Source organism: Oryzias latipes, chromosome 3 (genome assembly GCF_002234675.1).
Source record: "Oryzias latipes chromosome 3, ASM223467v1".
Lineage (NCBI taxonomy): Eukaryota > Metazoa > Chordata > Actinopteri > Beloniformes > Adrianichthyidae > Oryzias > Oryzias latipes.
In genome coordinates, this window is record NC_019861.2 from 3,901,160 (window position 1) to 4,420,492 (window position 519,333).

General features: G+C 45.1%; 13 protein-coding genes, 4 long non-coding RNA genes and 2 other non-coding genes across 47 annotated transcripts in view; 8 read left to right on the plus strand and 11 right to left on the minus strand.

The window, feature by feature from the left end:
- Positions 1 to 816, minus strand: part of LOC101161712 (cathepsin D) — an 8,443-nt gene extending 7,627 nt beyond the window's left edge. Inside the window, exon 1 of the mRNA XM_023951777.1 lies at positions 631 to 816. Coding sequence (XP_023807545.1) covers positions 631 to 692 — 62 coding nt within the window. The 5' untranslated portion in view covers positions 693 to 816. The remainder of the gene's footprint in view (positions 1 to 630) is intronic.
- A 120-nt stretch (positions 817 to 936) lies between these two features.
- LOC105356220 lies at positions 937 to 5,695 on the plus strand. Of its 2 annotated transcripts, none has more exons than XR_002292319.2 (3): positions 937 to 1,063; positions 1,167 to 1,292; positions 3,700 to 5,695. It is a non-coding gene; the product is annotated as an uncharacterized LOC105356220 (long non-coding RNA). The 2 variants fall into 2 exon arrangements; XR_910437.3 differs by lacking the exon at positions 3,700 to 5,695 and adding an exon at positions 2,465 to 3,199.
- Positions 5,696 to 49,167: 43,472 nt separating this feature from the next.
- Positions 49,168 to 65,735, minus strand: LOC101164629 (alpha-2Db adrenergic receptor). Its single transcript, XM_004066791.4, has 3 exons — positions 64,121 to 65,735; positions 63,380 to 64,012; positions 49,168 to 50,331 (listed from the first exon to the last, which is right to left on the minus strand). The coding sequence occupies exons 2-3, from the start codon at positions 63,707 to 63,709 to the stop codon at positions 49,252 to 49,254; spliced, it is 1,410 nt and encodes a 469-aa protein (XP_004066839.1). The 5' UTR covers positions 63,710 to 64,012; positions 64,121 to 65,735; the 3' UTR covers positions 49,168 to 49,251.
- A 7,409-nt stretch (positions 65,736 to 73,144) lies between these two features.
- On the minus strand, positions 73,145 to 99,085 carry znf408 (zinc finger protein 408). 3 transcript variants are annotated; one of them, XM_023951803.1, is made up of 9 exons: positions 98,983 to 99,085; positions 92,779 to 93,016; positions 92,570 to 92,628; positions 90,496 to 90,698; positions 87,542 to 88,158; positions 85,823 to 86,032; positions 85,614 to 85,737; positions 80,267 to 80,500; positions 73,145 to 74,869 (listed from the first exon to the last, which is right to left on the minus strand). In XM_023951803.1, the coding sequence occupies exons 2-9, from the start codon at positions 93,010 to 93,012 to the stop codon at positions 74,301 to 74,303; spliced, it is 2,250 nt and encodes a 749-aa protein (XP_023807571.1). In that variant the 5' UTR covers positions 93,013 to 93,016; positions 98,983 to 99,085; the 3' UTR covers positions 73,145 to 74,300. The 3 variants fall into 3 exon arrangements, with proteins under 3 accessions (XP_023807571.1, XP_023807574.1, XP_011484964.1); XM_023951806.1 differs by having other exon boundaries at positions 87,542 to 88,155; positions 98,892 to 98,999; XM_011486662.3 differs by having other exon boundaries at positions 98,892 to 98,999.
- A 9,625-nt stretch (positions 99,086 to 108,710) lies between these two features.
- LOC101165132 (aggrecan core protein) lies at positions 108,711 to 145,624 on the minus strand. Its single transcript, XM_023951810.1, has 20 exons — positions 145,413 to 145,624; positions 142,176 to 142,291; positions 136,605 to 136,699; positions 134,990 to 135,081; positions 133,519 to 133,810; positions 131,608 to 131,782; positions 131,353 to 131,480; positions 130,985 to 131,278; positions 126,805 to 127,098; positions 126,557 to 126,731; positions 126,356 to 126,483; positions 125,787 to 126,260; positions 124,288 to 125,703; positions 122,158 to 123,351; positions 117,661 to 117,774; positions 115,502 to 115,660; positions 115,344 to 115,426; positions 111,545 to 111,686; positions 109,488 to 109,670; positions 108,711 to 109,413 (listed from the first exon to the last, which is right to left on the minus strand). The coding sequence occupies exons 3-20, from the start codon at positions 136,690 to 136,692 to the stop codon at positions 109,334 to 109,336; spliced, it is 5,511 nt and encodes a 1,836-aa protein (XP_023807578.1). The 5' UTR covers positions 136,693 to 136,699; positions 142,176 to 142,291; positions 145,413 to 145,624; the 3' UTR covers positions 108,711 to 109,333.
- A 7,973-nt stretch (positions 145,625 to 153,597) lies between these two features.
- On the plus strand, positions 153,598 to 195,977 carry ppip5k1 (diphosphoinositol pentakisphosphate kinase 1). Of its 13 annotated transcripts, none has more exons than XM_020711422.2 (33): positions 153,598 to 153,703; positions 155,619 to 156,037; positions 159,516 to 159,711; positions 162,125 to 162,215; positions 162,293 to 162,378; positions 162,476 to 162,630; positions 163,137 to 163,238; positions 163,316 to 163,477; positions 163,556 to 163,677; positions 163,755 to 163,856; positions 163,933 to 164,019; positions 164,102 to 164,177; positions 164,255 to 164,364; positions 167,534 to 167,619; positions 167,707 to 167,832; positions 168,257 to 168,378; positions 170,206 to 170,388; positions 170,804 to 170,945; positions 171,128 to 171,190; positions 173,463 to 173,686; positions 174,918 to 175,045; positions 175,719 to 175,833; positions 175,904 to 176,011; positions 177,651 to 177,779; positions 177,859 to 177,999; positions 178,103 to 178,196; positions 180,681 to 180,806; positions 182,496 to 182,558; positions 187,624 to 187,683; positions 188,180 to 188,359; positions 190,972 to 191,109; positions 191,179 to 191,292; positions 193,948 to 195,977. In XM_020711422.2, the coding sequence occupies exons 2-33, from the start codon at positions 155,894 to 155,896 to the stop codon at positions 194,604 to 194,606; spliced, it is 4,434 nt and encodes a 1,477-aa protein (XP_020567081.1). In that variant the 5' UTR covers positions 153,598 to 153,703; positions 155,619 to 155,893; the 3' UTR covers positions 194,607 to 195,977. The 13 variants fall into 13 exon arrangements, with proteins under 13 accessions (XP_020567081.1, XP_020567104.1, XP_023807599.1 ...); XM_020711424.2 differs by lacking the exon at positions 153,598 to 153,703 and adding an exon at positions 154,185 to 154,346; XM_020711445.2 differs by lacking the exons at positions 187,624 to 187,683; positions 188,180 to 188,359 and adding an exon at positions 182,628 to 182,666.
- Positions 195,978 to 200,140: 4,163 nt separating this feature from the next.
- map1a (microtubule associated protein 1A) lies at positions 200,141 to 245,816 on the minus strand. 2 transcript variants are annotated; one of them, XM_023951844.1, is made up of 7 exons: positions 245,491 to 245,816; positions 244,271 to 244,363; positions 217,421 to 217,503; positions 216,120 to 216,260; positions 207,742 to 214,558; positions 207,432 to 207,658; positions 200,141 to 203,026 (listed from the first exon to the last, which is right to left on the minus strand). In XM_023951844.1, the coding sequence occupies exons 1-7, from the start codon at positions 245,720 to 245,722 to the stop codon at positions 202,871 to 202,873; spliced, it is 7,749 nt and encodes a 2,582-aa protein (XP_023807612.1). In that variant the 5' UTR covers positions 245,723 to 245,816; the 3' UTR covers positions 200,141 to 202,870. The 2 variants fall into 2 exon arrangements, with proteins under 2 accessions (XP_023807612.1, XP_023807613.1); XM_023951845.1 differs by lacking the exons at positions 244,271 to 244,363; positions 245,491 to 245,816 and adding an exon at positions 234,852 to 234,886.
- Positions 245,817 to 250,080: 4,264 nt separating this feature from the next.
- tp53bp1 (tumor protein p53 binding protein 1) lies at positions 250,081 to 280,821 on the plus strand. 6 transcript variants are annotated; one of them, XM_020711474.1, is made up of 28 exons: positions 250,081 to 250,465; positions 255,364 to 255,577; positions 255,925 to 255,985; positions 256,058 to 256,115; positions 256,182 to 256,237; positions 256,326 to 256,430; positions 256,541 to 256,586; positions 256,655 to 256,812; positions 257,133 to 257,259; positions 257,347 to 257,441; positions 257,511 to 257,635; positions 261,312 to 262,056; positions 262,165 to 262,281; positions 262,356 to 262,505; positions 262,578 to 262,644; positions 263,329 to 263,421; positions 264,431 to 264,692; positions 267,114 to 267,266; positions 268,821 to 269,038; positions 269,243 to 269,413; positions 275,197 to 275,594; positions 275,721 to 275,912; positions 277,126 to 277,305; positions 278,118 to 278,306; positions 278,572 to 278,666; positions 279,335 to 279,531; positions 280,333 to 280,466; positions 280,545 to 280,821. In XM_020711474.1, the coding sequence occupies exons 2-28, from the start codon at positions 255,398 to 255,400 to the stop codon at positions 280,736 to 280,738; spliced, it is 4,566 nt and encodes a 1,521-aa protein (XP_020567133.1). In that variant the 5' UTR covers positions 250,081 to 250,465; positions 255,364 to 255,397; the 3' UTR covers positions 280,739 to 280,821. The 6 variants fall into 6 exon arrangements, with proteins under 6 accessions (XP_020567133.1, XP_020567141.1, XP_020567157.1 ...); XM_020711482.1 differs by having other exon boundaries at positions 256,544 to 256,586; XM_020711498.1 differs by having other exon boundaries at positions 250,177 to 250,465; positions 255,909 to 255,985.
- Positions 280,812 to 298,352, minus strand: tubgcp4 (tubulin gamma complex associated protein 4). Its single transcript, XM_023951861.1, has 18 exons — positions 298,188 to 298,352; positions 297,607 to 297,735; positions 287,828 to 287,950; positions 287,707 to 287,760; positions 287,578 to 287,634; positions 286,638 to 286,717; positions 286,362 to 286,563; positions 286,119 to 286,284; positions 285,915 to 286,045; positions 285,794 to 285,844; positions 285,591 to 285,696; positions 282,630 to 282,737; positions 282,323 to 282,467; positions 282,059 to 282,236; positions 281,729 to 281,863; positions 281,530 to 281,646; positions 281,287 to 281,426; positions 280,812 to 281,215 (listed from the first exon to the last, which is right to left on the minus strand). Exons 1-18 carry the CDS (start codon positions 298,263 to 298,265, stop codon positions 281,209 to 281,211), a joined length of 2,007 nt encoding a protein of 668 aa, XP_023807629.1. The 5' UTR covers positions 298,266 to 298,352; the 3' UTR covers positions 280,812 to 281,208.
- Positions 298,353 to 298,551: 199 nt separating this feature from the next.
- LOC101166116 (protein CDKN2AIP homolog B-like) lies at positions 298,552 to 302,327 on the plus strand. 2 transcript variants are annotated; one of them, XM_023951869.1, is made up of 3 exons: positions 298,552 to 299,138; positions 299,790 to 299,902; positions 300,504 to 302,327. In XM_023951869.1, exons 1-3 carry the CDS (start codon positions 298,885 to 298,887, stop codon positions 301,103 to 301,105), a joined length of 969 nt encoding a protein of 322 aa, XP_023807637.1. In that variant the 5' UTR covers positions 298,552 to 298,884; the 3' UTR covers positions 301,106 to 302,327. The 2 variants fall into 2 exon arrangements, with proteins under 2 accessions (XP_023807637.1, XP_004066845.1); XM_004066797.4 differs by having other exon boundaries at positions 298,553 to 299,138; positions 300,501 to 302,327.
- A 15,631-nt stretch (positions 302,328 to 317,958) lies between these two features.
- Positions 317,959 to 318,915, minus strand: LOC100533497 (cocaine- and amphetamine-regulated transcript ch3). The gene is given in 3 exon segments (NM_001204779.1): positions 317,959 to 318,340; positions 318,427 to 318,510; positions 318,706 to 318,915. Coding segments are annotated over 3 exon segments (378 nt in total). The 5' UTR covers positions 318,892 to 318,915; the 3' UTR covers positions 317,959 to 318,232.
- Positions 318,916 to 335,864: 16,949 nt separating this feature from the next.
- On the minus strand, positions 335,865 to 347,459 carry LOC110017042. The gene is made up of 3 exons (XR_002872656.1): positions 347,084 to 347,459; positions 346,811 to 346,909; positions 335,865 to 338,252 (listed from the first exon to the last, which is right to left on the minus strand). It is a non-coding gene; the product is annotated as an uncharacterized LOC110017042 (long non-coding RNA).
- Positions 347,460 to 353,148: 5,689 nt separating this feature from the next.
- Positions 353,149 to 353,220, minus strand: trnaq-cug. Its single transcript has one exon. It is a non-coding gene; the product is annotated as a tRNA-Gln (tRNA).
- Positions 353,221 to 367,038: 13,818 nt separating this feature from the next.
- LOC105356242 lies at positions 367,039 to 371,409 on the minus strand. The gene is made up of 2 exons (XR_910455.3): positions 370,549 to 371,409; positions 367,039 to 367,534 (listed from the first exon to the last, which is right to left on the minus strand). It is a non-coding gene; the product is annotated as an uncharacterized LOC105356242 (long non-coding RNA).
- Positions 370,643 to 403,847, plus strand: iqgap1 (IQ motif containing GTPase activating protein 1). 2 transcript variants are annotated; one of them, XM_011486793.1, is made up of 37 exons: positions 370,643 to 370,862; positions 371,450 to 371,552; positions 380,379 to 380,535; positions 381,909 to 381,986; positions 382,659 to 382,735; positions 383,956 to 384,023; positions 384,230 to 384,343; positions 384,890 to 385,068; positions 385,199 to 385,286; positions 385,357 to 385,514; positions 385,591 to 385,675; positions 385,741 to 385,904; positions 386,039 to 386,199; positions 386,277 to 386,401; positions 386,488 to 386,651; positions 389,559 to 389,649; positions 389,725 to 389,892; positions 392,586 to 392,728; positions 392,805 to 392,975; positions 393,053 to 393,136; positions 393,211 to 393,282; positions 393,482 to 393,551; positions 393,626 to 393,990; positions 395,893 to 396,056; positions 396,132 to 396,356; positions 397,490 to 397,630; positions 397,704 to 397,788; positions 399,925 to 400,157; positions 400,227 to 400,359; positions 400,450 to 400,552; positions 401,039 to 401,174; positions 401,259 to 401,346; positions 401,534 to 401,743; positions 401,811 to 401,977; positions 402,524 to 402,643; positions 402,727 to 402,835; positions 402,906 to 403,847. In XM_011486793.1, the coding sequence occupies exons 1-37, from the start codon at positions 370,817 to 370,819 to the stop codon at positions 403,017 to 403,019; spliced, it is 4,959 nt and encodes a 1,652-aa protein (XP_011485095.1). In that variant the 5' UTR covers positions 370,643 to 370,816; the 3' UTR covers positions 403,020 to 403,847. The 2 variants fall into 2 exon arrangements, with proteins under 2 accessions (XP_011485095.1, XP_004066831.1); XM_004066783.2 differs by having other exon boundaries at positions 385,202 to 385,286.
- Positions 403,848 to 412,170: 8,323 nt separating this feature from the next.
- Positions 412,171 to 461,873, plus strand: LOC101166367 (CREB-regulated transcription coactivator 3). Of its 6 annotated transcripts, none has more exons than XM_023951886.1 (15): positions 412,171 to 414,165; positions 429,115 to 429,225; positions 432,591 to 432,719; positions 439,376 to 439,437; positions 447,109 to 447,171; positions 448,404 to 448,507; positions 452,662 to 452,700; positions 452,779 to 452,864; positions 454,929 to 454,978; positions 455,348 to 455,568; positions 456,143 to 456,381; positions 456,565 to 456,750; positions 457,551 to 457,628; positions 457,765 to 457,960; positions 460,674 to 461,873. In XM_023951886.1, the coding sequence occupies exons 1-15, from the start codon at positions 414,034 to 414,036 to the stop codon at positions 460,877 to 460,879; spliced, it is 1,902 nt and encodes a 633-aa protein (XP_023807654.1). In that variant the 5' UTR covers positions 412,171 to 414,033; the 3' UTR covers positions 460,880 to 461,873. The 6 variants fall into 6 exon arrangements, with proteins under 6 accessions (XP_023807654.1, XP_023807652.1, XP_023807658.1 ...); XM_023951884.1 differs by having other exon boundaries at positions 412,172 to 414,165; positions 452,650 to 452,700; XM_023951885.1 differs by having other exon boundaries at positions 412,185 to 414,165; positions 452,650 to 452,700; positions 456,146 to 456,381.
- Positions 432,726 to 434,330, plus strand: LOC110017049. Its single transcript, XR_002292357.1, has 3 exons — positions 432,726 to 432,901; positions 433,146 to 433,264; positions 433,363 to 434,330. It is a non-coding gene; the product is annotated as an uncharacterized LOC110017049 (long non-coding RNA).
- Positions 461,874 to 476,217: 14,344 nt separating the features above from the next.
- On the plus strand, positions 476,218 to 507,340 carry adamtsl5 (ADAMTS like 5). The gene is made up of 13 exons (XM_020711523.2): positions 476,218 to 476,537; positions 484,794 to 484,869; positions 485,882 to 486,054; positions 486,792 to 486,852; positions 496,785 to 496,890; positions 497,244 to 497,371; positions 497,553 to 497,676; positions 499,693 to 499,779; positions 500,143 to 500,306; positions 500,457 to 500,658; positions 503,775 to 503,879; positions 506,585 to 506,656; positions 506,732 to 507,340. The coding sequence occupies exons 1-13, from the start codon at positions 476,512 to 476,514 to the stop codon at positions 507,049 to 507,051; spliced, it is 1,644 nt and encodes a 547-aa protein (XP_020567182.1). The 5' UTR covers positions 476,218 to 476,511; the 3' UTR covers positions 507,052 to 507,340.
- A 7,157-nt stretch (positions 507,341 to 514,497) lies between these two features.
- On the minus strand, positions 514,498 to 514,569 carry trnak-cuu. The gene has a single exon. It is a non-coding gene; the product is annotated as a tRNA-Lys (tRNA).
- Positions 514,570 to 519,333: the final 4,764 nt, after the last annotated feature.

Genomic DNA, 519,333 nt, shown 5'->3' on the forward strand with positions numbered 1-519,333 from the left:
TTTTCTACATCTGTTGTTTGTTTTTTCTGATTGTCACGCATTGTGTGTTTGTTTGACGCTGCAACAACCCAATTTCCCAAGCTGGGATCAATAAAGTATCTTTATCTCTGCAGTGGTTCTGATGGTAGAAAAGGTCTGCAGACGTTCACCTTCACCCCCTAGAAGAAATGCACCATTCTGACCACAGCTAACCTCATCACGACTTTCTAAATACTCAAAGTTTGTGGACCCTGTGGGACCAGAACCAGGCTGAAACCTGAAAAGAGCCGCCCTCAGCCTGAGGGGGGTGGGTGGGTCGGCCTCTCAGGTGGGACAAGGTGAGTCGCTTCGGAACAAACCGACACGAACCTTTGACGTGACGTTAAGTTTTCTGAAGAAACGTTTTCTGGACGGAAATATCGGTGATCAGATGGACCTATGAGGGAACAACAGGCTGGAGCTTACGACACTGTTGTCACCCTCTGTTTACAACATGGCGCATGCGCACTAGTCCACCGAAACCGGCCCTAACCGTCACACGACACGGGTCCGAACCCCTGGAAGATCCGGTTCGGTCCGATCCGAGCTTGGTAAAAAACAGCGGTTAACATCGAAGGCTAACGCAGCTAGCTTAAACTTCGCGTGTCTCACCGGATCAGCGCCTCCCCGCTCAGCGCCAACGCAGCAATCACGCACAGCACCGCGGCCCTCATGATGCTGCTCCGCGTACACCCGCAAAACTGGAGCTGAAGCGCGTGACTCCGCAATCTGCCGCTTTATCAGCTGACTGCGATTCCGTCACCGTCACGTGCCTACGTGAGCTGCGCCGGCGTGACGTCACTAACGGTCCCTGCTGCCCGGTCAAAAAAACAGCTTGTTTTTCGACGGTGTGGGGGTAAACAACCCCCACCCCCCACCGAGTGAACCGCATAATTTTCCAATCTAGTTTGTTCGCTTTAAGCTGTGTGTGTGGTGGTGGTGGTGGTGGGGGTGGGGGGTATTTTGTTGCTCCGCTCAGACAGGAAGCCCATCAGCTGCTGCTTCCGGTTTTGATGTTTATCCAGGTGTACTCGGTCAGAAACAGGTAATCACTACGATCTGTGGGACGTCACGTGATTCTTGACTGTTTATCACTTTTTTTAAAACTTTTTACTGCCCACCAACCTCACTGCTTTAACCTTTCAAAGATCGTGGCCCCGCCCCCTCAGAGAGGATCAGAGGAGACCCAGACATGAAAGGAAATGTACCGAGAGCCGCCTTAAAGCCAAAACAGGTGAAACTGTTCCTAAAAGAAGCTTTCAGAGCTTCAGCAGGTGAGCCAAGGGTCGGGGGTTCGATCCTCGCTACCCCAGTCAACCGTCGTGTCCTTGGGCAAGACACTTCATGGTCAGATACCCCCGTCAATCTGCCCCAGGGAGGGCAGCTGTGGGGACATCAGTAGAGTGAATGAATGATGGACACATTGTAATCAGTTTGATTGTCTGGAGAAGCGCAGATAAATCCAAACTTTAATTATTATTATTATTAGGTCTGTGTGGGACAGTCAAGACACCCCCACACACTGCAGCCCCTTCTGCAAATCTTTCTGAAACACAAAAGTGGATCTGAAGCAGCTTTTTAAGCAGCTCAGGATAAAACACCAGGATTTTCATCTGAGTTTCTGTGTCACTAGACCTGCAACAGTTCAGCTTAAAAACATTCGACTTCTCACTATTTTTATTTTTATTTCTCCTTTATTTTATTTTAAAAAGTTCAGAGGAAGGTTTATTTCGGCTGAAGCGGTCACAGTCAGACAAAGTGCTTTACATGGCCTCACAAGTGGATTAAATAAAAGAAAACCCTCAGGTGAAAAGCATAACCCTGGTATTACTAGCACCAAAGCTGGTTACGTATCCAAAGATCTTGTGGACTATATGATACTAAAAGGACTTAACTCAAAGCTGTACACAATGAATGAGCCTTCACCTGCTTTTTATGAAGTCACATCTGTGCCTCTACACTGACAACGAAAGTCAGTTTTGAAATACTTTGGAAATACTTTTGTTTGCATTTTAGGAAATCTGGATTTTTTTGCTCTTATTGTCGTGGCACAAAAATGACTCATGTTGCTGTTGTTATACTAGAAGCGGCCAGCAGGTGGCAGCCTCCTCTCTGAATTTTTTTGTGTTAACTTTTGTCATATGAAAAGAATTTATCTTTTTTTTCTTCTTTTTTTTCCCTTTTAAAACACTCTTAATGAAAGAGAGAAAAACTGAAAATAATGACAAATAAAAGATGTAGCTCTGGATAGACTCTAAACCACAGCCGACAATTGAGCGGTCAGGTCGTTTTTAGATTGGAAGAATTATTATTATCTATCCATGTTCAAATAAGACCAACTTATCCGACACTTTGGAGTTAAAGTCACTGGTGATGACAGATCTTTGGTTCAAAGTTAAGTTCTGAACGGGCTCAAATGAAAGAACCTGTCTTTGATCATTGACAGAACCACTGCAGCCCAGAGGAAAACCAACCAAACTCCAAAACCCTTTGGACCCAAGACCATTTCAGCCATCCTTCAGCTGCCAGTTTCAGACGGAAAAGTGTTCCTTCCTGTTATCACATTTACAGAACCGAACCTCCACGACGTGACACTCAAACTTTGGCACATTGGTGTGAATTTTAAAGCAGAAGTGAAAACAACAAGAGCAGCCGGTTCTCAGGGAGGAATCTGATGAATCAGGTGGAACAGAGACCTCAGAGGACGCCGGAGCATGACTCAGCAAGACGCTGACGTTCACATGACAGCACACACAAAGTGAAACTCCTGCAGAAGAGGAACCAGCGGATCCACATGTTCTTCATGAACGTGGTTGTTTGTGGGTCACTCAGAGGTCCCGGCGGCGTCTCCCCCTCCCACATTCAGCTCTGAGACCACCTCAGTGGAGGAGCAGAACCGGGTCTCCTGGCTGCAGCCAGGGGGAACATCTGAGAGTCCAGATTCGTGAGATCAATGAAAATGTCGTGTTTCAACCACAGACGATGATTCATGAGGACCAGAGTTTGGCCTCCAGTGTTTGACCTGGGGAACGTTCAGCCACCATCAGTAACCTTGTGGTTCTGATTGAAGCTGAGGTCAACCCAGAGACCCACAGCGGCCTCCCAGAGCCCTGCTGAGCCGACGCGGAGAGGAAACCAGAGCCCAAGAGGAACGGGCTCGTGAAGATCATCGCTTCTCTGTAATGAAGGTCACTGGGCGGGGGGGGGGGGGGGGGGGGGGGGGGGGGCATTTATCACTGCCTCAAAGACCCGGCAGGGGAACAAATGTCAACTTATGTGGAGGATGTCACTTTCACTCATCTCCTGCACAGTTTAGTATTTTATTCCACCTCGTCATCCCAAAGCTCAGAGTTTAGGGTTGGGGGGGGGGGTGGGGGGTGCATTGCATATGGACCCTCTTAATGACGGAATGCAGCTGGACGTCCATGATGTGAAAGGTCACTGTTTTGAAACAAAATGTCTCGTTTCAAAAAGGAAACTTTCTCAGTCACCTATGATATTTTTTCCCTGTGTGGAATGCTGTCGTTTTGCCTTTAAAATGAACAAAGTTTAAGGAAAAAGAAAGGAAACTTTCTGAGTTGCAAATAAGAAATAAGCGTGTTTGCAAAAATCCCATCTGTGTTTTTTAAATCTCTGTCTTTTAAAATACAAGTTTGCATCTGCGATGCGTCTGTTTTTCAGACGTGTTCTCTTCAGTCTCACTTTCTCCCAATGATCTTCACTTTTACCGTCCACTACTCTGAGGTCAAAGGTTACAAATGTGCCGCCAAACCAGCCAATCAGAGACAAGAGAACTCAAGGTTGGTTTCATTTCCAACTTAAGGCGTTGTTTTTTTAATTTTGTAAATGTTTGCATTTTAGGGAATTTTTATTTCAAAGCTGTGAGTTTTGTTCTGAGTTTAGTGGAAAAATACGACTTCATGACAGCTCTCTGCTCTAACTGGTTCTGTCAGCCAGTCGGGTTCCTGGACTGCAAACGAGTCCGGGACGGCAGGAAGACTGTGGCCCAAATGAGGCCGGAGGACAGCGACCTCTACAACTGAAGAGATCAGAAACGAACTAAGCAGATCGGATCCCCTGACCTGGACCACCTCTGATCACTGAACGGAGCGAATCCCAGCAGACAAAACAACCGAAATCCTGCGGCTCAGACAGACAAAGTCACGACAAACACTTTTTTAACCACCTGCAACTTCTAATATTCAAACATGGGGAAACGAATTTCAAAACATTTAGATGTAAGAAGATCACTGATCTGTAGTAGAAATATTCAAAGAACAACTCCTGTAATCCATGAAAGCTGTTTTGTCCTTGATTCTCTGTCTTTTTGGTTTTCCTGTTTTCAGCACTCAGGGCGTCTAAAGGAGGTCAAAGTGTTGAACCGTGTGGAGACCTGGTGACTTGATCTGCTTCGTCCTGTGCAGATCTCTACAGCTGCCCTCAATATTTATATACGTCTCATTTTAAAGTCATGGTGAAACACGAAAAACGTGTAAATAAACCAACATCTTTGCAGAGTTTACCTCCTAAGCCGCTCTGGTTAGTGAGCGGCGCCTCATGGCGGCGAGTCCGGCCTGTGCGGGCCGTGACCTGTGAGCCGCCTCCAGTGCACTATTTCTGTTCCCTCTGCATGAACTTTTAAAGAGCCCCTCTTTACTGATGCCCAGCAGGCAGTGTGGGAATCAGCTGAAGATGTCTTCATGCTGGAGCAAAGGCCACAACCCCCCAGGTTGTTTAACCCCCCTGTTTAACAGGAAACCAGGAAAATCCTCTCAAAGGTGCAGCTGGACGCAAGAGGAACAGAAACTGCTGCAGATGAAACAGATCCCAAGACTTCTGTGACTCCAGAAACAGGAGTCAACCTGAAATGAGAGCAATGACAGGAAGCATGACAGGAAGCAGAGTGACCCCAATATCTGCCGTCGGTGCAGATCCGCCACTCATCACGGTTTCTGAGAGGCTCAGAACTGGGAGCAGGGGGACTGCCAGCAGAGCTCGCTGAAGGTGCTGTGACCTGCCAAAGAAAGCTGCAGCTTCTCCTTTAACGCGACCTAAAAAAAGCTAAAATAACTCAAACCCCACAAAGCTGTTGTGGGTGAAGCCAACTCCCCTGTGGGATGAGCAACATTTTAGTTTGTCTTTTATGAGAACATACAGCAGTTTTGATCATCCGTCCTGTTCACAGACACGTATAAATAATCACTTCTTGATGAAGGTCGGCATGTTCCAGCCTCAAACATCACGAGAATCAGAACTACTAGAAGCTGCCAGATGAATCCAACTTTGTTTCTAATCTTAGCCTGGTTTCTATTTTAGGTTTGAATGCTTCGTTGTAGAGAAAGGTGCATCCTCCTCTCTTCTTGTAACCCAAATTATAACATCATGAAGTTAACAGTTACACCCTAATGAAACAGAATCACTTCCAATCATAGAGCACTGATCACAATCCGACTCATTTCCTCATTTCCTGTTGTGCATGTCAAGAAAAGCCGTTTTATTCTTTATTCTTTATTATTTATCGTTTTGTATTCAGAATATTTAACTTAATTTTTGACTTCCTATCGACTATTGTCTTAGATTCTGATCAAACTGTCATAAGCACAGCCTGGTCCTTGTTCTAACCCATGGTATAGAGATCAGCCAGCTGAGTGTCCTTCCTCTTAACCCCATCATTTCTGATCACTCTATGATTACCTTCCAGTTTACACTGGAACATCCTTCTGCCCCAGTGAATAAGAAACAGCCTTGAAGAACCTTAACTGACCGTTCTATGTCTGAGTTTAAACTCACAGTTCAGCCAGTACTTAGTGATATTCTGAGAAAATACTCTGAGTCCAGCTCCCATAGTATCAGTCCTAGTATAAATGACCACTTTGTTAATGATGCCTTACAAGCCCTCAGGAGTACACTCCATGTTGTTGCCCCCCTGAAACCTAAGCTTGTTAGGCAAAACCGAGACCGTGGTTTAACGCTCATACACGTTCTCTTAAAAAAGTAACCCGTAAGTTGGAAAGAGAATGGCGCCGCTTCGGTTCAGAGCAGTCTCTGAATACCTGTCATGTCTCGTCATTTGTGTTTTGTGTCCTAAGTTGTGCACTTTTGGTCTATGTCTGTCACCTGTGTTGTCTCCTGTCGCACTTCCTGTTTTATTTTGAAACACTAACTCTCATCTCGCTTCAGGCCTGTTTCTTCCTGCCCTTCTGTTCCCCTACAGGGGGGTATTCCAGAAAGCAGGTTATGCTAGTTACCACGGTAAGTTTGAGTCTAAGGAAGTTGATAACCTCAGCTTTCGGTTCCAGAAATGGAGGTATGTTTCAGGGTATGCCATAGTAACTCATGCTCTGAACATAACCTGGTTTGGAGCAGGTTTAGTTGAAGGTTAGTTTGTTTTCAGAGAGGTGAAACAGCATGGCGTGTCCATTTGAATATGATTTAGTGAATGAAGAAGCTCAGATAATACTTTTTCCACAGTGAGAGGGTGATAAGACCACATATGGATGTTGGAAAGGTAAACTTTTTTACTTTGATCTAACTTAATTATTTGCTTAAGTTAAGATAAATCAATTCTTTTTAGTTAAGTCAGCTTTAAAATAACACGTAATTATCAGACAGTTATTCTACTTTCATTCAAATTAATTCAATTAAGTAGGTGTAACTTTGGTGCTGCTGTTAGATCGGCATCGCAAGGGATTCTGGGATACCATTCCCTTTGCCTGTCTGGACGGATCTGGGTTTAAGTGTGGGTTTTTGACCAAATGTGTTTAGTTGTTTAACTGTTTTAATGTGTTTTGCCCAGTTATTTGTCGTGTTATTTTTAATTCTTTCTGCACCATGAGTGAGAGGATGATGAGTTAAATAGCAACCCTACTGTTCAGTGGTGTAATGATAAAGTCAGAGAAATGGTAAATATTTTTATACCATAAATCTATATTGGAAGTACTGTAAATCTGCAGGCTCAAACTTAGACATATGAGAGTTCAAGAAGTACAATAAATTAAGATGGAAAAACACAACAGATAAATATGTAAATTTGAGTTGTATAAACAATTATTGAGTTTGATAGACGTAAGAAATTAGGTTGAATAAATTTAACTCAATTACTTGTTACCAATAGAAATAATTTATTTAAGTTGGCAAAGTTGGATATTTTATATATATATATGCGTCACAATGAAAATGGAAATGAGATAGAAACTCGTGCGTTTACTTTGTTGGTTCTTTTTCTCCAAGCAGAAACTTTTTCTTTTGCTGATGACGCAGCCGTATTACTATTCTGGTCCTGTTAGACCTCAGTGCAGCCTTTGACACCATTGACCACAGTATTTTACTCCATAGACTAGAGCAGGACATAGGGATCTGAGGATCTGCCCTCCAGTGGTTTAAATCCTATTTATCCGATAGGTACCAGTTTGTTAATGTAAATGGACATTCCTCTCAGTGCACTCGAGTTACCTACGGAGTCCCACAGGGCTCAGTTTTAGGACCCCTCCTGTTTATTCTTTACATGCTGCCCTTAGGAAACATAATCAGGAAACAAAGCATTAATTTTCATTGTTATGCCGACGATACGCAGTTGTATTTATCCATTAAACCTGACCAGAATGACAATATAGAGAAACTGAACGCCTGCATCAGAGACATCAAGACCTGGATGACAATTAATTACCTCCTCTTGAACCCCGAAAAAACTGAGGTCATTATACTTGGTCCTAAAAACCTCAGAGATGCTCTGTCTGATCAGATAGTCTCCCTGGATGGCATAAGTATAGCCCCTAATTCCACAGTTAGAAACCTTGGGGTTTTATTTGACCAGGATTTATCATTTAAGGCTCACATATATCAGGCTTGTAAAACTGCAAATTTTCACCTGCAGAATATTGCTAAGATCAGAAATATACTTTCTAAAAGTGATGCTGAAAAATTCATCCATGCGTTTGTTACGTCTAGACTGGATTACTGTAAATCTTTGTTAGCAGCGTGTCCTAAGAGTTCCTTAAGAAGTCTCCAGCTTGTTCAGAACGCAGCAGCTAGATTGTTAACCCTTGTGCTATCCTAGGCACTTTAACATTGGGAGTTGGGTCATCTAGACCCACTGGACAGTGCTCTGAACCTTTTTTCTTCAATGATTTGTGATCTTCACTGGTGTCCATGGATTACATGAAATCTTTCCACCTTTATCATCCTTTGTCATGGTAGGAAGAACACGTCAATGCAAGGGTGGGGTCAGTATAGCACAAGGGTTAGCAGGAATGCAGGTACAATTTGCCAGGGTTTTTTTACTAGCCACTTTGGCAGGTGAAACATTGTTTGTGATCTTAAACTCACAACTATGACTTTTAAGCGTCTGTTCCTTCCTCTCGGCTACCCCAAACATCCATCCCAGAGTTGGTTCAAACATTTAATTCTGACTTTATTGCGCAGATTAATTAGGTGCATGTGCTGCAACATGAGGTGCATTCAGGGCCTGCATGGAATTTCCGCACTTACGTGCTTTCAGTAAGTACTCACTATTGCTTCATTCAGGTGTGCTGGTAATTTCTTTATTTATGGTCAACTTCTATCATTTCTTTTTTTGTCAATAATGACCATTTAAGTTTTATTTTCATTCAGCAATATAGCAGTCAACCCTGCATTTGCTCCTTCTAGTTGTCATAGCTGTCATAAAGGCCAAGATGTTTTGAGTTTCCGTAATTTACTAGCATCATCACAGCAGTGTGATAAGCAGAACAAAGATCATGCTCCTGCAATGCTCCTTAAAGCTGGAAGGAAAGTGCCAACATGACAGTGGGAAGGAGCAGAGGTTTGTTTGTGAGGAACAGTTGTTAAAGCAGTCACATCCCTCATTTTACCTGGGAAAACTGTTCTTAAAAGCTCAAACATCTGAAGTCCACATCCCACTACTATTTTGGAACAACTTCTAATCTCCCGATAGCTTGGTCTCCATGGAAACACGACTTGGATTTGAGGAGCTGCATGGATGAGCCTGCAGCTGTGTGGCTGTGCGCATCTGCCCTGTTTGTGAATGAGCGATCCTGACTCTGTTTGTTCTGCACAGATAGGATGGGCTGCAGATGCTGGGGAGCCTGTGCAGCTGAGTTCAGTTCATCTCCTCTCAGCTGCAGATGGCTGCCGCTTCAGACCAAAACAAATGAGGACAGCTCCTGGGAGTTACCGCCTCTGCTGCACTGCGCCGGCTCGAAGCTGCTGTGTGTCGCTGTTTGTGAACTCTGTAAAGACAGTTGTTGCAGCACAAGGTTCTGCGTTGGCATGGAGACCATTAGCTGTTTTTATTCACACCTACAGCTGTCATGAAGCATCTTCCTCACAGCAGGAGGACTCTTCTTAATTTATGAGGCTGGCGGGGATCAGAGCCGTCACACTTAATGAACATGTGTGGACTCTTATCAGAAAAAACTTGGAGAACAAAGCCGCCCCCCCCCCCTGGGCTTAGACTCATGACTTCATGATGAAAGCAGAAACAGCCTCATGATGAAATCCCAGGAAGGACCAGCCACGGCACTCAGCATGTCAGTTAATACTCCCCCAACATGGGAATTATCTCTAAACTTTTCAAAGCCCAAATTTTCCCAGCATGCCGTGGGTGAGGGGTCATATTATGCAAAAATTCCTCTCTGACATGAAACTGCTTCCTTAAGAACCAACTCTCCAGTCAGTCCTAGACCCATATGCTCCGGCCTCTGTCTATCACTTCTGTCGCATCTTGCCTCCCATTATCCAAATGGAAATGCTTAGCCCTGACAGTAGGGGGCAGTATTCCATAGAAATAACCATATATGGACACGGAAATGCCAACGGCTGTCTCTGTTTTCCTGTCTGTGCTGAATGGCTCATTGAACAGAAAAGAAACATCTGTAGGGATGCGGACCCAACTGTCCTTCACGCCAGAAACTGTCGGTTTTTTGATCGTGTGCTTGCACAGACAGAGCACATCAGATCAGAAGCGGAGCACTTCCTTCCTGCAGATCCACCTAGCTCTCCCTTTGCAAAGGTTTGGAACTTTATGCAGACTCTCATGTGATTTTTTCTTTTCCCACTTCACATTAGGTTTTTGGTTTCTATTAAAAAAAACTATTTGTAGTGCGAGACTATTTAGTGCCCCGGATTTTAAAAGCAATTTGGACACCATGCTCACTACTTTTTTTCTGGTGAATATGACGCTACAGATATGTTAAAAAAATACATTTATTGTTTAAACGTAATGCATTGTGGTCTATATGCATCACTTTAGTAAGTATGGATGCCGATTGGTTTTTCGCAGAGACTTCTGGAAAATTTCTAGGGCTCTGGAGTTTGGAATTGTAGATTGGAACATCTGTACAAAATGATGAACTCACTATTCAGTGCACTATGTAGTGAGTAGTGAAGGAACACAGCCAGAACTTTGGTCTTCTGAACTGTGCTCTGGACCTCCTCTGACACAACCACAACACAATCCCGTCAAAGCCCAGAACACAAACAAACCGGTCTCTAACTGAGTCTGGGGTCAAACAGACCCAGTCACAGGTCCGCTTTTATGGGCCCTGACACTTGTCAGTGAAGCAGCAGACGCACACACACAAGAAGCTCTGAAAGAAAGCGCTGCAGTCAGACTGTGCTTGTGTTTGTATCTAAGAAACATAACTTGAGACTGCCTATGTTGTTAAAGCACCACTCTGATCATCTAAATGCGTTTATATAACTTGCATGGTTTTCAATAGAATACTGTGAAAATTGAATGCATGTATTAATGGCTACAGCTGAACACGTTAAAATACTCTGGATAAGGACATATAGGGAATGTGGGCGTGGTTGGCAAAATACCTCAGTTGCTAAGGACATCCAAAAGTTTATTTTTTCCGATTTGATCTCGATTTGTTCGTTATCCCCAGGCGAACAAAACATAAAATGGTTGCTGTGGAGATAAAATCAACAGAAAAGCTGCCATTTTGAAAAAAAGTGGATTTTCCATCAACTTATCACATGTAGCTCTAACCAGTAGGATCATCTAAAGCAGGGGTGTCAGACTCATTTTCACTGAGGGCCACATCAGCATAGTGTCTGTCCTCAAAGGGTCAGCCATAACTTATACATGTAACTAAATGTAATGAAAAATCAATGTAACTACTCCTTAATGTTGGATAACTCATTATTTATTTATTATAACTGTTTAAAGTGACAATTACAGTTGCATAGAAAACATATGTTTGCTTGTTACTCTAGCATAAATCCTTTTAAACTTGATTCTGTCAGGTTAGGTTATGTGGACAGTGTATAAGTCCTAATGTATAGTTGCCCAATCCGATATTTCAAGTCCGATTCCCCCTAGATATGAATAAATACACACCAAGTTTTATTTTTTATTTTAAGAAATTAAAAACTTTTATGCTCACACGTGCCTCATCAAATGACATGGTGGGCCACATTTGGGCTTGAGTTTGAAACATGTGATCTAAAGCATTGTGTTTTTCTGAGTCAGTTGATGATGATGATCGCAATGCTAGCAATTTTAGCCACATCCGGCTCAGTTAGCCTTACAGAAAGAGAAGAGGGAGTCAGATGTGTGGCTGCAGTAGTGGCTGCTCAGCAAGTGGGTTCGGGTCAAAGGTGGGCGGTGAGAGCGGCGGTGGTGCCTAGACCTGGGGCACCAGGGCGCTGGTGGTGCGTAAAGGCGGGCAGCAACGGTGGATTGCAAGGGTGAGAGCGGATAGAGGTGGGGGGCGAGGCCGGGGGTAGCGCTCCCATTTTTACCTTGGCTTTGTCTTTTGAGCACTGTTTGGTGCCCCTTCCACCCACCACTTTTGATGTTGGGGCAGCTAACCCCCCATCGCCTGTTCCCCACTTTTATATCCTCCCCGTGAGGACATTATTGGCTCCTTCTCCTCCATTTCTGTTTCTGGATGCTGAAGAACTTCATCTGACAGTGTTCCACCCTCCCGCCCCCCATCCCACACAGAGATGTTTGCCCACTAAAGCGTTGGTTTTTCTGAAGGAGGTATGCGCTCATGGTAAGGGACTGTGCCCCCCTTCAGTTTAGTATTGGTGGAGTTCACATCTGAGGTGAGTTTTAGCATGAATTCTGTGACACCCCTCTCCCCATCCCCCACAGTAGAACAGTTTAAAATGAAAATGTTAACATTTTCTGGTTGATTAGATGCATTTGGGGCTCAGAGGGGGACGTCACATCTTTAGGATTCTGATCTTATAATCCCACATAAATGGAGATTGTCTTTTTATTGTTGCCTGTGTTTTTTGGGGGTGGGGGAGGGTCATCTTATCAAGACATATTTGACTTTTTTTTCTCTTCTTGTTTCATCTTGTCTTGATCTTGTGACGAGTTTTATTTCTACTCGTCGAGGATCTGCTCCGATCTCTGTAGGAAGCCAAGCACATTTACTTAAATCTGTTTTAGCGTTTACGTGGGGTTTTTTTTGCACTAGGCGGAAAATGTAATGCAGCTGAGCAGACAGAAATTCAGTCCGTACTTTAGTGCAGCTCAGAAACATCTTCAAAACTGGAGGACGGGCAGACAAAGTCATGGTGACCACAGATCACACCTCTGATTGAAGCTGAAGGCCTCTGACCACACATGCAGCTGATAATGATGATCCTGGCAAACCCACTGGGGGTGCTGGGGGGGTCAGAGGAAGGAGGATGCTCTTTCTGCTCTTCATCAACGTGTCCCTTCAGAGTCACTGATGAACATTTCCTTTGTTCTGTCGTGCTCCACAGCCAGGCCCTCAGCCCTTATCCTAGGTGTCATTCTCCTGTGGTCTCTGGTTCATCATCTACACCTGTGCCTCACAGTCCTTATTGGCTCCACGCAGATCCACCACTGCCCAATTGTAGTCTTTTATTTATTCCTTCCAGCTTCTCTTTCAAGTTCATGCCAAGTCCACTTTGTTGACTCTGTTTCTGTCCCTCGACCACGCTCCAGGCAGGACTCTCTTCAGCGACTCCCCCTGTCTGTGACCACGCCTCTCCAGTCTGCCCAGCTTTGCATGCATTGCCTCTTCATTGAAATAACAAAGAATATTGATCCCAGGATTTTTGATTGAAACCCATTCAGAATCAGTAAAACTCATTGGATGTATTCCAGTATTCCCGAACCCTCATCATCAGCCACAGGTTTCCTTACACTATATTCTGGGAGAAACTAGAAAGTACTGCATTTTCTGCATTATAAGACACACTTGAAGACCAACTCCAATGAAAATATTGTTCTTTGGTGTTTTTAACATGTTCTTGTAGAATTTTTCTGACGATGGATGGCATATAAAAAAAATTAAGATTAAAACTGCATTTCTTAGTATTTCTTTTAAAGTTGTTTTGAATCAGGAGCAAAAAGAAAAACTGCTGTTTGTAAAAGCTTGTAGTTGTTTTGTACAGACCACAATCGGCGAGCCATGGTCTTCCTGCTCCGCCCCTTTCTGATTCATCCACTGTCACACAAATAGATCCATGAACGTCTTTGTTTTGCTCGTCTGAGCTGGAATCTAAACTGTATGCCTGGATATCTACAATGTAGCTCAACATTTCTGTTGCACCGCTAATGTTAGGTTGGTGGTGTGAGGGGCTGTAAGCTAGCAGGAGAGAGTTTGAACAAAGGCAATAATGGAAAGGCTGGCTCTACTCCAACAGACCCGCCTACAACCCTGAGGTGAATTTCTAACAAATTCTACAGGAACTGTGTCCTGAAAATGACAGTTTATTTCATTTTATTTTGCTATAAATGACACAATCCTGATTAAAAGACCACTGGGAAGACTTTGAAAATAGGTTAAAATGAGTGAACTGGGACTTTAAAAGTCTTTTCTTTAGGAGGTTCCAGATGGCAACCATGATGGAATGACCGATGCGCTTGGGCTCTTGCCCAAATCACACTTACCTTCTAATTTTCTCACTTTCTACAAAAAAATAAGTGTATGTAACTGGGTCTTAATATCTCGCAATAACCTCTGATTACGAAAAAGACAGCAAGATCGCCAACAGAACAACAAAAAAAGGACGCTACCATCAACGATCCTGTCGTGGCTATGCTAGAAGATCACAGAGCGTCCCTTTCAGCTGAGTTCAATGCCTCCGTCACACGCCTTGAATCAAAGTTTGATAACATCCAGTTTACTATTGAGGACCACCATCAAAGACTCTCCTTGCTGGAAGACGCTGGCATCGATACACGTAATGATATGCAAGACATGGAGGCAAAGCTAGCTGCGGTGATGGAGGATAATGCTAAGCTAAAGGCGAAGCTTGTTGACTTTGAACGTAAGAGCCATCGCAACAAAATTCGAATTATCGGGATACCTGAAGACACAAAAGGACCTCGCCCTACTGCATTCTTCTCAAAAATACTGCTGGAGGTGTTTGGGAAAGAGGTCCTGAAAACCGCTCCGGGGTTGGATAGAGCTAATCGTGTGCTACTGCCCAAACCGGGGCCTACCGATAAACCTCGGGCTGTGGTAGCATGCTTTCATAAGATCTGTGAGCTTGTGGTGCGCAAGGCTCAAGAGGTTCAAGGTAAGCTCTGATACAAGGACTCGCCTCTTCACATCTTTGAAGACTACTACCCAGAGGTGCTAGAGCAACGTTCTGCCTATCGTGGAGTTATGAAAGAGCTGTAAAACTTAGGCCTCAAGCCCACTCTCCGCTACCTGCAGGCTTTTCATTGTGACAAAAGAGGGGGATTGTTTGCAATCTCTCAGAGCAAAACGGAAAAAACGACTACTATTGAGCTTTATTAGCAACCACCGAAAAACAAATGTGAGCTCATGAGTGTGCGCTTTGCTGAGACAGGGCTACTGTCCGCCTCACCTTCTGTCTTTCCAGTACAGCTTTATAATAATAAATAAAGATTCAAACATGAAATAAAACTGAGGACATGTGATAAACATGTCTAAAGAATGTGTAAAAATGTTTAGTAAAGAATTACATTATTAGCATTTGCTGAGTAAGCCAAATCACACCAGTTTGAATGGAATGCCCTTAGCAAAAAGTACTTAAAGTTTATGTTTTTAAGTATACATGAGTATAAGTTTGGCAAGAACACTATAGACCATGTACATGTAGTGTAGGAAGTACACAACCCGAATACTTCTTCAGACTAAATTGGAACATTTAACTTTACAATATATATATGTAACCTGCAGAAATAATGTTGCCTCACAGGACAATAACTGGGGTTTCATGCAGCAATTTAATGTTTCTAAAGCACAGTCAAAAATGGTCACAGACTTGCTTTCTGTAGGTAAAACAAAACCATAGGTTGTTCTTTGGCAACTGATTCAATTGTGGCTAAAAAAAGATTTCACAATACAAAATATTGAAAATAACAAAAATAAAATACAGACAGCAACGGACTGGTTTGTATTTAAAACTCAGGGACAATGGAAATGGGGCCATTTTCTTATACGCCACACAACATGATGGCTTCCTCACTACCACGACTCACATCCTTGACTTAACTTCACGGATAGCTTTTCTTTCACCCAAATGAATCAACAGCAGAGTCAGAAAGCTAAACAGGAAGACAACAGCCTTGTAATGATACCTTCCATAACACTGCCTTCTACGGGCAAAACATAAAAATATTTAAAGTAACAGCACATTAACAGCAGAATACATTAGAAAAATATCCATAGTCATAGCAGGAAAACCATTAAAATACTTTTGAACTGTAACTAAGTACTCATAAGTACACTATATATTGCTAAGAGCTGCACAATCTAACGTGAGGCAGAGCTCAGTGGTGCCTCACCTCACAGCCCATGCTCTAACTGAACAAGAAATACCCAAAATACAGAGATTTTGTGGATAAAAGTGGATGAAATGATTTAAATCATAAAGAAATGCATTCATTTCACAGATCAGGGGACAAATATTTATTTATCATTAGTATTCATGACATGATGACAGGTGAGGCATTGACTCACCTGCCCTCCTGCTATCAGCCCCACCTCCCCACCCTCTCGCACGTCAGGCGGATTCTGCCCTTTTACCCTGCTTAGAGGATCTTTAGGTTAAGATTTACATGTTTGGATTTTTGATACATTCTTTTGAAATAAAGAATAACCTTTTTGTGAGCTAAAGGAGCACAGGAGGAACGCCACGTATGTCTGAAACTTCAGCTTCAAAAGGCCCCTTCCAGAGCCAGATCGTATTTTAATGGAGGACCTTTCCTCACCACCCTCAGTTGTGTCTCATGTTCCTGCTCACCCAGATCCTGAGAGTCAGAGCAGATCAGAGGAAATACACATCATTTTCTCTTTCTGTGATGAGAGAAGCTCCTCTGATGATGACACTCTTCAAAAGTAAACTTCACTCACAGAACTTTCCCCCCTTTCATCTACTGAAGACTCAGCAGATGTATTGATGGGACTGCTGCCACACACTTTGGCCAGGTTCGTGGTTCAAAACCTTTCTGGACATGTGAGACCTGATTACATCTTTGGATTCAGATACACCACCCCGCCTGCTGCTAAGGCTTTTCACACCAAAGTCAGGTTAGTTTGTCTGCTGCGTTTGCTGCGTTCTGTGCTCTGACACGATTGGGTGAACTGTACTGAGCCCGGGTCAGAGGTGGTCCACGTCCAAGTCTCACAGAAAGACTGTGATGCGTTAAATCAGAGCAATTTCTTTCTTAACCACTTTGTGTCACCACAGGCGCTCCACAGGGATCTATCATTGGACCCACACTTTTGTCAATTGACATTAATAACATAGCTCTCTCTATAGGAGACTCCTCCATCCAACGCTATGCTGATGACACAGTCCTCTATTCCGTCGCCCCTCCCCAGACATAGAGAGAAAAAAGTTGCAGAGTAGTTTCACCAAACTACAACTTCCCCTCTCTAGACTGCATCCAAACCTAAATGTTTCCAAGACCAAAATCATGTAGTTTGGCAAGAAGGGACATGTTCCTTCAAATCCTTCTGATATCTCCACTCTTGAGGCAGTCCTCTAGATCAGGTCACACAGTATAAATATCTTGGAATCTGGCTATACAACACTATATTTTTCCGTCTATACTGACCAATTGCATTCAAAGGTTGAGTGAAAATTAGGATTTCTTTATAGAACACGTTCCTCTCTGAATTACTCAATAAGAAAAACATTGGTCCTAATGACCATCCTCCCCTTGTTTGATTATGGTGATGTCATTTACAGATAAGCTAAAAAACATTTGTTGAAAAAGCTGGAGCCTCTTTATCATTCTTCCTTCCATTCGATTGATAACATATGCTCTCTTCAAAAACCACCACTGTACCCTCTACTCTTCACTAAACTGGGCTTCCTTATTCACTCAACGTAATATCCACAGGTTGCTGTTAATTCACACAACTCTCCTTGGCCTTTCCCCTTTTGTGCTATTGCACACTTCGTCTCCCATGTGCAACACCCACTCTGGAAAACTGATTCTGTTAACATTCCCTAAATCAAACTCATCTTTGGGTTCTTTGTCATTTCAGTCTGCAGCACCCAGAGAACAGAATGATAAAAAAAACAACAACCTTAGAACGGACACTTTTATTTCAAAGACGGTTTTTAAAAGAAATTTTAATGATAATTTTAAGGACAAATCTTGCTGTAACCTGGTTTTATGATTCTAATCATTGTAATAGCTTTATTATTTTAATCATTTTAATGATTGTCTGTGTTACTGCTGTTTTATCCTAATTGTTGTTCTTTGTATCTCCTGTAACTTGTTTTTTATTTTTATTTTCTGAAAGTGGGTTCAGGAGAATCTGTCAATCCAACATGTCAAAGGTTTGAGGTGGAGGGCCAGCAAGCACCACATGCTTTTACTGAGGCATCTGATTGCCCTGTTTAAAACTTGACTAATTTATAATAAAAAAATAACAACGTGGAAAAACGTGGATGTTTAAAACATCTTTAAAACAGGTATCAGAGCGAGAATGGTTATTCTGACCAATAGAATGACTGAGTAACAGCTGTTTATTTATAGAAGTCTATGGGATTTTGGCTTCTTAGAGCCAGTGGCTAATTCCTGTTTGGAATGCCATGGGGGAGGGATCACTCAGTCCATTTCCCCTATACAGTCACTGGCAGTACTTCTTTGAAAAGACGGCACACTACCATGTTACCCCCCAGGATTTGCTGTGCTCAGGATGGGATGATGTAACATTTGTTTTACCTTTGAGATGACAGACGCGCTGCACACAGGTTTTACATGTAATACTATGGTTTAATGATGTGTTTCCATGGTAACGCTGTCAAGTGCTGCCAGTGAGAGGCACCTGCATCCATGAGTGCTTTTACTTTAGTCAAATGTACACAAGTACGTCCTTGTTCTTCTTACCAGTCCCACAGAAGAGGTTTTATTTTTATATTTTCTAACCTGTCTATACTGTTGCTTGCAGCCATCCGCCCCCACCTGTAAGTACGCAGAAAGTTTCTGCAGTTTGCCCCCCCCCACCACAACAAACCTCTGACAGATGAGTAGGTGGAGGTTTAGGATGGCCAGGAGCCAGAGTTTCTTCTGAAGAAAACAGGAGGGGTGCTGGAAAATCACAACAAAACAGGAAGAACTGGACAGCCTCTGCCCCCCACCCCCATCCCCAACGAAACTAAGAAAATTTCCTCTCAAATGAGGTTTCATCATCACTATTATCGCCACCAATGTCATCACTAAGTTGACATGTAAGGGAAAAGGTGTAAAAAATGTACCACAGAGGGACATCAAAGACATGCGGCAACAGGAAAAATAGAAAAAAAAGAAAGATGAAAACAGAAATAGTAAGTGTTGTTTACTAATATATATCACTTTTCTAATTTGATTAAGACTGAAAGGGACTTGCAGTCTCATTCATTCACGCACACATATTCACACACTGAAGGCAGCGCCAGCCTGTAACCACCAGGATCAATGTGGGATTCAGGATGTATGCGTGTATGTTTTGACATGTTCATATGTACATCTCTATGCACATATAAAAGATGCCATTGTAACTACTCTTAAGCATTGATAGACGTTCAATCCATTAGATGTTAGGTTTGCCACACAGGCTTTGATTGCCATAATTGCTTGATAGAGTGGAAAAAAGGGAATTCACGTAACCCCAAACCTAGTTTTTATTTAACTTTTTCTTTCCTGTTCATCATTATAAGGGGTGTAATGATATTTACAGTGTGCTAGAATGTTTTGAGAATGTTGCCTATGGATTATTTAAATGTGGAAAAACAACAGTGGGCTGAACTTTAAAAAATTAAAGTGTGAATGGATTCTTGTTTACTTGTTAATATCTGATTGTCTTGAAGAATTCCAAGGAATCTGGAAAACACCAGGTTTTTCTCTCTGAGTAACACTGGTTGAAGTTTTGGCTAAAGATGTCCTGGATCCATTGGAGGTCAATGAATCGGATCATTCACCACAAATTATGATATGAGTTCTTAAAATGAATTTTTACACCCCTAATTGTTATCATTATCCGGTCACAAGTCCTAGAGCACCTTATTTAGTACATCCATTTGTATTATTGATCTCAAATAACAAACACGAAGTGCCTATTGATTACATCAGAAGACATTTGATTATTCCAGGAATCATCAGATCTAAAGGAGCATAGATCACTGTTGGTTTAGTCATCCATCCAAATATTAAAATAAAACGTTAAATATATTTTTTCCTCTTTTCAAAGAATATTTAACTCAGTAATTCAGTTCTTGAAGGGATTAAAAAAAGTTAGAAATCTATTTGATGTCATTGTTTTATACTGTTTCTAGTAAGAAAATTGAAAGTATAAGTAGATCTTTACCAAAGCTTAGGGTGTATTCAGAATGGGAAAATTCATTTGGTTTGGATCGGGTCCTGATCCTCGCGTTCGGTGGGTAATCAGACTTCCCTCCAGCTGACTTTCCTGTTTGAAGCTTGTAAATAAAGCTTGTAAGTAAACCTAAAGATCTCTTCCCTCTTTGTCCAGGAATTTTCAGGGTGAGGAAAAGCAACTGGAGGAAGAAGTCCTGGAATTTTTAATATTTTATTGAATAATTCTGAACTTGAGCTGCATGTTGGAGCAGTGGTTAGCGCTCTTGCCTCAAAGCAAGAAGGCTCCTGGTCCGAGTCTCGGCTGGGGGACCTGAAACAGAACATCAATGGGGGGCCTTTCTGTGTGGAGTTTGCATGTTCTCCCCATGCATGCATGAACAGGGGAGAACAGGGGGAGAATGGGGAGGTTTTCTCCGGGGACTCTGGTTTCCTCCCACTGTCCAAAAACATGCTTCATAGGTTAGTTGGTTACTCTGAATTGTCCCTATGTGAATGTGAGTGATTGTGGTCCTGAAACAGACTGGCAACCTGTCCAGGATGTCCCCAGCCTTCGCCCGTCTGGAATAGGCTCCAGCAGCCCTGTGACCCCGAAAGGGAACAAACAGATTAGAAAGTGAATGAATTCTTAACTTCTGTTTCAACATCAGGTACAACACTTTTTACTTCGTTTCGGCTGAGGGTGCAAAAAGACGGCAATGAAGGTACCCTGATTAGTGTTCATATAGATTGTCGGGAAAAGAGTGAGGAACAATGTGTATCACATTAAAAGGGGTTTTAATGAGCCTGCATTCATCTGACCACATTTGTTTGACCAGCTTCACTTAAAGAGATAAAATGAGGAACACACTGATGAAGATGAAGAGCGGAGTGGCTGAGTGAGAGGATGATGAAGAATGGAGGAGAAGAGTTCTGATTCCATTTTGAAGAAGAAGATAGATGGGCAGAGAAACTATAGGAATAAAGATGATGAGTTATGGGAAATGATATGCTTGAAAGCCAAAAAAAGAGCTTTTTGAATCTTTGCTCCACTTTTTCATCTTTATAAATGTAAATATGAATGCTAAATATAAATTTGAATTGGACATGGTAAATGTCAATCTTTTTTCGTAAAGCATGCTTATTTGGTCACAGCCTTGAAATAAGTCATTACAAGTTATCTTTTTTTTCTTCTAACTTGTCTTGTCCAACAACTGAGCAAACAGATCAGAGCCCATGACAACAAACAACATCCAAACAAAGATGGATGTGCATTAAAATAAAGGTGCTTAGCTGATCACAGCTAGCTCCACGGAGAAAGCGGGTGTGTGTGTTCGAATGGGGCGGAGCGGGTAGTGCAGACTCCTCCTGGAAGGGGCTGTTCCTCACTTTGTGATGTCACAATGTGAGATTGGAAAGGGACTTGTGGCCAGAGAGCAGAGTTTTAGAGGAATACTCAGAAATGTATCCCTTGTGCTATCTTAGATGACCCCCCCCCCCCCCCCCCCCTTACATTGACGTGTTCCCCCTACCATGACAAAGGTGGATAAAGGTGGAAAGATTTCATGTAATCCATGGACACCAGTGAAGATGACAAATCATTGAAGAAAAAAGGTTCAGCGCACTGTGTAGTGGGTCTAGATGACCCAACTCCCAATGTTAAAGTGCCTAGGATAGCACAAGGGGTTTACACATGGATCAAAATACTCCTTTGGGGTTGTTTTTCAAGGAGGAATGAACATTGTTATACACTTAAAAGCTGAAAAAGTTGATTGAGCATGATATAATCCCTTTAAGAAAGCCAGCTCTCCTCAAGCAGATGAAACGGAAAAGACTGGGATGGCGGATTTACAGACTGCAGTGTTTTCAGTTATGCCAATTATCCATCCATCCATCTGCTTTTCCATTGATGGTTAATGCATCTGTGGGTCTGGAAGAGTTGAAATAGGAAAACCTGAACTCTAGTATGTGGATGGATAAGAGAAGAGTTTTAAAGTTGTGTGGTGTTTATACAGTTAAACAGTGTAGAAGCTGGTACTGTTCCTGCCGTGGTGATACACTCCATCATCATCAGTGCAAATCTCCACCAAACTGTGGTTGTGGTTCCACTCTCTTTTCTGCCCTACTTTTAATTTGCTGTTTTTCCAAAGCGTTGCCAAGGACAGCAGCAAGTGTGGGAGGGAACTAATCAATAGCTTGTGCTCCCTCAGGAGGAAAAGGATTTAATAAATACGAGATTAAATGTTTGTGTTTGAAAAGTAGACAGTTTAGAGACAAAATTAAATATTTAAGTCCTGCCGTCCACCGCTTGTTGGTTGGATGGAGCCTATCCTCTACCGTCACATAACTCCATCCATCAGCCATCTGTCATAACGAAGGTGACAAGTTCCTGTTGTGAAAGGTCAGAAGGTCAACAGCTTATTTTAAGGAAGTCTCCACTTAAAGGGATTCAGCAGTGGATGTTCCCTTGTCTAATCGAGACATCAGTTCTTTGAATAAATATAAAAACAACCTACATGTTTATTTGTATATATTTTTGGTATATACTGCGTATGGTGAAGCCTTTTAATCTCATTGTTCCATTCTTTCATTTCCCTCTTAGTACAGTAACATTGGTTAAATGAAAATTGAGATACTTAAAAGCTCTACATTCATTTTTATGTAAAGCTTGGTTTTTGTTTTCATGTGAAGTTAATATTATTGACATTTTCCTGTTGCTTCTTGATGTGCTTTTGTATTATAATTTTGGTAATTACTGTTTTTAATTTGACACTTCAATCCTTTCTCTCTATTATAGTGAAACAGTCTAATTTCATTGGTAGAACTAGACCAGAATACTAGAAAAGTAACTTTTGTTAAATTATTACACTTCAGTTATTGTGTTTGCAGGCAGCTGAGGAGAAATACAACATTTGTTGCAATGAAAATAGAAACAAGATCAGAAACTCGTGCGTTTACTTTGTCTGCTCTTTTTCTACAAGCAGAAACTCTTTCTTTTGCTGATGATGCAGCCGTATTACTTTTTTGACGGACGTGTAATCTTCATACGCCGTCATTAAAATCTCAGACTCCGTCTCACTGAAGTGCAGCGTTTTCTCTATTTTTCTCCACGCGTTTCCATGGTGACTCCAGAAATCAGCGATCCATTGAGAATGTCTTTATGTACTTGACATGCACGCCCATTAACCCAGGGTTACCAAGTCGAGCGTAATTACGCCAACTCGTATCCGGTCTTTTGGAACCGACATACCCCGAGTAAGCAAGTTCAGGCGGATTTCAGCCAGAGTTCTACGACGGAGTTTTAGGGCCACGGTGAGGAAAAAAAATTCTGGCCAACATGACGAGATTAAAATCGTCATGTCGACTTTAATCTCGTCATGACGAGAAATAACTCGACACAAAGTTTCGAGAAAAAACTTGTCTTGTCGAGATAAAAGTCAAAATAAAGTTTCGAGATTAAAATCGCAATGTTGCGCGCGAGCGAAAAAAACTCATAAATTTACGAGATTATTGTGGAAGTGAGCAGCACGCAGAGCAGCAGGTGAACGCCGCGCAGCAGCAGAGCTGACCGACTAAACTTTGTTGAACAGGTGAGCTGAATGTTAATTGATAACGTCCCAGATGTCTGGAAGCTCATTTGTTTGATTTACAAGTTATTAAAGTTTTATTTATTGATGGTTGGTTTGCAGGATCCCTGCAGCCCGATGAAGCCGGCATCGGGTGTCCCTGCAGCTGTTTGCTTGAATCCTTTCTTCCTCCACCAAAGACCAGATCTCTATGTTTGTGTGATGCTTCCGTCTGAGGAGGAGAAGCACTTTTTGCCTTTTTCAACGTTGTAATGCTAATATAATAGACTATTTTCATTCATCTTTGTTTTTTAATGATCAAACGGGTCGCTTCATCTGCAGGAGGGGGCGTATGTAACACTGTTTACTTCCGCATTGGTGTTTGGATGACAGGTTCATGACGTAATGTGACAGATGAACTTCAGGATATGTGAATGAAAGGGAGAATAAAGGCTGCAGCGATCCTCTACACCCAAACGTGTCTCTGAGCTCCTTATTTTACATATGAAAGTCCGCTTTACTGACACCGAACCCTGGCAAGACTGCTACACAGAAAATAATCTGATTTTGAGTCGCCAAAAGACTCAGAATCTCTTTGTTTTAAACCTATAATCCGGAAATAAAGCTTCACAAAAGGCTCCACATATTTCATCTTCAAGCGATGCTCCGATAAACAGACAACTTCGGGGTTTTCTCCTTGTTAATCTATGACTTTTTTCCAGTAAATTTACGAGTTTTTATCTCCTAATAAAATTACTTTTTTTTGGTGGCCATAAAAATCTGTCGTAAACTCTTAAATACAAAGCCACTAGCTCACTAACATTAGCCATAACACTGAATATTCCTGAAAGACTCAGCTTCACAGCTGTCGCGCAACATTGCGACTTTAATCTCAAAACTGTATTTCGACTTTTATCTCGACAGGACGAGTTTTTTCTCGAAACTTTGTGTCGAGTTTTTTCTCGTCATGACGAGATTAAAGTCGACACGACGACTTTAATCTCGTCATGTTGGCCAGAATTTTTTTTCCTCACCGTGGCCCTAAAACTCCGTCGTAGAGTTCAGGGTTAAAGTCAGGCTAGTTTAAACATGCTTCCTGGGGGGTATTCCAGAAAGCAGGTTATGCTAGCTCCCACGGTAAGTTTGAGGCTAAGGAAGTTGATAACCTCAGCTTTCGGTTCCAGAAAGGGAGGTATGTTTCAGGGTAGGTCAAGTTACCATGGCAACTTATGTTTGAACATAACCTAGTCCGGAGCAGGTTTAGTTGAAGGTTAGTTTGTTTTTAGAGAGGTGAAGCAGCATGGCGTGTCCATTTAAAGATGATTTAGAGGATGAAGAAGCTCACATAATACTTTTTCCACAGTGAGAGGGTGAAAAGACCACATATGGATGTTGGAAAGAGAAACTTTTTTACTTTGATCTAACTGAATTATTTGCTTCAGTTAAGATAAATCATTTTTTGTTAGGTCACCTTAAAAATAACACATAGTTTTTAGACAATTATTTTCCTTTCGTTCAAATTAATTCAATTCAGGTGTAACTTTGGTGCTGCTGTTAGATCTGTACCGCAAGGGATTCTGGGATATCATTCCCTTTGCCTGTCTGGACGGATTTGGGTTTAAGTGTCGCTTTTTGACAAAATGTGTTTAGTTGTTTAACTCTTTTAGCTGTTTTACTATGTTTTGCCGAGTTATTTTGTCCTACTGTGCTTATGTCTCTGCACCATAAGTGAGAGTGAAAGAGAGGATGATGAGTTTATATAGCACCCCTACCTTTGTGGCTGTAATTTTAATGACAGAGAATTCTTTAATGAATTTATGCACTCCGTGCAATTTTTTTCCCGTCCTTTTAATTGTTATAATAATGAGTTTATCTGCCGGCTCAAACGTAGACATATGAGAGTTCAAGAATCATAATTAATTAAGATGGAAAAAAGATTAATTGAATTGGAGTAATATGACATTTAGTTAGATAAATATGTAAATATGAGTTGTACAAAAAATTACTGAGTTTTATAGATGTGAAATGAGGTTGAATAAATTTAACTCAATTACTTGTTACCAATAGTAGTAATTCACTTAAGTTGGCAAAATTGGATAAGTTATATACAGCGGGGAAAATAAGTATTGAACACGTCAACATTTCTCTCAAAAAACATATTTCTAATCGAGCTATTGACATGAAATTTTCACCAGATGTCGGCATCAACCCAAGTAATGCACACATAGTAAGAAATCCAAACATTGATGTCCATAAATGAAGTTATGTGTAATAAAGTGAAATGGCACAGGGAATAAGTATTGAACACGCTTACTGAAATCTATTTAATACTTACTGCAAAAACCTTTGTTGGTGATTACAGCCTCAAGACGCCTCCTGTATGGAGAAACCAGTCAAACACATTGCTCAGGTGTGATTTTGGCCCATTCATCCACACAAACTGCCTTCAAATCTTCAAGGTTCCGGGGGTCTCTTCTGTGAACCCGGATCTTCAGTTCTTTCCAAAGATTTTCAATTGGATTCAAGTCTGGTGATCGACTGGGCCATTCTAGCAGCTTTATTTTCTTCTTCTTCAACCAGTTGAGTGTTACCTTGGCTGTGTGCTTGGGATCGTTGTCTTGCTGAAAGATCCACCCTCTTTTCATCTTCAGCAGCCTGGCAGATGACAGCAGATTCTGATCAAGAATGTCTCCATACTTTTCTCCAGTCATTATTCCTTCAATGAAATGTAGTCTGCCAGTACCACATGCTGAAAAACAGCCCCACGCCATGATGCTCCCACCTCCAAACTTGACTGTTGGTATGGTGTTTTGGGGGTGATGTGCGGTGCCATTTTTCCTCCAAACATGTTGTGTCTTATGACATCCGAAGAGTTCAATTTGGGTCTCATCTGACCAGAGTATCTTCTCCCAGAATGTCATGGGTTTATCCAAATGTTGTGTCGCAAACTCCAAACGAGCTTCAGCATGCTTCTTCTTCAAAAATGGAGTCTTGCGTGGTGTGCGTGCATGGAGGCCATGGCGGTTGAGTGCATTACTTATTGTTTTCTTTGAAACAACGGTACCTGCTGATTCCAGGTCTTTCTGAAGCTCTCCACGAGTGGTCCTGGGCTGTTGGAGAACCCTTCTGATGATTGTTCCGACTCCTCTGTCTGATATCTTGCGAGGAGCACCTGGTAGTGGCAGGTTCATGGTAATGCCGTGTTCTTTCCACTTCCGGATGATGGCCCCAATGGTACTCACTGGAACTTTCAGAAGTTTAAAAATGCGCCTGTAACCAATAACTTCAGTGTGTTTTGCAACAATAAGGTTGCGTAGGTCTTTGGACAGCTCTTTGCTTTTACCCTTCATGCAATGCTTCTTGTATAACACCTTGCTGGTGAGAAACCTTTTTAAAAGGCATCAATCAGGACTATACCAGCTGATATTACTTTGCACTGATAGGGGGCAGGTTAACCTTCTGAATACTGACAAACTCCAGCTGCTTTCTTGGCTTGCCAGACCTTTTTACCCCTCCTTTTCTTCATGTGTTCAATACTTATTCCCTGTGCCATTTCACTTTATTACACATAACTTCATTTATGGACATCAATGTTTGGATTTCTTTCTATGTGTGCATTACTTGGGTTGATGCCGACATCTGGTGAAAATTTCATGTCAATAGCTCGATTAGAAATGTGTTTTTTGAGAGAAATGTTGACGTGTTCAATACTTATTTTCCCCGCTGTATATGCGTCACAAGGAAAATGGAAACAAGATCAGAAACGCGTGCGTTTACTTTGTTCTTCTACTACAAGCAGAAAATCTTTCTTTTGCCGATGCAGCCGTGTTACTTTTTGATGGACGTATAATCCTCATACGCAGTCATTAAAAGCTCAGACTCTGCCTCACTGAAGTGAGTTTCCATGGTGACTCCGTAAATCAGCGATCCATTGAGAATGTCTTTATGTACTTGCCGTGCACGTGCATTAACCCAGGGTTACCAAGTCGAGCGTAATTACGCCAACTCATATCCGGTATTGTGGAACCGACATACCCAGAGTAAGCAAGTTCAGGCGGATTTCAGCCAGAGTTCAGGCTTAAAGTCAGGGTAGTTTAAACATGCTTCCTGGAATCCCCCCCTGGAATCCTCCTGTTGTGTGTTTGTGTTGTTGGTGTGTGTTGTGTGTTTTTGTCTGTTTTTTTTGTTAGTGCGTGTTGTTGGGTGTTTGTGTTTTATTGGTGTGTGTTAGTGTTGTTGTGTGATGTTGATGTGTGTTGTGTGTTTGTGTTGTTGGTGTATGTTGTTGTGTGTTTTGTGTTGTTGTCTGTTTTTTTTTGTTAGTGCATGTTGTCGTGTGTTTGTGTTTTGTTGGTGTGTGTTTTGTGTTGTTGTTTGATGTTGATATCTGTGTGCTGTGTTGTTGGTGTGTGTTGTTGTGTGTTGGTGTGTTGTTAGCGTATGTTGTGTGTTGTTGTGTTTTTGTGTTGTTGGTGTGTTTGTGTTGTTGTGTGTCCCTGATGAGGGTGGGAGGCAGCAAACTGCGGAGTCTGTCAGCTTAGATCTGTCACAGTCTCTCTTAAGAGGATCTTGTGTGATCAGTGAGTGGAACGGTCCATTTTTGGCTGAACGGGGGTTCTCTCTCATCCCTTCTCCTTTATAGCCGTTTGTCAGCTTGTGTTCACAGTGGAACCAAACAGTGACCCAGTTTCTAAAAACTATTCAGAGACGCGTCTTCTGTTGAGACATTTGCATCCGTGTCCACCAAAGGACTTGTCTTTTACTCACATGTGCAGAAAGACAATGTCTTTATGCCCTAGAGATGCCTGTTTGTTTTCTTTTGGGATGTGTGAAAGTATTTTCTCACATTTGTGTTCACATGTCCTTTAATGACGTCTAAGTCATCCTTCACTTTCAGTTGAACAGATACTAAAACAGCACAAATGCAGGAGGCAGAACCCCAAACGAGGAGTTCACCAAACCTTTAACCAAACCCTGAAACAGGACGGTGTGTTTAAAGGTAATTAATGTATCTGACACAGGTGTGTTAGCATTAGCACTGTAAGCTTCTGAAAATGTGGGGGAACAAAAAAATGTATTTGAATCAAAGATTTGTTTTAACACACCATCAGAATGCTCGATATTTAGAAACTTTATTTCTGAAAAGAGAATCTTTATCCCAAACAATGATTTCTGTCAGGCAAATAGGTCTAGCTATCATTAAGAGTGGTATCTTTTAAATGTGGATGTGTTTGTATAGAGTCGTCTGTTTGTATATACTGTATGTATATGTACTGTATATGTACTGTGTCCTTTCCGAAACTTTGTGCGGAGGAACTCTGTGTTAAGCCAAAGCGTAAAGATGACAGAACATCCGAAATAAAGCTCACAAACAGATTTTTACCCCTAACACAATGTGATGTTAAAGAACAAAGTGAAATTGGACCACAGAATAGGAGTTATAATGTTGGAAACAAAGCACAGGCAGAAAGAAAATCTGTGCCAAACGTCAAGGTCAGAGATACGCTGCTGCTTGGAGATGGCGCTATCAGTGGAGTCAGCCACAGAAGAATGCAAACTTTATGTTGCCCAAGTTCTACTGTTCCAGTGATTACAGGACTCTTATCTAAAGTCTTGTACCAAGGTGTCAAACGAATAATCATCCATGTAGGTGCTGTCGATATCAAAAAAGAACAATCTGAACGTTTGAAAAAAGACTTCATCAAGTTATTTGAAGAGATTGACAAAGTAGAGGTTGAAGCCTTCATCAGTGGACCTCTTCCTAACATCGATGGGGTGTCACTCAAGTTCAGCCGTCTGTTTCAGCTGAACAATTGGATCTCCAGAGAGTGTGCTTCCAGAGGATTCTATTACATTGAGAACTTCAATACATTCTGGAAACGAAAGGACCTATTCATGGGAAGAGGCCCACACCTGAACAGAGGTGGAGCAAGAGAGTTAGTAAAGAACCTCCTCCACGCTCTGGGGCATAGAGGCCAAGGCCCTGAAAAGGCAGTAAGGAAGGCAAGGCAAGGCAAGGCAAGTTTATTTGTATAGCACAATTCGTACACAAAGTAATTCAAGGTGCTTCACAAAACAGAAAAATGCATTAAAATCACAATACATCATAGAAATAATCAACATAAAATTTACTTTAAGGAAGGACCGAGCCAGTGTCCCAGGAACCACAGCACAACGGCAACAACAACAACAACTACCTCCACCACCACCATCGGTCAAAGACTTGGATCCGGCAGCACCAGCACCACAACCACCTCCATCTAAGGACTCAGCTGCACCAGCATCACAACAACCACCGCCAGCTAAGGACCCAACCGCAGAACCACAACAACAACCACCAGATTTGGCCCCAGAAATACCACCGTCTGACCAGCTGTGGGCGCCCCCTGCTACATCTACTCCCAGTGAAGACTCACTTTCCTTTTTGTCCCCCCCACTTTCACCCATGGCCCTACCTAGCCATTTTGATAGACTCATTAAGTCAGGAATTAAGATGGCTCCCCTAACACCTGTGAGCCTCACACCACACAGGAGCTCTCCTACCCCTCCAGCACTCCCTCCTTATCCTTCACCCAAAGTCCCTCCAACACGTCCTTCATCCAAAGCCCCTCCAACACGCCCCCTCCATCGTTCACCCAAATCCCGTCCAGCTCCCGCTCCTCCTGGTCCAACACCCAAACTACCCTCAACTCGACCTCCCCTGCGCGCCTCTAGACGTGCTATCCCCCAGAGCTAGGATGAAACGGGCCCCCAGTGTCCTAGGAAAGGTTATGTCAAACTGGGGCCCTGTGATGAACAGCTTCCTTCTGGTGCTATACCTGTAGTTGCACCACGTAGAATGCAAAAAAGGGCAGTTAGACTGTCCAATCAAAGAAATCTAGTTCATATCCCCAGCAAGAAGGTTTTGACCAGTCCCAAGGAAACTAATCTCAAACTTGCTGCACTCAATGTCAGATCTTTATGCAACAAATCATTTTTAATCAATAATCTTATCTCTTCTTTTAATCTTGATTTTATGTTTTTAACTGAAACATGGCTTGACAAAAACACAGGAAACATAGTTCTAGTCGAATCAACTCCCCCCAACTACAAACATGTATCGGAAATACGAGAAAATAAAAAGGGTGAAGGCGTTTCTGCACTGTTTAGAGATAATATTGCAACCCGCAGACTATCATTTGGTGTGTTTTCATCATTTGAGTATGTGTCCTTTAAGATTGAGTTAAAACAAACTCCTCCCTTACTCTGCATAGTCATGTACAAACCTCCTCAGCACAGCCAAAGTTTCATTGATGATTTCACTGAAATGCTCTCAGTTGTGTGCACAGACTTTGATGGTCTAGTCATTACAGGTGATTTTAATGTTCATGTTGATAATGTCAATGACAGAAATGCAAAAGAGCTCAATGCTGTCCTTGAAACCTTTGATCTAATTCAGCATGTGAGTTGCCCCACCCACAGCAGAGGGCACACTCTGGACCTGCTCATCACAAAGGGGGTTAATATTTACAATGTCAGTGTGGTTGATGTCGCCCTCTCTGATCATTTCTGTGTATTCTTTGACCTGTCTGTTACTCCCAAACCACCGCCTGGCCCTGCAGTTGTCCAAAGGAGACAAATAAATGAGAGCACTAGGGCACAGTTTGTAGAAATGATAAACCCTGAAAACGCCTCTGGTGCCAATGTTGATGAAATGCTGAATTCTGTTACTTCTAGCATCTTGAATGTTCTGGATGCCATTGCCCCTATGAAGGTTAAATTGATAAAACATAGACAGAAAGCTCCCTGGAGGAACGATGATCTGGTCAGGGCACAGAAACAACAGTGCCGCAGAGCTGAGCGAAAGTGGCGCAAGTCAAAACTCCAGGTTCATTATGAAATGTATAAGGGGGAGTTGTACGCTTACAACCAGATCTTATGCAGAACAAGGGAAAGGTACTTCTCTGAAATCATTGGAAGTTGCAGCAACAACTCTCGTGTCCTGTTCACAACAGTAAACAGATTAACTAACCCTCCAACCCAGCTACCAATAGAATTGGTTTGTACACCTAAATGTAATGAGTTTGCTGTATTTTTTAATGACAAGGTTCAGGGCATTAAAAAAGCCATCAACTCCACAACACATATAACTATCGAACGGCCACCTACTCACTCTAAGCTGACTCACTTTGTACCTGTCACTGACCAAACTGTCCAAGAGACCATCACCCGTCTGAGCTCGTCTACATGCTGCCTTGATGTGTTACCCACTAGATTTCTAAAGTCTGTCCTGAACAGTGTGTTGCCATCAATTACTCAAATAGTTAACATGTCTCTTCAATCTGGAATATTTCCAGAGGCATTAAAAACTGCAGTCATTAAACCTCTCCTGAAGAAAAACGGTCTTGATCCCACTGTACTGAATAATTACAGACCTATCTCTAATCTGCCATTTTTAGGAAAAGTCCTTGAAAAAGTTGTCTACCAACAGCTCACTGATTTTCTCTTATTAAACAATTCATTTGATGTTTTCCAGTCAGGTTTTAGACCCCATCATAGCACAGAAACTGCTCTTATCAAGGTAACCAACGACATCCGCCTGAACACTGATGATGGCAAAGTCACTGTCTTAATCCTGCTAGACCTGAGTGCTGCCTTTGATACTGTTGATCATGGGATCCTTTTGCACAGACTCCAAGACTGGGTTGGCATCTCTGGATCTGCCCTAAGTTGGCTCAAGTCTTATCTAGAAGACAGCAAATATTTTGTTGAAATTGGGACTTGTGTCTCAGACTACATGGCCTTGACTTGTGGTGTGCCCCAGGGATCGATCCTGGGACCCCTTCTGTTCAACCTCTACATGCTGCCACTAGGGCAGTTAATACGCAGTAATAACATATCTTATCACAACTATGCAGATGATACTCAGATCTATGTGTCACTGACAACAGGTGAATATGGGCCGGTGGATTCTCTCAACCACTGCCTCCAACAGATCAGTGCGTGGATGCAGAACAACTTTCTCCAGCTAAACTCAAACAAGACCGAAGTTATTATTTTTGGCCCACAGAAACAAAGAGAAAGTCTCAGCAGCTACCTTCATTCTCTGTCTCTTAAACCCTCAAATCAAGTCAGAAATCTAGGGGTAATCATGGACTCTGACCTGAACTTTAACAGCCATATCAAGTCAGTAACATCAGCGGGATTTTATCATCTGAAAAACATTGCCAAAATCAAAAACATAGTGTCAAAGCCAGACCTGGAGATACTTATTCATGCATTTGTTTCCAGTAGGTTAGACTACTGTAATGGCCTGCTCACCGGCCTCTCCAAACGAGCTGTAAAACAGCTTCAGTACATCCAGAATGCTGCTGCTCGAGTCCTGACCAGAACCAGGAAGTATGATCACATTAGTCCTGTGCTCAGGTCTCTACACTGGCTCCCTGTACCTCAAAGAATAGACTTCAAAGCAGCTCTGCTTGTGTACAAGTCTCTCCATGGCCGAGCACCAAAGTACATCTCTGACATGTTAGTGCCATATGAACCATCTCGTACTCTGAGGACCTCAGGGGCCGGCCTCCTGTTGATTCCCAGAGTCAGAACTAAACAAGGGGAATCACCGTTTCAATATTCTGCAGCTAAAATCTGGAATAGCCTCCCTGAAGTCATAAGACAGGCCTCTTCTGTGCTCATGTTCAAATCTAGACTTAAAACATTTCTGTTTAGCCGTGTATATGACTGAAAGGTCCTATCTGCACTTTTCTTTCCTTTCCTTCCTTTATTTTTAAATCAGTTTTCAAATTTTTTTTTCTTTTCTTTTAAAGTAAATTTTATGTTGATTATTTCTATGATGTATTGTGATTTTAATGCATTTTTCTGTTTTGTGAAGCACCTTGAATTACTTTGTGTATGAATTGTGCTATACAAATAAACTTGCCTTGCCTTGCCTTGCCTTGCCTACTGTATGTGTGTGTCAATATACACGTAACTTTATTAGGTCCGCCTAGCACCGGGTTGGGCCCCATTTTGCCTTCAGAACTGCCTTAATCCTTGGTAGCATCTATTCAACAAAGTGCTTGTTGACATGTTAACAGGCTCAGGTATCTGATTGGCAGCTGTGACAAACCACATCACCCTGAAGAGAAAGTAGGGAATTTGGAATACACGCTACAAATAGCCTTTACATGCATGTATACTATCATGGCCAAAAGCAGACTGCCATTGTCCTGCTCTGAGTCAGACTGCAGACTGAACAGAGAACTGAACCACATATCCCGCCCAATTTCAAACACAACGGAGCCAAACACCTCAACCGACTCTACATCTGATCATCTGATCAAGCCCGAACTGTCTTGCGCTTAGCATCGGACGGTTTAGGCTTTCACGGCAGGAGTTAATTTCTGACATGGCACACTGAGACGGGCATTAACGCTTCTGAGACCATGGTTGCTTGTAAAAGAGATAAATGTTCAATCAACTCTTAGTATTTGATTCCAAAGAGCTTTTTCACAAAAAGCGGACCATTTGATAAGTAGTGCAGCACGTTGTCATGGTAACGGCTGAGCCAGCACAGACCTGGACTGCAGCGGCAAAGGAAAGTGATCATGCTGGTTGTCACAATAGGGGAAATAAAACATCAGCTTAGAGAGAAAGTTCCCCTCTTACCGCTTGTTTTGTCCAGATGATGAAGGTAAGGTTTGTTTTAAAGAAGCCAGTGCAGTGTTACAGAAAATTCAAGCTATGTGACCGGAACTTCTTTTTTAGGTGTAGATTATCCCTGTCCATTATCACTTTTTAATGCTTTGGTTAAAAAAAAGTAGCAAATTTATGAATGTCCCGTTCAAATACATGAGACAGCAGCCAGTGCGTCCCCTGTGTCGAGACTGACTGAGCTGCAGCTGATGCCTGCGCTTTACTGCTTTGGTCTTTGTTTCGTCATAAAAGACATTTTAATGACTTAATTTTTCTATTTTTTGACAACTTCGACCATTCTTGCTTTTATTTTTACCCCTATTGAATGCTCACAGAGACACGGAAGTAGCAGCAGGAAGCGGCTTTTGCAGCAAGATGACGGAGGGCGGACCATGATCATCAGGATGATGTGAATGAACGTGAATACGATGGATGCTTTTGTGCTTTTTAAGATAAATACATTTGTTCTCTAAACATCCTCCGTGTCTTCAATGCAATGTAATGAGACGCAAAAAGATAGAAATGTGAAGGTATCTGCTGTAAATCTATGACGTAAATTAATAACAGGATAAATGATTGGCTAGTTAGTTAGCATGTAGCCTAATAGTCTACGAATGTAAAGCGACTGACTGTGAAGTCCTGAACATTATTATTCCTATTCGACCCTAAACTACAATATCAGCTCTCTGTCTGTCAACCGACCAGCCAGTTGTCCAAATGCCGGCATACATCAAAGAGCTCTGCGGCGGAGCTAGTAGTAGCCTAGCAGGACCTATCGTATGACAAAACAGCCTAGTTATCATAAATCTTTTGATATTTTTCTTATATTCATTGAGACACTAATAAAGTGATCATTTTTGTTTTTATGTTCCTTTTTTGAACGAATGTGGGTCACAGAGACACAGAAGTTACCGCTGAAAGCGGCTTTTGCCGGCGTACAGAGAGCATATCCGCGTGAATGACTTATGACGTGAATAATTATTGCGTTCGAACGGATTAATTATTGCGTTCGCACGAGTTAGTCATTTCGAGGGAATGGAATAGTATTTTGAGGGAACGGAATAGTATTTCGAGGGAACGCAATAGTATCTTGTGGGAACGGAATAGTATTTCGTGCGAACGAGATAATAATCTGTGGGAACAAGATATATTTTAATATCTTAATGTCAGGACACAGGCTCCGTAGATTAGGGACCAGAGTGGCACACAGATTTCATTTATTAGAAAAGTAAGTCAATGATAAAAATTTTGTTGATTTTCTTTTTGTATGCTACAGTTTGAAAACAGAAGAAAAAAATAGAAATAAATTTTTAAAAATGTTCTCACAATGCCAAACATATTTAAAGAAAATTAGGACTAAAACTGTGTTTCTGAGTATTTCTTTGTTCAAATCGTGGTGAATCAGGAGCAGATGAAAAACTGCTGTTTGAACAAGCTTGTAGTTGTAACGTGGAAGCTACAAACGGCTCCGCTCCATTCTCATGCATCCACTTGCAGGCGATTAAATCCATGAGGTGGAATCCAATGGTAAATCTCAAAACATGGTTGGGAATAGGCAGAAGTCCAACAAGTGGCATGGTAACCAGTCACCCAACAACTGATGAGGTTTGTTACAGGACTCTTTGGAACATTTTGAGTTAACTAAGAATGTATTCAAACACATTTGGTCCACTTTAAACCAACCAGGGTACAAAGTCTGAATATACCCAAGCAGACCCTGGTCCAGGGTCCAGCGCCTGGTCCTCCCCCACCTCAAGTCCTTCACCTCCCCACTCTTGGACCCTCTGCAGTTCGCCTACAGAGCCGACAGGTCTGTAGACAATGCTATCAACCTGGCCCTCCACGTCATCCTGCAGCATCTGGACTCCCCGGCAACCTATGCCAGGATCCTGTTCGTGGACTTCAGCTTGGTGTTCAACACTCTCCTCCCCTCTCTGCTCCAGGAAAAGCTCCTCCAGCTAAACGTGCCTTACTCCACCTGCAGGTGGATCACTGACTTCCTAACGGACCGGAGGCAGTGTGTGCGGCTGGGGAAGAATGTCTCCACCACCCAATCTATCAGCACAGGATCTCCACAGGGCTGTGTACTTTCTCCTCTGCTCTCCTCCCTGTACACCAACTGCTGCACCTCCAGCCATAAATCTGTTAAATTGACCACGTTTGCGGATGACACCACCCTCATCCGGCGATGATAAGTCTGCTTCTAGGAGGGAGGTGGACCGGCTGGTGTCCTGGAGCAGCATCAACAACCTGGAGCTCAGACTCATGAACACTTTTTAACTCCTCCCCCCTTAAACTCTTCACTTGTATTTCCAGTTACCAATCCACTACCTGCACCTTCTTCATCCTCTGTTTGCACTATTGTTCTTCTATTTATTGTTCTGACCTTTGTGTTGTTTTTTTTTTGCTTACTGTTGTTTATTTTTTATTCTTAAGTGTTTTATGTGGCACATTAGCACCGCAGCAAATTCCTAGTCTGTGAAACTGCCCTGAAAATGTCAATAAAAACTCCTTGAATCCTTGAAATATGAAGCAACAATTGTCGTGTTTTCAAAGAGCAAGAGCATTTGTTGAAGCCTTTATTTTAACACCTGAAAACCCTTCTTACATGCGTCTTAGGCCGCATTTCCACTGCATGGTTCAAGTGACCCAATTCCGATTTTTTCCTCTCATGTGGCACAGATCGGATATGACCGGTGAACGTGTAAGCAGGACAAAAGTGCATGGATTCCGTTTTTCTCAGATTGGAATCAGGCCTCTCTCATATGTGGAAATAAATTGGAAACGAATCGGATATGTGCATTTGCGTGTGCCATGTAAGCAGACAAATCGGACATTCCCCAGTAAATGCAAGTCGTACCTCAGTGACGTCAATTCAGGACACCACCAACTGAGATCACATGACTTATTAAGGTGCTTTTGTGCGCTGATTCTGCTGTTGGAGGACAGCTGGAGCCCCATCAGCGTGTTACCTTTCAGCCTCAGGCTTCAGACCGTAGTTGGAAACGGCTGTTATTTACGGCCCGGACGCAAACGGTAACTAATGAAGCGGGACACCGTTACTCTGGAACAGGCTAGAAGCCGTTTATTTCTTTGGGGGGCGTGTATGATGGGGACCGTGTGTGTGTGAGCGCGCGCGCGTGTGTTTGTGTGTGTAAGGAGAGGAGAGCGGGTGTGAGCGCGGAGCGGGGGAGTGTCGGAGAACCGTAAATTAAAAATAAGGTGTCTCCCCCAAAAGTTTGGGAGTCTTTCTTAACCCGCTCTGGAGGCTGAGGGTTCAGAACGGAAAAGAGAACCCCGAGGAAATCTCCCGTGCGTTTCTGACGACGGTCGGAAAAGAGAAGTCATCGCTCAGGAAAGGTTCAACACTTGGATCAAACTGTTAGTACAGCACGTCTGCAAACACTTCCTCATTCCAAACTCACAGAGAGCACATAAGACGGTCGAGCAGCCCTCCTTTTTACTCCCCCATGCATCCCCTCTGGAGCGCCCAAGGCAACGCCTCCTTCCGTTGCCGCCTTGCCTCCATTACAACCGCAGTCACACAAAAGTCCGAAAGAGGTCAGCAGAATGCGGAAATACTGCTACGTAGTCCTCAGAACGTCTACGTTTGATAGTTTCAGCATAGTATAGTGTAAATGCAAAAATCAGATACAGGTCACTTTTAAAAGATGATGTAAGCGGGTCGTCAGAAAATCGGATATAGTCAGGAAATCGGATATGGGCATCAAGACCTGCAGCCTTACATGTGTCTCGTTACGCAGCACGCGCTGCTGTGACGTTATCCTAAAAGCTGCCTTGTAGTTCCTTTACAGAATTTTCTTTAAAAAATGCAGAAATATCACAGTTTAGCTTACTTCTCAGCCCTAAAGTGAAGCATGTTTTGACTCATTTGAAAGCATCTTATTGTCTATATATCACCCAAACAGGAAGTCTCAAAAACCTGTTTTATTTGTAATCATTTAACTATGGAGTCCCACAGGGCTCGGTTTTAGGACCCATCCTGTTTATGATCTACATGCTTCTCTTAGGAAACATAATCAGGAAATACAGCATTAGTTTTCATGTTATGCTGACGATACGCAGTTGTATTTATCCATGAAGCCTGACCAGAATGACACTAAAGAGAAACTGGATGTCTGCGTTTGTTACGTCTAGGCTGGATTACTGTAACTCTTTGTTAGCTGCGTGTCCTAAGAGTTCCTTAAGAAGTCTCCAGCTTGTTCAGAACGCAGCAGCTAGATTGTTAGCAAGAACTAGCAGAAGAGATCACATCACTCCTGTGTTAGTTTCACTTCACTGGCTCCCAGTTGATTCTAGAATTAAGTTCAAGATCCTCCTGTTAACCCTTGTGCTATCCTAGGCTCTTTAACATTGGGAGTTGGGTCATCTAGACCCACTAGACAGTGCTCTGAACCTTTTTTCTTCAATGATTTGTGATCTTCACTGGTGTCCATGGATTACATGAAATCTTTCCACCTTTATCCACCTTTGTCATGGTAGGGAGAACACGTCAATGTAAGGGGGGGGTCATCTAAGATAGCACAAGGGTTAGCCTATAAGGCCTTACATGGTATGGCCCCATCCTATATTAAAGACCTCATAGTGCCTTACCACTCAAACACAACACTTCGCTCACAAAATGCAGGACTGCTTGTGTTTCCTAGAATTAGTAAAAGTACGGTTGGAGGTAGAGCGTTTAGCCACCAAGCCCCTGTTTTATGGAATAAACTCCCAGCTCATGGAAGAGAGGCCGACTCAGTTTCTACATTCAAAGTTAAACTGAAAACATTCCTCTTTGGACCGGCTTATTGTCAGACTAGTTAGTATTCAGAGATTATTTAACTTAATGTTATTGTGTTAATCAGCCTACTAACAATTAGTTGTTAGTAGGCTGCTAGAAGTTGAAGCTGGGGTAACTATGGTGCTCTGGGGTTCTGCCCTCTTTTCTCATCTACTTGTACTCCCCTTCTTCCACTTTCGGCTTCTCCCATCAGGGGTCGCCACAGCGAACGAGTCGCATGGTAAATTTGGCAATGTTTTACGCCGGATGCCCTTCCTGACGCAACCTTCTCAAACCGGGCTTGGAACCGGCAGAGGTAGAGAAGGGAACAGGGAGCAGCCCGGAGTCGAACCCGGGTTTCACGGACGGAAGGCGCCGCAAACCAGCACGAGCTAAACTGGCTCCTTATCTACTTGTACTCCCCCCTGTTCTCTATTCTTGATCATCATTTATCAATTAGTTCTCCATGCCTCTGTTTGGTGCAGTGCGATTCATGTATTGTACCTCTTTCCCCTCCTGGGGAGTGGGAGTGCTTCCAGATTCCAGTTTGCTCATCCGTGTTACTGTACCTGTACCTCTGCTCCTGCTCCTACACCTGGCTGTGGATCCTGTCTCCGGCTCGTCTCGCGCCCCCGGCCGTCCCCCCAACTCCAACTGGATAAAGCTCATCTGCTGGACTTTAAATATGTAGTTATAGAATTAGATAAGCTAATTATTCTCTAAGAGTTCTGTTACATCGCCTGTCTGTCCTGTGGGAGGTTTCTTTGTTTTTTCCGGATTCGTTTTTTTTAGGAGTTTTTCCTTACCGCGAAGGAGGGTCTAAGGGCAGGGATGCCAGTTTAGTTTAGTCAGTTTGTTAGTTCAATTTAGTATTTTCCTTTTGAATTCTATGTGTTCATGATTCTTTTTAATTTTATGTTTTACTTTTTCAATTACCGATACGGAGCCCATCGAGACGAGTGTTGTTGTGAATTTGGGCTATACAAATAAAATTGAATTGAATTGAATTGTAACACCACACCGTGAGACACAGCAACACGCTGAAATATGGTCGAATTACTGCAGACTCATTAAAACAACTTTTGATGTGATCCAAATTATTTCTCACTGAGTTAAAGACCTTTAGTCACATGGTTTGGTTTACAAGCTTTGGTCCATAACAGAACGGACCACTTAATGCCACTCTGAATACAGACCAAACGTAAGGTTCAGGACCCGATCCAGAACAAAAGATTCTTCCAGTCTGGATACACCCTAAGTTTAGATCTGGTTCAGATCATTTATCCAGTTCTTTAATACAACAATCAATTTAAAAAAATCTTACAAAGCTTGTCTAAATTTTTATTTATAGTCAAGATTTATTCTCAACTACAGCTATCTGCATTTCCTCTTATTCAAAAGATTTACCTTTGTTGTAGTTTTGGCATAAACAAATCTACTGTCACCTCTGACCTGCTCCTGAATCACCGTGTGTAATGCTGCACGGACACGGTGATATGCAAGTGCTTATGTGACGCCAGTATAGGATGTCCTCACAAACTACACTGTCATTGTTCCTAACAGTCAGGCTGCACAGAACGCACATAACGTAAACAGCCCTGATGGCAAAAAACTGAAAAATCCATGAGACACACACCTGCATCTTACTTTCTTCCCCCTTACTGACCCCTACAAGTTGCTTTAGTGTTCACTCCAACCTGACATCCACAGCGTGCCCGTAGAAAACCCGTGAATGAGCATTTTTGCCTGACGGGCTCACCGGGTGGTCTGCAATCTCAAAATGTATTTTGGGCCATCTGCGTTCCCCATACAGATTTGCCCGTTTTTCACCCACAGGCACCTGTGAGGGCAAATGTGACTAAGGTTTATAATCTCTCCTTAATGAAATGTTGCATGGCATGAGAACAGGAAGGGGTGATGAAATTGTAAAGGTCGAAACCAAGAACCCAGAAGAAGGAAGCTCAGAATCCAAGATGTTGATATTTCTATTGAAGCACGACACACAGGAAACAGCCAAAGCATCCCAACTCTACAGAGAGCACCTGGAATACCACAGACACATCGCAAGTGTCTGTTAGGAAAATGTCTTCTTGACATTCTGCCTCTAACTCTGTTCTGTTCTCAGCATCTCGCAGACTTACAACATGCACATTAGTTCCAGCACTGCAAGTGCAGTAGTGACTGCAGGAGCATACCAGCTTAACCATCTCCTGAGTACTGCCTGAACCTGCAGCACCTGTGCTCCTGTGCTTCATGAATGTCAGGCGTTCTCTGTCCAGCATGCTCGCTAAGTAATTCTACCTTTTGTTAAGCTGTGAGTCTCAGTGTTTGATGACTCAGGTTTCCACTGTGACTTTCAGAAAAGACGAAAAACAGCTTGAGTGCATGAGTCAGAGGTGAGCTGACCGGGCGGTAACAAACAAAAGTGTCACTTCATCAGCACCTCTGATAGGCTGTGGCTCCTCTTCCTCACTGCTCTTCCCGCTGTGTGCTGGTTTTTTGCCCGCAGCGCTCTCATGAGGCGCTGTGACAGCTGGGAGAGACCGGCAAACCGGAGCAAACACACCTCCACATCCAGAACCTCTGCAGGAGCTCCTGCAGCGGAAAGGAGAAAAGAGGCCGTGCTGTTCACTTTACTTCCCTCTTCACCTGTTCATCAGAGCTGTGACTATCTGGGATCACTGGCAGAACAGTGTTAGTTTACCATTAGTTCATTACCAACCTTAACTTTCTGGAACGTGAATCAACTTTCTAGCCTGATCAGATGATCCAGCAGTGGCTCCAATCTGCTGTGTGCAGACAGACTGTTATTCTAACGTGTGCTGTTGGTTGTGGACTTTTCTCACTGGTTCTGAAGTCACACTTTGGAGAACGTTTTTCTAACCCATTGACATATTCAGATGCCAAAGCCTCACGGATGGAGGAACTGAGTCCCACGTTAAACCAAGTATCACAGGTTGTGTATGGCACATTACTGAGTAAAAACTATCCACGTTTACATGTTAGGTCTGATGACTTTGTGTACAGTGGCCCCTTTTTTTATTTTCATTTTTGACGCTGCAATCTGTGTCCTTTGCTCTGATTGGGTGTAAACCTTGTCAACCGATCTCCTCTGTGCCGTGTCTCCTGTACAGAATCCGTTCAGTTTACTAGAGTTACATAAATCTTTTCTAAAAGAAAAGTGTGAAAATGTTGATGTCTGGAAACATCTGTAATCCCACTTTGTGGATTTCACCCATTCCGGGTTCTTTATGGAACGTATCCCCTGCGATAAACGAGGGAACACTGTACTCACATTGTACTAGAAGCTCCATCCACAAATCCCAAAAGACAAACTCTTCCTGTGCTGAGGAGTTCATCTAAATATGGCTCAGTTATGAGTTGCCGCACTGCATTCTCATAGCATCATCATTAAGGATACAAAACGTCTTCCTCTCTGCCTGTTACACCTCCTTTACTGTTTACTCTGATTTGAAATTCACGGGGAGTTTTAGCCTCATGTGAGCTGTCCCCAGACCAGGACAAGGTTGGAATCCCTGCTGAAGTGTCTGAAACAGCAGTGTGGGGTTGTGAACGCCTCAATAGGACGATAATGAAAAGTGGTGCCTCCTTTATCTTCCTCCCCCTGCAGCTCTGAATGTTCTGTTGAATGCGCTCATAAAGGCTATACTGACAAACTGACGAAGTCTGCCATAATGTGGCTTATATGAATTTCAGAGTGGTTTGAACATTGGTTATTGTCTCTGCCTAGGCTGCCACCTGTTTTCTGGGAAAGCGTTTTGTGTCCTTGAAAAAAAATCATGCTCCTGCAGCAGGGTGTGTGTGTGTCTGTGTGTGTGTGGGTGTGTGTGTGTGTGTGTGTGCGTGTTTGTCTCCTACATTTCTCTCAAATGATTGTTAAAAATTACAGAGGCGTAGAGTTTTTTTCCTTTAGTTTTCAGGCACCGAATCCTTCAAACAGATGGTAAAATTGAATAAAAAAAACATCAAAAGAAACGTTTCACTAAAGAAAAACCTTAAGAAATAAAAGCAATGAGGAGTTAAAAAAAGGACCCAAAGGATCAAAGGAAAGGCAGACAGAAAAACAGAAGACCAAAAAAAGCATTTCGAATAACATTTGCCATCCAGGATTCCGTGTCGTAATCTTCTTGTTTTCAGTGTTCTTCACACATCCAGGACCGGCTGATGTCAGCTGTGCAAAGATCTATAACACCACTGAAAAATATAAGCAAGGAAAAGGACTTCAGGTCCCACTCCAATCACTTTTTGATCTGTTGTAACAGCGTTCCCAGTGGTCTTTTAACTGTGATTATGGCGCTTTTAGCCAAATCCCCCGAACCTGCGTTGTTTTTCTGAGACATAGTTTCTGCAGAGCGGCAGGAGTTCATTTGAAATTCAACTCTTAGCCCTTGTGCTATCTTGTGGGGTCCAGGTGACCCCACTCCCAACGTTAACATGCCTTGCCTTCAGTGATTTGTGATTATTCTCTGGTGTCCATGGATTACATGAAACCTTTCCACCTTTATCCACCTTTGTCATGGTAGGGAGAACACGTCAATGGAAGGAGGGGTCATCTAAGATAGCACAAGGGTTACGGGAGTTTTCTTCACCACTATTGCCTTTTGAGTGTTCAGTGCAGGTGTTTCACCGAAGGTCCCTCAAAGTAATCTTTTCAGAATCAGATTCAGAAAACCTTTATTATCAGTGTTACACAAGAAACTTGTGACAACGAAATTCCGGTGCTCTCTAGCTGTTAAAACTATATAAATGAGTAATAGACTTTTATAAAAGAACAATGAAGAATCTGTGTTACTGTGGAAATATACATATGTACATACCTACATAATTTTCTGGATCTAAAACTTTATTGCACATGGGAACTGTTAATATTGCACATTGAAAGCTTCTAATATTGCACGAGTTTCAGATTCTTGTAAGGTTCACATTTGTTTAGGAGGTTGACAGCTCAGGGAAAAAACTGTTTTTTAGTCTTTTGGTGCGAGCTTTGTGTGATCACCCTCTGCAGCGCCTTCCTGTCTGCGGCCGAGCATCCTGCACACCAGGCTGTGATGCAGGACGTCAGGATGCTCTCTATGGTGGCTCTGTAGATGGTCACCAGCAGCTTCTTCTCCAGGATGTTCCTCCTGAGTATTCTCAGAAAGTGGAGGCACTGCTGGGCCTTCCCTACTGCTGCTGTGGTGTTTTCAGTCCAGGAGAGGTCCTCAGTGATCAGCACACCCAGGTAGCAGATAGAGTGAACCCTGTCCACGCTGACCCCATTCATATAAAGTGGGGGCGGGTTCACTCTCCCCTTTCAGAAGTCCAGGATTATTTCTTTGGTCTTGGTGGTGTTCAGGTGGAGGTTGTTTCCTGAACACCACTTTTCCAGTCTGCTGACTTCATCCCTGTAGTAAGTCTCATCTTCCCCTGAGATGAGCCCCACCACAGCGGTGACGTCAGCAAATTTGATGATGGTGTTGCAGGGGTGGGTCGACGTGCAGTCTGACGTGTGGAGCGTGAAGAGGAGTGGGCTCAGTACACATCCTTGTGGTAATCCGGTGCTGATTGTGATGGTGGAGGAAAGGTGGGGTCCGAGTTTGACAGACTGTGGGCGTTCTGACAGAAAGTCTTTAATCCATGTGCAGATGGGAGAAGAAAGACCCAGGTGGGTGTCCCCACACCCGCCGAGACCCCCGCCGAAGCCGTAGCAGTAGCCAGGTCCCCCGACACCGGCATGGCATAGAGGGAGTCTGTGCGCCCAGACCAGTGCTCCTGCACCTGACCAAGTACCTCGTCTCTGGTCTGTGGATCCTGTCTCTTTTGATTTGATGTTTACTTTACAATTACGGTACGAAGCCCGTTGAGACGACTGTTGTTGTGAATTTGGGCTATACAGATAAAATTGAATTGAATTTAATTGAACATGACCCGCTGTCATCTGTGGACATTTACACGTAGCAGTGGTGTGACACTGCACACAAGCTGCAGTTATATTTCAGCAATTAGGCACTATTGTGTGTGGTTGTCTGTGAAGGGTGTAAAATTATGATTAGTGTTCTAAATCTTACAAAATAACCTTCTGCTCTTTAACCATTAATACAAAAATGGAAGTGATTTGGTTTTTTTCCTTAATTTTTAATTTTTGCTCAAAACCGAACTTTTTTGTCCTAATTTACAGCTGCAATCAAGCAGAATCTCTACACAACTACACAACCACCAGAGAGGTTTTTTCATTCCACCTAAAGTCTCCAACAATGAGCTGAGAAGTGAATATTCCTTTTCCTTAAATAAAAATTAGAATCTATTCCAATATAAGACCAGAGTGTACGCATAATTGCAGGGGTGAAAAATCTTTTCAGAATAAAAACGTTTTTTGTTCTCTTTTTACTGCTGCGATTTTTACAGTAAAATGATCTGTGGAGGCTATGGAATAAAGCTGAGTCTCTACTGATGCTCTGAATGATGATGACACCAGCTGAGGAGCCTAAAACAAACAGCAAAAGTCCACAGAAAACTAATGTGTAACATAATTTTCCAGATTTGAAGTTGTATGAAATTCTTTGCTCCACATCTTTCCAGGCTTTTCTCAAACTCAGCACAGCGGAGGCAGTTTTGTCTCATTAAGAGCTAGGATCCAGAAATTATTATTAAGATGAGTCCAAATCATTTTGCTCCATTTCTCTTGACAATAAAAAACTTGTCTTGAAGTCCCACTCCACTCATCTTCTTATCTAGTTTTAAAGTGTTCCCAGTGGGCTTTTAATCAGGATCATTTTTGTTTTTAGCCAAAATCTAAAAACCTAGGACATAGTTTCTGCAGAGTGGAAGTTCATAAGAAATGTGCCTCTGAGCTGTGGGCAGGACTGTTGGCGCAGAGTAAGCCTGCGCTCATTTTCCATCATTCTGTTGTTTACAATTTCTCCTGCAAGCTTACAGCCCCTCACAACTCCAACCTAACATCAGAGGTGCAACACAAATGTCAACAATATCAGATCCATCCAGCCGTACAGTTTAGATCCAGGTTCCAGCTCAGACGAGGAAAACAAAGACGTTCATGGATCTGTTTGTCTGCATCAGAATGGAGCGGAGCAGGGAGACTTTGGCCCGCCCATTTCAGTTGGTGTGTCACAACTGAGTGCTTTTTTCAAACGGCGGATTTGGTTTTTATCCATCACTTGGTTCCTTGTGAACTCTTTCCTTTGTTGCTTGACGCCTCTATAACAGAGCCATGTGTGCACGCCTTTAATCATTACGCTCCAGCTATAGATCATTCAATATTATTAAGCAGATTTTTTTTCAGGGTTTGACTTAACTAAATTAAAAAATGTTTTTTTCAAATAATTTCCAATAAACTCTTCCAATCTTTAATGTCTGACTGTCTGTGAAGCTCTTTGTTTTGCTCCTTTTAAACTAATTCTTGGGCTAATCTGTGCCATAAATCACCTGAGGATGGCTTGACTGTGCTAAAGCTCTTGTTTAGCTCGGGCCTCCTTGTTTGGAATCAGCCTCACCTCCTCAGCTGGTGCTCTGAGGACTCCGGCCATCTCTGTCTCAGTGAAGCTGAGGCTTCATCTGGCCTCCTCTCCTTTGATGTTTTCTAACAGGATGCTCCGGCTGGAGTCACCCGCCGAAGCCAAGGGCAGGCCGATCGGTGCAGACGGGAAGGTCCCAATGTGGTTCCCCTCTGTCTCCCCCTCTGGTCATCGGTGGGAACCATCTCCAGAGTTCCAAACGCACTGCATCTCCCAGCAACCCTCAGCTGCAGACCTGACTTTCAATTGCAGATCACTCACAGTACACTTAAGCACCTCACTGAGCCTCAGTCAGTGCAAAGTATTGTTTGTGCCACTCTGCCTGCAGTACCGAAGGTTTTATCTGGACCAGAATTTCGTATTTCCTGACCCTGTTTTGTCCCTGAACCTCGCTGTGATCCTGAACACTCCTGTTTCTTCTCTGATGCTCCTCTGCTCGTCATTGACCCCTGCCTGCCTGACCCTGATTTAGTTTTGTGGACTTTTAGCTGAGCTAATAAAACCTGCTGTAGTTGGAACCAGCCATCTGCCTGTTTTGTGACACAGACATCTGATCATTATTATATAGTATATTAACTTTGGCACACTAAGGAACACTTTTTTAAAATGAAATATGAGTTATTTTCACATTTCATTTTCCTACCCAGAATAAGACGACTAGATATCTGAGGCTCCGCCTTTCGCTCCGTGTGGGTACCGCCCATTTCGTGACATCAACCGAGAACGGTAAGTGTGTCTGCATTTTTCCCCGAAAACAAACAACATCCACACTTTTGCAAAGGTGAATGTGCACATGGTTCATATAAAGACAAGGGTTTTTGCTGATCACTGCCCGTAAGTGTGTGTGTTAGTCTGAATGTGGAGCTGGCAGCGCAGACTCTTCCTGGAAGAGGCTGTTCCCCACTTATCTATGTCACAATGTGAGAACCTTCTCATTTTTGTAGATTGAGTGTAGCTGGTGCTCAGAGGTTTTTAGGTTTTCAGAGATGCATGAATGGATGAAAAATACTGCTTTGGGGTTTTTTATATTGAGGAATTAACATTATAAGACACTTAAAGCTCGAAAGTTGATTTTGCATGACATAAGCCCTTTAAGGTTTTTGGATTTGGGGGGCTAAGCCTCCAAATGGTTCCCAAGTGCAGCTGTGTCTGCAGCTCACCGCTCCCCCAGGGAGTCAAATGTGGAGAACAAATCTGCCTCTCTAAACCGTGTTTACCTGGCAGACATGTGGCCGCTGTGTCTGTTTGATTCTCCTCCAAACACAGAGTTCATTATTATTCCTCTTTTTGGTTCTCCTCCTCTCTGCGGTCCATGAAAAGTTCATCGGCATTCACACTAAAGTGAACCGCACCAGAATTCCTCTGAAAGCGATCAGGATCCAAGTTCTCTTGTTTGGTTCAAACCCAGATTTGAGGTATATTTCACACCTGCTAAACCAGGAGGACCGTCGACCAGCTTTAGATCAGACCAGAATTAAACCAGGATAAGACCAGGACAAACCTGGATTAGACCAGTTTTTCTCAGCTTTGATGCTCGGTTGAACTCTTCTCACGTTTTCTGAAGAGGTTGCTGCTGCTGATCCTCAGCTGAACAGGTGTGTCTGATGAGAGGATACAGTGTGTGCATCTGTTTCTGCATCTGTTTCTGCAGCTGCTTAGCAGCTGTGAGCAGCTGTGAGCGGTGTGGAAAGGCGCCCATGTCCCTTTTATTCTCACAGGTTGCTTTGTGATGGAGCTTTTGTTTTATCGGAAACCATAGAAACAACATTCCAAGCCTGTGGCGGCAGACATACGTCTCTGTTTCTTGAGCGCCCTTTCACCATCAAATCCCAACAGTGGCAGGTGATCCTCACTGCTCTGTGTCTTTAGAGACATCAGCTTCAGGCCACGCCCACTGACAAAGTTCAGTGATTGACCGATCAACTCTTTACCACAGGTCAGGGAAAATATGCAGGAAAATATGCTTTCCCTCTTCTCCAAAAATTCAACCTCAACATCCAATCAGTGATGTCTCATAATATCTAGCTTTTTTGATTTCTTATTTTCTTATTTGATATCTTTTCATTTTATTTTGAGTTTTCTGAAATGTATTTGTTTGTTTTGGTTTCAGGAATTTAGTTTTGATTTTTAAACTGGAATGATGCTTTTTTTTTAATTCTTCGGCCGTTTTGATCTTTAGTTGAGTTTTTTATCTTTAATGTGTTTTGCACTGAATGATTCGTTGATGTGATTTAAACTTCGCGGCCGCTGTCCATGTCTTGATACCTTGAATCCTCTGCAGGGAAGTTCCTTTGCTACAGTCAAAGCCTTGCTGTTCTCTGTTGATGAGATGTCTGTTGCCGGAGCTTCAGCATCCTCCTCTGCTGGGATATGGGGGCAGAGGAGGATGGGGGCACAGAGCTGCAGACTTCTGCATGTCTGCAGCTCTGTGCTTTCAACAGAACACTGGAGTTAGCAGCTCTACATGTCTGTCTTTAAACTGTTTGTGGTTGGGTTTCTTCCTAGATGTCAGGCGTTTGAGGCTCTGTGCGTGTTGTTTCAGCCTGTCTCGGCTTTCCTGGTCTCATGTTATACGTGGGATGCAGAGCCAGCTGACCGGGTTTGAGCACACGGCAGACTTCTCCAGCCGCTGGGCCGATGCTTCTCGCTGCCCTGCAGCCGCTGCTGCTCCCAACCCCGTCATTCTGGCTCAGGCTTATGTTACACGTAACCCAGAGCAGTTGTTGCATCACAGAGCTGCACTTTCACACACCTGCCCTCGGTAATGGGGAGTCAGGATCAAGTCGACCGGATCATTCCATAAATGAGTGAGTTCCTGAATAATAAATCAACACATCATCTGTGTGAGAAGCCCTTTAATGTCGATATGACAGCACAGTGAAAACAGGAGTGGGGGCGAGTCGGCCCGCCCCACGCTGACGTTCACGTCCCTTTGTGGCTGTGGAACAGGATCTTCTTGAAGGCCCTTCTAAAGTCCCGGTTGAAGATGGTGTAGATGATGGGGTTCAGGCAGCTGTTGCAGTAGCCGATCCAGAAGAAGAGGTTAAAGAGCGTGTCGGGGATGGTGCAGTTCTCTCTGCAGATGGCGTGGAGGCTGTAGGTGAAGAAGAAGGGGAACCAGCAGAGCACAAAAACCCCCATCACCACGGCCAAGACAAAGGTGAAACGCTTCTCCCTCATTTGGGCCACTTTGTTCTTGGACAGGGACGCCTGCCTGCTCCGGACTGGCACAGGGGAGGGGAGCAAGAAGTGCTGGGAGCACTGATCTGAGGAGGTCCAGGAGCTGGAGGTACAGGAAGAGGGAGGAGGGGGCTTTAACCTATTCAGTGTCTCCTCTGAGTCTCTCCCCTGCTGGGTTTTCACCCTCCGGGGGAGGCGCAGGGACCGTTTGGTGTCATGCCGCTTCTCCTCCAGGTCGATATCGTCCAGCTCTCCCCTCTGGTCTCTTCCGGAGGAGCTGCGGTGGCAGCCGGGCAGCGGGCTGTCCAGCTCGTACTGGCCGTGTCTTTGGTCGGCCAGAGCCTCGCCTACAAAGCAGGTCTCAGACTGCGATGGCTGCCTCTCCATCATGTTCTTCGCCACAAAGACGGTGGAGGCTCGCTGCTTGGCAACTCGATAGATCTTACAGTAAACGAGGATCATGATGACTCCAGGAGCGAAGAAGGACACCATGCAGGAGGCCAGGATGTACCACGTCTGATTGTTGATGAGACACTCCTGCTTACGCGTCTCATTCCCATTCCTCTCCTCCACCCTGTTCTCCGCCTGAGACATGAGGAGGGGTGGGGACGAGATGATGATGGAGATGAGCCACACGACGCTGATCATCACTTTGATCCGCTTAGGCGTCCGTTTGCGGTTGTAGCTCACAGCTTTAGTAACAGACCAGTACCTGTCCAGACTGATGGCGCAAAGGTGGACAATGGAAGAAGTGCAAAACAGGACGTCCAGAGCCAGGTAGAAGGAGCACCAGGTGGAGCCAAAGTACCAGTAGCCCATAACCTGAAAGGAGACAAGAGGAAAGCACATTTAGTTCTTCAAACAGCTTCAGAGAGTCAGGGGGCTTAGTGGCACATTTCAGACTTTAGATCAGGGGGCTGCAACCTGAACACTTAAAGAGCCAATCAGGTGGATTTCTCTACCCCCAAAACCCAGAAGGAGCCACTTCACCCTTTAGAAAAACAGGACACTGATAAGCCACTTTTAATAAAACACTTTAAAACATGCGACACACATAATTTGATTATGATTTGATTTATTTATTTGAAGCATTACTTGTAGTAAATGCAACAAAAAATACACAGATTTATCAAATTCATTACAGAAATGATGAAATGCATGAATAAAAAAACAAAACGCACTTCAATGACATTAGCCTAATTAAATATGGTGATTATTAACTAAAGTCATGTATTACTCAAAAAAATGAAAAAGAGGTGTAGCATTTATGTAAAGTATTTATGTTGAAAATATTATATTAATTCACTTTCAGTAAAAAACCAAGAGGGTTACGTTACATTTAAATAACAATTTGTGTAATATTTAAAAACGTTTAATAAAATTTAGTTAACACAGTCTACTAAAAAAAAGACATTTGTACCAACAAGCTTTCCGTTCATCTGACGCATGCGCTTTACGCAGAATTTTACAATTGCATTGTTAACTTTAGGGGATTTTATTAAATGGAACAAAAAGGTGTTTCATGGTGTTCAACATGATTTACAAATTCAACATATACTTAAAAAATCAACTGCACAGTGGCGCAGTGGTTAGCGCTCTTGCCTCACAGCATGAAGGTTCGAGTCTCGGCTGGGGGACCTGAAACAGAACATCAATAGGGGACTTCTCTGTGTGGAGTTTGCATGTTTTCCCTGTGAATGTGTGGGTTTTCTCTGGAGTCTCTGGCTTCCTCCCACTGTCCAAAAACATGCTTCATAGGTTAATTGGTTACTCTAAATTGTCCTCACCCCTCCCTTCTCTGCTCTGCTTCCCAGATTGGACCCAGCTGTTGACACTCACCTCATCACCTGCCAGCTACTTAAGAGGAAACTCCACAGCATTCTTTGCCAGTTCGTTGCCCCTCTATGGTGTATTACCTGGTTTCAAGTCAAGTTTCTTTTTCTCACTTATCATGCTTGTCACTAACTGCTACTTCTCCTCCTCGTCTTCAGGACATATTGCCACGAGTGTCAACCTGGGTCCCATGTCCACACGAGAAGACACTGTTTCATCAAAGATCCAAAGCCTCCAGCCACGCCACACCACAACCCTAAGCCACGCCACGCCTCGACTCCAAGCCAAACCAAGATCTAACTCAAGTCTCGGCTCCTCTCCACGCCTCGACTCAATATCCACGGCACGCCACAACTCACAGCCGATTCACCAGGATCATCACGCCAGCAAATACTCATCAACTTACTTACCCACAGGTCCTGTTCCAGGGAAATAAATCTGTTAATTCTCCAGCTCATTCTCCTGTGTTCCTTCCGGATTCAAGCGTCTGGGTCTCCTCAGCCTAGCTGATCATGACAGGACAAACTGGCCAAACTCCAGACCCAGCTGACCCGGAAGGACTCCTCTCCCAGCAGGAAGTCATCCAGGGTCGCCACGTCTATGCTCTTGCTCAGATGGCCTCAGCACAAGACCTTTTTCGCCGTATTGACGGGATATCGCAAGCCCTGATGGATTTAACCAGATATTTCACCGCTAATCCCACAACCACAGCTTCACTTCCGCCCTCAGGCAGCATGACCAACACCACTTCCGCTACGTCACCAGAAAAAAGCCAGAACCTTTTTTCAGCTATAGAAGCCTGTGGAGGCTTTCTCCTTCAATGCTAACTAATATTCCAACAAGCTCCCAGGTACTATCAAACCGATCAAAGTAAAATCACACTGATAATTCACTTAGAAACAAAGCCATGTAGTGGGCCCAAGCATATCTGACTTCAAATCCCATATCTCACCTGCCATTTGATCAGTTCATGGAGGAATTTAGATTCGTTTTTGACCAACCACGCAAGGAATAAGAAGCCACACGTCAATTGCTAAGACTCAAACAACGTAATCGATCTGTAAGTGATCATGTAATCGATTTTGGGGGTGGAAGCAGGCTGGCCAAGCATTAAGGGGCATTTTTTACCAGTCCCTTAATGAGGCCATTAAATATCACCCTTGTTCTCAACCTGAAACTCACACCTTCAAAGATCTTGTTTCCGCAGTTCTCCGCTCCGATGTCCGTCTCAGAGAACGTCAAACCCAAAGGGACCGCCAAACTCGTAAGCAACCACCTAAAACCACTCTTCGTTCCTCAACAATGGAGCCTCCTCTACCGTTACAGGACTCCTCGCGTAAAGCTATGAAGGAACCCATGCAGATCGGACATTCTAAATAAACCCAAGAACGTCAAAAACGTAAGGAGGAAGGGTCCTGGTTTCACTGCAGTAACCCTGACCTTTTTGTATCACAGTGCCACCTGCGTTTAAAGGGCAGAACCCCCCCCACTAAGACAGGCTGCGGGCGGGTGACTCTGTGCCTTCCACAGAAAATAACTTTTTATTTATTCATGTCAACATTTGCATCCAATCTAAGGTTTTAGAATTTCATTGATCATCATCTTGTCACTCAACTTGCACTCCCCACAGAACCTCTGAACCTCTGGAGCCACAGTACTGTAGTACTCATTCAAGATAGTTTGTTAAATTTTAGTCATCCACTCTATTTAAACAAAATTGTTTTGTGGGACCGGTTGACGATACTTTTTTATTTAAATCTAATGTTTCTTTTCTTTAAGTGCTTGTAAAGAAGCGGGAAAAAGCAAGTTCACGTAATCACACCCCTACTGAGTTCATTCATTTGATAGTTTTACATAGTTTTTTAATCTGGTTACAAAATCTAATGTATATTGATGACTGATTATCTTCAGAACATTCATTCATAATTTCAGTAAACAGTATGTGAATCACACACCATGTAGCAGAAATGTGACACTCACTGATTATAATCAGAATACTACTTCATTAAATCCAGATATCACTGCTACACATCAAGTTATCAGGTAACAAATTGAGTTCTTATTGATTAACTTTACAACTTTTTATACATTAACAATTGACACTTTAGGTAACAGATATGTAGTAATCATTGATTATCATTAAATCACATGATCACTTTAAACCAGCAATTATTGCAGATCACGTTAAGAAAATCAATAGCTTATTTATTGTAATTTAAACATTTCAGTAATGATTATTACTCATTACAATGTAAAACTCATTGATCTATTTTAAAAGAACTTTGATTATTTCACCACAAGCAAGTTCACACATGTATTTGGAATTATTCAATCACCTGTTGATTCTTAACTCCTCTTTTCTTTATATCCGGAAATCACAGTTTCTTTCTACATTTTCTTGAATATTTGAACAGTGTTTGAGCTCATTACTAAACCTGTTCCAAAGTTTAGTGCAAAAGTTACTTTTCTTTGTGGTTCTTATCAGTTTGATCTTTAAGTTCCTACATCCCCTGAGTTTGTTCCTCCTTCATTTTCTAAGAACTGTTTTTGGGTATTGAATGGTAACGATTTCCCACTGGCTCTGTATAAAAGTTGCGCAGTGTAAAAATCCACAAGGTCATACAGTTTTAAAAGTCTAGATTGATAAAATAGATTGTTTGTATGATCAAGATATCCGACTTCATGTACAATTCTGACGGCTCGTTTTTGAAGTAAAAAGAGAGGATGCAGTGAGCTCTTAGAAATTCTTAGAACTCTTAGAAATTTCTATACAGTAGGTCAAACATGGTAGTATTAAGTAGCACTACAAAAAATATGTTGTATTCCAATATATTTTTTTAGATTTATTTATGATTTAAATACTTTTTGGGACTTTAGTTTTTATGTGTCTGATGTGAGGTTTCCAACTTAGTTACTGCTTTCAGGTTTTGTGTGTTCATGCTGCTAATCATTCACAGCTGTTTTTATCTACAAAATGATCTTGAGTGTGTTTCCATTTCTGGTCATCTCATCTCCCTCCTCACCCTTTCGTCTCTCCGTCTGATCCTGGTCTTGTCAGGTTTATTAAAATGTTCACGTTTCCACCAACGAGCCAGGTCTCCTGCATTTACATGAACTATAATGAACATAAACAATAGTGGGTGCTTGAACGCCAGTTGGTGAAGCACAGAATGTAAACAGGAACTGGACGGAGTGACCCCTCCTTCCTCACGTTCCAAACAGGAAGTATGTGCTGGCTCCAAGACGCCAAAACCCCATAGACTTCCACAGAGAAATAGTCATTCTATTGGTCAGTATAACCATTTCTGCTCTGATAAATTATTGAAAGAGGTTTGTGATAATCGTCTTTTGTTAATGATTTTTTTCTTATATCGCAAGTTATTCAAGCTCTAGACTGACCAATCAGATGCTTTAGCAAAAGCATGTGGTGTGCTCTGACCCCTACCTCGGACATTTGGTTGACAGATTCTCCTGAGCCGCCTTCAGTGGAAGGGGTGTGGACTTTCAACAAGTTTACTCACGATTGGCGACGTTAGTTGCCATAGAATTGTGACTCAGACCGACTCGGACCAATCACTGTCCACTGGCTCCAAATGGCTGCGTCCATACTGCAGACATTGTTGACTGAGTTGGCTTCATTTAGCTTGAACTGGAGGTGAGGCATCACACCCGGCCCAGTACATCTCTAAATGGGGTCCATGCTACAGAGTTCTACAGTCACAGGGTGCTGCTCAAAACGCCAGACCTGTCGACAGACCGAACCCTCACAGACTGTAAGGAAATGGTTTCATATCAAGGATGGAAAAACATAGCCCAGTGTCTCACATAGACCAGTTTCTACTCACTTGAGCTGCTGTGAAATCATTTCACTGGATGGTCTTCCCACTGAGTTTAAGGCGTTAACACATATTTAACCCTTGTGCTATCCTAGATGACCCCACCCTTACATTGACGTGTTCTCCCTACCATGACAAAGGTGGATAAAGGTGGAAAGATTTCATGGAATCCATGGACACCAGTGAAGATCACAAATCATTGAAGAAAAAAGGTTCAGAGCACTGTCTAGTGGGTCTAGATGACCCCACTCCCAATGGTAAAGTGCCTAGGATAGCACAAGGGTTACAAGCTGTGATTCCAGCAGATTAAGTCTGACGTTAGCAAAGTAGTTCACAGATTTAAAAATAACAGATGCAAAGTAGCACATGCAGCAGCGTACACACATTCATAAAGGCTCACAGCTCTGATGTCAGCCCGGAGCAGCACATTCACACACCTCTTTCAGAAGTCACTCACACAACCAGCCTTAGCCTTTCAATATTTGATGATGAAGCTGCTCAGGCAGCAGGTTCTCCCTTTGGCTGACGTTATCAGCAACAGGCCATGCACCCCAGCTGAGTCTTACTGACGTCCTGAAGGATCTCCTCCTTTAGACTCAACGCTGTCATGTCAGCAATCCCAACACCAACAGACTTGCTGAGGTGACAAAAGAGAATTCAGCATCAAACTGAATCAGATGAATAATAAATGCCATCTTTTTTTCCACATGCTGCAGTGCCCCCACAGTTTTTCCATGTTTTTCTCTATCTCTCCTGGGGAGCAGAAGCTTGTTTCATGTCACAGCAAATGTTTCATTATTTATTAGGATGTTTTTTCATGTGTCTAAAAAGAAGCAACAGGATAGAAAGATTCACACAAATGCAGTTCAGTCCATGAAGGACTTTGTGCATATAAGCTGGGCGTGTCAGAATCCAGGCCTCGAGGGCCGGTGTCCTACATGTTTTCAAACCACTGAAGCTCCTTATTGGCTAAACACACCTGATCCAGGTAATCAGCAGCCGATGAGGCAGGATTTCTGGAAAACCAGCAGGAGGCCGGACCTCCAGGCCTGGAGTTTGACAACTCTGATGTAAAGCAATGGGTTGAAGATGGAGCAGGTCCAACTTTTCTTTTTCCTTTCAGCTTTTCCCTTCAGGGGTCGCCACAGCCAATCAGCTTCCTCCATCTAATCCTGTCTTCTGCATCCTCTACTCTAACACCAGCTACCTTCATGTCTGCCTTCACTGCATCCATGAACCTCCTCTTTGGTCTTCCTCTAGACCTCTTGCCTTCCAGCTCTAGACTCAACATCCTTCCGTTATCTATTATCAATAGTTGTTGATCAACATTATTGTGATGAATATGAACTCATACTTCATTATCAGAATCAGTATTGAAAAACCACTTATCAAAAGAATCTGTACTGTCAACTAGGAAAAAAATCTAACGAAATACAGAAAAATCTGTTTTGATGGCGATCAGGTTAGTTTTTTCATATCAAATCATTTTTTTCCATCAATCCATTTTCCAAACCTGCTGAATCCCTCTCAAGCTACGTTCACATTGGCCTTGACAGAACTATTTTCAATGAAAGGTTTATGTAAAGGCTCGTAAACGTGCGTTTGAAATATCCATGTTCATAACTCTTGCGTTTATGCATAGCTACACCAGTTTCTATGACCCTTTCTGGGCTCTACGCACAAAACGCACAGCCATTCAACAGGAGTTGAATGTTGAACCAGGTTAAACTTTGGCCAATCAGGGACTCAGATTTGGTAGTGACGTATGGATGACGTCTTTTTTTAAAACACAAAAGTGTCAACCGTTTAAAAATTGATCTGAAAGGAGATAAGAGATGTCATATAATTCCCGGATGGAATTATATGACTTCAAGTCTTTCGTGTATCAGAATTGAGGTGTGAAAGGAAAAGGCTGGAGCAAGACTCGCACCGCTTTTGACATTTTTGACTCTTCCGACTGTCGGTTGTAGACATGCGCTAGAAAAAGAAGAAGTCCCTCCCTGCTTGTCCACTGTGAACACAAACATGTGGTGTACGTGCATCACATGCCTGCTGTGCCTGTAGCTTTGGGGTCAGGGGGTTGCTGGAGCCTAACCCAACTCGGTTGCCATGGGTCAATTTAAGTTGTGTTTGAGGAAACTGGAGTTCCTGGAGAAAACACACTCATTGACAGGGAGAACATGTAAACTCCATACAGAAAAGCACCAGGATTTGAATCAGGACCTTCTCGATGGGAAGTGAGAGCGCTGACCACTACACCATCGGGCAGCCCACTACTTGCTTTTGATTTAACCCTTGTGCTATCTTAGATGACCCCACCCTTACATTGACGTGTCCTCCCTACCATTACAAAGGTGGATAAAGGTGGAAAGATTTCATGTAATTCATGGACACCAGTGAAGATCACAAATCAGGTTCAGAGCACTGTCTAGTGGGTCTAGATGACCCAACTCCCAATGTTAAAGTGCCTAGGATGGCACAAGGGTTAAGAAATTCACCAGGAACAAAGCTGAGCAAAGTGCAGCCCATTGGTATGGATGAATTAAAAAATGAAGGACAGAGAATTCTAAAGTAAGTTGGAATAAAATCTAGAGAGAAGAAAGTGGGACAGAACGGGCAGATGATAGAAAACATGATGGAGTTTAGATTTGCTTTTAGGTTTTGGAACCACATGAAGAAATGGCCTGGAAAAGTCTACAGCTCCAGAAGCTCAAACAGAGGGGATGAAGAAATGTTCAAACAAAAACACACTGAAGGTCCTTAGAGGGCCGTTTGGAACCAGTTAAAATCAAGATGGCCATGTTCAGGGTACACGCCAGTCACACTTCAACTCTGTGACACTTTTTAAACCCAGACTGGAACATGTCCAGCACGTGGGTCGACCTCCAATCAGAGTTCAGATCCCACTCTGCCTGTCAATCTGCAGAAGAGTCCACAGGCAAGACCCTGAACCCCTTCCTCATGGCTCCCAGTGGGCTGGATGGCGCCTGGCACTGCAGCTCTGCACAAGGCTTGAAGGACGCAAAAAAGAGCTGCAGACGTTCATGTCATTTAACACTTTTTCACTATTCCATCCAAGAAACGTTTGAGCTAAGCTAAATCATCCATCCATCCATCCATCCATCCATCCATCCATCCATCCATCCATCCATCCAGTGTCTTATGGGTTTGAAATGAATCACATTCACATTCTTACAAATGTCTTTTACAGGTTCTGGAGAATGTTAAAGCAGAAATGTCAAATAAATGACCATTAAACTTAGGATAAACCATCGCTTTACATGTTTCTTAATGTTCATTTCTGGACACTTACTTTTGCTGCACCATATTTTCTTTTTCTATTTTTGAAGAACCAGTGTTACGCCTTTTGTTTGGATTTTTTTTAACTTGGTTTAAGTGCATGCAATGTTTCATAACATTTGTTCAGTAATAAATCCATTAAAAATGTTTTTAAGGAAGAAAAAACAAACAGAATGAACAAAATTAATCTAGTCTGAAAAGTGTAAAAGAAAAACTGAAGCACAGTTTTGTGTGTTTGGGGGTGGGGGGTAAAAAGGTAAAAGTATCTTTCTGTGTTCGGAGGCTCCATATTCAGGGAACCATCCGTGGACGTTTAACCGACATTTCGGAGCGGAATGCTTCAAGTCGAGCAGCAAAGAACGTCTGTTAGGAACGGATACTGAAAGCTGGCGGAGAGGAAGTTCATGCTGTAATTCTTTGAAGGCTCAGACGCCCCAGGACTTCCTGGGAAAGCGTTTGGGATGTTCTTTATTTATTCCTGCATTTCTGTGAGGAATGATGAGAATGGACGATGCGATTGAATTCAGTGTGACACAACAATTTTGCACTCAAACTCCTGCAGAGACACGCCAGCGAACGGCAGCATCTACTGCTGCAGGTTCCACCTGGTCTGAGGGGGAGGAGGCAATGCAGAAGCACACAATGATGATGAATGACACACTGAGGGACATGGAGCAATTCTGCTATGAACACAGTTCTACTTACACTGGACTGACATTTTTCCAACTTGTGTTACTTATCTTCCGATCAAAAAGACACACCCCTAAATATGAGCAACTTCACACTCTGATTGAATCTAAACAACTGATTTTTTCTAGTAAAATGTACTTAATCGCCATCATTTATACCTTCATTCAGAACAGGAGATTAGAACCAACAAAATGTAACGGATAAAAACACAGATTTACAAAAGAAATGTTTTTTATCACTTTAAACAAGGTTTTATGTCAACTTTCTGGTTGACTTCAGCAGTAACCTAAACATGAACATGTCGGTTGCGTTGGATCATTTAACAACGAATCCTGAACAAATTCTCCACAGTTTTTCCATCCTCTGAGTTTTTCTGACTGCAGTGCCAGTCGATCCATGAGAAGGAGATCGTAAATTAAGATGCAGCAACACCTCAATAGAAATAGAATAACCAGAAAACACCTCCAGTCCTTAAGTCTTATTTGAAAACAGTGTTTCCAACAGAAAACATGTTTACAAGCTGACCTTGTCATCTTTGGTGGAAAAAAACAAAAAAACTACAAAACCGGATCTGGACCCAGAAGCTTTCATGCGGACCTGGATTAGAACTTGACGCAAAACTAATGTGATGGGCGCCTCTATTTTAAATGGTGCAGCTCCCGTTGCACATTCTCACACCCAACTTGTCATATATGAACAGGTTTTTGGGGGACCCCCCTCAGTCACTTTTTTCATGTTTTGGATGTACCTGACTGGACATTTTTGGACGTGCTGCCTGTTCCCATTAAATCAGGGCTCTCTAACCCCCGGGCCACGGAAAAGTACGGGTTCGAGGGCCTCTTGGTCCCGGGCCGCAGCATATTGTCGTGAGTAGTGAAGGAGTTTGGAAATAGACTGACAGAGAAACGTCAAACATTTGTTCATTTTTACGGGGAGGTGTTTGATTTGTGGAAGAAGCTAATGAGGGCTAGTGGACCCTCCTTTCATCAAGTTTTCTTGGTGATGTCGGTGGTTGTCTGGAAAGTGTTCCTGTAGTGTTTGTGTGTTTGTGTGTGTGTGAGTAATATCAGGTTAAAGATAATGGAGATGTGGAGATTGTGCTCCACAATTCAGAGAAAGACTTATGCCTGGAATTCCACAAACAGATTCTGACAAAGTTTCCATAGAAACAGAAACTTTTTCCTATTTACTAATATTGTCCACTTTAGTAAGGAGAAGACTGGAGCTGGAGGTGGAGTGGAAGGAACAGAGGACTCCTCTCTGTCTCCTGAACAACTCTCCTCACTTCTATTATCATACAGAAACATTCAGGTCATCCAAGCAGTATGGACTGATGCTCTGACACATATTATCTGTGACGCGTAACTTCCAGCGAAAAATGGATTCAAACAAGCCCTCGAGGTGAATCTCGGGCTTGTTGTAAATGGAGAATGATGTAAAGTGCTTTGCAGTCACAGCCATAGTCTCATTCACCCATCCAGACACACTGCTGGCAACTCACCTGCCAAACACTGGCGCCCACCTACAACCACTAGAGGCAATGTGGTTGCCCAAGTACACTTGGTCAGAAGGGCGGGCATCGAACCTGCGATCATGCAATCATAGGCGGACCGCTATTGCACTGCAGACAACAAAACCCAAAGCTCCTGAGGGTTAGGGTAGGAACAGAGACTGAAATCCAGAGCTTTGTCTTTAGCATCAACTCCTTCATGATAACAGATTGATAAAGTAACCACATTTCTGACGCCGCCTGCTGTCAGCCTCCATCCTGCCCTCACATGCAAACAAGAACCCGACACTAAAAGTCCTCCACTTGGGGCAGGAGCTCTCCCCCCACCCAGAGAAGGAAAGTCACCTTTCTCCAGTGGAGAACCATGGTATCCCATCCCATCATCAGCATCATTCCAGACGTTTAACACTCAACTGCAAACCACCTCAGTGGAAACTGAAGATCCACGTTTGATGAGGCAAACAGGACATCGTCTGCAAAAAGCAGCAGACCCCACACTACAGCCCCCCCCCCCCCCCCCCCAACCCAGCCTACAACTACAAATTCTGTCCATAGAAATGATAAACAGAACCAGAGACAAAAGGCGTTCCTGATGGAGTCCAGTGTCCTTCTGCAGGTTAGACGATGAGAGGAACTTAAAGTAAAACAAGAGTCTCTTCTTGACAGGCAAGGGATTACCTTTGAGTAACAGTAACTAGAAATATACGATGTATCCCTGCTAGGAAATAAACGTTCTCAACATCCTCTTCCTCAGCTGTTCTAATCTAAATTACTGCTCACTCTGTGCATCAGAACCAAAGATGTTGCTTTTTTGTACAGCAGTCCCTCGTTTATCGCTGGGTTTACATTCGGAAAGTGAACTGTGAAGGTCTGCCTACGATAAATGAAATCTGCAGAATTAGAGATGTTTTAAGGCTCCCCATTACACACTTTATAGACTTTTCTCAGACAGACTTGCACACTTTTCTCCTTTGCTTAAAATCTCATAGTTCAAACCTTCATGGAAAAACAAGTCCAGTTTTATGGAATGAAAACAAAACGATGGGATCCCGATCAAAGATTTCTGTAACTCTGACAAACTGAACACATTCTATAAAAGAGACTGACTGACAAGCTCTACACCCAATCAGAACGCACACATTGCTGTGTAAAAAGAAGAAAACGTGTGCAGCATTGCACTGAAGAAAATCTGTGAAACAGAGAGAATGAGGGAGCTCTAGGGCCACCAACAAAAAAAGTAATGTCACAAGAAAAAAGTAGATTTTCGAGTGAAGTCGAAGAGCAGCAAGTAAACGCCGCGCAGCAGCAGAGCAGACCCACTAAACTGAGTTGAACAGGTGAGCTGAGTGTTTCTTGATCAAATTACAAATGTTTGGAAGCTCATTTGCTTGATTGACGATTTTTTAATGTTTTATTCCTTGATGGGTGGTTTGCAGGATCTCTGCAGCCGTTGATGAAGACCTCTGTGTCCCTGCAGCTGTCCACTTCAATCCTTTCTTCCTCCACCAAAGACAAGATGTCTAAGTCTGTGTGACACTTCCTTCTGAGGGGGAGCACTTCTTTTTTCAACGTTCTTCTGCTAATATAATAGACTATTTTCATCTTTGTTGTTTGATGTTGAAACGGGACGTTTCATCTGGAGGAGGGAGCGTATGGAACACTGTTTACTTCCACTTTACTGTTGTGCGCATGACAATTACATCATGTAAGATGACAAATGGACTTCTGGGTATATGAATGATGATGGCTGAATAAAGTGGCATCCTCTACACCCAAATGTGTCTTTGAGCTCCTTATTTTACAGATGAAACTCCGCTTTACCGACACCGAACCCCGGAAAGACGGCTACACTGACAATAATCTGCTTTCGAGTTGTTAAAATGTTCAGAATTTCTTTATTTCAGAAACTTTTCCGGAAATATAGCTTCACAAAACGCTCCACATGTTTCATTTCTGAGCACGGCTCAGATAAACAGACAACTCTAGAATTACTATGAAGACAGTCAATAAAGTCTGACAGACAGACCGTCTTCTCTCTGACTCCTTTGTCCCGCTTAATGTGCCTTATAGTTCAGCGCACCTTAATGTTCAAAAACAGACCATTCAGTGACGGTGTGGCTCATAATCATGCGTGCATTATAGTACAGAACATATGGTAGGCAGTGTTCCCTCACTCAGAATGTTTTCAGTTCAATTTTGCCAACTCTTTTTCCTTTTTGTGACAATTGTAACAGTTGTAACGAGTGTTACCATAACACACTAGACACACTAAAAAACGTTAAATGCATAGCGTGGCAGTCATTTTTTTAATCTAGTTCATGAGACTATGACTCAGACATTACTGCTGATCAGTACTCTTTTGAGTATTTGTTTATTTAGAAGGGGGGTCTGGTTTACACATCAGACACACAAATCTACTTAAAATTTAGAGTGCCCCCCTTTTTGACGTCAGAGAGGATGCATGTGGTGTCACATCCTGTTACAAAAACAACACAAAACTAGAAAAACTTTGATGCCTAAAAAAAGTTTTCTGCTTCTAAAAACCAGCAGCTGGAGACCAAACTTCATGTTCGAGTCGGACTGAAGCCACCCGACTGGCGGGCAGAAAGGCGTCCTGCATGTTTGCATGAAATGACATCGGTGTGGTTTGGCTTTTGCCGCCGGGTGGAGACTCAGACGCTCACATTCGGTTCTTCCTCACCTCGTTGGCCAGGGAGAAGGGGATGACCAGCGTCGCCACCAGGATGTCAGCCGAAGCCAGGGACACCAGGAAAAGGTTCTGGGGGGCCCTGAGGGCCCTGCTGGTGAACACCGCCACCACCACCAGCACATTCCCCACCACCGTACCCAGGATGATGACCCCCACCACCAGCATGATGAACGCCGACGCCACCTGCGAGTGCGGAGGCAGAGGGGCGGGTCTGGGAGAGGAGGAGGAGGACGTCTGGCTGACATTTTCCAGAGAACAGTTTGGCGGTAGACTGGCGGGAAAAGTGTCCGTCACAGAATGGGACGGATCCCAGAAGTCCATCCTGGTTTCAGGACTGGGGGGGGTCAGTGGCTGTCATCAGCATCCTGCAGGTTCCACACCAGAGAAGCAAGAAAAGTTACTGAATCCTAAACACATCCAATAATATCCTGCAGCTCCTGACAGGGAGGGCTTCCAGACACTTCAACTCGCAGTGGCCGGTCAGAGCTTCTCCTGAAGGAGGGTTGCTGGGGGGGCGCGCACTCTGGAGTAAAGGATCTTCATCCTCAAAGATGCGCTTCAGTCCGGGGGATGAGGAGATGCTGGAAACCCCCCTGTTGCTGCGCCCAGGAAGGAGCGCAGAGGCTGGAGAGGAGACAGATTTTAGAGGCTGAGAGGAGGAAGAGGAGGAGGAGGAGGAGGAGGAGGAGGAAGAGGAGGAGGAGGAGGAGGAGGAGGAGGAGAGGTTCTTACTTTGATGCCGAGCTGAATGAGACTCCTGCTGCCTCGTCGGCTCACCGACTGCCGCTCAAAACAGGGAGGTGGAGAAATGAGGAGAGAGAGGACAGAAAGAGGGAGAGACCAGGAAGGAGGGGAGAGAAAGAGGGGGGAAACTTTGAAGGAGATGAAGAAATCAGGGGGTATTAGGTGAGGAAGAGGGTTGCAAATGAGGGGGGAGTGGTAGAATGGAGGCAGCAGCGAGAGGAGCAGAAGACAGGAGAGAGTGTGGGAGGAAGAGGAGAAGAGCTGGAGAGAGAGCGGTGAGGCAGGAACCAGAAGAGGCAAAAAAAAACAAAAGCGATGAGGAGACCGAAAAAGAAATGAGATGAAGGCAAAATGAAAAGAAAACTGGAAGAAAAGGACCAGAAGGAAGGAAGCAGACTTAGCGGAGGAAGAGAAACACCTGGACAAAGGGACGAGGAAGGAAAGAAGGATTTTTGAGTGACGAATGAAAGAAAGAGAAAGAAAAGGGGAGACAAGAGAAGGAGAGAAGTTGATGTCAAAGGGAGGGTAAGGGGGGGGGAGGGTCTTCACCTGCAGAGGTTCAGGGCTCTGAAAGCGAGGGGTCAGGGGCAGTAAGGCCCCTCTGACATCGGAAATGTAAGTGCCCCCCCTTGAAGACGCTTCCTTTCTTCCAGAGGAGTGACGGCTCATAGAAACACCGGTTCTCTGTTGGCCAACCGAAGACTTTCTTCAATGGGACGCGTCAAACGATGCGCTAAACTTCTCGGTTGGGAAGGTGAAGTGTGCTCTGAAACGGCGCCCCCTGCTGGTAAGGTGCGGTTTGGGGAGACAGCAGAGATGCAGCTGCATCTGAAGAAGCGGAAAGTCAGGAGAAAGGCCTCTCCTCTGACCTTCGGGGCTCAGCTGCTCAAAACCAGCCAGCTAATCAATGTGTGTGCACGTTAGTGATAGGCAAACGCGTGCACGTGACAGACTGACCTGCAGAGATTCTTCTGTTTGAAAGAAGCACATAGAAGTGAAAGAGTCCGCCTCTTTTGTCTGTGTTTGTTTCATCTGCTTGTGTTGCTGTGAATATCTCTGCCTTCGTCCCGCTGCTTCTCGGTTTCAGCATCTCTGTCATGAAGATGAAGAAATTTCATGTCTGCAGAAATGAAAAAAAGGTTTGACTCCCAGAATTTAACACAAACTCGGCAACACCGAACGTTGCAGTTTTAGCAAAGGATGAAGGTTGCAGGATGAAGTAGTTCCCCTTTACCTCCATGTGTCAAAAGTCCATTTTTCTCAAAGTTATTATGGTCTAATGGGTTCAGTGCTATAAAGCTTTCCACCCATTGTTTTCCTGTTTCTCTTTCTTTATAGTATCTTCCATCATTTTTTGGTGCTTAACTCCTACATTTTTCAGCTATTTTAACCATTCAACTATTAAAATGTTCGGCTCTTTCACTTTTTTCCAGCTATGACCTTTGGTGCTTCAAATCCTTGCACTTTTCAAGAATTCCAGGATTTCCAGGATAATTGCCTCCATTGAAATACATGGGGAATCCTTGGAGCAGAAGCTCTCTGATTCGACACCCGGGACGGGCAATTTCACCAAAATGTCTTTTTGTTATTGCGCTGTTTTCACTTTATTTATGGTCAACTTTGAAATTTTATTTATATTTATTCAGCTAATTCTTAAGTTTCATTTTCTTTCAGGCATTCAACCCTGCCTTTTCTTCTGGAAATGCAGCTCCTTCTAATTAAAGCTGAAATTCCCAAATGTTTCAGAGCAGCAGAGCTTCATCGTTTATTTTAGAAGGGTCTTGAGGAGGGCGGAGCACACAGTGGTCTACATGCCTGATCCACTTCAGGCTCCACTGTTTTCCGTGCAGCATCCTCTGTGTGATGTCAGAGGTGATGGTCCTCCACATCCTCTAAAGTCGGCTGCGTGGACGTGTTTGCTCTCAGCAGACAGAGCGCACAGCCTCCTCCTGAAGAGTGTTTGTGGAATGAGGCACAAATAAACGGGTCCTTAAAGGATTATAGCTGGAGGTTCAGCGACTGCAGGCAGGCGGCTGTTAAAATCCTGCACTTCAGCGTCTGTGAAGAAGTCGCTCCACTCAGAACAAGCTGACCTACTTTTTTCAGAGTCAGACTCTGAGGATGCAGCACCTCCACCAGGAGCTCTGTGAGCGGAGGAGGCCTCTTCCCTGTGAGCGTGGAGACGACGGTGAGCGCAATTTCTAATGAACGCGGCTTTCAGGCGTGTGCACGTGTGCACACATGCACACTGCTGCGCTGGAGGGTTGTGCAGAAAAGTGAAAAGGAACACAAAGGTTTTACAGCTGCTGCATTTTCCTCAGAAACTGGTACCTTTTACACCCAAGTACACTTTTTTTTTTTTTTCAAAATAAAAGCTCTTCCATTCACTGTACGACATCTGTCATGTCCTGCAGCTGTGCTGAGATAAAAGGCCCGTCAGGAAAGGATCTTCATGAAATTTCACGAATGAGTGACACCAGTTTAAGTCTACCTCCTCGGGAGTTTTGTTGACCTTTGACCTCGGGAATGAATTTTCAACAAAAAAAAACCACCTGCAGTCCCGGCTACTCATTAAAATTCGGCCTAAAGACTTTTTATCTATCACCTCTGAGGCATCATTGGGAAGTTTCTGTGGAAAAAAAGTTATAGATTTTACAGTTTTTCTCAGTCGCTTTAGTACAATTCTCAGATCAGAATTGAAGTTTGCAAATACGTGTGTGCATTTCTCAAAACAATTTGTACAAACAGCAAAACACTATGGAGTTCTTGCTAAAGCCTGTAACTTGCTCAAAATCTTTAGTTCATCTCTCAAAACTAAGTCTTCATGTCATTGAACATGTCAGTGTCATCAGAATGTCAAGTCCTTGTGTCATTGTCTATGAACAAGACAGTCAAATGACTTAGTCATGTTGTCAATATAACTGTGTACTTTAGAGGGAGGTTCTGATGGAAACTATGGCTAAAGTTTTGATGAGAATTATTGTAAAATATAAGTTACACCGTTTTTGTTTGATTGCAAGAGACTGGACAAGATTCACATTTACACTTTTATTGTTCATATTGTAATTTGTTGACAGACCATGTCATACCAACGTAGAAAAAACCCACTGCAAACAGTAACACATGGAAAAAAAGATAGGACAATATTCTGTCCAACAGTACAGGCAGTGCAGTAGGAATTGGTGTGGTCTTCCTACACCTCTTGTCGTTCTTGCATGTTAGGCCACAAATTCTCATCCACATCACAGCGAATATCCTCTCTTGCAATGCAGCGAAATATGTTTGTCACATTATGACAACTTGGTCAACCATTTTGCAGTTAATGACTTGTACGATGAACTAATGACTAGGTGTTTTGAGGAGTAAGACTATTGCACAGTGAACCATATAATACATTTTGATCAACATGACATAAACAATTGATAATGTAGCGAAGAGCAGAGAATTGTACATAATCATTTGCATGGATGTACCTAGCCGCAGGGGTTGTAATCTAGCCGCAGGGGTTGCAAGCCAGTTGCCTCTGTGCCGGTCCCAAGCCCGGATAAATAGAGAGGGTTGCGTCAGGAAGGGCATCCGGCGTAAAAATTGCCAAAATAACCATGCGAATCATCCACAACACTTTAGACATACCGGATCGGTCGAGGCCCGGGTTAACAACGACCGCCACCGATGCTGTTAACCTACAGGGTGTCGGTGGAAATTTGACTACTGTTGGTGGAAGAAAGAGGGGAGGCAGAAGGGTCCGTGGCCAGAGAGAGAAGGGAAAAGGCAGGAACATAGGTTTGAGAATAGGGACTCTTAACGTTGGCACAATGACAGGGAAAGGCAGAGAGCTGGCAGACATGATGGAGAGAAGGAAGGTAGATGTACTGTGTGTGCAGGAGACAAGGTGGAAGGGCAGCAAGGCACGTAGTATTGGAGGAGGATACAAACTGTTCTATCATGGTGTTGATAGGAAGAGAAACGGGGTAGGAGTGATTCTGAAGGGGGAGTTTGTAAACAGTGTTCTAGAGGTGAAAAGAGTCTCAGACAGGATGATGAGCCTAAAGTTAGAAATTGAAGGGGTGATGGTGAATGTAGTCAGTGGGTATGCGCCACAGGTTGGCTGTGAGTTAGAAGTGAAGGAGAGATTCTGGAGTGAGTTGGATGAGGTCATAGAGAGTTTTCCCAGAGGAGAGAGAGTTGTTATTGGAGCAGACTTTAATGGACATGTTGGTGAGGGCAACAGAGGTGATGAGGAGGTGATGGGCAGGTTTGGTGTGAAGGAAAGGAATCTGGAGGGACAGATGGTGGTGGACTTTGCGAAGAGGATGGAAATGGCTGTAGTCAACACTTACTTCCAGAAGAGAGAGGAACATAGAGTGACATACAGAAGTGGAGGTAGGAGTACTCAGGTGGACTACATCCTATGTAGACGAGGTCATTTGAGAGAGGTTAATGACTGCAAAGTGGTGGTAGGAGAGTGTAGCCAGACAGCACCGCATGGTGGTGTGTAAGATGACTCTGGAGGTCAGGAAGAAGAAGAGAGGGAAAACAGAAAAGAAGACCAAGTGGTGGAAGCTACAGAATGAAGAAACTTGTGAGGAATTTAGGCAGAAGTTGAGACAGGTCCTGGGTGGTCAGGATGAGCTTCCAGATGACTGGGAAACTACAGCAGAAATTATCAGGGAAACAGGTAGGAAGGTGCTAGGTGTGTCATCTGGAAAGAGGAAAGACGGTAAAGAGACTTGGTGGTGGAATGAGGAAGTACAGGAATGCGTCCAGAGGAAGAGGTTGGCTAAAAGGAAGTGGGATGTAGAAAGGACTGAGGAAGGTAGACAGGAGTACAAGGAAGCGCAGCGTAGAGTGAAGAGAGAGGTGGCAAAGGCCAAACAGAAAGCTTACGATGAGCTATATGACAGGTTAGACACAAAGGAAGGAGAAAAGGACTTGTACAGGCTAGCCAGACAGAGAGACAGAGATGGGAAGGACGTGCAACAGATAAGGGTGATTAAGGACAGAGATGGAAAGGTGCTAACAACTCAGGAGAGTGTACAAAAAAGATGGAAGGAGTATTTTGAGGAGCTGATGAACGTGGAAAATGACAGGGAAAGAAGGGAGGAAGATGTGGTTGTTGTGGAGCAGGAAGTAGCAGAGATTGGAAAGGATGAGGTTAGGAAGGCTCTGAAAAGGATGAAGAGCGGAAAGGCCGTTGGTCCTGATGACGTACCTGTGGAGGTATGGAAGTGCCTAGGAGAGACAGCAGTGGAATTTCTAACGAGGTTGTTCAATAGGATTTTAGAGAGTGAGAAGATGCCTGAGGAATGGAGGAGAAGCGTTCTGGTTCCGATCTTTAAGAACAAGGGTGACATGCAGAACTGCAGCAACTATAGAGGAATAAAGTTGATGAGCCACACAATGAAGCTGTGGGAAAGAGTAGTGGAAGCCAGGCTTAGGAAGAAGGTGGAGATTTGTGAGCAGCAGTATGGTTTCATGCCCCGTAAGAGCACCACTGATGCCATTTTTGCTTTGAGAATGTTGATGGAAAAGTACAGAGAAGGTCAGAAGGAGCTGCATTGTGTGTTCGTAGATTTAGAGAAGGCGTATGACAGGGTGCCGAGGGAGGAGCTGTGGTACTGTATGAGGTCGTCTGGAGTGGCAGAGAAGTATGTCAGAGTAGTTCAGGACATGTATGAGAGAAGTATGACGGTGGTGAGATGTGCTGTAGGTCAGACAGAGGAGTTCAAGGTGGAGGTGGGACTACACCAAGGATCAGCTTTGAGCCCTTTTTTGTTTGCTATGCTGATGGACAGGCTGACAGACGAGGTAAGACAGGAATCTCCCTGGACAATGATGTTTGCGGATGACATCGTAATTTGCAGTGAGAGTAGAGAGCAGGTGGAGGAACAGCTAGAGAGGTGGAGGTTTGCTCTGGAAAGAAGAGGCATGAAGGTCAGTCGTAGTAAGACAGAATACATGTGTCTGAACGAGAGGGATCAAGGTAGAAGCGTTAGGTTACAGGGGGCTGAGGTGAAGAAGGTGCAGGAGTTTAAGTACTTGGGGTCAACAGTTCAGTGTGATGGGGAGTGTGGAAAAGAGGTGAAGAGGCGAGTGCAGGCAGGTTGGAGCGGTTGGAGGAAAGTGTCAGGAGTGTTGTGTGACAGAAGAGTGCCAGCAAGACTCAAAGGAAAGGTGTACAAGACAGTGGTGAGACCAGCTCTGCTCTATGGGCTAGAGACGGTAGCAGTGAGACAGAGACAAGAGGCTGAGATGGAGGTAGCGGAGATGAAGATATTGAGGTTCTCCTTAGGAGTGACCAGGTTAGACAGGATAAGGAACGAGTACATCAGAGGGACGGCTCATGTTGCCTGTGTTAGCGACAAAGTCAGAGAAGCCAGACTGAGATGGTTTGGACATGTTCAGAGGAGGGATAGTGGATATATTGGTAGAAGGATGTTGGAGATGGAGCTGCCTGGCAGGAGGGCAAGAGGACGGCCAAAGAGGAGATACATGGATGTCTTAACAGAGGACATGAAGTTGGCTAATGTTAGGGTAGAAGATGTCCATGATAGAGTGAGGTGGAAAAGGATGATTCGCTGTGGCGACCCCTGATGGGAAAAGCCGAAAGAGAAAGAAGATTTGCATGGATGTACCAAAGCAATTGCAACTTGTTCAAAGAAGTGAGAAACTGCTTAAATGATGTGCACAAGTGACATCATGATGTGAAGATTGAACAAATAGTTTGGGGAATTTCATTCTGATCTGAGAATTGTACTAAAGCGACTGAGAAAAACTGTAAGTGCATGTTCTATTGTGAAAATTTAATGCATGGACCCCTGGGTAGAGCTGAATGACGTGATGTGACAAAGCATATGAACATATTAGGTGTTAGGTCACAACCTGCACAAAAGAAGAAGTGTTTGTGTTTTTAGACAGACAGACAGACAGACAGACAGACTGACAGACAGACAGACAGACTGATTTAAGTAACTGAAGTAAGAAAAATTGGAATGGAAAGTGAATAGTTGGAAAGGGAGTAATAGAAAATTTAATAAAAAGGTATTTAAAAAGAAAACTACTATTGCAAAAGTAGGTCAATTGCAACAGGTAAAAAAACAATTAGACCAGCGCAAAAGGTGAGCGCTGATCTGACACGCGGGCTAAAACAAACAGATGATGGGGCCGACCATCATTTGAAAAAAAACCTTCTGAGGCATCTAAAAAAGTGGGGGGCAAAAGTTCACATATGAATATAGATCGTTTCAAATATATTTTCTATTTCTGATGTATTCATTGATGATTGATTGGTCATGGGGCATTGCTACTATTTGAAATTTGATCATTTGTTATTTGAAATCAAATTATATATTGGTATTTGTAATTTAATCACAAAAAACAATTTATTTCATAAGGGTTGTTTTTTGTGCCCCCCACCCCCACCCGGAACTGCAGACTGGAAATGAATTATGTGACACTTTTTGCGCTGTGGATGTGAAAATGAAAATGCAATCCCTTCTTTGGATTATGGCTTTAATTATGTCACAGAATGAGTGGTGTTGAAGAAGAAGAAGAAAAAGCCATTTGGAGGATCGATTTTATTTTATTTCTGAGTCAACGAACACAGCTTTATTGTGAAAAAGAAAATGCCTCTCTGTTATTGACTTTTATTTTTAATTATGAAACAGAAAAGATTCCATAACTGGTGGGTAACGGCTGCTTAGCAAGTGATGCCGGGTCAAAGGTGGTAAGCGAGGGAGGGTGGCCCCAGGCCCTCTACCCCTCCTCAATCAAACCCCCTTTAACTTTTGTTTTTAGTGCTGAATGCCTAAAGCTTTTTGTTCTGAAAGAGGGAGCTCGCTTTAAAAACTCAGCAGTAGCATGAGCGGAACCGTACCGACCAGCAGCAAGAATCCAACATTTTCCCGGTCAACGAGCGTCTGTTTAGGTAGTGATCATGAGTCAAGTCTCAAGACTTCAGACTTAAACTTCCTCTTGGATTCTTACTATTTGGAAACACAATCTGCTCCCCTCAACGTGACCGTCCAAATCCACAGTAAGAACAACTATTGTTGGACCGGACGTGATGGTAAATGGCGTTTACGTGTATAGCGTCTTTCTACCTTCCACGAAGGCCCAAAGCGCTTTACAGTCACAGGCCCACTCACCCGTTCACACACTGGCGCCAACCTTCCACCAGAGGCAAGGCAAGGTAGGAATCAAACCTACAATCCCTCGATCTGAGGTGAACGACCCTACCGCTGCACCACGGCCACCCATGATGTCCTGGAAACCAAGGAAACTTAAACTGGGGTTCAAGTCCAAGTCTCCAGTCCAGATAGGCACCAGTTCATGGTTCCTAGGAGAATCGGTTCACTTCATGAAATTTAGAGGATTCCCAACATATATAGATGAACTGCTGGGCTCAAAAAGGTCTTTCATATAAACCACCACGGGTTTTCCGGCAGAGCCCCCCCCTAACTAAAGCTCCGTCACTCAGGCCGGCTGAAGTCACCTGAGACGGACAGGTCCTCCTGAAAACTCCTTTGTCAGGCTGAGACAGCTGTTGTCACTCATCTCTGTTTAGAGAAGTTCAGGACTTTCCTTTGGATTTATTTTTGGCAAAAACCAACCTTGAAGTTATTTCTCCTCTTTTCAGAGTCTTTTTTCTGTTCCTGGTTTCCTCCTGTTCAGATGTTGGGAAGCGAGTCTGCATGACCCAAAGCTCCGCTTTCTGCTTCAAATCACCGACAAAGTCTTTATGCACAAGTTCGTCATTCATCTGCCAAGACATGCTGCTGCGTTTTGGATCCGTGTGGTTGACACCAGAACACAGCTGGAGCTGAAACGCTGCCTCAGTCGGAAGCGTGTTCATTCCCACACGTGTGCAGGAACCCTGAGGACAGAACGTCCTTTCCCAGCATCCCGGCACCAGCCCGCTCCCCCAGCACCGCTCCAGCCCCCTGAACACGACCCCAGCGGCTGTCCGTTGAGCCCCCGCTTTCCCCTGCAGGGACACTGTGGTGTTGACTCTCACATTTCTGTCAATCTTTATTTAACATGTTTCAGTTACATGCCTCGTCTTCTGCACTTTCTAAAGCTTCCCTCTGAAAGCTGAGGAAGACTTTCTCAGGACTAAAACGATGAAGACGGTCAGGAAGGGCTGGTCTCACAGACACAAAGACAGTTTGATGGAAAGACAGGAGTTTGGAAATCTTATCGATGCAATTCAGCAGATTTAAACTGATTAGATGAATAAGAAGGAAAACATGCTGATTGAAAATAAAATTGGAGGAGTTTGAATAAAAACAACCAAGTTCCCCAGTTTGAGTGTTTTTGTCATAGAAAGAACAAAAAATAATTTCTATACAAAAGCACATTTAAGATTTAATTTCCTGTTGTCATTTCGCTTTAATCCTGAAGATCTGAGCTCAGGGAAGATTCCAGAAACAAAGAGACCAAACAGGAAATCAGGCTTAAATAGGTGAGATTCAGCTCCTCACCAAAGTTTACAGGACGCCACTGAAGGTAATGATCAGCTGACACTCGGTAAAAAAGAGATTCAGAAAATGACATGTTTGCAAAAAGGTTTTTCTTTTTCCAAAACTGATGCTGCTTTTCTATAGAGTGTCCTTTAACAGTGAAGGGGCCGTTTCTTTGCAGAGAGGGGAATTCCTGTGGCCTGCTCTGCAGCCGTCTGCTGGAACACAGACGGCCTCAAGCGTTCAGAGCAAACTTGATGCGATGCAGCCCCTTTCTGCTTCACGTCCTCAAAGGTTTCAGACCTTTTTCTCAGCGTGGCTTCATCTTTACCAGACCATCGGCACACAGCGCTCCCTCTTTCACACCCACCTCCCTGAAGCTTTGCTCACTTCCTGTCAGATGCATGTGCTCAGGGAGGCAGGGATGCTCCCTTTAAGAGCAACTTCCACCTTTTCAAAAATCCAACACGTAACAGAGCAGGGCTTTGGGCAGAACTTTCCAAAAAGTCATTCTTCATGAAGCTTCTAGAACAGGTGTGATGTCCTTTGCAGCCAGCAGGAGGTACTGAACCCGCCTCCCAACGTTGACAACAGTTCGGTTAATCCTCCCCCTCCTTATAGTCAAGCTTACTGCTCGATTTCAGAGAGGAGTGAGGATAAGGGGGTAAGTGGGGGCGTGGTCATGGTGGCGTGCCCCCGCTCAGAATTCAGGCTGAGTTTATCTCCACCGTCTGAGCCACTGAGCAGAGGCCACTGTCCTCCTCCAGGATCAGCAGCTCCCCCACCGTCTGCTCCCCCTGGACCACAATGCACTGCTCCGAGCTCTCCGATATCAGCACCTCCACCAGTCCCGGCTCTGGCCCTGTGGTCACCGAACCGTCAGCGCTGAGGAGCAGCGAGGCGGGGGCCGATGCGGACAGGTGCTCTGTGTGGACGTAAACAAGGGCGTGCCGGACGCCGCCTGCAGCGCCGCCCTCCCCCTCGGAGGAGATCTGAACACTCCCTGGCTTCACCTCCGCCTCCTCCTCCACTTCAGCTTTCTCCTGGTTGGGGAGGTTCTTCCTCGGCCTCCCTCTGACCGGCTTCTGGTGACCGCAGCCTGACGCCGGGGCCCCTGCCCCCCCACTGGGAGTCGCTGCAGACGTCCTGTGCTGAGCTTGGTGTCTCAGCAGACTTTGCCTCACCGTGTAGGCGGCGCCGCAGTGGCAGGTGTACGGTTTCTCCTTCAGGTGGGACGACCTCATGTGTCTTCTCAGCTTGGTGGCTAAAGTGTAGCCTGAGGAGAACAAAGAAGCTGTTAGAGCTGGAGATGGGAGGGACGTGGTCTGAAACCCTGAGGGTTTGCAGTGTCTGAAAGTCTAATATTTAATCTGCCAATGGCAGAAGTACATTTGAGCCTGTTTTACTTACTACTGTTTTACTCACCCTGACCATCTTTTGAGGGATTATCAGAGAATTCTCAGTGATCTTTTAATCATGATTATGATGTTTTTATCCAAACAACTCAATGTATTTCTAGTGCTGTGTTTCTCAACCTTTCTGAGCCACAGTCCACTTTTCATTGACAAACACCACGGGGCACACAAGCAACGGAAAATGTAAAAAAGATCAACTCAAGTCTGTTATTGTGCCTCATGGCCGTTAACAGCAGCGCAGTAAGAGAGGCTGTCACATTAACCCAATGAATCATGGGAGATGTAGTGAAAAAATAACTGAGGCTATGTCCAAATTCCTTCACTCGCCACTTTGTAGTTCTGTCCCAATCTACAATTCCAAAATCCAGTGTCCTAGAAATTTCCCAGAAGTCTCTGCGAAAAACCAGGGTGCAACAATGCTCACTAGATTTGCAAATAAAATTGTTCCGATGCAATGCATTGTATCGGAACAATTTTTGCCAAAAAGGTTTATTTAAATGTAGTTATTTAATAAACCATCAACGTTTTCATCTTCAGAACACAGTGGATTCATAAATGTTCTTCACAAGACGCTCATATCAGTTCAAATTTAACTTTGTAAACTCGATGATGTCATATTCGCTGCTTAAAACAAATAGTAGTGAGCATGGAGTCCGCATTGCTTTTAAAATCCAGGGGCCTCATTTATAAAACTTTGCGTAGGATTTGCGTCAGAAGTGGCGTACGGATGAAACATAGGACGTGCGTACGCAAAGAAATATTCGGATTTATAAAACCGTGCGCACGCACATCCTACGCATCTTTCCCTTAATAAATCACAACCGATTCTAAATGCAGCGCAGCTTTTTGCGGCTTCATGACACGCCCATATTTGTCCATAAATAGTCCGTGAAACGCCCACAAATGAATATTCATTGATTGCGGAACCATGGCAAACACCGAGAGGAAATCAAAAAAACGTAACTTCACTCAATGTGAAGTAAAAGTTATCGTTGGCGAGGTGGAAAAGAGGAGAAAAGTGTTGTTTGGAGGGCACAGTGTGGACATTACTAATGCCAAAAAGGCACGTGAGCGGCAAACGGTGGCGGACGCCGTAAATGCTGTAGCCTCACATTCGAGGTTGTGAGGCTACAGCGCTCCATCGGGGGGGGCGGGGGGGGGGGACACCGGAGCGCCAGATGCACCGGGTGACACGCGTGGTTCCTCCGAGTGCTCCTCTGTAACGCCAGGCCCAAAAGCCCGCAGAGGTCCAACAGGACGGCTCGAGGAAGTCAGAACCGGCTCATAAGCCACTCGTCCTCGTTTGCCAGCAAGTCTTCTTGCTGTCTAAAGATGCGTTCACTCCGAATTCTTCCATTTTGCCACATCTTCTAAGAGCGCAAGATCAGCCATTGTGCGTCATTACGCATTGTGATGGGGCATTTTATAAGCTACAGATGGATGTCGGTAATAATCCACGTGGAAATGGGAAATTGTTCCGCGCAAATGTAATTTCTTGTTGCTTTCTGAATGATTGAGACATACGCCATACATTGTTTTATCAAAAATAAAACAAACTAAAGGCATATGCATGAATACCATACTTCCATAGCTTATGAAGAAATGTTTTAATATGAAAACAACTTTCCCCAGTGGATAATTAGTACGTCCGTCCGCACGCCCACACCTTTGTCTGCTCCTCCAGACGGACACACTGACGAGAATATCAGTTTTGTACATTATTTCGTTCTGTTAACTATATTATTTATGAGGATGAATTGCACAACATGCCAATATTGCAGAACATATTTCACTTTTCTTTTTCCAAATAAGTGTTCATTTGAATTTCTGTTGTAATTTTCGTTTGATTGTTTTGTTTGTTTCACTGCTGATCGATCAAACGGGTGTTCGTGTAGGCTGTTAATTGTAAGACTTGCTTTGTGAAGTCTTCATGTTATTTCTGAGAGGCAGGATTGTCATTTTCACATTCACGTGTTTCTTCCATCTGCCGACGGCGTCGCCGTTTCTCATTTCACCCGTTTTTGTGCGTACGCCTGGGTCAGAGCTTGCGTGAAGGACCGCACATTTTCCCGTCAAGTTTGCTTTTTATAAATCTCAACTATTGCGTAGAGAGTGGCGTACGCCTTCTTTTGTGCGTACGCAACGTTTATAAATGAGGCCCCAGGGCTCTACATAGTCCCACACTACATAGTTTTTTAGTAGTTGGGGGTTAAAGTGGGATTTCGGACACCGCCGTGTCTCACTCGTGTCTCTGATCTTTATAGCTTTATGAACCTTCTACGCGGTCTGACATGGGATCTGGCAGGGCTACACCGCTAAACACCATCTTTAGCTGTTATTTTTGTCGCAACTGAGATGCTTGATGAGCCGTGGCGGCACCAAGAAGGGAGGTCGTTAACCACGTCTGATTGGTTAGATTGATGTTTATGATTAAGCCTCCAAGAATGATTGGTGGAGACAGTTCAAGGGATTGGACGTTTTCCCAAAGGAGACCAGCTGACCCAAGTTGCAGCAAAATCGTAATACGAAGTGTCTTGAATACAAATCAAGAAATTGAATAAAAAAAAAATCAAATAAACACAAAGAAAAAAAGTATTTTCTGATCTTTTTTTATCCTAACTACTTAGTGAGAACATGGACCTGTCTGGATGAACACAGCTGACGTTCAATGCTTTAACTGGCAATGATACATGTTTTTATAGACCAATAAGGCATAAGTGAATAACTTCCCATGGTGCACTAGATGAAAAACACTGGTCTAGGACATAGTTTCAGCAGAGTGGCAGTAGTTCATTAGAAATTTGCCCCTGAGTTGTGGGGCAGACGGTTGCTGCAGAGCAACCCCGCCCCCTCTTCTCTTCACTGTTGCTTAGAGCTTGGAGCAGGGAGCTTATGGGATCTTTTTCCAAATGACATTTTTTTGTCTTCTCTTGATTCACAACTATCTGAATAAAGAAATACTCAGAAATGCGATTTTGAGCTTGATTAACACTTACTTTATATACACTGGGGATTAAAAGTTTGGACACTCATGGCTGTTGATGCCATTCCGAACAGAGGATACTGGCATGAAGAAGCCAAGGAAAGATGTAAAAAACATTGAAAAGGCATCAGATTACAGATGAGACATTCTTGTAATATTTAAAAAAAAAGAGCATTTAGTTTCATCATTTCACCCTTTCAAAATAAAAGAAAGCAAAATAATGGCGTGTGCAAAAGTTTGAGCACCCTGCAGATTTAGTGCCTTGTACGCCCCCCCCCGGCAAGTATCACAGCTTGTAAAGGTTTTTTGTAGCCAGCCAAGAATCTCTCTATTCTTGTTAGAGGTATCTTGACCCATTCTTCTTTCTAAAAGTCTTCCACTTCTTTGAGACTTCTGGTATGTCTGTCACACACATCTCTGTTCAGGTTTATCCAAAGATTTTCAATGATGTTGAGGTCAGATGATTAGGAAGGCCAAGGCCAAACCTTCTTAAAGTTTACCAGCGTGGATTTGGAGGCGTGTCCAGGATCATTATCCATCTGTAGAAGCCGTACTGTCCTCAACTTCAGCTTTTTCATAGATGCCATCAAGTTAGCGTCCAAAATTTGCTGAAATTTGGTTGAATCCATTTTTCCTTCTCCTCGTAAAATGTTTCCTGTACCGCTGGTTGTGATCCAACCCCAAAGCTTGATGGATCCACCCCGGATGGCTTAACAGTTGGACACAGGCTCTTTTCATTAAACTCTGTGCCCTTTCTTCTCCAAGCATATCTTCGCTCACTCTAGCCAAAAAGTTTCTTTACATTAGAACAGTGTGTCACAACTCCGGAGTCAGTCAGGTCTTTCTGGAGGGATCCTGCAGTCAAGCAAGGGTTTGGACTTGCTTTTCCCACAATCCTGTGAGCCGCTCTGTCTGAGATTTTCTTGGTCTTCCAGATCTTGCTTGAACTTCCACTGTTCCTGTTGATGCCATTCCGAACAGAGGATACTGGCATCTGAAAAGGCTTTGCTATCTCCTTATAGCCTTGTGCTGCTCTGTGAGCATCAACAGTTTCAGTGTTCTGGACCAGTGTTTCCCAACCCTGGTCCTCGGGGAACACTGTCCTGCATTTTTTCAATCCAACCCTGCTGGAACACACTTGCCTTTGATGCAGAGCCTGATGATGGGTTGAATCAGGTGTACATAGGCAGGGCAATATGCAAAACATGCAGGACAATGTGCCCTGAGGGCCAAGGCTGGGAAGAACCCATGATGCTGACTGTTGGGGCAAAAGTCAGATGACTCACATTGTTTCACATTTTTGAGATTGAAACCAAATGGTCTTTGCTGACGATGGTTGGTAACAATCCATGACACGGTCAGGTCCCAGCTTTTCCAAAGGGGGCGGTGCATGCTATACATTCTGCAGGGTGCCCAAACTTTTGCACACGCCATTATTTTATTTACTTTGAAAGGGTAAATGATGGAAATAATGCCTTACATAATACAAGAATGTCTTATCCGTACTGCCTTTTGAAGGTGTTTTCCATCTTTCCTTGGCTTCTTTATGTCCAATAATAGAACGTTTTTCCTGGGGGGCCCAAACTTTCAAACCCCACTGTATCCGGATTCTGATAATATTCCTTCATCATCAGAAAAAGACCACAAGAACATGTTAGAAACACCAAAACACCATTTTCTTCAGAGTGAGTCTTTCAAATGGTTTATTTAGGCGATCATTTGAATGAGTTTAAACCAGTTTAAACTGGTTTGGACTGATTTGATGATTACAGTCATACTGATAATAAGGATCATTAGGAGGTTGATTTTGGTCCTGATGATGGAACCATATATTGTGGTTTCATATCTGTCCCATTTTAAGCATTACTCATTGGGAAGACAATCAGCCTTACAGCAACCTTCTCCTCAAAAGGGGCCCCAGGCGTTTGTCAACACCATTTATGGTGGCGGGGAGGGGTTGACCGGGACTGGGAATGCTGTTTGGAGGTGAAAGGAAAACTTGAAACATTTCCTTAATCCCAGTTTTGCAGGCTTGATCCTGCTGGTTTCGTGAAACCAGGATCTTCAGCATGCTTTGGAGGAGTTTAGGATTTTGATCGTAGTCGACCTTGAAACTGAATTTATGGCACGCTCGCCTCAACTAGTACATGCTGACAGAAGGAACCTGGAGGCTGAAGCGTTTGACAGAAAGTGATCCGGTAACATGAACCCTGTACCTCCAGAACCATACTGGAACGCTGGTGTATCGGTGTATTAGATTAAGATCAGGAGTCACCTTTTCCACACACAGAGCAGCGATGGGGTCTCTCTCCAGTGTGCAGTCTCTCGTGGGACCTCAGACTGTGGGGGTCCCGTAGGGATTTCCCACAGTAACTGCACAGGAACCCCCCTCCGGTGTGGGATAACATGTGCCGCTGGAGATCAGGTTTCTGGGAGAACGACTGGTTGCACTCGGAACAGGAAAACGGCTTCACTCCGCTGTGAATCCTCAAGTGACATTCCAGGTTACCTGGGACAGATGACACACTAAGACTGAGCATGTCACCATCCATGTTTCATCACACATCCCTCATGTTCTCAGCCATACAGACATCTTTTTCCCAACCATTTAGCGTCTAAAACCAGGATCTCGGTTAAATGGCGTATATTTATATAGCTCTTTTCTACCTACGAGGCCCAAAGCGCTTTACAGTCACACACACATTCACACACTGGTGGCGGCTCCGCTGCCAAACACAGGCGCCCGCCTACCACCAGAGGCAGGGTGGTAGGCGCATCGACTCATGGGCGTGCAAGGCGGGAATCGAACCTGCAATCTTTCGATCATGGGTTGACCGCCCTACTGCTGCATCACGGCCGCCCAGAACCATAAAGACGGAGGTCTGGATGAATCCATATTTGCTCCTTGACTACAGAGCTGCTTCTTGATGCAGTTCAAGCTCAGTTTTAGGCTTTTTAGATTAAAATGCCCTGTATCTCCTTCTTATTCTCACATTGTGAATGTTTTTCTGATTGTTTTTCTTCCTATTACTGCTCAGGAATTTGGATCTATTTTCTCTAAAGACCTTGGGACGCATGAGTGTTTGCAGAAGTACTTTATAAATATTATAAAAACTGTTTCATGTTTAAGTAAAGCTGCTGAGTTTTCAGGACGGCGGTGAGCAAATTCCTGAGTCAGGCGAGCTGCAGCTGTTCATGGACAGATAGAAAGTAAGTAGACACTTTCTTTCAGTCAAGCTATTGTGTTCAACAGTTTGATGGCTGTTGCCATAGGGACGGGATGGCAGAACATGACTTTCTGCATCTGAAAGGTTTAAAAAGTCTCATCAGCCTGTGAAATGAAAGAAAGGTATGAGATCAGCAAAGCTTGACATTCTTTCCACGTTTAAATGTTCGTCATGCGTTTCATGGAGTGGATCCTTTCGAGCGGACGGTCTTGTTCCTCCACAGCGTTCTTACAGTAGAGACAGCCTTGACGGTGATTGTCACACCTTCAGCAGAACGAGGACGCCGTCTAGACAGCATTTGATAGGAAAAACACAAATAAAATAAAGCAAAGGACATGCTGATGAAGAGGACTCATACTCATTGTCAGTTGCCCTCCTGACACTTCACTGCACAGTATCAATGTTTGCATTAAGGAAGCTGAACCCCCATGTGACGAGACTCTTCAATGGTTTATCTGAGGAAAAACTCCAAACACCCCCAGAAGGTTTTTGTGATAAGACAACAAGACCATCCTCTAATTAGTTCAATAAAGTTCATAGTGTCTGTGTTGTTAACTGACTTTTTAGGTTCTTGTGTTGTCAGACACGATTATGTTTTGTTCACATACCTGACGTGTTTCGACGTCCGTCGAAACACGTCAGGTATGTGAACAAAACATAATCGTGTCTGACAACACAAGAACCTGGGACGTCAGTAAGACCTTCCTCTCTTAACTCTGTAATAAGCAGGAGGAGTAAAGTATGTCCTGCACTGCTCTAACATACTTCTCTGCCACTCCAGACGTCCTTAACCCTTATGCTATCCTATGGGGTCCAGGTGACCCCACCCTTACATTAACGTGTTCTCCCTACCATGACAAAGGTGGATAAAGGTGGAAAGATTTCTTGTAGTCCATGGACACCAGTGAAGATCACAAATCATTGAAGAAAAAAGGTTCAGAGCACTGTCTAGTGGGTCTAGATGACCCCATTCCCAGTGTTAAAGTGCCTAGGATAACACAAGGGTTACACAAAACCACAGTTCCTCTCTGGACCCTAGAGCTGGGCGACATGGCCAAAAGATAAAATCTCAGATTTTTTACAAATGATGGACTATATTTAACACAAACTGCTTCATTTTAACATCTCCTTTTTGGAAATTGGCTCTAACACAGAGTTCAACTAAATACAAGCTAGGCCTGCACAATAAATCGCAAATGTATCATGATTGCGATATCAAGCTGTGCAATATGTATATCGCAAAAGACGGCGAAAATCGCAATAAACACACATTCAATGTGCTAAAAAAATCCTTTGGCAGCTTGAAGTATTTAACCAATCAATTTAATCCATTTATGCATGTGACCAATCGGATGGAGCCCTTTTATGTTAGATTCTCGCCTACCATGCAGACTACTTTCATTTGGAGCTTAATTTAAGGTATGTTGACTCTTATTTAAACTATACTGCAGTGAAAAAGAAATGACGTTTTTTCGTTGTTTTGCTATTTTTTCATATATCGCGAGTTATATCGTCACTGCAATATTGATCATTAACATAGGGAATTTTCCTCATATCGTGCAGCCCGAATACAAGCTGTAAAAATGTTTGTAGAACAAAGCAGCAGATGCTAGCGCTAGCTTGAGCGTTCATAAAGACAAACGCTTCTTGCCCTCAACAGTGTCTGTTTCAGGAATTGAGACAGATTGGTCGTCCTCCCACTTTTCGCAGACACAACCTTGGAACAGATTTTCTGCGTGAGGCTTGATGCTCCAAGTCTGAAGTCACCACCCCTGTACCCCTCTACGAGAAGAGGGGGGTCAGCCAGTCGTCTGAACCACCTGGATGAAAATTATTTCCTGATTTTTTCTAAGGAAAGGAAATTGCATAAAAGTAACATTGATGTCATCTAACTGTAAAATCAAAATAAAACCTGAAAACAAGGACAGATTTACTAAATGAGAGCAGATTGACAGAAAAAGCACGTTTTTTCCTGATTCCGCCTCCAGTTGATTCATGTTTGCATGAAACAAAAACAGTCTAAAAATGTGATCATGTCTTGGATTATTGCCATTTACAGGAAATATGCAGCACTCTCACGATGGGGGGGGGGGGGGGGGGGGGGGGGGGGGCTGTTCTGTTTTGGTACCCGGTGTGGGTACCAAAACTGTTCGGCCTGTAATAAGTGCTCGGGGGCCTGACACTAATGCTGACGTCACACTACGGTAGCCCACTTGGACAAACTACGTAGCGTGGAGATCTGCTCGGGCTCTACCTATTGTCATTTCACGTTTCCTTTTGTAACTTAAAGTTCTTTTCCCTCATAGGTTGTGTCTGACATTATTCTTTGTAATGTTTATAGAGAGATTTTGCCACAACCCACTTTGTAAAAAGATGTGTGGCTGTTAGAATGAACCTGGTAGCTTTGTGTTTGCGAGCAGTGGAGGGTGCTTTGTCACGTATTATATGATATTGTTACATCCGGCTGCTCTGCGAGAGCGAGCTCCCGGACTCAGGAGAACCGTGTCTCCGGGGAGATTTGTATCTCCAAGCAGAGAAGCGGCTTTGGGACGGTGTGTGCGCTAGCAGAGGCGGCTTTTGCATGAACAGTCCTGAAAAAACGTGCAAACAATCATGTGAATTGGCTAAATGTGGTTAGCACCTATTAACTTAATCCTAACTACCTCTTCCGGGTCCGTTCTTCCAGTAGTCAGGCACTGGCCGCATGGATTTAAAAACTACAAGCGAACATGCACTTACAGTTTTTCTCAGTCGCTTTAGTACAATTCTCAGATCAGAATGAAATTCCCGAAACTATTTGTTCAATCTTCACACCATGATGTCACTTGTGCACATCATATAAGCAGTTTCTCACTTCTTTGAACAAGTTGCAATTGCTTTGGTACATCCATGCAAATGATTATGTACAATTCTCTGCTCTTTGCTACATTATGAATTGTTTATGTCATGTTGATCAAAATGTATTATATAGTTCACTGTGCAATAGTCTTACTCCTCAAAACACCTAGTCATTAGTTCATCGTACAAGTCATTAACTGCAAAATGGTTGACCAAGTTGTCACATGTCTTGCGTTTTGAGAGATGAACTAAAGATTTTGAGCAAGTTACAGGCTTTAGCAAGAAATCCATAGTGTTTTGCTGTTTGTACAAATTGTTTTGAGAAATGCACACACGTATTTGCAAACTTCAATTCTGATCTGAGAATTGGACTAAAGCGACTGAGAAAAACTGTAATAATAATCATGACAATAATAAAAGCACGTTTAGAAGATCATCTCGCTCTATCAGAGCTTTGTTTGTTTGCAATGGAACTCAGAACTTCTTCTCCTACGATCGTACCGTAATTTATCCATACCAATCACTATCCTACACGTCTTCGGACCAACGTACAGCCAATCAAATAGTGTGACGTCATCATTAGTCGCAGGCCCCCGAGCACTTATCGTTTGGGGGTCATTTGTGTTGGACAGGTTTTACTATCACAATAAGGGATTATGCATCTTTGGATAGCCAGGGTGTGTCTTTGTATCAACCCCCTATATTTTTCCTTTTTTTCTTTTTTCTTTATTACATGTTATTTATATTTTCTTTTCTTTTTTTTAACAGAGGGAAGGGGGGGGTGAAGGGGGGGATAGAAGAAAAAAGAGAGAGTGGGAGAGAGTGAGAGGATACAAGTACAGAGTTGCTAGTTTCAGTAGGTTATGATTTTAAGTTGTGAAACGTTTATACTAGATCTGCAAAAAGGCAAATGATTACATCCAAAGGTGAAAATCTGACACTAAGATGAGTGGAAGACATCTGTCCATCAATACACTGTGGGTTAGGAGGAGAGATGAAGCAGACAGGGAGCAGTGTGCCAGTGTGCACGTGCACGTGCATGGGGTGGTACATGCGCACTGCCAAAGTGGACCATGTGATCATAAGGGGAACCAGATCCTCCCCAGCCCGACCGGCAAGACCAGAGGAGAGGGGGCAAGAGACTCATAGCACCCCTGGCGACGGGACCCACACAGCCCAAGCGGGGGGGACTGCCCACGGGGGGGACTGCCCACCCAACCAACCAGGTGCAGATGAGGCACCAGGGAGCAACCTCAGCGCCATGGCCGCAAGGCCACAGGACAGAGGTGCTCCGCCGCCCGGCGGCAGCCATTAGGGCCATCGGGTACCGGACACCAAGACGCGGGCCAAGGATAGAGCCAGGACCCAGAGGACCCCTGAGCCCCCCACCACCCAGTCGGAGCCTCGCCACCGCAGGCCAGCCCCGGCGCCTAACCCAAGCAGCTAAAAGAGCAAAACGCAACCACAGCACCACCCCTATCATACACTGCACTATCCGCTACAATGTGTGTGTTTGGTGTGTGTAGACATCAGGGCTCCTCAGTGTCCATAGTTCACCTTTCTGACTGAAGGTTTTCCCGCAGTGCTGGCAGCTGTGAGGCTTCTGTCCGCTGTGGAGCTTCATGTGGTTCCTCAAGGAGCCGGAGTTGGCCAGCAGCTTGTTGCAGACGGGACACTGAAGCTGGAAGAGCAGATCAAACGGCAGTAGAGCTTCAATTTTGCTCCCTTCTTTGCCTCCAGTTTCCTTGTTGAACACACCACATTACCTTTGGGGGCTGCGGGTAGATGCGTCTGCTGCAGTGCAGGAGCCGGTGCACTCGTAGGGAGGGGCGGCGAGCAAACGCTTTGCCACACTGTTCACAGATGTAGGGCTTTTCTCCCGTGTGCAGCACCATGTGCTCCTTTAGGTCCCGCTTCAGGCCGTAGGTCTTCTCACAGTGAGAGCAGGAGAAGGGCCGCTCCCCTCGGTGACTCAACTGCAAGGAAAGAGCTTTGCATGTGAGAAAATCTGCTGCTGCTTCTCTGCAGCAGGATGCAAAGAACGTGGAGAAGCTGTGATGAAAGCTTTTCCCTGCAGTCAGAACAGATTTCCTTCAAAATCTCAGAGACGTGGATCAGTGAGGACCACCAAACCCCAGCAGACGCTGATGAAACAGCACCAGCACACATGGAAAGTCAACTAGAGGAGGTCCATCAATGACACTGCAGGTAATGAGATCAGCTTGAGATCTTCTACATGGAAACGGTTTATCTTTATCAGAGGTACAGACTTTAAACAATCCCTGCTTCATCGCTGTGAAGGTGTGTGTTCAGACTGGAGAAGCAGGGAGGAGATTCTCCCTCTTTTTTTCTTTTTCTACTGTTGACCGCTACCTACGGTCGGAAGAGGCTGAGTGTGAAATGTCCCAGCAGTGTAACTCTGGGGAGTCCTGCTCCAGACTTTTTCTTTCTCAGCTTCATTCTGATATGTGAAAGATTTGGTGTCCGGATATAAACCGCAATCATCATTTTCTCCCCCATAATCAATTGTCCAACGTTTGGCACTTCCGTGAATTAAAAGGGACGTCATGCGTCACTGCCAAATCCGAGTCCCTGATTGGTTAAAGTTTAACTGGTTTAACTTCTAACAGGTGCTCAATGGCTGTACGAAGAGCCCAAAAGGGGGGCGTAGAAACCTGCGTAGCTACGAGTGAACATGAGAATTCTGAATGCAGAAGCCGGAAATATGCATTTACAGAGACTTTGAATCGGAAATGGCCACTTAAACGGGAGTTTTGCGATGGCGGTATGGACGGAAGCCACATTTTATAAACAGGAACACTTGTAGCTGCTCGGTTCCTCCTACAGCCTGGTTAAACCGTGGTACATGAGTCCTAAAGGAGCCCTATAGAATAGAGAGTGCAGAAGATGTCTGATTCTTCATCTTACTGTAAACGATGTTTCAGGAAATGAACCCTCTCCTGACGATTACTGAAGATCATCTTTTCATTACAGTGTTATATTTAGGGGGCTCTGCGGCCGGACCCTGGGCGGCGCTCCTGGGACCAGGTCCGACCGGGTGGGCTCGATTGCTCCAGCTCCATGGGCTCTGTGACAGGCTGGCAACCTATCCAGGGTGTATCACGCCTTCTCCAAATAGTAACCGGGACAGTCTCCGGCAACCTCAGCGGGTTAGGAAAATGGGTGGAAGTTCAGGACAAAAATCCCAGCATTGAGCTGCCATACTGGATTTATATACTGAAAAGGGAATAGCCGAGTCCCCGATTGTGTTTGATCGCATTGCAGGACCTCAGATCGCGTCTGTACGAGACTTAAGATTGAAACTCAGCGACTCTGACGCACAAATCGCATCCGGTGTGAATGCGGCATAAAGATTGGCAGCAGTGAGTTTCTGCAGAACATGTGATTCTTCAAAAAGATGTCCGATGACCTTCATCAAAACGCATCACCTTCAGTGTGACCCACGCATGTGGCGGCTGCCGTACCTGATGGGCTCTGAAGCTCTCTGCAGATGTGTAGTGTTTCCCACAGTCCTGGCAGCTGAAGGGTTTCTCCTCAGTGTGGCTGAACTGATGCTTCTTCAAATGACCCACCTGGAAGAACCTTTTCCCGCAGCTGGAGCAGCTGTAGCGTCTCTCTCTGACTCCTCTGTGACACAGAAGCGCGTCTTCAGCAGGAGGAGCTGCTGAGGCGGCCTTTTGGGAAGTCTCTGAGGAAACAGCTGGCTTCCCACTCCTGTCCCCCCCCTCCGCTGTTGGCAAACAGTCAGGCTGGATGGGGGTGCACCTCACCCGAGCGGTGAGACAGTGGGTTCGTCGCGGTTTAGCAGCCAGCCGGGAGCTGGAGCGGATAGAAGGGGCGGGGCTGGGAGCATCCTTGAGTCCAACAGAAGCAGGATCTGCTGCTCCGTGTGTCCCATCGTCCTGCCGCCAGGCCGCCGCCCTCCTCCTCCTCCTCCTCCTGATAGGGAGTGGATGAGTCCTCTTTGAGGGCTGTTGTTTCTGAGGAGTCTTACACTTTTCCTTCTCCTCCTCATGTTCTTGCCTGTTCAGATTCTCCTTTTCTTCAGGGTCAACTTCGTGAACAAACCTCACAACGTCTTCTGTCCCAGAAAAAAAGACAGAATCCGTGCTCAGTCATCACAAAAAACACAGTCCAGTCTTTCTTTGAATTAAAAAAAAAGGGCTACAAACATGTTTGTGTTAGATTAGCCAATGCTTTCAGGTTAGTATCAGACCCCACAGAAGGACCAGGGTGTCATGTTTAAGACGTGACGAATCAATTGAAGACAATTGAACAGAGAAAATGTTTGGAGTAAACAGATCTTTCAACCCAACGGTTTTTTGAGCATCCCACAGATTACCGCAAAAACCAACTCTGATGAAAATGGTGTTTTTGGTGTTTTTAACATGTTTATTTTTAGCATTTTTCTCATGATGGAGGACATATCTGTCATTTCTGTCCTTTAGTTTCAGCAGCATTCAGATTTAAGCCAATTTCAACTTTATCTTTGCCTTCTCACAATGGTTTCTTAAACTTTGAAATGACGATTGTTGCCTTCCTTATCAGCAACACAATGACGTAACGTTCTGCCTCTCAAATGGATCATTTCCATAGGATCTGATGAATCGCTTCTGTTATTCATCTCTAATCCTCCCATCTCTAACCGTTTCTTTTCTAAATCCAATTATTGATGCATCAATGGCGCTTGCCTGTGGGAATCAACAGCTTCCCGTCTTTCATCGTTCATTTAGAGCCTCTTATCGTTTTGAAGATGCATTTAAGAATAATGAGCTCAGTTTGAGAGGTGCAGCAGTCGGGACGTCCACAGTCTGCTGCTGCTGCTGCTGCTGGAGTATGAGGCAGACGCTCCTGCTCACAACAGCCGATGAAAGTCCCCAAATCAGAAAGATGGAATCTGTCATGTGACCCCTGAAAACAACCCATGTTCAAGGTGTTTTATGAACACAGCAAACCACTTTCCCTTTAGCTCCCCATGAGCAGTTTTATGCCAAATCCACATCTTTTAACAGAGAAGGGTTTTTTTCCACTAACACTAAATGATGGTTGAAAACAGATTAAAAGTCAAAAATCTAAGTTAAAATGGACCACAATGCTTCCGCCTGCAGATGAAAACATTTCAGGCTTTAGCGACACAGATACGATTGAAGCCGCTTTCCAGCTCCTCCAGGTTCTAAAGGATTCAAGAACAGAAACAATGGTTCTGCAGAAAGAGGGTTTTGTCCAAACACCGGACAGACATCCAAAAGACGCCTGGCACAAGAAGATGCCGCAGAAATGTTAGCATGACATTAAGGTACAGCCATTTGGTTCTGAAGTAACAAATTGCGCCAGGCTGCTAAAATTGTCCTGCTGCCAGACATTTGTGTCACACCCGTCGCCAAAATCACAACCCAAGATCTCGGATTAAAACTGCTCGTCCCTGCCCCACGAAAGCATCTTAACCTCAACCGTAATCCTAAACTTAACCCTTCCTCTGGGTCCGTCCGGCCAAAAGACCCGTCAGCCGAAACCCTCGACGGACATCTGCGCACATTGACAAGAGACGAACACAAGAAGCATGGATGGGTCTTCCAACAGGACAATGACCCAAAACATTTAGCCAAGACAACCAAGGAAAGCTTGAAAAGAGGCAAATCAAGGTCATGGAGTGGTCCAGCCAGTTTCTGGATCTCAATCCTCTAGAAAACCTTTGGCGAGAACTGAAGCCCAGAGTTGCTAAGCAACAGCCACCAAATCTGAATGATTTAGTAAAGTAGAAAGGACCAAAATTCCTCCTGATATGTGCAGAAACCTGCTTATCAACTACAAGAAACCTCTGACCTCTGTGCTGATACTAAGGGTTTTGCTCCAAAGTACCAAATCTTTCCAGTAAGAGGGATCAAATACTTATTTCCTTCAATGAAACCGGAATAAATGTAAACAAATTCTTTAAAGTGGATTTCTCGTTTTTCTTTCTCACTGTTCAAAAGAACCAACCAATAGGATGACAGACGGTCAGTTTCTTTTCACTGTAAATAAACAGCTTTCATTAGTTTCCAGTGTTGAAGATGTTCACTGGACCTGATGAGAGAGACCCTCCCCACTATAAAACCATCGGAGGGGGAGCTTTAGATCCCCAGAAAACACCTTTTTACTCACAGAGTGAGTTGTACTTGTAAACAAACATTTCCAGTCGACAGTGAAGAAACCTGCTGACAGGGGACACGCCGTCTGGCTCTGAAGCCTGAACTGGCACCGCAGTGACCAGAGATCGGCTCTGGAAGGGATCAACTGTCATTCATCTTAGGCAGGTTGCTTTGCTCACTTGAAGACAGTTTTACTGTTTTGGGGGTTCAGATCAACATTAAATAGTTAAACATTAAAGTCATAATTGTACATTCATGTTTTTTGGAGACATGAGCGAAAGCAGCGGCACCTCTGAGTCCGGCGGAGCCCCCAGAGAGGCCTGTGGTCCGGCTTTTGCCCTCAGGGTCTCCATAGATCAGCAGCTCCGCCCCTGCCTGGATATCGCGACACGCGCGCAGACGCACGGCCGTGCAGACACCTCCAGACTCCTGCGCACACGCGCACTGCACTGCCACATTCTGCTGAGCTGGGTACTGCACCTGACAGGCAAAGCTGAGGGAAAATACAGGGTAAGGAGGGGGTCATCAGCATAATAGTGAGATGAAGCTCAGCTGGAGCAGAGAAGAGTGAGGCCATAAACGCTGGTCTCAGGAACAGACATCATCATAAAGACATCTTCATCTGTTCAGCCGCGCTCCCTGATGGTCCCTCACGGCGCCATCAGGGAGGCTGAGGCGGCGCTTCATCAGGACCTGCACAGCAGGGAGCAGCAGAAGAGCCGGTCCTGCTAAAGGCAGACTAAGCCTCGGCATCACTTTCGAGAGCAAAAATTGGATTTTGAGCAAAAAAATGTGTTGTTTCCAATTGAAGTTTTAAATAAGCATCTCACTCCAAAGTCAATCCATACATTTAGAACCGGAAAAAGAAAACCCATCAAAGAACCACTCCAATGGAAATGGTGTTTTTGGTCTTGTTCTTGTAGCAGGGTTTAGTGAAGGTGTGTCAAACTCAGTTGCACAGGGGGCCAAGATCTAAAACCCACTTTGGGTCGAAGGTTTAACAGGATACACTTTTATTGAACATACTTTTTTTTAACATAAATATGAATGAAAACAGACGGGAATATTGTTCTTAAAAAAATCTAATTATACCTTAAATAACATAAGAATTTGCTCACTAAAACAATATCCTGTCAAAATTATACAAGTAAGAAATAAAGTAAATATTTTTTTAAAAATTACATTATTTTACTTTTATGTTATTTTATATTTAAAAAAAACACTTTTGAATATCCCAAAAGATTTGGCTCTCCATAAGAACAAATCCAGTCAAAAGCATTTGAATTACAAATATGAAAAAACACACAAAACCTGGACATGGAAATCCAATTTATGCTTTTCAGCAAAAACAAATTTTCTTTTCTCGTATGTCAATTGATCACAGCTGGAGACCTGGCTTCGTTTTTTAGCATGAAGTTGGTTTTTGTTTGAGGTCCTGTGTTATGGAGATTCTGGGGATGGAGAGCAACAGCTCATCAGTAAGACGATATCGGTGTGCCATTTTGTTACCTACATGCAGCCTGGATTCAGTGACAGAGGTCAAAGGTTTCCTATAGATCTTCACTGCAGCTGCTGTTCTGGTCCATTCCTCCATGCAGATCCTCTCCAGAGCTGTGATGTTTTATGTGATGTTTTATTATTATAATGATGATGTTTTGGTAGGACTTTCATCACCCTTCGCAGATTCTCTGTTAGAATGGAGTCTAGAGATTGGCTAGAACTATTCAGAACCTTGAATTTTTTTTTTTTTTTTAATATAAAGCCACTCCTTGGTTTGCCATAGTGATGTGTTTCGGATCATTGTCATGCTGGAATATCCAGAGATGTTTCATCTTCATTACTCTTTTCATCCAAATTCTCACCATACCTTGGTCCATGCATCCTTTCCTTTATATGCATCAGTGATTTTGTGTCCTTTGTGAAAAAGCATGTCCAAACCATGAAATTTCAACCTGGTTCAGGTCTAACTCATATCCAGTCTTTTGGAACCGACATACCCAGAGTAAGCAAGTTCAGGCAGTTTTCAGCCAGAGTTCAGGATGGTCTAAACGTGCCTTCTGGAATACCCATTACATTACATTGATCTAAACGACTATAGATAAAAGCATGCATCAGCACCTCTGTGCTGGCAAGAGAGAGGAATGGGTGGACTCTGGCAATGTCTAAGATGATAAAAGCCTGTCTTAACGTTGTTCAGACGTGCCAACAAACTTAAGTTTCTACCAGTTTCTGCAACTATTGAGTCATTGTTCAGTCAAGACAGCAAACCCATTCTGTATGAAACCATGGTGGTTCGGTTCGTGCTTGTTCTGTATTTATACTCTTTAAAACACATCTATCTTCTACTTGAAGGAGCGACCTCACCTGACCCACACGGCCGTTTGGGGCGGAGCTTCAGGAGTTCCTGAGGTTCCCATCAGGACCTGCAGATCCAAGCAGACAGAACTGCTATTCTCACAGCTGCTTTTTCTGCATCATGGACCGTCACATGAACACAGACTCTGTGCACGTGCACGTGTGTGCACATCTGTGCACGTGCGTGTGTGTGTGCCTGAGTGTCAGCTCTGACATACCTCCCCTATTTGTGATGCTGTACTTTTGGAAGGGGCGGGGGCAGAGCGATGACTAGAGGGGGTCGTGTCCTCTTCCCTCCCCAGCAGTGACCCAGCCTTCAGCGGCTGGCCCACCCACCACAGGCCCAGACGGCCCCCACAGTGCCGGGAGGGCCCTACAGCAAAGCCACAGGGGAGCAGGGAGGAGAGAAGGGTGATGATTTCAGGCAGGGAGGGGGTACTGGGACAGGCCATCAACCTGCAGAGGAAAACGAAAACACTGAAACAGGGAGGGGCTCTGCTGGAGATATGATTGAACCCTTTTTAACTTTAATTCTGCTGATGGAAACACACTCCTAGAGCTGTCGAATTTTGATGTGGACCACCAGGGGGCGCGGTGTCGCGGTTAACACCCCCCCCCCCCCCAAAAAAAAAATAAACACAAAATCCCCCGGCGGCCGCATCGGAAATAAATAAATACAGTTACAACGTACTATTCTTTGTCAACAATGACAACAAATGACAACAACTAACAACTACATATCTAACTTGTGAACTAACTATAGGTGTTGTAGATTGACTGTGTGTGTGAGCGCGGAGCGTCTTGTGTAGGAATAGGAGTGTGTTGGGGGTGTGTGTTGATTCTTCTGCAGCGGGCCGCTCTGGAGCTGCACGCAAGTTTCACCTGTGCTCTCTGGTACAGACATCTTCTCAGAATTTTATTTATTGCCCATTAATAAACAGACTGCAGACACTTTGTCACCTCTCCGGTTGCCATGAAGCCTGACACCCATGAAGAACGCGGGGCAGGACACTCCGCTTTTGTTTATACAGACACGTAACGTTACGCTGCAAAAAATAGTTCCCAAACAAAACATGTAGTGATTTTCATGGAAATCTAACAGCGCGCGTTCATGTTTGGTGTTACGGATTGAAGGCGGACAGTAACCCCCCCAACACAAAATCCTCCGGTGGGCGGCCGTGTCGCGCACTTAGGAACGCACGCAGCTTGTAATGGAAATGAATACAATGGAAATTAATAATTAGAAAGCAGTAAATTTGTCGTATTTCCTCACGAGACGGAAACTTCTGTTGTAGAATAAGGATGTGTGCTTCTTAAAGCGCGCGCCTGTTTGTGTTAACGGAGCCACGTGCAGCGCGACTGAGAGCACACGCGGTGGGAGAAAAGGAGACAACAGTCTGAAGCAGAGGTGGGCACGGAGGGCCGCATTCCTGCATGTTTTCCAGTATACCCTGCTCTGGCATGTTCTAATTGGCTGGACACACCTGAACCAGGTTATCAGCCATGAGTAGGGCAAGAGTATCTGGAAATCATGCAGACACACCGGCCCTCGAGGCCTGGAATTGCCCACCCCTGAAGGAAAGAAAGTCTGAACACAGGACTAGCAGAAAAAGGAAATTATCAGCAAAGATGAATGTGTTTATTATAGTTCCAAACACGCACCATATGCAAAACGTAAAAAAAAAAAAAGTGCGTAAAAAAAGTGCGGTGATGAGGTCATCACCATCACTGCGGTGATGCGGTTATCGTCACAGCCCTACACACTCCTCCCAATAAGTTAGGACAGTGGAGGATAGTGGAGTGGAGCCCCGCCAGTGACAGACCACAACCACGACCAGAACCTAATGACCTCTGACCTCAGACAGGGTTTAGCAAACGCCACACAGCTGCAGGCCCTGTTACCAGATGTGAGGGGTACTAGGGAGTCCAGACAAACCATTCACCACCGACTACAATGACTGACGACCGTTTCAGGTGACTACTGACACCAAGACACCGCCGTGAACGTTTGCAGTACAGACCATGTGACCTGGACGATGCAGCAAGGGTCTACTGTCCCGTTCACTGATGAGTGTCGGGTCGCCTCTCACAGAAATGATGGTCGTCAAGAAGGCAAGGTGAGCAACACGCCGTGGTCAACCAGGGTTCACTTGGGTGGAGGAGGAGCAACAGTCTGAACAGGCATCTCCAGTCGGAGCAAAACCCTCATCGGGGTTATAGTTGATGGTCCAGTCACTGCAACGTCTCACAGTAGAGACACAGTAGAACCATCATCATCATCCCCCAAGTCCACCAGAACACCCCAAACTTTCTCTTCATGGATGATAGTGCTCCACCACACGGTACCAGAATTGTCACAGCTGGACTTCAGGTAGTGGGAGTGGCTTATATGGTCTGACCAGCAATGACCCTTGACCTGAACCCTATAGTCTGGGACCACCTGAAGCAGAGACTGGATGATCGGACCCCCAAGTGACCCGACAGAACTGCATGTAGCACGCCTCAGAACCTCATCACGAGGCTGATGAGGAGCATGAGAGATCGCTGTGAAGCTGTCGTTGCAGCAAATGCTGGAATTACCCGCTATAAACATTGTTTGTTATTTGGATTTATCTTTATTAATGTCCTAGATTTGGGGGTAATAAATGTCAAACTAATGAAAATTGTGCTTCTTCTTGTTCAGCATCTGTTCTTAGTCAAATTATAGATAACAGTCTGTTAAAACCTGCATGTCTCTATTTTACACAAGGGAGATTTAATGCAGAGAAAATATACGTCGTTAATCTATAATTATGGCTAAATACTTTATGCACAAGTGTAAATATGCTAACAAAAAATCAGTATTTTAGGTTTTCCACAAAGAAACGATATTGTATGTTAACAGTATAAAACCCTCCATTAAAATAACAAAAAGCTGTTAGAGCAGTTGAAACCAGCGCCTAACCTCTTGTGTCATCTTACTTGACAACAAAACATCATGCGGATTGTATCATATAATACGCGTGGCTTGCGTACTGGACACAGTGTTGCTGATAAATCCAGTCGCTATGTCGTTGATAAGCTTTTGAATGAGTGTGATGTATTATGTTTGCAAGAAACCTGGCTTGCCAAACAGGACTTGGACAATCTGAACTCATTACATGTGGATTTCCATGGTGTTGGTGAATCCACCACTGATCTGAGCACCAGAATCGTTCGAGGTAGAATTCCTGGGGGCGTGGCTATCCTCTGGAATGTTAAGTATGATGCTGCTGTTAATGTTGTGAGACTTAATGTTGATTGGGCTGTTGGCTTGGAAATTAACATTGATGAAAAGAAATTTATAATTCTAAATGTTTACATGCCCTATGAGTCTTATCTATTGGAGGACGAATTCTTGCAGAAATTAGCATTCATAAAAGCATTTATTGAGGATAGCAGCTCCACTTGTGTGTTTGTTATAGGAGACTTTAATACTGATCTCTCAAATGACTCATCAATATTTGGTAATCATTTAACTTCTTACTGTGAAGAAAATAATCTCACTTTTTCAAGTAGAATACTTCTCCCAGATACAAGCTTTACTTATATCAGTGATGCCTGGCATTCCACCTCATGGCTGGACCACTGTATCTGTACTGTGGATGCTCATGCTTCTCTGAGAAACATAGAAATCCTGTATAATTTGGCTACCTCTGATCACATACCAGTAGTCTTCTCCTTAAATGTGGCAAATATACCATCTCTTGAGACGAAAGAAAATAACGATCTTACAGATAAACTTGATTGGTCCAAAGTTACAAATGAGGACATCAATAAATACACAGCAACCACCGATGCTCAGCTGCAGGCTGTAAAATTACCCAGGGATGCACTGGCATGCTGTGATCCAAACTGCAAAAATACTACTCATTGTGCTGAATTATGTAAACTCTATGAAAATATAGTCAAAGCTGTTAAAGATAGTAGTCTTTGCCTACGAAGCAGGAGTCTTAAAAGCTGGACTGTCAAGCCAGGCTGGAATGACTTTGTAGCTGAACCTCATGCTGCAGCCAGGGACGCTTTCAGACTCTGGCATGAAGCTGGGAAACCTCGACAAGGTGCTTTATTTGAGAGCAAGAAAATGACTACTGCTAGATTCAAATATTCACTTTGCATCATCAAAAGGCAAGAAAACATGATGAGAGCAGACTCTCTGGCCAGAGGTCTACAAAATAATGATTACCATAAATTCTGGAAGGAGGTCAATGCTATGAATAACCGTAAAACTTCATTGCCATCCAACATTGAAGGTGTATGTGGTGCTGATAACATTGCTGATTTATGGCATAAGCATTATTCTGACCTGCTCAATTCGGTAAAAAGTCATGCAGTTTCTATTGACAACGTGGATCTTACTGACACTATGGTTATTCGTGCAAGTGAGATTCAAGATGCAATTTCAAAGATAAAAGAAGGCAAAGCATGTGGTCTAGATGACATCACAGTCGAGCATTTAAAATATTCAAGTTTTAAATTACTGCCCCTGCTGGCCATGTGTTTCACTGGCTTTTTAACCCATGGAGTCTTGCCTGATTCAATTCTCTCAGTTGTATTGATTCCCGTCATCAAAGACAAGACTGCCAGTTTAAATAGTCTGTTGAATTACCGACCGATTGCCCTTTCCAGCAACATTTCAAAAATCTTAGAATATGTTTTATTGACTAGACTCGAAGTGCATCTTTTAACAAGTGAGAATCAATTTGGTTTTTAAAAAAGTCTCGGCACTGATATGTGTATCTACGCGTTACATGAAATAGTTGGGAAATACCTGCATTTGAATACATCTGTATTTTTGTGTTTTATTGATGCCACTAAGGCATTTGACAGGGTCAACCACCTCAAGCTTTTTCAGAAGCTAATCAATCGAGGAGTGCCCAAATACCTTGTACGACTCCTGGCTTTCTGGTATGCTAATCAAACAATGGTAGTCAAATGGGGCAATGTCTTATCAGAGCCTTTTTATGTAAGCAATGGTGTTCAACAGGGGGGGATCCTCTCTCCATTTCTATTCAATGTGTATATTCATGACCTATCCACTAATCTGAATCTGTGCAAAACTGGATGTGTTGTTGGATGTCAAACCTTTAATCATCTTATGTATGCTGATGACCTTGTCATTTTTAGCCCCTACAGTGCTGGGTTACAAACACTTTTAAAAGTTTGTTCTGACTATGGCAGAGACTTTGATATAAACTACAATCCCTCTAAAAGCAAAGTAATGATTGTAAGGACCAAAGACGACAGAAATGTAAACTGTCCTGTTTTTAAGCTTTGTGGAACGACTCTGGAGCAAACCTCATCTATCAAATATCTTGGACATTTCATTACTGACGATTGGAGGGATGATAGAGACATTCAGAGACAGTACTGTAAACTCTATGCTCAGGCAAACATGCTGATGAGAAAATTCAGTACGTGTTCTCTTCAAGTGAAGTGTTCGCTGTTCAGAGCTCACTGCACTCCTCTGTATACGGCCCCTCTTTGGTGGAACTATGGACGTGGGACATTCCGCAAATTCTTAGTGGCCTATAATGATGCTTTTAGGCTTCTGCTACAGGTGCCAAGGTGGTACAGAGCCAGTCAGCTATTTGTGGATGCTCACATCCCCACTACTGCGTAAGCTTACATACAGCCTTATGGAACGCCTGGACAAATCTAAGAACTCAATTATCATGTCTCTGACTGATCCCAAAAGAAGCTCATGCCGCTACACTTCTGCCCTGAGGAAACACTGGATACAGCGATTATACTCTTTTTAATTTATATCTTTTTACTTTTTATTATGTATACTGTATTTGTATCTTTTTCTATGAACCACATCTGAGTCTGAAATAAAAGTGTGTTAAACATGGTCTCTTTTGAAATGAAACTTTAACAGATTCCTTTGCCTTTGTTATTTTTGCCTAACCTGTTTGACATTGTTATTTCCATGGTTATTTTCATTTTTGTTTATTTTCCGAACGCGAAAATTGTATTTTGCACACAGTGTGGAGTTTTGTATTTGGTATTTTGAATGTGCAATATTCGTTAATAAAGTTTTTACAAAAAACCTGCACGTCTCTGTCAGAAAGCCGTTTGTGTCACGCAGGGAAACTCCGCGCCGGCCCACACAATCTCACAGCCGAAGTTCAGCAGAACCCATCCTCTATAATGATCCTAAAAAGCTTTTAATACCTTTGTTAAAAATCCCAAATGTTCCCCCGAGCCGTGCGCATGCGTCTTTTATGCATCAACTGTGGTTTCTTTCAGGCAATGTTTTTAAAGCGCCGTTTTACGGTCTGGTCCGAAACAAAGCTGATCTCGAACTTACGGTGTTTGCGTTTCTGCAGCGTAAATTGCCAAACGTCCCAAACGTGTCAGTGAACTCTGGGAAAGGCTGTGCGATCCAGCACATTACTTACAAAAACAAAAGACAGTCCGCCTCCTCTGTCGTCCGTCTAGACAATCACTCGCGCGAGCTTTTGGTTCCGCTTGAACCGAACGTTCCGCTGCGGAGCAGAAGGGCAGGATTTAATTGTTTATTATTTTCATTTTTAGAAGTTGCAATATAATTCAGTTTTCAATCTTTTCGTGATGATTATAAATTAGGCTGCTGAGATGTGCAGGTCATTGCGTTTTACTCGCGACCTGTTGCTATGCTGTCCAGGAACCACCAGGTGTCAATCATGTGCAGATTGTGGTGCAGAAGAACAGAGCAGAGTGGAAACAAATTATTATTAGTAGAAATTGCGAACCATAGCAAATTTCTTAATCATAAATTCTGTACAATTATCGTATTAATTGGTGGTGAATGGCTTTATAGATTACCCTCAAAATTGAATTCCCAGCATATCAATCCAACCTTACAGGACTTCTGTCTTGATGTTAATGTTTCTAATCCCAGGAGGATAAAAAAAACCTCTCAAACAAGCATTCTCTTGGTTTAAACCTAATGGCTTTTCGAATCTCAGATTGACTTCTGGCTAGTCTCAAATAACCTTTTACAAAACAAAATAGATGTTAGCATCTCAGCAGCTCCCCTGACTGATCACTGTTTGATTGAACTTAATATCCTCTCTCAAATAAAAAATATCCTTTGGAAGAGGCTACTGGAAATTTTATTCCTCAATCCTTGCTAATGAAAACGTTTGCAGTGCAATTACTGAACTATTAGAAACAATAAAAGCTGATACAATCCCTATATGCTATACTGACAAATGGGAATTCTTTCAATTCAAAGTACGCCAATTTGCCAGTAGCTGTGCAAATTACATAGCAAATTAATAGCCAAAAATATATAAGCAAAAAGAAACTTAAATTATAAATGAGCTAAACCAGATTTGTTCCAAGCCCCGTTTTAATGACAATGATAAACAACACCGAAGCATTTAACAGTGTTCCCTTGACGACCTTTATATTAAAAAACCAAAAGGAGCCTTCATCAGATTCTGAGCAAAATGGGTGGAGCTTTATGAAAAGAGTACATCTTATTTCTGCAATCTAGAGAAGAAGAGACAAGAGAAGGATGCTATAAAAAAAACCTCATATTAATAATCAATTCTGCTCTGATCCTTAAAAGATCTCCACAGAAATAAGTTCATTTTATAGCCAGCTGTACACATCATCCTATTCTGAATCCCACACCGTCACATTTTTCCAGTCCATTAAAGATTTGATTCCTAAGATTGATGACAATTTAAAAAAAAAACTAAAAAAACTCTTGTGATTCAGAAATAACTTTGCAAGAATTAGAAAATGCTTTGTCCAACAGCAAAGCTCCAGGATGTGACGGGCTGACTTGTAAAAGTTCTTCTGGGAGAACATCAAATTAATTTTTTGAAATGTTCAAAGAAGTCATTCTAAATGGATCTGTAACACATACAGTGAAACAGGCTGTAATCTTATTCTCAAGGTGGGTAAAGACCCAAACTTATCTAGATAATTTAAGGCCTATAACCCTTTTAAATCCTGACTATAAACTTCTAAACCATATATTTGCAAACAGACTCAAATCAGGCCTAACCCAAATAATCTCTGAAACGCAGTCTGATTTTGTTACAGAAATGTAGTTATAACCTTTTATTATGACACCGGTAGCTCTGTTTGTTTGCCCCAGAGATTTGACATTGGCAAAGGTATAAAACAAGGTTTCCCCATTTCACCTATTCTTTTTATTGCAGCAGCAGAAATGCTATCTTTGCTCATGAAACATGCTGACTTTGGTAACTGCCAGTTGCAAATGCCGAATTTTCAATAAGCCAACTAGCCGACGATACGACAATTTTCTTAAATAATCTAGAAGACATCCCTATAATTAAAACTATTAACATCTTTTAAACGCTTCAAGGCTTCAAACTGAACCTAGACAAATATGAGATCTTACCCATTAAACCCTGTACATTATCTAATGCTTATACGCAGTTAAATACTTTGGAATGCATATAACTAAAGTCACAAAAGACCTGGAAAAACGTCATGTTTGGGAAAAACTAGAGAAATGTACCTCTCTTCTAAATAATTGGGTACAGAGAGATCTTTCCATTTTTGGTAGAATTATCCTCACTAAAACTGAAAGCATGTCAAGATTCATATATCCGTCCTATTCTATAATTGTCCCTAAATAAGCCATTAAATCTATTATTCAAATCAATGAAAATCAAATAGAAAATATTAATAAAATGATTAAGGCTTTTCCTCAAAATATATTAAACTCGGTTTCTGATCTGTTTCTCAAACTCATTTACAGAAATCCTTCTGTCCCCAAATTTCTAATGAAAGCATGTTTAAACTACCCTGACTTTAACCCTGAACTCTGGCTGAAATCCGCCTGAACTTGCTTACTCTGGGTATGTCGGTTCCAAAAGACCGGATATGAGTTGGCGTAATTACGCTCGACTAGGTAATCCTGGGTTAATGCACGTGCACGGCAAGTAGATAAAGACATTCTCAATGGATCGCCGATTTCTGGAGTCACCATGGAAACGCGTGGTGAAAAAAAAAGAAAACGCTATACTTCAGTGAGACGTAGTCTGAGGTTTTATTCAATTTTGTCAACTTAAATGAATTATTTCTATTGGTAGCAAGTAATTGAGTTAAATTTATTCAACCAAACTATGATTTGTTAGGGGTGCTATATAAATTCATCATCCTCTCCCTCCCTCTCACTCATGGTGCAGAGGCTTTAGCATAGTAGGACAAAATAACTCGGCAAAACACGGTAAAACACAGTAAAACAGCTAAACAACTCAACTCATTTGGTCAAAAACTCACACTTAAACCCAAACCCCTCCAGACAGGCAAAGGGAATTGTATCCCAGAATTCCTTGCGGTGCCGCTCTGACAGCAGCACCAACGTTACACCTACTTAATTGAATTAATTTGAATGAAAGGAAAATAATTGTCTGAAAACTACGTGTTATTTTTAAGCTGACTTAACAAAAATGATTTATCTTAACTGAAGCAAATAACTTAGTCAGATCAAAGTAATAAAGTTTTTTTTCCAACATCCGTATGTGGTCTTATCACCCTCTTACGGTGGAAAAAGTATTATCTGAGCTTCTTCATCCACTAAATCATCTTCAAATGGACATGCCATGCTGCTTCACCTCTCTGTAAACAAACTAACCTTCAACTAAACCTGCTCCAGACCAGGTTATGTTCAGAGCATGAGTTGCTATGGCAACTTGACCTACCCTGAAACATACCTCCATTTCTGGAACCGAAAGCTGAGGTTATCCACTTCCTTAGCCTCAAACTTACCGTGGGAGCTAGCATAACCTGCTTTCTGGAATACCCCCCTGTGCTTCTTGGTAAGTGAGGTGAAGCTGTCTCCCTGTGAATCTGCTTTGGGTTTTTTTTTAAAAACTGTGTTTTTTGTAGCGTAGAAAAGATCTCTAGCATCCAGAGCTCCCCTCTACACCCCAGTGAGTTTAAGGCGTGGATGAGTTTGTCCTCGCTGCTCAGGTGATCAGTTTGTTTGGTCTCTCCAGTTCCTGCCAGTGGGCTTCAGGCTGCACTCCGAGCCCGGACAGTCATCTTCTTGGCCTCTGCTGCAGCCAACAGAGTGGCGTCAACCCCCTCTTAGCTCCATGGTCATTGGACTTGGGAACTGCTGAGAGGTGTCACGCCCTTCACGCCCTGTGCTGGATTTATGCTGTTTTTACCTGTTATTGGTATGAGGGTGGGCATTGATTGTGTTTTTGTTTTTCTTCCAAACAATATTGCCAAGCCTTTATTTTATTTTTATATTCCCCCCCCCCCCTTCTTTTCTTAGGGCCGAGTGCAGGGACGGAGCGTGTCGGGCGACAACAGTGAAGGCTCAATTGGAGCGTGTTTGGATTTAGTTTATATTTTTTGTTTTTTTCCACGTGTGTGCATGCCACAGAGTGGGGTGTTTTATTTTGGTTGCCAATCTCCTCCACCTCTCCTCCACCATCCTTGCACGCCTGTGTTGCAGCACTTTGGGTTCCCCAGACCCTGTACCCGGGATGGCGTTGTTGCTCTTTTTTATTTTTTTTAAATCTGCTTTGACCAATTGCCACATTAAGAAAAAAAGGTTTTCATCTGATGTCTTCATGATGCTGTAACTTAAACTAGAACAACTATAGTTTTTCTTTGTAAAATATTGGAATCATTTGGTAATATATTTATCTACCAGCCAACTTGTCTGAGTCAAAAATGAGATTTGGTCTCCGGTTGTAACTTAAAACCAAACTCCAAAAATTCTGTTTCAAATGAGGCTAATCGATTTCAAGCATTGCAAAGCAATAAATAATAGATCTATCAAAATTTTTACAGAAATGATTAAATAGGTAAAATATACTTTCAGGTCACCACTAATTTATGGGCTGAAAACAGGGGGGTCCCCCTTACACAATACTAAATATGGCACCCACCAGCTACCATAAGGATAAAAGGAGGAGGCAGCCACCTTCAGCCAGGTCCAGACACCAAGATACTAAAAATGAGCACAAAAACAGTTTAAAAATGGATAAAAGCAAGGGTGTCAAGCTTGATTAAAACGTTAAAAAAAATGACTAAAAACACTAAGCAAAACAGCAGTGGCAACTCTGCTCTCATGCCCCAGGGTCAGAACTCATGCCACCACCTGTTAATATAAATAGAATTTAAAATCTTGCAAACTCAAATGCTTAAAAACTTTAAAAGGACTCAAATGATTAAAAGCTTTAGTAAAAAAGGTCCACATGTCAAGCTCACCCACCAAGGCCAAACCAGGAAACCAGCACCTAGATGGAACTCCCACTGCTGCTATTTATCAGCCTTGTGAGCCAATCACAGCTCAACAGACAGGTGCTGGCCATGAATGTTCATCTATGGAACACCATGAGGGACAAACTACCACCCACAGCCCTGTCTGTCACATGTGCACTGTACGGGAAGGTAATACGTGAACATATTCAGTACTTACTACTGCAAGTACCAAGTAATAGAGTGGAAATAGGGCTGATTTTTTTTTACAGTCCCTATTCATTGTACTCAAGGGGTAGTTTCTGTGGTAAATACCATGAAACATACAAATGCAGACCTAAAGGTCAAGGTACTTTATTTGTACTTACCTTGTTCTTACATGTGGTAAGTACCACAAAAGACACCTTTGCCCAACATGTAAATACCCAGTCAGTATATTAAAAATAACCAGTATGTACCACATAAGTATAAACCAAATAGTACCACATAAATACACAGTACCATGTAAGTACAGAGTAGACACAAAAAAGTACCATGTAAGTACCCAGTAAGTCCCATAAAAAAGTACCATGTAAGCACCCTGTAAGTACCCAGTAAATTCCATTAAAAGTACCATGTAAATACCCTGAAAGTACCCAGTAGTTACACAATAAGTACCATGTAAATACCACTTAAGTACACTGTAAGTACTGTACTGTAAAAGAAAGCGTTACCATACTGCTCTGCTGAGTGAGTTCTAGTATTTCTCTTCATGAGATGCTCAAGCTAACAGTAGCTCACAACACATCTGCTGCTTTGTTCTACAAACATTTTTACAGTTTGGATTTAGTAGACAATTTCCAAAAGAGATGTTAAATTAAATAGTTTTTGTTAAATATTTCATCATTTGTCAGTTTTATTTCAGAAAGTAAAAGCAGGGAGAAACAACTAAGCTCTAGGGAACTTATTTATCCGTTTTGACTGCATGGTTACTTTGGATGTTGCCAGATTTTCTGTCAACAAGGAGGCAGTATGGAAGCCCACAGAGGTCATTTTTATTTTCGTTATGTGGTTTGTTTCATTCCCACCTGTTGAAATGGTTTGTCTTCATGGTTTTGAACAGAGCTTATCTTTTTCCCCTTTGTGTTTTCGTTTTTCATAAAAAAGATGCTATTTTATTTTGTAGGGTGCTGCTCTTTTTCTTTTTTCTTTTTTGTCTCAATGAGAGCCTCGCTGTCAGTATGGGTGTGTGGGGCAGGCTGGTTTAAACTGTTCCAATCAAAAAGCCTGAAATTCAACATGAATCCAAGACTGACCCTGGGAGGTTTGAACATGCTGACCTCATCATGTGAGGTCGTGTTTTCAGAATCTGAAGGGCAGTTTTGGGGGGAAAAAACATCTTCAGCAGGTCAAACTACAAACAGGAGTTTTACCCAGTTCAGTTTTTTGCGAGGAGAAACCACAAAAGCCTGCCGTCCATCACCGTTTCCGCATGACCTCAGTCAAAATGTGTGGTTGAGGAGTGGGTGGAGCTTTGGATCCACAGTCGTTCCCTTGAAGGAATCTGGGACTGTGAAAAAAATGAGAAAAGAAAAACAACCTGAATGGACTCAAGAGTCTAAATGTAGTTTTAACCTGATCCCTGATGACTTAAGGGGCTCCGCCCACTCAGAGCAGAAAGAGCAGATTCATGGTGCTGAGAGGGCGGGGTTCTGACAGAGCCTTTTTAGCTGACTTCATAATTCCAGACCTGTTTCCATGGAAACACTCAGACATCTGAGCCTGAGCTCAGTTTGTTTTAGGTGACCTCTTTTTGGTTTGTTGTGTTCAGTTGTTGGTTGTTGTGTGACTTCTTGTCAGCTGATCTTGTCACTCTGAATTTTTTCCTTTTGTCATTTCGATGAACAACTGTGAGGCCCCCGCGAGGAAAACAAAGACGTTCTGGGATCTATTTGTCTGACAGTGGAGGCATCGGAATGGAGCAGAGCAGGAAGCTGGTGGCCCGATCATTTCAGTTGCCGCGTCTGAACAGTTTTTCATCTGCTCCTGATTCACCACCATTTACTCAGAATGCAATTTTAAGCCAAAACGCCTTTTAAATGTCCTCCATCATGAGAAAATGCAACAAGAGTATGATAAAAACACAGAAAACTGGATTTTCAGTGGAGTGGCGTTTTTAAACTTCTCCTGATGATTAGGATACATCCCACCTCTCTCTGTTGTGTAGAGTCTGCTGCAGAGCAAAGGTACAGCAGGCATGGTCACTGCTACCACAACAACCCGTCACACTGAAAAAAACAAGATTTAAGTACTAATGATTGATTTAATATTTCTCATAAGTGACCATGGTATAAGGATGATAATGCAACGTATAAGTTAATGAACTTTGTGGAAGTCACAGTTTGACGGGATCAGGCATTTTTCTCGTAATTTAATTTCTGATAAAAGACTGGCTTTATCCTTTACAGAATACGTAATAGTTATCGTTTCAAATAAGATTCATGCAATAGTTTGACACTCCTGGTAAGACAAATTAGTCAGATAGAACAACTTGTTTTTTAAATGGCGAGAGGCCCCAATGTCAAGGTGCATTTCTGCCACTTCCTGTGTCGGACTGGGAGTTGGTGTGGGGAACTACCTAACCAGACTGTAAAATATAAATTAAAACACGACATTCTCTTCAGTAGCCTGGTACTTCTTAAAAATTAATAACCAATCCATAAGTACTCTTTCTCCCTTGCAAAAGACTCCTCAAACTCCAATGCCTTGGACTAGATATGCAAACCTTAGACATTTCAGGAAAACGTAAGCATGATCTTCATATTATTAAAATATTTGTGGCTGATTCACAGGTTGGTGCAGATAAAGGCAGAATGTGGAAGGTTTCTGTCAGACAAATCCATGGGATTAAGAGAGCAGCAGCTGAAATACCATCACAAAGCAGCAAGCAGATATTTGAAGCTGCTGGTGTAGGATCCTCCAGAGGCTTGCAGTTCTACGGAGACCTTCTACCCCCTGCAGAAACGGCTGCAGTGGGCCAAAACATACATGACTAATTTTCAAACATTCTTGTTAAGATGGATGTAGTAGTTGGACGGCCACCATGTCCCAACAAGGCTGTGACCTGACTGATGTTCACGTATGTACACGTTTATGTACTGAAGTCAGTGCATCAATGCCATATAAACGTATTGCTGCTCATCTTTGTTCTCATCTTTGGTGACTGCAGCATGGGTTCTGCTTCATGTCTGTCAGTGTGATCCTGGGTGAACGGGAACCTCTGAGTATTAGTTAGTTAGTTATTTACTTAGTTTATTTTTATTTTTCCACAACGTGTCAAAAGCAAACAAATCCCCTCACAATACAGAATGTGGAAAAAATGGACATCCCCAAAGCAGCTGCTTATTATTAGGGGTCTAGCATATTAAACAAGCATAAAAGTACAGAAGATGAGTGGCGGAAGAACAAAGAAAAGAAAAGGAAAAGAAAATAATTATATAAATAAAATACAATAATAATATGAGAAAATGATGGTAATATAGTGGAAAGCGTTGGACAATGGAACAATGAATTCGAACAACATCAACTCAGGCGTGTGGCTATATAAGTGTCAACAAACAGAGAGAAATCACGAACACGTTAATAGGTGGTTTCGGTCGGAGCAGCATCTGTACAGTATGTTGACAATAATAGCAATTTCAGTTTACTTTTAAACATGTATATTCTAGCAGACTGTTTAATGTCATTGTCTAATGTATTCCAAGTTTATGGACCTCTAGTACAGACAGAGAAGCTTGTGCATTGAAACTTTCTGTTTTTGCCTTTTAGCATATGCTTTCCCCTGGTGTCATGGTGATAAGAGGGCGGAAAAAGTGGTATGAGGTCACACAAACGACTATTTAGATTATAAACAACACTGTACATTGTGCATGCATTGTGATACGTGTTGAGTTCTGGTAACTTAAGGAGGCTGTATCTGTGGAAGAGTGGATCCGTTGGAGAATTTGGCATGGACCAGGCTATTGCTCTTATTGCTTTCTTTTGTGTAATCTGGAGTTTTGCCGTGTAGGTAGAGTATGTGTTATTCCATATGATGTTACAGTAATTCAGGTGGGGCTCAAACAGGGATCTGTACAATGTTAGCAATGCATCTGATGGGAGCATGTGCCGAATCTTATAGAATAAACCAACAAATTTGGATAATTTTTTAAGTAGTTCATGTGTTTTTTTAAATTTATGAATTGATCTAAATGGATTCCAAGAAATTTTATTGAGTCCACCTTTTGTAGAGATCGCCCATCTATATTTATGTTTAATTTCCTGTAGGTGGATTTGTGTCTGGATTTGTGGAATATGATAAAAAAGGTTTTGCTAGTGTTTAATGACAATTTATTGCATTTGAACCAAGAATCTACTTTTACTAGTTGTTCATTTAGGTTCTGACTTGTTAGAGCAACGCTCCACCCCTTTTCTTCTGAGAGCTCTGTGACCAAAGGGAAAATACGTTTGATGGGACCGAAGCCTCACACAGCGGCTCAGAACATGATACATGGATGGTCTGAAGCTCTGCTGATCTGACGGAGAAACAAGTTTGGATCCGTAAAAAAATCCGAAATGTGGCACAAACCTGTGAGAAGAAGGCAGGGTGGAACCTGAAGGGTTCGACAGGGGAAGAACATATTGATCTCTGGATCAGTGGTATTAAAATGAAATCTCAAAGAGCCAATACTTTATTCACAATTGCAAACAAACATTAAAATAATGGGCTTTACAAACATTCTTTAGGGAATAAAGCAGATCAGGACCTTCCTGGTGTTCTCCAGCTGTCCTCACAAAAAAGAAAACGCACTCGGATGCAGGAGGAACTCCACAGAGAAGCACACAGAAGGCAGAAACTGAGCCAGACTTCTTTTGACAAATGTTCAGACCTGCAGAGTGCTTCGTGTCTGTAGACCCCCCCCCCCCCCCCCCCCCACACACACACACACACACACCACCACCACCATCATCAGGCTGGGAGGTCCGGAAACAAGCTTCACCCCTGCAACTGTCCCACTGAAAGTATGCTCACATTTTCTGGCTTCCACCTGCTATCAGATGGTTTTTGTTGAGTCAGCAGTCATCCAGGCTCAGGGATGGGGGGCCTCTGATTGTTCAGCGTTTGTGCACAGATGCTTGCACTTTCCATCACACTCTTTTACAGCACATCAGCTTACAGTGCCCCCCACCCACATTTGTCTGGAAGATTCTGTAAATGCTTCAGTGTTAGGAGATGAGAAGAAGGAATGGAAGAAAGCTTTTCTTTGTCTCTCTTGCTCAGTTCGTCCTCAAAATAAATCCAGGATCCTGTCTCTGTATTTGTGTGTGCCTGCAGTCAGACGGACGGATGTTACACCTGCAGCTCTGCATGCAGAGCTCCACCTGCACGCTCAACATGCAGGACCAATACAGCTATTACAAATATATATAGAGGGAGGGATTCGGTCCATGCCCGCATGTCGGGGTGATGCAGACCTTTCAGCTTGTGCATTCCTTGGGTCGTTTCTTTTGAATAAGACCATAGTTTTGGGGTTCATCCAGTGCTCTTTATGAAGACCGAGCAGTTCCTTGCGTCGCTGACGGGAGCCTCCTGATAATCCCAGCCCCTGCTCTTGTCCGGGCCTTCGCTATGGGACGAAAGCGCAGCAGCAGTCATAAGACAGAACGGCTGTGCGGTTTTACTTTAGACTGCAGGACTCACCATCGACACACTCCACCCGCGGTGTCTCCCAGAGCCCGTCTGCCTGACAGCGGATCACTGGCGAGTGCCGCTGCCTGAACCCGGGGTTGCACTGATAACGCACGATGGACCTGACAGGATATTCCAGCCTTTTCCTCCCAAACATCACAGCGTTTACCACATGTGGGGGTTCTCCGCATGAAACTGAGCACAGACACATTCTAGCTGCATTAAAAGCTGAAGCATTTCTGCTTAGTGTGGTCATTACAGAGTCTGTTCGTTAGTGTCATGGTCTCAGGGCCGTGCATGTAGACACCTAGAAACAATCCACCAAATTACCACTTTATGTGTTCCAGATCTGATTCTTCCAAAAAGTTTGATGTGGTTTCATTTGATTTACAGATTCGGAAACCTTTTACACGACCTGTTTGCACCCAACCTCGTTTTTTTTTCAAGGTGAACCGTGATTCCACCTCCTCAGTGACGAATTTACTTTAGAAGTCCTCATTTTCAAAACATCTGGACGAGCATGAAGCCAAACTCCCCATCATGAATACATTTATCCAAGTTAACACAAACAGTCTGTGAGAGAAATGCCAGTCAGGCTGTGGACAAAACCACATCACTGTAAAAGAGACCTGGACTGAGTAAACGGTTTACCTCCGGTTCCAACCACATCAAGCCAATTCAGTTGCCATTTTCCGCAACACAGACGCCGACATGTTGGAGCCAGAAGAAGTCAGTCAGTACGCAGTGATTGGTCCATGTCAGTCTGAATCGTTTCTATGGCAACACCTGTCAAAATCTATCAAGTGTTTTGAATGTTCAAGGTGGGGGTACCACATTGTTTAGGCATCTGATTGGTCAGTTCATAACTTTAATAACTTGAAATAAAGAAAACATATAAAAGAAAACACGATTATCAAGAACATGTTTAAAAAAGGAGGGTTAAGATCCAGAATTGTTATTCTGATCAATAGATTGACTGATTAATAGTTGTTTATTTCTCTATAGAAGTCTATAGGATGTTAGCTTCTTGTAGGCACTTCCTGTTTGAAACGCCAGGGGGAGGACTCACTCAGCCCAGTTCTCATTTATCCCTTGTGTTATCTTAGATGACCCCACCCTTGCATTGACGTGTTCTCCCTACCATGATAAAGGTGGAAAGATTTCATGTAATCCATGGACACCAGTGAAGATCACAAATCATTGAAGAAAAAAGGTTCAGAGCACTGTCTAGTGGGTCTAGATGACCCAACTCCCAATGACTGTGGAGATCTTCTGCAGCACGAGAAACTGCTGAGTCTCAGTTTTACAGTCCTCACTGAACAAAACCATCACAGAAACCACAATCCAGCTTTAGGAGCTAACACCATAGTAGACAGACAATGGGAGACCTGGTTGTTTACATCAACTACTTACAGTTCCTAAAGCCGTGGAGGTTTCTACACATTGCTCACCACTTTCTGAGTTTTTGACTGTAAATGGGGGCCATTTTGACATTACACAGGGCCTGACGGTTGTCATTGTGACACTAAATGTTCCATCATATGAAGGAGGCCTCAGCAGAGCTGTGTAACGTCTGCGGAGGCAAGAATTACCCTAAAATCACCAGAACAGCTGATGATGTCTTTCTATTGAGTCTCCCAGCTGTTCAACCTAAACTCTGTAAGCACAACGGCCAGGTGGAAACACACTTGATTTAACAAACATGAACCAGAACCTTAACCCCCCTCCCAAACTCAGAGGGAGGCAGGACAAGCTGGAAATCAGAGACAAGAGATTATGGGTCTTAAAAGCAAGATCAGCACTGCCAGACTGCAGTGACATCACCCAGAGCGATATAATGTATGAAGCTGCTACACAACATTATTGAGAGTTTGTGTGCGCAAACAAGTAGCACCTGATTTACGAGCCAGACTGAGTGCTAAACAGGCATAATACGACATTTAACTCACTTAGCACATTTACAGAAAATGAAAAGAGTTCAGAAAACGGGGTTATCCTGCCTGATGGTCATTGGCCATAAAGAAAATGGAAGTTTTCCATCGTTTGGGCAGAAGTTATAGCAGACAAACCTGGGCCTTTTTTGCAAGTGAATGGCAGGTGGTAGTGGCAGGGCTCATCGTTCCACAGGCCGTTCTTGAGCCAAATCATCACCACACAGTTTTCTCCAGAGCCGTAGTTGTCCGGCTGGTTCTGCTTCCAGTTCTGGTATTGCTGAGGAGACAGGAATGATTGCAACATGAGATGAACACCTGTTTCCAGGTGAGTGAAAGCAAACCAGCGTTGTGCTGCAGTTGTTTTGCTGCACACCTCCTGGAAGCCGCTCTGCGGTGTGGAAACCTCTGTGCGGAGGCTCACCTGCTGTTGTTGCAGCTGTCTGGTGTTGAATATGTTCGGTGTGGAGAGGCTGAGGTTATGTTTATGAACGGAGGTGATCAGCATTTATTCTGGAGTGATGCAGCGTGTTGTGAACAACCGGCTGCTTTCATGTCAAACAGGAGCTCAGAGGAGACGAACAAACACGCCTCTGCACACACCAGGAAAAACTGATGAGGCAGCGAGTTGCCAGGTCAGTGAGCAGTCTGCAATCAGACACTAATTCATTCAGTCCAGTTTGCCTGCAGACTGAAGAAAACTTGAATCCTTTGTATGTCATTTTGAACAAATGTGGAGACTTGGGGCCTCATTTATAAACGTTGCGTACGCACAAAAGAAGGCCTACGCCACTCTGTACGCAATAGTTGAGATTTATAAAAAGCAAACTTGACGGGAAAATGTGCGGTCCTTCACTCAAGCTCTGACCCAGGCGTACGCACAAAAACGGGTGAAATGAGAAACGGCGACACCGTCGGCAGATGGAAGAAACACGTGAAAGTGAAAATGACAATACTGCCTGTCAGAAATAACATGAAGACTTCACAAAGCAAGTCTTACAATGAACAGCCTACACGAACACCCGTTTGATCGATCAGCAGTGAAACAAACAAAAAAAAAATCAAACGAAAATTACAACAGAAAATCAAATGAGCACTTATTTGCAAAAAGAAAAGTGAAATATGTTCTACAATATTGGCATGTTGTGCAATTCATCCTCATAAATAATATAGTTAACAGAACGAAATAATGTATAAAACTGATATCTATCGTTAATGTGTCCGTCTGGCGGAGCAGATATAGGTGCGGGCGTGCGGACGGACGGACAGACGTACTAATTGTCCACTGGGGAAAGTTGTTTTCATAGTAAAACATTTCTTCGGAATTATGGTATTCATGCATATGCCTTTAGTTTGTTTTATTTTTGATAAAACAATGTATGGCGTATGTCTCAACCATTCAGAAAGCAACAAGAAATTACATTTGCGCTGAACAATTTCGATGATTAATAGCCTACGTGCACGATAGAACTTCCGGTTAACTTCCGTGTTTCGAGTGTGAGGCCGACAACTTCCTGTTGGTCGTGTTATTGTTGTGGGGAGTTTTGTTGAGTTGCTAGATTTGAGTAAATAGGAGCGGATTTCGGGTAAAAGAAAGGCGTTTGTTGTTTCAACGCGTGACAAAGACATCACAACATTGTTGTGTACCCGTGTGCGAATTTGTCAAAGTACAACAGTACTAATATAAGCTTTCCAGTATATGTGTCGGTGAGAGCCGAATGGATGGTGAACACGGCGGGAGGACTTCACCCAAAGCAAGACGAGTCGTGTTTCGTATTTGCAGCAATCGGAAAGAAAATGTGTCATGTAAACACGCCGTTCGGAATACTTTGCCCCGGTCAGACTCGTTCGGATCAAAATTTCTTTCCGATCGAGATAGCTGGGTATACCGATCGTTGTTCATGTAAACGGTCATTCCGATCGTGTGTCACTGCTGCTCTGGGTTACGTCATGCATAGACGGTGTTTCGCTGAGAGAAAGCTAGTGAGCTCATACGGGACCGACCAGCGGCTCTGCGGACGCCCCGTGTAAAGCCCCGCTCCGCTCTCGCCCCGCTGGGTCTCCCCTCTCTTTCACCCCTCACGAGGGAGATACGGGGGGGGGGGGGGGGGGGGGGGGGGGGGATGCGTGTCCTCTGAGGTCTGGACCCGGCATCCGAGCTCTGCGTTCGGGCTCCGGTGCCAGTGGACCGAGTGAACCTCTCTGAGCAGAGCAGCCGGATTTATTAATGTGTTTGAGGGGAGGGTGCTTTGTTACGTGTGAGTTTTGTTATGTGTGAGAATTCGGACTGCGAGCCGAACCGCCGCTCTGGGTTAGCGGCTGCCAGACTCGCGAGGACAGAGCAGAGCACACAGTGTGTGTGAGCTTTTCAGAGCAGAAATGCCGCTCAGTCCTTAGAAACTGTTCAAAAAAATCACGACACATGGAATTGTGTATCTAATTGTGCCCCGACAAATAAAGGCTGATCATTTACGTGCAGCCAGGATGCAGATTGCAGCGTTTCCCACATGGTTTGTCCTGGATATTGTGTCCATCAAAAGGCTAATGTTGTTAGCCCGTGTTGTTAGCCTATCCTAACCCTGGGTTGTTCTTCAGTTCTGTTCTTCTTCCACAAAAAAAAGCACTGACCACAAGGATTAAATATAAAATGATGAGCGAACAGGCACTTCATAATATTCATAAAATTAATAAAAGCACGTTTGGAAGATCGCCTCGTATATTACCGAGCTGCTGCATATGTGACAGCACAGGTTTGTCTACAGTACAACGGGACACATTTCCTTTCGGTATTTTCGACGCTATATATTTTAGACACGATATTTTGCCCATGTAACCACGCACTGGTCGACAATCCTGTAGATGTCGTTCACGTCGATTTTGGGAGACCTTGTAGAAAACGGGTGAAATATGCCATCTTTCGCAATCAAAATCTGCTGTGTCGCCGCTATAGAAGTCGCAAGCCGGAAATGGTCGGCCTCACACTCAAGGCGGCGGAAGTAGAACTCCTTACTTTCGTGCACGGAGCCTATTAAATGGAGGGAAATAAAATGCCCCATCACAATGCGTAATGACGCACAATGGCTGATCTTGCGCTCTTAGAAGATGTGGCAAATGGAAGACCTCAGAGTGAACGCATCTTTAGACAGCAAGAAGACTTGCTGGAAAACGAGGACGAGTGGCTTATGAGCCGGTTCCCACTTCCTCGAGCCGTCCTGTTGGAGCTTTTGGGGGGGGTGTCACCCGGTGCATCTGGCCCGTCGTGTCCCCCTCCGCCTCAGTCACCGCTCCACTTAAAAGGAATTCCCCAATTATTGCCGCCAGTCTCTCATCAAGAGGGGTCAGCTCTGGTGTCCCCCCCGTGGCAGACACACTCTGGCGATGCAGCGCTGGACGTTCTTTTGCCTCGACTTCGATGTCCGACCATTTCTTCTTTATTTCAGCCACGGTCCGAGGTTGTGAGGCTACAGCATTTACGGCGTCTGCCACCGTTTGCCGCTCACGTGCCTTTTTGGCATTAATAATGCCCACACTGTGCCCTCCAAACAACATTTTCTCCTCTTTTCCACCTCGCCAACGATAACTTCTACTTCACATCGAGTGAAGTTCCGTTTTTTTGATTTCCTCTCTGTGTTTGCCATGGTTTCGCAATCAATGAATATTCATTTGTGGGCGTTTCACAGACCATTTATGGGCAACTATGGGCGTGTCATGAAGCCGCAAAAGCTGCGCTGCATTTAGATTTGGTTGTGATTTATTAAGGGAAAGATGCGTAGGATGTGCGTGCGCACGGTTTTATAAATCCGAACATTTCTGTGCGTACGCACGTCATTTGTTTCATCCGTACGCCACTTCTGACGCAAATCCTACGCAAAGTTTTATAAATGAGGCCCTTGGAGTTTTACTCAAAGTGCACCATGAAGACTGGTTGTGGCCTCACCACGGGAGTGCAGTCGGTCCAGTGGAAGTCGTTCTCCACAGTTCTGTCGTTTAGGCCGATCCACTGGTAGGCTTTTGCGTTTGCTGAGGAGGAAGAAGGTAGGAGGCTTTCATCATGTTGTCTCCTCACAGGTGTATGCATGAAGGCCAAACGCTCACCGTTGACAAACTGCTGCTCCTCAGGTGTGATGATGCTGACGAGGTGAGCGTTCAGGCTTCTGCAGTGTTGCTCCGCCCCCGGCCAGGTCTCTCGCTTAGAGACGTGCAGGTAGCAGTTCCCCTGAAACTTGGTCCAGCCTTCGGCACAGTGCTGCTCATCTGCAGCCCCCACAACAAACACAACATCTGAAGTCTCAGGTCAGATTTTGGTTCACACACAAGCTCCAACCAAAGTAGCCATGTTCCAGAGCGTGACTCCACACAGTCTTAGTGAAACCTCTGAGCTGTTATTCCTTTTCAATTTCCGTCGAGTCTTGGAATTGGAAATCTCTCCTCTAAACACAGGGATGTCCAATTCCAAGACTCCATGGATATTGTCCTACATGTTTTTCAACCAACCTGTCATCGAAGTTCCTCATTGGCTAAACACACCTGATCGAGTAATCAGCAGCAGGTGAGGCAGGATTTCTGGAAAACCAGCAGGTGTTGCTCGTCGTGGATGAGATCTACATCTTTAATTAAGCGTGTATTTTTCAAATGTAAGAGCGCACTTTAAGCATGATGTCTTCAGACGTTGCTGTGCTGCTTTTAGAAACTCTTCTTTTTCATTCAGATGTTCCTGCTCTGATCTGCTCTGTCGGTTTTTAAATCTGGGTTTGTGTTCTTGAACCAATGGATGAAGGTCTGCAGCCACACTCTGACTTGTTGTGAATTTTTACAAAGTTTATAATAAATTATTTTGACATTACTCTCGTCATTTATAAATAAGTGTGACGAAGTTGGAGCTCAGAGGCTTCGTTAGATTATGAAGTCTGTAAAAGTATATCAAGTAATCTGTAGCTGATGAAACCCCAGCAGACAGAGGCACTGAGACACAGTCTGCTGCTAGATTTGTCTTTAGATCGGTTGTTCCTTTATCCCGACTCATTTTATATAAACTCTCTGAAATGGAGAAATCATCAGATCTACAGAAAGTTCAACAGATCAAAATACAAACCATCTTTTTGTGTCTGGTGGAGAATTTTTCCAACAAATGTTTGCTAAGAAATATGGGGGGCCAGAGTAGAGTGGTCAACCTCTGATCAGAAGATCACTGGTTTGGTTCCCACCCTGCAGGCTGATGTGTTGAAGTGTACTTGGGCAAGACACTGAACCCCACAGGTTGGCACCAGTGTTCGTCAGCAGCCCCGCCATCAGTGTGTGAATGGGTAAATGGGTCTGTGACTGTAAGGTGCTTTGGGTCTCTCAGAAGGCAGTAAAGTCCAGTACAAGTACACACAGTTTACTAGTTATTTGCCATAAAATACTAAAACTTTCCTCTTTTCTACCACTGTGTGTCTCTTTCTAAAGCTACGCTCACACCGCCCTCGGCAACGCGCGTTCAAGCAACCAATTCCAATGTAAAGTCTCTATAAATGTGCTTTTCAGACTCCTGCATTCAAAAATCGCTACGCAAGTTGTATATGCAAAACGCATGTTGAAAGATTACCTAGTTTAACTTTGACCAATCAGGGCCGCAGATTTGGTAGTGACGTATAGATGGTGTCCTTTTTAATTGACGCAATGCCAAGTTTGGTGCTCAGAGATCTGCCGTCTTGTTCTTTTGAGGCTGATCTCACTTCATGTTCGTGATGTCATAAGTCTGTTCAGTCTCAGATCATGTCTTTAAATGGTTTTGACTAAGTGTTTTCTATCTCTTAGTTGAGTTATTTACAGACTCAGTCTGACTCGGCCAATCACTGCTTATTGATGTTGTCCGACTCCAACCTGACGGTGTATGTACCTAGAAAAAAAGGGAAACTGGACTTCATGTTGTTGGAACTAGAAGTAAACTGTTTTCTATGGGTGTCGTCACAAAGCTGCCTCACTTCACCTGGTATCTCCTGCCATTCCAATCATTACAGTTAAAGAGGCCTCTATCATTTGAAAACCATGCTTTACATTAAAGATGGCGATCTCATCTCATTTCCTGCTGCTGATCATCTGCAGATCCTCCAGACGCAGAGCAAACCTCAAACTGCTGTTTTTTAGAGGCCAGCAGCCAAAACCTGTTTTGTAGTTTGAGTGATGTGACCCTCCAGCTCAGATGAAGCTCTCATGCACTTGCTTGATCCAGAAACCGAAGCGGGTGTTAGTGTTGGCTGAAACTGAACTCGTACCCACATCGCACCGCTCCCCTCCATAGCTGGGCAGGCATAAGCATCTGAAAGAGTCTGCGCTCTCCACGCACGTGGCTCCGTTGGCACAGGGGTTGGGGTGGCACACATCTAAGTCTGCAAAAACAGATGATGCTGCTGTTTTAGCGTGGGGGGGGACATGCTGGCAGCAGAGGGTCTGTGGATCTGTGACTACAGGACCACCACAGTTCAGAGCAAAGCAGCAAGACAAAAAAGGCAGCAGCTTTAGATTCCACAGGATCCCGGCTCTGAGCGGCATCCTCCACCGCTGCAGGAACTCACTGTGGGATCCACAAGCAACTCCGGAGACACTCAACAGATGCTGAAAGCGAGACGTTCTGCCATAAAATGAAAACACAATCATCATGCAGCCATGGATCCACCTGAAACCAGCATTTTCAAACCGGAAACCCAGAAGACATGAGGACTCAGCAGCAAAGCCTCCTCAGAGTGAAACCAGGTTCCTTTTCTGAAAGAGCTGCTCAGGTCTGACAGACTAAACCTGCAGAAGTTTCTGTGGAGTCGACAAATACTTTATGACATGTCTCACTTTCATCATCTGGAATCTTGATTTTGTTAAACCGGCTTTTGTTGATATTTTTCATGCCGTCTCAACATGAGGACACCATGGCACGCTTTTGAAAGGTGTTCAATACTAGTAAACAGAGAAGCAAAGAAGCTGGCATGACGTTAGTAAACGGAAGAGACCAGAAAGAAGGAGGAGGAGGAGGATGAGGCACACCAAAAACTAGGCTGAGACAAGCTTCACATTTCTTCATTGCAGAAAGAACACCAACACATACAGACAAAAAGGCAAATGAATGAAGGAAAACAGAAAGCCCAAAGGACAGCAGTCGATTCCAGAGTAAACATGAAGCTTCACTGCTTCACTTTAAAGCAAAAATCCTTCAAATGAATCTATTCTGACAATCCACAGTTATGAACAGCACTTGTGAATGCACAGAGCAGGTCGGATGCTAAGCCAGGCAGCGAAGCGAACCCAGGACTCACAGAGGCACACAGCAGCTCCGTCCTCCACCACACACGAACTGTTCCCACACGCAGTGGCGGTTCTACCCTGAATTACTCCCCGGGCGAGGCCCTCCCCTCGCCCCCCCCCCCCCCCCCCCCCCATAGAGTCACTTTGTCCATTTATTGTAACTGAAAATACAGTTAGGAAATATTTAATAAACACAAACAATCTGAAATAAATATTATAAACTACAAATCACACTAATAATACACTAGAATAAATGTAACTGCAGCACTAAGAACAGAAAACACTAACTAAAACCTAACCTTTGTGGCCTTCCTGATGCAAGCTTGTCAATAACGTCATCATATGAAATCTGCTCCCCCCCTGAATGATTGATACTAACAACAGCAGGTTAGTGAGTTGCTCCTGAGACATTGGTGATCTCAGGTATGACTTGATCAACTGGAGTTTTGAAAAGCTAACAGCAGCAGCATCAGCAGCAGCAGCATCAGCAGCAGCAGCATCAGCAGCAGCAGCATCAGCAGCAGCAGCAGCAGCAGCTGCAGCAGCAGCAGCATGCTACCATCACAGCTTATTTAACATTATGAACTAATATACAACAATAAAACACAACAAAAACTTTGTGTTACAGCAGAGCAGACAGACACACGAATCATAACTAATGTTACAAGTTAAGGCAGAGCAAACATTTAAGAATAAATATCTTAAAAATGACGTTATTTGCAATATTTGGGCCTACTTCAGTTTTGGTCATGATAGACCAAACAAGAGATTTTTCCTCTGCAACGTTGTCGTTGTAGGGCAGGTAGCATTCGAATTTAGAAAACGTGCATCTAGCTATGCGATAATAACCTTTTCTTTGTCTCTTTTCTCCTCTTCTTCTCCTTTCTTTCTAAATTGGGCACCAGCTTTGACCTTTTTTCTCCATATTTTAGATGTTTTTGCATTTAGCATAAATGTCCTGACATAGGTATCAAGTCTGTCGACTAAACCAACTGTCATCTAAGTGAAGAATTTTTTTTTTTTTCCCATTTTTTATTTGAAATAACCAAAAAAGCATGATTTTTTTATACTTTTTTTATACCCGCAGCCCCCCCCTCCCGTTCGTCAAACATTTCCAGCAGGAGCGCGTGCAGCTGCACCCAGGGGCGCCAATTCGCTACATGGCGGCGCAATTTTTATTTTTATTTTTTCATCCAGCACTGAGCCGCGGCCCGCGACCGTTGCCCCCCTGGAAGAAGATCCAGCCTGCACCCTTCACCCCGCGCCCCCTCCCTTCTCCTTCTTCACCCCGCGCCCCCTCTCCTTCTCACACACATTTGCGTCTACTTCTCAAAGACAGCAGGGAGCGCAGCTGCGGGGCGGGGGCGCCGCCAGGTTTCAGGCTGTTACAAACTCTGTGATATAAGTAAACCAATAGTGATGCATAAAGTATTTTACAAGAGCTGAGCCGCTGGCGCCGCCCCTCCGTCATTTTTCCGCCCCGGGCGATCGCCCGTATGGCCCGTGCCTAAAACCGCTACTGCCCACACGGGTTGGGCTGGCATGGGTTACCGCCTCCAGAACAGAGGAAAAAATGGAGAATTGGTCAGTCACTAAGTTTCTTTCTGTAGTCCCTGCAGACAGGAGACGATGGACCACCAGCAGCCGACATTCATCCATCAATGTTTCCTGCTGAAAAAAGTTTTGTCTTAAAATGTTCAATCTTAAAGAGGAGAAGACAGAAGCTGTGATGTTTGGACCCAAAACTTCTCTGGATGATCTCAAGCAACACGTCATTCACAGTCAACAACCCCCTTGTTAGATTGTTCTCAAATAGACCAGATGAACAAAGCCTCCGTTTTTTTTCTCAGGTTTTTGAAGAACAACAAACTCATACTTTTAACTTCACCCCCTAGCCTTTACCCAGCAAAGCCCTGAATCCAAACACTAATGCCCCCACAGGACTGGGAGAACCCCAGGCCCATGATCCTGAGACAGAACTAGAACCGGCACAAAGAGTAAACATAGATGAAGAGGACTGGGGTTAAATCATTGGCGGAAAAAAAGAAGGACCCAAGGCTTTTTGTTTGGAGGAAAGAATATAGAATATAGAATATAGAACCAAATCGCTCAGTGGTAAGGTGCCTCCTGATTACAGTGGTTTGCAAGTTAAGCACCGACACTTTTAGGGTCTGCAGCACAAAGACATGCTCCAAGATCTAAGTCATAACCTGTTCCCTGACAAAGTGTTCAAGACTCAGAACTACTGGCAGAGTTTTGGACAGACCCAGGATTGGAGCCAGTGACAGACCACACCCATGTCCAGAACATAAGGACCTGTGAACTCATACATGCACGCCACACAGCTCCAGGCCCCTTTACCAGATGTGAGGGCTACTAGGGTTTCCAGACAAACCATTCACAACCGACTAGAATGATAGACGGTGACTCCCCTGACACCAAAACACCACCGTGAAGAGTTATAGTACAAGACCATGTGACCTGGACGATGCTGCAATGGTCTACCGCCCTGTTCACTGATGAGTGTCGGGTCACCTCCCACAGAAATTATGATCGTCAAGAAGACAAGGTGAGCAATACGCCAAGGTCAACATAGTTCCCAGCGTGCTGTTCCTAAGAACTCACACAGACTCACCAAAACTGGACAATAGAAGATTGAAAAAACGTTGTCTGGTCTAATGAGTCAGCTATTCTGCTGCAACATTCAGAGTGTAGGGTCAGAATTTGCCGTCAACAACATGAAATCAAAGATCCATCCTGCCTTAAATCAATGGTTCAGGCTGGTGGTGGTGTAATCGTGTCGCGGATATTTTCTTGGTACACTCTGGGCCCCTTTATACCAACTGAGCATTGTTCCAACGCCACAGCCTATCTGAGCATTGTTGTGGACCATGTCCATCCCTTTCACAGTGTAACATCTTCTAATGGTCACTTCAAGCAGGATAAGGCGCCATGTCATAAAGCTGGAATCATTTCAGACTAGTTTCTAGAATATGACAATGAGTTCACTGGACTCAAATGGTCTCCACAGTCACTAGATTCAACCCGAAAGAGCACCTTTGGGATGTGGTGGAACTGGAGATTGGGATCATGAAGGTGAATTTGTGTCACCAAGGATTAAGGCAGTTCTGACGGAAAAAGGGGGTCCAACCCTGTCCTAGCAAGATGGATCTGATAAAGAAAATGGGGGAAATTTGTGCAATTCAGCAATGAAAGAAAAACCCTTTAGTGGGCTGGCTAGTGACCTTGCAGAGCAAATGCCTACAACCACTGAAGCACTTGTCTGCTTTGACTGCATTCAGGCTTTAACTCTACTGCTGGCCGACTGATCACATGATCTATAAAGTGTTTTATCTCACTGGTTGACAGTTTCAAACAGCTCGAGTGTATACTTGTGTCATGTTTGTTGCCCTTCAGTTTCTTTGATTGAATGAAAAAGACACTAATTTGTTCACAGAGTCACTGACATGAACCATCACCTTCTGTGATCCTTGAGGTCTCCTCGAAAGCAGGCTCAGCAGTGATGAGACGAGCTTCCAGTCCTGCTGGAACATGTTCAGACCCATCCACAGGTACCTCCGTCACCTTCTCTGGTTTTGTGGTTGCTTCTGCTTGCTTATGCCCTGATGTTTCTCCCAAAAAGAAGGCTGTGGTTGCTATTGCATCTCCATTACCACTTTGACTTCCATCCCCACTGTGGTCCTCTGACCCACGTTCACGAGACTTTCTTTGTCTATTAGGATCTTCTCTCAGAAACAAATTCTTTACTTTATCTTCATTTGATGGAATATCAGATCGAGAAAATCCAGAAACAGACTGAGAAACAAAAGTTGAGCCCCTAAGTCCAGACAGCTGAATCTCACCTCCCTGTCCAGAGCTGTGCAACAAAATCTCAGAGGCTTGTTTGTGCTCTGCAGCAGAAGACACACTGACTTCTGGAATTCCTGAGCCTATGGAGGTCACATCAGAGGACAATACAGAGACACTTTCAGGGTCAGAATCACTGAAGGACCCACCTAGAATCCCAGATCCTGAAAAATCTCCTGAACCACTAAGGACTGGTGGACCACCTCCAAGCTCATGCTGCTTCTGGTTTACAGATGCATCCATCAGTTTATCGTGTATCAGGAAGATCTGAGGGTTTCCACTGCCTTCAAACTCACGTGTCTGCCCACTTCCACTTCCAGATAAAGATCCTGAAGTAAATCCTTTGAACCCAGAAAAGTCCTGGTGCAAAATGAAACCCGATGTTGTGCCAGATAATGCTTTACTCCCTCCAGAACTTTCTACAGAAAATCCACTGTCTACAGAAGCCAAACCAGTCTTAGGGCCGGACCAGGACAGATTCCTACTACCACTGGGCTCCCCAGAGCCTTCAACGGATGAGGGGAAGAAGAGGATTGCTGGTCTTCCTTCCTTAACTTCACGTGATAAAGCTGAGCCACCTTCTAAAGCAAAGCTCTCCAGTTTTGACAAGACAACTGGGATGTTGTATCCTCCCCCATTGAGAGTTGACCCAGAACCATCAGCACTGCTAGATCCACTGAGACCTGATTCTAAACCATCGGTACTGCTGGATCCACTGAGACCTGACCCTGAATCATCGAAGTTGCTATAACCACTAAGAGCCGATCCTATAGCAATAATGGTGCTGGATCCACCGAGACCCAAACCTGAGCTATCAACACTGCTTAATCCACTGAGACCTGAGCCTGAATTGTCCACGCCACTGGGTCCACTAAAACCTGAACCTGAACCATCAATGCTGCTGAATCCACTGTGACCTGACCCAGAGTTTTCTGTGATGTTGGATTCACTGAGACCTGATCCTGGATCATCTGTCCTGTCTGATCCACTGAGACCTGATCCTGAATTATCTGTCCTGTCTGATCCACTGAGACCTGATCCAGAATTTTCTGTCCTGTATGATCCACTGACACCTGATCCTGGATCATCTGTACTGTTGGATCCTCTGAGACCTGATCCTGTATCGTCTGTACTGTTAGAGCCACTGAGACCTGATCCTTTATCATATGTACTGTTGGATCCACTGAGACCCAAACCTGAGCTATCAACACTGCTTAATCCACTGAGACCTGATCCTTTATCGTCTGTACTGTTGGATCCACTGAGACCCAAACCTGAGCTATCAACACTGCTTAATCCACTGAGAACTGAGCCTGAATTGTCCATGCCACTGGGTCCACTAAAACCTGAACCTGAACCATCAATGCTGCTGAATCCACTGTGACTTGACCCAGAGTTTTCCGTGATGTTGGATCCACTGAGACCTGATCCTGCATAATCTGTTCGGGTTGATCCACTGAGACCTGATCCTGGATCATCTGTCCTGTCTGATCCACTGAGACCTGATCCTGAATTATCTGTAATGTTTGATCCACTGAGACCAGATCCTGTATTGTCTGTACTGTTAGAGCCACTGACACCTGATCCTGTATCATCTGTACTGTTGGATCCACTGAGACCTGATCCTGTATCATTTGTACTGTTAGAGCCACTGAGACCTGATCCTGTATAGTCTGTACTGTTAGAGCCACTGAGACCTGATCCTTTATCGTCTGTACTGTTGGATCCACTGAGACCCAAACCTGAGCTATCAACACTGCTTAATCCACTGAGACCTGAGCCTGAATTGTCCACGCCACTGGGTCCAATAAAACCTGAACCTGAACCATCAATGCTGCTGAATCCACTGTGACTTGACCCAGAGTTTTCTGTGATGTTGGATCCACTGAGACCTGATCCTGGATCATCTGTTCGGGTTGATCCACTGAGACCTGATCCTGGATCATCTGTCCTGTCTGATCCACTGAGACCTGATCCTGAATTATCTGTAATGTTGGATCCACGGAGACCTGATCCTGGATCATCTGTTCGGGTTGATCCACTGAGACCTGATCCTGGATCATCTGTCCTGTCTGATCCACTGAGACGTGATCCTGAATTATTTGTAATGTTGGATCCACTGAGACCTGATCCTGTATCATTTGTACTGTTAGAGCCACTGAGACCTGATCCTGTATAGTCTGTACTGTTAGAGCCACTGAGACCTGATCCTTTATCGTCTGTACTGTTGGATCCACTGAGACCCAAACCTGAGCTATCAACACTGCTTAATCCACTGAGACCTGAGCCTGAATTGTCCACGCCACTGGGTCCAATAAAACCTGAACCTGAACCATCAATGCTGCTGAATCCACTGTGACTTGACCCAGAGTTTTCTGTGATCTTGGATCCACTGAGACCTGATCCTGGATCATCTGTTCGGGTTGATCCACTGAGACCTGATCCTGGATCATCTGTCCTGTCTGATCCACTGAGACCTGATCCTGAATTATCTGTAATGTTGGATCCACGGAGACCTGATCCTGGATCATCTGTTCGGGTTGATCCACTGAGACCTGATCCTGGATCATCTGTCCTGTCTGATCCACTGAGACGTGATCCTGAATTATTTGTAATGTTGGATCCACTGAGACCTGATCCTGTATCGTCTGTACTGTTGGATCCACTGAGACCTGATCCTGTATAGTCTGTACTGTTAGAGCCACCGAGACCTGATCCTGTATCATCTGTACTGTTAGAGCCACTGAGACCTGATTCCAAACCATCCATACTGGTAGATCCACTGAGGCCTGATCCTAAACTATCTACATGGTTGGTTCCATTAAAACCAGATCTTGAACCATTAATGTTGCTGGATCCACTTAGACCCGCCCCTGACCCATCCATGTTGTCAGATTCACTGAGACTTGATCCTGATGTATCTGTAATTCTGGATCCACTTAGACCTGACCCTGAACTGTTTGTGACCACACCGCCAGGTGGATCTGTAGAACTAGTGTAATCTCCAGAGATTATTTGATCTCCAAAATCAGAACCAGAGAGCTCCCCACAGTGATTCATAAAAATGCATCCTCCTGCAAACTCTGGGGCAGTGTTTTCTGCGCCTGAACCAGAGCCAGACATCTCCACATAGACAGAGGGAACAATGGAGGAGAGAGCTGAGGGGACATGTAAAAGAGACAGTGAGAGTTCTGCAGGAGAAAACTGTCTTTACGATGAACATTTGGCAAAGACACCTTACAAAGCCTGAATGAATCAGCTACCGACGTGTGATTTAGCTGCTTGTTATGGTTGTCTGTGGCGTTCGGTCCTGTTTCATTTGCCGTCAGCAGAATGTTCACTGTGGAAGTGCAACAGTTATTATTTATAAGATGATGCTGATATTGTTCATAGAGAGTGTTTTTTTGGACCAAAAGCTCACTTCGTATGCAGTATGCATCATATCTGTCCTCACGCGGAGGAAAACCTGTCTGGTTCGGGTGAGCGTAAACAGTGTGAACTCCATGTTTCCCCCCACCACATCGAGCTCGGGGGATGTTGATGGGGTAGCGAACGCTGCCATCCTGCAGCCAGCCTGCTCGACACTTGTCAAAGCCTGTTTTCCAGGCTGCATAGAGCTCTCCTGTGGAAGCCAGAATGCCACCATGCTCCTGGCAGCTGAGAACAGCCTGGTCATAAGTAAGACCGTCAGCAGATTCCAGATGGAACACTTCTCCTGGAGAGCAGAACAGGAAAGGTTACTAAACAACAACAAAGAAATAACCCCTTAATCCTTGATAGTTTAAAGGATCATCAGCAGGAAGATGCTACCTCTGAGGTCTTCAATGTAGCAGTAGACATCATATCTCTCGTCTGCTGGCCTCATTCCATATGAGCGAACTCCAGGCTGATCTCCCAGATCTCCAGCACACTTGTCTCGAGGCACTACGATGGAGTACCTGCAAAGGAGCTGACTAAAGCTAGAGTTTTGGAAATGCAGTTTACTTCTGTGAAAACCCATTTCAGATTTACCTCACAGTTTGGTCCAGGAGCCAGCCAGCATCGCACTGGTGGTATCCAGACTCATACGCTGCCTGAAGCTGCTGTGGGGAGGCGATGGAGCCTCCGACGCTCTGACAGGCCAGCTGCGCCTCGGAGAAGTTGAAGGTGTATCGTCCAGTATGTGAGCGGTAATGAAAAACCACACCTGTAGTGGGCATGCAAAGTTTCATGGTCAGTTTGTCAACACCAAAGCTTCCATTGCAGGGGTCATCACCTACCAGCCGGGGGCATCGTGGAGCCCGTGTTTGGCTCCTTCCCCACACCAGGTCGGTTGATGGCCTCCATAGCCTCAGTGATGATCACGGTTGGGGACACCAACATTTTGGGATTCTCAAAGTTGGTCACATTTAGAGCAGAAGAGGCCTGAGTCTCCATCTCTCCAACAACCTCACTCTCAGAAGTCACCCAGCTAAACAACAGCTGTGGGTCTTTGGTCACAGTGGAAACTCTCCAAGGGCCACTTTCGTCCCCTGAACCTGAACCGGAGTTCAAACTCTTGTCATCAGGAGAGTCTGAAAACGACAGGAAAACTTGATTTCCAGAAGGAATGGACTTTGGTGGATTTTCAAAGATTTCCTTGTTCCAGAACTATCTCATGGTCAAGGTTCTGCTGAACATCCACGTGTCTTTTCTGCTGACTTCAGCTCACTCTAAAGCCGGCTGAAATCTGAAGATCTCAGATGGGAGGCCACAGACGTCTGTTCTATTGGGAGAACTTTGTCACACAACGTTCTGCGGTTCATCGTGGTCATCCAGTTCTGGACATGAATGGACTTAGTCATCTCTGTGTGTTGCCCCTGGGGGGATGGGGCAGTACTCTCAAACAGATAGAGGTTTTACTTTTGCCAGAATATTGTAATTGGTGATTATTGCTAAAGATTTTCAGATTTTTAAAATATTTTCCTGAAGCATCTCTGAAATATTCTAAATTCCACTTACTTTTTTTGTCTTTTCGACATCTACTTTTTTCCAGGATGGACAAATGTACAAGAAACATTAACCAAGACATTCAGCTACTTTCAATTCAGCTGTCAGCTTGGATTAGAGCAGCTGGGGTGACAGTTAATGAGGTCTGTGTAATGTCCTGTCGTGCCCCAAGTTGTTCACCTGATCACAGCGAACTGATGCCAATATCATCAACTTCTTCACACACATTTGTAACGTTTGTTAGTTTTTATTCCTATTCTCCTACATCCTGTTACTCATAAATAAAATGGAAGTTTTCTCCTGCAGATGCATCCTAGCATCTTGGCCAACTATAGACCGATATCAAACCTGCCCTTTATTTCTAAAATCCTAGAAAGAGTTGTAGTTAAGCAGCTTTACTGCCACCTACAGGACAACAGCCACTTTGAAGACTTTCAGTCGGGAATAGACCTCACCACAGTACGGAAACTGCACTAGTTAGAGTCTCTAATGACTTGTTATTGGCCTCAGAAAAGGGACTACTTTCTATTCTGGTCCTGTTGGACCTCAGTGCTGCCTTTGACACAATCGACCACGGTATTTTACTCCATAGATTAGAGCAGGACATAGGGATCAGAGGATCTGCTCTCCAGTGGTTTAAATCCTATCTGTCTGATAGGTATCAGTTCGTTAATGTAAATGGCCATTCCTCTCAGTGCACTCGAGTCAACTATGGAGTCCCACAGGGCTCAGTCTTGGGACCGATCCTGTTTACGCTTTATATGCTACCCCTAGGAAACATAATCAGGAAACACAGCATTAATTTTCATTGTTATGCCGACGATACGCAGTTGTATTTATCCATGAAGCCTGACCAGAATGACCAGATAGAGAAACTGAACGCCTGCATCAGTGACATCAAGACCTGGATGACAATTAATTACCTCCTCTTGAACCCAGAAAAAACTGAGGTCATTATACTTGGTCCTAAAAACCTCAGAGATGCTCTGTCTGCTCAGATAGTCTCCCTGGATGGTATAAGTATAGCCCCCAATTCCACAGTTAGAAACCTTGGGGTTTTACTTGACCAGGATTTATCATTTAAGGCTCACATATCTCAGGCATGCAGAACTGCCTTTTTTCACCTGCGAAATATTGCTAAGATCAGAAATATACTTTCTAAGAGTGATGCTGAAAAACTCATCCATGCATTTGTTACGTCGAGGCTGGATTACTGTAACTCCTTGTTAGCAGCGTGTCCTAAGAGTTCCTTAAGAAGTCTCCAGCTTGTTCAGAACGCAGCTGCTAGATTGTTAGCTGGAACCAGCAGAAGAGATCACATCACTCCTGTGTTAGTTTCGCTCCATTGGCTCCCAGTTGATTCTAGAATTAAGTTCAAGATCCTCCTGTTAACCTATAAGGCCTTACATGGAATGGCCCCGTCCTATATTAAGGACCTCATAGTCCCTTACCAACCAATCAGAACACTTCGCTCGCAAAATGCAGGACTGCTTGTGGTTCCTAGAATTAGTAAAAGTACGGTTGGAGGTAGAGCGTTTAGCCACCAAGCCCCTGTCTTATGGAATAAACTCCCAGCTCATGTAAGAGAGGCCGACTCAGTTTCTACATTCAAAGCTAGACTGAAAACATTCCTCTTTGGACAGGCTTATTGTCAGACTAGCTAGTATTCAGAGATTATTTAACTTAATGTTAGTTTGTTTAAATTAAACTTAATAATAACTATTTCTTTTAAAAGGCTGCTAGAAGTTGAAGCTGGGGTAACTATGGTGCACTGGGGTTCTGTCCTCTTTCCTTTTTTACTTCTACCCTTCCTCTCCTCTATTCTTGATCATAATTTATCATTTAGTTCTCCATGCCTCTGTTTGGTGCAGTGCGATTCATGTATTGTCCCTCTTTTCCTCTCCCCTCCTGGGGAGTGGGAGTGCTTCCAGACTCCAGTTGGCTCATCCGTGCTCCAGTTCCTGACCGTTTACCTCGCCTTTGCTCCTGCTCCTACACCTGGCTGTGGATCCTGCCTCTGGCTCATCTCTGGCTCGTCTCTGCTCTGTACCTGACCGAGTACCTCGTCTCTGCTCCTGCTCCTACACCTGGCTGTGGTTCCTGTCTCCGGCTCGACTCGCGCCTTTGACTGTCCCCACAACCACGGCTGGATGAAGCTCGTCTGCTGGACTTTTATATATGTAGTTGTAGATTTAGATAAGTTAATTCTTCTCTAAGATTTCTGGTAAATCGCCTGTCCGTCCTGGGGGAGGATCCCTCCTTCATGTGGGCACCCCTGAGGTTTCTTCGTTTTTTCCGGAATCCGTTTTTTTTGGGAGTTTTTCCTTACCGCGAAGGGGGGTCTAAGGGCAGGGATGCCAGTATAGCTTAGTCAGTTTGTTAGTTCATTTTAGTATTTTTCTATTGAACTCTTTGTATTCGTGATCCTTTTGATTTCATGTTTTACTTCGAAGCCCATCGAGACGACTGTTGTTGTGATTTTGGGCTATACAAATAAAATTGAATTGAATTGAATTGAATTTAGCATGAATAGGATTGCAACAAACTGTGGACTTAACTACTGACTCTCTGCAAGCTGCTAAGATTAGCTAAAATAAAAGCAAAGAAATGCTGAGACAAGCAAACGTATCCGGTCCGTTCATGGTTACATCTTATGCTACTTTCGATTATGGCTCTGCAACGTGCGTTCAAATGACCACTTTCAATGAAAAGTCTATGTAAAAACATGAACCCTAATTTCTGCTACACAAGTTTTTAAGTTCGGTCGCTGGCTCTACATGCAGAATGGGCGTTCATCGATTGCATTCTGAAAGTTCAACAGGTTCAACGGCTTGGCTGCTAAAATGCGACAACTCTGAACTGTGACCATCAGTGACTCTGATTTGGTCGGAATGAGTGGATGCCATCCTTTTCAATACAGATAAGTGTCAACCGTTGTAAAAATGATCTCAAAGGAGAAATTAATAATTGTGTTTTTTCTGCCATAGCCTTTCAATCATTGGAATAGAGCTGTAAAAGAAAAAAAGCCCGGAGCAAGTTTCACCAGATTTGTACCGCTGCAATACCTTGCTCCAAGCCTCTTCCAATTGTCAGTACATGCGCTACTATTACCCGATAGTAGCGCATGTACTGACAGTGACAGACCTGTGTGAATGCCTTACACTAAAAGTATGTTCAAGAACCTGGGTGCAGTACGTTCTTGAACGTGCAACATGGGTCCGGTGTGTACGCAGCATTAGAATAACTATGATATTCATTCAAACTGACTAGTTCCGTGGCCTTGTGGAAGAGTGACCGCCCTGGGACTGACAGCACTAAGGGGTTAACACACCAAATGGTTTCTGGGCAAAGCCGTGTCTGCAGCTCCCCGCTCCCCCAGAGGATGGGTCAAATGTGAAGAACAAGTTTCACTTTAAAATGTTGGTGTCACCCACTTCAAACAGTTTTATCTATAGAAAAAAAAAAGCTCACCTGCGTAGCAGAAGGCACCATGTCTGGACTCAGGCAGAGGAAAACCCGTCTGATTGGGATGAAGATAAACTGTTCGCACCCCCAGCAGACCACCTCCACACTGCGGCCGGCGGACATTAATGGGATAGCGGACACTCAGGTCTGCAAGCCAGCCAGTGTTACAAACGTCCATGCCCCCCTGCCAGGCGATGTAGAGCTGACCTGTGGTGGCTAACTGGGCCCCGTGACGGGAGCAGGCCAGTGCAGCCTCGGAGACAGTGAACTTTTCCACAGAGGTGGTGAAGAAAACTCTGCCTGATGCAGAAAAGACTTCCCATGAGTGTCCAACTTTGTTGAATCACAAAGAATGCACGACTCTGATAGTTTACCCGTCATCTTCTCAGCGAAGCAGTACACATCATACTTCTCTCTGGGGTCCCTGACTCCATAATTCCTCACACCAGGCAGGTCTTCTTTGTCACCAAAACAGTTTACTCGAACATCGTGGATTGGATATCTTGGGTTCAAGACAAAGACAGTTAGAAACCTCTATTGATGGTTGATGTGTTTAGGAAAAAAACAGCTTAAGAAAACATGATAACATGTTTTCTTAAGCTGGGAGAGCCAGAACATGAGAATCCAACCTGACTGTTTGGTCAGAGATCCAGCCGGCATCACACTGGTGGAAACCGTCATCGTAGGCCGCCTGGAGCTGCTCGGGTGAGGCTATGGCTGCACTGTTCTGGGAGCAGGTCGTCTTTGCCTCCTCGAAAGTTAGTGCGTAGCGACCCATGAAAGAACGGTAATGAAAGACAACACCTGGGGAGACAAAACCAAGGAGAACTCAATCCTTAGTTACTACTGTCTTCACGGGTGGATAAACTTTTTCAACCCGCCCCTCTCCTGCCCCTCCCAAATTCTGTGCAATGTGTAGGATTTGGGGCGGATGGTTCCCATGATATGCTGTTCAAGTGATGAGAGAGCGCTCCTTGCGGGTTCCTTCTGTGCAGCCTGACAAAGGACACCATATGACAGCATCACCCATGTGTCATAAGTGTGTGTAAATTCCATTTTCCTTAAAAAGTGCTTCACGATACATTTACCACAATGGTACATTCCATTTTTCATGGTGGCCGTTAAGGTGACCGTATGGGCCTCAAGGGGAACTGCGAGACACTCCTGTGCTCCCCTCAAGATGCAGTCGCTCCTCTCTATGACCCCCCCACATCCCCAAAACCAGCAGCACCCACACAGGTCAACACCCTATGGGTGCACATGGCTAAGGCATTGCAGAATCTTAGACAACTGAACATCTTGAAAAGAGGACTGTGTTCCAGTCAAGTCAAGCCTCCAGATCAATCTGTGTTCTGAGATGATGTCCCGTTCTGCGCTGCTGATGAACACGGATGTGGAAGAAACAGCTCTTCACACCCGCATTTCCAGGATGAAACCATCTGCATTTTAGCTGCTTCCTTTTCTCTATGCATTCTGTCTGCCCATCTTTTTTGGAATATCTACACTCCTCCCATCATTTTCAGGGGGAAGGGCCTCTAACCCCACTGTGTTTGAGTGAAGGCAGAGCACGCATGAACTTTCTCAGACTCTGTTCCTCATTTTTATGGACAAAGGCTTTATGGAGACTGTTTTTGTCTCTGGAAACCTCAGGAGCCGTCTCTGCTGTTTGCAGAATGTTCTATTTCTGGCTTCCTCTTGATCTCTCTGAAGCCGCACATTCAAGTCTGAAGCTAAAAACAGAAGCAATACGTCCTTCCGGTTAGAAATGAGTCTTGTCCCCAGACGGAGGAGTTTAAGTATCACTTCTGTGAACAGATTGGTGTGATCGGTGCGTCTGCAGTGAAGTGGATGCTGTGCTGTTTCAGCCTTGAGCAGCGGACAGAGCTGAGTCTGAAGACAATTCTCTCAGTTTACCTGTCCATCCATGCCCCCCCCCTCCCCTCCCCATTATGACTTTGAGCTGTGTGTCATGGGAAGTGGTTAAGATCACAGATATGGGTAGCAAATGACCTGGCTCTCCTTTAAGATAGAAGGTGAAGCTCCAAGCAGTTCTGCTCGTCTGCCATGGGCACTGCTTCAAATCAACATCACAGATGGAAAAAATATTGTCTCTTTGAAAATCCTCACCTGTATTCTGCAAAAGTCTTTTGACCCTTCAATAAACTGAGATGGATCCTGTAAGACTTTAGAAGAAAAAAAAAAGGAAAACAACTTCTTGGGGGTCTGAATTTGGGGACCCTGAAGTCTGAATCTTCTCAGGAGACCAACCCTCTGAGAGAACAGGAAGAGCCTGAGAGCAAATGTGTGTTAAACTCTTTGGTTTGAGTCGAAGTTTCATGAAACGTGAAACCTCTTCATCCAAACAGAGGCCCTCTACAGTCATACAGTTTTTCATCTTATGAAGCAAGTGCTGCAGCTGGTGACATGAGTGCATCAGCAAAGAAATAGTGTGTGGGGGTTGTCATGGCAACAGACAGAAGCAGGAAGTAGAGGCTAACTGTGACTCCGAACCAGAGATTTAAGCAGGAAGCAGTGGACACCTGTGACGTAGACTTGTACAAAGTCGTGGTCGTCTTCGATACCGAGCTGCACCTCACAGCTGTACACGCCTGTGTCGCTGGAGCGCAGCTCAGATATCCGGATGCTGGCGTCCTCTGGAGTCTGGGGGTAGTTCAGCAGCTGAACTCGGTCCAGATAACCTTTGCCGATGCGCACCTGCCCCCCCAAAGCCACCAAGACGGTGGAGACATTCTTCTTGGTGACGAAGCTCCACTTGATGCGATGAGACAGGGGTGGAATGACGGGGGCTCCGGGGTCAGGAACAGTATGATCCTGCAGAGAAAACATATTTGATTCTTCTCTGGGTTTGAACAGCTCAGATGATATGAGCACAGAGGTCCCCCCCCACCTTTTACCAACCTGCCCCCCACCTTTACAACCATATTGTTAACAGTTACTGCATTAATTTATGAATTCGAGACTGTTTTCTACTTGAGATACTATTTCTCTTCTGGAAAACAAATAAATCATTTGGTTGCGTCTCGAAAAACACCACTCACTTATCTAAATTTTAGACCCCAACAACATACCGATGATAACGAAGGTGGGAGGATTTGATTAAATACATTTCTGTGATTAAATATATTTCTAGTTTTTTTGTTTTTTTAGGTAGGAGGCAGTAGAAAGATTTTTAGAAAAGAAGAGAAGAAAAACCTGGAGTTTCATTTCACAAATTTTAAAGTTGAATTACAATGATGCCGTTTTTACCCGAAAGAAAAAAACTGTGTCGTTTCCTAGGACCTAGTTTCTGCAGAGCGGCAGGAGTTTGTCGCAAAAGGTTGGGCCTTTGGTGCAGAGTCAGCTCCCAGCCCCACCTCCCATCACACATCTGTTATCAGGAGTGTCAATCTTGTCTTGATGTCCTACATTTTCTGGCAAACCTGCCATAGAAGCCCCTTGGTGGCTAAACACACCTGATCCAGGTAATCAGCAGCCCATAAGGCGGGATTTCTGGAAAACCAGCAGGAGGCCGGTCCTGGAGTCTGACACCCCTACTTTACACTCTCTCCCACTAGCTTACAGTCCCCCACACCCCCAGCCAAAAATCAGCAGTGCAACAAAAATGGCGAACAATACTGTAGCAAAAAAGGACAGTTTAGATCAGCTCAGAGATGAACACCTAGTCTCACATCTGTTCATAGGTGTGAATAAAAGCAAACACCTTAAAAATCCTCCCAACAAAAAGTAGAAACTTTGGAACTCTGCATTTCTCAGTTTAAACCTTTTTTCCCTGTTATCTCTGTTCTGAATGATCTCATTAGCAGAAAAAGACATAAACCATGTTTTTCATTTTTTCCTGCAGAAGCACAAAACGTGTTTCCTTCTTTAATAAATGTATTGTTAAAAACAGGTGCCTCTCATGTTAAATTGGGGTTGGGAAGGTCTGACGCGGTTTGGGAACATTTCATCTCCTAAATGCTGACCGTCAGCAGGTTGTTCTTTGTCTCGCACCTGAAAGAAGCATGGCAGTACCAGTGAAGATCCCAGCAGGGGGCGCTGCGGCTCCTCCAGAGGGATGTCCACACTAAGGACATCTTCCGGATCTGGGAGAAAAACAACACTTTACTGTAGCTTAAGTCAGGTAGACTCCATTCTGCTCACTTTCTGTGGATGTTTTAGCACAGTAACCATCAAATAGATGATCTAAATTACAGATTCAATCTGAAAACAAAAAAAAAAATCACAAGTCAGTTTGCCATTCATGTTTGCTAAAAATAAACACTTAGTTTCTGTTTAAAGAGATCGGTGTCAACTTTTATTTGTTTTTTTTCATTCCCAACAGATTTCTTTACTGTCTTTGCTAATCTCACTAACTCAGAAGACCTTTTTGGGGATTCCTCTGTTGACTGTATATGAGAACTGGACTGAGTAACACCTCCTCGCTGGCGTTCCAAACAGGAAGTACTTGCTGGTTCCAAAAAACCCAAATCCCATAGACCCATGTCCACAGAGAAATCAACAGCTGTTACTCAGTCATTCTGTCAGAATAACCTTTTTTTTTTTTAAACATATTCTTGATAATTGAATGCATGAATGAACGAATCTTTATTTATAAAAGCACTTTTATACTCTTTTAACGTACCAAAGTGCTTCACAATAAAAATAAGACAAAAGAAAATACTCTTTTTCATATTTGTATTTAAGGTTATTCAAGTTATAAACTGGCCAATCAGGTGCCTCAAAAAAGGTAGGTGGTTCCTCCTGGCTCCCGTTCAAAGTGTTTGACTGATTTTTTGTAGCCCTCTTTTACGTGGTAGGGGTGCGGCATTCCAACAAGCCCACTCCTGATTGGTGACAGTGGTTGCCATAGAAACGTCGACTCAGACCAACTTGGACCAATCTCTGCTCACTGACGTGGTCTGACTCCAAATGGCGGCTTTTTTATCGCGGAAAAATGGTGACTGAATTGACTTTGTTTGGCTGGAGCGGGAAGTGAGCCATTTTCTGTGGGTGAGGTCTCACTCAGTCATTCCAGGTCTCAGATACAGTCAATGGGTTCCACCTGAAATCTGTAAATCACAGCAACATTTGAACACAGAATCCTGACCTCATGTTTGTTTGAGTTTCTATTGGGAACTTGTGATTTTGTCGCTGGTTTGCTGTTTTCGGGTCCTTAACTTTAACTGAGGCTCCTGAAAATAGCTTTTTGGTCTCACTTGGATGTTCTCACCTATACACCAATATTCTCAGTAATCGTAGATGGCGTGTAACTATATAGCGCCTTTCTACCTTTCTGGAAGGTTCAAAGCTCTTTACAGTCACATTCACCCACACATTCACACACTGATGGCGACGTGTTGTGTTGTTTTCATTAGCTTGCTTAAGGACACTTTGACATGTGAGCGGACAAAAAGGCAGGAACTGAACCTGTGACCATTTGATCAGAGGTGGACTGCTCCACCTCTGCACCACAGAGCAACAGCATGAAAAGTCATGTGATGCAGTTCTTACCCCTTGTCCTATCTTGTGGGGTCATCTGGACCCCACAAGAGAGCACAAGGGTTAACAAGCCCTCACTAGTGTCGCCCCCCACCGGGCTGCAGCATTGCCACCTGGATGTTCTTACCCATGAAGGAGTGCGCCTCAGAAATGTAGTCAAACGCTGCTGAGACGAGGCTGAGACTGAGAGACGTCAGCAGGGTCAGTCTGATCATGGCTCACCTGCAAACCAGGACAAATCCAGACTGTCATCTCACCGCTCCTCCTTTAACATCTGACATCTGTATCTGCTACCCCAACCCCAGTTCAAATGTTAGGATTTACACTCTGATTCCTCCATCTCATTGTTGTTGTGTCTTTTCGTGTTTTGATGAGTTCAGCTGTCTGAGTCCACCAGGGTGCGGATTTGGTTCCAGAGTTAAATAAAGTCCCTTGTGACGGCCTCATTCATGTGTATGAAGCAGGTAATGAAGGTCTGTGTCACGGTGGGGGAAGGTTGAAGCACCCAGGTGCAGAAAGGAGAGGAGGCAGGAGTTCCAGGAACAAGGGCTTTTAATAACACAAACCAAAACCACTGCTAAAGCAGGCAAACCAAAACTCGAAACTCGAAACACTCATGATACTCAAAAACTGGGGAAGAGCAGAATATGGACCAGCACAGGAGGAAGGGAAAGAAAAGACTGAAATACATATTAGGCAACAAGACACAGGTGGAAACACTCAGGACTGATGGGGAAAGGTAAAACTTGAAACAACAAAACAGAAAAATACTACAAAATAAAAGAGGAAGTAACTCAAACCTGTACAGGAAATAAACACAAAGAGACTGAACCCGTTACAGTCTGAGAACTTCATCACCTGTCAAGGTTTGTCAGAAACTCGAGTCTTATTACAACATCTTAGTAGTTTCATTAACAGACACGTACATGGAGCAGATACCGTCGCCAACTTCTGCAGAATCAGGAACAGTTCACTGCAGTGGCTAACCGCCACAGATCGGCTGCTCCTGAATACAAGGTGGGGGCCAGAGTGTGGCTTTCTTCATCCGATGTGCGAAATTGCATCCCCGGTATATTGGTCCCTTCACTATCACCCGGATCATCAACCCCGTGGCAGTCCAACTGGACCTTCCGAGCAGCTTGCGGATCCACCCAGTCTTCCATGTGAGCAAGCTAAAACCTGTGAGAGACGGTCCCCTCCACTCCACTGTCCCATCTCCTCCAGCCCCCCGTTTTGTGGATGGGGGACCAGTCTATACTACCAGCCGTCTTCTCGCTTCTAGAAGGGTTGGGCGAGGAGTCCAATACCTCATAGATTGGGAGGGATACGGTCCTGCCGATCGACAGTGGGTTCCGGGGCGTCATATTCTGGACCCGGATCTAATCGATCGCTTTCACCGGGACCATCCTGAGCAGCCTTGTCGTCCAAACTGCTTCAACGATTTTCAGTGGTTCTGTAATAGTTACTTTTATTATTATTAGTTACATTTCTGTTAATGAAACTTTTTTTTAAATGTATTTCCTTCTTTTTTCTCATTCTTAGATTATTACCCCCCACTTTTACCATGTAGATCAGGCAGGTCCAAAGTCCGGCCCCTGGGCCAAATACGGCCCACGTTCAAAGTTCCACAGGCTCCTGTCATAAAATCAATAATAGCACTTTCTAAAAACTGTGTGTAGGATTTAATGGTTGTGATTGGCTAATTTATGCTGTAAGTCGTTGTAAACCTGTGACAACACTGTTACACAACTCTTTCTAACCCATTTCTAAAACGTGGACTGTGAATTAATAAAAAGGACAGTTGACCGTGAGGGCTGACAATCTGGAACAAGTGGAAATTTGATTTTTTTTCAGAGAGATGCTAAACAACTGTGTCTGCCAAATATGCCAAGAATCTGTGTTTTTTTAAGGAGCTCATTATCCAGAGACACTACCAGATGAGACATGCTAACTATGAGCGTCAAACTGGGAACCAACGGCGGGAAAAACTGCAGCAACTGGAAAGAGTTTTTTCTTTCTAACTTGTTCTGTCCAACAGCTGAGCAAACAGATTAGAGCTGAAGGTTTTTTGTGTTGGACAGGTTTTACTATCACAAAAAGAGGTTATAGAACTTTGAAAAAACCAGAGTGTAAATTTGTATAAACCCCTTTTTGTTTTTTATTATTTTTTATTTTTTTGTTACATTTAGTTTGTGTGGGGAAGGAGAGGGGAAGAATGTGAGGAGGGGGGGTGGAAGAGAATAAAAGGAATAAAGGTGAGAATGTGGGGGATACAACCACTGATCTGAATAAATTATTATTTTAAGCTGTAACAATTATACCAGATCTGCTGGAAAGACAAATATTACATTCAAAGGTGAAATTCTGACACGAAAACGAGTGGAAGACATCTGTCCATCAATACACTGTGCGTTAGGAGGAGGGATGAAGCAGACAGGGAGCAGTGTGGCAGTGTGCACATGCACGTGTAACCGATTGGGAATTTATTAGGAACTGCATGATGAACATGGTGGAGCAGGACTTTTCCTGACTCTGAACACTGTGGTCCTCCAGAGAACTGAAGACATTTCATCTGATAGTTAGAGACAGTTGGAGGCAAAAAGAGGCGCAGTTTAACATTTTTTTTTTGTTAACCTGGAACGAAGGCACAGACACATGTGACACACGGCCCACTAACGGATTATTTTGACAGGACTGGACATGAATCTAAGCGAAGATCTACTCGACCTTCAGAGCCTCAAGAGTCAAACGAGAGCAACAGATTTATATTTCAACTGCAAAACAGGCCCATTAGAAACAAGTCTAAAATTCTCACATCATCGGCATATTTCTTTTAAATGAGCAAAAAAAAAAAAAAAAAATCTGGGGTTAGAAAAATGGTCTCACCAAGAATTTTTATTTTAGGAAAAAATATTAGTCACATTAGTCACATTTTTAAGACTAACTTTGCTCAAGAAAACTTTTTTGATAAGATAATTTTTCTTGCCAGACAGAGAAGAAGATCTTTTTTCTTAAAGAGAGTTTTTTTCCTTTCCTAAGGCAGTTTTTGCTGTGTTTTCTTTGCTGCTCCATAGATGACCTGAAATGATCATGGAATAAATTATAACGGACAACACGCCTGTATTTACATGTAGTTGTGCTCTACGTAAAGAAAAGAAAAGTGTGCCACTGGAGTAAAAAAAAAAACGTCCATTTGCAGCTTATGTTACTATAATGTTATAACAATTACAATGCATGTGGTTGGCCCTCTTTGCAAACAGTTTGGACACCACTGATGTAGATGCATTCACCTTGTCTTTGATTATTTTTTGCCATTGTTGTAAAACTTACATTTCTTTAAAAGGTTGAGCTTTTCATTCAGAACTGTGATTTGGTTGAAATGATTATTTTTCTTCCTCATCATTGTTGTTCAGTGTTAGAGGTTCCGTCCACAGCTTCTGATACGATGCGACAGTTGTCTTCTTGTTGCAGGTTTGTAAACCGGTGCAGGAAGCACAAATGTGGAAGGGGGGCTGAGGATGAAGGTTCAAACTTTCACTCGCAAAGCTTTGAACTGCCCTTCATGTGCGACATGAATTCAACTTTCCTGCTTTAGTCCCAACATCAATAAACACCAAAAGACCATCAGCAAATCCACGTTTATGTGCCGTGGAGGTGTGAAGACACAGCTGTGGTCGAGTCAGCTTCAGACGGAGTTTACGCAGGAAAAAACCCAACATCTGGGTGTATGATCGGAGCGTTGTGGGTTGGAGAACTTCTCTGTGTTCACAGTCTGCAGGGCAGAAGGTCCAGCTGGAAGCTGAGGTCATTCAGAGCGGAGGAGTTTCAAGCACAGCAGACATTCTGGCCTGATGCAGAGAAGTGAGGAATTTCATTACATTGGAAGAATGTTATCACCACATCAATCAAAGTGAGCATGGGATCCACTGCAGACATAGGCAGTAACCGCTTAACCCTGAAGGCTCCATCGTGGAGCTCGCTCGATGATGAAGCTCTGAGCCTGTCTGTCACAGAGCCAGAACCTTTAAGAGCTTACAAAAAGAGTTTTCACCGAGAACATGAATCATCTTCAGTGTCAAAGGTGCATCCTAACTTCAAGTGTCTTTTCCACTTTATGACAACTTTTTTTTCCATCTTAGATCAGCTGCAACATTCAGCTCCTGGTACTTTCGTTCCATTGTTCATTCTGAAGACGATGTACTCCAATCTTCATCCAGCAGAGCAGGTTTCCAGCTCTGATTGTGTCGTCTTCTCTAATCTAAGCACAAATTCTCCCAGTCGCCTGCTTCTGCACATATCTTGGTGTCCGGCAGCACCAGCGCTCACTGGAGTGGAAAAACATCCGGCGTGACGAACGCTGCTGATAGCAGAGTTGCAAGGGCAGCAGCAACATCTCCGAGGTTTCTGTGGGCCCACCAGCAGAAACATAATTCTGCCCGACAGCAGGAACTCTGACTGTTCAGCTCAATCAATCATAGTACGGATCGTTCCTGCAAGGCTTCACACAACATCTTCAACCGGGGATCTTAAGTGATTGTTCCACACGCTTGACACACAGCAAAAGCAGCTGGAGGTCCCTCCACCACACAGCAGAAGATCAGAGAAACTCCACAGAATCTATGGTGGTGGAAGGAACTTCCCTCGACATCTCCCAGCTGAGATTTTCTCCCAAGAAATCCTTTAAAACAGCATCAGGAATGACACAGCAAAAAGCCTGCAGGGCTCGGACCAGCTCTGCCTTTTTTTGGGAGAATTTAGTTCAGCGGTTCCATACAAGCTTCCCCTTTTAACCTGCTTTTTCAAGCGTCCGCACCGTTTACGTCATCGCCTCTGCTCGCAGCAGACAAACCATCCAGACTGTGGAACAGATCCCCTGATGGGAGTCTGCTCAGGAGTCTGCTTGAGTTCTTGGTGGAGCAAATGCTCATTTAAGCATTTAGAGGTCAGTTTTATGTCACCGTGGCTCTCAAACAGAGGAGCCAGTTAGCCGTTTTTTGCAGTAACACTTCATTTACAGAGTGTTGGGAGGGGGTGGCGCACACTGCACCTTTTCAGCGCTGCGGTAAGGGCCCCTCCCAAAGAGACAAGGGGCCCTTAAGAGCAGACCTGTTCCCCTCCCTGACGGCGACTGAGTAAACAGCACATCAGGGTTCCCACTTACACTTTCATCACACGTCAACAGGGCTTATTTCTGGACAACGGTGATGGAGCGTGCTCAGTCCGGCTGTAGTGATGACAGGGGTGTTCCTCCTGACAGCACGCTGAGCGTCCACGAGTCACCGTGATGTCAGGAGTTCCACAAACACAGCCGCTTCATCTGATTCCAGGAGCAGAGAGCAGCTTTCACAAAAACCCCGTCTGTCTGTTTTGGTCCCGTTTGCCTCCTTAGAGGATGGAGACCAGACCATGACGGTCAGCCTCTGCTGCAGGAACCCAGTTCAGAGGAGATCCTCCTAAAGCAGACCTACCAGCATCGCCCCTTCACAGCTTCCACTAGTTTTGTATTTCTGGGCTTTGGTTTTAAACAGATTTTTTCTTTTCTTAATGCTTTCACTCTTGTAGTTGTAAGAACTCTTTCTCAACTTTGTCACAGCACTTTGAAATAAAATCAGGTTTCAGAAAAGTACACTGGAAGCTGCTGACGTTTGTGTTAGTCCAGCTTGTAACCCCTTGCTGTGGATAAATGGCTTTGGCTCACCTGTTGTCGAGGTTTCCCGTCACCGTGGTGGAATCGGAGCTCCGTGATGAGCCGAGGTTCAGCTGGGCTGGAGAAGGTTCTGTTCAAAAGTCCCGGTGAGCAGCAGTGATGCTGAACTGCAGGGGGAAGAGCCCACAACATTCAGAGTCAAGCTGCTGGCAGCACAGGCAACACCTCTGGAAACCTTTCAGAATAAAAGCACCCTTTGCCCTTTACTAAAAGGATGAGGAAGAATTAAGACAGAAAGACGGGTGATGGGGGGGGGGTGTCAGTGGTCCCCCTCTCCTCTCGGTTTTAATTGCCCCTTAGACGTGTAGGACCCTTGCTTGGGGGGAGCTTGGACATCACTGCCAGCAAGCAGGAGATGTCCTCTTAGTGCTCTAACTGCCAATTGTAAGTGCACCCTTTAGTACAACCCCCCCCCACCCCCACAACAATCCACACTCCCACACACAAACACACACCCCTGAAGTTTGTGGACTAAACTGAAGTTTACAAACGTCTACATTCCTTTTTTAAGTTTGTTGGTTGTTCCATTTATGGATTTTGATTTAACATAATCACTTATTTGCGCGGGACTCAGGAGTTTTGGTTATACAGGAAACTGGATGTTTTAAATATTGAAATGTGGAGGACGTGGGGGGGAGTAATAAATGAGCAGAGGCTCCTTTTTGTGTTTGCTTGTGTAACAGGTTTCACGAATAAATGTTTAAAGGCCAACCTTTAAAATCATTTCGTTTTTGTCTTTGTAGTTTATGGTTCAAATAATAAAATAAGATTAAAATATAAAGTGACCTCATCATCATTACTTTTTTTGAATGATGAGGTTAGTGGTCTGGTTTTGTTCCCCCAAACTTCACCCTGTGCCTGACTGTGAAGCTCACCCTCACTCTGGAGTCCGAGTCCTGCTTGATTTTCCTTCTGAACTCTGAAGTCCAGGAGGACCAGAGCATGGAGGGGAGTTCGTATGCAGCTTTCTTTTTATTAAAAAGTTAGGAAAGAACGGTGGGCTGCTTCACTCAATGGAGCCCACCCACCCTGCTGACGTCGGGGTAACTGCACGTCTTTCTGCAAGGGACCTGAAGGTCACGGCTGCTGTGACGGTGAGGGGACTGCTGCAGAAACTCTGTCCGAAAAATAACAGACTCGGATTTTTGACATTTAGTGTATTAAACAACACAGCAAGATCATGACAGCTTTGTGAGTTACCCCACACAAACAGTTGGTGGGGTAACTAGCACTGACAGTTTTCTGTTCCATTCGTTTGTTCAAGTCTTTGGTTTCAGTGTCTCGACTCTTTTCCCATCAGGCTTCAATTATGTTTAATAGTTTACATTTATGACAAGCAGGATCCTGTGGACACGTGGCTCCAGAGCTACCCTCAGCCTGAGCCAGCAGCCTCCAAACAGACAAACGGGGGGAACACATCATGTGAGCATGACTGGCTGAAAAGCCTCCAATATCAGCCCCCAAAGATGGTTGGATCACGAGTAATGTCCAGATCGGCCTGTTGGTTCAAATGAAAAACTACAGATTCTTCAATCTCTAAGGTCTATACATGCTGTGCTCTTATTTTGAAGGTCAGGCAGGATGTATGGTGTTGGTGACTCATTTGCTGAGGTTCAATGGAGAAGGAAAGAAGTGGCTTTATTGGGCACAAACAAACTCAAAAGTGGTGAACCTGTCTGACTTTCTGTTTGTTTCTGTTTTGTTCTTTAGTGGTCTGTTTCTGTGTGTTTGTTTTTTTCTCTAGGCTGACTTTTTGTTTGTCTTTTTTTGTTTATCGGTGTGTTTGTCTTTGCCTTGTGTTTGTTTGAAGTGATGCTTTTTGTTTGTTGGTCTGTCACACTTTCTTTTTGTTTTCTGGCTTTTGTTTGTCTTCATGTTTTTGACATCATGTTTAAGTGTTTGTTGGTTTCTCTTTTGACTGTTTCTGACTTTTATTGTCTGTTTGTCTATTCCTTTTTTAGCCCTTATGTGTTTGTTTGTTTGTTTGTTTGTTTGTTGATCAAAAAATAGGGAGTGTCTATGTTTTAGATTTTATGGGAATTATTCAGAGGAAGACGAACTAGATGTTTAAATGCTGACAAACTGGTGTTTGTTTGTTTGTGTGTTTGTTTGTTTGTTTGTTTGTGTTTTGAAATATGAATCTGATTGTAATCATTCAAAATAAATGACAAAAGCTTAATGAATGTAAAAATGTTCTTTTTGGGAGCTAAAAACTTCAAAGTTTTAGCAGTAAAGATATTTCAGACTTTAAACAGAACTTTAAACCAAAAACTTCAGTGCTTTCGTAAACTGGTCCCAGTCCTGCAGGGAGTCGTGCCAGGAAGGACGTCTGACATCGGAAACCAAATCAAATGAGGAAATCACAAATTGAACTTTGATCAGGAACTATGAACCAAAATGAAGGATTCTTGACTTGATGACATGAAATGGAAAATTGTAATAAACTCGGACAAAAAGGGTCAAAAGCAGATGACCTGACCCAGCTGAACTGAAAACCAGACACGTGAACTGAGGAGGGCATTGGTTGTGGCCCGGGTCTACATCAACAGATCCCCATGCTGCTGTCCTACAGGGTTCTGGTGGAACCTGGCCTTCTGTTGGAAGAAGGGGAAGTTCCTCAGCAGAGATAAGAAAGGAAAGACGCGAGTGAAGGACTTAGAATGGAATTTTGAATGAAGAGGTTCTGACAGGAAAACTAGAGAGTTGATGGACAGAAGAAAAAAGGATCTTCAGCGTAATAAAGGCCAGATGGGAAGAAAGCCAGGATTAGCAGCTGTAAGATGTTTGATCATGGAGTGGATGGAAAGAGGAAAGGAGGAGAAGTGATCCTGAAGGAGGAGTTTGATAGAGGAGAGTTTGAATAGAGTGTGATGAGTCTGAAGCTGGAAGTTGAAGGTGTGATGATGAATGCTGTTTGTAGTTATGCTCCTCAGATAGAGGCAGAAGAAATTCTGAAAGGAGATGGATGAGGAGGTCCAGGCTGTGTCTAGAGAAGACAGAGCAGTGATTAGATCAGACCTCAACAGGCATGTGGGTGAAGGAAACAGAGATGATGAGAAAGTTATGAAGAAGTTTGGTGTTTATGGCCACAATGCAGAAGGACAGATGGTGGTGGACTTTGGTAATAGAATGGAAATGTGATTGAAGATGTATGCAAGAGTATGGATAAAGTGAAGAAGACATTGAAGAGAATGAAGAGTGGAAAGATTTCTAGTCCTGGCAACATACCTGTGGAGGTTTGGAAGAGTTTAGGAGACATGGCTGCAGAGTTTCTGACTGTTTAACAAGATCTTGGAGAGTGAGAGGATGATGAGGAATGAGAACAATAGATGACAGAGGAGTCCAGGTGGAGGTGGGACTGCACCAAGGGCCAGCTTTCAGCTCCTCCTTGTTTCTGTGGTGATGGATGAGGTTAGTCAGGAATCTCTGTGGATCATGATGTTTGCAGACGACACTGTGATCTATAGTGAGAACAGGGAGCAGGTGGAGGGACATCTAGAGAGGTGGAAGGAGAAGAATGAAGGTCAGCTGCAGCAAGACAGAGGATCTGTGTGTGAATGAGACGACCTCCAGAGGAACGGTGAGGTTACAGGGAGAAGAGGTGGAGAAGGTGGAGGACTTTAAGTTCTAAAGGTCAACAGTCCAGAACAGGGCTGCTCATTCTACCAGCCTGACTGTTTTCCAGCTCTCCCTGCAGTGCTTACTGCTGATTACCTGGACCAGGTGTGTTCATTCAATCAGAATGTGGAGACATCTGATTGTGCTAATCAGAAGCAAGCAAGACTTGGAGATCTGGGAAAAATTCAGGGTGGTATATCTCAAGGACCAGGAATGAGCAGCCCTGGTCTAGAACAACAGAGTGGATGAAGAGGCATCTGAAAGCAGGCTGAAACAGGTGGAGGAAGGTTTCAGGTGTGATGTGTGACTAGTTTCATCATGAATGAGAGGAAAGGTGAAGAGGACTTGGGTGAGAGCAGCCATGTTGTATCTGACTGATGTCATGAACCCTGACATGGAGACGTGTTTACCGATGCTTTTGTAGAGCTCTACTCAGAAAAAGACCAGATCTCTAAACATCATCCGTGTAGCGATCAGGCTAAAAACATGTGGTGACAGTTCCACCCACATGCACCTGGGGTGTGGGTGTGGCCTTGCGACAGACTGGCGACCTGTCAAGAATGTATCAACCTTCATCCAACAGTTTGTGGGACAGGCTCCAGCAACTTATGACCCACACAGGGATTTGGTGGGTTTAGAAAAGGGTGAATGGATGGAATTGTTGTTGGCTCATGTTGTCTTTCTCTGGTTCTATCTGTTCTACTGTTTTCCATCGTTGCTCTCTGCAACTCATCTGCACTTATGCTAGCAGTGTTTAAGACCAGATCTACCTGCCGCTAGCTCCCCGTCATTTGTGTACTACCCAGCGATGTTTTTTAGGTAATCCTATGAACCGTTTCTAATCTGTCATCTCCTCTGGTTTTCAGGCTGAACAGGAACTTTGGATGTTTCAGAGTCTCCCTCCTGTTTCTCTTGGATCAAATCAACTGTTTCTGTTCAGTCATGACAGTTTCCATGTTTTGCTTTCCTGTCACCTCAGACTCCAACCAGTCAAAGCAAATGCCCCCCCCCCCCCTTCTTAATCTTCATCTCAAAGGGAGGTTTCCACTTCACCGTCTCTTTTCTTTCGCTCAGTGCAAAGATCATGCTAAAAACGTTTCTATGTATTCCCGGCATGTCCAAAGTCCAGCTGCCCACATTCAAATTTCCACTGGTTCCTGTTATCAAATCAATAACATGCAGCCCCCAGCACTTTCTAAAACCTGTGTGTACAATTTTTTGATTGCGATTGGTTAAATTATGCTGTTGGCATTGCAGACCAGTGGCCACTTGAACTTCAGGGCCTTAAGAGCCAAAAAAGAAGAACACAATGGTTTGTACTTCTGAATAAGAAAACTATTTGTGTTACATTTAGTTTACAGTGAGACAAAATAAGTTTGCCTAATTGATACGAATGATTGTAACAATCAATTGATTTGATGGTTTGTTTGTTTTTTAGCATTTTTTATATCACTTTAAGAAAACCATGGTTGTGAATTGGGGGCTTCAAAACTTAAATGAACAGAATTTTATTCACCAAAAAGTGTATTTATTGAGACATTTTTTTTTTTCTGCTGCAGGTGCTCAGTCGACAGAGACAGTCTGGACATAGTAGGTAGTGTAACCCTGTCATAGCGAGCCCTTGTTCCAGCCAGACCTGCAGCTGAAAGTCACACAGAGTTGGAGGGGGCAGACAGCAGGATCCAAAATGAAAGTAAAAAAAAAAAACAAGGTCAACACAGACATGTGGATAAGACAAGACAAAACTAATTGTGTGCCATTTTGTAAGGAACAAATAAATATCTGCACTGTTATAAACAGCGTGTACAGATGTATGTGTGAACACACAACTACACGTACAGGACAGACCAAAAGTTTGGACACACCTGCTCATTCAAACAGTTTCCTTTTTTTCATGACTATGAAAATTGTAGAGTCACACTGAAGGCATCAAAACTCTGAATGAACACACGCGGAATTATATACATAACAAAAAAGTGTGAAACAACTGAAAAAATGTAATTTTCTAGGTTCTTCATAGTAGTCACCTTTTGATTTCATTACTGCTTTGCACACTGTTGGCATTCTCCTGATGAACTTCTAGAGGTAGTCACCTGAAGTGTTTTTCACTTCACAGGTGAGATCTGTCAGGTTTAACATGTGTGATTTCTTGCCTTATAAATGGGGTTGGGACCATCAGTTGTGTTGTGCAGATGCCAGGTGGATACACAGCTGACAGTCCTACTGAATAGACTGTTAGAATTTGTATAATGGCAAGAAAAGCAGCTAAGTACAGAAAAACGAGTGGCCATCATTACTTTAAGAAATGAAGGTCAGTCAGTCTGAAAAATTGGGAAAACTTTGATAGTGTCCCCAACTGTAGTCACAAAACCATCAAGCGTTACAAAGAAACTGGCTCACATGCGGACCGCCCCAGGAAAGGAAGACCAAGAGTCACCTCTGCTGCAGTGGATAAGTTCATCCGAGTCAGCAGCCTCAGAAATGGCAGGTTAACAGCAGCTCAGACTAGAGAGCAGGTCAATGACACACAGAGTTCTAGCAGCAGACACATCTCTACTACAACTGTTAAAGGAGACTGTGTGAATCAGGCCTTCATGGTAGAATATCTGCCAGGAAACCACTGCTAAAGAAAGGCAACAAGCAGAAGAGACTTGTTTGGGCTAAAAAACACAAGGAATGGACATTAGACCAGTGGAAATCTGTGCTTTGGTCTGATGAGTCCAAATTGGAGATTTTTGGTTCCAACCACCGTGTCTTTGTGCGACGCAGAAAAGGTGAACGGATGGACTGTACATGCCTGGTTCCCACCGTGAAGCATGGAGGAGGAGGTGTGATGGTGTGGGGGTGCTTTGCTGGTGACACTGTTGGGGATTTATTCCAAATTAAAGGCATGATGAACCAGCATGGCTACCACAGCATCTTGCAGCGGCATGCTATTCTATCCGGTTTAAGTTTAGTTGGACCATCATTTATTTTTCAATAGGACAATGACCCTAAACACACTTCCAAGCTGTGTAAGTGCTATTTGACCAAGAGGGAGAGTGATGGGGTGCTGCGCCAGATGACCTGGCCTCTACAGTCACCGGACCTGAACCCAATGGAGATGGTTTGGGGTGAGCTGGACCGCAGAGTGAAGGCAAGAGGGCCAACAAGTGCTCAGCATCTCTGGGAACTCCTTTAAGACTGTGGGAAGACCATTCCAGGTGACTACCTCTAGAAGTTCATCAAGAGAATGCCAAGAGTGTGCAAAGCAGTGATCAAAGCAAAAGGTGGCAACTTTGAAGAACTTAGAATGTGACATATTTTCAGTTGTTTTACACATTTTTTTGTTATGTATATAATTCCACATGTGTTAATTCACAGTTTTGATGCCTTCAGTGTGAATCTACAATTTTCAGTCGTGAAAATAAAGAAAACTGTTTGAATGAGAAGGTGTGTCCAAACCAAAAGGTCTGTACTGTACGCGTGCACATACACACACCAACAGACTTCATGGGCTCAAGCATGTTTTACATAAAAAGAAGGGACCTCATTAGATTCAGATTTAATTTCAAATTCAAATGAATTTTATTCTTAGAGCACTTTTCAGGGGGGAAAATAACTAAATGTGCTGTACATAAAAACAAACAAGGACAAAAAAAGCACCAATCCCCACTCATGCCATAAAATAATAAATTAGGCCCCTCATAATAAAATACATAGAAACAAACACAAATTAAAGCCGCAAGCGGCGTTGTATGGTCCACAGGTGCTACCCGCCTTCAACGCCCACCTGTACGCACCACAACCGCGCCATCGCTGCCCACATCTACGCAGCACCGCCGCCCTGACTGCCCACTTTTTATCAAGGTTTGTCAAAGCTGCTTATGCTAATAATGCCAACAATGATAGTTGAGCTAATGTGGCCAAAAGTGCTAGCATTGCAGGGCTCCAGAATAACTTTTTTCACTAGGAGCACTGTGGCCCCAAAATAAAAATGTTAGTGGCACAACCAGAAAATTTAGGGGCGCATACTGTAAATCAACATGCAAAAACCAAATCTACTAATTTCCACTGTATTACTAATAAATACTTTAATAATAGATGCAGAAATTACAATGTGCTGTTTCAAATTCAGTGTCACATTTTATGCTGCACTTTTCAAGATGAAACACCAAAGTAAACTGACAGCACCATCGCTGTAATGACAGTACAAATAGTAAACAAAATACCATACATTGAGAATTAAAATAGTGCTTAGTATTTCACCTTAACCCCCCAGCCTGGTCTCCCCATAGATCCGTCTATCGTTGCATTTTCCCACGTGTTTTAAGTGCGTCTAAGACGAAATCTTGTTGGTGCTCGCACGTGTTTAATGTTAAAGCCCCGTTAGCTGTCACGCATGTAGGTGTGGGACATTTATTCACCTCAGCTGACCATCTCCTGCGGTAGCGGTGTGCTGCCGTAACAGCCGCACATGGGAACCGTTTGGTTGGGGTTGATACCCAACCGCGCGCCTACCCAACCCAACCCTCCTCAGGGTGACCGGGTCTGTGCGGCCCAGAGAAAAGTTCAGCTCGGACTGCATGCATTTAGAAAATTACGAGCGAATAAATACATTCTAAAAAGGAAAGTAAGGAACTCCTTAAGGCCCGTACACACCGGGACGAATATTCGCCAGGCGTTATTCGCCAGCGTTTTTCGCCACGTCTTTTGTGTTCACACCCAGGAGATTTTCGCTGACGATGAGCTGAGCGAACATGCAATTTCATTCCCTGACATTAGATGGCGCTTAATGTAAAACAGAAATACTCCTGTACACAAGGTGGCGCTGCGCAACTTTACGATTCTTAAAGTCGCTTTTCACTCAGAAGAAGAGAGCAAGTATTTACGCGCTTGTCAGAATCATACAAAGAAAACATGAATATTTCAAGCATCAGTAGCTCCAACTGGTGCTTGGTTCGGGGATATTTTAGAATGTCTGTCATTATTTCTTTGCGGCTGTGTAGATGCAACTCGGCATCTATCTTCTTCGCTGGTATGTGTGCTCAGCAAGGCAGTTTTGTGTTTGAGCGCCCCCAAGTTGTGTTTTACTGTAACTTCAGAAGCTCCAGACACGTGTGCAAAAGCGCAATTCTCATTGGTCGAATAGATTTCGACGCGACGCGTTGAAAAAAAAAATCGAACCCGAGGCGTTTTTTTTTTTTGACGCTTTGGCGCGTGGCGTTTTTTCGCGTCGGTGTGCACACTCACATTGGTGCCCTTTGTTTAGTCACGAAGCGTTAAACGTCGGCGAAAATCGCCGGCGAAATTCGTCCCGGTGTGAACAGGCCTTTAATGTGGTCCAGGGAGGGGGCTGTCAGGTGTCCTGTTTAAATGTTCCCCTGCTTTCAAGCCCGGTCATTGTCACGCCCCCAAGAGTCATTTACCCCACCGTCATTCATACAAACTGGCGGGCCGCATTAACACTACACTGCTGTAGACTCTGGCACTGGTACACTAGCCGCAGGTCGGAAGAACAAATCAATAGATGGCTTACCCATAGCTCAGACTTGCGCACATATCAGGTTGTGATGATATTTGTCTCCGTTCCCTTCCCACAGATGTTTATGCACGCTCGATTATCTCTAGGCCCCTCCCCCTCCCCGCATTTAAGCCACTTACACTGGCCATTCCTTATTCTTCTCACACGCATTGGCCGCCTCACAGACAGGCATCACTCAATGAAACGCGAGTGTGTGCCCGCGTTTCATGAGTGTGTGTGTGTTTACGTGCATGTGTGCTCGCTTCTCATTGATTATTTCATTGCTCATTTCATTGATCATTGACGTGCCCCTTCCACGTTTAATGTTTAAAAAATACGGAGGGTGGGAGAGGCAAATTTACTGGTGGCACATGTGCGACTGGATGTAAAATTCAGTCGCACACTCTCAAATTTTGGTCGCAGTCTGGAGCCCTGCATTGAGATCTGCATCATCAACCGACTCAGAAAAACCCATTATTTAAAATGCTAATTATGTTAAGCATGTTAGTTATGCTAATTACGCTAATGCATTGCGATCAGCATCATCAACTCTCTCAGAAAAACACATTGCCTAAAATGCTTCTTATGGTAACTATGCTAGCTATGCTAATGTGGCTAAAAGTATTAGCTTAGCGATCAGCATTATCAACTCACTCAGAAAAACTCATTGCTCCATTGGTAAGAACTACATGTGATAAATTGATCTAAATCAACTTTTTTCAAAATGGCGGCTTTTCTATTGATTTTATCACCATAGCAACCATTTTATATTTTGGTCATGACGGGGATGACGAACAGATTGACGTCAGTTTCAGACAAATCGGAAAAGGTAAACTTTTTGATGTCCTTAGCAACAGAGGTTTTTTGCTAACCGCGTCCACATTCCTTATATGTCCATATCCAGTGTTTTTCATTATATTCAGTTCCAGCCATTGATGCATGCATTCAATTTTCACAGTATTTCATTGAAAGACATGGGAGTTATAACAGTGCGCCACATTTACTAGCTCGCCAAGCGCACAAACTTGTAATTCTAACATTTTTTCCAGAGTAGCTTGTCATTGATGCCCAAGAAGTTACTGGACGATTGCTAAAAATTTGTAAAATTTGGTACTATGCTACTTTGGATTTTTTTGTCCTAAATTGCTTTTTTTGAAAATACAAGATGGCGGCCTTTTCCTAAAGTCAAAAGTCAACAAAACTCCATAGGTCATTGTAGACTAACGCTAGCAACATGTGGGTTAAATTTCATGAAAATCTAAATTTATTCTATTTTTTTATTTCCATTTTCCCATTTGTGTAAAAACGCGTAAGTCGCGAAATCGCAGATTTTGGCACAAACTGGCTGCCAAACTGTAGGTCGTGTTGCCATCATGTAATGTTTTCATACCTTTTGGATACATCTGAAAAGAATAATTTGGTTTCGTTAGCCGATTGTAAAAAAAAAAATCCGAATTTTTTTATTTGTAGCAGTCAGCACTTTTTTTTGCGACTGTTTTTTGTTTACTACGCCCATATTCCTTTGTCGATCTTGTCATATGTTACTTTGTTGTGTTCCGCGTGGGCCAGGGAAACGCATATTTCGTTTTCACGACATTCCGTTAAAAAATGTGCGAGCTAGCTAAAGTCGCAACAGTTGCAAAATATCCGCCAAGCCATAGGTCGTGTGGCCTTCCCATAATGATTTCAAAATTTTCTTGGGATATCCCCAATACGTGTGTTTTGGTTTTGTAAGTGTATTTTGGCATAATTTTTTTTCAGCCCCATACGGGATTTTCGGCCCATTCATTTTTTTTTTTTGATGGGATCGCTCGCTGTGATGTCATCGTCTTCGTGGTGGTGACGTTCAAAGGCGCCAAATCATTCCAACTGCGAAAACAATCTGATCCTTGCAGTCAGTGACTGCTGCTGCGGGCCATAATAAAAGAGAAGTGAGTATGAGAAAGCTAAACTAAAGAGAGATTCAGATTTCAAGAACTTTTTTGACCCAAATGGAACAATCGAGCAAGCATATTAAACTCATAGATACACACTCATACACACACACTCACACACACACACCTACACACCCACGCACACACACACAAACACACACATGTACACAACACTCAAAAGTATGTGACACATGACTGAACGTGAACAGAATCATTAACTGTCCTCCAGTGGAGGCCATTCGCACTTACCTTCCTCCACCACTAGAGGCCGCCATTCTTCGGTCATTGTTTATGACGGGTTTTGGCTTATCCCATTGGCTAACACGGCTCCCGTCACTCCTTTGTACACGCCCATCTTTTCTGTCATTGGCTGTTTGAGATGTCCATCCTCCAAACCAATATAAACACTTAAAGCTAACTCTGTCAACGAGAGCCCTCCGGACCGAACCGTAAAGAAGTTTGCAGTAAGATCCGGTTCTCTCTTCTTTAACTGTTACCCGTGAAGCGTGGATGGCGCTAGGACCGTCTTGGTGTCGGTTCGGAACTGCCGTTATATCCGTGTTTTCGGGGCTCAGCTAGCGCTAGCTAGTAGTTGGTGCTCTGTTGGTTGGTGGTGTGAGCTCGCGCTCGGCTTTGGCTCAGACCCGCGCGCTGTCACGGTGCCCACCCTCCATGTTGTCATGTAGTCATTTTTATTTTAACAAAGTCCGGTTAAGCTCGTGTTATTTCGTGAGTTGTTTGTTTATTATCATGTTTTTTTTTATTATTGAATGTGACCCTGCGCTGCTGCGCACTAATGTACTACGCATGCGCCCTGTCTCCTTCACATCATTATCATAGTTTGTTTTTGTTCATTTCCGCTGCGTGAGAAATTTAAAATCATTTTGTTATATTTAACCCTAAATAAAGCTGGTAGGCCAATAAGAGAGGAGGCTGGTGGCGCAGAGGTTGTGATGGAGGAGGTGTATGAAGATCTGCTGTGTCACCTGTGCAGCCACTGACAGAGAGACAGCAGGACGCTTCAGAAAGGCATATAATGGCACAGCTGCTGCTGTGGGAGCAGTATTTGTCAGCTGACGGGTGACTGGGCTGCTGCTTCTTCAGATGGTTAGTGGCCGCCTCAGTGAAGCAACAGTTTACCGATAAACAGGAGCTGGTGGTTTCACTGTTTACTGTGCTCAGTCCCTAAACAGGGGAAGGTGACACATCAAATATTGCATAAAAATGGTATTCAGTTCAGCTTGACGTTGATATACAAGATAACAATATATGAAGTGACTGGGACAATCATTCTGTGAATCTGGTTTGACATTTTTTAACAGGTACACCTCTTGAGGGGCTGGGCAACCCCTGATGTCACTTCCTGTCACTTGTGTTTTATTAGCAATGTTAGAGCATTTGGGATGTTTTCAGGTCTGCCTCCAACCTTTTAGTCGTGTCGTATGAATAAAAACCAGAGCAGTAGAAACGCTGCAAAAGGTTTCATTGATCTGCAGAAGCGCACTCCGGATGACGATGAGCTTCTACGCGTTCAAAACCGCCACGCTCTGCTGCCTGAAGGCTGGAGCATCGAAAGGAGAGTCCTCAGAGATGGCGAGGATTCAAACACTGCACCCCCAGCACCAATTAAGACTGTTGGAGCTTCTCGGGCCTGATTCCTGTCAGACCTGCTGGATCCAGAAACCATTTCAGCAGCAGCCGAAAGTCTGCATGGTGCATCTGAAGAAATTCAGTCTGAAAGACGCTGGGAGAGGTCCATGCTCCACACATGAAGGAAACTGTAGGCGGGAGAGAATCGTCTCAGGAGTGAAGGAGGACTCGGCCAGGAGGTCAGCAAAAAAAGCTGAAGATGGACAGAAAGCCAGGCCTCACTGGACTCGGTTCAGGTCCAACAGTCGGAGAGAAACTTTTGGACACAAACGGGACGAGACGGGAGACATAAAGACTGCAGGTTTGCTTCTGTATTTAGCAAAAAAGCCCACAAAGGAGGTGTTGGATGCCGACTGAGCAAAGAGGTCAGCAGGAACTCAGAAGGCTGCAGCGTCCTGTGAAGGTTTTCAGTGCTGGGAGCTTAGTTCAAGGTTCCTGAAGCTTCCTGCGTTGTTTTGTCGTCAGGTTTGACCCAAACATGTGAGATTGGGATCAGTTAATGTTTGTGCAGTTCTACTGAGCCCCCGCTGGTTGTAATAATTGTCTTCGGTGATGACCTGCTGCTCTGTCTGAGGTCATCTGAGGTCCCCGCTTGTGTCAGTGCTGATGAAGATCTGCTTCATCATCTCCTCAGTTCGACTCAAACGGTCTTGACTTTGAGGGAACTTCAGGGCTTCACCGTGAACTTTTTGTCTTCATGCAGGCTGAATGTTCCTTTTTTTTCTGCAGGACAGCGGCTCACGGAGGTGCAGGGGAAACTGCAGCCTCCCCCATCAGCTGAAGGCGTCCCCCAACATGTGACTCCCATCACAACCTTCCATATTTCAGCCCCTCCTTGGCTCGGCCTCCTCCCGCTGCTCATACAGTAGCTCTGCTGTGCGGACGGAGCAGAGTGGACCCGCCCCCTCCCTCAGGCCCTCTGCCTTTCGGCTGCAGCCTGCTCCGGCGGCGTGTTGGTGTACGATGGCGTGGCGGGATGCTAAAGACAGCTGCGGGGGACTGTGATGTCAGAGCCCAACAGCCCAGGCGAGAGCCCGTTTGGCGCTCCCAGATTCTTTGTGGGCTGCGAGGACGATGAGAGCGAGGCCTTGGAGGAGCACATGAGGACAGACATGGAGCTGTATGAGGACGACGAAGACTCAGACTCGGTGAGAGACGCATTAAAAAACAACAGTTCTGTTGTCCCATTCTGTGTCTCATGAAGACCCACATGCAGTCCCGCCCCCTCGTTCAGAGGACGTTCTAATGCTGCAGCTCCAGAAGAGACAAGGAGATTCATCGATCCCGCCACAGGGAAAAGGCTTTGTTACCATTGCTCCAAAAACAGCAGATGATAAATGGCACTAAAATGCAATAAATAACACAATGTAGTGTCTAAAAGCTGACGGAAAGAAAGATCCGCTCCATCCTGCAGCGAGGTCTTAAGGTCTCGATCTAAGGAGCTCCTCATTGCTCACGCAGTCTTCTTCAGGGGGTGGCGATGAGGAGGAGGGTTTGTCCATGAAAGATTCCCGTTTATGTTGCCTCCGCCTCGCACCCACCACCGTCACAGACTGGAGGGGGCATCCCAGAACGGAATCAGATCTCTGCACCAGTTTGTCGATCCTCTTCTGATATTTATGCCGCCACGTTGTGCACAAAACTGGTTAGAATCTGGGCCAATCAGCAGCAGTTTAATGGCAGCTTTGTCACGCTAAACTGAAACTTATTTGAGCAAAATCAAAGGTAGGAAAAAAGCGAGATGACACACTATGCACACAATAGCTTTTGTTTGCAAATGCAAAGATATCTTTTGAAAGCCGATATTTAATATTTTCATTTGCAACTCACTCCATATTCCTGTTCCTGTCAGTACATCCACCCCCTTCAGCAGCTCACTCCATAGACGAGGGCAGATACAACAACACCATCATAAAAGACATCGGAGTCCTGCGAACTCTGGAGGAGCCCAGTCTCCTCGGCCTCTCCTGCGATCTCTGGTCGCTTCTCATTTTGTTGTTGCCAAGCGACAACAGCTGACCGTGTAAACCATGTGGAAAACAGCCCAAAAAAGAGTAGCAGGCATGCCTCTGCACTCACAACACGTACAAAACAAATGTCCACACACATGGAGAAACAAGAGAACAAACAACACAACCCAAAAACAAGTCAGCTAACATGGAGCTATAGGAACTGGTAGCTACCGTGGTGCCTGTTGGGAAAGACAAAGGCCCACCGTAGTCCAGTGCTGTGTCCGAAATTCCCACCTTACTAAAAAAAGTATATAGTGCCCTGAATTTTAAAAGCAATTTGGACACCATGCTCACTACTTTTGTTTTAAACAGTGGATGTGACGTCATCGATTTCAAAGTTAAAATCTACTTAATATGAGCGTTTTGTGACAATTATTTATGAGTCAACTCATAGTGATTTGTGCCAAAAAAAAGCAGAAAACTGCACATTACTAATGTTGAGCTTATCGACTGTATATGAGACCTGGACCAGGTGACTTCTCTCCCCTGGCGTTCCAAACAGGAAGTACATGCTGACTCTAAGAAATCCCATAGACTCTACAGAGAAACAAACAGCTGTTGCTCAGCCATTCTATTGGTCAGAATAACCTTTCTTGCCCTAATAACTTTTTAACGTGTTCTTCACAATCCTCATTTTTTTCATCATAGTTTTCAAACTGTGGTTGACCGAAACTGATGTCTCAATAAAAGTGGGTGGAGCCTGCCAGCCCCCACATTGAATGCTTGAAAGCATTTGACAGATTTCGTGTTGCCCACCTTCAAGTGGTAGGGGTGTGGCCTCCAACAAGCACGCTCCTGATAGGTGAGAGTGGTTGCCATAGAAATGTAGACTCAGACCGACTCGGACCAATCCCTGCTTACTGAAGACTTATCGCTCCAACGTGGCGGCGCCCGTTTCGTGAAAACATGGCGACTGAATGGACTTCATGTGGTTGGAGCTGGAAGTAAACCGTTTTCTACGGGTGGCGTCACACTTGCTCTGTCCAGGTCTTTGATACAGTCAATGGGCCCGTTCTCAGCATCTAATAATGACACCAACCCTGAGCATTAGGGGGCTCTGGGGGGGCAGGCGTGTCCTGGCTGTGGACTGCAGACAGCTTGGGCTCTCGTAGGGACGCCTGTCACACTAACACAGTAGTTTTCAAACATTTTCTCTTGTTTCCCCCCTTTGGAGGTGTAAAAATGTTCATCCCCCCACCCCCCCCAACGTTGACAAAATAAGCCAAATGTGTTTAATACCATATCAACATCTTACACATTCCTGCTGCTAGAGACTAGAAATAAATAAATAAAGGATCGTTCACTTTGTAAGAACAAAAACATTGAAGCTATGTGCAAAAAGAAACACAAAGTTGTGTCAACGGCTGCCATTTGCCTGCTTTGTGCCACACATCATTTCAAAACAAAATCCTGCTCAATATTGAGCCTAGCTCTGCTCTTTGTTTCCAAAGTGGCAACAGCAGAAAATCTCACATATGGCCCCAGCCTTCTGCCCCATGAGTGGATGCTCCATCTCCACACCCACCCAGACAGAATTCAGGGAGTATCTGAGCTGTAAACCTCATCATCACGGTGGAGTCTGACGAGATTTCAGTGAACTGATCCTCCTCAGCAAAGCTCAGATCAGCAGCTGCTGCTGTGCTAAAATAATCTCTGAACCAGTCATTTTGAGCACTGTAGTCTGGGAAATATTTAAGGAAAGAATCCGCGCAGGGAAGACATGTACAAAGTGAATGATCCTTTACACTAGAGCTGCACGATATGAGGAAAACTCGAGATATGCGATATTAGTGATGAGTATTGCGATGACGATATAACTTGCGATAAGTGAACAAATAGCAAAAACAACAAAAACATTTCCATTTTACTGCAAAAGTTTAATTTAAATAAGAATCAAAATACCTTAAATTATGCTCCAAATGACTCTTGTCTAATTAGGAGGGCAACGTCTAGCATAAAAGCTCCATCCGATTGGTCAAGAATGTGAAGGGCTCCATCTGATTGGTCAAATGGATAATGGGATTTATTCAATTCATTAAATAGTTCAAACTGCCATAAGATTGTTTTAGCACTTTTAAGGTTTACCATTTATTGCGACTTTTGCGATATGGATATTGCACAGCTTGAAATCGCGATAACGATAAATTTGCGATTAATTGTGCAGGCCTACTTTACACAATATAAATAAGTGAAATAAAGGTTCATTCACTGTTCAGTTCTTTAAGATGAACTTTATCACTTTTTTTCTTAACTCCAAAAATGGCGACTGACAGCGTGTGGTTTCAGCACACACACACACACACACACACACACACACACACACACACTCATCCCACAACACGTGCATTTCTCCATCGGTACTGGTAGCATTATTGTTACTATAAGACGTTAGAACCGCCGTTAACAACAATAATTGCGTCTTCAAAGTCACACATAGGATCAGGTTCATGTAATTGATGTAAGACCCACGGATATGCGGGCCTGAAGCGCCGTTTTTTATGTTCCACCGCGGAAAAAGCTCTGACCTCCAAACATTATTCCCTCCTCCTCCCCTCCCAGCCTTCCCCCACCGGGTGAGATGCTGCACTAACAGGTTTCTCTCTGCTTCATCCAGCCCCCGGAGCGACAGATCGTCATGGGGATCTGTTGCATGATGAAGAAGTCCAAGTCCAAGCCGATGACTCAGATCCTGGAAAGGCTCTGCAAGTTTGAGTACATCACCGTGGTCATCTTTCCAGAGGACGTCATTCTGAACGAGCCCGTGGACAGATGGCCTTTGTGCGACTGCCTCATCTCCTTCCACTCCAAGGGTACGGCAAGCCCCACCTGCACCCGGCTAAAGGATGGGCTCAGTTTGATTTCATTTTCCATAGCAGCGTCTGCATCGTTAGACCATATGTCTGCTGTTTCCCAAGAGCTGTGCACGCGCTTCTGGTTCTGCCCCCACAGCTTTGGGCTTTACTCCCACAGTTCACATTCCTGTTGATGAGCTGTTTTCTAGAGATTTGTTGTTTTTTCTCCTCATAAATTGTCATTTTTAATAAAGTTGTAGCTCACCGTCATTCACAGATAAAGCTGCTGTCGCATATGCAACTGCAGCCGCATATGCAACTGCAGCCGCATGGGCAGAATCCTCAACATTAGACTTTTCTGAAAATTGAATGCAGACGGTGGCAGTCAGTCAGTCAGTCAGTCAGTCAGTCAGTCAGTCAGTCAGGCGTGATGTCATCAGCACCAAAATGGGCAACAGCCGGGCGGTCACAGCCGGATCTCCAGCCGGCAGCAGCCGTCCATATCGAGTGCAACCGGCCGCCCAGTATCGCACAATGTTCGCACATTCCCAGTACACAAGAAAATGTGTGCAGCACACAAAATAAAATGACATAATACCTACATACACAATTATAGTATCTACGTGAAAAACAAAGTTACAAACTATTTCATGAGAGGTGCGGCGTCCACGGACAAACGGAACGGATCATTAACATGAAAGATGGGAATTGACTCGCGGTCGGCTGGGAACTGTTCTTTGTTTCCTTTTTTTTTTCTCCCTCCCCAAGTTTCACACGTCCACATAAACGCTCAGACAAGCCCATCCTTCTTATTTCAGATGCAAACGTCACATGAGTTGTGCACACCAGATTTACGTGAGTACGTCGCAAAAAAAGGAGGAAAGGGCAGCCTCAGAGACGCTGGGTGGATGCTTACAGTGGTCCTCAAGAGAGCTTCTGCGTCTAGACCAGAGGTGAGCCCACCTCTGGTCTAGTCAGACACATGCAAAACTGGAAGGAACGCCCCTGCCACTGGAGGCTGACCAACCTGGTTGCCGTTGAATGTTAACTTTTTCTTAAAACCCTCAGCAGCCGTTGCACGGTATGTTTAAATGCGACCGCCGCCCGATTACAAGTGCCACCATGTGGCCACTGTGTGGACACCTGCCGAATTTGCTTAAGAAAACTGGTATTTAGGTCGCCGCGCTATATAGTGTACTATATATTGCCATATGTGACCTCCGTAGCTTTAACAAACATGCAGGATAACCAAAGCCACCTGTGTTCAGTATTTGCGTAGACTGATGTTCAAATGGCTTAATATTGTTGAATACAAACTGGATGGGGGGACTCTGGTCTCTCAAATAAGGGTTAAAGCCTTTACGTTGTGGGGCTAGAGTGTTTCTGTTGTGCAGTTACATTCATCCCAATTTATGTTTGAAAGACTTGTTTTTTTTAATGAGACAGAAAGCTTTGCGGTAAATAAATAATATTTTCAAGCTGGACAAGCAGGGAGGGGCTTCTCTTTCCTTCGCTTCTGTATGTCCGCCATCTACAGCGGGAAGAGGCGTGGCGAAAAATGTCCAAGGCGTGCAAATCTGGCGCATCTTTTTCGTTCACAGCTCTATTCCGATATACGAAAAACTTGGGCTGAATCCGAATTCTTCCCCCACCTGTCCAGCTCCTCCCTCCCCCTACGTTTAGCCCTCCAAGCGGACAGTTATGGAAAAATAGCGTCTTGAAATTAAAGAGGTTACTACCACTCGATGATGTCATCAATATTCGCAGGTGAGCCATGTTAGCGTGCAGCTGCCAGCGCTCGGAAAATACATTAAAATTTTTTATTTTATTTTAAAAAGTCATTACTTGGACTTAAATGTAAATGTTTGTACTTCAGAGAACACCCACGTGAGGAAATGCTTTTCTGCTCCGCGCCACAGTGTGACGGGATCCCCCTCCCAGTGGAGGGATATCCACCCCAAGTCACTGTGGCTCCCCCTTAAAAAAACAGTTAAGGACACCACTACAGCTCCAAATGCCCCTACAATTAGAGCAACGGGGAGGAGCCAGAGGGGTAGGGGAGGAATACAGATTCATACAATTCCAGCCGGGCTCAAACAGCAGTTATTTCTCCTTCATGATGGATTTTTAAACGTTTGGCACTTGATTAAAAGGTGTGTCTTCCATACATCACAGCCTGATTCGTCCAATTTAAATCCAGTTTAACTGGCGGTGCACGTGCAATGGTCATGCGTTTTGGACGCAGAGCCAAACTTGTGTAGCCACGCGTAATGGGAGCGTTTTGAATGTGGAAGCCCAAAACGCATTTCTTTGCAAGTGGCCGCTTGAATGTGCGTTGCAGTGGTGTGAACGTCGCCTGAGGCTGAGCTGATGTAAGTCTTGTTTAAGCTCCGCCCCTCTGACCCTCTTCTCCTTTACCGGCTGAAAGCAGGATTCCCGCTGGATAAGGCAGTGAGCTACGCCAAACTGAGAAACCCTCTGCTCATCAACGACCTCAACATGCAGTACTACATCCAGGACAGGTGCGTGTCTTCCAGGATGAAGCTCCACCATCTGAAAAATGCAATCCTGTTTGAAAGTCGATCTTCATTTCCTTCAGGAGGGAGGTGTATCGCATTCTCCAGGAGGAGGGCATTGAACTTCCCCGCTATGCTGTGCTGAACCGTGACCCGGACAAACCAGAGGGTCAGTCTGACCTTCTGCTCTGCAGAAGCTGTTGTGGGATCTAAATTTTGGTGTCTGAGAATGCAGAACTGCAACCTCCTCTGTTTGTTTGCTTCAGAGTGCAACCTGGTGGAAGGAGAGGACCACGTGGAAGTGAACGGAGAAATATTCCAGAAGCCTTTTGTGGAGAAGCCTGTGTGTGCTGAGGACCACAACGTCTACATCTACTACCCAACGTCTGCAGGGGGGGGCAGCCAGCGGCTCTTCAGGAAGGTCCAGCTTTTCCTGTTTGTTTGTTTACTGAACTTGCTCTCACAGCAAAGAGGTTCGGGTCAGGAAAAGCATCTGACATATCCATCATGTAATTCATAAAAAGAGCTTTCATACCAGATCAGTTGTGTTCTGGAAAGTCGCCACCGGCGCTACAGGGTTCTGGTAGAAACTGGAAGAAGGAGAGGAGGAACCAGAGAGGAAAGGAAAGACTTTGAATGAAGAAATTTTGAGTTAATAGGCAGAAGAAAAGTGTATCTTAGGAGAGAAAGAGAGCAAGGCTTACAGATGAAAAGCAGGAGTGGATGGAAAGAGGAGCGGTGAGAAGAAGTTTAACGAGAATGTGCTGGAGGATCAGAGAGGATCAGAGAGGAGGATGAGCTTTTCTTCTTTCAGTCATTGATGAGTTGTAAACCAATGAAAGAGAACGTGCATGCACTATAAGAATGTGTCAGGATGTGCACGCTCTGCGAGGTCGTGCACGCTCAGCTCACCTGTGCTGCGTGCAGATCGGCAGCCGCAGCAGCGTTTACTCTCCAGAGAGCAGCGTGAGAAAGACGGGCTCCTACATCTACGAAGAATTCATGCCCACCGACGGCACCGATGTGAAGGTAGACCGCTCCACCATGTCCAGATTCTTGGAGAGCTGGGACACGCCTTTAATTTGGTTGGGGGTGGGGGTCGGTAGGTTTATACAGTGGGGCCGGACTACGCTCACGCCGAGGCCCGGAAGTCTCCTGCTTTGGACGGGAAGGTGGAGCGGGACAGTGAGGGCAAGGAGGTCCGTTACCCGGTCATGCTGTCCGCCATGGAGAAGCTGGTGGCCCGGAAGGTGTGCCTGGCCTTTAAGGTGAGCTGCAGCAGGCGGGCCGACGGGGTCTGAACCGGGCTCTGTGTTGACGGACCTTTGCTCGTCTCATTCTTGCAGCAAACCGTGTGCGGCTTCGACCTCCTCCGGGCTAACGGACACTCGTACGTGTGCGACGTGAACGGTTTCAGCTTCGTGAAGAACTCCATGAAGTACTACGACGACTGTGCCAAGATCTTGGGGTGCCAGCTTCAGCTCTTCTTCCTCCTGTGGTTCTGACCTGACCCGTTTAGTGATGTGTGTTTTTGGTGATTTGCAGAAACATTGTGATGCGCGAGCTGGCTCCTCAGTTTCATATCCCCTGGTCCATCCCGACCGAGGCAGAAGACATCCCCATCGTTCCCACAACTTCAGGGACCATGTAAGGCGCAGCAGCTGATCGTCCGCGTGTCTTCCAGCACCTGGCTGTCCTCGTGAACTGCTCTGATCTTCTTTAGGATGGAGCTGCGCTGCGTCATCGCCGTCATCCGACATGGAGACAGAACCCCCAAGCAGAAGATGAAGATGGAAGTCCGCAACCCCATGTCTGTGCCCCCCCCCTCCCTCCCGTTCTCTGCGTCCCATGCAGCAGAGCTGCTGCTCATGCTCCTGGTTTTTGTGCTGCAGGTTCTTCGACCTCTTCGACAAGTACGGAGGATACAAGTCTGGGAAGTTAAAGCTGAAAAAGCCGAAGCAGCTGCAGGTAATGACGGCTCCCTGCACCTTTTGCGCCCAGAGCTCAGAGGCCGTGACGGCGTCTTGTGTTCCGACCCCCAACAGGAAGTGCTGGACATCACCCGCCAGCTGCTGGCAGAACTCGGCCAAGACAACGACTGCGAGATTGAAGAGAAAAAGTCCAAACTGGAGCAGCTGAAGACAGTTCTGGAAATGTAAGAGGGCCCACTCATGCTGCTGATCTTAGAGGACCCCCCCACCCCCCAGCCCCATTTTGAAAGTTGTTTTGTTTATAAAAAGAAAAAATCACTTTATCCATGAATACATGAAACTTGAACAGTAATTATAACAGTAATGCAGGTATTTACCGAAAAATGTTTTTAATCATCCTGCAGCTGTTGATCCCACAGTTGCTGCTTTCCTTCCTTGTGATCTAGTTTTGCAGTAGAGTTTCCACATCCTTAAATACCCTACAGCTAAACTGCTAGCCTTTGCTCCATTTAGGAGTTTGGCACCTCTATAAAGGATTCGATTCAATCAAAATGTCACGTTTCTGCGACTATCAAAAAGTATTTAGCACCAAAAGAGTACATGACCACTGCAGGGCAGCGTATCAGAAACAATGCACATTGATCAGAGAAGAATTCCACCAGGATAAACTAGAAGTTACAAAAATACACAAAGATACTTTCACATAAAAAATTGTTTAGATTCTGCTGAGAAGACCAAAAGGAGCCACGTGCTCCTACATTAAATGGTGTTTATCAGTGAAGCAGCAAAAAAAATTAAACGTAAATACAAAAACAAATAGGTTGACACCTAAAATTAAAGACAAGTTAAAAGTATGTCGGATTTGTTTGTTTTACATTGAAATCCAACTCCCTGCAAAAGGACAATACAGTTAGAAAGTAACTTGCATTGCATTGAAGTGGTGGTTTTTTTGTTCCTCTGTATGTTAGAGATACATCCATACACTTTCTACATGATGCAGTACAAACCTTAATTTTTGCTCCATTGTTTTGTATTGATTTATGTTTCACAAAACAGCAACAAAACACCAAAGATTCAGAAAAATACTTGCCTTAATTTACTGATAAGAAAAAAAACATTGAAGAAACCCTTTCGGGTAGTTTATACTAAGTCCAGTGTAAAGAAATGAAACAATAAAATAATAAATTCTTCCTAAGTTTTACACAAACGTGTCTGACGCTTTTAACATAAACATACTGGTATGACAGTAGGGATGCAACAGTTCGGTCCAGTTTTAAACAGAGAATTGTGGCATCCCCTCTGTATATTCCCTCATCGGCCACTTTATTAGATACACCTTGCTAGTACCGGGTTGGACCCACTTCTGCCTTTAAAACTGCCTTAATCCTGAGAGTTTGGTTGCTGCAGATTTGTTGGCTGCACATCCATGATGCTGATCTCCCGTTCCACCAAATCCCAAAGCTCCTCTATTGGGTTTAGATCTGGTTACTGTGGAGACCGTTTGAGTCCAGTGAACTCATTGTCATGTTCAAGAAACCAGTCTGAGATGATTTCAGCTTTAGGACATGGCGCCTTATCTTGCTGGAAGGCAGGCTGACTGTGGTCAGAAAGGGATGGACACTGTCAGCAGCAATACTCAGGTAGGCTGTGGTGTTGGAACCATGCTCAGTTAGTACTAAGGGGTCCAAAATGTGCCAAGAAAATATCGTCCACACCATGACACCACTGCCACCAGCCTGAATCATTGACCCAAGGCAGGATGGATCCATGCTCTCATGTTGTTGACGCCAAAATCTGACCCTACCATTGAATGTGGCAGCAGAAATGGAGAATCATCAGACCAGACAATGTTTTCTGTCTTCTATTATCCAGTTTTAGTGAGCCTGTGTGAATTGTGGCTCAGTTTCCTGTTCTTAGCTGACAGCAGTGACACCCGGTGTGGTCTTCTGCTCCTGTTGTCCATCTGCCTCCAGGTTGGACGTGTTGTGCGTTTCGTCGGTTGTAACCAGTGGTTCTTCGAGTTCCTGTTATCTTTCTATCAGCTGGAACCAGTCTGTCCGTTCTCCTCTGACCTCTGGCATCAAAAAGACATTTTTGAGCTGCCGCTCACTGGATATTTTCTCTTTTTTGTACCATTCTCTGTAAACCCTACATATGGTTGTGGGTGAAAATCCCAGTTGATCAGCAGTTTCAGAAATACTCAGACCAGCCCGTCTGAACAATGTCACGTTCAAATTCACGACAATCACCTTTCTTCCCCGTTCTGATGGTTTGAACTGCAGCAGACGGTCTGGACCATGTCTACAGGCCTAAATGCTTTGGAATGGCTGATTTTTGTTAACGAGCAGTTGGAGAGGTGTGCCTAATGAAGTGACCAGTGAGTGTAGATTCACAGCTAAAGTTTAAGTGATCATTCTTCAAAACTTAAAGTTCTTTTCTCTTGAAGAGCAGATCAAGTTTGAAGCTCTTTGTAAAGGAATCTTAAACCGCCCTCATATTTAAACCATGAGGAGGTTTTGAATGTTTTCACACAAGAAAGGTTGAGAAAACTGAAAACTTGACAGAGGTTAAAGTCCCACCACGATCATCTTTTGATGGTGTTCCCAGTGGTCTTATGGTTATGATTATGCCATTTTTATCCAAAATGTAACAACCTTGGTCGTTTTCTAGGACATAGTTTCTGGAGAGCAGCAGGAGTTTACCGGAATTTTCCCTTTGAGTTGTGGGCGGGGCTGTTGATGCAGAACTAAGCCTCTGCTGACATCCCATCATCTCTTTGTTTACACTCTCCCCGCTAGCTTGCAGCCCTGCACCCACCTTAACATTAGCGGCACAACAAAAACTGTGAGCAATATCAGAGCTATCCAGCCGTACAGTTTAGGAAAACAAAGACGTTCTTGGATCTGTTTGTCTGTCAGTGGATGATGAGAATGGAGCGGAGCAGGGAGACTGTGAGCCGCCAGCAGATTTTCTACGTCACAAATACAATGTTTTTCAAATGGTATTTTTTTAGTCTGCTCAGGAGCAGAATACTAAATACTCAGAAATGCTATTTTGAGCTTGATGTTCTTATATATGTCCTCCATCATCAGAAAAATAACTCAAGAACGTGTTAAAAACACTGAGTGGGTCTTTAAAAGAGCTGAGGAACAGAGGAGGGTGTGCAGACTGGGGAATGGGTTCTGGGATCTCTGGACGTGTGGTTGGTAGTTCTGCTTCAGCTCCAAAGGCCGATCCTCTTACAAGGAAATGAGGTGCAGAGTTTAAGAACCGAGTAGGTCTCTGAAGCTCCAAGCGCTTTTGCTTTTTCCTCAGAAGAGTCTTGCAGTGATTTGGCCTCTTGACCTCTGCAGATGATTGGATCATGTTTGTCTTGTTGTTGCCGTCATGCAGGTACGGCCACTTCTCAGGGATCAACAGGAAGGTGCAGCTGACCTACCTCCCCCACGGGCAGCCCAAGACCTCCAGTGAAGAAGAAGGTGCAGGAATGAGTGCTGAGTCCTCTTTTGTGGGTCAGGAGGTCTCTACATCTGCAGTCACACGATCTCGCCTTTTCTCATCTGCAGACTTTCGGAAGGAAGGTCCATCTCTGCTGCTGGTCCTGAAGTGGGGGGGTGAGCTGACCCCTGCCGGCAGAGTCCAGGCGGAGGAGCTGGGCCGAGCCTTCCGCTGCATGTATCCTGGAGGACAAGGTGAGGCGACGCCTACAGATGACCCACACGTAGATATGGGGAGTCAAACCGTGCAGCTAAACTCTGTCTGCGCTTTTGTCTTTGTGGGAGGCAGCCTGAGGTCACATGACCTGCTGCTACACGTTAAACCCATATGAAGGCAGCTGAAGGACCTTTATAAAAACTGTCAGGAATAACAAGCTGTTAGAACACGCCCACAGGTCGCATGTCAATCAAAGTCTACTCTTCTCAGGAGGGTTTTGGTGGACAGACATGTGACCTTAAAGGGAAAACCGTTTTAAAGCAGACTGAGAGACTATATAAACTTAAACCGCTTGTCATTAAAGTGAGCAACGCTAACTCACCTGCCACCCCCCAGTGGTTAGCTGCTGTTTGGTCCCTAAACAGGAAGTGATGTGTTGCTCCTGGTCGGCTGTTTTTGTAGGAGACTATGCTGGTTTTCCGGGCTGTGGTCTGCTGCGGTTGCACAGCACCTACAGACACGACCTGAAGATCTACGCGTCTGACGAAGGCCGCGTACAGATGACGGCGGCCGCCTTCGCAAAGGTACGGGGGTTTCTCTTGGGAGCGGGGGTCACTGAGCAGATGAATTTATTTTGAACATCAAACTTTGAGTCTGAAGTGATGTTTGATTCCAGACCCCCCAGATATGTAGCTGCAGACAGACTCATTTTTTAGTAAAGACCAGACAGTACATTGGCACACCACCAGCACCATCTCAAAGCAGCACCCCCACCCCCCATCCCGCCTGACAGGAACTGGTGGTGGAGAACCCAAAATGCAGGAGACCATCATGCTGACAGAAAGTGAAACATTTAATGGGAGCAACAAAAAGGTGGCAAAGCAGAACAGAGCGGATGACCTGACGAGGATGCACAGAAAACCAGACACTTAAACAGGCGGAGGGCAATTAACTGAACTGAAGACAGCAGTGGATCATGAACCTGAAACTGCTGTGACTGACAAAAAGAAAACCAAGAACAACACAACCACAGAATCCTTACACTGCCCTGTTTTCTATTTAAAAATGTACCTTTTATTTTACGTATCAGCTATATGTGTAAAGTTTCTGAAAGAATTCAGTTTCTGTTGTTTGCAGATGACACAATTGTCTCTCCCTCTGGAACAAAATGAGATAAACCAAGAGAGACGACAGCAGTAAAAAATAATTAAGTTGAAAAGTTGGGTTCATGAAAATAAGGTATTTTTGAAGTGGGACAAAACAAAGTGTTGGATTTTAAGTAATTACAAAATTGATGAATATTTAATATTTATGTTTATGTTGAAAGCCAAAATTAAAAATTCTGCCAGATTTTCTCCAAACCGTTATTTTCCTTCGTTTCAATAGAAGGCAGTAAGAAAAGAAAATACTCATTTAAAGTTCCATCTGCTCGCTTAAGACAAACACATATCAGTCAATGGAGTAAAGCTGTGGAATTCACTAGTCAGAAGATTAAAAAAAACGTTACAAAAATCTGAATATTAGACAAATACAACCAATACAGATGAGCAAGAGACCAAAATGGGTCAGGGAGGGGATGGTAGGGTGCACTAGAAAAGATATGATGTTAACTATTGTTGTCGCTTTTGTGTTTTGTGTTGTGCTTGTGTACAAGGAACAGATTGCATAAGAAGCACAAGAATGTATTTTTTGTCTGCTCATAGCCTGAAAGATGGGTTCATGCTGCTGCACATTGCTTTTTCTCTCATCTGCTGGCACGAACAATAGGCAGGAAACATTCCAATGAAAATCATGTTTTTGTTCTTTCGCCGTGTTCTTGTAGTATTTCTCTGATGGAGGAAATATCTAAAAAAAAATGTAAGATTAAAACTGCATCTCTGACTGTTGCTCTTCAAATCACGATGAATCGGGAGCAGATAAAAACCTGCCGTTTGAAAAAGCTCTCAGTTGAGACGCAGCAACTGAAATGGGCGGGGCTACAGTCTCCCTTCTCCGCTCCTTTCTGATGCCTCCACTTGCAGACAAATAGATCCACGACTGTTTTTGTTTTCCTCGTCTGGGCTGGAATCTGGATCTAAACTGTACGACCGGACAGCTACAATTCAGAGGTGAATTTCTGATGACCTCCTGCCGCTCTGCAGAAACTACGTTCTAGAAAATGACGCAGGTCTGTAGAGGATTCAGGAGAGGATCGGAGTGCGACAGTAACTCAGGCAGAAACAGCTTTTCAGTTCATCCCTCAGTGTCAGAAACCATGCTGTCATCAGCGACACTTTTGTCTTTTTTTGCATGGAAGGACCTCCAGACCTGTTGACCTTCTGGGTTGAAGCTCCACCTTCAAGACTTTGCCACGGCTTGAAAGTGGGCGGGGTTCCATTCTGATGTCTGCTTTGTGGTGTCTGTGTGGGCAGGGCCTGCTGGCTCTGGAGGGGGAGCTGACTCCCATCCTGGTGCAGATGGTGAAGAGCGCCAACATGAACGGGCTGCTGGACAACGACAGCGACTCTCTGAGCAGCTGCCAGCACCGGGTCAAGGCCCGGCTGCACGAGATCCTGCAGAGCGACCGGGAGTTCACGGAGGATGACTTTGAGCGGGTGATTATCAGGGAGGCGGGAAAAGGCTGCTTTTGAGCGCAGTAATTCTCTGCTGCTCCTTGTTGGAAGACATTTGTCTGTAAATGTGTGTCTCAGCTGACCAGGATTTTCTCCTATTTTGTTCATTTTAACATGAATTTGCATTTTATGTATTTTGCTTAAAGAAATGAATGAAAAACGCTTTCAGATCACCTGAAGTTTAATCCGTCCCTGGTTGAATCTCCTATCCCTGACAGGTTAATGAAAGTGTTTCCAGAAGAATTGATTGACATTTACTTTATATGTATTTTGTATAGTCCATGGGTTTTTACAGATGCACTTCAAAATTGAATTGAATTGAATTTACTGTGATGCTGTGAAGGTTTTAACAGCTTTATTCTGACTCACCTGCATCACCTGGCTGTGTTTGTGGCAGCTGGCCCCGACCTGCAGCGCCTCGTTGGTGAATTCCATGAAGATCGTGAAGAACCCGGTGGACACGTGCGACCAGGTGTACGCGCTGATCCAGAGCCTCACTTCGCAGATCCGCTGGAGGATGGAGGATCCCAAATCTGCCGGTGAGAGAAGCTGCCGAGGGACAAAAGGAGCTGGAGGTTTGATCGATTTCATACAGAAACACTTTCATTCCCGTTTGTTCTGAGTTTTGGGAAAGTCTGACCCAGACTCAGTTTAAGGTTCTTCTCTGTTTTATCTGTTTTTATCCTGTTTGGATTAATCGTCTAAACCCTGGTGGACCCAGAGGTTCTCCAGCCTTTGAACTGTCCCAGAGTTGAAGTAGAACTACCCATCAAGTTTGTTTCAGGTATTGACTGTACGTGGGAACTGGACCGAGTGGAATGTGACCTCATTTATAGAAAACACTTTACATGCAGCTCTAACCAAATGAAGTCAATTCAGTCTGCTTTTTTCTTGCAAGGCGGACGCTGCCATGTTGAAGCCAGACATGGTCAGTATGCAATAGGGGTGTGATGATAACCGCATCACCACAGTGCTGAGGTCATGACCGCGGTGATGACCTCAGCACTGCAGTGATGACCTCAGCACCGCACGTTTGTTTGTAGTTGATTGGTGCGTGATTGGAACTATAATAAACACATGAAACACATTCATCTTTGCTGATAATTTACTTTTTCTGCTAGTCCTGTGTTCAGACTTCAAGGGTTTCTGGGGGAAACCCTTTATTACTGTTCTCCCTCACTCTCTGCACCGCGCCTCTCACTCCCTCTACTCACACACACACACACACGCATGTGGTTTCAGCAGCACACACACATCCTCATTCTACAACAGAAGTTTCGGTCTCACGAGGAAATACGACAGATTTACTACATTCTAATTATTTATTTCCATTGTATTGATTTCCATTACAAGCTGCGTGCGTTCTTGAGTGCGTTGGGGGGGGTTATTACTGTTCTCCTTCACTTCGTAACACCAAACATAAACGCGCACTGTTAGAGTGCGATGAATATCACCACATGTTTTGTTTGGGAGCTATTTTCTCCAGCGCAAAGTTACGTCTCTGTTTAAACAAAGGCGGAGCCTCCTGCCCCGCGTTCTTCATGGGTGTCAGACTTCATGGCTGCCGGAAAGGTGACAAAGTGTCTGCAGTCTGTTTATCGGATGGATGGATGGATGGATAGATGGATAGATTGATGACTTTATTAATCCCACAATGGGGAAATTTCATTTCTGTGGCAGCAACACGACATTCAGAAATAATCTATATAATATAACATCAATAAAGGACATCACAAATGACATTTATATTAGATAGTTAAAAATATTACTAAAATTATTATGAAAATGAGATTCTTATTAAATAAAGAAATAAATATTAAATAAATACAGCTGCAAAAGTGTAAAAAACATGCGGTCTGCAAAACATGTAAACTGTAAAAAAACATTACAAATTTTTTCAAAATACAGAAATAACTAATGAAGTTCACACCAAAAACAAAAACAAACAACTGTTCAGGAACAAAAAACAATTTAAAACTGGACAATTACCGGACAATAGATAATATTCTGAGAAGATGTCTGCACCAGAGAGCACAGGTGAAGCCTAGTATGCAGCTAGAGAGCGTTCCACTGCAGAGGAATCAACACGCACCCCCAACACACTTGTGTGGACTCCTTCCTCCTAGTCCTACACACGCAGCGCACTGACACTAACACACACACACACACACACACACACAGTCATTCTACAACACCTATATAATTAGTTCATTAGTTAGATAGGTAGTAGTTAGTTGTTACTGTTATTTGTTAATAAACAGTACTGCGTTGTAATTGTATTCATTTGCGACGCGGCCGCCGGGGGATTTTGTGTTTGGTGGCAGGGGTTGGGGGGGCTTGGGGGTGCAGTTAACCGTGACACCGCGCCCCCAGCGGGTTCATCAGCGCGCTGATCAAAAATCCCACACCGTCACAGCTCTAGTATGCAGTAACTGTTCCGAGTTGATTTGAGTCCTGGTTTCTATGGCAACCACCCACAGCAATCCGGGAGGGGCTTGTAGGAGGGCCGCACGTCTACCTGGAACCAGGAACTCTGTCAAACGTTTCAAACATGTGAGACCACCTGCTCTTATTGAAGCATCTGATTGGTCAGTTTATTACTTGAGCAATTTGCACTACAGGAAAAAATAAATCATAAAAAAGAGGATTATCACGAAGATTTTAAAATCGGAATCAGCTCAACAATGGTTCTTAGAATGACTGAGTAACAGCTGTTTGTTTCTCTATAGAAGTCTATGGGATTTTGGCTTCTTGAGGCCACTTCCTGTTTGGAACGCCAGGGGGAGGAGTCACTCAGTCCAGTTCTCATATACAGTCAATGGTTTCAGGATCTGGGTCTGCCTCCAGAGCTGCTCATGATTCTTCTTTTTGTGAACCAGTGTTCTTTATGTTTAATTACTATTTATTTTCTTCACAAAGATGTAATTACTCCATTTTTTCATTCTTTTAGCTGTTGCGTTGTTGTAATTTGTGGCTATTGGGTTCAGGGGTTGGAGAACTCACTTAGTGCAACATGCCCCCCCCTCACACACACACACACTTCCCCCTCCCTGCAGACCTGCAGCTTTACCACAGTGAGACCCTGGAGCTGATGCTGCAGCGCTGGTCCAAACTGGAGAGGGACTTCCGCATGAAGAACGGCCGCTACGACATCAGCAAGATCCCCGACATTTACGACTGCGTGAAGTACGACGTGATCCACAACGCCACGCTGGGGCTGCAGGACACGCTGGAGCTGTTCAGGCTGTCCCGGGCTTTGGCCGACATCGTCATCCCACAGGTGAGGGGGAGGCACCTTATATACACAACAACATGATTCTGATGGTACAGAGGTTTGGACTGCAATGATCACTTCCTTCTTTATTAAAAGTTTGATTTTCTTAAAAAACTGCTATAAACTGCAAAGCTTTTAATGTCACTAAAATATTTTCAATTAAATTCAGTTTTAATTATATAGTCCAGTATTACAACACAGTCGTCTCAACGGGCTTCACAAAACAAAACCTCTGTCATAAAATATAATAGCTGATTGCTAAACTAAACTAAACAGACTAAACTAAACTGGCATCCCTGCCCTTAGACCCTCCTTCTCGGCAAGGAAAGACTCCTGAGAAAAAGGAGAAACCTCAGGGTTGTCCACATGAGGGAGGGATCCTCCCCCAGGACGGACAGGCCATGTTCCAGAACTCATAGAGAGCATTAGCTTATCTAACTCTACAAATACATGTTAAAATAGTCCAGCAGATGATCTTCATCCAGATAAATGGGGGGGCGGCTGGGGGCGCGAGACGAGCCGGAGGGAGGGTTCACAGCCAAGTGAAGGAGCAGAGACGAGGTACACGGTCAGGTACGGGGGCACAGACGAGCCAACTGGAATGTGGAAGCCCTCCCGTTCCCCCTGAGGGAGGTGGGACAGAGGGAGAGTACATGAATCGCACTGCACCAAACAGAGGCATGGAGACCTGAATGATGAATAATGATCCAGAATATAGGAGAGGAGGAGAAAAGTTCCATTTTCAAAATAATGTCCCTCAAAGCTTTACAAAAGCTGAATGTCAGAAGAAAATGCGAAGAGACAACACTTTTGAGCTGGATAAGAAGTTTCACAAGTTCCTTGGCTGACCTTTGATGCAGTCCCACCTCCACCTGGACACATCTCACCACTGTCTTCCAGCTCTCGTCCATGTCCTGAACATCTCCAACGTTCTTCTCTGCTGCTCCAGATTCCTCCTCCAAACCAAGGCTCCTCTCTCTGGATCCTGTCATAGACTTTCTCTAGATCTACAAAGGCAGCTTCCAGCTCTGCTGTGCGTCTTCAGCTTCCCTGCATCGTTTTCTGTTCAGTGTTCTTAGCAGTTCTTGGCATCAGCAGCACCTTACACACATCACACTGCCTCATTGCTGCTGTGGTTCACACTCTTCAGCTCTGCCGGGAGTGCTGGCAGCCTGTGTGTTGAGGCCTGCAGACTCCTGGACTCCACCCACCCCTCTCATCTGTCCCCCCCCTGCAGGAATATGGCATAAATAGAGTGGAGAAGTTGGACATCGCATACGCCTACTGTCTCCCACTGGTCAGAAAAATCCAGCTTGACCTGCAGAGGACCCACGGAGACGAGGCGGTCAACAAACTGCATCCCCTGTGAGTCCCCCCGCCCTTTCAAAGGGCTTTAGATTGTAATGGTGGGAACCATAAGCATGGTTCAACTCTGAGCGCAGAGCAGGTTCTGGCTGGGACCCTCCTCTGAATTGCTTGAGTTTGCAGTTTACATTTCTGAAGATGTCCTGAAATCCTGCTGGGATTTCTGTCAGCACCTCTCATTCTGGTAAACGGGTTGGAAGGAAAAGTCTTTTAAGCTTTATTGATGGAGTGCAGGGGCAGCTGGTGTGAAAATGTGCAAAAAACATCCTTTATTTGCCTACAGGGAATTGAGTGTATAAATGTTTAAACTAGAGCCGTCATTCTTCCTTATCCTCCATCCTTGGGTAAGGGGAGGGCTGGGATGGGAAAACCAAGGACCTGACGCATAGACAAAGGCTAACACAAAGCTAAATGAGACCTGCAATCTGTGCATTTTAATTTATAAAAGCTAATAAATAAGAACTGAACTGAATCTAATAACAGAATGAAGTTCTTGCTGATGCCTACCACAGCAGCTCAGGTTTTATTTTGAAAATCCTCTGCCTGATCTTCCTGTAGAGTCTGTATCACAGTTTACCAAAACACCCGTCAGACCCTGATTTTGAAGCTGCATCTGTGATCTGACCTCCACATGGTCACTGACGCTGTTGTGTGCACGGTGTGGTGCCACCAGGTACTCTCGTGGCGTGATGTCCCCTGGTCGCCACGTCCGGACTCGTTTGTACTTCACCAGTGAGAGCCATGTCCACTCGCTGCTCAGCATCTTCAGATACGGAGGCCTGCTGGACGTAAGCAAACGAGGATCCTGCCGAGCTTTGCCCGTTGGGTCTGAGCTGAGCCGTCCTTTCTGTGCCGCAGGAGGAGAAGGACCAGCAGTGGAAGAGAGCCATGGACTACCTGGGAGCCGTCTCTGAACTCAACTACATGACACAGATCGTCATCATGCTCTATGAGGACAACAACAAGGTGAGTCTCCTGCTCCGGAACGGCCGGCTTCTGCCTGGAGGGGCAGTATAGACCCCTAACCCAATGTTGGGGGGTCTCTGCCTCTTCCATTTACTTTTTAGCACTCGTAAACGTGAGCTGCTGCTGTTCATTATGTTTTCCAGAACCTGACATCCCAAACACATCAGTTGAGCTTTGTGGTTCATTTTGAAATACCGTAATTTCTGGAGTATTAGTTGCAGGAGCAGAAAAAAAACATAATAAAAAAGAAATAAAAAAACACAAATAAGTCGCTTTGGAGTATAAGTCGCACTTTTGGGAGAAAAGTGCAACGCTTTTAAACAAATACACCAATGAAGCTGTAATGCTTTATTCACACTGAACGCCGTTCATGCATGAAATCCGTGTCCACCGCCTCTTTTGACATGTGTCAAATTTGATGCTCAGTGCTTGTCCAAAATTACTAGACACTCCCGTTGCGTAAGGGAGGAGCTAGCATCAACTGTTTAGCCTCATGGCAACATGAAAGCGTTGCCTTCATCTCATTTACAATATATGGAAGACAAAGAAAATGAAGTTTAGAGACCTGGGGGGTATTCCAGAAAGCAAGTTATGCTAGTTACCACGGTACGTTTGAGGCTAAGGAAGTGGATAACCTCAGCTTTCGGTTCCAGAAATGGAGGTATGTTTCAGGGTGGTCTATACTGGTGGTCCTGGTCAAGACTGAATACTTCCAGATGCTTTTCTCTGTAAAGTCAGCAGGAAGAACACAACAGACTGGTGATATGTGACACACACATGAACTAAACAGATCATGCCTGTGACACGGACACTCTGTGGCTTTTCTACTCATCGTTTTTATCAGCAGATGAGGTTAAAATGTTTGTAGTTCTTTGCTTTTGTAGTTCACATTAGGCATTAGGACAACAATGCCCCCAAAAAACTGTAAGGAAGATCCCCCGTGTTTGTTTTTTATTGAATGCAGTGTGCTTCCATACGTTACTGCCTTTTCTTCCATAACCAACTTTAGCAGCAAGACAGACAAACTCTGATGTATCGACACGAGTCTTAGTTTGATTTAGCGGCACCGACTACAATAGTCTGACTGAAATGTCTTTATTTTATTTAGTTTTGGAAATCTTATGGAAAATCTTTGCTGAAAAGTGTGCAAACCCTAATATCTGCATTTCTGCTGTAATTATTCATCTAGAACCTTTTTTTCCAAACTGTACTCATGCTTGCTAGCTTTGAGGAGGTAACAGTTTGCTTGCTATTTTATTATGTTAAAATGTTTTGGTTCTTAAATATTGTTCAGCATCTTCGCAAGAATTGTACATTTTCTTGTATTCATTCTCTTCTTTGTTACTGCCATTGTTCACTGCAAAAACAGTCTTTAGAAATACATGAAATGTTCTGAAATGCAGAAAAAACTCTTGAGGTAGGGCCTTTTAACTTGATTTTCTGTATTTCTATGGCTTTTTATAAAGCTTTTGAAAATCAATCAATGACTTGATGAAGTATTTAGATGAGATACATGACGCTAAACTATAAGATGCTTCAAAAATGTGTTTTTAAGAAAGCGCTTTTTTAGCGGAGAACCAGGCGAAGAAGGTTATTTTTTAGGCTTATGGTAAAATCATGCATCTCCCCCGATGTGAAGGATATCTCCTCGGAGGAGCGCTTTCACGTGGAGCTCCACTTCAGCCCTGGAGTGAAGGGGGTGGAGGAGGAGGAGCACGCACCGACCGGGTTTGGTTTTAGACCCGCTTCTGCAGATGTGGCCCGACAGGTGAGGCCGCAGCAGCTCCTCCCTCCTTCCTGTTTCCGTCTTCTGTGAGAAGGCTTGACTTGAAGCTCTGCTTCTTCAGAACGGACAGAAGCAGCCGGACCCCGGCAGCTTGGAGGACCTTTCCCGAGACGAGACAGACCGAGCCGTGCCACTGTCCGAACCGGTCACTATTCCCAGGAAGTCTCCGCTTATTCGCAACCATAAGACGGGTTCCATGGAGGTGCGACTCACTCAACCACAAATCACCATCTTCCATCGTCCTGCTGCAGCATTTATTTATTTGGGGCGATGATGCCATCTCCGGGTCCCTGTGTGTCCATCAGGTCCTGTCAGAGACATCGTCCTCTAAAGTGGGCAGCTATCGCCTCTTTTCGCTCTGCTCACGGCAGTCCCCTGAGATGAAACAGAGTGGATTAGGTAAGCGTGGGAGCTCGCCGTTGGGGCGGCAGCCGTGTGTGCGTGACAAGCAAGCACTTTCATCAATCAGAAAGGGATTCATGTTTTGCCACCAGGACTAGCAGAGGGCTAGTTGTGCTCTCCCCCTCAGCTGTTAACCCTCTTTTCATAGAACGGTTGTTGTTTTTTTTACTTTTGCAGAAACAGTTATAATTGTGGTGATAAAAACTATGACAGTGTTTGTCTAAACCCACTAGGAATGCCCTTTTACACCTAAACGGCAACACTCCGCTGGTTGTCATGGTAACAAACAGTTTACATTCCTGCTTCATAACAATGCAGGCGTACAGAAGGTACCTTTTGTGAGACACGTGAGTTTGGAAAGTGTTGCTATCCTTGTGGCTAAAGTGTGTTGATTCCGTTTTGAGTAAAAGTTCAATACGTATATATGGTTTTGGCTTCTCGGAACCACTTTCTATTATATCGGATACAGTAGTAGTCAAAGGTTTACATACACTTGTAAAGTACACATGGTCATGTCTACCTTGAATTTGTTTCTACAACTCAGATTTTTCTCTGTTAGAGTGATTGGAACAAATACTTTTATGTCACAAAAAACCTTCATGAAGTTTGGTTCTTTTTTTTTTTACTTTATTATGGGTCCATTGAAAATTTGACCAAATCTGTTGGGTCAAAAATATACATAGAACAACATGAATTGGCAATTTTGGTGACTCAGAAAGTTGTGTCAATGAAATGAGCTTTATAGCACGGCCTCTGAACTTATCGTGAGTAATTATGAGTGACTACAGCTGCTGTTTCAATAGGGCTCATTGGAATTCAAATGCCCACAAACACTACAATGGGAAAGTTAAATGAGCTCAGGATAGATCCTAAAAAGTGAATCATTCACTTGAACAAGTCAGGAAAGTCACTAGGAGCCATTAAAAAGCAGCTGCAGGTCCCAAGAGCAACAGTGCAAACGATTGTTTGTACGTACAATGTTTTGTCACAGCCACAATGGGGAAGAAAATGCAGACTGTTACCTGCTGCTGAAATAAAAATCAGTCAGAACGGTGAAGAGTCAACCAAGAGCCACCAAAAAGCAGATCTGCCGAGATTTAGAAGCTGATGGATCATAGGTTTCCGTGACCACAGTCAAGTCTGAGAGGCTGCCGTGCAAGCAGGAAGCCCTTGCTCCAAAAGCGGCACCGAAAGGCTCGACTGAAGGTTGCTGCTGATCGCATGGACACAGAGAACACCTGGAGGAAAGTTCTGTGGTCATACAAAACAAAAATCAAGCTCTTTGACTTCAATGCCCAGCAATATGTTTGGAGGAGAAAAGGTGAGGCCTTTAACCCCAAGAACACCATGGCTATCGTCAAGCACTGTGGTGGTAGGATTATGCTGTAGGCCTGTTTTGCTGATGCTTTACAGAGAAAATGGCATAATGAAGGAGGAGGATTACCTTCAAATACATCAAGATGTTCTAAAGTCATCAGCCCAAAGGTTGGGTCTGGGAGGCAGTTGGGTGTTCCAACAGGACAATGACCCCAAACGCATATCAAAAGTGGTAATGAAATGGCTAAATAAGGCTAGAATGAAGGTTTTTGAATGGCCTTTTCCAAAGTCCTGACTTGATCCCCATCGAGAACTTGGGAAAAATGCTGAGGATAGAGAGCAAACAAATGGAACTGCACTGCACCAAGAAGAGTGGTCAAAGTATCAACCAGAAGCTTTTGGATGACTACCAAAAGGGCATAATTGAAGTGAAAATGGCCAAAGGACGTGAATTGAACATTAGTATAACAGGCGGCTGTGGTGCAGCGGTAGGGCGGTCGACCCGTGATAGTAAAATTGCAGGTTCGATTCCCGCCTTGCACGCCCATGTGTCAAAGTGTCCTTGGGCAAGACACCGAACACCACCTTGCCTCTGGTGGAAGGTTGGCGCCAGTGTTCGGCAGCGGAGCCGCCACCAGTGTGTGAATGGGACTGTGACTGTAAAGCGCTTTGGGTCTTCGAGAAAGGTAGAAAAGGGCTATATATGTATACACCATTTACCATTCATTGCTGTATGTATATTTTTCACTCAGCAGATTTGGTCACATTTTCAACTGACCCATAAAAAAGTCCTAAAGGAATCCAACTTCATGAATGTCTTTTGTGAGATAAAAGCATCTGTTCCAATCAGTCTATCAGAGAAAAATCAGAGTTATAGAAATAACTGGAAATTGAAGAAAGCCATGACGTGAACTTCACAAGTGTCGGTAAACTTTTGACCACCATTACGCCCAAAGAGTGTTTGGTGTTTAAAATGATGGACAGGTCATGTACAACATAATAAGTCGCCTAATATCCCTCTGTGTGTCCATTAAGAAATATAGGATGTGATGGACTAAGGTAGTTTCAAGACCAGAGCGAACATCTGTAATGGTTCTGAAGCTGCCCGTCTTTCTAATGCAGAAATGGAGTGGTGACTAACCCCCCATTCCCCCACCCCCACAGGCTCTCAGTGTGCCGGCCTCTTCAGTACCACTGTCCTGGGGGGCTCATCTAGCGCACCGAACCTGCAGGACTACGCACGTGTGCACCGAAAAAAGTTTTCCTCCGGCAGTCTTCCCTACAAAGACGGTAGGTGTCCACCCCCGCCTCCTGTCAGTGTGCGGCGCCAAGCATCCCCCCTCCCCCCCATCTCAGAATAATTAAGTGTAGAAAAATCATCTGTCTCTTTCAATTCTACAGTTTTCATCAGCATAATAACAGAAGTCTGCTACGTAGACTCATGCTAAACACATCTCTGTCCCAGAATGCCTCAGGACCCCCCCCCACACACACACACAAACACACATACCTTATTGAACGAACAGAAAGTGGCAGGCCAGCATGCCTGCTGTGAAGCACGGGGGTGGAGGTGTGGTGAACTGAGGACTGACGTTCTGTCCAGCAATGGGGGGGGGGGGTCAGAATAGTTGCTGCTGAATTGGTTCAGATAGTGGATTTGAGCTGCTGCTGAAGGCTTAGAATTGAAAGATGCCTTTCTGTTGTCATGCCCCGCCCTGAGTGATGCTCTGATTGCCCCAGCATGTTTGTGACGCCATCACAGAAGAGCTGTGCAGACGGCGGTCATGTGGACTCATTCATGTTACTTCCTGTAGTTTTGTTTATGCCGTCGCTTCAATTCCATCGGATTTTCTTTCTGCCTCATTTGTTCCTCAGCCGCCAGATCCTGTGATTCTGTTCTGCTTACAATCATTTGGCCTTTTCTTTTACGTTTGCCCCCACCCACCACCCCTCAAAGCTGTGATTTTAGACCACTGCAAAATTCCAGAACCCATGCGATTTGCGCTTCAATTAACTGCTGACAAATGTTTCAGATTTGACCTCAAAAATGCAGTGTTTTAGGTTTAAAGGTGGAACTTTTTTTTTTTGTAGTTAGTCATCCAAACAGCTGCTGCACAAGGAGCCCCTCCCCTTTTGATGCTTCCACAGAGCCGCTTCACTTTAAATTACCCAGAGAGCGAAGGGTCGCTGATTTTTCTGCCGGACAAATTATTTCAAACACCTTAAACTGAATGACACCAAACTACCTTTGTCACCTGTGAACTTTTTTCAGCACATTCGAAACCTGGCATGCTGGCAGGCTCCTCCCCCACCTGTGCTAGACAGTGAGGTCGCATCTCCTCATTGGTGGAGGCCGTCTGGAGTTTCTGTAACTGAATGTGAGTTCAGGGGCGCTCAGGTCCGTTCTTCAGAGGAGCTGGATCCTCCTCCGGTCCGCTCCATTTCAGCACAAACCAAGAGGACGTCCGTAGATGTGGTGCATGGATGTGGAACCTGGCTGGGTGGGACGGCCTCACCCATAATGCCTGTAGAAGAGCTGGTTACTGGAGAGCAGAGGTTTTCATGGGGTGGGGTTAATGGACCCACACAAAGATCCAGGCATGCTCTGACAGAGCTCCTGTGTAGGTCAGGTGCAGAGAGCAGTGCGTGTACATGGCGCACGTGCACGGTCACGCTTGTGTGCGTCTGCCATGGTGCTGTTCCAGAGCGAAGCCTCCAGGGTTTGAAGGGTAGCCGCAGGTCCATCCCTGTTTTTCTTTCTTTTCCTTGTTTGTGTCTGTCGGCATGACTCCATCTCATCTGAAGATGCTCCATGAAGCGTCCTGTCAGCATCTTCAGCATCACTTCAGCCGCGGCCTCCTCCTGCTCACAGACTTCTCAAGTGTTTGATCTTTTAAACCTGCGTCCATTTTTAGGAAATGACTGATGTGTTTGTGTTCTGGCAGTAACGCTCGTGATTTCTTTATATTTTTTCCTCAGAGTTGTTGTCTATGCCGGCAGTAAAACGGTTTTCTGTGTCAATTGCAAAGCATCCGACTAATGGTACGTCTGCTTCTTTCAAGTATTTCCACTCCACCTCCTGCCTTGCATGACTTCAAACTTCTTTTTTAGTTTTGTTCTTCTGCGATCACTCGGCCCTTCAGCATTTCTGTGAGTTTCTTTCCTACGTTTTCACGTTTTTTTTTTTTTTCTTAATGTTTCCGCCCATTCTGTTCTAACCTTAGCTGGCTCTCTAACCAGGGTTCCCACTGGTCCTTCATGCCCATGGTTCTTTGTGTGCTTCATCCTCCAGAAGAGCCTTTTTAAACCGCTGCTGCTAAACATCAGCACAGTCCGTCTGTCAGAGAGGTGAAGATGTTAGGAATCCTCATGTTTGCACTCCTTTGCCTCCACCCACAGCTCACCTCAGAAAAATGATTCCTTGGATGAAAAGAAAGGAATTCAGGACTGGCGGGGCAACGGCGCTGATCATCGTGCATCTGATCTCAGCCGCGTCCACAACCTGCTTACTTTCATCAGCTAACGCTGATCTGATTTAGAGAAATCAGTTTTCTTCCCATAAACATGATTTTCCTCCTGCATGTTAAGCCAATTTATCGGATTTCCTGTGTTCCTGTGTTTAAAGTCCCTCTCTGATCATCTTCTGATCTATTTTCAAATTGTTCCCAGTTCTTATGGCATTTTTTTTAGCAAAAATCACGAAACCTGTGTTGTTCTTTAGCACATAGTCTCTGCGGAGCGGCAGGAGTTCATTAGAAATGTACCTCTGCGTTGTGGGCGGGACGGTTGCAGGGTTCATACTTTCATGAAAAACATGGAAACGTTTTGGAAATTGAAAATGCAATTTCTAGGTCCTTGACAGTTTTTGGAAAAGTCATGAAATTTAAATATTTTGGATGTAAAAAGCATTAAAAAGTAAAGGAGTTTAATGAGATTCGAATTTAAACTGTGGCAGAAGTTCAGTCTTGATGATGGGAGTTTATGTTCCCGTGAAGCGGGTGGAGAGTTTTTGTCAGTTCAGCGCTTTCAGCTGAAGCGTGGCGCTTTCAGCTTTCTGTCAGAAATGCTACGTAGAGGCGGTAAATGTGGCTTTAACAACAAGGGGCTCTTCAAGAAAAAGTGTCAACTGTGGCTCCTGAAAGACCCTGAACAGAAACGTGCACAATGCAGACTTTGCTCCAAGTCCTTTGACATAAGCAGCAAGGACAAAACAGTAACTAGCACATAAAGAAAACACTTTGTGGCTCTTCAACTTTGTTTTCAGCTCATCTTAGAGTTTCCATGAACAGATGAGGTCAGTTTAATGTGTCTGGTTTGATTTAGAGGCACCGACTGCAACAGTCTGGAAATTCTGTTACAGCAAATCATTGCTAAAAAAGTGACCAAACCCTGCTGCTGGTGCAGAGCAAGCCTGACCCCACCTTCTGTCAATCACCTCTTTACAGTCTCTCCTGCTAGCTTACAGCCCTTCACACCGCCAGCCTAACATTAGTGGTGCAACAAAAGTGGCAAGCAATATTGGAGCTATCCAGCCAAACACAGTAATCGCTCTCTGACACATCTTTGGAGGTGGTCTCGGTTCGTTTCCAATCGGCCTGAGCTTCGGTTCGCTCTGAGATTCCTCAGTCTGAACACAATCCGTCCTCGGAGCCCAACCACTGGACCAAAACGTAGCCAGTGTTCACGGGATGTAAACAAAGTGGTAAAGAAGCCACTGATGTGCCGCCAACAAATATTATCAAAGATGAAAAGGGATCCAACTGTTTACTCGTTGGAACGTATGTTTTAACACGGCTGAAAACGCTTCCTACGCGCTTTTCTGTCTTTTTATGCAGCGTGCGCGTGGCGCTGCCATGACATCGCCTCTTAAAATAATGTATTTAAACCACAATGAGGAGACAACTCACTTAAAGGTGGTCGGATGAATGCAGACTCATCAAGGCGACACACATTTCTTCTCACACTGTTTTCCTGACAATCCATATGTCATAAACACGAATCTGCGTACCATCCAAGCAAAATATCTAATGTTTGAATGAACAACCCTGACAAGGACTTCCATCATTTCTGTCTCTAGTTACTATGCCCCGCCTCCCTAATTCCTGGCCAATGACTGAAGAGATCTTTAGTCACATGGTTTTGCTTACAGGCTTTAGTCTGGAACAGGAATGTTTGCTTGATGACAGTCTGAATACAAACCAAGGTTCAGGACTCGATCCGGACCAAATGAAATGGATTTTTTCCAGTCTGAATTCACCCAAAGACGGACATGAATCTATTTATCTGCAAGTGCAGAGCAGGGAGACTCTGGCCGCCCATTGTAGCTTCTATGTTACAGCTACAGGCGGCTTTTTCCAACAGCATTTCTTTCATCTGCTCCCGATTCACAACGATGTAAATAAAAAATACTCGTAAATGAAATTTTAAGCTCAAATTGGATGAGCTGTGAGTTTTTGAAAGGAAAGACGAGGGAATAAATGATAGAAAGAGGGAAAACGATAAAACCTTCATTTCAGTTTCCTTTGCCTCAGATCTGATCAGATGTCTTTGTGCTCCGCTTTCGTGTCTGTACCAGAACAATTCTGATGATGTTCTTCAAACTGGTCCAGAAGAACTTCAGACATGTTAGAAAAAAAACGTATCCCAGAATTTCCCAGTTATAACGTGTGCAACAGCTATAGAGAAGATAGATAAATAAATCAATTCACATTCATGAAGGAAAGTTATGAAATCATGAGGTTCTAGTAAAGAAAAATAAGAGAAAACTGTTTCTTATAAATGTTTGTTTTTCTAAGCAAATTAATGAATAAAATATATACAAATTGAAAACAATCAGTGGAGAAGAAAAAAGCAACTCAAACTATACAAGGGGAATAATTTAACATGAATACAAATGTAGAAAAAGTTAATTAAATGTGTTTTGTTATTAAAAGTGAAAGCCTTAACCTGCTTTTAGAAAATCTCCTGAGGGACTCTGATCCTAAATCTTCACATTTCATAAAATGGAAAACTGTAAAAACTAAACCAACTCAACCAACACTTAAAATATTGTACATTTTTCATTTATCCTATCTTTATGACATTTTTTATAGCTCAGTTTATAATTATTTTTCAGAAACAAAAATGATTTAAAGGCTGTAAACAACCAGCCATTAACGATATTTACTTTTATTTTTATGGTTGTTAGAACATATCAGGTCAATTTCTTGTTCCCATTTTAGTCCTTTTCTGCTCTCTTTGGAGGGTTTATATCATGCAGAATCCATTTTTTGATCTTTTGGGTGTAATATAATGTTTATTCTTCACTATAAACAACCCTGAAGCGGTAGTTTGATCTGTTTCACGCATTTCTGATCATTCCTCAAACACCCTGCTCTCTGTGCAGTGGCCCCTCACATTGTGACATCACAAAGTGATAAACCCCCCCTTCCAGGAAGGGTCTGCACTGCCAGCTCCGCCCCCAGCCTAACGACACACACCCTCTTCCTCCGTGGGCTAAACATTCAGACACACTGCCGATGCCGGCTCTCGGTTGACCTAATGAATGGGCGGTACCCACAAGGAGCGAAAGGCGGAGCCTCAGAGATGCAGTCTTTTTACTTCCAGGTCTTCAAAATGAGCTGTGAAAATAACTCATACTTCAAAATTGTTCTCTGAGAGGCTTAAGAATAGCATGATATAGGCCCTTTAAGTCCCAAAGGACTTTTTATTCATGTATTCCCATAGATTAAAACGCTGGTGGGGCACAAAGCTGCTCTAACCAGAAGCAGGCTGACACGGATGTGAAGGGCGGGAACTGAACCTGCCTTCTGCCAATCACATGTCCACCATCTGAAATATTGAGTCTGACTGCCTTTTTGAGCAAGTCAAAAGAAAAAAAGGAAACATTTACACAATAAGGCTAATTCCAAGTTTGAGTGTTGATTTTAATGTTTTTGAACATGTATTTCAGTTGAGTAGTGGGTGATTTTTTGATTTAGCAACTTTTTTTTTTAGATATTATATTATGACGATTTTGGAGCTTTTTGCGTAATAGGAACAAAATGGACACAAACACACAAATAGCATTACACAAAGCATCAAACACGCATTGAAACACACGAACACGAACCAAAACACACACATGGCGCAGCGTTCAGGCCTGTTTTATATGCCGATGCGTTCAGGCACAGCGTTGTTGTCAGTCAGAGTCAGAACTTGATTTGCGAGACTTCAGGACAGAAAAGTAGAAACCAGCTGAGACCCGAATCTTCATTAAATCGAAGTCTGCATTTTCTCTGTTGCAGTTGGGGGTGGGAACCCTGTTCACTCGCCTCCATCCAGCAGCTGGTTGGCTCCCATCACCACATTGGTTGTGTTTTCTCCGCAGTCAAAGTGGACATGCATGTGTCTGAACATGAATGAGGAAGCTTGACCTTCTCCTTCAGTCAGCTCCTTCATGAGTGCTAAGCCGGCTTTTGACCTCAACTTCTCTGTGAGTTATTTGGAAGTTCACCTCTGCTGGATGTCAGAAGACTCTGGTCAGACACTACACCACAGAGCCAAAGGGACCTGTTTCTGAGGGGTGACACATGAATGGGGTTCAGCTGCAGCCCTCGGGGTCTGCTGGAGAAGGTTCAAAGCATCCTCCATGCGGTTCAGAGGCCCAAATCCATAAATCATACTTCCACTAAAGATTTCCATGCTGGTTAAGAAGCAGCGTTTTGGCGTCACTCCTGACTTTATCTGAGCATGAATGAATTAAAGGATCTTTCCATGAAAGCAGTGGGAAATTCAGCTGCTTTAAATACAGACTTGAAGGACAGACGTTTCATGCTGTGGTAAGATCGGAGTCCATGCATCCCGGCCTGACTTGAATCCCGCCTCCTGTGTGATGGACCAAACTCTGCTGTTGTCTCTGCACACGCGTGTGTGTGTGTTGACTTGGGATTGAAGGTTGCAGGCAGAAACGGGTCACAGCCGCTTGTGTGGTTAAATATGGATAGCAATGTCAGTGGTTAGAATCCAGAAAACAGCAACGCTCTGGCTCTCTGACCTATGAAGAAGTTGTTCCAGCTGCTGGTCCGCTGTCTCTGTTGCTTTTCCTCACGTGTGTCCTTCACTGCAGGAACTAAAGATGACAGCTCCACCCTGGCAGTGCCTCCGCCCCCCTGGGGCTCGGCTGCAGGTACAAGGTCCCCAAATTTGTTTTGGTGTTTTGTTGTCAGAATTGTCTGTCTGACGTGCATTAACACCTCTTGAGAGTGTTGGTTTGGGGCTGTTTGGCTTCATCTAGGGGATCTATGATCTGGCTGCCTGTGGGCGGGTCTTCTCTCTGTGGCTGCCTGTGGGCGGGTCTTCTGTTGTTGGTTGCCTGTGGGCGGGTCTTCTGTTGGTGGCTGCCTGTGGACGGGTCTTCTGTTGTTGGTTGCCTGTGGGCGGGTCTCCTGCTCATGTTGAGGGCTGCAGAGGTGGACATTGTTTTCTGTGTCTGGCTTTGAGTTTTCGGTCTGCAGCCGGCTGAGCTGCTGCTTTCCTTCATTCTGAGACGCACCCACCCCCCCTTCCTCTGTCCTGGCCTGCCTGTATGTACGAGCTGAAACCTGGTCTTCTGTGGTTTTTTCTGCTCTGCCCTCCCTCCTGGTCCACTGCTCTGTCCACTCGCTCTCCCTCTTCTTCCTCAGAGCCCCTGGAGCAACACCACGTGGCGCAGTTGTTGAGGTGTTTCTCCACCGACCTCAGCCTGCGTCGCCACTTCTCTCTGGACCAGGCGCTGGCCCACCACCTCCACCAGTGCTCCTACCACCTCCGCATCTTCAGAAACTGGCTCGTCTCCGGCCAGGACCCCCTAGAGTACCATCACGGTCAGCCCCAGGCCCTGTCCTCCATGCCCCGCCCTCACAGTCTGTCCGGCGGCTGCTCACGGTTCAGTTGGGACTGTGCTTGCTCTGTGGTTGACTCATGCTTTGGCTCCAGATGTTTCTGCATGCTTGCCTGTTTGGAGGAATAAGCGTTCCTCTAAAAGCCGACCCCCCCCCCCCCCCCTTACTTCTGCTGCCAGCAGTGATCTATTCTAATCTTTTCCTACAATTTCTGACGTTCGTACAATATTTATTTTGTTTTTGTGAGATCAGTACAAGTTTTCCCCAAAGGCAAGAACTTAGAAAAAGCTGTTTCACACTTTGACCACTTTGCTTTTTTTTATTTTCAAAAAACTTAGTTGCTACTATTCGTGAGGGCGGCTGTGATGGTCAGCACCTGCGCCCCGCAGCACGGAGGCTCCTGGTTTCAGTTCTGACTAGGTCTTTCCTTTGTGGAGTCTGCATGAAATCCCCCTGCATGTGGGGTTTTTTTCTGGCATCCTACCACACTCTGAAAACATGTCAGGCTTTTTTTGGAGACCGGAAGACCATCCCTTGTTAGTGTATGTGTGTCAATGGATCAGTGGATAGATGAGTTAGGTAATGGATGGACAAATGGATAGATGGGCTAACGTGTGTGTGGGTGAGGTGGGTAAATGAGTGATTGGATGGATGGATGGATGGATGGATGGATGGATGGATGGATGGATGGATGGATGGATGGATGGATGGATGGATGGGGTAGGTGGTGGATGTTGGGTACCTGGGTAAATGTATGGGTGGGTGAGTTGAACAATAGCTGGATTTATGTCTTGGTAGGTGGATGGATGGATGGATGGATGTGTAGATTGTTGAATGGATGGATGGGGTTGGTATATGAATTGGTTGGGTGGCTGTTTTGGTGTATGGGTGGGGGGTTGAATGAGCGGATGGAGGGAGGGATGAATGAATTTGTTGGGTTCCTGGGTAAATGTATGGGTGCGTGAGTTGAACAATAGCTGGATTTATGTCTTGGTAGGTGGATGGATGGATGGATGGATGTGTAGATTGTTGAATGGATGGATGGGGTTGGTATATGAATTGGTTGGGTGGCTGTTTTGGTGTATGGGTGGGGGGTTGAATGAGCGGATGGAGGGAGGGATGAATGAATTTGTTGGGTACCTGGGTAAATGTATGGGTGGGTGAGTTGAACAATAGCTGGATTTATGTCTTGGTAGGTGGATGGATGCATGAGTGTGTAGATTGAATGGGTGGGTGGGTGAATGAATGTGTTACCTGGCTGGATTGGTGGGGTACCTGGCTTGTCGTATAGGTGGGTGAGTGGAGCAATGGCTGGATGTTTGGATGGGTGGGTGGGTGCACAAAGATCAACCCTCTCTCCTGGTTGTGGTGACAGATCTGTGGATTTCAGACAATGGCCGTTTCATCTGTCGTTTGGGACGTGAGGAAGCAGAGATGGTTTTTGGCGATTCTTCTCTCTGTCATCTGAACGTGGGAATCTGCTGCATCTATGACTGACCAACTGTGGCTGTGTGACAGAAATATCTCTGGATTTTAATCCATTCTGTTGCTTGTAGTTTTGGCCCTTCTTGATGCTCCACACAGCCTCACCTGGATCTCTGCGGAAGCAGAGGAGCAGCGCTGTCCCCCCCCTTGAAACCTGCCCCCAGTGTTTATTAGATGAACTGCAACATTGTGGAGGGCTTAAGTTAAACTAGAAGACCTTGGCGTGGTTGTCCGATACGTGCAGCTGGTCAGTGCAACGGACATTCATATTTGATGACTGGAAAGCAGGGAGGAAGGCTGTGGAAAACCGCCTGGATTCACAGCCAGGAAGGAAAAGGGAAAGAGGGAAATCTGATCAAGGGGCCTAAAACATAAGGAATGCCCCACAGGCAGCAGAGGTTTATCTGAAATTCTCTGAAATTGTTTTATAACGATTTTCCTTTTTAAGGCATCACTAGAGCGGTTTGTATTTTGCTGAAACGATTCAGTTTTATGTTTTCAAAGGCTCCGTTTTTATGAAAACCGGTGGCTGTGGAGAATAAAGGGGAGGAGTCCGCCTCCTCAGGGTCTCAGAGTCCAGGCCGGACCTTCTCCTCCTACTGGGAGAAGGTCCTGTCTGTTTGGGTTCCCTCTGAATGCCCGCCTCTCTTCTGCTCTAACCAGCATGAGTCCTGCTAACCCCCCCCCCGCCGTGACTCTGCGGCTGCGGATCGGCCCGGCTTTGGTCTGACTGCGGCGCTCTGGTATGCTCAGCTCTGAACTAACAGTGGATGAGCGGGCTTCAGGAGGTGTTGGACCTGCTGTGGGAGCAGCTGTAATGTAGAGTAGGACTGACCCCCCCAGGCACCTTGGTTTGGCTTGGTTGGCTTGTGCTGGTGCGGCGAGCATCCTGGATGTGTGCCGGTCCGCCCATCACTGTGTCCTGCACGGTCCGTGCCTCAGGCGCGGGCAGGACTCCACAGCAGCTTTGAGCCCGTCCTGAACCCAGAGCCGGTTCCCTGAGCGCCGCGTGGGGGTGCTGTGGGGGCTGCGGTGGGATCGTTCTCCTGACTGCACAGCTAACGGGGGGCTGATGCGCCTGCGGGCGTCGTGTGTATCCTGTGCTGTAGGCTTTGAAGGCTGCTTCATGGTGCCCTCCATCTACCCTCTGGAGACGCTGCACAACTCCCTGTCGCTGAAGCAGGTCAACGAGTTCCTCACCAGCGTGTGCAAGAGTGCCGGAGACCCCCACAGCAGGACCAGCAGAGGTGAGGCCCGCCGGCACGTACTCTCTGCACGCGGTCCCACCATAACGCCCCTTCTCTGTGCTCATGAAGCTCTGTCAGCCATGTTCGACCCCCACAACCAGCCGCTGGTGGACACCTACATCCCGCAGAGAGTCCTCTCCACCTCCATCTCCCTCAGATCTCGTCCTGAAAGACCTCCATGGTGTGAGTACCAGCTTATTTTTTTATTTTATAACTTTATTGAACACAATACAAAACAACACCAGCACACTTACATAAAATTCACAAAACATGGCGGATACAAGTAGAAAGAATACTGCAATTTAAAACGAAGCAAAAAAAAAAATAGTTATCAATATGCATACCGGTAACTAAACCTTTACATATTCATAATCATAGAGAAAGGAGGGGGAACGACAAAATAATAAAACAACAATTTCAGAGTTGGATAGTGGTACAAAATGCAGGGGGATACAGTAGATGAATAAAATAAGTCTCGGATACTGGGACGATCACTCAGAATATCGTAACCTGTTATGGCTTTAGGTGAATTGATTAACTTTATGGATTTTAAGTATAAACTGACTTATGCTGCTTCATGGTTTACTCCCCCCCCCCTATAATCATCTTCCTACCCCCCTTCTCTAACATCCCTCTTTCTTCCTCCCTTCTTTCCTTTTCCGTCCGGTCCAACACAAAAGATTTTCAAATACGATTAAAATGAATAAAGTTTGGCCTTGATTACAAAAGGTGTTTATTCAGACATACCTCTGGTTTGTCAGGAGATTCATAACCGCTGTTGTAAAAGTAAAATCTGTCCAACACAAGCAGCTTCAGCTCTCATCTGTCTGCCCAGCTGTTGGACAGGACAAGTTAAAAAATAAAAATTAAAAAAAGTATAAACTGACTTCATTGTTAAAGAAGGTAAAGTTTGGGTGACATTTCTGTAATCTGTTTTTGTGTATAAAAAAGTTGGCTAAACATAACACAGTATTGATACATAAATTATGTACATCGTTGTGTAGTGACAGGCCAAAAATGATGACTTCTTTTGTAAAGGAGTCCACCAGCTTCTCCTCTCCCGAACGTCTGTTTCCGGCTGATGACACTACAGTGTCTCTGGAACATTGAATCTTCTGCCTGGAAAACTCTGAGGGTTTTTTTTTTTTAATATTTTATTTTCGTTTTCAAATAGATAAAATCACAGACAGTTCAGGCGCTCTTTTGACCGTTACAACACAGAATGAAAAAGAAAAGTAAATAAATAATTGCCAGTTACATTCTTTTCAATATGTATTTACAGGCTGTCCAAATAGGGCATAAAGAAAAGAAAAGCAAGAAAAAGCACAACGTTTCCTTTTGGACACATTAAATAGAAGACTAAAACCTCATTTGGCTCATCCTTCCTTTCTCGAGTTTTTTGACTTGTTATGTTCCAAAGACAACCGCAAAGAGGTGTGGCCGCAAGCGTCTTGCAGCAGAGGGCGGTGGTCACGTGCGCGTCGGGTCTACTGTGTCGGAGCAAGGAATTGTGGGAAATAATCCCCATTGCCTGCTTTTGTCGAAATTTGGTTGAGCACGGGTGTTTGCTCTGCCTAATTCCTTTTCATGTGCCTGTTTGACGTTGTTTCACTCTGAGTTATTTCATCTTTTTTTTTTTTTATGCACCATAAGTGTGAAGAGGAAATAGGATGAAAACATTCTTAAGAGTCTGATGTGTCACAATAAAAGCGTAAAGTGTCGGCAGCTGAGGCAATTTCAAATTAAAAGCTCCAAGCTTCCTCTTTGAATAAAGTAGCACATTATGTGTAACGCATCGGGCACGGCAAATGCCGCCCCCTATGAAGTGCCGCCCTGGGCGACCGCCCACATCGCCCATATCAAAAACCGCCACTGCTCTCAATGGCCGACGGAGTCTGCATTATCAGAAGTCAACGCATGATGTGGAAGCCTGAATCCTCCGATGTGAAGTGTGTGAACTTCTGATACTGCATACTTCATCGGCCATCAACCCGCTTATACTATGGTCACCTATAAAAGAATTAAATAGTTAACCAGTTTTTAGGACTTTATTCTTGCTATTTTTTCAGTTTAGATCACTTTTTTCACAAAAAGTGGACTATTTGTTAGGCTCAGCCGGCGTGGACCTCAAGTGCAGCGTCAAAGGAAAGCGATATCTAAGCTGATGGTCACGATTTGTCACTAAACTAAAGTGTGTTTTCAAGATGCCAGTGCAGTGATACAGAAGATTTAGGCTGTGTGACCGGAACTTCTTTTTTAGGCGTGCAGTATCACTTTTTAATGCACACCCAGCAGCCAATCAGAATTGAGTATTCACCTGGACCGTGGTGTAATGTTTGTTTATGTTCTCTCATGTTCTGTCATGTTCTTTTATGTCCCCTGATGTTCTCTCATGTTCTGTCATGTTCTGTGATGTTCTCTCATGTTCCCTGATGTTCCCTCATATCTCATGTTCTCCGGTGTTCTCTCATGTGCTCTCATGGTCTCTCATGTTCTCTGATGTTCTCTCATTTTCACATGTTCTCTCATCTTCTCTCATGTTCTCTGATGTTCCCTCATGTTCTCTCACGTTCTCTCATGTTCCCTCATGTTCTCTCATGTTCTCTGATGTTCTCTCATTTTCACATGTTCTCTCATCTTCTCTCATCTTCTCTGATGTTCCCTCATGTTCTCTCACGTTCTCTCATGTTCCCTCATGTTCTCTCATGTTTTCCGGTGTTCTCTGATGTTCCCTCATGTTCTCTCACGTTCTCTCATGTTCCCTCATGTTCTCTCATGTTTTCCGGTGTTCCCTTATGTTCTCTCATGTTCTCTGACGTTCTCTCATGTTCTCTGCAGACAGCAGCGGTCCGTCCAGCACCGTGTCCAGCGCCGGGCCCTCCTCTCCCACCACAGCGGACACCTCTCCACGGTTTAGCTTCAGTGATAAGGTCTCCCTCACCCCTCAGAGCAGTGAGGAGACCCACCCCCCCCAGACCGCTGCCATCCTGCCGGGTTCTGCGGTTGGGCAAACGGGCCTTGACCCGTCATGTCCCACTGTCTCCACCCCAAATCAACTTCCCCTGACTCCCAGTAACTCCCCAGAAGATGAGGCCATGTCCCAGGATGTGAAGGACAAGTACCCTGACCCTCTCGAAGCCCCGCTCCAGGGGCAGGGGGGGGCTTTTGCAGCTGTGGGCCCTCTTGGCGGTCCACTTTTGGATTCAGCACTGAGGCTCCCCTGCTCTGAGTTAGGAGAGCTCAGTCTGGGGCGGATGGAGGGCTATTGCCCCCCCGGGTCTCTGCCGGTACTGCTGGAACTGAGGGAGAGCAGCAGCGAAGCCGGGTCCAGCTCGCAGACCCCCCAGTCCCCTGAGGGGCCCGATGAATTCTTCGACACTAAAGAGTCAATGGACCTGTGGAAGGACAGTCCAGAGGCTCCTCCCCTTCCTGACACGCCCCCAGACGCCGGCCCAATTAAGACAGTAGAGCCAGAGGACGGGCCCGACCACAAATGACTGTTACCCCCCCCCCATGATGCAGTTACTGAAGTTGGGCACTGGGGGCAGAGAGAAGAACCTCAGACATAAACTGAGAAAGTCCCCGGCTGGTGCCGGTGTTTTACAGAAGCTAACAGCTTTCACGACAGACAGGAAACGATTGGTCAGCACTTCTGCGCTGCTTCACCCCCCAGCTCTGAAACCACGCTCAACCATCCGATTCTTTGTACTGCAACCCGAAGGTCAAAGCGGTCAGGGCTCTTCTGTTGGAACTTCCCAGGAGAGCACCGTGCTGGAGTTACATCAAAGAGCTAATGTAGTTTATTAAAGAGAAGATATTTATTATAAAGCTGCTTCTTGAAAGCATAAGTTTGTTTTTAACACCTACATTCAGTCTGATCATGTCTTTTTGTAAACACACCAATGCTTTTATTTTGGCGAGTCTTTCCCAGCATTTCAATTTTATACTTAAGGTTGAAAACAGAGAGAGAGAGAGCTGTCTTTACTTCATAAAAGATCCAAAATGGTTACGGGTGTGAGGAAAGCTGCGTTCAGGTCCTCTGTCCTCGCGCGGCAGAGGCGTCCAGTTCACGTACGCCTGGACATCGTTTTGGGTGTGGCAGCACGTCGTAGTGTCTCCAGAGTTCTATTATGGGAACTTTGGGGAAGAAGACACGTCATGTCAATCAAGTGGGCGGAGTCTAAAATCAATCAATAGATAATTTATTGACCCGTGAGGGAAATAATCAGGGAAATTTGTCTTGCTACAACATAAAGAACACAACAGAATAAACATGCACTGTAAGACAACACCCACAAAAATACCGACCAGAGGCTCTTGCTCTGGACCGTTTACCGTTTGTTCGGCAGTCTGATGGAACGAGCGAGTTCTAACATCAGTTGTTTTTGTATTTGGCTGCTCTGAAGCGTCCTCCGGACGGTAGTAGTTCAAAGTCAGAAAACTGAACATGAGATGGATCACTGATGAGCTAGACGTGTCACAGAACACTCACACATCTGCCGCGTGTACCTATGACCTTCACAGCTGTTTTCGCCATGTCGCCAATCCTGTTTTTGTTGTGAGCAAACGGCCAAACCCGACACACAGACCGTAGCGGATATACTTTCAAGCACAGATGAATGAAAGGTCCACATTATTTTGCTACTGACCCCAAAGAGCCTCAGACGTGGGAAAAGGTGCATCCTTTGGTCCAGACGGGCACAGAGAGTCAGTCAGGTTAGCAGCGTGTCCACATGTACACCCAGGTATTTCAATGATGGGGGCCGTGTGCTCTCACCTCCCTGGGGGAGAATCTGACCGTTCTCCTGAACTCGAGGGTATTTTTTCTTATTTGTCCAGAGACAATAATAAACAGATCCTCTAACGTTGGTGTTATTTTATTTTCTGTTTTTGCCCCCGGTAGGGTCCCCCATGGCAGACGAACCAGACAAAGAGCAGGTCGCGGGCACTAAACTGCATGACTCTGTCGGCTCTGCGGCGTGAAACGGTGGTTAACGGCTTGGCCTCACGGTGAGAAGGCCCGGTGCCTGTAGTCCCTGTGAAAGTGAGAACAAAGAACCCACAAGAGCCGGTTCCTCTTTCAAGTGTCTATTCTACCACAGAATGCAGTTCTGATATGTTTCTGTTCCTCTGTGGCTCTATGGGTTCCTATGGATTAAAAGTTAAATAATGCAAATCATTGAAAAAATTCAGCTGTCAGCTGACTGGCGACGTGTCAGGTTGTACAACCCCCCCCCACCCCCCCACCACCACCACCCAACAGTGGCCAGGACTTTCTGGCAGAAAAAGGATGGACGGAATTAGGGCTGCACGATATGAGGAAAACTTGCGATATGCGATATTAGTGATCAATATTGCGATAACGATAAATTTGCAGTAAATAAACAAATAGAAAAATAAACAAAAACATCATTCCCATTTCATTGCAACAGTTTAAAAATTATACTCCAAATGACCCTCATCGACATGGGGGACAAACGCCAGGGTGGCTAACCCTGGTCCTCAAGAGCTTCAACCCTGTCTGTTTTCCAATTCTCCCTAGACTGCTCGATAATGATAACCAAAATCAGGTGTGTTCAGTCAATCAGGATGTGAAATCACTTGAGTCAGCCAATCAACAGCAAGCTGGTTAAGGAGAGCTGGAAAACAGGCAGGGTTGAGGCTCTTCAGGACCAGGGTTAACATAATAGGCCTCCATCTGATTGGTCAACAATGGGAAGGCGTCCATCTGATTGGTCAAAGCATAAAGGGATTTTATTTGATTCGTTAAATGCTTCAAGCTGCTAGAAGATTGTTTTAACACATTTTGGGTTTGCGATTTATTGCGATATTCGCCGTCTTTTGCGATATGCATATTGCAGAGCTGGATATTGCGATAACGATAAATTTGCGGTATATTGTGCAGGCCTAGACGGAATAAATTGTAAGGTAAAATTTACTATTTATAAATCACGTATTACTTCCCAGATACATGAAACACGTGGTACAGAATGTTGCCATTCCACATTTTAAACTGCACTTCAAAATATTACAACTACTATTACTTTTGTATTAATTAGTTGATGATTTTTAAAAGCATTAAAAAAGATTTGCAAATAAATGACCATTTACTAAAACTTATTCTTAGAGGAGAATTAAATCACGGCAATCCCTAATTTGGTTGGTAATCTATAATCACACTGTATGATTATGGATTGTAATCCAATCTCACCACAGACCAACACCCTGTTTCTTGTTGAGATTATTGTTTCTAAAAGGGGTTTTTAAACTTCTGTCACTTTCTGGTTGGACATAAATGTTAGCAAAGGTGATATTTCCTTCTTTTCTCAAAAGTATAGCTGCCTGCTTAATCACCAACATCTGGAATGTACACAAAGTTTAAAGAATAAGAAATAACGGTGGTTCTGCCGCTCTATTTACTTTTTTATGATAGCTGGAAAAGAGTTTGCAAACCAAAGTTCTTTCATTTTTCTTCTTGCATGTTTCCTTTTTTACTGGATAACCTAAACCGAGACGTCCAACTCAAAAAAACACCATTTAAATGTAAAAGGGCTTTAATGTGAAGAACTTGCAAATAACAGAACAAATCCTGAAAATCCGGTGTTTTAACTTCCTGTCCAGAACTTTCCATCGTGATTTCAGATGACATCTTTTTCCACCAGACAACAAAAGACAAAAAGGTTTTTTATTTAAATAAAGTGTCTGTAGCAGCAACGTTGCTACAGTCACGTTACTGTGCCTCCAAGGCAAGGTAACATTGGGAGTTGGGTCATCTAGACCCACTAGACAGTGCTCTGAACCTTTTTTCTTCAATGATTTGTGATCTTCACTGGTGTCCATGGATTAAATGAAATCTTTCCACCTTTATCCACCTTTGTCATGGTAGGAATAACACGTCAATGTAAGGATCGGGTCATCTGGACCCCATAAGATAACACAAGGGTTCATGGAGGTGTCTTGCTGTTGTCTCCACCAGGAAGGAGAACCTGAATTTTGAACCATGGCCTCAGACTTCAGGGTGCTGACCCTCATCCCAGCCACTTCGCGCCTTGTGTTTAAATGCATTTAGGAGTTTGTGTAGCTTTTGAAGTAGTAGGACCAAAGTGAAAAAAATATCTAGTTTGCTGTAGATCCGGATGTCTCCATTTATGCAGAATCAGAACATGAATGAAGGAGAATTGCAGCAGCAGAGCTGCTAGTTGCCTCTGCAGGATCTCAGACACCCCTGCAGCTGACAGTCATGGGTGTGGAGGTGTAATGATTTGTGGGGAATGAAGTGCAGGGAAGCCTGCAGCCGCCTCAGTGATCCTCTGCAGTGTTCCTCAGAGTCAGAGCTATCAGCAAAGACTATCCTGTAAAACACCTGCAGCTAGATCAGGTCAAAAAACGTTTTGCTTTTCTTTGTCCTAAACATTTGTCAAAGGAGGAGACGTCACAGCAGTGACCCCGCCTCCCCACATACACACAGCAGTCAGGCTCGCTCACTTCACTCGCTTTTCTTTTCAGTTCAAGTCGATCTCTATTTTCAGTCCTCGAGGCCTGCTGGAACAAGACTTTTGTCTTCAAAAAGGTTTTTTCATTTTGTTGCAAGACTTGTCAGATCTTCAGATGGTTCTAATCTCAGATGAGTTCATGACCCCCCCTGTCCCCATCCCGATGCTCCGCACCCGTTACCTCTTTGTAATCTTTACAGTTACACAAAAAAAGCTGCAAACTTCTCTGCAAACATTTGGATGCAGAGAACTACGTTCACACTGCAGGGCCTAATGCTCAATTCCATTCCATTCCAATTCCGTTCACATTTCCAATTGAATGTGAACTTTTGTGATCTCCTGTGTGAACGTGAAATGACCCAGAAGTGACCCGCATGCTCAGAAGAGTACTCAATGGTGAACGACGTCACGTGTTGTTTGTGGAAGTAGCTAACGTTAGCAATGGATGTCAACAACAGTGTTGTAAACAGCAGAGCTCTTTTTGCAATTTTAAATTTATTTTCACAAAGGAGCAGCACAATTACAATATTCTCATTTTAACCCTTGTGCTCTCTTAGATGACCCCCCCCCCCATCCATTGACGTGTTCTCCCTACCATGACAAAGGTGGATAAAGGTGGAAAGATTTCATGTAATCCATGGACACCAGTGAAGATCACAAATCATTGAAGAAAAAAGGTTCAGCGCACTGTCTAGTGGGTCTAGATGACCCAACTCCCAATGGTAAAGTGCCTAGGATAGCACAAGGGTTAAGAAGACACAGCCAGGATCGTCTGTACCCACTGTTGTGGAATGTGGATGTGTATGCGCTGCAACACTTGCAGCGAGGTGGAGAATAAGGGGGGCAGTGTGGGCGCGCATTCATGTTGTGTGTTCTGGAGGAAGGAGAACGGTAATAAAAGAAGAAGGTTTCCCCCAGAATAAATGCTATGGACTCTTTATTAACCCGCTCTAGAGAATCTAAGGGTCCCAACGGGGAAGTGAACCCCGGAAGAGGATGCGCCTTCGGTCCCCCGCGCTTCTGACCACGTGACGGTCTGAAAGGGAAGAAAAGTCATCGTGGGAAAGGTTCAACACCACGATCGGCCATTCCGCTGGAAATATTTTCAAAATCCGTACGGTTGCGATAAGAGCCCTGGAGTTTGTCCTGAATAGAGCTGTCACCCCAAATATGAATCCAATCGGTGACCTCGCTTCCCTTCCACTGACTGGTCTCAGCAGCATCGTCCGCCATGGTTGATGTTTATTTTCTAGTTCCCGCCTACTTCAACACACAACGTTTGTAGCGTCTCAATGACGTACGGGTCGGGTTCATGTGGCCTCACCGGTCAGACAGAGGTCGCATTTCAAAAGATCAGATACGTATTGGATTAAAGACCACATACCCAAGTGGCCTGGGTCACATTTGAAAAGATCGGATCTGTGTCGTTCAGACTGTTATAAAAAGATCAGATACAGGTCGCATAGGGGCAAAAAAATCGGAATTGGGTCGTTTCAGCCTGCAGTGTGAACGTAGCCAAAAAAGGGAGCCGAGCCAGATTGTTTCAGGAAATGTTTTTATTTCTCTTCACACTTTTCATCTTTCAACAATAACTCTGTTTAATATTTGCCTCTAAACACTTAAAGAGAGATCAGCAGAATATTGCACGTACAACAGAAGATTAAAAACCAAGAAGCAGAAAGACGCAGAACCGCCGGGAGCTCTTTGAAGGAGCAGTTCTACACTTTTAGCAGGTGGGGGTGCACATGCATTAGCAAGCGGGCCTCACTGGACCCCCACACTAACTTATTTCTGGTTACAATCAATGTCTTCTGCTTTGTTTTTGTCTCCCATACACAACTCAGGCAGCGCAGTCAGTTTACAAAACAGGAAAACAAAAGAAAAGCAGCGGGTAAAAACCTCACCGTGAGTCTGGCAGTCTGGCTTGGCGTGTTTGCATACATGTGTGCAGTGTTGTTTGAAGCCGGGATTTGGTGCCTAAACGGTTTAATCTGGAATGTCATGGCCGGTAGAAAGGGAGGTGGCAGGTCAGACGGGTTTTCTTCCCGATGTCAGGGGTGGGTCGTGTTCTTATTGCGAGAAAATTCTTTGTGTACCATGTGATGCACCGTAACCAAGGCAACCAGGAGATGAAAGCCCTCCATTGGGAATGTAAAGGTAAATCTGCATCTTCACATTCAAGTCTCTGCAGCCCTACAGCCAGTCTGTTTATGTGCACGTATGGTTCCACGGACCTATGTCACGGAGCGCGTACAAAACCATTCATGTGCACACGCCTCCACACACGCATGCTTCAATGCACGCATAGTTCCATGAAAGCAGTTCAAAGTCTGCGTACAATTCGGCGTGAGCTCGCTGAAGCCGTGCGTGTTTCAGCCCACTAATGGTCCGGTGCACACAGGCTTCAGCAAAGGCATGGTTCTGTGCACGTATATTTCTGCGCCCACGTGGTTTGTAAAGGAGCACGCGTGTTTCAGTGCTCACATGTTCCTGTGCATGTTTCAGCGCACGCATGACTCTATGCATGGGTCTACCAAAGCACACATGGTTCTGTGCATGCATGTTTCAATGCACACTCGGGTACATGTACGCATACATGGAGCATGTAAAGGTTTATTTATTTTATGCATATATTTCAGTTCTCACATGTTATCAAGCTTGGAATTTAGCCAATGATCATTTTAGTGGGTTGTATGTAAATGTACATGCATGTGTAAAAGCACGTATTGTTAAGTGTTTAATGCTTTTTTGACGCTGAATGCGTCTTTTTTTGTTTTATGCACACATGTTTCTATGCATGCACGATTCAGAGCACAAATACTTCCATGTTTTCCCTTTTTGGACAATGAATGGTTCCATGCACACGTTTTAGGGCCTGCATGGTTCTGTGCACACGTTTTAGTCGGTCCAGGGTTCTGTGCATACATGGTTTTTGCAAGCATGATTTAAAGCAAATCTTTGAAAGCCCGTGTTTCAGTGTGACCAAAGTTTCATGTGTGCGAGTGGCTCTGTACACCCATATCTGAGTGCAGTTGTTTCAGTGTGCGCAGCGTTTCACGGCGTGTTTCGGTGCATGAAGGGTTCTGTTGGCGCGTTCTTCAGCATGTGCATTGTTCTGTGCAAGCGGGTTTTAGTGACCGTAGAGTTTTGTGCATTTGTGTTGGAATGCATCCGTCGCTCAGTGAGCAGAAGCTGCAGGTTCATTCTGGGTCGGCGTGTGCATGCTTCAGTGCATGTATGTTTCCATGGAACCATGCACACATGTTTCCCAGAGGAAAAGGCTTGACTTGAAGGTGGATGTTACAGATGCTGGTCGTTGTTGCAGAAACACTGACCTCAGGTCAAAAATAGATCCAAAACGAATTTGTCTGCAAAGCAAAAAAAACCTTTACTTTGATGCAGGCTGGTTGCCTTTCGTTAAACAAATGAGCAGGACTGGTCCAGCAAACCTTTTGTGCTTTTAAGAGTGGCAGCTGAAATACAAATTTTTAAAGTTTGATTAGGCTGTGACCTCTGTGTGACCTTTAGTGAGTCAGCAGCTGAGCCACACATAAGACTGGTTCTTTTAACAGGTGGGTTCCCGCAGTCAAAGCTGAAGACAATCTTTGCTTCGGCAGCCGTGCGCCTGTGCATCCTCTGTTCTCTGCAGAGTTTGGGATATTCAAGGAGATTTTTCAGCTGGCGTCAATGCTTCTCTGACTTCTACGAGCAAACGTTTGCTTCTAATACACCCACAAGTACACCAAGGACAACAGAAACAGTTGGAGAGCTTTGTGTTCATCGTTAAAGATGCTGGAAAACTGCAAGGATCCACCGTCACACAGATTCTTGGACAGGTTGTTCCCTAAACTACGGCACAGAACGACAGACTGGTTGGCTCTACCTTTTATCCTACTCTTACTAAGTCAGAATCCGACGCACCACGATTCGTAAAAAGCTTAGCGGACAGTTGGATCCAGATTGTTTTCTAGTCCGATTTAGTTATTGATGTGTTTGACTTTGTGCTTCAGTTAAGTCAGGCAAAGAGCAACAAAACCTTCATCAGAACATGGGCAGATGGAAAAAGAGGTCCTCGATTCAGAGAAACACATCAGATCAGAGGACAGAAAGTATGACCGGCTGAAGGATGGAAAACAAAAAGTTATTAGAAAGCCTAGAAATAAGTGCCAAAAGGAAAAGTGATCCTCGAATTTTCCAACTGGCAGGCGAGCAGAGGCAGCTTTATGTTTCAGCCCGCACTGAGGAGGAATTACAAAGCTGATGAGACCCTAAAACTCGATCTTGCAGGCTGGAAAAGACTCATCCTGCATGACAACGGTGCTGCTGGAGGCCAAAACCATGATGTTGAGCTCCTGCTGCCTTTCATGGGTCTGCTGGTACCACTCGCGAGTGACCTCAGTGTCGTGGGTGGGGATCAGCGTCACCTGAAAGATAACCACAGAGTCAGATGTGAAGGTGGGGGTGAAGGGACACAGAGACTTCAAAACAGGAAGAAACACCAAAGCCCTGGCTTTCTTTAACAAACCCTTCAATTAAACATCAGGGGTCCCCAGCAGGCCTGGAGGGCCGGTGTCCTGCTGACTTAACAGAAACCTTACGTTTTTTGCTGCTGATTACCTTGATCAGGTGTGTTTAGCCAATAAGGAGCTTCAATGGCAGGTTGTTTGGAAAACATGTACACCGGCCCTCCAGGCCTGGATTTGGGGACCCCTGCTTTACATGAATAAACCACAGCAGACTGGACAGTCGCACAAAAATACCTACATAAATACCTATCAGCAAGACGCCAACACAGTTTGCAAGGTTTTTTATCATGCAGCTTGTTGGGAAAATCCTGGTTCTCAACGAGCCCCCCCCCTTCAGTCTCAAGTCTTGGTCAGATCCATCCAGACTGGAGGTTGACCCGTACAGGCGCTGCGGGTTTTTGGTCGTAGGAACATCAAAAGCCTTAAGCTGCAGTCAGTGAATGCGATCTGAGGTGTCCTGGTTTTAACCTTCAGTCAGGCGGCTTAAACGTAGGGTGCGACATGTTTTCTCTGGCAACAGCGTCATTTGGCCCTCGCGGTGCCTCCAGAGTAAAAAAATCGGAATCTTGGGGAATAAGATGCGTCACATCAACCAATCAAGGACTTTCAACATGTATACTGACGTAATCGGCAGGAGTCCAAAACCAACGTGGAGAGAATTTGATTGTTCTTTACCTGAACTTTGGATATTTTTCTCATTTGCATCAAGACAACAAAAAACTTTTTTTTATTTCTTTTTTTTCCATTTCTTTTTTCTTTACTCCTCTGACTAACGCGGGACAGCAAGTCATCAAAGTGGGTCACAGAGAGACAGTAGGTGGTGATGCTCACAGTACTGGGAGAGTCTCTGTCTGATCTATTGAACCCAGACGACTCATTCTTTAGTAGAATTCTTCTAAATAAATCAGCCTGATCTCTTAAGGTGAGGCGCAGGCATGTCATCCAGAATTTTCATTTTTTTTAACCCTTGTGCTCTCCTAGGCACTTTAACGTTGGGAGTTGGGTCATCTAGACCAGTGTTTTTCAACCTTTTCTGAGCCACGGCACACTTTAACCTTAAAAAAATCCCGCGGCACACCAGCATCCAAAAATTAAAAAAAAGGAGAAACTCAGTCTGTATTGATCTACAGCCCCTCCACAATCTCACATGCATTTTTGAGATAATTGTTGCAGAAAAAGCTGGAAACTACAGCTGTTTTTTTCTAAAAGATGCAATAAAAGTTAAGTTAGAAGATTTAAAAACAGTTTGATGTGTGTTCGTTGGTTTCAAGACGTTTAACAACAGATCTTGTGCGCTGTCACTCTCACAACCCAATGCATCGTGGGAGATGTAGTGCATAAAATGGCCGGAGATCGCTTTTCGGAGCTTCATTGTTTTGTTCACTTGTTCCACGGTCTGACACCAGATTCTGTGGAAAGCTACACCGCTAAAGACGAACTTTAGCTGGTATTTTTGTTAGAACTGAGCGACTTTACGTGCTAAATCGGGACAAGGAAGTGAAGACTTTAACCACTTCTGATTGGTCAGACTGATGACATGTGATTAAGCCTCCAAGAATGATTGGTGGAGACAGTTAAAGGGACGGGACTTTTCCAAAATACAGCCGAAGGTGCAGCTGAATCGCGGTACCGTCATTCTTATCAAAATGTCTTAAATAAAATAAAATAAACGCAAAGAAAAAGTATTTTACGATCTTTTATATTCCTAACTCCTCAGTGTTTTATCAGGGCCTGTTTGGATGAACAAAGAGCTGATTTCCTGGAGATGGGAAACGTTTTTAGATCAGTCAATGAATGGGTCATTTCCCATGGCACACTTGACCATCTCCCACGGCACACTGGTTGAAAAACACTGATCTAGACCCACTAGACCAGAGGTCGGCAACCCATGGCTCCGGAGCCACATGTGGCTCTTTCATCCATCTGTTGTGGCTCCCTGTGACATGGTAAAATAATGAGTATTTTATAATAATTAAATTTTATTTTAGTTTGTTCATTTTTCATAGCATTTCAAAGGCGCTGCTGGCTCCGCACGAAGCGCGAGCCACGTAAAAAACAGCTTCGTAATGAGCTCGTATTTATCGGGCGAGACCTGCAGAGCTGATAGGAGGGAGAGGCACGCGGGGCGGCTTCAATAAACACTCCCATCTTCTGCCGGGAACTTGACGTGCCGCGGGGCAGAGGCCAACTCACTGATGACAGAGAGTTCGCGCCAGCGTTGCCAGATAGTCACAGTTTTCCAGCCGAAAAGTCATCTGAAAACCGCCAGACCCAGCCAAAAACTGCCCAACACAGCTTTTGTTAATGTTCTTTTTCGTACTGGACTGATAAAATAAAATATTTTTCTAAATAAAAGATAGTTCAGACTAATAATAAAATGTTTACACTATTGAATATTTCTTCAGCAGGCCGCCTTCTTGCATTCATTTGCTTAACCCGCTCTATCCCCGCTATAACCTGCATCCGGCTCTTTCACCCTTGTGCGGCGCTGGAGCGCCCCGACTACCGTATTTTGTGCTCTCTGTGTAGGACACACTGAGGAGCGCGGGGGAAACAAATCTCAGCTGCAGAGGATGTGAACAGGTGAACAGGTAGAGAGGAAAAGCAGGTAGAGAGGCGGAGGAGGGGCTTTGGCTTCAAACTCTGTCAGAGATGCAAACATGGCGTTAGATTGAGACGCGGCTTTCCCTGCAGGAGTTGAAGCAGAGACTTTCTCTGGGATGATTTTATGAACTCAAACATGGAAACATGATTACCAAGTAGAACTCTTCAAAATAATAAACCTGATCTCTCCACATTCTCAGTGTCTTCCATGCATTGATAAACACATCGCTCCATGCAGCGTTCAGACCAGAACCAGTAGCTCCGCCCACACGCGGCCGCGGTATCATCCTTTAAAGAACATAATGTGCATTTGCAGCGACGTATGCTTCAGACGATGTCCGATTGGCCAATCTACATGTCAATCAAGTCCCGTACTTCTCAGTGAGGACTTTGATGGATTTTAAAGAAGTACCGGTACTTCTTTTTTTTTTTTCTGGCCCGCGATCAACACTCACGTCATTGAAGATCGACCGGGCGATCGCGATCGACGTAATGAGCACCTTTGAATAACATATACATGCATAATATATATAATGATGTCAAAACGGGTTGTGGCTCCGGGTGCTTTCTTTTTTATTAGGGGCGGTCCCAAATGGCTCTTTGAGTAAAAAAGGTTGCCGACCCCTGCACTAGACAGTGCTCTGAACCTTTTTTCTTCAATGATTTGTGATCTTCACTGGTGTCCATGGATTACATGAAATCTTTCCACCTTTGTCATGGTAGGGAGAACACGTCAATGGAAGGGTGGGGTCATCTAAGATAGCACAAGGGTTAATAAGGAGGCACCTGATGAAAAATGGGCTGCATGGTGGAGTTGTCAGCTTAAAATACGGCAAACAGCACAGAAACACGCCTCCAAACTTCTGGACCAAAGTCCTTTGGAGAGATGAGACCACGACTGAACTTTTTGGCCAAGACAGCATTTGGAGAGAAGTCAGCACGGCCTCTGATGAAAAGGACACTATTCCTACTGGGAAACACGGAGGCGGCTCGCTGATGGTTTTGGGATGTGTGAGCTACAAAGTCCCAGGAAATTTGGTCAGAATTGAAGGCCAGATTGATGCAGCACATTATCAGAAGAAACTGGATGAAAGTGTACAGTCTTTAGCTCGAAGGCTGCGCATGGGACACACCTGAACATTTCAACATGACTAAGATCCAAAACACAAGGCCAAGTCCAGCTGTCATTGGTTCCAACAGAACAAGGTGACGGTTCTGGAGTGGCCGTCTCAGTCTCCTGACCTCATTATTATTAGAGGAACTTGAGGTTTTCCAGGCGGCTTTACCATTAGAGAAAAGAAAGAACCTCATCCGTCACGTCAAGCTGTTATTGGTGCAAAAGGAGGCAATACAAGAACTTCATTAACAACTTGGTAAACTTTGAACAAGGTCATTTGATTCAAAAAGGGGTAAACAGCTTATTTTTGACAATAAATGGCTTCATCCAACCGCTGACTATGAGTGGAAAACAAGTTTTTTTTTGTTATCATTCATATTCTATGAAAAAAGACCAAGAAATGATCAATTGCTTTTAGGAATGTAAACGTATGAGCACAACTGGTACTTTGGTACTTTGGAATTGGTACTTAGAAGGAAATTGAATTGAATTCACTTTTTATTTCTTTAGTTTAACATGAATAAAGACACATGTCACCAAATTGAAGCATCAGAGAAAAGTCAACAGTTCTTTTGAAAATACCTGAAGGTTTGATCCCCACTGAGCTTTTCCGTCCAACAGGGCATCCAGGACCCCCCGGCTCGGTTCCCCACCAGCTGCGTCGTTCCCGCTCACTACATAATATGCGGAACGAACTCGTTTGAAAAACTCCTGGTCTACATTTTTGCCGCTGCAGTGGTTGGGAATGTAGGCCAGGTCCACAAAAATGGGAAAAGCTGGAGCAGCCACAGAGCCAGGCTTTTGGGAACCTGGCAGAGGAAAGTCAAAGGAATGAGGAGAACCTTTGAAAAGTCATGAATCCATGCTGTGTCTAGACAGTGTGCCTTTTTACCTGGACTTGTCTTGACACCATTTGTCAGGCCTTTTCCAGGGTTGTAGCTCGATCTGGAGTGGTCGTCGTCTTTGGAACCTTGTCCGTCCGACAGACGAGACATCCGTGAGCTCTTGTCTGAATCTTTCTTCTTTGTTTGAGCCCCACAGGGGGAAAGCATCTGCTTCACAGGCATGGGGGACCTCTTGCGCTTAGCTGGAGATGAAGATTTGGTTCTCCCTGAGGCCTTTTTTAAGCTCCTAGGTTTTGGCTCTTTCTTGGCGGAGCCATTATCCAGCGAACAAGGATCCACCATGCATACATCTGGGTAGGGTCGGTGAGGATGGGGGTCCCTGACTGGAGCAGGGGGAGGGTCGAGGCTCCTCCTGGAACCAGATGGATGGTTGCCATGACCTGAGGCAGATTTATTAATCGGCATAAAGTCTTCATCTGAGTCAAGGTTGCCATCCCCAGTAACAGAGGTGGATTCTTCGGCACCTCGAGGCCCCTCAGAGTCTGACTGAGAAGCAAGAGACTCACTAATGGAGGTGGGGGGGGTGTCTTCTGCGGCTGGTCCTGATCCTGTCAACATCTCACCAGTGGGCTGCAGAGAGCTGCTGTCCTTGCTGTGGGACTGGTGATGGTACGGCTGCTTGTGGGCCCTTCTCTTGACAGACAGGTCGTGCTCGTCCCCCTCCTGGGACTGATCGCTCCAGTGACCTGCCTCCCTATCGTCCTCGTCACTTGAGAAATGCTGCCTACAGGGGTTGATGAAGGACGGTGAGAGGTCCTCCTTGCGCTGCCTGTACTCAGAAGACGAGTATCCGGGAGAGGAGCGGCTGGTGAAGGAGGAAATGGCGCCTGTGGGGGCATCCTGGTCACTGTCATCCTCGTCATCCAGCTCGTCCCGACTGCATTCCTGAGCGTGAAACGGTGAGTGAAACAGCTGCTCTTTAGAGGACAAGGACAGGGGGCGGGCGGGATACTCTGGCTCCATCTCACACTCCTCTTCAAACTCCTCCTCATGGCGACAATGGGGAGGGGATTCTCCAGGTACCATGCCCATCTGGGACTTTGCCATTTCCCACTCATACATACTCCTGGTAAAACCTGCTGCTTCCTGTCTGGGTTCCACCCTGGTCAGGCCAGAAACCGGACCACATGCTGCTGCCCCAGCAAGCACAGAGGAACCTCCACTGGCCTCCGCAGGTCTGTTTGCTCCGTCCTGCACACCGGACCTGGGAGGGGATGCCATGTAAGAAGCCAGAACATCTGGAACGGCCCCGACCTTTCCACTGACAGCTGGAGCGACAGGTTTGTTTAGGAATGAGATGCTGCCCGTCGGGCCGCTGGAAGGAGACCTACGAGCCATGTCATGCATGTACACCTCCTCATCCTCGTCTTCACTGCTGTCAGTCTCCTCAAAGTAGTGCTTGCCTTCGATGTCTGGCCGAGGGGAGGAGGTGACCCCAAACAGAGCTGCGCTGGCAGCCTCCTTGTCTACTGAAAAGTCTGACAGTTGAGAAAACGGATCTGCTCTCAACCCAAAGTCCGCTGCCTTGGTCCCTTCAGGCCATTCAGGCCTATAGAAGCAGCCAGACTGAGGGCCTTTGCCTGGAGCTGCATGAACCCTCATTGACTCCTCACATGTGCCACGAGGTGAGAAAGCGGCTGACGGGGAAGAGGACACAGCTGTGGTTGCTGGTGGGTTCAGTTTCTCAGAAACTTCTAGATAGTCGTGTTTGGCTGCAGCTGAACTGGGGACAGGAGGATCAGCACCAAGCATGTTCTCTTCTTTAAAGGATGAGTACTCGAATGGAGGCTCCACAGAGGCAGGCGTCTCCAGTTCCTCCCCAAACTGACGGCTTGTGGAAAGGGAACCTGAAGTGGAGGAGGAGTAGCTGTAAGCTGAGGAAGAGGAGTACCCCAAGGCTGTTGTGGTGGAGTACTGAAAGTTAGTATCCAGTGAGCTTTTACTCGGTACATCTGGAGTTTTCTGCTTTTCATAACTAAGGTCACTTCTGTCTTTCTGGCTATAACTCTCATCTCTTGATTTCAAATGAAAAGCTTCTTTTTCTTCGTCTCTGTTCTGACGTGATGAAAACAGCTCTTTCTCCTCAAACCCAGCGGGGTAACCGGAGTAGCCAGTTGCGCCCGTGGAGCCTAAGTCTGCAGGATCTGCACTGGCAGGTGAGCAATCCGTGTTGGCATCATCAGTGAACTTGTTCAAATAGCTGGGGCTGCTCTCCTGTGTACCGGTCTCACCCTGGCAGGTAAACCCGCCCCCCACCGTTGAAACCATGGACTCTGGCTTCTCTGAGGCGCTGAGCGGGCTCTTTGTGTCCCGCTGACATTTCTGTTTGCCATCTTTTTCCACATCAGAGTCAATGCTACTTTCATTGTCCTCATCCTCCTCCTCATCTTCGTCCTCATCATCATCAAGGACTTTATCATCATCGTAATCTTCCTCATCCCTTGCAGTGAATTTACTCATGTCGATCTCCAAGCAAGCGCCTTTCTCGCCGCCCAGGAAAGCTTCTTTTTCTGGGAGGGAGGAGAACGATGGGGGGGACATAGGTGCATCCTTCTTCTCCGAGGTCCTGTCCATGACTGTGGTGGGGAAGGGGTGCTCGGGACTCTTTGACAGCGCGTCAGTCCCTGCGGCGGCGTCGCTGACGGCCTTGTCTTCAGACTCCTGTCTGTAGTAGTCAGAGTCCACGGAGCTGGTCTTGCTGTCATACACGTCGGCGTAGGTGAAGGTTTTTCCGTACACATAGGGCGTGTCCTGCCTCATATACACGACTTTTTCTTTTCTGTCCTTCTCTGAAAAATCAGTAAGACTGAAATGAACGCTCTTCTCGCCTTCTTTCAAATGAACCTCTCCTTTCTCGTTGAGTTCATTCTTTTGGTCTGCCTTGTCCTGATTAGTGGACGAGGGTATAGGTCTGTCCCCACTCGGAGAGGCGTCATCTGGTTCATCATCATCATCATCAGAACACCTAACCCGAGACTGTAATTCTTCCGCTTTGCTAAAGGACACTTGTGTGCCGTCAGTAATCGTGACGCTTCTCTCGGTTTCATCAGGTTTTTCTTCAAATGTAAAGTCGTCGTCTAAGAAGCATCCCTCCTTTGCTTCCATGAGCTTTGCCTTTACAGCTGGTTGCAAATCAGTTTTGGCTAAATTCTCCTCCTCACTGGTTTCATCAGACTCCTCAGACACCTCCGGCGTGGCCTTGTCACCTGGTAGGTCGATGAAGGAGGCGTGATCTAAGATGGTAACGGATTTTTCCTGTTTGGGGATGTCAGCTTGTGCCGTCTTTTCTTGGTCTGGCAGCTCAAAAGCCTTCTCTGCAAACGAAGGTACAGACTGTGGGAGTAAGGCCGTTTTCTTGGTGCCATCATCAGGACTTGAGGCTGTTTCCTCCTTTTTCTGCATGAAATGAGGCTGCTCTCCACTGGAAGCTGGTGCAGAAGGTAAGTCGGGGCTCGTTTCAGCAGGTTTGGATCTGTCTGTACTGAACAGAACTTCCTCGGTGAGGTCACCTGGCAGGCAGGAATCCTCAGCGATAGGAACAGATGTCTCTGCTTTGTGGACGTCAGCTGTCACGTTGGTCTCCAGGCGATCTTTGTCTGTTGTCTTTAGAGCTTTTCCTTCGATTGGTGAGGCGCTGCTGCTGGTGCGTACAGACTGTGAGGGGGGGGTCAATCTGACTGTGCTGTCCTCAGGACTTAAGCATCTTTCCTCCCCCTCCTGACTGAAGTAGTCCAGCTCAGTGGGGAACGATGGAGGCGGCATGATGTGGTTTACTTCAACTGTCCCGAGTCCTTCTGTGCTGGTGGCACTCTGCTGTTCTTTTGCAGTGTGGCGGCCAACGAGGGGAGGAGCCTTCTGGTGCTCCTGGAGCATCATGGAAGCTGCGTGCTCGTATCCCTCTTGAAGCTTTGCCAAAGGGATGTCAACATTGGGGGTTTGGTCCTCGTCCTCATCTTCCTCCTCGTCTTCTTCTTCTTCTTCGTGAACTGACCTTATTTTTGTGTCCCCTTCTATTTCTAGAATGTTGGGCTGATATTCATCAGAGGAAGGAGACTTAAAGCACTTGTCGTCTTCTAGCGAGGAGGTGGGGGAGATGGTTCCTGCTGAGTGGAGGTAGTCTTTACCCTGAGCGGCTTCCACGCGCAGAGGGGCGTTGCTGATGGCGTCTAGCAGCAGAGAGCTCCTCCCCATGTCCTCCGTCTGAGGTGCTGTCACCGAGGCAACAGACTGGTCTTCAGTGGTGAAAGAGGACAGTTTGTCATATTCTGTGATGGATGTGGCAGAAGAGATGTGCTCCTCTTCAGCGAGGGGAGCAGCAATGATGGCAGGGAAAGGTGCGAGCTCAGGCTCATGACTTCCAACAAAGACTTTGGGTTTCACATCTGCAGCATCTGGACCTGCAGAGCTCTTCATCTCTCTGATGCCATGCATGGTCTCAAAGGTGCCAGGAACATCGGGAACAGAGACTTCACAGGTGCCCACGTCGTAGCGCAGCTGTGGGATCCTGTCCTCGGCGTCCTCGTGGATCTCCTCGTCTGAGATGGTCTGTTCGGTCTCAGAGTAGGCGGGCATGGTCTCATCCTGGATGAAAGAGAACTGCTCGGAGGCCGAGGCTGTTGCTGCTTTCGTGTCGCCTTCCTTCATGGGTTTTTCCCTTTTCACCTCCTCTGCTTGACACTTCTGGACCTCCTCATTTTCTGTTCCCTCTACTTCTGCCTTTTCAATGACATCACCCTCCTCCTCCTCCGAGCTCTCGCTCTTCTTTGAGCGGTCTCTCCCCTTCACAGAGTCTTTGTCATGTTTTTCCATCCTCTCCTCCTCATGTTTCTTGTCAAAGTCAGCGTGTCCATCCGTCCACTCAGCTGAGGCAGCCGGCTCTGCTGTGCTTTTGTTGTCTCCCTCCTGTTTTACAGGGGGCTCGGATTTGGAAGGTTTCACCTCCGAGGTCGGGAAGGCGGGCCTCTCTGAGGGTGAAACTGACCTACAAACATTGGTTCCTGAGAGCCCCAGCAGGCCACCAGACATCCCATCATTCTGGACAGGCTCGGCCTCTGGTTTCAGAGTCTTCTCTAGCTTTATAGCCTCAAAGTCTGCAGTGAGGTCCTCCGGGGAGGAGGTGATGGAGCGATCAGCCAGAGCAGCTTCCTCAGCAGGCTTCTTTGGAGTCGGCTTCTTCTCATTGGCTTCCTCTTTAGCAGCCTTACTCCGGATGGCCTTGGGCTTAGCCTGAGCTTTTGCCTTGTGCAGCGTTTTTCTCACCTCTGCTGTGAGTGGCTTTAGGTCAGGTTTGGTCATTTTTCTCAGCTCAGGTTTACTCAGATCCTTCTTTTTGTTCTCCTTGGCTTTAGTCTCTTTTTTCTCATCCTTTTTACTCTTCTCGTCTTTCTTCACTTTTTCTTTCTTTGTTTCTTTTTTCTCTTTGTCTTTCTTTTCGTCCATCTTAGATGTTTTCTCTAGCTTTGACGTTTTATCCTTGGATGTTTTCTTCTTGCCTGCTCCCGGCGCCACCTCGCTGTTTTTCTGCTGTTTAGTGGCCTTCAAGCTTTCACTTCTGGGTTTTTTCTCGTCTTTCTTTTCTTTCTCCTTCGTGGCGTCAGCCTTTGGCTCCTCTTCGTGGCTGCCGCTCTCTTTCTTGCCTGGTTTGGCGTGGGGTTTGGGGGATGACTTAAGACTCTCCTTGCTGTCCGCTCTGGATCGGATTTTTGTTTGCTTGATGATGGGAGGCGGAGCCCCGGATGTCATGTCTCTTTGAGTGGCCACTGGGTGCCGGAGGAAGTCCAGGTGCTTCAGTTTCTCCAGACCCTCAAAGATTTTATTTTGCGGAGCGTTTCCTGGAAACAGCACCCGGACAATCTTTTCTGTTGGGCGGTGCGGAATCCAAACTATCAGCGCAGTAACGGAGGTCAAGTAGGGGACAGAAATCTCCCCTTCCTTCCCATTGGGCATCAGAATCCCCGTCTTGGCTTTGCTGTTGCCGGCCCATTTCTGCATTAGGAACTGCATCTCTTTGCTGTCTTTCACAGGGTTCAGGACATACATGTCTAACTTCCCCACACCAAGTTTGTGGAATAAGGTGATGGGTTCAATGGTGTTGCTGGCAGCCCTGTGGAGAGGCTCTGGAGTAATGCCAAGCTTGTTGAGATACTGCAGTGTTAGAGATGCTTCCTCGATGCTCCTCTTCACCTTCAGCGTAGACTCAGGCATCCTGAGCTTCTCTGGAACGTTAAAGAAGACAATCCCGAGCTCTGGAGAGATGAGGTTTTTCATCCACTCACTGCTGCTGCAGGAACCGGACCCTCGGTTCTTTTCCTCTTCCCGCTCTGCAACTTTCCTTTGGAACAATCCATTGATCCCAGGAAGGTTATCTGCACCGATATGTGTGAGGAGGACAGAGTCGATCCTGTCCAGGTGTCGAACCAGCTTCCAGAAGCAGGACTTCCTCTCTGACCCTCCGTCCACCAGGATGTTAAATCCGTTAACGGCAAACAGGGCAGAGTCGCCCCTGCCTCCGGGGAAGATGTAGCAGCAGGGCTTGGACAGCTTCAGAAACCCCCCAGAAGTGGGCGGCTCCAGGAGCTCAAAGGGGGACGGCACGTCCACCGTTTCTGAGATGTACTCAGTGAACTCTGTGACTCCGTCCATGTCGGGGAGATGTGGTTCTGGGTTCAGACTGTATTCCAGAAGACCCCTCAGCGGCAGCTGCTCCTGGCTTTGGCCCAGGGAGCTCCAGCCCCCGTCTCCCTGACAAGAAACTGTGAGCTTTGCGGTTGGCTTGGCAGAGTTCCTGGACAGGACTTCGATCACCTGCAGCACAGGATCAGACAAATGCACGTGTGAGCTTGTGTGACCACCTCTAAAGCTGCATTCACACTGAATGCAGTTCCCACATCGGGGTGTCCATGTTCAATATTGAAGGGCCTATATCATGCAAAATCCTTTTTTGAGCTTTTAAGTGAATAATAACATTAATTCCTCACAAAAACAGCCTTAAAGTGGTATTTTGATCATTTCACTCATTTCTGAGTATTCCTCTAAATCAGAGGTCGCCAACCTTTCTAACGTTACACAAAGTTTTCACGGACCGGTCTTTGAGATGTGGGGAACAATTATTGGAGCAATGTCACAATTAAGGAGGAGCAGGGACCTGACATGTCAACCTCTGTGCTTTTATTTTGACACGCATGCCATTGTACATCACACAGGTGTCATCATCCTCTCCCCCTACCACACTCATGGTGCAAAAAACAAGTGCTGTCTATTAAATGTAGCTTTCTTTTTTTGAAGGCTCCTTTTCTGTCTCCTGGCTGGGCCTTTTCCACTTGGCAAAGAAACTTTCCAAAGACCTTTGTTTTTTACTCATTTTGCTAGCTCCTGGCTTTTATTTTAGCGGTATCCAATCATGTGACCGAGACGAGCGCCTTGGCCTGCGTCAAAGGGTAACATAGATGGATGGAACAGAGAATCGGCCAATTTTTCAAAATAAAACATCTTTCAGATGTTGTTTGTTTTCATGGGCGAAACGGAGACCCGCTGCCGAGGCCAACTCTTACGTCAGGAAATGGGCGGCACCCACAAGGAGCGAAAGGCGGAGCCTCAGAGATCGAATCGTCTTACTGACTTGAAAAATGAGCTGTGAAAATAAGCTTTATGTCATTAAAAAATCTGTTCTTTAGTGTGTCAAAAGTTAGATAGTATCATATTTATGGATATAATTTAGTCTCAAAGGCTAAAGGGAAGCATGATATAGGCCCTTTAAGTCAATGTACAGACGCAATCAGAGGTCCTGCGGTGCGATTTGAGCGGGGGGTGAACGCCTCTTCTTTGTCAGACATTTGAACTCTGGCAAAAAAGAGCCGTCACGTCAACCAATCAGGAATTCAGCTTCGGCGTTTTTGATCGCCCTCCTGAATTTTATAATAATTATCGTATTTGCTTATTTGTATGGAGACAATCAAAAAATCCACTCATTTTTATGTTATTCTTATTTTTCCCTCCGTGGACAGCAAGTCATCAAACTGGGTCTCAGAGACAGAAGTAGCGCTGAAAGTGTCCGTCATTCAGATTCAGCGCCTGCAGTAGACGGTGAAGCTCGCCGTAGTGAGAATTCTTCACAATAAACGAACCTGATCTCTAAACATCTGTGTCTTCCATGCATTGGCTGTAAATGATGTACAGTCAATGCTTTCATGGACAGAGTAGTGAAGCTAAAAACACACGGAGAAGACATTCTTGGACCAGCGTCGAGTGACCAATTGGAGTCAAAAGAGACCCAGCGGACGCGACTTTGATGCAGGAATCGCGTTTAGTGTGACATCAGCGTGACATCAACCCATTTATTTGAACAAAAGAAAACAAGCAGGCTTACTTGAGGATCGGAGATGATCTCAGAGAAGTGTTCCCACGTAAAAGCGCCGCCCTGCAGCAGCACGTCTCCTCCCTGCTCGGAGCTCTGGCCGCTCAGGATCAGCAGCTTAAACGCCGCGCGGTCAGTGATCAGAGAGCGGGCCTGTGCACAGGAGGGACATGCAGAAGCTGGAGGTTCACTGCGTTCAGACACAGATGATCATCACTGCTGTGTGAGCGCTCAGACATCGTCAAAGCATCAGCCCCACATTTCAACAGAGCAATCTAAAAACAATCAAAGCAGCTTTTAAAGGTTATTTCCGTTTCTGCGGATCATCATCTGTAAAAATAAACCCATTGAAGAAGCTTCTTCTATTTTTAACCTCCAGTTATGCCACAAGTACAGACTTTTCAGACACTCATCAAAAGAGCAGCGGATTGTCCTTCCAGCCTGATGTGTGAGGCCTGACAGAGCTTGTGATGCCAGGTCCTGAGATGATGAGATCCTGCAGGATCACATGGTTCAGCTGCTCCTTCAGGGATCTGAGGTGAGAGTACAGCTGAAGATCTGTCCCCAGACCGAACCAGCTCTTTGAAAAGACAATACCCAGACATCCATTACATTTGTGTCTTTATATCCGAGTCATGCTGCTTTTCTCGTCCAGAACCCACCAGACTCGGTTTAGATTTGAAAGATTGTGGTGCAGGTGGGAAGTACTAATATGCAATGGTTAAGCCGTAGCCCTTGTGCTAGCTTGTGGGGTCCAGATGACCCCACTCCCAACGATAACGTGCCGCCAAGGCACGTTAGAGGGGTCATCTTGACCCCACAAGCTAGCACAAGGGTACGTCACATGCACCCGTATGGGGGGTTGACGCGCACGGGGGCTGCAGGTTTTTTGGTTCTTGAAGGGGGCGCAGGCGTGTCTCGCAGGGCCCTAGTGACTCATGTGGGCCCCTCAAGGACCGTCACAAAAATGGAACGTACCGTTGCTGTCCACGCGGTAAGTGTGTCTTGAAGTATTTGTTATTATAATGTAATCTACACGTACTTATGACGTACGAGTGATGCTGTCCTATGATGTCCTTAAACCATACTCGTTACTGAGGTGTATGCGCTGGCTCCTTACCGGATGTGCACAAACGCTTTATGCACGGGATGTGCACGTGATACATGGTTGCCAGTAGGACGTCCACATGATCCACACTCTGATTGTCTAACTTGCTCATTTCCAACTGTCAGGATGCACAAGGAGTGTGCAAAGAGCGTGCCCATTCTCTGTCTCTTAGGACTAAGGCCTTCCTTGTTGACCTGCGACTCACCTCGGAGGAAACCGTTTCCTCTGACGGGTTCACCAGCACGACCGTCCGAAGGTCATCGCTCTGGAGCTGCAGGGTCCTTTGGCCTAAGCAAACACAAAAGAGGGTATGTCAGACCTGGACTGAATAAGACTTTTGGTTTAAATTCAGACGGGTGTTAGTAATGCCTTACTCCCTACTGCCCTCTCGGGCTCTACAGGCTGTCTGCTCACAAAAATGCTTCAAACCTGTACAGGGCATACAGGTGATCTGCACAAAATGTTGAGGTCGTAGATTAGGTATTTTCATTTAAATTAGTAACATTATGGTGCAGTAAAAGATCAAACTACAACTAGAAATGTTTATGAAGTTTTTATTATAAGATTCACAACCTTTACTTTTACACCACCAAGGGGGAATATTTTCAATTAAGAAAATAAAAACAAGCCATCAGGTTCAAAGTCTCTGGTTAAACACAAAAAACTGTAGGAACACTTCTCTGAGCAGCCAAAAAAATATTGACCAGCAGCTTTTTATTAATACCATCATACGTTATATGTTGACTGTCAGAAGTCAGAACTCTGTCTCCCCTCTGGTCACCGGTGGGAGCCGTCCCCAGAGTTCTAGCCACACTACATCTCCCAGCAACCCCATCACACACTTCCTGGAAGCCACACACCTGACTCTCACTCATTCATCAACCACAGCATACTTAAGCTCAATGAGAAGTATTGTTAGTGCCACTCTGCCTTCCTTACCGATCGTTACATCTGGACCTGATCTTCTGTCATCTGACCCCGACTCTGTTTGCCTGCTGCCCGCCCTGACCTTGGCCTGGATCCTGACAACTCCTGTCTCTCCTCTGATGCTCTCATGCCGGTTATTGACTTCTGCCTGCCTTTGTGGACGTTTAGCTGAGCTAATAAACCTGCTGCATTTGGATCCAGCCGTCTGCCTGTTCTTGTGACAGAGACGTACTTTATTCCATAGTTTATCACAACAACAAGACAGTAGAAAAGACATGAGTGACGTTATAGTTCCTCCTGGTGTCTTACTTCCTCTTTCTTAGATTATTTTTAATCTTTCTGTTCTGCTACATCTCAGTCTTCCAAATGATCAAATTCACCAAACTGGTGAAAGGAAACTATAGAATCCCTCATGTCTTTTCTACTGTCTCACTGTAGTGATGAACTGTGGAATAAGGTATGAAAACCTGTTTTTTTATTTTTTTTTAAAAGTTAATAATTGGAATACAATCTATTTGAAATAGATGTACAGATACTAATAGAAATATTAGTAATATTGTGTTCCGAGTTTCTGTTGCTGCGGTTACCATTTACGGATTAGGCCAGCGCAATGGTTTAGGACATTTTGGCTACGTGACTGGTGTTGGTATAATATGTGTTCGGCCTGCCAGATCGGTACGGGGGCTTGCGACTATTGATGACATTGTGACATTTGACTGTTTGTACGGTCGTTAACACGCTAATACAGGTCTTCTGAGAAACATGGATGACTTGTACAAGGATCTCGACACTTAAAGTAGTTTTTCTAAAGGGTGTTGCTGTAGTGTGACGTCATCATCATTAGTCGCAGGCCCCCACACCGATCTGGCAGGCCGATCACATATTACACCTCTACAACGGAGCATCTTTTATAGGTGTGCATTGGTATATCCCTTTTTAATCCACACCCTGCAGCCAATCACAATAGAAAATTCACCTGGACCATGGTGTAACAGACGTTATTGGACTTCTTTGAAGCAAATCATCCAACGCAGTTAGGCTGCCTTGTCATTTCAATTCAGATATGTAGGGTTAATACTTCGTAGTGATTACAAATGTAATCACTGGGTTTAACGGACACCTAAACAGGCATTATCTCTAACATAATAGATAATAGTTATAGATTAAAAATTAGATAAATGTGATTTCAAAAACACAAATTTGTTTGTAATTAATTAATCATGATTATTGCAATAATTTGACATCCCCAGTCTTGGGGTCTCCAACGACCGGTCCGTGGATCAATTGGTACCGGGCCACAGAACAAATAATTAATTATGCCTGGTTCTTCATTTTTCTTTTAAGTTTCGACGATCTTTTATTTTAAAAGATCTTTTATTTAGAAAAATAACTGGATTCTGGGCGGAGGCCCCGGGGAAGACCCAGGACACACTAGAGAGACTACGTCTCCCAGCTCCTCTGGGGGGTTGCCCCTCCGACCCACTCCCAGATGAGTGGAACAGGATGGATGGATGGATTCTCTCAGCTACACCTTCGATCACTTGAGCTGTAAATTTTGGTCAGGAAGAATTACTACATTTGAACAATCTTTTATTCTGAAAAAACGTAGTTTTGAAAATCGACAGGAATCTGTTGGCTACATTTCAGTCACTTGGCAGCGTGATGCATGAGAAAGGTTGTATGTGGAACGTTTCCTTGCAAATGGATAAGTGATGAGTGCAAGGACAGCAGAACAGATGGAAGAAGGGGCCACGACTTCCAGACAAAAAAGAACAACAGTAAGCCATATATTGCAACAGGTGATTTCCCACACTGAGCCTGTTTACATAGTACTCACAATATCCATTGACAGAATATGTTACTAGAGATTGATGTTCCACTGTTGTTATTATCATTATTGTTAAAAAAAAATCTTGATTATCAGAGGTTTTCTTTCTTTTTAAAATCGCACCAAAATTAAGCGTCCCCGGCAACCCCCACCCGCGGTCCACAGGGGAACACTGCTCTATGATACACTTACGGTAATGGTACGTTCCATTTTCATGGCATCCCTTGAGGTGGCCATTAGAGCCTTCGGGGAACCGCGTGACGCACCTGCACTCCTCTCAAGACACAGCCACTCTCCTCTAAGACCCTCCATGGGCCCAAACAACCCAAAAACCTGAGGCAGCCGTATGGGTCCACCCCCCCCTCCCGTACGGGGGCATGTGACCAATGCATTAAAGTTACCCACCATGCAAAACTCTCAATTCTCTAGTCTCTCTGCACCTTGACCTGTCTGTTACCATGGAAACAAACCCTAAGGGTGAAGTGTGAAGAAAGAAATCTGGTTTTCTTATTCCCAACTGTTCACAGCAGACCCCCCCCCCCCCACACACACACACACACACACACACAGACACACAACCTATTTCCCATCATTGTTTTACAGCCACTGTTTCTTCCTGAATAGAGGGGAGGGTTCCAAAGGCCAAGTCTTCCTGTAATGTGTTCATCACAGATTGTAACCCTTGTGCTATCCTAGGCACTTTAACATTGGGAGTTGGGTCATCTAGACCCACTAGACAGTGCTCTGAACCTTTTTTCTTCAATGATTTGTGATCTTCACTGGTGTCCATGGATTACATGAAATCTTTCCACCTTTATCCACCTTTGTCATGGTAGGGAGAACACCTCAATGGAAGGGGGGTGTGGTGGTTCAACCTCAAACCACCACATAGGTGTTAGTATTTCTTTATTTTTCTTTAAATTAAAATTCATTTTACTTTGTTTAGTTAAAATGAATTGACAATGGATGCACACATTTGATTAATTTGTTTTAAGTGAGAAAAAGTATTTTATTGCCTTTTGTTTGTTTTCTGAGTTTCCATCCCAGGTGAGCCATCCATAGTAATTAGCAGAGGAGATTGGGAAATTCCACTGGGGAACTGCAGGGGTTGCCAACTCTCCTCATGGACTTTATTTTTGCTTATTTAAAGGAAATGATTTAGTCCACTTTTTGTAGAAGACTACTTTTGCATTCTGTGAAGTTTGTTCGGTTTCTGTTTCCCTGTTTTGTAATCAGATTAATTAGTTTGTGTCCAGTATGGTTTGTCCCTGTCTATAAAGCTTCCCCAGTGTGTCGGCGTGGTGGCTGAGTCTGGTCAGGCATGTTCAGTTTAGTCCCACTTGGTTTGTTTCATTTAATTATTTTTTTCAGTTGGGCCCAAATTACTTTAGTTTTGAAACTATTCTGTTTTTGTACCTTTTTATCTTCCTTTACAAAGAAAAAACTCTACAAAAAAAGTAACCCATATTAAAAAGTCTTGCAAGAAACCCCTATTCTGTCCATTGACAGATTGTGAACCTTCACAGGTGGGGTCATCTAAGATAGCACAAGGGTTAAAAATCACCTTGTGTCACTTCTCAACATCTCAACACTTTTACGATTAAACTAACTTCATCGTTGGTGAGAGAGAAGCTTCTCCTGAGGGAGCTGCGGCGTAAATTAACCCTGAAACCTCACTGGACTACAGGTTGGTGGTTTTACTGCCACAGCAACCCCCCCCCCCCATCACCCCCCCCCCCCCCCCCCCCACCCCCAGGAAGATCCACACTTAAATAACCAGAGCAGCTGATCAGCTCCGTGTCGGTCCTTCAGTTGGAGCGTGAGGATGCATCATCCACTTCTGGTAACCTGCCAGCATTTCCCACTGAACCACTGAGCATATGCCCCCCCCCCTCCCCCCCCCCCCCCCCCCCCCGCAGACTCCTCGTTTTTCCTCCAAACGTGGCCACAGTTCAACCTCACTGCATTTTCACAAACCATCACAACACAAATATGCTAAAACGTCTGAGCAGCTGTTGCTATGGCGACGCCACTCTGGCTGCTGCTGCCAGCAGAATCTCACAGACCCGGTCTGAGCTGAGGGAGACGCATTGCAGCATTTCTATGGGAGGGAGGGGGGCGCGTGGAGAGCATGAATGCAGCCTGTAATGCAACACTATATACAGAATCAGCAGCTGAGGAGCTTCCATGCTCAGCATCTTCAACCCCCACCCCTCCAAAGGTGGTTCTTAAAGTTCTGGAAGTCCGATAGCAGAAATACAAAATATCTGCAATCAGAACATCAGGATCAGTTCCAGCCAGGGAGGGGGAAGCGCCCATTCAGGACCAAATTGACACATGTAAACATCATCTGTGCTTGATCTCTATCATGAAAATGATTCCTTTATTATTTGAAGAGGATTGGATTCCAGCAGCACCTCTGTGGATAGCATCCCCCCCCCCCCCCCCCCCCCCCCAAGTAGTAACTGAGTCTGATCCATTGACTGTAAAGAACTGGACTGAGTCAATAACTTAATGCTTCCTGTAGACTTTTTAGAGTACATATTGACGTGCGACGATGTCATATTTTATGTGTTTGTAACTTAATTGCAAGGTCATTCAGTTTTGAACAGCGGGGCAAAGATGAGAGAGGTCTGTCATTTTCATCATAGACAGACCTCAACTAGAAAAAAATCCAGAAAATCACATTGTCTATTTTTTATAAGAATTTATTTGCAAATTATTTTCCACTTTTCAAATTATTTTTCACTCAAAGACCTTGATATGCTTCTTATGAAGCCACTCCTTTGTTACCCGGTCAGTGTGTTTGGGGTCGTTGTCCTGCTGAAAGACCCAGCCATGTTTCATCTTCAATGCCTTTGCTGATGGAGGGAGGTTTTACTCAAAATCTGACCATACACGGCCTCATTCATTCTTTCCTCTACATGGATCAGTTTCTCCTGGTCCTTTGCTGAAGAAATGAATAGCCCCAACACATGATGCTTCCACCCCCATGCTTTACAGTAGGTATGGTGTTCTTTGGATGCAGCTCAGCATTCTTTCTCCTCCAAACACGACGAGTACAGTTCTTACCAAAAAACTCTATTTTGGTTTCATCTGGCCGTAGGACATTCTCCCAATCCTCTTCTGGATCATCCAAATGCTCTCTAGCAGACTTTAGACGGGCCTGCACATGTACTGGCTTTAGCAGGGGGACACGCCTGGCCCTGCAGGGTTTGAGTCCCTGGTGGTGTAGTGAGTTACTGATGGTAGCCTTTGTGACTTTGGTCCCGGCTCCCCGTGTGTTTCTGGGATTTTTGCTCACAGTTCTCTTTGATCATTTTGACCCCACGGGGTGAGATCTTGTGGGGACCCCCAGATGGAGGGAGTTTATCAGTTGTCTTGTATGTCTTTCATTTCCTAATAACTACTAGATGATTTCTTCACTGCTAACCTGTTGCAGATTCCATCTTCCCAACCTGGTGCAGGTCAACAATTGTGTTTCTGGTGTCCTCAGACAGCTCTTTGGTCTTTGCCATAGTGGAGTTTGTAGTGTGGCTGTTTGAGGTTGTGGACAGGTGTCTTTTATATAGAGTTCAAACAGAAGACATCAATACAGGTAAAGAGTGGAGGACAGAGGATCCTCTACAGAAGAAGGTACAGGTCTGTGAGAGCCAGAAATCCTGCTTGTTTGTAGATGACCACAAACTTATCTTCCACCATAATTTACAAATAAATACTTCAAAAATCGGACAATGGGATTTTTTTTCTCATTTTGTCTCTCATAGTTGAGCTTTACCTGTGATGATAATAAAAGGCCTCTCTCATCTTTGTTAGTGGGAGAAACTGAACAATTGCCCCACTGTATTCCCACTTCAAACCCTGATAATTGTTGTCAATGAGAAATTGTTCTCAATTGACCTACCTGGATAAATAAAGGTCAACATTGGTGAGAGTGGTTACCATAGAAATGTTGACTCAGACCAATCACTGCTTACTGATGGCGTCCGGTTCCAACATGAAGGTGTCTGTATTGTGAAAAAATGTTAACTGAATTGACTTCATTTAGTTGGAACTGGAAGTTTCTATGGATTACGTCAGACTCACTTGCTCCAGTTATTACAAACTGTCAGGACAGAACACAGGGCTGGACTCAGAGACAGAGTTTAAGAGTTTTTCGTCTCTGAAAGAAGCTATAGCTGTGGCACATGAATCAACCAAACAAACTGGCACAGGACAAAGGGAGACACATGAGGAAGGGAAACACAGGTGGAAACACTCAGGGAAGATTACACAGTCACACCTGTAGGGAACAGACAAGGGCAGGAAGTAACAAGGCCTGAAACGAGAGGAGAGTTCGGGTTTCAAAATAAAACAGGAAGTGCAACACGAGACAACACAGGTGACTGGCATAGACCAAAAGTGCACAACTCAGGACATAAGATAAGACCGACGAGACATGACACAAACAGTCAGTCAGTAGTCATTCATTTTCTATACCGTTTTATCCCTTTCTGGGTCACGGGGCTGCCGGAGCCTATCCCGGCCACTTGTGGGCGAAGGCAGGGGGGACACCCTGAACAAGTTGCCAGTTTGTTGCAGGGTAGAATATCCTCAATCACACACCCATTCACTCCCGCACTCATACCTATGGTCAATTTAGAATTGCCAATTAACCAACGAAGCATGTTTTTGGACGGTGGGAGGAAGCCAGAGATCCTGGAGAGAACCCGCACATGGACGGGGAGAACATGCAAACTCCACACAGAAAGGCCCCCATTGATGTTGATTTTTCATGTCCCCCAGCCGGAACTTGAACCAGGGGCGTTCTTGCTGTGAGGCAAGACCGCCTCATGTAAGAAAGGTCAACACTGTTTCTACTTTCAAAGTCTGGTTTAAAACATTCCTTGTTAGACAGGATTATTGCCAGAGTAGCTAATCAGAGTATATTTCACTAACTATTAACATATTTGAATTAAACTTAATAACAATCAGTTCCTAGTAGGCTGCTCCACATCTGCCTCCATCTTTGACCTGATTCGACCAGACCCGACCTGACCAGACCTGACCCGACCTCATCCGCCCTGACCAGACCTGACCTGACTCTTGCACCACACACACTTCAGAGATGATCAGATCCCATTGCAACCGCACGAATAATTTCAGATCCCACCTGCACTACAATCTATCCACGATTGTACCCAAACACTACTGACAAGACTGCCCTCTACTACCCCTCTTTTTTAAGCCAAGCCCTGACGTGAACCCTAAGCTTAACCCTAACCTGAAGCTGGGGAACGTATGGTGATCTGGGGTTCTGTCCTCTACTTTCACAAACTTCTCCTCTCCTCTATATTTGTTTATCATTTAGTTCTCCATGCCTCTGTTTTGTGCAGTGCGCATCATGTACTGTCCCTCTATCCCACTCCCCTCCGGGGGAATGATTCCAGATTCCGTGCTCCTGTACCTGACCGTGTACCTCCTCTCTGCTCCTGCTCCTTCACTTGGTTGTGGATCCTGCCTCTGGCTCGTCTCGTGCCCCCTGCCGTCCCCCCATACACCTGGATGAAGCTCATCTCCTGGACTAATTAAACATGTAGTTGTAGAGTTAGATAAGCTAATTCTCTCTAAGAGTTCTGGTACATCGCCTGTCCGTCCTGGGGGAGGATCCCTCATTCATGTGACACCCTTCACCCTTGTGCTATCTTAGATGACCCCACCCTGCCATTGACGTGTTCTCCCTACCATGACAAAGGTGAATAAAGGTAGAAGGATTTAATGTAATCCATGGACACCAGTGAAGATCACAAATCATTGAAGAAAAAAGGTTCAGAGCACTGTCTAGTGGGTCTAGATCAGTGTTTTTCAACCAGTGTGCCGCGGCACACTAGTGTGCCGTGGGAGATGGTCAAGTGTGCCGTGGAAAATTGCCCTCATTAACTGATCTAAAAGCATTTCCCATCTCCAGGAAATCAGCTCTTTGTTCATCCAAACAGGTCCTGATAAAACACTGAGTAGTTAGGAATATAAACGATCATAAAATACTTTTTTCTTTGTGTTTATTTGATTCTATTAAAGACATTATGATAAGAATGACGGTAACGCGAAATAGCTGCAGCTATAACTGTGTAAGGAAAAGTCCCGCAGCTTTTACTGTCTCCACAACTCCACCAATCATTCTTGAAGGCTTAATCACATGTCATCAGTCTGACCAATCAGAAGTGGTTAAAGTCTCCACTTCCTTGTTCCAATTTAGCTCATAACTCAGTCAGTTCCGACAAAAACACCAGCTAAAGCTCGTCTTTAGCGGTGTAACTTTCCACAGAATCCGGTATCAGACCGTGGAACAAGTGAACAAAACCATGAAGCTCAGAGACGCGAGTCTTTCTGCCGTTTTCTCGCAGTTTTCAGACTACATCTCCCATGATGCATTGGCTTAAAGGGACAGCGTCTTGAAAACACAACGAACATACAGTTTGTATGTAACTTAACTTTTATTACATCTTTTAGAAAAACATCTGCAACTTCCTGCTTTTTCTGCCACAATTATCACAAAAATGCACGTCAGATTGCCGGGGGGGGGGGGGGGGGGCGCTGTAGATCAAAACAGACTATGAGTTTCTGCTTTTTTTTTTTTCTTTTTGGGATGCTGGTGTGCCGCGGGATTTTTGTCAAGGTTAAAGTGTGCCGTGGCTCAAAAAAGGTTGAAAAACACTGGTCTAGATGACCCAACTCCCAATGTTAAAGTACCTAGGATAGCACAAGGGATAAGGTTTCTCCTTTTTTTCCGGAATCAGTTTTTCTTAAGGAGTTTTTCCTTGACGCAAAGGAGGGTCTAAGGGCAGGGATGTCCAGTTTAGTTTAGTTTAGTTTAGTTTAGTTTAGTTTAGTTTAGTTTAGTTTAGTTTAGTTTAGTTTAGTTTAGTTTAGTTTAGTTTAGTTTAGTTAAGCAATCAGCTATTGAATTCTATGACTTTATGTTCTTTTTCGATTCATGTTTATTATATAATTACCGGTATGAAGCTCATTGAGACGACTATTGTTGTAAATATTGAGCTATATAAATGAAATTGAATTGAGTAACTATTTACCTGAGCTTTGGACAGCTGTAATGGACCTTGTAATTCAATCTTCTGACTGACAGCTCTTCATTCACTAAAAGAGAACTGAGGGGCAACTTCCTTAGCTGTCTTCAGGTTTAGGAAGTTCCCTCAGAAGGAACTACCGTCCCATACTTTATAAACCAAGCTCCTCATTTTCTATCGACTGAATAAAATCTTGGTCAGATGGGTCTGACGGATTGTGGTGCCTGAGGATTCAGGGACCTTCTCCTTTCCTTTACTTCAAACCATCCTGTGCTCCTCCAATCGTCAGTTTTTAAATGTCAATCATACAAATCTTTATGAGCTGCTGTATTCTCTTTCAGCCCTGAAACTCTGCACAGAATTTTGCTACTGCAGTTTAAAAACAAAAACACCCAGATCTGAAAATCAGGGGAATGCAACTTAAAAAAACACAAGCAGATCATTTTATTAAATGACAGGTCTTTGTACAAGCCATTATACCTTCGTCACTGTGCTCGGCAGTTAACTTTAAACAGCTGTAAAGAGCAGCCATGAACTGTAGCACGCTCAGCCATCAACAACAGGCTACACAGATGGTGACCAATGGCCAATGGCCACCTGGAAGCAGAGAGAGTTACAAGAGGAAAACCTTTCACAATCCTGCAGCTCTTGAAGGCAACTGAGATTCTGACTTGCTCCCAGGATTCACCAGGGTGATGGTGTAACCGGATGAAATCTGTCTTTTTCTTTTAATCACAAAAAATATTGGTTGTCCCTATGTGCCCCCCCCCCCCCCCCCCCCTGTATGCAGTGTTGGGTTGGTGGCTCCTCCTTAATGTGTTCTTCTTCGCTGGTTTTCCCTTTATCAGTTTGGCGCTTGCTTTCCCTCTCCCCTTTCTGTTTTATTGTCCAGCGGGAGAGGTGGCTGTCCTGTAACGTTAGCAATATGAATCCTCATTTTATGTCAGCTACACTGTTATTATTTGAAATCTGTTGTGAAAAATATAAAACTTTTATAGATGTTGACGGTTTATTTCAGTGTAAGAGTTAGCTGAGCTCCCTCTACCTCTCACCCTCACGTAGGAGCTGAAACGGGACGCTAACACTGTGGTTTCTATTTTATTATTGGAAAATTGTCAGATCCGCAGTAAATGGAGGTGGTCTCCAAGAATGCTGCTGTGTCCCAACATTTTTTGATTTCTTAAACACAACGCAGAAGTAATCCGGTTACACTGGCAGCCTACTGTTTGTTAAAGAGGCAAACATGCCCCAGTTAATGTTCTTCTGAGCCAAAGCCTCATGGTACACTCCCACAGACTGCAAGACACTGGAGCCTTGAGGGGGGTGCACTGACCCTAAGGCCTCATTTCAGGGAGCCAGTCTGACAAAAACCATTAAGCTTGACTAGTTTCATCAATCTATCAATTCCCATTTATCAATAAATATTTCCTCCCATAAACACTTTTTGCCTCCCTCCATCCATCCATCCATCCATCCATCCATCCACACTTGTTTTTCTGTATCCATTCATCCACAACTTTATAGATCTGTTTTCTTCCATCTACTGATCCATCCATCCAGTTGTCCATGAACTGGATTCCTCTTCTTCTTTACCCTTTGGCTAATTACTTTAGAGGTCACCACAATAAATCATTTTCCTCCATCAAATCATTTCCTTTCCAACCTCCTGACTCACACATCCTCGCTCATATCCTCCTTCATCCATCAACATCCTCTTTGGTCTTCCTCTAGACCAGGGGTCGGGAACCTATGGCTCGCGAGCCATATATGGCTCTTTTGATGGTCACATGTGGCTCGCAGACAAATCTTTAATTATACTTTTTTTTTCATTAGACCAGTCCTTCTCGGGCGCGATGCGATGCCAGAAGCGCGCAGTCGTAGCGGTGCTTAGAGAGAAAAATCTGCGCCAGCGCTATCAGTTACTATTATCTATTATTTCACAGAGTTTGTACCACCTGGAAACCTGTGAATTGCCGTGCCTAAAACTGCGCCCTCCCGTCTCTGAGAAAGAGCGCGCGGATGCGGGGACGGGATGTGTGAGGAAGAAAGCAGAGGGTGGGGGTGAGGTGTTGTGGGGACAGGCAGCAGGTGAATCGCGCAGGGATTGTAAAAACGTAAAACCCACTGCCTGTCACTCACTGCAGTGTGTGAGTGTGTGTTTGGTTCCATGTCTGTCTCACATCTACAGAACATTCAGACCTACGATCACGTTTAGAGTCTCAACGCCTGAACGAAGCAGAAACTCACCACGTATCAACCAGACTAGACCATCAGCAGAACTACCACGAGAAACATGGCCGGCCCTCCCTATACGCGAATTACGCAGCCGCGTAGGGCCCCCGTCATCACCAGGGCCCCGAAGTGGCGAAAAAAATGAAATAAAGAAAGACCCAAATCTGGTAACCCATTTCATAGAACTTCCGTACCAACGTGCGCTCTGAATGTTGTGCAAAAGAAACTTGCCTGCACTTTTGTGATCCCCCCTTCAACACACCTGAACCAATCTGGCAACCCAAATAAGGGCGTCACGCCCCTCTTAGCAACGATTGGTCAACATCATTCCATCTGAGCCATACACAGTGTGCATTTACGAGCGCATTTTGTTTCAATAAAGTTGGGAAAAAGAAAAAAACGAGCACATTTTATCACACCGATCAAAAACGACAAGAGAACTTCATGCCAAAGAGATTTTATCCATCATTAGGAGCTGAAAAAAATTAACTTTAACATCAATCATAAGGTAAGTTTGGAGGATGTTGGAGCCGTATTTATACATTATCCTGCCTTACGGTGCAGCTGCGCAATTTACGTCAAATACTAATCGATCCGAGGTGAAGATTGCATAAACAATCCAGTTTGTCGTCATTTCCAATGGAAAACTCGAAAATAATTCTGTTATCCAAGTTTCCAAGATCATGAGGTCGGACATGACCTTCCAAAACGGCTAATAGCAGAGAAAAGTAATGATTATGGTATGGTGGCTGAAAAATGTTTTACTCATGTTATAATCGTATTGTTTAATTGTTTTGCTAACACATATAGTGCGTTCTACATTTTCCGGTTTATGTCATTAAAAAACTGCTGTTTATTATAGCAGGTCAGGTAGTCTGACTTACTTTTTCAACATTGAACGTGTCTTAAAATCTTGCATTGGCATTAAATATGGAGAATCAAAACTGTCAAATACATAGGAAATAAATGTTCTCATTTATAAATGATAAACAAAATAAATGTACTTATTTTAAAATCATGAACGTAAAAAATAATAGATAAAGAAGTGTATAAATGCTTATATTTCCATTTATACTCAAATTACTGTTCACATTTATTATTTATAAATGGGTACATTTTTTTCTTATTTGTATTTTACAGTTTTGATTTTACATAATGAGGATGTTCATGTTCGTTCATGTTCAGCCAACAGTTTCTTCTGCTCTCATAACGTATTGGAGGAGGTGCAGCGTCCACATCCCAAGATGTTCTTGTCATCACTAAGGATGTAATCTCAGGTAATTTTATAGCATGTAAAGTAATTTGAAAAACAGTGTCTGCATAACCCCTTTTTTCATAAACAGCAGCTGAAGAGTATGGAGTCCCAAGTTCTTCATAATTAAATTAATAAATATCACCTCATGCAAATAATCAAACAATAAATCTCTCATAAATGTATAAAAAGATCATGAAATTGTGAAAAACTGGCTTTTTATTGGCTTTATCAGTGATTATTCTATAATAATAATTCTTGTTTTTTAGCTGCAGAAGAAACTGCTGTCCCCACTTCTACTGTTGAAAGGCAAACATTTGACTGTTTTACTTTTCACTGTTTGCTTTTATTGAAGTTCTGTATCTTATGTTCCAGAGGCTCCAAGAGAGGCGTGTATGGAATAGGAGCAGACTGGATCCAAAATTCCACCTACCGGTACCTCAAATCCAGTTGGTCCAGATGAATGGCCAACCACACTCTCTGATCCAGTAAGAATGGATTTGGTGCAAAGAGGTCCTTTTCAGACTGAGAAAGACTCTGACTTTCCAAAATCCCCCTCATTGAGCTGTTGTGTTCTTTATGTTGGATTGTTTTATTGTTATTTGATTTTCTAATAAGTTGCTGTTTTAAATAAGTTGGAGTTTTGTGAATGTCATTTGTTGAGTGCCTAATGTTACATTAAAAAATATATATCTATATGCATTTGTCATTCATATTTATTTCTTTGCATTTAAAATTTGTTGTGCACCACTAAATGTGCATCCAACATGCAGACAACATACTGTATTCAATTCTTCGGCAGCAACAATAATTCACAAATGTATTAATGGAGATATCTCATTTATATTACAACAACAGTTGCGCTTTGTTGGTGCTGCAGATCAGTTAGAGGGCCCACAAATAAAATTTCGCTTAGGGCCCACAGAAGACCAGGGCCGGCCCTGACGAGAAATACTCATCATTTATAAGCAACAGCATAACAATGTTATTAAAAAGAATCCACAGACTTATTGTCCTTTAAAAATGTTGAAATTAAATCAAATGCACACATTCATTTGTATTTTTAGTTTTAAACATATTGTCGCAGACTGAGCGGCTGTTGGGCCGCGTTGAAAGTTCTGAAGTTCATTGAACGCATCTGATTGGCTCTCAGTTCTGTGGCTCAGCCTGTTATTGGGTAGTTTGGACCAATGGTGTTCAGCCATGGGCCAAATAAGGGAAATGGGAGGGCTGGAGCAGGAGGGGGGGAATATAAAGTTGGGAGAAGCGCTCTCGTCTCAGCGGGAGAGATTAAGGAGTTGCTGAAGTATTTGTACGGCGTTTGTCGCGGTCTGCAGTAACCAGAATAAAGAACCTTAAAAGAGGTTAAGTCTCCGTGCCTCCGTGTGGGAAAGGGACACCACATTATTGTATGGCTCTTTCAAAATTACATTTCAAAATATGTGGCGTTTATGGCTCTCTTGGCCAAAAAGGTTCCCGACCCCTGCTCTAGACCTTTTTCCTGGTAGCTCCAACCTCAGCATCTTTTCACCAACATCATCCCTGTTCCTCCTCTTACGTGTCCAAACGTCTCCATCTGCTTCCCTGCATTGATCTCCAGAACATCTACCATCATCTGTTCCTCTGATGGATTCATTCCTGATCCATCCTGGTCTCTCCCAAACAGAACCTCAGCCTCTTCATCTCTGCTGCTTCCAGCTCTGCTTCCTGTCTCTGCATCAGAGTCTCTAAACCAACAACATGGTCATTCATCACACCTAAAACCTTCTTCCTCTTGTTCTAACCTGCTTCCACACATCTCTTCACCTCTGTCCCACACTGTTGTCCTGGACTATTGACCTAAATAGAAGTCCTCGACCCTCCTCACCTATGCTCCCCACAACCTCACTGTTCCACTTCCTCTGGGTGACTGAACTCCTTAATTCTATTGATAAGGGAGTGCATAGCCACAATGGGAATCAAGACCAAAGTATAAAAATAGCATCTTCATGACCAAAAGCTCATATGGGTAAGGGTGGGAACATCAATTGACCATTGCTGCTTCAAAAACCCTTAAATATTATTTCTCTGTTTTAGATTTCAATGTCAGTGGATGACTGTCGTCCACGCTGAGCTTTTTCTGTTCCTATCTTTGTCACATTTATTAAAAATGTTAAACTAAAACGTTATCTTCTTCATGAAAACCCCAGTCCTTTGATCTGATCTGTGAACAAGATGGCGCTCTGTACAGTAGGACACAGCGTCACTCTCCGGGTCAGGCTTTATAGTATATATAGTAGTGTTTTAGTATTTCTAATGTATTTAGTGATGTTTCATGTGAGATACACCAAGTCTCATGTGTTGTACGTTTTGAGGCTCCCTGATAAGAAGAGCCACAGAGGGCATTTTGACATCGACAACGTCCGCTCCTTCCCAGAGCTACTTCTTCACCCGGAAAACACACCGGGCCAGGTTTCAGTCGCTGGATTTTTTAGCCCCCAGAGACAGATCAGGAAGCGCGTTCGACGGGGAGGAGCAGCACGAAGGATTCAATTCAAATTTAATTCAATTTTATTCATATAGCCCAAATTCACAACAAGTAGTCTCAATGGGCTCCGTAAAGGGTAATCGATCCGTCGTCGGGTTTAGCAACGGACGGTTAACCTTCCTGGTCATACTTTTCACCAACATTAAGTCTCTAACAAACAAGATGGAAGATCTTCACAGTCTGATGGCTGCGCAGATGTACATGCAGGACTGCTCTGTGCTGTGTTTCTGTGAAACGTGGCTCAGACCACAAACCCCAGACGAAGCCAGAACACCGGAAAGCTACGCTGTTTACTGAGCCGACCGCAACGCGACGGACAGCTGCAAATCTCGTGGTAGAGGAACTATGATTTTCGTTAAACTGTCCCGGAGCACCAATAATACAGTGATATCACAGTCCTGTTCATGATGTGGGATATCACAGTCAAGTGCAGGCCGTTTTACCTGCCCAAAGAACTGCAGTGCATCATTCTGAGCACGGTGTATGTACCATCCTCTGCTAACCAGGACGACTCACTGAGGGACTTACAGGACATGATCAACCACACCTGAGGTTTATCTTCAGTGTTTCAACTATTGTTACTCTTCAACCCTTTACGCAACAAACCGGATTTTAGCAAATTCTAAAATGGAGAAAAGCAGCTTTGCTGCGTTTTGCTACACTTTACAAACAAAGTGTGGCAAAACGGATAAGAAAAGCTGCTATTCTCCAAACTGGATCACCGAGACGGAAGCAGCGCTGAAAGCGGCGGCATTCAGACGCAGCTCCTGCAGGACTCTCTGAATGATCTCATGAACCCAGACATGGAGACGTGATGTTTTTGTGGACCTCTCTCAAAGAAATAAACCTGATCTCTAAACATAATCAGTGTCTTCTCCGATGGTTAACAACTTTAGCTTTAGCAGCTCCTCCACATCTCTGGAGCATCACGTTTATGAAGAAGCTCAGAGCGTCAACCCAAACCTGTTCACCGGTTTTCCTGTTCACCTGCCTCTGCAGGCCGGGAACAGCTTCGTCCCATCTGAACTTTGGTTTCCTGATAACTAGACCCCCCTCCCACACACACAATTATGATCCTGGACATGTGGTGGTGGTGGTGGTGGGGGGGGGTCACTGAACAGCTTTTCTTCTTTAATGCTGCGACTCTCTCAGACCTGCTTTCAGCATGCTGTCTGTCCACACCCTGCTGAGTTCAGCACTGCCTCTCCCACCCTGAGTGAGAGGGGGTCAGATCAGGGAGACCAGATCCACAGCACCAACCTCATCACCTTCTCCTTCAGAACAACACATGGAGGAGGAGGAGGAGGAGGCAAACGCTGAAAAATCAGAAGGATCAGTCAGGGTGACGTCACTGTCCAGATCTCCACTCTGATGTCAGGATCAGCCCACGGTTGAAGACAAAGATCACAAAATAAAATAAAATAGCAATTCCACTGAAACAGAGTTCCACATGATGATCATTTACCTCTGCTTCATATAAGGTCAAAGTATCATCTGATCAGCATCAGTCTGAGCATCTTCTTCCTGATTGTTTTTTTTTTTTAAACATTTCAAGCATTTTATAAATGAGTCGGGGGGGGGGGGGGGGCAGTGGACAGAGCCGCTGCTCGAGCTGATTCGGTTCCGCTGGTCGTTTCTCCAGAAATGTGATTCGGGTGGTTCTGCTGGACTCTAACGTGGTGAATTCAGACATAGGCGGAAGATTCCAGCTCACCAGCAACATTCAGAAATCCTGCAGCCCCTGAACGTAACGTGCGGGTTTACAGTAACCGGCCGCGTGCGTGTCAGGGGATGCGTGGTACTCACGTGCACGCTGAAGTCGGCTCTTCTTGATCACGCCGATCCACGAAAACCATCAAGTCCAGTTACACCCCTGATCCGCGGGGAAGGGGGGGGGGTGTCCGTGAGACACCGGTGCCGCGCGCGCTGTGGCTGAGGTGCCCCCGTCCTTCAGCCGTGAGGATGGAGAGGGGGGAGGGGCCGGAGGATGAAGGGATGACGGAACGGCCTGCCTAACACCCGCGCGCGCACGGCGCCGTCAGCGTGCGCGACACACAAGAAAAACGGTGTGTATATTTACCAACCGAATTGACATGTTCAGGCTTTATATTGTCAGCACGTGCGCACATATCCAACAGCTCTATGGTGATTATTTAAAGGAGCGGGGCTTCTGAAGGCGTGACAGGTGTGGACTTGAGCCCGTTACCTGGCATGGGTAAAAAAAAATAATAATAATGAATTCGTTCCCAGGAAATAATAATTGACGTGATGAATCATCCATAAACAGGGATGTGAGCAATCCTAGTATTTACAGCAGACACCTTCACATTTCTGTCTGTGTGTATCGTGTCTCATTACAATGCATAGAAGACACAGAGGATGTTTAGAGATGAGATTTATTTACTTTAAAAAGCTCTACAAAAGCATCGATAATCACGTCTCCATGTCTGGGTTCATTGACATCCCGGTACGCTCTCCGTCCTGCTGCAAAAGCCGCTTTCCGCAGATACATCCGTGTCTCTGTGACCCACATTAATTCAAGAGGGGAAAAAGAAAAACAAGAATCAAACTAGGGGATCTCGCTCTGCTGCCGGAGATCGGCAGACAGACAGCGGCTCTGTGTCTATCTGTCTATAGCCATCACCTAGACAATGGAAGCGTCAATGATGCAATGGCAAAATATATTTTATTATTGCTTTAAACCAGTTATCTTATTTAATAGCAGAAATATGAAGGTATCTGCTGTAAGTTCACGTATTGCTCACATCCGTGTTGATGAATGACTTATCACGTCAATTATTGTTTCGTGGAAGCAAATTAATTATTTTTGTACCCATGTCAGGTCACAGGCTCCGTAGAGATCAGCTTCTGATAGAAGCTAGATGTTCTCGTCATTCACACTGGAAATGTCCTGGGATGAGTCAACCAACCAACCAACCAGCTAGCTTTTTATTACAGCTGCAAGTGATGAAAGTTCTAAAGAAAACAAGAAATAAAAAGAATCCCACCTCAGCAGAAAAAAACACATTCTGAACAGAGTTCTCAGAAAGACCAGCTATCTCTTTTATGGTCCAAACTAGAGTTCAGGTCAACTTTTACAACTACTAAAGATGAAAACCTTCATTATAAACAGCTTCAGATCAGACCAGTACCGGCCAGACCTATAGCAGACCAGAACTAAACCCTAATCATGCCTTTATCATCAGTGTGTGAATGTGTGTGTGACTGTAAAGTGCTTTGGGCCTTGTAGGTAGAAAAGCGCTACATAAGTATACGCCATTTACCATCACTGCTTTTACGGGTTGATACAGGCTGCCTGCGGGCCAAAAAAGGTCAAATGTGTACAGGTGGTCCGCACAAAATATCAAAGTTTTGGATTGCTCAGAAAAAAATGTGTAGAGAAAATGTTCATGCACATTTTTTTGTATGGGCATGCTGTGATTGACAGGATGAAGAGAATACTTACACAACACACAGAGGTAAGTAATGGGGAAGTAGGTAAATCCTATAGACTGAGCAAGGTGCCTGTTAGCACTGTTCATGTGATAAGAGTGCGGCCCTTATCTAACGACCTGACTGTTAGCAAAGTATATCAGAACGGATAATGTGTGGACATCCAACGAGCGTCCTACGGGGACCAACATATGGCGTCCGCACTCCGTGCCTACAGCATTTGTGCACAGTCATTAAGAGGCCAGTGCGCTCACCTCACTAGTGACTAGTGTGTGGCGTATGGACACATCCGTACGTCATAACATACGCCATAACTTCCATTATCCCTTTGACCTTTGAATACTTTACGACACACTTATCACACGCACGACAATGGTACGTTCCCTGCAAGCCTCAAGGGAACTGCAAGACACACCTGTAACCATTCTTGTAACCCTTGTGCTATCCTAGGCACTTTAACATTGGGAGTTGGGTCATCTAGACCCACTAGACAGTGCGCTGAACCTTTTTTCTTCAATGATTTGTGATCTTCACTGGTGTCCATGGATTACATGAAATCTTTCCACCTTTATCCACCTTTGTCATGGTAGGGAGAACACGTCAATGGAAGGGGGGGGTCATCTAAGATAAGATCCCTATGCCCCTCCACGGACCCAGACAACCCAAAAACTAGGACCACACCTGCGTACCCCACAGAAAAAGCATCATTTTGGTAATAAACTCGGACCTTCTCCTAGTAAGGTTAACAGGGTGTACTTGTAGTTAGATTGCGCTCCTCCCTTGAAGGACTGTGTGAAACGGTCTAACTTGAAAATGGGGAAGCAACTAGTCCCAGGTGGAGCATTTGTCTGGACCCTGGCTTTGGTGAAGTAGCTTCTGGTGGCTTTTAGTGTTGTTGTTTCCCTTTCAATCATGTTTGTTACCACCTAGCCCTTCTAGACAGTCCAAAGGAGCCAGTGGTTGTTGTGAGGCAGGATGGTCCAGTAGCTGCTAAGCGAGAAGCAGCAAAAGTCTGGGCCCCTTCTGAGCGCCGTGACTGCAGCAGCAGCTGCAGGGTGGGGCTGACCCAAACGAAAATAGTCTGAGATCTGCTGGTTTGAACCATCAATAGACTAAAACAGACACCAACTCAAACATTTGGCTGTTCCTTTTCGCCTCTTATGCACGATGTGAAGCAAAAACAACTTTTTAAGACTAAACTGGTTGACCTTTGTGAGGCTTTTTTTTATAAGAGGAAAAAAAAAAACATTCTTCTTCCATCAGAACAGAGAAGTTATCTAAATGATGAATGTTCCTAAATTTTGCAGCTGATAAAAGCTTTGACTTTTACCTTTAAAAAAGTGTTTTGTGACCAGAACTAAGACAGAGAAGATCTGTGTTCAGGTTCAAATCTGCATGAAAATGATCATCTCTTCTGCTGTGACTGTGAAAAAACACAATCTACATGTTTACAATTTGATTCCCTTCTCTCAGACTCACAACTGCTGCATTTTCCATGTGGAAGATGCTGCTGAACCTCATTCTTGCAGAGGAACAGGCAGACAGAGGTTCAGCTAAAGGCGTGTCACATAAAATTGGTCATATGTGAATATACGTGGAAAAAGGGAGAAAAGTTGTGGTCTTTAGATGAAATTTTCGCAGAGGTATCACAAACGAACTGCCTTCAAAACCACAAAAGAAGTACAAAGAAGCACACAGAGAACACGTAAACCAACATAAAAGCCAAATATGGCCCAAAATTTGCGCATCAATTACACAATTTAAACAGGATATGTGCGCTTTTTCTGTGATATAAAAGTTACAAATCTGTGGTACATACATGAAGAGTCTGTTAGACAGACGTGGACATTCGTGGAGCGATCGTGGAAAGCCACAAATTTGCATACGCATCTTTAAAAAAATCACACACGATTGTGTACAATATAAACCATAATTGTGCATAAACTATGTAAAATGTGCATAAACTGCGTAAACCTCAGCTGACCAAAAATGTTGAACAGCGCAAAATCAAATTCACTTAAAAACCTGCCAGACGAAACCCTGGACGGACATCTGTGCACATCGACGAATGACAAACGCAAGAAAAACGTCTGAATTATGTTTATCAGGCGTCACGAAAGACCGAAATACCATACCTGGAAAATGCGTAAAATGTATGTAGTGGTTGTGTGACCAGACTTATATCTCACCATGCTCTGCATGCCATCACTTCTAAAACACATGCTCCCCCTGTGGTCATTGCCTGATTGTCCTGCCTTCTTCTACGGGGGGCAGCTTTAAGCTTCCAGTGCTGATGACATTTTCTTTCCATCCATACCCTTCATGCTTTTCTGCTCAGCTGAGCACACCTCGTCCAGGTAAAGAGGTTATCCAGGCAAGACAGAAAATAATAAGTTTACTTTGATTAACAAAGCACAGAAAAGGTGACTCAAGAGAAAGCATAGGCGAGAAAGTGCTGTGAAAGTATCAAAAAACAGCCGCCAACAGAAATATACTGCCCAAACTGTCCTCTCTCCCTCGCCACGAGTGCAGGTGAGCAGCTTTCACTAATTTGTCAATAATTAACAAAATAAAAAAGCCAAAACATGCAAAACCATAAAGTAAACTAGGAGCTGTGCAAAGAAATTACATTCTGTCCTCTACAACCCTCTCACAGTCTCAATGTTTCGCAGATTTGGTTTTGTGTGCAAAATGTATATATATAATTTTTTTAACAGTGCATTGTGTTCTGAATGCTGATTGGCTGTAGAGCGTTTCAGTTGATCTCCTGTCCAGAATGTGTTCAGTCTACCTCATTTCAATTTAAAATGTTCTTTTATTTTATTTTCATTGTAAAGCCATTTGGTACCCCAAAGGCGTAGAAAGGGACCATGAAAAGTTTCATGCATTCAGTTAGCCATGAATCTTTGATCTTGATCGTACCTTTGTTGTCATTCTATAAAACTGGACTTATTTTTCTAGGAAGGTTTGAACTTTGAGAATTCAAAGACCCATTCCAATGAAAATGGTGTTTTTTGTGTTTTAAAAAGTTCTTGTAGCATTTCTCTCATGAAGGAGGGCATATATAAAAGGGTTTTTTATTCAAATTGTGATGGATCAGGAGCAAATAAAAACCTGGGTTTTGAAAAAGCTCATGTTTGTGATGCAGCAACTGAGATGGGGGGGGGGCACAAGCTCCCTGCTCTGCTTCATTCCGATCATCCACCTGCAGACAAAAAGATCCACGAACGTCTTTGTTTTCCTCGTCTGAGCTGGAATCTGGATCAGAACTGTGCAACTGGATAGCTACAACATTGCTTCCATTTGGAGGGCTAACGTTGGGTTGGGGTTGTGAAGGGCTGTAAGCTAGCAGGAGAAAATGGAAACAAAAGGATGATGGGAAATGAGCCAACAGTCCCGCCAACAGTCCCGCCCACAACTCAGAGGTGAAGTTCTGATGAACTCCTGCCGCTCTGCAGAAACTATGTCCTAGAAAACAACACCGGTTTTTAGATTTGTCCCAAAAACAGCATCATGAGAATTAGAAGACCACCACCATTTTAAAAATGGATCAAAAGATGATCGGAGTGGGACTTAAAACAAGAGAGAAAAGTGTGGAAATGTTCGTGTCTGTCTGGGAAAAGTGGATAATGCATAAAGTAGGGCATTGACAGCCTTAAAACAGCTAGAATTATTGCAATCAGTAAAGTTGAGTACCGGATTTCACCCATGGGTTTTTTTTTGTAGAATGTAACTATTATGGTAAATGAGGGAACCCTATCATCCATGAACGCCGAAGCCTGTTAAACATTCTTTTATTTGATCTTTTTAACTTGTACGTTATGGTTTTTTGCAGTCAGTGAAAAGTATGAAGTAAACCTTAAAGGATGAAACTGAATAGAAAAAAGTCACAACAAGTGGTGTTGAGCTAAAGCTGGACTGAAGGAGTTTGTATTTTTATTATTTTAATTTTAATAAGAAAGATCTGCCTGCAGTTGTTTGTGTTAATGCCACACCTTCATCTCCATCTTCTTCCTCAGCATTCTTCCTCAGAGCGCCACCCCCATACTTTCATACGAACCCCCACCTCCAAGAATGTCTCAACTATTCCAGGCCTGCACTTGTTCTGACCCCACACACACACACACACACACACACACCCCAGTCTCTGCCACATAAACGCATGGGCTCCGTGGCTGGCAGGTCACATGGTCTTTGGGATTTGTGCTTCTATGACCTTTTTGTCTGAAGGACAGTCAGCACATCAGTTTCAGGCTGACATTTCATCGAATCCGCACTTCAGCTTCACGTTTGTTTGTAGGGGTTTTTCATGAACATTTTTGTTTTCTCGACGATCGCTCTCTCACACATCTGTGTGCTGCAGCTCATAAAAGCCTTGTTCCCTTTTAATAATCTGTTGTTTTTCAGCTGCTTTTAGGTGCAGGAGTCGGATTACTGACCCTCATCCCCTCCGCTGCTCCGAGCTGCTGTGTCAGCGGCTTAGGAGGCGTTTGGATGCGGGAAGCTAATGCTTCCATCGATGATGCCCGCTGAATTTGAAATGACACCCAGCCCCTTCTTCTTCTACACTCCCAGTTTAAGGATGTGATGAATGTTTAAAGACCCACTCTGATGAAAATGGTCTTTTTAGTGTTTTTAACAAAATCTTGTAGCATTTTTGTGAAAAAGGAGGACATAAAAAAAGAAAACTAGGCTCAAAACTGCATTTCTGAGTATTTCTCTATTCAAATCAGGGTAAAGCAGATTAAAAATGCTGTTGGAAGAATATCAGAACTGTGCGACTGCATAGATCTGATATTGCTCACCATTTTTGTTGCACCGCTAATGTTAAATTGGGAGTTTGAGGGGCTGTAAGCTAGTGGTAGAAAGTCAACTATAAGGACGGGAAGAGGGGTTGGGGGGTAACTCTGTCCTGCCCACAACTCAGAGGTGAATTTCTGCAGAAACTGTCCAAGAAAGACACAGTTTTTTTTAAATTTTGCCTAAAAACAGCAGAATCCTAAAGAAAAGACCACTGGGAACACTTGGAAACTGGATTAAAAGATGATCAAAGTGGGACTTTAAGGTCATTTGTAGATCTTGAACAGTAAATCTTAACCGTATTTTTAAAGCAAAGACACAAAGGCATAGCAAACTAAGCAAATGTGAATTTCTATACTTCAGCTTAGTCCAGATCCCTGTAAACAAAGCCTTCTCTGTTCACAATCAATACACACAGTGAGAGTGCATGATGACATGAGGGGAGGGGCCTCTTGTGGATTAAGCATCTCCCAGAGACCCGTGAGGGGAAAGTCCCAAAGGTCAGGAGCAAGCAGCACATGAGTTATGAGAGCTGTGGAGGTGGATCTCCAGGTGGATGTGGTATCACCTGGAGAGATGTTCACACTGTGGACGACCAAAGCTTGTGACGAATGCCTCTGACCTTCAATTCCAAATGTGAAGATTAGCGGTAAGTACGGTGGCCTTGAAGTGCCAACCACATCCATACATTATTTGACAGAAAAGCATTTTAAAGATCAGAATGACAATGAAAAAGAAAACAGATAATAAAAAATATTACATTTTAGAAATACAAACAAAATTCCATGAACCAAAACGTAAAAAACATGAAAAAAAACGAATTTCCAGAAATCAAGATCAAATGTTAAAAGGGAAACAGAATAAGAAACCGGAAACTATGTAGGTATTATGCATTCTGATTGGATGAAGACGCTTGAGGAAAAGCAGGAGGTTGTTTTACCTGAATTATGGTATGGACTTGATTGAATTATCGCTGAACTTTTAAAGTGGGCGTGGCCAGAAGCTTTAAAACACATCGCCATACTAAAATAAGTTCCTGTTCAAAAAACTGAGGAAACCGCATCATCCAATCAGTGATATCCCATAATACCCACCCACCTTTTTCTGTTTTTTTTTATTTGTTTCAGTTTTTAACTTTTCCCTTTGATTTCTGGAAACTACTTTTGTGTTCGATAATGTTTGCGTTTTATTTTTGATTCATTTTGTTGGAATTGTGTTTTGGTTTTTCGGAATTTTAAATAAATTTTCTAAATTTTAATATTGCTTACTTTTTTTTTCCTTTTTAAATTGTGGTTGTAGGAGCCCTATTGAGAAACATGTCCTGTGGGTGTCGCTGTTTTCATGTTTTGTTGTCAATTATAAATTGGTTGATGATCTGACCACACACAGGTGTGCATGAGCCAGATGGAGAAATGGTTTTTGACCGCTTGTGCGGGAAATGAAGCAAAAGAGTAGTCCAATCCGTTCAGTAGTGTAAATTAATAAAAGAAACAAAGTAATGCAAAGTTGATCGGAGTAAAAGACTCATTTTTCTTCGTCGTATAAGGAAACGACAACCCGCTTGGCGCGTCAATCAACTCTGGCGTCGCACATCTCAGTGTATCAAAGGAGCTAGAACTTAGTTAAATAGTTTCTAGGCCTTTAGCTCCTACAGTGGTTGTGATCTTTAATATGTTTCTGCATTGAGTGGTGTCACAAAACAGGCAGACGGCTGGATCCAAATGCAGCAGGTTTATTAGCTCGGCTGAAAGTCCCCAAAGCTAAATAGGGGTCAGGCAGGTAGGAGTCGATCAGAGGAGAGACGGGCTAGACGGGATCCAGGCGAGGGTCGGTGCAGGCAAACCGAGTCAGACACAGGGTCAGGAAATCAGAAGATCAAGTCAGGATATAATGAAGGCAGAGTGGCACAAACAACACTTCGCACTGAGTGTGGCTCAGTACAGTGCCTAAGTGTCATGTGAGGAACTGAAAATGAAAGTTCGGTGTGTGACATCCAGAAATTGTGGGTTGCTGGGAGATGAAGTGCACTTTGAACTCTGGAGACGGTTCCTGCCAGTGACCAGAGGGGGACACAGAGCTCTGACTCCTGACAAGTGGTTTGTTGATGTGATTTGCTCCTCAGGGCCACCGTAGTTTTGCGATGAAAAAACCTTCAGTAGATGCATATCTCCGACTTTTTTTTTTAAAATCACTTTCTTGTTTTACAAACATGAAGCTATTTCATGCTGATTGAAGATGAATTGTAAATATTTTATCCCGTTAGTACATTAATCCTTTAAAAGACTGAAAACTTCACCCATTTTCAGCTTTAGAATCTTTTTCACTTGATCTTTGAAACAAATCATTTCGTCCTTCATTTATTTACATTTAAATAAGTATTTACCTCAGCAGCTTTGTCATTACTAGCTTTTTTAAGTCATTGTATACATGATTTTTACACTTGAAATAAGAGCTAATCTTTTAATGGTGTTCAAAATTCTTTAGAAAATTGGAGACCGCTTCCTCATTAACCCTTGTGCTATCCTGTGACCCCACCCTTACTTTGACGTGTTATTCCTACCATGACAAAGGTGGATAAAGGTGGAAAGATTTCATGTAATCCATGGACACCAGTGAAGATCACAAATCATTGAAGAAAAAAGGTTCAGAGCACTGTCTAGTGGGTCTAGATGACCCAACTCCCAATGTTGAAGTGCCTAGGATAGCACAAGGGTTAAAGGTTTTCTGGCTACACTGACTTCTTTACTTGAACCGTCTTTCAGCAAAGAGCCTCAGATACACAGAATATGTGGTTTCTAAAACAATTCAGGACCTGCAGAAATGATCCCAGAGTTCAGGACTGAGGCGTCCACGACAGCAGAGTAGCAGCAGTTTGATCTTTGATCTAAGAAACAAAAGGAGTCCGAGAGACAGGAGCACCGCTGCAGTGAGGGCAGCAGCTTCCACTCCATCCAGCAGGAGCTCAGACTGACCTCTGACCTCCGAGAACTGGGCGGTGTGTCTCCTCTTGAAGAGCTGCAACTCCTTGTTCAGGTCCAGAACATCAACCCTCCAGGACCGCAGAGCTGGTTCCAAACACAAACAACAGAACTGTCAATTAACAATAAGAATGGAGACCTGAGGCATCAAGGTGTTGGTACAAGCTGTTGGAGGTTATGTGGCTCATCTGAAGCCAACCACTACCATATATTCTGGGATTGTCCTGTACTCATATCTTTTTGGCAAGAAATCCATAAATGTTTGGAGATGACATTTCAAGAAAACTTTCCCTTTAATGCCTTAGCTCTATACCTGGGAACAGTAACACAACACATGCAGTCTGCAGCAGACCAATATTTAATGAGAATATTGCTGGTGGGAGGGAAGAAGGCCTTGACAAGAAAGTGGTTACAACCTGATGCTCCAACAGTAGATGATTGGCATAAAACAATACATGATATTTATGTTATGGAAAGACTGACTTTTGCAATAAAGATGCAAACAGATAAAGGTTTGAGATGGTGGGCAAAATGGGTCAAATATATTGGACCTCTTAGACCTGACCTTCTTTAATTCTAACAAGAAAAAAAATACTTCTCTATTACAAGATAACAGATAATGTGGGTTTATTTTATTGATTCATCCTTTTTGGATAAGAGTGTGATTGACAGCTGCTCTGTTTTTGTTTTGTTTTTTTCTGTTCATATAAAAAAGAGGGGAAGAGTACAAAATGATCAAAAACACGCATTCTGATTTACTGACTGAAAATATATTTGATGTAAAATGATGTGTAACTTGGAAACAATGTAACAATGATGTAAAAGTTGATATTCCCTGTCAAAAATATAACTAAAAAAAAAATAAAAATAAAAATGGAGACCTGAAGAAGATTTATCAATGTGACAATCGAGACACCATGAAGCAGCAGAACAGTGAGCTACAACTCAGAGTTGAATCAGACCTGAATCCTGCAGCTGAGATCTGAATTCTGTAGCTCAGACTTGAATGCTGCTGCTCAGACCTGAACAATCTAGCTCAGACCTGAATCCTGGAGCTGAGATCATAATCCTGCAGCTCAGATCATAATCCTGAAGCTCAGACCAGAACCCTACAGCTCAAACCTGAATCCTGCAGCTCAAACCTGAATCCTGGAGCTCAGACCTGAACCCTGCAGTTGAACAAACAGGTTTTTGTGAAAATCGATGGATCTTACCTCGTTCAATCTCTCTCCTGGACTTTTCCAGGTGATCCTCAGTATAAATCTCTCCGATCACAATCAGAATCCGGTGGTTTCTTTCCTGGGGGGCAGATCCGCCGGCTCGCTGAGCAGACTCGCCCGATTCAGAGGTTGCTGCTGTGGTGAAGGTCTCCATGGTAACACTGCCACCGGTGGATGCTGAGCGCTCCTCCATCTCCATGACAACTGCATCAAGAGTGAGCACCATGACGTTGCAGAATTAGGTGGAGGGGCGATGGGTGTGCCTCTGTACAGGGGGGGCATATGATTGGACCACAGTGATGTGACTATCTAACGTCACAGAGAACCATTGGACAGAAGATGTGAGGATGAGTGTTTTCATCAATCCTGAACAGCAGCAGCGTTGAGGAAGACTAGGATGAAGGTGAAGATGATGCAATCCCTGTACTGTTGTAAAAATCACAAAAAGGAATAAAGTTCTGTCAAACGGGGTCAGTGGAGCTCACACAGCGTCTGCACAGTTGGGGTTGGAAACAGCTCAGTGGTCCGTTTCTGTCAGAGCCTGGCGGCACCGGCTGCATTGATTGAACTGTAAGTCTTTGTTAGAGGCTCAGAGCTGCAGCTGCAGATCGGCTCTCACAGTTCCATAACAGAACCACTCCCCGAGGGCTGGACCGGGCTTATATGAGCCGGTACAGACTTGAACCAGAGGGATTCTGGACTCCTGGAGACAAGAATGATCGCATGCATGTATGCATGTATGTATATATATGCATGTATATACGTTACGTTAGCATGCAGCTAACGCTGGGACAGAACTAAAGACTCCGGTAAGAGCAGAGGAGGGGGGCTCTGCATCTACGTACACGAGAACTGGTGTAACAATGTAACAATTATAGACAATTACTGCTCTTCTAATCTCGAGTACATATCCGTTAGATGCCGGCCTTTCTTATGCCCAGAGAGTTCACCGTTGTGATTGTTCCGGCGGTATACATTCCACCCGACGCAAACACAAACAAGGCCCTCTCTCTCCTGCTGAACACCGTAAATGAACATCAACAAGCCCACCCTGATGGCATTCATGTTATTGCAGGAGGGCTATTCTGAAAACTGTACTGACGAATTATTACCAGCATGTCAAGTGTCCCACGAGGGGTGAAAACACTCTGGATCATGTTTATACCAACATCAAACATGCATACAGAGCCAAACCCCTCCCTTACCTCGGACACTCAGACCACCTCTCCCTCCTGTGACCCCCAGCCTATACCACCCTCAGACGCAGTGGCAGGCCCATCACAAAAACTATAACGACCTGGCCTGATGATGCCCCTTAGAATATTTCAAGACTGCTTTGAGCAGACGGACTGGAATATGTTTCAACACCAGGAGCTGGAAACACACACAAGCACGGTGCTGGACTACATCAAGTTCTGCATCGGAAATGTGACTCTAGACAAAAGCATCCGGGTTTTCCCTGACCAGAAACCCTGGATGACCACCCAATTCCACAAACTCCTCAAAGCCCGCTACGCTGCCTTCCGGTCCGGCGACAGAGCTCTGTACAGAGCTGCCCGAGCTGACCTGAGGAAGGGGGTCAAAAAAACTAAGATGGACCACAGGAGGACCGTAGAGTCCCATCTGTCCAGCAACAACACGCGGGAGGTGTGGAAGGGCATACATGACATCACCAACTACAGGGGCTGTCAAGTAACTACAGACCATCTGAGTGCAGCGCCAGCAGAGGAGCTGAACAACTACTTTGCACGCTTTGAAGCTCCAAAACAACAGAACCCTGCCGCCCCAGCCCCACCCCCAATCCCACCCAGATCCACCTCTCCAATCACGCCGCTCACCGTGACTGAGGACGACGTCAGGAAGGCACTCCTAGCAGTGAACCCCAGAAAGGCAGCTGGCCCAGATGGAGTTCCTAGCAAAGTGCTTGGAGCATGTGCTCCTCAGATCGCACCTATCTTCAAAGAAATCTTCAACCTCTCCCTGGCCCAGGCAGTGATACCTACCTGTCTGAAATCTGCAACCATCATCCCAGTGCCGAAGAAATTTCCCATCTCCAGCCTCAACGACTACCGTCCGGTGGCCATCACTCCAGTTATCATGAAGTGCTTCGAGAGACTGGTCCTCCGGCACATCAGTGATCACCTCCCCCCAGACCTTGACCCCCACCAGTTTGCATACCGCACAAACCGGTCTACAGAGGATGCCATCGCCTTAGCCCTGCATGCTGCGCTGAGCCACCTGGAGGTGCAGCAGAGCTATGTCCGGATGCTCTTTGTGGACTATAACTCTGCCTTCAATACAACCATCCCGGACATACTGATCAGAAAACTGGACACTTTAGGCCTGCCCCCCCTCACATGTGCCTGGATAAAGGACTTCCTCACTGACCGGCCACAGGCTGTGAGGCTGGGCCCCCACATCTCCCCCACATGGACTCTGAGCACTGGCTCCCCACAGGGCTGTGTGCTGAGCCCACTCCTGTACTGCCTCTACACCCACGACAGCGACCTCATCGTGAAGTTTGCTGATGACACCACAGTCGCTACAGGTGCATCAGATCAAGGACAAACCACCTTAAGAACAGTTTTTTCCCCAAAGCCATAACCATCCTGAACTCACACATGCACTGACACTGACACTGACAGCTCCACACACACCCATGTCTCTCTACGTATGTACGTATGTACGTATGTATGTATGTATGTACGTATGTACGTATGTATGTATGTACATATGTATGTATGTACGTATGTATGTATGTATGTATGTATGTATGTATGTATGTATGTATGTATGTATGTATGTATGTACGTATGTATGTACATATGTATGTATGTATGTATGTATGTATGTACGTACGTATGTATGTATGTATGTATGTATGTATGTATGTATGTATGTACGTATGTATGTATGTATGTATGTATGTATGTATGTATGTATGTATGTATGTATGTATGTACGTATGTATGTATGTACGTACGTATGTATGTATGTACGTACGTACGTATGTACGTATGTATGTATGTATGTATGTATGTATGTATCTATGTATGTATGTACGTACGTACGTACGTACGTACGTACGTACGTACGTATGTATGTATGTATGTATGTACGTATGTATGTATGTATGTATGTATGTATGTATCCTTTTGTGCCTTAGATGTACTTCTCTCATTTCTTCTTCTTTTTCCTGGTGGAACAACTTGTGCAAAATCTTTTATTTTTATTGTGATAAAATACAAAAGAAATAAGGAAATTGAGAAGAAAATGAAGACATGGATCTGTTGTGTGAGGGTTACTTTTGAGGAAGTTTGGGAAACCACACACACGTCACACACACACACATACATAGACTGAAAAAAGATGGACGAATCCCGGTGTGACGTCCCCCACTGAAATTACCTAAACTTTGGCTCTCGTGAAATGAGGCCACATCTCTCACCACGGCTTCCTGTTACCCGAGCCGCCATGTTGAAACCAGTCGACAGTGATTGGGATCTATGGCAATGGCGACAGTGGTTGCCATAGATACGATGACTCAGAGCAACTCGGACCACTCATTGTCGACTGGTTTTAATGTGGCGGCGCCCGTATCAGGAAGCAATGGTACTTCCTATTTGAGAGCAGGAGAGCGGAGGGGTTGAGCGGTTATCATTTATTTTATAGTCAATGCACACAGAGTCATAAAGCTCTTCCCTGTATTCACACTGACCAAAGGCTACATCCTTAAGGGGGGGGGGGTTCCTGTATGGAAGTTTTCCTGAGTCATAATTCAAAGTAATGTGCAATTATTATTATTTAAGACTTGGAATAAATGTTGCAATTTAGAATTTAATACTAAGATTTAAAATTCAATATGACAACTGAAAAAATCATACATCTACATATACAAAAATGAAATTTCAATACATAATTTGCTTTAAATTAATTTCAAAGTAACTTCAAATCCATTGCATTGTAATTTGTTGTGGTGTTTTGATGAAGGTGGTACGCCCCACCCCGATGAGAGTCTGACAGCATTTCAATTTGAATCTTGACGCACATAAAGCGTGAGGTTATGGATATGAAAATGCGTTACACCAGAGGGCGCTGTTTTGCAGTTTTATTTGAATTTCCATACAAAACAGTGTGATGTTCTAAAATGCTGTAGATTTGAAGTTATTTTAAAATGAATTTAAAACAAGTTATGTGTTGAAATGTCATTTTTTAATATTGTATAGTAAGTTTAAAAATGCAATGTTATTTGAATTATCACATCAAAACCATGTAAATTTAACGTGCAATTGATTTTGCTTTTATGCAATGTTTTCACTTTTTAATTGTCATATTGAATTGTAAAACTGAATGCTAAATTTTAAATTGTAAATGTATTTTCATATTCCATATCTGAATTGCGTTTTGAATTGTCAATTGAAAAAGGCATTTTCAAATTGCAAAATGCAGTGTCAATTGAGAACTGCATATTACTTTGAATTATGGCTTAAACAACCTTCCATACTCCCGGGTGTTCCTCGTGAATACGCATCCAGCAGTGAGTCAGCAACCGACCATTACCGCCCCCTGCTGGTACATCACTGGAACTTCATTTAGGATCTATCGTAAAGTACAATGGAGTAACGTTGTAATCAATGTCGTTACTTCATATGAGGAAACTTTGAAGGCTTGCTGTCCTTCCAGAAAATGCTCAGCAGTGAGATGATTCTGCGTCATTTCTGCACAGAAGCGTGTCTGCTTGCGCTCAGACTCACTCAGCGCGTCTGCGGCGCGTGACCCCGCACATCCCGCACACTAAGGAGCGTCCCTGTGCGGAACGCAGATGCGCTGTGGGCTGTCTAGAACATGCCTTTGCATCATGACGTGCGCGCGTGTGTCGCACACCCCGGCTCTGACAGAGGGCAGGGCTGATGCTGCGCGCCTCCATCCCGCACTGATCCACCGCAGAGCCGCAGACACGGACCCGCAGGTACGCTCTTTCTCCGTTTTTGCGCTAAACTTGGTGAAGCGTCGCGGGGGGGGGGGGGGGGGAGGGACGCGCGCGTAAAACCGGGTGGCTGACAATGGTGCACGTGCACGTCTGCGGTCCGCGCGTCCACTCCTCGGGCTCACGTGGCGTTCATGCGCCTCCGGGATGAGGAGTGCAGGACCGAGGTCAGAAAACCTCCACGATCTGACGTTTTCCGGTCCTTAGAAGGATCCTGAAGGGAGGAGAGAAACCCGTATGGGCCGCCGAGGTGTCTGCTGGGGAGGGGGGCGTGAGAATGCAGAGGGACTGACACACTTATGGAGATGATGTTCTGAAAAGGCCAGTTGTGTTCCATCTGTGGTTGAGGGTTTGAAAGGCCTCCTCCGGGTCTCTTCAGCCTTTTCCTTACCTGTTCCAGCCCGGCTCCACCACCACCTCCTCCTGGCTCTCAGGAAACTAACCTGAGTAGTGTTCGCACACCTGCAGAGACTATGTTACAATAGAGTTTTTTCCCCAAACTTTACACTCATGTCGGAATTTTCAGGGCAAGGAAATGTTGAGGAGTCCCTCATGGAGGATGGTCATTAATTGGAAGCAAATCCATGGTTGGCTTGTGCACAAATGCTGTAAAAGATGGACAGGGTTTGGAGGCTGAGCATCTTTGCAGCAGCAGTTCAGATGGCGGCACAGGCTGGACGGTCACTGAATCTTCTCCTGGGCTCTGCAGCTCACAGGCAGACGACTGCGCAGACACTGTGACAGGGGAAGACATCTGGAATGGGCCGCATTCACAAAGACGTGTAGGTGTGTCAGACGTGTTTGCTCAGACCTGCCGGCTGTAACAGATGTGCAGAGAGAAACATTCTGGTCCTCTGAATGGAATCCTCAGTAGAACCTCCTGCTGGGTTTCCACAGCTTCAGCTCTGACTGCTTCTCCTCCCAGCATCAGTTGGTCAGCTGATAGGTATTTTGTGGGGCTTTTTTCCTCTGCGATGTGCAAAAACCAAAGCCCTGGAGACGCAGAAATGTGCTGTTTCCATGGTAACTGAGGCTGTCAAACCATGGTGACAAAATCATCTAAATCTTACTGCCGTCTTAGTGTCTGCAGTCTTACATAGAGGCTAAAACCGAATTTCAGACTTCAGGAAAGCATTCTTAAGAGCAAAGCCACGAATTTAGTGAAACTATTTTGTAAACCTCGGATTTATTTACATGAGTTAGACCCTCAGACGAAGGTGTTCATCTCAAATAAAAGTAATTCATCAAGGTTTTTATCAAGATCCCCTTTGCCCTAGGTGTTACTGACACTGAGATCAGTATTGTCTGCAGTGGTTGGGAGATTTTTATGTTTAGATGTGTCTTTCAGAGAGGACACTTCTGCATTGCTGGTAGTCAGGAGGTTGATATAAAGTGAGGCAAAGAAGTATTCAGTCAGTCGTTGATTCTGAATTTTGTTCCACATAAAAAGCTGAGTTTGGTCTGTGATATTCATCATAGATAAACTTCAATTGTGAGACAGAATGTAAATAAAAGAATCCAGAAAATCACATTGTATCATTTCAAAATAATTTATTTGTATAATGGAAATAAGACGAATATTTGGTCAATAAGAAAAGTTCCCCTCAATACTTTGGAATTTAACTCTGGTTTCAATGACAGCGGTCAAAGGTTTTCTGTAAATCTTCAACAGGTTTAATTTAAATAAATTAGTTGTTGGCCTCTTTTCGTAGAAGGCAGGAAAAAAATAAAAAATGTACAGCTATGAAAAAGATCAGAGTAATCCAGTTTAGCACTGCTAGCTCCGTGAAGAAACTGTGTGTGTGTTTGTGTGTGTGGACGAAAAGTGTTTCAGTTAGAAAGATGACTTGGACCAAACTCTGGGATGTTTGGCTGTAAATAAACACAAAGCTTGAAGGAGAACCAAACTGTTAAACCTCTGATTTCATCAAGAAGATTTAAAAACTGTTTGATGTGTGTTCGTTGTGGTGTCAAGACGTTCAACAGGGAAGACTCACTGTAGCGCTGAGATGCTGTCACTTGAACCCAATGCATCATGGGAGATGTGTGCTGCGGCACACTGGTTGAAAAACACTGTTCTAGATCATCTGGTGTGTGACAGGGACAGCAAGTCAGTGGAGCTGCTGAAGAACAGGTGTGATGTGTGGATGGGTGGTGTTTGTGTGGTGACACGGGCAGCAGAGTTTTAAACCATTGAAGTTTACTCAGTGTTTTTTTGAGGAAGTCCAAAAGGGAATTGCAAAAAACCAGACCGGAGATGGTGGGCCAGGACCGTGGTGGAATGAGGACTGAGGGAAGGATGAAGACAATCGATGCTGCGAAGGTGGAGCTTGGCAGACCTTCTTCTTCTTTTCTTTTCGGCTTTTCCCTTAAGGCAGGGGTGGGCCTAACATGTGCTGTCCCTCTGACGTCCTTATTCCTGATCCGATCCATCCTGGTCACTCCCAAAGAGAACCTCAGCATCTTCATCCCTGCTACCTCAAGTGCAATTGTCTCACGGCTGAACAGCATGGCAGATAGGCAGACTGGGTGATGTATTGATGGGCGAGGTGAAGGAAAAGCTGTAGTCAAGATAACACCCAGACTTTTGACCTGAGGGGAGGGGAAGATGGCGGAGTTTTCAAATGAAATGGAGAAGCCCTGGATTCTGTTTGGGGGGAATTTAGTTCCCATCAAGAGAAGACAGAACACTGTAACTGCTGTTTTGGTCAATTCATCCATGCAGAACTTCAGAATCAGAATTAGTTTATTTCCACAGGAGTGAAAGTGTCAGGCACTGGTTAAGTAGAATACTGGCCTCACTGTGGTGGAGCTGAGGAGGAACATGACGTCAGAGAGACAGTGCAGTGGGTCTCGCAGGGAGTACGACAGTTTAAAAGCTATGGTTTCGTCAAAATTCCTTCCCCACTCACTATATAGTGGACTGTATAGTGTGTTCGCCATTTTGTAGTGCTGTCTGAATCTACTATTCCAAAATCGAGTACCCTAAATATTTCCCAGAAGTCTTTGCGAAAAAACAGTGTCCATCGATGCTCACTAGACGGGCGAATATAGACCACAATGCATTGCGTTGGAACAATTTTTACCAAAAATATGTATTAAAATGTATTTTTTTAATAAATCATCAACGTTTTTATCTTCAGAAGACAGCGGACTCATAAATAATCGTTGCAAAATTATTTTATCAATTAGATTTTAACTTGGACAAAGGATTGATGTCACATCTGCTGTTTAAAAAAAATGTTACTGAGCATGGTGTCTAAATTGCTTTTTAAAATTCAGGCCACTACATAGTGTCGCACTATGTATAGATTTTTCAGTAGTTATGGGTTAGGGTGGGAATTCGGACATAGCCTATATGTAGGATGATGCTTATTCATAAGGCTTTGATGAACAGTGGAGAAACTGATGAGATGGTTAAGAGGAGGACACAGAAGCTCTGGCAGAGGTTGAGGTAGTCCAGGGGGAAATCCGGCATAGGGCTAGGAGAGAGATGAGAAAGGATGATCCAATTTCAATTGAGGCGGAACAGATAAGAAAGACTCGAGAAGAACCTGCAGGGTTATCTAGTCTTTGTGTGTCCAACAGTTGAGGAAAAGAAACCGTTCTTGGGGCGAGATCTCAACCTCAAACTTTTTTCTGAGGGGAAGGGTTCTAAAGTCTGTGTCCACAGTGAGAAGGAGAGTTCTGAAGCTCTACCGGTTCTACAGGGATGGAAAACTACAGCCATTCACCTTCTCAGCAGAGCGGGCGTCTACTGGAGTATTAGTTTGTCCTGGATGTGGCTCCAGCATAATGATGGTGGTGTAAAACTGCACCACCCCTTGGCTGGAAGGTTGAATGTCTTCCACTGCCAGAAGAAGAACATCTTCTGCGAGGCTGTCTTGATAAGGGAGCTGATGGCCGGCTCCCATTTGAGGTCCTGGATGATGGTGGTACCCAGATACTGGAAGGAGTCTATGGCGGTTATGGGGATGTCAGTCAGAGTGAGGGTTGGAATGGAGTCCAAGGCTTTCTTCAAGTCTATGGTCATCTCCACTGTCTTCTGGGCATTTAGTTCAAGGACAACAGCTGGCCCACTTCCTCCTGTAGGCAGACCCATTCCCATGTCAGATGAGTTTAATCAGGGTGGTGTCATCTGCAAACTTAATGAGATTACCAGACTGGTGGCCAGAGCCACAGCAGTTGGTGTACACGGAAAAGAGCATATTCGAAAGCACACATCCTTAGGGCGATTCAGTGCTGATGATACAAGTGTCTAGACCTTCTTTCCCAGCCAAACACGCTGTGATGGAGTCAGCGTTTCACCTGAAGAAAGAGTAGGGCACGTTCAGCTGGGACGGCTTGTCCTGGAAGACCGTTGGATTTTGTTGAAGCCACACTCTTAAGAGATCACTGCAGCTCCATAAAATTAGCTTTAGCCAACAAAAACTTTCAGAATAATCTGGCAAACCCTATTTTGTTTGTTTGTGTTTTTTAATACCCATTTTGTTTCAACTGCCAACGTTCATGCTGTGTAACGCTGACTATTCACGCCACGTTATATTTCTTTTGTTTGTTGAAAATAAAAAAAGAACGTCGCATGTTTATGACGTCATATCTTTTCCTGGGCCAATCAAACAACCCCCGTCTAGTTTTCCCGCGGCACACACGGCGGAAGTGGGCGTTGTCGCATTGAGGAGTGATTGTTTTTGTTATTTTTTTTGTATGCGTTTGTTCACCAAATGCTCGCGCCCGTGGTCGGACTGCTGCGGCAGGCACGCGCCCCGTTGCTTAGGCTAACGAGCTAGCAGTAGCAGGCTAGCGCTGGCTCTTCCCCGGTGACCGTGTCCTGCCTCGCGCTCACACATGTCCTCCTTGTTTGGATGTCGCCGGTTCAGCTAACAGCGGCCCGCCTCCGGCTCTCCTGATCCGATGGATCCCAGTGGAAGCGACCTGGACTCCAGCCTGCCGCAGCCAGAAAACCCGTGCCTGATCGTGGAGGACTCCCAGCCGGACAGTGTCGCTCTGGAGGACGACCCCGAGAGCAGCTACCGAGCCCTGCTAGCCCGCCGCCTGTCCATCCTGCAGCCCGCTTCCCGCAGCCCAGTCCTGGTAAGCCGTTACCGGAGTTTGTTCTGATGATCATGCCGCCGCGGCTTGGTGTTTGCAAAAACATCTGAGCGCGCGCACGTGCACAGCCACAGATCGAAGTCCTGCAGGTAAAGTCTGCCCACACAACTATAAAACCCCCATCATGCGAAGGTGCGCGCGCGCGCGTGAACTCAACAGTCAATCAATCAACTTAACCATACATGCACGGCGTGGGGAAACGCGTGCACGTCAGACTCAGTATGTAGTTGGCACACTAAGCATGCTCACAACAGCATGAGGGGTGGGTCGCGTGGATGATGCAGCCAATGAGTGTCCTTGTACTGACCTGAAGGTGTTTTGGGATCCAGGAGCTGATCTCGTCCCCCTTGGGCAGCAGAAGCTCTCAGACCGACAGCCAGTCCACGTCCGGTGGGTGTCTCTCACACCTTAAGGTGCCTCATGAATACTAGAGTTCTGACCCGGTTCTGTTTCCTCCTGCAGACACTGACCGGCAGCCCTGTGGGGCTGTCAGCGGCCGTCCGGTGCAGAACAGCAGAGGGTACGTGTGAAGGACACAACTCTGACGACGCTCAGGCACCTATAGTGATGTCATTTCCTGTTTCAGGTGTGCAGACATGGATCCTGGTGCTGATTCTACAACAAACTGCGTTCAGCCTGAAGGTATGCAGAAGGGGTGTGGGTGGCAGGGGCGTTGAACACGTGGATGGGTGTAGAAACTGCATCCCTGGAGCGCTGCTGTGTGTTTCAGGGGACTCTTGTCACCTGGGCTTCCTGGAGCTCTCTCAGAGTCAGGATCTCCAGGCTGAGGAAATCTTAGGTTGCCCCTCCCACACCGACAAGCCCAGAAGCTCAGGTCTGATTTGTGGTTGTGTGCGTGGTGGGGTGTTGGTGTGAGCGTCATAGGCGTGGGTCATGGTCCATCATCTCTGTGGTCTGATGGGTTCCTGCCTTCTGTCATCCCAGCAGAGCGGAGTGTTGGTGCAGAGACTCAAAGCCTTGTGGCGCCAAGGTACGCCTTCTGGTGACATCACTGTAGACGGCCGGCGGTCCTCTTTTAACCCAGAGTTTCTCCTCCAGGTCTGAGGTGAGCTCCAGCAGCTCCTCGGGGTCTGTCTGGCAGGCGAACCTCCAGGTCCTGTCGCGCGCCCCCAACGCGTCAGGCTGCGCTGAGCGGGACCTTCGGGACCAGGAGATCCTGTCGTCGCAGGAAGACCTGTTTGATGCAGACAAGACAGGTATGTTATGAAACCGAAGTGTGTGACTCACAAATGCACACAGTCCCACAGAGAAACAGACCCCTACTATGCAGATTTTATCTGATGTGGGTTATTTTTAGAGCGCATTTCCTGCGTTAGACGACGGAGCACGTACTCAGAAATGCAATTTAAAACGATAAATGTCCTCCATCATCAGAAAAATGCAACAGGAACATGTTAAAAACGCCACTTTGATCGTTAAAGCCTCAGTCCTGACTGTTTCTCCTGAACCCCTCCTGCAGGAGTTCTCTGTCCCTCTCGTCCATGTCAACCTTACGTTGTGTCCTCTGTTCTGTCAGGAGCTGCAGTGGACAGCACCGTGTCGCAGTCGGATCAGCAAGGCCACCCCTCCTTGACCCCAGCCCACACCCTGCGACTGCTACATCTGTCTGGACAGGGCACTCTGGTGCAGGACAGCCTGTCCCAGTCAGTCCCTGCTGCTCTCACAGGAAACGGTAGACCCGCCACATGCAGGGACCTCAACCCGTCTTTGTTCTCTGCCCCCTACTTTAGGAACTCTGGGGATTATGTGGGCCCCACTCCAGACAGCTTCCCCCATACTCCTCTGATAGTTCCCAGTTCACCAACAGAACCAGAACCACCGAATGGTAAAAAAAACCTGCTTCTCAGCTTGGACTGATCCAGTCAGGGGTTGTAATGTGATTTTGATTCGTTAGGTGCTGGGGATGCCATGGACACCTCTAAGCCACAACCCTCTGCCTCCACTCCCGTGTCCCAGAGCACGCCTGGTTTCGCCTTTGAGCGCCTCCTTCCAGTGCCGTCTCAGCCCGAGTTCTCCCACGTAAGAACTGGATCTTTTTTCTGTTCTGTCAGGCGAGAAATCGGAAAATGACCCGCGAGGAAGAGCTTGTGCAGTGATTCTTTCAGTCCAGAACTGTTCATAAATCCTGAAGATGAAATCCAGAAACGTTCCAAACCAGTAGTGAGAACAGTAGGGGTTAACGTTTAATCAATCTAATCAAAATGAATTCTGTTTCACGGTCCGACCAGGTCGACCCTACTGAGGCAAGCTATTAATCAAATCTAAAACATGATAAAATAGTTTCAAATGAGATAAATTGATTAGATTGATATTGGAAAATACCATTTGGATTGGAGTAAAGTAGATTTATTTCACTGTAATTTAAAACCAACCAAGTGCAGTCCAGTACCCAGTCCAGTACTAGTACCCAGTCCAGCACCCAGTCCAGTACTCAGTTCAGTACTCAGTTCAGTACCTAGACCAGTACCCAGTCCAGCACTCAGACCAGTACCCAGTCCAGCACTCAGTTTAGTACCTAGATCAGTACCTAGTCCAGTACCCAATCCTGTACTGAGTCCAGTACTCAGTCCAGTGCTCAGTCCGGTACTCAGTCCAGTACTAGTACCCAGTCCAGCACTCAGTCCAGTACCCAGTCCAGTCCAGTACCCAGTCCAGCACCCAGTCCAGTACTCAGTTCAGTACTCAGTTCAGTACCTAGACCAGTACCCAGTCCAGCACTCAGACCAGTACCCAGTCCAGCACTCAGTTCAGTACCTAGACCAGTACCCAGTCCAGCACTCAGACCAGTACCCAGTCCAGCACTCAGTCTAATACCTAGATCAGTACCTAGTCCAGTACCCAATCCTGTACTGAGTCCAGTACTCAGTCCGGTACTCAGTCCAGTACCCAGTCCAGTACTAGTACCCAGTCCAGCACCCAGTGCAGTACTCAGTTCAATACCCAGTCCAGCACTCAGTCTAGTACCTAGATCAGTACCTAGTCCAGTACCCAATCTTGTACTCAGTCCAGTACTCAGTCCGGTACTCAGTCCAGTACTCAGGTTAATACTCCCTCCAGTACTCCCTCCAGTACCCAGTCCAGTATTCAGTTCAGTACCTAGTCCAGTACTCACTCCAGCACTCAGACCAGTACCCAGTCCAGCACTCAGACCAGTACCCAGTCCAGTCCAGTACCCAGTCCAGCACCCAGTCCAGCACCCACTCAAGCACTCAGACCAGTACCCAGTCCAGCACTCAGTCTAGTACCTAGACCAGTACCTAGTCCAGGACCCAGTCCAGTACTAGTACTCAGTCCAGTACTCATTCCAGTACCCATTCCAGTACAGTGATCCCTCGCTATAACGCAGTTTACTTTTCACGGTTTTGCTACTTCACGGATTTGCATCGTGCATTCTGATTGGCTAAAAAGTCACTCCGCCTGTTCTCTACCTGTGCGTCAATAACGTTGCAGTTTAATATGTACACATACGTAAAACCAGTGGCGGTTTTTGATATGGGCGATGTGGGCGGTCGCCCAGGGCGGCACTTCATAGGGGGCGGCATTTGCCGTGCCTGAGGCGTTACACGTAATGTGCTACATACTATAGTCAAAGAGGAAGTTTGGAGCTTTTAATTTGAAATTGCTTCAGCAGCCGACACTTGATGCTTTAAGTTTGACACATCAGACTCTTAAGAATGTCTTCCTCCTAATTGCTCTTCACACTTATGGTGCAAAAAAAAAAAAAAAAAAAAAGAATACCTCAGAGTGAAACAACGTAAAACAGGCACATGAAAAGGAAATAGGCAGAACAAACACCCGTGCTCAACCCAATTTCGAAAAAAGCAGGCAATGGAGATTATTTCCCACAATTCTTTGCTCCGACACAGCAGACCCGATGCGCACGTGACCACCGCCCTCTGCTGCAAGACATTTGCGGCCACACCTCTTTGCGGTAGTCTTTGGAACATAAGTCAAAAAACTCGAGAGGGGAGCGCAGCTCGCCGGTGGCTGGCTGAATCACACTAACAGGTGATTGGGAGTCATTTTCTATCTGACAATCAACTCTGAGCCGCAGCTTCGCCTCCCGTCATAGAGACGGAGCCGCGTGTGTCAGAGGGAAGGGGAGGGGGAGGGGGGATGAGATCAGACCATTTTTTATGGATTGAGGTTTTTTGGAGGATTTCTGCTGCTGGTGTTGCACAAATTTAGGGAAATGCCAAATATTTTTGGAGATAACTCCCACTGATGAGTTCTAAGATTTAGTCTTTAATGTTTTATAAGACCTAAACATATTAATCACAATAAGTTTTATTTTTTAGATCTAATCCCTCTGATATGCTTCACAAAGACACACACAGGATGTCACACATTAAGAAATTATAGCGAAAAATGAAGCAGGAGTCCAGCTCTAAAAAAATTTCTCTAAAAAATGATGAAAGAGCAAAAAAAATGGAATTATTTGATATAATTTTTTATTAATATTTCCAGGCTTTCTTTGCTTTTTGTCCTGCAGCATGTTCATATTTGTATAATTTTGACAGAATATATTTATATGGAGAACAAAATATTACAACTTATTTAAGGTTTAACTTGTGTTCCTGTTTTTATTCATATTTATGTTCAAAAAGTTCAGTTTAAAAGGTTTAAAAGTTTAGCTTTAGTGTGTTCAGTAAACATTTATCTTCTTCGGCCCAAAACCTTAAGCGTGTTTTTAACTTAGGCCCCTGTGTGACTGAGTTTGACCCCCCTGTAATACGAGTCTAGAAAATTCATGCATTTTTTGTGTAAAATGGCTAAATAGAAGATAGGGAACACAGCAGGATGTTGTCAAATTTTGTATGTGTGTGTGTGTGGGGGGGGGGGGGGGGGGGGCGCTGGTGGGGTTACTCGCCCAGGGAGTAAGTTAGTGTAGAACCGCCACTGCGTAAAACAGCTTGCCAAATTTACATTACGTACGTGGAAATCATCTTGTTGCAATTTGGAGTTTCTCTAAAACCCATAGAAAAAAGAGCGACAACAACTGCCAATCACTATGTTCTTCTCCTGAACACACACAGCTGCACCGCAGGGTTCATAAGAAGAAAACACTGCAGAGCGGAGTCAGGATGCATTGGCTCAGTCTGAAGAGCAGTGAAATACACCTGAGTCATTATTTGTCCCACTGTACTTTGTATTTTTTTCATAATCATTTGAAATTTTCTCCCGTTAAATCGGGTCGCGGTGGGCGGGGCTAATCTCCGCAATTCACATTGATGATTCATATTATTATTTGATAGTACAGTACAGAAGTTATCTGTTGAAAAAACGTTTCAAAAGTACTTTGATTTGTGAAACAAATGCTTGAGCCTGTAAAATGTTGTTTTTCTTTCTTGTCAATGTATAATAGAGTACTTAATTGTATCTCAATTGTAAGAAAAATAGAGGTTTCTACTTCACGGATTTTGCCTATCACGGGTTCTTTTTGGAACGTAAGTCCCGCGAAAAACAAGGGTTTACTGTACTCAGTTCAGCACCCAGTCCAGTACTCAGTCCAGTACAGGAATCGTTGTTAAAACGAGTCATTAGAGAGACAGAAGTGGACGCTGGAACTCCAGTTCATGAAATCCTCACCTTGTCCTGAGATGAACTCGTCCATCGTGGAATCATCTTCCCTTTTTACGTTCAGTTTATCTTCTGTTGCTTTTTGAAGTCTCACGTTCCTGTTGTGTTTCTTCAGGACGTGTTCGCCCCGACACAGAGCCAGAAGGCCTCACAACCACAGGAGAAGTCGCCGTCTTCTGATCTGGGTTTGGATCCGGCACCGTGTTCCACTTTGCAGCTGTCTGAGAGCTGCAGCCGGCAGGAGCGCAGCCTGGAGGAGGACAGTCAGGCCACGCAGATCGAGGCGCCGGAAGAGGCGCCCAGCGGGGACATCAGCCCCTGCAGGACTCCCGGCTCTGATGCGAGGGGAGAAGGTGGTGCGGCGGAGGAACCAACCATCACAGAACTTGACAGGGACTCTCTGGACGTGGAGGATGCGGGCAGGCGGGCGCACTCGCCCCCGCCTGAAGCCACGCCCAGCAGCCTGCCTTCACAGTCCGTTATCTCTCAGCCTGCCGTGGCTGACTCCGGAGGAGGAAACGCCATGAGCCTGTCTGAAGAGGCACATCAGCATGGAGCAGAGACAGACAAAGGGAGGGGGGTCGGATGTGATGAAGGGGAGGAAGAGGAGCCTGCAGGAGGCCCTTCAGGACTGGCTCTGGTCCTGTCCCAGAGCCAGCTTCTGTCCCCTGAACACATGGAGGAGGGGGAGGACGAGGGTGGAGAGAGGCCTCCGCACAGGGAGAACGGACACGCCCCCATCTCCAACAGCCTCCCCCACAAAGAGGTGCAGCCGGCTTCAGACGGGACGTCCCAGACGGGGATGTTGGGGCGTAAAGCTCAGAGCCTGGAGGACAAAAGTCTGAGCGACAGCTCAGCAGGTGAGCTCGGTGATGCTGCTGGCCCCTCCCAGAGAGCTGTCAAAAGTCTGATCCTCAGGAGCCCCCTCCTTCCTAAATCCAGCGTCTGATTCCACTTCTGTCTTACAGATATGTCCTTTCACTTCACTCTTCCTAAAGATGGAGAGCTGACAGGCCCCCCTGCCAGCGCCACGCCGCCTCTGGTCAGCCAGCTGGGGCAGACGCTCAGACACAGCACCCCCATCGGTGCGACCACTCCCCAAATCCAGCGGCGAGTCTGCGGCTGACGCTCCCTGACCCTAACTGTGGCTTTTGTGCAGAAACCGCCTCCTTTTCCGAAAAATCGGACGTCCCCGCAGAGGTGGCGGGGGCGGACTCCCCCTCGGTGGACGGGGACGGGAAGCTGAGCCTGAGGATGAAGCTGGTGACGCCGGTGGAGGAGGGCAGCTCCGAGCGCTTCAGCCTGCAGAGTGAGTGTCTGCTCCCACCGGGGGCTCAAGCTCTTCCTCACACCGCCTCACCCTCTCACCCTCACCTTTCAGAGCCAGCTTTGTCAGAGGAGGACGCAGCCGGGGTCAAGGTCGCCACCGTTTCCATGGCAGCCCCCAGGTAAGAGCCGCACGTTTCTCTCTGCACCAAAGGGGCGGGAGCTTCACGCTCCACCAGGGCGTCCAGACAAACCATGCAGACATTTTGAGGGTTTTAGGGACCAGGTTACAGAGTCTAACTCTGTCCAGCTTTGTTTCTGGTGCTAGCAGGATGATGCAGCTCCTCTGCATTAAGGCCGACTCCATCCACAGCCCGGTTCCTGCTCAGCCCTGCTGACCTTCACGCCGCGGTCAGCGATGTGCGTTACAGTGACCCCTTCCAAGGAAGCGGTTATGTAAACCCACGTAAAGTGGGTGTGTCAGATTTTCATGCACTTTCAGGTCCGTTTTCGGGCTCTATGTACAAAAAGTACGGCCGGATGAACTTTAAAACTTTACCCAGTCAGGAACTTTGATTTGGTAGTGACGTATGGAGGTGTCCTCTTGAACTGACAGAGGTGCAAACTGATCATGAAGTAGAAATTAATTATTGCAGTTTGATCCCAGGCAGAAGTCTTCATGTATGGGACTAGAGCAGTGAAAGCCTCTTCCAACTGCAGCGGCATACGCTAGTATGGGGTAGCGACAGCCCTTTGTGAACGCCGTATGTTAAGAGTGCGTTCAGCGCGGTCTTGAACGTGCGACACGTGCCTGGTGTGTCCGTCTGGACGCGTCCTCAGGTTTCTGCTCGTCTTTATTGTTGCAGCAGTCCCTCTGTGTTCACCCGAGTGCGGCAGGTGCACCGGCAGCGGGAGGCGGGGGGAGACCTCCAGCCTGGGAGCAGCACCACGGCTGTCGAGTGAGTAGATGGAGGCGGAGCTTTGGACTCCGGGGTCACTTTAAGGTTCTTCCAAAAGCTGGTCTTCTCTGTTGAGCTGCTGGGAAGAGAAGGAGACTTCTGTCATGTCAGCTCAGATACCTGCTGACCTGCTTATGACTCGGTGATGTTTGTTCACTTGCCGTTCTTCCACCTTTGTCCTTTCACTGCTGCCTTTAGGGGGCGCCACAGCAAACCTCCATCTATCTGCACCATCCACCCTCATGTCCTCCTTCCTCTTTGGTCTTCCTATAGATTAAGGGTGTCAGAATCCCGGCCTCCTAGATGTTTTCCAACCAAACTGCCGTTGAAGCTCCTTATTGGCTAAACGCACCTGATCCAGCAGCAGATGAGACAGGGTTTCTGGAAACCAGCAGGAGGCCGGACCTCCAGGCCCCCGGTTTTAGACCTCTCCCTTGGTAGCTCCAACCTGAGCATCCTTCTGCCAACATCATCCCTGTTCCTCCTCTTACGTGTCCAAACATCTCCATCTGCTTCCCTGCATTGATCTCCAGAACATCTACCATGATCTGTTCCTCTGATGGATTCATTCCTGGTCCATTCTGGTCTCTCCCAAACAGAACCTCAGCATCTTCATCTCTGCTTCCTCCAGCTCTGCCTCCTATCTCTGCATCAGAGTCTCTGTCTCTGAATTGGCAGGTTCAACCGTTTACTTCCAGTACTTCCTGTTGGTTGAGTGCCCCTCCCAGCAGCTTCTACTCTCCTCACAACTGTGAATTGTTGGAATTGCTGCAGACGGGATGGTTCTGGGGACTGAAGTGGGTTTAGTTTTGTCTAAGAGGAGGATTCTGATGTGTGCTGCTCCTTTGATGGTGGTGATGGACCTGCACACTCAGTCTACTCTCTTCATGGATGCTGTCTCTTACAGGGGGGGGTGGGGGTCAAATCTTTACGTCCAAGAAGCAGGTCAGCGTGGTTCAGGTGTTGGTCCGGCGGTTGACCTCCTGTTGTTGCTTCATGAATCTCCCAGGGAGGGGCTGTCGGCGTCCCCAAAGAGGAGCTCACAGATGCCTTCGCGTGGATGCAGCAGCCTGCCGAGCAGCCAGCCGGAGCCCCTGCAGCAGGGGGGGTCGGCAGTGCCGCAGGGGAGCCTCAAGCCTGCCGTCGAGCCACCCGAAGAGCAGCAAGGGGCACCTCAGGCCCCTGAGCCCCCCCGTCCAGGTGCAGCAGACCCACAAAAACGGGTCTCCCAGCAGGCGGTCAACAGCACGGTCACCTCCACCCCCTCCAAGGTTTGTGCGTGCATGTGCTCGTGCAGTAATTGTGAGTGCATAGTAAAGTATTCTTAAGGCTGTCGTACAGTGTCCGGACGCCACACTCTAGTCGTTAGGACTCACCCCCTACTGACCGGCACACACGTATGCATCACGTGTGCGCCTAGAATGTCCAAACAAACGGCTTTGAATGTCCTCATTTGTATCAGTCAGGCTGCAGCAAAGAGCGCGCATGGATCACGTGAACAGACTCGAGGGCTACTCGCACAGTCAGCAGGTTTGTGGCGTGGGGTTGGTTGGGATGGTAAAAAGGAAACATTTTCACGACACGCCTGCGTCTCACCTACTCAGTGTTCGCTCCGAACGGCGGCACGCCCTTTAGAAAGCAACATTTTCCCTCGGAGCGCTCTGAGGCCTGCTCTATTTGCAGCGGTTCCCTGTGTTCCCCGCACAGGATTTTTCACCCGCAGAGGGTTGTAAGGGCAGTTGGGACTAAGGCATCAGCCACGTGTGTGCATTCCAGGGACATATATGTGTTCCACAGCAGCGAGTCACTGGTACGTCTGTACTCGAGTATGTCTGTCATCTGAGTACTTCTGATCATAGACCAACTCTGAATGCAGCTGCTGCTGCAGCATTGCAAAGGAGCTGCAGGAGGATTCATGTTCTGTCTACCAGGAGACGGGGGTCCAGTTTTTTCTCAGCTGCACATCTCCGGCTTACGAGTCAATGAGCTGATCTTGTCTTCTCTGAGCTCAAAGACGCGTGACAAAACTTTTCCTGGAGAGAGCCACCTGGCCTGGCTGTGGAACCGCTGAGTGTTTTGCTCCCATCTCTTCACAAAGTGTGGAGAACAGCCGCGCCTTCAGGGGTCTTGTTTTGGTGAAAGGCCTCAACGTCCGGGCGGCGTTACGGTTCTTTTAAGACGCTAACAACAGTAATTACGTCTTCAAATGTCACAGTTAGGATCAGGTTAATGGAAGTGACGTAAGAACCGCGGATATGCGGTCGCGTAGCGCAGTTTGTTTATGTTCCACCGCGAAAAAAAATCCAACGTCCAAAAATTAGTCTGGCCCCCACTTCTCAGCCTTGTACCAGACAAAATGCAAATACTGTGAATCACAGATTGAATTACTTTTTTTCTGGGGCCAGGAGATCTTTTTGTCTGCCAGCTGTCTCCTTGACACACTTTTCATTACCTGAATCCTGGGCGATTTGAGTCCAGTTTCCTCTCAGTTCGGTCAGTCGACTTCCATTTTATGCACAAGTTTAAGAAATCGCAACCATTCTACTTTGTCAGGGAGAGGAGTCACTGTGTGTTTTTCAACTTTTCAATGGGACTATCTACGAGTCTGAGCCTGGATTTACACCGGTCCGTCTGCGGTCCGTCTGCGGTCCGTCTGCGGTCTGTCTGCGGTGCGTCTGCGGTCCGTCTGCGGTCTGTCTGCGGTCTGTCTGGGGTCCGTCTGCGGTGCGTCTGCGGTCCGTCTGCGGTCTGTCTGCGGTGCATCTGCGGTCCGTCTGCGGTGTGTCTGCGGTGTGTCTGCGGTGCGTCTGCGGTGCGTCTGCAGTCTGTCTGCGGTCCGTCTGCGGTCTGTCTGCGGTGCGTCTGGGGTCTGTCTGCGGTCTTTCTGCGGTCTGTCTGCAGTCTGTCTGCGGTCCGTCTGCGGTGTGTCTGCGGTGCGTCTGGGGTCCGTCTGCGGTGCGTCTGCAGTCTGTCTGCGGTCCGTCTGCGGTCTGTCTGCGGTCTTTCTGCGGTCCGTCTGCGGTCTGTCTGCAGTGCGTCTGCGTGGGCCGTCCATCTGCTGACCGTCAGTTAGTTTACGGTGTCTCTGTTGTGTTGTGTGAAATGCATGTTTTGTGTGAGAAATGATGTTACGTTTTTTTACTTCCAAAATAAATCTGACGGTGTTATCTGTGGTGTTAAAGTACGTTGTTGCGTGGGCACGCCACCTTAAAATTAAATACAATTTTATGAAGTTTTATTTTGAAACCCGGACCAGTTTCCTGTTTCTCTGGCTCTATAAACTGACTGGAAAGAGAATTTCTGCGTAAAACCTGCGTTGCGTTGTGGAGGGACGGACGTCAGACACAGACATGACGGCGGTGATGTAAACATTCAGATGGATTAATGAACGTTCTATTTTTTGTGTCAGCACAACGGAGACGCACCGCAGACGGACCAGTGGAAGTCTGGCACGAGTCCTTGCTGCCCGTTGTGTCTCCTCAAAGCTCCAACAGCTCACTTCCTGATGGTTGCTGCTTTGAAACTGCTAAAAACTAAAGAAAACCGTCTAACTAAAAACAACTCATGTTTTAGTGTCGTAATTAAAGCTCAAAATCCTCCTGCTCTGGCACGTCATTTGAAGGTGCAAAACTTATTCCCAACTGTGACGTATTTTTGAAAAGAATCCACATCCAGGCCTCTGTGTCTCACAGGGAGAACCGGAGTCTCCGTTGCTCAGGAGAGCCGCCGGCCCGGCTCACCACAGACACGTACGCACCATCCAGGAGGTGCGGACCACCATCACGCGCATCATCACAGACGTCTACTATGAGGATGGCAGGGAGGTGGATCGCAGGGTCACAGAGGTCAGTCGGTCCTGTGGTGCATCTGTGTGTCCATCCCGTGAACCCAAAGTGCAGGCGGCAAACCGGCAAACTCCAGGCCTGCAGGGCCAGAGTGCAACATGTTTTCCAACTGGCCTGCCATTGAAACGTCTCATTAGCAAAACCCACCTGATCCAGGTAATCGGCACCTAGTAGGGCCGGGTCTCTGAAAACCCCCTGACCTAGAGTCCTATTGATTTGGTAAAACATTTAGGTTGTACGGTTATCTTACGGTGGTAAATACTGAATACCTCCTGATGCTTTTCTCTGTAAAGTCAGCAGGAAGAACAGAACAGACTGGTGATATGTGACACATACATGAACAGATCATGTCTGTGACACGGACACTCTGTGGCTTTTCTACTCATCGTTTTTATCAGCAGGTGAGGTTAGAACCCAGCCTGTTTGCAGTTCTTTGCTTTTGTAGTTCTAGAAAAATATCACAAGGATCAATCAAGGAAAAGATTTGAACGAAGTTGCTCCATGTTCAGATATGCTCTTAAAGCTTCAGCTGTGCTGCATAAATCAGCTCTTATGGTAAGAGCATGGTTCTGGTCGTAAATGTTCTAGTTTGACACAAACCTTACAGCCCCAGTTTGGATCACATGTCTCTTTGTTGTCATTTATTGCAGGAATTCCAGTTTTTATAGTATTTATTTCCCAAGAATCTACTACAGGTTTTTAGAAAATCTGTAAAATAAACTTTGTCTGGATGTTTTAGGAAGAGGATTACATTTGTATCTTCTAAAATTAGGCCTGAAACTGTCTGAAAATCACAACTATCAGCTTTTAACTTTTGTTTTTGTTTTTGGTGCAGTCATTTTATTTTAGTCTGACACCAGAAACGGAAAAATCCAGGACTTGTGGAGGCTGTGAACTGGTCCAAGGTCGTTTCTCACCGGCGAGCTCGTGTTTTCAATCCGGTAGTACGTTCCATTAGAGAAAGTGATCAAACTGGCTGGGATCAGAATAGCTTCCAAAGGCTTCAGTACCAACAGAACCGACCCAGCAGAACACAGGTTAACAGTTCCATTCCTGGCCAAACTCCCCCAAAAAAACCTGTGTCCTATTCTAGAACATAGTTTCTGCAGAGCAGCAGGAGTTCATTAAAAACAACCGTGAACCCCCTTCCCGTCACCCACTGGTTACACGCTTTCCCACTAGCTTACAGCCCCCAACCTAACATTAGCGGAGCAACAGAAATGGCAGCAATATTGCAGCTATCCAGCCATCCAGTTTAGATCCAGATTCCATCTCAGACCAGGAAAGCAAAGACATTCATGGATCTGTTTGTCGGACAGTGGATGATCAGAACGGAGCAGAGCAGGAAGACTTTGGCTTGCAGACTGTAGCTTCTATGTCGCAGCCACAAGCTTTTTCTAACGGCATTTTCTGATGGATCAGTGATGCTGAGCATCTCTGGCCTTTTCTCTTTGACTGCATTCAGACTTATGTCTGGAATTTGATGCTGTTTTTGTGTCTGGTCATTAAGACATAAGAAGTGCCGCTCACCCCCTGGTCTTTGACCCCCCCCAGGAGAGTGAGGAGCCTGTGGTGGACTGCCAGGTCTTGGAGGAAGTTTCTCCGTGCCGCACAGGCAGCAGCTCGGTCACCTTGGGGGACCTGGCGGACATCAGCTCCCTGTCCTCCAAGGCCTCCAGCCTGCAGCACAGCTCTGGGGGCACCAGCAGCAGCACGGGCCCCCCAAGGCCAGACTTCGTCATTCCTCCCAGCAGAGGGGCAAGATCCATGAGGTACTGCACCCCCCTGTCTTTGTGTTCCCCTTGCATGCTGAGTCTTCACTCTTTTTCTGACCTTTGAACTCTTGACCTTCCTGTGGCTGACTGATTCCAGGGCCGCCACAGGCATGAACATTGGGGGCACCATGCCTTAATGAGCCCCCCAGGTTCATGCCTGTGCAGCCAGACCAACTGTTCGTCCCCTCTGTGTGTCTGCAGTCCCAGAAGGGGAGGTGGGCATTTACAGAGGGGTCACAGGGGTAACAGGGTGGGGTCAGTGGCCTCCCCAGGCAGAGGCTTCAATACTTCAGGGTCCCGGGCCTTCCTCCCCATGACCCCTCGGGGTAGGGCTAGAAGGGGCCGGCCCCCATCCCGCTCCTTCATGTCCAGGTGAGTCTTCCCGGAGACTTGTTCCTGCACTCCAACACCCCCCCCCCACTCCCCCCCCTCCCGCAGCAGCCGCAGTAACGCTCCACTTTCCTCCTGTCACTAATCCTATCTGCATTTGAAAAACTCTGTAATCGTTTTGAACCTTTTGGTAACCCACTGGGCGGTGACATAACAGTAACCGGTTAGCCTGGCAATAACATGCTGGTGGTTTGGTGCTACCCTGCTGATAACTGTTGGTAAGTTGTTAGTAACCTGACATACACCTTTTGGTTACTTGTTAGCAGCTTGTTGGTAACTGAATAGTTGCATAATAGTAACCTGCTAGTGGCTCGTTAAGTACCTGGTGGTAACCTCTTGGTTTGCTGGTGGTTATTGGTAGAATTGTAATCTGTACATTTCTTGTTGGTTACAGGATAGTAGGAAATCGGTGGGTTGTCATGGTGTCTAGATCAGTGTTTTTCAACCAGTGTGCCGCGGCGCACTAGTCTGCCGTGGGAGAAGGTCAGGTGTGCCGTGGGAAATTACCCATTTTCTAAAAACATCTACCATCTCCAGGATATCAGCTCCGAGTTCATCCAAACAGGCCCTGATAAAACACTGAGTAGTTAGGAATATTAAAGATCATAAAATACTTTTTTCTTTGTGTTTATTTGATTCTATTAAAGACATTTTGATAAGAATGATGGTACCGGGATTTAGCCGCAGCTTCAGCTGTGTTTGGATGTTCTTGGATGTTTGATGAGGTTATCTGGACGCTGAGGACTGTGACGAGTAGGGGTGTAACAATACGCTAAAACCTCAATTCGGTTCAGTTCAGAGTTTCATAGGGCTCGGTTTTATAATAAAGTTTTATTGACTGTAGAAGAGAACTGGACTGAGCCAGTGTGGCGTCAAAACGGTTTACTTCTGACTCCAACGAAATGAAGGCAATTCAGTCACCGTTTCTACGTTATATGGAGGCAGCCATGCTGTAGCCAGACCTCGTCAGTAAGCACTGATTGGTCTGAGTCTACGTTTCTATGCAGGGCTCCAGACTAACTTTTTTCACTAGGAGCACTGTGGCCCCTAACTGAAAATTTTAGGGGCGCAACCAGAAAATTTAGGGGCGCATACCATAAATCAACATGCTAACCATGTCTACTCATTTCCACTGTATTACTAATAAATACTTTAATGATAGATGCAGAAATTACAATGTGCTGTTTCTAATACAGTGTCACATTTTATTCTGCACTTTTGAAGATGCAACAAGAAGGTAAACTGACAGCAGCATCGCTGTCATGACAGTACAAATAGTAAACAAAACGGATGGAAATTTATCTTTGTGACACCAAATCAGTGCAGCCAAGATGCACAATGAGCGTGTTTGAGATCACCCAGGTGGACGCAACGCTGCACAGATCATCTGGTGTGAGACAAATATTTTTGTTTTTGCTCCAACATCAACTGTCAATCATCACAAAAATATCGCGAGAAAGGGGTGAGAGCAAGGGGCAAACCTACCCGGACACAGCTGGAAATTTAGTACTGAACTGACTGAAAGCTGCCCTACAGACTACAAAGCAATGCATTATGGGACATGTGTCCTGATGGTTTTTGTAGTGCAGTGATTAAAATAATTTTAAATACCAATTCATTAAAAAAGGCTACATACATTACAAGACATTAAAATAATCATAAAATATATAATAACACAGATCATACTAAGGGGGAGAGGAATATTAAAACTAAATTGAATGTTAAGGACAACTCCAACTTCCTGTTCTCCTTCAGTCTTGCTTTAGATTCGCCTTCATCTCACAGCCCCCCCCCCCCCCCCCCCTTCTGGTCTCCCCAACGATCCAGGCGAGCCGCCGGTTCATCTTAAACACGTCTATCGTTGCATTTTCCCCACGTGTTTTAAATGTGTCTAAGGCTAATCTTGTTGTTGCTCGCACGTGTTTAAAGTTCAAGCCCCGTTAGCTGTCACGCATGTAGGTGTGGGACATTTACTCTCCTCAGCTGACCCGACTCCCGCGGGAGCGGTGTGCTGCCGTAAACCGTTTGGTTGCGGCTGGTGCGTTTGCCTTAACCAAAACCTAAACCTTCCTCCGGGTCTGTGCGGCCCAGAGAAAAGTTCAGCACGGACTGCATGTATTTAGAAAATTACGAGCGAATAAATACGTTCTAAAGGAAAGTAAGGAACTCCTTAATGTGGTCCGGGGAGGGGGATGTCAGGTTTCCTGCTTTCAAGCCCTGTCATTGTCACGCCCCCCAAGAGTCATATACCCCACTGTGATTGGTTGGTCATCTCCGTGCACGACAATGAAAAAGTGTCTTTCATACAAACTGGCGGGCTGCAGTAACATTAAGCCTTCATATTAAGGCGGGGGCCGCAAAATATCATCTTGGGGGCCGCAAATAGCCCGCGGGCCGCGAGTTTGAGACCCCTGCTGTACACTCTGGCACTGGTACACTAGCCGCAGGTCGGAAGAATGAATCAATAGTTCGCTTGCTCATAGCTCAGACGCACATATCAGGTTGTGATGATATTTGTCTCCGTTTCCTTCCCACAGATGTTTACGCACTTGATTATCTCTAGGCCCCGCCCCCTCCACGCATTTAGCCACTTAAAGTGACTTTCCCTATTCTTCTCACACGCATTGCCCGCCTCACAGACATGTATCACGAGAGTGTGTGCTCGCGTTTGATGAGTATGTGCGCTAGTGTGTGTGTCTCCCTGCGTGCGTGTGCGCTCGCGTCTCATTGATCGTTTCATTGCTCATTGACGTGCCCCTTCCACGTTTAATGTATAAAAAAATACGGAGGGTGGGGGAGGCAAATTTACTGGTAGCACATGTGCGACTGGATGTTAAATTCAGTCGCACACTCTCAAATTTTGGTCGCAAAATGCGACCAATTGGTCGCAGTCTGGAGCCCTGCTATGGCAACTACTATCGCCAAACAGGAGTGAGCTTGTTGGAAGGACACGCCCCTGTTACCGAAAGCGGGCATGGGAGAATCTGTCGAGTGTCTCAAATGTTCGAGGTGTCAGTAGCTTTTATTGATGCATCTGATTGGTCAGTTTATAACTGTAATAACTTGTACTAAGGTAATATCTTGGAAAAAAATGAGTATTATCAAGAAGATGTTAAAAACAGGTATTAGAGCAAGAATGGTTCTTCTGACCAATAGAATGACTGAGTAACAGCTGTTTATTTCTCTATAGAAGTCTATGGGATTTTAGCTTTTTTGGAGCCAGCGGGTACTTTCTGTTTGGAACCCCAAGGGGGAGGAGTCACCCAGTCCTGTTCTCTTATACAGTCAATGATTCCATGTGAAGAAGATGATCTGTGTTTTTTAAGTTAGGGAATTGGAATAAGTTTAAAAAATCCTTAAAATTTGTGATGAAGACAAAAAAATTACACAGATGTTACATTAGGATTTGGTATTGGCTATTGATTTGTGGTTTGAAATAATTTTTCTCTGGAGTAGTTTGCAGACACTAAATGTTCTGAATATACTATTAATAATTAGGGATGGGTACCGAGCCCCGGTATTGAACGCGCCCCGGGGCCACATTCTTGAAGACTGCAGTATCGTTAAGATCTGACCTGAACGGTTCTGCTATCAGTACTGGAGAAGTCGCTTTATTTTTTGTGTCCTGGCATATGTAACTCATCAAGTCAGTCAATTTTCCTTTAATTAATGATGTTAATTTCGCTGTTTTCGCTGAACAGGAGAGGTCTGTCTGCCTATTTGTGTGCACGGGGGGCGGGGCTGTTCAGACAGTACGCGCCGCGCGCACACAAACAAGGCAAGGCAGGGCACACACAGTCAGTGGTGGTTTTGTAGGGGACACGTGAGCGCCCCCCGAAAAAATCCTTTTATCCCCCTGTACTCTAAGAACACCCATTTCCGTGTAAAATGAATGAAGTTTGCGTCAAGGAGTCCCCACCATCCTGTCACCTTGCTGCTACGATGACCGTATGTTGCGCTGTCTGTGAACACGCTGCGTGCGAGGGGGGCTGCACGCGGAGCAAACAACGTACAGGTAGAAAAGGCCCACCGCTTATGTTCCAGACCCGCAACAAACTAACGGCTGCTTCCTAAAACTTAATAAGAATGAATAGCTAATGATATTCATCATATATAAAGTTAATATAGTTTATTGGGTTTACTGGATTTAAAGAAAAATAAATAAATAAAAACTAATCTGCATCAAAGTGAATTTGTTTCCATCATCTCACTTAACTTAACTCTGGTGTTTGACAGACAGAAAAGTCTGTTCAAGGTTGTGGAAAATGGACAAAAGATCAAAGGAAATATCACGCTCAGAAAGAAAAAAAAAATGAAATTAAATAATTAAATAAATGTCCTGTCTGGAACATTCTCATGTATAAAGTAAAATGTTTTGTTAAAAAAAACAATGTTGCAAAATGAGGAAATAAAACACTTTATGTTCTCAATTTGTTATTTATTTATTTATTTTTCGTCCTTAAAAAGGATCGATAAGAGTACCGTTAAAATACCGGATCGATAAGCAGTATCGATAAGAGTAGTAGTACCGTTAAAACCTTAACGACACCCATCCCTATTAATAATGAATGTTTAGAAAGATAGTAGCTGCGTTTCCATTACACAAAACGTTTTTAAAATTCCAGAAATGTCGAAAAAACACAATGTCGCAATTGCACCGTTTCCATTAAATCTTTGCGAATAAACACAAACAAAATCACCTCAAAAATATGGTGACGGATGTGAGCAATACTTTGATTTAGATTAGGGCTGCACAATATGAGGAAAACTTCCGATATTTGTGATTAAAATTGTGATGAAAATATAACTTGCGCTACATGAACAAATAGCAAAACAACTAAATACATAATTTCCATTTCACTGCAACAGTTGAGATAAAATTAGAGTCAACAAAACTTAAATTATGACCCTCGTCTACTTAGAGGGTGAACGTCTAACATCAAAGGGTTCCATCCGATTGGTCAAATGCATAAACGTATTTATGTGACTTGTTAAATACTTCAAGCTGCCATAAGATAGTTTTAGCACATTTAAGGTAGCCATTTATCGGAATTTGCGATTTTAAAACAGCCTTTTGCTTCATCATCTGGACAAAAATAAGCGGTAAGAGGTGAACTTTCTCTCTGAACTGATGCTATGTTCAACCCATTGGAAAGATCAGCATAGATATATATATATATATATATATCGCTTTATATCGCCAAATCTTGACTAACGTGGTGGTGCGGCGCAACATGTAACAAATAGTCCGCTTTTTGTGAGAAAGTGATCCAAATCGGGGGAAAAAACAAGAATTAAGGACCAAAATCTGGTTAATATGTATTGCTTTTGTAAGTGACCGTGGTATAAGCGAGTTAACGGTCTTCGAAGTGTGCATTATTACTTTTTAACGCACTTCGCAGAAGCAACAGTCCTCCGCTTCGCGTCGGACGGTTTTCACGACGTGCGTTAAGAAATAATGCACACTTCGTCGGCCATTAACCCTTACATATCTGTAGACACCCTGTCTGTTAGTTAGTTGTTAGTGACTTGCTAGTTACCTGTAGGGGACTTGTTTGTAATATGATAGATTGAAGTCGGTGTTTATTTGTAACCTGTTGGTTATTTTTAGTAACTTGTGTATTACGTGTTTCTATCATGATAGAATGAAGTCGGCTTGTTTGTTGGTAACTTGCTGGTCACCTGTTGTGGATTGTTAATAAGCTGTCGGCTGTTTGCAACCCAACATTGCACAGAGTGTAAGCCTGTATCCCTGTCTTCTGAAGAGGGGGGGCTGTTGGCTCGCTGCAGAGGACCGTCGCTCACGGACACACGCCGTCTTCTTCAGAGGAGGAACCCTACACCCTCATCGGGCCCCCGCTCCTCCCCGTCAGCCCCACAGACCCCAAACCCCCAAGCCGCTCAGATTCCCTCAGGTCCTCGCCGGAAGTGGCGAGCTCGGCCGGCAGCAGCTTCGTGGGACTGCGCGTCGTTGCCAAATGGTCCTCCAACGGCTACTTCTACTCGGGCCGCATCATGAAGGATGCCGGGGAGGGGCGGTTTCGCCTGCGTTTCGATGACGGCTACGAGTGTGAGGTGGCGGGAAGGGACATCCTGCTGTGTGACCCCATCCCCGTGGAGACAGAGGTCACAGCTCTGCTGGAAGACGAGTACTTCAGCGTAGGTGAGGAAGATTAGCGGGTCCTCAACCTCTGAAGTCCTTCAACATCATGTGATTGAATCGTTAGTGACTGGAAATTTGGGTTTATGGAACAGAAATCTACAAATGTGTGTGTTTGTGTGTGTGAAGGGGTTGTGAAGGGCCACAGGGCTGAGGGCTCCGAGCTGTTCTACAGCATCGAGCGGGACGGCCAAAGGCACTGGCACAACCGCACCGCGGTCATCCTGTCTCTGGACCAGGGGAACCGGCTGAGGGAGCAGCACAGCCTGGGACCCTATGAAACGAGCACCCCCCTGACCAAAGCATCCGACATCAGCCTGGGTAAGACGTCGCCAACACAGGTGTGGCTTTTGTCACTTTTGATCAGCGGGAACTTCTGCCTCTGGCTTGCTGTGTTGCCGTCAGGGATGCCACATCCCTAGTTTCCATGCCAACAAACATCTTCTGGTGTGTCACAGAAAACATGGTTTTGAACACGCACACACACACACACACAGGTCTGTTTGTGCATGTTTGTGTGTCTGCATATGTGTGTGATTGCGACCATGTGATTGTGACCGCGACTCCTGCTGCTTCATCAGCGTGGTGATCAAAAATCCCACACCATCACAGCTCTAGTTTATATCTTCTGGAATACTGCGGTCTTGAAGAATGTTGCCCTGGGGCTCGTTCAATACCGGGGCTCGGTACCCATCCCTAGGAAAGGGGCACGGTGGAGAAAAATCACTGAAGCGGTGGCTTTGCATACAGCCAAAGACATGGTACCCATATATACCGTGGAGAAGACGAGGTTTATTAATTTATTTAAAACCTTAGACCCCAGATCTGAGCTGGATTGTTAATCCTTTAGAAAATGGTGCTACTGTCAAGGTGAATGTTTGTCTCCTTTTAGTCTAGACTACAAAGAGTGACTTCAAACACAGCTGGGACTTTGATTCCAAGAGTGTGTTCATTTATTTACTATTCATCCCAGAAATGGGGGTTACATTTGTCTTGAGTTTGATTAAATAAAAGCAAAATTTGTCTGCCGTTTGTACTTATTGCTTTCCTTGGGTAGAAAAAGTCGGAAATCGAATGAAAAAATAAATAAAATCAGAGATTTTATTTTTAGTCCATATCGCCCAGACCTAGTGTGTGTGTGTCTGCGTATGTGTGTGTGCGTGTGTAGGTGTGTGTGTGCATGTGTGTGTAGCTGTGTGCATGTGTGTGTGTACGTATGTGTATGCATGTGTGTGTATCTGCGTATGTGTGTGTGTACATATGTGTGTCTGCATATGTGTGTGTATCTGCGCATGTGTGTGTGTACATATGTGTGTGTAGATATGCGTGTGTATCTGCGTATGTGTGTAGATATGTATGTGCATGTGTGTGTGTCTAAGTATGTGTGTGTGTGTAGATATGTGTGTGCATGTGTGTGTAGCTGTGTGTATGTGTGTGTCCTCAGATCTGCCGAGCCGTTTTGTGTGCAGACCTTCTCCCACGGGCGCCTCGCAATGTTCAGACCGTCATCTGAGCTGACCTGTCTTCCTTGCAGATAACCTGGTGGAGGGGAAGAGGAGGCGCAAAGGAACCCCAGGGGGGGCGCACACCCCCAACCGCAGCTCCTCTAGCAGCCCTCGGACCCCCGGCCCCTCCGGCAAAAGGAAGCTAATGGCTCCAGAGGAGAACCGGACGCCGTCAAAGAGGGGACGCAGAGGGGGGGGGTCTCGAGCGGGTATGGTCACCTGGCTGCCCCGGCTCTGAGGGGTCTCTGAATGGGGGGGGTGGGGGGTAACTAGTCGATGTGCAGGTTTTCTGGGGTTTTGTTTTTAGCAGCTGTTTTAACTTTGTATTGAATTGAATGAGAAAGTTTGAAAATTCCGACGTTTGACGTCCTGCTGGCCTGATCCATTCATCCATCCGCTGCTGCTTCCTGCCCCCGGCTGGAGCAGCCATGAAGGGGTGAGCGCTGTGGGGGCTGCAGGTGTGGGTTCACAGGTGGAGGGGGTGTGTCACAAGGGCGGGGCTTTGATGGTTGGAAAGGTCACGTCGATGACTTTCTTGATGCTCCTCATCTCTGGAAACAACATAGCCCCCCCATGTTGGGGGGGGGGGTTAGGACAACTCTGTGCTTCAGCTTCTCTCCTGAAGCGGATCTTTCTTCTTTTTCCGCTGCTCCAGTTCGAGTTAGAAAATGTGAGCCGACAGAAAAGATAAAAGCATGTTTAAAAAAACCATAAAGGTTTCTGGTTGAAAACCACGGAACCCGTTATCCTTTAATGTCCTCCAGAGAACAGAACCAAAGTCCTCATAAGGAAAGCAGCTTCTGGACAGTTTAGTTCTGGTTCTGTAGTGCTGTGAAGCCCCTCCCCTTTAGGCTCCTCCCCCATCAAACGTGGGGTCAGAATTAGGATTCACCCTCTGAATCAGCCCCGTCTGCGTTTCTGTCTGTGAAGGTTCGGTGGTGGAGGCATGGTGGTGTGGGCTGCTCTTTATGCTTTAGCTGCTCTCTCTCGTTCTATCTAATCTGGGTCTTCATCTCCACAGCTCAGCGGTTTACCGTCTGTAACACGTCCGGCAGCGGCACCGAGCTCCCAGGTCAGTCCGGTGACCCGGCGGAGACGCACGGCCCCCTTCCCCAGAACGCGTCCCTCTTCATGGGTTTCGCTTTCATGCTGACGGCCTCGTCCGAGACCGACCGGCTGTCAAACCTGGCCTTCAGCGAGGATGAGGAGGGTGAGGCAGACTAGAGAAGCAGAGCTGGTAGTGACCCTTGGTTAACCAGGTGACCCCCCTCCCTGCTGCTTACCTGGATGAGGTGTTCTTAGTCAGAATGTGAAAACACCTGAGTCTGGTAACCAGCAGTCTGGGTGGGCGACCCCATCCCACCCTTAGACTGTGACCTGGCTGGGTTGGTGCCAACCTCCACAGATGTAACTAACTAACTGTGAAGAAATGGGATTCCTGAGGTGGTTGGATTACTTTGTTGCTGTGTTTGCAGATTACGTGCAGACGGGTCCGTATAACAAAGCCTACACAGAGTCCCAGCTGCAAGCCGGGGGGGGCTTCATCCTCCCGGACTTCAATGAGGAGCAGGTACGACCCGAGAACTTTACCAGAGCTTGAACTGTTGCTTGCTTTAAGGAGAAGAAGGAAAAAACGTTCACATGATCGTAGTAAAGGTCAGTGGGTGCAGGACTGTCATGCAGGAAATCTGGATTGGCTTCCCGGGGTAAACAATGATGACCTTTAATTTAAAAAGTTCTGTCTAAAGATTTTCTTTAAAAAAAAACAACTTTCCTAAAAAAAAAAAAAAAAGTTATTTTTAAAAAAAGTGCTAAAAACTAAAAATCAAAAAAAAAAAAAATTAAAAAACCCCAACCCCCCCACACTTAAAAAAGAAACGAAACTTTTTTATTTTTAGAAAATTCTGCTGTGGGCAGTGGTCAGCGCTCTCGCCTCACAGCAAGAAGGCCCCAGGTTCAAGTCCCAGCTGGGGGACCTGAACCGTAACATCAATGGGGACCTTTCATGTTTGCATGTGTGGGTTTTCTTCCTCCCACCGTCCAGAAATGATGCTTCAGGTTAATGGTTGCTCTAAATTGTCCATAGCTGTGAGTGTGTAGGGGTGCAGGATTGGCTCCAGCAGCCCCGTGACCCCGAAAGGGAACAACCGGATTAAAAGATGAATGAATTCAAGTTCTGCTGTCTTTTCCTGGAGTTTTTCTGCTGTGTGTCGTTAACCCCCTTCCCCCCTCCCCCAGTGTCAGGCGGCCTACCAGAGCCTGCTGATCGCAGACCAGCACTGCCGCACCAGGAAGTACCTGCTGTGCGTGTCCAGCGGCGTGCCGTGTGTGTCTCACATTTGGGTTCGGGACTGCTGCAGAGAAAACAAGCTGCTGAACTACAGGAACTACTTGCTGCCGGCAGGGGCGGGGCCTGACGGCGCCATCGTGGAGTGGTGAGCCTTTACTCTACTTTAACCCTGAACTCTGGCTGAAGAGATAGAAATGAGATAGAAACTCGTGCGTTTACTTTGTTCTTTTTCTCCAAGCAGAAACTCTTTCTTTTGCTGATGCAGCCGTATTTCTTGTTTGATGGGCGTGTGTGTATCTATCTATCTATATAGAGAGATATAGATATATAGAGATAGAGTTAGATATACATATACACACAATGTTTCCACTTCCGTGCTTGACAGTGTGGGTGGTGTTCTTGTGGTTTTCGAGAGCATGTGTTTATCAAAGAGCTCAGTTTTTGATCTGATTACAGCAACTTCTCCCATTCCCTCTGTAAATCCTGACAGTGTTCAAACTTCAGGCGGGTCTGCACATGTGCCTTCTTAACCCTTGTGCTAGCTTAGATGACCCCCCCTTACATTGACGTGTTCTCCCTACCATGACAAAGGTGGATAAAGGTGGAAAGATTTCATGTAATCCATGGACACCAGTGAAGATCACAAATCATTGAAGAAAAAAGGTTCAGAGCACTGTCTAGTGGGTCTAGATGACCCAACTCCCAATGTTAAAGTGCCTAGGATAGAACAAGGGTTACAGTGGGCAAACCTACAAAATTAGGGAGGGGTCAAATACTTACTTTCTGCACTTAAATGATGTCTTCACTGTGTATTTCTGTGGCTGGCCTCCTTTTGCAGACATTGTACTCGCCATAAGTCAGAAATCTCATTCACGTCTCCTCACTCCCTTTCAAACAGTTTATCACAAACACTGGTTGCCTAAAATAAACCCTTTTTCCCCATCAGGCATCCGCGCTGCAGCCCCTTCAAGGCCCTGCACGTCCTGCTGCTGTCGCAGCAGCCGCAGGAGCTGTGGGCGCAGCTGGCCACCATGGGCGGGGCCTCCTCAGTGCGGCAGCTGCAGGTGGACGACAGCTCAGGTACAGAATGTGACGCTCACAGCGGAGTCCGAGACTTCGCCTCTTCGTCACATGCTGACCTTTGGCCCCTGCCTGCAGACATTCCTGCCGGGAAGTTCGACGTGGCGGTGACGGACCACACCTGTCCGCCGCAGGTCAGGAGAAGAGTGACATCCCAGGAAGTGCCCGTGGTACCTCCCGAGTGGCTGATTCAGAGTCTGATCTGCGGCAAGCGGATGGATTTTCGGCGCGGCTGGGATGGCTCCTCCTCTCCGTGCTCCTCCTCCTCCTAACCCGGACCTCCGGGTCCTGCTGCATGCTCTGCTGTACATTCCTGTCTGTTTTTATCATAATAAACGTGATTGCTTTCATTTTACCAAGCCGCCTTTTATTGGTACAAACACATTTACGCCACAATCTTCTGCCCCCTGCTGGAGGTGAGGTGAAGTGCTGCTTCTGTTTGAACCAGCGACCCCCCCCCCCCCCACACACACACACACAATGGAAGCTGACCTAGAACGCGAGTCCTCTTTAATCTAATTTACTTTTAGAGCAGGTTTATCTCCTCTCACTGGCAGAGAGACATTTTTTAGGAAAATGCAGACTTTCCTGCTGCCATTCAGCCTCGGGGGAGTCTGTGTCTGATGTCGAGTCGAGACGTTTCTCTGGTCCTTCCTTTCATTTTCAGGGTGAACATGGAGGAGTCTTAGCTGGGATGTTTGGAAGCCTGCAGAGCTCCGTAGATTCAGCTTCCACAAACGCCTCAGACACTAGAAGCAGAGGAGGTGCAATGAGGTTCTGACTCGTCATCTGACAGGTGGCGTCTTTCTGTGGCTCCTACCTGCCCAGCGTGCCCCCCGCCTGGGTGTAGTACTTGTTGTAGTCGAGCCGGAGCAGCAGCCGGGCCAGGTCAGAGTTGATCTGATGGTTCTTCACACTCGAGAGTATCTTGAAGAGCAGGAAAGACTGGCGCTTGAAGCCCTGCGGTTTCAGAGTTTGTGTCAGAGTGCACGCCGTCAGAGCGCACGCCGCCAGAGTGAACGCCGCCAGAGTGCACGCCGTCTAAGCGCATAGCTAGCTGTACCTTGACCAACAGATCCAACTGGGCGGCTCCTCTCTCGTCCAGCGGCGCCACGCTGGGACTGACCAGAGCACAGAAGCTCTGACACAGATCCAGGATCTCGCTGAGGCAGTGGAAGACCTAACAGAGGAACAACAGGACGGTGGCGTCAAAGGAGAAGCGGCGGGGCAGCTCAGCTGGGCCGTACCGGGCTGGGCCGTACCGGTTTCAGCAGGATGAAGGACTGGGCCAGCAGGTTGCTGAGGAAGTGGTCGTGGGCCAGGTGGATGCTCTCAAAGTCTCTGGTGGAGTTGATCTGCTGCAGGAGCTGAGAGAACTGAGACTCCAGAACATCCACCTAGAGACAAGAGGACAGATAGGGAGGGGGTGTCAGGAGGTTTAAATGACCCCGCCCCCCCAATGCGTTTGAGCCTCCGAGCACATGCTGCAGTGATCTGAAGTCTCCACCCAAATGTCTCCTACAGCTGGAAGCAGACCCTGCAGATTTACATCTGCAGATTTAGAGGCGGAGCCAGCCCGCGCCTCCGCTCACCTGCAGGTAGTACTGCAGGTTGTCGATCAGGAAGGCCATGTGGTTGCGGAGCCGCCACTTCACCGCATCCGTCTGGCTTGAGGTCAGGTGTTTCCTCTGCATCTGCAGGGCCCAGCAGTGCTGCAGCTGCGACTGCACGCGCCGCACGCTCAGCAGGTACCGGAAGACCACGTTGTACCTGAACGCCGCGTGGAGCACAGAGGTCAGAGGTCAGCTCTGAGAAAGAAAAAAAACAGCTACAAAGACACGCCGGTCTGCACGCACTTCTCCAGAACGGCGGGGGTGAAGAGGATGTGCAGCGGCCACTGGACCTTGTAGGTGAGGCCGAGCGCGGCCCAGCCTGTGGGAGGGGCCTCACGGGGGGAGGTGTCCTGAGGGGGCGTGGCTCCATCCCTAGGGCCGGCCGTCTCTGCAAGAGCGAACCGTTTTGGCGTTTAGCATCATAACTGTTTATGAAGACGCATCTGTTCCTCAGCACCGCCGCCCTAAAGCCGCCTGGAATCCCAGCCGCTGAGGGTCAGAGAGGATTTTTATGGGGTTCACGCTCTTCCTCGGCACTTCCTGCACACACCTTTGCCGTCTTTGCCCTGGCAGTCCACAGTGAGGTGCAGCAGGGGCAGCAGATTGTCGTCGTCCAACAGAACCTTATGAGCGGCCTGCTGGAAGGCAACGTTCACGTCTGCAACACCGAAAGAAAAGCAAGAACACACAATCAACCAGCAACAAAACCAACACACAAAGAGGACAACGGCTGTTTGCAAACTAAAGGGCTTCTCCTTAGAAACCCCCGCCCAGGAAAATGGCGTGTTTGGTCTTTTAACTTGTTCTTGTGACATATAGAAAGAACATTAAGCTTAAATTACGTCGACTGTCAGACAAACATGAACGTCTTTGTTTTCCTCGTCTGAGCTGGAATCTGGTTCTAAACTGGGCGGCTGGAGAGCTCCAGCTTTGCTCACAGTGAGGGGCTGGAAGTTAGCAGGAGAACCTGTAAACAGAGAGCTCTCAGCATTGGGGAAGGAAAAGGGGTGAGGTTGCCTTATGCTTATATTGGAACTCCTGCCACTCAGCAGCAACTACGTTCTAGAAAACAGTTTTTTTCCAGCATAATCACGATTAAAAAAGATGATCGGACTTCAAACGGCAGGAGGGGTGACATAACTAAGGTTTCACTATCGTTTGTTCTTCCAAATTCACCATTTGTGGAACATTATTAAGGTGGGGGAGCAGGGTTCAGTACCCCCCAAGGGTTCATTCCAGCTGCTCAGGATCCTTGCTGGTGTGTGGGCGTCACTGAACTTCAGTGTTTTACTGGAAAGGTGCTGAACATGGGCGTCCACCTTTCACCACCCCTGAGAGAACTCAGGGCTCCAGACTAACTTTTTTCACTAGGAGCACTGTGGCCCCTAACTGAAAACTCTGGGGGCACAACCAGAAAATCAACATGCTAACCAAATCTCCTAATTTCCACTGTATTACCAATAAAAAATTTAATGATAGATGCAGAAATTACAATGTGCTGTTTCTAATACAGTGTCACATTTTATTCTGCACTTTTGAAGATGCAACAAGAAGGTAAACTGACAGCAACATCGCTGTCATGACAGTCCAAATAGTAAAGAAAACGGATGGGAATTTATCTTTGTGACACCAAATAGGTGCAGCCAAGATGCACAATAAGCGTGTTTGAGATCACCCAGGTGAACTCAACGCTGCACAGATCACCTGGTGTGAGACATATATTTTTGTTTTTGCTCCAACATCAACTGTCAATCATCACAAAAATATCGCGAGAAAGGGGTGGGAGCAAGGGGCAAACCTACCCGAACACAGCTGGAAACTGAACTGACTGAAAGCTGCCCTGATGACTACAAAACAATGCATTATGGGACATGTGTCCTGATGGTTTTTGTAGTGCAGTGATTAATTAAAATAATTTAAAATACCAATTCATTAAAAAAGGCTACATACATCACAAGACATTAAAATAATCATAAAATATATAATAACACAGATCACACTAAGGGGGAGAGGAATATTAAAACTAAATTGAATGTTAAGGACAACTCCAATTTCTTGTTCTCCTTCAGTCTCGCTGCAGATTCGCTTTCATCTCACAGCCCCCCCACCAAACGATCCAGGCGAAGCGCTGGTTCATCTCAAACACGTCTATCGTTGCATTTTCCACACGTATTTTCAGTGAGTCTAAAACTAATGTTGTTTTTGCTCGACCGTGTTTAAAGTTCAAGCCCCGTTAGCTGTCACGCATGTAGGTGTGGGACATTTATTCTCCTCAGCTGACCCGACTCCCGCTGGAGCGGCGTGCTGCCGTAACAGCCGTGCATAACCGTTTTATGCGCCGCCGTAACCGTAACCAAAACCTAAACCGTCCTCTGGATCTGTGTGACCCAGAGAAAAGTTCAGCACGGACTGCATGTATTTAGAAAATTACGAGCGAATAAATACGTTCTAAAGGAAAGTAAGGAACTCCTTAATGTGGTCCGGGGAGGGAGGGGCTGTCAGGTTTCCTGCTTTCAAGCCCTGTCATTGTCACGCCCCCAAGAGTCATTTACTCCACTGTGATTGGTTGCTTTGTCAGCTCCGTGCACGACGATGAAAAAGTGTCTTTCATACAAACTGGCTGGCTGCAGTAACATTAAGCCTTCATATTAAGGCGGGGGCCGCAAAATATCATCTTGGGGGCCGCAAATAGCCCGTGGGCCGCGAGTTTGAGACCCCTGCTGTACACTCTGGCACTGGTACACATAGCCGCAGGTCGGAAGAATGAATCAATAGTTCGCTTGCTCATAGCTCAGACGCACATATTAGGTTGTGATGATATTTGTCTCCGTTTCCTTCCCACAGATGTTTACGCACTCGATTATCTCTAGGCCCCTCCCCCTACACGCATTTTAGCCACTTAAAGTGGCTTTCCCTATTCTTCTCACACGCAGTGGCCGCCTCACAGACAGGTATCACGCGAGTGTGTGCTCGCGTTTCATGAGTATGTGCGCGAGTGTGTGTGTCTGTCTGCCTGCATGCGTGTGCGCTCGCGTCTCATTGATTATTTAATTGCTCATTTCATTGATCATTGACGTGCCCCTTCCACGTTTAATGTATAAAAAAATACGGAGGGTGGGGGAGGCAAATTTACTGGTAGCACATGTGCGACTGGATGTAAAATTTAGTCGCACACTCTCAAATTTTGGTCGCAAAATGCGACCAATTGGTCGCAGTCTGGAGCCCTGGAACTCCTTCATTCTTTTTTTTGACATGAAGCCACCGTGAAGGGAATCGGGTTCTTGTTGCCTGGTGTCAGAATGGAGGCAGTTGTTTTTGCCCCAGTTGGGTTAAAGATAGATCACTGGGTTTTTGATGGGGCTGTCAGGCGGTGGATCAATGGAGTTTCCCTCCAATCCAAGAGCGGCTAAGTCTTGCGGGTGTTTGTGGAAGAACGCCTCAGACGGGCAGAACTCCTCCTGCATGTGTGGCTCCTGCCAGCAGGAGGAGCTGTTGCTCTCCTCAGACTCACCGTGCTCGGTGACGGCCGTCGGCGGCGTCTTCAGCATGTGCTGCGCCAGATCGATGAAGACCTGGTAGAGCTCGCCGCGACCCAGCAGGTAGAAATCCTTGATGATCTGGAGACATGAGTGATGAAGACAGGTGTGTGGGAGAGGAAGGAGCAGAGCGGTTCCTGCACAGCATCGGAACTTCTAACCGAGGAGGAGAACCAACCTTCAGCTGTTCCAGCAGATCCGCCTCCTCCACCATCAGCGTCCACAGGTGCTGCAGACAGGAAAAAGGCTCGGTCAGCAGAGGCCCCGCCCCCTGGGGGACGGTTCGCTGACCCACCCACCTCAGCCACTGTACTTCTGATGCGATCGATCATGTCTTCAAAGTCCACCAGGCTGAAGAGCGGCTGCTGTTTGAGCCTGTGCAGCTCTGCGGCGAACGTGTCCTCCTGATGCTTCAGGATGGAGATGGAGCCTGAAACAACAAGCAGTGGGTCAGCCGCCAGCGGCCCGCCGCTCCTGAAGGGGCTCCACGCGGCCCGGCGTACCCGCTCTGGAAGGGCCTTGGGTGTGGTTCTCAAACATCTGAACGGACTCGCCCACAAAGAGGATCTTCTCGGCCACCCGGATGGGAATGTAGGAGGGCAGCATCTCTGTGCGCAGAGAGAACTGCTGCAGAGACGGAGCCAGGATGTTCTCCTCCTCCACCAGCCTCTGTGGGACACAAGCGCCACCAAGAACGGGGTCAGCGCCGCTCCAGAGTCAAAGTGAGGGTCTGAATGCAATCTCACCAGGTCCTGCAGCTCTCTCAACTGCTTCCCACTCAAGCCCCCCAGGCCCAGGTCGTCGTCGTCCTCCTCCTGGCTGGAGGCAGCTCCTCCGGTGCTGGGACCCTGCTTCACAAAAAACTCCTCGCTTTGGTCCAGCAGCAGTCCGTGCAGCATCCAGGCCGCCAGCTGCTTGTACATGACCCCATGGCACACGGCAAGGATCCTGCAGGAGCCCCAGGAAACACTTTCCTCAGACGGAGCGCCGGAGGCTGAACACGTTACAGAGGAAGGACTCACTTCTCCAGGGCGGTGCGCACCGGAGGCAGGCCCCCGCAGCTGTGCTTGTAGACCGTCTCCAGAATCTGACAGCCGTGGATCTGCAGCAGCACTCATGTCAGCACAAAAGCTACAGCCTGTCATGAAGATGCTTTATGGGAACAAACGGGAGAAAAGCAACGATCCAGAAGGGAAAACAACAACAAAAGGTTTGAGGATCAGGTTACAACCTGCCGCTGCGGCGCCGCGTGCGGCTCCTTCATCCGTCTGCTGCGGCTCTCTATGGGTTTGTAAAATAACTTCTACGTTCTAAGATTGCCGTTGGGACGGGCAAGCAGGCAGAAGGGAGAGAGCAGCGTGAACACGTGTCTGCGGCTGTGAACGCCGACCAGAGTCTTGTGATGCTGCAGAAGATGAGACGCGCCAAACAAAAGGCGCCTCTGCCATGCAAACCACGTGGCTCCAAGCTGACAGTCACGTCAGAGGAGATCTGGTGCAGAGTTTGAGTTTGTGACGTTTTTAAAGCCATTTTTCCAGCTTCTGAATGTGTCCAAGCACCAACAATAATGTTCAATTTTAAGACAGTTGGGATCGTCTGTTGTTGCTTAAGACATATTTGCCACCTTGCTGTCGTTTTTGTTTTAAGGTAAGGAAGTCATTGTGATAACTATAGAAAAAAATGTGATTTGTGACACCCAAATTAGCCGTTACATTGTTTTACATCAGGATGATGTGGTAACTGGATGTTACGAGTGATTTGAAAGAGTTTTTTTCCGCAGTTGTTTGATGGATTAGTCACGATTTTCATCGTACATGAGATTTGTCGTGATCTTAAGTCTTGAATCTTTAGACACCCTGTAAAAGGGTTGAAAGGCTTTTAAACACCCTGAGAGGCTGTGTGGAGAAAAAGCTGCCAGCCCGTCAGACTCCGCCTCCTTTTTGATCCTCTGAAGATCCCTACCTTCTGTGAACGGATGGTCTCCACCACCAGCATGACGGAGGGGAACAGCAGCTGAAACTTCACAAAGACGTGCGGTCTTCAGCAGAAATGAAGCTTCTTCCGCTCAGAGAGCTTTGGGCTCAGAATTACCTGATCGAGCTTGTAGTTGACATGTGAGATGGTCAGGTGTGGATCTGCCAGGAACTGAAACAGAAATACAACTTGAACGAGTGTCCTGTCCCCGCCCCCACCCACAACACCATCAGCACACCTCCTGCTCGAGCTCCAGCAGCGCCTGTCTGTAGGGCTGCAGCATGGAGTCCAGGCCAGTGCAGAAGGCCCGCAGGTAGATCCCATGGAGGCCCACTTGGCTGGGCTGGTTTGTGTGATGTTCCTGCAGAACACGGGGAGAACGTGTCAGAGGGCTGCTGCAGAACCGGACTTTAAATCACAATTCAAGACAGACTCTGGAACTCAGAGCAACACACGTGAAAAAGAAAAACCTTTACATTTATAAGTAAAAAATGAAGCTGCAGACAAACACCAAAGGCTGAGACCAGAGCCTGAGACCAGAGCCTGAGATCTGAGACCAGAGCCTGAGACCAGAGCCTGAGACCAGAGCCTGAGACCAGAGCCTGAGATCTGAGACCAGAGCCTGAGCCCAGAGCCTGAGCCCAGAGCCTGAGACCAGACACCAGAGCCTGAGACCAGAGCCTGAGACCAGAGCCTGAGCCCAGAGCCTGAGCCCAGAGCCTGAGACCAGAGCCTGAGACCAGAGCCCAGAGCCTGAGACCAGAGCCTGAGACCAGAGCCTGAGACCAGAGCCTGAGACCAGAGCCTGAGACCAGAGCCTGAGACCAGAGCCTGAGACCTGAGACCAGAGTATACAAAACCAGACTCTGAGACCAGAGCCTGAGACCAGAGCCTGAGACCAGAGACCAGAGCCTGAGACCAGAGACCAGAGCCTGAGACCAGAGCCTGAGACCAGAGCCTGAGCCCAGAGCCTGAGACCAGAGACCAGAGCCTGAGACCAGAGCCTGAGACCAGAGCCTGAGCCCAGAGCCTGAGCCCAGAGCCTGAGACCAGAGCCTGAGACCAGAGCCTGAGCCCAGAGCCTGAGACCAGAGCCTGAGACCAGAGCCTGAGACCAGAGCCTGAGCCCAGAGCCTGAGACCAGAGCCCAGAGCCTGAGACCAGAGCCCAGAGCCTGAGACCAGAGCCTGAGACCAGAGCCTGAGACCAGAGCCTGAGACCAGAGCCTGAGCCCAGAGCCTGAGACCAGAGCCCAGAGCCTGAGACCAGAGACCAGAGCCTGAGACCAGAGACCAGAGCCTGAGACCAGAGCCTGAGACCAGAGCCTGAGACCAGAGCCTGAGCCCAGAGCCTGAGACCAGAGCCTGAGACCAGAGACCAGAGCCTGAGCCCAGAGCCTGAGACCAGAGCCTGAGCCCAGAGCCTGAGACCAGAGCCTGAGCCCAGAGCCTGAGACCAGAGCCTGAGACCAGAGCCTGAGACCAGAGCCCAGAGCCTGAGACCAGAGACCAGAGCCTGAGACCAGAGACCAGAGCCTGAGCCCAGAGCCTGAGCCCAGAGCCTGAGACCAGAGCCTGAGACCAGAGCCTGAGACCTGAGACCAGAGTATACAAAACCAGACTCTGAGACCAGAGCCTGAGACCAGAGCCTGAGACCAGAGCCTGAGACCAGAGCCCAGAGCCTGAGACCAGAGACCAGAGCCTGAGACCAGAGACCAGAGCCTGAGCCCAGAGCCTGAGCCCAGAGCCTGAGCCCAGAGCCTGAGACCAGAGACCAGAGCCTGAGACCAGAGACCAGAGCCTGAGACCAGAGTATACAAAACCAGACTCTGAGACCAGAGCCTGAGACCAGAGCCTGAGCCCCGAGCCTGAGCCCCGAGCCTGAGCCCAGAGCCTGAGACCAGAGCCTGAGCCCAGAGCCTGAGACCAGAGACCAGAGCCTGAGACCAGAGACCAGAGCCTGAGACCAGAGCCTGAGACCAGAGCCTGAGACCAGAGCCTGAGACCAGAGCCTGAGACCAGAGCCTGAGCCCAGAGCCTGAGACCAGAGCCTGAGACCAGAGCCTGAGACCAGAGCCTGAGACCAGAGCCTGAGCCCAGAGCCTGAGACCAGAGCCTGAGACCAGAGCCTGAGACCAGAGCCTGAGACCAGAGCCTGAGACCAGAGCCCAGAGCCTGAGACCAGAGCCCAGAGCCTGAGACCAGAGCCTGAGACCAGAGCCTGAGACCAGAGCCTGAGACCAGAGCCTGAGACCTGAGACCAGAGTATACAAAACCAGACTCTGAGACCAGAGCCTGAGACCAGAGCCTGAGACCAGAGACCAGAGCCTGAGACCAGAGACCAGAGCCTGAGACCAGAGCCTGAGACCAGAGCCTGAGACCAGAGCCTGAGCCCAGAGCCTGAGACCAGAGACCAGAGCCTGAGACCAGAGCCTGAGACCAGAGCCTGAGCCCAGAGCCTGAGCCCAGAGCCTGAGACCAGAGCCTGAGACCAGAGCCTGAGCCCAGAGCCTGAGACCAGAGCCTGAGACCAGAGCCTGAGACCAGAGCCTGAGCCCAGAGCCTGAGACCAGAGCCCAGAGCCTGAGACCAGAGCCCAGAGCCCAGAGCCTGAGACCAGAGCCTGAGCCCAGAGCCTGAGACCAGAGCCCAGAGCCTGAGACCAGAGACCAGAGCCTGAGACCAGAGCCTGAGACCAGAGCCTGAGACCAGAGCCTGAGACCAGAGCCTGAGCCCAGAGCCTGAGACCAGAGCCTGAGACCAGAGACCAGAGCCTGAGCCCAGAGCCTGAGACCAGAGCCTGAGCCCAGAGCCTGAGACCAGAGCCTGAGACCAGAGCCTGAGACCAGAGCCCAGAGCCTGAGACCAGAGACCAGAGCCTGAGACCAGAGACCAGAGCCTGAGCCCAGAGCCTGAGCCCAGAGCCTGAGACCAGAGCCTGAGACCAGAGCCTGAGACCTGAGACCAGAGTATACAAAACCAGACTCTGAGACCAGAGCCTGAGACCAGAGCCTGAGACCAGAGCCTGAGACCAGAGCCCAGAGCCTGAGACCAGAGACCAGAGCCTGAGACCAGAGACCAGAGCCTGAGCCCAGAGCCTGAGCCCAGAGCCTGAGCCCAGAGCCTGAGACCAGAGACCAGAGCCTGAGACCAGAGACCAGAGCCTGAGACCAGAGTATACAAAACCAGACTCTGAGACCAGAGCCTGAGCCCCGAGCCTGAGCCCAGAGCCTGAGACCAGAGCCTGAGACCAGAGCCTGAGCCCAGAGCCTGAGACCAGAGACCAGAGCCTGAGACCAGAGACCAGAGCCTGAGACCAGAGCCTGAGACCAGAGCCTGAGACCAGAGCCTGAGACCAGAGACCAGAGCCTGAGACCAGAGCCTGAGACCAGAGCCTGAGACCAGAGCCTGAGCCCAGAGCCTGAGACCAGAGACCAGAGCCTGAGACCAGAGCCTGAGACCAGAGCCTGAGCCCAGAGCCTGAGCCCAGAGCCTGAGACCAGAGCCTGAGACCAGAGCCTGAGCCCAGAGCCTGAGACCAGAGCCTGAGACCAGAGCCTGAGACCAGAGCCTGAGCCCAGAGCCTGAGACCAGAGCCTGAGCCCAGAGCCCAGAGCCTGAGACCAGAGCCTGAGACCAGAGCCTGAGACCAGAGCCTGAGCCCAGAGCCTGAGACCAGAGCCCAGAGCCTGAGACCAGAGCCTGAGACCAGAGACCAGAGCCTGAGCCCAGAGCCTGAGACCAGAGCCTGAGCCCAGAGCCTGAGACCAGAGCCTGAGACCAGAGCCTGAGACCAGAGCCCAGAGCCTGAGACCAGAGACCAGAGCCTGAGACCAGAGACCAGAGCCTGAGCCCAGAGCCTGAGACCAGAGCCTGAGCCCAGAGCCTGAGACCAGAGCCTGAGACCAGAGCCTGAGCCCAGAGCCTGAGACCAGAGCCCAGAGCCTGAGACCAGAGACCAGAGCCTGAGCCCAGAGCCTGAGACCAGAGCCTGAGCCCAGAGCCTGAGACCAGAGCCTGAGACCAGAGCCTGAGACCAGAGCCCAGAGCCTGAGACCAGAGACCAGAGCCTGAGACCAGAGACCAGAGCCTGAGCCCAGAGCCTGAGACCAGAGCCTGAGACCAGAGCCTGAGACCAGAGCCTGAGACCAGAGCCTGAGCCCAGAGCCTGAGACCAGAGCCCAGAGCCTGAGACCAGAGACCAGAGCCTGAGACCAGAGACCAGAGCCTGAGACCAGAGCCTGAGACCAGAGCCTGAGACCAGAGCCTGAGCCCAGAGCCTGAGACCAGAGCCTGAGACCAGAGACCAGAGCCTGAGCCCAGAGCCTGAGACCAGAGCCTGAGCCCAGAGCCTGAGACCAGAGCCTGAGCCCAGAGCCTGAGACCAGAGCCTGAGACCAGAGCCTGAGACCAGAGCCCAGAGCCTGAGACCAGAGACCAGAGCCTGAGACCAGAGACCAGAGCCTGAGCCCAGAGCCTGAGCCCAGAGCCTGAGACCAGAGCCTGAGACCAGAGCCTGAGACCTGAGACCAGAGTATACAAAACCAGACTCTGAGACCAGAGCCTGAGACCAGAGCCTGAGACCAGAGCCTGAGACCAGAGCCCAGAGCCTGAGACCAGAGACCAGAGCCTGAGACCAGAGACCAGAGCCTGAGCCCAGAGCCTGAGCCCAGAGCCTGAGCCCAGAGCCTGAGACCAGAGACCAGAGCCTGAGACCAGAGACCAGAGCCTGAGACCAGAGTATACAAAACCAGACTCTGAGACCAGAGCCTGAGACCAGAGCCTGAGCCCCGAGCCTGAGCCCCGAGCCTGAGCCAGAGCCTGAGACCAGAGCCTGAGCCCAGAGCCTGAGACCAGAGACCAGAGCCTGAGACCAGAGACCAGAGCCTGAGACCAGAGCCTGAGACCAGAGCCTGAGACCAGAGCCTGAGACCAGAGCCTGAGACCAGAGCCTGAGACCAGAGCCTGAGCCCAGAGCCTGAGACCAGAGCCTGAGACCAGAGCCTGAGACCAGAGCCTGAGACCAGAGCCTGAGACCAGAGCCCAGAGCCTGAGACCAGAGCCCAGAGCCTGAGACCAGAGCCTGAGACCAGAGCCTGAGACCAGAGCCTGAGACCAGAGCCTGAGACCTGAGACCAGAGTATACAAAACCAGACTCTGAGACCAGAGCCTGAGACCAGAGCCTGAGACCAGAGACCAGAGCCTGAGACCAGAGACCAGAGCCTGAGACCAGAGCCTGAGACCAGAGCCTGAGACCAGAGCCTGAGCCCAGAGCCTGAGACCAGAGACCAGAGCCTGAGACCAGAGCCTGAGACCAGAGCCTGAGCCCAGAGCCTGAGCCCAGAGCCTGAGACCAGAGCCTGAGACCAGAGCCTGAGCCCAGAGCCTGAGACCAGAGCCTGAGACCAGAGCCTGAGACCAGAGCCTGAGCCCAGAGCCTGAGACCAGAGCCCAGAGCCTGAGACCAGAGCCAGAGCCTGAGACCAGAGCCTGAGACCAGAGCCTGAGACCAGAGCCTGAGCCCAGAGCCTGAGACCAGAGCCCAGAGCCTGAGACCAGAGACCAGAGCCTGAGACCAGAGCCTGAGACCAGAGCCTGAGACCAGAGCCTGAGACCAGAGCCTGAGCCCAGAGCCTGAGACCAGAGCCTGAGACCAGAGACCAGAGCCTGAGCCCAGAGCCTGAGACCAGAGCCTGAGCCCAGAGCCTGAGACCAGAGCCTGAGACCAGAGCCTGAGACCAGAGCCCAGAGCCTGAGACCAGAGACCAGAGCCTGAGACCAGAGACCAGAGCCTGAGCCCAGAGCCTGAGCCCAGAGCCTGAGACCAGAGCCTGAGACCAGAGCCTGAGACCTGAGACCAGAGTATACAAAACCAGACTCTGAGACCAGAGCCTGAGACCAGAGCCTGAGACCAGAGCCTGAGACCAGAGCCCAGAGCCTGAGACCAGAGACCAGAGCCTGAGACCAGAGACCAGAGCCTGAGCCCAGAGCCTGAGCCCAGAGCCTGAGCCCAGAGCCTGAGACCAGAGACCAGAGCCTGAGACCAGAGACCAGAGCCTGAGACCAGAGTATACAAAACCAGACTCTGAGACCAGAGCCTGAGCCCCGAGCCTGAGCCCAGAGCCTGAGACCAGAGCCTGAGACCAGAGCCTGAGCCCAGAGCCTGAGACCAGAGACCAGAGCCTGAGACCAGAGACCAGAGCCTGAGACCAGAGCCTGAGACCAGAGCCTGAGACCAGAGCCTGAGACCAGAGCCTGAGACCAGAGACCAGAGCCTGAGACCAGAGCCTGAGACCAGAGCCTGAGACCAGAGCCTGAGCCCAGAGCCTGAGACCAGAGACCAGAGCCTGAGACCAGAGCCTGAGACCAGAGCCTGAGCCCAGAGCCTGAGCCCAGAGCCTGAGACCAGAGCCTGAGACCAGAGCCTGAGCCCAGAGCCTGAGACCAGAGCCTGAAACCAGAGCCTGAGACCAGAGCCTGAGCCCAGAGCCTGAGACCAGAGCCTGAGCCCAGAGCCCAGAGCCTGAGACCAGAGCCTGAGACCAGAGCCTGAGACCAGAGCCTGAGCCCAGAGCCTGAGACCAGAGCCCAGAGCCTGAGACCAGAGCCTGAGACCAGAGACCAGAGCCTGAGCCCAGAGCCTGAGACCAGAGCCTGAGCCCAGAGCCTGAGACCAGAGCCTGAGACCAGAGCCTGAGACCAGAGCCCAGAGCCTGAGACCAGAGACCAGAGCCTGAGACCAGAGACCAGAGCCTGAGCCCAGAGCCTGAGACCAGAGCCTGAGCCCAGAGCCTGAGACCAGAGCCTGAGACCAGAGCCTGAGACCAGAGCCTGAGACCAGAGCCTGAGCCCAGAGCCTGAGACCAGAGCCTGAGACCAGAGACCAGAGCCTGAGCCCAGAGCCTGAGACCAGAGCCTGAGCCCAGAGCCTGAGACCAGAGCCTGAGACCAGAGCCTGAGACCAGAGCCCAGAGCCTGAGACCAGAGACCAGAGCCTGAGACCAGAGACCAGAGCCTGAGCCCAGAGCCTGAGCCCAGAGCCTGAGACCAGAGCCTGAGACCAGAGCCTGAGACCTGAGACCAGAGTATACAAAACCAGACTCTGAGACCAGAGCCTGAGACCAGAGCCTGAGACCAGAGCCTGAGACCAGAGCCCAGAGCCTGAGACCAGAGACCAGAGCCTGAGACCAGAGACCAGAGCCTGAGCCCAGAGCCTGAGCCCAGAGCCTGAGCCCAGAGCCTGAGACCAGAGACCAGAGCCTGAGACCAGAGACCAGAGCCTGAGACCAGAGTATACAAAACCAGACTCTGAGACCAGAGCCTAAGACCAGAGCCTGAGCCCAGAGCCTGAGACCAGAGCCTGAGACCAGAGACCAGAGCCTGAGACCAGAGACCAGAGCCTGAGACCAGAGTATACAAAACCAGACTCTGAGCCCCGAGCCTGAGCCCCGAGCCTGAGCCCAGAGCCTGAGACCAGAGCCTGAGACCAGAGCCTGAGCCCAGAGCCTGAGACCAGAGACCAGAGCCTGAGACCAGAGACCAGAGCCTGAGACCAGAGCCTGAGACCAGAGCCTGAGACCAGAGCCTGAGACCAGAGACCAGAGCCTGAGACCAGAGCCTGAGACCAGAGCCTGAGACCAGAGCCTGAGACCAGAGCCTGAGCCCAGAGCCTGAGACCAGAGACCAGAGCCTGAGACCAGAGCCTGAGACCAGAGCCTGAGCCCAGAGCCTGAGCCCAGAGCCTGAGACCAGAGCCTGAGACCAGAGCCTGAGCCCAGAGCCTGAGACCAGAGCCTGAGACCAGAGCCTGAGACCAGAGCCTGAGCCCAGAGCCTGAGACCAGAGCCTGAGCCCAGAGCCCAGAGCCTGAGACCAGAGCCTGAGACCAGAGCCTGAGCCCAGAGCCTGAGACCAGAGCCCAGAGCCTGAGACCAGAGCCTGAGACCAGAGACCAGAGCCTGAGCCCAGAGCCTGAGACCAGAGCCTGAGCCCAGAGCCTGAGACCAGAGCCTGAGACCAGAGCCTGAGACCAGAGCCCAGAGCCTGAGACCAGAGACCAGAGCCTGAGACCAGAGACCAGAGCCTGAGCCCAGAGCCTGAGACCAGAGCCTGAGCCCAGAGCCTGAGACCAGAGCCTGAGACCAGAGCCTGAGACCAGAGCCTGAGACCAGAGCCTGAGCCCAGAGCCTGAGACCAGAGCCTGAGACCAGAGACCAGAGCCTGAGCCCAGAGCCTGAGACCAGAGCCTGAGCCCAGAGCCTGAGACCAGAGCCTGAGACCAGAGCCTGAGACCAGAGCCCAGAGCCTGAGACCAGAGACCAGAGCCTGAGACCAGAGACCAGAGCCTGAGCCCAGAGCCTGAGCCCAGAGCCTGAGACCAGAGCCTGAGACCAGAGCCTGAGACCTGAGACCAGAGTATACAAAACCAGACTCTGAGACCAGAGCCTGAGACCAGAGCCTGAGACCAGAGCCTGAGACCAGAGCCCAGAGCCTGAGACCAGAGACCAGAGCCTGAGACCAGAGACCAGAGCCTGAGCCCAGAGCCTGAGCCCAGAGCCTGAGCCCAGAGCCTGAGACCAGAGACCAGAGCCTGAGACCAGAGACCAGAGCCTGAGACCAGAGTATACAAAACCAGACTCTGAGACCAGAGCCTGAGACCAGAGCCTGAGCCCCGAGCCTGAGCCCCGAGCCTGAGCCCAGAGCCTGAGACCAGAGCCTGAGACCAGAGCCTGAGCCCAGAGCCTGAGACCAGAGACCAGAGCCTGAGACCAGAGACCAGAGCCTGAGACCAGAGCCTGAGACCAGAGCCTGAGACCAGAGCCTGAGACCAGAGACCAGAGCCTGAGACCAGAGCCTGAGACCAGAGCCTGAGACCAGAGCCTGAGCCCAGAGCCTGAGACCAGAGACCAGAGCCTGAGACCAGAGCCTGAGACCAGAGCCTGAGCCCAGAGCCTGAGCCCAGAGCCTGAGACCAGAGCCTGAGACCAGAGCCTGAGCCCAGAGCCTGAGACCAGAGCCTGAGACCAGAGCCTGAGACCAGAGCCTGAGCCCAGAGCCTGAGACCAGAGCCTGAGCCCAGAGCCCAGAGCCTGAGACCAGAGCCTGAGACCAGAGCCTGAGACCAGAGCCTGAGCCCAGAGCCTGAGACCAGAGCCCAGAGCCTGAGACCAGAGCCTGAGACCAGAGACCAGAGCCTGAGCCCAGAGCCTGAGACCAGAGCCTGAGCCCAGAGCCTGAGACCAGAGCCTGAGACCAGAGCCTGAGACCAGAGCCCAGAGCCTGAGACCAGAGACCAGAGCCTGAGACCAGAGACCAGAGCCTGAGCCCAGAGCCTGAGACCAGAGCCTGAGCCCAGAGCCTGAGACCAGAGCCTGAGACCAGAGCCTGAGACCTGAGACCAGAGTATACAAAACCAGACTCTGAGACCAGAGCCTGAGACCAGAGCCTGAGACCAGAGCCTGACACCAGAGACCAGAGCCTGAGACCAGAGCCTGAGCCCAGAGCCTGAGCCCAGAGCCTGAGCCCAGAGCCTGAGACCAGAGACCAGAGCCTGAGACCAGAGACCAGAGCCTGAGACCAGAGTATACAAAACCAGACTCTGAGACCAGAGCCTGAGACCAGAGCCTGAGCCCAGAGCCTGAGCCCAGAGCCTGAGACCAGAGCCTGAGACCAGAGCCTGAGACCAGAGCCTGAGACCAGAGCCTGAGACCAGAGACCAGAGCCTGAGACCAGAGACCAGAGCCTGAGACCAGAGACCAGAGCCTGAGACCAGAGCCTGAGACCAGAGCCTGAGACCAGAGCCTGAGACCAGAGTATACAAAACCAGAGCCTGAGACCAGAGGCTGAGCCCAGAGCCTGAGACCAGAGCCTGAGACCAGAGACCAGAGCCTGAGACCAGAGACCAGAGCCTGAGACCAGAGCCTGAGACCAGAGGCTGAGACCAGAGCCTGAGACCAGAGACCAGAGCCTGAGACCAGAGCCTGAGACCAGACTGACCTGCTGCTGAACACAGACTCACCTGCTGGTGGACATGTCCCGTGTGCTGCTCTATGAACTCTGTGAAGCGGATATAATCTGAGCCCAGTTTGCAGATCCGGTTCAGGACGCTGGCCTCGCTGGGGTGAAGAAAGGGCAGCTCCTGGGACACCTGCACATCAGCATTAATGTTTCATTCTGACAGAGACCGGCAGCTTTTCACATCCATACAGTTAACCAACTCCTGCACAACACAAGATTCTAACTTCACACAAAGCATGTAGTCATTTCATGAATCTGGATCAATGATCGGGACTGGGAATGAGCGGTATTTTAGAATGACTCTGATTAGCCGTAAATAATCTGTAGCAAAGAAACATGAAGATGTCAGCAGACGTGGTTCCCTAAGGAGATGCTTCCTTCCTCCATGATGGAGCTTCTGCTGCAGGGACCACCAGCTGCTGCACAGGAGGGAGGGGCTGCGGGCATGGGGAGGGAGTTCAGGGGTGGGGGGGTCCAGGTAGGGGGTCTGCGGTGCTCGATGCAGCATTTGACTGGTCTGCAGGTTGCGGCTAAAGGAATATAATGATCACGTTTCGAGTCGGACACGTGACTTCCGTTTACCTGCAGACCCGTCCTCTTGTTCCAGGTAAAGATGGTGCCGGGGTACCCGCTCAGCGCCAGTAAGAGCTCGTGAATCATTGTATTTACCCTACGACCCCGACACTGGGCTGGACCTCTTTCATTCGGCAAAACAAACCCGCCTTCCGGTCGAAGCCTACGTCATCAACATGAACGCATGCGCAGTACGTTATAGTTTTTGCGTGTTCTTATTTCTGGAAATAATATTAAAAGTAACGTAGGAATTAAACGTAAATCCGTAGCACATAATTGTTGGAAGTGTCATTTGAAATGATGAATAAATGTAATTAAATCAGACTAACGGGAAATTTAGTTTTTTGTTGTTGTTTTGGGAAATGTAGTTGAAGAAATGCTGTCGCGGGTCTGACGTCATCACCCGGAGGTACAGCAGCTAGCAGCGGGTTCAGAGTGGAGCAGTTCAGAGGCTCCGGGCCAAGTTTAAAGCTCGGTTTGACCCACATTTAGCCCGCTTCTAAACCGGAATTCAGAGGAGGAGGGTCGAGCTGAGCCGAGTTTAAACCAGTCAGGCGCGTTTTAGAGAAGAGTTCGTGTTTAACTCGCCAGCCGGGCGGAAAGTGTCCAAAGTCCGTGTCCATCCATGTAGGCCACCGGGAGCTCCCTCCGGTCTCACCTGGATCAGGTTTGCGAGGCTCTGAGCGGCGAGGGTTCGTGGACGTGGATGGCGGCGCAGAGGGGCGGAGACGACCCGGTCTCGGAGTACCTGCAGCAGAACCCGCATTTGGCGGGGTGGGTGGACTCTCTGAGGGGCTTCTGTGAGACCAGCAAGCAGTGGTCCGCGCGGAGGGAGTTCATCCTGCGGAACATGGAGGGGCAGGGGGTCCCCGCCGCGCAGCCCGGAGCCCACAGCCCCAGCCTGGACAGCCTGCTGTCCCTGTCCATGGTCTGGGCCAACCACGTCTTTCTGGGCTGCAGGTGCGACTCTCAAACGAACTTTGGCCAGGGCTGTCCCTGTCACCGGGGTCAGCAGTGACCCGTCGCCGGGGTCAGCGGTGACCCGCCAGGGGAAGCTGCAAGAAGTGGTCTGTTAACGTACCAACACTCTGACGAATGGAGTGGGTTCACATCGAGTAGATGAGCAGTGCTTAGATGATCTTTGGTGCTCAGAGTTTAGTTTGAGCTGCAGGAGTCAGTGTTGTCATGGAAACAGAGGTGGTACTCCATCATTTCATATTAACCCTTGTGCTATCTTAGATGACCCCCCCCCCCCCCCCAACATTGACGTGTTCTCCCTACCATGACAAAGGTGGATAAAGGTGGAAAGATTTCATGTAATCCATGGACACCAGTGAAGATCACAAATCATTGAAGAAAAAAGGTTCAGAACACTGTCTAGTGGGTCTAGATGACCCAACTCCCAACGTTAAAGTGCCTAGGAGAGCACAAAGGTTAAACACGTGGCTAAGCGTTTGAGTGCCTTAAAAGAAACGAGTGTAACGTGTTTTCTCTTACATCTGTCAGGTGTTTTGATGCTGTTTCTGATTCCACATCTTTGTGTCAATCATCTGGAAGCTCTTTAAATGATGAGCAGAGACTGCATCACCTGAAAACTGTGTTTTGTTTCAGTTATCCTCCCAGTGTCATGGACAAGATCAAGGAGATGGGGGAGGGCATTGCCGTCCAGGACGCTCCCACCCACAAGACCACAAAAGCCAAAGGAAAGCGGAGCGCTGGAACAGGTGAGGTTCAGGTTTTTGTTGAGATGCATGACTCTGCAGAAACGATTCAGAGAAGAAAACAAAAGATGAACTTCTCAATCAGTGATGCTGTCAAGAAGAAAGGGGGGGCTCTGTTCTATGGGGGGGGGGGGGGGGTAGGATGCTCTGCATTTACCTTTTTGCTCTCAAATGTTTACCTGTCTCCTCATGTTCTCACCTGTCTCCTCATGTTCTCACTTGTCTCCTTGCATGCTCACTTGTCTCCTCGCATCCTCACCTGTCTCCTCGCGTCCTCACCTGTCTCCTCATGTTCTCACCTGTCTCCTCGCATCCTCACCTGTCTCCTCGCGTCCTCACCTGTCTCCTCATGTGCTCACCTGTCTCCTCATGTGCTCACCTGTCTCCTCGCATCCTCACCTGTCTCCTCGCATCCTCACCTGTCTCCTCGCGTCCTCACCTGTCTCCTCATGTGCTCACCTGTCTCCTCCCATCCTCGCCTGTCTCCTTCCATCCTCACCTGTCTCCTCATGTGCTCACCTGTCTCCTCATGTGCTCACCTGTCTCCTCCCATCCTCGCCTGTCTCCTTCCATGCTCACCTTTCTCCTCTGTTGGTTTCAGAAGGTGAGAGCGACAGCTACGTGAAAAGAAACAAAGGTGGGACCAATGATTTAGAAGCCCGGTCTTCTGGGAGGACGGCGGTTCGGCCTTCCAGCCAGAAGTCAGCCCCGCCCCCACAGGCCCCGGCAGAGCACCAGCCCTTCTTTAACCGCCTCTATAAGGCCGTGGCGTGGAAGCTGGTGTCGGCAGGTGGCTTTGGCCCCAACCTGGACCACTTTGAAGTCCTGCGCAGCTGCGTGGAGTCGTGCAAACAAACTCTGACGTGCGTATTTGTACCGCTGAAGGACATCACGGGCCTCCCCGCAGTGCGTGCCCAGAAGGAGGGTCACGTGTGCGAACTCCGCTGTCTGACGGTCTACATGGGCACCGGCTATGGCCGCGATGAGTCCGCCGCCCGGGCCATGGCCTCCAAAGAAGCCTTGAAAGTCTTTCAGGGGAGGAAAGTGACGGTGAAGATCTGCAGGCGGAGGTTCAGGGGCAGAGACGTGGACGACCTGATGCTCCTGGACGAGCAGCCACGAAGCCAGGGCTTCCCCCCCGCCCTCAGCTACCCGTTCCAGGAGGAGCAGCTGGAGGGGGGCTCTCCACAGAGGAGCACTGTGTGACTGCGGCCAGCCTCCAAATCCTCATTCCATAACTCCTTCCATATTCCAGACACCACACTGCCCCCCTGCCCCTTGAGGAACCCACACAGCAAAATGATTTTAAGAGTCTGAGTCTGGGAGACGGAAGGTGCTGCTTTTCTTTTTATCAATCTTTTATTTGCATCGCCATGAACAGATCAGCGAACAGCTGGAGGAGCAGCACCGCTGCCAGGATGAAGATTCTCTGCCCAAGCCTCATAGCAACAAAAACCTGCGTCCTTGTGGGATTTATTTTCACCTCAAGTCCTAATCTTAAAGGTTCAGTTTCCTGTAACAGACGAAACGCGTTTGTTTCTGCTGCAGACATGAAGGCTTTACAGATGCGAGTGAAGGTGTCCTGCTCTCCTGGCCCCTCCTCCCAAACGGTTCGGGTGTTCCCGTCAGCCTGTTCTTCAAAACGGACACGTCTGCTGCTGCGAGGAGCGGTAGAGTCTGTCCGCTCACGTTTTCTAGTTTTGGAGTGAAGAGCCTTTGAGGCCGCAGGAGCTGCAGCTCTCTGCTCTGGAGTTCCCTCTGCTGTTGTGTTTTCAGATGCTCATGACATCTTCTTGGCGATTCAAGTCACTTGGTGCTTTCCAAGTGTGCGCCGCTGAACTGTGAGTCATTACTGATGGTCACTCTAGTCAAAGCAGCAGTGACATTCATGCAGCCCCGCCCCCAGCTGAGCCTGACCTCCGCTCAAATAAACGGCACACCTGCAGCCTTTTCCAGCACAGCAGACCCGTCATGCGGCGTTTTCCTTCTTTAGTCACGACGCAGGCGGAGGTGAGAGCCAGCCCGCTCTTCCTGTTTCCATGCATCTGGATATTTGGGACACACACACACATACACCCACACACACACCCACACACACACCCACACACACACACACACACACACACCCACACACACACACACACACCCACACACACACAGCTGCAATCATAGTTTGTTAAAGAGCATTTCTGGAACACACCAGCAGGAGGCAGCATGTCTCGTTTATTCATCAGTGAAGAGTTTTATTGTTTGTGTTTCTGATGTTTTTGTCTCAAACATTAAGACCATAACAATCACAACCAAGGTCAACGTGTAACACACTGAGATTAAAATCTGATTTGCATTTAATTTAATCTGTTCACTCTGTCTGAGATCACCTTTGTTGTAATCTGATGCTTAATAAACCGAATTGATCACATTTAAAGGAGGAGTGTGTCTCTGTGTTTGGACTTTTGTTTGGTTCTTATAACAAATACAGTTTGAGGGTATGAAGGTCAAGGCGGGGGTCCAGGACATTGTCCAAGAGTAATCAGGAGCACTGTTCCAGAATCTGTTGACAGAGGTGGACATGAGGACAATGTTGGGATTAAACAGGACTGGACCGAGCACAGAGCCCTGCGGTGCACCGTGACTGATTCATAATTTCTATCAACAAACCAGATAAATACGACATAAAGTCGTTCCTGTTCTCCTGGGGTCTGTTTCAGAAAGGAGGTTCAACCAACTCTGAGGTTAAACTTGAACTCTGAGTTGGTCAATCGAGAGATTCACAACTCTGAGTTTTCTGTTTCAGAGAAGCTGATCGGAGTTATGTTAATCAACTCTGAGTGGACTGATTTGGAGTTAAGCGTGCGCACCGCGACTACAAGAAGCCATTATCAATGGAGCGCAGATATCACGAGTCGCCATGGCAACCGTGGAAAAAAAGAGGTCTGCGTATTTTTCGCCAGCTGAACTTGACGTGCTGCTGCAGAGTTACAGTGAATATGAGCACATATTCCAGAAGAAAAGCAACACCGCTGCATCTGCAAAACAGAGACAGTTAGCGTGGGAAAACATAGCTGCTCAAGTTAATGCCTAAGTTTGCATTTAAATCATTGTCATAAAATATTGACTGTAATAACTTTTTAAATAGCGTAAGGACTGAAATAAAAATGGCGATATTTAGGTTTACTTTTGAAGTGTTATTCCTGGTGTAAATGCATGAAATGCTGCATAGTGTACAGAACCAATCTGGGGGAAAATGCATTTAACGTCGGTAATGTTTAGAGGACTTTTTTGTTAACCTTCCCCTCTTGCAAACGTTGGTCAGTTTAATATTAATCCATGCAATTGTGTTTTTAAAAGTGAGCTTTTGTCTACCCTTGTATTGATCAAGTGGTATAGGTTTATATGGGATTAAGAAAGTAAGCAGTACTAGCAAATTGTGTTTCCAAAAAGTAATTGTTACATCAATCTAATTCAATGTCCCTGATTTTATTTTCATGTAGATTCAATCCTGCAGGAATTAAAAGAACATGGCAGCAGCTAAAAATGAAGTATAAAAACATAATTCAATCAGGTCAAATGTGAGCATGTCATGGATGTAGGCTTTGTTGACAATATTTGACATATGAAACATCTACATAGCAATACATATCTAATGTTGTTTTCATTGTTTATATGTAATTGACTGCAATGAAAAACGGTAACGCTCAAACAAAAACGTATGGGGAAATGAAAAAACATCGAGTCTAGGTCTCAAAATCCTCGTACGAGGTAAACATAATTCTCTATGAATTAATGCAGCCTCCTCGTCTATTGGGTCCTCCAAAAAAGGACAAGCCATTCTTGTCACTTGTGTCTGTGTGACGGAAATGTGGGCAATGAAGGTTAAAGCGAAAAATACCGCTTCGTCTTTAAAAAGGGGAGGGGACCGGCAGAAACCTTGAGTTTAGAGGATAGAACCTGCTCCCAAACAGGTTAGGTTCACAGCGTAAGTAACCATGGACACTGACTCCGAGTATAAGTTACCTCTCTTTCAGAAACGGGTTTGACTTACTCTGCTTTCTCTGGTTTAACAAACCTCCCATTCTGAAACGGAAAACCCAGGGTTTCCCTGATTTCAGGGTTAACGCACTCAGAGTTTACACTTAACCTCCTTTCTGAAACAGGCCCCTGGTGGCTGCAGACGCTGGACTCCAGTCTGTTGGTGTTCTTTTGGACCTCAGTGCTGCACTTGACATCACTGATCAGGACATTTTGTTGCAGGAACGGGAACATGTCACCCGGGGCCCGTGCAGCATTTCATGCAATTACACCAGGAATAACACTTCAAAAGTACAACTAAATATCGCCATTTTTATATTTCACACCTTACGCTATTTAAAAAGTTATTACAGCCAATATTTTATAACAATGATTTAAATGCAAACTTAGGCATTAACTTGAGCAGCTATGTTTTCCACGCTAACTGTCTCTGTTTTGCAGATGCAGCGGTGTTGCTTTTCTTCTGGAATATGTGCTCATATTCACTGTAACTCTGCAGCAGCACGTCAAGTTCAGCTGGCGAAAAATACGCAGACCTCTTTTTTTCACGGTTGCCATGGCGACTCGAAAACTCAGAGTTGTTAATCTCTCGATTGACCAACTCAGAGTTCAAGTTTAACCTCAGAGTTGGTTGAACCTCCTTTCTGAAACAGACCCCAGGAGGTCATTGTAACCTTCAGCTGAGCTCTATCAATGATGGACTCTAAACTCTGAAGCTCCTCAGAGGTCAGTTCTGTTTAAATGCTCTAAGGGTTAATCTGCAACACTTTTCTGAAAAACTTTAGAAATAAGGGAAAGAATAGAAGCAGACCTTTAAAACTCAATAATTGGCAGACTGTAAGGGTTTAACGACGGTGTGATGGTTCCATAAACATGAGACATTGTTTTAATATAGTTTACTGTCATCAGTAATATAATGGTCAACTGGGTTTGAAAAGGTTTGGTTTGAGTGACATGGATGAAGGGGACTGGATTCGATGCAGCCAGATGATGATTGAAGTCTGGATAAAACAGGGTTGGATCTTCCAGGATGACGATGATCCCAAACACATCGCTTGGGAGACAAATGAGTGACTCCATAGAATGCATTTCAAAGTTCTTGAGGGTTCTGGCCAGCCTCTGGACCTCAATCCAATAGAGAATCTGTGAAGGGGTTTAAAGTCTGTTTTCCAGGATCTAACTCAAAATATCACTGCTCTGAACAAGATCTGCAAGGAAGAATGGACCAAAATAGCAGCTACATGTTTGAAAATCTGCTGAAGACCTACAGGAAATCTTTGACCTCTGACAATGAAACAAGGTGAACTTTTGTTATTGACCCAATACTTATTATCTGCACCATTATACAAATGAATCCTGAAGTCTCCTTTTGTATCAGTGACTGTTTCAGTGGGCATGAAGGCCTGTCCTTCCGTGATACGTGAAGTGTACTGGGAGGGTAGGGCTCTTTGATAGCTGCTGTAGGTCGTCCTCATTATTGGGTCAGGTGTCTCTTTTTTCTCTTGAAAACAATTTATTTTCTGTCAGGTTTTATTGGGTCGGATGAGTTTGCTGGCCAATCAAGTACATCAACACTGTGGGTACCAAACCGGTTTTTGGCTCCTTTGCCTGATTACCTTTAAAGCAAAAACCTCAAAGTAACATTCAGTTAAAGTCTTTTGAAGCTCTAATTGTTGAATCTCTATTGCCAATTTACTGAAGGCCTTTTGCCTGGCCAGCATCATTCCCGCCGCACCGCGGGAGGGCTATTCTTCTGGGTGGGCTGGAGCTTGCACTCTTCGTGCTCCTGTGTCCCCCTGCTCTCTGGCGTCTAGGGCCCTTGCAGTGGTTCTGCTGGCCCTAGTAGGGCTGGGTGACGTGATTGCCTGGCAGGCGGATTTCCTCTATCTGCTATTCCACATGGATGTCAGGGGCGGTGGCCACCGCTGCTGCTTTCGGCGGGGGTCTTGGTATGGGGGTGACTGGGCACTCTCACTCTTTTTACATTCCATCCTCCACCACAGTAGAACCGAACAGCAGCAGGAAAAAAGAGTTTGAGGAATACAGTTTACCTGGTTGTTGAATTACAGCAGTAGTTGCCACCAGAGAACCGCAACTTTGATTCAGAAACTACACCCTCTTTATCAGGGGGAGTTCTTCGCCTGACTACCAGTATCTCACTGGGAGCAAAAAAAAAAAAGAACAACGCGGGTTTACTCTGGCAGGTTGGTTTCTCTCCTTTTTAATTCCTCTGGCTTTCCATACGCTACTCAATGAAATCAAGCCTCATCTGCTTCACCTGTCAGCCACATTTAAACCTCTGTTTTCTCTGCCTGTGTTCCCATTCACACTACTGTTTGGATTCATGTGTCTGACCCTTTCTGGACCAGGTTTGTGAGATTCTGCCTCTGACCTGGCTTTTGAACTCTGTTTTTGGATCAGGATTTTTAGATGGAAGATTACACACAAACTCACACACACACATATATGTCAAAGTAGTAAAGAACATAAATATTTAAAATATCAAATAAATTCATAAATTTCAACTAAGGTGCCCGTTTTCTGGTAAATCTTTTTTCTTCACACATCATAGTAGTAGGTTTAGGGGCTGTCATCTGGACTTAGTTTTGAAAGTTAGAAGACGTTTCATTTCTTATCCAAGAGGCTTTGTCAATTTTGAATTTGCTGGTAAAAGAGCTGGTATATATGCGCTCATGGGGGATGAGTCAGACCTGAAACTGAATGGTATTGTCAACTTAGCCTACATGGTTTCGGCTCCTTAAGAGTCCTTTGTCCTAAGCTGGGGGTTGGGGAGGCAGTGACTCCCTCCCCAAGCTGGTCATCTCTTTCAGCTGTTAACGACCCGGGTGGAACTGGTTCAATTTGTTTAGGTTTCAGAACTCTGCTGTAGATGGATGGAAGAATAAACCTGAGACCACCATTCTTATTAAGAGAAGGTTTATCCTTCTTGACAAAGATGGCTTCTTTCACTCCTCGCTCAAACCATCCTTTCTCTATGGCTAGAATTGAGACTTCACTGTCCTCGAACGAGTGGTTTGTGGCCTTCAGGTGGAGGTGGACTGCAGACTCCCGTCCACTTCAGTTGACTCTGCGATGTTGGTAAAGCCGCATGTATAGAGGTCGTTCTTCACACATTGTTTCTGAAGCACTGTGTGACAGTAAACTGGAATAAAAACAACCTAAATAAAATTAAGAGTGGACTTAGAGGCGAGTGCACACCAGCTTCCACCTGACACCCCCCCCCCCACACACACACACAGATCTCTTCAGCCCCCGCATTGCTCTGTCTCAGACCAGTTCATTTGTCTCTATTTGTGCCGTCGTCCATCACCTGCTCCATCTCCCTCCTGCTATCAACATCCTCCTGTCAAACTGTCACCAGAAACAAATAGCCGGCCTGGGGGGCGGTGCTGCTGGTTAGGACCGTAATGATGTCTGTGGTTGTCGACATGTGCGATCTCTGCTGGAATCAGAGGTGATTCTGAGGATCAATCACAAACCCCACTGGAGGAGGGAAGATAAGCAGTGCCTGTCAGAGCCACACCTCCAGCCTTGTGTTTCTTGTGTTAAAAAAATAACCACGAAAGTATTTACACCACTCGGAAAAAAGTAGGAATATAGTGAAAAACTCAGTGGATGTCATAAACACAGTTTTTGTTTCACTTCAGTGACCTGTAGGACTGCGTGTAGCACTTTTGGAGGAGTGGAACGACTCACAACAACATCATGAGGATAGTGAGGAGCATCACGCCACGTTCACAGCAGGCCCTCAAACGCACCTTCAATCAGAATACAGACATTTTTAGGTCTGTCTGCAAGCTGTACGTACTAAATCCATGGCCATTGAATGCATCCTGAAAATTACATTTAACCCTTGTGCTATCTTAGATGACCCCACCCTTACATTGACGTGTTCTCCCTACCATGACAAAGGTGGATAGATAGATAGATAGATAGATAGATAGATAGATAGATAGATAGATAGATAGATAGATAGATAGATAGATAGATAGATAGATAGATAGATAGATAGATAGATAGATAGATAGATAGATAGATAGATAGATAGATAGATAGATAGATAGATAGATAGATAGATAGATAGATAGATAGATAGATAGATAGATAGATGACTTTATTAATCCCACAATGGGGAAATTTCATTTCTGTGGCAGCAACACGACATTCAGAAATAATCTATATAATATAACATCAATAAAGGACATCACAAATGACATTTATATTAGATCATTAAAAATATTACTAAAATGATTATGAAAAATTATTATCAAAAATGAGATTCTTATTAAATAAATAAATAAATATTAAATATTAAATAAATACAGCTGCAAAAGTGTAAAAGACATGCGGTCTGCAATACATGTAAACTGTAAAAAAACATTACAAATTTTTTCAAAATACAGAAATAACTAATGAAGTTCACACCAAAAACAAAAACAAACAACTGTTCAGGAACAAAAAACAATTTAAAAAACAATTTAAAATTGAAAAACAACAACTACAACAAAAGTAAATGAATCAATGACTAAACAGAAAAACACCCCTGGGACCGTGGAGTTTCACTTTGACATGGTGTTGTACAGTCTGATGGCTGTGGGGAGGAATGACCTGCGGTAGCGCTCCTTCTTACACTGAGGGTGCAACAGTCTTGTGCTGAAGGAGCTGGTCAGCGCCTCTACAGTTTTGTGCAGGGGGTGGGAGGGGTTATCCATGATGGATGTCAGCTTAGCTAACATCCTCCTGTCCGCCACCTCCTCGATGGACTCAAGTGTGCAGCCCAGGACAGAGCCGGCCTTCCTAACCAGTTTGTTAAGCCTCTTCAAGTCTCTGCCTGCACTGCCCCCCGCCCAGCACACAACTCCATAAAGGAGCACTGAGGCCACCACAGTGTCGTAAAAGGTCCTCAGCAGCTGTCTGCACACGCCAAAGGACCTCAGTCTCCTCAGCAGGTGAAGGCGACTCTGGCCCCTCCTGTACAGAGCATCCATGTTGTTGGAGCAGTCCAGTCTGTTGTTCAGGTGAACACCCAGATATTTAAATGTGTCCACGACCTCAATGTCTGAACCCTGGATGTTCACCGGTGACTGTGATGGTGAGGACCTCTTGAAGTCCAGGATCAGCTCCTTTGTCTTGCTGGTGTTAAGCAGCAGGTGGTTAACTTCACACCAGCTAACAAAGTCGGAGATGACCCCCCTGTACTCCTGCTCATCCCCCCTTGATACACAGCCCACAATGGCACTGTCATCTGAGAACTTCTGCAGATGACAGTGGTGGGAGTTGTAGGTGAAAGGTGAAAGGAGTTGTAGGTGAAAGGTGGAGAGGATTCAAATCAGATCACAAATCATTGAAGAAAAAAGGTTCAGTGCACTGTCTTGTGGGGTCTAGATGACCCAACTCCCAATGTTAAAGTGCCTAGGATAGCACAAGGGTTACATTAGATACGCTAATTCTTCTTTAACAGTCCTGGTATATTGTATGTCCGTCCTGGGGGAGGATCCTTCCTTCATGTGGACATCCCTGAGGATTGTGGAGGAGACGTAGCACTACTGAAGGCCCAGTTGTGAAATGCATGGTCCAGCACTGCATTTGAGGAAAATAAAAAAATGAAAAATAAATAAAACAATACACAAAATAACACAAAAAAAGCATTACAAATACTTTGTTTCCACTTGTCTAGAAAAGAGTCTCTTTGAATCCAAGGTATTGCATCTGCAGCTCTTAATCGCTGCAAACCTCGTGAGCAAAAGACGTGTTGACATTTTCTGGTTTGGTCAAATCCTTCACACACATAAACCTGATTAGTTGACCTTACTTCAAAAAAGCAAGCAAATCGAGAGCACTTAAAATAATGAGTAGTTTGAACTCTGGTATTGTGACTTCTGGTAGCTAATGCTTATGACGTAAAATACACTCATACCCAAATTATTGTGACCAAGACAAACCAGTACAAAGGACTTTGAAATGGGCCTAATGTTCACTATTTTTCAAGTGACTATTTCTCAGAAATACGAGCTCAGAATGTTAACTTTCTTTTTTATTCTGCCATTCCAAAGAGCCTAATTTTTGCAAGTTTGGTTAAGAAAACCAAGATTCCATAACCAGGTTTTTCTAGTTTCTTTTCCTGTAACAGCAGTCAAATGTACCCATAAAACCATGCAAGCTGAACTAAAACTCCTTTTCACCTTGCTCACCCACCTGAATTTACCATGTTGTGAAGGTCTACTTTGTAAGAAATATATCTAAAACACAAAATACTGACCAGCTCACTGTAACTGTTCAATAGATGTAATGCATTACAACTGAAGTAAAAACATGCAACAATCACATCAAAGTTAAAACATGCTATTAGAAAAAAGGAAGACAACAGTATCAGCATATTTACCTAGTCAGGAATATGACCTAAATGTAAAAGAAACATTTTTCTTTTTGAAGTGCCATCATTATTATCTCTGTCATACACATAAATCAACCATCAATCACTGACATCAATGATCTAATCCCTCTTTTCCATTTGTGGACAGTAGGAAACACAAATAGTGTGAACAGTATTCAAAAAGTTCCCTATAAGAGCTTGTTTGCCAAAACACTTCGAACAACATAAAAATCATTAAAATAGCAAAAAATGTCTGGCAGAAGTGTTTTAATGAATGAAAGATACCAGCTATCCTTCTGTTTCTCAATAACTTCATGAACTCAGAATCTGTAGTTTTGGGGGTAGTTTGTTCGCTCTCTACCTCGAATACACAAAGACTATGAAAACACCATGAATTTCATACAGCTTGAATAGGTGTTGTAGAAATTACTCCCATCATCACCTAAATGTATTGGGAGACCTCTGAAAACGAGGGTGCGTAGTGCTGTCACATCTGGCTTCTAGTGGGAAAAAAACAACTGAATAAGTTCAGTATTAATTTACGAGAAAAAAGGCAGACAAAAGTGTTTGTACAAATCAGTTTTACTAACGCTGTCCAGAGAAATGGTCTTTATATGTACTGCACAGTTTACATTTCCATAGGGCCCATTGTTTTAACGTTGGTTTCCATTTCCTAAAATACTCTTATTATCTTACTCATACTTTTTTTTTCTAACTTGTTCTGTCAAATAGCTGAGCAAGCAGATCAGAGCTAAGGGCCTCTTGCTTTGGACAGATTTTACTGTTATAATAGGAGTTTATGGATCTTCAGACAAACAGAGTATATATTTGTATAAACCCCTTTTGTGTTTGAGGCTAAGTTTTATTTATGATAATTATATTTGGATGCATTCCTTGTTGGACCGGACAGAAAAAGAAAGGAGAGAGAGAGATAGAGTGGGATGTTAGAGATGGGGGTGGGGGGGGGGGTGATAACACAGAGTCATAACATAAAAGTGTTTTAAGTAAATTGCACGACTTAGTTCCACATGCACACACCAACAAATAGTTTGCACACAGCTATGTACAGGTTTGAAATACAGTATAAATGAATGATGGAAGATTTATCTCACAGACTTGGCCTCACAGACCATTACACATAAGATTTGCATTACCAATATTCTTGAAGAACGGTGTAAAAACAATACCCATGCCCATTTTTGTGCAAAAGTGAATAAACAGGTGGGTTGAACGAATTTGTGATTCTTATGGTGTATCTTGATCACATTGAACACTTCAGCAAAGGCAGGAGGCCCGGCACCCCACACCCCAGAGCTGGGGGCAGGCAGCGCAGCAAGCCAATCGATCCAGGCATCCAAGAGCCCCCCCATCAGACAAAAACCCGGGAACAACCACCCTCCCGCGCACCTAACCCCCACCACAGAAACGGAGCTGGAGCGAAAGACCTGGCAGCCAAGGAGTAGGAGGAACAGAGAGCGTGCAAAGTCGGAGCCCCCGCCAGGGCGGGGACCCGTCATAGCCCAAGGCGGTCTGGGCCTATACCCAATGCCCCAACTGCTCAAGACCTATGCCAGCGGCCAGATGAGAGGCACGCCACTGCCCGAGAGTCCTGAGCACCCACCCACCCCCACCCCCAGAGGTAGTCTGGGACAGCCCATGGCTAGCTCGCACACCTGCCCGCCAGCCCTACCGGTGACACACCAGGGGAAGCAGCAGAAACCGACCGCCCAACTGGGAAGGCTGACACAGGCAGCAAAGGCTACAGACAGGGCCAGGGGACGGCCTAGATGCTGTGAGGAACAATGGAAAAATTGCACACCAGATGTTTAAAAAATGGCTTAATCCAGTGAAGCTGTGACAGAAGCTAGTGGCCACATTGTGGCTTTGAAAATGGGCCGGCGTAGCAAGCCCTTAAGTGATGGGGAGTTTGTAGAAAGAATGTATGCTGAAAGTAGCTGACATTGTTTTTCCAAAGCAAAAGAAAGTCTGTCAAATGACACAATTCCTAGACGAGTAGAAGATCTGGACAAAAACCTCCGACAGCAACTGGGAAAACATCTGGAACTCTAACTGTACAAATGACACTTGGTCATCAAAGTTATTAAAAACAACTTTTTCTGTATATCCATTTTTTTTTTACCAAAATTGGCCCCCAGTCTAATGTGGAGTTCCTAATTTGGCAAAAAACATTGAGAAACCCTGCTCTAGATGAAATGCTCAGTTCCTAGTCTGACTTCAAAGATCAAGGGATGAGATCCAGTATACAAGGGGCTGAAATGCGAGTCAAGTTCTCCTGTGCTCCCATACCTCCAGCAGCTGATGGCAATCAGGTCTTTGCCACACCCCCAAACCTCCTCATCAGCCCCATAACCCCTACCTGTTCTGAACTGCATACAATGTCTACTCGACTCCGCTCCCCTGTCAGTTTGATGAAGCCTGTGCCCATGTTCAAGCCCAGCTCTCCCATCTGTTGTTCCCTCTCTGTTGTTAACCTTATTTCTGTTTTTGGACCTTGAGCTGCCTGTGGATTTAGCAAGTTTTCTGACCTTTTGTTTACAGATCTGGATATCCTTTTGGATTGTTTGCTGGACATACTTCACCGCTAACCTGATCACCACTGTTCCACGTCCTTTACTGAACATTCCTCTTGAGAAATTCAGAGGCGTACATCTTTGATATCTCCAGCACTTCAACTCTGTCCTGCTCTTGAATCGCTGCCTTTTTGGGTTTGCTGTCCTAAATCATTACCATGAGTTTCCTTTGCAGTGTGGCTGGGCAGCCCCTTGAAGATATGGTGAGAAGCTTGGTCACCCAGGAGCGAGAAAGAGTGGAACCATTGCTTCTCCAAATTGAGAGAATTTAGATGGGGTGGCAGAGGCATGGTGGATCTTCGATATGGCCACCTGGGAGCGCCCCTGGGGAAGACCATAAATGCATAGGAGAATGCCTTTGGGTTTCCCTACCAGAACTGAAAGACGTAGAGATGGAGGTCTGGACATGTGGACCGCTGGCCCTAGAACCATGGGCTGGATAAGCTAGAGAAGATGGATGGCTGCATGGATGCATGGATGGATGCATGTATGGATGCATGGATGGACGATGGATGGATGGATGCATGGATGCATGGATGGATGCATGGATGGATGGATGCATAGATGGATGCATGGATGCATGGATGAATGGATGGATGCATGGATGGATCCATGGATGGATGGATGGATGGATGCATGGATGGATGTATGGATATATGGATGGATGGATCCATGGATGAATGGATGGATGCATGGATGGATGGATGCATGGATGGACGATGGATGGATGGATGCATGGATGGATGGATCCATGGATGAATGGATGCATGGATGAATGGATCCATGGATGGATGGATGGATGGATGCATGGATGGACGATGGATGCATGGATGCATGGATGGATGGATGGATGCATGGATGCATGGATGGATGGATGGATGCATAGATGGATGCATGGATGGATGGATGCATAGATGGATGCATGGATGGATGGATGGATGCATGGATGGATGCATGGATGGATGCATGGATGGATGGATGGATGGATGGATGCATGGATGGATGGAATGATGGATGCATGGATGGATGGATGGATGCATGCATGGATGGATGGATGGATGCATGGATGGATGCATGGATGCATGGATGAATGGATGGATGCATGGATGCATGGATGGATGGATGGATGGATGGATGGATGGATGGATGCATGGATGGATGGATGGATGCATGGATGAATGGATGAATGGATGGATGCATAGATGGATGCATGGATGGATGGATGCATAGATGGATGCATGGATGGATGGATGGATGCATGGATGGATGCATGGATGGATGCATGGATGGATGGATGGATGGATGGATGCATGGATGGATGGAATGATGGATGCATGGATGGATGGATGGATGCATGCATGGATGGATGGATGGATGCATGGATGGATGCATGGATGCATGGATGAATGGATGGATGCATGGATGCATGGATGGATGGATGGATGGATGGATGGATGGATGCATGGATGGATGGATGGATGCATGGATGAATGGATGAATGGATGGATGCATGGATGGATGCATGGATGCATGGATGCATGGATGGATGCATGGATGCATGGATGGATGGATGGATGGATGGATGCATGGATGGATGCATGGATGGATGGATGGTTGTCTTTTCCATTTGCCCTGTTTTGGTTTTCGACACCTTTACTTTGTGTCCTTTTGCTTCACTGTGACCCCATCCAGCCTCTGTTTGATAGTGATGGGTGCACTTGTCCATGTGTGTGCATGCGTGTGCATGTGTGTACGTGTGTGCTTGTGCAGGGGGGGCGGGTACTTTGTTTTTTGCATTATTACATCATACCCCTGCCAGACTTGTTTCCATCATTAACATCCTTCTCAGCATTATCTGCCCTTCTGTTTCTTTACCATCAACATTCTGACCTTTAAAAAACGGGAAAAGAATCTGAACACGTCACGACCCCGGGGGTGAAGACCTTGTTATTGACAGCCCCACCACCACACGAGGGGTAAATGCATCAGGACCAGACGGTGATACAGTGTGAAGATAGTTCTCTGCAAAAAATCTGTCAGTACCACCCCCTCAGACACCACACAGACACTTGCCTCTTGTTTCTTTCTGGTCCTTCTGGTTCAGGATCAGTTAAACTGAAGATCTGAACACCTGGGTGGGGGCAGGACCAACCCTTTTCACCAACAGGCTCATATGAGGACGGCCTGAGCAGGTCCTTCACAGATGCAGAGATGTTTGGGAGGAAGTGGGGGGGGGCAGCCAGCAGCTCCATCAGCTTCAAAAGTCACTGAACAGGAACGTTTGAGTCCACGAGGAAGAGGAGGTCACTGCACAAGCTTCCTCGGTGAGTCATTGAAGGAGGAGAGCTCCTTCAACAACACCCCCACCCCCCATGCACAGCTTCACTTGTGGGTCCTTCGTAGTGTGACTTTTGCTCTTGACTCACTGCACCACAGCGCTGTCTCCTGTGAAGGTTTTCTGGGGAGCTGGAGTCAGACGTTCGTCGTTCCTGCAGACAGGAATCATGTCTGCTCTGAACAAAGGGGAGGATTTTAAGAGCCTTCTTCTGTCTGTCGGGTCTACAAAGCTCTGAATACGAGAACCAAACACATCATAACCTCCGGACACCGCCAGAGCCCTCTGCAAACATGGTGAAGCTGCCTTTAGCTCCTCCTCCTTATCAGCATTATTAGCATTATTAGGGTTACAGACCGGGCCAGCAGGGCCGATGCCCAGGTGCCCTTAGTTGGCCGGTAACCCAAAACAGTACAGCCTATTAAAAATACGTTTAGTTCAGAGGGTCTCTGTTCTGTAGAATTCTCTGATGAAAACAGAAAAGGAGGAGGGGGGAGGGGGGTTTCTTTGGAGTTGGCCACCAAGGGCCCATGGGCCCAGGAGGTGTGGTGGACTTGGCAAACGGTAGCATGGGGCCCTCTGCAGCAGTTGTATTATTATTTTTTTAATCCTTCCATGTATAGGGTAAATAACTTCCTCACTGGTTCACGTTTAGACAATGACAAGAATCCAAATGTTTTGATAAGAATTTAAAAACTGAAATCATATTTAATGTTTAATGTTAAAGAAACGAATTGCTATGTGACACACATTAATATTGGAAAAACATTTTTAATGCACTTTCATCCCCTCACTTCCTAGAATGATGATTTCCTGAGTTTTTTCTTCTGTTCTTGTTTTTCATATTTTATGTCTTCCAGCACTTTTACCAGTTTAACAACAAACTTTCTTTGCCTTTTCTTCTTCTCTCAGCCCCTCAGATTATTCTGCTTCATTTCACCTCTTTTTAAAATTTGCTTTGAATCATTATTTAATCTCTGCCAGTGTTGCCAGATAGAGTCACGGTTTTCCAGCCTAAAAGTCGTCTAAAGACCACCAGACGCGCACCCAAGATATTAATCAGTGATTAGTAATGAATCATCCATTATTTAGTCATTCCTGATTTTTTTGGAAGTCCAGCTTGAACACGTGTTTAATGATATTACATCCACATGTTTGTAGTCAGAGAAAAACATGAAATAGATTCTTATTAACCACTGATATTCAAATAGAACAAAAAAAGTGAGGAAAAAAAAACAAATGTTTTAACACTACAGAAGTTCTAGTTTAATTTATTAGCCTAAAAAGGGGAAATTGTTCTTGTATTTTTACTTTTCATGAACTCAAGTGAGATAAAATAAAAGGAAATGTTTTTGTGGAATGTAATAAAGAGGAGTTGGATTTTTTAAATTAATAATTAGTGTCAAAATAAAGTTAAGTATTAAATAAAACATAAAGAACTAAATCAAATATCACCTGAGATATCAGGTGATCTGTCATGATTAAGAAAACTGAGACGGACCCAGACGCTGGAATCCGGAAGGATCACAGGAGAACGAGCAGGTAAGTGCAAAGAGATTTATTTTCCTTTATTTTCCTGGACGTGGATCAGATGACTGTGGAGATTGAATCTCGTGGAAGCGTGGTACGATGAGGCTCAGAATGCTCGGCTGTGGCGTGGCTGCAGGGTTTCAGCAGAAACCCTCCTTAAGAAGGGCTGGAGGTTGATGAGCTGAGGGTCCACAGCTGGTGGTGATCAGGATCAGAGCAGAGAGGGGAGGGGGAGGAGAGCTGCCAGAGGCACCATGACATGATCACACCTGTCACACTCATATGTTTTCATAAAACACAAATGATCTATTGTTTATATTAATGTCACAAAAGTTCAGATGTTATTAGTTATTCTGTCTTTTGAATTCATGACCTATCATATAGAAAAGGAGGACGTGGAATTAAAATGTCTATAAAGTAAAATATTAATAATAATATTTACATTATTAGCATTTGCTGAGTAAACTAAAGGAACAATCAATCTGACACTCAGGATTGCGTAATCTCCAATGTGAGCTTGCGCTGAAATCAAACAGGAAAACACAAAATAACAACTTTGAGGATAAAAATGATTTTAATGAAATGATTAACCAAAGGCCTACCAGGCAGGTATGAGGGTGCATTCCGTGGGCCCCAGCTTGCAGCACCTCCACCCTGGGCCCTCTGTAAGTGGTTTTGTGAAGGAGTGGGACTGCAAGTTGTCCTCATCCTTTGCAGGTGTTCTTGTAAGGCCTTCTCACACAAGGCGACCCTTAATGTACCTTAGTAGACTCGACAGTAGTGCCCCCCCTCCTCTTCATCGTGCACCATAAAAAAAAACAACCTAAAAATATTTGTTTTTAAAATGTGAGGTAAAAATGGCAATTGTTACGTTTTGGTCATTTCCCCTTCATTCAACGCAGTCCATAATCTGGCCACGCTGCATGAATAAAGTTAGTTTTTTCAACAGTTCTTCAGGTCGGATCTGAAGTTTAAAAAATAATGTAAAAACATTTGAAAAATAAATAGCCATTACTGTCTGATGGTTTTTTTTCTTTAAAGTAATACAAGTTCTCAGAGTGTCTGTGGTTCAGTGAAATGTTCCTGCAGGAGCTCTGGAACCAGCTGCTGCTGACGTCATCTGGTCAGAAATGAGGCAGATGTTCTGCTGATGTGAAGGAACGCACGGCCACGCCGCTGCTTTACAAAACAACAGGACCGGATCCGCTTTTATTGGCACAAGTCAGACACAGAACATTTAACAGGAAGGAAGCAGCTGACGTTTACAGAGAGGTGAGGATGAGAAGGATGAAGAGTCCCTGAACAGAGTTTTCCTCAGATGAAAGAATGGAGCACAGAAAGCAGAGGCAGCTCCTCTTCCTCCTCTGTCCTGCTCTTCCTCGCGTCTTTCTTAGAAAGATGTGGACTAATAAATAAACCTGTGGGCATGCCGGAGCCGCTGGATCCGCACAGGCTCATAAGCACTTCAGCAGAAAGAAGTTGCAGAAAGCTCCGCGCGGACAGTCGCACATCTTCCCGATGCGCGCGCCCTTCCTCACGGCGCACTGCTCCCCCACGTCGCACTAAAAAAAGCGAGAGCGGCAGGTCAGTGGGACTGCACGCATCAACGTCATCTGCACACCTGCGCGCGTTCGTTTGTGCGCTTTACCATCGGAACTTGGCCAAACTTCTTTTCCCACGACGGCAGCCGTTTGGCCTGCAGCTTCTCCAGGACTTCTTGGAGAGCTCCGAGCTGCAGGAGCACAAGAGGCAACACACACAGTTTCCGTTAGGACCCACTGCTGAGGTCTTTGTGAGAGGAAAAAAACACAGACGCGACCAAAACACGCAGTCTGGGGGGGAGGGGGTGCAGAACTTCAGAGGAACATTTGCAGGAGAAAAGAAAGTTTCTGTTTCTGCGCGTTAGAGGCGCGCATCCAAAACTCACCAGCTGCTTCTCACTGGTCAGGTTGGGACCTTTGGGGTAGAAGTCCCGCAGGGCTCTGGGGCTCAGCTCCTCCTCGGACTCCTCGTCCAGCAGCTGCGCCGCCGCGGCGGAGAGCAGCAGCAGCGCGCAGAGGAGCGCCCCGCTGGGCAGCTTGGAGCTCTGCATGGTCCCGGTGCGCAGCAGCATCTGTGGCGCTTCTCTGCTCAAATAGCTGCTCCTCGGCACCAAACATCCTTTTATCTAAGGGGGCAGGGGGGGGGGTCTACTGCCCCACCCCAACATTGGATTTTTTTTGTTCTTCCTTTTTCTGTCATGCGTAACAGCTGCTGCCTTGGGTGAGTCATGCCGCAAAAGTTGCTGGGCAAAATATGCCTCAAAGAAGTCAACAATAACTGCAGCTCTCTTTGTGTGCGTGCGTGCGTGTGTGTGTGCGTGTGTGTGTCCATCCAGCCATCCACCAAAACACTTGGATAATTTCTGCAACCCAAATCTCGGGTTTTTCATGTTATGATAAATTTACTTTTCAGGGCAAACTCCATTTTTCAGGTCATAGTTTAAATTTTGTTGTGTTAAAGGAACAGAACAAAAACTTTGTTCCTTTTGAACCTCGGGGTTGAAATAACCACTTTTAGTCAGTTAGTCTCCTAACACGCAGTAAACCTTCATGTCCTTCAGCAGCGTGGAAAGCAAACAGGCAGGTGTGTCTGAGTGAGTTTATGTTCATTCTAAGGCTAAAACAAAGAAAGACGGATCTGAGAAATATGGTCAAAGTCCTAATTAAAATACAGTATTACGACGTTTTAATAAAATTACATCAAAGTTTCAGTTTAAGATTTATTTGACTAAACTCAGAAAATGTCATAACTCATTTAAATCAATTAAAATACATTAAAGAACTCTATTTTATCACCACAATAATTTGAACCAAAACCGAACTGCAGGTAAATGAACCAGAAATATGTATTGATATTAGGGCTGTGATGATTAATTAGTGAGTTGGTTTCTGCTCTGATGATATAACCAGATTGATCTATCTGAGGCAAATTGTTAAACCAATCAAATGAAATTGATTTAAGCCATTAAGAATTAAGATAAATCAATTATATGGATAATGGAAAATACAGTTTATATTGAGACACTGTAGGTTAATTTTACTACAACGTTAAAACGACAAAGTGCATAACAGCGGACAAAACACGTGATGCCAGCAAAAACTGATCAACCATGTGTGGAAACACTTTGAATTTAGCAAACACGTGTTCTGATAATGTTTCTTTTTGGATGTGAAAAAACAACAGTGGGCTGAACTTTAGGAAACTGAAATGTGAATGGATTCTTTGACATTCCTTCTTGTTTACTTGTTTGTTTGGACACATGTTTCATTTACATTTGATTATCTTGAAAGAAATCTAAGGAATCCGGAAAACGTCACTGTTCAGTATCAGGAATTTCAGTCTGAGTCACACTGGATGGAGTTTTGGCTAAAGAGGTCCTGGATCCATTTGGGCCAGTTCAGTTCAAAATGAACTAATATTGATTATTGATTATGAATCAGGTCGTCAACCACAAACTATGAAATGAATGGTGTCGTTGTTAGAACTCTTTATTGTACATGTTTTCTCCTTTTCCTTCCTTCTTCTACTGAATTGAGCTCCTGATGATTTGGCCTTTTTTTTATTTTTACGCTGACATGGTCATAGCCCCCACCCCCCCGCCCCCCTGCGCGCTCTGCACCTCAGGTTGTTTATTTTTATTTGACGACACATAAGATGCATTCCCCCCCTTGTTTTATATGAATAGCTGTGCTGCAGCTGCAGAGTAAACTGACCTACAAGCTGACATTTGAGCTGAAAATTCAAAGGTTTGGAAATCTTGTGGCAACATTTAATCATGACTTTTTTTGTTGCTTTTATGTTTCTTTGTTTGGCCCCTCGTGCTGCTCCTTGCGAGGTGTTGTCCCCCCACAAAGCCTTAAACAGCATCTGCCGGCTGCAGGCTCCTTTGGACCTTCAGTCTGAGTCGCTCCAACGTAAACTGCTTCTCTGGTCCTTCTATAACCAGGTTGGACCGATGAGAGTTTATTTATACACGACAATAAACTAAAGACTAAAGATTTCTTCAGATCTGTTCAGAGGATCAGAGTTCCTAATCAGATAAGTTTGTTGGACAATTTTATGTATAGATTGTCAGGTCTGAGACCTCGCTGCTCCTGATCCTTCATGCTGCTGCATTACTCAGCCTAAAAAGACAAACTCCTATTTTTGAAATAATGCAAAGAAAAAACAGACATTCTATAATCTATGCTTTGAAGTCTGGCCATCAGAGCGGGGAGAACTGTGACAATGCAACGGCTGAAAGCACAAACCAGCCTCTGATTGCTGCTCCTCATCCTCAGCCTGTCCCAACGCGCAGACGGAGATGAAGAGCAGGTCGCTTTGATTGTGCTCCAGGCTGCATGACTCACGTCTCCTTCCGTCCCAGTTTTAATGAATGATGTGCCAATTTAAAGTCTCCTTCACTAACAGGCTGTTTGTCACGGCTCTGTCCGCCTGCAGCCGCTGTCGGCTTCACCGCCACCAACAGGTGAGAAAAGGTTCAGGCTGGAGGCTGGAGGGGCTCCTATCTGACGCTGCTGTGTGGGGACAATACACTGCAGAGAAAACCGCAAACGCACAACCAAACCAACACCAGCGTGTCACAACACAGCCACACACCCCCCGTTGGAAAAGAAAGCTCACTATTGGACAAGGATCAATATTTGTAAAATGTGTTACTGCAGTGTACAACAGACGGAAAAATAAAAAGGAAAAAGAAAGAGATGAAAATAAACACAACAAACAAGCTAACAAAAAAACAAACTGATATCTGTTTGAGGGAGCCCTGCATCACCTCCGTGTTTGACCTTTTTCAGAGGATTTTAATCTATGTTTGTACTTAGAGATATCTATCCACCCATTCATCCATCCATCCATTCATCCATCCATTCATCCACCCATTCATCAACCCATCTATCCATCCACTCACTCATCCATCCATCAATTAATCCACCCATCCCTCCACTCACCCCTCCATCCATTCTTTCCATCCATCCATCATTTCACCTATCCATTCATCCAACCATTCATCAACCCATTTACCCATTCACCTATCCATCCATCTATCCATCTAGCTATCCACCAATTTATCCATCCACACATTCATCAACCTATTCATCCATCCACCCGCCCATTAATCCATCCATCCCTCCATCCTTAAAACCACCCATCCATCGATCGTTTCACCCATCCGTACATCCAGCCATCTATCAAATCATCCATCTGTCCGTCCATCCACCCATCAATCCATCCATTTATTTATATTTCCCTACATGTAACCCCAGCATCCATCCAGACACCCATCCATCCATCTACTCATCCATCCACCTATCCATGTAGCCATCCACCAATTTATCCATCCACACATTCATAAACCCATTCATCCATCCACCCATCAATTAATTCATCCATCCCTCCATCCTTAAAACCACCCATCCATCTATTTATCCTTCCATCAATACACCTCCCATCCATCCATATATCTATCCATCTATCCATCCAGCCCTCAACCTATTCACCCTTCTAAAAAATCATGAACCCATTAATCCATCCACATATCCATCCAACCAACTATCTATTTACCCATTCACATTACACACAGCCCCATCCATCCATCTGTCTATCCATCCACCCCTCCACGTATTCACCCATCCATCTAAATATCCATCCATCTATCCATCTATTTATTCTTCCATCCATGCAACCCCCATCCAGCCATCTATCCATCCACTCACTCATCCATGTATCCATTTTTCCACCCATCCCTCCACTCACCCTGCCATCCATCCATCTATTCTTTCTATCCATCCATTGTTTCACCCATCCATCCACCCAACCATTCACCCATCTATCCATCCATGCATCCATTCAGCCATCCATCCATCCATCCATCCATCCAACCATCCAACCATCCACCCACTTACCCATCTATCATCCTTCCACCCATCCATACATCCATCCATCTACCAATCCAGCCATCCACCAATTTATCCATCCACACATTCATCAACCTATTCATCCATCCACACATCCATCAATCCATCCATCCACCTATCGATCTATCCATACATCCATCCCTCCACCCATTAATCCATCTAGCCATTTTAATGGCGGTTGTGTGGGAATCATTGAGAAGAGATAATTAACTTTGGGTAAGATTTTCATTTTTACCGTGGCTACCTTGCCCATAAGGGACAAAGGCAGGTTGGTCCAGCGTGTTAGATCGTCCTGTATGTTTTTCAGTAATGGGGTGTAGTTTAGCTGCACCAGTTCTGATATTTTGGGGGAAAAATAAATACCTAGATATTTTATATTGCCTGATTTAACTGGTATTGTGAGTCCTTGCTCCGCATTACTGTTCAGTGGTAATAAAACAGATTTATTCCAATTAATGGAATAGTCTGATATAGAAGAGAATTCATTAATGATTGTTGCCGTTTCATTTACAGAATGTATATTACTTAAAAACAGTAATATGTCATCTGCATAGAGACTAATTTTATGATGGCTGTGTTTGGTTTTAATTCCTTTAATACTCTCATTCTGTCTTATTGCTGCAGCTAGAGGCTCGATAAATATTGCAAAAAGAGAGGGGGAGAGTGGGCAACCCTGTCTAGTTCCTCTTCCAAGAAAAAACCTGTTGGAAGTCTGTTTATTAGTTCTAACTGATGCATTGGGGTTGTGATATAATATTTTGATCCACTTGATGAATGATTCTCCAAACCCAAACTTATGGAGGGCAGCAATGAGGAACTTCCAGTTTACTCTATCAAAGGCTTTTTCAGCATCCAGTGATAGTATAGTCATTTCCTGGTTTTTGATGGTAGCAAAGTCTATTATGTTAACGAGTCTGCGGACATTGTCATCCGAGTGTCTGCCTTGGATGAATCCAGTTTGATCAAAGTGAATTATGTGAGGAGTGACTTTTTCTATTCTCTGTGCTAGTGCTTTGCAGATAATTTTTACATCTGCATTAATTAAAGAAATGGGGCGATAGCTTGAAGGACTCGTGGGGTCTTTGTCTGGTCTTAGAAGAAGGATAATGTTGGCAGAGTTCATGTTAGGTGGTAGAGATTGGCTTTCATTGATAAATTTTACCGTTTTATAAAACGTTGGTGCCAGTTGTTCCCAGAATTCCTTATAAAACTCTGCAGGAAAGCCGTCAGGCCCTGGTGCTTTGCTGTTAGGCATAAGTAACAGAGCTTCATGAAGCTCAGACAACGAGAGCGGAGAGTCTAAATTTGTGATTTGATCTTCGTTTAACTTGGGCAGGTTTATATTGTTAAGAAATGAGTTGATGCTTTGTTCTGATGGATTGACCTGTGGAGTGTACAAGTTTTGATAAAAGTCTTTAAACGCATTATTAATTTTTACCGGGTCATGGGTGACATTCCCTGTTTGGTCCATAATAGAAGTGATTGTTGATTTTTCTTTATTAATTTTAAGCTGATTAGCTAGAAATTTGCCAGGTTTATTTGAGTTTTCGTATCTTTCCAGTCGAAGCCTTTGTATCTGGAATTGTGTTTGTTTATTGATGATGTCATTAAACTGCAGCTTTAAATTTTTCAGGTCCCCCAGTATGTGTTCCTGGGCAGAAGCAGCATAAGCAGTCTCCAGAGTTTTGATTTTATTTTCTAATTCTAATAAATCTGCTTTCTCTTTGCGTTTTTTATGCGTTGAATAAGAGATGATTTTCCCTCTCATGACTGCTTTTGCTGCTTCCCAAAGAATACTTGGTGATATTTCAGAAGTATTGTTGAATTCTAAGAAGGTTTCCCACTCTTTTTTAAAGAATTCAATAAATTCCTGGTCTTTTAACAGAGACGTATTAAACCTCCAGGTTGAACCCGAGGGTCTGGGTACTTCCCTTGAGATAGTAACAGAAACTGGTGCATGGTCACTGATAATAATTGGATGAATGTTGGAACTTTTAATTTCTTTCAAAAGGGAGTTACTGACTAATAAATAATCTAAACGAGATTGTGAATGGTGAACTGGAGAGAAAAAGGTGAACCCCTTAGTGTTTGGATGACATGAGCGCCACGCGTCGCAGAGACCCAGATCATTCATGTACTGCTTTAGAATACTTGCAGACTGCCATGTACGCTGGTTTGCTGCTGTGCTGAGTCTGTCAAGTTCAGGGTCCAAAACAAGGTTGACGTCTCCTCCTATAATGATTGTGGAGTCAGAGTGAGCTGAGAGTGAGGTGAAGAATCTGTGAAAGAAGGAAGAGTCGTCAGCATTAGGGCCATATATGCTTGCTATGCAAAAGTCCTTATTCTGAATGGATATATTAATGATTACAAATCTGCCTTCTGGGTCAGTAACTGTATCCTTATGAGTAAATGTAACATTTTTATTAATCAAAACTGCAACCCCTCTTTGTTTGGAGTTGAAACTGGCAGAATACATAACTGGATACTGGGAACAGCACAGGAGATGACCAGCTGATAATGATAAATGGGTCTCCTGCAGCAGAGCTATATCTGCTTTAAGATCATTCAGATGATTTAACACTTTCAATCTCTTTGGTCCAGAACCAAGTCCACGCACATTCCAGCTAACGATGTTAAGACTGTTCATAGCTGTTCTAACCGGGAGAGTGCAAGGCTAAATAGTGCGTGTGCCCGTCCGTGTGCGCGTGCCCGCTGTGCGTACCCGCTAAACTGACAAGCGCTGTGCGTTGTGGGTGGACATGTCTTGGCTGTCAGCTGCATGTTATGTGCGTCCTGTGTGAGCCTAAGTGAGGTTTTTGCAGTTTATCAACGTGTGTGTGCGGGATCGCGTGTGCATGCTCTTATGCGCGCTAGTATGTGCGCGCGCCCGTTCCGTGCATAAATAAATACTCACCGTGGTTGCGTTGACTTTACCTGATTCACATATGAGGACATGGGAAGGGGGGGGGGACAAGAGAAAAGAGAGAGGGAAAGAGAAAAAACAAAAAACAACGAAACAACAACAGAAACATGAATGTGAGAGAAAGAAAAGACAGTTTTCCTGAGAGGTGTGGATTATTGATGATCCGATTATTTCCTATTCATTTAAATAAGTTTGCGGGTTTCTTCTGGGCAGCGCAGATGTCAGTGCGCCTCTGAAAGCCTTCAGCACAGCCAGGGTGTTACCTCTGGGTCCCGGAACAGCTTGCCATTCACAAAAAGTTTATCAACGGCAACCACCGCACGGGCTCCAGCAGACAGGTGCTTCCTCCTCAGCGGGAAGAGGATTTTCCGCCGGCGGAGGATCTCGCCTGGAAACTGATCATTCACGCTATAATGTGTGCCTTTCAGCTCTCGCCCTCTGCTTTTTACCTGCTCCTTTTGTTTATAATGTTCAAATTTAGCAACAATAGGGCGGGGACGCTGATTGTCCGGCCTTTTTCCTCCGAGCCGGTGAACCCCGTGAAAGGAGATCTTCTGGACTTCTTCCTTGGGGAGCTTCAGATGGTCTTCCTAAAAGGACCTCGCCGTGGCCTCGGGGTCTTCTCCTGCCTCCTCTGGAACCCCGGAGATCACTAGATTGTCCCTCATGCTCCTCGACTGAAGATCCAGGAGGGTTCACGGTCCACTCCTCTTTATTATCTATCTTTTCCCGTTTGGTCATATTTTCCAAAAACACCAAATGTCATGGTTTTCAGGCGAGACAGACCCAGACTCTGGAACTCAGAATGATCAGGCAGGTGAGTAGCTTGGTAAGTGATTTTAATCACAGGCGTAGCTGACAAGATTAATTCTTTAACAGGATGTTGGTCCAGACGAGGACGTGGCTCGTGGCGAGGCTGGAGGTAATACTGCGGCAGAGCGGCTCCGGGGATCGTCAAGGCAGCAGGTGAGCGTCAGCAGGCTTCCACACAGGGGACTTTCGTATTGGTGAATCCATTAGGGGTAATGAACTGGCGTCGAATGAATGAGCTGGATCTCCTTAAAAGCAGGCAGGTTGATGAGGGTGAAGTGGTCACAGCTGGTGGAATCAGGAGCAGAGCTGAGGGGGCGGGGCTGACCGAGGCACCGTGACAGAACCCCACCCCCCTTAACGACCGCCTCCAGGCGGCCCAGGCCGACGATCTGGGTGGGCACGGTAGAAGTCGGAAATGAGGGTGCGGTCCAAGATGAGGGAACGGGAGATCCAGGATCATTCCACAGGACCATAACCCACCCAGTCCACCAAGAATTGATAGCCGCGACCCCGGCGCCGGACGTCCAGGATGCGGCTGACGGTGTACGCCGGAGCGTTATCGATGAGTTGGGTGGGTGGTGGGGAAGCGGAAGGCGGGCACAAACTGCTGTCCATAACAGGCTTGATCTGGGAGACGTGAAAAGATGGATGTACCTTGAGGGCTGCCGGAAGGTGAAGACGGACACATGAGGGGTTGATGATGCGATCTATGGTGAACGGTCCAATAAAACGGGGAGCCAGCTTGCGTGATGTGGCCTGGATCGGCATGTTCTTGGAAGACAGCCATACTCTCTGGCCCGGTTGGTAGACGGCACTTGCCACCCTGTGGGGGTTGGCAGTACGGCAGTTATTCTCCTTGGAACGGAGGAGAGCCGCTTGGGTCTGGCGCCATATGTGCTGACAACGTTGGAGGTGTTCTTGTACAGAAGGCACGGTGAGGTCTAGTTCATGAGATTGGAACAGAGGAGGCAAATAACCAAGAGAGGCTTCAAAAGGTGACACACCTGTGGCAGAGGAGGGATGCGTGTTGTGGGCGTATCCAGACCAAATATTTGGACCAGTCGGAGGTGTTCTGGGCGGCTAGGCAGCGGAGGGAAGCTTCCAGCTCCTGATTGGCCCGTTCCGCTTGTCCGTTTGATTGGGGATGATACCCAGATGTTAGGCTAATGGTGGCACCCAGGGCAGAACAAAACACCTTCCAGACTTGAGAAATAAATTGAGGTCCGCGGTAGGGTTGTGCCGATGGACGATATCATCGTCCATCGTGATGGGTGACTGACATCCCGATGGAGAGACCACCATCGTGATGCCACGCCCCCGCCACGTTGCGCGTCGACACCATAAGCCGCGGTTACATGTACAAAATATCCTGATGGGATCAATGGTCGGATTAGAATTCAAGCGTGTACATGGGCCCAGAAAAATGTTTTCAGAATATAAAAACGTTCACTAAGGTCACAATTTCGGTCGGAATAAATCATTCGCACATGCGCAGTATTCGCACATGCGCAGTTTGAAAACCGGAAGGGGATACAACTTCCGCCGAGCGGCTTTTTTTCCAAACTTTATTGAATGTAACAATTCAATATAAAACGATAACAGCGCCGAGCGGCTATATACATTGACATGTCAGCTCGGTAAAATACGAGATGATCTTTTAAACGTGCTTTTAATAATGTTACGGTTATTATGAAACACCTGTTCGCTCATCATTTGAATTTTAATCCGTGTGGTCAGTGCTTTTTCTGAACGAAGCCAGGATTAGCAGTATGCTAACACGGGCTTACAACATTAGCTTTGGGTGGCGCTGCATCCTGTGAGTAACATCACCTTTATTTAGTCGGGACACGACTGGAAACACAAATCCACGTGATTGTTTGAATGTTTTCTAAGGACTGAGCGACATTTCTGCTTTGATGCTCAAACCGCTGTGTGTCTGCTAACGATCCGAGCTGTGCTCAGACACACGTTTAGACCCGGCTCTGAGTTTGGTAGGTAGTACCCCTAGAGCTGCGGGACAGGATCGCAGTCTTAAATCTCCCACACATACCGCTCATGTACCCCCCCCCCCCTTCCCATCAAACACAAAGCTGTAATCCGCACTCCGCCGGTCCACTCCGCCAGTTAAGTGTGGGAGCGGACTACTTCTTTTCTATCTTGCTTGTTACTTTTTCTGTTAAAGTCACTTCCCTCAGTTTATACTGGATCATCGCGGATTAACCATTAGTTGGGAAATAAAATGAAAAAAGCAAAATAACGAATAGCAGTTATATAAGAACGAATAATGCAAAAATACCCCCCCCCCCGACGATGTCATCGTCCATCCTGATGGTTGACAGCAAACATCGTCAACGGCCAATTTAGGGGACATCGCCCAACCCTAGTCCGCGGTCAGACACAATGTCGGATGGAATCCCGTGATGTCTGAAAACATGATTAACCAAGACCTCTGCCGTTTCAGTGGCTGTGGGCAGCTGAGGGAGAGGGATGAAGTTGACAGAGAATCGGTCAACCACGGTTAGAATGATAGAGTTACCCTGAGACAAGGGGAGGCCCGTGACGAAGTCGATGGCGATGTGGGACCAGGGACAATTAGGCGTGGACAGAGGATGCAATAACCCTGAGGGTGGAGAGTTGGAGGTTTTTGAGCGCGAACAGGTGGAACAGGCAGCAATGTACTCTCCTTGGTCGTCCTTGGTCATGGAGGGCCAGAAGAAACGTCGACGTAGCAGGTTGAGAGTACCTGTGACCCCTCCATGACAGGCGATGCAAGAGGTGTGGCCCCAGGTGATGACTGCAGACCTTACGGATGAGGGAACACAGAGCAAGCCATTAGGAGGAGTGGGATGATTAGGTTCCTCACCTTGAGCCTGAATGATTTTGTTTTCAATATCCCAGGTCAGATTGCCGATGACGCAGGTTTCAGGAAGGATGTTGGTGACTCTCTCTGGATGTTCTGAATCACAGAATTGGCGAGAGAGGGCGTCTGGTTTGATATTTCTGCTGCCAGGTCTGTAAGTGATGGAAAAGTTAAACCGGTCAAAAAACAAACACCAGCGAGGTTGGCGGGAGTTGAGTCGTTTGGCTGAACGAAGGTATGCCAGATTCTTGTGATCAGTCCAGACTATGAAAGGTTGAGCAGCTCCCTCCAGCCAATGGTGCCACTCTTCGAGAGCCAGTTTTATTGCAAGGAGTTCGCGATTACCCACATCATAATTGCGTTCTGCAGGGGATAACTTCTTCGAGAAGAAGGCACAGGGCTTGAGCTTTCCTGATGACTCCTCTCGTTGGGACAGAACAGCCCCCACTCCAGAGTCGGAGGCATCAACCTCGACCACAAATTGTCTGGAAATGTCCGGTTGAATGAGGATAGGGGCTGAGACAAACAGTTTCTTAAGGGTGTTGAAGGCAGCTTGAGCCCGTGGAATCCCAGTGAAAAGGTTTTGAGGTGGATGTGAGACGAGTGAGGGGCGCAGCTATGGAACTGTAATTTCTAATAAAAGGACGGTAGAAATTAGCAAAACCAAGGAATTGCTGGAGTTTTTTGCGGGACGAGGGAAGCTCCCATTGGGAAACAGCTGTGATCTTGGCAGGATCAGCACGAATACTGCCAGCTTAAAAAATGTACCCGAGAAAAGGGATGCTAGTGGTGTGGAACTGACACTTTTCGGCCTTTACAAACAGCTGATTTTCCGCTAGTCTTTGAAGAACCAAGCGCACATGGTTCTGATGGATATTGAGATCTTTAGAATAAATCAGAATGTCGTCCAGATATACATATACAAACTGGTTAAGAAATTCTCTGAGCACGTCGTTAACCAAACGTTGAAAAATGGCGGGGGCGATATTCAAAGTGTCCCATGGGAGTGTTAAATGCCGTCTTCCATTCATCCCCTTCTTTCAAACGCACGAGGTGGTAGGCGTTTCGAAGGTCAAGTTTAGAAAATATACGCGCTTCCTGAATGGAATCGAAAACCGAGCTGATGAGAGGTAAAGAATATTTGTCCTTAATGGTTATCTGATTAAGTACACGGAATTCGATACAGGGTCTGAGAGATTTATCTTTCTTCTCAACGAAGAAAAACCCGGCCCCAGCTGGGGATGAAGAGGGACGAATGTGACCCAGAGCAAGGGCTTCCTGAATATAAAGCTCCATAGCCTTCTTTTCGGGACCCGAAAGGTTAAACAACCTCCCCTTAGGAAGGGGGGCGCCATCGAGTAGATTGATGGCGCAATCATAGGGTCTGTGAGGTGGTAAAGAAGAGGCTTTTGATTTACTGAAAACGAGCTTTAAATCATGATAACAATCAGGAATGTTGCAAAGATCAATAGTTTCGGGTTCACTGTAAGAGGGCGTGGAAACAGAAGGTAACGCAGATTGGAGACAGTGACCCATGCAAAAATCCTCCAACCCATGATATTATAACGACTCCAATCGAGATGGGGGTTATGGAGTTTAAGCCACGAAAATCCCAAAACGAAAGGGGTTTGGGGTGTACGAGTGACAAAAAACTGAATGAACTCGGGGTGGTTTCCGGAGGTAATAAGCATAACTGGTTTAGTGCGGTGTGTAATAACTGATAAATGCTGCCCACCTAGACCAGCAGTTTGGACAGGAGACGTGAGTTGCTCAGTGGGTAGTGCTAAACGATCGACAATGCTCTGGTCTATTCAACTTTGTTCAGCGCCAGAGTCGATAAGCGCCTGAAAGGTAAGGATCTTGGACTGGTGACATAACTTGACCGGGACAAACAAAAAATCATTAAGTATCGTAGAGTTTTCCCCCCGCGACCGGTCTTTTTGCGGGGGGTTCTGGAGTTTAAACGACGGGAGCATTGGTTAACCTGATGACCTGATTCTCCGCAATAGAAGCACGCACCTTCATTGCGACGTCTTAGCCACTCCTCCGCGGTGATCTTAGAATGTCCGATTTGCATGGGCTCTTCTGGGATCGTGCAGGTAGTTGCTGACCTGGGCACAGGAATTCAGTCCATGGGGGTGACTTGGGGCGTTTGCATAGGTATTTTCTTGGAAACATGGCTCCGATCCAGATTACGCTCTCGGAGTCTGACATCTAAGCGCAAGGCGGCTGCAGCTAACTCCTCGAAAGTGCTAGCCTCCGGCTGGGTACATAGATGATTCTTGATGGATTCATTGAGAGACTGGTAAAACACGCCACGGAGCGCCTGGTCGGACCAACCGGCCTTCAACGCCAGAATGCGGAAATCTATGATGTGCTCACTGACGGAGCGGTTACGTTGTCCGAGTGCAAGTAACTTGTGTGCCGCTTCGTCTTGCTTCCGGGGCTGATCAAACACCCATCTGAATTCATCAATGAAACGTTCAGAGGAGAGATGAGATATAGGATTGGCAGATAGAAAAGCCTGTGCCCATTGTAAGGCTTTGCTGCGAAGGGAGTTTATGAATGATTTATGATGATTGATTGATTGATTTGTGATCGGAGTAGTAATATCGTGGTGCTTGTTGAAAAAGTAACTGGCACTCAAGGAGAAAACTTCCGCATGCTTCCGTGTCACCGTGGAATGGTACCGGTTGGAGACGAAAGTTCTCAGGTGTCATGGCGGAAGCTGAAGTAGGGTTGTTGCCGGAAGTGGCGGCCGGAACTGTAGGAGCAGAAGTGGAGGCTTGACCGTTTATTTCTGATAATGTTTGGGACATACCGTCGAGGCGTCGAAATAGTTCTTGTTGAGCCGACGCAATTTGAGATAGTGCATCTGCTTGACGTCCCAGAATGATTCCTTGTTGGCTAACGGCGTACCGTAGACCATCTGAGTCAGCTGGGTCTGGATTTTGGCCAGTTCGCTCTGTCATGGTTTTCAGGCGAGACAGACCCAGATGCTGGAACTCAGAATGATCAGGCAGGTGAGTAGCTTGGTAAGTGATTTTAATCACAGGCGTAGCTGACAAGATTAATTCTTTAACAGGATGTTGGTCCAGACGAGGACGTGGCTCGTGGCGAGGCTGGAGGTAATACTGCGGCAGAGCGGCTCCGGGGATCGTCAAGGCAGCAGGTGAGCGTCAGCAGACTTCCACATAGGTGACCTTCATATTGGTGAATCCATTAGGGGTAATGAACTGGCGTCGAATGAATGAGCTGGATCTCCTTAAAAGCAGGCAGGTTGATGAGGGTGAAGTGGTCACAGCTGGTGGAATCAGGAGCAGAGCTGAGGGGGCGGGGCTGACCGAGGCACCGTGACACCAAATCCATTTTCATTGCTATGCGGATGACACCCAGCTCTATCTCTCTAGCCAACCCAACTCCACACTGCCTCCATTAGCGCTGGTTGACTGCATCAATAAAGTCAAATCCTGGTTCACCTCAAACTCTTTAAAACTCAATAGCAATAAAACTGAACTTCTTCTGATAGGCACCAAATCCACCCTGAGCAAGAACAACCATTTCTCTCTTTCCATTGACAGCTCCACCATGTCTCCCTCCCCTCAGATATAGAGTTTGGGTGTAATCCTCGACAGTAGTCTCTCTTTCACCTCTCACATAAACAGCATAACCAGATCAGCCTACATCCATCTATGCAACATCCAACGTCTCCTGCCCTCCCTCACTACTCAGTCTACTGCTGTACTGGTACACAGTCCTGTTACTTCCCGCCTGGACTATTGTAACTCTCTCCTATTTGGTCTCCCACAAAAACCCTCCATAAACTTCAACTAGTTCAAAATTCAGCTGCTCGTATCATCACACGCACTCCCTCCATCAACCACATCACACCTATCCTTCAACAGCTTCACTGGCTCCCCATCCCATACCGCATTCAATACAAAATCTTGCTCTACACATTCAAAGCCTTTCACAACCTTGCACCTCCATATCTCTCTGACCTCCTTCATATGGCCACACCTGCTCGCTCCTATTCCTCTATCCAGTTTTCTGTTCCTTCCGCCCGTCTTGTCACCATGATGTCATCCATCCACCCATCAATCCATCTATTTATTCTTCCATCCAAATGTCCATGCATCCATCCAGCCATCTACCCATTAATCCATCCATTCATCTACCCATTCAACCATCCATCCCTCTATCCATCCATCGATCTATCCATACATCCATCCCTCCACCCATTAATCCATCTATTTATTCTTCCATCCATGCTCCCCCATGGATCAATCCATCCATCCATCACTCTGTTCAGCCATCCATCCATCCATCCACCTATTCATCAACTCATCCTTCCATCCATCCACCCAGCTATTCACTCAACCATCCATCCATCCAATAATTCATCCACCCACTCACCCATCCATCCATCGTTCCTCCCATCCATTCATCCATCCGTCCATCCATCCACCCATCAATCCATCCATTTATTTATATTTCCATCCATACAACCCCCCATCCATCCACCCATCCATCAATCCATCCATCCACTCATCAACCATCAATCCGTCCATCCATCCATCCATCCATCCATCCATCTATCCATCTGCCATAGCATATATGGCATAACATAGCTGTGTGATGGAGGCGTGTCCAGAGTGCTGAAGGTAAACTTTTGCTTTACGGCTCCAGCACCCCGTGACCCTACACAGTATGAGGCGGCGGTGATGATGTCATCATCTGTACATTGCTATGTAAACCTCTACACATATGCAGATAAAGCTTCGATCAAGGAAAGTAACCAGAGTTGTTTTCAGGCTGAAAGAGTTTGATGGTTTTCTGCTGTTTGATGTCCTGAAATAGTTTTCTGGCCGTCAGGAAGATCCTGGGGAAGGGGGGGAGAGCTGTCAAAACACCTCAGATGAAGATCTTGGAAGGCGTCAACCCCCCACCATTCACTGCTTCAGTTTCCCTTCCTGCTGTAGCTCATAATTGGCCATGGGGGGAGGGAGGGGGCCGCAACAAACTGTGACTCACCACTAATTACTGCATCTCCACTTTCAGGAGCCGTTTTTGTGAAACGGGATGGAGGTTGGAGCGCTGTTGCCGTGCCGACGGTGGACTTAAAGCCTGTCTGAAGCCTTTCTGTCACCTTCATAACTGAGTCATCGCCAAGCTGCATCTAAACATTCTTCCTCCTTCTCCTCAGGAAGATGAACGGCAGCATGCAGGTGCTGGGATGAGTCCCACACAGAAGAGGGGCTTCAAAGTAAATTTAGACCTTTCAGTCTGCAGATCCATGCAGGACTGTCAGACGTCCTCAGAGAACTGAGCTCCGCTGTGGGGGTGTCTGTCCATGAGGGGTGGGGGGTTAGGATCATCCAAAGAGCTGCTTAAGCTTCAGGTCAGACCATGACCCAGTCTGCCGTTGGCTCCTGGCTCTCCAAACTGACTCCTATGTGGAGGCCAATCTGCTACTTTCAGGTGTGCTTCTGTGCTCTATCACACACGTGTAATGTCATAGTAATACATGTTTTATTCAGCCACAAATGCTGAGTGAAAGACAGTCACACACACGTGTTGCTTTTTACATGTTTTGCCCCTTTTGTCCATTAAAATGGGTTAACTTTAAAAATATTTGCATTTCCTCTTTTTCATTATGAGTTCTAACTTCATCTAGGAACTACAGCAGAAAGTAGTGAATCTGATCTAATGGAGCTTCTTAAGAAGCTTTTGGGACTCACTTTTGCTCCAAAGGAGACCACCCCATTTAAAGGACCTATACCATGCAAAGACAACTTTTTTGGGGCTTTTAAGTGTATTATGTTGTTAATTCCTCACAAAAACTAACGCCAAAGCGGTATTTTGATCCATTTGATCCGGCAACAACCCTACTTCCGCTTCCGCCATGACACCTGATTTTTGAGCATTAAAACCCTGTCCATTGAGGACCAGCCCCTCCCAATCCACAGAATCTAGTGGGTGCTCACATTGTGACATCACAAAGTGAGGAACAGCCCCTTCCAGGAAGAGTTTGTGCTACAAGAACCGCCCCCAGGCTAACAGACACACCCATTTTCTCAGTGGAGCTCATCGGCTAAACTCTTTCATTTTATATGCACATTCATCTCGGCAAACGTTTGGATGTTGTTTGTTTTCAAGAGAGATGCAGACACGCATGTAGTAAAATAAACTAAGAAAAAAAAGAGTTGTTCAATGAACTTAAAAGAATCTTTGAAATGATTTCCACAAAATAGAATTTATTTCTTGGCAATGTAGTTATTCCAAGTTACGTAATCTACTTTTTTATGTTCAACTCAATGTCTTCACTTCAATTAGACCAAGTTATAAAATGTGTGTTTAACTTCTTTTACATTACTGTTAGTGACAAAAAAAAACAAACTTAAAGCTAATTAAAATTCATTCATTCATCTTCTTAACCGTTTTATTCCCTTTCGGGGTCACGGGGTTGCCGGAGCCTATCCCGGCCACTTGGGATACCCTGGACTGGTCGCCAGTCTGTCGCAGGGTAGAATATCCTCAATCACACATCCATTCACTCTCACACTCACACCTAATTAAAATAAATTAGCTAATGTCAAATAGGCATAAGGTTTTGAGCAATCTAAACTCATTAGGTAAAGCTTCTAAAGAAATGAATTTGAATAATCCAAACACATTTAGTTAAACCCAACTAAAGATTTATAATTCAAACTACTAAAATACTTCATATTGAAAATGATTAATGTCAAAATGATTTCAAGTTTCCTCAACAAAATAAAAACCAACAATACTTCACTCGTCTAGAGCCAAAATAAATTTTGAACAGACTTCTTTAAATAATTCAATCAAACTATATTTTTGGCAAGAAATATTTTAACTATAAAATGGTACATCAATTGTAATGGAACATTTTCAAAAGGGAATAATTGCTAAAAGACACACACTCCAACAATGCTTCAAAATCTGAAATTAAAGATTAATTACAACAATGAAAGAATGCAACAAAGGTGGCAGCAAATCAGTAACATTCCAAAGAAAATTAGGACAGATTATGAAATAAAATAAAATTCCAAACATAAAAATATGCCTCTATTAAAGTATAGTCTTTAAATATTTAAGTGCTGTCATTTTTTCTCATGTTCTCGTTTCTTTTTCTGATCTGAGTGACATTCTCTCTGTGGATCGGCTGATCTCCTGTCATCATCGATTGCGCTCTGATTGGCCTTTTTTTTACCCTCTGCCTTTTTGATTGGTTGAAATGTTTGGTCCATTGGTAAAGGTTTCCTCTCAGAAAAGTTTGGGGCAAAAATTGTTGCAAAACTATTTTGGGGAGGTATGTAAACATGTTATTCTGCAGGAGGCAGACGTTTAAATGTCTGACCAGAGCTTTGTGCAGCGAAAATGCAGAGTGTGAACGTATTTTCTTTTATGCAAGTTCTCCAAAAGTTTGCCTCGAGAGTGTGAAATAAGACCCTGTTTGGGACTTGTGTCACTCGACGAGAAGTTGAATCATGGCATCTGGACGTCAAGTCTTCTTTCTTTGAAATGTTTCAAGACAATGTCACTCAGATGAAGAGAACCGTCGCCCACTTATGTGTGACTCAGCATAGATCTTTCCTACAGATTTACCTCCACAGCGAGCTGACACCACCTGTCGTTGGGCCACATTTTGTAAAGGAGGGGGCTACTTGGCTCATGTCTGAGTCCTAACTGCCCTTACGGGTGGATACGGGCTGTCTGGGGAGGAAAAATGGGCAAACCTGTACGGGGAATGTAGGTGGTCTGAACCAGATTTTAAAATCATGGACCACTTGATGAGTCTGTGGAGCAAAATGCTTCATGCACGTTATTTCTGCGGGCATCTTGCAAGCGACAGATTGTAGCAAACACGTAAACAACACGTAAGGGTAAGTCAGGGTGAAGGTAGAGATGCAGACACTTATAGCAAACCTGAGCTGGGAGCCCGTTAGTGCTGTTCACGTGACACGTGCACGCTCCAGCTGCAGTCTGACTGTTAGGCATAAGGAAATTAGCGTAGTTTGCGTGGACGTCCTACGTATCACACGCACATTCTGTGTGCAGCATTTGCACACGTTCTGTAAGGAGCCATTACTCACACCTCATTAACGACTAGAGTGTGGCGTACGACAGCATTTCCCGTACGCCAAGTGGAATTTAGTTTTACAAATACTTCTCGTAGGAGCCTCAAAAGAGGCCACACCTCCCTGACTGTACTGTCACCAATGTGACTGAGGCAGAGAAAAGCTCTGGAAGTCAACAAACCTTAGTTTTCAGGCGAGACAGACCCAGACGCTGAAACCCAGAGTGACCACACAGGTGGGTGACTTGGTAAGTGGTTTTAATGGCAAGGCAGATGACAAGGTTGTTTTCAGCAGGTTGATGATCCAGACTGGCTCGTGGCGTGGCTGGAGGTAATACCGCGGCAGATCGGCTCAGAGGATCTTCGAGGCAGCAGGTAAGTAGCTGATGACTTCCACACAGGTGACCTTCGTTTTTATGAATCCTGAGACAAGGAGGCATAAGTTTAGAGCAAGGCAAGGCAAGAAAAAGCTAGGCATGAGCAGGCAGACCAGGCGTAGTCACCATTAGGGGTAACGAACTGGCGTCGAATGATGGAGCTGGGTCTCCTTAAGGGCAGCAGGGTTGATGAGGGTGAAGTGGTCACAGCTGGTGGAGTCAGGAGCAGAGCAGAGGGGGCGGGGTTGACAGAGGCACCATGACAAAGCCATTGGAGACCCGAAGCTTCTATCGTCTTGGTTGTCGTCTGAAACTCCTGATCAGCCAAAGTTTGTTTTTTTATGCTTGAAGACAAAGCAGAGATGGACCTGGACGGAACTGTCCATCACCAAGTTTGAAAGTTTGTGATCTTCTACTTGATGACAGGACGGAACTGAAGTAACCTACAAGTTAGACACACACACACACGCACACACAGATACACGTTCTGAAGGTTCACAATCAGTCAATGGACAAAGGTGGGTTTACTTGCAAGATGTTTAAAGAAAACTTTTTATTTTTCTAAAGAAGGATAAAATGTACAAAACAGAGTATTTCCAAAGACTAAAGTAATTTGGGCCCAACTGAAAAAAAAACTAAATGACTCAAACAAGTGCAGCTAAACTGAACAGGCCTGAGTAGACTCAACCCCCCAGCACTGACACACCAGGGAAGCTTTATAGATTCGGGCAAAACCACATTGGACACATGAGGGAAACAAACTAAGAGGATGATGATGATTTTCTGAATGCAGCTGCCTTCAACCTGCAGGTCTGACGTTACGTTGCACCGACGGCGGCACAGGTGTGACCTTGGACAGGAGTCTTTTGCAGAGTCTGTTGTGTTTGTGCTGAGTCAGCGACAAATCAACCAGAAGATCCGCTGTGAAAGTCCAGCAAAGTGATGAAAAAGGAGAAACCAGAGTCTGAATCAACACCAGCCTCCTATGTTAAAGATTACGTTGGTGGTGGGATCATATGAACTAGCTTCTTCCCACTCCTTCTCAAGCAATAAATCAAGTCTACTTGACTTTGGTTAATGATTACTATTTTTTTTAAGCAAATATGATTTAAGTGACTTTTTTGTTTTGTTTTATTTTCTGTCTTTTTAATTTAAGGATTTCATCATTTCTGTAATGAGTTTGATAAATATGTGTAAATTCTTTATTGCTTTGACGACAATGCTTAAAATAAATCAAATCAAATCAAATGTTCTGATCATTAGATAGTGTTCTGGACCCTGAAATGTTCTGACCTGCAGACATTTGGAACAAAAACAACTGCTCAGAAAACATGCTAACAAAAAATATGCCCCCCCCCCCCCCCCCCCCCCCCATGCCTTGCTGCAGTTTAAAAGCATCTGAACCCAACAAGATTACCGGGATGCAAAGTTCTCTTCAGGGTCTCTGCTGAACTTTAACAGTTTCAAATAATCTACTCTCATATTTTATGGCTTCTATTGATTTTAACTGCTAGCCTTTTATTTTCTTCCTGCATTTGCTGCATTTTTAAACCACCGTCTAAACAAGGGGGGCCGGATTCTCACATGATTGTGGCTCAAAAATGATTGAATGAAAAAAATCTGAGTTCGATAAGGGAAAACTCTCACCATCAGGGGAATGTTCACACCAGATTAAAAGCAAATTAAATTAGCACTCCGATCATTCTCCTCTGATCTATTTGATCAAAGCGTTCCTAGCTGGTTCCCAGCTTTAGTTAGAGTATTAGGATTTTTGGCCAAAATTTAAAAACCTGTGTTGTTTTCCAGGACAGTTTCTGCAGAGGGGCAGGAGTTTATTAGAAATTCACCACTGAGTTGTGGGTGGGGACAGACAGCATGGAGCAACCCCACCCCCCCTTCCCCTCGATGCCGCTGTGTTTACACGCTCTCCCACTGCTTCCATTCTACAAGCACAAGATTGTAGCAAACACGTCAACAACAAGTAAGGGTTAGTCAGGGTGAAGACAGAGACGCAGACATTTAAGCAAACCTGAGCTGGGAGCCCGTTAGTGCTGTCCACGTGACACGTGCACACTCCAGCTGTTAGGCAATCAGAGTGTAGTGTGTGTGGGCGTCCTACGTATCACATGCACGTTCTGTGTGCAGCATTTGCACACGGTCTGTAAGGCGCCGGTACTCACATTTCACTAATGACTAGAGTGTGGCGTACGACAGCATCACCCGTACACCAAGTGGAACTTATTTTTACAAATACTTCTCCTAGGAGCCTCAGAAGACTCACCTGTGCTCCCCTGAGATGAGGTCACTCAAAGAAATGAAACATTAGATTTAAATAAAAAAGTATCGTCAACCAGTCCCACAAAACTATTTTGTTTAAATTTGACAAAGAGTGGATGACTAAAATCTAACAAACTATCTTGAAGAAGTACTACATAGTAAGTTTACTTAGTGCTATTATGTAAAATGTACTCAACATTCTTGCGTTAAATTTATTAATCATAATTTTGAATTCATTTAACATTATTATGTAAACTTAATAAATCATCATGTTGAATGGTACTCATTATTGCGTTAAATTCCAAAACAATGTTGTGTTGATTTTTTATTCATTGATCTTATGACAGATAAGGGGGGGGGGGGGGGTAGAGGGGTGATTATAGTAGCGAGGGTAAGATCATGAAGTGTCAGAAAATAACAAGTTCCTGGAGCTTTATAAACACAACTGACAGGTTAAGATCCATGAAAAACCTAAAGTGGGCGGGGCCTGTCCACACACAGACTCAAACGTTACAAACACACCTGTTGGCTCCAAAAGTGTTCACCCACAAACAAGTCTACCTGGATATACTACCAGTAACACCCCCACCAAGGCCCCCACCTCAGTAGCAGCGGCAGCCGGTACCCCCCAACACCCGCACAGTACAGCAGATAGAGAAAGACCGCCCTTTACCTTACCAACTGAGCTGATTAAAAACATTTAATTGAATTGGAGTAATATGACATTTAGTTAGATAAATATGTAAATTTGAGTTGCAAAAAAAAAATTGAGTTGGACAGACGTTAGGTTGAATAAATTTAACTCAATTACTTTTTACCAATTGAATTAATTTAAGTTGGATAAGTTATATATATATATATATATGTCACAATGAAAATATAGATGAGATAGAAACTTGTGCGTTTACTTTGTCCGTTCTTTTTCTCCAAGCAGAAACTCTTACTTTTGCTGATGATGTAGCCATATTACTTTTTGATGGTCTTATAATCTTCATACGCCGTCATTAAAATCTCCGTCTCTGTCTCACTGAAGTATAGCGCTTTCTTGTTTTCTCCACGCGTTTTCATGGTGACTCTGTAAATCGGCGATCCATTGAGAATGTCTTTATGTACTTGCCGTGCACGTGCATTAACCCAGGATTACCAAGTCGAGCGTAATTACGCCAACTCATATCCGGTCTTTTGGAACCGACATACCCAGAGTAAGCAAGTTCAGGCGGATTTCAGCCAGAGTTCAGGGTTAAAGTCAGGGTAGTTTAATCATGCCTCCTGGAATACCCCCCTGGTTTTAAAGGGTTATAAACAGCAAACAGGATTGGTCTTGAAGAAAGTCCTGACAGAACCTGCTGCTGCCCCTTATCTGCCTCATGTTCCAGATTTGGTTTTCATTTTCTTCTTAGGTGTTGGGCCCAAAGTGCTCACACTCACTTGACCCAGACTATGGTCACTCCTCCGCCATGCAGATTAGCTGGTGTTGGTTCAGTGTTTCATACATAACCAGGAACTTCCATGATGCTTCGCTGTGATCTAACTCTTCAACAAGCAGGTCAGAGGTCAACTTAAACTAAACCGTACCAAAGTCTATTTCTGCTCCTGGTGAAGGACACAGAAACTCCAGCATGCTCACTGGTCCTAAGGGGAGCATCAACCAAACAGGTTTAGTTCATCTGAGCTCATTTGACTGGAGCAGCTGGATGTCTTGTGTTTTCTTGGTGTAACAGCTGTGCCAGTTGAGCCCGGCGTGCCTTTGAAAGCGGCTGCAGCTCAGTAAATGATGCACCCTGGAGCCAGCTCACTGTCAGCCCGGCGTCTTTGCGCTCCGCTTCAGTGCGTCACTGCCAGCTAATTAAAGGTTGTGAGTTTGGGACCTTTCTGCTCCTGTCTGCCTACACGGCTTATATTCCTCCTTAATAATTCACACTCTTCTGTAATTGCAGTGTGGAGAAACAATCTGCTGACATTTTTGCAGCAATGAGAGGAATTTTTTCTCGTCTCTGCTGCCTCTGTGCGTTTTACAAATTCAAAGACACGAGCGGAAACACAGCCGCACGCCGCCGCACCCACAAACAAACCCACACAATTTATGTAATGATCTTTGAACTGAGCGTAGGGACAGTCACTTCCCGCCAGAATAAGAGCTCAGGCGTTAATATTTCAGCTTTGAACTCTGAGAAACTGTCAGCTGATCACTGAACAACGATCATAAAGTCACACACATAAGTTTTAAATGAAATAATGCCAATTACAGCACAAAATGTGGAGAATCTTTCTGGAAATGACAAACTGATGATGGTGTTGAGCGGAAACAGTTTGAATCCTTGAAATTTTTTATCCTTCTTTAATTAAAACTGAGTTTCATAAGTTGTTGTGATGAGTGAACAGCTGTCAGATCATCCCACACATTCTCAAAGGAAACTCCTTTAATCCATCCGGATGTCCTCCGATTAGTCGCATTTATTTCTGTGACCCCAGCAGCAAACAGCTGTCTTCAACACCTCCTCCTCAAAGGGCTTTAATACCGGTCAGATGTGGAAGACCGATGCAGGAAAAAGGTTTTGGTTACTAAATGTACCTGAACACACAAAACAGTCCTGTTAACCGAGGAAACCTATTTTTGATGAGTAGCTAGAGGCTGATGACAGTACCAAGGGTTTTGCTGGGCCCCATCTTAGGTTAAAGGTGTGCATCTGATGTCTAAGTAGGAAAGTTATTCTTTCCATTTGAAAGAGTTCTCTTACTTTTTGGATCCAGGTATCTACAGCAGAAGCTGCTGTAAAGAGTACATCTAGGAGGGTGGGCAAACTTTTGGACCCGTGGGCCACATAGGGTTCTTAAACTCGAAAGAAGGAGCAGATGCGTAGAGTGTTTTGGAAATCCACCTTATAAGAGAAAGAAATAACGTGGAATGTAGACGAAAACGTTTTGACTGAAAATGAATATAGAACTTAAAACATTTCAAACTGCGGCTTTAGTTCTCATTTTAGACTTAATGTACTCCATGTAAAACCCAAACTTAGAGAAATGATGCATTCATGTGGTGTTTGAATGATTGGCAGAAGCAAAAACAACAAATCTTCCAACACCTCATGGAGGCTACAGCAGAGTCCCCAAATGTTTTCTTCTGAGGGTCACATAACTTTTGTCTTCTCTGATGTGTCTAATTTTAAACTTCTTTAGTCTTTCTTTTATTATGAAGCACTTTGTTACTTTAAAGGAGTTGTGACGTGCTACATGAAGAAAATTTCTTTTCTTCCTTTTTTTTTTAAACTTGTTCTGTCCAACAGCTGAGCAAACAGATTAGAGCTGAAGGCCTTTTGTGTTGGACAGGTTTTACTATCACAAAAAGAGGTTATATAACTTCAAGAAACCAGAGTGTAGATTTGAAGAAACCCCTTTTTGTTTCATTATTTTTATTTATTTGTTACATTTAGTGTGTGTGGGGGGGGGGCACAGAGAAGGCCCCCCTACAGGGGCCCCCCCGGCGCCCAAAGGCATAGGCGAATCCGGCGTCCAGCCCCCAGGACCCAGGACAGGAGCGCCTAGCCGTACCAGGCGGAAACGAGACAAGGGCCCACCACCCGACCGGCGCCCCGTCTCCACAACCCGGCACCAGACCCAAGCAACCCAGAGATCGCCGCACACTCACAGCTCCACCCCCCCCCCCCCCCATAACCCTACCCACTACAACCCTCCCATTATCTGACCCCTCCTCCCAAACCCCCTAATGCCCTCCCCACTCTGTGATGAAGAAAGTTTCTTTCATTCATTCATGATCCTTTTAATAAAACAAAAAAAAATTATTTATGAAATTAAAATAACCAAATATCTCTCTCTGTGATCTGCTACAGAGCCCGTGTCCTGACATTAAAAATCTAAAATATATCTCGTTCCCACAGATTAATATCTTGCTCCCACAAGATAATGTTCCGTTCCCTCGAAAATACTACTTCTTCCCCTCGAAATAATTAATTCGTGCAAACAAAATAATTAATCCGTGCGAACGGAATAATTATTAATGTCATAAGTCATTCACACGGATATGCTCTCCGTCCGGCCGCAAAAGCCGCTTTCAGAGGTAACTTCCGTGTGTCTATGACCCACATTCATTCAGAAAGGATCAAGAAAAACAAGAATGATCAATTAATTATTGTCTCAATGAATATAATAAAAATATCATAAGATTTATGATAACTAGGCTTGCTTCTTCGCCACACGATTCACTGGACCTAGCTCCGTCGCGGAGCTCTTTTGCTTGTCATGGCAGCATTTGGGCAGCTGGCTGTCCATCTACCAGCCGGCCAGCTGACATTGTAGTTTAGGGTCGAATCGGAATAATAATATTCAGGACTTGTCTTTTATTAACAGACTCTTAAGCAGTCGTTTTACATTCGTAGGCTAGCAGGCTACATGCTAACTACTGGCCAATCATTTATCCTGCTATTCATAGACACGGATGTGAGCAATAGTTGGATTTACAGCAAATACCTTCACATTTCCGTCTGTGTGTGTCTCATTGCCCTGCATTGAAGACACGGAGGATGTTTAGAGATCAGATTTATTTATATTAAAAAGCACAAAAGCATCCATCGTATTCACGTTCATTCACATCATCCTCTGGTACGCTCTCCGTCAATCTTACTGCAAAAGCCGCTTTCTGCGACTACTTCCGTGTCTCTGTGAGCATTCAATAGGGGTAAAAATAAAAGCAAGAATAATCGATCTATTGTTGAAAAATCAGATGAAAATCAGAAAAATGTCACAAGATTAGGCTGGCTGCTTTGCCTACCAGACTTAGCTCTTAGCTCCTAGCATTAGAGACATGCAATATCCCATCATGCATCAGCCAATCACTGGTCTTGTTGTTACACTTCAGTTACAGGGACACGGTTATTGGTTGAAATGCATCTTGGGTATGCGTGATGCATGACGGGATATTGCTCACATTCATTGTTTCCGGATTCCGGTGAATCGTAGCGGTGAATCGTAGCAGCAAGCCGGGGTATCACAAATCTTTCGATATTTTTCTTATTTCATTGAGACAATAATAAATAGATCATTCTTGTTTTCTTTTTCCTTTCTTGAACAAATGTGGGTCACAGACACACGGAAGTTAACGCTGAAAGCGGCTTTCGTGGGGGGACGGAGAGCATATCCGTGTGAATGACTTATGACGTTAATAATTATTCCGTTCGCACGAAATAATTATTTCGAGGGAACGAAATAGTGTTTTGAGGGAACTGAATATTATCTTGTGGGAACAAGATATTAATTTCTGGGAACGACATTTATTTTAGTTTTTTAATGTCAGGACACGGGCTCCGTAATCTTCTAAGAAAAAAAGTCAGGAAAAATAATAATAAATCTCAAAAATATAACCAATAAATAGTCGATCCTCTCTTGCCGAAGTCCTGTTGAGACTTTGAAGGCTGCATCTCCTCACATCTCACAGTTTGCGCTTCACGAATCAAACTGAGCAACTGCGCGTCTGTTTTATACGGAGCCCGTGACCTGACATGGGTAAAATAATAAATGTCTTGTTCCCACAAATGAATATCTTGTTCCCACGCAATAATTAATTTGTGCGAACGAAATAATTATTCACATCATAAATCATTCAGAAACATGGATGTGAGCAATAATTGGAATTACAGCACATACCTTCACATTTCTGTCTGTGTGTGTCTCATTACATTCCATGGAAGACACAAGATAATATTTTGTGGGAACGAGATATTTATTATTTTACCCATGTCAGGTCACGAACACTGTAGTTTCACATCCAGTAATAACAATAAAAAGTCAAATTCTTCTGTCTTCTGTTGCAGCTACACATATATCTGCGTTACCTTTTCACCAGAACAGAGTTCGCTTGTTTATTTCAGGAGTTACGGTCTAAAAATAACCATGAACGATAAAATCCACGGAGTCTGATTACAGATGTTTTTATGGCAGTAAAACTCATCACTGCACACTTTATACACTTTTCTCCGACAGACAAACATTTTCACCATTTTCTCTTGTTTCAGTTCTCAAAGATCAAGCCTTCATAGAAATTAGGTCCAGGATCATAATGAAAACAAAGAATTGATCGCGATCACAGATTTCTTTAGATCTGAAGAGATCCGCGTTTCTGTACAGGAGACATGGCACAGAGGAGATTGATTGACAAGGTCTCCAGCCAATCAGGACACAGAACAGGGTGCACTGTTTAAAAAAAGCAGCATAATCGCTCTAACAGAGTGAGCAAAACCACAAAAGATGAACGTAGTGGAAGACTGAAGAACAAAATCAAGCGGCTCTGATGTGATGTTGTTTAGAGGCCGCTTCAAACATGGATTCTGGACAAAAAGAAGAAACCTCAGGGGTGTCCACATGAAGGAGGGATCCTCTCCCAGGACAGACCGGAGATGTACAAGAACTCTTAGAGAAGAATTCACTTATCTAACTCTACAACTACATGTTTAAATAGTCCAGCAGATAAGATTCATCCGTTTGGGCCAGTTTCCCATCCATCCATCCATCCATCCATCCATCCATCCATCCATCCATCCATCCATCCATCCATCCATCCATCCATCTATATATCTTGGTCAATCAATTCAGAAATACATTTAGCTGCCATGACCCTGCTGCACTGATCAGACATCCAGACTTTTTCCAACCCCACCACCATCATCAGTTTCTCAGCCCTTAACAGAGTCCAGATTGAGTGGAGGAAGCTCACCTCATTGGCTTGTTTCATGATCTCATTAACCGTTCTGTATCTGCTGCCGGGGCAGACAGATGAGGACGGGAGTGTAGATCGATCAGTGAATGGAGTCATCTGTGTGATCACAGAAACAGGTCAATACAGAGCCCACATGCCTGCACCAACACTATCTGATCAGGTCTGTCTCAAACTGTACAAACAAACAAACAACAAGGGTCATGTGTCCACAAACTATGACAACAAGAAACACACAAAGAACAGAAAAAGAAAAGAAGGAGAAGAAGAAACCTGAATGAGTTCATTATTCCATTCTAAACAGCTTCCGGATCTTTTGTTGTCTCCAGCCTAATTGCGTTGTCTTTGGCTCCATAATTACAAGCTGTGGACAGCTGCAGATAAACTTGATCGAAGTGAAGAACTTGAGAAAGGAACCGTGTCATCCTCACAACAGCTCTGACTTTGTGCTGCTGCTGCTGATGGAACTGATTTAAAATGAACACGGATGTAAGATCAGAACAGAACATGAAATCATACATTTTTTCTCTGCTGTCTTCAAAGATTACTAAATCATCAGATCACAGCATATGTTCTCCGGGCATTGGATCAGCCTCATGTGATCTGGGTCAAGCTCGAGTGGGTTTGATGTTTCTGGGCCTTCTGCTGATCTGTGCCACGAACTGATGAGTAGAGAATAATACCTTCTATGAACTTCATCAGGAACCCTCTGCTTTGTGTTTTGAAGGTTGTCATCTGTTTCCATGGAACCTGTACCTGCTTGTTGTTTGGTATCAGACTGCTGTTCAGTTTCAGCCTTTGTCTGTTTTGTCCCTGACTGTTTTTGTCTGCTCTAGCTTCTGTTAGAACTCTGTGACATGAGGTGCTGGGGGTTCTGGATGGATCCCCTTGTTGCTGCTTTCACCGGATTTTGCTGAAGTTTTTTTCATGAGGTTCTTCTTTTGTTTGCGTAGTGATCAGTCCCTTTCTGGAGGAGCTCAACCTCAGGTAGAAGACACTCCCAAGGTGTTCCCAAAGTGTTACAGCTGTTCCACACTCGCTGAAGGCCCATTCACTTCCCTCTGGAACAGACAATTACACCGCGCTACACATAGCATGGCCCCTTCAGGACAGAAAGTCTCCAGGAGATGACCACACCTCTATCCAGCTGAACAACGTTTCCTTCCCTCTTCCGATCTATCAGGTCTCCGGAGGTTTCTTTAGTCTCCCTTTAGAGGTTTAAGCATATTTCATTTGGTCAGACACTTTTATCTTAGCTGATATGGGAATGAGGTTTATAACAACAAACCCAGCCAGTCGCATTTTGAATGAAGCCCTGAAAGAAAGCAATACGACATGTAAATGAAGTTTATTTGATTGTTTTCATAGTATTGGCCAAGCTTGACTGCGTGAGCGGTTTTTCTGTCACCGTGGACAGCTCCAGTGTTAAAGGGTTAAAAGAGCAGGGTGGAAGGCTGCTCTCTGGGCCATCAGACACAGGACTGATGCTCTTGTGTAAGTTGGACCTGACGGAAAACGCTGTTCAGAATGAAAATGACAGGTTGGGCACCGGTCAGTGACTTGTTAGAACCCAAACCGTGACGGCTGGAGGCGGTTCTTTAACCTCCGGTCTGAGAAGAGCCCCTTCAAGACCCAAAAGCAGAAGGAAGTCCATGGGACCGACGTTCCATCTACGGGTCTGTTCTGCTCATGAAGATCCCTGGTAGACTCCTCCCACGTCTGAGGACCAAGCCAATAGGAATGTGCTTATGCTCAGAGTGGTGTTTGCCGGGATTATAGAGAAATGCCAATAGAACCTCTATGGCATGGGTCACTAACTAGCGGACCGCGGTACTGGACCCAGACGCTGGGTCATGCGGCCCCAGATAAGTTAAGCTAAGTTATTGTAAGGGTTCTGTGGTTTTGTTTGGTTTTTGTTCTGAGTTTCCCTCCGTCACACGGTTTCCCGGTCCATCATGATCCACAGCTGTCGTCATTTTAGCCTCGTTAGCCATTTGAGTGTCTGGTGTTCAGTTCGTCCACGTCAGGTCATCTGCTCTGGTGTGTCACCTTTTTCGTTGCTCCCCATGGATTTGTCACGTTTCCGTTTGTTTAATAAATGTTTTATTTTCTGTCACCAATCCAGGTCTCCTGCATTTTGGGTCCTCCACCACCATTTCCTGACAGTTATAAGCCCAAATTGATCCCATAGCAGGGAAATGATCTTGTCTCTGTTAGAAAACAAGACATCAGCAATCTGAAAACGTATTTTGTAAGGCGAAACAATAAACCAAAGGATCGTTTAGGAGCTAAAAGTGGTGGACTTAGACAGAAAAAAAGGCTATGCTTGTCAAAAAAGAGATGATAATAAAAGGACCATCATACAAAATAACAAAATCGCCTGAGCAGGCAGCGGGTGGGGGGTCCTGCTTGCCCTCCAGCCAGCATCCCGGGACAAGCCGTGCTGGGTTCCAGGGTGAACCCCACCTTCACCCAGCAGTAGCCAGGACAGCCACCCCAAAAGGGATAGAGAGGGTTAAGAAAATGATGGATAAGAAAAAGAAGCCAGCCAACCCTGAGCTAAACTAGCAGCAGTATTTAAAAAAAGAAAGAAGACAACCTCAGTAGGATTTTTTCCTGCTGGCACGTGGCAGGAGTTGTTCTGTTTTGGATTTGTCTACACACCCTTAAATGTTGTGTAATATTTTTTTTCTACTGTTTTGTTGTGAATATACTACACCGTCTCTTATGGCATCACTGTTGTGGTGACATTTTGTCCATACATCAACAATCCACATTTACAGAACTTTAATGCTAAATGTAAAAACATAACAGTTTCTCTGTTTTCTCTCATTGCAGAGGCGTCTTATTTCCCGACATTCCAGTTGTTGTCAGTACGCACGCACACTTTGTTGAATGAATGTTTTGTGACTCGATGTATCTGCCTGTATTGTTGACAGTCGTTTAACAGAAGAAATGTTGTATTTAACCCTTGTGTTATCTTAGATGACCCCACCCTTACTTTGACGTGTTCTCCCTACCATGACAAAGGTGGATAAAGGTGGAAAGATTTCATGTAATCCATGGACACCAGTGAAGATCACAAATCATTGAAGAAAAAAGGTTCAGCGCACTGTCTAGTGGGTCTAGATGACCCAACTCCCAATGTTAAAGTTCCTAGGATAGCACAAGGGATAAAACAAAAAATAGTCCCATTCAAAGCAGGCATGCTAAATGTTGTGTTCAAGTTTTAATTTGTGCACAACTTTGTCTTCAAGCATATGTTTGTCAGATATCTAAACCCATGATCTCTCTGTCAATCCAAATGAGGAGTTTTCCTGTCGGAAGATTCTGGATGAAACCCTCAGGTGCCTCTACATGAACTTCTTCAGGATGAAGGTGTGTGTGCGTGCGTATGAATGCGCTCAGTGGTTGAACAGCCTCGTCGTCCAGAACCTTCCCTGGGTGACAGAAACCAGAATCTTTTGTTTTTACGTAATCCAAACCATGAAAATCAGACAGTCTTCTTTTTTAGTTCAAAACGAAGCAGAACATGTTGTAAAAAGTAATAATAATAACAATAATACATTCTATTTAAAAGCGCCTTTCAAAACCCCCACATGGACACTGTACACTCAAAAGTAAAACACAATAAAATCCTAAAATTTTAAAAACAATAAATACGTAGAGATCATTAATAAAATAAGATAGCAGCAGCTGAAAAACCCGTAGGTGGTGTGGCCATCCCATAATGATTTCAAAACGTTCTTGGAATATCCCTGACACATGTGTTTTGGTTTCGTAACGGTATTTTGATTTTTTTTTTTTACCCCATAAGCCATTTTCGGCCCATTCACGGTATCGCTTCCTGTGATCTCATCATCTTGGTGGGGTGTCGTTCACTCTGCAGAAAATTCATTTTCAAGTTTGGGGACTTTTCCAGGATGTGGCGGGGGTCAAATTTCCGCTCAAAGATGCAGAAATCTTTCCAGCTGCGGAAACAAAACGGTCCTTTGCAGTTAGTGATGCTGCTGTGGAACATAAAAATTCTAACATAATGGAAAATATGCTGACCAACACAAAGGATTTATGAATAAAAAATATTTATATGACAAATTAATGTGGCATATTTTTTACACTAACTGAAGTGTTTAGATGATTTATGAAAAAAAATAGTTTCTAGAGGCCAGAAAACTACAGGTTTGTGTAGCCGGGCGCACTCTTGCTGCTCGGCGAGTGCAGCATCAGCTAAAATCTTCTGCGTTGTGTCTTCAATGAATAAAGAGTCTCACACAGGGATTGCCATCCATTTAAGGGGATTTACTGTGTGAAAACAAAAATACAGCACATAAACGTCGCGTCGGGTCTCACTCTTCCACACACACCTCCTCTCGGCAGTCCTCACAGAGACTCCACATATTACAAAAGTACATATATAGCACACTTCCGCTCATTGAATGGCATTTTTGTAGCATTTCAAATTACAAAACATCAATACAAATAACACTGTGTTAAAATATACCCCAAACAAATATAAATCAATTAATAAAAAGCAAAAGGTAATGAAATATATCTGATGAAAATAAATGCTCACATACCTGTGTGAAAACAAAAATACAGCACATAAACGTCGCGTCGGGTCTCACTCTTCCACACACACCTGAGGAAGGGGGAGAAAACCCCCAGAGTCACATGTGAGACCATACATGCTAGCTCAAGTCCCGTCAAGGCTAGCAAACCGCCGAGTGCTGCATTTGCCCATAACAATATATTTCACACGATAAACAAAAATAGAAATGATGTGAGGAAAGTTTTATCTTGTTAACATTTTTTTTTTTTTTTTTAACTTTAACTAAACTCCACTTTTACCCAAACTGGTTAGAGCAAAATCTGCTGCTTACCTCCTCTCGTATGGAGAGAAATTAGACTCAGTCGGATTTGTGCGTGCGTAATTCTTGATTTGTGCGTAAATTAGGATTTGTGTATGCATATTCTTGCTTTGTGCGTGCGTAAATTAGGATTTGTGCATAAATTTGGATTTGTGCGTGATTTGTTACTCACATAATACGTTTTGTGTATAAGTTAAAAAAATGTAAAATGAAAAAAATACAAAATGCAATTTACGTATGCACAAATTAAGATTACAACAGCTTGAAACTACTTACACACACACATCTTTAAAAAAACACGCACAAATCCCTTGTTACGCACACACGAAGCCAAAGTTACGCACGGATCTACCGTGAGACTGTTTTCACGTCTCACAAATCCGTCCGTAAGTGCTGCGTTTAAATACCAGTGGAATGCTCGGTCATTAGAATTTTCCTATCAGCCTTCCCTTCCAAACGTATCCAGACAATGACTCAATCAATACATGAAGACAGTAGATGTTAGTGTTGAACATAGAGGCTACTTACTTCGGGGCGCTGACCACCGAGATGCGCCGCCATTCTTCCCGTGACTCTCTCAGTCTGACTGCCTTTGATTTTTCCGGAAGAAAAAAAACAGTGGCCCCTACTGGTCGTTCCTGTTACGCATTTTACATCAATTCGGTGTCTCGGAGAATAATATACTTTCAACATATATATTAGCGTTTAAAAGTGAACGTCATATTCTCAGACGATAATTTTTATTTTCCTTCAAAGTTTTTTAAAGCCCTGCTACACCCACTGAAGGAAATACGTTTAGAAGAGAAGGCTGATAGGAAAATTCTAATGACCGAGCATTCCACTGGTATTTAAACGCAGCACTTACGGACGGATTTGTGAGACGTGAAAACAGTCTCACGGTGGATCCGTGCGTAACTTTGGCTTCGTGTGTGCGTAACAAGGGATTTGTGCGTGTTTTTTAAAGATGTGTGTGTGTAAGTAGTTTCAAGCTGTTGTAATCTTAATTTGTGCATACGTAAATTGCATTTTGTATTTTTTTCATTTTATATTTTTTTAACTTATACACAAAACGTATTATGTGAGTAACAAATCACACACAAATCCAAATTTATGCACAAATCCAAATTTACGCACGCACAAAGCAAGAATATGCATACACAGATCCTAATTTACGCACAAATCAAGAATTACGCACGCACAAATCCGACTGAGTCTAATTTCTCTCCATACTCTCGGCAGTCCTCACAGAGACTGAGGGGGATGCCGCGAAAAGTAGCAGCGAACCACCAAAATAAAAGTCTCCGCTTAAAACATTCCCATAAAAACAACAAAATAAAGACAACAAAAGCGATTTTGGTGAAATTAACACAAAACATATTACATGGGTTACATTTGTTTGCAAATACTGGTAATTTTTGATCAGTTAGTTTGATGAAATTGATGTAACATTGATGAATAAGGAGAGTTTCAAGGTTCTACTGAGATTTGAACTCAGACTACTGGATTCAGAGTCCAGAGTGCTAACCATTACACCATAGAACCCTAAGTTTACTCACAATATTACAGGTTTAAATATTCTGACCAAGATAAAGATTTATGATTAAAATAAGTATTATACGTAAAAGAAATGGGTCATATTTTGTACACTAACAGTGAAGTGCATAGATTATTTCAAAAACCTAAAAAAGGCTTTCTTTGCTACAAAGGAAGCTTTGGTGGTCTGTAAACAGTAATACGTAAACTAGGCGGTCATTTGTTGGTGCAGTCACATCAGTGTTGGGAGACCCAGCAGGAGCAGCAGCCGACATCTTCCATCACCCAACAGTGTCTCCAGTCAAAACTGTTTTCGCTTTTTGAGGTGCCGCTACTGTCTCTTTGAGGCCAACCGATAGTCTTTCTCCATGACCTCACTGAACTCCTCCCAGGACCGAGGTTCTGCCTCTTCAACAGGGCGGCTGAAAATTGAAGGTACCTGTCAGCCTCCTCAGGAGTCCCACAAGCCAGCCAGGCTTGGTAGAAATCCTTCTTTAGCTTGATGGCATCCCTTACTTTTGGTGTCCACCACCGGGTTCAGAGCGCAGTCATAGGGGAGGAGTTGAGCCTCCAGGACTATTTCTCTGAGATGCTAAGGATTGTGAGATCTAGACATTTATAAATCATCTCTGTTTGTGATTCATATGTTCAATTTGTTTTGGCACTCACACAACCCTCTGGATTTATCCGGACTTGGGACCGGCACAACTGAGCACTGCATTGTGTTCCCTTGTGGTTGCATTACATTCATTCACTCATTCATAGCATTTCATTCCATCTGTTGCATCTAACACATATAATGTCACTTTCCCATCCATTCATTTCATCCATGTATCCATCCAGTTGTTCAAACATTCATATTCACACATAAATGACACTTTTGAGTCACAAATAATACATGAAGATAATATTCAGAAACATTGATAAATAATGAGGAGATTTGTTTAGGGGAAACCTGAGCACCAGGAGAAATTCCAAGCAGATTAAAAATAAAAACAACAACCAATAACTAAGTTTTTAGTGTTTTCTTTTCTTTCTTAAACAAATACACAACACTGATAAATGGTGAAGTTTTTTTAAAGGTGAACCTGAGCACCAGGAGAAAACCCAAGCAGATTAAACATGGTTTAAATTTCTAAAATCTACACACCACAACTAAATTTCTAAATCCTACACAATGTGGTGTGTTCCTAATTTTTTTTGTATGGTTTGAACTTGTCAAACCTAAACACCACAACCTAAATTCTAAATCCTACACGGTGTGGTGTGTTCTTACTCCTTTTTTTTAGACCTTTTGAAAAAACTCAGAAAACCTCGGTGTGATTTTTTCTTTGGTTTTTCTTTGACATCTTTCACCTCCTCCTGCAGTTCTTGGCAGTGGTTGAGTCTGTCCTCCTTTCTCTGGATAACCTCTTTTAGTTGAGAGATTTCTTGGAGAAGGGAGGACTTTTCTTCGTCCCACTTGTGTTTGTCCTCTGCCTGCTGTTTTTCGGCTGCATTGGTCTTTGCCTTCTCTGTCAACAGAGATGTTTCCAGGTTCCTCAGTTTGCTGGTGAGGTTTGATTTTTCCTGATTCTTTTCTTTTGGCTTGTACATCTCCTGATGTAGTTGGTCAACCGTCTTTTTGTGGTCCTCTACAGACTTTCTCATTTTGACTTCCTTTTCCCGGAAAAGGTTTTTTAATTGAGACATTTCTTGGAGAAAGGAGGACTTTTCTTTCTGCCATTGCAGTCTTTCCTGCTCTGCAGTTTCTTTGAAGGTCTCCTGGATTTTTTCCAGTTGGTGGATTTTTTGGGTGAGTTCTGAAGTTTCACGAGTCTTTTCATGGAGTCCTTTGTAGATCAACATTTTCTCCTTTTCCATGAGAGACTGTTCAACCTGGAGCTTATGTTTGAGCTGTTCTACATTGTACTTTAAAGTTGTGGTTTCTTTAAAGTGTTCCTCCTCCTTCTCCTTTAACAGTCTCTGAGATTGAGCCAATGCAGCTTCAGTTTCACTCTTTTGTTGCTGCATCTGGATCAGGGAGCTTTTGGCTTGTTCTACCAGGGTTCTCCAGTGGCTTAACTCTTCTCCAATTTGGTCCGCGTTCCCAGTAGCATCTGAAAGAACCGTATTTTTCTGCTGAAGGAGTTTGTTGAGACGCATGACTTCCACCTTGAGGGCAGAATTCTCCTGTTGAAGTGCAGCAGCGTTTTCATCTTTCTGTGTCAGAATTCCATAAAACTCTGTTTCAGAAATCATCATCATGCTTGTCTGAGAGAATGAGGGAATCTGAGGTTGTACAGGTGTTGGAACCGACACTTTGGGCTGCTCTGCACTCTTGTCTTGGTCAACAACATTCTCCATTTCAGCCTTTTCAGCTCCTGAAGGTAAGAATGGCTTTTCTCTGTCTGTGACAGTCCCATTGTTTGGCACTGGGCTGTTTGTGTTGTTGTCCTTCAGAAAAGTTGCTGCTGGTCTTTCACTTTCAGTTGTTTCCATGGCAGAAGGTGATCCAGTCTCTGAAAGGGCTGACTTGACAGGAATCTCTACTCTCCTTTCTTCCATAACAGGTCTATGTTCAATAGGGACAGCAGAGACTGGTCTACGTTTTGGAGCCAGTTCCTTCTTTCCAGACAGAACATCTACAAAGCTTCTTTCCCAAACTGTTGGCACATATTTTTGGGCCTTTCTACCAAGAGGTGTTTCTTTTATTATCACCATAGTTGGAGAATTCTCTCCAGGCTGCAGGTTGGTGTTCTCAGCAGGGACTACAGAGGGTTTGTGAGTTTCTTCCTGAGGTGTTGAAGTTTTTCTGTCTGCAGATTGTACCTGGACAGAGGAGGCTTCATTTTCCTTTACAGGCGTTCCTGAATTGGCTGGTGTTGGTGGTTCTTCAACCACCACACTCAGCTGTGTCTTTTTAGGAACAGCAGGAATCAGCTTCCTCATCTTTTTTCCCCGTTTAGCAGGTACGTCTGCTGTTACTGGTCTGTGTGACTTAAGCGTCATAAACACCACAGGAGGCTGTTGACTCTGTTTTTCCGTCACAACTTGAGCAAAGCTCTTTTGCCAAACAGTTGGGACAGGTTTCTGGACGACTTCAGAAGGAAAGTCAGAGGTCCCTTTCTCTTCCACACCTGTGCAGGTCTCTGTAGGCTGTTTTCTCCGTCGAGCATGTGCGAAGGGTTTGGTAACATCAGATGAATTCTTTGTGAACTCTGGTTGCCATTCAGGTTGGCCGCAGACAGAAGCTGGCTTTGCCAAAATGGCGGTAGATTTGGGCGTAAAATAGCGGGCTGGTGCATTTGAAACTTGTTTTGAATTCATGGTGATTATCTTTTAATTAGTTCAAATGCTCAGATCTCTGTAACTTTGTGTTGGTTCGCTTGGTCTCGCTTGACACGCCTCTTCTCAAAAGTGTTAAAGTTTTTTTCTGTGTTGTTGTACCTCTATTTATGAAGGTTTGGCTTGATGATTTCATACTATGTGATGACAAAATATGACCTCATGATGTATAATCATGATGTATAATGATGATTTATAATCACAGTTATAACATTATGTTTTTGGCTTTATGACATCAGACTTTGTGATGTCATCGTGACAAAAAGGCACATTAATGTGTTTTTTATGATGTCATACTCTGTGATGGCATCTGAAACGTCATCAATTTAGGCCATAAATTGTATGAAAAAGAATTTGAATTTTTTTCCCCCATAAATGACCATGGCATCTGGATTTAAATGCGAGTCAATCTCTTTTTACTTACATTTTCAAAGACCCACTTCAGTGAAGATGATGTTCTTGGTGGGGGTCTTGGTGTGGGGGTGAACAGGCTCTCTGCCTTTTTTACATTCTGTCATACATTACAGAGTACTCCATACACAAACACTCACCTGAGCACAGGTACCAGTTCACCTTTGCACAAATAGTATGTGCGACAAAATGATATGCTTTATAGGTGTGTTTGTATGCATAAGTATGTGGGTGTGAGCTGTAGTTGTAATGTGTACGTGTTTGCGTGTAAAGATGTTTGAAGTTAACTGGTATGTTTGTAATATTTGAGTGTGTCTGTGGACAGGCCCTGTCATGGTGCCTCTGGCAGACTCCTCCCCCTCTTCAGCTACACCTGGTGCCACCAGCTGTTCCTCCTCACCATCACCATCCTGCAGCCTCTTAAGGAGACCTCGGACCTGTAGTCGACGCTAGTTCGTTGTACTCCTACGGTGCATCTCCTGGCCTCACCTTGATTCTTGCCCATGCCTGTTTGCCTCTGGTCTAATTACCTTGTTTTTGTGCCACTCCAGGATTTCGCCCTCACGAAAAGCAATTCTGGTTACTGCCCGCCTCTCGCTCGCCTTGCTCCGCCGCTTCTCTGGCTCCCATCTCGGATAGCGCGGTTGTTGCCGTCAAGATCCTCCAACCACCACCTCTGGCCTTTGCAAGAAGAACCACGGATCCAATACTATCCTTCAACCCACGCCTTGCTGCCACATTAAATCATTTACTACTTACCTCATTGCCTACCGAGTCTCCTTCCGGGTTCCAGTACTTGGGTCTGCAAATCTCGCGGGACATGACAGGCCCCGCCCTTTTGACTAAAATCTACACCTGACTGTAATGATGATAAACCTTCAGCTACTGATTGCTTTGTGTTTCTACTCCCTTTCATGTTGGGAGTGAAGGTGTTTAAGTATAACTGCGTTATTAATGGCGTTATGAGGTAAATACCGGCATAATCTGACTAATTACTTTGATCTCTGCTACAGCGTAGTTTTAGTTACCTAATATAAACCTATTAATTCACAGTTGATTAATGTGGTTTACCCGTTGGGGTCCTTTCCTTTACCCCTCCAAGAGACACCAAGAAGGCTGGGTACTATTCATATTCACACCTAAATGACAATTTTGAGTCCCCAATAATACATAGACATAATATGCAAAAAACATTCATAACTTATAGCCGCGAGCGACGTTGTATGGCCCTTGACGCCCACCTCTACGCGCCACCCGGCCTCCCCGCCTGCCTCTGCTGCCCTTGCTGCCTGGGTCCAGGCACCACCGCAACTCTTAACGCCCTCCTTTGACCCAAACCCACATGCTGAGATGCCAGTACTCACATCTAACTCCTCCTTGTCTTTCGGTGATGCTAACTGAGCTGCATGTGACTAAAATGACTAGCATTGGGATCAGCATAATCAACTCACTTAGAAAAACACATTGCTTAGAATGCTAATTATGCTCATTATGCTAATGTTGCTAAAAGTGAAAGCATTGCGTTCAGCATCATCAACTGACTCAGAAAAACACATTGCTTAAGATGATCATATTGGTAAGAGCGACATGTGATAAGATTAAACGGCGGCTTTTCCGTTAATTTCATCTCCACAGCAACCATTTTTTGTTTCGGTCGCCTGGGGATGACGAACAGATCGACATCAGTTTTAGACTAATCGGAAAAAGTAAACATTTTTGATGTCCTTAGGAGGTTTTTTGCTAACCACGCCCACATTCCTTATATGTCCATATCCAGTGTTTTTCAATATGTTCAGTTCCAGCCATGGATGCATGCATTCAATTTTGACTTTGAAAACAAATGAATTTGAAATAATTCCCTTACTGAAGTTGTACTGGTTTATATTTTATTGAGGGCTCTTGTGGGGAGTCATGGCAATGGGACTTAAAAATGTTTATGTCCAGTTGCTGACTCAACCTCAAGTCTGTGGCACCCGGATATATGAAAACCTTCAACAGTTTACTGAGTGTTTTGCAGCCTCCTGAAGTGTGGCTTATTTTTGCCACTAAGAACCACAAAGTATAGGGTCTGAAAAATCAACTTTATAACATTAACCAAAGCAGTTAGTAATGTGTCATTATGCTGCTTAATCCCTTTTAATTAACAAATGGCTTATGAAGATGAACGCCTATTAATAAATGCTAATAAATCAGCCACATATTTAAACTTGAAAGTCATTTGTAAGACATCAGCAAATGCTAATTAATGTATTTCTAAGCAGCTTAATACCACATTACTAATGATTATTAATGTCTTATAATTGTCTTTTGTAAGGTATCTTCTTCTAAAGCGTTACATTTGGGGGGGGTCACTATGCCCAAACTTTATTTTGACTGGGTACTCGTGCACATTTGAAGGATGAATTAAAGGAGAAGAACTGAGAGAAAAATCTGGTCCTTTTAGTCCAGGTCTGCGGCCCTGCGGGACATAAAGATGTTTTTAAACAGAACCGCAGCCGTCTGCAGAAACAGCAGAACTTTGAGCAGGACTGAGATGACGCCTACGGTCCTGTTGGGTTTCATCAGTTAAAGCTTAACAGCACCTGGGCTCACCTGGGACTGGAATCAATTTCAATCTGCGTTTCTGGGATTGTGGAAAGCTGATACAAAGCCATCGATTGATGCTGAAGATGGAAGGAGAAAGAAATCAATACTGTCTGAACTCCTCCAGGCTTCTCACGGCCTCCATGCAGAGAGCCGAGGAGGCTGTGGAATTAAAACATCATCTGTAGAAGATCTGATGGATCTGTCGGCTCCCAGACAGTTTCAACAAAAAAGAAAACACTTCAATGAAAATTCCTCAGGAACAGTTTTATCTTTGTGAGCTTATTGAATTCTTGAAGCAAGCACAAGTTTTAGGATGATTTCTTTTCCTGAACAGGAAAAAACTAAATCCTAAACTCATTTCTGGGTAGCCTCTTTATTTGGGAGGTCAGGCCGCGGTCGGAAGCTTTGTTGGACTCTGGCACATTCACTTTTTCCTCTTCTTCACTGATGTTATCAATCCTGTTATCAGCTTATGAGTTTATGAGTCATTGGTAGACGTGGGGCTGCCAACCTTTCCATTTGTTCTTTTGTGTTTGTTTCTTCCTAAAAAGACGGCGGAGCGTCTGAGAGAGACTGCAGAAACACAAACATCTGTGGATCCTTTTGAACAAGAGACGTTCACCTGCTTTGGCCGGCAGATCCTGTCCATGGAGAACCCTTCAGGTGTTCCTTCTCCTGTGTCTCCTCTTTGTGGAGTGTAGATGTTTTGTGTTTATTCGCGAGGGTGATTCTGTTCATGCTTCTTTCCTGTCTCTCGGGGTACATAAAGACAGGAAAAAACCCCAAACCAATCAGACGTCCTGAGTAATTCATGATGGAGCTGCTGTATTGAGCACAGCGGTTCTGCTGGACCTGAGTGATGCTTCTGCGTTTGACAGTAACGTCTCCATCAGGCCCCAAAGGCCAGCGGGGAGCAGCTCTAATCTGGGATGAAACATGGCTGCCCGAGCGTCTCTTTCCGGAGGAAAAACCCACAGATGGAGCGAGGAGCTCTGCAGCTGGAAACGCAGCAGCTGCACTTTGACTTTAGAAAATGTCAGAAGCACCAAAAGCTGCCGCGTTGGAGGCTCTGTAAAAACACAATTCTCACTGAAATTTCCTTTGACTTCATGTATGTAGTCATGGTTACCAGCTGACAGTCAGCACTTCTGCCATGAAAACAGGTTTAAATAAAGAGCTGCCATCCCATGGAGATCTGCAGACATCACATCTGAAAGCTGCAGACATATTTTATATTTTTGTCCCTGAAAGCTGAGAAACAATAACAGTGCTGTCAAGCAAACGTCATGGAAACAGAAGCAGAAATACAACCAATCAAAAGATGAAATGGTTCCGTTGCGCAGATGTCTGAAGAGCTCTCTCAGTGCTTTAGGAGAAAACTTTTCCTAGCAAATCAATTCAATAATCAATCAATCAATCAATTTATTATTGGTATAGCACTTAAAAAAGCAGAGGCAACCAAAGTGCTGAACATAAAATAAAATAAGAAACAATAGGATAAAATAAAAAACCAATAGAATCAATTAAATGATAAAAGCACTAAAACAATAAAATAATAAAATTAACAAGCCGACCCACTAAATCCGCTCGCTAGAGTTAAAAGCCTGAGCTTTTAAAAGTGTCTTACTGACGGTTCTGGCTGATCTCACAGAAAAGGGGAGAGAATCCCAGAGTTTAGGAGCTGCAGCTGAAAAGGTTCTGTCACCCCGAGTCACCGGCCGAGTCCTGGGAACCAAAAAGCATTTGATCTTCAGATCTTAGGACTCAACGTGGACGGCAAACATGTAACAGCTCAGAAAGACACTGAGGTGTCAGACCATTCAAACATTTAAAAACCAGAAGTAAAATCTCAAAAATGATTCTAAAAGACACAGGCAGCCAGTGAAGAGAGCGTAAAATTGGAGTGGTATGCTCACACCGTCTGGTCCCCGTTTATGGGTGGGCCGATGAATTCTGAACCAGCTGGAGACGGCTGAGCAGAGACAGGTCAATGCCACTGTACAGAGAGTTACAGTAGTCCAGTCTGGAGAAGATCAAAGCATGAATCATATGTTCCAAAGCCTGAGGAGGAAGGTATGGCTTGACTTTGCTGATTAGCCTCAAGTGATAAAAACTAGACTGGACTACTGCACTGACCTGCCTGTCAAATTGAAAATGCCTGTCAAGGTTTACCCCAAGATTGCTAATGAAAGGAGCATCTGAAGTGTCCAGGGGCCAACAGCACTAGAGTAACCTATCAACAGGTCAGTCTTTCCAAAAACAACCACCTCTGTCTTGTTTTCATTCAGACAAAGGAAGTTAAGTTCCGTCCAAGATTTGGTGTCTGCTAAGCATTTCTGTAGATTAAGACACCCAGCTCCTCCAGATTTTAAAGGAACATAGATCTGGATGTCATCAGCATAGCAGTGGAACGACATATTATACTTCCTAAAAATGGACCCCAGTGGCAGCAGGTGAAGCGAGAATAAAAGAAGGCCTAAAACAGAGCCCTGGGGTACATCATGTTTGAGTGGAGCCTCTGAAGCTCTGAGCACTGTCCAACTTGGACAGAAGAATTCCTGCCACATAAATAAGAACTGAACCAACTGAGTGCTGTGTCCGTCACACCGACAGACTGCTCCAGTCGTGATAATAAAACACTGTGATCCACTGTGTCCAAAGTAGCAGTGAGATCTAAAAGATTTAAAACAACGGAGACCTCAGAATCAACAGCTAAAAGCAGGTCCTTGAACACCCTGAGGACAGCAGTTTCAGTTCTGGGACAGGATTTAAAACCAGACTGAAACTTCTAGAAAATATGGTGAATTGTTAATAAACCACCTTCTCTAAAACTTTAAAATTGAAAAGATAACTTGGAAATCGGCTTAAAGTTTGAAATAACATCAGGGTGCAAGTTATGCTATTTCAAAAGGATTTGCACATCAGCGTGTTTGAAAGCAGCTGGCACGCCCCAAGACAAACGGTAAATGGCGTATACCGGTACTTATTTAGCGCTTTTCTACTGTCTTCAAGGCCCAAAGCGCTTTACAGTCACAGTTCCATTCACGCATTTACACACACTTTCACACACTGGTTCCGAACACTGACGGCAAGACAAGACAAGAGTTGATGAGACCAACTATCCAGGGGCCAACCAAGACCTCCTTCAGGAGTCTGGGGGGAATACAGTCACCTGGGCAGGAGGGAGGTCTCAGGTGCTGAACTATCTCAGAAATCAGAGAGGAAGTGAACGGCTGAAAATGAGCTAAAACACCAGCGTCTTCATTTGTAAAGAGCTGTGAAAGCAGGTGGAAACGTAGACAGCACACGCCAACTTCACGCAAACGTCTGCATTTAGAAGAGAAACACTGCAATATAGATGCGTTTGCTTGAGAAGCTTTTTATTCCGACAGAGAATCGTGTGCGACGCGCTGCAGGGCTTTCCACTGCACAAGTGGAGAAAACAAAAAAATACATCAACACAACATGATGGACATGACTCACACAGACACTAATGACACGCTCTTGTGTTCTGATGCTCGAATCTCTGTCTGTATATGATGTGATAGAACATTTTCTGAATAATCCAATGAAAGTTATTACAATGAATGAGCCCAGAGTTTTATTCTGAAAGATGGTGGAGAGCAGCTGGAAGTGAAAGTACACTGTCAACGTTTGTCAATGCTGTTGCTTCATTATGTGTCACACACACCCACACACGCAAACATGTTATTTTATTCTGATGATAGAGGACATACTGTATATGAAGAAAATTAAGATGAACATTTTTTTTCAAATTGTTGTGAATCAGAAGCGGATGAAAAAATGCTTTTGGAAAAACGTTGTGATTGTGACGTAGAAAATACACGGGACAGGAATACTTGTATAGGGACGTCTTTGCGTCTGCATTTGGATGTGTGGGCGGAGCTTCGACATCAACACAAATGCGTCAGAACGTAGGTGGAACTTCCTCTAAAAACCTGCTTTTTGACCACCAACCCACGAAAACGAGCTGGCATAGACCAGTGAGAAACGGCCCCTTCCTGCGAATGCCAGCTCCGCCCCCAGGCTGACACACACACACCCACTTTCTCCACGGAGCTAGCGGTGATCAGCTAAACGTCTTCATTTTCTATGCACAACATGCACATCCATCTTTGCAAAAGTTTGTTGTTTGTTTTCATGGGCAGCACAGACACATCGCTGAGGCCGACTCTAGGTTGACGTCATGAAATGACACAAGGAGAGATAGGCGGAGCCTCAGAAATAAAGTCGTTTTATTTCTCGTTTGGAGCTCAAGAAAATAACTAATATTTGATTTTTAAAAACCGTCCTTTTGTGTGCCAAAGGTAATATATTATCACATGTATGGATATGGTTTGGAATAAAAGGCAGAATACCGTGATAGGTTGTCTCAAAAGAAATTCTTGAAAAAAGCCCCAAATTCTCTTGACCATCTTCAAACCCACTTTTTGCTACGTTAAACATTACTGTTTAATAAAAACGTGTTTTATGCTGACAAAATTACAAGGTTCAATCAATCTTAATCGATCCTAACCCAAACCCTGGTTTAACCGGCGTGGGTGGTTTGTTGTGTTTACCTCTATAGTTGCTATCGTCAAGTGATAGTTGCTAGGTAACGCTGCTTTGATGGTGGAACAGTGGCTGTCAATTTCCTTTTGACTTGCATTCAACTTAGGGTGTATTCAGACTGGACACATTTGGTCCGCTTTAAGTAAACCAGAGTTCATTTCCCCTGATTATCCGGAACAAATTATCAGCCTGAATACACCCAAGCGGACCCTGGTCTGGGACCAGGAACTGCTCTCTGACCCGTCTTTGGAGGTGTTCTTGGTTCGTTTCCAATCGGCCTGAGCTTCTGTTCGCTCTGAGATTCCTCAGTCTGAATACAATCGGAGCCCAACAACTGGACCAAAACATCCACCGTAGCCGATGTAAACAGATTAGGAATGTAGCAACAGATGAGCTTTGGACCAATATGTAGTTCCTTAACAGATTTTTCTTAAAATAATGTAATAGCACCACAACGATGAGACACGGCAACTCATTGAAGTGTGGATGGATGAACACTTCCACCAGACCAAAAGGTGTTGAGCCTGATGTTGATACAGACGTTCAGAGTACTTTGTGAGCGAAATACAAAGCTTGAATAAACTAGAAGTGAGGGACTTTCATAATTTCTGTCTCCAGTTGCTTTGCCCCACCCTCATAATTCCTGACCAATGAGTGAAGAGATCTTTAGTCACATGGTTTTGTTTACTAGCTTTAGTCTGGAACAGGAAAGTCCTGATGGCAGTCTGAATACAGAATAATACAGCAAGGTTCAGGACCCGATCCGAACCAAATTAAGCAGACAGGGTCCAGATCAAACGGTTTTCCTAGTCTGAACACCTGAATGTGTCTGTGTAGAATACGTTGGAGAAGCATGCCGGGGGGGGACCAACTCGCAACTGCAAATGTGAACAGGTAGAGAGGAAAAGCAAGGTTGTGGAGAATGGACAAAAGATCAGAGGAAACATCAGCGACCAGTTTAGAAAGGATAAAGGAATGCAGGCGGGGTCCAAAATTAACACTCTCCAAATACAGCCAAATGTACTGGTGGAGGAGTAAAACATGGAGCAACATTTCCCACAAGGCTAATGAAGGTTTGTACTTAATTAGACTAGTCTGCTTAGTAATCCTATTGGTGGATTTCATCTAAGCTCCTCTGCCGTTCTCATTTACAGTCAATGCTTCAGATACAATGAACACAATCGTTTGTCTTTTTTGTTCAGGTTTATGTGACACTTAAGCACAAAAGACAGAAGATTATGTCCTTTAGTTTCCATCGGTGTTCATTCATGAAGCCAACGGAAATGACCGGAATTTATTCATTTATAATTGTTGTCAAGGTTGCATTCAGCTCATGAAAAATAACAGAAAAATGTGGCACTTTTTACCAGAACCAGCCAGCTTTCAAAAGGAAAACACAAACGGAGGCGTGTTTAGTGTGAAATTGCTTACATATCATATCTTCATTGTGAATTCAACTATAAAATGTATTACACATCAATCTTTAAATCTCTGCAGTGGCTCCCTGTCAACTTCAGGATTGATTTTAAGATTCTTTTAATAGTTTGTAAGAGTGTTCATGGTCCTGGTCCTTCTTTTAGATCGGATTTGCTTTAGGCTTATGAACCTCCCAGAGCCCTTAGGTCCTCAGACACGGCGGGCCTGCTGAAGGACCCTGGGGTCAGGACAGAAAAACCACGGTGAGGCCTGGTGTCGTCTGTGGAACAGCCTGCCTGAGGATGTAAGGACCTCATCCACTGTGGGATCTAGAAGTCAAATTGTCCTTTTTTACGTCTTAACTTATTCTAATTCATATTTCAGGTGTTTTAGACTCTTTTTTAATGCAGTTTTTTATGCATTAACTGATTTCAATTAATATTTTACGATCCGAAGAACGTCAGCTCTGTTACCTCTCATGGTGTCTCCATCTCCAACAATGAATGCTGACATTTGTGTTAAGTTCTTCCACTTGTTACCCGCCGTTCAGACGTGCTAAATATAGACCCAGAACACTCCTCCCTCATGCTTGATAAATCTCATTGTTTGGGTTCGAGGTGGAACCCAGAAGGTGGTTCCAAGAAAGTTCAGGGAAGATTCCAGAAAGTGTTTCGGTATATCTAGAATCTGACAAATGGCTGTAACTCAAAGAAAGAAAGAAAGTAAAATTTACTTGGGATGAAAACTGGTGGGTTTTTTTTTTCTGGTACTGTATACCTGTTGGAATGTGAGAGTTTTGTCAGGAGCTTTGCGCCCTCTGGTGGTCAGAGGTCTCCACTGCATTCCCTGCTGCCTGTTTCAGCTGCTTCTCTGAAACGGTTCAGGATCGTTTTGTCCTGCAGGCTGACCAGAAAACTAGAGGCTGCTGCCACTCGTCACTTTATTCCATAAATAAACTCAACAGTATTCATATAAACAGCTGATAATTGCAGAGACAGAGAGGTGAGACGTAAATGGGGGGCATAAAAGAGAGGGCAGTTGAACGGCACGCAAAACAGCTTTAAGCTTCCTTTTGGCTCTGACCCAGTACTTACCATAATGCTGATTTCTGTTCATTTGTTTTACCTTCCGAAATTATCCAATTTTTGCATCTGGGCTGATTCTCCTCTTGGGTCTGAGCCCAGCAGCAAACAGCCAGCAGATGGTTTCCATCAAAAGCTCCTGTTTGCTGGAAACACTTGAGGATAATTAAACGGATTCATAGACCCACAACAAAACTGCAGGTTTCACGTGTTGTCCTTTCAGCATGGACATATCCTGGTATGTTCGATAAAACAACCTCTTCTTGTTATTCCAATCATCTCTGACAAAGTCAGAGCTGCTTCACAGAAACAGCAGAGTCTGCAGTCTGCTCAGGGCTTCAGAGAAACGGGAGCTGAAAGGACGCGTTTTCTGATACAACTTCATTACTTTACTTTGCTACACCAAGAAAAAAAGATAAATGCCAAACACAGGTCCAGGTTACAAAGTTTTATTATGCGATAAACAATAATTTCCACAGGCCGTTGCTCCATCGTGCATTGTCTGTAGTCTGAAGAAGTAGAGAGGTTAAGACTACTGCACACATGCAGCAAAAATACATTCACCGCACAGCAATCGCATTCTGACCAACAGTGATGCATGGCACACGTAAGCACACTTTAACAAAACAAAACCTTTACAAAAGAAAAATATATCGTAGTATACTGGAAAACACATCAAATATATTTCAATATATCAGCAACGTATATACCTGTAATTGTTCATCTTTCAGCATGCCACCTGGGGGGGGTTGGCATAGATGGCCTCCTGATACAACAGAGTATTTTCATGGCACAGGAAGAAGCCACATAGGCAGCAGCATGACAGCCTTACCTGAGGCACCAACACTGGATTTTGGCTCGTTGGGAATAGAACCCAGGGTTTCTTCTGTGACAGGTAGCCAACTGAGTGATTCCAGCCGGATTCATATCTACAGACCAACAGTCAGGACCATAGAAATTAGGACAGAGACATATTTTTTTTTCATTTTGTTTCTGTACATTACCACAGTGAATTTTGAAAAAAAAACAGCTCAGATTCCATTGAAGTGCAGACTTTCAGCTTTCACTCCATGGGCTGAACAAAAAGACGGCATAAAAACTAAACCCTTTTTTAAACACAAAACATATATATATATATATATATATATATATATATATATATATATATATATATATATATATATATATATATATATAGAATTATCAATACATTGTTCTGAATGTGATAAGAAGTATGTTACTTTTACGTAAAGCTTTATGACATGGCGCCTTATCCTGCTGGAAGTGACCATTAGATGATGGTACACTGTGGTCAGAAAGGGATGGACATGATCAGCCACAATACTCAGGTACTGTGGTGTTAGAACCATGCTCACTTGGTACCAAGAAAATATCCCCTGCACCATGACACCACCACCACCAGCCTGAACCGTTGATACAAGGCAGGATGGATCCATGCTTTCATGTTGTTGACGCCAAATTGTGACCCTATCATGTGAATGTGGCAGCAGAAATGGAGATTCATCAGACCAGACAACGTTTTTTCAATCTTCTATTGTCCAGTTTTAGTGAACTTGTGTGAATTGTGGCCTCAGTTTCCTGTTCTTAGTTGACATGAGGGGCAACTAATACCACTTTGGGGTAATAAATAGTGAGGAATGAACATTATAATACACTTAAATGATCCAGTGTGGTCTCCTGCTGCTGTAGCCCGTCTGCCTCAATGTTGGATACATTCTCTGTGAACCCTAGAGATGGTTGTGGGTGAAAATCCCAGTAGATCAGCAGGTTCTAAAATCCTCAGACCAGCCAGTCTGGCACCTACAACCATGCCAAACCATGTTCAAAGTCACTTCAATCACCTTTCTTCTCCATTCTGATGCTCTGTTTAAACTGCAGCAGATCGTCTGGACCATGTCTACTGTCCACGCCTAAATGCTGCCATGTGATTGGCTGATTAGAAATGTGCATTAATGAGCAGTCAAGCTTAAGGGTTCTACATAGCATCTTAGCTGCTCCATAGAACTGTGCCCTTCTGGACTGAAATGTCTGAGGTTTTTCCTGGGATCTAATGTAGCTTCTCCTCCAGTTTAGGGGTTACTTGTCATGATGGGCAACTCAAAAACAACAACAAATCCGGGAGTACAAAAAAGGGATTTAATTATCGTCTGTGGGATGATTGTATTAAAGGCTGATGTGAAGTCCATGAAAAGCAGACGAACGTACAAGTTCCTATTCTTTAGGTGGGTGAGGGTTGTGTGGACCACAGAGGAGATGGCGTCCTCTGTGGATCGGTTTGTCTTGTATTGGTGCAGGTCCTTGGTGACGTTGATGAGAGTCAGTGATGACCAGCTTTTCAAAACATTTCATGACTATCAGGGTAAGGCCCACCGGCCAATAGCCATTCAGACTGAGGATGTTTTGGGGATGGGGATAGTTGTGGCGGTCTTCAGGCAGGTGGGGACCACTGCCTGCGTCAGAGAGTCCTTCAGGAACCATCCAGGGATGCTGTCAGGTCCAGTGGCTTCATACGGGTTGATCCTCTGGAGGGTCCTCCTCCCTTCTGTGGGTGTCACACTGAAGGGCTACGCTCAAAAAAATAACTCATTGGATGAACTTAATTTAATTGTGGGCAGGATTTCCATCCAATAAATATGAGTAGCTCCAACTCAAAGAAAATTCTTCCATGTAATGAAATATAATTGAGTTAGTCGAACTCAATTTAATCACAAAAAGCCAAACAGAAAGAAATCCATTCACTTAATGAAACTAACTTACTTACTGCAAATGAAGGCAAAAATCATTTTATGACACTAGTCTTGAACCTAGAACCTCAGCAGGTAGATGCTATTGGCTGATCTACTGAGCTAACTCTTCTTTGGCTACTTACACTCGCCAGTGTAAAGAGATAGAATCATTTTCTCTATAAATGAGGTTTGTCGTCTATAATCTTATTATGAGAAACCGAGTTGAAATGATTCCACAGTACGTTTTTATTTTACGTGGAAAAACACGATCGAAAGTTTTCTCTCTCCGAAATGTCGAAGGATTTGAAGGAACAATAGTCATAGCAGGCAATAGACGAAAGCTCTGAGCATTTTAATAGTTGAATGGTTAAAAGAGGTGAAAAATTGTAGCCGAAAAACGGTGGAAGATACTATAAGAAGAATAGATTCATTAACCATTCAACCAATAAAAGAATAATCACCGAAGAAGGATTTTGCACGTGTAAAAGGGAGTGTGGCTCAATTCCGTTGCAGCCACATGTGCACAGCATGCCCCTTAATTGAACTCATTTATTTTGGATAACTGGAGTTTATAGGTGAGACTATTAATACATTTTATGTTATATATTTAAATAAAACAAACAGCATTTATTTGTGTTACATGAAAGAGGGGCTTGAATCTTTTTTTTGATCTATCTATAAGATCTCCACCAAAGATCTATCAATATGTCTCTCTATAAAAATCACAAAAACAATTCAAAACTATGCAGACAGCACTTACGGCAAAACAAAAACTTCAGAAATGACACAAACAGATCAAAACGCAAAAAGAAATAAGCATCGCAAACAACACAAAACGATTTTTACAGACAGCACAACTTGAACGGCACAAAGAAAACCAGGCATACAACCCAAATGAAGAGAAGGAACAACAGAACAACACACAAACATAAACAGAACAAACACACAAAAGTGGGGCAAACAACAAAACAATAACAGCACAAAAAACAAAAACACAAACAACATAAACAAATCAAATAAAACAAACAACAGAAACAGCAAAGTTAACAGCTCCACAAAGCTATTGAACTTGATTGTTTACCGCCACAAAAACATTTCATGAATATAAGAAGAACAGGAATAAAAAAACACATAAAATAGAGAACTGTGAAGAAAGAAAGACACAAACTGAGACATTTAAGCTTCCATAGTTTCACCTGTTAAACAGAAAACCGGTCTTTGAGGTCGTTGATGTGAACAGCAGGGCGCGCTGCTGCGCATGCTCCGTGTTTCCTGAAGTTTGTACCGAGGACACACCCATCAGGTCTAAGGGAGACACAGACCGCAGAGCACGAAAACTGGCCCGAGTCTGGATCTCCGGAGAGCGCACTGACGGACTGTGCCGAACCCCCCCGAACCCCCGCTGCTCTGTTTCTTCCGAACCGAGGCGAACAGCGGAGCGCGGAGCTCGTTTCTAACGACAGGATGTCAACTTCAGAGGACGCCGACGGGCCCCGACCCAGATACGGCTGTGAGTACTAACTCTCCTCCCCGGTGCAGGTCCAGTCAGAGCCGGACCAGAACCCGGTTCGAGGAAAAACCCAGTTAGGCACAGATTCAGCTCCGTTACATTCCGACTTCCGCGTCTGTAGAACACCCGGAGGAGGTTGATTTCACCCCCCTCCCCCCGTTTAATGTCCGCGCACGCGCGCGCTCAGTTCCTGACACAGCCTGATCCCTGATGGCCCGCGCGGGAAAACTTTCCCACATGATAAAAGTTTTCTTTCTGTCCACGCTTAGAAGCAGCTAACGCCCCCAGACTCACGAAGTGGAGTGAGACACTTCACTAACAATAATCCTGAAGTCACCTCCTCCTCATTAGAGGATCTGAAACACTTCAACTGATTGTTCTGTTCGCACATGCTCAGTGAGGGCGCCTTGGCTTTAGGTCATAGAACACCCCCACATCCCAGGTGAAGGGGCTCAGGTCTGATCTGAGGCTGGTCTCCAGGACCTGAGTGCGTAAACTTGGCAATGACCCCAGGGCAAGACTCCGCCCCCTGTGAGCATCCTGCTGGCCAGGTCATGACCTCAGTGTGACTCTGTCCCTGTCTTCAGCCGTTCTGGACGTGGCGGAGCGGCTGACTGCTGAGGAGATGGACGAGCGGCGGCTGCAGAACATGGCCTACGAGTACCTGTGTCACCTGGAGGAGGCCAAGAGGTAAGACGGCTGCTGACCCTGGGTTTGTGCACGTTGACCCTGGGTTCCTGCATCCTGACCTTGGGTTCCTGCATCCTGACCCTGGGTTGTGCACGTTGACCCTGGGTTTGTGCACGTTGACCCTGGGTTTGTGCATGTTGACCCTGGGTTCCTGCATCCTGACCTTGGGTTCCTGCATCCTGACCCTAAGTTTGTGCACGTTGACCCTGGGTTTGTGCACGTTGACCCTGGGTTCCTGAATTCTGACCTTGGGTTCCTGTATCCTGACCCTGGGTTTGTGCACGTTGACCCTGGGTTCCTGCATCCTGACCCTGGGTTTGTGCACGTTGACCCCTGGGTTCCTGCATCCTGACCCTGGGTTTGTGCACGTTGACCCTGGGTTCCTGCATCCTGACCCTGGGTTTGTGCATGTTGACCCTGGGTTCCTGCATCCTGACCCTGGGTTTGTGCACGTTGACCCTGGCCGGTGTTCTCACCTTTAGCATGGAACCCCTCACCTCTGAGAGGTTTGGCGTGTTAGTTATAGTTTGTGATTTTTGACTTGATTTGGTCCTGGTTCTAAATGGTCTTCAGTTTTTGGCTTAATGGAAGTAGACCTTGAAGTCCAGCTCTGTCTGTGTTCTTGCTTCTGTCCATCTGTCTGATAGCGCTGTTCTCTGCAGAGACGGCCACCCTCAAACCCATCAAAAAGTGTTCCCACCAGATCAGTAAGGATCTGATGAAGGCCTCAGACTTTGTTTCTTGTTGAGGTTCTCTCTAGCTTGCCAGCCTCCATCTTTGTTTTCTGCAGCTGAACTGCTACAGGTTCAAAGGAGGAAGAAACGTACCAGACAGGAAGTGACTCAGCTGCTATGGAGTCATTTTGTTGCCACAGAAACCCACAGCTGTCATGGTGACAGGTTCCTGTGTGACTCTGTCACTGAAACGCCAGAGACCCTGATTTGAAACTTACATTTCCACACCTGCTGCTCTAGAGGACATTTTGACACATGGTGGGATATCCTCCACATGTAAAGTTAGATGTTATGAAAACGTGTGGAGGTAGACGGGCTGTTAGCATGTGGAGACAGACGGGCTGTTAGCATGTGGAGACAGACGGGCTGTTAGCATGTGGAGGTAGACGGGCTGTTAGCGTGTGGAGGTAGATGTTCTGTTAGCATGTGGAGGTAGACGGGCTGTTAGCATGTGGAGGTAGATGTTCTGTTAGCATGTGGAGGTAGATGTTCTGTTAGCATGTGGAGGTAGATGTTCTGTTAGCATGTGGAGGTAGATGTTTTATTAGCATGTGGAGGTAGATGTTCTGTTAGCATGTGGAGATAGACGGGCTGTTAGCATGTGGAGGTAGATGTTCTGTTAGCATGTGGAGGTAGATGTTCTGTTAGCATGTGGAGGTAGACGGGCTGTTAGCATGTGGAGGTAGACGTTCTGTTCTCATGTGGAGGTAGATGTTCTGTTAGCATGTGGAGGTAGATGTTCTGTTAGCATGTGGAGGTAGATGTTCTGTTAGCATGTGGAGGTAGACGGGCTGTTAGCATGTGGAGGTAGACGTTCTGTTTTCATGTGGAGGTAGATGTTCTGTTAGCATGTGGAGGTAGATGTTCTGTTAGCATGTGGAGGTAGACGGGCTGTTAGCATGTGGAGATAGACGGGCTGTTAGCATGTGGAGGTAGATGTTCTGTTAGCATGTGGAGGTAGATGTTCTGTTAGCATGTGGAGATAGACGGGCTGTTAGCATGTGGAGGTAGATGTTCTGTTAGCATGTGGAGGTAGACGGGCTTTTAGCATGTGGAGGTAGACGGGCTGTTAGCATGTGGAGGTAGACGTTCTGTTCTCATGTGGAGGTAGATGTTCTGTTAGCATGTGGAGGTAGATGTTCTGTTAGCATGTGGAGATAGACGGGCTGTTAGCATGTGGAGGTAGATGTTCTGTTAGCATGTGGAGGTAGACGGGCTGTTAGCATGTGGAGGTAGACGGGCTGTTAGCATGTGGAGGTAGACGTTCTGTTCTCATGTGGAGGTAGATGTTCTGTTAGCATGTGGAGATAGACGGGCTGTTAGCATGTGGAGGTAGATGTTCTGTTAGCATGTGGAAGTAGATGTTCTGTTAGCGTGTGGAGGTAGATGTTCTGTTAGCGTGTGGAGGTAGATGTTCTGTTAGCGTGTGGAGCTAGACGGGCTGTTAGCATGTGGAGGTATATGTTCTGTTGGCATGTGGAGGTATATGTTCTGTTAGCATGTGGAGGTAGATGTTCTGTTAGCATGTGGAGGTAGATGTTCTGTTAGCATGTGGAGATAGATGTTCTGTTAGCATGTGGAGGTATATGTTCTGTTGGCGTGTGGAGGTAGATGTTCTGTTTGCGTGTGGAGGTAGATGTTCTGTTAGCATGTGTAGATTGTTTGTTGGTCGGTGAAGGGACGGACAACAGATTCTGACGGTCTGATGTCATACTGTTCTCTAAATGTGTCATGGCAGTCTCAGAAATCTCCCCTCAGGGTATATTGGGATTTGATTGACAGGTGAGGGAGGGAGGGAGAGAGAGAGAGACTGCTGCTGTAAGTAAGGCATGATGGGAATGTCCCAGGTGAGGAAAGGGGGTGGAGCTATCAGGAATGCAGCGAGGTGCTCTGAGCTCGGAAGGTGGCTCATAACCTGAAGATGAGGTCATGATCTGCACTCAGAGCCTGTTTTCAGTCCCGTTTATCTGCTGGGGTTTGAGTTTATTTGGATTCTCCCTCACCCACTGTTTCACAGCAGAGGAGCTCTGAAGAACTAAGGGGTTCTGGTAGAGTTTGGACCTGAGTGGGGAAATGTTGTGGTGACTAATACAAAGTACAGGAAGGCAGTTCCAGGGGATTTTTCTGTCCCTCCTAGATCTTTCAGGCATTTTTAATGTTTAATGAAACAAAAATATCTGACGTTGTGAGCATTTTCTGAAAAGTTGTGATATTTTTCAGTCATAAATTCCAGCTAAAGGCTGTAGGAGGACATACTAATCTGTTTAGGGGTTCATTTTTTATTTATTAAAGTGCTGTTTTTGGTAACCCCACGGAAAATTCTCAGCATTCATGAAATCCCTGATGAAACAGTGATTTGTTTCAAAATACAACAAACATTTGGATGTTTGTCTGATAGCAGCAGTAAACCTGAACATCTTATTATTATTATTTTAGTTTAGTTTTTAGATAAATGTGTCGGCTTAGCCTGAATTCTGTTTTGTTGTTTCTGATATTTCACCTCAACTTCTTTTCTTTCTCTGAAAGGCTTTTCAGTCTGAAACTGAATTAATCACAAACGTTATTAGAAAACAGCAAAAGATCGCTTGAACCAAACACTTGACTCCTGTCTCTTTAAAAAATCATTGGAATACATTCTATCTGTATCAATTTAGTGCTTTTGTTTTTTAATCTTTATCAGGAGATCTTTAGGTTTTCTATCAAGCTGACTGAATATCAACCGTCACAAGGATGTGGAAACGTTAAAATCACGATGTAGGGGGAAGGTTTGATTGGTTTGACTGATGACGTAAATGTATAAAAAAAATCCCTGTGAAACCAACGACGACACTACCCAGAATGCTTAGAGGGCTCAAAGTGATGGGAAGTTCTATTGCTGGTAGTCAAAAACCTGTTGAGACTGACAGAGCGCCACGACTGTTCCGACTGAGAGCGATTGAAACTGGTCTAATTAGCGGGAATTGGTGTGATCGCAACATCACCAAGTCCTGGAGGGACTGACTGTTTGAATACAGTAACGTTGATAAGACTGGTGTTTCTGCACTATAAGGCGCACTTTATATGATTAAAGAAAGACTTGTAATGCTCATACATGAATGGATTCTGGTAGTGTTTACTGATGTCAAAGCCATTCTGAGAGCTACATGACGGCGCTCTGTCTGAATGTCAGTGTTCTTTCATTTTTACCAGTTGCAAACATGGGTTAGTGTTGTTATAAATATGCTAACGTGTGGCGGTAATGGACTGTGTTTTTTACGTGTTACTAAGGAGGTTGGGAGTTAGCAGTCAGAGTAACGTTTGTTTTAGCGGTATCCATTTTTTTTACATGTTGCGTACAAGGTTGTGCATTGTAGGCATTGTGAATACACTAACTAGTCGCTAGCTAGAAGTCTACTTACTGTGAATGCAGATAATAAAGTCTGATTGACCTACGGACTCCTCTGACTCTTGTCCTGCTTTATATGTGACATGAGTGGATCATTCATTGATGCTATGCCTTATAATCCGGTGAAATACAGTAATTTGATACTGAAATGGGCTGGAAAATGAGCGCATGGTAAACAAAGGAAGAAAACGAAACCCTGCATTTATTCAGGTGTTGAGATTTCTGCTCTGAAATGGGTGTGGCGTTCCAAATCCTACCCTTGTAGTGACTGTAGGTTCTGGTTCTGACAGGGTGGGGATCTTTCCTCAAGGTGGGTCGGAGGATAAACGTGAGTCCTGTCAGATCTGACGGGGAAACAGAATCTGGAAGAACCAGCTTGCTCTGATGGTTGTTATGTGTTGCAGACACCAGTGCAGGTCTGTGGCTGACGGTGAGCCGCTCCATTAGAATGACGTTACCACCAGTGTCAGGAGAGTTGCCCTGGTGATGTAAGAACATGACCTGCCCCCCCATGTCCATATCAGTGTTGGTCTGTACTAGAGGAAGTTTTTGTTTGTTCGGTTATGAAGTGAAAGCATGAAGTCTTCGTTTTTCCTCATCTCAGCAGTGACACACGGGAAGGTGAAGCACGACTGGAATTTACTCTGAAACCAGTTTGACATCGTTGGTCGGTGTGAGTTCTCCAACTGCCAATGATGTCTGACGTCAGTAAGACTGAGAGCTAGACTGAAGTAGAGACCGGTCCCAAGCCTTCCTTTTGGGTCAAAACTGAAGTCAACTTTCTCCGTCATTTTGCCGTCTTATCAGTTCACTGGAAGGAAAACACAAACTAGAGACGGAGGCTTTCCCTTCATCAGATCCCTGTCCACAGCTTTCAAATGACAGCAGCAGCATAATTACTGTCTCAAATTCCCCGAGAGTCATTTCTGATCAACGTGATGGTAGTCCTACCGGTGTCATCTGTAGTCCTTCATGTTCGCTGGGCTCCTCCTGCTGACACTCTGTTTTCTTTCACAACACCGTGGAGATCTTACATCACGGCGAGGAGGATGGTGTGGGGGTGTCATTTTAATGCACGACTCACAATTAACAGATTAGGCGGGCTTGTGTGCGTTTCAGTGTGCTTCTCTCTGACGCTCCCGCTCTGCAGGACAGGCTTAGTTCCCTCTGAAGCATTCGCTTTGGCCTGTAATTTCCTGTTTTCAACGCGTTTCCCAACGCTCCTGTGTGTTGCTGATGGAGGGAGCATTGTGTAATGTAAAGCCCCAATCTCCTGTCTTTTTCTTAGTAGAACAATGGCTGAAGAAAAGTTCTTTTACCCTAAAACTCCTGTAAATCGACAGCTTCTGAGTCTGTTTCCATGCAAAGTATTAAGTATTAATATAGTAGAATTAATAACTACTATATCCATATTGGTTAGTTTGCTTTTGTAAAAACCCGGGTGTGTCAGAAAGGTTACTGGCGCTCTTGCATCTCTGGAATGTTTCATTTGTGGTATTTCTGGATTTTTATAGTTTCTATAGAAAAGTACCACAACTTTGTTTTTATTGTAAACACATCTATTGAGCCCCCCCCCACACACACATCATACCTGCTGGTGACACAACGTTTCAGATGTTTGGGTGGGTAATGCTGCTCGTGTGGGTGTGAGGAGACGACACACGACTGAAACCACAGACGCTCCGGTTCTGGTCGGGCTGTGACGGTTAACCAGGGAATCCATTTCTGTTCCATCCAGGTCCATCTGTCTGAGGGAATGTTAATCCAATTGACCTAGAGCATTATAAACTCGTTTTAAAATGATAGAAATCAATTATATTGATACTGGAAAACACCATTTGCATAAGGACACGGTAGGTTTATTTTTTACTATACTGTAAAAACGAACAATCAAGGCAAGGCACGTTTATTTGTATCGCACAATTTGTACACAAAGTAATTCAAAGTTCTTCACAATACAGGAAACTGCATAAAAATCCCAATGCATAACAGTGCAAAGGTTAAAAACATACATAATTATTATATAATTTACTTTAAAAGAGAACATAAAGAGGTGTGGATAAGGACTCTTCACACGCCTAAACGGGAATCTTTTGAGTCAGGATTTGAACCTCAGCACAGTAGAGGCCGGTCTCACAACCTCAGGGAGACGGTTCCAGCTTTTAGCTGCATAAGACTGAAACGCTGACTCCCCTTGTTAAGTCCTGACTCTGGGCCCTCGGAGGAGGCCCTGAGGGGTCCCTGAGGTCCTCAGAGTCCGAGATGGTTCACATGGCGCTAACGTGTCAGAGATGTACTTTGGTGCAAGGCCATGGAGGGACTTGGAAACAAGCAGATCTGCTCTAAAGTCTAGTCTTTGAGCCACAGGAAGCCAGTGCAGAGACCTGAGCACAGGACTGATGTGACGGTACTTCCTGCTTCTAGTCAGGACTCGAGCAGCAGCGTTCTGGATGGACTGAAGCGGACAACATACGAGATGCAGCAAAAACTGATCAGTCCATCATTCCAGTCCAATGTGTGGAAACATTTTGAATTTAGCAAAGTCATGTGACCTTCGGTGTGCTAGAATGATCTATTGATGATCCCTTTGGATTCTTTGGATGTGGGAAAACAACAGTGGGCCGAACTTTAGGCAGGGTTGTAAAACTGGGTTTTAATGATTCAATTTGCATCATCATTTGTCTTTGCTGATCCGATTCTTAGTAGATATTAGATTATTTTAACGATGTGATTCACTGACCTAAAAGTGGATTCAGGACATCGTTGTTTTTAGCTGTCATCACGTGTGCGTTATGCGCCGTGATGCACTTTTTTTGTTACAGTAAAATAAACCCCCCCCCGACGTAAAATTAGGCTGAACTAAACTAAAAAGTCCGAATTGAAACTGTCAACTGAGTCTGAAAGCAAAGAAGGACAGAAACGAAAAACAAAAGTGGAAAATGCAAAACACAAACATTATTTTCATTTAGTAACAGTTTTAGGTGCAAAGTTTTCGTCATTCAAGTTCTAAATTTCCAAATTTTCTGTTTAAATTCTCAGTATTTCTTTTTTAAGTTAGTTTTTTTTCTTCAAATTTACCATTTTATTTTTCCAATATTTAATAAGTCCTTCAAGTTTATTATGTGTAGCGGTACTTTCACGTTTGACAAAAATGTCCAGTCTGTTTTTTTGATTGGCTGGCGCTGACGTCATTGAAGTTGTCCTTTACATACAGCGGAGGGTGTTGCCCAGAGGGCTGCAAAAGCGGCGGCGAGCTTTGTCAGCAACAATGGTGTCGGGTCAACAAGAAACAGACCACAGAAAACGGACGCAGGGAGGCGTGGCTCAGGATGGAGAAGGTGGACCGGTCTGCCGCCGCACCACAGGACGGCTTTTAGAGTCTTTATCGCTTTGATGTCCGTGATCGGCCGACACGGTGACACGGGCACACACAAACGTGCGCCTTCGACATGATTCTACTGTAGAACACAGCAGGTCTGACCCATGTTTGCTCCACATGTCCCAGTGGTCTGGAGAAAGTGAGCCGTCCTCGCAGACGACTGCAGCTGCGCATGCGCAGACAGCTACACTGTGAGCAGAAACTCTGCGCTGCTGAGATGGCATGGTGGTGCCCTTTCATGTTAGGTTACGGAGGAAAGAACCATCATGAGCCTCAGAGGAAGGAAAGGTCTATGCCGGCCTGTGTGAAGCTGCAGACAGGGGTGGTGGGGGCAGATGCTTTCCACACCAGGAGGGGGGGGGGCTTCCTATGAGAATGACCTCTGAACTGCCCCAGAGCTTGCTGGATGTGGGAATGCTTCCAGCCGCGTGTCACTCCTCCCTTTACCTCTGACAGGAACATGCAGGCCCGTGTTTTTCACTCTGGGAGGGGGGGCGGCTGCAGCAGACAAGCAGAAACTGGACCCGGGTTTTCTAGACTTCATGACCTCATTCAGTGGATCGCAGGAACAATCAGGATCTGAAGAGAACTGTTGATTTTGGCTGTTGCCGGTCACACACTGAAATCACTGTGTTGACTCCAGAGGAGGGCGTGTCGGTGTTTATGCCGCCGGATCAGGGCGTGTTTCCCTGATAAAAAGCCGTATATTGTTGAGCCTTTGGCAGCTCCGGGGTACATAGAAAGGGGGGGGTTGTTCTCCGCTGGCGACGTGGGGCGGGGGTAGGAGGCGGGGCTACAGGTCAGACTTTCCAGGCTGAAAAGCGAGGCTTTCTGCTGGCTGACTCTCTAAGGAGGGTTGTTCCAGCTGGGGAGGGCAGCGCTGCAGGAGTGGAAGCTGCGGTCAAACTAAGCAAAAAAAACCTGACCTGTACTCCAACAAACACGGCACATGACTTTATGGATGAAAGTTGCTGAGTCATTGTCTGTCCTCACTTCCCAATCCAGCGTCATGTGAGGTCAGGAGACAGTCCGGCCTCGTTTTGTTGTTGCGTCGCCTGAAACACGCGCAAACGTCTGAACGACACCAAAGAGGATTGTTTTATTGAGAAATTTGGGCCGAGGTTCTGTGACCCGGCGCCAGTCCGGACCCAGATGTTGTCTTTGAGCTCTGAGCACAGGAAGGAAAGCTGCTGCACAGCTCCACGTGCACGTGTGTCTGTGCACGAGCATCTTCCGCCGATCCGAAGCCCGGACTATGAAGGAGATCACTGTGATCTGGTGTCCATGCAGGAGCATCTTCTCCATGTGCTCTGTCCTGCTCCCTGCAGATGGATGGAGGCCTGTCTGGACGAGGAGCTGCCCCCCACCACGGAGCTGGAGGAGGGGCTGAGGAACGGGGTTTATTTGGCCAAACTGGGAAACTTCTTTGCCCCCCAAACCGTTTCCCTGAAGAAGATCTACGACCGCGAGCAGACGCGCTACAAGGTGAACACGACTTTTCCTCCCCCTACAGTCAAAGCCTCCCAGACTCACCCTGTGGGTCAACAGAACCCCCCAGGAGTGAGACTGAGTAGGTCTGTTATTATTCTGTGTTCTGTGGTCTTTTACAGAGTGTTCTAGTTGTCCATCGTTCTTCCATCTATGCTTTACTCTTGTTTTGTGTTCTTCAAGGTTCTGTAGTTCTGTACTGGAGGGGTCCTTCAGACCTCTGGAGGGGTCCTTCAGACCTCTGGAGGGGTCCTTCAGACCTCTCCAGAGGTCTCCACTGTTCTACAGACACAGCTCCTACTTATTATTCTTCATTGTTCTCCAGTGATGATGAACATCTTTTACTGTTCTTGGGTAACCCGCTCCGATGGAAAAGCTGTTTCTAACACGTTCTTAGAGCATCTCACTCATGATGGAGGACACCTGTTATGTAAATTAAGATTATAGTTGCGTTTCTGATTGAAAATTGTTTTTTTTATTCAAATCGTTGGGAATCAGGAGCAGACAGAAAAATGCAGTTTGAAAAAGATCGTATAAGTGAGGGTTAATGGCCGGCGGCGTGTGCATTCACAGAAATGAACGCACGATGTGGAAGCCTGAACCGTCTGACGCAATGCGGAAGAGCGTTAATGCTGATAATGCACGCTTCGTCGGCCATTAACCCGCTCATACCATTAACCCGCTTATACAAAAGAAATAAATATTCAACCAGTTTTTAGTAGTTTATTCTTGTTATTGTTTCAGTTTGGATTGCTTTTTTTCCCCACAATAAGCGGACTATTTGTTACGTGGTGTGGCGGGTTGTCACGGTAACGACTCATCCGGCGTGGACCCTGAGTGCAGCGGCTACGGAAAGCAATATATCTATGCTGATGGTCCGGATGGGTTGAATAAAGCATCAGTTCAGAGAGAAATTTCTCCTGTTACCGCTTGTTTTTGTCCAGATGATGAAGCTAACGTGTGTTTTAAAGAAGCCGGCGCAGTGATGCAGAACATTTAAGCCATGGGACCAGAACTTCTATTTTAAGTGTGCAGTATCACCGTTTAATGCACACCCAGCAGCCAATCAGAATCGAGTATTCACCCGGACCGGGGTATGATGATGTAGAAACTACACTGGGCGGGTCACAAGCTTCCTGTTCTGAACTCCCAGCAACAGGGACGATGAATTTCTGAAGAACAGCTGCAGAAACGATGTTTTACAAAACGACACGGGGTTTTGTCTGAAAACATCCTGATTAAAACCACTGGGAACACTTTGGAAATAGATCAAAAGGTAATGGGAGTGTTTTTCCGTGTTATCTTGTGTTCTCTGATGCTCTTCAACATCGGTGTTTGTCCAGATGTTGACTGTGGCGTTTCTCTCTTAGGCCACCGGCCTCCACTTCAGACACACAGACAACGTCATCCAGTGGCTCAACGCCATGGCGGAGAAGGGCCTCCCAAAGGTGAGTGCGGCTGCAGGTCACGGTTCAGGCGGGGGAGGCTCTTTCTCAGAGATTTCAGCTTAAAGACCGAAACTGCCAAGTGGACTTGTCTTGGAATGGGGGGTGGGGGTGTCTGGTCCACCTCCAGAGTTCTTCAGACTTCTGAAAGCAAAAACGGGACGGCTGGAGACTTGACTTTGGAAATAGTAGATCCATGTAATGTGAAGGATGTCCCATCACATTTGAGCGTTTTAAGCATTTTCTGGGCCTGCTTGATGACATCACCACCCTCCTCTGTATCACAACAGAACAAATGACGCGTTTTCACCTGGTTGTGAGCTCTGCAAACAGAGCCAGCTGGCAACACGCACAAAACGCAGACTCCTGCCTCCAGGAATGTTCTCCTTCATGATCTTCATCTGGTCTTCAGGTCTGATCAGCTCAGCAGGGACTGGAGGGGACATTTCTGTCTGCAGCCTCATGTTTGAACCCTCCTCTGTTCCGTTCAGTCTGCAGTTTCAGCACCAGTCACATGGGATAGGGGGAGGGGCTACAGCTGTAGCACATTTGCTAAAAAACCTCACAAAAGCAAAGAAAAAAATCCACATTCTAGAAAGTTCTGCAGTGATCCACTCTGATGTCTCTGCTGCCCCTCCGTGCTCTTCTCTGACCTTGTGAACTCTTGGGTTTCAGATCTTCTACCCTGAAACCACAGACATCTATGACAGGAAGAACATGCCGCGCTGCATCTACTGCATCCACGCGCTCAGGTGGGTGTCCGCACTCACAGACTGTGGGGTGTGTGGCTTAACCAGCCAAGAGCCAATCAGGGTGAAGGAAATCGTAATTTCTGCATACCTCTCATCCTGAGGTGGATCTTCTTTCCACCAAAGCTGGACCTCCGGGGACTCCGGAGACCAGGTTCTGGTTCCAGGCTAGACCTGTGCACGTGCAGATGTGTGTGTGTGTGTGTGTGTGTGTGTAACGGTTGTGGGTTTGTATGAACTGCTATCTTATGTTCATTCATATGCTTCCTCTTGTCTAATTGCTGCTCCTGTTGACCCGTTCTGCTGTGCTGGTCGGTCTCTTTCTGGTCCTCTCAGAATCCTCCTGTTAAGGCAGACGTTCTCTCTTTCTGCGTCTGGTTCTGCTGGAGGGTTCTTCCCAGCCTGTCACTCAAACTGACATCCCTCCCCACTCAAAGCTGCCTCCTGTGATCTGCTGTTGATAGAAGCTGCTTTTCTACAATCAACAATAAGTTTTATTTATTAGACGCCTTTCAAACACTTACAGCAGGCGTGGCCAAAGTCTGGCCTGTAGCACACGTTTCCCGTGGTCTCATTGTCAGAGTTGCACCGCTAATGTTTGGTTGGGGTTGTGAGGGGCTGTAAGCTAGCAGGAGAGAGTTTAAACAAAGGGATGACGGGAAACAAGTGGCTTACTTCTGCACCAACAGTCCCGCCTACAATGGCTTAATCATAGTTAAGACCACTGGGAACGCATTAGAAGATGGTCGGAGTGGGAGCTGGAGCCTCAAACGACAGGAGCAGACTCGTCTCTGTGATCCAAACCGCAGGGGTTTGTACTTCTGAGCTAGATTGTTTTATTTAGCTGTTTTTCAAAAGTCCACTGCCAACATTTATCAGTGAATAAAATGTAACATATGAACCCAGATTTAATGACTTTTTCTTCATTTGTACTTCTGTTCTTCACATCAGAAATTCACTGTAATTCTGCTCAAATGTGTTAAGAACAAATGAAAAGAATCCCATCGCAGTAACATTTGCATTTAGTACTGTTCTAAGGGTTCAAAGGTCAGTCCCCATGCATGTAAAAAAAACCACACAAACAGCACACAGTGAAACAACAACATGAACAGACAAATGTAAAACACTGACATGAGTCTGAACAGAAATGTTCATGAATGAAACCTGTCCTTTTTGGAGTAGTGGTTAGTTGTGTAACTGTTGTGCGTTTGCTGCCTCCACAGCCTGTATTTGTTCAAGCTGGGTCTGGCCCCTCAGATACAGGATCTGTACGGAAAAGTGGATTTCACTGGTGAGTGTGGGCGCCTCCTTTTTCCACCCGTCACGTCCTGAAGCTGGAAACTTCTGAGCCAGCCAGCGTGCGTGTGTGTGTGTGTGTGTGTGTGTGTGTGTGTGTGTGTGGGGGGGGGGTAAATGTGAAAGTCATTAGTGAGAGTTAGACCTCTTCCTGTCTGTGCCCCCCCCCCCCCCTCATCTGTCTCTGCTTCCCTCCTGCAGAGGAGGAGATCAACAACATGAAGAGCGAGCTGGAGAAGTACGGGATCCAAATGCCCACCTTCAGCAAGATTGGTGGGATCTTAGCCAATGAGCTCTCAGTGGATGAAGCTGCATGTAAGAGAGGGCGGGGCTTAGGCCACCTAAAAATGACTGTGCTTCAAAAACAAAAAGCTTTTCCATCAGGACTCACAGCCACAGCTGGTGTGTAATGTCACAAACTGTGAGAAGATGATTTGTTCTGAAAGCCAAAGGCCGGTCCTTAAACGAGTCTCAACTTCAGAGCCTCACGGCTGATGGAGAAAAAGGTTTTCTGAACGTAGATTATTCACAAATCTAAATGTCTTGAATGCTTGGATTAATTCAAAAGTAAGTTTTCAACCTTTTTTGCAGCAGCATCCTCAGAACCCAGCAGGGCATCATGTCTTCTTTAGGACACATTAAACCTGCAGTTTTTCCTATTTTTACCTCCAAAATAAAAAGTAAAATTCCCTTCTTCACTTTTGGGTAAAAGCTGCTAAAATCAGCGTTTGACTCATCAGGTTGTGCTGATTTCCAGAGTAGACCTGAGAGTAATGGAGCTGCAGCTGCCGGCCTGTTGGCTCTGCTTTAGAGGAGTTGCTCCCGGTCAAACGTGGATGTGTTATTCCTGTCTCGCCTCAGTGCACGCTGCAGTGATCGCCATCAACGAGGCCATAGACCAGGGTGTGCCCGAGGGTACGCTGGCAGCTATGCAGAACCCCAACGCCATGCTGGTTCAGCTGGATCCCAGCTCGGCCAGCCAGTACCACGACACCCTGTACCGCGCCAAGGGGGAGAAGGTGGCCAGCTCACGCAAACGGGTAAGGGGCCCGGACTTCAAAGTCTGACGGACCCAAAACCCCCTTCATGGGTCTGGGTTCACGCGCTTCAGCACACGCAGAGAGACGAAGCATAGAGCTGTAGGTCACTGGTGGTGCTCTGCTCCAACAGCAGATGGAGAACTCTGAGACTGAGAGGGACATCTACGACGAGCTTCTGACTCAGGCTGAAATCCAGGGCAACGTCAACTCTGTCAACAGTGAGTCTCCAGCTTCTGCGTCCGGCGGTTCCCACGCCGCTCCTCACACGCGCCCACCTTTCCCCCGCAGTGAGCGTGGCCCTGAGCGCCGGTGAGCAGGCTTTGCTGAGTGGAGATGAGAACAAGCTGTACGACGCCCTCAAAGCCATGGGTGTTCAGAACCTGGAGCCGCAGAACAAAGGCTGGTACCTGAAGCAGCTTCAGGCGGACCGAGAGAGCCAAGAGCGGGTAGGCCACGATGGAGGGCTCTCCCTCTGCTGGTGCGTTGGCCGTCAGTCTGCAGAAACGTCCATTTTCCTTGCAGGCATCTCCAGGAGAAGCCTTATCCAAGGAGGAGTTCCAGAGCGGCGTGGACGTTGCTAACCAGATCGCAGAGAGCGTCCTGAAGAGTGAGTTGATGTTCCTCAGAAACCCAGCTCGTCTGTGTCCGCGCTGATGACGCCGTTGTTGACAGTGCTGGAGGCGGTGGAGCGCATCAACGCCGCCATCAGAGAGGGCGTCCCTGAGAAGACCGTGGAGGAGCTGATGAACCCCGACGCTCAGCTGCCAGAGGTTTACCCGAGCGCCGCCGACCTGTACCAGAGGGAGCTGTCCAGCCTGCAGCAGCAGAGCCAGGAGGTACAATCAGCGTTGAACCGGCAGTAGCACAGCAGCACTTTGACACAACAAAGTCTGAACACGACAACCATCCAGCTCCATGACAACCACCGTCCTGGCAACTTCGCTTTTTAACTTTGTCTTCTTCCTTCCAGGGCTCGTTGAGTCATCCTGAGCTTCTGGTTGCCGTGGAGATGCTGTCGTCTGTGGTTCTGATGAATGAGGCGCTGAATGTGGGAGACCGGGCGGCGCTGTGGAAGCAGCTGTCCAGCAGCGTCACGGGGCTCAGCAACGTGGAGGACGAGTACGCTCAGAGGTGAGATGGGGCAGCTGGCGGCGGATGGAAGGGGCTCCTGCTGGAGGTTCACACGGTTCTCTCCGGGTTCTCCTCAGGTACATGGACGAGCTGATGCGTCTGAAAGCTGCAGCCAGAGAGGAGGGCTGCGACTTCCTCACCTGGAATGACATCCAGGCCTGCATTGACCAGGTCAACCTGGCTGTGCATGAGGAGCACGCACGTGAGAGCAGACTCTGAGCAGCATCTGGAAGGGGAACCCTCTCAGCCCGTTGCTCTGTATTTAGCAGCGCGCGTTCCTGTTTGCAGGGATCGCAGCGATCGGGCAGATCAACGAGGCCCTGGACGAGGGGGATCCGGCGAAGACCCTGGACATGCTGCTGAACCCCTCAGCCAAGCTGACGGACGTGGACCCGTCCATCGCTCAGCACTACCACAACAAACTGCTGGAGGCCCGCAGAGAGAAGGCTCACGTAAGGCTGTCTGCTCTAGAAATCATTTGCTTTTCTGGAACGGTCATAAGAAATATGCAAACGGCCTATGCAAAGGAGATCTGAGTGCAGTTAGTCATTTGACTGAGAGATCCGACCTTCTTCAGAGGTCAGGGGAGCACGTCAGTCATGGAGGAACAGAGCTGTGGCGTCTTTCACCTGAGCTAAACCCACCTGAAGGACTCGGAGCAGGAAATGATGATGAAACACACGATTCCCATGAGCCCCTCTGTTCTTCACGGTCTTCTGCTGGGTGAGAACGTTTGGGCACCCCTGATGATTTCCAAGATTGTTCTTTATAAATCATTGGTTGTTTGGATCATCAAGTTCAGTTAAATATATCATATAGCAGATGAACACAGTGATATTTGAGAAGTGAAATGAAGTTTATTGGATTCAAAGAAACTGTGCAATAATTACTTAAACAAAAACAGGCAGGTGCATAAATTTGGGCACCCCTGTTGTTTTATTGATTTGACTTCCTTTAGCAATAATTATTGGAACACAAAATTTGTTTTATAAGGTCATTGACCGTTCACTGTGTTCATCTGCTATATGATATATTTAACTGAGATTGATGATCCAAACAACCAAAGATTTATGAAGAACAATCTTGGTAATTTTCAGGGGTGCCCAAACGTTCTCACACCACTGGAACACTTAAGGCCGTGGTTCCAACCAAGATGACCACGGCTGGATTACAGCAGCAGCATCAGCAGCAGCGCTGATCCAATTCCAAATCCAGATCAGCCATTCACAGATGGAGACACAATTCTTACTGTTTCAAAGATAGTTTGTGTCTTTTTACTGGATGAATGAAAATTCAAAAATGGTGTGTTTCATCACAAGCGTTTATTCAAAGCAGGAGATGATAATCGACAAAACATAACGGAGAAAAACACAGATTTACAAAAGAAACGTTTTTTTTCCCCACTTTAAACAATGTCACACTGTGAAGGTTTTCTGTTAACTTCCTGGTTAACCTCGGCAGGAAACAAAACATGAACATCACGGTAGCTTTGGATCGTTTAACAACAAACCCTGAAAATATTCTCCACTTCTGTCCTCTGAGTTTTTCTAGACGGAGGAAAGGAAGAGCGTAAATCTCGGTCTGGAGCTCACCAGAATGGAACTAACTGCTGGAGTGCTGCGGCACGTCGAGCAAAACCGTAGGCGGGAAAATGACAAACGTGCTGGCAGCTGATGTGGCGTGCGTGCACGTGTGTGTGCGCGTGGGAGCCCAGAGGTCAGCCGGAACAGTGACCTAAGAGGCCTTTGCTGTGATCTCCCATACTGCAGAGAATGACCCTTCCCCAAACGCAGCGCTCGCTGGTGGGGTACCGTTTAGCCGTCTGCTGCTTTGAATGCAGCGGCGCCATCGTCTCGTTGGCTCGCACGTTCATTTGCTTGTGTCATCAGTGCACAGGTCTGTGCACGTCTGGCTCATTTTCCTATCTGACCCAGCTGAGGTCCGGCTGCAACAGGGAAAGAGTTGGGCGGGCTGAACCAGGATCCTTTTAGCCAGCCTGTTGTCCCGGTTCAGTCCGGTCTAACAGCGCCACCCTGGACCCGGTCTGCCTGACATGTCGGCAGCATGGCTTGACCTAAAGTTCTGAAATAGTTTCACAGCGGGTCACCCTTCAGGGGTTTTTGCGTCCCTCCTCTGCCCACTGGCAGGAACGCAGGACTTCAGTTTTTGCTTCCATAAAAGGGCAGAAAGCTGCAGGCAGGCGCCGTCCCCGAGCTGCTGCTGGACTAACGAGATGCAGGAAGTGATTGCAGCTTCCTGCGATCATCTGGGCAGAACAAACCTGGAGTCTGAGAGGACGGCCAGAGCGAGTCACGTGAGGCCAGGAGAGCCGGAACTTCTGCTGGTGGCACTGCAGAGCTCTGAGCTGACCGTCCTGTTAGACTGTCCAAGCCTCAGGAACGCCTCCTTTTGGGTGGGACTCTGGGGTTTGCACTGTTGTCCTGGTGTGGGTCAGGTTTCCTGTCTGGGGATTTTAAAGAAAAAGAGTTTCGGTAGTAAAGTTTTGGTGACCGGTTGTCATGAATCGGCTTTTCAGCTCCACTTCCTGTTTCTGTGATGTGCTCATCACATGCATGTTTGAACCGCTCTGCGACCACACCCTGCAGAGCCCTGACTCATTAGGCACAGCCTGCAGTCAACGTGCACGCAAACACACACCCACAGGAACTTCACCGTGGAGCAGGAGGGCCGTGCACGTGCATGAGATGAGGTATCAGAGTTTCCCGCCTGCTTTTGTCTGCACACGTGCACCGACAGAGCCCCTTTCGTCTGCTGAGGTTAAAGCAGAAGCTGCGTTTCAGGTTTACGTGAAGGGAGAGTGCCCTCTAGAGGCGGTGTGCAGTACTGCAGCCTTACCTCCTCAATGGATGTTGGTGGTCTAGAACTGCTCCAAACGGCGGCTCGGTCACACCATACACTTCTAATGACAGCCCAGACTGAAGTTTAGATCCTAAATCCTGGACCTTGGGGAACACTGTCCTGCATTTTCTCAATCCTGCCCCACCACACCTGCCTTTGATCAAGCTTTGCTGGAGCCCAATGATGAGATGAGCTCTAGCAGAGCAATGGAGGACAGAGGCTGAACAGGGTTCTCCAAGGGCCAGTGGGATAGGTTAACTAGGATGAGGTCAGCACGACCAGCTGGGGGTCAGTACGACCCGTGGTCACTGTGGGTTTTTTTCCCCACATGGTTAATCAAAGGCTGTTGAAAGAGCTATGTGCTGTAGACGTCAGCTTAACCTGTAAAGCAGCCAATCCTGGTCTGTGAAGCAGAAACAAAGGCAGAACTGCATGGATTCTAGTGCTGCTTCGCGGGGGTGATGGTGGGGGCTCAAGTTTGTGGTCTTGCTTTTGTCCAGGAGACACAGGACCCCTCTGCTGTGCTGTGGTTGGATGAGATCCAGGATGCCATCATAAGGGCCAACCAGGACACAAAGGAAGCGCTGCAGTGTAAGAGCTTGTAACTTTCTGTTTCTGCGGTGGCCTGGGAGGGGCTGGAGGGGCTCATCACGTTGATGTCTACAGTCTCACAGGCCATCCAGACCATCAACGAGGCGGTGGAGGACGGAGAGGCAACAAAGACTCTGGCTGCTCTGCGAAACCCAGGAGCCGGGCTGTACGGGGTCACGCCGGAGTGTGCGCAGACGTACCAAGACGACCTGACCAAGGCCAAGCAAGACAAGAAAAAAGACGGTGAGGACGAAGGAGCTGGGTACCTGGGTTCTGCTGGGTAACTGGGTTCTGCTGGGTACCTGGGTTCTGCTGGGTACCTGGGTTCTGCTGGGTAACTGGGTTCTGCTGGGTACCTGGGTTCTGCTGGGTACCTGGGTTCTGCTGGCTAACTGGGTTCTGCTGGGTACCTGGGTTCTGCTGGGTAACTGGGTTCTGCTGGCTAACTGGGTTCTGCTGGGTAACTGGGTTCTTGACCACCAGGTGACTCCAGAACCATTGTAAGATCCAAGGTTCTGCTGGGAAAACAGATGAACCTTCCGCTGCAGTAGAGGGTTCAGTCCAAACCAGAGTAAATCTCCTAGAAGCTCCTAGAGGCCCACCTCTCCAGAACTCTCACAGCTGCAGCCAAACATGCAGAGACACGGTTCCTCTCAGGAGAACTGTTCCAGGAATTCTCCACCCCAAACAATCCTTTTCATAGAAAAACAAGCAGCAGCTCCTCAACATCACAGCTGGCTTTCTGTCAGAATGGTCCAAATGTGGCATTAAGGTCTTATGTCACCAGTGGTCCCATTGAATAATGTTCTGTCACGCTGAGGGTAGAACACTAACCTTTGGGCAACAGATCCAGAACCAGGAAAGTCTGACAGTCGTGGTGTTGGATTAAGGTCATCACCTGCTGTCAGTGAAAGGCTTCATGACTGCATTAGGCAGGTGGAAATCTTATTTAGTGGTGTCCTACTATTGCGATTAATTAATTACAAACAAATTAGCTGTTTTTTAATTTTTTCTTGCGTTAATCAAATTTTTGATCTTAACTGTTTCTGCACGTTTAGGCTGTTGTTAGGTGTTAAACGCAGGTGAAAGTGTCGGTTGAGGGGAAACGCTTAGCTGTGCAGAGAGGTGAAACAGAGAAGGACAGTCGGGTGGGAGGTGTGTGTTTTCCCATAGATAGAAGCAGAGTGATGAGGCTTCTCTGTACAAAGAACCGGACCACTGGAGTGTTTATTATAGAAACGCAAAGCACCCACTTGGGAGTGCAACCAATTATATATTATATATTGCTAGAAATGCTACGCTAGCCTGTAACCAACCAAGATGCGTAAAGAGCAACGTCATGTTTGAAAGATCTGTAACCATTAAGACGAGGCTGAGCAGAGACAGTAAAATGACCGTAAAATGCTTTATTCTTGTCCGATTTTATAAAGAAAACAACAACATTTCAAATTTTCTACAAATGAATACGTCATTATGTAGGAAATGATGCATTCCTGAGAAATGGTTGGGATTTTATTCAAATCTACACACAGACTAGGTTTTACAAAAACTGTTAAACTCCTTGGTCGCCGTTTCTGAAACGGGTAAATGGGTAGCAGACATCGCCGCAGAACGCTTGCGCCCGTTGTGCATGAGCCGGTCTGCACACAGGGCGGCGAGACGTGGTCGTACTGGACTGAGACCACTGCAACCCGGTTGACAGTTGCGCCGATCTGGAGGGCCCTGCTGACGGGAAGGCGGACGCAGCGAGCACTTAGTCCACCGCCCGGTGCGGTGAGGTTGGGTTGGCGTGCACCGTAGAGCCAGCGGCGGTCAGGGCTTGCCGAGCTGGAGCCGGTCACGATGCACCGCTGCAGGGGATGTGCCCCCCCAGCGGTCTTTGCTCTCCGCTACAGAGGGAATCCTGGTTAATTTATTTTCCTCTGCTTTTGGTGGTCCTGCCAGAAAACATGGAAATAGTGCGACGTCTAAAGCTACCATTGACTTTGAATAGACTAAGATCACCCTAAAATGTTCAGTATTCTGAAAGGAAGCTCTCTTTTGTTAGCGAACAGTAATAATTTATTTGGGGAAAGTCACATCCTTGTTTTTCCAGGTCTGTTTGGACAATTGTAGCACAGCAGTGAGCCGGCATCTCGACCTATCCAATATGGCGTCCAACAAAGCTAGCTAAACTCGTGCTCATGCTCGCATCAAAGACGTTAGCCATTGCAAAACTTTTCGCCAGACTAAAGAAGTTCCTGGTCAACATTTGGATTGCTAGGACAAATGTTCCGTCTGTTTTTTGATGTAGCATTCTGGACCTGATGTTCTTTTTGGTGGTGTAGAAATAAAGGTTCTGTTATGATAATTTAAAAAAAACTTCATAAAGCCACTTTTTTAGTTGTATTTCGATCTTTTACTGCACCAAAATGTCACAAATTTGAAGGAAAACACTTTAAATGAGGCTTTTCACAGCAATTATTAGGTTAGATTAAAAATGGAGAATGAATTATGAATGATAAAGAATTTCTCAAAACAATTAATTGCATAACGGGACCAACTTTGTGTACTGCGCTCCAGTTGAATGTGTGGTTTGTGTCTCATTGCTGTGACGGGATGCTGGTTTGGAGACGTTTTGTGATGTTACCGTTTGTCGTCATTGTTAGCGGTTTACTGAAGAAAGGTGTTAGATTTTTATCCCTAACACATTTCCCACGAGGCCAAAGAAGATTTTCCTTCAAAATCATCAGTGGTCAAGCTGCAAACCTCGTCATGGACACTTTCAGGATGACTTCTGCAGCAGCAAAGCTGAGATACTACAGAACCTTAGATGATGGGTTCTAGTGGGCCTTGCGTTTGGTGCAGATGTTTGGGTTGAAAGGTTGGGTCTTTGTCTTCGTACTCGCTACTGATCACGAGTGGTGAAGCTGTTCTTTGTCTCGCCATCTGTCCAGGTGAAAACAACAGTGATTGGGTGAAACACTGGGTGAAGGGGGGGCACAACTACTACTACAACCTGAACACCAAGGAAGGCACATGGGTGGAACCAGAGGACTTTGTGCAAAACGGCTCCCAGCTCAACAAAGAGGACATACAGGTTGGTCTCTTCACTTGACATTCTTACTGTCAATCACAGTTCAGTCACCTGACCTGCTTCCGCTTCCTCCTGGCAGAGCGTGGTTTCCGGGGTAACCACAGCGTACAACCGAGAGCAGCTGTGGTTGGCCAACGAGACCCTCATCGCCAAACTCCAGGCCCGCTGCCGTGGGTACCTGGTGAGGAATGGGCTCAAGGAGAGGCTGAAGTTTCTGACATCCCAGGAGCCTGCTGTTACCTGCATACAGGTGAGACGCATGGACCCACGCTTGCCACCGTGAGACGAGCAGAAACCGAAGCTCAGTTTGATGACGTGTTCCCTCAGGCCCACTGGAAAGGTTACAAACAAAGGAAGGAGTTCACAGACCGAAAGCAGTTTCTAAAGGACCACACTGAAGAAGCCGTCAAGGTACTTCATTGAAGAGCTTCCACCTCGGCCTGCTTTGAGTGAGCATGGACACTAACAGACCTCCCCGTCCACAGATCCAGTCGCTGGTGCGCATGCACCAAGCTCGTAAGAAGTATAAGGATCGCCTGAAGTACTTTCAAGATCATGTGAGTTTTTCCAGCACTCTGAAAAACACGAGCTGCCAACAGACTGTGTTAAAAATGCCACTCTCACCCCGCGCCCCACTGCTTACAGTTATCACATTGTGACTGTAGATGATGAAGTGATGATTAAGAGCTTCCAGTTGTGTTAAGTTCCTTCCTGAAATGAGACGAGGCATTTTCCTGATCATGCTGTGTCCTCCAGATCGATGAAGTGGTGAAGATTCAGGCGTTCATCAGAGCCAACAAGGCTAGGGATGACTACAAGACGCTAAGTAGGTGGCTCTGTGAAACACACATTCAGCCGCTGACCTCCACGCCCTCTAACCATGCTCCAATGTTCCGATAGTCAATGCTGAAAACCCCCCGATGGGCGTGGTCAGAAAGTTTGTCCACCTGTTGGACCACAGTGACCAGGACTTCCAGGAGGAGCTCGAGCTGATGCGTCTCCGTGAAGAGGTCATCACTAACATCCGCTCCAACCAGCAGCTGGAGAACGACCTGAACCTGATGGACATCAAGATTGGCCTGCTGGTGAAGAACAAGATCACTCTGCAGGAAGTGGTTTCGCACAGCAAGAAGCTGACCAAGAAAAACAAGAGCCAGCTGTCAGACATGATGATGATGAACAAGCAGAAGGGAGGCCTGAAGGCACTCAGCAAGGAGAAGAGAGACAAGCTGGAAGCCTACCAGTACCTCTTTTACCTGTTACAGGTAAGGCCGGTTTTTATGTCTCATATATTTTTCCTAATTTATCTTTGCTCATTCTAAAATTTTTGTTCTGTTTTTGATCATTTATTTTAAAGTTTGGTTCCGTCTGGTCTATGGTTCTGTTTGATGTTTGGTTCTGTCTGGGGGGTATTCCAGGAAGCATGTTTAAACTACCCTGACTTTAACCCTGAACCTTGGCTGAAATCCGCCTGAACTTGCTTACTCTGGGTATGTCGGTTCCAGAAGACCGGATATGAGTTGGCGTAATTACGCTCGACTTGGTAACCCTGGGTTAATGCACGTGCACAGCAGGCACATAAATACATTCTCAATGGATCGCCGATTTCTGGAGTCACCATGGAAACGCGTGGTGAAAAAAAAGAGAGCGCTATATTTCAGTGAGACGGAGTCTGAGATTTTAATGACGGCGTATGAAGATTGTACGTCCATCAAAAAAGTAATACGGCTGAATCATCATCAAAAGAAAGAGTTTCTGCTTGTAGTAGAAGAACAAAGTAAACGCAAGAGTTTCTGATCTTATTTCCATTTTCATGTGACGCATATATATATATATATATATATATATATATATATATATATATATGTATATATATATATATATATATATATATAACTTATCCAATTTTGCCAACTTAAATGAATTAGTTCTATTGGTAACAAATAATTGAGTTAAATTTCATCAACCTAATTTCTTACATCTATAAAACTCAATAATTGTTTATACAACTCAAATTTACATATTTAACTAAATTTCATATTACTCTAATTCAATTAATCTTTTTTCCATCTTAATTACCGGTAATTATATTTCTTGAACTCTCATATGTCTAAGTTTGAGCCGGCAGATAAACTCATTTTTATAACAATAAAAAGGAAGGGAAAAAAATGCGCGGCGTGCATAAATTCATTAAAGAATTTTCCGTCATTATCATTACAGTGGTCAATGGTAGGGGTGCTTTATAAACTCATCATCCTCTCGCTCTTTCTCACTCATGGTGCAGAGAGTTAAGCATAGTAGGACAAAATAACTCGGTAAAACACAGTAAAACAGCTAAACAACTAAACACATTTGGTCAAAAACCCACACTTAAACCCAAACCCGTCCAGACAGGCAAAGGGAATGATATCCCACAATTCTTTGCGGTGCCGCTCTGACAGCAGCACCAAAGTTACACCTACTTAATTGAATTAATTTAAATGAAAGTAAAATAACTGTCTGAAAACTATGTGTTATTTTTAAACTGACTTAACAAAAAAAAAGATTTATCTTAACTGAAGCAAATAACTAAGTTAGATCAAAGTAAAAAAGTTTACCTTTCCAACATCCATATGCTTCCTGGAATACCCCCCAGGTCTTTGGTTCTGTTTGATGATTGGTTGTAGCTGATGGTTTTATTAGATCTGTGGGTCTGATGATCTTAGTTTTGGTTTGATATTTTTGTCTGTTTGGATTTTTCTGACATGTGGTTCTGGCTGACACCTGGTTCTGGCAGAGTTGTGTTTGAATTTTGCATTTGTCCGGTGTTTGATTCTGCTTGATGCAAAGTTTTGATTTATGTTTGGTTTGGGCTGATGTTTGTTTCTGCTTGGTGTTTAGTTTTGTCTGATCTTTGGTTCCTTTTTTTTAATCTTTGATATTTTGTTTCTGGTAGATGTTTGGTTCAGTCTGACATTATCTTTCAGATTATTATCATTCTTAATACTTAATTAAATATTTTGTTACATTTGATTTTTGGATTCAATGTTTTTATAGCAGATGTTTAGTATGATGTTGTGGTTCTGGCAGATGTTTGGTTCTGGCAGATGTTTGGTCCTGTGCAATGCTCTTGAAAAAATCGGGTCTTGGTCCAGCAACACCTAACTGAAAATTCTACTTTCTTGCAGACTAACCCCACATATCTCGCCAAGCTGATCTTTCAGATGCCTCAGAATAAGTCAACCAAGTTTATGGACTCTGTCATCTTCACACTGTACAACTACGCCTCCAACCAAAGGGAGGAGTACCTGCTCCTGAAGCTCTTCAAGACAGCCCTGCAGGAGGAGATCAAGTGAGAAACATCAGAAGCTTCCAGATGATTGGCAGCAGCTGAAGCTTTGAATGTTCCTTCCTCGCCTCTTTGCAGGTCCAAAGTGGACCAGATGAAAGAGATTGTCACAGGAAATCCAACGGTTATCAAGATGGTGGTGAGCTTCCACCGTGGCGCCCGAGGCCAAAACGCACTCAGGCAGATCCTGGCACCCGTAGTTAAGGAGATCCTAGATGACAAAACGCTGAACATCAAGACGGACCCAGTGGACATTTACAAGAGCTGGGTGAACCAGATGGAGACACAGACCGGAGAGGCCAGGTATGCTGCTGTGCACAGGAGAGTGTTTCAGCCACGCTGTCCAGAGGCTTCAGCGCCTGAGCTGCTCCTCCTTAGAGCGTGATTGAAGACCCGGTCCTGCTTCAGTGTGAACACCTCAGTGTGTTCTAAAAGGGAACCTAACAACTTCTCAACAGGGTTCTGATGACAGTATTATCCACACTGTAACGCTCACGGTCAATGATGGTCATATTTAAGGCGCACCAAACTGTAAGGCGCATTTAACAAGGCTAAAGACTCTGAGATAAGTCCAGGAGTCGGTCAGACTTTAACTGCATGTGAGACGCTACACCTCAGCCACATTAGGATTGTTAGCCACTTTAGCTTATTCACAACACCTGCAGCTCCCAACCTCGTCTGCAACTTGTAAAATCAACAGATGGACATTTTGACAGAGCGCCATGTTCCTCTTAAAATCGCTTCGACATTAGTAAACACATTCAGAACTAATCCATTGATAAGGCGCTCTGGATTAAAAGACGCAATGTTGTATTTTTATTTTTTTATATGCCTACGACTTTTAAGTGTGCGTTACAGCGCAGAAAATACTGTACATAAAATGTTGTGCAGTGTGGGGAAAATGCTTTTCTATGGACTACAAGGGGAAGTGTCCACGTTTGATTTACAGTAGGAGTGTCACATTAGTGAAGCAGTTCCACATCACACCTTCTCACTGGTGTGGAACGACAACGGAACGTTGAGCAGATGGGGGGGCGGGCTCAGCTCAACCACAGTCTCCCCACAACAGCCAGCTCCACTCCTTTCCAAGCTGTCTCTGATGCTGCGTTCACACCAAACGTGATTCACACAATTCAAATTCGCGCCCACCTCCTCTCTTTCCACGCGAGTTCAGTTCACTGCTCGACTCTCGTCCAGGACCTCGGGTCGTGTCTGTACGTTGACACCCGTGATGCGTGAATCGCCTTCGGCGTGAACGCAGCTTAACGTTGTGCGAACAGTTTCCCCCGAAGAACTGGACAGTATTGGCCCGTCCAGAGCCAGAGTTGTGCTGCGAATCAGAGGCTTTTCAGCCAACATCAACTGTCAGACTTTCTGCTCCATTACAAGTGATGAGAACTCAGTTATCCATTTTGGACACCGTCTCTGCTCTGCAGTAAGCTGCCATACGACGTGACCCCAGAGCAGGCCATGGCCCACGAGGAGGTCCGGAACAGGCTGGAGGCCTCCATCAAGAACATGAAGGCCATCACTGACAAGTTCCTGATGGCAATCATCGTCTCCGTGGAGAAAATCCCGTAGGCTCCTCACTCCTGCGTCAGCTGTTTGGTCTGTGGTGACTCCCTGTAACCGTCCACGTTCGTGTCTCAGGTATGGAATGAGGTTCGTCTCCAAGGTGCTGAAGGACACGCTCCATGAGAGGTTCCCCGACGCCACGGAGGACGAGCTTCTGAAGGTTTCAGATTTGATCTCCTGTTGCTGCGTTTGTGACGTTCTCCCTTCTTCGTGTTTCGGTTCTGCCGTGTGGGTTGAGGCGTACACCATGTTTCATTCACACGTTGGGATCTTCCACTTTATGAGTCCTGCTGTCAGAGACTGTCCCCCCCTCCCCCTGCTGCTGTCAGGGTGTAGGGTGAACTGTAGGGGGGTGGGGTTGGAGAAGAAAGCCAAAAACCGAACAAAGGTTTTTTTAGAAAGAAGTAAGAAAGACCTTTAGGCGGTGGAGCTCCAGAGATGGAGGAAGGGGGGCAGATGAAGTTTTTGATGCAGTCAACAGAAGATCTTTGTCCAGAGCTGCTCCAGCCTGCAGGTCAGGTTGGAGGAGTAACCTTCAAAGAATACGAAGCTTTACTTTACTCGACGTTTCGTTGACTTCCATCTCTGGCCGCCCAAAAACTAAATACACACATAAAAACATTTAGATGTGCTCAGGACAATCCTGCAGGGAGACTGCCGGCTGCTCGCTCCACCACAGCATTCTAGCTGCAAAGGAAGGATTTGAAGGGTGGGGTCATAAAAAAATAAAACAAAGGGGGAGATGTGTCTCTGCCTGATCCGTCCCCACATTCCCGAAATGCGTCTACTTCTGCTAAAGCATCTTATGGCACCAGCTGGTCAGAGTTTCTCCTGAGAAGTTAACAATAATGCCAACCTCCTAAAATGTTTGTTTGTTTATTTATTTTAATGACACATGTAAAGTCCTAGAACACTCAAAATCCCAAGCAGCTGGAGTGTATGTAACTCAAATTGCGTAACTGTGGCAGTGTTGGCGTCAGGAGGAAGTGATGTAACGTCGACACACGCAGGGACAGATCAGGTTTTAAGATGGTTCCTGCCGCTTTCCAGGCTCCAGGATGAAGAGTGTGAACCTGCTCGATGAAGAGTGTGAACCTGCTCGATGAAGAGTGTGAACCTGCTCGATGAAGAGTGTAAACCTGCTCGATGAAGAGTGTGAACCTGCTCGATGAAGAGTGTGAACCTGCTCGATGAAGAGTGTGAACCTGCTCGATGAAGAGTGTGAACCTGATCGATGAAAAGTGTAAACCTGCTCGATGAAGAGTGTGAACCTGCTCGATGAAGAGTGTGAACCTGCTCGATGAAGAGTGTGAACCTGCTCTAATGTTCTGTTCTCCTGCGTTTTGACCCTCATGGTTCTGTGAAGTAGGGCTGCACGATATGAGGAAAACTGGCGATATGCGATATTAGTGATCAATATTGCGACGACGACATAAGTTGCGGTATATGAACAAATAACAGCCAAAAACATTATTTCCATTTCATGGCAACAGTTTAAAAATTATACTCCAAATGACCCTCTAATACAAAGGAGGCGAACATCTAACATAAAAGGGCTCCATCCGATTAGTCAAACGCATGAATGGATTTATCTGATTTGTTAAATACTTCAAGCTGCCATAAGACTGTTGTAGCTCATTTATTGTAATTTTTATTGCAGTTTTCGCCGTCTTTTGCGATATGTGTGTTGCACAGCTTGATGTCGCGATAACAATAAATTTGCGATGTATTGTGCCGGCCTATTTGAAATCCGAGTCCGACGCGGGTTCCGGTTGAAACGTTGGTTGGCTTATAGCTCCACCCTGGCGGCTCTGGAACGTTTTGGTTGAAGTGACAGCTTCCCATCAGCCATCTCCATCCTAATGTCATCCGTCCTGTTGAGCGAGGAGAGTCAGAAACGGTCATTCAGTCTTTATGAGGTCATGGTCCACCTCCTTCAGCAGGATGCTATTCTTTGACAACCACAAAGGGACAGATGGGGGCGGGGGTCCTGATGCAGTTAACGTGAAGCTGGTGGACTGATCCTTAAACCCTGCTGTTGTTTCTGACCTGACTTGCCCCCCCATTTAACCGTTTTCACTCACCTTTCTGCCCCTTCCTCTGCTTCTCCTTCTTCCCACGCTGCGGCAGTGGCGGGCTGCTTTTCCAAGTTTGCGGTTTTTCTGTGACCCAGGTGAGCTCTGCTGCGCTCTGCACACACCTGTCACCGCTCAAAGCTGTCCTGTCCTGGTCTTCCTGCCCCCCACCCACTTTGCTGCCTGTGACGCTTTATGACGGTTTCATGCTGACCCCTCAGATCGTGGGGAACCTCCTGTATTACCGCTACATGAACCCCGCCATCGTGGCGCCGGATGCCTTCGACATCATTGAAATGTCTGCTGGTGGTCAGCTGACCAACGAGCAAAGGAGAAACCTGGGATCTGTGGCCAAGATGCTGCAACACGCCGCCTCCAACAAAATGTTCCTGGGGGACAACGCTCACCTGAACCCCATCAACGAGTATCTAAGCTCCTCCTACCAGAAGTTCAGGTGAGACGGCTTCAGGGTCGCGGTGGCTCCTGCTGGGGCTTCTGTCTTCATCCTCCATTGTTGCTGCAGGCGTTTCTTCCTGTCGGCGTGTGACGTTCCCTCGCTGGAGGACAAGTTCAACGTGGACCAGTACTCGGATCTGGTCACCGTCAGCAAGCCGGTCATCTACATTTCCATTGGAGAGATTGTCAACACCCACACTGTGAGTTCTCCTGCTGTGGGGGGAGGGAGGGAGGGAGGGGGGTCCATGTGGAGCTGCTCTACAGTTTCAGCTTCCGTCTTCCTCTGTTAGCTGCTGCTGGACCATCAGGACGCCATTGCCCCTGAGCACAATGACCCCATCCACGAGCTGCTGGAGGACCTGGGCGAGGTTCCCACCGTGGAGTCTCTGATTGGTGAGTTTGCTGAGGGAGGGGGAGGTTCTCTTCACAGGGTGGGGTTGAGGTACGGCTGGGCGATATGGCCTAATTCGATTTTAACTCGATTTCTTCTTCTCACTCCCTTTTTGGACTTGTGTTGTTTATATAATTTTCTTGTTTTATATAATTTTTGTCTTATTGTTTTATTCTACACTAGTTTTCACTTGTCCAAAATAAAAAGGTCACTTATTTAAAGTCCCAGCTGTGTTTTAAGTCCCACTTTGTAATCTAGACTAAAAGGAGACAAACATTCACCTATAGAGTAGCACCATTTTCTAAAGGATTACCAATCCAGCTCATATCTGGGGTCTAAGGTTTTCATTAAATTAAATAAACCCTGTTTTCTCCACGGAGATGATGATCATGAAGCAGCAGGAGTCGCAGTCGCGGTCAATTCATTCAATGAAGGGAGGAGGTGCTCAGATGCTTGGGGGACAGACCGCTTTGTTCCTCTCCTTCCAGGTGAGAACCCACTTCCTGCTGACGACCCCAACAAAGAGCTGATGGGGAAGACCGAGGTTTCGCTCACACTTACCAACAAGTTTGACGTTCCCGGAGAAGAGAACGTGGAGATGGACGCCCGGACGCTGCTGCTGAAGTGAGTGCCCTCCCTCGCTCGCCCCCCTGCAGCTTTGGGACCGGAGGGTCTCCAGCTTCTCACGCTGCTCCGTTCTCCATGCAGCACCAAGAGACTCATCGTGGACGTGATCCGGTTCCAGCCTGGAGAGACCCTCACTGAGATCCTGGACTCCACAGCCTCTCCAGAACAGGTGAGCACCTTCCTGTGAGAACTGATCCGACTTTCCGGTTGCAGCGTTTAGCCTCTGGTCCCTGCTGCTGGTCCAGAACTTCAGCCTGATTTTGAAAGAAAGCTCCGACGTGCCAGATCTGCACTGGTCTCCGGCCGGTTTGCCAGTTCCAGCTGAGATCTTGGTGCTGATGCTGTCTCTGTTTCAGGAAGCAGAGTACCAGCGGGCGATGCAGAGAAGAGCCATCAGAGATGCCAAGACTCCAGAGAAGATGAAGCAGGTCAAACCGGTGGTGGACGACAGTCTGACCCTGCAGGGCAAGAAGGACAAGATCAAGAGCAACCTGCACAGGCTGGCAGAGCTGGGCAAGGTCCACCCCAAGAACCGCTACCAGGACCTGATCAACGACATCGCCAAGGTAGAGTGGGGGGAGGGGCTTGCAGTGGTTTCTTCCAGCAGCGTCATTATGGTAACGTTTGCTGCAGGACATTCGCAACCAGAGGAGGTACCGGCAGCGCAGGAAGGCGGAGCTGGTGAGACTCCAGCAGACCAACGCCGCCCTCAACTCAAAGAGCAACTTCTACAACGTGCAGATCGATTCCTACAACCAGTACATCAAGACCTGCATGGACAACCTGACCAGCAAGGGCAAGTGAGTGGAGCACACACCCCCACACACATACCCCGCCCCCCAATCTGGAAAAAGATTCCTGATTTAAAGGAGGAATCGGGGCAGTTCTGCTCCTCGGCTTCTGATGCAGATCTTTGTTCTGGATCAAGAAAATAGGAGATTTAAAAGGTTAAAAGTGTTGTCATGTAGAAAAAAAACAAGTATTTCTATAAAAATCTATAAGACAGAGAAATAATGAATTTTTCGTTAGTAAAGTTCTCTGAAAGAAAGCAGAAACAAAACCTAATTAGTAGGAGAGGAGATTGAGATCCCCTCCCCCCCCCCCCCCCCCCCCCTTCCATGTGGTCTTCCAGTTGCAGATGATTATGTATAAATGGATGGATGGTGGATGGATGGATGGATTCTAAAAGCTCTCATTCCTACAGTTGGCTCATGATGGCTTCATGACCCCGTCTCTCTTGTTCTGATCGTTGAGAATGGAACCCTGAGCCAAGGCCCCGCCCACCGCTGCTCTCCTGAATGGCGGTGAAAACCTTCCGGTCTCTGAACCTTCTGCTCTCCTCTCAGGCTGTCAAAGAAACCGGATAGCAAGGCCAAGAAGAGCAAGCAGGTTTCCCAGAAGTACACCGCTGCTCGGCTCCACGAGAAGGGGGTTCTGATCTCCATTGAGGATCTGCAACCCAACCAGTAAGTTCTGACCCCCCCACCCCCACCTTGACCCGCAGCTTCCAAAGACTCCAACAGGTTTCTGAACAACTGATCCGCCGCAGGTTCAAGAACGCCATCTTTGAGATCTCCCCATCAGAGACGGTGGGGGTGTTTGATGTGAAGGCCAAGTTCATGGGGGTGCTCTTGGAGACGGTGCAGCTGGAGTATCAGGTACAGATGGTCCCTGGTGCCTCATGCGGCTCTGAGGGGGGGGGGACTCATGCGTGCCTCTGTCCCACAGGACCTGCTGCAGCTGCAGTATGAAGGCGTGGCTGTGATGAGGCTCTTCGATCGCGCCACCATCAACGTCAACCTGCTCATCTTCCTGCTCAACAAGAAGTTTTACGGCAAATGAAAAGGCGAGGGGGGGGGGCTACAGACTCCCTGACCAAAGTGTAACCACAAAGCCCACTCTGGGTGGCTCTGAAGGCCTGGACCGAGCCGTCCTGCAAACACAAGCTTCACTCTGACTCTCTGTTTCTTCTGTCATGATTATAAATGTACGTGTGAACGCCCAGGTTCACGTTCCTGCTGTTAGTTACTGCAGGGCCTTCAGGGGGGAGGGGCTACAAAACCGGGCTGGAGGTCCTGACTATTCTATTTATCTCTGAGGTCACATTATGAATATTCTTATTTTTTTTTTCTTAAAAGACTTGAGCTCCTCATTCTGAATTATTTGGCTTCGTAGCGTAGAGACGAATAAGAGGGGCCGACCTCTGCTGTCAGGAGCTGCTGGGACCTGCCCCACCCACCGACCCCCACCCTGCCATTTAAAGATGCGCCTATGCTGCAGCAGGAGACCAGGATGCTCTGCTCCCTGATCTTCATCACACATTCAGCTCAGTTCTTTCAAAAAAAAGCATTCCTTTGTCTCTATTTATATGTTCTGTCTTCATTACAGGAGCATGTGCGGCGTGACGCCCACACGCGGCGTGACGCCCACGCCGCACGCGGTGGAAGGCTCCATTCTGTAGCAGCTAGTTTTTATGCTGAACATCAAAGATTTCGTAAATGCTGAATCTGACAATCTCGTCGTCTTCGTGTAAAGTCCAGGCACTGATGTTTACCTGTTCAGAATAAAGATCTGTTGTTGAAAAGACCAGAAAGTTCCTCAACCAAGAGTTTCTGGTTTCATGTTTTTGATTCTTCTTTAAAATTTGATTAAAGAAACCAAAACACCAAATGAGCGCTGTGGCCTCACAGTGTGTTTGTGTTTCAATCCAACCTTGCCTTTGATGACTGAGCCCGATGATGAGCTGAAGCAGGTGTGCGTGAGCAGGGCAACATGGAAAACGTGCAGGACACTGTTCCCCGAGGACCAGGGTGGGGAAACAAAAGTTTTCTTCCGGCATTAGCCAAATGAAGTCAATTCAGCCGCCATTTTTCCACAATACGGATGCCACTATTTGGAGCCAGGGAAAGTTGGTGAGCTGTGATTGGTTCCAGTTGATCTGGGTCAACATTTCTTTATATTAAACCCTTCTATGACAAATACCGTCACCAATCAGGAGTGAGCTTGTTGGAAGTCCACACCCCTGACAGTGGGCTCAGGAGGATCTGTCAAACATCTGAAACGTTCTAGGTGGGGACCAGCAGGCACCGTGCTTTTACCGAGGCATCGGATTGGCCAGTTTATACCTTAAACAGCTTGCGATAAACAGTGCTATGGGTTGGTTGTCCGGCTCTGTGTACGGCAGGGGTCAGCCACCTTCACCACTCAAAGAGCCGTTTGGACCCGTTTCCCACAGAAATTAAAACACAGGGAGCCGCAACAGCCTTTGGAAAACCCGGCGTTTTCAGTGAACGGCACCATTTCACTCGTTTTAAAAGTTCCTGAAGAGATGATTTGTTTTTTTTGTTTTTTTGATCCTCTGTCATTTAACGTGTTCTGATGAGAACTATTTTCCAAGACGCCACAAAACTAGCAAATCTGTCGTAATTACCAGCAGGTAATCCACTTCTCCAACAGATTTTTGTCAACAACTTGTTTTTCTCATCTGGATCAGGATGTTTTGGGCAAAAGCTGCGTGTTTTTTTTCTGGAATGTCTTCATTCCATTGAGTCATGCTGGTAAACAAATCTGCCAAGGTGCCGTTGAACCCCTGGTGCGGGGGCATACAGGGGAGCTACTGCACCTTAAAGGAAGTGCAGGTGTGTCTTGCCGTTGGACTAGACACCACAGGGGCCACTCGTGGCTTACTGAGGACGTCTGGGTCCAACATGGCCATGTCCGTACTTGATTTGGTTGGAGTAAGTCATTTTCTATGGGTGACGTCATACACGCTTTGTCCAGTTCTCTTATACAGTTTTGATCTTCTGTGCCACTTTTCCGTGACACATAAGACGGCAGCACAATAGCAAGAGGTTATCGTGCATTAGTGCATCTGATGAACTGAACATGTTGAGAGGAAACGGGTCTGAAGGAACAGTCAGGAAAGTCTCAACAGAAGTTAGAGGCGGTCAAAGCCAACTCCCCCTGGCTGCAGCCTGCAGAACTGCACAACATACTGGAATGCTGACATGCTGAGGAATGTGAACACGCTGTGGAATGTTAACCCCGCCCATGCTGAGCCCGTCTTCTTCTTTGGTTTTACAAGTTTCCATGTGCAATATTGCCACGTACCGGTTTTTAAGGAGTTTTTCCTTACCGTGAAGGGGGGGTCTAAGGCCACGAATATCAGTTTAGTTAGTCTGTTTTGTTAAAGTTTAGTATTAATCCTAATGCATTCTTTGTATTCATGATCCCTTTTTCATTGTATGTTTACCTTACAATTACCGGTATGAAGCCCATTGAGACGTCTGTAGTTCGAATTTGCGCTAAATAAAAACAAATATTTAATTGAATTAGAGAATTTATACAGTGATTGCTGTCTTCTTATGCCTTTTACAAGTTTCCATGTGCATGTATTAGGGAGTTAATAAATTTTGTCTGGCCTCACGGACTCAAAAAAATAACTAATTGGATGAACTCAATTTAATTGTGGGCAGGATTTCCATCCAATAAATATGAGTAACCCCACCTCAAAGAAAATTCTTCCATGTAACGAAATATAATCGAGTTAGTCAAACTCAATATTATCAAGAAAGGCAAGGGATAAAAAACTTGCAACTGCAGTATAAAGCCAGTCTCAAACTTAAGGCCTCTGTATGTCAAAGCCGCTAGCTAACCCACTGAGCTAACACTTTTGTGACATCAGCCGCCGGTATAAAGAAATAGATTCAGAGATGAAACGATTTCATGCCACAGTTCGTTTTTTACGTGGAAAAAACGAACGAAAGTTTTCACTTTTGAAAAGTCGAAGGATTTGAAGTACCAAAAGTCATACCAGGCATTAGACGAAGGAGTGGAACATTTTAATAGTTGAATGGTTAAAATAGGTGAAAAATTGTAGCCGTAAGACGGCAAAAGGAATAAATAAAGAGAAACAGGAAAACACCATTCAACAGCATGCCAACTTGAACTTAATTATTTTGGATTGCTGGAGTTATCGGGGAAACTATTAATACATTTTGTGTTAGGTCAATGAAATGTAGATACATTCTTATAAAATAAATATTTTTAAATAAAACTAACAGAATTTTATTGTGTTACATGAAAGAGGGGCTTGAATGATTTTTTTGAGTGACATAAAAAAAACATTGTACCATTCAAATTTTCCTCCCCTCTGTTGTCTTTCTTCCTCATACAATTACCAATGACACAAAATGTGCTCCACTGATTATTCCCCTTTCCTGCAATCACAACTGCACTGACAAAGGTGAATCAAATGCACGGGCTCAATGTGGGCGGGGTTAACATTCCACAGCAGACGGGCTCAATGTGGGCGGGGTTAACATTCCACAGCAGACGGGCTCAATGTGGGCGGGGTTAACATTCCACAGCGTGTTCACATTCCTCAGCGTTCCAGCATTCCACTATGTTGAGCAATTCTGCAAGCTGCAGCCAGCTTACTCGCCAAAGCTGGGGGTTGGTCGGCGTCCTGGACTCACCTACACACAGACTCCTCCCCCACGGGAAAGACTACAAAACTAAATCACAAAGATATAGATGTTGCACAAAAGAACAAAATAACGACAAAACAAACTACAAAAATAAAGCATGTTATACAAAGGAAAATAACTGACAGTCACTGAACAGATTAAGAGAAACACAAACTCCCATGATGCATTGCACTCCTTGTGGTGGGCGGAGCTTTCACCACGGACAGTGGCCTGACTCTGCAGAGAGCAGGACTGTCTTTCGTCACTGAGAGCTGCAGCCCCGCAGTCCCTTCCTGAGGACTGTGCAGCTGCAGGCATCGCGCCTGCAGCTGCACAGTCCTCAGGAAGGGACTGCGCAGCCGCAGGGTCGGATTCAACATGAAAACGTTTGCGTTTCCTGGACCCTTTATAGGTCTGATTCTTCTGGACCAAGGCCCAGTCATCAGAGAACGAATGACTGGATGATGTAGAGCAGCGGTCCTCAACCTTTTAAACGCCACACAAAGCTTTCACGAACGGGCCTTTCAAATTTAGCCGGATGATTATTGTCGCCACGCTACGTAGAAGGAGGCCAGAGTCGTGGTAAGACGATCCCTGAGCTTTTATTTTGACACATGTCATTGTGCATCACACAGGTGTCACCATCCTCTCCCCTTCCAACACTCATGGTGTAAAAAAGAAGTACTGTCTATTAAATGCAGCTTTCTTTTTTTTGGAAGTGGAAGGTTCCTCTTCTGTCTCCTGGCTGGACATTTTCCACTTGGCAAACAAACTTTCCAAAGACGTTTGTTTTTTATTCAGTTTGCTAGTTCCTGGGTTTTATTTTGGCGGTATCCTATCACGTGACCAAGACGAGCGTCAAGTGTGACATAGACGGATGGAACAGAGAAGCGGGCAATTTTTCAAAATAAAACATCTTTCAGATTCCATAATAAATAAAATGGAAGTCATGTAAGTTATGTATTCTTTCTGTGGGGCCCGGTACCAAGCGACCCACGGACCGGGACCGCTCCGCGGCCCGGTGGTTGGGGACCGCTGATGTAGAGGACTAGATCTAATGCTGACAGCTGAGTGGTCAACAGGTCAAGGACTGAGTGAGACGCTCTGTCTCAAATAGGTTGCTTTCTGTCGTTTCTGCTCTGGTTTGAATCCCGGATGTGTGGAGTTTTGCATGTTTGCTGAACAGTTCATGGCCACGTTCATCCAGAGACCATGGAGCCGGAATGACAGGATTTTGTAGCAGAGGGATGGGGAAAGTATGTCAGCTAAGTCTTTGATTATCCTCTGATTTAACCAGAAACCATATCTGCCTGACTGCAAAGGATTGTGGGATAGGATTATTATCCGTCCTTTCAGAAAGGATGCTCTAGTGCAGAGGTCATCAACATGGTGCAAGCCTCCTCTAGAAATAGCATTCTTTGGTTGCTGTTATTTGTCAATCACACTGACACTGATGGGAAGTTAAAATAACAATAGTTTCCTGTAACCTGTGAAGAAAACTAAGAGCGAGTGAACTTCCTGTAAAGCTACACATTTCTTTATTCAGGAAAAAAACAGCATTTTATAAGAATTATATTTAAGAGATTATATTTGCAAAAATGATGGAACTGATGCAATCTTCTCTCTGGGATGGAGGCCGCTGCATTAGTGAGGGGGGTGTGGCCTATGTGTGGGGACTCGGCACATTAGCGGGACAGAGACCTGCAGTGTGTTGGGGGTTTGGTATCTGCAGCGAGGAGTTTAGGGACAGAGGATGATTTTTATCCAGATGGAGTTTGATGTCTCCTCTCCAAAAGAAGAACTTCTGACACTACTGCCCCTAAGAAGGACTGGGGGGGGTGACATGGTGACGATCATAATCAGCACAGAACATTTCAGGTGCTTACGGAGCGCCTAGGGATGACCTTTTGACCTGCTATTCCAGGCAGAAGGCCCACAGGAAACAAAACTTGCTTTGTTTCGTCTCACTTTGGGAGCTCAAAGAGTTCAAACAGTCCAAAGGTGAAGACGCCTCGCTGCTGGAGGACGGACTCTGAGTGGACACTGGACCTTCCATGTTTGTCAGACAAACCCTAGAAACTGAACTGCAGGGTGAAGCAATACCTATTTGCATGTCCCACTCCGATCTTCTTTTGATCTGTTTTCAAAGCGTTCCCAGGAGTCTTTTAGTTATGATTATGCCGTTTTTAGCCAAAATAAAAATAAACTGTCGTTCTTTAGAACACAGTTTCTACAAAAGCAGGAGTTCATCAGAAATCCACTTCTGAGTTGTGGGCGGAACTGTTGGCGCGGAGCAAGCCCACCCCCATTTCCCGTCATTCATCGGTTTGCTCTCTCTCCTGCTAGCTTACTATAATAATAATAATAAAAAATTTTATTTGTTAGGCGCCTTTCAAGGAACCCAAGGTCGCCGTACATAAAAGTGAAAATAAAATAAAAGCAATAGAATGCACAATAAAATATACATATAAATAGGCCAGAAATAGGAAGTTATGGGGGGAAATAGGCAAGTTGGTAAAGATGAGTTTTCAGTTTTTTGGCGAATTGTGACAGAGAGCCAATGTTTCTGAGGTCCGGAGGTAAAGAGTTCCAGAGCCGGGGGGCAGAGCAGCTGAAAGCCCTGCCCCCCATAGTGACAAGGCGAGCAGTGGGGACATCCAGATGAAGGGAGGAGGAGGATCTGAGGGTACGGGTGGGTGTGGGGACATGAACAAGGTCTGAAAGATATGATGGAGCACGGTTGTAGATGGATTTAAAGGTCAGGAGAAGTGTAATCAGTAGCCAATGGAGCTGCTGCAGAACAGGTGTGATGTGTTGGATGGAAGGTGGATGGAGATAATTCTGGCAGCTGAGTTCTGAACATACTGTAGTTTACGTAGAGTTTTTTGTGGTAAACCAAAAAGAAGGGAGTTGCAATAATCCAGGCGGGAAATGACAAGACTTTGAACCAGAATGGCTGTGGAATGCGGACTGAGGGACGGGCGAAGACGACGGATGCTGCGAAGGTGGAAATAGGCAGACCGGGTGATGCTATTCATGTGTGAAGTAAAGGAGAGGGTGCTGTCGAAGATGACACCCGGACTCTTAACCTGAAGGGAGGGGGAAATGGAGGAGGTTTCAAAGGGAATGGAGAAGTTCTGGATAATGTTTATAACGGATTTGGTGCCGATCAGGTGAAGTTCAGTTTTATCGTTGTTTAGTTTTAAGAAATTAGTAGTAAACCAGGATTGTAATGCAAGAAGGCAGTCAGTGAGGGAAGTGGGAGGTAGAGAGGAATTTGGCTTTGTGGAGATGGAGAGCTGAGTATCGTCTGCATAGCAACGGAAGTGAATCTTGTCTTTACGGAGGATTTGACCAAGAGGGAGAAGGTAAATGACAAATAGCAGGGGTCCCAGGACGGAGCCCTGGGGCACACCTGTAGTGACAGGAACTGTGTGAGAAGTGAATTGTTTTAATTGAATAAATTGGGTACGACCAGAGAGGTAAGAGTGAAACCAGTTGAGAGGTATGTTTGTGATTCCTATGGCGGACAGTCTGTCTAGGACAGGGGTGGGCAATTCCAGGCCTCGAGGGCCGGTGTGTCTGCATGATTTCCAGACATCCTTGCCCTACTCATGGCTGATTACCTGGTTCAGGTGTGTCCAGCCAATCAGAACATGCCAGAGCAGGGTATGCTGGAAAACATGCAGGAATGCGGCCCTCAGTGCCCACCTCTGGTCTAGGAGGATGGTGTGGGAGATTGTATCGAAGGCTGAGCTCAAATCAAGTAGGAGGATGGAAAGTAGGCCGCAGTCAGCAGCAAGGAGGAGATCATTGGAGATTTTGAGGAGATTTCTTTGCTGTGAAGGGGACGGAAGCCAGACTGGAATTGTTCATAAAGGTTATTCTGAGATAGATGCATGCGGAGTTGTTCTGCTACAGTTTTTTCAAGGATTTTAGAGATGAATGGAAGATTAGAAATTCTTGAGGTTTGAGGCGTCTAATCCTGTTTTTTGAGTGTAGGGGTGACATCAGCCTTTTTGAGACTAGAGGGAACAATTCCAGTGGTGAGAGAGGACTGAATCACGTTGGTGATGAGAGGGGACAAGGAGGGAAGAGTAGCTTTGACCAGAGCTGTAGGAAGTGGATCAAGTTGACTGGTAGAGGATTTAGAATGTTTAATTAGCTCAGAAATGATAAAAATGAGTGATGTGGGTCCAACAGGAATGGGGGAGCTAGATCTGAGTTAGAATTTACTAATAGTTCCTGATGGATGTTTTCTATTTTTGAGCTGAAGAAGGACTATGGAAGCATCTCTGCCTCATAATTAAATAAAGAAGTTCATTCTTTATAATTATTGAGAGACATAATTAACATGATCTTCACAAGCATTGTTACCCAGAGTCCAAAGCAAATTGACTGTTTTAGAGGTGTGAATCAAACTGGTAATGATCAGTTTCAGAGAGGGGAGTTTCTAAAAGGTTTTTGGAACCCCAGCTCTGGGGTTTCCCCCATAAAGGAAATAAAAAGGGGCACCGGACTATTTCCTTTTCTGAAGTCGAATGCCCTTTACAGTCAAAAACCGGAGCTTTGTGTCTGAAAGGAACTTCTAAATGTGTGGGAGCTCTGCTGAACAAGCAGCAGTTGTTCTTTTTTTTTTTTTACTTGTATTTTATTGAGTTTTTATTCCTTAGTAGAACATCACAAACATGGGTACAACGTGAGCAGAGGTATTATTACATATAAAGATGGCTTCTTCACATTAACCAAAATTCTACAACAATCATAATCACAAGAAAAATAAGATAAACAAATTCCGTAAAATTAAATTAAATAGGATCCTCTATGGTGCAACCTTTACGTTTTAACAACCACTTTCTAGTCTCTAATGTATTTTGCAACACACAAGCAGCAGTTGTGCGTATATATGTTTCAATTTCAACATCTGATAAGCAACGGGAAGATTTGCCCCTTGAGGTGCCACATCTCATGTTCCAGGGCTTCTTCCTGGGGGGTTCAAACAGAAGAAAAGTGGACGAACCAAGAGAAACAGACAAAAAGTACAAAGTATGATACAAGTGTTTAACCAACAGAAAACAAACACACAACAGCTCTGGATCTGTTTACCCCTCGTCCTAAAGCAAATGCAATCAGAACACAGAAGATAGCTGATGTTTAAATGTACTCAATAAAAAGACATTTTCAGATCATATTTGATCATGGAAACCCAAACGGGAGGGTTGTAAGTGCACTGAGAGAGCTCTCCTGAATGATGTATAGCGTACAGTATTCTGGGAGCAACACTCAAAGCACTTTTTCCTCATTTTCTATCAAATCTGGGAACGTGAAAAAAAATGAGTCTAACGGAGGTTCTGCTCTGAGCTGAATGGCACTAAATATTGTTTTAGGTAAGGAGAAAATTGAGATGAAGGTGTTTAATATGAAACTTTAAATAGTGATAGTGGCTCAGGCGGTTGAGCGGATCGTCCAATGATCGAAGGGTCGGCGGTTCGATTCCCCGCTCCCACCAGCCAACGATGTATGCAGATGACATTGTGATTTATAGTGAGAGCAGGTGGAGGAGAAGCTAGAGAGGTGGAGGTTTGCCCTGAAAAGCAGAGGAATGAAGGTTAGTGGCAGTAAGACAGAGTACATGAGTGTGAATGAGAGGAACCCAAGAGGAAGAGTGAGGTTACAGGGAGAGGAGATGAAGAACGAGGAGGATATAAAGTAACTGTGGTCAACAGACCAGAGGAATGGAGAGTGTGAAAAAGAAGTGAAGAAGGTTGGAATGTGTGGAGAAAAGTGTCATCTGTGATAGAAGAGTTTAAGCTCAAATGAAAGGGAAGCTGTGGAGACCAGCCTTGTTGTTGGGCCTAGAGACGTCACTGAGGAAAGGACAGGAAGCAGAGCTGGAGGTAGCAGAGATGAAGATGCTGAGGTCCTCTTTGGGACCAGGATGGACCAGGAATGAATCCATCAGTGGGACAGCACATGTTAGAGGTTCTGGACATAAAATCAGACAAAGATGGTTCAGACTTGTCCAGAGGGGAGACGGTGAAGTCTAGATCTGGCAGGCAATAGGTCTAGAGGAAGACCAAAGAGGAGGTTTATGGATGCAGTGAAGGCAGACATGAAGGTAGCTGGTGTCAGAGGAGAGGATGGAAAAGACAAGGTTAGATGGAGGAAGCTGATTGGCTGTGGCGACCCCTGAAGGGAAAAGCCTAAAAGAAGAAGACGTGCGCGTGTGTGTCATATGCTTTCAACCAAGTTGAAAACCGACCATAAATATCAGTTTTTTTTGCATGAATGCATGACATTTATATTTGTTTTTTCCCCTGAAACAACCGCAAATACACTAAGACGTCAGTCTGGCAGTTTTTGAAGCGCTGGGATCGGATGCCGTGAAGACGCTTGGGGCCTGCGCCGTGACAGCTTTGGCGCCGCCCTGTGGCCGCGGGTGGCACTGCTGTTTTTCTCCCCGCGGTATGGAGAACCCGTCTGCGGATCTCAGCGGAGCTTCAGCGCTGTCTGTGCGGGACGGCTGAGGCTGGAGCATCAGTCCTACTTTTACCCCCGACCAGCCTTCTGTTGTCGGAGCGACCCGCAAGCGGTTTCCGCTCACGCGGAGTGTTCGCGTAGCCGTCGGGCTGGACTTTCCTTCGGATCCCTCTGGATTAAGACGGGACTCGGCTGTGATACCGGCGCGAACTGTGGATTATTTCCCACATCTCTCGTGAACGCGGAGGCTGTTTGTTCGCGATTTGTGAAGGGGAAAAAAGTGAAATTGTCGATGCCGAACAAGCGGACACTTGTTGAGGCGGAATTCGCCGAGCGAACCTTCGGCTGCGTCCGTCTTTAGCTTCTGATGCTACAAACTTTCCCGCAGGCTCTGAGCGCGTGCGTGGGGCGGAGAGCGGACCGTGACCCGCAGCTCACGGCAGCCTAACTAAGAGGGCTCGCTGCCGCCGTTCGGCTCCGTGTTTGTCAGTTAGTTTGTTAGTTAGCAGAGACGGCTAACGTCATGTTCGCACTCAAACAAGTGGTTGATAGAAATGTTCTCCCCGTCCCTCCTCCACGCCGTTAACTCGGCGTGAACTACTGTTTTCCGGTCAAACGTTGTCGTGGTTGAACCACGGACATCGGTGGGATTTTAACTCGCAGCGCGTAGTTCTTAAAACGATCAATTTCCAGCTTAAAGTTAGCTTAGCCGCGTTAGCCGCGGCCGAACAAACGTCTGCCAGCCAGCGCCGCGCGCACTTTGTTCTGCTTCTCCCAGTGTCTGACGGGGTTCTGTGACCCCTTCCAACCGAAGCTCGGGTCCAAAGACCCCCCCCCCCCCCCCCGACACCCCGCGACCAACTTCTAGTTCTACGTCCCAGCAGCCAGAGCTGACCAGCGGCCGCATCATGTCCGGCTCCCCGGGCGCCAGTGGCTCAAATCCCAGGAAGTTCAGCGAGAAGATCGCGCTGCACAACCAGAAGCAGGCGGAGGAGACGCGGGCCTTCGAGCAGCTGATGACGGACCTGACGGTGTCCCGGGTGAGTGCGGGTCCGGTTCTGATGGGCTCTGCTGTGGGTGAACCTGGCAGATGTTTTGTTTTTGTGTGTGTGTGTGTGTGCGCGCGTGCACGTGAGCGGGTCCTTGGAGAGCGTGGAGCGCACAGTTGGAAGGGACTCCTGCTTGGAGTGGATGGATGGCCAGCAGGGGGCGCTTCAGCAGCCTGTCAGGAGAATCACATCATTATGTAACTGTTTACATGGCAGTGAACGCTGCAATGGTGAAGGAAAAACACGTTAGGGTTTTGGACACGGTCTGGATTAAAGTGGAATCACCGTTTAGTTCTGTGTAATTCTTCAGACTGGACCTGAGAACTGGACTGAGTGTGATGTCACCCATAGAAAAAGGCTTATGTTTGGTTCCTACCAAATTAAGTCAAGTCAGTTGTCATTTTTGTGGCGATATGAACGTTGCCATGTTGGAACCAGACTTCATCAGTTGTAGGCCCGCAGAATAAATCGCAGATTTATCATCATCACAATACCAAGATAAATGGTTACTTTAACCCTTGTGCTATCCTAGGCACTTTAACATTGGGAGTTGGGTCATCTAGACCCACTAGACAGTGCTCTGAACCTTTTTTCTTCAATGATTTGTGATCTTCACTGGTGTCCATGGATTACATGAAATCTTTCCACCTTTATCCACCTTTGTCATGGTAGGGAGAACACGTCAATGTAAGGGTGGGGTCATCTAAGATGTTCACCTCCTTTGTAGACGAGGGGTGTCATTTATGTTAACTGTTATTTAAATGAAACTGTTGCAGTGAAATGGAAATTATGTTTTTGGTTGTTCTGCTATTTGTTCCTGTATCGCCAGCTGTATCCCCAATGATAATATTGATCACTAATATTGCATTTTGCCTCACATCGTGCAGCCCTAATCAGTAAGCAGTGATTGGTCCGAGTCGGTCTGAGTCCATGTTTCTATGGCAACGCCTGTCACCCAATCAGGAGTGAGCTTGTTGGAAGGCAACCTTCTTATCACCTAAAGGGGGGTTCCAAAAAATCTGTCGAGTGTTTTGAATGTTGGATGTGAGACCACCTGACCCGACTGGTCAGTTTACAACTTAAATAACGAAAAAATATGAAAAATAATTCTGATTATCAAGAAGACATCAGAGTAAAAATTGTTCTTTTGATCTGTAGAACGACTAAGTAACAGCTGTTTATTTAGAAAAATCTATGGTATTTTGGCTGCTTGGAACCTGCAGGTACTTCCTGTTAGGAATGCCCGGGGGGGGGGGGGGGGGCAGTCCAGTCGTCTTATACAGGCAGTGATTGTGACGCACAACTTTGCGTGTCTTTTGACAAAGGTAATGGTTAAATGTTTTTTTTTCTTCAATTAGAAAAGACTAATTTGAAATAAAGCATTAAATTATACATTTTTGAAACAATTAATATTTGAGAAGCTGAAGGATTTCTATTGTTGGGTCAACATTCAAATGATTTGACCCCAGAAGTGTTTGTGTCCTGCATTAGGCATGAAAACGCTGCCTAGTTTGGGGAGTTCTCCTGCATCAAACAGGCTGTTTTGTGTCCTAAACCAGTCCCGCAGCAGTCCGGGTCACAGAGGTCGCTCAGACACTAAAGCTACGTTCACACTGCAGGGCTTAATGCTCAATTCAGATTTTTTGAAAAAATCGGATTTGTTTGCTAGACCGTTCACATTTCCAAGTAAATCCGAACTTTTGTGATCTCCAGTGTGACCGTGACACGACCCAAACGAGACCCGCATGCGCAGAAGCCAGAAGAATACTCAACGGTGAACGACATCACTTGTTGTTTGCGGAGCAAACGTTAACAATGGATGTCAACAACAGTGTTGTCAAAAGCGGAACTCTTTTTGTAATATTAAATTTATTTTCACGAAGGAGCAGCACAATTACAATCTTCTCATTTGAAGAAGGCAATGGAGTCGGGATCGTCTGGACCCACTGTAGTGGAAGAGGAATGTGTATGTGTTGGAGCCGCGCCCCTGCGTGTTTGTGTGTGCAAGCGCGTGCCGCGATAGAGAATGGGGGGGGGGGGGGCAGTGTGTGCGCGCATTCATGTTGTGTGTTACGGATGACGGTAATAGAAGGTTTCCCCCAGAATAAATGCTATGGACTCTTTATTAACCCGTTCTGGAGAATCTAAGGATCAGAACAGGGAGGAGGAGGGGGATCGCCTGGGTCCCCCGCGCTTCTGAGCACGTCGGAAAGGGGAGAAAGAAAAAAAAGTTATAGCTGTAAAGGTTCAACACCACGCTCTGCCATTTAGCTGGAAATTTTTTCAAAAACCGCCCGGTTGCAATAAGAGCCCTGGAGTTTGGCCTGAATAGAGCGATCAGCCCAACTATTAATCCAATCGGGGATCTCGCTTCCCTTCCACTGACTGGTCTCAGCAGCATCGTCCACCATGGTTGATGTTTACGTTCTCGTTCCCGCCTACTTCAACGCAAAATGATGACGTTTGTTGCGTGTCGATGACGTACGGTTCGGAATCAAGTCGCCTGGCCGGTCAGACGGCGGTCGCAATTGAAAAGAACGGCTACAATTCGGAATCAGGACGGCAAACCCACGGGGCCTGGGTCGCAATTGAAAAGATCGGATCTGTGTCATTCAGACTGTCATGAAAAGATCGGAATTGGGCCGCTTAGGGGCAAAAAATTCGGAATTGGGTCGTTTCAGCCTGCAGTGTGAACGTAGCCTAATGTGCCAGCAGGCAGAGCCACAAAAATGAAGTAAAACCAGGACAAAAATGTTGCTGCAGGTTGCTAACACAGAGCACCATGTTTGTCTGAGTCTTTTGGGGCTTTAAAGAGGAGCACTGCCGTCTTCTCCTACCTGCAGTTATAGCAGGTGACCTGATGCTGTGTTTGGCTCTTTACCCAAACTGCCTTCTTCCTTCTGAGTCAGGAAAGTCCACAGGGTTTCAGTCGCATCCATCAGTCTAAATGGAAGAACTTTTACTGAGAAACTGGCAAAAAGAAGATGTTTATGAGAACCACTGTTAGTCTACGCCCATGCAAAGAAAAGAACAGATGTTTCATATTTTCTTTATGATGTGAATGAAGACCTTTGGACGTTTATAGTTCTTTGATGGTTTAAACTGACCTGTGTGATAATGTGCCGTTGTTAAGCTGTGTACACTTTGAAGAAGTCTTTATTTTGTACTAATACAGTTCATGTTTTACATAAAGAAAATCTTTGCCTGATCACCACTCGTTATCGATCAAGTCCATTTAAAACCCGTTGAAGGTACATTTTTCTTCTTTGTCAACCAGCTACTGCCTCTAGGGGGCGCCACAGCAGACCATTCCCTTCCATCTAACCTTCCTTTCTTCATCCTCCTCAACACGCCAGCCACCCTCATGTCCCCCATTGCATCCACGAACCTCCTCTCTGGGCTGGACAACCCTGTTTTAGAGATCTTCCTGGTAGCTCCAACCTCAGCATCCTTTTCCCATCATCCCTGTTCCTCCTCTTACGTGTCCAAACGTCTCCATCTGCTTCCCTGCATTAATCTCCAGAACATATACCATGATCTGTTCCTCTGATGGATTCATTCCTGGTCCATCCTGGTCTCTCCCAAACAGAACCTCAGCATCTTCATCTCTGCTGCCTCCAGCTCTGCCTCCTGTCTCTGCATCAGAGTCTATAAACCAACATGGCTGCTCTCACCACAGTCTTCTTAACCTTTCCTTTCCTTCTTCCACCCTGCCTCTTCACTTCTTTCTCTCTCTCTGTTGTTCTGGACGGTAGTCTCTAAGAACGCCAAGTCCTCTGGTTCTGTTTGTGGTTTGCATGATTGATTTGTCTTTGGTTTTATGTCAGACGCCCCTCCTGACACAACATAAACCCAAACTTAACACACAACATTACTCAACTGTGCCCCCTTGTGGTTGCTTTGTTTCAAGTTGCTGCAAAAAAGGCAAGAAATGTCCGACAGGGTGACTCTTTGGAGCCGAGCTTCGGTTGGAGGGGGTCACAGAACCCCGTCAGACACTGGGAGAAGCAGAAGGAAGTGCGCACGGCGCTGGCTGGCAGACGGCTGTTAGGATTCCGTTTATTTCACTGAGACCGGGCTGCTTTAGCTGTGTACCTGTTTGTAGAAGTGACCAACGGATTAGACTGAAGGGTTTGGGTGTAGTACCTGTGCGGAGCAAGCAAAAGGGGGCAGAGACGAAAACGGAGGACACCTCCAGACAGACTCAGTAAGTGGCGGCGTCCTCTATGACTGGTTTAATTTTCACAGATTGACATTTAGGAGGCAGAAGTTGGCATCAAACTTTTTGGCCTCCAGTTTGATGGTTGAGGGACAAGGTAATGGAATCGCAACGTAGACGTTGGAACTGGGTTCTTCATGAAATCTACAGTTAAAAGACTGTTTGAAACTGTCCAAAGATGTTTACCACATGAGGAAGATTCAAGAACACTACGCTGCTGATTGGTGTGTTTTATACATTTATTGTATTAAACACACAAAGACACAAAACAAGACGAACTATAATCACCTCCCTTTCTGCTGTCAACCATTATACATTCATAATATTAAGACATATAGATGTACAGACATTAAAAAGGAGAAGAAAAATAATATTCATAGTAATTATAACAAAAACAACTAAATGAATTGTCAGGATATAGTACTTAAATTAATAAAAAATTGGTAAAACAACAGAAACCACAGAGAATGTCATTCATTATGTAGATGGGCGATTAAAAAAAAGTTACTGAGTCAAATTTTCATTTAGAACCTCAGTATTTACCTTATTTTCTCAAGTTTTAAGTGAAATAATACATCCTTAATGCAATTTGAAACTGTGGGTGGAGCAGTGTCTTTGAATTTGAGAAGACGCCAACGTCATGCTATTGTGAAAAAAATCAATGATTATCTGACCCCCAGAAGGAAAAAGTCACCCTTCATCAATAATCCCAAACAGAAGCATTAGTGGGTTTGGCATTATACTAATCCCAAAGATACCAGTAAATGTAGGGCTGGGCGATTAAATCAATTTGATCAATTAATTTAAAAATTCTCTATTTAGACTATTTATTTTTGGGAAAATCTGGATTTTATTTTCCCAGCTCTCTTGCGCTTCCGTTGTTTTGAGTGAAGTCAGTCCACAAGACCCTCGTAAAGAAACTGATGTGAAACAGCAGCAAGCAGAGAGGAGCTGCTTCATAGAGGCTGAAAACAACAACACTATAGGGGTGGTGAGAAGAGCCCCCCCACCCCCATAGCTTGAGTTTAAGCTGCTGAAGCAGCGGAACATGTGAGGATTTTTAACAGGATCCAAAAAGAACTGGAGGATAAACCTGTTGGACTCACAGCAACAACAGAAAATTGAATAAAGTGTTGATTTGGAAACAGAAGTGGCATCAGACACTAATGCTACTATGCTAAAGGCTACCATGCTATCATGCTACGATGCCAAATGCTACGATGCTATCATGCTACAGGGGTTGACATAGCCCAGAAATTTGCACTGGCCCACAGGGCCAGTAGTTTTTGAAACTTACTGGCCCTGCCTGAAAGTTACTGGCCCGACACCGCGCATAGCGGGACCCGCCGCTCCGCAGGTGCTTGCAACTTTAGGGGGGTCCGGGGGCATGCCCCCCCGGAAACTTTTAATATGGTGCAATTTGGTGCATTCTGGTGACATCACTTATTTCTACACTTTTCAATGACTGAAAATAGAGCATATCAAACTTAAATCTGCTCTAGTCTGTTTCAGATGTTTTGAAGAGAGCACTGCAGTGTAGTAGGTAACACTAGTTCAGAAGTTTTCATGGTGCTTCTAACGGCAAATATCGCAATAAATCATAAACCTTAAATGTGTTAAAACAATCTAATGGCAGCTTGAACCATTTAACGAATCAAATAAATCCCTTAATGCATTTGACCAATCGGATGGACGCCTTCACATTGTTGACCAATCAGATGAAGCCCTGTTATGTTAGATGTTTGTAACCTATTTCAACGTGGGTCATTTGGAGTATAATTTTTAAACTGGGAATGGTTATTTGGTTATTTTGCTGTTTGTTTATATACCGCAAATTATATCGTTATCGCAATTTTAATCTCTGATATCGCATATCGCGAGTTTTCCTCATATTGTGCAGGTCTAACTGAGATCATTCAGCTAACTAGAAATACTTACTGCTTACAGTGTTGTAAAGAAAAACTAAATTAAGTAGTTTAACATTCTACTGCATTTGAGTCTGAAATTCAGGTATTTGGAGTTGCCTTTGATTCTTTGACATTCAGCTTAAAGCTTAGTGGATACAGTTTCATCTTCAATGCATTCATTAAATATCTTGCTGTCCATACTACTAATTATACCCACTACTCCATCCAAAATATTCCTATCTATTCCTCCCATGTCTTCCACATCTCTGACATGCTTCAGTCTCTCTTCAGTGACGGTGTCGGATTTATAATCAAATGTAATAATAACCCACTGGCTTGTGGCTTCGTTGTTGCTGTTTAACATTGTTTTGTATTGAATTGTTACATTCAATAAAGTTTGAAAAAAAAAAAGTAGTGAGCGCGTGCCGCGTGGTGCTCGGCAGTGAAAGCCGCGCGCGCAGGCGGGAGAGAAGGAGAAGTGATCAAAGGTTTCCCATAGAAACCCTTGAAGTCTGAACACAGGACTAGCAGAAAAACTAAATTATGAAGACGAGGTAAATCTACACGTTTTCGCAAAATTTACTTTATTGAAAAAGGTGAAGAATATATAAACCGTTAGATATTTTAGTGGCCCGAGCGGGCAAGTGAAAAGTAAAGTCTTGTGGTCCGCACTGCTCGAAAAACAGGACCGGGCCAGCGGACAAATGGCTATGTCGAGCCCTGTGCTAAATGCTACGGTGCTACAACGCTATGATGCTATCATGCTAAATGCTACGGTGCTACGCTATGATGCTATCATGCTACAATGCTAAATGCTACGATGCTATCATGCTAAATGCTACGGTGCTACAACGCTATGATGCTATCATGCTAAATGCTACGATGCTATGATGTTAAATGCAGCGATACTGTCAAGCGAAACATTATGATGCTGTCAAGCTGTGATGCTAAATGCTACGTTGCTATGATGCTAAAGGCTACGATGCTATGATGTTAAATGTTATGATGCTATGATGTTAAATGCTACGATGCTATGGTGCTAAATGCAACGATACTGTCAAGCTAAATGTTATGATGCTGTCAAGCTGTGATGCTAAATGCTACGTTGCTATGATGCTAAAGGCTACGATGCTATGATGTTAAATGTTATGATGCTATGATGTTAAATTCTACGATGCTATGGTGCTAAATGCAACGATACTGTCAAGCTAAATGTTATGATGCTGTGATGTTAAATGCTACGTTGCCATGATGCTAAAGGCTACGATGCTATGATGTTAAATGTTACAATGCTCTGGTGCTAAATGGAATGATACTGTCAAGCTAAATGTTATGATGCTGTCAAGCTGTGATGCTAAATGCTAAGTTGCTATGATGCTAAATGCTAGGATGCTATGATGTTAAATGTTATGATGCTATGAAGCTAAATGCTATGATGCTATCAGGCTATGATGCTAAATGCTACAATTCTATATTGATAAATGCTACAATGCCAAATTCTATGATGCTATCATGCTGTCATGCTAAATGCTACAATACCATATTGCTAAATGCTACAGTGCTGTCATGCTACATTGCTAAATGCTATGATGCTAAATGCTATGATGCTGTCAAGCTAAATGTTATGATGCTGTCAAGCTGTGATGCTAAATGCTACGTTGCTATGATGCTAAATGCTATGATGCTATGATGTTAAATGTTATGTTATGTAGCTAAATGCTACGATGGTATCAGGCTATGATGCTAAATGCTACGATGCTTTCATGCTATTATGTTATGCTAACAAGCTGTTCCTTGTGTCGTGATGTGTGATCACAGACCGGTATAAAAATATATATATATTTTCACGGAGTGGACTTTAAGACGTGATGAATAAAAGCAACAAAATGAGTTCATAGAATATTAATAAAAACTGTGTTTTATAATATAATAAGAAGCACTTTGTATTGAACTTTATTAGTAGTTCCTTTTTAGCATTACAGTGGTAAAAATAGACCGCCCCCGTGAGTGGACTGGATCTTTACTGTCAAAAAAATGTGGTTGGTTGATTTTTTTTATTTTATTTTTTTTTATTTTTTTTTTGGTATCTCTCAGTTATCTTGTCTGGTGAGTCAATAAGCAGATTTATGTTTCTGGGGTTGTGACTTCAAATTTGATCATCAAACCAAACCAGTGACGTTTGGTCAGGTTGATGGCTGGTGAGGCACAGACTCCTCTGGAGTCAGATTTACAATTGAAGAACTGAATATTTCACCATTCATCCAACAGCAGGTAACAGAATGTAAGATACACACAAGAACATATTTGTCCTGTGTATAAATTATTCATATATACTGTAAACAAATTAAAGTATACAGATGTGTTCAGCACACATTTCATGTTGACCATCAGTATCTATTTCTGTTATTTTTCATACTTCAAATTCGGGAGCTTTAATCAGTTTGATCAAATGCTGTCTGTGAAAATGATCATAAAAATAAAATAAATTAATTTACTTACATTTTTTTCCACATACTCCCATGTTATTTAAAAAACAAACATTTAAAACCATGTTTGGCCTCACATTTTGAGTCCATGCGCCGTTTCTCCCTCTCATTGGAGAAAGACATCCTTAGTCTGTTTCTACGGCACCTGTGTAGCTACAAAGCAGCTGTCAGCTCACATCTGCCCCCTGCTGGTGAGGCTTGCCTCACCTGCAGCCTTTTCTATGGGCCTACAGCAGAGTTTTCAGCGCATGTCTCTGTTAACATTGATTCCTGCAGTCAGACATGAGGCACAGCGCTTCAGAGCCTCCCCAGGAGTTTCCGCTCCGTCTGTGATCGCACAACACTCAAATTCGGCAATTTTAACCTCAGAAACTGGGGGAATTGTGTCGTATCAACTGAAAATGTATCTTTAACACACATCAGTGGAAAATAATATTTACTTTATTGACCTTTTTCTATTTTATCACGATCATGGCAGGTGAGGCTGAGCCTCACTTGCCTCACCTGACCGCACGTCACTGAACCAAACGCAGCAAAATCCGTTTCAAGGCTGTTGCTCTGAGAAATGGTGGAGTGCATTCTAGTATTTTCATTAATGAGATGCTTAAGTTAGCGGTCGCTCACAAAACATCTGCTGTAGTGTTCTACAAACATTTTTACTGCTACTTCTATGTAGTTGAACTTTGTGTTAGAGACAATTTCCTAAGAAGATCTTAAAATAAATTTGTTTTTGTTAAATATATCCCATCATTTGTAATTTTTGTTAAAGAAACTAAAAGTAGGGAGAGAAAAATTGAATAAATGAAATTTGGTATTTAAAAGTCAGAGATTTTATTTTTGGCCATATTGCCCAGCTCTAAGTAAATGTCCCACATATACATATACCTCCAAAAATACTGAACCAAAACATATGGATTAAGGCAGCTTCTGACGTCCGTCACATGTAGGATTTAGGATTACATTTTAGTCTGTGTCTTTTATAGTGAAGATCCTTTTTTCTAAGACGCTTTAATGGTTTGCATGTGAATATACCTGTGAATATCTACAAACAAGTGTGGTGCCGGCAGAATATACCACTTGGACAGTTGTTGAAAGATGCCAACTTGTGAAAATTCATTTAAAGTAAATATTACTGAGTAATTATATTTCATTTTTGTCCATGTCCTCTGAGAAAACTACAACACATAATAAAGTCCAATCAAAAATCACTAGGAGTGTAAGGATTAATAAATGAATTGATTTATTCAACAACATTGATCTATCTGAGCACAGAACAGCAATGGGGGACTTTTCTGTTTGGAATTTGCATGTTCCCCCCATGGGTTTTCTTGGGGTCTCCGGCTTCTTCCCACCATCCAAAAAACATGCTTCATAGGTTAATTGGTTGCTGAGTTCACGGAGCATTGAGTCTGAGTAATTTAAAGTTGGGGACCCATCGCTGAGATAGCTAGACCCCCTTGGGTTTAATGTTTGTGGCGACAGCCTATAAAAACTGACCGGATGGTCCAAGACAGGCATGTCCAAAGTGTGGCCCTGAGCTGGACGGATGGACCAAAGGAACTAAATTGGTGTCCGATCAGTGAGATCTTCTTCACTGCAGAAGTGAATAATTAGGTGCAGTAGTCGAAAATTGGCACTTATTTACTGATTGATGCAAATCAAACGACTAGTTAAAGGGAACACTGCACATAACTCAGAACATATGAGCTGTACACCAACAACCAGGAAGTATCAAATCTTGTCGTTTTTTTAAAATGAATTTTCTCAAACAACTCTGGTAAAAAGCAACAAAAATGTATATAGAACAATATATATTATAAAAGAAGTGAAATTGCAAAACCATATGGATCGTCATGGAGGAGCTGCAACCAAAATGTTAAAGGTAACTTACCTCATTTGGCATTTGAAATACCACCTCAAAGCTGACTGCAGCATGTGAAACCAATGATCATGCTGTGGCTAAAGCTAGCGGAAGCAGGGATGGTCGTGGGCCCGTATGAGCAAAAAACAGAGCAAAGCTATAACCAGGAAACTTATTGTTTCTGTGGCCCATTAGAAAAAAACTGTATTGGCAGAAATCAAAGTTGTCATGACAGGCTTTTGGCCAGAAAACTGTGGTCGGTTAACCCTTACTACGTTATTATCTCTGATTTTAAATGTGGAAGAGTTTAAGTGGAAATAGAGCTGTGCCGGTGTGGGATTTTTGATCACCGCGGATGAGGTCATCACCTCGGTGATGCGGTTATCGTCACACCCCAAAGTGGAAACTTGCCATCAGTGCACTTGGTGACAGTAAAGTTCCATTAAGGTTTTTACTGTTGATTTGTTTCTTCTTAATTTGATTGCAGTTTGTGCTTAAATACGATTTATTTTCAATCCTTTTTTTGAAGAATTTTCTCTTTTTTTTTTTTAGTTTTTTGAATGGCGGTAAAAGTTAGACCAGTCTTTGTTGAAATTAGGCCTGCACAATATACCGCAAATTTATCGTTATCGCGAAATCAAGCTGTGCAATATGCATACCGCAAAAGACGGCAAAAATCGCAATAAATGATTACCTTAAATGTGCTAAAACAAACTCATGGCAGCTTGAAATATTGAACAAATGAAATAAATCCCTTTATGCATTTAACCAATCACAAGGACCCGTTTACGTTTTTGATCAATCATATGAGCCTTTTTATGTTTGGTGTTTGCCTCCTATGTCGACAAGGGTCATTTGGAGTATAATTTTTAAACTGTTGCAGTGAAATGGAAATTATGTTTTTGTTTTTTTTGCTATTTGTTTATATACCGCAATTTATATCGTTATCGCAATATTAATTACCAATATCGCATATCGCGAGTTTTCCTCATATCGTGCAGCCCTAGTTGAAATGATGGGAATACCCAGTTTGGCACAGTGGAATAAATGTGACTATTTTCATGCTGTTTGGAATTGTTATAGTCTTAACGAACAGATAAAGGTTTTAAATCCCAAAAATGACAGTATTTACCATGTGGCGGCCATTGTGCTGTGGAAGGGTGGTCGACCTCCGATCGGAAGATTGCAGGTTCAATTCCCACCTTGGTCGCCCATGTGTTAAAGTGTCCTTGGGCATGACACTGAACCCCACCTTGCCCCTGGTGGAAGGTTGGCACCAGTGTTCGCCATCTGCGTGTGACTGTGTGAGTGAATGGGAAATGGAACTGAGACTGTAAAGCGCTTTGGGCCTTTGAGGAAGGTTGAAAAGCGCTATCAAGGTAAACGCCATCTACTTCCATGCTGTAGTCAGTAGATGGTTTTTGTGTCCTGTCTACCAGTAATGTGACGATGGTTCCAGTGTCCCAGAGAGATGCATCTGTCAGTATTGTTTGCATTCACCTCAGGTGTCCTGGACTCCAAAAGTTAAACCCCCTGTTGATCTGGGACACTTGTTCTCTGTTGGGGTTTTGTCAAACTGTCTACATCAAACTGCAGGTTCATGTACTGTGCACATGAGTGTACAATGTACATCCGTCTGTTTTTTATGTAAAATTAGACTTTTTAACACAGAAAAGTTTCCTTTCTGCAAACTCCCTCCAGGGGTCTTTGGGGGAACATCTATCTGATTCTTTAATTCTAGAATGGAAGATGATCTTAAGACACACATGTACAAACCCACACAGACACAAGCACATACTCAACCACCGGAATGCACACAAACACGCACACTGACTTGTTACATTGACCCCCCCCCCCCCCCTTTTAGTGCACACATAGATTGATGTGCGTGACACCACAGCGAGCGTTACCCTTCACAATCAATGCGTGCAGGCAGAGCAAACGGGACGTGTTACACAACCCCAGCAGAGAAGCACCCATTAAGAAGCAAGACTTCAGTCTGAACAGAACCATCTCTGTTTAGGCTGAAATGTTGGATCAGACCAGAACCAGGACCAGGACAACGTGTCTGCAGAGCTAAAACATGGCCAGAGTCGGACGTTTATGGCTATAGCTTCTCACCCCTGTTTCTGTAAGGAACATTGTGTGTTTTTTCAATGCTCCTCCCAAACAGACCTGATTCAGCTTATGAACCTCTGCAGAGACCTACAATGACGGTCATTAAAGCCACATGTGTTTAGGGTGGGGGCAATAGAATGCATGCAGGACAGGGTGGCCTGAGGACCAGGGTTGGGATAAACCAAAGACTCAGTTTAGCTAGTTTGCTAGCATGGCATGCTTTGTGTTTAGAGTGCACAGCTAACTGTATGTTGAGGTTTTGTCTTCTGTCTGGCCAGCAAACAGCCTTCCTGTAGGTTACAAAGATGGAAGCAGCTCAGTTCTTTACTGCATGAAACCTTCAGCAGCACAAATGACTCCCACTGCTGCACAATGTCATGTTCAAGACCACACAAAGACAGAGAAATGACAGCTAAACACATGAACGCAAGAAGCCATCAAATCCTACGGAAGGGCTGTGAAAGCGAAGCACAAATCAGGGGTCAAATGTTCATTTGGATGATCTTAAAGACCCACTCCAAAAAAGACTGTTTTTTTTAAACACGTTCTTGTAATTATATATGTAATTATGTTATTATTCTGATGAGGGTTGACATATATATAGATAATTAAGATTAAAATAACTTTTCTGAAATTCTTTATTCAAATTGTTGTGAATCAGTAGCGGGGGAATAAATGCTGTCTGAAAAAGATCATGTTTTTGACGTAGAAAATACGCTGGGCAGGCTCCGCCCCCTTGTGATGCATCCACCTGCAGACAAATAGATCCATGAACGTCTTTGTTTTCCTCGTCTGAGCTGGAATCTGGATCTAAACTGGACGACTGGATGTCTCTTATCTTGCTCATCATTTTTGTTGCTCATCTAATCTTAGGTTGGGGTTGTGAGGGGCTGCAAGCTAGTGGGAGAGCGTGTAAACAGATGGGTGACGGGAAGGCTTATTTCACACCAACAGCCCCACCCACAACTCAGAGGTATATTTCTAATGAACGTCTGCTGCTCTGCAGAAACTATGTCACAGGTTTTTGCTAAAAATGGCATAATCATAATTAAAAGACCACTGGGAACACTTTGAAAATAGATCAAAAGAAAGCCCACATTTTGCTTCTGCTCCACATGTGTGAAATCCAGGCTGCTGAGTGTTTGGAGTGGACTGCTTCCTCAATGCCAGGTCTTCTCATAGAAGACACAGAGAAAGGCTGTTCAGAAATGTACTTCTGTTTCCATGGAAGCTTTGCTCCTGAAAGTGTTTTAAAGGCTTTTGTGCATCTGTCACTCAAAGTGCTGCGGGTCTTTTCTTCTCCAGGGCTCTAGTCCAGAGCCTGGCCTGGGTTTTGATGATGTTTTTGGAGAAAATTTAGAAAGAAAAGTAAAGATAATGATGGTCCACAATCCCCTGCAGAATGGGAACACACGGTCTTGGTGGCATGGATGTAGGGGGTCCAGCAGGAGCAGGGAGTGTGCAGAAAGCACTAATGTCACCACAGCAGTTCTCTGTGGAGGGAGTTTGATGAAGCACCGTTGGCAGCTGCTCTGCTGCTTCCGTGTGGGAACCAACGTGGCGTCTGTCTGTCAGCGCCAAGTCTGTTAAGTCCCGACTTGTGGAAACAAAAACACACAAGCCCCTTCTTTTGTTCACTCTGCATGTCAGACATTTCTGCAGATAAACACACTGATTTCACAACTTGGTGACATAAGCGCTGGCTGTTGTCATGGCGATTGCCTGAGGCGGCACTGAAGATCCTTGGCTGATCTCTAATCAGTCTGGACGTTGGTGAAACTGCAGAAAGTCAGCAGCACATCTTCATCAGCATAAAAGGCTCCTCACCGGCTCTGCTGGCTGCTGTTTTTCCAACAGCTGCATTTCATGAACAACGTCTCAGATTTTTGTCTTTGGATTCCAGGGATCTCCCAGCAGGGTTCACAGCGCTGCTTAAGGCCGCACAATAAATCGCAAATTTATCGTTATTGTCATATCAAAGTGTGTAATACGCATATCGCAAAAGACGGCGAAAATTGCAATAAATGGTTACATTAAATGTGCTTAAACATTTATCTTATGGGAGCTTGATGTATTTAACAAATCAAATAAATCCAGTTCATGTTGTTGACCAATCAGATGCAGCCCTTTTATTTTTATAGACGAGGACCATTTGGACGATGATTTAAGTTATGTTGACTCTTATTTAAATGAAGCTGTTTTAGTGAAAAGGAAATTATGGTTTAGGTTGTTTTGCCGTTTGTTTATGTGTCACCATCGCAAAATTGATCACTAATATCGCATATCGTGACTTTTCCTCATATGGTGCAGCCCTGGCTCTGCTCATCTTCTGCTTCCTCTTGTCCACAGGTGCAATACCAGAAGGTCCAGCAACTCCGCTTGTCTCAGTCCCGCGCACCGTACTACGGCGGCTCCCTTCCCAACGTCAACCAGATTGGGAACACCAGCAATGAGTTTCAGGTAGGAGCTCTCTAGCAGCTGCAGGTGTTGCACATGTTCTGCTTCCAGCTTTCAAAAAGCACCACTTGTTCCCAGACTTCTGGATCTTCATGGGATCCTAGAGCCGAGGCTCTGGTTAATGTCACCACTGCCCTTACAGGTAAATACGGCCCGTCTCCGGGCGAAAAACGGGCAAACCTGTACGAGGCACGCAGGTGGGCCCCACAACGTTTTAAGATGGTAGACCACTTGGTGAACCCGTAGAGAGAAAATGTTCATACATGTTCTTTTCTACGGATGTTCTTTGGGTGACAGGTCATGGTGAGCACTCTGGGGAAGAAGGTGAGATGCAGGCGAGTTTTTAAAATAAAAATCAGACATGATTTTCTGGATTTTTCCCCTCATTTAGTCGATTTTAGTTGACGTTTACCTCTGATGAAAATTACAGGCCTATCTCATCTTTTTAAGTGGGACAGCTCGCACCATTGGTGGCTGAATACTTATTTATGCCTCACTGTACATGCACTTCCATTATCCTTACAAAACGATATACTTACCACACGCACAACAATGGTCCGTTCCATTGTCACGACGTCTTTTAAGTAAGGTGGCCTTCCAAACCTCCAGGGAACCACAAGACACACCTGTGCTCCCTTTAACACGCAGCCGCTCTTCTCTATGAGCCTCCACGGACTCGGACAAACCCGCAGCACCTTTACAGGTCAACCGCCGTACAGGGGCTTGTGACGAATGCATAATAGGAAATAGTTTCTCCCTCATTTGTTTTATGTGCAAAATCCCAAATATTATGCAGCTGAGTATATTATGATCATGATGTTAGCTCTGATCATCCATGGTCTGTAAGCCTGAAAGTCCAGATAATGTTTGTTGCCGCTCTGAATGAGGCCGTTTGAAGTTCTCCTTTGTATCTGGAAAGCTCACGTGAAGAGATAGATAGATGTGTTCTTTATGATGCCGTCCAGTTTGGACAGCATCCTCCGCTCTGCCCTTATGTCCTTTTTGTCCCCCCCAACACCACCGCATAAGACAGGGCACTGAAACCAGACCGATAAAACATACAAAGGAGTTCTGAGCAGACATTAAAAGAGGCAAGTCTTTTTACAAAGTATATACCTGCTCTGCCCCTTCCTGTATATGGAGTCCATATTTGCAGACCAGTTCAGCTTCTGGTTTTATCCGTTACCATCCTTCAGGCCTGCTTTTTTACCTCAATATCAATTGCAAATGACGGTTGAGACTTTCTCAAACATGCACGGTTTCTGACCCTGGAGGTGTTTCCTCAAACATTCTGAATTTTTATCCTGCCGTCCTTTGAGATCTTTGAACTGAAACCTCAATCCAGATTCAACTGAACTCTGTCCTTTCTATGACCATTTACACACTTGTTATGCAGCTACCACTGGAGGGGGGTAGATTTGCATACATCAAGATATTAAATACTTTTATGATCACGTGATTCTGCCAACTCCGTTCTTTTATATTTCCAGCAGACAAAAAACATTCTGATTGCGGTTTAAAGTGTACCTTTATGGTCATTAGATCTTTTATCTGCTAGGGGCCAAACAATCCAGCTGTATTGTTTCTATTGGAAAAGGCTTCTCAGAGGTCTTTTCATTATAATTATTCAGTTTTTAGCTATAAGGAAAAAGCCTTTGTCATTTTTTTAAGACATATTTTCTGCACACCTGCTGCAGCCCACTTGGGTTGTGACTGTTGGTGCAGAAGTTAGACTTGATAATTTCCCAGCATACCTCTGTCTACACTCTCTCCCGCTAAAGACAAGTGCCTCACAAGCTCAAGCTAATGTAACAAAAATGGCGACCAATATCCGAGGTATCTAGCTGTACAGTTTGGAGCCAAATTCCAGCTTAGACGATGTGTCCAATGAGCTTTTGAATAAAGAAATACTCAGAAAGACTTTTAGACAAGTGAAGACATGTTAAAAACACTAAAAACACCATTTTGTTTGGAGTTTGTTTGTTAATGATAGCAAACAAGTACAATAAGAAAATGACAAATGTAGCCATGCGTGGCAATGAAAGCCATGAGTCAGTTTGTTTCTATTTTTATCAGGTAGGGCAAAAACTTGATGTTTAGCACAATGACCACAAATGCCTTCATGTTATCAGAAATGTAAGCAAACACAGTCAAATCTTTAATGTAGATCGACGTCCTGCCACTGTTTGTCCAGGGGGGGTTCTGAGCTGGACACGCCCCCGCTGCAGCCATGCAAATCCCTGCATGCAGGACGTGCCATTTGCTAGGCAAAAGCAGAGCACTGCACTGGAGTGTTGCTAGGTTACCCAGAGTGCTGCATTTATGGATTAAAAACACGCATGGGAAATGATAAGATATTCTTTTAGCATAGTCTTCATCACTAGCAGCAGACTTAATTAATCAATGTACTGACATCTGACAGTCCCTTTCTGCGTATTTAAGGTTTCATTTGATAGTTCTTCGTATTGTTTTTGCTGACCCAGTATTTAGCAAAAATAACCTTAAAGACCGAATCCGTGAAAATGGTGTTTTTAAACTGTTCTTGTAGACTTTTTCTGATGATGGAGGATGCTTATAAAGAATTAAGCTCAAAATTGCATGGCTGAGTATTTCTTTATCCAAATTGTTGTGAATTTGGAGCAGACTTTTTCGTGTGCTGTTGCCGTTTAAATAAAGGTCGTATCTGTGATGGAGAAAACACGCTGGGGGGGGGGGGGGGCACAAGCTCCGTGCTCCGCCCCATCCCGATGCATCCACCTGCAGACAAATGGATCTGGATCAGCATTGTAAAACTGGATATGTCGGACAGTTGTGAGAGAATGTGAGTAGCTGAAAGCTAGCAGGAGAGCATGTAAACAAAGGGATGATGGGAAATGAGTGCAGGCGTTACTCCGTGCCACAGATTCTGCCCTCACATCAGAGGTGAAATTCTAATCAGCTCCTGCTGCTCTGCAGTAACTTTGTCCTAGAAAATGACAGATTTGGGCTAAAAACAGCAAAATCATGATTGAAAAAAAACAACACTAAGTAGATCAATAAATTATTAGAACTTTAAAACCATTATTAACTTATCAAGGAGTTTAGAGCAGAAAGGAACTTTTCTGATCCAGGTCAAGAGGAGTTCTGGTTGATCTTAATGTAAAGAAAAAGGTTGGTGTTGCGAAAACAGAAATGCCTGATGGGAAGTTCACAAACTCATTCAGAGTTTGATCATTTTTCCTTCGGTTATAAAACTGGTATTTATTCTGATTCTCATCGTTGTGCGGTGTGTGGAAGTGGAAATGAACTGTTTGGGGGGATGAAGTCGTCATGGTAACGCACCGCTGCAACTGAACAGTCAGAAATCACTCCCGCTGTCTCTGTCACAGGGCGGCTTCTCCTCGGGGCTGGACTCCGTCAGAGGGACACGCCACCACGGTCTGGTTGAGAGGGTCCAGAGGGACCGCACCCGCATCACCTCCCCCCACCGCCGACCCGTTGACAAGCACGGATGGCAGATATCCTTCTGAACTGTGTCTTTCATGTTTGAAAATGGATGTTTGCTTTGAAGCTTCACTCGGGCCTTTCTGGACCGACCAATCTTGTTCTGGAGGTCAGAGTGTCACCCTATAGGTTCTCTCACTGCAGCGTTCTGCAGGAAACTCCAGATCCAGTCTGCGGTTGGTTCAACTTTTCGTAGGTTTGTGCAAAAGTGGAGCTCTGCTGCCTGTCAGCAGGAGACTGATTAACGCTTTAATGTGCAGATGCAATGTGGTAACAGATCCAGGGCGGGGGGGCGGGGTGGGGGGTGGATCTGCACATGTTGAACCAGAAAACGAAGGCTTTCATGGAGGGCATCAGGCCTCTGATCCGCACTGATTGGAACAATGCACCCGCTCTCCTGTAATATGCCATAGAAGTGGTCTGTGTTCTTGTATTTAAAGACAGATGTGGTCCAATAATGGAGCAGGTTTGTCCCCAGGAAAGAGCAATGGACATGTGAAGGATAGTGTCATCAGCTTGGAGAGGAATGTTGGGAAGACCTGTAGCGTAAACTGGACTGGTAAAAAAAGGATTATTCAGTTTGAGAAACCCCCTTGAAAGGGGAATTGATGGTAGAGGAGAAATAATTCCTTTCTCTGTCTTTTCTGTCTGTTAAAGTGATCTTTGGTGTGACAAGTGTGCAGCAGGGGTTCAGTGCACAGCAGGACCCCATGACTCCTAAAAGGCTCTTGAACTGAAGAAGCAGTTGAGAAAATGTCAGTGAAGTATTAGCACATATGCTGAGCTTTATCATTGCTATTGTCCTTGCAGTTTTAGCCGTCTTAGAGTCTTTCTGCCTCAGCTCTGTGAAGGAGGACAGCAGCTGCATTTCAGCGGCGAGCAGAGCAGAGAAACCCAGCAGCTACGAAACACTGTCTCCCTGCAAGACAGAACACCCCCACCCCACGTCTGCTGTTACTCACTCTGGTGGAGCTCGGCTTTTGTCATCAAGAATAATCAGTCCGACTGGGTCTGTTTGGATGCTCTTAACTATCCCTATTAGTCTACAGCTACAACAGCACAACAGGTCACACACACCCGTCAGCTAAGAACAGGAAACTGAGACCACAATTCACACAGACTCACTAAAACTGGACAATAGAAGACTGGAAGGAAAAACGTTGTCTGGTCTGATGAGTCTCCATTTCTGCTGTGACATTTGGATGGTAGGGTCAGTATTTGGCATCAACAGCATGAATTGATGGATCCATACTGCCTTGTATCAACAGTTCCGGCTGTTGGTGGTGGTGTCATGGTGTGGGGAGATATATTGCCCCTTAGTACCAAATGAGCATGGTTCCAATGACACAGCCTACCTGAGTATTGTTGCTGATCATGTCCAAACTTTTCTGATGGCTACTTCCAGCAGGATAAGGCGCCATGTCATAAAGCTGGAATCATGTCAGACTGGTTTCTTGAACATGACAATGAGTTCTCTGGACTCAAACGGCCTCCACAGTCACCAGATCTCAACCCAATAGAGCAGGTTTGGGATGTGGTTGAACAGGGGACTGGCATCATGGATGTGCAGCCAACAAATCTGCAGCAACTGTGTGATGCTGTCATGTCAATATGGACCAAACTCTCTGAGGACTAATTCCAGAACCTTGTTGATTTTGTGTCACCAAGGATTAAGGCAGTTCTGACGGCAGAAGTGGGTCCAACCCGGTACTAGCAAGGTGTATCTAATAAAGTGGCCTTCAATTCAATTCAGTTTGGTTTTCTTTGTATATCCCAACACATTTGTCTCAATGGGCTTCACACTGGTAGTTGTACAAAACATTAAATCAGTCATATAAATACAATAGTTAAATGTTTGACTAAACTAAACAGACTAAGCTAAACTGGGTTCTACTTTTTATGAAGCCACTTCTTCATTGTTCAGGTGACATGTTTTGGGATCATTGTCATGTTGGAAGATCAGACATGTTTCATCTTCAATGTTCTCACTAATGGAAGGAGGTTTTTCTCCAAAATCCCTCCATAAATGGATACATTTATACTTTCCTTCATACAGATCAGTCGTCGAAAAGCAGCTCCAAACCATGATATGTCCACCTCCATGCATCAAAGTGGGAAAGGTTTTCTTGGGATGCAGCTCAATATTCTTTCTAATCCAAACATGGTGGCGTTTATACCAAAGAGTTCCATTTTGGTCTTATCTGATCACATGACCTGTAATCCTCCTCTGCCTCATCCAGATGGTTTCTGGTTTTAGATCAGTCTGAACTTGTGCTTGTTTAAGCAGGAGGGCCTTTGCAGCTCTGTAGGATTTGAATCCATGACACTTCAGTGTTTAACCATAGTAACCTTTGTTACTGGGGCCGTAGCTCTCCTCGGGTCACTGACCTGTTCCCCCGTGTAGATCTGGGCCGTGTCTTCACCGATGATGTGTTCTCCACCAGGTGAGATCTTTCATGGAGCTCCAGGTGGAGGGAGATCGCTAGAGATCTTCTAATTCTTCCATTTTCTAATAATTGCTCCAAGGATTGATCTCTCCGTATCAAGCTGCTGCTTATTGTAGATTGGTTCATCCCAATTTGACCCCTGGTGTCATTTGACAGCTCTTTGGTCTTGCTCATGGTGGAGAGGTTACAGTCTGACTGTTTAAGGGGGTGGACAGTTGTCTTTATACAAATAACCTGTTCAAACAGGTGACATTAATACAGGTAATGAGTGGAGGGTAGAAGGGCTTCTTTAAGAAGTAGCAGGTCAGTGAGGAACAGAAAACAGTTTTCTGCCCCAATTTTTCAACTTTCTGTTTCTCTTACAGCTGCAGTGTTTCTAGGGTGAACGTGACAGACCAAGTTCAGCTTTTTCAGTGGAACAACCCGCACAATCAAAGACTGACAAATACTTTTCTGCTCCACTTTTTCTGACCTGGTTTCAGAAATCTCCTTTGTCATTTAGTTTAGAAAAACACGTTTTATCAAATACCCTAATATAGTTTCTAAAAACTGATTTATCTTATGTTTTTATTTATTTTTTATTTAACCTTTATTTAACCAGGAAAGTCCTATTGAGATTAAAAACCTCTTTTACAAGGGAGTCCTGGCCAAGAGGCAGCAAAAAGTTACAAACACAGACAACAAATAAAATTACAATTTAAATTATAAAACAGTTACATTTAAAGGAGTTGACCTCAAGTGCTCTCAGTCTGGCTTTAAAATCATTTACAGAGATAAGTTCAGGGAGCTTCCAGGTTTTCTGCAGTGTGTTCCATGAAGTGGGAGCAGCGTGAGAAAAATATATTTTTCCCAGTTCTGTGCGGACAAATGGAACACTGAGCAACAGTTGATCATTTGAACGCACTGAATACGAATCAACATTTCTCCTCGTTAGTAAATCTCCAATGTAGGAGGGAAGCAGTCCAAGCATGGCCTTGTAAATAAAAGTGTACCAGTGTCCTTGCCTTCTTGTGGACAGAGATGACCACCCCACACGAGAGTACAGTTCACGGTGATGTGTTAATGCTCTACTATTGGGGATAAATGTTATGTATGTTCAGAAACAGATTAATTTTGTCACATAAACTAGGTTTATGCAGTTCTCTTACATAGTAACAGAGACCAAGTGTTTCTGATTATCAATAATAATAATTGATACTTTATTTATCCCACGGGGGAAATTCTGCTCCGCATTTTGACCCATCCCCTGGGGGGAGCGGTGAGCTGCAGACTAGCCGCTCGGGGGGGATGACAGCTGGCTGGGGAGAGCGGGGATCGATCCGCCAACCCTTCGGTTGTTGGACGACCTGATCTACCGCCTGAGCTAATGAAAATAGGTTTGCCTGATTCTTTAGTTTTGTTGTGGAAACCAGATTGGTTGAATGGGATTACAGAAACCATATTCATTGGATTCAGCTACAGACACTGTTTCTCTAATCTTCTAGTCTAAATCCTGCTTGTTACATTCGCTAATGTGGTAATGAAACACACCCAATGTGCTTCAGAGATTAGGAGTTAGGTTAAACTGACAGACAGATCCCAGTCTGAAGGTCTGCTGTCCCTTTGCATCGCGAGACCGTAGTCCTTCAACCTGAAGTAGTGCTGATGTTGTGGCTGCAGATGCTGGTTTGTGTTTCAGACTGGATGTTTTTGCAGAAGGTTGTGAATCAGAATTTTGCAGCCAAAGCGTCACATTGCTGTGCCTTATCTTCAGAGCTGATGTTGGGCTGCGTGGCCTTTGCCAGCTATAGGTGCAGCCTGTATTTGCTTTTTGTTACCTGGATTCTTCTGTTATTGGTGATTTTTGTAGAAGACCACAGTGGCTTCAATGTTCCAGCTGCTTCACATCAAAGCTCTGAAATGAGATCTGGTAACAAAGCAGGAACGGTCGGTAAACGTTGTAACATTGCTTCATTAATCGTCTGCTAAAAACTCAGTGTTCACATTTGGAGGAGACGCGCAGAGCTGAGGATGTCAAAAGGTCATCGTAGGGTCATCCACCTGGGTGTTATTTCTTCTTTTTTGACCCCTCCCCCATGATGGGATTTTGACCCCTCCCCCATGATGGGATTGAAATGCATTTCAGCCATTCTCAGGAACCACGTTGCAGATTTTTAAGCCCACTCCACACTCCAATCCCTGATGCTGACAGCAATGACTGTGGATTCAAACCCAGGTCTCATGGTGGACAATGAACTGGTATCAGGGGTTTAACGTTGAACTGGTGGTTGGATGAGATGGAGATTCCAGCCCACAAGTCATCCCAAACCGAAAAGACACCAAGTGTCTTCCTGTTTTACTCTCAGCTTGGACTGGAGGGTCTGAAGGGTAATAAACTACCAGCAGGTTGTCCTTTAGAGCAGTGTTTTTCAACCTTTTTTGAGCCACGGCACACTTTTAACCTTGACAAAAATCCCGCGGCTAACCAGCATCAAAAAAAAAAAAAAAGCAGAAACTCATGGTCTGTATTGATCTACTGCCCCCCCCCGCAATCTCCCCTACATTTTTGTGATAATTGTGGCCAAAAAAAGCAGGAAGTTGTGGCTGTTTTTCTAAGAGATGAAATAAAAGTTCAATTAGAAAATTTAGAAACTGTTTGTTTGTTGTGGTTTCAAGACGTTTCACAAGGAAAACTCATGGTGCGCTGGGACACTGGCCCTTTAAGCCAATGCATCATGGGAGATGTAGTGTAAAAACTGCAGAAAAAGGGCAGACAGACTCTCTTCTCGGAGCTTCATTGTTTTGTTCTCTTGTTCCACGGTCTGACACCGGACTCTGTGGAAAGCTACACCGCTAAAGACGAGCTTTAGCTGGTATTTTTGTTAGAACTGAGCGACTTTTTGAGCTAAAATGGAACAAGGAAGTGAAGACTTTAACCACTTCTGATTGGTCAGACTGATGACATGTGATAAAGCCTTCAAGAATGATTGACGGAGACAGTTAAAGGTGCGGGACTTTTCCGCAAACTGTTATAGCTGCAGGTAAATCGCTGTTCCGTCATTCTTATCAAAATGTCTTTAATAGAATTAAATAAACACAAAGAAAAAGTAATTTTAAGATCTTTTATTTTCCTAACTCCTCAGTGTTTTATCAGGGCCTGCTTGGATGAACAGAGAGCTGAAATCCTGGAGATGGAAAATGTTTTTAGATCAGGTAATGAGGGCAATTTCCCACGGCACACTTGACCATCTCCCACGGCACACTAGTGTGCCGCGACACACTGGTTGAAATGGATGCTTTAGAGAATCCATTGACTGTATCTGAGAACTGGATCGAGTGGGTGTGATGTCACCCAAAATAAATTTTCTTTCTTTTGGCTCCAACTAATGAAGTTTATTCAGTCGCCACTTTTTGTCCATAACACCGCAATTTTGCAACATGGCGGTATCTGTAATGCTGCCATGTTGGAGCGCGATGACAACAGGAAGCAGTGATTCGTCCGAGTTGGTCTGAGTCGATGTTTCTATGAAACCACTAACCAGTCAGGAGTGAACTTGTCGGAAGGCCACACCCCTACCGTTTGAAAGCCGGCTTGGGAGAATCCGTAAGTCAAACATTTTAAACTTTGGATGTGGGGCCAGCAGGCTCCACCTGCTTTTATTCAGGCTTCTGATTGGTCAGTTTAAAACTTGAATAACTTGTAATAAAGAAAGTAAAAATGAAAAAAAGAGGATTATCAAGAACATGTTAAAAAAAAGGTAGCTGAGTAATAATGTTTATTCTGATCGAGGAATAGCTGTTTATTTCTCTATAAAAGTCTGTGGGATTTTGGCTTCTTGGAGCCAACGGGTACTTCCTGTTTGGAACCTGAGGGAGTCTCTAAGTCCAGTTCTCATGTACAGTCAATGTTAGCAACAGAGCCAAAGAGCACATTAGTGGAACCGTTCTAAGTGATCTCTGACACATGCAGGACTGAGAGAAGGAGGAGCCATGTGAGAGGGGGAGGAGCCAGGCTGGTGTGTGTGTTTATCCATATGTTCCTTAGGCTCCTGTTTGTCACCTGACAAAAAGGCTTGCGGTGTCTGTGTGACGTTCACTGTCCAGATGCTTTGAACATCAGAGGGTCTGGGCCCCCACCTCAATCTGCCACATCAGCCGCCTCAGCAGAAATCGTGTGTGACAAACCCATAGTTAATGTTGACCGGATGTTTGTGTGTCCATCTTTTCCTTGACTCCTGTTCCACGTTGAGAGCTCCCCGTACGGAGCGGCATACCTGTCCCCCCCTCCGGACAACAACTGGAGACGGTGAGTACCTCTACTCTTCTTCTCCGCTCATCAACTCTCCTCTTTTGAGCTTCTGTTGGGTTGTAGCCTTGATCGAGGCGGATCCACAGCACAGGAAGAGTGGGCAGGGCTGTGGGTGGAGTCAGTGAGCAATACTGTAACACTGAAAGTGTTTGACAGATAAGCTTTTGTTTTAAAGGTCAGACGCTGTATGGGGCTTTGTGCTTCTATTAGTGCAGAATGACTGCAAAGCTGCTGCCCCCCCTACTTTTCTGTGGTGTAGGGGCAGAGCAGGAAAGTTGACGTCTTTCAGGGGGCTGACACAACAGGAAATGTCTGTGATGAAGGCTGCCATTGAAACCTCTAAGACAGGGGTGTCAGAATCCAAGCCTCAAGGCCCAGCGGTGCATGTTTTCCAACCTGCCATTGAAGCTCCTGATTACACACCTGATCCAGGTAATCAGCAGCAGATGAGACAGGATTTCTAGAAAACCAGCAGGAGGCTGGGCCCTGAAGAGGCTGGGCCCTGAAGAGGCTGGGCCCTGAAGAGGCTGGGCCCTGAAGAGGCTGGGCCCTGAAGAGGCTGGGCCCTGAAGGCCAGGAGTTTAACACCGCTGGTCCGGGAGATTGTGTGCTGCTGGGAATCCAGTCCAGGTGGGGACGCTGTGACTCATAGATGTTGGGGGGAGGGGTTTAGTGGTTCTGATGTCTCTGCTGCTTATAGTCATACCCAATGGCCAGGTGAGGTGGTTGGTCCCTACCCCAGCAAACATCAGCTACGTAACCCCCACCTGTGATCAAAATGTAAAAGCCCATCATAAGCCAAACTGCAGACAACATTGTACTCTATAAAAAATTCTCTAGACCAGTGGTCTCCAACCTTTTACAGGCCACTGACTGTTAGGAAGTTACAGTTTATCTTCATCCTGTGTAAAATATCTACAGTTTCTTTCAACTTTCTTTATTTGTAAACAGAATTTTGTGTAGGAACCATTAAAATGTGATATAGATTTTCCATTGACCTATAACCATCAGACGCCAACAACATCAACCATCATTACGGGTTTAGATCATAGTCAAAAGGGGGGGCCTATCCACACACACACTCAAATATTGCAAACATACCTATTGGCTCCAAAACAAAAGTTCACACAAAAACATGTCAACACAAACACAATACAACTACAGCTCACACATACTCATGTGATCACATACAAAGACACATGTCAATCATATCATTCCATCACGCATACCATTAGTTCAAATGTGAGGTGACACCTGTGCTCAGGTGAGTGTTTGTGTTCTACTGTGGTGGAGGATGGAATGTAAAAATATAAAAAGAGAGAGGGGGGGGGGCGGCCTTGTCACCCCCACACAAAGAACCCCATCTGGAACAGCAGTAGTAGCCAGGGCCCCCCAGACACTTGCACGGTAGGCAACCCAACATCACACACCCTGACCTGGAGGGATCGCCACAGGGGCCCCTAGCACCAAAGAGCAGGGGGGAGCAAACTATGGCGAGCGCAACCCCAGCTCCGCCGGACAACAGCCCTCCCATCACGCCAGGGGGCCCAGCACAAGGCCCCACCTACCTCAGAACCCCCAGCCCCAGACGACATCCCCCCACCATAACCTCAGGCTTGAACCAGGGAGACCTGCCCCAACGCTTAAGGCAACCAGCCACCTGCCCCGCGGGAAGTCCAGTGGAAAGCGAGGCAGGAGCCACTTTCCCCCAGGCAAGAATAAATCTGGATTTGAAGTAAAGGCTCCTGGGTTTTGTCTGCTAAATGCAGATTTCTTTTATTGTAAAAAGCTCTTCCTCTTTCTTCACTCCTTAAAAACAAAACGTTTCCAAACATGTTTAGTTTTTTTTTGTTTGCCAGCTTGAGGGTTTCAATTTAAGAAAGTAGTGGATGGATTTTCAACATTTGACCGAGCGACTTGACAGACTTCAAGAAGGAATTGCAATGGATTAGATTAGAAATACAACTGAAATAAATAGGTTGGTTTTTTTCTCTTGCAACCCACCAACTCTCCCGTGGACCGGAACCGGTCCGTGGGACAGTGCTCCAAAGTACCACTGCTCTAAAGTACTCTTTTATCTCTGTAGTACTTTTAAATGTGCCTTCAAGCCCTTCTTTGCCCTTTTATTGGCAGATGGCAAACCAACGAGAAGAGGGAATAGTGGCCCTCACTGTTGGTTGGTTCTCAGACCCGACTGCACCAGTTTTCTGGAGTCTGCAGTGGACATGAAGAACCTTCAGTAGATCTTTCTTTCACTGAATGGAGTCTGTTTTCAAGCAGACTTCTTTGGTGTTAACCTGCGGAACCTTTGCTACAGATTAGCCTTGGCCTGAACGTGAATGCAACGTGAAACCAGCCTCTTGTTCTTCATCCCTGCCAGTCTCACACCAGGACATGGAAAAGCAGCTTCCAGCCCACACTCAAGCAAGCACTGGTGTTTATGTGGGAGCTGCCTTTTTGTGTTTTTAAAAAACTCCACAGGACTTCCTGCTAGTTTCTACAACCACACGGGTGAGTTGTTTTTTTAGTGCCGGTCCTTCAAACATGGGGCTCTGAGGTTAACCTGAGGTTACTGAAAGTGCTTGCTCAGGGGTTAGCTTCTGCAACTTCCTGCAAATTAAGATAGTGTTGGTCTTCCTGCACTTTTGTGTAAGGAGGTTGATTTGAGCATTTCTCTGAGCATACAGTGTCGTTTAAAGTGACTTTTGTCCAAAAATGTGAAACAGAACCCCAGAATATGGCGTTTCATGGCTGCCATAAAGTAAAAGGGCGTAAAGACAACTTAGCGGCGTATTCAGGAACTGAGTGAGGAAACTTACAACCACACAGGCGCAATTCTAACCGAGCGACCCGCATTTTACAACGACAGGCTTGCAATCCTAACTGAGCGGCGTATTCAGGAACTGAGTGAGGAACCTCACAACTGCGCAGTTCTAACCCAGCGACCCGCATTTTACAACTGCAGGCCTGCAATCCTGAGCGGGGATCCCGTGCTGTCAGTTCCTCTTTGCGCCCTCACCAGGATTTACACTCCGTGTTAAGGGGGTGTGTTTGTCACTTGGGGGCAGTAACCTTTCTGATTGATCTGATTGGCCGAAATCTGCATGTCAAGTCTGGTGAAGCAGTGGGGCGGGACTTTCATTTTGGGGCTTTAATAGAAAAGAAACGGCGGCTGTAACGTGGATTAAAAGGATGAAAACGTTAGTGAATGCCGAGATTTTCACATGAGAAAAATGTCAACAAAGTGTAAACTCTGTGAAACACCTTTCTGTAAAAAACAACAATCTCACAAAAAAGAATACCGCCCTCCAAGTGACAAAAACGCCCCCTTAAAACTGAGTGTAAATCCTGGTGAGGGTGCAAAGAGGAACTGACAGCGCGGGATCCCCGCTCTGTTAGGATTGCAGGCCTGCAGTTGTAAAATGCGGGTCACTCGGTTAGAATTGCGCAGTTGTGAGGTTCCTCACTCAGTTCCTGAATACGCTGCTCAGTTGTCTTTAAGCCCTTTCACTTTATGGCAGCCATGATACGCCATACCAGAACAGCTCCGTGTCCCTCCAGGGTCACAGCCGGATTCTAGTCTCACGCCCCCCAGCTCCTCCTGGGAGGAAGGCTCAGGCTACGCTCCCTGGAGAGTCCGGTTTTCCAGACCCTCCTGTTTGGGAAAATCTTCTTCTGAGATTTTTTGCGTGGAAACATTCTCATTACGATACAAACTCAGGTTGGGAGATGGGTGTGTGTTTGTGTGTGTGTATGTGTGTGTGTGTGGGGGGGGGAGTTGTTAAGCAAAGTCCTCCGGTCTCTTGTGGTTTTCAGTACGGAGTCTGTTGGGTCTGATGCAGGTCTGGACCCAGCACTTGGACCCCCTGTCTCATGCGTACACTAAACCATTTTTGGGACAGCCACCTCCAGATCAGGACATGTGCTGGAAGCAGTGTGCACGTCAGTGTCTCCAAGGGGTTTGCTCCGTTGTCCTGCAGCTTTCATCAGAGTGTTTTGCTTCAGCGCTTTGGATCTGTGAAGTTTCACCTTTTTTTCGCACCGTCCGCATGTTAGATAAAGGAAGACTCTGTTAAATGCGTCATGTGTTTATGGTCACAAGGATGGAGATGCCCCTTTTTAATAACCTGACAGCAACTAGGTTTTGCTGTGCCTTAAAGAACCTGTACTGACAGGCCTCCAGGTCTTCAGCCCACATGTCCCGAATGAAGATGCAGCAGAAAGATGCTACTGATTCAGCAGGACAGACCTTCTCCTGGATAAGATTACATCAAGAACAAGTCTGAGGAAGAATACAGTGCGTCACTGTCATCCTTTTTAAGACAAAACTTGTTGGGTGGGAGTGCCTCATCCACCCAGCATTCTTTAACTTGCGCCACCTTTCTAAAAATAAGTTCATACATTTGACCCCCCCCCCCCTACAGCTGAGGAAGGTTACCTGGTGCTGCGGTGTGACCATCCTTAAGGGTTTTCCTGATTCAGCTGCTCTGACGTAGTTCTGGTGAAGGATTTCATTTCGCTTTGTGAGTCTTTTGGTTTTCCTTTGTCTCTGATATCTGTGGAAGTGCAGGTCTAACTCGTTTTTACAGCTCCTCACGTGGTAGAGCCGTTTCAAACCAGATCCGATGAAGGAGGAGATGGCATGTTCGACATGTAAAAAAACAAAAGAACTAGATTGAGATGCAGAGGCAGCATTAACGTGTCAAAAGTCACCAAAAACTCTACATATCAAACTATGAAAGCTCAAAAAAGACCTCAAGAACTGAAGAAAACCCATCTGAGCACATGCAGAGGTTCCATTATACAAAAAAAAGTTGATGTGTAATCACAAAGAGCGATACGGACAAGACATCTGTGCATCTGGAGGTTTCCTCCTAATCTACCATTTAGAAAGTTTTCCTCCCCTGTCGCCTTTGCTTGTTTAGTTCAAGGATTACACAGAAATCCCCTTCATCTAATCTCCTACTTAAATGGGATGTTATTTTCCATTTAGGATAATCTGGCATCTAGATTCTAGATTAAACAACCTCAGTTGTTAAACCGCAGATTTAAAAACCTAATCAACTGGAGTGACCCCCTCTCTCCTAGAAAAACACCTCTGCTCTCACCTGGAAGGCGTTGCAGACCCGACCTGTAAAGACAAACATACATCTGCACAAACGAACACACACCTGCACAGATGAACGCACATCTGCACAAACAAACGCACATCTGCACAGACAAACACGCACCTGCACAAACACGCACCTGCAAAGACAAACACACACCTGCACGGACAAACACACACCTGCAAAGACGTACACACACCTGCAAAGACGAACACACACCTGCACAGACAAACACACACCTGCACAGACAAACACACACCTGCACAGACAAACGCACACCTGCACAGACAAACGCACATCTGCACAGACAAACGCACATCTGCACAGACAAACACAAACATGCAAAGACAAACGCACACCTGCACAAACGAACACACACCTGCAAAGGCGAAGACACACCTGCACACGCGAACGCACACCTGCACAGATGGATGCACACCTGCAAAGACGAACACACAGCTGCACAGACGAACACGCGAACGCACACCTGCACAGACAAATGCACATCTGCACAAACAAACGCACATCTGCACAGTCGAACACGCGAACGCACACCTGCACAGATGGATGCATACCTGCACAGATAGATGCACACCTGCAAAGACAAACACACACCTGCACAGACAAACACACACCTGCACAGTCGAGCACGCGAACGCACACCTGCACAGATGGATGCACACCTGCACAGATGGATGCATACCTGCACAGATGGATGCACACCTGCAAAGACAAACACACACCTGCACAGACGAACATGCGAACACACACCTGCACAGATGGATGCACTCCTGCACAGTCGAACACACACTTGCAAAGGCGAACACACACCTGCACAGAAGAACACATCTGCAAAGGCGAACACACACCTGCATAGACAAACACACACCTGCAAAGACTAACACACACCTTTATAGACAAACACACACGTATACAGAAGAACAGAAACCTGCACATATAAAAACACCCATTTACAAATGAACACACACCTTCACAGACGAACACGCACTACTACACATAAAAACACACCTTAACAAACAAACACACACCCTCACAAACGAACACACCCCTTCACAAAAAAAACACCCCTTTTACAGATGAACGCACACCTGCACAGGCGAACACACACATGCACAGATGAACACACACCTGTACAGACGAACACACACCTTCACAAACAAACACACACCTGCACAGACGAAGACACAGCTGTACAGATCAACACACACCTGTACAGATCAGCACACACCTGTACACACACCTGCACAGACGAACACACACCTTCAAAGACAAACACACCTGCAAAGGCATACACACACCTGTACAGACGAATACACACCTGCAAAGACGAACACACACCTTCAAAGACAAACACACCTGCACACATGAAAACACACCTTCAAAGACAAAAACAAACCTTAACAGACTAACACACAAACCTGCACACATGAAAACACACACCAGCACACACCAGAGCAAAGGGGCGCTGCCGGCTTTTGCCGTGTTTGGCAACCAGCGCTCAAGAAAGAGCTCCACGCTCGAGACCCTGTGGGGTGGCGGTGCAGACAGGGACAGATAGCTCTAGAAAACCTTACAGTAACAGACAAGATTTTTTTAATGCGTATTCAGACCTTTTTTAATCTTAATTATTTAGGCACATCTGTTTTTAAAAAAGTGGAAGAAGTGTCATGTTTGAAACCAGATATTATTCACAAGTTCAAATTGATACGAGAACTCTGATGACAAGCATTCTAGCAGCATTTAAACATTTAAGCATTTAATCATCTACACACAAATCTGGAGACACGAAAAAAGCTTCACAACCCCTCGTGCACTTGTAGCTCTGATCTGTGCGTAGTGCGGTTTGTTTGTGTATCAGGCGACTGGTGCGTACTATTTGAAGGAGCCGTTTTGAATTTGAAGCTAGCTGTAATTTCAAGTTGTGTGTGCGTAAATTGTATATTGTATTTGTACGTTTTTGACATTTGAGTGTATATGTGAATACACAATTGCAAGTACACACAGTTACGCACAAAATGTATTGTATGTATTGTAAGTATTACACACACAAATCCAAAGTTACACACAAGCAGGCAAATCAAGAATTACACAAACACAAATCCAGTGAGTCTTTTTTTCTGTGCAGAATAAACACACATACCTGCCCACATAAACTGAAACACATTCAAGTGCACACATGCATCTTCACACTTGCACAGACTTAAGCACACATCTGCATGCACACACTCTCACCAACATATCTTATTTACCTGCACACACATCTTTGCACTTGGCACTGTCAAACACACACATGCCTGCTTGCACACGCATCTGCACACACAGTTGTCTGGTCCTCCATTGGAATGCGAGCTTCCCCTTGGTTGCCTTTGAAAGCGGGGATCTTGACGTTTTCTGCTCCATCCTTCTTCCCACAGCTTTCTAGTCTTCTGGTGACGTCAGGAAGAAAGGAGTGTGTTTCCTTGGGGGTTTCCTCTTTCAGATTTTGTGTCCACTTGGTGCTCTATTAACTCTGTTTTTCATCCTCTGTCTGTCTTTGAAGGGAACAGCAGCTGTGGACTGAGGAAAAGCGGCCTGGGTTTAGATTATTAGCACAGCTCAACAGGTGACCCCCCCCAACTCTCTCTCTCTCCCCCCGATCATGCGTGTGCTTAGTTATTCCCAGTTCTTGTCTCAGTAATGATGCTCTAAATGCTCTTCTTCATCGTCTTTAGATAACCACAGAGGACCTGATTAATCCTCCTATCTTTGCTCTCATCCATCCCATCTGACACTCTGCAGCTCTAATCAGCAGTATTTCCTCTGACTAACTGCCATCAGGGTGATGCTCACAATGCCGGTTCCTCATTAACATCTTTCACCTTCAGTCTCCTCAAATCCATGCTCCTGTGTGCTCTTCTTGAAGCTGGTTTCACCAACACTTGATTGCAGAGACCTCACTCAAGAACTCTGCAAAACTACATTTGAAATCTTAGAAGCTCCAACGAACTTCACTCCAGTTTTCTGCAATCTCTTACAATGGACCTTTAAACTGAACTTGCTTTTTTGGTTTAAGAAGTTGAGGGAAATTATGGATCTCTGATTACTGCATTTTTTTATAGACACGTTTGATTCTGTATCTTTGTAGGGTTAGATCTGTTAGTATGGACCAAAGATCATAATGAAATGTGAATGCGGGTTTGTCTTGCGCCGTCTCTGACCCAGGTCGTCACTGTTATGAGAACTGCTTCTCCTTAAGCAACATGAAGTGATCCTAAGAGATCAAACTTCTTCCTGCTGTGTCCTCCACTTGGAGAATAAAGTTACAGCTGGACACAGCGGCACTCAAACATTGTTGTGACAGAGAAGAATCCCCTTGATGTTTGAAGGAGATCACAGTGTGTAAAGTTATCTTGATGAAGAGTTTTGTTCCAAACATCGTACTCAGGATTATCAGCGGATTTACCTTTAAAGGCGTCTTTCTTGATCTTGTGGCCCCTGACAGCCAGGCAGGGCTCCATAGCCTGAATCATTGGGTTTGGTTTTAGAGTTTCAAAACTCGATAAAGGAGGAGTCATGACAGGGTTTTTAGGTGGTACCTCATCATTACCTTCATGTTTACTCATGATTTCCACAAGGCAGAGTGGGTTCTGTAGCACAGGCTGCTGGTGTTCAGCTTTGCGCTTTCTCACTGAGACCAGTGTGAGCGTGAGCGCGCACGTGAAGGCAGCCTGTGTGGAGGTGGAGCTGGAAGGAGGATGACTCACTAACCTTCATGCCCACAGGAAGCTTCTTCCTCTCCCCAAAGTCCTGCTGTGCTTCGCATAACTTTTTCTTCCTCCTCTTCCTCCCACTCAGAACCAACTCAGACTCGGCTCTACATACGAGTGCCACAAATCCGAACCCCCAGGACCCGTTTGGCATGAACCAGCAGATGGGCCGAGGTCCTCCACAGCGCAATGGTGAGAAACGCACGCTCAACCAGAGCAGGAGATTCATGTCAGCCTCTGTGTTACCGTCTGCGTGAGCGTCTGCGTAAGCGTCTGCGTGAGCGTCTTTGTTACCGTCTGTGTGAGCGTCTGTGTTACCGTCTGCGTAAGTGCCTGTGTGACCGTCTTTGTTACCGTCAGCGTGAGTGTCTGTGTAACCGCCTGCGTGAGGGTCTGTGTTACCGTCTGCGTGAGCGTCAGCGTCTGTGTTACCATCTGCGTGAGCGTCTGCTTAAGCGCCTGCGTGAGCGTCTGCTTAAGCGCCTGCGTGAGCATCTGCTTAAGCGCCTGCGTGAGCATCTGCTTAAGCGCCTGCGTGAGCATCTGCTTAAGCGCCTGCGTGAGCGTCTGTGTTGCCGTCTGCGTCAGCGTCCGTGTTACCGTCAGCGTCTGTGTTACCGTCTGCATCAGCGTCTGTGTTACAGTCTGCGTAAGCGTCTGCGTGAGTGTCTGTGTTACTGTCTGCGTGAGTTTGTCTGTTTTCCCTGATCTTATTTAAATTCTTAATATGGAGACACTAAACATTAGAGTATATATTAAATATTATTGAACAGAAATCCTTCAAAGTCACTGTTCCACATTATTAAGCAAAACAGTTCCGAAACATTTCGTTGATTCGTGAGACCTGAAAATGGTCGTTTAGTCATATTGACTGAAATCCAAAGCGATTCCAATCAAAAGCAATTTCATAGGTCAGTTTCCATTTGAACATAGGACCCTTGCTTTAGTAGCAGCTTCACAATTCTTGCATCCATTGAACTTGTGAGTTTTTGGGGAGCTTCTGCTTGAATCTTGAATTTCTTTACAGGATTTCAGAATAGCCTCCCAGAGCTGCTGTCTGGGTGTGAACTGCCTCCCACCCTCAGAAATATTTTACTTGAGGATGTTCCAAAGGTTCTCCAAAGGGTTGAGGCCAGGGGAAGATGGGGGCCACACCATCAGCTTATCTCCTTTTAAGCTGCGTCACATATAGCAAAATGTCACCATTTCTGTGACCGAAATGCCATATTTTCAGCAGATTTGGCAGGTGCCCCCATAGCGGCCACGCAGTGGCATTTGTAATTGGATGGCGGCAGTCTATGTATGTAGTTGGTCGTTTTATTTTGTGCGCTGCACTAATTTTTTTGTGTACTGGGAATGTGCGAACATTGTGCGATATGGGCCGGCCGGCAGCAGATCCGGCTGTGACCGCCAGCTGTCCCTCGATTTCGTAATGATGTCATCCTTGCTTGACTGACTGCCGCTGTCTGCATTCATGACCACGCCAAAGATTTTTCAGAAAAATTCACAGCGGCAGCTCATTTTGATTGATGCCTCCCTCTCTTGCAGTGGCAGTTGTGTATGTGACCGCAGCTTAATGCCCAGCAGCCAATGATGCAGAGGTATTTCTTTCAGCATGAGATGGTGCATTGTCATCCACGAAGATGATTTTGTCACGGAAAGCACGTTTTTGTCTTTTTGCACCACGGAAGAAAGTGCTCAGTCAGAAACTCCACCTAGTTTTCAGAGGTCATTTTCACACCTTCAGGGACCCTCAAGGAGCCAACCAGCTCTCTCCCCATGATTCTGACCCAAACAAGACTCTGCCACCTACTTGCTGACGTTGCAGCCTTGTGGCTATCCACCAACCACCCACTTCTCCATCTGGACCATGCAGGGTTGCATTTAACTCAACAGTGAACAAGATTACCGGGATTTGAAAAAGATTCTGGGCCCACTGCAGTCGTTTCTGCTCGTGAGTGTTGTTTATGGGGGCCGAATAGAAGGTCTCCGTAGAACTGCAAGCCTCTGGAGGATCCTACACCTTGATGGACTCCAGACACACCAGCAGCTTCAAATATGTGCTTGCTGCTTAGTAATGGTATTTCAGCTGCTGCTCTCTTAATCCCATGGATTTGTCTGACAGAAACCTTCCTCATTCTGCCTTTATCTGCACCAACCTGGGAATCAGCCACAAATATTTTATTAGTATGATGATCACACTTATGTTTTCCTGAAATATCTAAGGTTTTCATATCTAGTCCAAGGCATTTAACTGTTTCAGACTTTTCAGCAGCAGAGATACTTTTTTTTCTTATAAATGTTGGTCTGCTTAATAATGTGGAACGTCCTCCTTCAGAAGTTTTTCCTTTAATTGGACTTATCTAGCAAGCAGATTATCGCAGGTGTCTGAGATTGATGTCAGTGATCCAAAGAGCCCAAAGACGCAAAATCATCCATGAGCTTCCTTGAAAAAAACAAACAAATTTGATCTTTTTGACACTTAAATACAATTTACATAATATTTTGGAACACACTCTATAGAGACCAGAGTGCTCACCAACACGTCCGATCTCAAAGTCAACCATTTTGGACGCTTTTTAAACATTTTAATGATCTTTTTTCATGAAATTGATGCTTCAACAAATAATTAATCCATTCTATATCCTCCACTGGCAAACTGCAACATGTTAAAGATATTTCCTCTCACTTCTACTTTGAAGCCACTCGACTATTCAAAGTTAAGGGACCGTCATACACTTGTGGTTAGGAACTGCTCAGCAGCTAGCAGGTGAACATTTTGTTCTCAGAGGCAACGTCAGCTGCAGAAATATCGACTTTGTAAAGATTTAAGTTAGAGGGGGCCCAAACTCTTGAGGGGTTCATGACTGGCTTAGGCCCAAGTGGAGGAAAGGGTGACTCATGTGGTCTGAACCTACAGACTAGTGCTTCCCAAGCATTGCAACATACTGGCATATTTGAACTGCTACATTTTAGATATTTAATACTTGCACATTTTTTGCCAAAGGTATTTTGTCAGGAAGTGTACCAGTAGTCCAAATACAGTCAAAAAGCACAAATACTGAGGATGGACTTATGGCCTGAACAAACGATTCCAGTCATTCTATAGGAAAACCTTGGGTCCAATGCTCCATGACCCTAAATGCTTTTTGAATGAATCAAGACACAAAAACCAGTCTGAGGTGTCAAGTTCACCACCAAATTTCTCCAATCTCAGAGCATCTTTGGGATCTCCTGAACGGTCCAGGCCAAACGTACAAGAATGAAAGGATCTGCTGCCAAGATGTAGGAGCATGTCTTCAAGGTTTGGAAGAGTCTTGTCCCAACAGCTGTTTGCAATCATAGTGGGACCAACAGAGCACTGGTCATGTGATCATGATGTTCTGCTAGCAGGTGAAGTGCAGCTGACCTGGCTCGGCTGGACTCTGGGTGTGCACGTCAAGCCCTTTTGGTTGTTGTCATTGACTTTATGGTGTTTGTTCCTGTTTCTGGTCATTCATTAACAGAACAAAACCGCAGCACTGTGGTCAATAAAGTACTGCGGTCTGGCATCATAATGTTCTGCTTTACCTTTGTACAAACAGACAGACCTTTTTTTGCTTTTGCCATCTCTCCACCTTCCTGGTCCTGGTGACAGGAGCGCTCTTCCTGGGTTTATCCAGAATGTTGAAACAGAATATTGAAGATGTCTTTGTGTACTCCCTAACAGTCTCAGCAACCTTTTATTTCCCAAATGGAGCCTCAAAAGGCAGCTCTTTGTGCTACCGACGACAGGTCTGCTGGTGTGGGGCGGAGCCTCGTTACCTGGCCGAGCTCTAGACCATAGGTGGACAAACTACGGCCCACGGGCCAGATGTGGCCCACCTTCATGTTTGGTCCGGCCCACTGAACAATATCAGAGACCCGTGTTTATGTTTTTGTTTTTATGTGGCCACACGATAGAGACCCGCATGGAACGTGACATTTTATTCCACTGTTCTGCAGTCTGTCTGCAGTCTGTCTCGATCTAAAACCCTCTAAAATCCCTGACAAATAGAACAGAAGACAGTCTTCCCTTTTTTTTAAACAGCACACCCTGTTCTGTGTCCTGATTGGCTGGAAACCTTGTCAATCAATCTCCTCCATGCCATGTCTCCTGTATAGAAACGCGGAGCTCTCCAGATCTACAAAATGAAGTTCAGTAAATTCTGTCTCAATGCAGATATGCTGAAATGTAACCACAGTACTAAAAAAACCATTAGGAGAAAGTAAAAGTGCGGGGGGCCTATTCTAAATATGTTTTGGTTTTGCTTTTACTTTTATGTCACTCTCCCTCCTGTCTGTTTCTCGTGGAGGCTGGCATGTAGCTACTGTGAACGAGACTGACGTGGACTGCTCTGGAGAAGGTGGGTTCTGCTTCTCTTTATAACTTCACTTAAGAAGTCTTTGCTTGAGGAGGAACTGAGATTGTCTCGTCCCTGCAGTCTTCTCCTTCCCTGCCATGTTTCCTGAGGACGGCCTCATGGGGCTCAGTAAGCCTCTGCCCAAGCAGCTGTGGGACGCCAAGAAGGTGAGACCACACCCCTTTTGATCATGAACCTCTCTTGTTATTGACCTGACACATCACTTACGTGGGGTCGGGGAGGCTGAATCATTTAGTAATGACCAGCTGGAGCCAGACCACAGTAACACAAACTTTGAGGGGGCCAATTACAAACTATCTGCACCAGAGACGGCAGCTTTTCTCTGGATGTCTTCTTTCAATGTCTTCATCTGCTTTTGATGCACACCTCCTTTGTTTGTGCAGAGACATGTTCAGGTGTTCAAACACATCAGTACGGTTACAGACCAAATAAAGGCTAAGTGTGTTCCCTCACACAGCCAGCTGTACTTGCTGAGGTTGTGGATGTTGATACGTCACACATCTACACACACACACACACACACACACACACACACACACATGTTTAAAGACCGTGTTCATCGAAAGCTTTGAGTGACGGGTAGAAATCAGGATACAAATCAGTCATTGCCAGTTTAGAGACCTACATCTGGACAGAGGCTCAAAGGGTTCAAGACCCTCCAGGCTTGGGGGGCCTTGAAGATCATTGGTCTTCAAAGCTAAACAGCTTTTAAGAATTAAGTTTTTTTTTCTGGCTTTTCTGGATTTTGTTTTTTTTTTAAAACCTTCTCGCCTTTTACTCCTTTTGAGGCACAAATGCTTTGGGAGCTTTTGAGGTTAACAGTTGAGGATGAAATTATTAGCCCCCCATATGAAAATGTTATTTTTTCCCCAACAATCTTCCAAGTGGTGTTAAACAGAGGAATATTTCTGGCACAGCTTTTTCTTACACCCTACGTAGATGCTTAGATAATTTTCCTTTGCATGTAGAAACAATATGTTCCTGAGTATTTCTATATCTAAATAGTTGTGAATCAGGAACAGACATTAAAATGCTGTTTTTAAAAGCTTGTAGTTGTTTTGTACAAACTACAATTGGTGAGTCACAGACTTCCTGCTTTGTTCCATTCTGATGCATCCACCTGCAGACACACAGATCCATGAACGTCTTGGTTTTCTGGTCTGAGCTGGAATCTGGAGGGTGTGAGGGGCTGTAAGCTAGCGGGGGAGTGTTAACAAAGGGATGATGGGAAATGAGTGCAGGCTTACTACATGCCAACAGTCAAGCCTACAACTCAGAGGTAAATTTCTAATCAAATCCTGCCGCTCTGCAGAAACTATGTCCTAGAACAGTGTTTTTCAACTTTTTTTCCTTAACAAAAATCTCACGGCACACCAGCAACCAGAAATAATGAAAAAAAGTAAAGACGTTATAGTCTGTATTGATGTAGAGTCCCTCCAAGGTCTCATGTGCATTTTTTCCAATAATTGAGGCGTAAAACATTGAAAGCCGAAACCGGACAGACTCTCGTCCCTGAGCTTCATTATCTGATTTACTTTTTTCACGGTCTGACACCGGATCCTGCGGGAAGCTACTAGGGGAGCACGGATGATCCGTGATCTGTACAGATCAGTAGCCCCGGTTCTGCATGCCACGGATGTTGAGATATCCGGTGCATTTATTTGGAAAAGCTCCACAAAGCTGTCGTCAAACTACTGAGCCTTTTTTGATGAACATGGTTGATATTCTGGTGATGGTAAATGTTTTTAGATCAATGAAAATGAATTTCCTTTGGCACACCTGACCATCTCTCACGGAAAACTAGTTTGCCGCGACACATTGGTGGAAAAACACTGTCCTAGAAAACGACACAGGTTTTTAGGTTTTGGCTAAAAACTGCATGATCTTAATTTAAAGACCACTGGGAAGAACGTGATTGAAGTGGGATTTTAAGGCTTCAGGAAATTGTGGTTTTATGGCCATAAAGGTGGCAGGCATGGTCTCTTAGTAAAACTGCATTCCTTCATTGACTCATAGATCAGCTGAGCTACCTGTGGATCGGGTCTGTCCTGTGTGAACAGTGCAGGAGGTGTGTCCTCTAAAGCTGTCTCAGTGAACCTGTTCTCATTTATTAGCATTCATCGTGAGGGACTGACATACCTGCCTATGGAATTACAGAAGAGAAACATGGATGGTGACAGACTCATGATGGACAAATCTGTCTGTTTCAGGTCCAGTCTCTGGCTTCAAGACCCAAATCCTGTGAAGTGCCTGGAATAAAGTGAGTGATGGTTGTTAGTCAGCATCTCTGTCACAGGTCACAGGTGAATGAGCCAGAGCTTTGGTGTCAGACTCAGTCTGACACGTGCACATACGCATTTACGTGCACATACGCGCGCATGCATTTATCAGTGCTGTACTGACTAAATGTCAGACATGGGAGTGTTTCTGCTGCTTTAACTGGAACAAGCAGCGGATTCAAATTACAGTCAGGATATGATAAAAGGCTGGGCCTGGAAATTTTAAAGATGAACAGAGGCTGAATTAAGATTTCCAAATGAAAACAGTTGAACTGCTGAATTTTAACTGTAAAAACAGCTAAAGAGGTTTGGAACTGTGACCATCCCTTTGCTCCCTTCCTTCCTGGCAGTATCTTCCCATCTCCGGAGCAGAACCCCAGTTTGTCCCATTATCAGGGTTCGTTTGGTACTGGCGGCTCCCTGCCTGACCTCAGCAACCTGCAGTTCCCGTCCCCGCTCTCTACGCCGCTGGACCCTGAAGACACCGGAGGGTATCCCAACTTGAGCGGTGGCAGCAGCACAGGGAACCTGCCAGCTGCAATGATGCACCTGGGCATTGGCAGCTCCCAAGGTGGGGAGTCAAGTAGTTTTGTGCCTGAATGAGGAGTAAAAAGCTGACGAGTGACTTGTTGGGATGTCCTGTAAGCCTTTGAGCGAGCCCTTCTTTTCATGTTTGTTCATCCACATTCTAACTTCTGTGTGAATCCTGCTGTCCTTGGGACCCGCAGCTCCTCCTCCTGACTTTGACTTTTATTTCTGTATCCTCTGTAAGGAGATTGTGTAAGTTTGTGCACGTGACCTTCTCATTGGTGAAAATCCATGTGGATTGAGTGCTGGTGCGTGTGCATCGCTCATTGATGAGACGCTGAAGGCCCCCGATCATACCCACTCCTGCTCCCTCTTTGTGCGAGCGTCAGGCCGAGCGACAAAGTGACGGAGGAATTCTGACCCTCTTCTGGTGCACAACAATCCACTCTTTGTCTTTCTGCTCATGTTACTCTCTCCTGCCCCCCCCCCCCCCCCCCCCCCCCTCACACAATAAAGTCCAGTGTTGGGCTTGAAAGGCTGAGAACATGCTGGCTCTTTCTCCTCATTCACTCTCCAGCATTCTGTTTGATCTAGTCCTCCGTATGTTCTGGTCCCGGCAGGCCTCTCCACCTCCCTCAGCAATCCCTCCATCCAGGCATCTCTCAGCAACTGCCAGCTGCAATCTTCACTCAGCAACCCCTCCATCAGTTCCTCCCTGCGCTTATCCAGCTCCTCGCCCAGACGGCGGCCTGCTCCCATCAGCCCCCTCACCCTGTCTCCAGGGGTGGAGCCGAGACGGGGTCTTACCAAACAGATGTCTCCCACCATGTCCCCCACGCTGTCCCCCATCACGCAGGTACACTCTCAACACCAAAGCTGTTGGATTTTGTGGACAAGAAGACATACATTTATAAAAACCTCTTATGCTCTAAAGCTTGACTGCACCACTGATATAGGATGAAACATCTCTGGGGCAGGGGCTGAGCTCTGCCCCTCCAGTCAGTCTGTTGATGTCTACAGCCTCTCTGTGGTTTTGTAGGGGGTTGCTTTGGATACCAATACTATGCCAAGGGAGCCTCCCCCACCCTACCCACTCTACCAACAGTCCCAGCACGCTGTGGATGCGGGGCATCAGTGCCAGCAATCCCACCAGCAACAGCCCCCACCCATGCATCATCCGGGTTCCCCTTCCCAGAACATGCAGATGGACTTTACCCCGGGCCAGGTAAGCGCGCTGGAGGTGAACAATGCAATAGGCGAGGGCGTGTACAAGAACGGTGCAATGTGACATTGCGAGCATGTCTTACTAGCATGTTTTACTAGCATGTTTTACTAGCTTGTTTTACTAGCATCATTTACTAGCATGTTTTACTAGCATGTTTTACTAGCATGTTTTACTAGCTTGTTTTACTAGCATCATTTACTAGCATGTTTTACTAGCATGTTTTACTAGCATGTCTTACTAGCATGTTTTACTAGCATGTCTTACTAGCATGTTTTACTAGCATGTCTTACTAGCATGTTTTACTAGCTTGTTTTACTAGCATCATTTACTAGCATGTATTACTAGCATGTCTTACTAGCATGTTTTACTAGCATGTTTTACTAGCATGTCTTACTAGCATGTTTTACTAGCATGTCTTACTAGAATGTTTTACTGCCATGTTTTAATAGCATGTCTTACTAGCATGTTTTACTAGCTTATTTTACTAGCATGTTTTACTAGCTTGTTTTACTAGCATCATTTACTAGCATTTTTTACTAGCATTTCTTACTAGCATGTCTTACTAGCATGTTTTACTAGCATGTTTTACTAGCTTGTTTTACTGTCATGTTTTACTAGCTTGTTTTACTTGCACGAAGAATGCTGGTAAGGCATTCTTTGTGATGCATTGACATGCATGAAGATAGATTGTTTCTACCATCAGGGTCCATCAAACTGTCATTTCTTCTCTATAAATCGTTCTCATTATTTACATTTGCAAGAGTTCCTGTTTATATTTGAGTTTGTTTTTCTTCCTCCAGCACAACAGTGTGGCATCATTCGATCCTTTCAGCGAGCAACAGTTCTCTAACCGGCAGAGCAGGACCCTTCCCTACCAGGTGAGTGGTCTCATGATTTACTGCAATGACATGTGGTCAAGCAGACTTCTGCGGGTCGGTAGTATATAGAAGACAGTAGCAGTGAAAGACCACGCTCCCAGCTTAACGCTCTGCTCTTTCTTCCTCTATCGGACAGTTGGATCACATCAGTCAGTTGGAGAACTCCATTGGCTCCACTGCAGGGGGATCCTACTTCGATCCCTCATCCTCCTCCCTCTATCATTCGCAGGCTGCTCTGTTTGGGCTGGGGAGCAGCCTGCAGGACCACATGCACATGAAGCACATGCTGTACTCGAACTGCAGCGGAGGACTGCCCAACATCATCCTCACCGGTGAGTGTGACGACCGGCTCACTGCTGAGTTGGTCCTTGTCCGCGTAAAACCTTCCAGCTTTAAGGATTTCACTGTCAGATCAGCATTTCGGAGTTTCAGAGGATCCCAAAGCCTCTTTCAGGAGTCTAGTGGAGTTTTGGGTTTCAGCCCTAAGTGCTCTGTTTACCTCAGAGACTGTTCTCCTAATGGGCTTCAGGGCCAGATGGGATTTCACCTTATCTTTTTCTGTCAGCCTTTAATGTTTGTTACTTCTACAGTTCCTCCTTCCTGCTGTTCTTCTCTTCAGGAATCTATCACTGGGACCTTTCTCTGCCGTTTGTCCATCCCCACATGCTCTTGGTCCTTTCTGTCTGGACTTCTAGTCCTTAATCTGTTCAGCTGTTCTTGTAGAAGAAACCAGGATGATCAAGAACAGAGATGGACAAATGTTTACAGTTTTCACAAGTGTGATGGAAAAATGGAAGGAAAACTTGGAAGAGATGATGAATGTTGGAGAGAACAGAGGAGAAGAGGTGGATGTTTTGGAGCAGGAAGTAGCAGAAATCAGTAAGGATGAAGTGAGAAAGAAGACAAACATAGCTGTGGAGGTCTGGAAGAGCTTAGAAGACATGGCTGTAGAGCACATGTGTCAAACTCAATGCCCGCGGGCCAAATGTGGCCCGCCATGTCATTTTATGTGGGGGTATGTGGTTTATATTTAGGGGGAATCAGACTTGAAATATGGGATTTGGGCAACTATACATTAGGACTTAAACACTGTCCATATAACCTAACCTGTCAGAATCAAATGTAAAAGGATTTATGCTAGAGTAACAAGCAAACCTATGTTTTCTAGGCGACTGTAAATGTCACTTTAAACAGTTATAATAAATAAATAATGAGTTATTTAACATTAAGGAGTAGTTACATTGATTTTTCATTACATTTAGTTACATGTTTAAGTTGTATCTGGCCCTTTGAGGACAGACACTATGCTGATGTGACCCTCGGTGAAAATGAGTTTGACACCCCTGCTGTAGAGTTTCTGTCTGTTTAACACGGAGGAAAAGTTCTGGTTCCATTTTAAAGAAGAAAGGATCCGAGCAGAGAAACTACAGAGGAATAGAACTGGTTAGTCACAATGAATTATGGGAAAGAGGAGTGGAAGCTAGACTGAGCTGCATCGTGTCTGTAGATCTAGAGAAAGTCTATGACAGAATCCAGAGAGAGGAGCTTTGGTTTGGAGGAGGAAGTCTGGAGCAGCAGAGAAGAACGTTGGAGATGTTCAGGACATGGACGAGAGCTGGAAGACAGTGGTGAGATGTGTCCAGGTGGAGGTGGGACTGCATCAAGGGTCAGCTTTCAGCTCCTTCTTGTTTCTGTGGGGATGGACAGACTGATAGATGAGGTTAATCAGGAATCTCTGTGGATCATGATGTTTGCAGACGACATTGTGATCTATAGTGAGAACAGGGAGCAGGTGGAGGAACATCTAGAGAGGTGGAAGGAGAAGAATGAAGGTCAGCTGCAGCAAGATAGAGGATCTGTGTTTGAATTTGAAGAAAATAGAAGAGGTGGAGAAGGTGCAGGACTCTAAGTTCTTAAGGTCAACAGTCCAGAACAACAGAGTAGAAAAGGTGAAGAGGCATCTGAAAGCAGGTTGGAACAGGTGGAGGAAGGTTTCTGGTGTGATGTGTGACTATAGTTTCATCATGAATGAAGGGACAGGCGAAGAAGACTGTGGAAAGCGCAGCCATGTTGTTGGTTTAGAGACTTTGGTGCAGAACTGGAGGCAGCAGAGATGAAGATGCTGAGGTTCTGTTTGGGACCAGGATGGACCAGGAATGAATCCATCAGAGGAACAGATCATGGTAGATGTTCTGGAGATCAATGCAGGGAAGCAGATGGAGATGTTTGGACACGTAAGAGGAGGAACAGGGATGATGTTGGGAGAAGGATGCTGAGGTTGGAAAGAGAGGAGGACCAAAGAGGAGGTTGATGGATGTAGAGGAGGACATGAGGGTGGATCATCTATTGGAGACGGTTAGACAGAGGCAGATGATCTGCTGTGGCGCCCCCTAAGTATGTATGGTGTTGTGCTTTTATTGTTATGATTATATTATATATTATATAATATGTTATATAATATATATGATTATTATTATTATATATAGAATCGAAACCGCAAAAAATAAAAGCGCGACTCAAAACAACGGGGAGAATGATGAGAAAACAAATCGGCAGCTGAGATAAATGATTGTGCTTTGGCTTATATCTTTTTGTTGCAAGTTGTGGGTTTTGGTTCTCAATTTATTCATTTTGATTCATGGTTTTATAGTTTTGATGCTCAATACATTCGGCGCTGAATTGACACCATACTTAGGGGGCATTCGAAAGAAAAAGAGCAAAAGACTGAAAAGAGAAGACGAAAATTGCAGTTTACAAGAATTATTCAGAAATCAAGTGACAGTTTTGACTTAATGCTAATGAGGAAGAAAATGCTTCAAGATCTGTTTTTTTTAATAAAACATATTTTAGAATTTAAAAAAGTTGTGAATAACTGAGGGAAGAAATTCAGTGAAATGTCTGAGTGATTGTTTTTCTGCTGCTGAGTAACAATAACTGAGGTTCACGATCTAAACTCAGGGGAATCGATTCATACCCCCCCCCCCCCCTGCTTTTATGTGTGTGGGGGGGTCATGTCTTGAGCTTTTTGTCTTCTTTCATTCTCAGATGAGTCCAGCTCCAGTCTGTCCAAGGACGTCAGCGGCGCCCTCTCCACGGTCCCTGAAGGCTTTGACGTGGAGGGGGGGTACCCTCTGGAGGACGAGCTGCACATCGAGCCGCTCAGCCTCGACGGTCTGAGCATGCTCAGTGACCCCGACATGGTGCTGCCGGACCCGTCCGTGGAGGATTCTTTCCGTAGCGACAGACTGTGAGCGTGGCACATGTGCGTGCATGTACTGAGGGGCCACGTGCACGGGCCCGGGGAGATCCATAGACTGATGGTCTCTGGCACGTGCACAAGCAGGTTTGTATCCGTGCACGAAGTGGGGGGGGGGGGTCTCCACCCACCCCTCCTTAAAGCCAATGGCGCTCAGAAAAGCTTGAGTCCAGGTTCTGAGTCTGCCCGCAACCATGGCAACAGCAGCATAACCATGGCCACGTCCCATAGCAACCCCGCTGTGGCCACGCTGGAGTGTGGAGGTAAAGCTTTCTTCTGAGCGCGCTCAGATGTTTGCCACAGAGTACATATTTATACTGGTCAAATGTCGCCGCGGAGTTTTATGGAGACAAAAAGGGCAAAAACTGTTTACAGGTTTGAATCCGAGGAGTGCAGCTCAAACTGAGACCTGATCCTGGACTTTGGGAAGAACTTTCCTCCATCCTTCAGACCCAAATCTTTTTTATCTGTTTTGTTTTTTTCTTTTCTGAATTGAGAGTTTCTGCCAAGTTCAGTGTTTTCTACTGAAACCAGGAACTGCGCTGCGGCGTCGCTGGATGCCCCCCTCCCCCCCGGCGCGCTCCTGGCCCTCCTGATGTGAAATTGCACTTGACCTCTTTTGCACTAATTGGAGAAATTCCCTGACAGCCCAAAGAACCTGAGCGACACCACGCAGACGGACCCCCCCCCCCCCCCCCGTTGGATCCAGCTCATGTAAAATACTCACAATATTCTGTGGGGGGGGGGGTGTCCTGGGGTTCACTTACCCCCCATCGCCCCACCTGTCTCTGCTGCCTTACTTTGTCCTGTTGCGTCCCCCCCCCCCATGCCCCCCATGGCTGTGTTGTTTTCAGCCCCACCTTCAAATGTACAGCTGTGTTTTCCTCTGAGGTTCTGTTCACTGATGTTCCTGCAGAATCTGCACTTTCTGGGTTTGTAACCATTTCCAGCTTCTTCTGGTTGAACTAAATAAAGCCTGAACTCCTGAAGCCGTTGTAGTGCCTCCTTGCTGCCTGCAGGTGGCAGCAGAGCTCCATTCTGTCCTTTCTTCGGATTCTTTCAAACTGCTGCCTCTTCAGTTGCAGAAACTCTTATCTCGGTTTTTTCCTCCTGAATACGGAGATCCTTCCTTCCTTCCCTCAGCAGGAATTCTTCGTCCAGCTGGGATGGAATGATTTAGGGAACAGATGAAGGAGGGATAGCATTTGGAAAGCAGTTTGTTTACAAGCAAAGTAAATGCGACAGTTGGTGCTTGGCGGTAGGTTTCCTTCCCACAGATGGACAGCCAGGAGGACGGATCAGGACACCCACCCCGGGTCTTCTGCGAGCGTGCACGAGCCAGGCTGAGTGTGCGTCAGCGTGTTTGCATGTGTGAAGCTGCTCATCTGACTGCGCACGTGTGAACATGCATGAGCGTCAGCTTTCAGGGAGATGGTTCCACCAGGACTCTGCTCCTGCAGACCTCCTCTTTGCTTTTTCACCTCCTGATTTTATTCAGAGAGACAGGAACTGTGGCGAAGAGAAAACCATTACCTCTGTGAGAAAACGTGACACCCGCCAGTTTGCTGATTGCTCTTTCATAAATGACAGATAACGTTTGAGATAACCATCATCAGAAAATGACATTATTTTCTGATGGATATCTCAAACTGGCTTTGTCCCGCTTATACCATGGTCATTCCTGAAAGAAAGAAATATTAAATGGCGTATTGTTCTTTAATCTTGTTATCTTTTTACGTTAAAATCCTTTTTTCCACAAGAAGGGGACTATCTGGTGATTAGTGGGATGCGTTGTCATGGCAACTGCCTCCACGTTGCTCTGCTGCAGCGGATGAAAGTGGCGTGTGCTGAACGTCATGTTCAGTGATCCAAAGCATCATTTCAGAGGAAAAGTTCACCTCGTGCTGTTGGTTTTTGTCCAAAAGATGAAGCTAAAGTTTGTTTCAAAGAAACAAACATTGGGAAAGATGGGAGAGAGCTTGTTGGAAGGCCACACCCCTACCACTGTCAAACGTATGGCGCCTACTTTTGTCAAGGCATCTGATTAAATAACTTGAACTACAGAAACATATATTTTAAAACAGGTATCAGATCCAGAATGGTTCTTCTGACCAATACAATGACTGAGGAACAGCTGTTTGTTTCTCCATAAAAGTCTTTGGGATTTTGGCTTCCTGGAGCCACTTCCTGTTTGGAACGCCAGGGGGGAGGAGTCACTCCGTCCAGTTCTCTCTAACTGCTGATTAGTCCAGACCAATAATAAGAGCCTTCAGGCCAGGTTGCCCCCCAATTTTCTTAGGACACTATTAGTATAGGTATTGAAAATTATTTAGAAATCATCAATACAAACTTCTTTAAGCATAGCATAAATAACAAAAAGCTATATACTTTTTTCCGGATACTTTATCCCTCAATGGGGAAATTCTTCTCCGCATTTGACCCATCCCCTGGGGGAGCGGTGAGCTGCGCTCGGGAGGCAGTAGCGTTAAGGGTCTTGCCTAAGGACCCTCACTGAGTGATGTTAACTGCTCGCCATTGTTATGGTAATTGCCCCCAGTACCATTGCTTCTTCCCCTCCGGGAATCGAACCCTGGATTCCTGCATGGTAGCCTCTCACCTTACCAACCGAGCTATGAATGAAATCAAACGAAATCAAATTGTTCAATGAAATCAAACAATAATAATAATAAAACTGTCAGAAATTAGTATTTTTGATTCTTTCATTTAACGACTTTCCACTCTGGTGTTTTGCTACCCATCTGTTCCCCTTCTGCCCCCCCCCCCCCCCCAATGAAATGTACCTCCACCCCTGAGTCAGGTTATGTGACTGGAACTTCATTTCTAGCTGTCCATTAACCCTTACTTAATGGAGGCTCTGCAGCCAATCAGAGCCAAGTATTCCCCCAGACCTTGGCATAAACAAAGTTTCTGTAGCACTTATTGAATGTAAATGTGAAACTGGACTGAGTGACCCCCCCCCCCCACACACACACACGTTCCAAATATGACGTTTTTGCCGCCAGGTCAAACGTTTGAAATGTCTGATTGTCAGATCCTCCCAAGTCCGCTTTCAGTGTGGCCTTCCTCACTCTTGATTGGTGAGAGTGAAAACAATCACCGCTTTACCGTCATCATCTGGCTCCAACATGGCGGCACTCAAATCGTGAAAAAATACCGTCTGAATTGCCGTTATTTCGTTGGAACGGGAAGCAAGTCATTTTCTATGGATAAAGTTACGCTCACTCCAGTTCTCATATACAGTCAATGATGGGAACCAGGTGTCTAAAACCACGCCCACCTCAAATCTAAGTTTCAATTCATTCAATACCAATGGAAATCTTTGCTCAGGATTCACTCCCCACTTTCCTATTTAAGTCTATCCCCTCCCACCCCGGGTGTAAACACACAGAAATCTCATTCAATGGGGTCAAATCAGGATCTGCTTAACGTGAAAAAAACCAGACTGAACATTTAGAAAAAAAGAGAAACTGGAAATTAAAAAGAGAAAATTACAATTTAAAACTCATAAGTACACATTGTAAATGTGTACTTATGAGTTTACTTCATATTTTGTAAACTTAAAGGAATTTTTGAAAATTCGATAAAAACAAACTAGAAAAAAAACTGTTACTGATTGAACATAATCTTTATTTGTAACAGCTGCTGTTTTGTATTTTTAACTTTTGTTTTTTTGGTTTCTTTCAGTTTTTTTTCAGACTTTTTTCACTGCTGAGCCTGATTTTACTCAGGCCGACTCGGACTAATCACTGCTTTATGACCACGTCTAGCTCGCAGCATGATGGCGTCCATATAGCAGAAAAGATGGCGACTGCATTGACTTGAGCCACTTGCTATGGGTGACGTCACACTTGCTCAGTCCTGTTCTCTTATACAGTCAATGGGAACACTTCACCAAGGCTGTGTCCGAATTCCCACCCAAACCCCTAACTACTAAAAAAACTATATAGTGTGGGAATATCTAGTGCCCTGAATCTTAAAAGCATTTCGGACACCATGCTCACTACTTTTCTTTTTTTTAAACAGCGGATATGACGTCATCGATTTCACAAAGTTAAAACCTCATTGATTTGAGCGCGTAGTGACGATTATTTATGAATCCACTGTCTTCTGAAGATGAAAACGTTGATGGTTTATTAAAAAATACATTTTTCGGGGGGGGGGAATTGTTCAGACACAATGCATTGTGGTCTATATTCGCCAATCTGGTGAAAATCAATGGACAGTGGTAATTCTGGGAAATTTCTAAGGACTTTGGACACAACCATAGATTTAATGCAGGAACAGGAAATGGGATATTAATACCAACAGCTGGGTCTCAGCTGGAAAACTGCTTAACTTAAGCTGGTTTTGTCCAAAAGGAGCACAGAATGAAATACTACTTAAAAAATACACTAGAAAAAATACCTATAAATGACACCATAAGAAAGAATAAAAACCGTTTGAAGGGATCGCTGTTAAAAGTCAGAGCAATCCTTTTGTGTCAAAGGAAAGACAGAACAACAATCACCCAGGAGAAAAGGACCCCCCCACTAACTACAGCTGAGGGGCATGGGCTCTGAAGCAACACATCCCCACAAGAACGAGTCGTCTAAAGAATAAGAAACACAAGGGAATAAATGGAACAGGAAGTACAGCCGAAGACTAGCTAAAAAGGTGGTTGATAGCTGTGTGGAGTGCAGAAAGGATAAAGCAAAAAAATGACAACAAATCATGGCTGACCTTTGAGTTTACCACAGTTGATCTGTTCAGGCCCTATGAAGTGAAAGAGGAAGTAAGAAAAAGGGTACGACCTAAGGTGTGGGGGATCGTCTTTTCATGTATGGCTTCCAGAGCTGTTCATGCTGATGTCGTAAGCGATCAGTCAAGCGAAGGTTTTCTGTTAGCCTACAAGAGATTCACTGCCATCCGAGGTCACCCAAGAAAACTCTGGCCAGATATGCCCATGACAACATCAAACAAACAGCCAACTCATTCATCATTGGAAAAAACTTTGTTTGGTCTGATTCCACTCCAGCTCCAGAAACCAAACCAGGTTTGGTTAGCATTTGAATTTCATGAGCATTTTGATGTGTTTGACATGTTAAATTGTAATTCTGATTTATGTCTTTTAAGGTTTTCAACCCATCATGTTCCTCTTATATCAGAGAGCTAGCTGCCAAAACAAACACAAGGGCAAAGCAAAGTAGATGTGTGATTGAGTTGATTCCATGTCCTTTGGAAAACATGGTCTATCGAGTCAGACAGGAGCTGGGGGAGACCAAAAGACTCGACAGTACTTTTGCTCTGCAGCCTGATGATGGCTTCACTCACCTGTAAATGGAATGTAGAGGTCTGTGGAGTAAGAAGACATCCTCACACCAGTCTTCTGGAATGGTGGCTTCTGTTAAGTGTTGGATGGAGGTGACCTTGGCAGCTGAAGACTACCGTCCTGGTTAGAAAGAAGAAGAAGAAATGTCTTGGTTAGCAGCTCCTGGTTAAAATGACAGACTTGAATGTTTCTCATGGTTGAGGCCAATTTTTCTTAGGACAAGTGTCATGGATTGTAGGACCCATGGTTTGGTCAGGAGGACAAAGAATCAAGGGTGACAAAGAGATGCAGAAGACCAATGTTTAGATCTTTTAAAAGCAGGATGGGTCCTAAAACCGAGCCCTGTGGGACTCCGTAGCTAACTTGAGTGCAACGAAAGGACTGTCCATTTACATTAACAAACTGGTACCTATCGGATAAATAGGATTCAAACCACTGGAGGGCAGATCCTCTGATCCCTATGTCATGCGCTAATCTATGGAGTAAAATAAGGTGGTCGATAGTGTCAAAGGCTGCGCTGAGTTCTAACAGGACCAGAATAGAAAGTAGTCCCTTTTCTGAGGCCAATAACAAGTCATTAGAGACTCTAACTAGTGCAGTTTCCGTACTGTGGTGAGGTCTGAAGCCCGACTGAAAGTCTTCAAAGTGGCTGTTGTCCTGTAGGTGGCAGCAAAGCTGCTTAACTACAACTCTTTCTAGGATTTTAGAAATAAAGGGGCGGTTTGATCTGTGAACACCATAGATTCATGCTTGCTATGTTTAGAAAATACCAGTTTTGTGTTGGTTTTATCATTTTACTGTTCCTCAATTTATTTCATTCGCCACACCTATAAAGTCAGACGAAGCTGAGCCTGGTGTCCAGTTTTTAGCTTACATTTTGATGGTTAAGGGAAAATCTAGATCACACCATAAAGAGATCTAGACTAAATGTATTGCACTATAAAAGTTTAAAGCCCTGCAGATCTGATACAGAGGATGGGTATAAATATGTTTTTGTGAAATCTTGTAAAGAGACATTCGTGAATTTTCCTGCAGCAAAACTGAATGAAAAATCATGAGTGCAGAAAATATTCCTTGGTGTTAAAATTAAACAAATTAAAAAACCTGAAGAATCTTTTTGTCTTACAGGATAATCTGAGCCTAAATTGAGACGTCTTAGTGTTAAAATTACATTAAATGTAGAAAAAAAAACCCTGCAAATTTGCTTTTAATAATTTTTCACAAAAAGTTTTTTTTTCAGTGTTTGTAAAATATTTCACTGCACCGTCCATTTCAAACTATAGTTCATGTGGAGCCATTGTGATGTGAAAAGGAAAAACACTGACTTCAGCCTTGGACATTCTGTGAAAACCAGCCTGACATTTGCCTGATTGGGGGTCTAAAAAAGGCCGAAGCCGCTGAATTTGATCATAATGAAGGTGAAGATTGTGGCACAGGGAATAAAATGGACCTCCAGACCACATGGGGGCGCATTAAACTCAGAAAAGAGGTGAGCCAAGCTTTACAGTGAACTGTAGTTTGCAGACCTTTTTATTTTTGAAATAAAATCATTACCAGTGACGTGCAGTCAGGAGAGGCAGGTGAGGCACAGCCTCACCTGTCATTATGGGAAGAAAAGAGAACAAATAAATTCAATTATTATATTTAATCAGTAAGTTGTGCTTTGCGGTCATTTTCCATTTAAATGTACCATTTTTGGGTGTTTTTTCTTTTCAAAATCGCTGAATTTCCGCATTTGCCGTTCAGATACTAAGTGACGTGCGATGAGGCACCAGCCCGCTGAGCCTCACCTTGGATTGCGCAATACCTATGCAGTCAGACGGTACTGCTGTCTCTCTGTATGTCGGTTCAATCACTTGTACTATATGAGCTGAGTTTAAATAATTTAGCAGATGTATATGATGCACAGTGCTTGTTTTTATAAATAACTGTATGTGAGGGACGTGTTTCTTGTGCTGAGCGCTAAACGACGGCGAAAAAGCCGCTGGGTGAGGCCAGCAGTTCTCGTGCCTCATGTTGCAGTTCTCGTGCCTCATGTTAGGGGGCGCCGGTGAGCCCTGAGATTATGACGCTAAAAAATACTAGAAGAAGTGATAGGAAGCGGCAACTCATTTTCTTCAGAAGGAGCGGCGTATGGACTTTATTTACAACTAAAGGTAAGACGATAATAACGTTTGTGCTTTTTTCTATGCTGCAGTTTGTATATGAAAAAAAACATGTTGAAATTATATTTTAAACAAAACGTTAACTGTTGTCAATCAAATGGTGAATAAGCTACTCAGTTATTTATACTCATGGTTCATATGTTTGTAAATCTGACTGATGACGTCAGTGCCTCACCAGCCATTAACCTCACCGCACGTCACTGATCATTACAGTCTGTCGCAGACACAGCCACAAAAAGATGCAAGACACAACAGCTCTTCACAACAAAAAAACATGAATATTTCAGCATAAATTAAATTTCAAGGCAATGAACAAACTAGACCCGATCAGTAAGCCTTCTGTGGCAGATTTACAAATATCATCAACAGAAGGATTTGAGCTCTGAATACATTTCAATGAGGATGAAAACAGTCTGACTTCATTTTTAAAGCACAGAAAATGTGGCCGATCTTTTTTTCCATTTTCTTAATGAATGTGATATTTTCCCCAAATCAGGAGGACGTTCACTAATGTTGTCTCTTTTGACAACTTACTGTTAAAAATCAAAATATCTTGTGTGTATTTTATGAGGTTATTTTTCTGACTAAGGTAGTTATGAAAATCTTGCCAGAATCTTTGGATCACTGGACATAAAAGAACACAGGTGTCTGGTTGTTTCTAAGGGCTGTATGACAGAAATCACACAGATCAACCTCGAAGCCAAATCTACTCCTCAACGTCTCTGCCGCTGGGTAATAATTGTTTATCATTTTGAATTGCATTTCTTTAATTTTGGGGCCATTTTATGAATTTCCATTATCGAGTAACCGATGTGACAGGTGCCTGAATTATTGTATATTTAACTTTTCTATTAAAGCCATGGTGTAATTGATCTTTAAGGATTTGTTTAGATATTTATTATCACCTTTTTATTCAATAAGTTTTGTTTCACCTATTACTAAATTTGGTAATTTATCTTGAACGTTGGAAGACAATATTGTATTTTTGATTAAATGTATCAAAGCAATTAAAATTTCTCTGCAGGTTTTCTGAAATTCCTTGGTTGAACATTCAATATCAAATTTGCTTTTGGAGTCCCTTAATTGAAGAATTTCTCCATTCAAATTAATATCGTGTACAAAAATAATCTTGTGCTCAAAGTGATGCTGATTAAACATTGTCCCCTGTTTGTGGTAATTACTCTGTTGTTCCACATGGGGGCGCAGTGAGGGGTCAAATTTTGACTAAACATCATTTTCCAGTGGAAAAGTCCAGTGGAAATTCTGAAATCTTTATAGGAAGTTTGAAAATGTCAAAGTCACATCTCAGCAAAAAATCGAATACAGCTTCTTTTTTGAAGATGTTTTTGGGAATATGAAACCATAATGAGTCAGGGTTAGCTATAAAGTCTTTTAACAATTTTACTCTTAAAATTCCAACCATTGATTCAAAATCAATTGTCTTCATGCCTCCGAGATTCTATTCCTTAATTAGTTGAGAGTTTCTGATGGGTCTTTTTTCTCCAAATACATTTATAAATAATGGAGTTATAGACTTTCTCCAAACACTGCCACTCACTCCGCCATCTTGCCAAAAAAAAGTTGGCAGACCTTGAAAGCGTAGATGACTAATTGTTGCTGTTACCAGCAGATGGCGCCGTGGTTCCAGAGCAGCTCCAAGAACAGCAGAAGCAAATTTGGGACTGAAGAAGACGAAACACAAACTGACAAACTGAATGAAGGACGAACATTCACGGAAGTGTCTGAAGGATCCTTTCTGAGGCTTACCCAGAAGTGCCTCCCTTAAAGGGAAAGGAGGTCAGACGTCTTTCTGAAAGGATGCACCATAATCCAATCCCACAATCCTTTGCAGTCAAGCAGATATCAGTTCTGATTGTGTCAAAGAATGATCAAAGGCTGGCTTTTAAATGTTTTCTGCTTGAAGTTCCTGCTCCAGTCTTCCAGAGATGAACTTTGTTGAACAAACAGCAGAACTGAAACATAGATTTATGTTGTTCAGGATAATTTGATTACATGTTGGCATCACTTCTGTTCTTGTTTCTAGGTTTGTAGTCAAACGGCAGAGTGATGTCATGTCTGTGGGTTATGGAGCTGTGGAAAAGGCGGAGCCTCTTTCTATCCTTTGACCTGTGACCTTTCCCATTCAGGTCAAAGTAGAGCTTGGGACTGAGTTTGACCTCATTTCAGATCAGTGGCACAGGTGAGGCAGCAGACAGGTGTTGGCAATAGAAGTCCAGGAGGGGAACCACATCTGTAGGCCTTGGCCGCGTCTGCGGGCCTTGGCCACGTCTGCGGGCCTTCACCGTGCATTTGGGCTTTCGCCGCGTCTGCGGGCCTTGGCCGCGTCTGCGGGCCTTGGCCGCGTCTGCGGGCCTTGGCCACGTCTGCGGGCCTTCACCGTGCATTTGGGCTTTCGCCGCGTCTGCGGGCCTTGGCCGCGTCTGCGGGCCTTGGCCGCGTCTGCGGGCCTTGGCCACGTCTGCGGGCCTTCACCGTGCATTTGGGCTTTGGCCGCGTCTGCGGGCCTTGGCCGCGTCTGCGGGCCTTGGCCACGTCTGCGGGCCTTCACCGTGCATTTGGGCTTTGGCCGCATCTGCGGGCCTTGGCCGCGTCTGCGGGCCTTGGCCGCGTCTGCGGGCCTTGGCGACGTCTGTGGGCCTTCACCGTGCATTTGGGCTTTGGCCGCATCTGCGGGCCTTCACCATGGCGGTGCACACAGTGCTTTTATTGTTTATCGTATTTAGTCGTAAAATGAAATACATCTCTCCAGGAAGTGACTTTAAATCCCATCAGCCACAGATAACAAACAAGTAAAGGTTTTATGAAAAAGCTGCAGTTTAAGGAGAGTAAAGAACCAAAGCAGATGTGAAAAGGGAACCTCGTGGACATCACAGCTACTTATACATCTGACGGCTGCTTCACAGCACAACCGGACCTTTGGGACTCCAGTTTGGTGATTTCGCTGAGGTTCTGGCCGTGTCTGTGTGTTTGTCTGTGTGTGTGTGTGTGTGTGGGGGGGGGGGGGGTGCTGCCGGGTCGGCCCAGTCCAGTTCTTCGTGGCAAACACGGCCCAGGAGGATCAAACCACCAGAACAATGATCAGAGTCCAGCGTGACTCTCAGCTGCTGTGCAGCTCACATGACTCCTCATATGACTGCAGCAGGGGGGGCCGTTGAGCAAACTTTAAGGATATGGGCGGAGGGGCATGAGTCAGAGCTGTAGTCCCCCCTCCCCCCTTGAGGATTCGAGGGCACACCTTCTCCCCTGGAGTACCTGCTCAACTGCTGCTGCACCCACGTGCGCGCATGACGCACCCGCATGCACGACTGACTACCAGCAAATGCACACCCCGAACAGGCAAGTGTCTTCTTTAATGGGGGGAGGGGGCCGGACCAGAACATGTGTTCAAGCCGGGACAGGCACGGCGCCCACGGCAACCTCATGATGCTGCAGACGGACCCCGAGGAGGAGCTGTTCGCACAAACATCTCAGGCGCAGGAGAGGATTCCTTGGAACCGGTCCAATGTCCTCAGGTCGACCGCCCCAAACGTCTACGGGGAGAACTTTCCAAATCTGGCTGCCCTGAAGCACAGAATCCTGGGAGAACGTGGCCTGGAGGACTAAGAGGGATAGCGCCCCCTTTCTTTACTCTCAGATTAGAGGCCACAAAAAGAACAGGAGACTTGTGGGCTTTAAAATCTGTTTAGAATACCCTTCAATAAAAGTTCCTGACAAAAAAAGCCTAAACCCTGATGAAATGTGAAAATCCAAAGATTCCTCCTGCAACCCGGGGATCTGCAGAGGCTGTGTGTCAGCAGCATCACAGCTGAACATTCAAAAAACTCTTAACTTTCAGGCTCCAACAAGAACTACAAGCTGCAGAAATTAAAGACCATCCATGAGTACAACAGAGGACAACAAAGAAAGGAACACAAAATACTAAAACCTCTGCAACAGGGACATTCATGGGTTGTCCTCTTCTTTAAGACCCACTGCAATAAAAATGGAGTTTTTAAAAAACAAATTCTCAAGATGGAGGACATATATGAAGAAATTTAAGATTAAAATGTCATTTCTGAGTATTTCTTTATTCAAATGATGGTGAATCCAGAGGAGAACCTTCTGCAGATGAACACAGACTGAGAGACATCAGTGGGTCGATCTTTGACCCAAAGAACAAAACAAACAGTGTCACCTTCTGTCTCTTTCTCCAAAACCAACGAGCCAAGTTAGAAATTCAGGAGTTATCGCAGACTCTAACTTAAACTTGAGTGAATCTGGAGCATCATCAGCATTTTACCTTCTTAAATACATAAAAAGGACCAAAGTCTAAATCACACCTGTGGACTTTTCCACATGATCATCTCCGGTGCGTTGGGCTGCTATAACTGTCTGTAATCTATAGCTGCTTGGCTCACCTATGCAGAAACAGTGAGAAAAGGGAGGGGCTAAAGAGCAGACGGGCAGGACCAAGAAAAAAAAGAGTATCATCAGACTAGACCTGCTGAATCAGGCATTTAGCCCCGCCCTCCATTCTTCCTCAGATAAAGGAAAGAGAGAGACGGTGAATAAACAATGAGCTAAAATGGTTAAAAAAAGAGGTTCTGCCAATTTTCACAAGAACAAGTAGAGATATTCCTTCATTCTTGTGGAAAATGAACGGGTCAGGACTGAGCACAGAGCCCTGTGGTACACCACAAATATGAGCCTGGTCCAAAACCATCCTAGACGGTGGATGTGGAGTCCTGCACAATTCACCAAAACACTTCCAGAGACGGCTCATGGTAGAAAAATGGACCTGAGTTGCTGTCAGCACATCAACTTAATGCTCCTTCAGACCAGAGCCCATCTGTGGCATCACACTGTTGTCTTTTTCATGAACAAGAATTTCCTGCAGCCAGAGTCAGAGCTGTGCAACGGTCGCGCTGACTCATCGGGTTCTGGATAGCCACACCTGTGAGGTGACTGTTGTTCTCAGAGAAACCAGACAAAAGTGTTGCATGTTTTGTTGAGAATGTTTGTCGGTCACAGAGCAGCTGGAGCTTGAACTCACCTGAACACCGTCTGCTTGTCTGTTTGTATTTGCTGATGCGTTTCATCCTCCTGGATCTGATCCTGAGTTTCTGTGTGAAGAGTCTGATTTTTACAAGAAGATGTGAACTTGAGTTTGCCCTTCAATGGGGAATCCACAACAACTGCAAGAAGAAAAAACAGTACAGAGCTGAAGAGAAGGAGCAAGAAGAGAGAAAGAGATATGTATTCATGTGAAATAAACATAGGTGTAGTAAAAGAAAATGTCATGAAATAACAACAATAAAATGAAAGCTTAACCCTTGTGCTATCTTAGATGACCCCCCCCCCTTCCATTGACGTGTTCTCCCTACCATGACAAAGGTGGATAAAGGTGGAAAGATTTCATGTAATCCATGGACACCAGTGAAGATCACAAATCATTGAAGAAAAAAGGTTCAGAGCACTGTTTAGAGGGTCTAGATGACCCAACTCCCAATCTTAAAGTGCCCAGGATAGCACAAGGGTTAAACAGATCTGTTGGGTCTCAGATGTTTATCGTAGAGTCTGACAGCAGCAGGAAGGAAAGAGCTGAGAAATCCCACAACCAGGGTGGATCGATCTGTTACTGAACACGGCGTCCTGCAGACGCTGGGATTCATGGTCCAACTTAACTGTTAGCGTAGCCAGGACCTCTCTGACCCCCACCTCCCTGAATGATTCCAGGGGGCAGCTCAGGACAGAGCTGGACTTCGGGATGAGTTTTTCCCTCTCTGTGATGCTGCTGCTCCAGCAGGTGGCGCCATACAGGATGGCTGATGCCACAGCAGGAACTTCTCTGATTATGAAGCACCTTGTGACTTCAGGTGCTATAAAAAAAAATGTACTCATTTACTTAAAAAAATGAGTTCAGATGTGGATGATAAGACCTTCAATGCATTTTCTTCCACTGGATTTATGTATCTGAGCTTACTTTTGCTGACTGTTCAGCCCCGGACAGGAAAACTGGCCATACGGGATTCTATTTTAGAAAACACTGTGAATAAACTCAAGGAAGACATCGTTCTGATGCTCTTTCCAACCAGAGGAGACCGTCTGTCTCAGCAACGGTTATTTACTAGGAATAAATCATATATTGAAAAGAACATGAAAAACATAAAATGAAGCAATGAAAATATAGAATCAAATGAAATAAAAGTGTCTTGACCTCTAAATTCGGACACCATGCTCACCACTTTTTTTTTTAATGGGAAATATGACGTCATCAATTTCACAAAGTGAAAATCTAATCAATACGAGCATTTTACAATCACTATTTATCAATCTACTGTATTCTGATGATGAAAACATTGATGGTTTATTAAAAAAAATACATTTAAAACGCAATGCATTGTGGTCTGACGAGATCCTTGTACAAGTCATCCATGTTTCTAGGAAAAACTGCGTTGGTGCGTAAACGACCGTACAGCTAATCAAATAATGGGACGTCATCAATCCATTTTCCAAACCGGTTTGATTCCTTCTTGGCTCGCTGGGTTGCTGGAGCCTATCCCATCCATTGCTGGGGGAAAGCAGGTCCCCCCTGGATGGTTTTCCCATCCATCACAAGGTCAAACAGTCCACCACTCACATCACTCCGGAGAAAGGATCCAGCCGGGATTTGAACCAGGGCCTTCTCACTGTGAGAGCTAACCACTACACCACAGGGGGGCCCTGCAGGAAGAGCTTCTTCGAGAAAGGCTTTGATCAGGAAGAAATTCTGCACAACGGTTTTCTGCAGGACTGCTGTGAAAGACTTGTCAGACCTTCTGCAGGAAAAGACCATCAAGAACGTTTCTGCTGTTGGAACGACTTCTGCAGGAGGAACATCTGCATGAACGAGTCCTGTGGGACTGTGGCAGTAACAGCAAGGAGAGGTTTTTGCAGAAAGAACTTCAGCAAACATTTACAAGAACTACTGTGAAACCGCTGGAGAAAGAACATCTAAGAGCTTTCTGCTCGACTGCTAGGGAAGAATTTGGGAGTTAATCTGCATTCAGAAGCAGCATAAAGCCCCCTTCATCATGCAAAAAGACTATCTGCAGGAAAAACATAAAAAAAAAAACATGAAAACATCTGCAGCAGCAAAAGCATGTTATGCATGTCCATGATGAATTTTCTGCAGAACATCTACAGAAAGAAGTTCTGTGGACCAGTGCAGAAAGAAAACCATAAAGGAAGAACTTCTATTGGACTGCTGCAGCAAAAACCTCTGTAGAAAGATCACCTCTAGAAACGACCTCAAGGCAGGACTTCTGCAGGAAGGACTTTTTCTGGACTTCTGTAGGACAAAATTCAGGACTGCTTCTGCGGGAAGAACCTCTGAGGAAATACAGAAAGAACGGAATGATTAAAGTATAACCCAATGAAGAGAAATATTCTGCAGAACAGCTGTCTGCAGGAAAAAACAACTGGAAGAACATCAACCACATCAACTTGTTTGTAAAGAACATCTGGAGGAAGAACCTCTGCAGGTAGAATATCTGCAGGGATGCTGAAGAAGGAAACAGGAAGAACTTTTTTGTGGCAGGAACATAAAAAGAAAGAAAAAACATCTGCAGGAAACTTGTCTTAAAGAAAATATGCAGCTCTTTGTCTGCTGGTTCTTGACTGTTGTTTTTGGTTCTGCAGGTCTTGGTTCTACCAGGAGGGTTTGGGTTCAGCTCCTTCTACTAGAACCACAGCTGAGAAACTTCTGCTGGGCTCTGATTGGAGGACAGAGGCGCGTTCACGGCAGGAATGCCGCGCTCAGGTGGAGGAGAAGGTCACACAAACAGCAGGCGCCATCGCGCTCCTCACGCACTTGCGCTGCCCGGACGCGCACGGAACCGCGGGCGGAGGGGAGTCCCGGTTCAGCTGTGAACCGAACACCAACCGCGGAGGATGGAGGAACTGCGCGGCGGCGAGGCGCAGAAAACTTCTTCCTAAATGGTTATCGGGAGCGCGAGGTGGTGGTGGGGGTGCAGTCAGTCAGGTCATGGGTGGTACTGGCTCTGAAGTCCACGCGCCGGCTCTGTGCGTCGGAACCGCTCCGCTCCACGGTGTGATCCGGATTAAAGCTGCCTGACTGATCCAGGAAGCAGCATGTCCTGCGCGCAGACCGTCACCAGGTGAGACATTCCTGCGCTGTGGGACGCCGTCTGCGCTGCTCCAAATATTGACGGAGCCGTTTGTGAGGGTGAAGGTGCGACATTCCAGTACGGCGGGAAACGGTTTGCGGGACGGTCCGGTGTGCGCGCGCGGGACACCTGCGGCAGATGTTTGGTCCCGGGTGGGTCTGTCGTGTCTGGACTGCTGCCTCTGCATTCCACACATCCTGCTGCTGCACGGCCCTCATCTGCTGCTATAAATAACGCGCTCATGTTTGATCAGGCTGACTTCTGCTTCCCTCTCTGCAGCTTCTGTCTCTACTTGTCAGTTCGGCTGATTCTGAGCACAGAACCGATGCCTGCCCCCCCCCCCCCCCCCCCCCCCCCCAGCAGGTTAGAGGTCCTCTGAGTTTTTCACAGCTCAGACAGAAGCTGCAGGAACAGCAGCAAACAACAGTCAGACCTCCACCATCCTGAAGAATGCAGGAGAATCTGCAGCCAGAGTGAATCTGTGCTGGAACCATTCCACTGCAGATAGACAGGCAGACAGACAGAGGAGAAGACAGACAGACAGACAGACAGACAGACAGACAGACAGAGGAGAAGACAGACAGACAGACAGACAGACAGACAGACAGACAGACAGACAGACAGACAGACAGACAGACAGACAGACAGGCAGGCAGGCAGGCAGGCAGACAGACAGACAGACAGACAGACAGACAGACAGACAGACAGACAGACAGGCAGGCAGGCAGGCAGGCAGACAGACAGACAGACAGACAGACAGACAGACAGACAGACAGACAGACAGACAGACAGACAGACAGAGGAGCAGACAGACAGGTTTGGTGGTGGATGTTTTTACCCGTCTAGCTGAACGGTTTCAGGACGATAAGACTTTACAGCTCAAACTTGACGACAGCTGTGGACTTTGCTGCTATAAGTGAACCTGCACACTTTTCTTGTCAGCAGAACGTTTTCAGGTTCTGATGCGGAGAATCTATGACCTTTATTCCAGAGAGGGGGGGGGGGGTCTTGTTGGTGCTGATCCAGGTCTGAACTTTGTGGTTCTGCACCTCGTGAGCCTTCCTGCTGGATCCTGTGAGTGGAGCGGGAGCAGCAACCTGATGCAGAGGTGTCCTCTGTGCATGTGCTCCGTCCCGCCGTGTGGGGAGTGGCGGCTCCTGCCACAGTCGCAGTCCAATGTGGGCAGCGCTCCACTGGGTCAGAATGGAACCGGTTCCTTTGGCGTTGGTTCATGTGAGCAGCTGCTGAGGGAAAAACGGTCAAGTCACAGATTTCCAAAGGCTTTGATCGGCCTCATCTGAGTACAGATGTTCTGACAGCAGAATCATCAGAGAAAAACCTTTTCTCATTCTCTCAGGACCTGACACCCCCACAGCTGGATGGGTTAGTCCGACAGGGTCAGAGGTCAGGCCAGGCCCTTGATTGGCTGAAGCTCTGACTTTGCAAACAGGCTGGTTGCACAAAACCTTTGAAGAAATATCACAGGGTGTCTCCAGCATGGAGGTGACCCATACATTGGCCGAGGTCAGAGGTCATATTCTGAGCTGCAGCTTGTGAGTGAGACAACACCAAAGCAGCAGTTTGTTTGTACAGGGTGGGAATGCGAGCGCTACCTGTCTGCGTGGGCGTGTTGAAGGAAGGTTTGTGAGTTCAGACTAACGGCAGAGATATAAATCAGGGTGGGGAGGGCGCAGCGGGGCTCACCGCTGCTGCTGAAGCTGCTACAGATTGTGTTACACTGTCTCTCTGCCTGTCAAATCATGGCAGTTTATTTTTAAATCGCCAGACAAACACGTTGTCTCAAAGTGTTACACAATAGACACAAAGCAACAAACTAGGCTGAATTCCTTCTGGTTCTGGAAAACCACTTCTGTCCAGGTCGCTCCAGTAAAATCCCTGCATTGAAGAGGTTTTAATCACAGCCCATAAGAGGAACAAGCAGATCACAGAGGAGCCTTTTTGAGAGCGAGCCAAAGGCCACGGTGGAGGGAAAAGTCCTTCTAGATGGACAGTCAGGGGGAAACTCCCACCAGAACCAGATTCAATAATAGAGGGGGGGGGGGGGCACCTGCTGTCAATGGTTAGAATCTGAGAGAACAGGAAAGAGACAAACCCATAAAATACAGGAACATCTGTTAGTGTGCAGCAGAGAGAGCAGAGAAAACGCCAATCCCTGATCGATGCTTAGAGAACAAAGAAGTCCAGCAGCAGCCATCAGTTCTCAATAAGACCGGTAGGTTTCTAAAGCTACCAGTCTACTGGAATTTCTACTCTCCGAATGTAATAAAAAAAAATAAAGTCCAGATCATAAATGATGATAATAGTATTGTAGAGTATTTGAAGATTTCAGAGTATTGAGCATCCATCCATCCATTTTCATAACCCAATGAGAACATGCAAACTCCACACACAGACAGGATTTGAACCCGGAGGTTCTCGCTGTGAGGCAAGAGCGCTAACCAGCATTTTAGAGTAGATGGAAATGAGTAAAACAGCAACAATAATTACATTCAGTTCTGTCATTTCCTTAGTGTTTAAAACTAAACACTCACCTTTTTAATGTTTCACTTCCATTCTCATCCCTGTGAACGCCCCGCCGTGTACTTTTACCCCCGTACGCAAATATCAGAGGGATGGACATCAAAGTGTTCATGGGAAACGTAGTGAACTTTTATTTCCAGTAGTGATGACAGTCAGGCAGGATGCAGGTGGAATACTTGTTAAAGACCCACACCAATGGAAACGCTGCTCCTGGTGTTGTTAATGCTCATTTTTCTGATGCTGCAGAACAAAATCAACAACATTTGGAGGATTTCTGTCTTCAAGATGTTGTAAGACAAGAGCAGAGGAAAAAACGTAGTTTGAAAAATTGGTGACATAGTGAACACTGTTCCACTCCATTCTGATGCTTCCCCAGACAAATAGATCCATGAACCTCTTGGTTTTTCTAGTCCCCCCCCCCCCCCCCCCACCAACTCCTGCCATTTTGCAGACTTTTGGATTTTGTTCAAAAACGTCACAATCCCAATTAAAAGACCACTGGGATGTTGATGTTTTCTAGGTACTTGCATAACCATAATTACTAACCAGCACAAAATGTTGGTTCATTAGCATGACCCTCCATCACAGAAAACATCTAAAGACACAAAGTGTGAGCTTTGAATGAACACGTTTATTTAGAAAAACATCCATGTTTCATTTCTTTCTTGTGTGTGAGATGCAGTAGAGTGGCCTCATTACCCATATTTTGCTGACAATGTCTTCAGTGAATTTGGACCGTTGATGAACAGAATGGCTCCAAACTAAGAAACTGCTAAAGATGTAAGGCAGTTCTGCACTCGCTCTGCTGGATACACTGAAGAGACGAGGACGTCTCTCAGCCAGAGGCTTGGTGAGCTTCTCTGCTGGGACACGGAGCAGCACCAGTTTGGAGGGAACATCTATGCAACCTGCAAGAGGAACAACCAAAGAAAAGTCTGAAGTCAGCAGAAGGGTGTGGAAGACAAAGGAAGGTAGGATGTTCCAGAGAGAAACCAAACTGTCTCAGTGTCTAGAGCCTTAAGAAACACTGAACAGGCCACTGCAAGCTCGTCTTCATCAGTGGAAGACATGTGGCTGGATTTGGAGTTGCACCTCCGCTGTTGAGGTCAGCAACTGTCCCCCTTCACCACACTGTGACGCTGACTGTTCCTGGACCAAGTCCATCGTTGAGCTGAAGCCAAAGTTGTCTTTAAGAGTATTCTTATCTTCCACATGTCTGTTATCAGCAGCAAAAGATGATAATATAGCGATTATATAGTACTTTCTGTTTGATTTGAACTAAAGTGCAGGAAAAAGCTCCACTCTGAGTCTCTATCCAGGTGTTTATTAGGTTCTTCTTAACTCATTTCTGTGCCGACGCTGTTGACATTTCTTCCATCATTTTCTGAAGTGCAACAATCAGAAAGTCTGTAAAGGAATACTGACAGCATTTTTGGTAAAAAAAAAAACCCACCCCCACCACCCCTTCCGTGCATTATTCATGAAGTTTGAGTCTGACAGGAGCTGCTCACGTTGGAGGAGCGGCTTGGCTTACGTGAAGCTGCCTTTCAGAAAATGCTCTTCAGGAAGTGAAGCCTGAGGCCCCTCTGGGTAGGCTGGAAGGCGAATGGGGGCTCTTAAACAAAATCAGACAGAACACCTGATGCCTATGGAGACAGCAACTTCAAGGACAAGTGGAGTGGAAATGCTTATCTTTGCTGATTACCACAATGGGAACTTCTGAGGTTTGTCCTGGCAGAATCCCAAACCGTCAAGCAGATGTCTTTGGCATTCCTAATCAGCAGACTCTGCGCCTCTGATGGAAGCCCTACCCAGGATGGGAGGGGAAACGTCTTAAGGGAAGAGCTGAGGAACTTACTAACCTGGGAGTGGGAGGGAGGAAGGGACTAGCTGTGCCCTGCATCAAAGTAGATCTAAACCAACTCAGCTTGTTGCTGCAACAGCACCAGAAGTTTGATCAGACACTCATGTCATCAGTTAAAGGAAACGCCTACAGACCATTGTTTGCAATGGGGGGTGTTGCACTTCCAGGGTTCAGGTCAGGGGTCATTGCTGACCAGACCAAATGAGCCACTCCCACTTCCTGAAGTCCAGCTGTGACAATTCTGGCACCATGTGGTGGAGCAGTATCATCCATGAACAGAACGTTTGGGGGGTTCTGGTGGTATTGATGGTTCTATGGCAGAGGTGTCAAACTCATTTTCACTGAAGGCCACATCGGCATAGCGGCTGTCCTTAAAGAGGCAGATATAACTTATACATGTAACTAAATGTAATGAAAAATAAATGTACCAACTCATTGATGTTAAATAACTCATTATTTCTTTATTATAATTTTTTGATTACAGTTGCACAGAAAACATATGTTTGCTTGTTACTCTAGCATAGATCCTTTTACATTTTGTCCGCTTATTAAAACCCGCATAACTCCAGTAATAACGGATCAAGCTGTCCAATTGAATAAAGAAAAATAACATAAAACTGAGCTAAAACGCGTAACATTTTACAAAAAAAGGCTGAACACAACTTTGCATCCAACTGATGGTTTGATGACAACAATTTGTCTACATACACACAGAAGACCTGCAAACATTGAATAAGTACAGCAGGGACACATCAATAATATGTAATCGACTAAAACAGTTTTTTAAAGAAATTAAAAACGTTCTTGCTCTCGGGGGCCACATAGAACACGTGTCAAACTCAAGGCCCGGGGGCCAAATGTGGCCCCCGGGCCTTGAGTTTGACACGTGTTCTACAGTGTCTCTGCGGTAAAACCGTGCACTGATTGGACCACCAACAATAACCAAATGAGTTTTGCTCTGACTGGGGATGCCTGTCCAGACTGTTGCTCCTCCCCCACCAGAGCCAACCGTGGGGACCATTTTGAGCTCAGCGTATTGCTCATCTCGTCTTCTCCAGCAACGAGAAATGAGGCCAGCGTCAGTACTGTGTTTGGGACAAAAACCAGACTAGAATGGTTCATAAAGGTTTTTTTAGGTTCGGTTTGGGTGGGGGTGGAGTTAAGATGCAACCAAGATAATGTTGGTTGTAGACAGATGATTAAACTCTGAGCTGGGCTTTTTCATTATAGGAGAAAATAGACGCTGCAGTTTTAAAACAGGGAGGGAACAAGGCTAGAGGCCAGTGAGGAGTGGATGATGGAAGATAAAGAAAATCTAAGGGAGGAAATTGAGGAGGTAGAATCAGACCAAGGCTGTTGGGGGGGGTCGAGCATAGAAATGTTTGATCCACAGATGAGGTTTGAAACTCTTGTGGAATCTGGAAACTGGAAAAATTGTTATATACTAGACAAGTCCAAGTCAACTTTATTGTCAATGTATGGTAAACACATGATATACAGCACAGTTTAATTGTCCTTACTCTCAATTCACGGTGAAAACAGCCCAAAAGCATAAACAAAACGATAATAATAATAATAACAATAATCTAATGTACAAACTATAAAAACATCAACAAATGTACAAAAACAGAATAAGATTGACATGGTATGATAGTGGCAGTAGTGCAAAAGTGGTTATGAGATAGATTGTGCATGCATGCATGTCATAAACATTTGGTGTTTATGTCATATAGACCAGTGTTTTTCAACCTTTTTTGAGCCACGGCACACTTTAACCTTGACAAAAATCCTGCGGCACACCAGCATCCAAAAAAATAGATAAATAAATAAAAAAGAAAAAGCTCAGTCTGTATTGATCTACAGCCGCTCTGCAATCTCACATGCATTTTTATGATAATTGTTGCAGAAAAAGCTGGAAACTGCAGCTGTTTTTTCTAAAAGATGTATTAAAAATTAAGTCAAAAGATTCAAAAACTGTTTGATGTGTGTTCGTTGTTTTAAGACGTTAAGAGGAGAGATTCATTGTGCGCTAATACAGACACTTTACTGCATCATGGGAGATGTAGTGCCCGTAATCCGCCGACCGCAGAAAGACCAGCGTCTTTGAGCTTCATGGTTTTGTTCACTTGTTCCACAGTCTGATACCAGATTCTGTGGAAAGCTACACCGCTAAAGACGAGCTTTAGCTGGTATTTTTGTTAGAACAGAGAGACTTTTTTGTGCTAAATCGAAACAAGGAAGTGAATACTTTAACCACTTCTGATTGGTCAGACTGATGACATGTGATTAAGCCTTCAAGAATGATTGGTGGAGACAGTTAAAGGGGCGGGACTTTTCCTTACACACTTATAGCTGCAGCTAAATCGCGCTATCCCGTTATTCTTATCAAAATGTCTTTAATAGAATCATATAAACACAAAGAAAAAATAATTTTATGATATTTCATATTCTTAACTTCTCAGTGTTTTATCAGGGCCTATTTGGATGAACAAAGAGCTGATTTCCTGGAGATGGTAATTGCTTTTAGATCAGTTAATGAGGGCAATTTCTCACGGCACACTTGACCATCTCCCACGGCACACTAATGTGCCGCGGCACACTGGTTGAAAAACACTGATATAGACATAAAAAAGTGTTGTCCCTGGCGTTGATACAGACTTTCAGAATTGTTTAGAGAAATGTAAAGTTTGAATAAGTGAACAATCCTGGACAGCGCAGGACTTGCATCCTTTTCTCTCTCATTATTTTGCTCCGCCCTCATAATTTCTGGCCAATGCTGGACCAAATAGACTTTTCCAGTCTAAATTCCCTCCAAGTCTTTGGGATAAACTTGGACAATTCATGAATTAACCCCAGACCCTAGACGCTGATGGTGGTTGGAACATGTCAAAGCATTGGTCCAGGTGGAGAACAGGGTGGAGGAGGGCCGAAGAAACCATCTAGAATGCAGAGGCATCTATGCAGATCTATGAATTCAAAAATAAAAACATGATTGTAATGGATGAGAAAAATGTAGCTACTGGTTCAGAGTGAAGGCTAAAATAATGAGAGACATTACGACCCACCTGGAAGTGAGGTAGATGTTCCCTATTAAAATCAATGCCAACGTTTGGCTTAGCCTGTCCTATAGAGCACTAAAAATGGGCAAAGAAAGGACATAGCAACAATGGCACCCTGTATGTTCAAGGAGAGATCTGGGAAAAGACTCAAAGTTAGAAAAATTCTGTTTCAGCTTCTTCTGCAGAAATGCTAAACTTGAGCTCTAACTGTTCCAATGACTGTGTGTAACTGTGTGTAAAGATGTGGTACATGAATGTGGAACATGCCAATATTTCTGACATTTATTCTTTTTGAAAGTTCTGTTTGTGAGTGGAGCTTCATGTTACTTATCAACCACAGTTGTCGCTAGTTCTAATGAAGTTTTTAGTATTTAGCCAAGCATCCATCCATCCATCCATTCATGTAATATGTTATAATTGAAGGGTTTCCATAAACAGAGTAAGTGAGAATCCAGTGATTTCAAGCATAAGACACGCAGCAGAGTTAGCTGAGAGCGCTCATTCATGCAGTCAGGACCTCTCCGTGTCTCTGCGTTTGGACCGGGGGTGAGGGAGTGAAGGGAACCTGCTGGACATGAGGACAGGGAGACAGGGGGGGGGGTCCTGATCTTGATGTTCAATCACAGAATCCTACGGTGGGGTCTTACTTGTGTGTGGCTCTTGTCAATGACTTAACATAGTGCCTCTCCACAGCAGCTGTTCTCTTGCAGGTACACTCTGAAACAGGAAGGGTGGGATCACGTCACAAGCAGACTGACGACGTTTGCTTCTCTGTGTTCCCAGAAAGTCCGTTCTTTGGCGGGTTCTGACCTTGGTCCTGCTGCTGGTCGCTCCAAGCTGCATCTCCACCCTGCAGAACGTGAGTCAGGCAGCCACATCGATACGGATCATCGCACAATTCCTGTGGTTAGGATGGGGATGACTACCTGAGACGGGGGCCTTTTGATCTAAAAAACACTTTGAGTCTTAGTTCAATCAAGTCTTCCGGAAAACTGAAACTATGGGCAATTATCAGCTAACGGGCAGAAAAAAGCATTGGCCTTCAGAGGAATCAAAGCAGAGAACAACACATGAAGGCGCTCAAAAACTCATGTAAACAGGTTTTTTAACTGTATGAAAAAAGATTCATTTTCATACTTTTTTGACTAAGATCAGACATGGCCAAACTGTCACTTTTGTTCTCTTAAGCTCTGTGATCTACCATCAATCAAATCCTCCTACAAATCTGCAACTTTACAAACGATTCTGATTCCAACCCAAATGTTTAAAGAGGTTTACCTCTAATCCATATTTCTATATCAAATCTAAGTATTGTGTAATCTATTTATTGACTATGTTATTCTGGATTTCAGGGTTCCGTATTAAAGATTTACTTAAAGGTCAAGCATTGATCCACACCTTTGAGACAGTGAGAGACTAAAGCTAATCTCTCCTTTATTTGCACAGTTTTTGAGGAAACTGTTTCATTTTATACAGCTGGAAGCTGCTGCAGTCGCATTTCCCTCATCAGGATTAATCATTTTCTACTCAGCTGAAAACCTCTTTGGTTTCAGTGTTTCTATCTGTGTTGTTGAGCTTCTTTTCACATTCAATACCCTAAATGTTTTCTTTACAACATATTGTTAACTTGAAAGTAGAAAAGAGCGTTTGTTGAGCTCATCTCCGTGTCAGATGGAACAGGTAGACTGTTAGTGCGTTTGATCTGTTGGAAGACTTTGCAGCAGCAGCTTCCTTTGGCAACATCGGTGAGCCGTTGCCCCCATCCCAACTCTGCAAACGTGAGATGCAGCAGTTCAGGCTCGTTCTCCAGGCCTCGGTTCTCCCTGGATGAGGAGATACAGGTTCCTTTTTGTTTTGTTCTTCCTCCTCAGGTGTCTCTGGTGGCTTCGTGGCATCTGTCTGCAGAGACGTTGTTGGGTCGTCCTCTGCGCGCACGACGGCAGCTCCACCTCAGAAACGAGTGGTTGCCGTGGAGCGGCTGGTCTGTGTGCTCTCGCACCTGCGGGGGAGGAGCCTCCGTGCGAACACGCACCTGCATAACCAGGTGAGACGAACACTTACAATAATGCTTTTTTAACAGAGAAACATTTTTTTTTCTTACTGCCAAAAGAAAATGTCTATATAACAGCTTCAAACATCAAAACTGCATTTTGAGTCTTTTGGACTGTTTTGTTATTTATGCATGAAGAGTTTGTCTTATTAATTTATTTGGGTATTATTTGTGTGGCTGTGGAAAAAAAGGGTTATAGGTTTAGTGAACACAACTCTCGTCACTCGCTGTGGTTCAGCCACTTGTAATTACCCCGACTTGGTAGAAGCAAGCTTGTGATTGGACGTCTTTGTTTGCATCACATGTCCATAAAAAGCAAAGACAGTAGAGACAAAACAGGAAGAGAAGCCGTCAAAGTTTGCCTGAAGCCATTTGTTCCCAATCGATTTGATACTTTTTTACCAACACAATCTTGTTTGTTTCTGTGGTTTTCAACTCATACTGCTGGTACTTGATAGATTTTTTTGTTACGTGTCTTTTACATACCTACTGTTGTCTATTCGAGCCAAACACCAAGTGGGCGGGGCTTCTGCTTCAAAAAGGAGTGCATGAATCTGCCTGATAGTTTTGTAAAGCGTCCCACAGCTTTTTGAACCACATCGTCTTCAGACGAGGTTGAAATGTCCAATGTTCCCTCCTTCCTTCAGGTCTGGAGACATGGTGTGGAGATGACCTGAGAACGTCTTTGACATTTCTTCAGTACAGCTTCTCATCACAGTTTTCTCTTCCAGGAATTTGGTGGGAAGACCGTGTGCAGGAGAGCCCAGACAATACAAGATCTGCAACACCAAGGTCACTCCTCCAGCTAAGTGTGATAGAGCGTTTCAGTGCTGGGGGGTTGTGTTTGTGTGTGCGTGGGGGGGTTAATTAAGGTTTCACTGATGGGGGGTTGTGTGTGTGGGCGTGAGGGAGGTAATTAAAGTCCATCTAAACTATTTTAAGAAATAAGACTCAAGACTGATACAACTAAGAGGCTGTGTGTTTGTGTACATATGTATCCTTGTATTTGTATGTATGTTTGCACATGTTTTAGTGTTTGTGTGTATTTTTGTCTCTGTGTGGGTGTATTTTTTGTTTATGTGCAATTTTGCAAGTGATTCCGTGTGTTTTTTTGTTTTGTTTACCATTATGTGTTTGACATGTGTGAATTTGTGTTTGTTTTCATGCTGTTGTTGATTTTTATGGGTGTTTATTTGTTTTTTGTCTGTGCAAATATGCTTGTGAACATGTGTTTTTGTGTATTTCCCTTTATTAAATGTTTGTTTATGTTATTCTCTGTGTTTGGTTGTGGTTGTGCGAATATGTATGTTCATGATTGTATGTTTGTGTTTGTTTGTGTAAGTTCCTGAGTATTTCTGTTTGCATGTCTGTGCGTGCATCTTTTGTCTGTATGTCTGTGTGCGTGTTTTCCTGTTTTTGTGTGTGTGTGCCTGTGTGTTCATAAATGCATATGAGAGTATGTGTGTTTGTTTGGGTCCAGGGCGGTTTTCCAAAAATTCAATTCAATTCAATTTTATTTGTGTAGCCTAAAATCACAACAACAGTCGTCTCGATGGGTTTCGAAGTAAAACATGAACTCAAAAGGATCACGAATACTAAGAGTTCAATAGGAAAATACTAAAATGAACTAACAAACTAACTAAGCTATACTGGCATCCCTGCCCTTAGACCCCCCTTCGTGGTAAGGAAAAACTCCCCAAAAACCGGATTCCGGAAAAAACGAAGAAACCTCAGGGGTGCCCACATGAAGGAGGGATCCTCCCCCAGGACGGACAGGCGATGTACCAGAACTCTTAGAGAAGAATTAACTTATCTAAATCTACAACTACATATATAAAGTCCAGCAGACGAGCTTCATCCAGCCGTGGTTGTGGGGACAGTCAAAGGCGCGAGTTGAGCCGGAGACAGGATCCACAGCCAGGTGTAGGAGCAGGAGCAGAGACGAGGTAAACGGTCAGGAACTGGAGCACGGATGAGCCAACTGGAGTCTGGAAGCACTCCCACTCCCCAGGAGGGGAGAGGAAAAGAGGGACAATACATGAATCGCACTGCACCAAACAGAGGCATGGAGAACTAAATGATAAATTATGATCAAGAATAAAGAAGAGGGGAAGGGTAGAAGTAGAAGAGAAAAGAGGACAGAACCCCAGTGCACCATAGTTACCCCAGCTTCAACTTCTAGCAGCCTTTTAAAAGAAATAGTTACTATTAAGTTTAATTTAAACAAATTAACATTAAGTTAAATAATCTCTGAATACTAACTAGTCTGACAATAAGCCTGTCCAAAGAGGAATGTTTTAAGTCTAACTTTGAATGTAGAAACTGTGTCGGCCTGTCTTACATGAGCTGGGAGTTTATTCCATAAGACAGGGGCTTGGTGGCTAAACGCTCTACCTCCAACCGTACTTTTACTAATTCTAGGAACCACAAGCAGTCCTGCATTTTGGGAGCAAAGTGTTCTACTTGGATGGTAAGGGACTATGAGATCCTTAATATAGGACGGGGCCATACCATGTAAGGCCTTATAGGTTAACAGGAGGATCTTGAACTTGATTCTGGAATCAACTGGGAGCCAATGGAGCGAAACTAACACAGTAGTGATGTGATCTCTTCTGCTAGTTCCAGCTATATAAATAGCAATCTAGCTGCTGGGTTCTGAACAAGCTGGAGACTTCTTAAGGAACTCTTAGGACACGCTGCTAACAAGGAGTTACAGTAATCCAGCCTCGACGTAACAAATGCATGGATGAGTTTTTCAGCATCACTCTTAGAAAGTATATTTCTGATCTTAGCAATATTCCGCAGGTGAAAAAAGGCAGTTCTACATCCCTGAGATATGTGAGCCTTAAATGATAAATCCTGGTCAAGTAAAACCCCAAGGTTTCTAACTGTGGAATTGGGGGCTATACTTATGCCATCCAGGGAGACTATCTGAGCAGACAGAGCATCTCTGAGGTTTTTAGGACCAAGTATAATGACCTCAGTTTTTTCTGGGTTCAAGAGGAGGTAATTAATTGTCATCCAGGTCTTGATGTCTCTGATGCAGGCGTTCAGTTTCTCTATCTGGTCATTCTGGTCAGGTTTAATGGATAAATACAACTGCGTATCGTCGGCATAACAATGAAAATTAATGCTGTGTTTCCTGATTATGTTACCTAGGGGTAGCATATAAAGCGTAAACAGGATGGGTCCCAAGACTGAGCCCTGTGGGACTCCATAGTTGACTCGAGTGCACTGAGAGGAATGGCCATTTACATTAACGAACTGATACCTATCGGACAGATAGGATTTAAACCACTGGAGAGCAGATCCTCTGATCCCTATGTCATGCTCTAGTCTATGGAGTAAAATACCGTGGTCGATAGTGTCAAAGGCTGCACTGAGTTCCAACAGGACCAGAATAGAAAGTAGTCCCTTTTCTGAGGCCATAACAAGTCATTAGAGACTCTAACTAGTGCAGTTTCCGTACTGTGGTGAGGTCTAAACCCCGACTGAAAGTCTTCAAAGTGGCTGTTGTCCTGTAGGTGGCAGTAAAGCTGCTTAACTACAACTCTTTCTAGGATTTTAGAAATAAAGGGCAGGTTTGATATCGGTCTATAGTTGGCCAAGATGCTAGGATCCAAACTGGGCTTTTTCAGAAGAGGTTTAACAACTGCATATTTAAAAGACTGTGGCACGTAACCCGTTTCCAGAGAGGCATTTATCATTGTTAATATGGAATCATTAATTAGGGGAAAAGTTTCTTTAAAAAGTCTAGAGGGAATTGGGTCTAACAGACACGTTGAGGATTGGAAGACGTAATAATTGATGTTATTTCCGCTTGATCCACAGCAGTGAAGCAGTCTAATGTTACAGAGGTTTCTATGGATGCCTCCATTTCTACCGCTTCAGCCTGCTCTGGGCTGATAGTAGGAATAACTTGATTTAACTTATGTCTAATATTTGAGATTTTATGATCAAAAAATGTAAGAAAATCATCAGAGCTGAGAGAAACAGGAACATGTGGTTCTACTGAGCTCTGACTGCGAGTTAATTTAGCAATAGTGCTAAAAAGAAATCTTGGATTGTTTCCATTCTCTGATATTAAGGTTGAATAGTACTGGCTTCTAGCTCTACGCAGAGTTTTTTTAAAATTTAATAGGCTATGTTTCCAGATATCCAGAGACTGTTCTGAACCGAAGCGGCGCCATTCTCTTTCCAACTTACGGGTTTCTTGTTTAAGAGAACGAGTTTCAGCGTTAAACCACGGTGCTACTCGGTTTTGTCTGACGAACTTAGGTTTCAGGGGGGCAACAACATCGAGTGTACTCCTGAGGGCTTGTAAGGCATCATTAACAAAGTGGTCATTTATACTAGGACTGATGCTATGGGAGCTGGACTCAGAGTATTTTCTCAGAATATCACTAAGTACTGGCTGAACTGTGAGTTTAAACTCAGACACAGAACGGTCAGTTAAGGTTGCTGTTTCTTATTCACTGGCAGGCAGAAGGATGTTCCAGTGTAAACTGGAAGGTAATCATAAATTGATCAGAAATGATTGGGTTAAGAGGAAGGACACTCAGCTGGCTGATCTCTATACCATGGGTTAGAACAAGGTCCAGGGTGTGCTTATGACAGTGAGTGGGTTCATTCACACTTTGGGTGAAACCAACATCATCTAATAAAGCTGCAAAAGCCTTTCCTAGACAGTCACTGGGGTCATCAACATATATATATTAAAATCCCCTAATATTATAGTTCGATCAGAATCTAAGGCAATAGTTGATAGGAAGTCGGAAAACTCAGTTAAAAATTCTGAATATGGGCCGGGGGGGCGATAAATAATTATGAGTAAAACTGGTTTTCGAGTCTTCCTGTTTGGGTGATTTATAGACAATATGATGCTCTCAAATGAGTTGTAAACATGCTTTACTTTGGGCTGAGAAGTAAGCTAGACTGTGATATTACTGCCAAACCACCTCCTTTCCCTGAAATCCTGGATTTCTGATAGTTAGCATAACCGGGGGGGGTGGGTGGGGGGGTGGGTGGGGGGGTTGCTTCATTCAGTCTAACATGGTCATCCTGCTGGAGGCAAGTTTCTGTTAAGGCTAGAAGACTAAGTTTGTTATCATTAATTAACTCATTGACTAAGAGGAGGAAGAAGACTTAAAGTAAATGGATCTAATGTTTAATAAACCACATTTAATGACATCATAATTCAGGTTGTGGGTACTGCTGTCTGTCACTTTAAGGTTTCTGTGTCTCGCTCCCTTCACTTGTCTTTCAGCACATAAGCTAAAGCTAGGAACTGCTTGACTTTCCCTGCATGGGTTTTGCACCAGCACTAACTGAAGCTCAGAGGAGCGTTTTCCACTGCTGCTCTGCGCCCGGGTCTCGTCTCTGGGATATCAGGTTGTCAGACTAAGGCTAGCAGAAATGTTTCTAGAAAGAAGAGCGGCACGGTCCAGAGTAGGATGGACGCCGTTTCTCCGCATGAGACCGGGCTTCCCCGAAAACGCGCTCCAATTATCCACAAAACCAACGCCGTTTTCTGGGCACCATCTAGAAAGCCAGCGGTTAAATGATGAAAAGCGGCTGTACATTTCATCACTAAGTTCGGCAGGGGACCAGAGAAAATTACAGTGTCGGACATCGTCTTAGCCAGTTTACACACCGAAGCTACGTTTAACTTAACCACCTCTGATTGTCTCCGTCGGGCATAATTACCGCCTGCGTGAATCACGACTCGACGGAACCTAGACTTACTCTGAGCTAACATCCTAAGGTTCCCCTCGATGTCACCAACTCTGGCCCCCGGATAACACCTGATTGTAGCCGCTGGGAGCTCCACGTTTATAACTACAGAAGAGCCAATAACCAGAGTTGAGGGTTCAGCGGGTGTGTCGCTGACGGGGGGGAGAACCTGTTACTAATGTGGAGTCTCGGGTGCTCTAAGTTTTTGCGTTTAGCACTATGTTTCCTCCCAACCGGTGCAAACCCCTGTGTGTCTGCCGGCTGTTGGAAGGGCGCTGGGGTGCTAACTAAAAGCAGGTTATGCTAGTTACCACAGTAAGTTTGAGGCTAAGGAAGTGGATAACCTCAGCTTTCGGTACCAAAAACAGAGGTATGTTTCAGGGTATGTCAGGTTCCCATAGCAACTCATGCTCTGAACATAACCTGGTCTGGAGCAGGTTTAGTTGAAGCTTAGTTTGTTTACAGAGAGGTGAAGCAGCATGGCGTGTCCATTTGAAGATGACTTAGTGGATGAAGAAGCTCAGATAATACTTTTTTCACCGTGAGAGGGTGATAAGACCACATATGGATGTTGGAAAGATAAACTTTTTTACTTTGATCTAACTTAATTATTTGCTTCAGTTAAGATAAATCATTTTTGTTAAGTCAGCTTAAAAATAACACGTAGTTTTCAGACAATTATTTTCCTTTCATTCAAATTAATTCAATAAAGTAGGTGTAACTTTGGTGCTGCTGTTAGATCGGCACCACAAAGGATTGTGGGATACCATTCCCTTTGCCTGTCTGGATGGATTTGGGTACAAGTGTAGGTTTTTGTCTAAATGTGTTTAGTTGTAGCTGTTTTACTGTGTTTTGCAAAGTTATTTTACCCTGTTATATTTAATTCTTTCTGCACCATGAGTGAGAGGGAGGAAGAGGATGATGAGATTATTTAGCACCACTAGTGCGTGAGTGAGTGTGGTATTAGAACTGAAGTTACAGTCAGTCATGAAAATTAAATGCATGGTTGATATTGTAAGTCCGTACTGTATCATTTATTTTAATTTTATAAAAATGAGAATATCTGCAGCCTCTAACTTAGACATATAGTTCACGATGTACAATAAATAAAGATGGAAAAACATTAAATTGAATTGGAGTAATATGACATTTAGTTTGATAAAAATGTAAATTTGAGTTGTATAAACAACTATTGTATTGGATAGATGTAAGAAATTAGGTTGAATAAATTTAACTCTATTACTTGTTACCAATTGAATCAATTCATTTAAGTTTTACAAGTTATATATATATATATATATATATATATATATATATATATATATATATACATATATACATCACAATGAAAATGAAAATAAGATCAGAAACTCGTGCGTTTACTTTGTTTGTTCTTCTACTACAAGCAGAAACTCTTTCTTTTGCTGATGATGCAGCCGTATTACTTTTTTGATGGACGTATAATCTTCATTCGCCGTCATTAAAATCTCAGACTCCGTCTCACTGAAGTATAGCGCTCTCTTTTGTTCTCCACGCGTTTCCATGGTGACTTGGGAAATCGGCGATCCTTTGAGAATGTCTTTATATACCTGCTGTGCACGTGCATTAACTCAGAATTACCGAGATGAGGTTATCTCAGCAAACTCATAATCGGTCTTTTGCAACCGACATACGCAGAGTAAATACTTCAGCCAGAGTTCAGGGTTAGAGTCAGGGTAGCTTAAACGTGCTTCCTGGATTACCCCCCAGGTGTGTATATTTGTTTTTTTCTAGTGTTTCTGCTCCATGAACTACAGCTGAGATTATTAACCCATATGTGACCTAACATGACCCCAAGGGTCAGTTTGACCCACTTTGCTTTTTGTGTTGATCTGGTTAATCTTTCTTTATCTTCATTCATTTTTGTGACTTCTCCTCATTTTGGGTCCTCAATAGTGCGTAAAATCTGGACAGGATTCTGCCAGAGACCAAGGTGTGAGTTGAGGAGGGATTTTCTGTTTGTTTTTATTGTCACTTTTCTTATGACATCTCATTGACTAACACACCAACCATGAGCTCCAGAAGGTTTAAACAGTTTTTTGACTGGTTTGAGTGGATTTTCACGGTATGGGATTAAATGACCCGCAGTATAATCAGTGTAATTTTTCTAACAAGAAACAAGGGTTAATGTAGTGTAAAGGTCAAACCAACAACCAAACTAAGAGAAAAGCCTAGATTTTCTGGTACAGTTCATCTGGGGGTGAGGGGGCTCAGGTTATGGTCAGTCAGAACAGCTGGGCTTCAGTTGTCAGGAGAACGCTAAGAAGATCTAATTAAACACGTGTGGGCACGGCTCTGATGGAACACATGTGGACAAGGTTCTGATGGAACAGACGTGGGCATGGTTCTGATGGAACACATGTGGACATGGTTCTGATGGAACACGCGAGGGCGGCTCTGATGGAACACATCTGGGATATGGTTCTGATAGAACAGGCGTGGGCATGGTTCTGATGGAACACGGGTGGGATATAGTTCTGATGCAACCGGCGTTGGCACGGTTCTGATGGAACAGGCGTGGGCACGGCTCTGATGGAAAACATGTGGGATATGGTTCTGATGGAACCGGCGTGGGCACGGTTCTGATGGAACACATGTGGACATGGTTTTGATGGAACCGGCGTAAACACGGTTCTGATGGAACACATGTGGACATGGTTCTGATGGAACACGCGTGGGCGCCTCTGATGGAACACATGTGGACATGGTTCAGATGGAACCGGCGTTGGCACGGCTCTGCTGGAACACGCGTGGGATATGGTTCTGATGGAACAAGCGTCGGATATGGTTCTGATGGAACCAGCGTGGGCACGGTTCTGATGGAACACATGTGGACATGGTTCTGATGGAACCGGCGTAAACACGGTTCTGATGGAACACAAGTGGACATGGTTCTGATGGAACAGGCGTTGGCACGGCTCTGCTGGAACACGCGTGGGATATGGTTCTGATGGAACAAGCGTCGGATATGGTTCTGATGGAACCAGCGTGGGCACGGTTCTGATGGAACACATGTGGACATGGTTCTGATGGAACCAGCGTAAACACGGTTCTGATGGAACACATGTGGACATGGTTCTGATGGAACACGCGTGGGCGCCTCTGATGGAACACATGTGGACATGGTTCAGATGGAACCGGCGTAGACACGGTTCTGATGGAACACATGTGGACAAGGTTCTGATGGAATACGCGAGGGCGGCTCTTATGGAACACGCGTGGGATATGGTTCTGATGGAACCGGCGTAGACATGTTTCTGATGGAACACATGTGGACAAGGTTCTGATGGAACAGGCTTTGGCATGGTTCTGATGGAACCTCCGTACACACGGTTCTGATGGAACACATGTGGACATGGTTTTGATGGAACACATGTGGACATTGCTCTGGAGCCAGTTTAGCTCGTGCTGGTTTGCGGCGCCTTCCGTCCGTGAAACCCGGGTTCGACTCCGGGCTGCTCCCTGTTCCCTTCTCTACCTCTGCCGGTTCCAAGCCCGGTTTGAGAAGGTTGCGTCAGGAAGGGCATCCGGCGTAAAACATTGCCAAATTTACCATGCGACTTGTTCGCTGTGGCGACCCCTGATGGGAGAAGCCGAAAGTGGAAGACATGTGGACATTGCTCTGATGGAACAGGCAATGGCACGGCTCTGATGGAACACGTGTGGACATGGTTCTAAAGGAACCGGCGTGGGCACGGTTCTGATGGAACTGGCGTGGGCACGGTTCTGATGGAACACGCGTGGGATATGGTTCTGATGGAACAGGTGTGGGCACGGTTCTGATGGAACAGGCGTAGGCACGGTTCTGATAGAACACATGTGGACACGGTTCTGATGGAACCGGCGTGGGTACCGTTCTTATGTACCGGTAACACGCGTGGGCATGGTTCTGATGGAACACATGTGGACATGGTTTTAATGGAACACGTGGACATGGTTCTGATGGAACAGACGTTGGCACGGCTCTGATGGAACACCCGTGGGATATGGTTCTGATGGAACCGGTGTGGGATATGGTTCTGATGGAACCGGCGTGGGCATGATTCTGATGGAACACGCGTGGGATATTGTTCTGATGGAACCGGCTTTGGCACGGTTCTGATGGAACACGCGTGGGATATGGTTCTGATGGAACAGGCGTAGGCACGGTTCTGATGGAACACATGTGGACACTGTTCTGATGGAACCGGCGTGGGCACGGTTCTTATGTACCGGTAACACGCGTGGGCATGGTTTGATGGAACACATGTGGATATTGCTCTGATGGAACAGGCAATGGCACGGCTCTGATGGAACACATGTGGACATGGTTCTGATGGAACCGGCGTGGGCACGGTTCTGATGGAACACGCGTGGGATATGGTTCTGATGGAACCGGCTCTGGCACGGTTCTGATGGAACTGGCGTGGGCACGGTTCTGATGGAACACGCGTGGGATATGGTTCTGATGGAACACATGTGGAAACGGTTCTGATGGAACAGGCGTGGGCACGGTTCTTATGTACCGGTAACACGCGTGGGCATGGTTCTGATGGAACACATGTGGACACGGTTCTGATGGAACCGGCGTGGGCACGGTTCCTTTGGAACACGCGTGGGATATGGTTCTGATGGAACGGGTTTTGGCACGGTTCTGATGGAACACATGTGAACATGGTTTTGATGGAACACATGTGGAAACGGTTCTGATGGAACAGGCGTGGGCAAGGTTCTTATGTACCGGTAACACGCGTGGGCATGGTTCTGATGGAACACATGTGGACATGGTTCTGATGGAACCGGCGTGGGCACGGTTCTGAGCTGGTCATGTTTGACTTAAAGGCTCTGATGAGATCTTTCAGATAACTCAGAGGAGGCTGGAACCACAGATGATGAAGAGAAGTTGATGTGTTGATGAAGCTTTGGCTGATGAACATTGGTCAGACGGTGCATGTGGTCCTTTGTGTCTGCAGGAATGTCCTCCTGGATCCCAGGACTTCAGGGAGATGCAGTGTGCTGTCTTCAACCAAAGACCATTGGTGGCAGGAAACTCCTTCAAATGGACTACTTTTCATGGAGGTCAGATCACCTTTAGCTTTTTAACTTGTTCTCACAGGGGAGCTGCTCTGTTGAGGCATTTGTTACCTCTGAAGGCCCATCATTGGTAGCTTTGGTCTTGGCCTAATACAGGTTTGGTTTTGGACGGATCAAGAGCTGGTTTCTCCCCATGGTCCTCCTGCTATGACAGGTGTAAAAGCTCACCTTAAGCTCTCTTGAGAATGAGGGTGTCTGTTGACTTGCAAGGGAACCCTGGTGCAGTTAACTTTAGTGTGAATGCAAAGGGACTTCAGAATCATACAGTAAAAGCTTATGAGACATGTTTGATCTGAACATTACAGACAGGATTTTACTGGGACTGATTCTTTCTGCAGGCTCAAACCCCTGCGAGCTCAGCTGCATGGCTCTGGGACACAACTTCTACTACAACTTTGGCCATGTGCTTGATGGCACGCCATGCAGCGATGAGGGGGGCGTCATGTGTGTGAGCGGACGCTGTCTGGTGAGTTATCGCCTGCTTATCAGTGCATGGGGCTCTCAGCCTGTGTGTGATGTTTTTTAAAGATGAGAGTTCTTTAGCTGCCTCCTCTGTGATACAGGTAGACTGAAGGTTAAAGTAGCCGTAGGCGTGTCTCATCCACCGAAGCAGAGTTCACTGATTCAGTTTGCCTGCTGTCCCCTAGAAGCCGGGCTGCGACTCCATCCTGGGTTCAGGTCAGGAGGATGATGCCTGCATGGTGTGTGGGGGCCACAACAGCACCTGCCTGCAGCACCGCAGCATTTACAAAAGCAACAGGCTGGAGGCCGGTATGGAGAATGTCACATGTGTGTCAGTGCTGGAAACACATGTGCATCAGTGCAGAGAACACCTGCCAATATACCCGAGAATATACTGAATGTGCATTAGTACAGACAACCAGTAAGTACGGAGAACACGTGATTACAGAAAAGACGCGTCATGTGCACACATGCCTGTCAGAATGGAGTCACTACAGATAACACACATGCACTTCTTTCTCTTTCGGCTTTTCCCATCAGGGGTCGCCACAGCGAATCATCCTTTTCCACCTCACTCTATCATGGACATCTTCTACCCTAACATTAGCCAACTTCATGTCCCCTGTTAAGACATCCATGTATCTCCTCTTTGGCCGTCCTCTTGCCCTCCTGCCAGGCAGCTCCATCTCCAACATCCTTCTACCAATATATCCACTATCCCTCCTCTGAACATGTCCAAACCATCTCAGTCTGGCTTCTCTGACTTTGTCGCTAACACAGGCAACATGAGCCGTCCCTCTGATGTACTCGTTCCTTATCCTGTCTAACCTGGTCACTCCTAAGGAGAACCTCAATATCTTCATCTCCGCTACCTCCATCTCAGCCTCTTGTCTCTGTCTCACTGCTACCGTCTCTAACCCATAGAGCAGAGCTGGTCTCACCACTGTCTTGTATGCCTTTCCTTTGAGTCTTGCTGGCACTCTTCTGTCACACAACACTCCTGACACTTTCCTCCTACCGCTCCAACCTGCCTGCACTCGCCTCTTCACCTCTTTTCCACACTCCCCATCACACTGAACTGTTGACCCCAAGTACTTAAACTCCTGCACCTTCTTCACCTCAGCCCCCTGTAACCTAACGCTTCTACCTTGATCCCTCTCGTTCAGACACATGTATTCTGTCTTACTACGACTGACCTTCATGCCTCTTCTTTCCAGAGCAAACCTCCACCTCTCTAGCTGTTCCTCCACCTGCTCTCTACTCTCACTGCAAATTACAATGTCATCCGCAAACATCATTGTCCAGGGAGATTCCTGTCTTACCTCGTCTGTCAGCCTGTCCATCAGCATAGCAAACAAAAAAGGACTCAAAGCTGATCCTTGGTGTAGTCCCACCTCCACCTTGAACTCCTCTGTCTGACCTACAGCACATGCACTTCAAAGGGGAAAAAACCAGCAAACATTAACACAGAGAATCTATTCACATGTCTGTATGGAGAGTCGTGTATGTGGATCAGTTTATAGCAGTGGCGGACCGCGCATTACACGACTCGGCCGTCAGTCGTGCTACGTCTGAATCCCTCAACCCCTAATGAACCATTTAACGATGCCGCAACCAGCTTTGTATTGCATATTGAAAATTCATGTAGCCACAATAAATGCCTCTAAATAAACTGAATAAACAAAACAGTAAGCAAATGTCATAATGCAACTACAGCCAGCAAAAAACATTGAAAACAACTGAATACATTTGGAATATTATTTATAATGATATTTATCATTTCACTCGTCAAAAAATCGGATTATTTGAAGACAAAATCCACCCTCCTCTCTCTCCTCAAAAACAGTTCCATCACTCTGTCATGTCGATTATGGTCTTCAGTTCCATCCAGACGTCCTTTTCTATTCCATCAAGGCCAGCGCAGAGGCCAGTCTGTCCAGATGTGTTTCTGAGTAGATTTAAATTCGCTTTAGAGCTGAAAATGTCCGCTCGACAGATGAAGTGGACACAGGGATGGTCAGCGCCAAACACACAAATCTGTACGGCTGCTTCATGATTCAATCAGATTTTTCTGATGAAGGAAGTCAAGGAAATCAGTGGGAGATTTTCTGCTAAATCCTCCATGGCGTTCATTACAGTCAGCTCTGTTTTTAACTGAGACGGATCAAAAAGAGCTCTGCGTCAAACTGGACAAGGCTGCATGTGACTTCCTAAAACTTCTGTCCAATCAGCAGGACTGAATACTGTGACGTTGCCTAAGCCTGCTAGAAGACCCCAAAAAATAAAACAAAAAAGTCCAAACTAAACATAATTTCTGTTTTTCAGGTGGCCCGTTCGGGTACAACCAGGTGGCCATGATTCCAGCTGGAGCCACGCACATCCGGGTCACAGACAACAGCAGGGACTACCTGGGTAATATCTGGCCCGTCTCGCACTGAAATACATGCTTATAACCTCTCCCCAGAGACAGCAGGGTTGCCTTCCCTTCTGGTCTCTTGACCCTATTGTGTTCCCAAAGCACCATGAGGGCATCTATTCATATCAAAGTAACTTAAGCCCCAGTTATTTTGGACATGTGGGGGGGGGGGGGGGGGGGGGGGGGGGGCTGGTTTGAATATGGTGTCCAGGCAATCCCCTGCAGTAGACAGGCTCCTCCCATTATACAGTAAAACAGTTAGGAGGGCTTCATTTATTTTGAATGACAAGTGAGTTCGTTTCAAAAAACAAGTCTAAAAAGGCTCAGTTCTTTCTTTCTTTCTTTCTTTCTCTACTCAGCTCTACAGAACAAACACTCCCAGTTTGTGATCAATGGGAACTGGAAGATCAGTGTTCCTGGTGAGTACAGCATAGCGGGAACCAAGCTGCTCTACAAGCGCTCAGCAGACACCTGGGAGAGTTTTGAGGTTCCAGGACCCACCCAGGAGGACCTGCACCTGATGGTCAGCTTCTCAGAAATCCATACATGTCCTTATCCCCCTCTTAGAATGCTTTTGGACTTTCAATAAAAGCTGGAGTTTCTGCAGAAACTCTGTTGACTTTGGATCTTCCAGGATTGGACTCAAGCCCTCTTGTCTTTCTGCTGTGTTCAGGTTCTTGCCATGGACAGAAATTCAGGGATTGAGTATGAGTACTGGCTTCCACCAGACCTCTATGCCCTTTTCCATGGGGGGAAGAGCTCGTTACGCCAGGCTCTCCACACTACCAGCTTCTTTCAAAGGAGTCCGTCTTCCACTACACCCAGTGCTTCTGCCACCAGCAGGCCTCTTCTGAGCACAGGCCGACCTCACCCGAGTAAGAAGCTTCTTTTGTGTGCTCGTGGAGAAGGATGTAGAGTTTAAGCTTCCTTCACTGTGAAGTTCGGCTTTAGCAGAGGTCTGTCACCTCGTCTTCACTCAAAGGAAAGCTACAGTAAACTCAAACCTGATTGTCTGACAGATGCTGACCAAACCATCATTTCACACACGAAGGCGTTTGACCTATGGTGCCCTCTGCGCCATAGACGGTGTGGTACGAAGGAGTTACAGTTGGATTAATTTAGTGTCAACATCTCCATCCAACATCAACTCCATCAGCTACACGTAAAGTCTTGGACCTTTCTTAGGAGACATCTGTTAAAAGACAGGAGACAGATTTGCTCATGCGTGTGAAAAATATAATAACCGTTTATGGCCTGTAGCCCTCAGCAGAACCTGTTCAGAGACACGATGTGCTCGAAAACCTTAATGAAGCTCCCTAAAGATCATTTCTGTTCAAATCACAGTCAATCTGCAGTGACGACCAGGCCCCCCACCCCCAAAGTCATGGAGTTAGCTATGGGAGACCAGAGAGACTGAATTCTTTCAAAGTTACGTGAACTTTGGGCTGACATTTTTTCCAAGCTGATATGATCAAACAGCAGATTTCCGGATTGACTTACATTAATATTTTCTTATTTTTCCAGTTTATTAAAATTGTTTTTTAGCAATACAAAGAGTTATGAAAATGATAGAGCCTAATCCTCCTTCTACATCGATGGCACTCATGTCACCAAGCACGCGAAGTGACGGTGAAGCTGTGATTGAAACCTTAAGCCAGACTGATAGATCAACACATACCTGTTGCCAGAGAGCCTGGACAGGTGTGCAGAACCACAGTGCGTGACTGTAGCTGTCGGGTAGATTACTGTCACAGTGCTCACAAATGTCTGAGTTACTGAGACCCATCTTGAACATCCTCTGTCCAGTGTAGTAAATTCTGTGAAGAGTTTTGAAATGGATTAGCTGCAGATTTGGACTTTTTGCCAGTTTAAAGGTGTTTAGACAAAGTTCTGACCAGAAACTTTCGTCTGTGCTGATACTCAAATCTGCATCCCATTTTGTTATTGGAAGTGAAATAGTATCTGTATATATCTGTATATTATAAATTATCCAGATTGCATAAGAGTTTATATATTTCAGTAGAGAGTTTTATTATTTGAGAAAAATATCAGAAAGGTAACTGGTTCTGCCAGTTCTAGATCATTGTCTTTGTATTAAAACTTTTTAGTAATTATAGATTTAAGTTGCTGATATTCCAAGAAGTTAATTAATCCATGTTTGTCGTCTTCAAGTTCCAGGGAGGTTATGAATCTTCTATCAATAATTAAATGCTCTAGTAGTGTCACGCCCCCTGCTTGCCAAGCTGGGAAGTGTGACCTTTTTTTTTGTTTATAAGGATGTCTGGGTTGTTCCAGATGGGTGTCATTTTGCACGGTTAAAGTAAGGATTTTGACACTGTAACCCTTGTGCTATCCTAGGCACTTTAACATTGTGAGTTGGGTCATCTAGACCCACTAGACAGTGCGCTGAACCTTTTTTCTTCAATGATTTGTGATCTTCACTGGTGTCCATGGATTACATGAAATCCTCTCAACCTTTGGCCACGTTTGTCATGGTACGGAGAACACGTCAATGTGAGGGTGGGGTCATAGGATGGCACAACTGTTTGGCTAATAAATGGTAGATCTGACTTGTTGATCTTACTACATAATGCCTGTTCTAAATCTAGCCATGTGTTAGATTCTGGATTGTTTTTTAACCATTTTAAGATGTATTGTAATCTATTAGCAAGAAAATAGTTGTGGAAATTAGGTAATTCTAATCATCCACAACCTTTTGCAGATTTAAACGTTTTGAGACTAATTATTGCAGGTTTATTGTTCCATTAAAAGCTTGATATAGCTGAGTCTAATATTTTGAACCACTGTAGTGGCGGTTTTGTGGGTATCATCGAGAAGAGATAATTAGGCAAAATTTAGGCATCATTTTCATTTTTACTGTGGCTACCTTGTCCATGAGGGACAGAGGCTACTTAATAAATAGATTTATATCTGGATTTGCAAAAACTTGTGGTTAGAGGGTAGACTTTTGGACCAAAGGTCTAATTAAGGCGAGCTGAAAAGGCAGAGGACCAGAGTGTGTTAAAAATGATATTAATAGGATTTTATATAGAGTTAGGGATTCCAGTAAAAATCTTTTGAAACTGTCCCATTAGAATGGGATTAAAGAGAGAAGTTGAAGTTTCCCATGAAGATTAAACTAAAGGTAGAGTTCAGAGAACTGAAGAGAACAAAAGTGACTTGAAACCAATTCTGGCTCATCCACTCTCAGTCATTCTGGCTACAGAACCAAAGAGAAAGTTTTTATCAGTGTTTCCACTCATCTGATTCTGATTCATCCTGAATTGAAACCTAAAACCTGCTGATTGTGAACCCAGATCTCCTCTCTCCCTCTGGACAGATAAGGAGGACATTGTCCTTTCACTTCGTCAAACAGAGTTCTGCATCCTTGAACTGTCAAAGTTCTATTCTGATCCTCTTTTGATCTGTTTTCAAAGTGTTCCCAGTGGTCTTCTAATTCTGATTATGCCGTTTTTAGCCAAAATCTAAAAACCTGTGTCATTTTCTTGGACATATTTTCTGCTGGGCCGCAGTAGTTCATTAGAAATCCACCTTTGAGTTGTGTGTGGGACTCAGTGAGCCCACCTCTACTTCCATCTGTTTATATTCTCTCCTGCTAGCTTACAGCCCCTCCCAACCGCACCCCATTACCGCTGCAACAAAAATGGGGAGCAATACTGGAGCATTCCAGCCGTACAGTTTCGATCCAGATTCCAGCTCAGACGGGGAAAACAGAGACGTACACGGATCTGTTTGTCTGCAGGCGGATGCATGAGAATGGAGCGGAGCAGGGAGCTTGAGGCCCGCCCAGAGTAGTTTCAACGCAACAAACACAATCTTTTTCAAATGGTTTGAATCAAGAAATCCTCAAAAATGTCATTTTAATCCTAATTTTCTTTATTTATGTCCTTCAGTATCGGAAAAATGCCTCAAAAAACACGATTTTCATTCAAGTGGATCTTTAAAGCTGAATCCTCGTGTTCTGTTTTAGTTTTAAAGAACGTGAAGCGCCCCCACAGCCGCCCCCACCAGCCCATCGCTCGACTGGAGCGAGAGGAGAGCATCAGGAGCGTTCCTTTGCTGCCGTCACCTGGAAGTAGGTCCTCCCCCACTCACCTCTTTATCCACACTGATCATCCTCACAATAGCAATAAGGCAGATATGGGGGGGGTCTCATAGGGGGGGGGGTCACATTCATAATAATAAGAAGACAAAGAGCTGGTTCTGTGAAGAACAGTTGGACATGAAGATTCAAACTGCACAGACATCTTTTAGTGGGGGGGATGTGTCTCCAGTTTACAGACCAGAGTACTCCCAATCTCATTGCTCTTCTTCTCCCTCAGTGTTTTGTTCTGGGGGGGTCTCAGTGTGTTGCTGGGTTTGAAATAAGTTGAAACTTGTTTTGAGGGGGTCAGACTTGAGTGAAACATGAAAATGTTGTTGGTGGACATACTGTATTCTGGAAAAGCCTCCCCCTCCCCAGGATGGTTTGACCCAACCTTTTTTTTCATGGCAGCTTTTGGTAGCTCCCCCCACAAGATGGGTACTGTAGAAATGCTGCAGAAAATATGGTGTGATGAGTTCCTAAAAAGTCCAAATGAGAGCCTGTGAAAGTCAGAAAACATTTAGAAGAATAGGTTTTTTGGGAGGCTGAAGTCCTCCCAAAGCACTGCATTTTTAAAGTGTGCGTTTGGGGGAGGGAGTGGGGGGCTAAAATTAGCAAGAAGCCAGTAAATATTCAGTAGTATATGCATCTTCCGTCTGTTCATGTTATCCAGATCAGAAAAGTCAAACAAGTTGCTGCTTTTAAAGGGCCTTTATCCTGCTTTTCTAAGCTTTTCAGAGTAAATTAGTTTTATTTATTTATGAACATTTGTTTCAAACATGTTAATAAATTCAATATAGGGCATATAGTGGATAGTAATACTTAAAACAACAATAGCAACAACATAAATCATACAGACTCATGTATGATAGGGTACGACAGAGATTTAGGCCCGCCAAAAAAAAAGGTAAAATTATGAGATGTAACCCTTGTGCTGTCCTAGGCACTTTAACATTGGGAGTGGGGTCATCTAGACCCACTAGACAGTGCTCTGAACCTTTTTTCTTCAATGATTTGTGATCTTCACTGGTGTCCATGGATTACATGAAATCTTTCCACCTTTATCCACCTTTGTCATGGTAGGAAGAACACGTCAATGCAAGGTTGGGGTCATCAAAGATAGCACAAGGGTTAAAGTCGTAGATTTACGACTTTTTCATTGATTGGTGGTTTGCAAGATCTCTGCAGCTCGTTGATAAAGACATTGGTGTCCGTGCAGCTTTTCACCTTCTCACCTTTCCATCCTTTCTTCCTCCACCAAAGACAACATCTCTACATCTGTGTGATGTCTGAGGAGGAGCACTTCTTTTTTCGACGTTCTTCTGCTAATATAACAGACTATTTTCATCGTTGTTGTTCTATGTTGAAACGGGACGTTTCATCTGGAGGAGGGGGCACATGGAACACTGTTTTCCTTCCGCTTTGGTGTTCTGCGCATGACAGGTTCATGACGTAAGGTGACAAATGGACTTCTGGGTATTAACAGGGCTGAATAAAGTAGCGGTCATCTAAATCCAAACGTGTCTCTGAGCTCCTCATTTTACAGATGAAACTCTGCTTTACCGACTGCTGATCTGTATGATCAGGACTCTCTTTTTTTATTTGTATAATAGATGTAATGCAGATTTATAATGATTTCGTTTTTAGATGAATACTCAGAAATGTGTGAATGGATCAAAAAAACACTTTGGGGTTGTTTATAGTAAGGAATGAACACTATAATTAGGAGGGTAAAATTATCGTGTTAATCGCGATTAACTACAGAAAAATGAACGTCTCTTTTCACATTAATCTCAATTTTAATCAGTAACTATTGTTTTCTGAAATGTAAAAAGAAAGGTCCAAATGTTTACTTGCATGAACATTTCATTTGAACACAGAACTGAGAAAATGTGTCATCCGTCACTTTCAGTGATGTCTCTGTGTACCGCTGTGTTATCAGCCTCCTCCCTCCACCTCCCCACCCCCACTCCCCCCGGCGCCACCTCCTTCATTGTGCCATGTTGCCTTGATAACCTTGACACAGTTTGGGCCTCTGAATTCCAGCAGAAGTTATCAGAAGCTGTCCAACCAGTGTGATGTAGAAAAACAAAATCCGCATCAAGGTCGTGTTCATATGTGTTAGTGATAATATGGGTTTACCTTTAGTCAAATTTCCTTTATCTTAGAATATATTTTGATGTCACCCATCAAAAGGAGGGTAACAAAGCTTGAAGAGGATCATTGACTGTAGTATTGGACTGGAAATTGTGGGCCCCAGATGGGTTTGTCCATATATTAACCCTTGTGCTATCCTAGGCACTTTACCATTGGGAGTTGGGTCATCTAGACCCACTAGACAGTGCTCTGAACCTTTTTTCTTCAATGATTTGTGAACCTCACTGGTGTCCATGGATTACATGAAATCTTTCCACCTTTATCCACCTTTATCATGGTAGGGAGAACACGTCAATTTAAGGGGGGGGGGTCATCTAAGATAGCACAAGGGTTAATTCATGAAGTAGAAAGTGTTGGATTAATTTTTTTTTCTATAATCACAAAATGACAAGAAACTAAAGAAATAAGTTTGTAAAGACGTGCTGTCATTTTATTACACCTGCATGAACTGGGGCCCCCCCAGCCCCTGCTCCCCACAGACACTCTCTCGCCCCATGTGTGCCTGCTGGCTTCATCCTGTGCTTCTGCTCCACCTCCAGGACGCTGTGGAAAGTGTTTGCGAGTCAGAGGTCGGCGGGAGCGCCGCAGGCAGTACTGCCAGAAGGACTTTGGTGAGAAATTTGGTTGTTTTCCGCTCCTGCATGTCACGGTGACACAGACTGACCTGCTGCTCCATTCTCTTTCAGTGTTTCGCGGAAAAGTTCTTGAGAAGGTGCAAAGCGGAAAGGAGACGCGCTATGACGTCCAGATCATCCACACCTACAGGAACCGCTTCCGCCTGGAGCACCGGGAGTTTCTCTGGGTCCCAAATGTGTGTGACTGCCCCCACCTGGAGGGTGGGAGGCAGTACGTCTTCATGGCACGGCGCCACATTAACTATGAGCGCACGCTAAATCGCATCCTGCTGGAGGAGGACAGTTATGTGGTGCCGTACCGACCCAGGGAGGATGAGCTCTTGTGGACCCTGGAGGGGCTGTGCAGCAGCAGAGGACCCCTGCAGCTTTGAGGGGAGTGGGGGGCATGCAACTAGCAGAAAGGGGATGGACCTTCATGCCACAAGGTGCTGGAGTTTGAGGTTTTTGAGGACATAAAACTGCTGAATACTCAAAAGTCTGACCAAGAACCAGCAGAGACGGAAGAAAAAGAGTTTAGTTTTCAAAAAAAACTTATAGTGGATGCTCAGGTTCACCTGAAAAACAAGAACATGCATCCTGTTCCTCCACTGTTTTTGTTGTTGTGTGTGTATTTGTATTGTATCACTGTGTGGCCAAGAAATAAAACCAAAATGTTCTGAATTTGCGTTTTTTCCAGTCAAAGCAGACTGAGTTTCTCCTTCTAGACCAGGGGTCTTCAACCTGAGGGTCCGAAGCCACATAAGCCTTTTTTACACATGCATTCACGTGCATACGCACGCATGTGCACACGCACAGACGAGAACTTCTGACATCACCAAGAAAACTCGATGAAAGGAGGATCCAATAGCCCTCCTTAGCTTTTTCCAAAAATCAAACATCTCCTGGAAGAATGTACATCGTACAAATTTGTCCATCAAAGTTGCATTTCCAAACTGGAAAACTCCTGTGCAAGGGGAACAACAAGTTGGGCACACCAAAAAAAAACTTTAAAAAGTGCCCCAAAAATATCTCCATATCTGACGAGATGAGAGTGTATAGGGGAGATCTAAAGTAACATAACGCCGTAGGCGCGAACTGGCAGCCACGCCTCTGTCAGTCTGCCCCAGGGCAGCTGTGGCTTCAAACATAGCTTACCATCACCAAGTATGAATGAGGAGTGAATGAATGGACACAATGTAAGCGCTTTGAGCGTCTGGAAAAGCACAGATAAATCTAATCCATTAATATTATAACATAAAAGACAACCACAATTAACACCAAAAGATTAGCTCTATGAACCGCAACTGTCAGAAACTAGTGGTGGAGAACCCAAAAATGCAGGGGGGGTATTCCAAAAAGCAGGTTATGCTAGTTACCACGGTAAGTTTGAAGATAAGGAAGTGGATAACCTCAACTTTCGGTTCCAAAAAAATGGAGGTATGTTTCAGTGTATGCTTAGTTGCCATAGAAACTCATGCTCTGAACATAACCTGATCTGGAGCAGATTACTCGTTCCCAAATGATTTACTGGGGCGTTATCGTTTTACTGGACTCCTTTATTTAACCCTTGTGCTATCTTTGATGACCCCACCCTGCCATTGACATGTTCTCCTACCATGACAAAGGTGGATAAAGGTGGAAAGATTTCATGTAATCCATGGACACCGGTGAAGATCACAAATCATTGAAGAAAAAAAGGTTCAGAGCACTGTCTAGTGGGTCTAGATGACCCAACTCCCAACGTTAAAGTGCCTAGGATAGCACAAGGGTTAAGGAATCCTTTGTAGCCGCTGTTCATATGGAATGTGACACATCGGGGAGCAGCGCCGCGGACCGAGAACATTTTATGCATAGCATTTTGCAACTGGGAATTTTTTGTACAGCGTGGGTGATGCAGAACATGTAGGAAAGGCAACTGTGTGTCGGGCAGTTCCCTGGCCATAAACCACTGAGGGTCATTAAAGAGGAATTCCACAGAATAGCAGGTTTGTCCGTTAATTTTATTTGACACAGTTACACTGCTTCATCAATATATCCATAATGTTTACAGTCACAATCATAACTATGTCTCATCATATACCCTCCTATTTCAGGGTTCCCAAATGTGATTGGGTGTATGGATGGAACTCACATTCCTATTAAATCTCCTTCAGTCAATGAAGGAGATTATGTTAATAGGAAGTCCATGCATAGCATCAATGTGCAGGTAACACTATAAGGCAGTTGTATCATATTTCCCATCATACTTTAAATCATTCTGATTACCATTCCCACTATCTAGGTAATATGTGATGCCATCCACCTCATCATGAACATAGAAGCCAAATGGCCCAGTTCTGTTCATAATGCCAGTATATTCAGAGAGTCATCCTTGTGCCCCAAATTCCATCAGGGTACAAATTGCTTTACATTCCTTATACAATGTCATGCATTTAAATTAGACAATATAACTGCCGTTAAGGGGGGGGGGGTATCCTTGCCTGCCATTCCTGATTATCCCCTACCCTGAACCTCAGCCTGGATCACAGGCATAATTACCTGGCCCACAGCAGAACACGGACCAGGGTGGAGATGACCATAGGCATCCTGAAAGCACGATTACGGTGCCTACGTGGGCTCAGGGTCACACCAGAGAGGGCATGTGACATTACAGCTGCATGTGCCGTTCTTCACAACATCGCCACCATGAGAGGTGAGAGGGGCCCCCCCCCACCTCTTGAAGACGGCCCAGTGGATGCCCCATTGGACCCTGCTGACCAAAGAGATGGCAGGGACATGATCAGCCTACATTACATCCAATAAAAAGCATGACTCAAAGGCTGACAGTTCTATTTCTTCATTTGCTGTAATGAAAAAAAGTGACTTTATTGCTTAATAGTCCATTCAACAAACAGATTAAATATTCATAAATGTGTCTCACCTTCAGCTGATGCTCCAGCAATTCAATTTCAAAGTCACATTTCCTAATTTGCCTCTGGAGATAGACCTTATAAAGCTCTTTGGCAGGCAACTACAAAGAAAGTCTTTTGACGTTTGCAATACAAACCAATTATTAACATGATAATTGTATCTGCAGAAATGTTCTTACACTGCCAAGGTTCATGGTGGAGCTGCATTGACCCTCATCTGCAGTAACATCCCCGCAATACTCTGAAATTGCAATGACAACATGGACGTAATTTAAAACATAAAATAAAGTGGCGGGCCATCACATACCTCGATGGGTCTCTGTCAATTTCTGTCACTGCAGATCTCTTCATCTTCATCCTGCAGTGTAATTATGTAAAGATGCTTGATCTACCAAACAGACAACTAAGGAACTAACAACATTAATCACTCACAATTATGACAGGGTGTGGTGATGAAGGAGGCTCCAGTAATACGAACTGACCATAGGCATCTGCAATACAATAAAACCAGTCAGATACTCTATGTATATTCTCAAGCAAACGCCTAATAAAAGGAGAATCAGTGTACAGTACATTATGCATCATATACAGTAATGTAGAATAAAATATTCAATAGAAATGCATGACACATAGAAGAAATGACTGGAATATGCTTTCTAAATGTCTTTGTTAAATGGTTAGTGTAGATTTGATGTATTTAACACTGCTGCACAGTGAAATCATCAATACCTCGTGACTTATAATGTGATATACCTACATGTGACTAAGCCACTTGTGTTTGTGGCAGAGTCTGATGAACTGCCCCCTGAAATCCCATCCACGACTGGTCGCCCTTTGTTGAGGGACAGTGCCAGCTCCTCAGCCGGGGTGAGGGAAGGTGGAGGTGGACCCCCGCCTGTTCGAAGGGCCTCAGACTTTTTTCTATTGGCTACATAACCACATTACATGGAATATTGTATTTCATAACAATTCTGTACGTTGGGATCTCGATATTAAAATATTACCTTGTTGGAGAATGTTTTTGTGTTTCATCTTTACTTGGGTCAGAGTCCTTCTCGTTTTAGACGTATTACAGCTGATAAGAGGAGCCACAAATCATATATTAGTCTTATATCTCCCACACACGCGCACATGCATGCACACACTTTACGAGGAGATGATTACAAATATATCTTACCCCCTCATAAGCAGTTTGCATCACCATGACAATGGGAATACAATCATACTCACACGTTCATTCTTGTCACTTTAGCCAAGCAGACAATCTCTTTCGTTGATGAAGCTGTATTGCTTTTTTTTGGTAACGATGGGCTTCAAATCCATTAGAATCTCCAACTCCGTCTCGCTGAAGGACAGCGCTCGCTGTGTTTCCACGGTGACTCCGGAAATCAGCGATCCATTGAGAATGTCTTTATGTACTTGTCGTGCACGCGCATTAACCCAGGGCTATCAAGTCGAGCGTCATTACGCCAACTCATCCGGTGTTTCGGAACCCACATACGCAGAGTAAGCAAGTTCAGGCGGATTTCAGCCAGAGTTCAGGGTTAGAGTCAGGGTAGTTTAAACATGCCTTCTGGAATACCCCCCTGACTGGGTGACAGAAACATTTAATAAACAAAGTGAACCGTGACAAAACCCTGGGAGCAACAAAAAGGTGGCAAAGTAGAAAACAGCAGATGACCTGACAAGGATGAACGAAACCAGACTCTTAAATAGGCTGAGGGCAATTAACTAAAATGACAACAGCTGTGGATCATGATGGAGCAGGAAACAGTGACAGGGAAACTCAGAGCATGACCAAAAACCACAGAATCCCTTACAGAAACTAATTCATTTACAAGAAAGATTCTAGGTAAACAATAACTTAAAGAGGTGAAGCAAAAAGGTTTCAGGGTGAACCATGGCCAAAGCAGAAAGAAACCCACCTATCAAATCCCGTAATCTTGCCTGCAAAAGAAGATCCATAAAAATTACTGAGGTCTCACTCTGACACAGAAAATAATGCACAGAACAAAACGAAAACCAAACTAATGTGGCTACAACCATAACAAAATTAAAAAGTAGTGGGCTTTATATCAATCCAAAGGGGACCCCACAATTGATACCATAGGGCACACGTGTCAAACTCAAGGCCCAGGGGCCAAATGTGGCCCTCCATGTCATTTTATGTGGCCCGCGAGAGCATAAAAGTTTTCAAATTCTTAAAATAAAAATTGGTGTGTATTTATTCATATCTAGGGGGAATCTGACTTGAAATATGGGATTGGGCAACTAAACATTAGGACTCAAACACTGTCCATATAACCTAACCTGACAGAATCAAATGTAAAAGAATTTATTCTAGAGTAACAAGCAAACATGTTTTTTTTTCATTACATTTAGTTACATGTATAAGTTAAATCTGGCCCTTTGAGGACAGCCGCTATGCTGATGTGGCCCTCAGTGAAAATGAGTTTGACACCCCTGCCATAGGCCTTTGAGGAGCATGTATCCATACTTGTAAACAATCATTAATCTGGGAGATAGCAGTAAAACCACATAATTTACATAATTTAACAAGGGCTGTTTTTATACTGTGATTGGCCCTAAAATCAACTGACACTTTTACTGGATAGCGTTTCTATTTCAAAAATCATTTAGTTGGACAAAAACTGTTTTTTCTATGGTTTTACTTAGAAATTGTAAATTGGTTGCTGGTTGATAGTCATCAAGGATGCTAGAATCTTCATTACTTGTATTCAGAAGAGGCTTCACCCCTGCCGTTTTAAAGGCAGCAGGGAAAAAACCTGTTTAAAGAAAGTAATTTCCTGTGATTCAAAGCTCAAACTTAAAGAAGTCATAAGATGTTTTTAATGGTGATATGGGGATTAGGTATAAGAGACAGGTGGTTTAACTGGGAGAAAACCCGACCAAGTGTCGCAGTATCAACAAGCTGTGACCAGCTTGTTTTATTTTATTTTTGTACATCTTTGGTTGTTCATTAAAAATCTCTTGATGTACAGTAAATTTTTGTTTGTTTTTGTCCCCTTCCTCTCTGCTCACCTGCATTCATGTTTCATGCCTCTGATTCTTTCATTTCTCCACGGTGCTGTAGATTGAGTTTTTACAGTTTTTGTTTTAAGTGGAGCTACAGCATCATTGGCTGTCCGCAAGCTATCATTAATAATTTTTACCAAAAAGTCACATGATGCAGATAAAATCTGAGCGGGAATTTAGTGTACAATATTGATAAAATGAGCAGCCACTTCAGAAGTTATGTATCGATTCCTCACAGTTCTCACTGGAACTTCCTGTCGAGTAAAATTGGTGATGCTAAAAACTATACCTCAGTAATCTGACACAGCCATGTCAACAACAGAGGACATGTTATAGGACAGGCTATACCTACTGTGCAAAGTCACGTTGTAAAGACGTCATTTCCATGTCGACCCACGGCCGTATTGTGTCCAAAACCTGAAATACGCATGCGCCAAATGCATGCGTTGTCTGGTGTCAGAGTGGCCAATCAGAGTGGCGTTTTCTGTTTGGTTTCAGACCAATTGTTCAGACGTGCTGTCTTAGCGAGAGTGGTTAGTTAGTGAAGAATAAATGACTGACTGCATAACTCGCCTGAATCAAAATAATTTTCTGAAATCAAATAAATACATAAATACTTTTCTGATCCCTTCACACAAAGTGCATTTCCACATAAATGAATCTGTACATTATAGGAAAATAAAATAAACAATATTTGAAAAGATGGCTGCCACTGTTTTTCTCAGCCTAAAGGCCTGATACAATCCATCAAAAATCACAAAAATATAGTGACAACCATCAAAAATTGAGATATTGATATTTGTGCCACATTAATCCACTTTATTCTACTGGATAATTTTGACAATTAGCAGTTATTGTGTCCAGAAAGAAGAGAACAACTGTGCAGCGCATTTCATCCTATACTGGGACTCGGAGCAAGATGTCCAGTTATACCAAGTTAGCTGCTGAAATTGCAGTTATGAAGGAATCTCTGGACTACATGTCAAGCGACATCAGTGAAGTGGTAAAAAATCAGAAAACACTGACAGGTTTCATGGACAAAGAGATCCAGGAGCTAAAGGCTATCATTAGACAGAGGGATCTAAGGATTGAACTGGAAGAAACTTTAACAAAATTAAATATTTTTGGACTCATTTAAAGGAAAATTTAAAGTAATTGCACTGTCAGAGACATGGATAAATGAAGGGAAGGAGAATGATTAGAAATTTGAAGGCTACAATTTGTATTTCAATAGCAGAACAAATAGGATTGGAGGGGAGGGGGTGCCCTTTATATTGACAGCGGTTTAAAATGGAAACCGGTGGAATGCATGACTTCTGCTGTTGATGGTTAAATGGAAAGTGTTGCTGTGGAAATAGAGTTACAAAAAAACAAAAATATGATCGTTGGGTGTGTATATAGGAAACCAGGATCAAAAATGGAAACTTTTAGGGACAATTTAGAAGATATGTTAAGTAATCTAAACCAATATAAACTATTAATAATCTGTGGAGACTTCAATATAGATCTCATAAAGCTTGATTCAGATTTACAAACATCTGATTTTTGATGCATTATATTGTAAAGCCTAGCAAAATAACATTTTCGCTCAAAGACGCAGAAATCTTTTCAACTGCGAAAACATAACAGTCCTTGCATTCAGTGATGCTGCTGCTCCATTATCAAAATGGAAAATATGCTGACGAACACAAAATATTTATGAATAAAATAAATATTATACTACAAATTAATGTGGCATATTTTGTACACTAACAGAAGTGTATAAATGTTTTTAGAGGCCAGAAAATTAAAGTTTTTGGATGATCATGTCTGTCATTTTTATAACAGTTTGAGATGCTGGATTATTTTGATCCATGTTAGATTGATGGTTGAGGAGAGTTGGTTGGGGTTTCAAGGTTCTACTGAGATTTGAACTCAGACCACTGGATTAAGAGTCCAGAGTGCTAACCATTACACCATAGAACATCACAAGATCTTTAATTGTTTTGTTAAAAAAATTGTAATGAACTATCTAGATATCTAGAAAATAATGTGGGATATTTTATTCACTAAAAGAATATTTTTTTGGGGGGGTAAAATGTCGTTGGTAAAGGCCAGAAAAGAGATGATATGTTTGGGGGAGTATGTTATTTTTAATTTGTGGCACAGGATTATTTAGATTCATGTTACAATTATATGTAGGGAGGGTAGGTTGGGTTTGAGGTGCTGGATTGTTTAGATCAGGGGTGTCCAATTCAAGGCCTTGAGGCCTGCTGTCCAACATGTTTTCCATCTGTCCTGGCATTGAGGCTCCTTATTGGCCAAATACACCTGATCCATGTAATCAACTGTAGACATGGCAGGATTTCTAGAAAACCAGTAGATTCTGGCTCTCAAGGCCTGGTTTTAGGCAGCCCTGGTTTAGATCCATGTATGTGCAAGGGGCGTTTTTAGGTTCTACTGAGATTTGAACTGAGGTGGCTGGATTCAAAGTCCAGAGTGCTAACCACTACACCATGAACCCCACAATGCCCTACATGTCTACAGGTTTTGATAAGAAAAACTGTAATGAATTGGAAAATATGCTGACCAAGATAAAAGATTTTTGATTAAAAAAATTTCAAATCTAAAAAATAATGTGGAATATTTTGTACACTAACAGTGAAGTGCAAAAAAAAAATAGTTGCTAGAGGTCAGAAAAAAGAACTTTTGTTTTCGGGTGTCAGTTATTTTTGATATGTCAGTGTGACGCACCAGAATGTTTAGATCGATGATTAGAGAGGGACTGTGTTTCACAGCCCAGACTGTGGGTGGAGTTGAGCCCAAGCGCCGTCATAGGGGAGGAGTTGAGCCTCCAGGACTATTTCTCTGAGATGCTAAGGAATGTGAGATCTAAACATTTATAAATTGAACTCATCTGTGTTTGTGATTCATATGTTCAATTTGTTTTGGCACTCACACAACCCTCTGCATTTATCCGGACTTGGGACCGGCACAAGAGAGCACTGCATTGTGTTCCCTTGTGGTTGCATTACATTCATTCACTCATTATTTCATTCCATCTGTTACATCTAACACACATAATGTCACTTTCCCATCCATTCATTTCATCCATGTATCCATCCAGTTGTTCAAACATTCATATTCACACGTAAATGACACTTTTGAGTCACCAATAATACATAAACATAAAATGCAGAAACATTGATAAATAATGAGGAGATTTGTTCAGGGGAAACCTGAGCACCAGGAGAAATTCCAAGCAGATTAAACATAAAAACAACAACCACTAACTAAGTTTTTAGTGTTTTTTTTTCTTTCTTAAATAAATACACAGCACAACGCTGATAAATGGTGAAGTTTTTTTAAGGGTGAACCTGAGCACCAGGAGAAAACCCAAGCAGATTAAACATGAATAAAAGAAACAAAAACTAACTTTTTTTGTGGTTTAAATTTCTAAAATCTACACACCACAACCTAAATTCTAAATCCTACACAATGTGGTGTGTTCCTAATTTTTTTGTGTGGTTTGAACTTGTCAAACCTAAACACCACAACCTAAATTCTAAATCCTACACAATGTGGTGTGTTCCTAATTTTTTTTGTGTGGTTTGTTTGAACTTGTCAAACCTAAACACCACAACCTAAATTCTAAATCCTACACGGTGTGGTGTGTTCCTAATTTTTTTTGTGTGGTTTAAACTTGTCAAACCTAAACACCACAACCTAAATTCTAAATCCTACACGGTGTGGTGTGTTCTTACTCCTTTTTTTTAGACCTTTTGAAAAAACTCAGAAAACCTCGGTGTGATTTTTTCTTTGGTTTTTCTTTGACATCTTTCACCTCCTCCTGCAGTTCTTGGCAGTGGTTGAGTCTGTCCTCCTTTCTCTGGATAATCTCTTTTAGTTGAGAGATTTCTTGGAGAAGGGAGGACTTTTCTTCGTCCCACTTGTGTTTGTCCTCTGCCTGCTGTTTTTCGGCTGCATTGGTCTTTGCCTTCTCTGTCAACAGAGATGTTTCCAGGTTCCTCAGTTTGCTGGTGAGGTTTGATTTTTCCTGATTCTTTTCTTTTGGCTTGTACATCTCCTGATGTAGTTGGTCAACCGTCTTTTTGTGGTCCTCTACAGACTTTCTCATTTTGACTTCCTTTTCCCGGAAAAGGTATTTTTTTAATTGAGACATTTCTTGGAGAAAGGAGGACTTTTCTTTCTGCCATTGCAGTCTTTCCTGCTCTGCAGTTTCTTTGAAGGTCTCCTGGATTTTTTCCAGTTGGTGGATTTTTTGGGTGAGTTCTGAAGTTTCACGAGTCTTTTCATGAAGTCCTTTGTAGATCAACATTTTCTCCTTTTCCATGAGAGACTGTTCAACCTGGAGCTTATGTTTGAGCTGTTCTACATTGTACTTTAAAGTTGTGGTTTCTTTAAAGTGTCCCTCCTCCTTCTCCTTTAACAGTCTCTGAGATTGAGCCAATGCAGCTTCAGTTTCACTCTTTTGTTGCTGCATCTGGATCAGGGAGCTTTTGGCTTGTTCTACCAGGGTTCTCCAGTGGCTTAACTCTTCTCCAATTTGGTCCGCGTTCCCAGTAGCATCTGAAAGAACCGTATTTTTCTGCTGAAGGAGTTTGTTGAGACGCATGACTTCCACCTTGAGGGCAGAATTCTCCTGTTGAAGTGCAGCAGCGTTTTCATCTTTTTGTGTCAGAATTCCATAAAACTCTGTTTCAGAAATCATCATCATGCTTGTCTGAGAGAATGAGGGAATCTGAGGTTGTACAGGTGTTGGAACCGACACTTTGGGCTGCTCTGCACTCTTGTCTTGGTCAACAACATTCTCCATTTCAGCCTTTTCAGCTCCTGAAGGTAAGAATGGCTTTTCTCTGTCTTTGACAGTCCCATTGTTTGGCACTGGGCTGTTTGTGTTGTTGTCCTTCAGAAAAGTTGCTGCTGGTCTTTCACTTTCAGTTGTTTCCATGGCAGAAGGTAATCCAGTCTCTGAAAGGGCTGACTTGACAGGAATCTCTACTCTCCTTTCTTCCATAACAGGTCTATGTTCAATAGGGACAGCAGAGACTGGTCTACGTTTTGGAGCCAGTTCCTTCTTTCCAGACAGAACATCTACAAAGCTTCTTTCCCAAACTGTTGGCACATATTTTTGGGCCTTTCTACCAAGAGGTGTTTCTTTTATTATCACCATAGTTGGAGAGATCTCTGCAGGCTGCAGGTTGGTGTTCTCAGCAGGGACTACAGAGGGTTTGTGAGTTTCTTCCTGAGGTGTTGAAGTCTTTCTGTCTTCAGATTGTACCTGGACAGAGGAGGCTTCATTTTCCTTTACAGGCGTTCCTGAATTGGCTGGTGTTGGTGGTTCTTCAACCACCACACTCAGCTGTGTCTTTTTAGGAACAGCAGGAATCAGCTTCCTCATCTTTTTTCCCCGTTTAGCAGGTACGTCTGCTGTTACTGGTCTGTGTGACTTAAGCGTCATAAACACCACAGGAGGCTGTTGACTCTGTTTTTCCGTCACAACTTGAGCAAAGCTCTTTTGCCAAACAGTTGGGACAGGTTTCTGGACGACTTCAGAAGGAGAGTCAGAGGTCCCTTTCTCTTCCACACCTGTGCAGGTCTCTGTAGGCTGTTTTCTCCGTCGAGCATGTGCGAAGGGTTTGGTAACATCAGGTGAATTCTTTGTGAACTCTGGTTGCCATTCAGGTTGGCCGCAGACAGAAGCTGGCTTTGCTGAAATGGCGGTAGATTTTGGCGTAAAAGAGCGGGCTGCTGCATTTGAAACTGGTTTTGAATTCATGGTGATTTTCGTTTAATTAGTTCAAATGCTCAGATCTCTGGAACTTTGTGTTGGTTCGCTTGGTCTCGCTTGTCGCGCCTCTTCTCAAAAATGTTAAAGTTGTTTTCTGTGTTGTTGTACCTCTATTTATGAAGTTTTTGGCTTGATGATTTCATACTATGTGATGACAAAATATGACCTCATGCTGTATAATTATGATGCATAATGATGATTTATAATCATGATGTGTAATCATGATGTATAATCATGATGTATAATGATGCAACATCATGATGTATAATGATGCAACATCATGATGTATAATCATGATGAATAATCAAAGTAATAATATCAAACTTTTGGCTTGATGACATCATACTTTGTGATGTCATCGTGACAAAAAGGCACATTAATGTTTTTTTTATGATGTCATACTTTGCATCAGAGAGGTAATTAATTCAGGCCATAAATTGTAGAAAATGTTTAATTTTTTTCCTAAATGACCATGGCACTTGGATTTAAATGCGAGTCAATCTCTTTTTACTTACATGTTCGAAGACCCACTTCAGTGAAGATGATGTTCTTGGCGGGGGTCTTGGTGTGGGGGTAACCAGACACTCTGCCTTTTTTACATTCTATCATACACTACAGAGTACTACATACACAAACACTCACCTGTGCACAGGTTCCAGTTCACCTTTGCGTGACAAAATGATATGCTTTACATACATGGCCTCATTCGTTCTTTCCTTTACACCAGGGGTCTTCAACTAAAATTTAAAAAGGTCCAAGGTTTGAAGGCTTGAACATAACACTGCGGAAGTGGCATCTTTACAAAACATTTCTTGAAGTTACGTTCCGGGAACAAAAATGATGTCTACATATTCAGTCTAACATAACATTGGTGGCATATCAGCGTGTAATTAATATCTAACTCTCACTTCAATTTAATTCAGTTTAATTTAAAATTA

What these genes read in the sequence shown, in the direction of transcription:
- LOC101164629 (XM_004066791.4), bottom strand. Translation starts at nt 63,709, where the DNA reads ATGGACTTCTGGGATCCGTCCCATTCTGTGACGGACACTTTTCCCGCC. An exon ending in CCTTCTCCCTGGCCAACGAG is followed by an intron (nt 50,332 to 63,379) that starts GTGAGGAAGAAC and finishes GTCTCCTTTCAG; the next exon opens with GTTATGGGCTACTGGTACTT.
- znf408 (XM_023951803.1), bottom strand. Translation starts at nt 93,012, where the DNA reads ATGGCCTGTCCCAGTACCCCCTCCCTGCCTGAAATCATCACCCTTCTC. An exon ending in AGAGCTTCAGAGCCCATCAG is followed by an intron (nt 86,033 to 87,541) that starts GTACGGCAGCCG and finishes CTTTCCTTGCAG; the next exon opens with TTGAGTCACCGAGGGGAGCG. An exon ending in GAAAACCTTCAGTCAGAAAG is followed by an intron (nt 80,501 to 85,613) that starts GTGAACTATGGA and finishes CATCTGTCCCAG; the next exon opens with GTAACCTGGAATGTCACTTG.
- LOC101165132 (XM_023951810.1), bottom strand. Translation starts at nt 136,692, where the DNA reads ATGATCAGACTGACCCTGCTGACGTCTCTCAGTCTCAGCCTCGTCTCA. An exon ending in TGAGGCGCACTCCTTCATGG is followed by an intron (nt 135,082 to 136,604) that starts GTAAGAACATCC and finishes TTTTTCTCCCAG; the next exon opens with ATCCGGAAGATGTCCTTAGT. An exon ending in CTCCTGGACCAAACTGTGAG is followed by an intron (nt 126,484 to 126,556) that starts GTAAATCTGAAA and finishes GCTCCTTTGCAG; the next exon opens with GTACTCCATCGTAGTGCCTC.
- ppip5k1 (XM_020711422.2), top strand. Translation starts at nt 155,894, where the DNA reads ATGTCAGAGCCCAACAGCCCAGGCGAGAGCCCGTTTGGCGCTCCCAGA. An exon ending in ATGGAAGTCCGCAACCCCAT is followed by an intron (nt 164,020 to 164,101) that starts GTCTGTGCCCCC and finishes TTTGTGCTGCAG; the next exon opens with GTTCTTCGACCTCTTCGACA. An exon ending in CTGCAGATGTGGCCCGACAG is followed by an intron (nt 177,780 to 177,858) that starts GTGAGGCCGCAG and finishes CTGCTTCTTCAG; the next exon opens with AACGGACAGAAGCAGCCGGA.
- map1a (XM_023951844.1), bottom strand. Translation starts at nt 245,722, where the DNA reads ATGGTGCTCACTCTTGATGCAGTTGTCATGGAGATGGAGGAGCGCTCA. An exon ending in AGGAAACGGTTTCCTCCGAG is followed by an intron (nt 216,261 to 217,420) that starts GTGAGTCGCAGG and finishes TCCTGTGCACAG; the next exon opens with GCCCGCTCTCTGATCACTGA. An exon ending in TGGTGTCAAGACAAGTCCAG is followed by an intron (nt 207,659 to 207,741) that starts GTAAAAAGGCAC and finishes TTCCTCTGCCAG; the next exon opens with GTTCCCAAAAGCCTGGCTCT.
- tp53bp1 (XM_020711474.1), top strand. Translation starts at nt 255,398, where the DNA reads ATGGATCCCAGTGGAAGCGACCTGGACTCCAGCCTGCCGCAGCCAGAA. An exon ending in AGGGGGGGGGTCTCGAGCGG is followed by an intron (nt 277,306 to 278,117) that starts GTATGGTCACCT and finishes TCATCTCCACAG; the next exon opens with CTCAGCGGTTTACCGTCTGT. An exon ending in GACGGCGCCATCGTGGAGTG is followed by an intron (nt 279,532 to 280,332) that starts GTGAGCCTTTAC and finishes TTTCCCCATCAG; the next exon opens with GCATCCGCGCTGCAGCCCCT.
- tubgcp4 (XM_023951861.1), bottom strand. Translation starts at nt 298,265, where the DNA reads ATGATTCACGAGCTCTTACTGGCGCTGAGCGGGTACCCCGGCACCATC. An exon ending in CCAAGGCCCTTCCAGAGCGG is followed by an intron (nt 286,046 to 286,118) that starts GTACGCCGGGCC and finishes TTGTTGTTTCAG; the next exon opens with GCTCCATCTCCATCCTGAAG. An exon ending in ACCTGCAGTACTACCTGCAG is followed by an intron (nt 281,864 to 282,058) that starts GTGAGCGGAGGC and finishes TCTTGTCTCTAG; the next exon opens with GTGGATGTTCTGGAGTCTCA.
- LOC101166116 (XM_004066797.4), top strand. Translation starts at nt 298,885, where the DNA reads ATGGCGGCGCAGAGGGGCGGAGACGACCCGGTCTCGGAGTACCTGCAG. An exon ending in CACGTCTTTCTGGGCTGCAG is followed by an intron (nt 299,139 to 299,789) that starts GTGCGACTCTCA and finishes GTTTTGTTTCAG; the next exon opens with TTATCCTCCCAGTGTCATGG. An exon ending in AAAGCGGAGCGCTGGAACAG is followed by an intron (nt 299,903 to 300,500) that starts GTGAGGTTCAGG and finishes TGTTGGTTTCAG; the next exon opens with AAGGTGAGAGCGACAGCTAC.
- iqgap1 (XM_011486793.1), top strand. Translation starts at nt 370,817, where the DNA reads ATGTCAACTTCAGAGGACGCCGACGGGCCCCGACCCAGATACGGCT. An exon ending in TCCTCCTACCAGAAGTTCAG is followed by an intron (nt 400,158 to 400,226) that starts GTGAGACGGCTT and finishes TTGTTGCTGCAG; the next exon opens with GCGTTTCTTCCTGTCGGCGT. An exon ending in CACCGTGGAGTCTCTGATTG is followed by an intron (nt 400,553 to 401,038) that starts GTGAGTTTGCTG and finishes CTCTCCTTCCAG; the next exon opens with GTGAGAACCCACTTCCTGCT.
- LOC101166367 (XM_023951884.1), top strand. Translation starts at nt 414,034, where the DNA reads ATGTCCGGCTCCCCGGGCGCCAGTGGCTCAAATCCCAGGAAGTTCAGC. An exon ending in CCGGACAACAACTGGAGACG is followed by an intron (nt 439,438 to 447,108) that starts GTGAGTACCTCT and finishes CTGTCTTTGAAG; the next exon opens with GGAACAGCAGCTGTGGACTG. An exon ending in TGGACTTTACCCCGGGCCAG is followed by an intron (nt 456,751 to 457,550) that starts GTAAGCGCGCTG and finishes TTCTTCCTCCAG; the next exon opens with CACAACAGTGTGGCATCATT.
- adamtsl5 (XM_020711523.2), top strand. Translation starts at nt 476,512, where the DNA reads ATGTCCTGCGCGCAGACCGTCACCAG. An exon ending in TGCGCGCAGACCGTCACCAG is followed by an intron (nt 476,538 to 484,793) that starts GTGAGACATTCC and finishes CTGTGTTCCCAG; the next exon opens with AAAGTCCGTTCTTTGGCGGG. An exon ending in ACACGCACCTGCATAACCAG is followed by an intron (nt 486,055 to 486,791) that starts GTGAGACGAACA and finishes TTTCTCTTCCAG; the next exon opens with GAATTTGGTGGGAAGACCGT.